The sequence below is a fragment of the Macaca mulatta genome, chromosome 13 (assembly GCF_049350105.2).
Source record: "Macaca mulatta isolate MMU2019108-1 chromosome 13, T2T-MMU8v2.0, whole genome shotgun sequence".
NCBI classification, from domain to species: domain Eukaryota; kingdom Metazoa; phylum Chordata; class Mammalia; order Primates; family Cercopithecidae; genus Macaca; species Macaca mulatta.
Window position 1 is genome coordinate 87482829 of NC_133418.1, and position 576716 is coordinate 88059544.

The 576716-nt window shown below is 39.5% G+C and overlaps 10 protein-coding genes, 1 non-coding gene and 2 pseudogenes across 34 annotated transcripts in view; 7 read left to right on the plus strand and 6 right to left on the minus strand.

Annotated features, from left to right (window-relative positions):
- Positions 1-29267: 29267 nt before the first annotated feature.
- On the plus strand, positions 29268-29370 carry LOC114671993 (U6 spliceosomal RNA). The gene has a single exon (XR_003722195.2). It is a non-coding gene; the product is annotated as a U6 spliceosomal RNA (small nuclear RNA).
- Positions 29371-86955: 57585 nt separating this feature from the next.
- QPCT (glutaminyl-peptide cyclotransferase) lies at positions 86956-115951 on the minus strand. 3 transcript variants are annotated; one of them, XM_015112121.3, is made up of 8 exons: positions 115594-115951; positions 113832-113947; positions 107620-107766; positions 100712-100990; positions 92816-92992; positions 90377-90476; positions 87802-87918; positions 86956-87596 (listed from the first exon to the last, which is right to left on the minus strand). In XM_015112121.3, exons 1-8 carry the CDS (start codon positions 115829-115831, stop codon positions 87451-87453), a joined length of 1320 nt encoding a protein of 439 aa, XP_014967607.3. In that variant the 5' UTR covers positions 115832-115951; the 3' UTR covers positions 86956-87450. The 3 variants fall into 3 exon arrangements, with proteins under 3 accessions (XP_014967607.3, XP_028687589.2, XP_001101173.4); XM_028831756.2 differs by having other exon boundaries at positions 113892-113947; positions 115594-115949; XM_001101173.5 differs by lacking the exon at positions 113832-113947 and having other exon boundaries at positions 115594-115740.
- Positions 115952-131437: 15486 nt separating this feature from the next.
- Positions 131438-209522, plus strand: PRKD3 (protein kinase D3). Of its 6 annotated transcripts, XM_015112088.3 has the most exons (20): positions 131481-131622; positions 138742-138854; positions 139456-140438; positions 163013-163151; positions 165629-165760; positions 167095-167252; positions 172108-172300; positions 176007-176084; positions 178694-178877; positions 180642-180765; positions 182724-182801; positions 183887-184163; positions 186752-186804; positions 189485-189557; positions 191631-191737; positions 199472-199633; positions 200235-200333; positions 202966-203233; positions 205748-205833; positions 206697-209522. In XM_015112088.3, the coding sequence occupies exons 3-20, from the start codon at positions 140151-140153 to the stop codon at positions 206868-206870; spliced, it is 2673 nt and encodes an 890-aa protein (XP_014967574.1). In that variant the 5' UTR covers positions 131481-131622; positions 138742-138854; positions 139456-140150; the 3' UTR covers positions 206871-209522.
- Positions 209523-211490: 1968 nt separating this feature from the next.
- Positions 211491-227610, minus strand: NDUFAF7 (NADH:ubiquinone oxidoreductase complex assembly factor 7). Of its 2 annotated transcripts, XM_015112115.3 has the most exons (10): positions 227512-227610; positions 227004-227167; positions 223404-223484; positions 222020-222130; positions 218097-218310; positions 217205-217263; positions 215929-216039; positions 213739-213882; positions 212288-212461; positions 211491-211791 (listed from the first exon to the last, which is right to left on the minus strand). In XM_015112115.3, the coding sequence occupies exons 1-10, from the start codon at positions 227564-227566 to the stop codon at positions 211576-211578; spliced, it is 1329 nt and encodes a 442-aa protein (XP_014967601.2). In that variant the 5' UTR covers positions 227567-227610; the 3' UTR covers positions 211491-211575. The 2 variants fall into 2 exon arrangements, with proteins under 2 accessions (XP_014967601.2, XP_077815847.1); XM_077959721.1 differs by lacking the exon at positions 223404-223484.
- A 71-nt stretch (positions 227611-227681) lies between these two features.
- On the plus strand, positions 227682-255373 carry CEBPZ (CCAAT enhancer binding protein zeta). Of its 2 annotated transcripts, XM_015112114.3 has the most exons (16): positions 227682-227866; positions 230223-231715; positions 234821-235052; positions 235665-235848; positions 237746-237834; positions 240525-240578; positions 241134-241236; positions 241340-241408; positions 242525-242591; positions 243383-243480; positions 244930-244987; positions 245277-245473; positions 246239-246322; positions 253923-253981; positions 254063-254144; positions 255036-255373. In XM_015112114.3, exons 1-16 carry the CDS (start codon positions 227711-227713, stop codon positions 255170-255172), a joined length of 3162 nt encoding a protein of 1053 aa, XP_014967600.3. In that variant the 5' UTR covers positions 227682-227710; the 3' UTR covers positions 255173-255373. The 2 variants fall into 2 exon arrangements, with proteins under 2 accessions (XP_014967600.3, XP_077815845.1); XM_077959719.1 differs by lacking the exons at positions 244930-244987; positions 245277-245473; positions 246239-246322; ... (1 more) ...; positions 254063-254144; positions 255036-255373 and adding an exon at positions 244319-244513.
- On the minus strand, positions 253103-260768 carry CEBPZOS (CEBPZ opposite strand). 2 transcript variants are annotated; one of them, XM_077959724.1, is made up of 6 exons: positions 260736-260768; positions 259877-260112; positions 257102-257217; positions 255845-255889; positions 255212-255296; positions 253103-255076 (listed from the first exon to the last, which is right to left on the minus strand). In XM_077959724.1, exons 3-5 carry the CDS (start codon positions 257214-257216, stop codon positions 255214-255216), a joined length of 243 nt encoding a protein of 80 aa, XP_077815850.1. In that variant the 5' UTR covers position 257217; positions 259877-260112; positions 260736-260768; the 3' UTR covers positions 253103-255076; positions 255212-255213. The 2 variants fall into 2 exon arrangements, with proteins under 2 accessions (XP_077815850.1, XP_028687592.2); XM_028831759.2 differs by having other exon boundaries at positions 259877-260760.
- Positions 260769-270513: 9745 nt separating this feature from the next.
- On the plus strand, positions 270514-291819 carry SULT6B1 (sulfotransferase family 6B member 1). The gene is given in 8 exon segments (XM_001108157.5): positions 270514-270640; positions 270643-270711; positions 271685-271797; positions 276037-276126; positions 280314-280440; positions 285307-285401; positions 288960-289116; positions 291695-291819. Coding segments are annotated over 8 exon segments (903 nt in total).
- Positions 291820-301826: 10007 nt separating this feature from the next.
- On the plus strand, positions 301827-362426 carry EIF2AK2 (eukaryotic translation initiation factor 2 alpha kinase 2). 6 transcript variants are annotated; one of them, XM_077958557.1, is made up of 18 exons: positions 301827-301887; positions 310740-310905; positions 311954-312085; positions 312431-312551; positions 317655-317803; positions 319594-319717; positions 320402-320478; positions 320620-320713; positions 321972-322006; positions 323446-323508; positions 334517-334639; positions 338828-338986; positions 340971-341166; positions 345823-345951; positions 351403-351504; positions 353165-353218; positions 353297-353431; positions 359490-362426. In XM_077958557.1, the coding sequence occupies exons 3-17, from the start codon at positions 311967-311969 to the stop codon at positions 353414-353416; spliced, it is 1665 nt and encodes a 554-aa protein (XP_077814683.1). In that variant the 5' UTR covers positions 301827-301887; positions 310740-310905; positions 311954-311966; the 3' UTR covers positions 353417-353431; positions 359490-362426.
- On the minus strand, positions 310451-311235 carry LOC709013 (ARL14 effector protein pseudogene; annotated as a pseudogene).
- Positions 362427-364979: 2553 nt separating the features above from the next.
- Positions 364980-375642, minus strand: GPATCH11 (G-patch domain containing 11). 3 transcript variants are annotated; one of them, XM_077959723.1, is made up of 10 exons: positions 375613-375642; positions 373278-373282; positions 371750-371821; positions 370330-370556; positions 369476-369517; positions 368188-368308; positions 367969-368059; positions 367472-367585; positions 366138-366219; positions 364980-365433 (listed from the first exon to the last, which is right to left on the minus strand). In XM_077959723.1, exons 3-10 carry the CDS (start codon positions 371806-371808, stop codon positions 365378-365380), a joined length of 792 nt encoding a protein of 263 aa, XP_077815849.1. In that variant the 5' UTR covers positions 371809-371821; positions 373278-373282; positions 375613-375642; the 3' UTR covers positions 364980-365377. The 3 variants fall into 3 exon arrangements, with proteins under 3 accessions (XP_077815849.1, XP_014967599.1, XP_077815848.1); XM_015112113.3 differs by lacking the exon at positions 373278-373282 and having other exon boundaries at positions 375592-375642; XM_077959722.1 differs by lacking the exons at positions 364980-365433; positions 366138-366219; positions 373278-373282 and having other exon boundaries at positions 366694-367585; positions 375592-375642.
- A 202-nt stretch (positions 375643-375844) lies between these two features.
- Positions 375845-481948, plus strand: HEATR5B (HEAT repeat containing 5B). Of its 6 annotated transcripts, none has more exons than XM_015112109.3 (36): positions 375845-376338; positions 376752-376899; positions 380362-380573; positions 382779-382887; positions 384178-384327; positions 387222-387393; positions 389380-389537; positions 390798-391047; positions 394101-394256; positions 395354-395604; positions 398305-398416; positions 399595-399747; positions 401626-401725; positions 402127-402236; positions 403535-403698; positions 404395-404570; positions 407512-407617; positions 411263-411453; positions 419579-419738; positions 420353-420542; positions 423102-423271; positions 428212-428356; positions 432296-432535; positions 433043-433294; positions 440999-441180; positions 445083-445151; positions 451012-451191; positions 456553-456790; positions 458089-458343; positions 459611-459738; positions 461674-461818; positions 462829-463095; positions 464806-465033; positions 471422-471573; positions 473689-473902; positions 481158-481948. In XM_015112109.3, the coding sequence occupies exons 2-36, from the start codon at positions 376774-376776 to the stop codon at positions 481460-481462; spliced, it is 6216 nt and encodes a 2071-aa protein (XP_014967595.2). In that variant the 5' UTR covers positions 375845-376338; positions 376752-376773; the 3' UTR covers positions 481463-481948. The 6 variants fall into 6 exon arrangements, with proteins under 6 accessions (XP_014967595.2, XP_014967591.2, XP_014967592.2 ...); XM_015112105.3 differs by having other exon boundaries at positions 375845-375906; XM_015112106.3 differs by having other exon boundaries at positions 375845-375906; positions 471425-471573.
- Positions 481949-497156: 15208 nt separating this feature from the next.
- Positions 497157-576716, plus strand: part of STRN (striatin) — a 122695-nt gene continuing 43135 nt past the window's right edge. Inside the window, exons 1-8 of one of the 2 annotated variants that reach the window (XM_077959727.1) lie at positions 497157-497266; positions 497362-497457; positions 536947-537050; positions 545933-546006; positions 557085-557163; positions 560324-560491; positions 563134-563269; positions 568450-568585. In XM_077959727.1, the coding sequence (XP_077815853.1) occupies positions 537022-537050; positions 545933-546006; positions 557085-557163; positions 560324-560491; positions 563134-563269; positions 568450-568585 (622 nt within the window). In that variant the 5' untranslated portion in view covers positions 497157-497266; positions 497362-497457; positions 536947-537021. Of the gene's footprint in view, positions 497458-536946; positions 537051-545932; positions 546007-557084; positions 557164-560323; positions 560492-563133; positions 563270-568449; positions 568586-576716 lie in introns of both variants that reach the window. The other variant, XM_015112104.3, reaches the window with a different exon arrangement.
- On the minus strand, positions 556040-556736 carry LOC708603 (small ribosomal subunit protein eS8 pseudogene; annotated as a pseudogene).

The following is a 576716-nucleotide window of genomic DNA, read 5'->3' on the forward strand; positions in this document are numbered from 1 at the left end:
TAAGTATTTTAAATGATAGCAAAGACACAGCACATCAGAATGTATAGGATGCAACTCAAGCAGGCTTAAAGAGAAATCTGTAGCTTTAAATGCTTACGTAAGAAAGAATACATTTTAAAAATCAACAATCTAATATTCCTACTCAAGAAGCTAAAAAAGAAGACCAAAAGTGAGCACTAAGTGAATACAACGAAGAAAATAATAAAAGCAGAAGTCAACGAAATAGAAAACAGAAAAATAAAAGTCTCTTTCAGTTTCTCTCGCTCTCACTCTGTCTCTTTTTCTCTTCTCTCCTCCCTCCCTGACAACATACCCAATCACTCACTCTGGGGGAATCTAGCTGTCACATTGAGAAAACAGGTTCATCAGTAAAGAAAGGTCTGCTTCCAAACACAGTCATGTGACTTTTAGCAGGAAGTTAGAAACTTTCAACCAGACAAGGCTTCAGATAACTTCAGTCCTAGCCAGTATCTTTACTGCGACCTCAAGAGAGACACTCCATTGATAGACACTGCAACAAGATAATACATCATGACCAAATGGGAGTTGTCTTAGGAATGCAAGTTGGTTTGCCAGTAGAGAATAATTAATGCAATACACTATATCAATAGAATCAAGCAGAAAAACTCTGTAACCATTCCAATAGATACATAAAAAGCATTGGGAAATTCAAAAAATCAGGCATTTTTTTTTTTTCTTTTTGAGATGGAGTCTTGCTCTGTCACCCAGGCTGGAGTGCAGTGGCCCGACCTCGGCTCACTGCAAGCTCCGCCTCCCAGGTTCACACCATTCTTCTCCTCAGCCTCCTGAGTAGCTGGGACTACAAGCGCCTGCCACCATGCCCAGCTAATTTTTTGTACTTTTTTTTAGTAGAGACAGGGTTTCATCATGTTAGCCAGGATGGTCTCAATCTCCTGACCTCGTGATCTGCCCGCCTCAGCCTCCCAAAGTGCTGGGATTACAGGCATGAGCCACCACACCTGGCCGCATAATTATTTTTAAATCCCTCAGCAAACTAAGAGTAAAAGGGAATTTCCTCAACCCAATAAAAGGTATCTACCAAAAAAAATCTACAGCTAACATCACACTTAATGTCAGATTGAATGTTTTCCCTCTAATATTAGAAAGAAGGCAAGGATGCATGCTCCTATCATTTCCAAAGTTGTATTGGAGGTCTTGACCAAGGCAATAAGGCAAGAAAAAGATAATAAAAGGCATACCGATTAGAAAGAAAGAAGTAAAACTTCCTTTATTCACAGATGACATGATTATACATATTGAAAACTCTAAAGAATCCACAATAAAAACTATTACAACTAATAGATGAACACAGCAAGGTTGCAAGATACGAGATTAATATAAAAACCATTTTACCTCTGTATACTAGCACAATGAATAATTGCAAAATGAAACTTAAAACAATGTTATTTACAATAGGATCAAAACATAAAATAAGCATAAATCTAACAAAAACTGTGTAAGAGACAAATTTTTAAAATCCTAAATAAATGAAGAGATATATTATGTTCATGAATCAAAAGATTCAACATTATAAATAGATAAATTTCCCTGATGTAATCTATAGATTCAACACAATTCTAATAAAAATCCCAGGAAGCTTTTTAAAAGAAATTGACAGGATGTTTTTGAAATTTATGGTGATATAATGCAAAGAACCAAGATTGGTAAAAGCAATTTTAGAAAGGAATTTGAGACTTTCTATAAAGGTATAGAAGTGGAGACAGTGTTATATTTACATAAGGATAGATATATAAATAAATTGAACACAATAGGCAGTCAAAAAATATAACTACACAATGGTCAATTGATTTTTAACAAGGATGCCAAGGTAATTCAATAAGTAAAGGACAGTGTTTTCAACACAGTTCTTGAAAAACCAGATCCCATATTTTAACAAATAAACCTTGACCCTTACCTCACACTATAAACAAAAATTGATCATAGAAACTGAAACTAAAATTATAAGACTTCTAGAAAAATATGCAGAAGAAAATCTTTGTGACTATGGGGTAGGAAAGTTTTTTAGACAGAACAGATAAAAAGAACAAACCATAAAATGAAACAGTATAAATGAAATATTACCAAAATTAAGGACTTCTAGTCCAAAGACATCATAAAAGAATAAACAGCCAATCCACAGACTGGGAAAAAATATTCACAATATACATACCTAATGAAGGTCTTGTATTGAGATTATTTAAAGGACTATAATCCAACAGGAAAAATATGTTTTAAAATACTTAATGGGCAGAAGATTTGAACAGATAGTTCACAAACGGAGATATATAAATGTCTAATAAATGGATGAAAATATGCTCAACATCCTGATCATCAGGAAAATGTATATTTAAACTACTACACACTGGATTCTCTAAAATTAAAGACTGACACACCCAAGTAGTGAGGATGTAAAGCTCCAGAAACTTACTTATGTTGTTGGTGAGAATGTAAAATGGAACAACCACTTTGGAAAACAGAATAATTTCCCATAAAGTTCAACATAAATTTCCCATATGGCCCAGCAATTCCACTCCTTAGTATTAATCCAGGAGAAATGAAAGGGTATGTCCACAAAAGCATTTGTACATGAATTATTACACCAGCTTTATTCACAATAGCCAAAAACAATAATGTCTATCAACTGAAGAATGGATAAACAAATTACAGTATATTTACTCTATGGCATATTACTCAGAAATAATGTTGATTTACATTACATACAACATTGCATACAACAAAATGAGTGAATCTCAAAACTATTATGCTACCAAAACAGTATATGCCGTAAGATTCCATGAAAATCTAGAACAGGCAAAACTGATCATTAGTAACAGAAAACAATCCAGAAATTGACTGAGACCAAACACAGCAAGGGTTTACTCCATAGGAGCACAAGGGAATTTTGGGGGTGATGAAGTATTCTGTGTTTTGACTGGGGTGGTTTTCACACAAGTGCATACATTTATCAAAATTTTTTAAACTGTATATTTAAGATGTGTTCATTTTATTGAATGTAAAGTCTACCACAATATAACATTTTAAAGTAGAAAAAAAAAGATTTCACAGAAAGGTCAGTGTGTATTTTACCATTCAAAATGGCATGCAACATTTTGAGATCACAGAACTTCCCAAAAGGACTATTTCCAGCTGGACTGTCCTTGCTGTGATTATTTTTTCTTGAATAGAGCTATTCCTATGACAAATTGTATCCCCCAAAGATGGCACATGCTAATCTACAATATTACCTTAATACTCCTCCCATCAAAAAGTAGGGTCTGTATCCATTTTCCTTATTTCTGAGTACACTGACTTGCTTAGAACCAACAGAATGCAACAGAAGTAATAGTACATGGTTTCCAAGGCTGTTAGGAAAGTTGATGCCTCCCCCTGGTTCACTGGTGCACTAGCACTGAAACCCTGATTTATCATTTAACAGTCTACCTCCCTGAAGCCACCGTGTTTTAGGAAGCCTAAATTATCCCAAATGGAAAGATCACATGGAGATACCCTGAGACTACATGGAAAGAGAGAGATGCCCAGCCAGACCAAGCTCCTATAGGTTCCTGCAGGAGACACCCCTTCCAGAACCACTCATCACAGCCCTTTACAGATTTCTAACCTACAAAAGCTATGACTGTAGTAAAAATAAATAGAACAACATCCCCAGCAACATCCTCAATAATACCATGCTTTCTGCAATGCTCAAAATCAATGGAAGGAGGAGGTGAAGGAGGAGTAGAACCACTCCACTCCTTTGGGCACACTGCTTCTACACAGCAATCGACACACCTTCCTTTACTTCAAAGACTGACTAAACACATGCATTAAGTGACTCTCTGTTATCCTAGAAGAGTGGCATTAAATTATCCCCAGTGAGACAGCTTGGCTTTTTCATGGGGTGGGGAGGAGGTGGTGACAGATAAACTGTTAAACCCACAAGCATGATACACTCCTCTTTTTCTGTATCCTGGACTCACTCTGAGGCTCCTGGAAAAGGAATTTTACCAAAAGTGTATGGGCAAACCTAAGCCGAAGGACACTTCAGAAACACAGGCTTCTTTCTTTCTCAGTGAAGATTCATGATATACATTATGTAAGACATGGCACCAGACCAGAGCTGGCCCAAACAAGGCTTTGAAAAAGAATCCCTACTCAAAACGCATCAATCTTGATGCATCAGCATTTTGACAAGACAAGATGAACTTCAGGGAGGCCTACCCACCATGGCAGATAGTGGGCAAACTGTCTTTAACCCTGATCAAAATCCACCCATCCATGTCTGCTAGGTAGCAAGCATGAAATAAGTTGAAGCAAAGCAAAACTAGGGCCACAAAGAAGCATACACACTCACACACACACACCCAGACCTTTCTCACTCACTAGTCAAGGAAAGAGTGCAAATAGAAACTAAGTATGTGCCTGTGTTTAGTTTAAAGTGGGAGTTTATTTTCCAGTTTCCATGGGAAATAATTGAGCTAATATTATCTTCCCAAAGTAAATACCTTTATGCAAAACTCCCTCAAACTGATCCCAGGCCAAGATTCCTGCTGCAGCCTCCTTCTGCCCTCTCGCCCCCAAATTCTCACACTGTGGTCTAAAACACAGAGGATTACTAACAGAGAGGCATGGCCTTGCTGCTTCCCCCAGCTCTTCCGAAAGTTGAATTGCAGAGTCTTTTGTATCCCTCTTGCCAGATCCTACTGCTTGAGATGGGAGATAAAATCTAATGGGAAACCAGAAATGTGAGGACCCCTGGAATCTGACTTTTTCAGTTCCTCTTGGCCATGGACACTTTATTCAGACCCTTACTGGGTCTTTTCTGGAATTACATTAAGCCAAGAGGTCTGGAGTTTGTTTTTGCTTGTATTTCTGTGGAGCCCTGTGAGTTTTTGTGTTGCCGTGTTTTTAACAGTATTTGCCCATATATTGTTTGTTGGGTTCTGTTTGCTTGCCTCAGTAAAGGGCTATTATTAATATCCTACTCATCAGCCACTCTCTCCTTCATCAACACCACCAATGACCTTTTACTATCGTCTGCCTAATCTGAAAAGAACCAGATACTTCAAATGTCAATGTAATGATCAGCATTGTCTTGTCAGCATTTTGACAAGACGATGTATTTTTTATCAACCAAGTCTACATTTTCTAGGCACTATCCTTTTAGGAGATGCAGTAAGCTCCTGACATTTTGAGGGGACAGGTCCAGAGACCTTCTCCAACTCCCAAATCTCAGACACAGGAATGTTTATACAGGCCTTTGGCTCTGAGACAAGAGGCCTGAATTTCCTTTGTATGTCATCACTCTAACCACATGTTGACCCAGATAAATGCATATAAATGGAGAAAACATGAGCAACTGTAGACTCATACACATTTATTAAATTATTGAAGATAAGTATGAAGGGAGAGCTTGAGCGGAATCTGAGATTTCTGCTCTTAACAGGAATTAAGCTCATGCATATTAAAGATCAGTTGTCGAAATCATTAGGCTAATTACAGAAACATTACTAAGAATTTTTATCATTACAAAGTGCATATTCTGTTTTTGCTCAGTGTAGTCACTGGAGGTGAATTCTAGACTTACTACAAATCTGGAAGCCCTTATGTGTCATTAGAACATAAATGTCATAACACCATACATATCACCCAATGGAAACACTTGCAAAGACTGTTAAAGCAAAATAAGAAAGTATTTCAGAAAGTATTCAGAAGGCGATAAGGAAAACTTGTACTCAACCAAAATGTCCAATAAAGGCAAAGTAATAAGAAAAGACTTGTTCATCTATTTCCTGAACTATAATGCAAATATTGAAATTATTAGCATGTAATCATTGCATTGTAGATGCCACTGACCCAAGGGCCCTGGGTTTGTCAGAGGCCATTACCCCATTCACTTGGCTCAAGTCCTCATCCAGGAATAATCCTGCTGGATAACTAAGCACACTCTGCTTGCAGGCACTGATTCTATGTATTCATCTGTTCAGCAAGTGTCCAGCATGTTGGTACTCGAATGCTAATCTCATGACTGAGCTTAGTCAAGAAATAACATTCTTAACATGATAGCCACTATCTCCAATGATTTACTGACAATTGTTGGCTTAAAATCCCACCTCTGCCACTGGTTGTGTGACTTTGGGAAAGACAATTAACCTGTCTACTGTTTAGTTTCCTTATTTGCAAATAGAGATAACATCTCTCTTTAAAGTTATTACGAGGATAAAATAGCACTTTGGGAGGCTGAGGCAGGAGGATCACTTGAGCCCAGGAGTTTGAGACCAGCCTGGGCAACATAGTGAGACCCCATCTCTACAAAAATAAAAATAAATCAGCTGGGCATAGTGGCGCGTGCCTGTGGTTCCAGCTATTCAGGAGGCTGAGGTGGGAGGATTGCTTGAGACCAGGAGGTCAGGACTGCAGTGAGCTGTGAACATGCCATGGCACTCCAGCCTGGGCAACAGAGCAAGACTCTGTCTTTAAAAAATAATAATAAGATATGTAAAGTATATGGCACAGAGGTGAGGCTCTACTGACAGGCATTATTGTTTGTCTTGTTACTTTAACATAAAGATGTTGTGTCTGCCTACCATTCAACTATTCACAAGCATACAAGATTAAAGGTAATTTGCAAGCATAAGAAACACACTGTTTCTCTTCCTTAGATATTTATAATTCATGCTGGAGATTATAAGATCTTTTCCAATGCAGAATTTCAACTAACACCTTCTGTGTGCTTCACATCTCCTCAGGGTCCTGAGATGTGCCATGTGTCATGTCATTGCAAATGGAGAAAGGAATATTTTTCAAAAACCAATTACATACCACCCACTATTTAAGGCGCATATATACACTCTTTCACATTACTATCCCCATTTTAAAAATGAAGAAACAGAGGCTTAAAATGCTTAAGTAACTTGCCCTGGATCCCAACAAAGTAAATGACAGAACCAGGATTCATATTTGGGCCAGTTCAACTCCAGAGACCATGCGTTTTTTGTTATGTTCCGCTGCCAAGTGTAGCTTCTTACCATAATGTCATGAACTATTGTTACAAGAAAATGAGACCGCTGTTTACTATCTGTTGTGGCTAGGTTTTAAATCGAGCCTGAGGATATGAAACTTATGACCTCTAAGTCTCAAATAAAAACCCACTTGAATGAAAACAAAACAATGGAAAATGCCTTAGTAATAATATTTGAAAAATCTTCAGAATGTGAGATATCAATTGGCTTTGTTTCGTGGAATGTCCCTGCGCAGAGATGGATGGACTTTGTGGGTGTCAGAGCCGTCAGTGGAATTCGTGAGTCTAGTGCAATATGTTCTCTCTTCCTGGTCATCAAGCCATAGTTCAAATTTGCCATAATTATCCCTTGCTATGGCTTGTAAACTTATACATCCCAGCAAGATTAAAAATTCTGACTAGGCTTAATTTTAAATGGAAGAACAAATTAGTTTCATTCTTTCAGTATATGAGTCATGCAGGCAAAGAAAACCGTGCCTGGCGGTGTCTCTTCCAGTTCCACAATGCTCTGACAATGCACACTTCTCCAAAGAATCGCTATCCAAGGCTCAGCCCCAGAGGGTGTCACGTGTCAAGGGCTAGCTCTTAACCCATCCCCTGGTACAGCACTTGGCATGGAGGAGCTATTCAGTAAATATTGTTCAATGAATAAATTGAACCTAAAAAGCAAGAAAACAATATCATTCCTTCCTGATTTCCTTATAGCAAGTCTGGCCTTTCTTTCTACCTAAACCTTCTGCCTACCAACAGAGCCCTCCCAACTCACAGGCCAAATGCAGTCTCAGGCTGTCATCTCTAAGGTCATGATAGCTTCTATCCCGCAGGTCTTGAGAGAATCAAATTGGATGAGGCTGTAGAAGCCTGGGAATCACAGCATATGCCCCACCCCCTTGAAAATGGGGCAGACGGAATGTGTCCAATTTTCATCCTTGGCAACGTGTTGAAATCGCTTGAGGAGCTTTCAAAAACTAGAGACCCTGAGTCCCACTCCAGTTAAATCAGAATCTCTGGGGATGAGGTGAGCACTAACAGTATTTAAATGTCCTCCTAGTAATTTGAATGTGCAGCAAAGATTGAATATCACAAGGTTGGAGGAAGCCAGGAAGGGGGCACATCAGCCCCACACAGACAGGAAGAAGCATTTGCTGTGCTCCTTGATTGGGAGGTAAGAAGACAGGAAGCCTAACATGGAACAGCAGCTGCTGCAGTTGGGCAAAATGCCCTTCCCAGCCCTGTAGTCCTGGCTGCCGCCTTGGCTGCCTCCACCACCTCCTTCCTACTCCTCTAAATGGTCCTAGAGCAGGCTGTAGTCTCATCCTGGACAGGGCAATGGGGACCTGCCCCAGGCACCCAATTCTTTTTAAACAGAACTAGCTTCCAGGTCATGATCTCCTTAAAACTAAAGATTCCAAGTGACAAGCCCCAAATGGGTAGGGATGGACTGTGCATAAGCCCAAGGAGAGCATTGTAGAAAGGACTGCATGTCAGCAAGCCCTAAAGATAAGCTGGGAAAGGAAGAGTAGCCAGAGACCCAAATGTCAGACCTGTTTACGTCCTCAGCGTTAAGAGGGAGTCACAGTTTCATTGCATTGGGAGAAAATGCCTCTTAGATCTAATATGGTGAAGGAAATACACAAGCACAGACACACACACAATTTATTGGCTGAAGCCCCAAGTACATAGCCCAACTCTTATGCATTGAGTGTTTGTGTTCCCCAAAAATTCCTATTTTGAAGCCCTAACCTCTCAGCATGGCTCTATTTGGACATGGGGCCTTCCTGGAAGTAATTAAAGTTAAATAAGATCAAAAAGGTGGGGCCCTGGTCACATAGGATTAGCGTCCCTATAAGAAGAGACACTAGAAAGCTCGCTCACTCTCTCTCCTTCTCCACCATGTGAGGACACAGACAGAAGGTAGCCATTGCAAGCCAGGAAGAGAACCCTTACCTGGCACCAGCTCTATATGATCTTGATCTGGGACTTTCGGCCTCCAGAATTGTAAAAAAAAAAAAAATACATTGTTATTGTTTCAGTTACCCAGTCTGTGGTATTTTATTACAACAATTCAAGCAGACTATGACACCAACCTTAGACAAATCACAACATCTTTGAGCCTGAGTTTCTTCATCAATAAAAGAGAGATAAATCCTACCTGTTCATAAACATCAAATGAGATCACGTATGTTTAAGGGTTTTGCAAACAATAAAGTATTAAGTAGACATTAAATCATTCATTAATCTCCACCTCTGTGCTCTCATACTTTAATCCCTCTGCTAGCTGAGCATTTACCACATTGTATTAGATTGAATTGTTTATATGTCTCTTCTGTCAGGTTTTAAGTCCTTATGGCCAGGAGCCAAGTCTCATTCATCTTTGTAGCCCCATGTCAAAACACACAGTCACTGCTCAAGAAAGGCTTATGGAACAATCCCAAGATGGCATTGGATATGCTTTCTCTGTGTCCCATAACATCCTCCTATATACTTTGATCACTTAGCATAAGGTATTAGAGTTCTTAGCTTTTGGGGTTTTCCTACAGATGGTAGAGACTACTTGATATCACTACTATATCCCTAGCAACTAGTACAGCGCTTGGTACCTAGTAGGAACTTAGTGAACGTTGATGAAAAGAAGGGAAATGATTCCTTTCTTGAGGAATTTGCATTGTTGAATTTCATTGTTCAAAGCTGTCCTGTATTCATCATTTCCAGCGGAACAAACTGAATGTTCTCCATTTTACCAAGTCTTTTCTCAAACAGCACCTAAAAGGTCCTAGCTCTTTTATCCTATTATAGCTGGCAAAGTATCTGAATGCATCATTTTATTGTGCAAGTCAATATCATCCCCCAGACAACCAAGACTGGTCATTTACACCAACAGTAGTTGCTATGCAACCACTCTCCAAGCCTTGGTTGAAAGATGAAGGACTGAGGCAGTGATTTTTCCCACCTGGAAAGGACTATAATTTCTAAGGGGAAAAAAACACACCATTATGCAGAGTCACTTAATCTTTTTACAAAAGAAAATTTGACCACATCAAAAAAGCATATTTTCCAGGTCTCCTAGACTATGCATATATAGCCTTTATATAAATAGACATGTATATTTAACCACTGGAACCCAAACACACATATGCTACATATACATTTATATAATTTATAAATATTTGTATATTTATAAATATGTAGCTATGTCTATTAGAAAGTAAACACTCTTTTTATTCCAAAGATATTCCAAGAGAATTAAATCATTTTATTTCTTTCGACAGAAGTAAACTTTTAAAATGAATTTCTATTTTCTTATGGCAAAAAACGTTTTTTCAGAAAATAGGGGGAAATTTAAAGAAGAAAATAAAGAAGCCTGTGTCAAATAGCTTGGATCAAACCACTGTTAGTATTTGCCATGTAGCCTTCCAGATGTTTATATATAAGAATATTTACATATTTAAAGCACAAAAATGGGAACATATTATATCCAAAGTTTGGATGCCTCCTTTCTTTAAAACTTAGCATGTCATGGATGTCTTTCCAAGTCAACATATAGTCATATCATCTTAAAGGCTGCATTGTATGCCATTGTTTAAATATATCATAACGTCATAACGTATTTAACTATTTTCCTGTTGTGTCCATTTTTTTCACCATTATAAATAATAAGCATCTGCATGTACACTTCTTTGAAAACTCATCTGATTCTTTCAGTAAGATTAATTCATGCACCACGTCAAAGATGATGCACTTATTTGAAGCCTTTTAGAACATTTACAAGTAAATAATCTAATATTAAGCATTTGTTGCAAAAAGCTAGATTTTTGGTCAATACAGATTTAGTCAAATCTTGACATAATTTAAAATTTTTTAAAATAAGAATTTAGGCCAGGTGCAGTGGCTCAAACCCATAATCACAGCACCTTGGGAGGCCAAGGTGGACGGATCACCTGAGGTTAGGAGTTCAAGACCAGCCTGGCCAACATGGCAAAACCCCATCTCTACTAAAAAAAAAAAAATTAGCAGGATGTGGTGGTGCACATCTGCAGTCCCAGCTACACAGGAGGCTGAGGCAGAAGAATCGCTTGAACCCAGGAGGCGGAGGTTGAAGTGAGCTGGGATTGCACCACTGTACTCCAGCCTGGGCAACAACAGCGAGACTCCGTCTCAAAAAAAAAAAAAAAAAAAAAGAATCCAAGGTTTGTGAGGACACACTATAACAGAATAATTTCAAGTTTCTCTTCCTGTTTAGCCGTATAATCATCCATTCTATACCCTGCTACCCTTTGCCACACAAGCAAAGTTGTCTTTCTTGGCTCCCTGTACTTCCTTCCTTCACTCCTTACGCTCCTCCCTTTAGCCTTTCCTGTTATCAGCAACATTTTAAAATTGATTACTGATGACTCTACCCAGGCTCATAGCTGAGCCTGAGGAATAGCTTCAGAAATTCCATGTGGGATCTGAGGTGGGTTCATGATTTATACCTATATGAAAGCTGGACGTCCCCAAAACATTCAATTGGAAGTGTATTGACAGCAGCCTTTCAAAAGATGTGTTCATCTCTGTTAAAACTTATTTATTCATTATTGAAAGCAGTTAAGATCAGTTTCCACCACTTGCAACCTTGCTTTGTTCTTCAAAGTCAACATACACTCTTTTGCCATGGTTATCGTCCTAAATATGCAACTTTGATTTTTTTTGTTTCGTTTTGTTTTGTTTTGAGACAGGGTCTTGCTCAACAGGCTGGAGTGTAGTGGTGTGTTCATGGCTCCCTGCAGCCTCAAACTCCTGGACACAATCAACTGTCTCTCGCCTCAACCTCCTGAGTAGTTGGGACTACAGGTGCGCCACCATACCCGGCTAAATTTTTTTGTATTTTGTAGAGATGGACTGGATTTCAGATCCTGTTCAAAACATTAAGGCTTCCAATACATATAAAATCCAAGCTCCTAAGAATGACATTCAAGTTCCCTCCAATCTCACCCCATACCATTCTCATTCCTATACCAGGCTGCCATTCTGTGAACATATATTTCTACTTCATACATTTGCCCACACTGCTCCTATTTCCCTGCCTTTTCCACTTTCCAGCACATTTTTAACTTGCCCCCAAAGCTATCCATTCTTCAAAATTTCTTTCTTATGTCCCTTCCTTTTAGAAACCTTCCCTAATTCCTCTAAAGCAGAATCTATCTCTTCAAGGAACCAGAATCAAGAAATACCCAGAGTATCCAGGACCAGGTGGCAGAGGTCTGGATCCACACTTGCTGATAGCATCTGAAAGTTCACTACTTTGGAAATAATAAGCAATAGTCTACTGCATTAAAGCCATTCTCAGCCAGGCATGGTGGTGTGCGCCTGTAGCCCCAGTTACTTGTGAGGCTAAGGTGGGAGGGTAGCTTGAGCCCAGGAGTTGGAGACCAGCCTGGGCAACATAACAAGACCACATCACTTAAAAAAAAAAAAAAAAAAAAAAAATTCTCAATCAACAGAAACTAATAAGTCAAATGAAATGAAATTAAGCAAGAGAGAGGATATTAAGACTACAGAATTAGTTCTCAACCCCTTCTATCTCCCGATAACTACCAACAGTGCCTGACCAAAAAAACAGTGTTAACCCCCAGGTCGTGGCAGAACCCTCACTTCCATGCACTTCCCAGATCCCCTCCCTATTCCTTCACTCCCTCTCAATCCTGAGAAGCTGAATATACAAAGGGACAAATCCAAAATACCTATAAAAATAAAACCGTAGGCCGGCGCGGTGGCTCACACCTGTAATCCCAGCACTTTTGAGAGGCCGAGGCAGGTGGATCACGAGGTCAGGAGATTAAGATCAGCCTGGCCAAGATGGTGAAACCCCGTCTCTACTAAAAATACAAAAATTAGCCAGGCACGGTGGCACGAGCCTGTAGTCCCAGCTACCCTGGAGGCTGAGGCAAGAGAATCCCTTGAACCAGGGTGGCAGAGGTTGCAGTGAGCCGAGGTCAAGCCACTGCACTCCAGCCTGGGCCACAGAGCGAGACTCCGTCTCAAAAACAACCACAACAACAACAACAGAAACTGTAACCCGTAACCTGCAGCAACCAGTGCAGGAAGCCAACCTACTTTTTGTAGTAACCCGTCCAGAAAGCCAGACAACAATCCCCAAAGCAATTGATCCAAAAGGGCCAGGACTCGACACTTGATACTTACTGCTTCCCTCATTTTTGTTCCCACTTCCAATTTAGGACCAGCTGGAGAAAACTAAATACGCACCCGTCACTAATCACATGGGATGCCCATTTCAATTAGCCCACCTGTAACTTCCCCATGCTAATAGCCTCATCAAGGTGTACTTAAGGTCTTTTCCTTGTTCTACCATGAAACTTTCCCGCTCCTCTGCCTGCCTTGGACTCTCTGCCAAATATGGGTGGTGGTGACTGACTCCCTCATGAGAGCAAGTTATGTGTAAGTCGCCTTCGCTTGATCTAATTTGAGTGGTCTTCATTTATTTTCACAATCCTAACCTAAGCCCTGGAGCTGAAAGGTGACTCAAGAAAGTGTTCTAATAAACACATTGAACGGTTTTGATTCAACCTGTAGTGAGTGGATCATTGTGACCAAAACTCAGTCCTTTTTCATTTGAAATGTTAACGCACAGAAAGTTAGTGTGGCAACCCAGAGAGTCCTAGATTAGAAAAGCCTGGGCCCCCTAGGTGGAAAGCCACATCCCCTCTTGGCTCTGCCATTAACTTGCTTTATAATTTCAGGCATAAGAGCTTAATGTCTCTATGTTTTACTGCCATATATATATACATACATATATATATATACACACACACACACACATATATATATTAAATCCTATGTTTGCTCACAGGCTTGCTATAAGAATAAGGTAGAACTGGGCACCATGGCTCACATCTATGATCTCAACTCTGTGGGAGGTCAAGGCAGGAGGATTACTTGAGCTTAGGAGTTTGAGACTAGCCTGGGCAACATAGCAAGATCCTCATCTCTGCAAAAAATAAAATAAATAGCCAAGCACAGTGGCGTGCACCTGTAGTCCCAACTACTAAGAAGGATTGCCTAAGCTTAGGAGTTTGAGGCTGCAGAGAGCTATGATCATGTCACTGCCCTCTAGCCTGGGCAAGAGTGAGACCCTGTCAAAAAAAAAAAAAAAAAAAGAGTAAGAGTGTAGTATCCGTCTGTGCTTTAAAATGGTTCCTAACTGTGAAAATATAAGATGTTATCTCAGACACATGCAGGCTTTCTTCCAACAGCCCTTGCTGCCTCCGACATGGAAGAGATCAAATAGGGATAAAGGAGGCAAAAAAGATTGGCTCCAGGTACATTAGCCGGATGCAATGAGGGAGCACAAGCTGCCCAGCCACTGGAGCTAGTTCCTGGTCATGTTATTTTATGCTTTCAAACTCCCACACACACGCCATTCTCCGCCAAAATACATAAACCTCTTCGAATTACACTCCTTCTCTTACAGGAGCAATTGACTACAGTTGGATGTAATATGCCTTAGTTTGTTTTAATTTATGGATGACCAGGAATGCTGCCCGGCCTCCTTTTTTCAAACACCCACCATTCCATCAGAGGTTCTCTTCTGGGGTCTTAGTTTTCTGGTAATTTTTTTTTTTTTTTAACTAAGAATAGTTGTGGTTAGAGGCAGCTCCAAGCACAGCCCCCAGTCGTAAGGCTCGTTAAGAACATTCTCCAACGCTCAGACTACATCAGTAAATCACCAGCTCCAAGAAGGGGAGGCGGGGCGTGGATGGCAACTGGAGATCCTTCAGCTGGCGTCCAGGAAGGAAGGCTGCATGGTCTCATTCCAGGATGACAACCCTTATAAAGGTGAAAGGTTTGAGGGATATCAGAAGGAAAATACTGAGACCTATAAACACACTTTTCATCTCTCAGCCAACACCTGCTATTGTGCAAACTTTGTAAGCAGTCTAAGGAAAGAAACAGCCCTGCTCAACGATTTCTCAGAAAAGCATCTCAGCTTAGCATTTGTCACTCAAAATCCCCGAGAATGACTTCTGTCACACCCACCTCCCACTTAGAAGGTAGCTTTTGACTCAAGTACCCCCAAGAAGGACAAGTTACAAGCTAATATCTCAACCCTAAATACAAAACAGAACCACTTTTGTTTTTCCTGACTTCAGTATCAATAGAAGACTATACTTCCAGGACTAGCATTTTCCGAAGTTGTTAATATACATATACCCAAAATCAAAAGAATGAGAGTGTGTGAGTTTGGAGAAAGTTGATAGATTCCTTCTCCTGAGTCACAGTGCATATTAGCATGCTAAAGTTTCTGAGAAGTCCTACATTGAAGAAACAGGTTTATGTAAAATACAACATTTCCCGAATTTGCTTGACCACAGAACCCTTTTTTTGTTCCTAACGCCTACCAATATTCTGCAGAAACACTGCCCCCAGAAAAGAAAAGCCTGCATTTGGCCATTTCAATTTTGTTTGGTTTGAAGATAAAGGCAAATTTCCCTCCAAAGAAAATCTTCTCAGTGCATGAGTCCTCACTAGAGTGATGCTGACATTTCCGTGAACCCCAGGCCCTGGATCGGGAACAAGTGTTGGTTATTCTCAATGATTCTCCTTGCCCCCCACTCCCACCTTCTACCACCTCTCAGTTCTCTTCTGCCACATCTTCCCGGTGAAGACCAGCCGATAGCTTCACAGAGCCCATGTGGCACAGAGTATAACAATTTAAATGGACGCCAGCCAAAGAAATCTGTGAAGCAGATGACAATGTCAACTATACATTCAGAGCATTTTTATGTGATTCTTAAATGGAAAGAAAGATTTCTCTTCTTTCAATCCTTCCGTTCATAATTTTTAACAAATGGGCTTCTTGGAATATGCAAATTTAGGGATGGAAGGAAAAGATCCGTATATGGAACTCGAGTTTTCATTAAAGAGAGCATCCAAAAAAAAAAAAAAAAAAAAAAAGCTCCAGGTCATTTGTAAGACCCAGCTGAGGAATGATTTTCTGTCTATCCATGGAAAACTATTCACAATGTATTGTTGCATGAAAAAGCAAGTTCCAAAACCGTATACACAGAGTGATTCATTTTGTAATTGCAATTGACTCAATGTTTGTTGACAGAAAAATATGCATTAAAAGGAGACTCTAAGAATTTATATCAAATTGACAGTAATGATCTCCGAGTGAAAGTCTTTTCTTTTTTGTTAAAAGAAAATTTTAACTTTTCTCATCTAAAATGAGATTTTACAACAAAAAATAATACTTTGGAAATGTTCTAGTCTACCACTTGTGTTATCTGCAGAAAAATATCCAAGGATGAAAGAAGCACTTTTCCTCATGAGGAGGAAGGATCATGAGACCAGACTGTGTGGACAGTGAGAGGCCAAGGGCAGGACAACATCCTCCACAGCACTTAGTGCAGGCTTTTGCACACAGCAGGCATCAAGCACTTGCCATAAGACAAACTAAACTATAAGGTAACAGCAGCAAGTCATGATTCTAAATACCAGAGACAACCAGTACATTCCAAGTGAGATTAGCCAATAAGTATAGAGAGGTTACAAATAATAAGATCTAAATAGTCAATACAAAACTACCCCCAGCCCTGACATCCTCCCCTACCCATACACACACACCTACTTATTAGCTGGAAGTCCAGTACTTTTTTGAATTTCCTTTTCCCAACCAGTTCAAAGAATTTTAAGGCTGTAACCCAAATGTCCACCAGTTGGTGGGTCTTTGGATCAATTCCCCTAGGAGTCATAAAGAAAGGTGCAGATTGTCACATATACGATATGGTCTCCACCTGCCTTCTGCTCCCAGGCCTGTTGACCATTTTTACTCCATCACCCACAGGCCACTAACCCCTCCAGGCCAAGTAGTCTCCTCTAAGTTATGCAGCTTGGCTGTTCTCCGTCTCTAGCCAGTTGGACAACACCTGCTGCCTCACATCAGAACTCTTGCAGAAGAGCCTGCCACAGCAGAGCTGCTGAACCCCTCTAGTTCTCTCCTCTGTACACAGCTCCATTCCCCATAGAGTGGATAGAGTGGGCAGGCATTGCAGGGCTGGGAAGGGGGCCTGGTCGTTGTGCAAGGGGATTTGGGGAATAAAGGCCATGTCTGAGTTGATAAGCACAGCCTCACGTCCTATCTGAACTCTAATATTTAGTCCCTGCTGCTCAGTTCAGCTCAACCTGCCAAAATTCTTCCTCACACAAAGAGATTTTTTTTAAATAAATGTTTTCTCTCTCTCTTCATTCTGGCTTCCTTTAGACCCACCCACCACCCACCCACCCCTGCCCCGCAAGTATCTCAGAAAGTGCAGTACATATTAAAATTCCAAAAATGGACAGAGTTCTCTTGTTTTTCCCACAAGATTCTTGGGCTCCAAGCAAAGCAGAAAATTTGGTTAAGTCTCATTCCTTGATAGTTGAGATGTTAAGAAAAATTCAATTGCAAAAAAAAAAAAAATACAAAATAATCCAATTTTAAAATGAGCTAATGATCTGAATAGACATTTATGAAAAGAAAACATACAAATACCCAACAGATACATGAGCAAATGCTCAACATCACTAATCATAAGAGAAGGCAAATCAAAACCACAATGAGATCTCGGGCGCGGTGGCTCAAGCCTGTAATCCCAGCACTTTGGGAGGCCGAGGCGGGCGGATCACAAGGTCAGGAGATCGAGACCACAGTGAAACCCCGTCTCTACTAAAAATACAAAAAAAAAAATTAGCTGGGCGCGGTGGCGGGCGCCTGTAGTCCCAGCTACTCAGGAGGCTGAGGCAGGAGAATGGCGGGAACCCGGGAGGCGGAGCTTGCAGTGAGCCGAGATCGCGCCACTGCACTCCAGCCTGGGCAACAGCGTGAGACTCCGTCTCAAAAAAAAAAAAAAAAAAAAAAAAAAAAAAAAAAAAAAAGAGAGATCTCATCTCATTGCAGTTAAAATAGCTATTATCAAAAAGACAGAAAATAACAGGTGCTGGCAAGGATGTAGAGAAAGGGAATACTCGTACACAATTGGTGGGATTGTAAATTAGTACAGCCATCATGGAACATGGTACAAAGGTATCTCAAGAAATTAAAAACAGATCTACCATATGATCCAGCCATCCTGCTGCCAGGTATCTGTCTAAAAGAAAGGAGATCAAGATATGGAAGACATATCTGCCTTCTATGTTTATTGCAGCACTATTCACAACAGCTAAGAAACAAAACCAGCCTGTGTCTATCAATGAATAAATGGATAAAGAAAACGTGGTATAGGTATACAATTGGTTATTATTCAGCCACCATAAAAAAGAATGAACTCCTGTCATTTGCAGTAACATGGATAGAACTGAAGGTCATTATGTTAAGGGAAATAAGCCAGGCACAGAAAGACAAATATCAGGTATTTTCACTCATATGTGAAAGCTAAAATAAGTTGATCTCAGGAGGTAGACCATAGAATTATAAATACCAGGGGCTGAGAAGAGTAGGAGAGAGGGTGGGATGAAAACAGGTTGGTTAATGGGTACAAAAATACAATTAAATAAAAAGAATAAGTTTTAGAGCTCGATAGCACAGTAGGGTGACTATTATTGTGTATTTTGAAATAGGTAGAAGATTTGGAGTGTCCCTAGCACAAAGAAATAGTAAATATTTGAGGTGACAAATATCCTAATCACCCTGACTTGGTCATTACACATTGTATATATGTATCAAAATATCATATGTACCCCCATAAATATGTAAAATTATGTATCAATTTAAAAATTACTTCTGAAAAAAAAGTGCCTCCCCCCACCCCCAGCACTCTGCCAGCTTCCTAGGACAGAGACTGGTCAGCCTCAAACACAGAGACTCTTTAAGGAGGGCGTTGCTAATTCCAACCCAGTCTCAACTCTGACATGGCCCTAACACCTACCACACGTGTGACTGTGCAAAGTGAGATTTTTACTCAAAATCCCCATTCAGAGCTGGAAGAAGCTTTAGTCATCTCCTGTAACCTCCCCATGTTACAGGTGAGGATGAACAGGCTCAGGATCATGTCGCCCAGGTAACAGTCAAACTTAGGCTGGACTCTAAGCCTCCTGGCTTCTAGTTCAGTCCAGAGGAATACCAAGCCGCTAGTACAGAAGAACAGCAATGGTTATAGCATAGTATACATTATTAGAAACATTTAACCAACTCAGATTCAAGCTCTATACTAGTTTTTTGTTTTCTTTTACAAATGTCATTCCCTTCATCCTTGATATTATTCTGATTGTACAGATAAATACATTGAGGCTCAGAAAAGTAACCCTCCCCAAATCATGCAGTTTGGACACAGTACAGCCAGAATTCCAACTGAAGCCGGTATGAACCCAAAGCCCATGATTTTTTTTTTCACTACATTAAACTGATTTCATACAAAACAAAGAAGAGTGGACGAAAGCTTCTCTATTTAAGCATAAAGTGGCGATTTATCAAATGGATTTACAAAGAAAATAAAACTGCCTAGCTGTGTTGAATGGCCCTGAATTCTCACATTAAAAACAGGTACCAAACAAATCAACGTTCTCTTTCAAAGCATTTTTTAAAACTACTGTGATCTCGTTATTGATTACAAAGAAGAATGACAGAGGAGAGCTACTATGAGGAAAAACAATATTATTATTCTAATCAAGTAACTTTGGGCAGGAAATAGTACAATGCCTATGTGTTGCCAGGGCATTGCAAACGTCAAATAGTAACTCTTTTTTAAAAACCATATAAAATGCCTCTTTAATCAATGGATAATCTCCTTTAATTCCTGAAAATACCTAGAATGTAAGAAGACACAAATTCATTAAAATTGTATAAATTTAGAGCAGAGAAAGCTCGCCATATTTTTGCAAAATTTACTTGTACGTACATACTCATACCTTTCAATCTGCCAGATGTAGGCTAAAAAACTGGAAGAAAAAAAAAAAAAAACATAACACTTCACAACAGTTTTTGGCCAAGAAACACATGAGTAAATTTGGGGGAGTGTATGTGTGTATGCGTGTGTAGGGGTTCTATGTGTCATGCCATACATGAATGTATAAAGATTTTGTTCCCACTACACCAGTTGGTTAAAATAAATATGATTTATTTGAGTGGGTTCATGTCAATGTTGCTCTGAATGAAAACAAAACAAAATCAGCAAAACCAGAAAACAGTAGGCACACCTTCTATTCCAGAAAACAATTGAATCTTCCTCCATCTAGGGCTTCTCTCCAGCCTAGTTCATAGACTCAGTGAAATACATATCAGCGAGAGAGATACAGAGAAGCACCATGTGGACTCCATCTATGTTCTGCTTGCTATCACAGTCTTTCCTTTTTCTTTCCTAGGAGCATTTTCTAAGTAAATTAGTCTAGTTCAACCATTATGGAAAACAGTATGGCGATTCCTCAAGGATCTAGAGCTAGATGTACCATATGACCCAGCCATCCCATTACTGGGTATATACCCAAAGGATTATAAATCATGCTGCTATAAAGACACATGCAGACGTATGTTTATTGCGGCACTATTCACAATAGCAAAGACTTGGAATCAACCCAAATGTCCATCAGTGACAGACTGGATTAAGAAAATGTGGCACATATACACCATGGAATACTATGCAGCCATAAAAAAGGATGAGTTTGTGTCCTTTGTAGGGACATGGATGCAGCTGGAAACCATCATTCTTAGCAAACTATCACAAGAACAGAAAACCAAACACCGCATGTTCTCACTCATAGGTGGGAACTGAACAATGAGATCACTTGGACTCGGGAAGGGGGACATCACACACCGGGGCCTATCATGGGGAGGGGGGAGGGGGGAGGGATTGCACTGGGAGTTATACCTGATGTAAATGACGAGTTGGTGGGTGCTGACGAGTTGATGGGTGCAGCACAGCAACATGGCACAAGTATACATATGTAACAAACCTGCACGTTATGCACATGTACCCTAGAACTTAAAGTATAACAATAATAAAAATAAATAAATAAAAAAGTAAATTAGTGATAGATGTTAAATATAAACAGTTTATACAATACAGAAGTAAAAACCATTATCATTCAGAGATAATCACAATGAATACTTGGTTCTACATACTTTCTATTTTGAATATACTAAGTATAGTTTTAATTCTGTTTTATCACTTAATATATCTTGTATGTTTTCCTCACATTTAGATATATTTTGAAACATTATTTTTAATGGTAACATAATGTATTATAACATGTATACTCAATAATTTATTAAGTCATTTTCCGTTTAATATTTAGATTATTTGCAATGTTTTGCCATTATGAATATGAAAGATGTATTAAATATATGGCACATATATTTTTTTCTGCATATGAGTTTATTTCCTTAGTATTAATGTTAAAAAGTACTTACCAAAAGTAGAATTATTGAGTCAATTCCATTTTTAAATTTTTCTTCTTTTTTTACTCCACTAATACTTTAAAAAAAATTCAAACAACATGGAAAAATATAGAATAAAATGAAAAATCCGTCCTGCCTACCTAATCCTATTCTTAGTCCTATCACCATTGCAATCCTGAGTTCAGTTCATTCCATTACTTATTCTTTCCATTAGACTTTTTTTATTTTGACAATCGTATTTTCGATTTTCAAAAACCCCTCTGTATTCTGAGTTACTTTTTCATAGCTGCCAATTCTTATTTTATGAATATAATAGATTCTTTGAATGTTGTTGTTTATATTCAAAGACAGAAAATAAACTTCTTTTATAACCTTTTTTGTTCTCAATATTCTCTTTCTGTGGTCCAGTGATCTGTTCGTTCAGCTTGATCCTTCCCCTTCGAGCTATTGGTTTTCTACACAGCACCTGAGATTCTTAGAATTCCCACTTATCTCTATGAATGAAGACCTGGGAAGCTTTATTCCCACTTATCTCTATGAATGAAGACCTGAGAAACTTTAAGAATTCCCACTTATCTCTATGAATGGAGACCTAGGAAGCTTTTTTTAGTTAGCTTTGCAGTTGCAAAGGTCTTTCCTCACCCCCACCCCAAATGGTGTGAATTGAGGGGGGCTGACAGTGTGCTCTCTAGAAGGTTCCACATCCTAACCAGAAGCCTCGCCCAGGTAGCGCTTCTGATTGACTCTCTAGTGTGCAAATGTGTCTTCACCTGGACACTCATCCACCCCTCACCTCTGTGACCTGTGGTTCAGTGTGAGAGGGTTTATGAACCCAACTGGCCCCTATTCAGTAACAATGGCCCATCTGTTGTCACATGACCCTTTCTGTTCTTTGTTCTCTTGAAATTTCTCAAAATCTGCTCTTATCTACCTAGCTGTTTTCTCTGTGTGTTTTTTCAACCCTTATCAAGTCAACCCCATTACTTTCCATCATCCAGGAAATTTCCCACCATTTCTGATATGTTGATGTTGCCCTTTCTTGTTTTCCACAAAAGTGGTGGGTCTAGTTTTGACAAATATATTTTCTTTTATTTCAAGGGATTTAGAAGAAGACCAGAGGTGGTCAAATGTGCCTAAACCAACATATAGATCCAGTGCACCACATCTTTTTTCTCTTGTAAGAATGTTATTTTACATTTGATTTTTATTCCCTATTAAAACCATCATCATATTTCTTATTAAACTTATTGTCTCAGAAAGGTATTGGATACAAGAATCAGAAAGCACTGATCCAAAGTGACTGGAACAGTAAAGGGAATGCATTTACCCATGTACATGAAAATTTCAGAGGTCATATGAACCTCAGGGCTGGCTCAAATTAGCTGTTCAACATTGATACCACAGACTGCCATCTGCAGCGTCTTCTTCATCTTAAGGTTTCATCTTATGGTGGGAAGATGGCTACTGAGGGTTTCTGTAACTACATATTTTCTCCCTAATATCCAGCAGAAAGAGAGTGTCTTGTCAGGCAGGTTTTTTGCAATTTCAAGAAAATCTCTTTCCCAGAAACCCTTAGAAAATATCTCTCCATAGCTCACTGAACCAAAATGGGCCACATAAGTCAACCACTCTGTATAAAGGAAATAAATGTGCTGATTGGGCTTAAACCAAAATAATTACTGGATTTAAAGTCGGTTGTAGTCTTCTGCTCAAGAAACAGAAGTATGTATGGGATGGGAGGCTTGAAAAGTGCAGAGGGGCAAATTCTAAACAGAAATCAGAGTCTACTACAAAAAAAGAAGGGAGAAATAAGCTAAAATAGCAAATGGCCAGCACGGTCATGAAATAATATGAATGTCTACCAATAAACAGCCATCTAGATGCTGTAGCTGCACATTTGGGCTACAGAGTTGAGAATCTGCTCTTCCCTAAGTGGTGGTTACACTTGCCTATTGCACAAAGCTTTTCACTTTTAAACCCTTTTCACAGTACATTACTAAGAGATCTCCCACCCCAAGAATTTTCAATAATCATTTTATGATTTTTATACTTAATGTTAAAGATTTTAAACTGAGATATTCACAATGAGTATTCTAAATTGCAAAGTCTTAGGGCACAGTCCTCCACAAGACTGCCCTCATTTAAAACACCAGTCTCAAGTTGGGGGATCCCCATGGCCACCCTCATTTCAGACCAGCTGGCTACAATTTTAAGTATCTCCACAGACTCCCTCAGGTTTAATAATTCACTAGAATGACACACTGAATTCAGGAAGTGCAATGTTTATAGTTTTATTATAGCAAAAGGAAACAAACTAGAACCAGCCAGAGGAAGAGATGTGGAAGGATAAGTATAGAAAGTTTCTGTCATCCTCAAAGATGTATTACTCTCCCGGCATCAAAGACTTACAAAAACCAAAGAGTAATGCCGGCTGGGCATGGTGGCTCACATCTGTGATCCCAGCACTTTGGGAGGTTGAGGCAGGCAAATCACTTGAGCTCAGGAGTTTAAGAGCAGCCTAGGCAACATGATGAAACCCCTTCTCTACAAAAATACAAAAGTTAGCTGGGCATGATGGTGTGTGCCTGTAGTTGCAGCTATTTGGAAGGCTGAGGTGGAAGGATTGTTTGAACCCAGGAGGCAGAGGTTGCAGTAAACAGAGATCATGCCACTGCACTCTAGCCCAGGAGACAGAGTGAGACCTCATCTCAGAGAAAAAAGAAGAAAAATAATAATGCTAATCAAGGAATCTTACTCACACTTCAATGTCCAGAGTTTTTATTGAGGTTTCATTACATAAGCATGATTGGTGAACCATTGTCCATGTGACTCAATATGCAAACTCCTCCCTCCCCAGAAGGTGGACTGATACGGAGTTGGACTGATATCAGGTGGCTCAAACCCCCAACCCCCTCTAATCATGTGGTTGGTCTTTCTGGAGTGGCATGCCCCCATCTTGAGTCACCTCATTAGCATAAACTACTAGTTGTGATCTGAGGGGCCCACCATGAATAAAAAAGATGCACCTATTACTCAGGAAATTCCAGAGGTTTAGAAGTTACCTCCCAGGAACCAGGAACAAAGGCCAACCAAATTATTTATTGCCCAGATTTCATTTAGAACAGCTTATTACTGAAGTTGTATTAAATAATTTTATTACCATCTTTAATATTTTTAATCAAAGAAAACATCCATCTGTTCACTATTTAACAAGTAACATTAAATGCTTAATTTATTTTAACTTAACTACGTAACATAAAATATGATTTCCCAACAAATCAATTTTTTTAATGCGATATATCATGTGTGAATTAGGGTCTAAGTATTTATGAAACTATTGACTAAATTTAACTATGTGTCCTGACATAAACACACACACACACACACACACACACACAAAATGTGACTCAATATTTAAGATTCTTATATTTTATGTTTTTTAAAATTTAAAGAATTTATATTGATGATTTTATGTTTTGTTTTTAAAACATATAAAAGAGAAGATTTTCAACTATTTGGAAACATTTCTCAGCAAATAATCCATTGCAGGGTTTTTAACCTTTATTCCAAATATACGCAAAGTCAATTGGTTATAATTATCAACATTTTTTTAATACTAGAGTTTTTAAATTAATGCTAAGCTTTCTATTATAATACTGGCAGAAATGGTGATTCATTAGTTTAATAGACTGTTGCAACACAGAACTTTATAGTACTAATGGTAGTAAATGGAACTGAATTATTATTTAAAAGACCATTAAGACCATTACAAAGACTCACCTATTTACTCTTTTATAAATTAATTAAAACACCATTTTCACTTCTTGTCAATACGTTCTTTTTCTTGCTTATAAGTTCTTTTTTACATTAGCCTTAATGAAGTATAATGAAAATATAATAAACTACATCTTCTCAAATGTAAGATTGATGAGTTTGACAACACACATGAAAACACCACTACAATCAAAATACAAAACATTTCCATCACCTCCCAAAAGATTCTTCCTTTCCTCCACCTCAGACCCAGCCTCCACTAATGTACTTTTCACCACTATAGATTTGCTTGCATTTTCTAGAATTTGATATAGATGGAATCATGCAGTATGCACTCTTTTGTGTCTGGTTTCTTTCACTCAGCATAATGGTTTTTAAAATCCTTCCACGTTACCACATCTGTCAGTGGTTCCTTCATTTTAATTACTGAGTAATTTTTCATTATACTGATATATAGTCACATTTTATTTGTCAATTCAGCAAATATTGATGGACATTTGGGTCATTTGCAGCTTTGGCCTATCATGAATAATTATACTAAAAACATTTGTGTACAAATATTTTTGTGGATGTAAGTTTTTAATTTTCTTTAGTAAATACCTAGGAGAGGTATTCTGGTTTGTATATTAAGCATGTGTTTAATTTTTAAAGAAACTGCTACACTCTTCCAAATAGAACCATTTACATTTATATGTGCAAATCTTTTGCCCGTTTTTAAAACTGAGTTGTATGTCTCATTAGTTATAAGAAGAATTCTGTATATTTTCTGAAATTGAGTCCTTTGTATGCATCAGATATATGCATTACAAACATTTTTCCCTATGCTGTGGCTTACCTTTTTATATTCTTAACAGTGTCTCTGGATGAGAAGTTTTAAATTTTAGTAAAATTCAATTTATCTTTTTTTTCTTTTGTGGTTTGTGCCTAATGTGTCATATCTAAGATATTCTTGACTACACAAAGCTACATTTTCTCCCATGTTTTCTTTTAAAATTTTTATAATGTTGGCTATTATATTTAAGTCTACAATTAATTTTGTGTTAATTTTCTGTACAGAGTAAGATATGGGCTGATGTTTTCTTTCTTCATGTGAACACCTGGTTATTCTAGCACCATTTGTTGAAAATCAGTTGGACACATGTATGTACATATACAATACATATGAAATTATTTCTGAACTCTATTCTCTCTTCTATTGATCTATATTACTTGTATTGATCTGTATGCCTATCTTTTCACAAATATTACAGTCTTAATTACTCTAACTTTATGGTAAGTCATAAAGTCAAGTAATGTAAGTTCTTGAACTTGGATCTTTTTAAAAATTTCTTGGCTATCTTAGGTCATTTGCAGTCTGTGTAAATTTGAGACTAAGCTTTCCAATTTTTATTTTTTCTTGGAGACAATGTCTTGCTCTGTCACCCAGGCTGGAGTGCAGTGGCACAATCATGTTTCACTGCAATCCCAACCTCCTGGGCTCAAGGGATCCTCCCACCTCAGCCTCCTGAGTAACTGGGACTACAGATGCACACCACCACACCCAGCAAATTTTTGTATTTTTTCTAGCGATGGTGATATTATTTGGCTCTGTGTCCGTACACAAATCTCATCTTGAACTGTACTCCCGTAATTCCCACGTGTTATGAGAGGGAACTGGTGGGAGATAATTGAATCATGGGGGCAGTTTCCCCCATACTGTAGTGAATAAGTCTCATGAGATCTGATGGTTTTATAAGGGGTTTCTGCTTTTGCTTCTCTCTCATTCTTTCTTGCCACTGCCATGTAAGAAGTGCCTTTTGCCTTCTGCCATGATTGTGAGGCTTCCCCATCCACGTGGAACTGTAAGTCAATTAAATCTATTTTTCTTCCTGGACTCAGGTATGTCTTTATCAGCAGCATGAAAATTGACTAATACAGATGGGGTTTTGCCATGTTGCCCAGGCCAGTCTCATTATTAGACAGAATGCTATTCAGATTTCCTGTTTCATCCTACATCAATTTTAGTTGTATTTTTCAAGAAATTTGTCTATTTCATCAAAGTTATCTTATTTTTGGCATACATTTGTTCACAATATTATCTTACTATTATTTTAATTTCTGTAGGATCTGTAGTGACTAGCCTTCTTTTTTCCCAATATTGGTGATTTATGTCCTTTTCCATTTGTGTCTGTTTTAGTGATATATTCTCTTGTCTTTATGATTTTCTTCCTTCCAATTACTTTGGATTTACTTTGCTCTTCTTTTTCTAGTATCTTGAGGTGGTACCTTACATCACTTTTCTTTATTCTGTTCTAAATAGGCATTTAAAGCTACAAACTTCTCTCTAAGCATTTCTTCAGCTAAATCCCACAAATTTTGAATTATTTTTATCATCATTGAGTTAAAAATATAATTTATTCATGTCTTCTCCTTTGGCCTATCAAGATTTTAAAATGCTTTTTAATTTCCAAATATTTGGGATTTACCTAAATATTATTGGTGTTGGTTTCTAATCAATTTCATTGTGATCAGAGAACATAGTGTGTGCTATTACAATCTTGTAAATATATTAAGGTTTATTTTATGGCCCAAAATATGGTGTATATTGGTGAACATACCATATTCACTAAAACAAATGTGTATTACACAGAAAGATGTTCATTTTTCAGTGGTTGAATGAACCATCCCATAATTATTACTTAGATCAAGACAGTTGATAATGTGTTCAAATCCTCTGTCTTACATTGATTTTTGGCTAGTTGTCCTCTCAAATCCTGAGAAACAGTGAATAAAAATCTTCCACTAAAATTCTGGAATTTTCTCCCTCTAATTCTGTCAATTTTTGTTTCATGTATTTTGAGGCTCTGTTTTAGGCCCATACACATTTATGTTTGTTTTGTCTTCTGATGAATTAGTAATTTTGTCATTCCTTTTTATCTCTGGCAATACTCTTTTTCTTAAAGTCTGTTTTATCTGATCTTAATTTAGCCTACTTCAGCCTTCATATGCTTACTAATTTTTTACATAATTTGTTCCATCAATTTATTTTCAAGCTATCTGTATCTCTACATTTCTCTCCTAGTCATATGTAGTTGGGTCTAGCAACTTTTACCCATTCTGACCATTCCTACCTCTTAATTGGTGTGTTTAGTCCATTAACATTGCAAATGTGCACTCAGCTATTGAGTCACCCCAGAGAAAGAGAATTAAAGCTTCCAGTGATGTTGGCTGAGGGATAAACTATGAGTCTTAGCATTAACAACAACCACAAAGACAAACACAGAGCATGTACACTTAGAAAATAAGGGAGATTGCAATTGACTTCACCAGAATGTTTAAAATCTTAGTAAACTCAAAATAAACCAGCTGTGAGCTCTCCAGAGGATAAAATTCACTTCGTGTTGCAACAGTTTTGACATATTGAACTCCAATGTCATGGTCATAGCCCTATCAGCGTGATGGGTTTACTGGGTTCAGGAACCCTTTCACTACTTAAATATTTTTGTTTTATAACTGATTGATAAAATTGGGGAAATAAATTCCTCATGAAAAATTTCTGAGCCAGAAATTCTAAAGAGACCAGTAAAAAGGTCGAAAGTCATTTTTATTCCTGAACTAATGTTATATAGAACAATACATCAAGCAAAGTTCTCTTTTCCTGAAATCCTGCCAGTGAAAGTCGGAAATAAATTAATGGCTCACACTTTTAAAGCTTCTGTTTAAAATGTGAGATGAATATTTTCTTTTCTTTTTTTTTTTTTTTTTTTTTTTGCTTTGGAGACAGGATCTTGCCCTGTTGCCCAGCCTGGAGTGCAGTGGTGCAATCACGGCTCACTATAGCCTCAATCTCCCAGGTACACCACCTCAGCCTCCCAAAATGCTGGGATAATTTTCTATTTAAAGATTCATCATAAAAGATAGCTAATTAAACAAGAAATATCTAATTCATTTTCTTGTTCATATGCATTTTTCAAAATAAATTGATTCCTAAGAAGTGAATTATTTTTTAGAGGATTTTTGGTGGGTTTCTCAGAATCAGCAAAAAAAAAGTTCGACCCATAATGGAAGGCTCTAGTTAAGACTCATGTGCTTAACTAGAGCCTTCTCATGCTCACTTCAGCAGCACATATACTAAAATTGGAATGATACAGTGATTAGCATGGCCTTGCACAACGATGATGCACAAATTTGTGAAGTGTTCCATATAAAAAATACATATAATAAAAATTTTAAAATATAAACTAAAAATTTAAAGACTCATGTCTTTCCTGAACCCTCCAGATTTCTCTAGCCCATAATTCCCTTCCCTTTCATGGAGCTTTTATGTGGCTTTTTATCTACTCCACTTGTTTTGATACTATGTAGATATTTGACTGTAAATCTTGACCATTGATAATTTACTGTAAGAGATGGGTAGCAAATAAACTGATTAAATCTTCCATGACTCTCAGGAAAGAATATAGGTTAGCTCTCAAATGTTATCTAGTCTAAAAGTAATTTTTAAATGGTTATTGCATTTTGCCCAACATTATATCTGATAACAGTAGGAGTTGCCTGTATAGAGTGAATTTCTCAGCAGGTCTCCTTCCCAAGAGTAAGGGAGCTCTGATTCTTAATGGCCAATGCCAGTTACCCAGACAGAATACCTTCAACATACAAATATGAACTTGTCGAGGTGATATAAAAGTAGTCAGAATCAAAGCGGAGTCACACATTCCCTCAGGACAGGGGTTAGAGGCAGAAGGGATCATGGCAGACGGAGGCAGGACTAGATTGCAGTTCTAACTCAGACAGACAGAGCGGCATGTAGAGGCTCACATCATGAATTTTTGCTCCAGAATGACTGCAGGAATAAATCAGGAAACCCAAAATGACCTACACACCATCTGAAGGAAACAGATTGCACCTGCCAGACCCAGGAGACACCCCAAATACTGTGCTGGTATCCATGGCTGAGAGACCCACAAATGGTTCACATCACAGGACTCTATGCAGACAACCCCCAGTACCAGCCTAGAGCCTGGTAGACTTGCTGGGTGGCTAGATCCAGAAAAGAGATAACAATCACTACAGCTCGGCACTCAGGGAGCCACATCCCTAGGAAAAGGGGGAAGAGTATTACATCAAGAGAACACTTCATGGGACAAAAGAATCTGAACAACAGCCTTCAGCCCTAGACCTTTCCTCTGATAGAGGTACCCAAATGAGAGGGAACCAGAAAACTGACTCTGGTAATATGACTAAACAATGCTCTTTAACACCTCCACAAAAGTCACATTAGCTTACCAGAAATTGATCCAACCCAAGAAGAAATCCCCGATTTACCTGAAAAGGAATTCAGGAGGTTGGTTTCAAGCTAATCAGGGAGGCACCAGAGAAAGGTGAAGTCCAATGTAAGGAAATCAAAAAAATGATACAAGAAGTGAAGGGAGAAATATTCAATGAAATAAATAGCATAAATAAAAAACAATCAAAACTTTAAGAAACAATCGACACACTTACAGAAATGCAAAATGCTATGGAAAGTCTCAGCAATAGAATCAAACAAGTAGAAGAAACAAACTCAGAGTTTGAAGACAAGGTCTTCAAATTAGCCCAGCCCATGAAGACAAAGAAAAAAGAATAAGGAAATATGAACAAAGCCTCCAAGAAGTCTGGGATTACGTTAAATTACCAATCCTAAGAATAATCGGTGTTCCTGAGGAAGAAGACAATTCTAAAAGTTTGGAAAACATATTTGGGGGAATAATCAAGGAAAACTTCCCCAGCCTTGCTAGAGACATAGATGTCCAAATACGAGAAGCACAAAGAACACCTGGGAAATTCATAACAAAAAGATCATTGCCTAGGCACATTGTCATCGGGTTATCTAAAGTTAATAGGCTCTAATTAGTTAATCTAATAAGGAAAGAATCTGAAGAGCTGTGAGACAAAAGCACCAGGTAACCTAAAAAGGAAAACCTACCATATTAACAGCTGATTTATCAGCAGAAACCCTAGAAGCTAGAAGGGATTGGGGCCCTATTTTCAGCCTCCTCTAACAAAACAATTATCAGTGAAGAATTTTGTATCCAGCAAAACTAAGCTTCATATATGAAGGAAAGATACAGTCTTTTTCCAAAAACAAGTGATGAGAGAATTCACCACTACCAAGACACCACTACAAGAACTGCTAAAAGGAGCTCTAAATCTTGAAACAAATATTAGAATCAGAACCTCTTTAAAGCATAAATCTCACAGGACCTACAAAACAAAAATACAATTTAAAAAACAAAAACAAAAAACCAAGGTATACAGGCAACAAATAGCATGATGAATGGAATGGTATCTCACATCCCAATATTAATATTGAATATAAGTAGCCTAAATGCTCCACTTAAAAGATACACAATTGCAGAATGGATAAGAATTCACCAACCATCTTCTGCCTTCAAGGGAATTACCTAACGCATAAGGACTCATAAACTTAAGGCAATGGGGTAGAAAAGGACATTTCATGCAAATGGACACCAAAAGCAAGCAGGAGTAGCTGTTCTTATCAGACAAAACAAACTTTAAAGCAACAGCAGTAAAAAGACAAAAAGGGACATTATGTAATGATACAAGGCATGTCCAACAGGAAAATATCACAATCCTAAACATATATGTGCCTAACACTGGAGGTCCCAAATTTATAAAACAATTACTAATAGACCTAAGAAATGAGATAGACAGTAGCACGATAATGGTGGGGGACTTCAATACTCCACTAACAGCACTAGAAAGGTCATCAAGACAGAAAGTCAACAAAGAAACAATAGATTTAAACTATACCCTGCAACAAATGGGCTTATCAGATATATACAGAACATTCCATCCAACAATGACAGAATACACATTCTATTCAACAGTTCATGGAACTTTCTCCAAGATTGACCATATGATAGGCCACAAAACGAGCCTCAATAAATTTAAGAAAATTGAAATTATGTCAAGCACTCTCTCAGACCACAGTGGAATAAAACTGGAAACCAACTCCAGAAGGAACCTTTAAAACCATGGAAATACAATGGAAATTAAATAACCTGCTCCTGAACAAGCACTGGGTCAAAAATGAAATCAAGATGGAAAGTAAACAATTCTTCAAACTGAATGACAATAGTGACACAACCTACCAAAATTTCTGGAATACAGCAAAGGCAGGGCTAAGAGGAAAGTTCATAACCCTAAATGCCTACACTAAAATGTCTGAAAGAGCACAAACAGACAACATAAGGTCACACATCAAGGAACTAGAGAAACAAGAACAAACCAAACCCAAAACCAGCAGAAGAAAAGAAGTACCCAAGATCGGAGCAGAACTAAATGAAATTGGAAAAAAAAAAAGTACAAAAGATAAATGAAACAAAAAGCTGGTTCTTTGAAAAGATAAATAAAATTGATAGACCATTCACAAGATTAACCAAGAAAAGAATAGAGAAAATACAAATAAGCTCAATTAGAAATGAAACAGGAGATATTACAACTGACACCACAGAAGTACAAAAGATCATTCAAGGCTACCATGAATACCTTTACACACATAAACTAGAAAACCTAGACGAGATGGATATATTCCTGGAAAGATACAATCCTCCCAGCTTAAATCAGGAAGAATTAGACACCCTGAACAGACCAATAACAAGCGGTGAAGTTGAAATGGTAATTTAAAAATTACCAACAAAAAAAATGTCCAGGACCAGACAGATACACAGCAGAATTCTACCAGACATTCCAAGAATTGGTACCAATCCTATTGACACTATTCCACAAGATAGAGAAAGAGGGAACCCTCCCTAAATCATTCTATGAAGCCAGTATCACTCTAATACCAAAACCAGGGAAGGATATAACCAAAAAAGAAAACTACAGACCAAAATCCCTGTTGAACATAGATGCTAAAATCCTTAAAAAACCCAGCTAACCGAATCCAACAACATATCGAAAGGATAATCCAAAATGGTCAAGTGAGTTTCACACCAGGGATGCAGGGATGTTTTAATATACACAAGTCAATAAATGTGATATACCACATAAACAGAATTAAAAACAAAAATCACATGATCATCTCAATAGATGCAGAAAAAAAATTCATCCCTTTATGAATAAAACTCTCAGCAAAATCGGCATACAAAGTACATACCTCAGCATAATAAAAGCTATTTATGGGAAACCCACAGCCAACATAATGGAGAACTGTTGAAAGTATTCCCTCTGAGAACTGGAACAAGACAAGGATGCCCACTCTCACCACTCTGCTTCAGCATAGTACTGGAAGTCCTACCCAGAGCAATCAGACAAGAAAAGGAAATAAAGTGCAGCCAAATCAGTAAAGAGGAAGTCAAACCATCGCTGTTTGCTGGTGATATAATTGTTTACCCAGAAAACCCTAAAGACTCCTCCAGAAAGCTCCTAGAATGGATAAAAGAATTCAGCAAAGTTTCCAGATACAAAATTAATGTACACAAATTAGTAGCTTTTCTACACACCAACAGTGACCAAGCTGAGAATAAAATCAAGAACTCAACCCCTTTTACAATAGATGCAAAAAATAATAATAATAATAATAATTAGGAATATTCGTAATCAAGGAGGTGAAAGACCTCTACAAGAAAAACTGAAAAATACTACTGAAAGAAATCATAGATGACATAAACAAATGGAAACACATCCCATGCTCATGCAAGAGCAGAATTAATATTGTGAAAATGACAATACTGCCAAAAGCAACCTACAAATTCAAGCAATTCTCATCAAAGTACCACCATCATTCTTCACAGAATTAGAAAAAAAGATCCTAAAGTTCATGTAGAACTAAAAAAGAGCCTGCATAGCCAAAGCAAGACTAAGCAAAAAGAACAAATCTGGAGGCATCGCAGTACCTGATTTCAACCTATACATAAGGCCATAGTCACCAAAACAGCATGGTACTTATATAAAAATAGGCACATAGACCAAAAGAACAGAATAGAGTACCCAGAAATAAACTCAAATACTTACAGCCAACTGATCTTTGACAAAGCAAACAAAAACATCAAGTGGGGAAAGGACACCCTTTTCAACAAATGGTACTGGGATAATTGGGTAGCCACATGTAGGAGAATGAAACTGGATCCTCATCTCTCACCTTATATGAAAATCAACTCAAGATGGATCAAGGGGGCCGGGCACAGTGGCCCACACCTGTAATCCCAGCACTTTGGGAGGCCAAGGCAGGCTGATCACCTGAGGCCAGGAGTTCGAGACCAGCCTGGCCAACATGGCAAAACCCTGTCTCTACTAAAAATAAAAAAAAGTTAGCTGGGCATGGTGGCAGGAGCCTGTAATCCCAGCTAGTTGGGAAGCTGAGGCAGGAGACTCACTTGAACACAGGAGGTGAAGGCTGCAGTGAGCTGAGATCGCACCATTGCACTCCAGTCTGGGCAATGAGAGCAAAACTCCATCAAAAAAAAAGAAAAGAAAAGAAAAGAAACATGAATCAAGGACTTAAATCTAAGACCAGAAACTATAAAATTTCTGGAAGATAATAACATTGGAAAAACCCCTCTGGACATTGGATTACACAAGGATTTCATGACCAAGAACCCAAAAGCAAATGCAATAAAAACAAAGATAAATAGCTAGGACTTAATTAAACTAAAGAGCTTTTGCATGGCAAAAGGAAGAGTCAGCAGAATAAACAGACAACCCAATTGGGAGAAAATCTTCACAATCTATACATCTGACATAGGAGTAATATCCAGAATCTACAAAAAACTCAAATCAGCAAGAAAAAAACAATCCCATCAAAAAGTGAGCTAAAGACATGAATAGACAATTCTCAAAAGAAGATATACAAATGGCCAACAAACATATGAAAAAAATGCTCAACATCACTAATGATCAGGGAAATGCAAATCAAACCCACAATAGGATACCTTACTCCTGCAAGAATGGCCATAATCAAAAAATCAAAAAATATTAAATGTTGGAGTGGATGCAGTGAACAGGGAACACTTCTACACTGCTGGTGGGAATGTAAACTAGTACAACCACTATGGAAAACAGTGTGGAGATTCCTTAAAGAATTAAAAGTAGAACTACCATTTGATCCCACTTCTTGGGATCTACCCAGAGGAAAAGAAGTCATCATATAAAAAAAAAAAATGATATTTCTACATGTATGTGTATAGCAGCACAATTCACGATTGCAAAAATGTGGAACCAACACAAATGCCCATCAATCAACGAGTGGATAAAGAAACTGATGTATACATATGATGGAATACTACTCAGCCATAAAAAGGAATGAATTAATGGCATTTGTAGTGACCTGGATGAGATTGGAGACTATTATTCTAGGCGAAGTAACTCAGGAGTGGAAAACCAAACATCATATGTTCTCACTTATAAGTGGGAGCTAAGCTATGAGGATGCAAAGGCATAAGAATGACATGATGGACTTTGGGGACTCAGAGGGAAACAGTGGGAAGAGGGTGAGGGATAAAAGACTACAAATAGGGTGCAGTGTATACTGCTCGAGTGATGGGTGCACCAAAATCTCACAAATCACCACTAAAGAACATACTCATGTAACCAAACACCACCTGTTCCCCAATAACCTGGAGAAATAAAAAAAAAAAATTTTAAGTGGATTCACTAATATTAAGAGAACTCTGACAAAGAGGGCAGGGTTCACTTTCTTATAGACAGCCTCTGTTTGTTATAGAGATTGACAGTGGCATAGCCCAAAGGACATGCTCCTTAATAAATTTAATGTTCTTTGCTCTAATTCCATGGTATTATAGGGACAAAAAGGGAGTGATCCTTTTCCTCCCCATCATAAGGGTTACAGCTGACACCCCTATAACAAAAGACAGGTTAATATGAGAAAAGCATAACAAATTTGTTAATGTTAATAAGCACAGGAGACATTTTAAAAAAGAAAGAAAGAAAACTCAAAGAAAGATCAGATGGTTGACAGGTAAATGCCTTTTTTATTGGGGAGAGGGAAGTAGGGGGTGCTGTAAATGGAACCAAAGACCAGATAATGGTTTGTAAATGATTCTCTTTGGAATTTGAATGCACAAGAGAGGGAAACTTCATCTTGTGAAAAAGTCCATCCAGGTGTGATTACATTCCTCAGTCTTCTGTTCTGGTATAGAAAATGAGATTTAAGGGAGAGGGTGAAAGGTAATGGTGTTCTGTCTGGTGGCTCCAGTCTTAAGGTAGATAAGAGATATCAGAGTAAAGTCTCTCGCAGCATCTGTTGACCTTCAGTGAACTTCAATTTAAAATAATCAACATGGGAGGCTGAGGCGGGTGGATCATTTGAGGTCAGGAGTTCAAGATCAGCCTGGCCAACAGGGTGAAACTCCGTCTCCACTAAAAAATACAAAAATTAGCTGGGCGGTAGTGGTGCATGCCTGTAATCCCACATACTCAGGAGGCTGAGGCAGGAGAATTGCTTGAGACTGGGAGGCAGAGGTTGCAGTGAGCTGAAATCACAGTACTACACTCCAGTCCAGGTGACAGAGTGAGACCCCGTCTCAAAAATAAATAAATAAATAAACAAACAAACAAACATACCAATGTTCCATATTTGAGAGTAAAATTCCCTGGGACTCCTTAACTATCAAACAACCTCTAAATGTGTAATTTGGGCTCCTGGATGAATGTTTCACCCTCAGTGCTGACCAATAGGAACAAGAGGTAGAGGTTGCCTGTACTCCCATGCCTGCAGCCTTCTAACTCATCCAGATGCACCTTCTTCATCTCTGGTGCACCTCTGGACTCAGTCTCATTTTATGCTTGAAAAATAGACATAGCCCTGGCCAAATTCAAGGAGCCTGACTTGAAGAACCCTCCAGGTTGGTATAGTCCAAGCACCTGTTGACAAAAAGAGTCAAACTCTATGAAATATTTGAAGAGATTTATTCTGAGCCAAATATGAGTGACCAATGGCCCAAGACAGAGCCCTCAAGAGACCTGAGAACATATGCCCAAGGTGGTTGAGCCACAACTTGGTTTTATACATTTTAGGGAGACATAGGATATCAACCCAGACATGTAGGATGCACATTGGTTCAGTCTGGAAAGGTGGGACAACTGAAAGTGGGGGCTTCCAGGTCATTCAAAGATTCAAAGATTTTCTGATTGGCAATTGGTTGAAAGAGTTAAGTTATTGTCTAAAGACTTGGAAAGGAATACCTGGGTTAAGATAACAAGTAGTAGAGACCAGGGTTTTCTCATGCTGGTGAAGCCTCCAGATAGCAGGCTTTAGAAAGAATAGATGGTAAATGTTTCTTATCAGACTTAAAGAGTCTGTTCTATCAGTAATAATAATTCCAAAAGGGAGGAGGGTATAATGAAGCATGTCTGAGCTCCTCTTCTCATCATGTCCTGGACCAGTTTTTCAGGTTAATTTTGGAATGCCCTTTGCCAAGAGGACAGGTTCATTCAGATGAATGGGGGTCTTAGAATTTATTTTTGGTTTACATACCCATTGTGGCATACAGATTGGATAGTGTCCTGATCTTTGCCTTGGTATTGCATCCTCTTACTGCTGCTCCCACTCTAACTCTGAATCCCCTACCCTCAGCAGTTGGTTGGGCTTTCAGCCCTTGTGACCTGCCCTATAGGGATTTGGGAGTCTTCCCTGGTCCCCCAGATCAGGAAAGATAGTCAGAATATTCAACAACTGGTACAGCATGAGACAATCAGTCCCAATAGGTGCCAACTCTCAACTATAGTGTGTCTATAGTGCTGCATGCCAGCCTCTCAGCAGCTAGAACCTGAGTAATTTTCACCACTAATTAATCACAATAATTCACCAGGCACTGTGCTGTGTCTTGAAAATACATTACTTCATTAAATCTTCCCAGCAATCCTTCCCAGGAAACACAAGTTCAAGGTTATACAATTTGAACAAGTTTTCACAGCTAGTAAACGGCAGATCCAGGATTTAAAATCAACTAAGTTGTTTCCAAAGCCCATGCTCCTAATCTCCATGGTATCTAATAGATTTAATCCCTTGAAAACTGTTCCTCAGCGTGGCTTTGGAGTCTTAGAGACCAACATTCAAAGCCTGCTTCTTCCCCTCTTTGTTACTTGTCCTCTGAACCTCAATTTCCCTATCTGTAAAATAAGGATAATGTGCCTTCTTCCATGGACTATTACAAAGTTTAAATGATTTAATGCATGTTAAAAATATGTAGTCTTGATCACAAATTTTATCGTTGTTTTTCTTCTTGACTCAAGCTCCCACCTTCCAGTCCTGGGTCCCCAGAATCTCTGTAGTCTGGTTTAGGCTGTGCTTAAGAAGACCCCCAATTCTCATGCTTCTGTGCCTTCTATATTTCAGAGAAGCATGGAGGAAAGATCATGAGCTGACTGCTTTTTACAGCTCTACCACCCCCACTCTCACCGCAGCCCCACCATCACAAAGCCTTTCATCCTACTATGGAAGATATAAGGCCTCAAGTGCAAATACTCCTGGGAAAGCCAACATAGAAAATACAATAATTTCACACCAGAGTGTTTAAGATATAAGATCTAAACCCTGAAGGGAAACTTGAATTGAAACTAAGAGCACTAGGACCTCAAAGGAAGGAGAAGGGATGAAAACAAATTGTATGGTTTGATTACATCTCAGCTCCATTCTAACCTCCATCTTCAGATCCTATGGCTCTGGAGACGTCCATCTCTGAGAAAAGGCGGGGACACTTGTTGGCTTCGTGAATGAGAAATGGCACCCACTGTATGAGTAGCACCTCCATCCCTACCACAACACATACACACAAACACACACACACATACACATAAACACACACACACAAACCCTTCTACAGCTAGGAGACATGAAGCAGCTTATCTGCAGGAAACAATTCCTTTCTCTTCTTTTCTCAGCTCTAAAACAAGGTGATCCTACTTGAAATGATTTATAATGTCCCAGCCAATTCTGACATTCTGTGCTGAAATATCCATTATTTCAAGTAGACAACAAAGGCTGGGCTTACTCCTGTGAACAACTACACATATACATATATACGTATATATCCACTCACATGCCTCCATTGACTGCAGTGAAGAGAGAGCCCAGAACCCTGCTCTGGTCTCTTCTCTCTATTTACACTCACTGCCTTGGTGATCTCACCCAAGTTTGTGACTGTAAATAGCCCCTATCACTGGCAAAGCATAATTTATCTCTAGCCCAGACCTGACCCCTGAACTCCAGGCTTGTATAGCCATCTCCACTTGGATGTCTAATAGCCATCTCAAACTTACATGTCTTAAACTAAGCTCCTGATATTTGCCCTCAAATCTGTGCCTCCCCATTCTTCCCCATCTCAGTTAATGGCAACTACACCTGTCCTGTGGCTCAGACGCTTGACTCCTCTCTTTCTGTAATATTCTACATCCAATCTCTTGTGAAATCCTGTGGACACTACTTAACGACATGTATCCAGAATTCAACTTTTTTTTTTTTTTCTGAAACGGAATCTCGCTCTGTAGCCCAAGCTGGAGTACAGTAGCACAATCTCAGCTCACTGCAACCTCCTCCTCCTGGGTCCCAGTTCAAGCAATTCTCCTGCCTTAGCCTCTTGAGTAGCTGAGATTACAGGTGCGCACAATCATGCCCAGCTAATTTTTGTATTTTTAGTTTCACCATGTTGGCCAGGCTGGTCTTGAACTCCTGACCTTGTGACCTGCCCTCCTCGGCCTCCCAAAGTGCTGGGATTACAGGCGTGAGCCACTGCGCCCAGCCAGAATTCAATTATTTGTCACCACTTCCACTGTTACAGTAGGTAGCTAGTCAGGCATGAGCAGGGCAGGAGAGGGCTCCATCAACACACACACACTGGGACCATCAGGTGATGGTCAGGTAGTTGTTAAGTGTCTCTCTAAAATAATAATTGGTCACAGCCAATGCCAGGTGAAAGCAGTCTCCTAGTAAATAGAAAACACCTGAAACTGGTGGTTAGCAGCTTCCCAGTATGATCTCAGGGGTTGGGCCAGTGGGCTACAGCATGCGCATTAAGAGGCAAAATGGCAGAGTTTAACTGGTATATGACCTTGCTCTAGGAATGCTAGACTGGTAAGGGAAGAACCTCTCAAGTGAGTACGCATACAACTCTGGTGAACGCACTGCACACACTCCCCTCCCAAGCGCCAGTAGGCCACTGCACATGCGCACAGCCCACCCCAAGCGAAAAATCAGGGGAGAAGTAATGCAAGACCCCAGAAGTATGCCAGTGTATAAAATCCCAAGTCAGAAGGTCAAACCGTGCACTTGATCTCCCAACTCACCCGCCTGACCCTCTTCCAAGTACACTTTACTTCCTTTCATTCCCGTTCTAAAACTATTTAATAAGCTTCGACTCCTGCTCTAAAACTTGCCTCAGTCTCTCCTTCTGCCTTATGCCACTCAGTCCAATTCTTTCTTCTGAGGAGGCAAGAACTGAGATTGCTGCAGGCCCATATGGACACGGATTCAATGCTGATGGCACCACTGCTATCACCTTAGCCCCAGCCACCGTCATCTATCATCGTGGCTGTTGGAATAGCCTCTAATCGATCTCCTTACTTCTTACCTCATCCCCCTGGAGTCTTTTCTCAGTAGAGCAGCCAGAATTACACTCTTAAAAGTCAGATCATGCCTTTCCCCTGACCAAACCTGTGGTTGCTCCCTTTCTCCTTCAGAGGAAAAGCTAAGGCCAATCTGACCTTGCATCACCTCTGACCTCCTCTCCCTCCATTGCCCCCTCTTCCCTGCCCCACTCTGCCCCTAGGCAGTGCCCTCCTGGATGTTTCTTGAACATGCTAAATATGCCTTGTCTCAAGGCCTTTGCAGTCACTCTTTTTTTTTTTTTTTTTTTTTTTTTTTTTTTTTTTTTTTTTGAGATGGAGTCTTGCTCTGTCGCCCAGGCTGGAGTGCAGTGGCCAGATCTCAGCTCACTGCAAGTTCCGCCCTCCCGGGTTTACGCCAGTCTCCTGCCTCAGCCTCCTGAGTAGCTGGAACTACAGGCACCCGCCACCTCACCCAGCTAGTTTTTTGTATTTTTTAGTAGAGAGGGGGTTTCACCGTGTTGGCCAGGATGGTCTCGATCTCCTGACCTCGTGATCCGCCCGTCTTGGCCTCCCAAAGTGCTGGGATTACAGGCTTGAGCCACCGCGCCCGGCCGCAGTCACTCTTCTCTGCCAGGAGTGCTCTGAAAATTGTAATTCTTCCCTGGTCCCAGCAGTCCTCTTCCTCTCTTGCCCTCAATTTTCTCCATCACCCTTATCATCTGACATATTACATATTTTATTTATTTATGTATATTGTCTTTTAAATTTATTTATTGTCTTACATACACAAATACACAAACATACGAAGGTAAGCTCCATGACAGTGAAACCGGCCCAATTGTCCCGTAGAACTAACATTTACAGTTTTTTTAATAAACTTTGAAATTGACCCTCCCTGGTCTTAAAACTTGAAACTTACATTTGTCTTACCCAAGTTCCTGCCTCAGGAAACTGACCCTCAGGCAAGGAACTAAAACTTACCAGATCACCACATCCAGATGAGGCACCAGACCCCTCATCTATCATTTTTGCTTCCTTACCCCTCCCCAATTCCTGTTTTTCCCACCTTCCCTGCTGTATAAACCACCCCCTCAAGTTTAGTTGGTCAGGAAGACGGATTTGCGACTTTATCTCCCATTCTCCCCGGCTGGCATTCTGTGCAGCAAGCAACAGAATCAAGGCCAAATCCCTGGCATTTCAGTAACAGGCCTTAAATGTTTGCTCATTGCTATTATCTCCATTTACTAGAACTGTGCCTGACACATACTGGATACATAATATTTGCTAAATGAGTGAACCAATGGATTATTCAAGATGAACGGCACACCCCAAATTGTAGGTGAGTAGTTGGGAGAAGTTAGCAACCACCTAAGACTTCCAGTCTGCATATCCAGTGTACCTACATTGTCTTCTTGCGTGCATATCCACATGGCTGGCAGCTGAGTGCATTATCATAGATTGCCCATAGCCGATCTGCCCAGCCAGAGGTACCTGTGAACTCTGAAGGAGGAGTTACTTTTATACTTTCAAAGTTTGTGAAGTATACTACTCCTTGAGTCACTATGGGTCTATGGTAATGCACTCGGACCTCCACAGGAGATAAGCCAAGCCCAGCTCATCTGGGAATTCCATAGCTGGGTGAGTCAAGTCTTGTTGGTTCCCAAGGACCCAGCCTGATACCCTCATATGTGGCACATAACAGGGTCTCTGGAGCCAGAGGAACTTGTTGAATCTATCTGTTATTGATAGATTCAATGTATCTATCCTCCCTAGCTTCAAAGTAAAGTTCATAAAGTAAAATTCATAATTCCTCCCTAGCTTCAAAGTAAAATCTATGTTTTCAAAACAACCTCCATATTTTTTTAAATTTATGTATTATTTTAGAGACAGAGTCTCACTCTGTCACCCAGGCTGGAATACGGTGACACGATCCTAGCTCACTGCAACCTCAACCTTCTCCCACTTCAGCCTCCTGAGTAGCTGGGACTACAGGCACATGCCATCACGCCTGGCTAATGTTTGCTTTCTCCATGTCTCACCAAGACTGGAGGCAGCCATGAATGTAGTGAAAGCTTTGCGTGATGCTGGGAGTGTGTGTGGGTTTGGTTTTGCATGCAGCTTTGATTTCCTCATCTGGGCCATCTTCACACAGCGTGTTAACACCAACAGGATATTGGCTCAGACTGAAGTTTCAGCAGCTGAGATTCATCATTACAGTGTCTCCCAGAACAGCGGTCCCCAAACTTTTTGGCATCAGGGACCAGTTTTGTGGAAGACAAAACCACAGACGGTGGCCTGGGGGTTGCGGGGTGGAAGGATGATTTCCGGATGAAACTATTCCACCTCAGATCATCAGGCATTAGTTGGATTCTCATAAAGAGCGCACAACCCAGATCCGTCGCATGCACAGTTCACAATAGGTTTGTGCTTCTATGAGAATCTAATGCCATGGCTGATCTGACTGGAGGCAGCGCTCAGGTGGTAGTGCTGTGTAGCCCGGTTCCTAACAGGCCACTGATCAGTACCAGTCCACAGCCCAGGGCTTGGGGACCCCTGTTCTAGAAGGGGCATTACCTCCAGCCTTGGGAGTTCTCTGGAGTCAGAGGTGATGTGGTCTGGATGGAATGTGTGTATTGAACAGAGTTTCAAATTTATTTATCATACAAAGTGGGGCTCTTTGTTTTCTCATACGCCGTGATTTAGAATAGGGATCGGGTCTGATTTATGTTTCCCTCCCCAGCACCTGGTGTGGTGCCTAACACATGGCATTGCTCAGTAAATCTGTCACACTACACTGACCTACATGTAGCTCTCAAAAGGATTCTTGTTCCCCCTTTAAAATTAGGCATAGTAACCGTGTGCATTTTCTTTGTGCTTATCATTTCTAAATTAGTTACAATAAACAGGGATTAATTTTTTACTAAGGAGGAAAAAAAAGAAAGTCATTGTCCCTGCCTTTCTCTGACTCAGGGCCTTCTCTGACAGCACAGCTCCGCCTCTGTTTCTCTCCAGTCCAGCTAACAAATGTCATTGTACAAGTTTTGTATAGAGCAAGGGGATGTGTGGTGTGGTAGAAACAGAGGCAAACTATTTGAAATACAATTGCGTGATATTTAGTCATCTTAACTAAGAGTTTTAAAGTACTACTTCCGAAGCAAGAAATTATTAAGAGAGCAACTCCCAAGGAATAAAGATCAATGGTTAAGCGCCAGCCTATGGCATGAGACATCTTGATTCCAAATCCTGGCCCTGACACTTGTGAGCTGTGTGACCCTGGACAAGTTACTTAACCTCTCTGAGTCTCAGCTTCTTTATCTCAGAAGTGGAGATAAAACTGGGGCTTGCTATAGTGGTTGTTATGAAGAGTAAATAAAATAATGCCCGTAAACAGCTTATTCGGCACAACGCCTGATAGAGTAACTGCTTATTATGAGTGATGGTTATTAGTGTCATTATCGCTATTAACTGGACCTTCCCAAGCCTACCCCTTAGTCTTCTCCCTTGGTTTAGCTCCCATCTCATTACGGAGCATTATGGTCCTTCCCCGTACGGAGCATTATGGTCCTTCCCCGTGCCATGCAAGTTCTCATCTCTAAGTACGCTGACAATGTTGCACTCCCACCTTCCTTGATCCAGAGGAAATTCTGACATGTTGCAATTTTTCTCCTAACTTTAAGGGTAGGTCCTACTCTCTCTTCAATGCATTCTGAAATTGCTCTTTTTCTTTCTACATTTAATTCAACTAGAGGGTTAGCTTTAGGACCAGGGCTCTTTGCTCAGCTTTCTCACAACATTCTCTCACCTCTTTCTTTAATTTTTTTAATTAATAGACTTTATTGCATGGAGGCAGTTTTAGGCTTACAAAAAAACTTGAGCAGAAAGTAGAGAGAGTTTCTATGTATCTCCCGAACCTGGCTTCCCAGTTTCTCCAACAATTAACCTCTTAGATTAGTGTAGTCCATCTGTTATAACTGATAAGCCAATATTGATGTATTATTATTAACTAAAGCCTATAGTTTATATTAGGGCTCAGTGTTTGTGTTGTTCTCTCTTGACTCATCTTTTTCTTGTCCATTCTTTCCATGGATCTCTCTACTTCCTGTACTAACCCCGCTTTTATTGGAACATCCTGCCTTGCTCCATCATTTGGCCGAGCTATATCCAAGTCATTAGTGCCTTTGCATAATTCCTCCCTAGCTTCAAAGTAAAATCTATGTTTTCAAACCAATCTCCAATTTTTTAAATTTATTTATTATTTTAGAGACAGAGTCTCACTCTGTCACCCAGGTTGGAATGCAGTGACACAATCCTAGCTCACTGCAACCTCGACCTCCTGAGCTGAAGCAATTCTCCCACTTCAGCCTCCTGAGTAACTGGGACTACAGGCACATGCCATCACACCTGGCTAATGTTTGTATTTTTATTTTATTTTATTTTAAATTATTTTATTTTATTTTATTTTTGTAGAGATGGGTTCTTACTACATTGCCCAGGCTGGTCTCGAAGTTCTGGCCTCAGGGGATCTTCCCACTTCGGCCTCTGAAAGTGCTGGGATTACAAGCACGATTGACCATACCCAGCCTCCACATTTTTAAATAGTTAAGTCCCCATATGTACATTTAACACAAGCCTTCCTTCCAAGACCAATACTGTCTTCCCTCTTAGAGTGAGTCTTCCTTCTGAAAACTCCCCTGGGATTCCATCCTGGGGGGGATTCCCCTGGGATTTATCAAGCCTACACATGCTTTTGCACACGTCTAGCAGAGGGAAGAATCCACGGGCAGAGCAAAAATCCACTGCTTCTCTCAATCTTTCCTGAAAGGTGCTCGCTCTCCCCACTCATTCAGTATCGCTCCTGTCTTCGTCGGACCAAAGGAACAGAAAATACAATGAATATCAAGAGCCTGTGACCGCCCCCCACCACCTTCCTTCCTTCCCAGACCCTCCTTAAGTAGCTTAACAAATTAGTTAATGAGAGAACATCTGCAAAACCCAGTAGGTTTGGAATGAAAGGCCCATCAAGGCAAGGTGTTAGTGGTGGTTCTGTCTTCAGAAGTTGACCTTCCCATTCTTCTCAATGTCCCTGTCACCTATGCTATTAACACCCCAGGAGTCTAACCTCAGGCTCAGAGACGTCCTCCTAGCAATGACCCATTCCCTTGGCAACACCTTGACTAGGGTTTGTCACCAACTCCAACAAAAATAGAAATTCAGTGCCTGCCAGAGTCATAATGTTAGGAAGCTGATATTTGGGGAATGCTTATTGCTTTATTAAAGACTTTCATATCCAATTTACTGACTGTGAGTTTCAGGCCAATGGCACATTTAGGCCACCTCAATATGAATCAGTTTGACTGGATTCAGAATAGTATATGTGCATATAATTCAATCAGATAACTGCATTTTTTTATTAACATGACACTAGTGATGAATTTTTTTACTCCTCAATCAGTTGCTTTGATACATATAGTCACAGATTAAACTACCATTCTGTTTTTCTGCTTTATAAGAGCTGGGTTAGGGGAAAAAAAAGTACTGTTTTGGCACAATTTTTTAAATGGTATTTTCCAATCACAGAGGGGATTTACCATTTCCTCACAAGCTAAAATGCCTTTAGGATGTGTGTTTAACTGCATTCTCACCCCATCGTGTGCTGCACAGGACTTACAAGCCCCAGTGGAGAATCTGGGGCCAGTTTTATCATTAAATAAACTCTGGAATGCCCCAGGCAGGGTCGTTAACTTGTCTCCACTACAGACTATATGTCCAAATAGCCACCTCCCTTCTGTGGGTTCCCACAGGGTGCTGGGTCTGCTCCGTAGCCTGACCCCCTGACATAAGGGGACAATTGGGCCATTATATTTGGACCAGGAGCAAGCAGCCAGCTCAGTTCAGCTCTGTACCCAGAGATGAAAAAAAAAGAAGCACCAAATATAGACCACTGGACAATTTATTTGTCTTAAGAGTGTTTAAGACACACAAGCAAAGCCCGGCAGGCTATCAATGGTCAGCTTTGTGCAATAACCACACAAATCTAAAGAGTATTCTGTGTGGATACCATTTAAAAAACGTATGGTGGGTCACACCATGTAGGTGGCCTTGGCAAGGGTCTCACTCTTTGCGTCCATAACAACCCTGGAGACTTAGAACCCACCCCAACACCCTTATCCACATTGTGTTGTTAAAGGTTTGTATCATTGTCTTACTCAAGATATCAGTTTGAAATTCCCATTTTTTCCCAAAAATAAAATATTAGAATGAATGAGACTCTCAAGACTTCCAAAAACTCTTCTTATCCAAATCTCTAATTTTTAGAAGAGGAAACAAGCATCAGCATAGTTTATACTCACTAGTTGAGCCAGCTTCATTCGAATTCTATTAGGTTGGTGCAAAAGTAATTGCAGTCTTTGCAATTACTTTTAATCAACTATCAACTCACTGCCCAATATTTTTTTAGCCTAGGTTACAATAAGAAATCAGCAAAACTGCTGACTGCAACTGAAGCACATACCTGTGTGCTCACAAAGCCCATCAGAAAAAGGAAAAAGAAACAAAGGAAGAAAGAAGGAAGGGAGAGAGGGAAAGACTTAAAGCCTGATTTTCTCATTCATCATTTATAGCGGTGGTCCCCAACCTTTTTGGCACCAGGGACTGGTTTTGCAGAAGACAATTTTTCCACAAAGGGAGGGGGGGTATGGTTTTAGGATGAAACTGTTCCATCTCAAATCACCAGGCACTGGATTCTCATATGGAGCGCATAATCTAGGTCCCTCGCATGCGCAGTTCACGATAAGGTTCCTGCTCCTATGAGAATCTAATGCCGCCGCTGATCTGACAGGAAGTGGAGCTCAGGTGGTAATCCTCACTTACCTGCCACTCACCTCCTGATATGTTCCTAACAGGCCACAAATCAGTACCAGTTTATGGTCCAAGGGTTGGAGACCCCTGATTTATAGTATGTCATTTGGATAGCAGTGCTGGGAAGGGTGGGTCCCCCTCCACCTCCCAGGACCACCCTCTCCACTCTATCAAATCACATTCTATCTATTACATTCATTCATCCCTAATTTCCAAGGATTTTAACTAGCTGGTCTGGTGCCTCACTCTCTTCTGGAGAGGTCAATGTGCCATCCCTCCATGTAGTTCAGCACCGTGTATTGCAGAAAGGAACTCCTAAGGACGGTGTCTTAACCCACAACAGGTGAAGGCCTCCAATGCCATGAAAAGCTTTGAAGTTCTGGATCATTGCAAGGGTGAAGTCTCCAAGAAAAGGAAGCTGCTGATGGTCAGAAGAATAGAGTGGGGTGTGAATAAGTATAAATGTTGCATGAGTGACAACTGTGAGCCTCTCTTGAAGACAAGTGTCTAAGAGATAGAAATCTGGAAAAAAGAAAAAAAAAAAGCAAACCCATACATCCATACAAGCACAGGAATAAGACTGTAAGATCATTCAGCTATGTGTTCCAACACTGTCATGGAGCTAAGCAAAGATGGAAGAAAGGAGCTCAAAGCACCTCCCCTCTCCCGGAAGGGATGGCTGCCACCCCATGTTGACAGAGCTGACCAGGGAGTTCCAAAGCCAGGAAGACTCAAAGAGGGTTGCAGAGTGTTTTTGTTCAAGCTGCTCCATCCACTTCAGCTTATTCTATCCAGCGCCCGGAGATAGACCATATCCAATCAGCCCATGATCTAAGCCAGGGTTAAGGTGGCCGCATCGCACAAGGGCCCAGTGGTAGCAGAATCTGCCACCCCGCAGCCTACCACTGTTTCTTCTGTGCTGAGACCCCTTTGACTCAGCCCCACCAATGAGCCCCCACCTTTCCTCTTTCTTTCTTGTGGCCTCTAGCAGACGTTGCACCTACAAGATAAAGAAGGGAAACGCTCTTGACCGGGAGAAGGAACGCCTACTCTAAACTTCCTCCCTAATCAGCTGAGAACCAGAACAAGTTCCTTAACTACTCTGACCTCCATCAAATGGCTCCTCATCTGTCAAGCTGGAATAAAAACCAGGAAGCAGAATAGTTAACTGGTTAATTGAGCAGCTCTGGGGTCAGATAACTTGAGACTAAATGGCAGCTCAGCTGCTTCCTAGGTGGGTAGCCGTGGATAACTTTCTCGACCTCCCTATGCTTCAATTTCCTCTTCTGCAAAATGAGGGTAACAAAACTGTTGTGTCCATGAAGTGAGACAGTGTACGAGAGGGTTAAATATGATAGGAGAACGTAAAGGCATTAGCACGGCACCTGGTGCAAAGTGAAATCACAATAAATGTTAACCATTTGCACTGCCATCATCACTGTCCTCTACCAAAGTGACAAAACAATGTTGACATCTCCCTGAAAGCAATCAGGCACTATGCATATTATTATCCTTAACACATGGCATCTGGTTTGTCAGTTCCTTCAGCCTATTTCACTAGGTGTGACTAAGGGCAAGGATAGATTTTTTTCACTTCGGAGAATTAATAGGATCTGAGAAACTGACATTTTCGCCCTCAATTCTCAATGAATTTAGAACAAAAGAAACCTGCAAAGCTCAGATAAACGTGAAAGAAAAATCACCAAGCACTGTTCTAACTTCTTTGAATCTTGTGCATCTCCTAGTGGTGATCTTTCGAAATAACCCATTCAGAGTTACTGACCCAGTAAGGAAGAAACTGTGGAGGAGTTACTGAGACTTCCAGGGTGGTCTGGGCCCAACACACCAAGACATTTCACTATCAAAGGGACAGAGAGTAAGTCTCACTTCTCTCCAAAGAAGCATCTGCGAAATTGAGGGCCAGGGAACTCTTTTTTTTTTTTTTTTTTTTTTTAAAGGCAGACTCTCTTTATTGCCCAGGCTGGAGTGCAATGGCACGATCTCAGTTCACTGCAGCCTCCACCTCCTGGGTTGGAGCGATTCTCATGCCTCAGCTTCCCTAGTAGCTGGGACTACAAGCGTGTACCACCATGCCTGGCTATTTTTTGTACTTTTAGTAGAGATGGGGTTTTGCCATGTTGGCCAGGTTGTTCTCAAATTCCTGGCCTCAAGTGATCCACCCACCTTGGCCTCCCAAAGTGCTGGGATTATATATGTGAGCCACCACACCTGGCCAAGAGCCAGCGAACTCTTACCTCCAGCCTTCCAAGTACAAGAGCCACAAGACGCATGTTTTGTGTGCTCCCCCCAAAAAACTGTAAGAAAACATCATTAACTAGCAAATCTCTAGTTTTGCTAGTTTTCCCTTTTGCTGTCTCCTGCCCTAATCCACCCCATCTCCAGCCCCAAGACAAAGCAGCAGCCGACAGGGCTGTATCTACCCCACACCTCCCCAAATCCGGGGACTCCTTGGCCTTTTAAGTGTGTCCCACAAGGTACCAAAGGCTGCAGAATAAAATGAGGGCCACACGAAGACCCTGGACTGTGGAATCAGCCGGACCCTGCCACTCCCTGACTGTGACCTTGGGAAAGTCGTTTAACATTTCTAAGCCTCAGGATCCTCCTCCAAAATGGAGATGCTATCCACTTTGTAGGGCAGTTGTAAAGAATAGTCACAAAAGTACCTAACCGTGTGTCAGGGACATAACAGGCCCTCAGCCCATATGTTCCATCCCCAGACCCCTTTCCAGGCTTGATCAGAGCCCTGTAAGACATCAACTCTGAAAGAGCTAAGAGACTAGCCTACAATATGGGGCCCCTACAGGTGGCATTTCCTAAGAGGGCACTGTCTCTAAACAGAGATCCATGTAGTGCCTTCTGGTCTCTAACTAACCCGTCCACACTGCATAAAGATATCCTTGGCAGTGCTAGCAATTTGGTTTGATAGCAATAATAGGTAAGTGATTATATAAATTACCATCAACTCACATGATAGACTGTTATGCAGCCATTGAAATGTTTGTAAAGAACTTGCTATAACATGGAAAGTGTTTGTGCTATAACAGAGTTCAAAAAGCAGAGGAAAATCCTGCACATACAGTATAATGACAACTATGTTAACTATGCAAAGAGAGGAGCCTGGCAAGAAATACAAGACGCTATTAACTGTAGAATTCTCTAGGTGGTAATATTGGGATTAAATTTTTTCTATATATTTTACATTTTCAAAATTTTCTCTAATTGCCATATATTAATTTCAGAATCAAAAATAAGAAAATAAAATGTGTTGGGATTTTCAATTCCTTGCTGAATTAACAGGACCAGTGATGTGAGGCAAGAGGGATTGGGCAGATCTAGTAAACCATAATGGCTATGTGTTTGTTTGCTTGCTTGCTTGCTTGTTTAATTTTATTTTATTTTAGATTCAGGGGTACCTGTGCCTGTTTATTACATGGGTATATTGCATCTGGTAGGGATTGGGCTTCTAATGTACCCATTACCCAAATAGCAAACATTGTACCCGATGTGTAATTTTTCAACCCTTTTAATGGCTATTTGAGTGGAAAAAATTTATACTAACAGCTTATTGGAGAATATGACGTGCCTGGAAAGCAGAAGCATTCAAAAGTGATCCACTGGTAACTGTGCAAGGAATAAAACTTATGTTATTTCTCTACAATAATTTAATTTCTAATTCAAATTACTTCCTAATTATGCCAGATGGTAGAAACTAGATCTTTGTCAATTCAAGTTCCCTTCACACCTTTTCTTTCAAATGTCATCTCAATTACAGGAAGCTTACGTAGTGACAAAGCAGTGTTTGAAGGCAGAGGAGGGGTGCAGAGGCAGGGACAGGGGACGGATCTACCGTCAGCTGCCCTTAAACAGCCCAGCTGGTGTCCCTGAGATACCCCATTGCCATCCAGCAGGAGTCATTGATCCACACAGACACTGTCATAGCTGGTCCTCCAACCACAAGGTCAACTGTGCTTCGCAGCTCACTCTCTCTCAGATGGAACCAGAAAACCACAAGCTCTGTACCCACTGGAACATAAGCCTAAAATCCCTTTTTTTTTCCTCCACTTACTGCCTTTATCCATGTTCTATCCCTCGATGACACCTTAGGCACATTCTTCAGCTTTTCCATCTCTTTGAGATATTAAAAAGTTTAATCTAGTTTAGTATAAAACATCAACCTTTATGTCCTATTCAAGAACTTTCCTTTGCCCCAGCTCAGGCCTAATCCCTGACCCAGAGGACTTATCCTACAAGGGATCCCAAGGGCAGGAGTATCATCCACTCCCTTTTCCTCCCTGCATTTCTGCTTTGCCTCTCCACAGTGGGGAGGAAGGAGAGGTGGAGGTTTGTTTTGCTCAGCTCTCCCAGCTGCTTTGGCTGGCTGTGCTTTCCTGGAAGCAAGTGTCTCCAAGCTGCCTCCCTTAGCAGGGCACAGGCTCCTACATGTGAGACGCGCCCCCCGCTTGCACGACCTCTTCTGGTCTCCCCTGGGCTCCTGCTCCAGGCCCAGTCCTCCATGTCTTTTTACTCCTGGGGCTCTCTGGCCTGCATCAGGCCCTCCTGAGTGGGTTATCCGTAAGAAGGCACAAGCTCAAGCTCAGCGCCCACTTGGCCTACAGGAACTTCAAGAATCATTGATCCAATATAGAGTAGGAATCCACGCTGCCCTACGATAGCTCATCTCTCTTCACCCCCAGTCTCTTCAACTCATTTTCCTCCAGTTCAAACAGGAGCCAAGTGAGTAACACGAATTTGCTATAAAAGGGAAATCCAACTGAGTGATAAGGTATCAGCCCTACTTTCTCATTGGCATCCCAACTCTAGAGTGGCTCTCCAACAATCATGTGGCTTGGGGTCAGGACAGGAGATTATAGGAGGAGAAGAGAGAAGTCATGGTACTCTCCCTATGACTACAACTGACTCTCCAATAAACTATCATGCTTCACAAACTTCTCTTTGAATATCTAGTCTACTGTTTACAATGGCTGGATAGATGATGGCAAGACCCCAGAACAAGGTTACCATCTCACAGAAGTTCAATAATATGCTTTCATGATAAGGTTGTGTAACCCAGGTCATTCCATTGTGGGGTTTTTGTTTTTGTTTTGATAGAGTGTTGCTCTGTCACCCAGGCTGGAGTGCCCTGGTGTGATCTCTGCTCACTGCAACCTTCGCTTCTTGGGTTCAAGTGATTCCCCTGCCTCAGCCTACCAAGTAGATGGGATTACAGGCACCAGCTAATTTTTGTATTTTTAGTAGAGACGGAGTTTCACCATGTTGGCCAGGGTAGTCTAGAACTCCTGACCTCAAGCGATCCGCCAGCCTTGGCCTCCCAAAGTGCTGGGATTCCAGGTGTGAACCACTGCAGCCAGCCTCCATTGGGTTTTTAAGATGCCTGTAAGATACAAGTGCTTTCTTAAAAGTTCCAACACCTCTGTCAGCACTTATACATTTGTCCCACTCGTTACTCTTTTACAGGCATAATTTTAAAATAAATTATATTCACTCACAAGCACAAGAATCTTCAATGAAATTATACTGGTAAAAAAAATGTTTTTAAAAACCAATAGGTCTTTATTCCCATAGGAAATTAGGTCAGTTGGCCACTAAACAATAGAAGAAAAAAGGAGGAAATCAAAGATGGCTTTGGCCTCTCCTAAGTCACTTGCCTGTGGCAATGGCATGTGTGTGTGTGCCCAGGCACCATGGTCCCCATGAGGAGAAAACAGCTATATCCTTGCCTGCCAGATGGCCAGGATGGATTCTAAACTAAGAAAGCATCCATGAGTTAGGGTGCTCATCCCAGCTACCTTGACTCAGAGCCTAGAGGACAATTCTAGAAAGGTCAGACCTGGAGTAAAATAATTTCCCAGTCAGAACACTTAGCTCCCTTCTGATGTTAACCCAGCACCAATGGGCCTGATCCCAAATTCTCCTGCCCATAGCAGGGCTTCCTCCTGTTTGACAATGAACATCAACTCTACATTAAAAATAAAATAAAATAAATGCCTTCCCTTAACCTTGCCCTCCCATCAGGCTACTATAACAATTCCTTTTACCACCAACGTTTTCAAAAATGTGTGTCTCTAGCTGACTCCTCTTCTTCACTACTTAGACCTATGATTCCTTTAAATAGCTATTCCCAGGGGTGGGATTCACAAGACTTAACAACTGAAATGGCATCAATCAAAATGGAGCACCCATGAAACAGACCAGCAGCAGCCATGGAGAGCCAGTGTGGCAGTGCTGGGGGTTGGGGAGGCACAAGTGAACAAAAGCCCATACTCACCCATTCTACAAGGTTAAACAAAAACACTCAATATAGGCCGGGCGCGGTGGCTCAAGCCTGTAATCCCAGCACTTTGGGAGGCCGAGACGGGCGAATCACGAGGTCAGGAAATCGAGACCATCCTGGCTAACACGGTGAAACCCCGTCTCTACTAAAAAAAGTACAAAAACCTAGCCGGGTGAGGTGGCGGGCGCCTGTAGTCCCTGCTACTCGGGAGGCTGAGGCCGGAGAATGGCGTAAAACCCGGAGAATGGCGTAAAACCCGGGAGGCGGAGCTTGCAGCGAGCTGAGATCCGGCCACTGCACTCCAGCCTGGGCGACAGAGCGAGACTCCGTCTCAAAAAAAAAAAAAAAAAAAAAAAAACAACACTCAATATAATACTAGCATGGTGGCTAGTATAAAATACTGGCACACTGTCTTTTCCCTAATGCCCCACTGGTATTTTTCCAGGTCTTCAAGTTCTTGACCTGACTTAGAATGTCTAAGGATAGGAATCCCCACACCATTCTCATGGCTCCCACTCAGAGCCCTGAAATCCAGCTCACTGCTGGCTCCCTCCATCTCTTTCCTAAGAAACCTCAGACCACTAAGGAGCTGTGGATAGGTTGAATTATGGCCTCCAAAAAGATTTTCTGAAGCGCTAATGCCAAGTGCCTCAGAATATGGCTTTATTTGGCAATAGGGTTGCTGCAGATGTAGTTAAGATAGGTCATAGTGGAATAGGGTGGGCCCCTAAACCAATATGACTGGTTCCTTATAAGAAGAGGAAATCTGGACAGAGACACAGATGGAAGATGACTGTAGGGAGAAAGAGGGCTGGAGTGATGCTGCTATAAGCCAAGAATATCTGGGGCTACCAAAGCTGCAAGAGGCAAGGAAGGATACCTCCCTCCGTGTTCAGAGGGTGTGTGGCCCTGCCCACACTGTGATTTTGGACTTCCAGCCTCCAGAACTGTGAGAGAATAAGTTCCTGTCGTTTTAAGCCATCCAGTTGGTGGTACTTTGTCATAGCAGCCCTAGGAAGCTAATACAACAGCCATCTTGAATTCTGTCACTCACCTCAGCTCACTTGCAGAGCACTTCAAGATTTCAAAAGAAAGGTTGAACCTTACATCTTTTTCTTTCTTTCGTGGCCAACTTCTCCTTCCCAATACTATTATATTACCTTCTCTCTCTGCAGGGAGTCACCTCCAGTCTCCCCGGTGGCCTCTTCCCCACCTAAGAGCTACCTGAGAGAATTTCTCTCTTGCATTTTGAAAACCAAGATAGACTTAAAAATGAAAATCTATTTTTGAATTAGATGACATATTTGGGAATTCTATGTGAACCTCTTAGGAACACCCTTTATCCCGCATTGCGATACTTTATTTGAGAGAGCAAGTTTGAACCAGCCAAATGCTATATAATTCTACCTTAGAAACTGAACACTGACTAACGCTTCTGAAGAGATTTAGTCCTGTCTCATTTCCACTCGTGTTTTGTTCAATATTTCCACCGTACAATTTAGACATGTCCTGGACATAATTTTACAAAAAACAAAATTAAAAAATTTAAGTAGTAGAAGTTCACTTAAAATCTATTACTGGCTAAAAATGATAAATAAACTTTGGAAAACCTTATTACTTACAGTTAGCTTCTGCCTTTATTAAAAACATACTAGAACTGATTTTTTTTATAATATACATACTTCTTATTCCAATAGCTTTTGGAGTACAGATGGGTTTTGTTTACATGGTGAAATCTGAGATTGTAGTGAGCCTGTCACCCAAGTAGTGTATATCATACCCAATACGTAGATTTTTTACACCTCATCCCCCTCCTATCCTCCACCCTCTCCTCCCAAGGTCCATTATACCACTCTGTATACCTTTGCGTGCCCATAGCTTAGCTCCCACTTATAAGGGAGACTATATGGTATTTGGTTTTCCATTCCTGAGTTAATTCACTTAGAACAATGGCCTTCGGCTCCATCCAAGTTGCTATGAAAGATATTATTTTTTTCTTTTTTATGGCTGAGTATTATTCCATGGTGTATATATACCATATTTTATTTACCCATTCATCAGTTGATGGGCACTTATGCTGGTTTGATGTCTTTGCAATTGTGAATTGTGCCGTTATCTTTTTGACAAAATGACTTCTTTTCCTTGGCATAGATACCCAGTAATGGTCTTGCTGGATTGAATCATAAATCTACTTTTAGTTTTTTGAGAAATCTTCATACTGCTTTCCATAGAAATTGTAGTAATTTACATTCCTACTGGTAGTGTATAAGCATTCTCTTTCCACCATATCCATGCCAACATCTATTGTAGAACTGATAATTTCTAAATCTGCAAATATGGCATGTATCAGTGATGTCCAAATTGTTTTAATTACTCTCCCATCATAAAAAATTATGTGCATATACTCACTGTATATGTATGTTTATAGAATGCATACCTGTATACTGCCCATTAAAATGCACTAAGCTTAGAATTTTAAAGGATGAAATTGAATCTAAGTATAAAAAATAATTATTTTGTCTTTTACATAGACCTCTTGAGAAGCCCACTTTGGAGACCACTGGCTTACATACTAGTGAATCTGATAAGTAAAGAGTAAAATCCTTAGTTACTTCAGCAGTTAACAAGGATGATTGGAGGTATTCAAGAAGAATCACAGAACTGGGCTATGAGGAATTCATCTCAGGCCCTATGACTCTTCTTTCATTTATTCAAAACTCTTTCTGCCACCACTGCTCATGTTAGCACATTAGCAAAGTATAAAAATGGACAGAACAGAGATCTCACCAAAAGATCAACAATAAATAGTTACAGCCAATGATATACAGAAGAGAAAACCTCAATTTCAGAATAGTATAGAGCTTAGAATAGTTTCAGAGCTTCACAAATAGAAATAGTAAAATAGCCATACATTGAGAGGAAACATCATATAATTGTTAAGGCTCTGATGTGAGGCCAGGTTGAGAGAAGAGGAGTGAGTCAAGAGTGTTGGGTCATTTTGGCCGGGCGCAGTGGCTCACGCCCGTAATCCCAACACTTTGGGAGGCCAAGGTGGGTGGATCACGAGATCAAGAGATTGAGACCATCCTGGCCAACATGGTGAAACCCTGTCTCTACTAAAAATACAAAAATTAGCTGGGTGCGGTGGTGTGCACCTGTAGTCCCAGCTACTAGGAAGGCTGAGGCAGGAGAATCTCTTGAACCCAGGAGGCAGAGGTAGCAGTGAGCCGGGATCTCACCACTACACTCCAGCCTGGCTACAGAGCCAGACTCTGTAAAAAAAAAAAAAAAAAAAAAATAAGAGTGTTGGGTCATTTCTTAATAAAAAGACACAAACAGGGGGTTCATATGATTTAGAATATGCCGTGCAAACCCTATAAAAATACCTCTCTGCCCATCTTTCTGGATTTGGTATGGGCCTTTTCCAGATGCCAGTAAGACCATTGATTAGGGACTTACTTGATTAGATATTATATCCTAGAGTTTTAAGTCTTTACTGCAGCTCCCACTTACTGACTGCTTGATAAGTACCTTGTAGACATTATCTCACCCAACTTCGCAGGGTCATGTGTCCTCATCTATGAACAGTAATTACAATAACTGCCCCCACGGTATGGTTATTATGATCAAGTAACTCATCCAGGATCACACAGGAATTAGTTGCCAGAGACAGGATTCTGGGCCAGGGCAGTCAAACTTCCATGGGCTCACCACTGCTATACTAATGGTCAGGAATAAAGACCTCTTCGTTACACTTGATCAGAGACATGACATCAAGTTGCCCTTTCAACAATCCTCGTTACTCCACTGGATCTTCTTTCCCACTCAGCAAATCAGAGAGAGGGGGGAAAGCACTAAGCAATGAGTTACCTCATTCTTGCTGTTTTTTTCCTTCATAGCCTCAGTTGTTTATTAGTGGAGTTTGGGAGGACCCAGTAAATCATAGTCCCTCCTCTGCCAAAGTTCTAAATTTATTTATTTATTTACTTACTTACTTATTTTTTTTCTTTTTTCTTTTTTTTTTTTCTTTTGAGACAGAGTCTTGCTCTGTCCCTCAGTCTGGAGTGCAGTGGCGTGACCTCAACTCACTGCAACCTTCACCTTCCAGGTTCAAGTGACTCTTGTGTCTCTACCTCCCAAGTAGCTGGGATAAGGTGTGCACCACCATGCCTGGCTAAGTTTTGTATGTTAGTAGAGACGGGGTTTCACCATGTGGCCAGACTGGTCTTGAACTCTGAGCTTAGGCAATCTGCCTGCCTTGGACTCCCAAAGTTCTAGGATTACAGACATGAGCCACCGCACCAGACCAGAGTTCTTAATTTATTGAAAGAGATAAAGGAGTAAAGCAGATGGACAACAGATTAGCACCTCTATTTTTGATAAAGGTTGTATTGTATGGTGACAATTTTGTCTCCAAAAAGCTCTACATAGTCTATAAGAGTTCATCAATTAAATATATTCCAATGCCACCCTTCACCCAAGATTGAAAATTCACTCCCTCTTCTATTTGCCACTTCAAATTAGCCTCATCACATTGTCTAAACTATCAACAGTTCTGCAAGAAGCAAACATCATAAAAACACTCTAATGAAGTATCTGATGCCCTATGTATAAACTTAAGCCCACTCACTATGAAGTTCCTAGAAAGAAATTAAAACACTCAAATTAAATATCTTTACAAATTTAAGTCTTAAAAAGGGAAAATTCCAAAGGGATTTTAATCTAAAATCAAATTCACTTTCCCTTATATATTAAAAATCCAAAGAAACCCTTCAAAACTCCTCTTTCTGGCAATAGAGCTGAATAAGCAGTATGAAAACCTCTCCTACTAAAGGACACTTAATAATGCTGAAAATAATATACAAAGTATTTCTTTAAATGCCTAGCAGCAGAGCTGGCAAGAGAGTACCAGAAATCCTTTATGGTCAAATGTTATTTAAGAAATAAAAATCCAGCAAGATAACTAAACATTGAAGCCAACAGCTACCCCCAGAGACATACTGATCTCTGGTTGCCTAGACCTTGGGTTTCAATGAGCTGTAAGCAACAAAGCTTATATCCTGAGGAAGGTGAGATGCCAGATTAAAGACCCCTGATAGAGCCTGGATCCCCAAAAGATAATACCCTCAGAGAAAGAAAAAGCAATAACCTCATAAAGGTAAACCATAAAGAAACTTGACTCCTTCTTATGGATCAAGAGGGAGAAAGCATATTTTCTGAGCATTAATATCCATAAACTGATCTCCAGTTGGGTCTGGTACTGGATTTATAGTAAGCATATGGCCAGAAAAACCTTCATGTTGAATATTTATTTTAAAGTAGTCCCAGATTGGTAGTGCCACTAGTCACATCAAAGAACCAAATATAAGTTATCTCTGAAGGAATGCAATATAATCCAGTCCTGAGAGAATTTTCACAGATAAAATTTCTCAGGGGCATGAGCTCATACTTTAAAATCACAAAAATAAACATAAAAATGAAACCAAAAATTAAGCCAATATAACTGAGAGTTGACAGAAAAACAAACCATATTAAAAAATTGGGCCAGGCACGATGACACACTCCTGTAATTCCAGCACTTTGGAAGGCCAAAGTGGGTGGATTGCTTGAGCTCTCAGAAGTTCAAGACCAATATGCTGAGCAACATGATGAAACCCCATCTCTACAAAAAACACAAAAATTAGCTGGGCATGGTGGCATGTACCTGTGGTCCCAGCTACTTGGGAGGCTGAGGCAGGAGGATCATTTGAGCCCAGGAGGTCAAGGCTGCAGTGAACCAAGATTGCGCCACTGCACTCTAGCCTGGATAACAAAGTGAAACCCTGTCCCCAAAAAAATTGAATAATATTCATCATTAATATAGGTATGGAAATTATCAGATATAAAACATAAATTAAGTTAAATATGTTTAATGGAATTAACAAGTTTGAAATTATGATAATGTAAAAAAGAGTTCAAGCAGGCTTAAGTTTGTTAATATAATATTTTAAAATTACAAATATAATAATCCAAATTAGAAACTCATAATTAAACATAAGCACATCAGATTAAACATAAAAAGAAGAGTCATGTACCATAAAATCTGAATAATTTACTCATAATAAATCACAGAAAGACCAAAAGATGTACAATATAAAAGGTTAAAAGATATGAAGGATAGCATAATGAGGTATAATGCAGTGCTTGTCAAATTTTAATGTGTACATTAATCTCCTGGAGATCTTCTTAAAGTGCAGATTCTCATTGCACAGTAGTCTGGAATGGGATCTGAGATTCTGCACTTTAAACAGACTTCCAGAGCAAGCCAATATTTTTAGTTCACAGACCACAGTTGGTTAGCAAGTAGCCAATATGTGTCTAATCAAAAATCTAGGAAAGGCCCGGGCGTGGTGGCTCACACCTGTAATTCCAGCACTTTAGGGGGCTGAGGTGGGCAGATCACCTGAGGACAAGAGTTCTAGACCAGCCTGGCCAAGATGGTGAAACCCCATCTCCATTAAAAATACAAAAAAATTAGCCGGGCATGGTGTCACACACCTGTGGTCCCAGTTGCTCGGGAGGCTGAGACAGGAGAATTGCTTGAACCTGGAAGGCAGAAGTTGCAGTTAGCTGAGATCAAACCACTGCACTCCAGCCTGGGCAACAGCGCAAGACTTCAAAAAAAAGAAAAAAAGCTAGGAAAGAAGACAAAAGAAAATGGAGAAAAATACAAAATTAGAAAATATATTAGCTGGAAATTTTTCAAAATTAATGAGAAAACACAAATCTTTAGAATCAAAGATGCCAATGATTAGCAAACAAGACAAGTAAATTCATTAAAAAAAGTATTAATATTCGAATTTATGAAAGACAAGGAAATTTATACCTGGGTATGCTGTAGCAAAATTACAGAAAGTCAAAGAAAAAGAGGAACTTAAAAAGAAAGACATTACTAATAAAGGAATGACAAACAGACAAGCTTCTCAGTGGAATCTGTAACGAAGCTGGAAGACAGCAGAATATATTTTCAAAAGGCTGAAGAAAACAACTGTCAACCTAGATATTTATATCCAGCAAAACCATATGAAAACATTTAAGACAAATGAGTTTTCTACCAACAAATCTAAAGGAATTTCTAAAGGATGTACTTTAGAAAGAAGAAAAAAAAAGATTCCAGAAGTCAGGTCTGAAGTAGGGTCTGAGGTCCAAGGAAAAATGTTGTGGTCCAAGGAAAAATGTGTGAGGTCCAAAGAAAAATCTAAATAAATGGACTTAATCAAAAGCTAAAACTAGCATCTAATTTATTGTGTTAAAAAAATGAGGGAGAACTAAAATACCAGACTAAAAATAATATATAAGTAAAAATGTACATATTGAAAGTTCTTTTGGCAATCTGTAAAAATATTAGAAATAGAGTATACAAGTTCCTAACTAACATGGGAAGGCAGGGTGAAGAAATGAGAATAGTCAATCTAAAACAAGATAGGGGCAAGGAGGAATCAACAGCAGACAAATAGAAGTGACAAAATAAGATGGTGGAAATAAACCCAAACACAGAAGTTACCACAATAAATACAAATGGTCGCTACACCACAGTTAAAGGACAAAGATCATCAAATTGGCTGCAAAAACAGAATCTCCTTATATGCCCTTTATTAGAGGCATACCTAAAGTATAAGAACAAAAAGTTACTGAGAATAAAAGGATGAAAATGTACAAAGTAAAAGTTGATATAACTAAAAAGAGAAGATCAATTCACAGTATAGTGGGAAATTTTAACACACTTCCATTAGTAACTAATAAATGAAATACACATTGAAAAATCAATAGGGTCATAGAAAATTTAAAATACACAATAAGCAAGCTTGACATAAACAATATAAAAAACTATGCCAGCAACAATCAAAGAATACTCATTAATTTTAAACATTTGAGAACTGAACTGACTATGTACTATATAAAGCAAGCCTTGACAAATTGCAAAGTTTCAGTACATATTCTCTGACTTCAATGTATCAAAGTATAATTTTTTAAAAATTAAAAAACATGACTCATAAAAATATAGAATGAACATGTGCTGAAGAGGCAACTTGTAAAATGGTGAAGTTGGTTCAAAACTTATTTGAGAAACTGTGTATTTATAATCATTTTGAAAAAAGAATGTTACAATAAGATTGCTGGATTACTACTTTGGGAGGCCAAGGCGGGCAGATCACCTGAGGTCAGGAGTTCGAGACCAGCCTGGCCAACATAATAAAACCCTGTCTCTACTAAAAACACAAAAATTAGCCAGGCATGGTGGCATGTGCCTGTAATTCCAGCTACTCAGGAGGCTGAGACAGGAGAATTACTTGAATCCAGGAGGCAGAGGTTGCAGTGAGCCAAGATCATGCCACTGCACTCTAGCCTGGGCAACAGAGTGAGACTCTGTCTCAAAAATTAAAAAAAAAATTTTAAAAAGATTTCTAGATTAGATACAAAACCACTTAGTGACCTATAGGGCAATAAAACCATAATTTTTAAAGTTTTCTTCCTTACAGATAAAAATCTACAAACTAACCTGTAACTTTACAATATCTGGGTTTTTGTTCAAGAGTGAATAGCAAGTGAAATAAAGGTGCACTAGTCTAAATAACTAGATGATCCTTGGCCAGTTAAACAATGCTCCAATCTGATATCACAAGAATGTATTACCATCCCTTTGTCTTATTTCTAAGTTTCAAGTAACTGTTCTTAACATACATTAGTCTTGTGTATGGGTTTTCTCCTAAGCAAGGGAAGTTACAATAGTAGGAGTAAAATTGTAACCTACAGTAACAAAGAAAAAGCCCTCAGTTACACTGTGGTATTGGCAGTGCTATATTTTAAGACATTTTCAAACAAGTGCCTTTTTCAAGGGTCACCTCTGCTGAGAAGTACAACCCCAGGCTTCTGTGATTCTCGGTTTGTGGAAGGTTTCACTGCCACCCAAGCCTCGCCATTACTGCAACCTCAACCCCACTGACCCAAGCTCTGCTTATATCTGGAGCCAGCCCTGCTTTAATTAAAGGGTTGCCAATATTTTCATCCTTTTTAGAATGCATTTTGATGTCTCCTGTGGCAGTCCGCTTGGACAGACAAAATTATTTCTTCAGGAGCCACTTACCGTTTTTGTGAATGCACTGCTTAGAAAGTTGCCTAGGTTTTGAGGGCTATGCCCCAAATCTACTTGTCCCATAAACCTATCACTTTAATGTGTAACTTGTATAGTATGCAAGGTTTTCAGACATATATATGCCACATTATAGCAGAAACTACTTTATTTCATAGGGTGCTTGAAATAGCAGGAGGCATTTTTCATACTGCAAGAGACAAAAAATTGTGGTAGATAAGAGATATACCTAACAGATTGACAGATCTTGCCAATCATATCCAATAATTTGTCTACTATTACAGAAAAGAAAATCACATTACTGGTAAGATTATGGCAGCAAGGACATGATTATGGCACATAATGTATTCCTTTTTAGGAATACAACTTGAAATAGATTTTCAAACTGAGTTTATTCGAGTTTAGGTTTCAAATTGTGCAGAAACATCTCTCCAGATGGAGCTACTGAAAAGAAAAGAGACAGCAACTTTATTACTCATATTCTCGCTTTAAACATTAATTTATACTACTATCTTATTCATAAATGCTTTAGTTGTCAAAAAATGAATCCCGATATTCACATGGCATTACCTGTTACCGTTAAATTGTAAATAGTATTGAATCCAGGATATTAAGCTCATGCTTTTAAAAACTGCTACTGTGAGGAAGTGCAATCAACTCATATTTAGTGATTGTTCCCTCAGAAGTGACCATTGCCATGGGGCTATGTGTTAAAATGCTGTTGCCGTTAATATAAAAGTGAAAACAGACTTTTTTCTGAAAGAAAAAAAAGTTTGTTAGATGAATCTGAAACTTATGGCTGGCTTTGTCACTTGGGTTATATGGTAGGCATTTTCTAAAGATTGAATGAATTCTCTGTGCAGTGCAAAGATTTTGACAAAAAATTTAGAGCATTTTATGAAAATGTTATATTGGCAAAGGTGCACTGATACTAGCAATATTTATATTTTCCCAACCACTTCTGAGTATATTCGATTAAACATGGTGAAAGAATAATAAGTATAATTCATAGACATTTGATAAGCCTTGGAAATGATTTTTTATTACTTCACAGAAATTTAGAAAGTGAATTATCTAATGACTGAATAAGCATCATTTTGCAAGATATGTGGCTTCCAAGTCTTTGCTTTCAACAAAATTAAAAATATTAATTAAAAAGGATATGACACAAAATAATCTCAATAAATGAATAAAAGCATTTAATAAAATACAATATCCTTTCATGATTTAAATATATACTCAATAAGCTAGGAACAGAAAGGAACTTTCTCAGCCTGATAAAGAGTATCCGGGAAAAATCTACAGCTAACATGATACTTAAAAGCAAAAAACTGAATATTTACCCCCTAATATTGAGGAAAAGACAATAAATGGTGTCTGCTCTCAAGACTTTTATTCAGCATTGTACTGGAGGTTCTAGTCTGGCCAATTTAGACAAGAAAAAGAATAGAAAACATCCATACTGGAGGGGAATAAGTAAAACTATCTCTGTCTTATTTGTAGAAAATCCTAAGGAATTCACTTAAAAAACTATTCAAACTAGTAAACGAATTCGGCAATGTTGCAGGATACAAGATCAAATTTACAAAAGTCAATTGCATACATAAACAATGAACAATCCAAAAACAAAATTTTGAAAACAATTTTGTTTGAAATAGCATCAAAAATAATAAAATACTTAGGAATAAATTTAACAACATTGAAAACTACCAGACATTGCTGAAAGAAATTAAGAAGGCTTAACCAATAGAAAGATATCCCACATTCATGGATTGGAAGATGTAATATTGTAAAGATGGACATAGTCCATAAATTGATGTACAGACTCAACATACCCCCATCAATATCTCACCAGGCCTTTTTACAGAAATTGACAAGCTGATCCTAAACTTTATATGGAAATCTAAGGGATCCAAAACAGCCAAAGAAATCTTGAAAAAACAAAAAAGTTAGATAACTTATACTTCCTCATTTTAAATTTTATTAGAAAGCTATAATAATAAAGAGAGTGTAGTCTAGCATAGGGAGATACATAGGCAATGGATCAGAATTAAAAGTTTGAAAACAAATCCTTACATCATGGTCAGTTTATTTTCAACAAGGGTTCCCAAACAATTCAACAGAGCAAAAACAGTCTTTTCAACAAATGATACTGGACCAACTGACATCCACATGTAAAAGAATGAAGCTGGACCCTCTAACATCATACCACATATATAAATTAATTCCAAATGGATTAAAGTCCACTTAATCCAGTTATGTTTTAGTAAGAGCTAAAAACAATAAAACTCTTAGAAGAAAATATAGAAATAACCCTCACGAATTTGGGTTGGCAATAGATTCTTGGAGATATGACACTAAAATTCACAAGCAACAAAAGAAAAAACAGATAAATTGAACTTCATCAAAATTAAGAACTTTTCTGGTTCAAAAAATACCATCAAGAAGGTGAAAAGACAACTCATGAAATGGGGGAAAATGCTTGCAAGTCATGTATCAGTTATAGGTCTTGTACTCAGAATATGTAAGGATCTCTTGTTAACTCGATAATAAGAAGCCACACAATGCAATGAAAAAGTAGGCCAAAAAGCTGAATGGGCATTTTTCCAAAGAAGTTACATATAAATGGTCAGTAAGTACATGAAGATGCTCAATATCGTTAGTCATTAGTAAAATGCCAATCAAAACCACAATGAGATTCTATTTCTCACCTTTTAGGATGGCTATTATCAAAAAGACAGGCACTGACAAGTGTTTGTAAGAATATGGAGAAACTGGAACTCTCATACCTTTCTGGTAGGAATGTAAAATAGTACAGCTGCTTTAGAAAATAGTTTGGTTATTTCTCAAAAAGTTATATAGAGTTATATTACCCAGCAATGCTATTCCTATATATACACCTAAGAGAACTGAAACAATAAACTCACATAAAAACTTGTACTTGAGGCCGGGCACGGTGGCTCACGCTGGTAATCCCAGCCTGTAATCCCAGACTACCACAGGAGATTTAAAAAAAAAAAAAAGGTGTACTTGAATGTTCATAATAGCGTTATTTGTAATAGGCAAAAAGTAGAAACAATCAAAATGGCCATCAACGGGTGAATGGATAAACAACATGTAGTGCGGATACCTCCCAATGTATCCATACAGTGGAATATTATTTAGCAAAAAAGGAAAAAACTACTGATATATGCTACAACATCTATGAACCTCAAAAATATTATGCTAAGGAAAGAAGCCAGACATTAAAGATTACATATTTTATGATCCCATTTATTTATTTATTTATTTTTATTTTTTTTTTTTTTTTTTTGAGACAGAATCTTGCTCCATCGCCCAGGCTGGAGTGCAGTGGCGCGATCTCGGCTCACTGTAAACTCCACCTCCCAGGTTCAAGCCACTCTCCTGCCTCAGCCTCCAGAGTAGCTGGGACCACAGGCGCCCGCCACTACGCCCGGCTAATTTTTTGTATTTTAGTAGAGACGGGGTTTCACCGTGTTAGCCAGGATGGTCTCAATCTCCTGACATCGTGATCTGCCCACCTAGGCCTCCCAAAGTGCTGGGATTACAGGCATGAGCTACCGCGCCCAGCTTTATGATCCCATTTATATGAACTGTCCAGAAATGGAACATCTATAGAGATGAAAGCAGATCAGTGGCTGCCTGGGGCTAGGAGTAAATAATGATTGACTGCAAACAGGCAAGAGGAAGCCTCTGGTGTGATGGAAGTGTTCCAAAACTGGATTGTGGGTGGTGATGCTGCACAAGTAATAAATATACTGAAAATTATCAAACTGCACACTCGCAATGGGTGATTTTTATGGTATGCATATATAATAAATAGACCTCAATAAAGTTGTTTTTAAGTAACTAGAAAAAAGACAGTTACCTAGGTTTAAAATAGCATTTTTTATCCCTATTACTTAATTTTTTTAAAATAACTATTGTTTTTGTCATTTCCTGAACACTTATGAGAGAGGAGCCGGATAGTACATTTTCATTGTTAGTACTGTATTTATATTCACCTCAATCCTATGAAGTGACTATATTTATTCCCATTTTTCAGAGGAAGTTACTGAGCCTTAGAGCTTTGGCAACCTGGCCAGGATCAGAGAGATGGTAAGTAGCAGGGCTAGAATTCAAACTCAGGCCTGTCTGACTTTAAAGCACAGGCCTATTCCCTAAGCCACACTGCTGCTCTGCTAAGGAGTGAAAAGGGTTTCAAAGAATCTTTTTTTAGCGAAAGAAAGAAGAGTGGTTACTGAGGCCACAAAACTCCTTATTTCAAAACATATCACATGCTCTCTCAAAGCCAGTTCTAGATGATTTATTTCAAGACCTTTGTTGCTGACCTAAAATGAAAACTGGACAAGTGACTTAAAGACTCAGACCACCCAAAGTCTACTCAGCCTCTCCCAGCCATGATTTCTGGTTGGTTCGGCTGGTCGCAGAACAAATGAAATGGGTACCTTTGTTTAGTGCAAATACAAATCTTCTAAGATGACCATTTAAATGGAAATTCTAGGGTCCCATGCTGAGATATTCTGGTCCAGTAGGCCTGGGGTGGAGCCTCAGAATTGGCTTTTTTTTTTTTTTAATTGAGAGAGGGTCTCACTCTGTCACTCAGGCTGGAGTGCAGTGGTGCAATCATAGCTCACTGCAACCCCTGTCTCCCAGGCTCAAACGATCCTTTCACCTCAGCCTCCCAAGTAGCTGGGACCACGGGCATGCACCACCATGCCCAGCTAACTTTTTGTATTTTTGGTAGAGATGGGGTTTACCATGTTGCCCAGGCTGGTCTGGAACTCCTGAGCTCAGCCATCCTCCCACCTCAGCCTCCCGAAGTGCTGGGATTACAGGTGTGAGCCACCATGCCCTGCCAGAATCAGCATTTTTAACAAACATAGGAAAACAGTTAAAATCACAGGCTTCACTGATCAGTGTACTCAAGTCGGAATACTGCCTTAAGCCATTGGCACTTTAGTATTTAGTGTCTCTGAGCCTTAATCCCCTTATCTAGAAAAGAGTGTTGATAATAACTATCTTTTAAAATTGCTGTGAATTGTTTATTACTAGATGCTTTGAGAAAGCCCTCAGTACGCAGTAGCTTTTTTTACGTGTCTGTGTGTGTGTGTGTGTGTGTGTGTGTGTGTGTGTGTTTCCTAGACAGCCTGAGAGAATGGAGTTTTGCCAGCAGTCCAGATTGACTGCTTTTTCTCAGAATCAGCTCAGCTGCAAACACTGCTGGGCTGGAAGAAATTAAACCAACACAAAAAGCAAAATAACCAGGCCCACAGCCCCCAGGCACTGCCAATTTGTATCCCTTGTAAGAGACTTTTAATATTTGGAGCTGAATCTTACTGACACACAAATTTATTTTATTCTTGGTCTTCAAAAAAGATCCTGGAAAAAGACAAACAAAAAAAAAAGTAGGAGAAATCATGAGGCGAAGGTGACACCTACTGGCAGCGCGAGGGCCCTGCAGAGACCTTCCTGTTGCTCAGCCGCCTGGGTGGGGATTCACCCTCCAAGTACTCATCTCGCTGCCCTCACAGGCAAAATGCTATCAGTAAGGAAACAAGCAGAGACCTAGCAAAACTTTACAAGCAAAAAGTTTACATCAAGTGTTATTTATCAAAGTGAAATATTGGAAAGAATCTTTAGTGTTCGACAGTAGGAAACGGGTTAAATAAATTTTAGTACATTCATACAATGGATGTACACAAGCAACCATTAAAAGCTTGTTTTTAAATCATTGTAATAACATGAAGAAATATTCATATTAAAATAAGGGCAAAAAGCAGGTTATAGAACCACACAAATAGGATAATCATTAAGTAAAATAGTTGTATGTATATGCTCATAGAAATCTAGACTGAAATGTAGAAAGTGATCATCTGTAAGATTAGTGTTTTCTTCTTCACACATTACAGTGTTTTTCAATGCTTCTGCAATAGACATGTATAGAGAATATAAAGCAAAAGAATAAAAACTAAATTCTTAATAAAGAAAAAGAATTTCAATGACATTGTAAGGCAGAACCAGAACCCCAAAACAGACACTGATAGAGTAGTGGTGAATATCAGAGGTGAACAGTAAAGACTCAGATCTCAGGGCTACGATCAGAGAGGGCAATGAGAAACAGTCTGAGCTATGCAATGACGTTAGCAGAATCAGATATGGCTACTTTGCAGGACAGTGGAACAAAAGAACAAAAATGCAAACCTGCGTCATTATCTAAGAGGCAGAAAGTTTTTTATTTTCCCTGGCCTAATCATCAGACTCTTACAACAGCCTCTCCTTTTATCTCTAGAGAATTTTCATACATAAATTATTGTGATTAAAAGGTCTTCCCTGCTGGCTAAGTGCATACAACCATTTCCGTCTCTTCAATGAATGTCTGATTGACGTACCTCTTATTTCTCCCACAGCATCGGGCGAGGCCCTGGCTCTGTCACACACCAACTCTGAAACCAAAGGGAAATCACTTGACTTCTCTGAGCTTCAATTTTCTCATTGAAATTTGAGATTTTCTCAATTTTCAAATTTCTCATAGCCACCCAACTGACCTCCCACAGTTGCAATCTTAACATGAAATAATATGCTTTGAAATCATATTAGGGTTATATATGATGGCAATCACATGCAGGGTCATAGTAGCCAATATCTTGCACTGAGTGATTAGGTGCCAGCCACTTTACAAGGTGTTTTCTTACATATTATTTCATTTAATCACCATAAAAAGCCTATGAGTGAATATAATCTCCATTTTACACATGAGAAAGTTGAACTTATAACCCGATCAAAATTGAACAGGTTTTACATCACAGAGCTAGGATTTGAATTCAGTTCTATCTCCAACAGGAAGGCTCTTAAATAACATGCTGTACTGCTCCATAGACTCTTAGAGCTCAAAGGGACCCAAAAACTCATTAGGCTGAATCCCTGTAGTTTACAGATGGGGACACTAAGGCCCAGAAGGAGAACATGACTTGCTGTTACAATTAACAAGAAACACCACAAATGGCTCTTCACAGGACACTAAGATCCATGGCATTGTCTTCCTGTCAATGTGGTTCCTGGTCACTCAAACCTCAGGGAGTGGGCTGGGGTTTCTGTTCTCATTTAGCACCACTTCTCCCTTGCTGGTAACCAGAAACTTTTGAATCCCCCGTCATTCAGTGGTCAAATTACATATTCGGAACTGCACTGGGTGAAGCTTCGAACTTCTGTGGAAAGTGAACTTCCACACAATCAAGTTTTCACCATCATCAAAGTCAGTGGGAGGGAGCAGAGGGGTGGGAGGCAGAAAGCCCACAAGTTGGAGGAGTCCAAGGTCACCAGTCAAGCTAAGCCCTAGATATAGGGTGCCCCCCACATTTTATCATCTTAACTTGAACTCTTAAGAGTGAAAGGGGATCTACTAATCATTACAGTCACCATCTCCATAAGGTGCTCTTGTCAGAAGCACCACCTTGAAGGAGAAACTAGCAAGAAACAGAGGTACCAGAACCTAAGTCAAAGGTTATGAGACCAGAGGCAGAACGATGAAGCTGGATTTGAGCATCCCTCAGGTTGTGGTCCTGAAACAGTCAGATGATTCGCTTTTCATCAGTACCAAGGTGTCACTTCTCTGGTGCTGTGCCTTAGCACAGGTAGTGATAGCAGTGGCTTTAGTATATGCCAATATCACAAACTATTTAAAAGTCAGCATACCCAGTGAGTATGCATGGATATAAGATTCACTACAAAAATGTTCTCTATTTAGCTCACTCCAGCTCTCGTCTCACTCCAGCTGCAATTCTATGAAGAAAGCATTTCCCCCTGAAACCTTCCACTTTTCCTATCATTTTGTATGTCTGGATAAAAGAAGAAAAACAGAATCAAGTATCCATTCCCGTTTGATCATGAAATATGATGTAGCCTCCCAATAACCAAGGCAAGGTAAAAGAAAATAATCTAGAGGTCATGACTATTCATGGGGTCTAACTAATAGGATACCTGATTTTTCTTTTAATCAGACTGGCTTATTCTCAATGACCGTGAAACAGACCCCAGAGGACATGTGGATTGACAATTTTCTGGCCCACAGTGTTACCTCCAGTTGCAACCTAGAATCTCTCCGGTCCTCAACCATAACTAGCCACAACTTAAACTCTGGTGCTCTGTGGACGCTTGCCCACCTTTCATTTGCCCTCTCTTGTGAGACTATCCCTGATTCCATTGCTATTTATCCACTCATTTAACAAACTCATCATAGCCAGCCTCTGTTCAAATAAGCAAAACAAAGGCACTTATATTTCAATAGGGGAAGGCAAATAATAAAAAAACAAATATTTTGGGGGAAACAGGGTCTCACTCTGTTGCCCAGACTGGAGTGCAGTGGCATGATCATAACTCGCTGTAGCCTCGAACTCCTGGGCTCAAGCAATCCTCTCGGCTCAGTCTCCTGAGTAGCTGGGACTACAGGTACACACTACCACACCTGGCTTTATTTATTGATTTAGTAGAGATCAGATCTCGCTATGTTGCCCAGGCTGGTCTTGAACTCCTGGGCTCAAGTGATCCCCCCACCTCAGCCTCTCAAAGTGCTGAGATGACAGGTGTAAGCCAACAAGCCCAGCCAAAAAGCAAACGTATTAAATAGGTAAATTTTACCATATGTTAGAGGGTGATACAGAAATAAGTAGAACAGAGTAAAAGAGCTCAAGATTAAAACTGTAAACTGAGGGATCAAGGAAGACATCATTGAAAAATTACACCTCAGCAAGGACAGGAATAATATATTTTTTTTAAATAGCCATGGAGGTTCGTGGGGAGAAAATATTCCAGGCAGAGAGAACAGCCTGTGCAAAGGTCCTGAGGTAGGATTAAGACTAACATGTTCAAGAAACAGCAAGTAGGCCACTGTGGCTAGGGAACAGTGAGAAATGGAGACTAGTCAAAGATGAAGTCAGTATGGTATTCAAGGACAGATCACAGAGGACCAATCAGACCACTGTAAGGGCATTTATGCTGAATGAGATAAGGAATTATTGCAGGCCTTTGAGTAGAGGAGTGACGTGATGGGACCTAATTCCTTAAAAAAACCACTCTTCCTGCTGCATTAAGAATAGACTGAAGGGGGCAAGGGTAGAATCAGGAAGGCTTGATAAGAGGCTGTTAAAGTAATCAAGGCAAGAGAAAATGGTGGCTTGGACCAGTGCAGCCGCAATGGGGGTGGTAAAAGGCGATTGGATTCTGGATGTATTTGGAAGATAGACCTGGCCAGGCTATCTTCTGACTAATTGGGTGTGGGATGTGAAATAGAAGAGTCAAGAATGACTCCAAGGCCAGGCGCGGTGGCTCATGCCTATATTCCCAGGACTTTGGGAGGCCGAGGTGGGTGGATCACTTGAGGTCAGAAGTTCGAGACCAGCCTTGCCAACATGGCAAAACCCTGTCTCTACTAAACATGCAAAAATTAGCTGGGCTTGGTGGTGCACCCCTGTAATCCCAGCTACTGGGAAGGCTGAGACAGGAGAATTGCTTGAACACAGGGAGTGGAGGTTGCAGTGAGCTGCAATCGTGCCACTGCACTCCAGTCTGAGCAACAGAGCAAGATTCTTTCTCAATAAAAAGCATGACTCCAATGTTTTGGGCTACAGGAAGATTGGAGCTACTGCCATCCAACCATGTCTGAAGCAGATTTGTGGGGAGAAGACCAGGAGTTCAGTGGGAACTTGCTGAATCTGACCTTCAAGTAGAACTGTTCAGTAGGCAGTTGAACATACAAGTCTAGAAAATATTTGAGAGCTCCAGGAGTTGCCAACATACGTGTGGTATTTAAAGACTTGAAGCTGGATGAGATCAACAATGGACTGAGATGGAGAAATGAAGAGAACTAAGAACTGAGTCCTAGAGACTTTCAACCTTGACAAGTGTGAAGATGAAGAGAAATCAGCAAAAGAGGCTGGAAAATAGCCACCACGGTGTTGGAGGAAAATCCCGTACAATTCTAATTTCAGTGGGCACACAGGCCAGAACATTCTATTCTCGAATCTTTTTTCTTTGGTTCCCTGAACCAATGTAAACAAATTCCATACTTCTGAGGGCTTTTTTCTTTATACCTGATGCCCAACCATTTCAAGCTGTCTCCCTGGGGTTCCCGTGTAGCTCTGGTAACAGCAGAGCAGTAGCCGTGACATCATGAAAAGCTCAGATGGGCAGGCTGTTTCCTGCTTTGATACATCCCATGTCCAGAGGGAGAACTGTGGATCAAAACAGAGCCCACAGATGGTAGCCTAGAAAACACTATCAAAACGCAGCAAGAATGAATGCTCAAGCTCCCTGTCAGGGTGTCCAGCAGCACGTAGATGATGTGCGGAACTCAGGGAAGAGGATAGATAGACTTTAGGGCCCAGAGCATCCTACAACTTGAGACATGTAGCCTACTACCTCTATGAGGATCCTGCCCTATATCCTTGTGGACCATGTGCTGAAGTTGCCCTTAGAAGGAAGCAATGTCTAGGAATTAACTTCTGAGGTTCTGAGAATACAGAAATATCTTCAAAGCTTCATCTTTACGGTTGGATTTACATACTGACTCATGTTTGAAATTCTGCCATTATCAGAGTTTAATCACTTGATTTTAAAATGTTTTTAATAAACTCTGCTGTTCCTTATTCTCAGCTCAAAATGGGAACGTAGAGTTTGATAGAGAGGAGCGGGGAGAAGAGAGAAGGCATGGGATGATGAGGAGGGAGAAAGTCCCCTCCACATCTGCCTCACCTCCCAAGAAGGAAACTAGTCCATAACAGGGAGGCAGGAAATGTAACCTCCCACCTGGAGTTTCCCCTGTTGACAGATGGGGGAGGAAGTCATGGGGATGAGTCAGAAACTCTTTGAGGGAGGCTTTGCTTGAGAGCTGCCTATGCAAATTGCCTTGGGCTTCCTTTTCTGCCACAGAGGAAATAGACTAAACCTAAAGGCTTTGCTGGTACACAGAAGCCAAAAGGAGATCAAGTGTGACTATTCCGAGGGCAGGTTTCTCGCTCGATGCCTGAAGGAGGCTCAACACCCCCTCCTTCCTCTGCCTACTCCTTCTGGCCTTCTGCCCTCCACCCAATTCTCTGTCTCACCCACAAGTCTTACCCAATGCAGAAAAGTACTCTATACTGTGGTTCTTCATTTCACTTTATTTCATATCCATATTTCTCATCTCTCTTCCCTGGGACTTCCTCAAATGTTCTTCTTTTGAAGGGGAGAGATGAGAGGAGGCAAGAGGCATACCTAGGGAATTCCCTGGACTTCAACTGAACCTTGTTGAAGTTCTGTTTCTAAGTCACCATTTCCCTGAGGGCAGCACTTTCAGAACCTACTGATAACTGAAGTCTAGATCCCCATCCTGAAGCTCAGAGCCTTCCTTTGGTGGGCCCTGGGAAAGAAGGACAGGCACAGACAGCTTACACCCAGGATCTGGCTCCTGGCTGTGACCTCGGATCTCTCCCTGCATCTGTTCCCTTGGTGCCTAATTCCAGTCCTGTGGGTAGATTTAGTCCTTCAGAGTTGTCTGGTGCTTCAAGCTTTGTCTAGCTAGAAGCTTCAATTCCTGTTGCTTTTTTTACTTCAAATAACCAGGTACTCCATAACACTTGAAGTGCTCATCTGAAAACTCAAAATAAGTCACTTTGATTTGAAACAAAGATATAGGATTAGCATAATAGAGTGAAAAGACATTAGACTGGGTGCAAATCCAAAAACCTGACTTCTGGCCCAATCTTCATTATTGTATAAACTTGAACAAGTTGCTGAAGCTCTCTGTATCTGAATTTGCCCCCATCTCCTCCAGAATGAAGCAGGGCACACTTTGAATGAGGACAGGGGCCCTGAGAGCTGGAACTGGAGGCATAGATGCTCATGGCAGCCAGTAGAGCCAAGAGGCAGAGGGCAAACCAGGTTCTTAGAGAACAACAAAGGCCCAGACCAAGGATAACAAATCTCTCACCAAAAGCATAAGTAAAAGCCGGGAGATACACTGTTATATTTTATATAGGGTGGTTGGAGAAGGCCTGTGACAAAGGGATATTTGAGGCAAGTCCTGAAGCCAAAGAAATAGAAGCTGGATCAATTCTTGAATATCTGTTTAATCACCAAATACGTATTAAACCTCTGCCACACGCAAATATCTCTCCAAGATGCTGGGAATACAATGATGAAAAACAGACATAGTCCTTGCCCTCATGAAACCTACAATTTGATCATGAAAACAGGCCACCCCTCCCATAGTAAAATAATATTATAATGACAAGTCGTGATAAGGATAAAGAAAGAAATGAGCAGAGTGCTGAGATAGAAATATACAGGAAGGACCTATTTTGGATAACAGGATGTGAGGAACAACCTCTGTGAGAAGGCCAAGAAAGAGACAGCAATGTACATTGGAACTAAAGGAGAATCCCATGTGGAGGATAAGGATGTCCAGAAGCCTCCCTATGGCAGGGGAGAGCTTAGTAAGTTCAAGGAACAAAAGAGGGCCATGGGGTTGCAGCCAATAGAGGGAGGGAAAGAGTGGTGGAATGTTGAGTTTCTGGGCCAGGTATGGTGGCTCACGCCTATAATCCCAGCACTTTGGGAGGCCGAGGCAGGTGGGTCACCAAGGTGAGAAGTTTGAGACCAGCCTGGCCAACATGGTGAAACCCCGTCTCTACTAAAATTAGAAAAAAATTAGACGGTCATGATGGTTGACATCTGTAATCCCAGCTATTCAGGAGGCTAAGACAGGAGAATTGCTTGAACCTGGGTGGTGGAGGTTGCAGTGAGCCGAGATCATGCCACTGCACTCCAGTCTGGGCAACAGGGTGAGACTCCGTCTCAAAAAAAAAAAAAAGAAGAAGAAAATTGTTGAGTTTCTGAGTGGGAAGGGCCTTGTAGGCCATAGTAAGCCATAGTAAGGACTTCATATTAATTCTCAGTGCAGTGAAAAACCATCAGAGTGTTTTACGCAGCATAGCAATGAGACCTGATTAATGTGTTTAAAACATTTCTCTGACTATTGCATGAAGTCTAGAATGGAGCAGGGTGGAATGCTGCAGGGAGTCCAATTGGGAGGCTGTTGCATATCACAGGTGAGAGAGGAGGAAGCAGAAGCAAGATCAAGAGCAGACTCAAAGCAAGGTGTCAAAGGATTGCCACAGATGGGTGGGACTTACCAGGTGACTTACAAGTGAATCATCCTGGCTTCAGTGAATCATCCTGGCTTAAGGTCCAGGATTAGGAAAGACAAGTTTCCTCATCGCGAAGTTTATTCGACAAGTATTTAATACACATCTACCATGTGCCAAGTACTAGGCTGGTCATTGAGGATACAACCGTAGATGAAACCATGTCCCTACTCTTCTTCTGGGCTCACATTCTAGAGAGAAGAGAGAGATAACACACAAATAAGCAAACAGATAACAGTGCCCTAGAAATCAGAGCCTGAAACAAAAGCTCATGGCTAAGACTTTATGAGAGAAGGTGCAATTTAGGGGGAGTAAAAGTGAAGGAAAGTAGGAAGTGAGACAGGAAAGGAAGAATAGCAAATACAAGGGGTATGTTACCAAGATGGCTAGCTTTGCAACAAATACAACTTGTTTCTCCATCTCCATCTCTTCCAGAGAGGTCAAATAAAATCACTGCATCTCAAAACAATCCACTGGAGGGAGGAAGGGTAAGCGATTAACCCTCGGTCTCTTCCTATCTCCCTCTTTTCATTGATTTGTCTACTGTGCAGGACATTAACTGTATGTATTTCTGGGTTGTGCCACTGGCTGCAGGACAGCTGCTGGGGAAAGCAGAGCTTTGTCGAGTCAGACCTCAGTGCTGCAGCTCCTGCAGCTCCGACCAAAGATAAGTCTAACCCTCCTCTCTGGGGGAAGAAGCAGCAATCTGTGGCAGTATGGATGAAGTGATTGACAGTGGTGGCTTTACGGCATAAGTTGTCACTAAGATCTCTCCAGGATGGAAAATGGGCAAGCCCAGGGGACAGGATGAAGGGGATGAGGGAAGGCCCCTCCAATGACGTATTAGTTGAGCAAAGCCTCGGCTGGAATGTGGGCACATCCCACGCAAATATCTAGGAGAAAGCCTTCCAGGCAGAGGAACAGCGCATAGAAAGGCACTGATTCAGGACTGTGCTCAGCTTGTTTGGGAAAAGCCAGGAGGCCAGTGTGGCCGGGAGAAGTGACGTAGGAAGAGAGCCAGAAAGATGGAGGAGCCTGGTCACATGGGACCTTGTCAGCCATAGGAATGACACTGAATCCTATTCTGAGAGAAAAGAAAAGCCATTTCAGAGCTGTAATATGACCTGATTGCAATTTTGTTTTTTTGAGACAGAGTCTCGCTGTGTTGCCCAGGCTGGAGTACAGTGGTGTGATCTCAGCTCATTGCAACCTCCACCTCTTGGGTTCAAGTAATTCTCCTGCCTCAGCCTCCCGAGTAGCTGGGATTACAGGTGGCACCACCATGCCCAGCTAATTTTTGTATTTTTAGTAGAGACAACGTTTTGCCATGTTGGCCAAGCTGGTCTCAAACTCCTGACGTCAGGTGATCAGCCCACCTATGCATCCCAAAGTGCTGGGATTACAGGCATGAGCCACCACACCCAGCCCCTGATTCCAATTTAAAAGGATTGTTCTAGCCCCTGTAAGAGGAGACTGCAGAAGCAAGGTGGAGCAGGGGAACCCAGGAAGATATGATAGTGGCTTGACCCAGAGTGGGAGCGTTGCTCAAAGGGGACAGATTCAGGGTACAAAGGAGAGCCTATAGAACTTGATAATGTCCTGAGCTGAGAAAGAAGAGTCAGTACCTGGCTTAAAAAGTGTCCATGTACTAATGTAGGAAGAATAAGATTTGGGAGGATGCATGGAACTGTGAGTTCAGTTTTGCATTTCATCATTCAAGGTGTCTTCGGGACACCCCAGTGGAGATGTTTGGAGTTTGGGGAGAGATTGAGACTGGAGATACTAATTTGGAAGTTACCTGCACGTAATCTTCGAACCATAAGGTCGGATGTGATCAGCTGGGAAGTGAGTACAGCTGGAGAAGAGGTCCAAGAACTAAACCCCAGAATATTCTGATTTTTAAGAGTCAGAAAGACAAAAAAAGACACACAGCAAGGGAGACAGAAGGAGAGACTTGTAAGGTAGGAGAACCAGGTGAAAGTGGTAACCTAGAACCCAAGGAGTGAGTGATCCACCAAGTCACTGCCTCTGAGAACTGAGTAAAAAGAGACTGGAGATTAGATCGGAGCTCCAAGCTAAGGTCTGCAGAGCACCAGGTTACAGGGAGGTGCTGAAAAGTCCCAGCTGCAGTGGGTCAGGGTGAGTGTGCTGGGGGTTTGGATCAGGTTTCGCCAATGAAGTTCCAGGCCACTCTCCTTTCTTCAACCAGATCTGCACTGCTTTTATCTTTGGAGTTTTCATGTGAGATATCCTTCAAAGAAAGGACTCTACTACTTAAAATACAAAAACTTTGAAAACTGTTGGAGTACATTCTACCACTGAGAAAGAGACAAAAACGTGGACAGGGACCATCTGTGCAGTGCAGCCCCAAGGAAAATCTAAAACCGAGGGTGAAAACCATAGAGTAGATCAAGCTTGTCCAACCCACAGCCCACAGGTGGCATGCGACCCAGGACGGCTTTGAAACCGTCCAACACAAGACCATGAACTTTCTTAAAACATAATGGGCGCCAGGTGCGGTGGCTCACGCCTGTAATCCCAGCACTTTGGGAGGCCGAGGCGGGCGGATCACAAGGTCAGGAGATGGAGACCATCCTGGCTAACACGGTGAAACCCCGTCTCTACTAAAAATACAAAAAAATTAGCTGGGCGCGATGGCGGGCGCCTGTAGTCCCAGCTACTCAGGAGGCTGAGGCAGAAGAATGGCGGGATCCCGGGAGGCGGAGCTTGCAGTGAGCCGAGATCACGCCATTGCACTCCAGCCTGGGGAACACAGCGAGACTCCGTCTCAAAAAAAAAAAAAAACACAATGGGCTGGCTGCAGTGGCTCACACCTGTAATCCCAGTACTTTGGGAGGCTGAGATGGGCGGATCACCTGAGGTCAGGATTTCAAGACCAGCATGGCCAATATGGCAAAATCCTATCTCTACTAAAAATATAAAAATTAGCTGGGTGGTGCACGCCTGTAATCCCAGCTACTCGGGAGGCTGAGGCAAGAGAATCACTTGAACCAGGGAGGCAGAAGTTGCAGTGTGCTGAGATTGTGCCACTGCACTCCTGCCTCAGCAACAGGCAACAGAGGAAGACCACATCTTAAAAAAAAAACACATACACACAGATACACCATGGGACATTTTTGCAATTCCTTTAAGTTCACCAGCTATCATTAGCATTTGCATATTTTAGGTGTGGCCCAACACAACTCTTCATCTTCCATTGTGGCCCAGGGAAGCCAAAAGATTGGACTTCCCTGGAGTAGATTGTTTATAAGGTCTGTTTCAACCTTAAAATACTTGGATTCTACTCTCTTGGTCCCAGCCGCTGAACAACCATCTCAGTTCAGACTCCACCTCAAGGTGTGGCCTGATAATGACCTTGATGGAGACCAGTGACCTGGCTGGTCATATTGGCCTGATAACATTTATCAGGTCACATTGGCCTGATAACATTTATCGGCCTCTGAGGAATGGTGTAAGAAGCTTATATTTGATCAAAGTGCTGCCTTGAACTCTGACTTTGAAGAGAACTGCTGGACTGAAATGTTCACGGTGAGTCAACAAACCCTTCCTTCCTTCTGCCGACCTCATCTTCATCCGCTTCAAGGTGGGCCTGGCCTCAGGCCGTGTCTGGACAAGGTCTTGTCCATGACTGCCAGCCTCTGGTAACAGAGAAGCTTACTTGTCCTGGTCAATTCCTAAGTAACCTACATTTTTCTTGGTTTCCTACATATTGTAATCCCCCTGCCTTCTATCAAGGTGAAGTGTTAACAAGTTTAAATATCCGAAGATGCTCTTCCTTCCTTGGATGAAACTTTCTAAGCTCTATCAACTTGTTTATAGGTCTGGGGAAATACAATGATCCTGAAGAAAACCTGAGCTTATGTGAAGCAACTTTGTTTTCCTTTGACAAACTCCCATTTCCAACACCAGAATCGAACTGCAAGGAAATGAAGCATAAACAGCTGAATTTACAAATCTTCTAATTCTGATTTTTTTATTTTTGTTTTTGAGACAAAGTCTTGTCCTGTGGCCCAGGCTGGAGTGCAATGATGTGATTATAGCTCACTGCAGCCTCGAACTCCTGGTCTCAAGTGATCCTCCCACCTCAGCCTCCCAAGTAGCTGGGACTACAGGCAAGAGTCACCATGCCCAGCTACTTTTTAAATGTTTGTTAAGATGGGATCTTGCTATGTTGCCCAGGCTGGTCTCCAACTCCTGGCCTAAACGATCCTCCCACCTTGGCTTCCCAAAGTGCTGGAATTATAGGCATAAGCCATCATTCCCAGCCTAATTCATATTTTTAAGCAGGAAGCATAGTCTACCTTATAACTCCTATGCTCTTCTTCCAAAACCTTTACCCTGTAGTTTATGAACTGCGATGAAGGACCAAGTACATCTCCATTCTAACAGCACATTATAATGTCCACACAATATATAAATAAAAGAAAAGCAAGCCGGTCATGAAGGCTCACACCTGTAAATCCAGCACTTTCAGAGGCCACGGTGGGGGGATCACTTGAGGCCAGGAGTTCAAGACCAGCCTGGCCGACATGGTGAAACCCCATCTCTACCAAAAATATAAAAATTAGCCAGGTGGTGGTGGCACACGCCTGTAATTCCAGCTACTTGGGAGGCTGAGGCAGGAGAATCACTTGAACCTAGGAGGCAGAGGTTGCAGAGAACCGAGATCACGCCACTGCACTCCAGCCTGGGCAACAGAGTGAGACTCCATCTCAAAAAAAATAAAAATAAAAAAAGAAAGGCAATGTGGTACCATGACTTAGGATCTTACATAAGTCACCCATCTCGCTTACCTACTGTAATGGACATTTGTTGCTCTCGCTTGTACAGCACTCTTTTTCTGGATCTTCCTTTGGACAACCACCTCCTCCCTGCCTTCATTCCTGTGGTTTGGTGAAGCTGACACTTCTCCCAGCTTTAGGGAGGGGCATGAGCCCACAGGCCAAAGTCAATCAATGCATTCCATCCACCAGCGCAGAGACTAAGTCAGCAAAGGTCCCAGAGCCCCACTTGGGCCAATGGCGTCAGGTCAAGGACTTTGTGGAACTCTTGCTCAGAGGACAGGTACTCTTCTTGCATTGAAACTGGAGTTATGGGGGTATGAACCTGGGGCTACTAACAGCCATCTTGCCCCCAGAAGGAAGCATTTACCTAAGTTTAATGCATACTCAGAGGAGGGCAGAGCAAATAGATAAGAGACAGGGTTCTGGGGTCAACTGTGTCTGAAGTCAGAGACGTGAAATACATTTCATTTTTTGCTCAGGTAAGTTTGAATTTTCTGTCACTTGCAAACCAAGGGAATCTTAAGTGATCCATCGTCTCTGGATCTTGATAGCTAAACCTTTAAAATGAGAATGTTGAAAACTAGTCAGTGCTGTGGAGGCACCATTGGCATTTGGGGTGAGACAATTCTCTAGTGTGCAAACTGTCCTGAACCTTCATTTTTTGCCCCTGACAACTAAATTCCAGAAGCACCCCTCAGTCTTCATGACAAACAAACATTCACCACCCATTCCACTACATAAGCACAGAAATGCACACACACACACACACACACACACACACACACACACACACATATATATTTTCAAATGCCCCCTAGGGGGTAGCTGAAAACCAGTAAGCCAGTGAAGTAGAAAATCTCTAAGGTCCCTTCTAATCAAGCTGAAATCAGCCATGTCATGTATCAAAAATTAAGTTCCCTAGAGTCTAGTCTAAGCATCAGCTGAGAATAATTGAAAGCCTGTGTTCACTTATTTGTAAAATGAGGACACTAATATACAGCTCTATGGGTAAACCTGTGAAAGGATGATCACAACCAGTTACTTGATATGGAATCATTCTAACATAACCTAAAATGGAGCTTTAACATTCTCAAGGAAAATATCCTAAGTGCTTTTGAATACCATTGTTGCTTATAATTTTCCTCATTAAATAAAGTTTTAAAACTGAAATTTTAAAGTGATCTTTTCCTAACATTAATTCATCTATTCGTAAAGGATTAAAATCACTTATAAAGCTACTCACTGTAGCCAGCATTTTTCTAGACCTCTCAATAACATCTCCATCAAGAGCAGTTGGCTTGGAGGAGGGGTTCATTTTTACAAAGAAACGGGGTTTATCACTTCCCAAGTGTTACTACAAGGATGACTAGAGAACAACAGTGAAATTGATGGCTGGTAGTTAGCTATGCTCATTTACTTCTCCACGCCAATCTCTTAGCTCGTGTAACTTACTACATGTCGTTCTTTGTCAGCCAAAACCACAAATGTTAAGTCCATGAGTACCAAGGACCTCCTGTACCACACAGTGCTCAGTAAATGTAAGAGAATAAAGTTTCCAGTGCTGTTTATAATTTATGAGTTTTTAAATCTATTTTCATATTACCTTTGTAACCTTTGTGAATTTGGGGTTTTTGTTTTGTTTTGTTTTTGCTTTTTTGCTTTAAGCCATGCTATTTTCCCTTCTTGGCAATTGTGTGCTCTTAATGTTAATTCTCAAACAAATGGTCTAAACTCTTCACTGGCAGATTCAGATATGTCAGGAGAGTGGGCGCTGTTCCATGTGTTGCCTTTGAAATATGAGCACAATAAGATGACTTCACATTGCGTGCGTACACCAACCAAATTCCGGCTGAGGAATACAGCCATGACACAAGCCAGTCCTTTCATCCCAGCTCTCTATAAAACTGTCATAAATTATTGCTGCTGGATGTATTGCCAAGAGCCTGGGGCCAATGTTCATGTGTACGAGCATTTGAGGGGTATCCTATGCCACCCTACTGGCTCAGCCAGCTAACAACCTTTTCTCTCCACCTCAGCCCCTTGGAACACAGCAGTAGCTTTACACTATGCTATCTGCCCCTTGCAACAAAGCAGTAACTATTTGAGGGATGGAAAAGATGTACCATAAAAGACACAGAAGCGATAGATGAAAGGGAAGTAAGGGGAGGCAGTTAAACCACTTCAAAACCACTTTTAGAATTTCAGGCTGCGTAAAAAGTGGCCCTGAAACTGAGAGTGAAACCTCAATCTTTCATTCATTCATCTTTGAAGCCAAAAGTTAGGGGGAGGCTGGCCCTGAAAGCACAGCCCCATGACTTAAGATGAATAGCAAATTTAAATAATTTCCCCCAAATTTTCTACATTAGCTTTGCTTTAACTTACTGCAGCTGTCCTGAATAGTCTCCCTCATCTTCTCTTTATTTCTTCTATTCCCCTCTCCCACCTTCGTTCCTCAGATTCAGGTCTTGCACAGAAACTGAGCCTTGATTTTCCGCAGAATATACTGTGACCAAGCCTCCTGCAGGGCTGTCTGTACATTAATGAAATGGAAGCGTCTTGAATCGTGTCCATCGTCCCTCCTTTACACAAAGTAATCACCTCCAGCTGGGCCAAGCTGATTGAGGAAACGTTCAGTTTTCACATGATTTTGCTGCAGCACCATAATGAATGCATTTCTTTGATGGAAGAAAGAAGCTTCATGAAATAAACTGCTTAAGGATTTGAAGTTGGAGCTGAAAACATGGGCTTTATTCTTAATGACAATTGCTTTGCCATCTAAAACATTTCTCCATTTTGAAGGATCTGTCTTTTCTCTTCCAGCCACAACCCTCAAGCTACAATAACAGGCTCATGATTTTTTTTAGATGCCAAGGTTATGAATACTCTTTTTTGAATATTTTCCTTTGAACTCGTTTCTCTTGAAGAAGAAAAATAGCCCTACGTATTGCAGGGTTGACAGTAATAGACAAAACATACAAATTGTTCTCTTAGGGCCGTAAAATGCTCCAAAATGCACATAGAAAAATTCCAAATGCAACCTGATGTTTATGGAGCACTGTCTTTGCAGCTATAATTTTTAAAAAGTAATATTTCTGACTGGCATGAATTATACAGAGCATATTTCAGAGATTAATATCTGGTTAATGCTTTAAAATGTCTCCGTTTATGACATCATGGCTGCTTTTCCCTTATCAGTGCAAACTCTTAGTGAGTAGAATTTGAGGATATGTCTTTTCAAAGGAAGAAAACCTTCACTGAATTAAGCTGCTTATGGTTTTATTTTTTCTTTTATCCCATTTCAACACATCCACCAACCTCCTCTAAAAATAATTGAACTAATGTGAACTCAACAGATTATAGTAGATCTCTTATTAATTTCATTTTGCCTCCAAATGAGTTTATCATTTAGACTTACAATTATGTATGCAGTACTGTCAACTAATGTTTAGGTTCCTCATTAAAACTTCATTTCATAACGTGCAGGTTTGTTACATATGTATACTTGTGCCATGTTGCTGTGCTGCACCCATCAACTCGTCATTTACATCAGGTATAACTCCCAATGCAATCCCTTCCCCCCTCCCCCCTCCCCATGATAGGCCCCAGTGTGTGATGTTCCCCTTCCTGAGTCCGAGTGATCTCATTGTTCAGTTCCCACCTATGAGTGAGAACATGCGGTGTTTGGTTTTCTGTTCTTGTGATAGTTTGCTTTATGCACATGTACCCTACAACTTAAAGTATAATAAAAATAAATAAATTAAAATAAAAAAAAAAACATTAACGATATTTACAAAAGTGTAAAACAATGCAAATCTTAATAAATTTTATTTTAGGAAAAATAAAAAGTATTTTAACATTTAAAAAAAAAAAAAAAAAAAAAACTTCATTTCATTGTGTTTTAATATCCTCAGTCTGTTAGACCATTTCTTTTCTCATGTTAAAAAAAAAAAAATGTGTTTTCCCTGAACTCTTTTCAAATGTTTTCTCTCATCCAAAAAATTAATCCAGAAAACTCAGCTCTTTTAATCCTGCTTTGTGGCTTAGATACTTTAGCCCAGAACCACTTGCGTTGATTTGTATATGCCCACGCTTATGCAAAAATAGCCTTCGCTATGGCAGAGTAATCATTCTGCATGGAAATTATGTGTCTCTGAAGCCTAAGTTGTCAGGTGAATCGTGGCAGCAATGACCTAAGACTGCATCCCCAGTTTGAAATGACCTATAAAAATTTCAAGATACAACTATTGCTTTGCATTTGGCATCAGGAATATTCTGCATAGTTCTTTTCATGTAAAGGGGCAACATTCTAGAGCAGTTCCCAAGCATAAGCTTTAGAGCTAGACTTCTTGGGTACAAATCCCACTATGACCGCTTACTAGTTATGTAATATTGGAGAATACACTTAATTACTCTGAGCCTCATAAAGTAAGTTTACAAATACCACCTACCTCACACGATTGTTGTGGGGATTAAGTTAGTAAAACATATAAAGCACATGTGACTGTCTGGCACAGAGTTAGCACTCAGTAAGTGTTAGCTCTGAATATCATTAATTCACAGAGGCACGACATTCCTTTACATGACTTTAGAAGGACATGCATGACTTTGGAAGGACATTTGGAAAATAAAAAGGAATCCTAGAAAAATCTAATTCTATAAAATTTACCAACGTGAAACTATAGACAGGTAATGTTATATATAAATATATATAAATGTAATATATATATATTTATATATAAATGTTATATATAGCATAAAATATATCTAAGTATGCATATATAATTCTCACTATATTCTTCTATATAATTTGCATAGTCAAATAGATGAAATTGTTTTTATCCTTTTCTTACCTGAAAACTATGTTTTAGCAAGTAAATTACTTTCCCAATGACTTCCATTGTCACTTGGCACATTAATTCACTGAGTATTTACTAAATGTCTTGTCTGAACAGGGAACACACAGAACACAGTGGCCCCAACTAACTTCATCTGTATGCCAGGAACAATTTCCTAATTATTTAATTGATCAAGTTTGTATTTCTAGATAATTGTTTCCTGTAGCTAAAGACAACTTGTGAATGCCTATGTATTTCCAGAAAAAAATGCTCTAAGTAACTAACCAAACTGAATACCATAATCTACCTAAACAAAAATTGTCACAACTACTGCTGTACTACTGTGTTACCTTAATATTGACTCTAGAGTTCACATTCAGCAGTCTTTTTCTGTCCTCACCTCAATCCAAAACCAAAACAGCAAATATATGCCTAGTAATTACATCGTTTAACAGGAAAAAACAGGTAATAAAAAAATTGTAATATAGTTTGATTATACCTTTATAAGAAAAATCTGCATTTAAGAAATGTGAGGAGACTGGATGCAGTGGCTCATTCCTGTAATCCCAGCACTTGGGAGGCCAAGACAGGAAGATTGCTTGAGCCCAGGAGTTCAAGACCAGCTTGGGCAATATGGAGAAACCACATACATACAAAAATGCCAAAAAAAATTAGCCAGGCAAAAAAATTAGCTAGGTGGTGCACGCCTGTAGTCCCAACCACTCATCGGGCGGAGCTGAGAGGATCGCTTGAGCCCAGGAGGTCAAGGCTGCAGTGAGCCATGATATCATGCCACTGCACTCCAGCCTGGGCAACAGAGTGAGACCCTGTCTCAAAAAAAAAAAAAAAAAAAAAAAAAGAAAGAAAGAAAGAAAAGAAAAAGTGAGGAAAAACTAAAAAGCGAACTAATGGCAATTCTGTCAATATAATGGGATTATAGTTTTCTTGTTTTCTCCATTTTCCAAAATTTTTGTTATTGACTATTATTTGCACAATGAGAACGTTAAATTTGCAAAACCCTACAAAAATTGGACACGCATTAAATTATATCATTCTTCTTTTGTATAAAAAAAGACATCACAACATAGCACTTAATTCTGATTTTAATTTCTATAAAATTAACCCTACAAAGATTTCTCAAAGAAATCTGAAAGCCTTCAAACTATATCTTTGTTTTATATTACATGTAATAGATTCCCACATATGAAAAATCATAAAATGAAGGCTACATTTTCCAACCACTATTTAAGTACTATTTAGAAGACTATGATTGAATAAATGAACCTGATTTTGCCTCATCATGTTTATCTAAAAGCGTTTTTGAAAGATATTTATTTTCCATTTTCTTTACACAGTCCCTCTTTTTCAATCTGTAAATAGAAATTAATGAGCAATTTAGGACACAATATCACAACATAATTATTCTATAATTGATCTGATAACCAAAGACACATAAGAATAGGATGATCTACAGGATAGATGTTTCCACACAGCATTTGTCTGAAATCAGATTATTTTAAATGATGCCTTGACTTTTGAATTCGATTCTAGAACCAATTATCATAAACTAAATCAGAGTATTACAAATGAAGATATTCCAACACAAAGACTTGTAGGATTTTGTTTAGATTGTCAATGGTTGATTCATCCAAATTTTCTTCATTGTCATCCATGGTGTGCCAGACTTCAGGGAAAGGAGATGGTATCAGATGCAGAATTGGAACACCTATTAAGAAAGATCCAACTTGTAACAATGTACATTACTCCAGTGAGTAAACTAGAAAGTGTCATTCTTCAAGCAGAGGGAGCTCTGTACCATATAAAGACAGCTGATAATTCATCATCATCTGTGTACTTTCTCATATCCCACCGTTGTACTCCAAAATCAGGCTGTGCGCACACACACGCACTCACACACGCACACACATTACCTCTTCTTAAAAATGGAATATGGTCATCCTGAATCACACCTCCATAACTGTAATTCTGGAAATACCGCCTCTCCAAAGAGTGATCCTTGAGCAAACCCAATTCATGAAGTTCATGTTCTGTAGATGACAATTATACAATAGATGAACAACTATTTTTATCTGATCAAGACTCATAATGTAATCTTATTTCAGGAGTTTGAAATCTTAGCACATGAGTCCATAATTTTTAAAAGATTATGCAACAGCAAGCATGGCCACACCCATGACAATAAACATCTGGGTTGAACAGGGGTGTGTACATTTTGAGCAGGAAGAGAGAAGAGTCACATGTGGCTCTAAACTTACAGGTGAGAACTTCCTTAGAGGTAGAAACTCAACAGAACCATAGAGAGACAGAGAATGAAAAAAACAGAGGACAGCTGGGTGGAAGGGGAGAACACAGGTGCAGATGTAAATGCTTCTAGGTCCAAGATGCTGCATGAAGAATGACTTAGATGAGATATGGAGCTTAAAGGGGAATACTCAAACAGAGTAGCGATGAAGTGTATCAAGTGGCCACTCTATGGGAAAGGGATACCTAGTGTGACCTACATCAGTGGTTCTCAAAGTGTGATGTCTGACCAGCAACATCAGCAACACCTAGGAACTTGTCAGAAATGGAAATTATCTGGTCCCACCTCAGACTTACAGAAATGCTGGGGTTGGAGTCCAGCAATCTGTGCTATAAGAAGCCCTCCAGGTGATTCTGATCCACTTTAAAATTTGAGAACCACCGGCCTACATAAGTCACGTATTGTATGTCACAAGATGACAAGAGATCACGTGAATATTATAAGACAACCAAATGAACCTTCCTAGGATAGCTTTTTTTAATTGCTAAATTTAAAGGGTAAAAAATAAACCAACTAGTAATCAATCATACGTAATATGATTCTAGGAACATTGGGAAAGCCCTAACCACCACCAAAAACAATATTCTTGTCTGTTTATTGGTATTTATAATTCCTTTACCATGAGACACAACTTTTTCTTATACAACTAGAAATATGGTTTGAAAAGTAAATACCAATAGGAGGGGCAGTACAATGCGTTAAAATTGCATGAAGGTGCAAGTTATTGGCATAAGTTCATTCTGGTACAGGAAATAATAAAAGTGCACAAAATCCTTGAAAGAAAGCCAATCTCATTTCTTGAGCCTACCATCAAAGTAAGGAAAACATGCTGCAAGGAAGAAGCCCAAGAAGTTTATATTAATAACACCATTATAGTCATTCTTTCAAACTAGGAAATGAAATTTGCCGATGATGTGCATCTGAAGTTCAGGTAGAAGTTTCTCTAAGATTCTAGACAAATTCTTTACTCATGGCAAAAGTGTGAGTTATGATGGCAGTGTTTTCTCCACTGCTTAGAAGTAATACAAATCTATCTTGCTCCAAGAAGTTTGTGTGGCTAATAAGGAATTTCTAGCATGAAATTCTTGCCTTCAAAGCAGTCCCCTGGGCTGGAATCTACAATGAAGATCAATCTAATTTTCATCTTTCCCTGATGCCTGAAGAGTTTTGTTTTGTTTTGGGCAGGGTGGAAGTACAAAGGTAAGAAGTCATTCTCCTTTTCTTTCTCCAAACCCCAAGCCCCTCTCTTCCGCCAAAGATGCGTAAGTTTTCTAGGACTGGCCTGGCCTGACCTGGACTGGCCTAGTCTACTCCCATTTTTTTGACTCTAAATCTTGAAGGATCTGGCTTTCTCTTCATCCTGATCTCTTACTTCTTTGGAAAATTGGCGGAGACTGTACTAGATTTAAAGGAAAATAATATCTGGATAAGGAAGAAAATAGAAGATGGCAAAGACAGATGGAAAAGAAAAACTGAAGAATATATTTTGATATCATTATAAGGACATCATATTCATCATTAGCCAACATGCTTTGTTGAGTAAAGTTTCCTCCTGAAATGCATTCTACATGCTTCAAACAGGACTCTGGGAAAATATTTTCAAACCATTTTTCAGGATGTGCAAACATGAAATGTAGTATTTTATGTTTCCATTTGAAAATACATTTTCATGCAGGAAAATAAACTGGGCTTACTACAAAGATGAAAATAGTAAACAACTAATCAATAAAGTAAGAATAAAAGCCAATAAAGTATATTATACATTTAAATCATACATTTAAATTACAATTTTTTTTTCTTTTTTTGAGATGGAGCCTCACCCTGTCACCCAGGCTGGAGTGCAATGGCACCATCTTGGCTCACTGCAACCTCCACTTCCAAGGTTCAAGTGATTCTCATGCCTCAGCCTATCAAGTAGCTGGGATTACAGGTGCCCGCCACCACACCCCAGCTGATTTTATTGAAACCCCGTCTCTACTAAACATGAAACCCCCATTTCATGTTGGCCAGGCTCGTCTCGAACTCCTGACCCTAGCTGATCTGCGTGCCTTGGCCTCCCAAAGTGCTAGGATTATAGACGTGAGTCACTGTGCCCGGCCAAATTGTAAATTTTGAATTTTAAAATGTAGTATCTGTCAGTAGGAAGGAATTATGTTTTATTCATTAATAACAGTGGTGCTTACCAATTGCCTGAAGTCTTTCAAACCATCTGGCTGAGTTCGGAAAAAAATTGGGAAACATTGGATTTGGAGCTCCAATCAAATCCAATAAGACCAATAAATCCTAAGGAAGAAAAAGTAATGTTTAATCACCATCGCCAAAACACATTTTATATTCATCAATAGGGAAATACAATCGGCTAGAATTAACTGCATTTTAGTAATTGAGAATAATATGGGAAGCTATATAAATGAACAAAAGATTTACTAACATTTTATGCTAATTGTTTTGGAGAACTCTTTCAATCATGCTTATGCAATGTGGACAAATAGCAAAGTATTATTTGTGTATGTAATTCCAAAAGGATATCACTAAGGATAAATTAGAAAGAAGACATTTGGATAAATATTTTGTGGACTTTAAAAGCATACATTTATTTTCAGAAAAGAGTCCTAGCCTGTCTGATCTTCTATTCCACTCTGTGTAGTCATTTTATCCTTAATCTGTAATGATAAAACTCCCAAAGGAAGGCACTTGCATAGTAATTATTTATTGATCAAGTAGTATCTAAGAAAAATTCCTTGTACAAGAGCTATATAGCATTGTGTCTCTGGATCTCCATTTCCCTGTGTATCAAATAAGAAACTCAAACTAGCTGATCTCTAAAACTTCCTTCTGATTATAGCTCTCTATCATCTCATCACGAGGACTCTCTGAAGACTACTTACTAGATTAAGACCTCCTGATTTACCTAAGTAAAATAATGTGTGGATAAATATTTAGCATACATCCTAACACATAGTAGATAAATATTTTCAGAGTTTGTGATCCTAACGACATAGTATGAATAAATTCATAAATGAAAATTCAATATATTTGTTGTAAGAAAAAATAGGCTTGTTTGAAATAGGAACATATTCACAAGGTTGGATAATCTATTAAGGGTCTGTTTCTGGAAAATAATGATCTTCATCAACAAATTTATTTATCAGTCCAAATATATGAATCACTGTGGCTTCATATATTTGGACTGATAAATAAATAACTTTGTTCTGCTACTGATCAACCAGGCCTCTTCTCTTGTGAATATGTTCTGAATGCTTTTTGGGGACTTGGGCACAAGTGAATGAATGAGATGCTGACCACATTCCCCTGGCCCATTAGGAGCTGCCAATGGATAACAGGAGGGAGCAAATGCCAACAGGAGGTGTGTTAGGGTCATAGAGGACATAGAATGTGGCCATTTGGACTTTTATAGGGTGAAGGTCAGTGACAGGTCAATGGGTAGGAATGAGTAGGGGTGCTGGGAATAAGCTATCAGTTCACAGATGGGGTGAGCTTCAGGGAGGGATGAAGGCACCGGGGAGAGTGAAGTCTCAAGGGTAGCATGAGGTTCCAAGTTGGGGTTAGTGAAGATGTGGGGACAGAATGAAGATCAAATATGGGAAGAGAGTCAGAGTCAGGAGAGGATGCAGGGGCCGGGGGAGGGATTAGGGATGGAGTGTGGGCCCAGGAATGGGGGTGAAAATGAGGCTGTGTGTTGCACCCATTACTTAGTAATAATAGCAGGGTTTTAAGGCAGCATCAAAATATCCCCACCCCCATGTCAAAAATGCCACATCAAAACCAACACATCAAACTGTCATAGTCACACTGGAGTCACGGTAATGCTTTGAAGTCACAAGGAAATTCTTCACCCCCACCCCTCTTGTATTCCATTTCCCAAAGCCCCATGTTCTTGAGACTTATAAAGACCTCAAAGAAGGGGTTTGCTCTCTCCACCTCCACACAGTACTGGGGGAATGGGCTCCCATTGGGCCCAAGTGAATCTGATGCTCCTGTAATCTAATTTTTTACATCATTTTATCATTTTAATTAAGCTCAGTCAAACATGGCTTCAAACGAGCAATCTACCTTCCTTTCTTTCTTTCTTTCTTTCTTCTTTCTTTCTTTTCTTTCTCTCTCTCTTTCTCTCTGTCTCTTTCTTTCTTTCTTTTTTAAATAGGGTCTCCCTCTGTCACCCAGGCTGGAGTGCAATGGAGCAATGATAGCTCACTGCAGCCTCAAACTCCTGGGCTCAAACAATCCTCCTGCCTTAGCCTCTTGAGTAGCTTAAGATTACAGGCATACACAACCACACCCAGCTAATTATTTTATTTGTTGTAGAGATGAAGTCCCCTTATGTTGCCCAGTCTGGTCTCAAACTCCTGGGCTCAAGTGATCCTCCTGCCTCAACCTCCCAAAACGCTGGGATTACAGGTACGAGCCACGGCACCAGTTCAGAATCATTCTTTTTAGCTCTGGGATTCCTCAAAAACCCAATGCCTGCCAAGGAATGTTCTATCATAAACACTCTGCTCCGAGGATACTGTGGCATTTTTAGGTCTTTACTTGGCTTTTGCAACCTTTTCCTTGCAGGGAGAGCCTACAGCTACAGTGCCATGGAAATTGCCCAGACTAACCATGCCATGCAGTTGACTGGTGCCTCTCGCTCCAGGCGGGTGCGGGGTCGATGCCATCTTTGCAGCTAAGTGTCGAGACCCATAGAGAGAATCTTGAGGAGACCAGTGAAGAAAAGCCTCTTCCCCATCAAAGAATATCAGCTGGAGTGACAAATGTGGCTTGGAGTCTGAAACAGTCTGGTAAAAACAACAATAAAAAGATAGCAAAAAAAATACAGTGATGATGAAAAATAGCATGATTTTCTATTAATTGGGCAAAAAGATAGATGTGCCATAAAGAAAGGAAGATACCAAAGCAAGTGAAACTATGCCAAAATTTATTCCACACCACTTCCACTTCAAAAGTCATCGCACCTCCCACAGTCCTCACCCATGTAAACCACCTTCTTCCATTCCCTCTGAAAATAGAAGTCTTTTATGTTTTTTCTTACTCCTCACAGAATTTTGAAACAATGAAAGTGCTCTGATGAATCGTGTGATACATCACCCACTTCCCCTACAAGAGAGTGTGTTGCCTCAGCTGCTGGGAGAGCCGTCAGTCACTTTAGGAATTGTCTCAGCTGTGCCTCCTGGGAGTGTCCTACATCCGGTGCTGACCTACACGGGCACTGGGGGCTCCCTAAAGAGCCGTCATATCTCCAGGGCTCCCCAGAGGTTGGCTGAGGCCATTGTTGAACCTGCACTGCAGCTCGACTTCTCCCTCCGTCCAACACCATTTCTTTCCCCTCCCTAATACCTGTGTTGATCCAAGGCCACTCCCTAGTAAGTGACCTGAATGCTAAGCTCCATATCAGAGGGTGCTTCCTGGGGAATCCAACCTGAAACAACTGTAAATCTTTCTTGCTTCTCACCTTATTTAAGTCTTCAATTTTGTACTGACTCTGCCCTAGGAATGCTACAGAGACACAAAGAATAATAATTATAGCCCTTCCCTTGAAATAGCCTATACTTTAGTTGGGTTGGGGAGAGATAAAACAAATACATGAGCATGGCAAAATGTGCCACCAGCCACAAATGTAACATAAAAGTCCTCTAGAAATTGGATAGAATGAGAAGCAAAATCCTGGAGTTCCAAGGAAAGCTTTATGAAAAAGACAGTGTTTGAACAGAACTAAAAAGAGTGACTAGATTCTGATTGATTTTACACTTTCCTCTGTCTGACAATAATCCCTGTCTTTCAGATTGGGCCTGTTACTCTAAACTTCAAAATCCTTCAATCCCACTGGAACCCCTAATCTATTGAATATTTTACCTTTTCACAGTCCTTCACCCCCATAATGTCCTCACTTCACTCTATATTTGGCTTAAATTCCAGTCAATCATTCCAATTGCTTACTAGCTACACCCTTAACTCCCTTGCCCCTCTCTGCCTTGGTCAAACTTTCATGGCAAAAACATAACATTAAGTCCCACTCTCTACCTACTTTGTGCCGGCACTCATGCAGCTAAACCTCGCCAGAGAAAAAATACATAACCACACTGTCTGGCCTTGCTTAAAGTTCATGACCACAAACCTCACACTGGCCTTTCATGTTGACTGGCAAGTCATGCTGTATTTTCTTAGTTCAGTCACTCTGGTACTCTTCTAAGATTTCACATTCCTCCTCTCCCTGCCACCTCACCCATCTTCATTCCCAACCGATGACCTTGATTTCTTTCTGTCATGCTCATATTAGATGCCAATCTCTCTGCTTGTGCACAAAATCCTATCCCCTCTCATCTGCTCAAGGACATTGCTCTAGCAAATGCCATTTCTCTCCTACATCATCAATCTTTCTATCTCTGCTGGATAACTCCCATCGGCCAAGACACATGCTGTTGCTTTTCTCATCTTAAAACATTTGACCTCACCATCTCCACCATCTACTGCCCAATTTTGTAATTCCATTTACAGCAAAAACCCCTTGAAGGAGTTGTCTATTCACACTGTCTCCAATCCCACTTCTTAAACTTAGTCCAGTTGGGTTTTATCTCCACCATGTACTGAAACTGCTTTTGTCAAGATCACCAATGACTCTACATGGCTACATCCAGTGGTCAACTCTCGGTCTTCATCTCTCTTCACTTATTGTCAGCATTCGACATAGTTAATCACTCCCTCCTGGCTACACTTGCTTCATTTGGTTCCTAAGATACTGTATTCCTCCTCCCTTAGCACTAATGGTTCCCTTCATCTCGCTTCCCTCTTAATGCTAGAGAGCCCCGGGGGCTTGCTCCATGGTTCTCTTCTCTTCTCTGTCCACACTCACTCACTCTCTTGATGTCTCTTCTTGAGGCTTTAAATTATATATGTGTGAGTTTGTGTGTGTTGTCTTGTGTGTGTATGTGTGTTCTGTGTTGTGTGTGTGTATTATTATATGTAGAGAATTTTTAATATAACTATTTTAAAATAACAATAATAATATCGTAGAGACAGAGCCTTAGTATGTTGCCCAGACTGGTCTCAATATATACATATATATTATATTACATTATATTATATTATATTATATTATACTATACTATACTATATTATATTATATTATATTACACACACACAACACAACACACACACACAACACACACACACGTATATGTCAATTCCAAAAAATATATCTCCAGCCCTGACTTCACTACCAATCTCCAGACTACATATTCAGCTGCCAAATGAAGATCTCTACACAGACATTAATAGACACCTCAAACAAAGTGTCAAAACTCAGCTCCTGAGGTTCCCCCGGAAATGTGTTACCAATAGTCTCCTCAACCAAAAGGATGGCAACACCACCCTTGCAGTCACTCAAACCAAAAGCCAGTGGGGCTCTCTCTTTCTGTACTTTCCCATATACACAAACATCCCAATCCAGTTCGTCCTGCCTCTGCAAACCTATTTCCCACCATTCCTCACCACAGGCCTCTCTTTCATTTGCTTTGTTTTCTTTGAGCCTAATATGTCTTCACCATTATGTGGTCAAGCGTTCCAGACACTATCACACCTTTATTCCTCATGTGTCTGTCTGGTTTTGTTTTTTAAGAATGGGCCCTTCCGGAGCCCTCTGCTGCCTGCTTCAGCCTGGACCAACCACTAGGCCTGTTGCCCATCTGTTATCTTGGGGCTCCCCTCACCATCACTGTGCAGATTTCTGCCCCTTCTATATGGGACCCCCAGTGAGCTGAACTCCATGACTCCCTCTTCCTTGATTTTTTTCTTGATTTTTCTAGAGCACAGCTTTAAGCAATTTCTGGGGGGAAAAGTACGGTACATGGGAGTGAAAATTGTTGAGATTTACCTCTGAAAATGTCTTCATTCTATTTTCCTATTTAATTTGTCTGGGCCTGAAGATTCTGGGTTGCAAATTATTTTTATTTAAAATATTTAAGGCATAATTTCATTGTTTTCTAGCTCCCAAAGTTTCTATTGAGAAGTCCAGTGTCATTCTCATTCCCAATACTTTTTATATGACCTACTGGAATTGTTACAATTATTCTCCAGAAGTCAAAATCATCTCCTTTTTGTCATTCCTCTTTCTAAAAACAAAGATATTTCTTCTACTTTAGGATCCAACTGTTTTATTGATTTGTTTATTTTAAAAATAGAAATTTTAATTTCCAAAAGCTCCTTCTTGTTGACTGATTGTTCTGTTATTGCAGCATTCTGGTTTTGTTGCATAGATATAACGTCTCGTCTTATCTCTGTAAGAATATTGGAACAGTGTCCTTCAAGTCATTTTCTGCTGTATTTCCTCCAACTTCATTTTAAATTTGTATTATTTGTTTTGCTTTCTTTCTTTTTTTTTTTTTACATTTAAAAAAATTATTTATTTATTTATTTAAGAGACAGAGTCTCACTCTGTTGCCCAGGCTGGAGTGCAGTGGCTCAATTACAATGCACTGCAGCCTTGAACTCCTGGGCTCAACCAATCCTCCTGCCTTAGCCTCCCAAGTAGCTAGGACTAAAGGTGTGTGCCACCATAACCAGCTAATTTTTTTTTTTTTTTTTTTTTTAGAGAGGGAGGCTCACTATGTTGCCCAGGCTGGTCTCAAACTCCTGGCCTCAAGCAATCCTCCCACCTTGGCCTCCCAAAGTGCTAGGATTACAGACATGAGCCACTGCTCCAGGCCCTTTCTTTCATGCTGGAGTCTGTCCTCAAATGTCATCCTTTGTGTTCATTCATGTTAAAGAATAAGATATTAAAATGCTAGTTGGAGACACAGATTGGTTGGCTTCACTGCAGGGCAATCTGGTGCCCAGCCAGTGTTTTCATTGAGGATTACTGAATGTCACCATCTCGGATTTTTCTGTGGGGTAGTTCACATTCTCTGAAGAAGAATCCTCCAGTTTCCTATCTGATGGCTTTCTGGTGCTGAAGATGGGAGAGAGACTGTAGATCTCACTGTTCAATGTGTAAGCTTTCATGTAATCTCCCCTGTTTCCATGGGGTACCTCACTGTCACCCTCCTCTGTACTTGCTATTCTCAATTCCATAACCTCCCTGGTTCAAATTCTCTAGAAAAATATTTTCTCATCTCTGGCAAAGGCACAAGGGGCACTCATCTGCCTCTCTAGTGTAGGGTGGGAATCTCTATATCCACATACTCCTTCAACCGATTTCCAAACACTCTCCACTCCAGTCCCTTCCTCCCCCTGCCTTCCTCAGCTTATTACATCTCCAGTCCCTGAGCCTTTTTGGGATTCTATCAGGAAAACCACTGGCTTCTTCCGTTTCTTCCCTCTCCAGGACAGCGTGACTTCTCTCCGCTCTGATATGTCATCTGCCATTTCTCCATCCAACTTCTGTCTTTATATTGTGGTTCCTAGTCACAGATGTTCTCTAGTTTCTTCAAAAAATGGAGTTTCCCTGATTGTTTTAACAGTGATTTCAAAGGAGAAAAAAATTGTCTTTATCATCTGAAAACTAAGTTAATTTTATATGCTAATCATTCATATTGCTCCTTAATTATGCCATGAGGAAAGCACAGTTTAATTTGATTTGAATCCTCCATAACTCCTGGAGAGCATTAAGCAGAGGACATGTTTGTACAATATAAATGCACTCAGAGTTTAATCAGCATTAAATAATTAAACAGATTTTCTCATTGGCAAAAATTGTAAGCTGCTTACTTCAGTAGAGACATTCTAAGCTTCCAGTTGTTTAAAGGGCCTTGAAAGTTCTAGCTCCAAATCAGGCAACATAATCACAGAACAAGAGGGCAGAACGGGACCGGTTGGGACAAGAAGCATTCTGCTCATGCCCAGGGCAGAGGCAAAAGGAGGTAGATTTTATCTCTTGCAGGTTTGACAGTTCAAGTACCTCAGTGAAACTTCAACAGCTGGGTGACTCCAGTGATCAGTACAACGATTTACTTTCATTCTGTTTGTCTAATATCCATTCATTTAGCCAGCAGTAAACTGTTGTGGACATTTATCCTGAGTCCCCTGAGGCAACCTGCTCTTTTTGCTTCATTTCAGGAATGGCAGAAAAATAGCCATGGCCTTTGTTGCTAGTAACTCAGCCTAGTACCTTGGAGCTAGGAGAATCTGACTGGCCTGATGTATGAAGGTCTACATGGTAACACTACGAATGCCTAATTACCGGTGTTCACATAGTCAGTGGGTTATCTGCAGTCTTTCCCCATTCAAGGCTGTATCAGTTAGCTAATGGCACAATAATAGAATAGAATAACACCCCAAACACAGTGGCTTGAAATGCCATCATGTATCTTCCTGGGATACATAACCTCTGTTGGTCGGCTAGGGAGCAGCTGATCTAGAATGGGTTTGACTGGAGCAGCTCTGCTTCACCGTGCAGTCAGCGAGGTTGGTTCTGCTCCAGGTGTTTCATCCTTCTGCTGGGACTGGCAGGCTAGCCAGGGCATGCCATTCTCATGGTTATGGCAAAGACATGGGAGAGCAAGCCCAATGGTACACGCACACTTCCAGCCTCTGCTTGTGTCACCTCTACTAACATCCCATGGGCTAAGGCAAATCAAATAACCAAGCCCAGAGTGAAGGGATGAGGAAGTACAACTGGCTACAGTGGGAGGGCACAGCAAAGTTACCAAAGGATGTGGATGTGTAACGACAGTCCTATTACTGGAGAGAAGTGGGGCTATGAAGAGTTGGGAATAATCCAGTCTACTTATCCAGTGCTCTTTCAGGTCACTTTCCACCACCGTCTACTCAATCCATGACAGCTAAAGAACTTAATCCTCAATACAAATTTAGTTAAAACATATAACTGGAAGAATAAATCTGATACTCTCAAAGTCTGCATTCAAAAACAGCCTCTTTAAAAAATTCCCCATCTCGGGGCTGGGTGCGGTGGCTCACGCCTGTAATCCCAGCACTTTGGGAGGCTGAGGCAGGCGGATCACGAGGTCAGGAGATCGAGACCATCCTGGCTGACACGGTGAAACTCCAACTCTACTAAAAGTACAAAAAATTTGCCAGGTGTGGTGGCGGGCACCTGTAGTCCCAGCTACTTCCGAGGCTGAGGCAGGAGAATGGCGTGAACCCGGGAGGAGGAGCTTGCAGTGAGCCGAGATCCCACCACTACACTCCAGCCTGAGCAACACAGTACAAGACTCCGTCTCAAAAAAAAAAAAAACAAACAAACAAACAAAAAAATCCCCACCTCACCATTTATCTCTAACAGAAAGGATTACTATGAGAATGTATATGTTGATTCGAATTTTTTTAATGATGACCCCAACCAATAATACATTCAGACCTTTCTATTAATATTTCTGGTCACCAAAAGCAGGTAGAGCTATATGGGAAAAAGCAAAGGAGTTCACTCGGAGAAAATACATCCATTAAACAGAGCAATGTCTTCAAGTCATACTTCATTTTGTGTCCTTATACTAGAAGTGCAAATATGAAAAATCAGACTTTTGCATCAGCTTCTGAACTCCTTCATCCAATTGCTGGGGAAGGAAACTAGTTAAAAGCAGGGCAATGCATGGGACAAAGGCATTGTAGAAGGCTCAGAAAACAAAACAAACCAAAAAATAAGTGAAAAGGAGACTGAGAGGGTATAAACAAGTCTTGCTTTCTTCAAGTTCAGTATATCCAGCAAAAATAGAACCAAATATCTCTATTACTTCCATTACAAGATAAACCTTTTACTTCTTTACCCCAATTGTAGCAAAGGCTGGACCATTCATAAAGCTCTGAGGGGGGAACAAAGCATTTGTTGCCTGAGAACAAAGTTTTTTGTTTTTGCTTTGTTGTGTTTACTTGGTTATGAGCGATATCAGAACAAAATGTCTTCATCTAGTTTAGCACTTTTTCCCATATACCCTTAAGAACACCAAGACTGAAATAACATCTGAGAGTCCCAGAAGTATTTTGAGCTGAGAGCATAACAAAAGCTCTGCTATGCTACATAAAATGGAGCTGAGATTCACAGATAATAACAATAATGCATTTCTGCTTCATGCTTTTTCATCTTGATAGGTCTGAATTTCCCACTCTCCACTTCAGAACCACTTTGCTGCAACTCCCTCCTCCAAGCCAAGAGCTACCATCTCTCAGATCAGAAGGTTGTAATGTTTCATGGTCGAAGAAACAAGAAGAAATAAACATAGTTCATTACAAAACACAATTCTCATACTATACCTGAAACAAACTTCCTCCTTCATTTTTCACAAAGAAATGTTGCATTTAATTTAATGTGCATTCAAGGCTGAGAAATCAGGTACCAATTAATGAATGCTTTGCCACGTATCTTAAGTTTATTGCCCGTGGTTGATATTCCAAATCATGAAATCTTTCAATTAATATTCATAATAAAAATATACCAAAAGTCTCCATTTCTAAATGGAGACTTCTCATTCGACCAAGGATTCTAGAATTCACTCTGAGTTACTGCTAATGTACTTTATCCTAGGAATCAACAAGCGGAAAACAGATACCTTTAAGGAAAGGAGTTTCTTGTCTAAGGCACGAGCGAGTTCCAACATCATTGCACATGGCACAGCTGAATCAGTGGCTCCTACAAACACTCTGTTGTCCCAATGGGAAAAATACTTGGAGTCATAGTGGCAGGCGAGGACCAAGTGTCGTTTAGCAGTGGGATTGAGGGTGCTGATGATATTTGAGAAAGACCGGTACCCATAGGGCGTCTGACTCAAGAAGGTGTCTATTTCCAAGACCCAGTCAGCCTGAAGCCTCTGAATTCGCTGCATGATGTGCTGATCAAAACAAAAACCAAAAATTTAGATCTAAACAAACAGCTTTCATTTGTTAACTGTGATCCTAAAACTTTAAGTAGTGCCTTTCAAATTAAAATTGCAATACACGCTTATTGTATTAACAGCAATATTATTGCAATTAGTAATTGCTTTGTATTGTTATCATAATTAATAGCATTTGTGCTGTTTAAAGGAGAAGCTAATCCTCTTGCCTCTCCCCTAAACTTCCCCTTACTAATCAATCTCAACCAGTTGTTAATATTAACCAAGGTTAACAGTTTGATGCAGATCTTTCGACATATCTTCTCCTTGCTTATGCAAACCTACAGTAGCACACAAACACATATATTTGGCAGAGGGGCATATGTTTTTATAGGAAAAGAATCCTACTTTTCACATTACTCTCCCCTTGCTTTTCTCATTTAACAATATATTATGGACATGTCTACAAGTCAGGAGATAGAGATGCAGTTTGGTAATAGTAAAGTACACTTTTAGTATTTCTAGGAGGCTACAAAGGCATGTTTGAATACTTAAGTAAACCAGCATCCTACAGGTCTCTATCTCTAAGCTCTTCAAAGACAAGAACTGCAAATGGTAGCTCTTTCTGTCCCAAGTGCATAACATATGTCCAAGTCCAGCAAATGCTTTATATGTAGTGAACACGAATAAAAGATACTGATGCTCACCTGCTAAGGATAATGTAGAAAGCTCCCATAGCTAGGGGGTGGTTGGGGTTATTTCAGATCTCTGCTCACTCTAAGAATTAGTAAGCAACCCTGAACCATAATAACATATCAAGCAGCTTTCCCTCTGCACCCAAGGCAGGTCGAGACGTGCTGCAAATGCTGGCAAATAAAAAAGAGAATCTCTTTCCCCATCTCTGCTAGCCACCTTGAGTCTTATAAGGCAACATAGTGACTTACAGAAGAAAGCAACAGGTGGGGAAAGTAGCATCACTTCAGGAACTAGAAGTATCTTTTTAAAGAACAGATAGAATTTGTGATGTGAGAAGTTATAGGTGAGTTCATTGCTGGTTCATTTGCCTTTTCCCATCCTTATTTTATCTTGGCTTCACTTTCCTATGTTCCTTGTTTTTTTTTGTTGTTGTTGTTTTGTTTTGTTTTGTTTATTTTGTTGTTGTTGTTTTTTAACAGGGCTTCACTCAGTCATCCAGGCTGAAGTGCAATGGCGCACTCTCAGCTCACGGCAACCTCCACCTCCTGGGTTCAAGCAATTCTCCTGCCTCAGCCTACTGAGTAGCTGGAATAACAGACACATGCCACCATGCCTGATTAACTTTTGTATTCTTTTTTTTTTTCTGTAGAGATGGAGTTTTGTCATATTACCCAGGCTGGTCTCAAACTCCCGGGCTCAAGTGATCCATCCGCCTCCGCCTCCCAAAGAGCTAGGATTATAGACGTGAACCACCATGCCCAGGCTGTTCCTTTTGGGGTTTTTTTTTTTTTTTTCAAATATCATATACATCATTGTAAATTGCCTTAAATTATTTTTATAAAAAGTCAAACAACAAACTAACATCAAAATAACTGACGATTTGTCCCTCAATTAACATCTAACCAAAAACCAACATTTCAGATCTAAACAGTTCAGATCTAGACAGTTTAGATCTGGGATGGACCTTAAGATGATAAATGAATAACTGGAAATGAATGTGAGGGCTTTTTTTTTTTCCCTCCTCCAAAGAAATACAGGATTTTCTATCCTAGCCAAGTCCCATGTGGCCTGTGCTCACTAATGCGACATGACACGTAGGCAAGAGCCTCAAAAAAACTGTGACAGGAAGCTCCCAAGGAAAGGGGAATTTAAATAGCGGGACGACACTGATCCTACCGTCAGTCCTGCAAAAGCCAACTAAACAAATGATTCCCCAGCTAAAGACTCCTTGCTTTTAATAGTGGGTGGACTTTGTCCTAAAGAGCATTGTGTATGCAGTACCTTACCTTTTCTATTGCAAATTTACATGCTGTCTTATCACCTCATCAAAAGAAATGTTTAGAACCTTTTTTGAAATCAGCATTCATAACTCTCCACAATTTGTAGTACTGTGCTTTGCTCATAGTAGGCTGTAAGTAAATATGGGTTCATCCTAACAGTAAATATGAATTGATTTAATGAGAATATATAAAACTACATGATACAAAGCATTAATAGTTTGAATAAAGAGAAATCACTATGCATCTAACATGAGTTTTTCTGCAGACTATGAAAATGAGTTATCCCTAGACTGTTAAAAAAAAAAAATTCCATAAAATGGGTCATTTAAAAAAAAAAAAAAGCATATACTCCAGAACATCTGGTATCCAGATGATGAAATGCTCCATAAAATGGCTTCTTCAACACCAATTGCAGATTGCAAGCTTACAAAATGAATTGGAATTTTTAAAAATATATCTGTTAGCATTAATCAGAAGTCACACACAAACTTATTTCTCAACTTGTTACCAGGTCTTGATCATAATTTCTGATGACCTTGTTGACACTAAAGTCCATAAGAGAATCAGCAAATATTCTCAAAAGAGTTTTTCCTGAAGCAACTTTTTTCTTTTTTTGAGACAGAGTCTCACTCTGTTGCCAGGCTGGAGTACAGCGGGGCAATCTTGGCTCACTGCAACTTCCAACTCCCTGGTTCAGGCAATTCTCCTGCCTTAGCCTCCCGAGAAGCTGGGATCACAGGCACGTGCCACCACGCCCAGCTAATTTTTGTATTTTTGGTAGAGATAAGGTTTCACCATGTTGGCCAGGATGGTCTCGATCTCCTGACCTCATGATCTGCCTGCCTCAGCCTCCCCAAGTGCTGGGATTACAGGCATGAGCCACCACAGCTGGCCCTGCAACTTTTTTGTTCAGTGTAAGTATTTTTTGTTTATCTTAGCAGCTAAGATAAATCATCTTTCTAAACAATCAAATTGGCTGCATAATCTAATTAGTTCACAAATATCCCTTGTTGTTTTGTTTTTGGCTTTCAGACTTAGTCTACAAGTCCCTACCAGAAGTCTCTAGGGGAACTCCCCGAACTCCATTACTATCATACAAATACCCCTAAGCAGGGAGTGCATGGCTGTGGCAGGGAATCTAAAGCAGTTGCGCTTCCCCAATACCAAAGCAGCAAAGGGCTGGGCCCTCCAGGAGTGCTAAAAAGCAATTCAGAATATAGATCACACTTTGGGTTGCTATACATCTATGTTTTAAAATGGAGAGGAGAGAAAGAGTGAGAGAGATGGAGACAGGGATAAAGCAGAGATGGATGGAGACTGAGTAGAGAAAGAAAAAAAAAATACAAAGATGAAGATATGAGCACAAGAGAGAGGCTATTACAAGATAGTCTACTTCCAAAGAGTGGTAGGGGGATTTATTCTAGGTTAACACTAGTGAATGATCCTGGGTTTCATTTAATTAAACGTAAATTCTAGTTTCCAGGTTCTGAGCAACAATGACATCAGTAGACCAGATTTGTTTGGAGGAAGCTGATTTTCCAGTGTTTGCGCTAAGTCTGCAAACACATCGTCGTCAGGATGCTGACTTCTGCCACCCAAAGACTCAGGTACCTCTTTCCTCTTGAGTGCACCATATATGAGTCCCTCAGGCTCCTCCTCTTAGGGGGCTGGACTGAGGGTGCACCTGGGATCTATGTATCTGATGATATTCAGTTTCAGTGGCTCAGATGCGCTGTGCATCTGTGGGGGATTTTACCCCCTGAAGTTTCTAGTTTGCCTCTTTTAGACAAAGGATATTGCTTGCCCATTTGTGAGACTTTATCATCCTAATTTTTAAATTTTTTATTTCTATCTTATAAATCAATGAAATAGCCCCAAATGTATTATCTTCAAATTATTTATTTTACAAATAACTCATCTCCTCAAAATAAAATTTCCTAATAATCCAATAGGCAGCTTTGGGGTCATCGATCAGAGACCAGGAAAACACATAATGTGGGACAGGTTTCCCCCAAAATATTCTCTTTCTGTAAAAGAGAATCCATAGTAATGCACATCTTTACTGATAACTACGAAAGTTAATTCACAAACCAATTTTATATCAAGTTTACCCTTTTTTAATATTTGAGGATCTTCTCTAGCAATATCCTTGAAACTCTGCATTATAAAACATCTCATCTAGTGTTCAAAAAGTCCTCAGGAGAAAAAAAAAAGGTTCAATCATTTTTGTTTCAATTCAGTTCTACATGAAAGGATCTAATGTTAGTCAAATTAAGGCCATTCGCGTAGTTCCCTCATAATTACTCTGTCATCTGCCTCACTTTCAAAATGAGAATTCCTTTGTCTTCCACAGCTTAGAAGATAGGTCTCTAAAAATTAATGGTAATTTTCTTCTCAAAAAATTCTAAAATGGAATCTAAGTGAGATATCTAACATAGCCATCAGCCAGACCATGCATAGGCAGCCCAGCAGTAGTTCCCAGCACATTCTAAAATACTGTCTATAAATTTCTCATTTGCCTCCACCCCCATATGATAGTAGAGAATGTTACTGAAACTTTAGTAACACTTTTAAATGAATATGTATCTTTTTAATCACAACAGTATCTATGTATATTATTTATGCTATATACTGTCTTCTGTTGAAGCTAAAGATCAACTAGCGATGTTTATTGTGTTCATGGATTTCCAGAGCCTGCAGGCGAGAAACCTCAGGCCTGAAGTATGCATATCATTTCTGGGTATATACAGTGCTCTGGGCAAATGGTATGCGGAAATAAAAGAGGTTGAGTTGAATAGGAAGAGTAAGCATCAGAGACCTCGATTTTTTCTAACAAGGAACTGAGGCTTTTGGAAAATGCCAGTTAAGTGCCCTGACCTTCTTTTAAGAAAATGCTTGAGAGATAAGGCCCAGGCAATATTGTTAAAGTGAATAGTATGTGCCTTACTGTCCAACTTGGGCATAAGAAGATCGAGAGCTGGAGACATTCGAGGGCACGAAGCACAGAACTGATTCCTCCCAGCTCTCCAGTGATAAGATAGAGATCTCAAGCAGATTCTGGCCTCATCACTGGTACAAGAATAACCTTGAGCACGTTAATTCATATACCTCAACCTCAGATCTTTTTAAATTCCTAACATTGAGATAATAATAGCATCCACACACTGTTGTGAAGGCTGAACGAGATGATCTATGCAAAGAATTCAGTAAAGTGCCTGACCCAGAAACACTGCTCAGTGAAAGTCAGCCATCATCGCTATTATTCTTCTCTCTCCCTAAAGGTTAGACAGAACTAAGGTGCCTGCAGGTTGTCTACTGTCTAATTCCTTGGGAGAAGCCAGAGCTATTCAGATGGAAGACAAGAGGCCAATGGGGAGACAGACATATGGATATCTAGGCTAGCCTGAGGGGCAGAGGCTACCCACTGGGTAGAAAGGAAGAGCCCAGCCCGGCTCAGTAGCTCACGCCTGTAATCCCAGCACTTTGGGAGGCTGACAGGCAGATCACAAGGTCAGGAGATAGAGACTATCCTGGGAAACATGGTGAAACCCCGTCTCTACTAAAAATACAAAAATTAGCCAGGCGTGGTGGTATGCGCCTGTAGTCCCAGCTACTGGGGAGGCTGAGGCAGGAGAATGCCTTGAACCCAGAAGGCGGAGGTTGCAGGGAACCGAGATCTTGGCACTGCACTCCAGCCTGGGCGACAGAGCGAGACTCTGAAATCGAAAGGAAGAGCTCAAGAGCTGGGCACCCGGGACTCGCAGTTCTCGCTCTGGGCACAGCAGTGGGTGCCAAGGTCTTTTGCCTGAGGAGTTTCAGAAGAGGATGTGAAGGGCCAGTCCCATTCCTTCCCAAGCAGCCCCTTAAAATGGGGTAGTTTGAAAAAAACAGATATTCAGAGGTGAGGTTTCAGATTGCTTAGGAAGATTGACATTAAGGAGGCAAAGACACATCCAAGGTCTGGCCCAGCTTACTCTACCCTCCACGATGATGGTAAAATCAGTGGGTCTTGAAATCAGTTTAGTGGGTTATGGCCAGCATTTTTTTAAGAACCAATAAAATAGAACTGACAATATCGCAGTAAAATGCAAGTTTAATAACAGTATTTTTCATGGAAGTTTTGTTTCAGTTAAATATACCAGTACGTTTGTGTGTATAAAATGTAAAATCCATTTTTTTACTTTCTGTCAGAGTCAGAAGTTTGAGAAGCACTGCCCTGGAGAAATGTAGCTTACCACCAGCCTTAACTGTCCCTCCAGGGAGAATACAATTTCCCTAAGGCAAGTGATGGCCTGATAGTACAATGATACTCTTGGCCCAGAACCTTCAAGCAAGGACTCCCTAAGGCTGTTGCTGTTCATTGCTTAGGATTCAAGAAAACTTGGTTGGGAGACTCGGGGTGTGTAATTGAATGGTCAAGAGTTAAGGACTGTGTAATGTTGCACCCCAAATAGAGACTTCACACATAAACTATTGACATTAACATGTACCACTTAGTATTCAGAACAGACACGTACTCTCAGTCGTTTGATTTTTCTTGGTTGACTATTTGGTGAATAAGGAGATGACAGATCTGAATATTAGACACCTCAGAACTTCAGCCATAACATTATCCCTCATGGGAAAGCAAAGTATTCACACAACCTTGAGGTTTATGTCCCATGTTCTCACCTGACGAGCAGCGTAGCTTCCAGGCGATCCCGGGTATCGCTCTATCAGCAATGGCTGTAAGTCATTTCGCCACATTTCAGAGATACTGGTGCCTTCTGCAATTTGCCGAAGAGCCGATGAATTCAAAATGGCTGGTTGGTGATAATTCTGAGGATTCAATGAAATCATTTAACTGGCTATCATTTCATAATATGTGTAAGACTCGGACATGTTTGCAATTAATTGCTTAAAACTTCAAAATAAGGGAGAACTTTATGTCAAATTAGGTAAATTAAACTACTCAACTTTAAAATTGGGCTGTTAGGGCCAGGCACGCTGACTCAAACCTGTAATGCCAGCACTTTGGGAAGCTGAGGCAAGAGGACTGCTTGAGCCCAGGAGTTTGAGACTAGCTCTAGCAACATAATGAGACCTTGTCTCTACAAAAAATGAAAAAATTAGCTGGGTGTGGTGACCCATGGTGTGTGCCCGTTGTTCCAGCTACTCAGGAGGCTGAGGTGGGAGGATTGCTTGAGCCCAGGAGGTCGAGGTTGCAGTGAGCTGTGTTACTGAGCCCTCCAGCTGAGCAACAGGAGACCCTGTCTCAATAAAAAATTTAAAAATAATTTTAAAACCCAACTGTTAGCCTAAGTAAATCTTACACAGTTTAGAGTAAGAGTAGTCAGGGAAGACTTTATAGATGAGCCACAAATTAAGGGGTCCCTGAATTTTAATAGGATTTTAATAGCAAGCCTAATTCAAAATTTTATAATGATTACATGTTGAAATTGTAAATTTTTGATATATTAGGTTAAATGAAGTATATTATTAAAATTAATTTTACCCTTTTTCCACTTTTTTAATGTGGCTACTAGAAAAATTAAAATTACATATGTTTCTTTCATAATCTTTTTTTTTTTTTTTTTTTTTTTTTGAGACGGAGTCTCGCTCTGTCACCCAGGCTGGAGTGCAGTGGCCGGATCTCAGCTCACTGCAAGCTCCGCCTCCCGGGTTCACGCCATTCTCCGGCCTCAGCCTCCCGAGTAGCTGGGACTACAGGCGCCCGCCACCTCGCCCGGCTAGTTTTTTTTGTATTTCTTAATAGAGACGGGGTTTCACCGTGTTAGCCAGGATGGTCTCGATCTCCTGACCTCGTGATCCGCCCGTCTCGGCCTCCCAAAGTGCTGGGATTACAGGCTTGAGCCACCGCGCCCGGCCAATCTTTTTTTTTTTTAAGCTGGGGTTTCTCTCTGTCACCCAGACTGGAGTGCAGTGGTGCAATCTGGCTCACTGCAACCTCTACCTCCCAGGCTCAATCAATCTTCCCACCTCAGTCTCCTGAGTAGCTGAGTCATTATTTCTTTTTATTATTTTATTTTAGATGGAGTTTCATTCTTGTTGCCCAGGCTGGAGTACAATGGCATCATCTTGGCTCACTGCAACCTCTGCCTCCTGGGTTCAATCAATTCTCCTGTCTCAGCCTCCTGAGTAGCTGGGATTACAGGTGCATGCCACCACGCCCAGCTAATTTTTGTATTTTTAGTAGAGCGGGGTTTCATCATATTGGTCAGGCTGGTCTCGAACTCCTGACCTCAGGTGATCCACCCGCCTTGGCCTCCCAAAGTGCTGGGATTACAGGCGTGAGCCACCATACCTGGCCCTGAGTCATTATTTCTATTAGACAGTGCCAACTCAGATGATTGTTGCAATTCCTTTCAGCCTGATATTGGTGAGTCTATAGCCAACTAAATAGTAAACTTTTTAACTTCAATTAAAATTATTTTTAAATTCCATTAAAGTTCACATAACATTCAAATTTGTATTTTGATGACTTCACACATACCGTATATTCTTATGATACTGGTAATGATGAACCATTCATTCATTATATGTTTATCAGGCACCTAATAATGGAATGTGTTACTCCTCCTCAACAGGAAGAGAATAATTGATCCGATGACTCCTTCCCTAAGGGGAAGGATGAGGATGACATAAGAATATTGAATTATTTGGAAGGCAAAACAGAAGTTAGGGGAGGCCTAGTTTATAGTTCCTTTCAGGACCAGCGTTAGTTGAATATGTTTAAGTAGTCAGGCGAGTATTTTCATTCCATGTGATCCAGTCCATGTGACTGGTGTGAAACTAGACTTCAGATAATGCTTATTGCCTAATTACTTACACTCATCTACACTCTGAGATGGCTGTTTACTCTCCAGTACTTACCATGCAAAGAGGCTATAGGATCAGACAGACCCTCTCAACTCAGCACCCCACCACCTACTAGCTGTAACTCCTTCCAGGTTACTAAACCTCAGTAAGGCTCAATTTCCTCATCTGTAAAACAGAGGTAATAACACCTGAATCCTAGCGTAACTGGAATTAAGTGAACTAACATATGTAAACTGCCACAGTAAATATTCAATGTATTAGTTATTATTTCCTTCTATCAAACACTAAAGAGCCATAGAATGAATTTTAAAGTTGGAAAAGCCACTTAGAGATGCTCTAGTCTCCAACCTCCTTCATTTATATTTGTGGAAACTGAGATTCATAGAAACCAGTTGACTTCCTGAGGTTGAAGGAGAGTTATAGGTAAATCCACAAAAAGATCCCGTCTGTGGATTTCCAATCCCACGCTAGTTTTACTCTGCCTCACTGTATCATTTATGCACTTCCAGTTTATTCCTGAATATTGATGGTGTGCCTGAACATCAGAAGATTTGTGTTTGTTTATTGGTAGGACATTTTTAAATATTTTCCTTGATAAACTTGTCAGTGCAGGCTTTAAATCCCTTGGTACCTCCAGGATCTAAGTCCTCATGCCAGTTCCCAAACAGCAGTTGGAAAAAGAAAGCTGAAGCTGAAGCTGAAAGACAAAGCAATAGAAATGTGCCAAGGGATAAGAAGAATATGGAGGCAAGAGGTCAGAAGACTTCCATGGTTAATTATTACTCAACCCGGCCAACAGAAGCCTGTCTGGTCTCCCCCCTCACCCTTGCTCACCATGCTTCGGTCACCCTGGCATTTGGCCAGGCCTCAAATGCTCTGAGGTTATGCCCTCATGAGGCTTTGGCGTCTGCGGTGCCTTCTGCCTTACAAGCTGTTTCCCTTCCTCTTCACCTGGCTAACTCCTGCTCACTTCAGCTTGCAGCTTGGAGGCCACTTCTTTGTGTGTTTACTTGTTTGATGTCTGTCTTTCATACAAGACATCAGCTCCATAAGGGCTGGAACTCCCTCTCTCTCTGTTGCTTACCTCTCTCTCCCACACAGGCCACACAGGACCTGGTTCCTCTTGAGCATTTGATAAATATTGGGCAAATTAATCAAAATAGCAATCAACAGATGAACTATCTTTCCAAAATTATCTTTGCTAAGACTGTATTTATATAATAATAAAGAAACGTGGGCATTTTTCTGCATTGTAAATACCAAATCAGTTGAATGCACAAGCAAACATAAAGACGGAAGAGACAGGTGGCTACCTGGTGCCATGGCCAGGAAGTGCTGTGGTTCAAAGTTATTGGGCTTTGCTCTTTTTGAATTTCTGACATTCGATGCTTCTGATGATGAAGAGCTGGGTTGACCCAAGCAGTCACTATGACAACCAAAACTGTTGTGTAAAAAGCTGCTTGACAAGTAGCTCCTTGTCTATTTACTGTCCAATACTCTATCCCAAAGCCCATCTGGTCACTGTGGACAGAAGCTTTCACTCCATGTCCAGAGTGAAACGAAATCACTTGTGTTTAAATAGCTGGTTTCTAGAGGCTTGAAAGAGCTCTTAAGATATTTAAGAAAAAACAGGAACAAAATAAATGCCGCCTCCCCCAAGCATCTCTAACTATAAGAGATACTGTGGATGAAACCTAGTTGGCAAATAGCACCAAAAAATGCTTAATGGATAACTAAAGGGTAAATCCAGCAGACAGGCCAGGCCTACTGATGCTGATGAATCTAAAGACTTACATGTGTTTGCTCCTCAACCTCCTGGGCTCAACCATTTAATTAACATACTTCAGTAAAGAGCCCTGACTCTCCTCGCCCCTCTGGGGGCAAAGATGCCCCTGTAAAATCACAGAGTTAAAAGCTTCCCAGTAACTGAAGGACAGAGAAGAGGAAACAACCAACTACACTCAGGCAATTACTTAAGCCTTCTGTTCATTAAAGCCCTGTGTGGAAAAGCATTTGACTTTCCCAACCTAAATAGCATGCATTCAATGTTTAAGGGGTCTTATGCTCAGAACTCAATAAATATACAAATTTAGGTGGAGATGAGATGAATGAGTAAGAGGAAAAAGCTGTAAAGAAAGAGTGAGCTCAGCAGGGGGAAAGTAACTCAGGCAAAAACAAAGTTGAGCCCAGTGGTAAATGCAAACCCCAATTTACTGTAGGGTTATCTCAGTTAAAAGACACTTAGACAATTTTCTGACACTTAGACAATTTTCTATCAGTGCAGGTGTTCTCAGAGGAATGAGGCTCTGTTACAGCCCCTGTCTTGTCTTTTCATCCAGACAGAAAGGACAGTAAGTCTGCTCTGAGTGACAAGAATCTTTCAGCCAAAAGTGTGAACCAGATATCCTGAAGCATCTCCTCTAGGCTAATCATGTGGTGCCAGGCCAAAGAGGGTTTTCATTACATAATTGATAGAGTTGGCTCAGCTTGCAAAGGGTTTTGAGGTTCCAAAACATTAAATTAAAGGGAGATCATTACAGAATTGTGGCCAATGCAAGTCCAGTTTCTATTCTATGTGAGTGTCTCCCAGGCAATTCTCAGATTAACACCTCTGTCTGTCTGCAAAGTCAGCTCAATCAGCAGTTATTGAACTCATTCTGTGTGTCAGAAGCCACTGATACTAAAAATTCACTGGGGGAATGGTTGGGAACTGAATAAGACAACATCTGTCTTTTTTTAAATGTAAGCAGCCCTCTACTTAAAAGCAGAGCAGTGCAGGCTTTAACCACAACAACTTAGGGTGAAATCTCAGCTCCCTCACTTATTAGCCATAACTAGGAAAGAGTCCATATCTGTAAAATGGATCTCATAGTACTTACCAACCAGATGGTAAGGCTCCAAAATGACATTTGGTCTTTCTCTCCCTACCAACACCCAGTCCGCCACTGACTTTCTCGTCCCTGCCTTAGAGTCTCCATTGTTGCTTCCATTAGAATGCAAAAACAACAATCACACACACACACACACACACACACACACACACACACACACGCAGAGAGAGAGAGAGAGAGAGAAATAGAAATAAAAACACCAAAATGGTTAATAGCAATTATCTCTGAAAAGTGGGATTATGGGTGGCATTAGTTTTCTTTTTAATGTATTTTTCTGTATTTTCCAAGTTTTCTAAAATGAGCACATGTCAACTTTATAATTAGAAGACTTCAATAGAAGCCAGACTTTTTAGTTTATTGGAGTTAATATTTTTTAAAGAACATATAAAGCCCTCAAAAGCCATCAGTCATTTGCACCTAAGGAGGAATGATTTAATGAGATTCTGTTTAACAGCTGGTTGACAATGTTGTACTAAAGGAATGGGCCTGTACTAAAGGAATAGGACTGGTGACCAAAAGGCCTGGGGAAGGTTCAGAAAAAGTAACTCTGGAATATGGATCAACACCCAGAATAATGATGACCTTTAAGCTGCATGAAGGAGATCAAGGAAAGGAGAAAATAGGGGATAACAGAAGAGAAGGTACCAAAAACAAACTACCTGTTTTGGAATGCCATTTAGAGTCCACCCCGGCCCAGAAAGAGAGAGTAAGCTCTTCAACTGGCCCTCCAACTTTCCTGCTAGCCCCACACTTTTGCACTACCTGGGCACTGTTCTGGGTACATCAGCCAGGACTCATCTACCATGAGAAAAGCATAGAAGAAGAAAGGAGAGATCAGGGCTTAAGCCAAACCCTAGCTCTTCAGTTCGCTGGTGTAATAGTTGTCAAGTTTCCTCATCCATAAATTGAGGATGAATTCACTCATGGGGGGTTATGTGAAGTTCAAGTGACGTGTGTGTGTGTATATATATATATATCACCCCATACCCAGATGCCAATGCCTCTAAATACACATGTGTGTGCCCACCTGGGAGTTTAACAATTTATAGTATTGTTATTATGGAACAATTGTTTCCAGGTTTCAAATATATAATCAAATCATGGTCTCTGAATGCCACCATAAACTAGAGTTGATCTGCTTTTACATATTCAAAGCCACTGAAAGAGACACACCTTTATTTCAAAACGAAGGAAATGGATTTCAAAATCGATGCTTTCTTTACCACACCTCACCTGTTGGCAGATCAGTGTACCAAGGACGTACATCATATGATTAAAATAGTCAGACACTGTAAAAAGTAGGAAAGCACATATATTTTAGTGTGGACCGATTCGTCACCCAGGCTGCAAGACTTTATGAAGGTCTACAGAATAAGGGGAGGAAGCTAGAAATTGGGAAATGTGATGACTGATTGTCATTCGCTTTTAACAATTTGAAAACATTCAGTTTCTCAATGGAACAGTGATCAGAAGCTTCTTAAAATAAATATAAAAGGGATTCAATTAATGCTTTAAAAAATGTTTCTCAAAAGTTAAATTTTCATTGGTTTAAAATATTTTAAGAACCACAGCACCTTTTCCCACCCATAAATACCCCCACCTACACACACCTACAAATGATCTTTTCAGATTGTTTTTTTTTCAGTTTCCATCTCATTTATTCCCTTCCATTTAGATGTATCACAAAGATACTTTTGGTTTGGCTCCATATTCTAGTTTGTAATGTTCTCTTCCCAATTTCTGACCAGAAAGGTATTCTCAGTGAAGTGAAGGAGAGGATTTTTTTGTGTCGTTCCACGTTCTTCTTCATGGGACCCCATGGAAAGCTGTTTTTCTTATAGTAAAGTTATTCTTATGTTACCGACTTCCTTCACTCCCACCAGGTTCCCTGTGGCCTGTGGTCTCCATGTGTAAGTGGGGCCTGCTGTGACCCCTGAGTGGTGATTACATTAGATCCGAAGAATTGAAATGGGCTGTTCACGTACATATGCATGTAGCTGGGTGGGAGTGGGCATTCGCCAGTATGCCCTGTATTTCAAACATTTGAGTAGATACAGGCATACTCTAAGTGTGTAAAACGTCTGCTCAATAACACTGCCAAAGTTTATATCGCTTTACTTTGCTGCTTTTCTTAATATCTCTATAACATACTATTTTACGCTAACATCATTAACATTTGCACAATCCCTTAGCAATTTCATGATTTCAAAACTGTTACACAAGAAAAGGAAGTAATTGTGAACCCATATACTTCTTGCAGAGGGAACTTGCAAATCACTTTTATCCTAAGTTCCTTCCATGCGATTTCTACCTACAACTAGATCCATTTTCTCTGAAAATAGCAGGTACCCTCTTTTAAGGGGGAAAGAAAAAAAAAGGTTTTTAAAGTAAGCAGGTCTCCAGTGAAGGTCCTTCCTTCCGAGTTGCTCTTTTTAAAAATCTAAAACAAACAACACACATCCGTCCTGAGACTGTAGGGACACTTCAGCGCCCCAGCAGCATCCTTGGATGAAGCAGCGGGGGAGCTGCGGGCACACCCCCAGGCGCGCCCCGCACCCTGGCGGCCCCGGAGCGCGGGCTCCGCTGGCCTCGCGGGTCCCGAGTGGGCGGTGGCGCCGCGATGCGCCCTCTCCTCCCGGCTCAGCCGCCGCTGGCGAGACACATTTCCTGTGCCTATCAGCACCCCCATCAGACCGCAGCCCAGGGGAGACCAATGACATCACCCAGCCCCCCTGGCGTCTCCAGAGCAGCCCCGGACCGGCCGAGGCACCCCGGCGAGTACGCAGAGCCCCGACTCCTCCGGGCGCCGGTGCCTGGGCTGGGGACCGCGGCCCTGCCCCGCCTCCCGCTCTGCCTAGGTAGGGCTGGCCGGGCCGGGGGTCCCCGCACCGGACCAGAGCCGCTCAAGTACAACTACGCAGAAACAGCCCCTCACCTTCTCCTCTGGCCAGGCTGCGGCACTCGGACTGACCCCCCGGGATGCCCAGGGCAGGGCGGCCACCAGCAGCAGCAGGTGGAGGGTGCCCACGACTCGCCGGTCCCCTCCGCCTGCCATCTCTCCAAGGCTGTCTGGGAGCGAGTTCCCCTGGCCGCTGGCGGTCACGAGCTCGGGAACGCGCGTCCTTCTCCTTCCCTCTTCTCCACCCTTGGGTCGACTGCGCCCGCCTTCCCATCGCCTCCGGGTCGCCTCCCGCCGCGTCGCGCAGGCTGCAGCCCTCCTACCCCGGACCTTCGCAAACCCCGGGGCTGGGCAGCCCTGGGTGACAGACACAAGCTTCCGAATCCAAGGGAACAAAGGCGGCCACTTCCTTCTCTGGGAGAGGATGAAAGGAAGGAAGGAAGAGACATGGAAGAGGCTTTTTATGATCTCCAATGCCAAAACAGGGAATAGAAAAGGGAGGAAGGGTTCACCAGACCCTAGGGAGTTATGAAGTGTTTCCCACAGCTCCTAAAGAAGGGGTGGACAGGGAATCGACGTCTGCTGAACACTGCACCATGCACCGTCCTAGGTACTTGTCCACCCTTCCCGGATTTAATCCACTAATCCCATTTTACAGACGGGGAAACTGAGACCCCCCCCATAGAAAGCCTGTACTGGAACCTGCAAGGATAAGTATGACAGTGCATCTTTGCCTTTTGTCTTTTTTCTCACAGATAGTTGCCTTGCCTCACAGAAGACAGACCATCATACTCTCACATTGAAAAGGATGGTCAAAGTAATTGTCTGAAATAATGAGATCTAAAATATTCACAGCGGCTCTGAAGGCAGTCATCTTCGCCAAGGCATGGCCACAAAAGGAAAAGCCAAACACGATTTTATTTACTTTGTAACATCAAAGGTCGTTGTTATCCAGATAATCCTAGTGCGGGAAAACATTTTAGTTTTGTCGGTAGGTTTCTGGTCCAAGCTGTCAGGACAGTGACTTTCACCAGCCTCTTTTGCTTCCACAGTGAGGATCAGGGCTTGGCCTGCTCTGAGTCATCTCCCAGTAACATCTAGTTCCCAGAAAAATCGGAACAAGGACACTGAAGCAGAACCACTTCCCAGAGAGCAAAGATTTGAAGGTAAAGAAGCTGCCAGAAGGCCCACCCACTCACTCTGTCTTCCCAGTCTTGGCTATGAGTTTTTAAAGCGAGGGCTTGCCTGGGAATACACTGTTCTGCCCTCCTCTGGAGCTGTAGGAGAAGACAGGATGTAAATAACTCCTTTCCTGATGTTCACATTTGCTAACCCTGTTCATGTCTGAGAGTTTTGAGTGACAGTTTAAATCTCTAGGCTTAAATAAAATTAAATACACCTTTATTACACCCACAGACAGTTCTGATCATCGGACCCCTTCAGAACTTTCTATTGGCCCCAGTTTCAGAACTAAACCACTGTCACATTCCCTAATATATTCCTCTCTTGCTGCCTGGGTCAACCTTGAAGTAGTGCATTTCCCGAGTGGCTGGGTAATAAAGAGCCTTTGTTTTGTTTTGTTTTACCCTATTACCTTTATGTCTTTTCACAGTATGGTTCCTATATGAAAGAGGACATGGAAATAGCAAACCTAAATGAAACAAAATGTGAGAGGTACTATCATGCTAAGTATAAGCAATTCCAAACAAGAAATATAGAAATAAGCTAAAATGTTAGTACATAATGTAATGATGATTTTCTGTTTCCTAAAGTTCTCCAATTTTGGTTATATTTAAGTCAATAAGATGTTCTTACAGTTTGGTATCTACAGGAAGCAGACTCTGAGACAAGAGTTTAACATGCAGGATGTGTATTAGGGAGTGCCCTTGGGACAAACCCCTGTGGGAGGAAGAAGGGGGAACAGGAGAGAACAGAGGGAGAAGTTAGCAGCAAAGCAGGCCCAACAACCTCACCCAACTCCATGGGAGTCCTGAAGCTGAAAAAGACTGTCAAAGTTGTTCCATACTGGGCCAAAATGACTGGGGCCTTATCTCTGCACCTCCATGGAGTGATTTCCTGCAAGCGGCTTTCCAGCCAAAAGAGCTTGACTGCTAGAGGCTGTCAGCCAGCCGGCCTCTAACAGCTGGAGCAGGGTCCTTCCCTGGGGGCAGATCTGGGCAGCGCATCTCCTGTATCCACCACAAATGCATCCATGTATTGTATCTGGTACAAATCTACAACATTCCACATAGCTAGTGAGACTGATTTCAATACATTGGGTTTTTTTTTAATATGTCAGCTTTTCTGACAACTTTCCAGGAATCTACAAATCCAACACCACTATGTATGTATCCCTTCTTTCCTTATGCATGCCTTTTCTAGTGTCTTGCACACTAAATATCCTTCTCCTTTCCTTCACTCATTCTTTTCTCTCTTCCTTCATTTGGGAAACTTTTAGAAATCCCTTATATCTGCTATTTTTGCCCTACTTCAACTTTTCCTTTCTTCGAACTCTTCCTATGGAAGATAACTAATGACTTTTCCATTTTAAGTTTCAGACCCTGTTTTTCATCATGGAAAAATGTGTTGTACATTCAGTGATAACACTGTTCTTAAGTGGAGAAATTTTTACTTCTATTACAGTATAGATTCTATACTGTGATGTAAGGGAAATGAAGGACCCAATTACCAAAACATCTTCTCCATGAACCTGCCATGGCAGGATGTTCCTACACCCAGTCCCACCTTTAAAGTGACGCCACTAGACCAAAGTAGTAATGACCAGAAGGGTCTATAAAACAATAGTTTTCAAAAGTGTGGTCCATGGATACTGGGGATTCCCCAAGACGCTCTTGGCTGTCTCCCATGTCAAATCAACGTTTATAATAATACCAAAACCAGATTTACCTTTTCTACTGTATTGACTTTGCACCGATATTGCAAAAGCAATGACGGGTAAAAATGCTGGCACCTTAGCCACTATCAAGACGGGACACAAAACTGTACTATTGAGGAGGAAAATCTATACTTGTAGTCATTGTGTTTTTCTTTCTTTCTTTCCTTTCTTCCTTCCTTCCTTCTTTCTTTCTTTTCTTGAAGGAGTTTCACTCTTGTTTTCCAGGCTGGAGTGCCATGGCACAATCTCGGCTCACTACAACCTCCGCCTCCCAGGTTCAAGCGATTCTCCTGTCTCAGCCTCCTGAGTAGATGGGATTATAGGCATGCACCAACATACCCAGCTAATTTTTGTATTTTTAGTAGAGACAGGGTTTCACCACATTGGTCAAGCTGGTCTCGAACTCCTGACCTCATGTGATCCACCTGCCTCGGCCTTCCACAGTGCTGGGATTATAGACGTAAGCCACTGTGCCCAGCCATCATTGTATTTTTCACTGCCATGCATAAAGAAAAAAAAAAGAAAGAAAGATAAAAGAAAAGAAAAAGAGCCAGTCTCACTTAAGAATGTCATTGATGAAGTAATAAAACTGTTGTTTTACTGCCTTCTGAAGATCTCTCTCCACGAAGATAGATTTTAAATCTAGCAGGACAGAGTACAGGAGGACAGAGTCTCAAGTCTGCCTTTTCATCTCATGGAGACCACCAGCTCTATGTAGATTCCTCCTACCTGCACCACATCCTGGAAACTCTCAAAGCAGTAAGCTGGAGAAAACATCAGGCTCATCTCATTTCTTTCCCCTTTTCTTACCACTTTCCTGTGATACCTCTTTTCTAATATATGAACATCGTTTTTAAAATTTTTATACACTTAAGAGAATACAGGGGCAGTTTTGGTACATGGATATACTGCATAGTGGGGAAGTCTGGGCTTTTAGTGTAAGCATCACCTGAAAACATAGTATACATTTACTCATCAGGTAATTTCTCATCCCTCCTACCCTCCCACCCTTCCAAGTCTCCAATGTCTATTATTCTGCTCTTCATGTCATTGTGTATACACTATTTAGCTTCCACTTATAAGTGAGAACATGTGCTATTTGAGCTATTTCACTAAAGATAATGGCCTCCAGTTCCATCCATGTTGCTACAAAAGACAAAATTTTATTATGTTTAATTTCTGGGTAGTATTCCAGGGTGGGTGTGTGTGTGTGCGCGTCACATTTTCTTTATCCAATCCACTGTGAATATCATTTTTAATATATTTCAGGTGGGATGACAAATCCAGTTCCATCTTAACTAGAAGCACAAATTGAGAGTATGCAGCTTTTTATACTCACATGGGAAAAATAGGAGGTAGAAATAAAGCACTTCTGCTGCACACCAAAGGGCAATTGTCTCACAGAAAAGCATTTGTACTGTTGTTTGAGAAGTATAGTGGGCCTCAGTGGCTCACACCTGTAATCCCAACACTTTGGGAGGACAAAGCAGGTGGATCACTTGAGGTCAGGAGTTCGAGACCAGCCTGGCCAATAGGGTGAAACCCCCAACTCTAGTAAAAATACAAAAATTAGCTGGGCGTGGTGGCGGGCACGTGTAGTCCCAGCTACTCCAGAGACTGAGGCAGGAAAATCGCTTGAACCCGGGATACAAAGTTTGCAGTGAGCAGAGATCGCACTACTGCACCCCAGCCTGGGTGACAGCGAGACTGTCTCAAAAAAAGAAAAAGAGAGAGAGAGAAGCATAGTGAACTGGCTACTTTTTCCATGAAATTACAATTTAATTGAAAGAATAATGACTGATAAATTATGGTTATTCAGACTTGGATATTTGGCAGACATTTGAAAATAAAGTGCGCCTATGCCTTGAAGGAAAATAACCGACACTGTTTGTTGCCAGTGATAAAATTGGATCTTTCAAGCAAAAATTGGAGTTTTGGATAACTTGTATCTGCTACCATAAGCTTGACAGTTTCCTGATATGTAACAACTTTTATGACAAAATTGGTGATTTTAACAAATGTGATTATTTATTATATATAATGAAATGCTCTGCATAACTCAGTGAAGCAATATTTTCCAAATGCTCAATTCACCATGTTACACAATCACAAAGAAAAGTTCCATTCAAAGTATAAGAGACACCCCATGGATTTTAATGTAATGGAATAAAAACATGTATTTAGATGCAGATTTCAAGTTGCACCTTTTATGACACTATCATTTGTTATGTTTTGATTTAATAAAGAAGAAGATTATCCACAATTACCTGAAGAGGCTATTAAAATACTCTTCCTTTTTCCTACTACATGTCTGTGTGGGGTCAAATTTTCTTCATGTACTTAACCAAAATAATATATCACAACAGATGAAATGCATAAGCAAATATGGAAATCCAGTTGTCATCTAAAAAGTCAGAAATTAAAGAGATTTTTAAAATGCCAATCTTCTCACTAAACTCTTTTTATTTTAGAAAATATTTTTTTTCATAAAACGTGTTCCTTTACATGCAATGACTTTATTCTTTTAAAATAAATCCATAATTAAATATTTGTAAAATGCCTGTTCTAATTTTCAATGCAATAAATATTGATAGACGTGTTCCACATAAATGGAAACTGTTTATGGTCCTCAATTACTGTTACTAATGCAAGGAGTCCTGAGACCAAAACATTTGAGAATCACTATGTTAAAACCATTCTACTTGAGAGAGACAGATGATAATACATTAAACCAATGCTTACAACTGTAGCTACACATGGAAATTATCTAGAAAGCCTTTTTAAAAAATGGTGATGTCTGGCTTCCACCCCCAGAGATTCTGATATGATTAGCCTGGTGTGTGGTCTGGGCATCAGATTGCTTAAAAGCTCCCCAGGTGATTCTAATGTGCAGCCGGGGCTGAGAATCATTGCATTAAGTCACACACTTTGAGAAATACATTAGCAAAAATCATATAATCAGATTAAAGATAACATTAATAGTCATGGTGCATTGTAGTTATTTCATAAGGCCCTGAGGATAACAGCCAGAAAGATTGGGAAAGTGGCCCAGTCTTAGACAAATTATGAAGTAGGCCGCTTAAATTCAACCCCCCCAACTTTCCCACCACTTTTTGGCCCCTGTGCAAGTCTAGTACTGAAGCACCCTGCCTTTTGTTCCTTTAATAGTCAGAGAATGTAAAGAGTCCTACATTATATCCTTGTTTGAATCTGTCCACCACCTCTTTCAATAGCAGAGTGAAAAATTAAAATATTTGCATCTTCAGTCCAGAGTCAGATTTGTAGTGTTCCTTAGAAATCTCAGGAATCCAGATTTCCTGTAAATATTCCCAACTTCTTTCACCAGATCAGAGGTCGGGTTAAGGTGGCAATAAAAGCTAGGGAAAAAAAGTTCCTCTCCTCTGGTTTTCTGGCCCTCTCACTTCCCAGTCCTATTAAATAACATGCACTGTCCTCTCAAAGAAGGAAAGAGGAACAGTCCCCATAAACCCTGATTCCTTTCACCAACACTAATTATGCTCTTCAGACAAAATTCCTTTTATCCCTTTACTAATTTATCATGCTTTCGATCAGTATTTCTCTGAGAGCTCTGAAAACCAAAAGTGTTCAAGATCCAAAGAAATGAATCTCTAGCAAGAAATTTCAGTGCACTCAAGGAGATGAGAAGTAGAATCAAAGATGAGGAGAGTAAAGGTCACCTGGTGACCATCAAGCCAGCCATCCAGAGGAAAAAATTCCTTGTCTGAGGAATTTAGATGTAATTAGACTTCCCTGTTATCTAAAGCGGGCATCTGGTTCCAGGCTTCTTTCTCAAAAATTTATAAGTAACTAGAATTTCCATACATCTCCAGAATGTATGCATGTTGAAACTCATTATGCAACCCTCGCTGACATCAAGGCACCAAAATGCCTACAAATTTAATCATTTATCATTACCTGTGTGGCTAATCGGGTCCAAATTACCATTAAACTCCCGCGTTAAGGTTCATAAACACGCCTAAGGGAAAAACCACCACAATTCCTCCCTTGCTGAGGTGCCTTGCTGCATTCTTCTGCAGCGTTCTTTCTATCTAGTAAAACTTTCCTTTTCAAACCTATACTGTTGTCAGTAAATTCTTCTTACCAATCCGCAAGTCAACCACCTTCCAATGCCGGGGCTCTGACACCTAGCTCAGCAAAAGATAAAGACTCACACACAAAATTCATTCTTTACAGCTCACAGAATGGACAGCACTGATCTACACAGTACCTAAACTGACTATGATGTGAAGTTACAAACAACTGATTATTACAGGAAGTATCTATGCATATAGTGTTTAAGTCTCTATATTTATAGAAGCATACATGTTGACATTTTATTCAAAAAATTTCATCTGTGTTTAATTTTTTGCATCATGTGGGATCAAATAAGATAAAGCACCAATTTCAAATATATATACATATATATATATATATATATATATATATTTTTTTTTTTTTTTTTTTGAGACAGTTTCTTGCTCTGTCACCCAGGCTGGAGCATAGTGGCACGATCTTGGCTCAGTGCAACCTCCGCCTCCAGGGTTCAAGTGATTCTCACACCTCAGCCTCTTGAGCAGCTGGGACTACAGGTGTGCGTGCAACACCACACTGAGCTAATTTTTGTATTTTTAGTAGAGACAGGGTTTCACCATGTTAGCCAGGCTGATCTCGATCTCCTGACCTCAAGCAATCCACCCACCTTGGCCTCCCAAAGTGCTGAGATTACAGGTATGAGCCACCGCACCCGGCCTTCTGCAACACATTAATGATAGAACATGAAAGGTAAAAAGCTGTTAGTTCAAGAATTTTTCCTTCAGAGTCACTGAATGTTTATGGTGTAAATGAAAAATATGATGAGAGATGTTAAGTGTGTCAATAATGTGTTTTTAAGACCTAATTCTATAAATAAGTATGATTAGAGTTATTATTATTATTATCCTCATTGTTAATGATAAAAAAGTTAAGGTACAAGGTTAAGTGATCTGTTCAAAGCCATGCAAAGCTGATTCAGCTGCAGGCAGTGCACTTTTACTCTACAGGCTTTTACAGTTTCAGGGCAGAAAATTTAAGTAGCTATTAAAATCTAACCTTCAATAAGCTGAGGAAAGCTTTCACTGAAGTTATAATCAGATACCATTGAAAGTATTTTATCTGTAGATTTTAAGCACAATATTCATTTTTGTATTTCTGTCTCCTTTAATCATATATCTAATATCATATCTATTAGTAGAAGAGGGAAAGGGAAATTTTTTTCAAAAAAATTAAAAGCCAAAATGTAAATTAATATAATCTAAAGTCAAGACGAAGGCATTCAGTTGTCTTCTGCTTTGGGGTCATTTGTGGATTTTCTACGGTGTTATATTCTACTTATCCATGTTTTAAAGATATGAAATTGTGATATCTTCCTACTATCAGGTTACACAGACTGTTATCAGACAACTGAAAAAGCATCCTTTCTGTCAATCTTACAGTGTTAATTGTGCTTGTTAATTAGTCTCTTTCTGACTTTTCATGAAAGAACAATCATTCTAAGAGTAATTTTCAAGTCATACCAAACAAACAAACAAATAAAAAGTTTGCTTTTAAGACTCAGGTTAGGCCCGTCAGTGTCAAGTAAGAGGAAGAAAGGCTCTAAAACCTCTTTCCACAGGGTCCAAAATAGAACATTAATAAAGCAAATAAAAATGACACAGATTCACAGAAAATAGCAAGTTATTTTAAAAACAAGTTGGCTATGCCACACATAGCTATTAACCATAATAATAGAAAGTTGCAACATAACACCATAACTCAAATTCGGCCCTAAACCCACATATGCTCCTATAAATATCTAATTTTTGCTTAAATTTAGAAGGAATTTATGTTTTGTTTTTATATGTGAAAACATTCACAAAGTATTTTGAACGTTTTAGTAATACTTAGTACAGATTGTAGTCATAAAAAATCCTTTCAACACCATGGTTCACATATATGCTATTGTTCAGATTATAATAAATTAGATGAACTAATCCATCCTCAATTTTAATGTTTGGGAAAGCATTTCAACAGAGCTCATGATTAGCAGCACCAGGCCAGGAGTATACCTAAATTTCCCTAAAAAAGAAGCTTAAATTACTCAGCATAGAATGTCAGTAAGACCCTTCTGTTAACAGCCCAAACCTTGATCTTTTATGGCTCTCACTCAGTAACTCACATACCTATTATGCAGAACACTAAGGTTTGAATTTAGAGATCTGTGAGAAAGGAAAATAAATTAATTGCCTCTTATAATATCTTTGTTTAGTCCTCCAAAAAATTTCCTTCTAACAGTGTTAGATCTGTATTACAATCAGAAAGAAGCACAGTAGTAATTTTAGAAAGGGGGCCAAGAGAAAATTTCATAAGCAAAAAGGAGGGGCCATAAGAGAATTGTACATCTTCATTCCACTCTAAGGCAAAAAGGTCTTTTTTTTTATTCTATTCTTCAATTAGAGAAAATGACCATCGGGCCGGGCGCGGTGGCTCAAGCCTGTAATCCCAGCACTTTGGGAGGCCAAGACGGGCGGATCACGAGGTCAGGAGATGGAGACCATCCTGGCTAACACGGTGAAACCTCGTCTCTACTAAAAAATACAAAACACTAGCCAGGCGAGGTGGCGGGCGCCTGTAGTCCCAGCTACTCCGGAGGCGGAGGCAGGAGAATGGCGTAAACCTGGGAGGCGGAGCTTGCAGTGAGCCGAGATCTGGCCACTGCACTCCAGCCTGGGCGACAGAGCGAGACTCCGTCTCAAAGAAAAAAAAAAAAAAAAAGAATTCTTTCTGAAAATACTTAAGGTTTTGAAATTTGAGGTGTCATGATAAAAGTACAAATTATAGTAAAATGTTCAGGTCATTATATTCTAACTACATTAAAAATAAACAAATAAAAATCTATTTAGTGATTTTACCCCCTCTATAAAATACTTCAAGCTGTTAGTACAGAAAATGTCACAGTGATAGCTTCTGGTCACTTGAGGACCTGTGCAGTAAGACCTTCCTTTGAAGATGTAAAAAGGAACTCATACTATGACCATAGAAGTTCCCGTTGCTTTTCTGTTCTTTATTATCTTTCTAAATATCCCTCCATAGAATCAAGCTTAGCAACTTTTCTTTCTCTGTGCTGCCAAATGACAGGAGGAGATACAGAGATGTGAAAAGCTCGAATTCTTTAGCATGAATAACAATATTAATAGTTAACCCTTATTGACCATTGTCTGTGTGCCAGGCTTTTTAAAAAGTGTTTTTCATGTATTATCTCATTTAATCCTTACAATAATTCATGGAGGAAGAATTATTGTCATCACAGTTAACTGATGATGAACAGACTGAAGCACATAGAGGCTAATTTGCCCCTGGTCACACAGCTTGTTAAATGGTGGAATCCTGGTGTATAACAAGGTAGATGACATTATGTGCATAATACATTACATTTATTTATTTATTTATTTCTCACAACAACACTGAGGTAATTATTCCCCCCTCATTTTACATGTAAGGGAATCGATTCTTAGTGAGATTAAGTAGCTCAAAACTACTAAATGGCAGAGCCCAGATTGTACTCTGACTTTGAAATCGCATCCCAACCCTTTTCTTCTAACTGGTTCCTCTGGGCTGGTGTAATTTCCACACTCCAGGAAGGGAGTCCTAACTCCTCTGTTTTGGTCAGTCCTGGTAGGATATATTTTTTTTTCTTTTTGAGACAGGGTCTCCCTCTGTTGCCCAGGCTGGAGTGTAGCAGCACGATCCCAGCTCACTGCAACCTCCACCTCCCCAATTCAAGCGATTCTCCCGCCTCAGCCTCCTGAGTAGCTGGGATTACAGGCGCCGGCCACCATGCCCGGCTAATCTTTGTATTTCTAGTAGAGACGGGGTTTCACCATGTTGGCCAGGCTGGTCTCGAACTCCTAGGCTCAAGACTCCTGGGCTCAAGTGATTCGCCCACCTCCGTTTCCCAGAGTCCTGGGATTCCAGGCATGAGCTGCCACGCCTGGCTGGATAATTAACTTTAATACTCCCTTCCTATTCAGGTCTGTAGCATCTTTGTTCTCTTCCTCAGTTGGCTTTTTAAACATGTTATAACCAATTTACAGTATTTTAAGAGTTTGTTTATTTGTTTTTGTTGTTGTTGTTGTTTGAGAAAGGGTCTTGCTCTGTTGCCCAGGCTGGAGTGCAGTGGCATGATCTCAGCTCACTGCAACCTCTGCCTCCCGGATTCAAGCGATTCTCCTATCTCAGTATCCCGAGTAGCTGGGACTACAGGAGTGTGCTATCGCATCTAGCTAATGTGTGTTTGTTTGTTTGTTTTTGGTTTTGGTTTTTTTTTTTTTTTTTTTTTTGAGACGGTGTCTCGCTCTTGTTGCCCAGGCTGGAGTGCAATGGCGCAATCTCTGCTCACTGCAACCTCTGCCTCCAGGGTTTAAGTGATTCTTCTGCCTCAGCCTTCTGAGTAGCTGGCATTACAGGCACTCGCCACCATGCCCCGCTAATTTTTTGTACTTTTAGTAGAGACAGGGTTTCGTCATGTTGGCCAGGCTGGTCTCGAAATCCTGACCTCAGGTGATCCGCCCGCCTTGGCCTCCCAAAGTGCTGGGATTACAGGCGTGAGCCACCGTGCCCAGCCCGCATCCAACTAATTTTTGTATAAAAGAGAACTCTAAAATTACTACTCAGTTGAATAAGATCTAGAATAAAAGCAATAAATCCATAACTCAAGGGAATTGAATGTTAATTCCATTTTAAAATCGATGAGCACATTTATGTATTACCTACTCTTTCCTGGAGAAACTTATTTTGCAGTCACAAAGATAGACATTATTGGAAGTGGTTAAAGTAATTGGTTTTTTACTGCAAATTATCTGAATATTCATTTTTGTTTTTGCAACAGGGTCTCGCTCTGTCACCTAGTGGCACAATCTTAGCTCACTGCAACCTCTGCCTCCCGGGTTCAAGCGATCCTCCTGATCCTCCTACCTCAGACTCCAGAGTAGCTGGGATTACAGGCGCATGCCACCACGTCCAGCTTTTTTTTTTTTTTTGTATTTTTAGTAGAGACAGGGTTTGCCATGTTGGCTAGGCTGGTCTCGAACTCCTGACCTCAAGTGATCTGCCCACCTTGGCCTCCCAAAGTGCTGGAATTACAGGCGTGAGCCACCACGCCTGGCCTGAATATACACTTTTAAAAACCACATATGAAATCCTAGGTGAAACATATGCAGTAACCACTCCCTTTAGTTACCAGATTTTCCTAATCTTTTTAGTCAAGCCATCCTTATTACATTTCTCTTTGATTATATACTATGTTGTAAATATATACACAGATATATATTTACAGATACCATTCAAGAAACATGATGGTATCAAATTGATGGGACTTGATCACCAATTAGATCTGGAGAACAAGGGAAAGGAGTTTAGGCTGACCAAGTAGTTTGCGTCTTGAATGACTAAATAGATGGTGGCACTATGCACTAAGACTGGAAATACAGGAAATACATATGCAGATATATGAACATAGTAATATAACCAAGTGTAAAATTATATAAAGCTAAATATAAGTGCAAATAAAGGAAAGGGAGGAGTTATATGGAATACAGAAAGTTACATAAAAATGAATGAATGTGCCTGGCCCAGAGCTGGTGTTCAATAAACAATAGATACTATTAATAACCTTTATACCCAAGCAGAAGAATTTGGACGTGGTAAGGTAGGTGATAGGGAACAATTGCAGAGTTTATCATGTGGTACTTTAGGACTACTAGCCTAACTACTATCATCAAGACATATTGAAAAAATTCACTGATTTAATTAACATTTATTGAGCACTGTGCTAAATGATGAATAAATAAAAATAACGGCCGGATGCAGTGGCTCATGCCTGTAATCCCAGCACTTTGGGAGACTGAGGCTGGTGGAGCACTTGAGGACAGGAGTTGGAGACCAGCCTGGACAACATAGTGAAACCTCTCTACTAATAAATAAATAAATAAAAGATCTGGTCTTCTTCAAGTTCAGAAAAGGGAAGTGCAGATAGGGATCCCAGGAGGATCTGATAAACACTCAATCTACAATAAAATTGCTGAGCCACATGAGAATTATCTCTCAAGGGCTATCAGAACACAGAACAATTATTGATAGCTTTCAAATCAGATAAGACAGTTCCAAGGATGTAACAGTTTGAGCTAGTGTGGTAATCCAGATGTGAGATATGGACTAGGATAATGGCAGTGGAAACTGAGAAAGGACATTTTGAGAACTATATCATCATGTACATCTCTGCTGATAAAGAAATAGAGCCTAAAGCATTTTCTCCCATAACTATTTTACTAACTCTATATTGACACCCAAATGCTTTTTCGAATTTTTCAGCTGTTTCAAGGTCATGGAAAAAGACACAAACACAAAATAATTTTCCAGTGACCACATTCTATAAATTAAAACCAGCTGAAGTTTTAAAATGATGACAATTTCCTCTAGTTGGAAATTGTCATCAATTTCCCTAATGAAAAAATTCACTAACTTAATCAACATTTATTGAGCACTGTGCTAAATGATGAATAAATAAAAATAAGGGTCAGGCACAGTGGCTCATGCTTGTAATCCCAGCACTTTGGGAGACTGCGGCGGGCAGACCATTTTTTTCCCCTGCATTTAGGTTTCTAAATCAGATGCCTCTGTTATCTCAAGTCACAAGAGTGTTGACTTTCTTTGCTTGCATGAGGTAACATATTTGAATGGCTATGTTGTGTCATTAAGTACAAGGAACCCAATAATGCAGGACAAGGTCTGCAACTGCAGCCATAGAAGAGCAATTTTCTAAGCTCATTTTCATAAAACATCACCAAGAAGAAAAATCCTTTCCATTTTGAGCATTCAGATTATATTTTCTCTCAAGGATTAAAACATTTCCCATGGTAATACCCTTACTTATTAAATCCAATCTTTATCTCTGTAATGCTCTCAGAACAGGAATGGAACACCTTGAGGAAACTGTAGTACATGTTAAGCAAAAAATTAGATACAAAGATAGTTCTTTGATCAAATGTGCTGAAAGATTTACCCAAAGTGGAGGAGACCATTTTATTTTTAAAAAGAGAAGCAGAACAGTGGAAATAAAATAAAATATATATATTATATATCTCTATTTTCACACATGCCCACAAATACTTAAATCTCTGTATAACAGCAGTTTGAATCGTCTAGAAAAGTTACTTCTAGGAAGAGTAACTTCTGTCTCTTTAAGTACTACAGCAGAAAATGGAAGTTAATAGTGAGATAAGACTGGCTGTAAACTGCTCCAATGAGGTCCTGGGAATCTTGCTGAGAGGCAAAATTTGGGGCTGGACTAAAACGTCTGTTGGGAAGTGAAAGGAAGAAAAGGGCAAAGTTAAGCAAGAGAGTTCTTTAAAAAGAAGGTAAACTTGAGTAAATCTACTTTCAATTTTAAAGTAAAAGAATAGCTGAATAGGGCTCTAATAACAAAAGTATAATAAGACTGAATTAGATACTGCTGGATGTAAGACATTTAGCAACTTCCAATTCCTGAGAATGTTTCAGAAATATTTTTTAAAATAGCTTTTTAAATAATCAAGTTTTACACAATCTTACCTGCCTTATGTTTAATATAAATTATCTTAATATTTTCATTTCTTAACTTTAAATCCAAGGACATCCATTAAGAGTGATGATTTTGTATCAAAAGTAGGGGCTCACTTATGTTTATTTTTCTTTCTGTTCTTGAAAACTTCCCTCTTGGCTGGGCATGGTGGCTCACGCCTGTCATCCCAACGCTTTGGGGGGCCGACGCGGGCGGATCTCTTGAGGTCAGAAGACCAGCCTGGGTAACACAGCAAGAGACCCCGTCTCTACAGTAACTTAAAAGTTAGTGGGGCGTGGTGGCGCACGCCTGTAGTCCCAGCTGCTTGGGAGGCTGAGGCAGGGGAATCACTTGAGCCCAGCAGTTTCAGGCTGCAGTGAGCTATGATAGTGGCACTGCACTTCAGCCTGAATGACAGAGTAAAACCTTTTCTAGAAAGAAAGAAGAAAGAGAGAAAGGGGAAAAGAAAGAAAAAGAGAGAAGAAAGAAAACTGCCCTTTTGATTGTAGTCCCTCTGATTGTTGCAATATATTTAAGTACTTTCGGGATAAAATGTTGACATAAGGAGAATCATGTGGCTTCTGTGACAATGGCTGTCAGCTTCTCAGGCCTTTCTCTCACATAAGACATCGAAAATTTATGCACAGTGTATTTTCCCTCTATGCTGCTGACTCCCACCCCCGCCCCACTCACCCGACACGGTCACACTTTGTTTTGGAGCAAAACAAATGTTAACATTGTGTTTCCAGACACGTGAAAGCCTAGGTTTGGTGATTCTGGACTGCACTCCACTTTGGTGGTAGGGTCATATACACGTTTAAAGGCCGATGGGGAGGAAACACCAAGCACCGGGAAAACCCCTGCAGTCGGAACGTCGAGCTCGGGACGTGCAGGTTTGGGCGCCGAGCTGCGGTGTCGGCTGCCACCCCGGGGGCAGGCAGCAGGGAGGAGCATGCGGGAGGGCTGTGACATCTCGGGGTGGAAGCCGCTCTCTGCTCTGGACGCCTTACAAGTCCCCCGTTCCAACTGTCACCTCTGGCCCATTGTCGCCACCGCCTCCCTCAGAGTGCATGGCAGCAGAGGAAAAGACATTACCGTCGGCAACAGCGGGACCAAGTACCGCGTGTAACTGACAGAAAGACACGCTCGCATCTCCCGCGGCGCCCCTGCCCCGTGCCCCCGCGCTCACAGAGACGCCCAGAACTCGAAGGTGTGGAGTCAGCCCGACTGTACCCGGCGCTCCCGCCGCCCCTTCGCGGGAAAGAGACAGCCGCGACCTCCCGCCGCGGCCACCACCCGGCGGGCGCCGGCCGAGGAACTACAGCTCCCGGCAGGCCCCGCGCCGGCCGCGCGCCCCCGTCCCCCGCGCGCCCCGGCCCCCCGCCCTCCGGCCTCAGGACGGGACGGGGAGGGAGGGAGGAAGGGGCGCCGGCGGCGGGCGGGATCCTGCGGGGCGCGTGAAGCCTCGCTGGCGCCTCGTCCGGGACTCAAACGCTGGCAGGCGCAGAGTTTCTCACGACGGGCCGAGCCTGCTACCGTAAGTAGTCGCCTCGGGGAGCGCTGAACAGACACCGAAAAAGTTCGCGCCGCCGCTGCCGCCGCTTTGTTCTCCCGGCCCGTCGGGCTGAGGCAGCGGCTGCCCCTCCCCCACCCCTCAACTCCCCCAGCCAACCGCACGCGGCGGCGGCGGCAGCACTCGGACCCCGCGCCCGGCTGGGCGGTGTCAGCTGCGCTGGGCGGGAAGTTAGGGGACCGCGCGGCGGGAGGTGGGCGGCTGAGGGGGAGCGGGGGCGCCGCCGCAGCCGCCAGCGGGGGCCAAGTTCCGGCGTCCGCGAGGAGGCCAACTTAGGTTCGCACTCCGCTGGCGACCACCGCGCCCGGCCCCGCGGAGGCGATCCGTTCCCGGGTTTCCCAAACTAGTTCCCGAAGCCAGACCCGCGGAACTCGGAGTGCCGAATTTTGGAAGAGCTTTTTCGTTTCATTTCCTCACTTTGCGTTGTGGTCGTCTCAAAGGGGTGAGTAAATGGTGCTTGGAGAATGTAAGCCCCCCGCCCCAGTATCCCTACTGCGTTTGGATTTGCGAGTTGCAGCGTTGTTCCGAGTTGCTGCCTCCTGGGAGGTTTTCCTTAAGATGAAACACGGAGGAGTGCGACTGTTTCTTTGAGCAATGAAAATAACCACATATACTACTGTGTTGCCGGTTGGGTGTTTTATTTCAGGTGAACGCAGTCAGAGGCATAGGCCTTGCCGTCTGCATGCACACATATAATTCAAGCGACAAGTGTATGCGCGACCTGCAGAGTTTTCCACACACACAGATTGATGGCTTGGACGTAACTGTGTCTTCAACCACACCCATCCCCACAGGAAATAAGACTATCGGTGTCATCTTTGATTAGGAAGGATAAGTTACACCCTGAACTACTACTTGGTGCGACACAGCTTTTATGAGACGTAGCCACAAATGGAACAAGAACTTTTAAATGCGTTAATTTGTACGCTAGAAAATGTTGTTTTATTCCTCTGAAACTTTCTTTTTTACCCTTCTACTTAATGTCGCGGTTCTTACATTTTTAGCGATTTTGATTTTCCTTAGCTTTGCTTCAGAAGGCGTCTATAACATTCCCCCGACTGAGATCTAGGCCAGTTTTCCCTCTATCAGCGAACCCTTTGCCTCCTTCCCTGTTAGATTCCGAATTGAGATCAAGCATGGACATTCAGCCAAGAAGTTAGAAGATTTTCTAGAAGTAGGATTTGAAACGTGTCACGCAGAAACCGTGGAAGGTTTTGCTTCAGTAGGTAGTAATACAGTTGTAGTGGGCCTGAGCACATGAGCTTGGAGTACTCCTTGACAAGCCAGGTTCCGTCCTCGGTTCTATAATTTAGTATATGGCGTTTCACATTTCAGGGTGACTCAGGTTCTGTAATTTAGAGTATAGCATTTCATTTTAAGAATGTTGACGCGTATCTTAAAACTAATTTTTTAAGCATCCTAGATAATGTGGAGTCTTTTAGAGAAAATTTTAAGTTTCTTTTTTTTTTTTTTTTTTTTTTTTTTTTTTTTTGGGACGGAGTCTTGCTCTGTCACCCAGGCTGGAGTGCAGTGGCCGGATCTCAGCTCACTGCAAGCTCCTCCTCTCGGGTTCACGCCATTCTCCTGCCTCAGCCTCCCGAGTAGCTGGGACTACAGGCACCCGCCACTTCGCCCGGCTAGTTTTTTGTATTTTTTAGTAGAGACGGGATTTCACCGTATTAGCCAGAATGGTCTCGATCTCCTGACCTCATGATCCGCCCGTCTCGGCCTCCCAAAGTGCTGGGATTACAGGCTTGAGCCACCGCGCCCGGCCAGTTTCATTTTTTTAAAAGTATGTGGCCTTCCATCAGATAGCCACTTTAAAATAGAAATTTCTTTCTGTTAGTGGATTTAAACACTGCCCCACACACAGAACTTAATAAAACTTTCTGATATTACATTTTTAAAATTACGAATTGAAAACACCACATACAGAAAAATATGAATAGGTGGTCATTTAAGTGCAGTTTTCTTAAGGGACATTTTGTTCTCATTTTTTAAAAGACTCCAGAGTTGAAAATACCTACTATAGTGGAGTTAATTGTTCATTTTTAAAAGAAACAACTTGTACAGAGCTTGATATATAGGGAAATTATTTGCTAGTACAAGTTTTAATTTGATATAATGCTGCTTATAATTCACAATCTTCTGTGGTGATTGTACTTTGAATCTCCCTGATTATGTAATTCAAATCGAACTTGCTGTGTGTGTGTGTGTGTGTGTGTGTATATGTGTGTGTGTGTGTGTATCTCTTTGAGTAGCCCTCGCAGGAAAAACTCGAGATAATGTGCTTATGAGATATTTTCATTTTAATGTAGGAAAAAAGTTTTTTCCACTTCTGTGGTTAGTTTATTGTGGCAGTATGTGAGAAATTGCTCATTGGCTGTTAGCCAATCAGATTTCTTAGCTACTACTGGTGCAGAGATGAACATCTATCAAGCTCCACACAGATTCATATTGCATTGCCAGACTGGCAGTCCATAATCTTATTACTGGATAAACTTTTCAGTTCCTGAGCAGAGCAGATATGGTGTGCTCTCTCCGTACTCTCTGACAGTGGAAGGACTGAGATTCAACTGTCACTGTGTCCAGATGAGCAGAGTTTTAGAGGAAACAATTTAGCAAATGGTGAGCTCTTAGGAGGAAAAGTATGTTAATCTAAAGTAATTGGTATTTTTGAAAATATGTAAATCACTGTCGGGATTGCTACAAAATATGATTTTTTTAAAAACCGACGACATAGATCCTTGAGTTTTTAAATACAACATACAGTATAAAAGCAAGAACAATTATTAAGCAAAGTCAAACCTGTTGTCAAAACATGGACATGGACTTTAGGACGCTGGTCAGAATTGCATTGAAAAAGGCCACATACTTTTACATGGTAGAAGAATACTTATATTAATACATGTCAAGCGGTGTGGACACAACCTTCCACGTCATTAGCATTTCTAGTACACAAAACTAAGTTGAACCTGGAAAACTCTTTACTGGAAGGAAGTCATATTATAATAAATATTGTTATTGCAAATAGGAAGAGCATTTTGTCTCTTCACTTTAGCATTTACTGAGTATTGTATAAAAAGAATGCTGGCTACACTAAATAATGAGCTTCTTTTTGAAGAATTTAATAACTACAAGCGTTCTGCCTTCCTGGAATCCTTTGGTCTGTCTCTTTTTTCGTTGACTCTTGCTTATCCAGAGATCTCAGCTTAAATATTTCCTTAAAGGTACCTTTCCTGAGATCCCAGCTAGAATTGGGTCCCCTTAGTATACTCTGCCATATCACTTCTTGCAGTTTATAGTTACTCAGCTGTTTGTATGAATGTTGTGTCTGTGTCTCACATCACACTTTGAATTTTGGAGAGAGCAGTGGCCATGTCTGTTTTGGTCGCTGCTACGTAACTCCAGTGTCTCTCATAACAGTCTGGTAAATAGTAAGTACTCAATTAAGTATTTGTTAAACGGAAATACTGCTGTCAGAGCTTCTCCTAATTAGAGTGTTAAAAATGAGATAATGTGTGCATGGGGGAAAGGGAAGGAGAGGGAGAGGAAGTAGATAAACTTGTGATATTACCATGAGATAATCCTCAAGTAAGTCCTCTCACCTCCAGGGCCTTTGTTTCACCTTGTCTGTAATAATACAACAGACTGGGTTCAAGATGCCGTTAATATCCTATCTTTTGATTCCATTAACAATGATAACGGATTATGTAAGCTCGTTTGAATGGGATATGTGACAGCTCTCCAAAAGAATATTTGACATGTTCCAAATAAACCTATTAGAAATGCTTGCCAACTAGACGGTATTATTTAGAGCCTCGTACCCCTGTTAGAAACAAGCATATGTAATTGGTATATAGTTTGTAAATTAATAAGATGTACTACTCTTTCAGTTTTCTAATTGAAGTATAAAGACAAAATTAAGCAACATATCAAGGGTTCATGTAAGTTACAGTTATTAGATTTAATAGTCTTAATATTTTGCACCCTACATCTTATTGCATCTTCCAGAATAAATCTGGGATTCATAAACCAAACCAGGAGAGGGAAAACAGATGGAATGAGTGGGCAGAAATCTGACAACTCCTAGGTTTCTTCTATTTGTGTTAATGCTGAGACTTTTAAAAATCATTTTTATATGTAGTGTTTATTATGAATAGTTATAATTAGTTCTGATAAATTAGTTGTATTAAACACTGTTATTTGGCTAATATTACTAGGTATAATAAAATGATATTTAGTGGGAAGACATTTCATCAAAGTAGTAGTAGTTAATTTGGGCCGGGTGAGTGGCTCATGCCTGTAATCCCAACACTTTGGGAGGCTGAGATGGGCAGATCACTTGAGGTCAGGAGTTCGAGACCAGCCTGGCCAACATGATGAAACCCCGTCTTTACTAAAAATCCAAAAATGAGCCAGGTATGGTGGTGTGCACCTGTAATCCCAGCTTCTGGGGTGGCTGAGGCACAAGAATTGCTTGAACCTGGGAGGCGGAGACTGCAGTCAGTGTCAAGATGGTACTCCAGCCTAGGCAGCAGAGCAAGTCTGTGTCTCCAAAAAAAAAAAAAAAGAGTCATTAACTTGCATATAATTTTATTCATAGATATTTTACTACTCTATTGTGATAGTTCAGCTTATAAAAACTCCTTAAGTCAGATATGTTATGGAGCTCATTACCTCGTGAGACAACCTGTTCCATTGTTAGGTTGTCGGATATGGAATAAAGTAGTAGAAAGAACTTGGGCTTTGGAGTCAGGGAAACTAGTCTGAATCTCATTTCTATCGCTTACTAGCTATATAGTTACAGGCAAGCAACAACTTCTCTAAAATTCTGGTTTCTTTTCTGGAAAATAGAGTTAAATCTCCTAGAGTTGTTGCAAGGATTTAATGAAGTGTCATATCTCACTTTATGTGTTTAGCATAAAGTAAAGGCTTAGTTGTTAATTCCTTCAACTAATTGCTATGAAAATTACTAAAACTTACTGAGCGCTTACTGTTAGCCAGGTGTTGTTACAGACAGTTTGTACCCTGTAGCTCAATCCTTACAACCTGTGAGGTTAAGTAAGAAGTGCTGTCATCTTCCTTTTTCGTCTACTCTCTGCAGTGATACTGAATAAAATCAGTTCTCCTATTAACACTTATTCAAGTATTTGAAAACCACTTATTCTATTTGGTTTTGTTAAGCACATTTTTAACACATGACATTCTTTTTACCTTTACATGCATGATTTTTTAAAAAAAAAAATCAGTATGGCTCTGAAAATGTTTACCATAGATATAAACGTAATAGTGATGTAGGCTAAGTAACAAGGAGTATACAGAAGGATGCTGATGTGTTCTCAGTGACCTAGGGCATTAGCTTTGCATTAGCTCTTTTAGTCACCCATTAGCAGTTTGAATTAATCTTTTGCATTGATAAACACCTCTCATATAAACTGCTTCCGAGTAAGCATTTCCCCATTTCTGTATTGCACATTTTGGGGAAACTAAATGCAAAGCTTTACACTTACCTTTAAATTTCAGTTTAATTTTAGTTTATTTCTCCCAGATTTCTTCAACCTGAGGATTTTATGAGCATATGCTTTATGCCTTTATTATCTCGTAAATATATAAGGCTGAGGACAGCGTTTCAAGGCAGTTCCATAAAGACTTTCCTCATCTAAGCTGACATAGAGCAACAAATTTAACTGCACTAATGTCCAGCCCACAGTCCAGTAACATACTTACAAAGATAGCATGGACAATCATCTTGGATACTATTTTTGTCAGAATAAACTATCTTTTTTTTCTGGCTTTGCTAATTGTGTGGTCTTGGGCAAGTACTTTAAATCTCTGTTCTCTCAACCATGTAATGGGTTGCTGTGAGGATTAAATGAGGTAATATGTGTAAAGTGCTTAGAACAGTCTGACAGATAGTAAGAGCTTAATAAATGTAAGCTATTATTTTTTCCAGCTAAGAAGACTAATAGTCATTATTTTCCAAGATGTAAATGTGGTTGACTTCTAGTGATCATTATATTCTTCTCCAGTTATTCACAAACCATTTGCTTCATTATTTTTTATATTTGTAATTTCTGAAATTTGCTTTCCTGCTTCTCCAGCCACCAGAACTTGAAACCTCTCTGCAAATCTCCAGGCCATGATTATATCTGTCTTTTTGAGCTCTTTCTCCAAAATTATAGGAGTCAGCTTTGTGATTACATTTGTGAATTGCTTTAGTAGTATGGAATGGATTGCATCTGGACCTAGAGACTCAAACTCACGTAAAGTTGTTATAGTCTTAGTCATTTGTCTCAGGTTTCAGTTCTCAGTGCCTTTCTGCCGTTTTAGTTTAAAACTGTGGAGAAGATAAGCAAAATACAAGTTGAGCAGTCTGTCTTTCTGTGTGATTTCTCAACCTTAGCAACATCCTCTGAGCAGTGATTCTTAGTTCCTTGTTCTCTTTGAGAAATAGTGTGTTACTGTGGAGACAGCACTGGGTAAGAAAGTATGAAACCTGGCTTCTAATTCCTGCTCCACCTATTTATTAATAGCCATGTGCTGCTGGGCAAGTTGCATTATCGCCTTGTGCTTCAATTTTCTTGTCTACAAAAATGATTTTTACCCTGTCAACTTTCAAAGAGTTACGAGGTAAAGTATGTGAAACATTTATAAACTATCAAGTGTTGTACATTGTGTAAGATGGAATAATAATTTACTTGAAAGTAGCTATAAAAGCTTTTGTCTTCAGTTTTTTTTTTTTAAGTCTCAGTTTTTTCCTGAGCTTTCCCATTCCTAATACTATAGTTGTGTGCTTTTGTCCTTCTGTCATATTCGTCCTAATTTAACCCATTAACTACTCGGCAGAGAGTTACTCTGCAGCCACACTGGATGCTTTACTGTTTTTCTTCATTGAAATTATTTATGGGTATATAAATGGAACTTAGAAGGAGCCATCAATTATGAGCTGTTTCATGCCTAAGACATGTGGGGGGCGGCGTCATACCTTTTTTTTTTTTTTTTTTAACTTTTTGACCTGTGCTTTCCTAAAAATTATGATAAATATTTAACTATACCTACTGTTCTCTTTCTTACTGTTAGAAATGCTTTGTGGTCTACAGCCACACCACCCCAGATGTGCCTGATCTTGTCTGATCTTGTAAGCTAAGCATTGTTGGGCCTAGTTAGGACCTGGATAGGAGAAATCTTTTATGGTGAGATCCCTTTCTCTTATGTTCCTGTGATAAGTATGTCAGCTTTCACACTTGTTGATCATTTAACTGTTCAGTATCTCCCCTCCTGCTTCCTTAGTCTTCTGAAAGGAATTTTTCAACAAAGGAAGTCAAGAGTCATATTTTGGCAGAATTAGTATTTAAATATAAAAAAGAATACTCTTATATTAGGAAAGTATTGTACATCTTTTGTGTGGTGGGGTGGTATGTATTGTATGTCTATGAAAACGTCAGTTTTACTCTTTTTGTCACTTCTGTTTTTGATATAACTCAGTCATGTAATTGTAAAATAAAAGTGGTCTTCATTGATTAAAAATAAAGTAGATTTAAAAAAATGTTTAATGTTTAAGTTTTAGGTATCAGTGTAGAGTGCCAAGGATATTTTTTGAGCCTCTCCCTGAAATTATACCTGTAGTAAAAAAAAGTCTTTGCTAACTAGCTAAAAATTGCTACCCATTAGGATTTATTAGTGAATTACAAGCATATGACCAAAAATTGTCATTTAAAAAAGTCATATTCTTATTTTTAAATTAATGTCAAATGAATATAAAGTGTTAAAAACCTTTAAAAAATTTCCTTCCAGGCTGACTGTATATCAGAAAGCATCAACTTTTCTCGATGGACCCATTCATCTAATGAAATATGCCTATACTATTTTAAAAAGCTTTGTACTTCATCATAGAAAAGTTCATACCCCCAGATGAAAATGAGGACATTTGAGAAGGTGATTTAAGATGTGGACATTTGAGAAGGTGATTTAAGGTGTGGACATTTGAGAAGGTGTACTATCAAATTAGTAAACCAAAGGAAAATTACTGAATAGATTAATCCAAAACACTTACTGTTTTTTAAACGAAGAGGATTTCATCTTGACAGAAAAACTTTTATTCAATATGTATTTCCTGAAATTAAAGAGACAAGAACAGACTGAAAGGAAAATAGATTCGTAAATAAGCTACGTCAGCTCTATCCTGCTGAGGATAGCTCAGTGATGTTAAATCCTATACAAATCCCTGGTTGTCTTCCTACAGACAAGACTGTTTTTTGATGGGACTGATATTTAGAGAAATAGGACCTGTTGGGCATTCAACTCCTTGATAAAACTTATAAGTATTGGCATGAGTGGCTTAAAAGAGGAAATAAAGAAGTTTTCAACTAAATCCAAAAGTGCAGTCATTTTCTTTACTGCTGTTATTTTAAACACTTCTTCATAACCATTGAAAAAGAATCGACAACTATAAGAATTGACAACTATTTTAAAAGATTAAAGAAAGGCAGATGTCTGCAAATAATTCCCCTCCATCAGCCCAGAAGTCTGTCTTACCTGCAGCTATTCCTGCTGTGCTTCCAACTGCTTCTCCGTGTTCAAGTCCTAAGACAGGACTCTCTGCCCGACTCTCTAATGGAAGCTTCAGTGCACCATCACTCACCAACTCCAGAGGCTCAGTGCATACAGTTTCATTTCTACTGCAGATTGGCCTCACACGGGAGAGTGTTACCATTGAAGCCCAGGAACTGTCTTTGTCTGCTGTCAAGGATCTTGTGTGCTCCATTGTTTATCAAAAGGTACTGTACATGCTGTTGTCAGTAGTAAATAATATTGTTACTGATGCTTTTCTATAAATTATACATGTACCAGTGAGTTAAGAAATACTGATCCATGAATAGTTTATTCTGTGCATTTTTGGAAGAGTTCTAATGGCCTCTGAGGCTAAAGTCTGAAATTTCAGAGTCTAGCTAATTGGAACATATATCCCAGATTTAAAATACATTTATTTGGCTGGACGCAGTGGCTCATGCCTGTAATCCCAGCACATTGGGAGGCTGAGGTAGGCAGATCACCTGAGGTCAGGAGTTCGAGACCAACCTGGCCACCATGTTGAAACCCCGTCTCTACTAAACCCAGTCTTTACAGGTGGTGGCAGGCACCTGTAATCCCAGCTACTCATGAGGCTGAGACGGGAGAATCGTGGGGAGTGGGGCGGGCGGCGGAGGTTGCAGTGAGCTGAGATAGTGCCACTGCACTCCAGCCTGGCACGGCGACAGAGTGAGACTCTGTCTGAAAACATAAAATAAAATACATTTATTCTAGCTTTGAAGTATCACTCTTCTGTTTGTCTCTTAAGAGCAGGAAAATCTGTATAGAGTCAAGGCGGCATAAGAAATCTCATTTGTTTTCAGAGAAAACAGGAGGTAAAGGGTACAAGGCCCCCTGGGACTCAGTAGCTAGCTGCTGAGTCCCATGTCCATACCTTGTTATCTCTAGGTACCGTGTGTTCTGGCCTCTCTCTTTTTTTTTATCCATTTCCTTCTCTTTAGATCTTGATTATTTTTCAGGACGTTCAGAATCTTCCTAAACTGCCATTTAATATAGGACCATGCTCACTCTCTGTCTTTTTAAAAAATAGGTAAATTAATTTTGAATATACGACAAAATATTTGAAAATTCAGGGTGGTTTTATGTTTTTTCTCATTCGCCCTCCTTCCCTGTACCGTGCCATTTTCTTAAGGAACTTTAGCTAAGTATCTTTAATAATCTCGATTTGATGGATGAGGTTAGTATGTTTTCTGTGTTATCAAAACAGTTCATATGGGTTGTATGAATTGGTTATATTTTATTTTTAGTAGATTTTACTGGATTTTCAAGCATGTTTCAGATTTGTTTCAAACAAATTGTAAACTTTGTATTTGCAAAAATCATCTCTTTCTGGGAATTGAGGCTCTTCATCTTTTGTTTCAATTCTTTATGCTTTTTATAGTCTATCATTCATTATCTTCTGATGTAAAGTAGTTACCAATCCAAAAAATGTTATACAGTTTGTGAAAATGACCTATGCTGCCTTTGTTTTAACAATGACTTGTAAATGTGGCTTAAGTTATTCCTAAGTAAGAATAACTTTACTTCTGTAGACCTGTAGAACCTTGTATCCTTCCGTATCTTTGCTTTTAGTTTCCCTTTCATTATCGTTTAAAGAGTTTTTTTCAAATACTTTTGCAACTAGATTGTAATTTTTTTATTTAAAGATAATATTTAAACTTAAATACATATTTGTAACTTAAATATAATGTTCCCTTTTTATTTGAAACCATAGAAACTCATAACCAGTGTTTTGATGAGTCTCTATGATGTAGTTTTCAGTCTTTGGAAATTTCATTTACTGATTTTTCGCACAGCTTTTTAATTGAGAAAAAATTGTATATATTTATTAAGTACAGTATGTTATTTTGAAATATGTATATGTGGTGTAATGGCTAAATTGAGCTATTTACTTCTACAGAGGCTTACCAATTTTCTGCAGGATTATTCTAGAATCAGTGTTACTTCATTAATATAAATGTGAGGAGAGGGTCAGTGGGTGAAATTCTGCGAGAACTAGCTTAAAAATCTTGATCTGTGAGCAACTAGCGTGACGTCAAGGAAATAGGATATAGCTTAAAAAGGATAATTCAGTGTAAATTTTTTACAAATATAAAATAATTATTGATTGTGGATATAGCAGCATAAAATCAATATAGTAAACTGAATTTTATTGCAGTAAACTGAATTTTCCAATGACTCTTGCAGGGGAATCATTTTTCCTCAAGAGGAACTCTCCCCATTCTCTCGTGTCTTCTAGTCTTGTTGAGTGCAGTTTTCTATAAATGTCAGTTGGGTCAATTAGTCGATAGTGTTCAAATCTTCTGTATCTTTATTGGCTTCTTTCTACTTTCTCTATCTTTTCTTGAGAAAGGACTGTTGAAATCTCCCAACTATAATTGTAGATATGTCTGTTTCTCCTTTCAGTTTTATCAGTTTTTTTCTTGGATTTTTTGAAGCTCTCTTATTTGCAAACACATTTGGGACTTTTACAGCCTTTGATATGTTGATCCCTTTTTCAATATAATTTTTCAAGATCTTGCTCTGAAGCTTACAGATGCTCCTTGGCTTACAATGGGGTTATGTCCTGATAAACCCATGGCAAGTTGAAAATATTAAGTTGAAGGTGTATTCTGATTTATGATATTTTCAATCTGCTGTGAGTTTATCCCATTGTAAGTTGAGGAGCTCCCTGCACGTGTATCCATTTTGCACCATTGTAAAGTCGAAAACTTGTATGTCAAATCAGCTTAAGTGAGGGACTAATACTTGGTGTTAATCATTCTTTTCATAAAAAATTAGTATTTGCATTGTGGTATCTTTTCACATGCTTTACTTATGACCTCTCTGTTTTCCTATGTAAAGTAGGATTTTTGTAGCTTGTATGTATTAATAGTTGGGTATGCTTTTTAGATTCACTCTGTCAACTTCTGCTTTTTAAGTGTTTAGACCATTTCTATTTAATACTGTTATCCATATAGAAAACGTGTTTAAATAGATTGTTTGGCTGTTTTCTATTTGTCCCTTCTGTCTTAGGTCCTTTTCTGCCTTTTGAATTACGTTATGTAATTCCATAGTACCTCCACTGCTGGTTAATTATACTCTTTACAGTGGTTTTTTTGTTTTTTTTTTCCATCAGTTCCTCCAATGCAGGGGTCAAGGGTCAGCAATCTATATCCATAGTCCAAATCTGGCCCACCACCTGTTGTCAATAGAGTTTTATTGGAACCCAAGGTGCTCAATCCTTTGTATCTTGTCTGTGGCTGCTTTCGTTCTGCAGCAGCAGAGTTGAGTAGCTGTGACAGAGACCATATGGCCCACCAAGCCTAAAATACTACTGTTTGTCCTTTTGCAGAAAATGTTTGCAAATCCCTGCTCTAGTTTATATAATATGCATCTTATCAGAGTATCTTCAAACAATATCATACCACTTTATAATGTAATATATACCTTAGAACAGTATATTTCTGTTTTCTTCCTGTCATTTTTATATTTTATTTCTACATGCAGTCTATTTTTGTTATTCATAGTAGCTGTATTCTGTAAAGTCACTGGGAACACCGAATTAGCTAATAGTGAACCATTGCTCCTAGTAGGACCTAGTGGAACCTTTGTTCCTAGTGGGAGGATAGGTTCCTGCAAGCCTCTGGTCACAACATTTTCGTCAACCAATAAATATATAACCTTGTTTTATGGGTTTCTATTTGAAGACACTTCATTTAATATATATAGTTGATTCATTAACATTGCACTCACAGCTAACAGCGCTATTACTCATACCTGAATGAAACTTACTGTCCCCATAAGGGACATCATAAATTTTTTGCACTTGAGAACGCTAGACAGTGCTTCAGCACTGTGCTTCGGAGCTGTTTTAAACAGAAGACTCACTAACAAAAGATGAAAAAAATGCAGAAAACATGGCACTAAATAGACTGTGAAAAGGACTCTTATTTACACTATAAGAGCTGAAACAAGAAGGCAGAGCTAAAACAAGACTTTCACTTGATGTAGTATGATAGAAAAGCTGTATTTGCCTCTGAGCTGTGCCATGACAACATCTGAAATAATACGTTGTTTTAAATTTTTTTCACTCCCAGCCTACTGAACCAAGCTCCTTGTCAAATATTTCCATGATTCAGTAATTTTTGTTGAAATAGTAAGTTGGTTATAATCAAATGAACAAACTCATAACATATATTTTGACAAATGCAGGCTTTATTTCTGTGTTTGTGTCCATTTTTTCCCAACAAAATCTTAATCCAGTCTGCTTTTGAACAGTCCACAAGATTTTCTGATTATCATTGAGCATTTTCTGGTTAGCTTTTTTAAAAATTGTAGGCAAAATGTTCAAAGCTTGTTTTGTCATATTTACAAAAAAAAAAAAAACCTAGTTTTAAAAAATCTTTCACCATAGGCCACATGTTACAAGTATCAGGATGTTTATTTTTTTATTTTTTTATTTAAGGATGTTTATAAACTCCATGCATGTGGTTGCAAGGTTATATGCGTTTTAAATGTGGACTTGATTTGTAACAGTGATTTTCAACCCAGGCTGCACTAGAGAGTAACTAGGAGGTTAAGCTGGTCCTTCCTAGACCAATTAAATCAGGTCCTTTGGGAGTGGAGCGTCTGTTTAAGAGTTCTGTGATTCTAATGAGAGCCACAGTCTAGAACCTCTAGTCTAATGGAAATTTAATAAGCCTAAGGACCAGATAAGTAACAATCTGAAGATACATTTTTTTCAAATATTGAAATAGTATGTTTTGTCCTGTGAGTGCCATCTCATTTTCCATATACTGAAAATATACTTTTAAAAAAATCTTATAATTAAAAATTTCAGAGAGGTCTGCAGCTGATTATAGACTAATGCGATAATTGCAAATTCTAGACAGATTTTCATTCTCCCTGGTGGCAGTTTGCAGAGAGCTAAATAGTGTTATACATTTTCCTACACCTGGGTGCCATTATCTGTTATGGCTTTGCTTCAGTTGAACAAATACGGTGCACTACTCCTCAGTCACAGTGCTAGATAACTGTGGAAGCTCCCAAGATGAAACACAAATTCCCTGCCCCTGTGATTTATGCTCTAGAAAAGATGATGAGCAAATGGCAAATTGCCCTAATATAAGGTAGATGTGAGTCCTGAAATAAAGGTACAATATGATAAAATGACTCAGGAAAGAGAACTATCACCTTGTTGGAACTATGAAAGCATGTTTTCAATCCTACTTTTTGCTTGCCATCACCAACTGTAGTACTTCACCTGGAGAAATAAGCTTTTGCTAGTACAATTCCTTGCTACTACTTTCTGATAGCTTGTTGAAGGATAAAGCAAGATACCTTTAACATCCTCACTAGTCTGTGAGACAGCAGATACTAGTCTCTTTATGCACATGTAGAGTCTGCTTTCTTTTGCATGGTCAAATGAAAAGAGTTTTGTGATTCTGCTTCCTAGTGGTGCTCTAAATTTTATTTGTGTTAGAACTAGTTATTCAAGAAATTCGTGATAATCTCTGCCCTCTTCACTCTACAGCAGTTAACTGTGCAGACATTCGTAGTTGCCAGCAATGAACAGGTGACAGAAATATGTGATTGCTTATGTAAGGTATTATTGCAAGATTACTTACAAAATAATGCTGATGAATCTCTGATCTGTGGTCCAGATTCCTTTCCTAAGCTTCAGACATGCCATGTTCTATCTTTTAACTAGCCTTGAACACCCTTTCATTGCCACATGCTCTGCTTAGACCTCCAGCAGTTTTTTTTCTGTATAGATGTTGGCATCCTATCCAACACATTGTATTTTAACATTCATAATGCTTGTTGTAATTGTCCCTTTTTTTGACTGTATCCACTACAAAACTAAGCTTTATGATGCCAGATATCATGGCCACAGTAGGTGCTCAATGAATATTCTTTGGTTGAATAAATAAAGGAAGGAATTAATATGAAGCAGTATAGTGTTATAGTTAAAACCACGAGTTTTGGGATTAAACCGGAGTTCATTTCTACCACTTATTAGTTGTGTAATCTTGATTACTTATCTGAAAAATGAGGTTAAAAATAGCACTCATCTCTCACCATTGTGTATGTATATTAAATAATGTTTCCAAAATGCTTAGCCCAATACTTAGCAAATAGTAATCACACAGTATATGCTAACTTATCAATATTATTATGTATTAATCTGATCTTAGTGGTTTCCAAACTCAAAAGAAAACTTGAACTATTACACTTTGAGGTCCCTCTCTCTTGAAAATTTATTGGAATTAGCCAGTGGTGATCTAGAAATGACTGAAAACTGTTATCAACTAAGTTTATGTTAATTTTTGGATTTGTGCTTTATAGAATATACAGATATGTCAAAACCTATTTTCTACTCTGTAGAAGACAGCTGATTCCTTCCTTGATCTGAATGGGTACTCACAGTTTTCTGTTAGCTTTACTAATTCTCCTTTTATTGGTACAGAAAATTAGAGGTTAATGGTGTATCAATTATGTGATTTATTTTATCTTCTGTTCTTGGGCTGCATGTGAAAACCTGTGATTTCTATATTAGAATATTTTGGTATAATCCTCAGGGCATAATGTGCTGCCCATTTTTTTTTTTTTTTTTTTTTTAGTTGGAGTCTTGCTCTGTCGCCAGGCTGGAATGCAGTGGCGCGATCTCGGCTCACTGCAACCTCCAACTCCCTGGTTCAAGGGATTCTTCTGCTTCAGCCTCCCGAGTGGCTGAGATTACAGGCATGCACCAACACGCCCAGCTAATTTTTGTATTTTTAGTAGAGACAGGGTTTCACCATGTTGGCCAGGGTGGTCTTGATCTCCTGACCTCATGATCCGCTAGCCTTGGCCTCCCAAAGTGCTGGGATTACAGGTGTGCGCCACCACACTTGGCCAATACGCTTCTTTAGATTAATGGTGATTGCATATGTGACTTAAGAATCTTATAATTTTGAGGTCAGCTGATTTAACTAGTCAGTTAATTACCATTGTTGAGCAGTGAGTAAGTAAGCATGCTTTTCTGTATTTCTGTGCCCTTAGGCTGTTATTTGATATATTCCTGCATTGTATACACATGTCCAAGAATTAAACTGCTAGAAAGAGCCTATAGAGTCAACTCTAAAGGGATAGGAACAGTTAAATGAAATTGTATAAGCTCTTTTGATATCACAAGAGGTACAGGAAAACTAACCAAGAGTGCATAAATATCTCCATTAGGAAAATATGATTTAAAATATTTAGCAATAATTATCTTTAAAAAGGGGTAAGTCCAAATATAAATAAAATTTAAATTTTTGGAATTTTTTTTAAAGACCTTGTAAAATGAATGTGTCTTATTATGTTCCTGAAAAAGGAAGACTGATAGTATGTAATTTTTATTTCTGCAATTAAATTTCTTTCCATTAAAGATTTTTATTGGTATTCTTTTTACTCTGATAGTGTTACAGTTTATCTGGAGGAAAAATAGTCAAGAGCATTAATTTTAAAATCTGAAAAATAAGAAAGAGGAGAAAAATAAACCTACAATAACTGAAGTTATATACTATCTGAACAGAAGTAGATAAGCACAAGGTACTTTTAGGTATGCCAAAGGAGTCATGAGAAATTAAAAGGAATCATTTTTCAAAAAAAAAAAAAAATAGAGCTTAGAAAACTAGTTTTAAGCAGTTGAAGGAACATTAACATAGCCCTTCACTTAATACCTGACACCAGCTGGGCGTGGTGGCTCATGCCTGTGATCCTAGCACTTTGGGAGGCTGAGGCGGGTGGATCACCTGAGGTCAGGAGTTCGAGACCAGCTGGCCAACATGGCAAAAGCCTGTCTCTACTAAAAATACAAAAATTGGCCAGGTGTGGGGGGAGGTGCCTATAATCCCAGCTACTCGGGAGGCTGAGGCAGAAGAATCTCTTGAACTCGGGGTGGGGAGCGAGAAGGTGGGGGTGGGTGGTGGCCAAGGTTGCAGTGAGCTGAGATTGCACCACTTCACTCCAGCCTGGGGGAAAGAGCAAAACTCCGTCTCAAAAGAAAAATATGACACCAAGGTAAATTTCAGTGATTAAAGGTTAAATGTGGAAACTCAAAAGAAAATTTGTATATAATGGAATTGACTATCAAACCTCTGAACAGCAGGCAGCTCACTTTCAGGTCAGTAAAAGAAAACACGAAAAGATCAGTTTAGAGATTTTATTAAAAATTATAATGTACACATATGTGAAAGTAAAAGCAACAAAATTGGGAAAATGTTACCGCAAGTATTATATAGGTTCATGTCTTCTTTCTACATAGAGCTCATGTATTGGTAAGAAAAACTGTAATCTCAACAGTTGGTCAAATGATATGAGAGTATGTTTTACAAAAAGATTAAATTAATAAACAAGCATGCAGGAAGATGGTCAAGACAGTTTTAAAATATAGTTTAGGTATTGTGTTAAGTTGGGGAAAAATGAAATTGGCATTCCCAGTGTAGGGGAGAGTATGGTAAAATTTCATGGAAATACAGAACAATCAATGATTCAAGGCTTATAATTTAAAAACTAGACTAAATGTTAACAAGAATATCATAAAACATATACACTGAGGTTTTTGTCCCAAGAAAATATCTCTATCAGATCATTTATAGTTGAGCTTTGCTTAAAACTTGGATATGACCAAAAGCGTTCCCTCTTCAAATTTCATCCAATTTCATTATACACCCCAAGGGTGGAATAGGGTAGAGTTTCTTTTACTGTTGTCGTTGTTGTTAGCATAGCCAAAACTTAGCTTCCTTTTTTCACAGCTTTGAAACCCTTACAACATTTATGATACATTGATTAATGCTGTCTTATTCATCTTTTATCCTCAGAGATGTCTTACATTTAGTAGACATTTGGTAAAGAACACATACCTGCTCTTCTAAAAACATACTGGAAATACAGTTTTAGTGATGAGATGATTTATGGTTATTAGAGCTGAAAAGAGATAGAAATGAGCAGATAAGCATCAGTATTCTTTCCCATCTTGTTTCATGTATCTAGTGCCTTAGTTGTGCCCAAGCTGATCCCACTAGCGTAGATTGTCAGATAGTTTGTAGAGCTTGTTTTTCCTAGGATTGTGCAAAAGGCCAGGGGTTATTCTAGAATGCTCTGAAATTTTTGAAGTTATTTATTTCCTGAGGACACCAATGAACTTTTTCCTTATTCCACAGAAGAATGTGGATTAGGACTTTGGACTGTTCTACTGGCAAATGTTATAGTCTCAGTATTTGATTTTAATATATAAGATCAAGTTAAATGGTTTTCAACTGACGAGATTTTGACCCCCCCGGGGACATTTGGCAATGTCTGGAGACGGTTTTGGATGTCACAACTGGAGCAGGGGGGCTTCCAGCATCTAGTGGATAGAAGGCAAGGAAGTTGCTATGATGCACATCGAGAGCCCCATACAACAAAGCATTATCTGGCCCCAAATGTTAATAATGCTGAGGTTGAAAACCCCTGAGTTAAACTGATGGAGTAATAGCATTTCTGAAGTTTGGAGAAATCTACAATGTCTCTGTCTTTTAGTACTATTGTAGAGGCTTAGTAAAATAGGGAATATGACTATCTCCTGGATTAAAATCTTACAAATGTGAATTGCAGCTTGAGGTCTTAAACAGGATTTCTAGTTTTGCCTGGGCATTTTTGTTTTTGTTTTTTGAGACAGGATCTTGCTCTGTCACCCAGGCTGGGGTGCAATGGCATGATCACGGCTCACTACAGCATTGACCTGGGCTCAATTGATCCTCCCACCTCACCCTCCCTAAGTAGCTGGACCACAGACTCCGGCCACCACAATCGGCTAATTTTTTTTATTTTTTGTAGAGATGGGGTTTCACCATGTTGCCCAGGCTGGTCTCGAAGTCTCGACTCAAGCAATCCCTCCACCTTGGCTTCCCAGAGTGCTGGGATTACATGTGTGGGCCACCACACCCAACCCATTTTTGTTTAACAGTGCATAGTTTTTATTGTGAGTATGGATATAGTTAATGTGAATTTTTAACCTATATATATATAAAGTTCCTATATATTCATATTGTTTTATAAAGCAAAATTAACAACAAACAGGATCTCTGCCTTCTAGAGGTTTATAAGCTTAAGGGAATGTGTTTTTACTGATTAAACCCGAAGAACTAATGGGACTGGGAATCAGGAGAATGCAGAAGGCAGACAAATCTGAGCAGCAGGTAGAACTGGAATTGAGCCAAACAGAAATTTCCTCATCAGATCACAGCTGTGAGGCCACTTACCATGATTACAAGGGAGAAAATTGATACTGAGGGAGTAGGCCAGAAGCCTTGCCCATCTTACAGTGATTGTTCATGCTTGGATTTTCAACTTTGAAATTACATTAACTCTGTTACTGGTGTAATATGTTTAAAAAAAAAAAAAAAAGAATCCAAGGAAGAGATAACAAGAGTATATTATGCCATAGCAGAGTTTTGGAATCAAGGAGAGACACCTGGGTTGTAGTTGCTATTCCGCTACTGATGATAGGCCCTTTTCAAGTTACTTCTGACCCTCAGTTTTCTCAGGTGTGAAACTAGTGTCATAAAGTCCACCTCCATAGAAGAAGAATGGTGGTTAAATGTAAAGCCCCAGTAGTGTCTGGCACATACTTAGTGCTCAAAAGTAATTAATACTCATGATTTCAAGATCTGTTTACATATGGAAAAATCACTGGTTTTGTAGTGGTCTTGAAGTCCCAAAGCCTCCCATTAGGTAGCCTGCCAACATGCTTACATTGCTTTGCTCTTGCCTTTTGATTTTAGCATTTAACATATTAAAAAAAAAAACAAACTATAAGAAATAGAGATAAAGTGTTTATCTCATTAAAGGGCGTGGATTACTTGTTTTAAGAGTTTTGAGGAAATTAAGAGTCTGTAGCAAGTGCTTTGCACAATTTCTGATGCATATTGACTGCACTCAATAGTGCTTCTCTACCTTGCTTTCGTATTGCTAAGAAGCTTGGAAGATACCACTATAACGCTCCTGCTACTGTGTTAATTTGTTGAATGAACATAGTAGATATAATTGGAGTGAGAAAGGAATTGGCAGACAGCAATTCATTTTAAGTTATAATGCTGTTTACAGAAATTGGAATTATTCTTACAAAAGCAAGTTGCCTGCTTTTAGCTGATTGAAAACATTTGGTTTTAGTTTTGACGATTTACGTGACACTAGACCTGAAGGTTGTTTGCTTATGTAGCCTAATTTAGGAGTTATTTTGGTCTGTTCTTTGACTGCATTGCCTCTGTAGATACAGATTGGGTATAATTTTCAGGTTATGCAAAAGTAGACTGAAAACCCCAGCTGTATCTTTTGTTGTCAAAAAAACCCAGTCGTCATTCTGTGTGTGTGTTTTTTTTTTCTATCCATTCTTTCTACTATAGCTGTGTTGCAGCTGTATTCTACCCCTGCTCTTTATTCTACCCGTACTTTTTTTGTCTGGGCAAAATCAATGTCAGGCAGCCATTACTAATCTGAAGGCTCAAACTGGAAGAAGAAAAATTTTTTACATTCCACTATTCATCATGAGACCTTGGCTAGAATAGAAGGTCCTAGATCTTTAATTCGGAAAGTTTGAATTAAAGATAATCAGAACTAACAACAAAACAAGAAAAAATGAAAATGAAAAAAGATTGCTTTAGTTGGTATCAGAAAGGCAGGTGTTAAATGAAGCAACTCGTCTGGTATTTTTTTTTTTTTTTTTGAGACGGAGTTTTGCTGTTTCACCCAGGCTGGAGTACAGTAGTGCAATTTCGGCTCGCTGTAACCTCCACCTCCCAGGTTCAAGTGATTCTCCTGCCCCAACCTCCCAAGTAGCTGGGATTACAGGCACCCGCCACCACACCTAGCTAATTTTTTTCTATCTTTAGTAGAGACGGGGTTTCAAAATGTTGGCCAGGCTGGTCTCAAACTCCTGTCCTCAGGTGATCCACCTGCCACAGCCTCCCAAAGTGCTGGGATTACAGGCGTGAGCCACCACGCCTGGCCTCTTATGATATTTCATATCCAAAAAATTCTGGGTTGAGGTTAATGATGAACGTTAATAAATTCAAGTCCATGTTGAGTAAGTTTCTGATTGACTCATCTGTAGTCCTTATGTCTGTATTTAGAAACAGAATCATTGAGTTGCTTCTCTCCAATTATTTTCCTAAAATTGATGTTAATATTAGATTTGTTTCTGTGTAATTTATTAGTGCTAAATTAGTTGCTCAATAGTCAACGCTTCCCCCCCCCCCGCCCCCCCGTAAGTACCTGTTAAGTACAAAGTGCTTGGGGATTCAGGAGGAACCTGAAAAGAGAATATCCTTTTCTTCATGAAGCTTATTTACTATAATTGAGTTTATGTTTTAAAAGACTTGTGAAGATTTATTTGGCATCAAATTTTAAAATGACGTTGCTATTCGGTGTCTCAGATGCATTTGGAGAAACTTGTGATGCTGATTTTTAAAATGATGTTGGTATTCAATGTCTTAAATGCATTCGAAGAAACTTGGGATGCTGATAATATTCTATATCTTGACCTGAGTGGTGGTTATGTGGGGTATGTGTATGCTTATAAAGCTATCAAGCTTCTAAGTAAGATTAGTGCACTTATATATCAAGTACACTTTAAAAGTAAATGTATGTTAAACTTCAATCGTTTCCCATTGCATTTAGAATAAAACCTTCATTCTTCCTTTTAAAAAAGTACATACTGGCTGGGCGCAGCAGCTCACACCTGTAATCTCAGTGATGTAGGATTTTTCTCGACCTCTTCATTGGACTTGGGACGGGTTGCCCTGTTTACTCAGTCGCCACACTCAACCTCCTTTGGGAGGGAACATGTGAGCAAACGAGTGCAGGATCTGGCTAGTCGCCTTGAGCGATGGCAGGAGCAGACTTTGTGCAGGCCCCACAGCGGCACCCACGTGGGGGTGCCTGCAAACCCCCCAGAGGCCCCAGAAGATACAATAGTCTCTTAGCTCTGCCATCTGTGGACAGCAGTGTGTTACCAGCTCAGTGGGCCCCTTGCCTCATTGTGTGGGGTGGCTGCCCTCCGCCAGCAAGGGGAAAGGGCCTATATGACAGCCTTTTTTTGGGGGGTACCGGCACTTGTTGGGTCTCCAGCGCTTGTCTGGCATCTAAGAACAATGAGGTCCCCCAGACACTTGAAGGATGGTAAAGGCTGTAAGCGATGGGAAATGGCACTCAGCAGAGTAGGACGTGGAAGAGGGGACGGGACAGGCAGGTAATCTTCCCCTGAGGTCCAACTGCTCCTCCCCGTAGTCAGGCCATCTCCCCGAAGTCCAGCTGTCCCACCAATGTCAAGTCACCACTCTCCAGTCAAGCTGCTTCTCTCTCTGTCTACTCGCTGAGTCTGGGGTCTTTATAGGCACAGGACGGGGGTTGGGCTGGGGGGCAGACGGTAGCTAGTTTTGGAAAAGGCAACATTCAGTTGGTAAAAAGATAATTCAGAAAGAACCAGTCAGGAGAGAGCAGGCAAACAGAGATAGAAGTTCTCACTTTGGGCCACGGGTTTCAGGCTTTTCATCTTGAAGGTGGGGTTTCATCGGGACCCACCCCTGTCTGCCTAATATTTCTCTGCCTTCTGTCTCTTATCATCAGCACTTTGGGAGGCTTGAGTCAGAATGATTGCTTGAGTCCAGGAGGAGACCAGCCTGGGCAATATGGTGAGACCGTGTCTCTAAAAAAAAAAAAAAAAATTTTAAAGGGCATAGTGATAAATTATTCATTCAGATAGTGTGAAATTCTGAAGCCATTGTTGAAGTGCAAAAATTATGTTTGACCAAGTGAAATAACTTGGAAGCTTCCTACCTTGCCAAAATTTTACTGACAACATTTTAACGACATGAACTTGAAATGGTTCACCTTAAATTACTTTCAAAATAAGTGTTGCTTAAAATAATTTTGTTTGCAACTGTTGGAACCTTTTACTTAAAAATGTTAAGTTAATGCTGTAAAAAGTAACGTCTAAAATGGTTACAGAAAGATAAGATTATTTTTTAAAATTATTGAAGTAATCTTTAATGCAAAAGCAAAGAATCTGAAGTGAGCAGAGTGCATGAGGGTGAAAATTTAATAACTGTGATGAAATTCTGTTACATTCCCATATGGGCTGGGAAAATACTTCATTTTGCACAGTCAAGAGGGGTCATTGGCACAGTTTGTAGTAAGCAAATCCAGAAAATCTGGAGGGATGGGGGAGCAGTTGGAAAGAGGCCAAATTCAAGGCCTATTTTGCTTCTACCATGCTGTTTCTTTAGCTGTTTCTTTATTTTCCTCTTTCTTTTAATCAAGGATGAGGTAGGCTAGGTAAGGAATTATGGACTTGTCTAGTTTTCAAAAGGTTGCCAACTACTTCTACATTTCCCAGCCTCTCTATTCTCTTGACTCTTTTATTCCCTAAAACAGGATTTCTCAACTTCAGCACTATTGACGTTTTGGGTGGGATAATTCTTGTGGAGGCTGCCTTGTGTGTTCTACAGTGCTCTACCCACTGAATGCCAGTAGCTCAAGTTATGAAAACCAAAAATGTCTCAGGACATTGTCATATAGCTTCTGGGCGCAAAATCATCCCAGCTGAGGATCATTGCCCTAGAGGACTAAACTAAATAATAACCAGTGACAATTACTTAAACACATCATCACCTCTGCTGCTTTTCCAAACTTCTTCCCTCTCAGGAGAATAGAATGTTTAGAAGGGATACATATACACCATTTTATTGGGCAAGAATTGTATTTTGAAGAATATAGAGACAACATCATTAGTATAGGTTTCTGCCCCCACCCCTTTTGACTCTATTAGTGATATAGCAGAGTCACAAATGTAACTAAGGGCCAGGAAAGGTGACTTATGCCTGTAATCTCAACACTTTGGGAGGCTGAGGCTAAAGGACTGCTTGAGCACAGGAGTTTGAGGTTGCAGTGAGCCGTGATCAAGCCACTACATTGTGGGCGACAGAGGGAGACCCCCACTCAAAAAATGTAATCAAGAATTGGTTTTAATTAGTTTGCCAAAATATTTTCTCCTTTTCAAATTATACAACTGAAAGAAAAAAAATGCTCTTCTCCTTTGTTCTTTGTTCTTCTGAAGTCTGATTTAGAACAAGAAGCTATTATCTTAAAAGCTCTCTTAGGTTTCACTGGTGTCAAATCATTTTGAGAAATTCAACGTACATACTTTGGAATATAAAGTATTTTTGTTTATGATTTTTGATATGTTGCTCAGGACTTACTAAGGTCTCCACATAATGAAAATCATTCTGAGGAATAATTGGATTTAGAGTTTTAAAGATGATCAATCCATTAAAAATAAGCAAAGATATGAATTCCCAATTTACAGAAAAGGAAATACAGATTCACTTAAGCATATGAAAAATGTTCAACTTCTTGTAATAAAAGAAATGCAAATTAAAACTACAAAAATACCATTTTTTCATCTAAAGTCAACAAGTTTGATAATACACTATAAAAACATGGCAAAACAAGTACATACTCAGTATATTACTCGCAGAAGTATACATTGGTTTGACCTCCATAAAGAGCAATTTGGCAGTATCTACAAATTTCAAATATGCACTGTCTTTGAGCCAGCAAATCTCCTAGAAAGTTATCTCATATTCGTACTCAAAAAGTGGGAAAAGATATGTACATAGGATTACTCATTGGGTATTGCGCATACTCACAAGAGATTGTAATAACTAAGGTGTATTTAGCTTATCAGGAGTTCTAATCTCTTTTATTTCTGTTTTTCTGGATAAATAATAGTTGTACATATTTATGAGGTACATGTGATATTTTGATACAAGCATACAATGCATAATGATCAAATGAGGGTAATTGGGATATCTATCACCTTAAATATTTATCATTTGTGTTAGGAACATTCCAATTCTACTCTTCTAGTTATTTTGAAATATACAATAAATTGTTGTTAACTATAGTCTCCCTATCATGCTACCAAACACTAGATCTTATTTTTTCTATCTAACTGTAGTTTTATAATCATTAACCAACCCCTTTATTCACCCCAGTCACTACCCTTCAGAGCCTCCGGTAGTCTTCATCCTACTCTCTGTCTCCACGAGGTCAAATTTTTTTTAATTTTTCACATACGAGTGAGAACATGCAATACTTGTCTTTCTGTGCCTGGCTTATTTCACCAACTGAAATGTTGTTCCTCACTTCTGTCCATGTTGTTGCAAATTACAGGATTTCATTTTTTTTTATACTGAATAATATTCCACCATGTATGTGTATCACATTTTCTGTATCCATTTATCCATTGATGGACACTTAGGTTGATTCCCTATTGTGGCTATTGTGAATTTTGCTGTGGTAACCATGGGAGTGCAGGTATCTTTCTGATATTTTTATTTATTTTCTTTTGGGTAGATACCTACCAGCGAGATTGCTGGATCCTATGGTAGTTTTATTTTTAGCAACCTCCATACTGTTTTTTCATAGTGACTGTACTAATTTACATTCCCACCAATAGTGTATGAGTATTCCCCTTTTTTTGCATCCTCACCAATATCTTTAATTTTTTCTCTTTTTGATAAAAGCTGTTTTGAGATGAGATGATATCTCATTGTGGTTTTGATTTGCATTTCTCTGATGATTAGTGAATGTTGAGTATTTTTTCATGTACCAATTTGGCATTTGTATGTCTTCTTTTGAGAAATATATTATTTAGATCTTTTGCTTATTTTTAAATTGGATTTTCTTTTTTTGTTGTCGTTGAGTCATTTGAGCTCCTTATATATTCTGTTTATTAACCACTTGTCAGTTGAATAGTTTGCAGATACTTTCTCCCGTTGTTCAGGTTGTCACTTCACTTGTTAATTATTTCCTTGCAGAAGCGTTGTGTGTGTGTGTGTGTGTGTGTGTGTTTTAGTAGAGATGGGTTTCACCATGTTGACCAGGCTGGTCTTGAACTCCTGAGCTCGGCCTCCACCGCCTCAGCCTCCCAGAGTGCTGGGATTACCAGTGAGCCACTGTGCCCAACTTTTTAGCTTGATGTGATCACGTTTGTCCATTTTTGTTTTGCCTAGCTGTGCTTTTCAGGTCTTACTCAAGGAATCTTTGCCCAGACTAATGTCCTGGAGTGTTTACCCATTGTTTTCTTCTATAATATAAGGATGGTTCAGCATACACAAATCATTAAACATGATATGTCACATCAACAGAATGAAGACCAAAACCCATATGGTCATCTCAATAGATGCCAAAAAAAAAATTTCAGTAAAATTGAACACAATGAAAACTGCATAATAAAAACTGTCAACAAACTGGGTATAGAAGGAACATACCTCAAGACAGTAAGGGCCATATATGACAAACATGCAGCTGGCATACTGAATGCGGAAAAACTGAAGGCCTTTCCTCTAAGATCTGAAACAAGACAAGGATGCCCACTTTCACAACTTTGATTCAGCATGATACTGGAATTCTTAACTAGAGCAATTAGACAAGAGAAAGAAATAGACGGTATCCAAATTGGAAAGGAAGACGTCAGATTATCTTTTTTTGCAGACGATATGATCTTATATTTAGAAAAACCTAAAGACTCTGCCAACAAACCATTAGAACTGATAAATGAATTGAGTAAAGATGTAGGATACAAAATCAACATTCAGAAATCAGTAGCATTTCTGTATGCCAACAGTGAACAATCTGAAATAGAAACCACGAAAATTATCCCATTTACAATAGCTATAAATAAAATACCTAGGAATAAGCTTAACTAAAGAAGTGAAAGATCTCTACAATGAAAAATGTAAAACATTGATGAAAAAAATTGAAAAGGACACTAAGTTCTTTGTGTGTGTGTATATATATATATATATATAAACGTATTGTCATGATAATTTTATGAAGTAGGCACTATTTTACAGATGGAAAAACTGAGGTTAAGTAACTTGGTTAAGATGATATAGTGAGATGGATGATTATTTTAACAAAGGCAGTTTGGCATTAGTTTTATTCCTTACCCCATAATCCATTAGTAGGGACTGGTAAAAGAAAACTATACATCTGTTTTAAAAAAAAAAAAAAAAGAATAAGAACTTTGTTAATGGAATGATGTCTAAAATATATTGCTAAGTGAAAAAAAAGCAAGCTGCAGAACAGTGTTTATAGCGTGCTGCCATTTGTGTAAAATGGAAGGAAAGGTATATTCATGTTTATTTGATATGTAAAGTATTTTCAGAAGGATTCTGAGAAAACTGGAAATACTGCTGACTACGGGACAGTTAATGAGGCAGCTAGGGCGTAGGTGTGCCATCTACTCTTTTTTGCCTTTTGAACTTTGAATAATTGCCTATTCAAAAACAAATAAAATTGTATTTTAAAAGAGTATATATTGTATCTGAAAGTATAAAGTAAATATCCATGAGTCTATATTGATATATATGTAAATGATTGGATGAATAAATAAGTGGGGGAAAATAGATAAATCTCCCATTTAGAAGAATTTCAAATAATTTGTGTAGATACTCCACCTTCAAGGAAAGGAAACAGACAAACCTTTCCACTTAAGTGCTCTGCTCATAGTGACTTACTTCCAAAGAGTATGTATAGAAAAGGTTGGGGGAAAGTAGCTTTGCAGTGGAGAATCCTGACAAACACTGCCTCAACCAACATCAGTGGTGATGTCGTTTTGATAGTAGGTGCCCTTGGCAGAATGTAGTGAGAATGGCACTTTACCTCTGTGGTCTGCCTCCCCAAAACCCATTACCCCAGTAATAATGAGAAGAACATCAGACAAATTCCAGTAGAGAGGCATCCGACAATATACCTGACCAGTACTTCTCAAAACAGCCAAGAATGTCAAAATCCAGCAAAGTCTGAGAAACTAACACAGCCCAAAAGGGGCCTATGGGGACATAACAGTTAAAGGTGATATGGTATGGATGGGATTCTTAAACAGAAAAAGGATATTAGGTAAAAACTAAGGAAATCTGAATAAAGTATGAGCCTTAGTTATTGATAATGTATGGCTATTGGGTTATTAATTATAATAAATATAACATGTAACTAATGTAAAATGTTAATAGGGGAAACTGGGTATGGGGTAGTATACAGGAACTCTGTACTATTGTCTACATTTTCTATAAATTTTAAACTGTTTTTAAAAGTAGATTTTTTAAAGTGTATATATAATATATACATTGAATATTTTAAAAGTAAATTTAAAATTCAGGTGTTCACCGCCTGTTCTCCAGGAGCTTAACCATAAACCTGAAATGATAGCCTAAGCATCCTTTGTTTTAAGCTCCACAGGTGGTTCTGAGGTGTGGCCAGAAATAAGACATTGTTTAGAGATCCACTCCTGCTTGAAAACCTATTTTCTGAATTTTTCAAAATCAGGAACAGTAAATCCTTGTATATTCAATTCATTAACAGTTTGGTTTTTGTTTGTTCTGTATAATTCTTCATAATGAATGTGTGCTCATGGTGTATTTCTTTTTAGGTGTATATCTTTAATATACACATGTCTCAAGACTTCTCATGTTTTTATTTCGGACTCTTACATAATTTCTAAATACCCTGCCAAACATACCTATAAATCATAGTCATGAATAGCAGAAATCTTTTTCACAGGCTGGTTATTATAATCTATCTGTTGTATAGATGAGTATAGTATGAAAACATGTTGAAATGACTTTATTCTTTATCATTACCAACAGCTTTCTAGCCTCTAATATACATGTCTATTTTAAATAGTTTGTAATATCTCACTGTAATTTCTTTACATGCTTTTAAGTCTCTTAATACCAACTTCATGTTGATATTATTTTTCATTAGGCCATGTGTTTATTAAGAAGGTTATATTTATTTTTTCCAATCATACATTAATTATTTTAATGTTGTTTTCCTTCTCAGTGTGTTTATTATTTAGGTCTTCAGTTACCGTTATTCAGGACTTCTGGTTTGGTCAAAACAGTATTGATGAGCCATATGATTTATCGAAGATAGTTTCTGGAGAGAAATTCCCTTGTCTTTTTCCATTTACTTGCTATAGTTTCTGGAGAGAAATGTCCTGTCTCTTTCCATTTACTTGCTGTATAATTCAGACTGATACTTTTCTGACTGATAGTGTCACCCTTTCTTCAGCATCTTGCTCTCTGGTCTCTTCCTGTTCCTGTTCCTCTACACAATGCTGTCAGCATTATCTTTTTAAAATACAGATTTAATCATGTTCCTGCCTTGCTCTGAAATCCTATGTCTCTTCTCCCTCTTAGGTATTCCTTAGTAATATAAACCACTGGTATTTATGGATCACAGTGCTGAGACTTTTACAGCCATCAAGTAATTTAATTTTGATAAGAACCTTGTAAAGCCAGCCTATAACTCCTATTATCCTCCATTTTATAAACAACTGATTTAGAGAAGTTAAGCAACCTTTCTAAGCACCTTAGAAAAGGTGCTGTAGGTGCTATAGTTAGTAGGTGACAAAGTTTGAACATAGTAACAGGTTTCTCTGTTAGTGTGGCACCAGTGGGGTTCCCTGTGCTTTTCTGCCCTCTTTATACCCAACTTTCCCCCATCTCATTCTTTAGTCTCAAGGCTCCACTTACCTTCTTCCATTTACCTTGTAACTTCTCATTGATGATACTTACACTTTCAACCTGTGGAAACTCTGCTTCTCTTTTTTTGTTCTGCTCAAATATCATACTGAATCCCTCTACTTCACCTTCCCAGTTAACATTTTTTATTCCTCCTCCTTCTATAATTTTTTTATTTTAATTTTGTTATTTGCCTTATACTATATATATTTGTGTTTGTTTCTGTCTTCCTACTAGATTGTAAGTTCCTGGAAGATAAGGACTGTTCTGTCTTTACAAACCGTGGGGCCAGTATCTTGCACTTACCAGACATGCAATAAGTCTGCCTTTTTGAAATCAGTATTATTTATACAAATAGTAGAGTGAGTGAGTTTGTTTGTGACGGAGTCTCATTCTGTCACCCAGGCTGGAGTGCAGTTGTGCAATCTTGGCTCACAGCAACCTCCCATCTACCAGATTCAAGTGATTCTCTTGCCTCAGCCTCCCAAGTAGCTGGGACTACAGACATGCACCACCACACCTGGCTAATTTTTGTATTTTTATTAGAGACAGCGTTTCACCATGTTGTCCAGGCTGGTCTCGAACTCCTGACCTCAGATGATCTGCCTGCCTTGGCCTTCTAAAGTGCCGGGATTACAGGCATGAGCCACCACATCTGGCCTTAGAGTTTTAATGAGGATGGAATGTGGAGTCCTTTGTCCTTACAAATTGTTGTAACTAAGTTATGAAGATATTTTATTCTCCAACTTAATAATTTGATAAAATGTAGTAAAATTTTAATTTTAAAATTAAAATGAAAATTCATTTTTTTGGTTTTGTATTTTCACTTGTATCTTTTTAATTGAGAATTCTTACACTGTTAGATATATGTTAAAGCATACTATGAGGTTTTACAAATACTATTGGTGACTCAAAAGGAGAATAGTATTACAAAAATTCTAAATATTTCTGTACTTTTCCATTCTACCCTGGTTAAAAAAACTATAAACTTGTAACTTTCTAATTAATCATTGTTTTTAATTTTTTTTTTAATTTAACTTTAAAAAATAGATTTGAGAGGCCAGTTGTGGTGGCTCATGCCTCTAATCCCAGCACTTTGGGAGGCTGAGGTTGGGGAATCACTTGAGTCTAGAAGTTCAACACCAGCCTGGGCAACACAGGGAGACCCCTGTCTCTACAAAACATAAAAAATTAGCTGGCAGTGGTGGCATGCATCTGTGGTCCCAGCTACTTGGGAGGCTGAGGTGGGAGGATCACTTGAGCCTCGGAGTTTGAGGCTGCAGTGATGAACTGTGATCACATCACTGTACTCATCCTGAGCAACAGAACAAGACCCTGTCTCAAAAAAAAGTTTTGAGAACTCTTCAGAAGTATATACAGGAGTTTTCTAATGAGAAAATTAAGGCCAGAAAATGAGATGAAGCTAGGTTAGTGTTTGCACCTAAAACACATTCCGTAAGATCCAAGACCGATGGTAAAATTGGGCTACAAATTTGACTGTGCTTTTTCCGTTGGGCAAAGTAAACTGGAAAACATGTTAACTTACATGAGCAAATTGTTCATGTTATAAAATCAACCAGATTAAGTTATTTTATGGGTGGGTCTTCACAGAGAAGGGCTACAATATGAAATAGGTAAATGATATCTTCAGCAACATCTCTGTGACAAATGCATTTAGTTTAGTGAGACTGATTCATATCAGACCATTTGATGCAGGCAGATGACATGGTGTCATTTATTAAAGGATATTTTATGAGGAACCCAAATAAGTCAGTGAGCATTTAAAATTCTGAGATCTACTGAAGAATTTTGAAATATCTAGAGCAGCATGTCTCAAGGCGCTGGAAAGACTGCTTATCTTTCAGGCTAAGAATACAGTAGCAATAGGTTTAAGATTATATTCTCCATCACTAACTGAATATAGAAATCCTGTATTTGTAAGAGACAAGTATTTTAAAATCATTAATGATTATTTATTTGTAAATTTACTTTTCTATTTTTCTTGAACTTTAAAATTAACCAGGATGCTTGAGTATGTGGATCACCATTTAGGTATCAATAGAGTGGTTAGCAAATAGTGTTAGGTTAAAACACTATGTTTTAAATTATTTGATAAAATTGAAACATTTACTTATAAAAATAGAAAGCTGTGGTTATACTGATATAGGACTATTATCCCTCAGTTTCCAGAGTGTGGATTCTTTGGCATGTATGACAAAATTCTTCTCTTTCGCCATGACATGAACTCAGAAAATATTTTGCAGCTGATTACCTCAGCAGATGAAATACATGAAGGAGACCTAGTAGAAGTGGTTCTTTCAGGTAAGTAAGTGGCTTTTTAAATGTTACTGCCTTTTTCCCCCCAAAGAGCCTAATTTTCACTACTAAATGCTGCAATTCAATTATATTTGGTCTTTGTACTATTGTTACTTAATTTCTTTCATCTCTAATAATGGTCACCATATGATTTTTCCTTTCAGGAATGTTATATCACCATTAAGAAAGAAAAATAGGCCGGGCACGGTGGCTCACGCCTGTAATCCCAGCACTTTGGGAGGCCGAGGCGGGCAGATCACGAGGTCAGGAGATTGAGACTATCCTGGCTAACACTGTGAAACCCCGTCTCTACTAAAAAATGCAAAAAATTAGCCAGTCGTGGTGGCAGGCACCTGTAGTCCCAGCTGCTCGGGAGGCTGAGGCAGGAGAATGGCGTGAACCTGGGAGGCGGAGCTTGCAGTGAGCTGAAATGGTGCCACTGCACTCCAGCCTGGGGACAGAGCGAGACTCCGTCTCAAAAAAAAAAAAGAAAGAAAAATAGCTGGCAACCGTGGCTCACACCTGTAAGCCCAGCACTTTGGGAGGCTGAGGCAGGAGGATTGCTTATCTCAGGAGTTTGAGACCAGCCTGAGCAGCATACCTCATCTCTACTAAAAATTAAAAAAAAAGAAAAAGAAAAAAAAGCCAGGCATGGTCACATGCAACTGTAGTCTTAGCTACTTGGGAGGATGAGGTGGGAGGATTGTCTGATCCTGGGTGACTGAGGCTACAGTGGGCCATGGTCACACCACTGCACTTCCTCCTGGACAACAGAGGAAGACTTGTCTCTTTAAAAAAAAAAAAAGAAAAGAAAAGAAAGGCCAGGCGCGGTGGCTCACGCCTGTAATCCCAGCACTTTCGGAGGCGAGGCAGGCAGATCACGAAGTCAGGAGATCGAGACCATCCTGGCTAACATGGTGAAACCCCCTCTCTACTAAAAATACAAAAAAAAAATTGGCCAGGCATGGTGGTGGGCGCCTAGTCCCAGCTACTTGGGAGGCTGAGGCAGGAGAATGGTGTGAACCTGGGAGGCGTAGCTTGCAGCGAGCTGAGATCGCGCCACTGCACTCCAGCCTGGGCAACAGAGCAAGATTCTGTCTCAAAAAAAAAAAAGGAAAAAATCAGGATAGGAAGATAAACTGAATTACTGGAACGTTACTAAGCTAAGGAAATTATTTGGTCTGAAAGAAATATACTCTTCTCTGAGTCAAATAAATAAAACAGTTACACTGAAATTGTTTTTTCCCTTCCCCCACCCACATTTCTGTAAAGAGCATAAAAGAAGAAAATTGGGGTTTAGAAAAGAGAATCAGGAAAAAAGAAGTAATGAAGATATGGAAGAGGAAATTACAATGCTGGTTATTTCTGTGGCTTTAAAATAAAAAATGCTCTTTCCCTTTTTGTCCCACTGGGCTTTTTTCCACCTTTTTCTTTTTCTACCTCACCCATTCTTGCCATACATTGTTTTTTAATTCCCACTGTTTGCCATCTCATCCAGCAGCAATGTGGGCAAGATAATAAGGAGTGAAAAGGAAGAAAAAATGCCATAATAATGCACATAGTAGGTCTGCAGTACTTTTTGTTTGGCAAGGAGGAGAACTGATGGAAGAAAGGAAGCAAGCTGGGCAGCTATGTGTCAGAACCTTGCTACCAAGTTCCCTTTTCTCAAATTCACCTTTGAGCCTTTTCTTGAGATCCTCTCTCTCCTTATTAGTCCCCACTCCTCTCATCTTATATTTCTGATTCTGTCATTCATCTCACTCCCTGCTATACTGACCATTCATCTTCTATACAGCAACCCCAAACCATCTCTGTATTTCCCAATCTTTGCCTTCCTCTTCACTCCTGACGAGTTTCACTCCCTGTCTCACCTGGAAGTCCTGCTCACATCTCTTCCTTCTCTACTCTGGACCCCATCAGACTACAGTGTATCCACTAATGACTTGCAGGTTGAGGTGAGAGGAAGTTCCTTGGGTCTACTGTCCAGTGTTCACTAACGGGAAAGGAGTTTCTTTCTCTTATCCACTAGGACTGTGGAGAACAGACCGACAAGTATATCCTGGGATCCTAAGTTAGGATTCAGTATCTTTTTCTACAGAAATGTTTCTGTAAATAGAAGTTAAGTTCCATACTACTTTTTACTTTAGTGTTCTATATCCCACTGTGTAAGTTAAGCAGTTTTTAATTGGCTAAAGTAGACCTAACATCTATTTGTAATCTTGTCATTATGAGAAAATGCTGTTGGAGTTCCAAATAACTAACCTACTACCTGCTTCTTGAGCTCAAATGATTAGCAGCAAATGGACTTCCTAGAGTTTGAAATCAAAATATTAAATGCTGAAAATAATTTACTTTTATGGTCCAGTGAAACTTTCAGAGAAAAAATGATTCTGTGTACTTTGACATAAATGAATATGGGAGCATTCTTAATCTTATCGTAGTTACAAATATAAGGTGTATTTTAATGCTTTTCTTTTTTAAAGCTTTAGCCACAGTAGAAGATTTCCAGATTCGTCCACATACTCTCTATGTACATTCTTACAAAGCTCCTACTTTCTGTGATTACTGTGGTGAGATGCTCTGGGGATTGGTACGTCAGGGACTGAAATGTGAAGGTATGTGTTCTAAAATTTTTGTGATCATTTGAAATAAGATTCCACATTTGCATTTTTTATTAGTGAAAAGATGATGAGCTGTTGACTAGGGTGGTAACAAGGATTTAGATTGGAGAGATCAGGACTCATTCTGTCTCTGCCACCTACTCCTTCATATTCTTGGGCAAATTACTAAACCTCTTAAGATTAATTTCTCTGTAAAATACCTTCTGCCCTACTGGTTTTGTAAAGAGTAAATGGTTAAATTGGGTAATAGGGTTAAATATTTAGTACAGTGTAATGGTGTAATGGCTCCATAAATATTCATGTTGTTTTTGTTTTAAAAAAGTTTCCTTGGCCAGGCACGGTGGCTCACGCCTGTAATCCTAGCACTTTGGGATGCCGAGGCGGGTGGATCACTTGAAGTCAGAAGTTTGAGACCAGCCTGGCCAACATGACGAAACCCTGTCTTTACTAAAAATACAAAAAATTAGCCGGGCGTGGTGGCCTACATCTGTAATCCCAGCTACTTGGGAGGCTGGGGCAGGAGAATCGCTTGAACCTGGGAGGCGGAGGTTGCAGTGAGCCGAGATTGCACAATTGCACTCCAGCCTGGGTGAAAGAAAAAAAAAAGTTGTCTCCTACATTCAGCTAAATTGTCAAATTTGTTCTGAATTAGAATTGCTAGGAGTAGGACACAGGTGCACATTTCTGATGAAGAAACAGTCTTCTAAGGTGGAGGGTCAATAAACTTTTTCTGTAGAGGGACAGGGAGTAAATGTTTTAGACTTTGTTGGCCATATGGTCTCTGTCATGATTTAACTTTGCTATTACATTGTGAAACCAGTCATAGACAATATGTAAACAAATAGATATGGCTGTGTTCCAATAAAACTTTATTTAGGAACATCAAAATTTGAGTTTCATAAAATTTTCATGTCACAGGAGGAATTTGGTACAGAGGCCATAGTTTGCTAACCAGTGCTTTAAGCCAGTGGTTCTCAAACCGTATTGTGCATCCTAAAACACACTTGCTGGGTCTCATCCCCGTAGTTTCTAACTCAGTAGATCTGGGGTGGAGACTTGTTATTTACATTTCTAACAAATTTCCAGGTGGTCGCCTTAGGGACCACACTTCAAGAACCACTGCTGTAGCTGACTTATCCTTTTTACACATTTCCTTTTCTTCTTGAATTCATTAGCTTCCACTTAGCCTGCCGTCAGGGTTCTTAATTAGGGTAGGTATGGCTAACAGAAAATATGTTAAATAAAAGAAGCAGTGGTTTTTATGTATCACACTTAAATAGTAAAGTTTTTTTTTTAATCTTATATTTTACCTTATAAAATATGTTTAGGCTGTGGATTAAATTACCATAAACGATGTGCCTTCAAGATTCCAAATAACTGTAGTGGAGTAAGAAAGAGACGTCTGTCAAATGTATCTTTACCGGGACCCGGCCTCTCAGTTCCAAGACCCCTACAGCCTGAATATGTAGCCCTTCCCAGTGAAGAGGTACGTATTCTAGACGTTTTACTAGTTATTCTCTATGTTTCTACAGGGTGTATGACATCATTCTGGAACATAATTTGTACGCTAAAGAATGGTAATACTGCTGCACTTAAGAAACATAAAATGTAGTAATGGAGACAGGACTTACAAGTAGTAATGAATTCCTTTTTGTACACTTTGGGATGTTATTATGATTTGTACCACTGCTTTAACCTTCCAGCCAGTATCCTGGCTCCTGGTCTCCATACTTCATCTTTTTTTTTTTTTTTTTTTTTTAATTTTTGTTTTTTTGAGATGGAGTCTTGCTCTGTTGCCCACGCTGGAGTGCAGTAGCACGGTCTCTGCTCACTGCAACCTCCACCTCACGGGTTCAAGTGATTCTTCTACCTCAGCCTCCCGAGTAGCTGAGATTACAGATGCGTGCCACCACACCCAGCTAATTTTTTATTTTTAGTAGAGACAGGGTTTCACCGTGTTGGCCAGGCTGGTCTTGAACTCCTGACCTTGTGATCGGCCCGCCGCAGCCTCCCAAAGTTCTGGGATTACAGGCATGAGCCACTACTATCTGCAGATCTGTATACAGATGAGACAGTTGAGACAGAACAGTTAAGTGACTTGTGTGAAGTCAGAGAGCAAATTAGTAAGATAGTGGAATTAAACCCAGATCTCATTATTAATAAGTCAGTGATTTTTTTTTTCCTAATACAGTGTACCTCTCAAGGGCAAAGGCAGTAGATCCAGGAAAAAAGAAATAACTCCCTTGTACATTTGATAGTATTTGAAATGACTTCTATCTGTAGGTTTTAATCTTATTATTTAGTTGTTTCTATAACTTCTCTGATCTTCTGTAAATTAATGGCAAAATCAAGGCCTTGTCTTGGTACTATGATCATTATATTTTGCTAAGTTGAGACACCAGAGTAAAAGCTTTTGAAATCCTTTCACAAAAATTCCATCTTCTCCTATTATTTACCCCTAGTGTGAGATTTTTAAAGGATAAAAAGAGTGCTGTGGCACAACGGACTGAAAATGAGGGGTTGGTATAAACCTACAGAAGAGCCTGGAAAAGATTAGTAGGAAAAAGTTAGTGCATCTTATACACTGAACTGCACAGAGGACTTACCTAGGAATGAGGACAGTAGAATAGAGGTATGTTAAGAGCCCCACAAATGATGCTGGTATGCCACCTATGCCCAGTTGAGTATTACTAGATTAGGAAATAGCAGAAGGACAGAGCAAGTGGAGAAGGTATTACATTTATCATTAGTTTATATTTTATCTTGAACATGAAAACTCCTTAGGGAAGTATAAGAAGTGCAGTTACATGTCTGAAGTGGTTAGATTGTTCAGAGTATTTTTAAACAATTAGAACTTATAGCATGGAAGGGCTTTCAAGGTTTACTTTAGTCAGTTCAAGCATAGTCTCAAAAAAAAGAAGGCAGAGTAAGAGAAGAGTCTGTGGGGGAAAATTAGAAGAAAGGATGAGTGGAGTAGGAAGGAATGGAGGAGATACCAGTTAGGAAGAAAGAACCCCTGAAGCTCAACCAAGGTTAGAGAAGAACTAACTCAGAGTGGCTGCCCATTAAGAGCCTCATAAAGTATCATGTGCCAGGCTTTATGCTAGGTACTTTCCTTTTGTCATATAACCCTCATCACAGTCCTAAGAGGTATAGGGGCTATCCTGATTTTATAGTTAGGAGAAATGGGTAAGAAACGGGTTTCTAAGGAGTCAAGATATTAAACTTCACTAAATAGTAAGATAAGCTTGAAAATGGGCAAGTTAGGAGTAGAAACTTTTTATCTTTTTTTTTTTTTTTTTTTTTTTTTTTGAGGTGGAAAAAGAAATGTGCTAAAGGAAATACTTGTCTGTTTCACTCTGTCACCCAGGCTGTAGTGCAGTGGTGTCATCTCGGCTCACTGCAGCCTCCAACTCCCAGGTTCAAGCGATTCTCCTGACTCAGCCTCTTGAATTCCTGAGATTACAGGCGCCTGCCACCATGCCCGATTAATTTCCGTATTGTTAGTAGAGAGGGGATTTCACCATGTTGGACCAGGCTGGCCTCGAACTCCTCAGGTGTTCTGCCTGCCTTGGCCTCCCAAAGTGCTAGGATTACATGCATGAGCCACTGCGCCTGGCCAGGAGTAGAAACTTTTGAATCTGACTCTAAGGTTGTTTTTGTTTACGTGTAAGAAGTCAGTTTCTGTTATGTCTGTTATAATGTCAGTCTAAAGCAGAGGTGTCCAGTCTTTTGGCTTCCCTGGGCTACACTGGAAGAAGAATTGTCTTGGGCCACATATATACTAACACTAATGATAGCTGATGCACTAAAATTTAAAAAAAAAAAAAAATCTCATAACGTTTTAAGAAAGTTTACAAATTTGTCTTGGGCTTCGTTCAGAGCTGTCTTGGGCTGCCTGTGGCTGCAGGTTGAACAGGTTTGGTCTAAAGGGAATCCAGTAAAGAGATGGAAGAATAGAAGAAGATTGTTCATTGAATTTGGTTAAAATGGGACCACTGGGATTCAAGAAACCAGAATTGAGTGCTGCCTGCTTGAAGGTAAAACAGACAGTATTCCCTTGAGCACATTCGGGAGAATTCCTTAGGGGTTTGGGAGGATAGAATCAATCTAGAAAGAAAATGTTGAATCTGAGTGTGTGTAAAACTGGAGAATTGCTGGGCGCGGTGGCACACGCCTGTAATCCCAGCACTTTCGGGGGCGGGAGGATCACCTGAAGTCGGGAGTTCAAGACCAGCCTGGCTAACATGGTGAAACCCCATCTCTACTAAAAATACAAAATTAGCTGGGCGTGGTGGCATGCTCCTGTAATCCCAGCTACTTGGGAGGCTGAGGCAGGAGAATCGCTTGAACCCAGGAGGCAGAGGTTGCAGTGAACCGAGATTGTGCCATTGCACTCCAGCCTGGGCAAAAATAGTGAAAATCCATCTCAAAAAAAAAAAAAAAGAAAAAAACGGAGAATTTCACTAATACACCAAAGCTGATTAAATATACATAATTGAGGAATTACCCATTTTAAAAATGTGTTTTTATTCCCTTTATTTTATATATAATTGAGAGTTGACCATATTGTTACAACGTTTTTGTGAGCAATTACTTTGGCAAATGTTAACTTAAGCTGTGGAAATAATCAGATTACTTTTAGAAAATTACTGGTTGTACATTAATAAGAAATAATAGTTGAAGCTAAGCACTAATTTGTATATAGGGGACATTAAAACAAGAAAGAACTTCCACTCAGTTCTAGTTACTGATTTCAGTGGTCTCATTTTAACCAAATTTTCTACATAACTATACCAACATCCTCCTCCATCCAATTAAGTCTGCCATACCTTTCTTGCCATCCTCACCCAATAGTGTGGCAATCCACTGTTACTGATGGGATTGGATTATGCAGAGATAAATTAAAGTGGGAAAAAGGGGCCGGGTGCAGTGGCTCATGCCTGTAATCCCAGCACTTTGGGAGGCTGAGGCGAGCGCATCACCTGAGGTCAGGAGTTCGAGACCAGCCTGGCCAACATGGTGAAACCCGTCTCTACTAAAAATACAGAATTAGCCAGGTGTGGTGGCACATGCCTGTAATCCCAGCTACTTGGGAGGCTGAGACAGGAGAATCGCTTGAACCCAAGAGGTGGAGGTTGCAGTAAGCCGAGATCATGCCATTGCACTCCAGCCTGGGCAACAAGAGCGAAACTCCGTCTCAAAAAGAAAAACAAAATAGTTCCTGTACTATCAGTCTGAGGCATTATATAGTGCTCTTCTCCAACCAGTTGTTTTGTCCTTTTCCTTTTCGTCCCCCCTTTTTTTTTTATTTTTTCTCCTCTCCTTACTTCTCCCTTGCACTTCCCTGTCTCTTGGTTTTTTCTGACTTCTTTTCCTTCCCTTGGTTGAACATGTTAATGTAGAATTGCCCAACTTCTCTGACTTACAAACATTACCAGTTATAGAAGGCATCTGAAAGATCTCAGGACCTCAGTTCTGGCAGTGAGGATGCAAGCAGGTACAGCAAAATCTGTTAATATAGCTAGATGGTAGTTGAGTATTAGGATTTTGTGCTTGAGAATTTGGATTATGTTTTATTCAGTTTTGTGTCCCTAGTATATAATAGGGCCTGGCATATAATAATCAGTGAATATGTGTTGAATGAATGGAATGAACCACATTGACCTGGGTGATCTATAGTTTAGTTTGATTATTCTCTTCATATAGAAAGGGTCATAGTTACCAAAATCTACTTACCCCTCAGGTTACAAAAATTTTTAATTCGTGCCTTCTTTAATTTTGCTTTTTGTTCATCTGGTAGAAAAACCCAAACAATTGGAAAATAAAGGAACTTCTTAAAGCTGAGTTACTGAAACTATTGTTTTAATTAGTTTTGTATCTGCCATTGTTTATCATTATTAATTAAACTTAAAATGTATGCACATATTTTAGTATTAAGATAAATTTGAAAATCTAAAATGTGTTTCAAAATATATTCAGATGTCATTCAGTAATGCAAAATGAGCAACAATAATACTTTCTGAATTTATTTGTTTTAAAGTTTGTGGGTTTTATTGTAAAGTGCTGAAATGTGCCTGGCAAATAATAATCAGCAAATATGTACCTGAGAATTAACGTATCTTAGATTTTTTTTAAGCATAAATATTAGCAAAAAGAATCTGCGTTTTTCTCATTCAAAGACTGGTAAATTAAACATTGCAAAGGAAACTGCTGAGAACAACATTTTTAGAGTTTTTTGGCTTTAGTGTTTGAAATAAATGATTCTTGTGGTTAAGCTCTGCTCCCACTACTTTGTTTTTAATACTGACTTACACTTATGAAAATTACTTATGTTATAGTCACATGTCCACCAGGAACCAAGTAAGAGAATTCCTTCTTGGAGTGGTCGCCCAATCTGGATGGAAAAGATGGTAATGTGCAGAGTGAAAGTTCCACACACATTTGCTGTTCACTCTTATACCCGTCCCACGATATGTCAGTACTGCAAGCGGTTATTGAAAGGCCTGTTTCGCCAAGGAATGCAGTGTAAAGGTAGGATTCGGTGTTTTCCCTAAGTAAAATTTATGTCTGTTTTTGTTATTAAATATAAGTTTAAAATATTTATATTTCAGAAGCATTAGCCAAAGAAATTATTGTCATAATTGTTAACTTATATAAAGGAAAGAGAAATATGAACAAAATAGAAATGTGTGTGTAAACTACTACTACTACTACTATCTGCAGTGTGTATTATTACGTGCCAGGCACTATAGTAAAACAGTAAACAAAACTTTACATACTCAGTCTTCAAAGCAATTATATGTGAATTATGCTTTTGTTAGTATTCCAGTAGTAACAGATGTTACTAATAGGAGTTACTATTAACTATTAATAGTAATAGGAGTAGTAGTAATAGGAGTTAGTAAAAATAGGAGTCATTTTTCATTTTATAGACATAGATTAGGTAACTTGCTTAAGATCATGTAGCTAGTAAACAGAAAAACTAGAATGTGGACCTCTGAGAATGGCTTCTTCACCTGTATGCTTATCACTTGCCAATATAGAATAGCTAGTAGGCAGCAAAGCTGATCCTTGAGGTTTTATGTCTTTTTGATTCCAGAGCCAGACACTAAACAAAATAAAAATAACGCTTTCCTCTTTTCATTAAATATTTATTATACACACACACGAGCATACTGCAAGAGTTTTGTGGTTTTTTGTTTTTAAGTATGTAGTTAGGAGAATTGTACAAAAACTGTCATTCCCGAGAATAATCACACTGAAATAGGTAGGACGTAATAGAAGCTACTGAAATTATGATAGGGACCACCCTTATTTGGATACTAACCCAGCACACTATTACACTATTCTCGAAACATCTCTTAATGAAACAGGTTTTTAGGCCGGGCGCGGTGGCTCAAGCCTGTAATCCCAGCACTTTGGGAGGCCGAGGCGGGTGGATCACGAGGTCAGGAGATCGAGACTATCCTGGCTAACATGGTGAAACCCCGTCTCTACTAAAAATACAAAAAACTAGCCGGGCGTGGTGGCGGGCGCCTGTAGTCTCAGCTACTTGGGAGGCTGAGGCGGGAGAATGGCGTGAACCCGGGAGGCGGAGCTTGCAGTGAGCCGAGATCACGCCACTGCACTCCAGCCTGGGAGACACAGCGAGACTCCGTCTCAAAAAAAAAAAAAAAAAAAAAAAAGGTTTTTAATAGCATACTGGAATAATTATTTGCTTATAATTATATAATGCTTTTATGCTTTTTAAAGATGATTTTATCTTTTTATCTCATATCTTCTCAGCAATGCTGTACAGTAGAAACTATGTTTTCACAGTAGAGTGAAAACTAAAATAGAATGTAAATGTCTTAGATTATTAGACTGAGCCAGGATAGGATGTAAGTAGTCCAAGTATAATCTTGTATACTTTTTTCATGTAATTAGCAGTTCTTGGTATTGTACTTTTTATATAGTAGAAGTATTTGTGGAATTGAATTATCAAGTGATCCAAATAAAACATTAGGGTTGAGGGTTTTGTAACAAGAAATTCTTGCTTACAAGACAGAGTAAGATAATTGTATATAAGCTTAAGCATATAAGAAAATAAAGCTTTCCTTGACAGTGTATGACAGCACACGAGAACATCAAATGGGGAATAGGTTATACATTTGTTGTCAGGTATTTTATAACTATTAGGCATTATAACATGATGAAATTTTATTTCAACGACTTGCTTTGACTATGAGTTACTACATAAATTAATACTTTAAAATATCAACATAAAAATGTATTGGCAAGCAGCCACTGAAAAATGTTTTGGGAAGAACATTAGTAACAGATGTACAAATTCTAGCCAACAAATAATCTTAATGAAGGTAGTTAATATTGCTGTTCTGCTTAGCAGAACAGAAACATTCTTAAACCATATGCAGAAAAGTACAGTATTTTGTAGTGCAACTAAAATAAATATGAATGAATTTTTACATAAACCCGTTAATTCTGCTACTGGGTTATTCAACGTTTTAGGGTTCTAGACGAAGAATCTTCTATGCTTATATTGGTTCAGAAAATGGTAGGTTTTATTTCAGTATAGTTAAGCTACTTCATTTATTAATAAAATAATTATAATTCAGTGATTTCCCTATTTTAATAGTATGAATTAAGATACTTAAAACATAAAAGTATTTTCATTTGTCAGTCTATGAAAGAAAAATGATTTCATTAAGATAAAACCATTATACTGGATCATTTGAGAAAATGCACAATTCCAAGAATTCATTCATCTGTTTGTCTTTATTTTCTACTTCGATGTATAAAAACTTCAAGGTAGCTTAAAAGCATATGTAAAATATAAAAGAGCATAAGCAAATTAATAAAAACATGGGTAAGGACATAGAACTAAAACTGCCTTCCTGTCATTCAAACCTACGTACTTGCTGCAGGTAGCCCACAAATTCGGCTCTGAATTTTTTTTTTTTTTTGAGATGGAGTCTTGCTCTGTCGCCCAGGCTGGAGTGCAGTGGTGCTGCCACACCCAGCTTATTTTTGTATTTTTTTGTAGACACAGAGTTTTGATATGTTGACCAGGCTGGTGTCAAACTCCTGGCTTCAAGTGATCCACCTGCCTCAGCCTCCCAAAGTGCTGGAATTACAGGCGTGAGCCATTGCGCCCGGCCTGAGTTTTCAAAGGGAAAATGGAAACCTTGTTGTTTTCACAATTTGCAAAGTTCATGAGATAAAACACAAATCTATTGTTTGAGATAGTGTAAAGTAATATCACATGAATTTTCCTGAGGGCCTGTCTTAACAAGGATAGTGTTTTAAATAATGTAAATGTTGTTATCTAACAAATTATACATTTCATGGGGTTTATGTCATATAATGATCTTTAGCCTGTGCTGTTGGCATGATACCCAGGATTTTCTTGACTCCCAAGGGTTACAAAAACATTCTAAGTCAGATATTAAAGTTATTTTCACCCAGTTATTACTCATAGATGCATTTCAAAGGTGGTATTAGACATAGTTAGACCAGTGGGTCTCAACTTTAATATAACTTACAGAGCTCAGCCCTACCCTCCCACCCCGTAAGAGTTGATGTAGTAGGTCTGGGGTAGGGTGCAAGAATTTGCATTTCTAACAAGTTTCCTAATGAAGCTGATCTGGGACCACAGTTTGAAAACAACTGTGTTATACAGTAATTTTGGACAGATTGTACCTAACACTGATCTGCAATGCTATCAACTCTGAGGTTTGTTTTAGGCTGAAGAGAACCATTATGTACAAGTGGGAGGCTTTGTGCTGGAGAAACTCAGTCCTTCCTCACAGGGTTGTATGTGAAGGTCCTTATTGGTTCCTCATAAATGTTTGTTGGATCTCAGTCTCTTTCCTGCATATACATTAGGTCCTGATACTTAGGAATTGAAAGTATGTATCTGACATAAGTTGGATGGGAATTTAATCAGCTTTAGAAACTCTCATGCGAGGTGTGGAAAGATGAATATGAGATAAGAGAAGGAAATATGGAGCTGCCAATACATTTCAGCAGTGTTGTACACATGGTATTAGCCTTATTATACAAATGAAGAAAATGATGGGGGGTTGCAGAGGGTGCTAAAGTGACTTGTAGGTGGTTATTATTTTAATATTATCATTACTAATAATATTCTGTTCATGAGTGATTTAAAGAAAGTCTAACCATATCTGATACTGCTTGACTTTTACATAAATTAATACGCTGAATATTTTCATTTTAGATTGCAAATTCAACTGCCATAAACGCTGTGCATCAAAAGTACCAAGAGACTGCCTTGGAGAGGTTACTTTCAATGGAGGTAAAATTCTTTTTCTTAATTTCTGTGAAAGATCAGAAAAGGCCGTGATTCTTTGGTGTATTATCTTTGGATAAGGTTCTGTTTTCCTAATTTGTTTCTTAAAGATTTTCTTCTGATTGAATAATCAAGCAAAATACAGAGACCACTGACAGTATACATTTGTTAGTAATCATGCCTTCCCGTCTTTCCTCTGGCCACCTGTTACTTTGTAGTCTAACAAAGCCAGTGGTACTTCATATCGTCTTTCATTTTTAGACATAAAAGAACTTGTTTTAAAACCCTGCTCTTGTCTCTATTCTTTCATAGTTCTAATATGTACTAACTGCTTGCTATACCAGACACTGTTCTAAACTCTTTAAATATATTGACATTTCAACCTAAGAACAACCCTTTGAGGTAGGTACTAAGAGATGAATAAACTGAGGCACAAATACATGAAGTAACTTGCCCCAGAAATATAGGCAATAGGTGGCAGAGCTGGAAGTTAACCAGACCCACATGGTCTGGTTCCTTAGTCCCTAGTGATTAGAACACAGTATACTGCCTCACTGTCCCTTTCTCTGTCAAATAATCATTATCCATTTTCCCTTTGGGGCCTTTTTTTTTTCCTTTTCAAGATAATACTAAGCAAGGCAGGTACCTTTTTTTGGAAGGAAGCGGTAAGGACTCTAACCTTTCAGCATAATTTTCCTTTAACAATTTACATGACTGGTAAAAATTTCATGTAAGTAGTTCTGTAAAAGGAAAAGCATAAAAGGAATGAAAATTCTCTTTGGCAGAGTTTAATTAACATTTTCTCTTGTGGCATGTTTTCTATGGTTGTTGGTTGTCTTAGTCTATTTGCGCTACTATAACAAAATACCATAGGCTGTGTAGCATATAAACAACAGAAGTTTATTTTTCATAGTTCTGGAGACTAGGAAGTCCAGGGCACTGGCAGATTCTGTGTCTGGTGAGGGGGGTCCCATTTCCTGGTCGATGGCACCTTGTAGTTGCATTCTCACATGGTGGAATGGGAGAAGGAGCCCCTGTGGGCATATTTTATAAGGGTACCCATCCCAAAGACTCCACCTTCCAAAGACCCACCACCAACTAATACCCTTGCCTTGGCAGTTAAGATTTTTAAGGGGAACAAACATTCAGACCATAGCACTGATAACACCTTGACAGAGCATGATTGGTTTTCTCTTTCGGTTAATCTGAATTAGTATAGTTTGTCTATGACTAAAGACTTTAAAACATTTATACTTCATTTATTTGTGTTTTCGTGCTTTTCTACCTTTTAACAAATGGATATGAAATACAGTTTTATCTTAATGTGCATTTGATTACTAGTGAGATGCTCAAACTCACTAGTAATCAAAGAAATGTACCATTTTACATTAGCAGTGTATGAGGATTCTGATTTCTCTACATCCCTACCACCACTTACTATATTTGTGATTACAACCATCCTAGGTAGTGCGAAGTGGTATCTCATTGTAGTTTTCATTTACGCTTCCATGATGGCTAATAATATTGAGCATCTTCATGTGTTCATTTGCCATTTTTATATATTATTTTAAAAACACACCTATTCAGATCCTTTGCCCATTTAAGTTATTTATCTGTTTATTTTTCATTGAATTGTAAGAATTTTTAAATACCCTGGATACTAGTCCCTTATCTGGTATATGATTTGCATATATTTTCTCCCATTCTATGGGCTTTCCTTTCACTTTGTAAGGAAAGTTGTTTGTAGCACAGAAGTTTTGTATTTTCATGAAATCCAATTTATTTATTTATTTATGTTGTCACTTATCGTTTTGGTGTATTAAGAAAGCTTTGCCTAACCAAGGTCACAAAGATCTACTCTCATGCTTTCTCCTATGAGTTTTATAGTTTCAGCTCTTACATTTTATGTGGTCCACTTTGAGTTAATTTTTATATATGATTTACATCTTCATTCTTTTGCATGTAGATATACAGTTATCCTAGCACCGTTTACTTAAAAGACTATTTCTTGCCCATTGAATTTTCTTGACACTCTTGTCAAAAATCAGTTGACCATAATGGTGGTGGCTTATCTTTGTTTATAGTATCTTTTGTCATGTGGAAATTTAAAATTCTAATGTAATCAAATTAATTAACTTTGTGTCTTATGGTTTGTGTATTTTGTATCTTCTTTAAGAAATACTTTATCTTGGGCTGGGCGCAGTGGCTCATGCCTGTAATCCTAGCACTTTGGAAGGCCGAAGTGGGTGGATCCCCTGAGGTCAGGAGTTCGAGACCAGCCTGGCCAACATGGCAAAACCCCATCTCTACTAAAGATACAAAAATTAGCTGGGCATGGTGGTGGGCGCCTGTAATCCCAGCTATACTCGGGAGGCTAAGGCTGGAGAATAGCTTGAACCCGGAAGGTGGAGGTTGCAGTGAGCCGAGATCACACCATTGCACTCCAGCCTGGGCGACAAGAATGAAACTCTATCTCAAAAAAAAAAAAAAAAAAGAAATACTTTACTTAACTCATAAAGATATTTTCTTACATTTTAAGACTCAAGACTTTTTTCACATTTAATAGACTTCCTCTATTAATACAAAAATCTGAAATTCATTTAAAATTTTACCAGAACCTTCCAGTCTGGGAACAGATACAGATATACCAATGGACATTGACAATAATGACATAAATAGTGATAGTAGTCGGGGCTTGGATGACACAGAAGAGTCATCTCCCCCAGAAGATAAGATGTTCTTCTTGGATCCATCTGATCTCGATGTAGAAAGAGATGAAGAAGCCGTTAAAACAATCAGGTAACGTATATACATATTACAAGCTACTTCCAGATGCAAGGTCAGTTCAGGATCTCATTAAGAAAAAGCCATGTCTCTTTAAGTGGGACCTTAAAAGTAACTTAAAATCTAAATAAATTGTGGCTAATTCTTTTACATGCAATGTAATATTTCTGAAATAAATTATATCAGCCTTGCTATCCACTCAAGATGGGGAGGTATGAGAATCCTTGTTTTTGTTTTTCTGTTTTGTTTTGTTTTGTTTTGTTTTAAAGAAAAATGCTTTATGTATGTTCTAGATATAAAACCTAGTTGTAGAACAGTCACTGCAAGGTGTCAGTATTGAACTTTCAGTTAAAGCAACCTGTTTTTCACACAGGCAGCTTTAAGTGGTAGCAGAAACGGCAATAAAGAATATACTCATGAAAATGTTGCACAAAGATAATGGTGATGAAGTTGAGGGCAGTTTTCATATTGCCACAGTTAATCTGACTATTAGCATTTTGTAAAAATACTATTAGACTGTAAAACCATTCTAAATATGCCACTATGCTCATAGAAATTCAGTTTTTGTAGCCTAAAGGATATACTACCTTGTAGCAAAATGTCCCCATTTTGGCAGGTTTTGTTTTTCATTGGAAACAAAGAGTTACTTAAAATGAGTCATTTATTACAATCTCAGATGGCTGAGTTGTCATTTATTCAGTTTGGCTTGTCATTAAAGAACAGTTATTAGTATCATTAGCATTATTAACGAAAATTTTGTTTACCCATTTTGGAGACTATTCCAGAACCTAGCTAGTTGGGGTTTTTTGTTTTTTTTGTTTTTTTTTTTCTGAGACGGAGTCTCGCCCTGTCACCAGGCTAGAGTGCAGTGGCGCGATCTCCGATCACAGCAACCTCTGCCTCCAGGGTTCAAGCAATTCTCCTGCCTCAGCCTTCCAAGTAGCTGGGACTACAGGCGCGCATCACCACGCCCGGCTAATTTTTGTATTTTTAGCAGAGATGGGATTTCACCATGTTGGCCAGGATGGTCTCGATCTCTTGACCTTGTGATCTGTCCGCCTTGGTTTCCCAAAGTGGTGGGATTACAGGTGTGAGCCACGGTGCCCGGTGAACCTAGCTACTTTCTTAATCATGAATACTTCATAGTTTAAAAGAGAAAGTATTTAACTGTTTGAGGCCCACATTTCAAAACAGTGTATTTTGTACATACATCCCAAATTTTATTCAGTCATGTTTCAGTGCTGCCTGATTTGACTCATTACATTTTCTTAATTAGTATCTGTAAATCATTTTCCTTTAACTTCTAGTAGAGGTACATTTTGCTAACAACATGATTAACTGGATTTGACATTTGAGCCATGTGAATTCGAGTTATATATTTGCATTTTGCCTTGTTATGGATTTGTTAGTCCATCATGCTGCCTACGGCAGGAAAACTCTTCAACAGCAAGCCCAAATGAGATCCTCTCCTGGGCTCCAAATATTTCAGTTTGGGAGGGTGCTTTCTGCTCTGCTCATTGTTGTTTTATTTTTTTTTATTTCTTTTGTGATCCTCCAGAAAACATTCATGACAAGTAAATAGGATTTAAAATATTAGTTTAAAATAGAATCAATTATGTATCATCATAACAGGATTAATTTTTCTTAAGCCATTGTTTATTTTACTAAGATATTTTGAAAATTTTTAGCTTAATTATCTTTCAGAAGGCTTCATGTTCCTACAGTATTTATGACTTTTTAAAAATCTACACAAACTTATAAATTTTAAATATTTTTTAGTCCATCAACAAGCAATAATATTCCGCTAATGAGGGTTGTACAGTCCATCAAGCACACAAAGAGGAAGAGCAGCACAATGGTGAAGGAAGGGTGGATGGTCCATTACACCAGCAGGGATAACCTGGTCAGTAATCAAAAACGTTTAATATCTTAGTAAGACTTTGTTATGAGTTTCATTTTGTGCATTTTTTAAATCAAAATGATGATGAGATGTATATTAAGACATTATATACACTGCCGCAATTTGTAAAAGATGCACTGGAATTATAGTTAAATTTGTAAGGAATTTTTAACAGGCAGAATATTTAATGTATTGTCTTTACAAACAGTCAATATTCAAAAAAAAAATTGACAAGCAGTCAGTATTCAAAAAGGATCTGGATTGTTCCACAATAAAAAATAATTAACTCGAAACACAATGGAGTCACAAAATAGAGATAGAAGGAACTAAGACTTCATCTAAAAAATCAACTTATTAACAGAGATAGGAAGGAAGCATGTTTGGTTTTATGTAGACTTTAACTTGGTGTAAATATGCAAGTTGTTTTTTAGATCCAGCAAAGACAAGGAATGACGACATTCTAGTAGACAATAGATTTGAAGAATCAGCGTAGTATAATAGCTAAGAACGTGGACTTTGGAGCTAGACTGCCTAAGTCTCTGTAACTTACTATAAAACTGTATGAACTTGGGAAAGTTACTTAGTTTCTTTATGCTTTCATTTCCTTGTGTAAAACTGGCATAATGTAACCACCTAATAAATCCAAATCAGTTAATATATGAGAAGATCTTGGAACAGTGTCTGGCATACAGGAAGCACCCAATAAATGTTAGTAGCTAGTATTTTACTTTTAAAGTTTGCTGAGTAGATTATTGAAACAAGCTTTCTAATAAACCTTTTAAGAATAAAACGAAGTACCCAATACATTTAGCTGGTGTAAAGTTTTGTGTGATGACAACAGTATAGACTGCAGTGTGTGTTTTATTTATAGTTCATATCCTTGCGAATGTAACTTGAAGTGGTGTGCCTGCATTTGCAAATTTAATGGTATATCAAAGGTGCTATTACATCAAATTAATGGGGAAAGATAGTTAATTCAGTAAATGGTGTTGGGACAACCATGTATCATTTTGAAAAAGATAAAGTTATATATATATATCTCTCTCTCTCATACTTTATACATAATAAATCTAAATGTATCAGAGATTTGAATGTAAAGAAATTTAACAGAAGAAACTTTGGGAGAATTATTTTACAAATTCAATAATAAAGAATAAAAGATAAATTCAATCTCATTAAAAAATTATATGTGGCAAAATCCAAAAGCAAAGACAAATGAGAAACTGGAAAAAGTATTTTCAGCTCATTCTAAACAAGGGTTAATTCCATAAGATGTGAAGAATGCCACAAATTGATAAGAAAAAGACCACAACACAATAGGAAAATGAACAAAGAATATGAATAGAGAGTTTCACAGGAAATACAAATGACTTTTACACAAAAGAACTTGATTTCATTTATAATAAAAGAAATATCACTTTAACCTTTCACTGAAATATCAGTTTTTATTTTTCAGTATAGCAAAGATCAAAAAGTTAACATACTGCATTAGTGAGGGTGTGAGTAACTAGGGACTCTCATATGTTGCTGAAGAGACTATAAATTGGGTCAAATCTTGTGTAAAATAATATAACACTATCAGGCAAAATTACATGTGCACATGTCTGTTGACCCAGCAAATCAACTTCTAGAAATATAGCCTATAGGTAAATTACATATTTTTATGTGTGTGTATGTGTGTAATATATATGTATTCATGTGTGCATATATAAAATTCTCTAAAAGGATTCCCAGAAACCTGATAACATGTTTTGCCTGGAGTAAGGGTGAGGAGTGGGGATGAGTGATGGTGGGAGTGCTGCTTTTCACCATACATCCTTTTTATATCTTGAGGATTTTGAACCTCATTAATCTTATTCAAAAATACAAATTTATGAATGTAAATGAAGGGAAAAGTTAGGTACAATCACTTGGGAGGAATCATTTTTGAACCTCACAGTTTTCCAATCTTTATTTTATAGAGAAAGAGGCATTATTGGAGACTTGACAGCAAATGTCTAACATTATTTCAGAATGAATCTGGTTCAAAGTATTATAAGGTAAGGATTTTACATTTTAAAAAATATAAGCGTTAAAATAGTGTGTTTTTTTTCAGATAATATTCATTAACTGTTATATTTGAATATATATAATGACTCTAGCTAGTATGATTTATAGAAGTCACTGTTAGGTTCCTTGTTGAAGCAACTATTTCCCATACCAAATTTCACTCCCCCACAGCAGCTCTCCTACCAGACTGTTTGTTGTTGTTGTGTATTTATTTATTTCTGGCTTGCCTGTCAGGTTGCTGCTGCTTTCCTTCTGGATACTATGATTTAGATTAGACTGCTTAGAAAGTCCCATCATCATTGCCTGTCCAGAAGAGGTCAGTGAGGTATTTAGTATTTCTCCCACCTTCCACCCTTACCTTGGGTTCCAGTTCCCAATTGCTTGTGTTGGCTCTTAATCTCCTTTTTACAGTCTTCCTTGCTTGGCTTACTCCACGTTTTGCCACATCATGAACTGACAGCAAGCAAGATTATAACCAAGCAGTTAGGTCAGTAAGAGAGAATGGGAACTAATGGCTTGCTTTGAGCAGGTGTTTTTTTGTTTGTTTTTTAAATAAGTTTTTTTGCCTTAGGAAGTGGACTAAAAACATAATGATTGCTACAGTTTACCCTGGTGGACAGAACCAGAATGGAGTGGCTTAAACAACTGACCAAGATTCTGCTTTTTCTGCCATTATTTCTGCTGCTTGCTTACTTTCTGCTTCTTCTTTCTTACTTCTATATCTTGTAGACTACAGCCACTAGATAAGTAGTTGTGAAGTTGAATTAATGACGGTTGGAAGTTAGAAGTGTTGGAAATAGTGGCAGGTTACTCTCCTAAATCTTCTCCTTCCTTGCATCCTAATGATCTGCTACTGGCTTAGTTATCATAGTCCATGCTCTGCCTCTGGCATTGCTGGACATTGCAGCTCATTCAAGACAGGCTATGTCATAAGACTCGACTGTGTGTTACATGTTGCATACTTGTGTCTGTCTGAATGGCATTCATTGAAATGCCTATCTCTGGTTCTTTAGTGTATTTAAAAGTAAAAACAAAGATGTATTCTTATTTTTCAATGCTTAATTTTTTACTTCAGGAAATTCCACTTTCAGAAATTCTCCGCATATCTTCACCACGAGATTTCACAAACATTTCACAAGGCAGCAATCCACACTGTTTTGAAATCATTACTGATACTATGGTATACTTCGTTGGTGAGAACAATGGGGACAGCTCTCATAATCCTGTTCTTGCTGCCACTGGAGTTGGACTTGATGTAGCACAAAGCTGGGAAAAAGCAATTCGCCAAGCCCTCATGCCTGTTACTCCTCAAGCAAGTGTTTGCACTTCTCCAGGGCAAGGGAAAGATCACAGTAAGCAATAAACCTCTTGATGGCTTTTTCTCCTCTTTAGTTCTTAAGCATTTTGTGGGTATGGTTGTGTTCCTTTGTTCCTTTTAATGTTCATCCTAAGCTTTGTCTTTAGTAACCAATACCATTAGTTAATTCCTTTTTTTTTTGAGACGGACTCTCACTCTCGCCCAGGCTGGAGTGCAGTGGCGCCATCTCGGCTCACTGCAGGCTCTGCCTCTCGGGTTCATGCCATTCTCCTGCCTCAGCCTCCCGAGTAGCTGGGACTACAGGCGCCTGCCACCACGCCCGGCTCTTTTTTGTATTTTTAGTAGAGACGGGGTTTCACCGTGTTAGCCAGGATGGTCTCGATCTCCTGACCTCGTGATCCACCCGCCTTGGCCTCCCAAAGTGCTGGGATTACAGGCGTGAGCCACCACACCCGGCCAGTTAATTCTTTTATAAAATTGTATTGGTTATAGTATATATATGTACATACAATGCCCAGTGCTAGGCTCCAGAGTCAGTTTTCCTACATGAAAATCCTGGCTATACCATCTGTTATATGATCAGGCAAGTTACTTTACCTCACTGTAGTAGTAAGTACTTCATAGGGTTGTCAGTATTAAATGAAAGAGAACCTGTAAGAGACAGAACAGTCCTTGGCATCTGTAAAGTCTCATTGGATTATGCCTACTACTGGTATTAATATTTTGCTTTATAGTGGGATATAAACAGGCAATAAAGTATTACGGTTCACATCACACTCATGATATCTGTGAAGTCAGAAATGCTGTATTAAAGCATACAGAAATATTTAAAAATCATTGAAACATGTTTTGCACCAACAAAATTTATGTAATTAAACCTAAATTGGATAAAGGTTCAAAAGTAAACAGTTAACAATCGAAAGGTCACTATAATGCCACTTCTCCCTCATTAACATTGTGTTGCTTACGGGGGGGGGGACACATAACTCATTCATTTGAGAAATATACTCAAATTGAAATACGTATCAACAACTTTCCAAATGTAGTTTATTTTAGTTTAGCTGTATTATTTTGTACAACTGTTGTGATAGGCCCTGAACTAAAATACAAAATAAATACAGAAATCATAAAAGCTCTTTAGGGAGAGATGGGATATATAAAGGTATTAGATGGTAGCATAAAGCAGTACAGTGCAAAAGTGAGGAATACATTACTTAAAAAACTCAGATGCAGATAGGAAGAGTAAACAAGACTTCATAGAAGAACCTGATTTGAACCTCAGGTAGGAATACAGTAGGCAGAGCTGAATGGGAGTGATGGAGGGATAACATTATTTAGTTGAGACACGTGTGATGAGGATCATGACTGTGTACATGTTTGGTGTTCAGTACTGATTTTGGGTTGGAATGGGTGTAGGTAGATGGGTGTTTCACAGTGGTTCTTAAGTTTTGGAGGTTTTTAGACAGAAGTCTATGTCATTCTAATTAAAACTAGGACTGTTTCCTCAGAAAATAATACAGGCACTTACACACTTTTTAAAAGATAAATGAAGTGATTTATTTCAGGTAATAAATGTATTAAAGTACCAAAAAAACGCAACATTATAAAATTATAAAAATGCAAGCAATTTAGAAGTGTATAAAAACTCTTTGTTCCCCAATCCCACCTCTTCCACTCACCAGAAGTAATCATAGACTTTTGTTTTTAATTTAAGCACTGCTACCCTGCAATTCCCTGGACTCCGCTTTCCCCCGTCCCCACCAAGAGACAGGGTCTTGCTATGTTGCCCAGGTGAGAGTGCAGTGCAACCGCAAACTCCAGGGCTCAAAGGATCCTCCTGTCTCAGCTTCCTGAGTAGCTAGGACTACAGGTGCACACCACTGTGCCTGGCTAATTTTTAAAATTTTTTGTAGAGATAGGGTATCATGTAGCCCAGGTGGTCTCAAACTCCTGGGCTCAAGTGATTCTCCTGCCTCAGCCTCCTAATGCACTGGGATTACAGTGCAACTTCCCTTTGTAACTCAGTAATAATCATGACTAGCTTTCTGACTTTCTGATTCAGTATTTATAGCCCTACATCATCGATTAAATGTTGAGATAGTATTCTTTTGTATGGATGTATCATCTAGTTTCCTATTGATGGGTTGTATGTGTAGGTTTTTTTAATGTACATAATTGTATTAACTGTGTGTTAAACTTTTTAAAGTTTGATATACCATGAGCATTCACATGTCAGTAAAGATTAATATTATTAGGCCGGGCGCGGTGGCTCAAGCCTGTAATCCCAGCACTTTGGGAGGCTGAGACAGGTGGATCATGAGGTCAGGAGATCAAGACCATCCTGGCTAACACGGTGAAACCCCGTCTCTACTAAAAAATACAAAAAACTAGCCGGGCGAGGTGGCGGGCGCCTGTAGTCCCAGCTACTCGGGAGGCTGAGGCAGGAGAATGGCGTAAACCCGGGAGGCGGAGCTTGCAGTGAGCTGAGATCCGGCCACTGCACCCCAGCCTGGGCGGCATAGCGAGACTTCGTCTCAAAAAAAAAAAAAAAAAAAAAAATTAATATTATTTTCATATACTAAATTTTGTCCTTTTCTCAACTATCTTTTTTATATTTTACAGAAGATTTGTCTACAAGTATCTCTGTATCTAATTGTCAGATTCAGGAGAATGTGGTAAGTAATCGTTACAGCTAACGTGTAAACTGGGTGATTAAAATAAGGAAAATAAAAGGTGAAAATCTTTATTAGAGAAATTGGTTCATCGCCCAAAGCACTAGGCTAGACTTTACGGTTGATAACTTCCCTAAGGAGTTCTGCTTTATAGAGGAAACTAAGGCAGATTTTTAAAATTAAAAATAAAGCTAACTTTTTCACTAGAAAAAGTTACAATAGAATATTACAAAATGATAAGACCGGTTCAAAGAGAAGGCAAACATTACTTCTTGTGGGGTCAGCAGGGGAAGCTTCCTAAAGGAAGTGCAATTTGAGCTATACCTGAAAGGATGGAATGGATTACTGACGGAAGTGCTGAAGGGATGAGGGTTGGGGAACAACCTTTCATGCAAGTACAGGGAACACCAGGATGAACAAACAGGGAAGCAGGAAATGGACTCTTAAGGAATGATGAATAAATTAAGTTTGGCTGGTGTATATAGGTATGTTTAGGGTTTTACAACAGATCAGCGACTTTTTCCATAAACTTTTTAGTAAATATCTTAGGCTTTGTAGACCAGCAGTCCCTAATCTTTTTGGCACCAGGGACTGGTTTTGTGGAAGAGTTTTTCCATGGAGGTCGGGGTTGGGAGCTGGTTTCGGAATGAACCATGTCGATCATCAGATTCTCATAAGGAATGCACAATTGAGATCCCTCGCATGCACAGTTCACTGTAGGGTTTGCGCTCCTCTGAGAATCTAATGCCTCTGCTGATATGGCAGGAGGCGGAGCTCGGGCAGTAATGCTTGCTCGCCTGCTGCTCACCTTCTGCTGTGCAGCCCAGTTCCTAACAGGCCACAGAGAGTTACCAGTCTGTGGCCTAGGGCTTGGGGACCCCTGTTGTAGACCATACACAACTGTGCAACTATGCGGTTGTGGCAAGAAAGCAGCTATAGGCAATACATAAGTGAATGGGCATGACTATGTTCCAATAAAACTTTATTTATGGACCCTGAAATTGAATTTCATTTAATATTTACATGTCACAGAATATTATTTTGATTTGTCCAGTCATTTAAAGACCATTTTTAGATCAGGGTCCATACAAAAAGAAGCAGCAGGCCGAATTTTGCCTACAAGCCGGAGTTTGCTAACCCCTGGACTAGAGGGAAAACAGGCTAGAAAAGGAAGTCAATTGTTTGTTATATATAATTTCTCAGATTAAAATCTCTCTTTTCTACTTGGGGCACTCAGCTGTTACAGTTCTTTAACATATAAATGTTGTTTAAGATTTCTAAGATTGCAATGAAGATTGGACTCTAGTAATGTTATTGGAGATAGAGAATTTCAGAGATATAATCTGAGTCTCTTGTCCTGTTGGGAGGTAGAATAGACACCATATTCTTGGGGAGAGATGGAGGAATATCAAAAAACATGAGAGCTCAAATTTTGAATAATCCCATGGGAACTGAGGATATATCCATCCATGTCAAAGGGGAAAAAGGATTCAGAATTGGCTTTTGTTTAACAATTGTATATACACATACATACACACATACTTTCCTAGCAGTTATTATATATACATTGGATGCCTCCTAATCTGATTAGAACCAAAATTTGGTTAAACAAAAAGTTGATTAAAGTTGGGAGGCTTATAAAAATGGTTCTTACAAACCTTAAAATTTTAATTACAACTTAACACATATAGATGCATATTCACTGGCTTTTGTTGCAGGGCTGAGGCTTTGTCTTTGTAAGTGTGGGTCTGCTGAGTGAAGTTCCACTTTTTTTTTCATCAGTCACACTTGTAATGCAATTTTGACACTAAACATCCCAAATTAGTATATTAGTTTTGTCTGTTCTCACAGCAACAAATACTACAAAAAAGAAAAAAAAAGGGAAGAGCAAAGAGCAGTGAGGAAAGATAGAGGAATGGATTTGAGTTACAGACTTTCTCTCATACGTATTCTTTTATTCAGTCTCAAAGTCAGGCTAATCCCAGTAATATGAACTTTTGAGTTTTTCTTTCAAAAACCAAAGAGAGCAAATCTCTTTAAAGGTAAAATAGGTAAAATTTCATTTCTAATTTTTTTAGGTAAATTTACTTATAGAGATCACTACTTAATAAATACAAGATTTTTTTTCTTCTTGAGATGGAGTCTCACTCCTGTTGCCTAGGCTGGAGTGCAATGTCATGATCTTGGCTCACCTCAACCTCCGCCTCCTGGGTTCCCGCGATTCTCCTGCCTCAGCCTCCCAAGTAGCTAGGATTACAGGCATGCACCACCTCACCTGGCTAATCTTGTGTTTTTAGTAGAGACGGGGTTTCTCCTTGTTGGTCAGGCTGGTCTCGAACTCACAACCTCAGGTGATCCGCCTGCCTCAGCCTCCTACAGTGCTGGGATTATAGGCGTGAGCCAACACGCCAGGCCTAAATATAAGATTTTTAAAATTCAAAGCATTTTTTTCCTGAAAGTCTTACACAATACATTATACTTGCACATAAAATTTGGGCTTAACCTCTTATAGAACATAGAAAGCCTATGTTTTCATAAAATAATTTGCACTTTATGGAAATTAGTTGCTTCTAACATAAAAATGTATTTAAGTATTTGAATGAAGAAAGTCAGAGATGTTGACACATCTTTTACACTGTATTATAGAAATAAATAATACTAACTGCTTACTTTATCCTACCAGGATATCAGTACTGTTTACCAGATCTTTGCAGATGAGGTGCTTGGTTCAGGCCAGTTTGGCATCGTTTATGGAGGTAAGCAACTACAGCCATTTGCATATTGTACACATTAAAAACTGGAAAATGTGAAACATCTGCCAGCTGTTTTGTCATCTCATAGTTTTGTCCAGTGGCCTTTTTTTCAAAGGCTGACTTGTATCTTTCAGCTAAATCCTTCTCACTGTAATTTGAGTATTCATTCCGTAATTTCATTGCAAACTTTAAAAAGTAACAGAATCAGAAAATTTTACAGTATTTTTTCTCTTCTTGTAGCTCACACATACAGATGTTTGTCGGAGGCAACAGGGAGATGGTTTGAAGTTTATGTTGGGCTGAGTGGGCTTATTCATTGAAGTATATTTCCTACTAGTATTGCAACACAAATGGCACCATTTGTCTACTGTTGGCATGATTGTTCTATCAAGTCTGAAAACCTGAACCTGAAATCCAACTCTGCGATTTAGGATATTGATGAAGTCATTTAACCTCACTGTGCATTAGCATCTTCAGCTGTTTAATGGAGCTAATAAAACCTGACCTGTGTAGCTCATAAGGCTTAAATATTAATTAAACTTAATATATGTAAAGGTACTAAGATACAGAAGAAATGTTAAACCCTTGTTACCCCTTGTTAAGACTTGGTACAGTAGTTTCTTAGTTGGCTGTTCTGCCTCCATTCTTACCTTTTCATACAACTCTTGGAGTGAATCTTTCAGAAAATTCACATCTGATACTAGTATTACCTCACATAGAACCCTTAAGTGGTTCACAGTCATCTACAGATTCATAGCCAGTTTCCTTAGCAGAAGATTTCAGGGCTGCTGTGAATCTCCCTGCTTCTCTAGCCTCAGTTCTAATTGCAACTTCCTCTTTGCTTTCTATCTTTCAGTCCTATTTACATGCCTCCATACCCTTTGCCTCTCTGCTCCTTCTCCACCCCTTTGTCTGTCTAGTGAACATTTTTTTCATACTTCAGGGCTCAACTAAAGGGTTTCCTCTGTGGAAATTTCTTGTCACCATGCCTATCTCTCCATCAAATAAAAACATTGTTCCCCTTTAGTACTCCTGCTACCTAACATACATACTTCTATCACAATATCTATTACCCTTTGCGTTTATATTATTGTCTTCCCACTGAACTTTATTGTAGGGTTGGCTGTGAGATGTCTGGATTTTCTTTGTATTCCTAGCACCTAGTGTTGTGACATAAAACAGTTGCCCAGAAAATGTGTTGACTCTGCATGCATATACAGTATCTATGGTTTGCAACTTCAGATTTGTCAGTTTTAAGAGTAGTTACATCTCTGGAGGACTTCCCGTCATTAAAGGAACAAAGAACTGTCTGAGGTACCTTTGGCTTCTTACCAAAATTGCACACATTTGTTCAGTCTTTTCAAGTAGACTTACAATTGTGCCATTGAGACAAATGAGTTAATCTAAAATAAATAGCTATGTAGAGAAGAGCAAGTCACATACACATTCGAAGAACAAATACCAAAAATATACCTGTCATTTTCACTGCTTAATCTGTAGCATCTAAAGGCATACCTCGTATATAATAGGTATAACTAGTTAATATGAATTAATAAATGAGGGAATGACTGTTTATTATAATAGTCTTCTATCTTTAAATATCTAGATTCTAGAACATAGAGACAAATACAAATTTTTTATATCTAGATTCTAGAATATAGAGACACCCAGAGTTTGTGGGTACATGGTTAAATCACTCTGTGCTGACTTCACTGAATCTAGAATAAAATTGATTCATTCATACAGTATTTCCATCTTGACAGTGTCTCTGAAGGACTAGGTCAGGGTAATTAACTATCATTTATTTAACAAGGTAGATTACTTTCCAGCAACAAGTTCATTCAAATTTTTTCCTGTTTAGATAATGCAGCTGACTTTATTAGGGGCAAATGTTATGTATGGAGGGGAAAACAATTTTTTCCTAAATTAAAGGTGAGTGAAGGAGTGTGGAGAAAGAACAAAAATGAGCCTAAAAGAAAATTCAAGAGTAAATACATATAAATTTCAATCTGTGGACAACTCCCTAATAAAGCTGTCAGTTTGCTTCATTCTTTCGTATTCTTTTTTTCTTAATAGGAAAACATAGAAAGACTGGGAGGGATGTGGCTATTAAAGTAATTGATAAGATGAGATTCCCCACAAAACAAGAAAGTCAACTCCGTAATGAAGTGGCTATTTTACAGGTAAAAAATAAAATAAAGTAAAAAAGTGGTTTATTAAAGAGGCTGGTAAGAATCTGATTTAACTGCTTCTCTTGTTTTTTTAAGAAGGCAAAATTAGATTATGGTAATATAGGCATTATAGGGACTGCCAATATCTTGCTTTATGGTAGTAGTTTTAGAACACATTTTTGTGAGTAAAATCTTTTTTAAAAAAGTAAAATTTCATTCTTAATTCATTCCAGGAGCTCAAAATACTTAGGATACTTCACCACATGTTGTTAGGAGGTTACTGTTATACCCATTCAGTTTTCACAGGTGACATGCTTGATTGTCATAGCAGTTACTTTGCAAATAAAGAGTGCTTTAAAATTATGTACCTTTTAACAGCATTTATTTCATTAATTTAAAACTCTATTTACTTTTGTAATGGCTTAGTCGATTGGGGCATATTTTAAAGATAAATTGGCAATGATTTCAATTCCATAAATTCCTATGTGTTTTTCATCTAGCATTTTTACCCCTTGGGGGGTCATCTAGAAGAATAAAGTTTAGCTTGATCCTTGGATCATTTTCCAAATATCATATAAATAATTTATAATACACAAATGTCTTAGTTATATAGCTTTTGCATATTATTAAAGAAATCATGGTCGTATAATAGTTCATGCTGGCCAGGTGAGGTGGCGCACACCTGTAATCCCAGCACTTTGGGAAGCCAAGGCTGGTGGATCACCTGAGGTCAGGAGTTCAAGACCAGCCTAACATGGGGAGACCCCCATCTCTACTAAATACAAAAACTTAGGCCGGGCACGGTGGTGCATGCCCATAAACCCAGCTATTCAGGAGGCTGAGGCAGGAGAATCGCTTGAACCTGGGAGGCGGAGATTGCAGTAAGCCGAGATTGTGCCATTGCACTCCAGCCTGGGCAACAACAGCGAAACTCCATCTCAAAAAAAAAAAAAAAAAAGCCGGGTGTGGTGGCACATGCCTGTAATCCGAGCTACGTGGGAGGCTGAGACAGGAGAATCACTTGTACCTGGGAGGCGAAGGTTGCAGTGAGCTGAGATCCCGCCGTTGCACTCCAGCCTGGGCAACAAGAGGGAAACTCTGTCTCAAAAAAAAAAAAAAAACAAACATGGTTAATGCTGTCAGAGCCCCATTTGCTTTGGGTGAAATTCAAGAAGACACAACCTCCTTCTGAACTTAAGTTTCCTTGAAGAAGGTAAGAAACTTAAGTGATTCAGGCCGGGCGCGGTGGCTCACGCCTGTAATCCCAGCACTTTGGGAGGCCGAGGTGGGCGGATCACAAGGTCAGGAGATCGAGACCACGGTGAAACCCCGTCTCTACTAAAAATACAAAAAATTAGCCGGGCGCGGTGGCGGGCGCCTGTAGTCCCAGCTACTTAGGAGGCTGAGGCAGGAGAATGGCGTAAACCCAGGAGGCGGAGCTTGCAGTGAGCCGAGATCGCGCCACTGCACTCCAGCCTGGGCGACAGAGCGAGACTCCGTCTCAAAAAAAAAAAAAAAAAAAAACCCCAGAAACTTAAGTGATTCATTTTACATTATGTTACTTGTTGCTAGTAGTAACATTTGCCTCACTTTTTCAGAGGCATGATAATCAAAAAGCTGGTGGTGAAGTAGGTACCTGTGGTCACATCAAGGCTGTCTCCTCCTATAAAGCTACCTTTAAATAGAATATTAATAGCATTCATACTCTGTTGAATATGAAGAGTATGAATATGTTGTCAGGTATTTTTTACGTATCTAATTTTGGAACCCTCATTGTCCAACTAGTATGCAAAACAATAAAAGTTAAGGATATATTCCTATGGAATGATTTCTTCTTGATCATAAATAGCTCTGAATAAGCACTGAAGTTTTTTTCCTCTGTTATCAGCTATGGATCATAACAACTAAATTTAGGAATAACCAGGTAATGCACAGTGTGAAAAACTTCATTATTTGTATCATTTTGGTTATTTCCATCAATACTGCCCAAACTGGGAATAGATTGGAGGATGTCTCTATGCTATTTTCATACTAACTTCAATACAAGATTATCTTTGTTGTAGATTCTCTTCAAATTGTTTATGTAAGATATTTATACTTTTATATTTGGCTTTCCTTGTGTCGGCATTTATACTTAAGTACTTTTTCTCAACATCACCCAGCAGGAAGGCAGGTTCAGAGTTTGAATCTAAGTCTGTCTGCAAACCACCTGTACTTTCAACTTTACATCATTGGACTGACCCAGTGTGTGTGTGTGTGTGTGTGTGTATGTAGTATAAAGGTGAACTTTAGCTAACTGTATATGAATATTCATATAGAATATTGATATTCTAGAATATTCTATTAGTACAATCTGAATTCATGTAGGAAATACACTTCTTAAAAGGAAACTTGAAAAAATCATACCTCATTTACTGAAATTAGTTTCAAAAGATTTAGTTATGTGAGCATCACAGCTAATCTTTTTCACATTGGTTGGAAGTAACCTACTACATTGTTACATGCACTCACACCACCTTTTGGCTCTCCTCTTCCCCATCCAACTGTATCATCTTTCCTTTTCCATCTTTGCCCCATGTCATTCTTATCTGTAGTTCTTCATCGCACAAACCTGAAAGGCTGTCTGTACTCCTGTAGTTCATCCTGGTGCTGATACTTTTACCTGCATCCCTAGAGGCATCCATAGCTTTTCTTTCCCATGCCCACATATTTAGAGAAAAGATGGGGTAAAGATTGAGCATATTATTATTAAGACTACAGCTTTGGGGGCGGGCGCGGTGGCTCAAGCCTGTAATCCCAGCACTTTGGGAGGCCGAGACGGGCGGATCACGAGGTCAGGAGATCGAGACCATCCTGGCTAATATGGTGAAACCCCATCTCTACTAAAAATACAAAAAACTAGCCGGGCGAGGTGGTGGGCGCCTGTAGTCCCAGCTACTCGGGAGGCTGAGGCAGGAGAATGGCGTAAACCCGGGAGGCGGAGCTTGCAGTGAGCTGAGATCCGGCCACTGCACTCCAGCCTGGGCGACAAAGCGAGACTCCGTCTCAAAAAAAAAAAAAAAAAAAAAAAAAAGACTACAGCTTTGGCCTTTCCAGTGGCAAGGAGGAAAAATCACAGGATCATTGATTTAGAAGTGACCTTACAGTTTATCCAGGAGCATCCAACCTCTTTTGAGCTCTTGGTGACAGGCTTTGTAATTCTGTTTAATAGAAATGAGCACATCCCACTTTTAGATACCTGTGATTATTCTTTATGAAACTGAATCAAAATCACTTGAAAAAGATTCCACTACAGACAATATACACAACAAATTGAGTCTTTTTTCCCCCCAAAAATAGCCATGTTGACTTTCTTGCTATTTCTCAAATATGCCAGACATGCTTCTGTCTCAAGAGGCTTTGCATTAGCTGTTTCCTCTGCCTGGAATGCTTTCTCCCTCAAATATCTGCATGACATACTCCCTTGTCTCCTTCAGGATTTTACCCAAATACCATTTCCTCAATGAAGCCTCCACATTCTATTCAGCATTAAACCCACCCTCCCACCTTACTCCCCTACCTTAACTGTTTTTCTTCTGGCACTTATCACCTTCATACTAGGTAATTTACTATTTTATTTCCCATTGTCTGTCTAACCTTGCTACAGTTTATAAGCTCCATGAGAAGAGGGATCTTTGTTAATTTTTATTTAATAATGAATCCAGAATACCTACATAGTACTGGGTACATGTCAAAGTCTTATTTAATATTTAATGAATAAATGTTTTATGTGGGAAATTACAACACATTGTTAGACTGAAAAGAAAGTTTGGAATGACTCCCTTTAACTTTTTAAAGTAATGTGTACATTATATATGTCTATATACAGTTAATATACAGAAAAAGAGCCATGCCTACATAAACTGTCAACCTGGCCACATCTAGGGAGGATGTTGCAAAGCAGGAAAAATATTGGGGAAGGGAGGTTCCTGTTGTTCTCTAGATTATATGGTAATGTAAAATGTTTCTTTTGCTATATTGCCTGAAGAGGGTAGTAGACTAGTGGGAGAAAAGGTGTGGTGTTCTCGTAGGTACCTATGTAGTTGGAAGATGTTATCAAAAACCTAGAGGGAAATTTCTGGTTTGAACATTGTGGTATAAATTCAGCATTTTCCCATTCTCATCTTGGAAGTAACCCGAAAGCTGTAAGAAAAATGATTAACAGAAGTGAGCATACTTTAACAAAAATAGATGAGAATTCAGAACTATAAAATAATGTATATTTCCAACGACAGTGAAGTTCTGAAGCAGAGGTGCATGCCTCTTCAGGAAGAGAGAACACAGAACTGTTTTTGCTGATTCTTTCTGAGATCTACAGCCCTGATGTCCTCCAGAGGTCCCTTCTCCAAACAAAAACCCATTTGAGGGTCATGATCTCAGAAGATTTAACTCAAGGGAAAATACATTAAATGAAATGAAAGACCACTTTAACAGTGGAAGAGTGAAAATCATACTGCACCAAATAACACCATAAACATTTATAAAGAAAAACAAAACAAGGAGAAACAGACAAACACATCAGTAGTCCATGAGAAATGGAGTAGATAGAAATAATTAAGAACATACAAGGTCTAAACAGAGTAAGGTAGATCTAAGCAGATTACACTGAACTCTGTACCCTAAAAACAAAGAGTGCCTCATTAATTCAAAAAAGCAGTAGTATAAAGAGTATCCTTTGATCTTAATGCATTAAAGCAAAAATAAATTACAAAATCAGAAAACTACAAGCTTCTTCATGAAAACTTTATTAATTTTTGAATCAAAGAGCGAAATCAAAATTTCAGAATATTTAGAAAACCATGAAAATACCATATATATATATTTTTTTATATATATATATATATATATCAGCACCTTTGTACTGTCTTTCAGAAAAAGCTTTATAACCTCAAATGTTAAGCAAGAAAGAATGAAAATAATTAAGAATCCAACTCAAGGAGTTGAAGAATGAACAATAAAATAAACCTAAAGAAAGCAGAAAGGATTAACAGATCAAAAATGAAAATTAATAAATACAGAAAAGAAATAAGCCAAAAGCTGGTTCGCTGTGTGGGGGAAGGGAGGAGGTATGTAAAAATAAAATGGCCAGCCTAAGCAAAGAAGAAAATACAATATGATCTTAGGGAGATAACCACAAATACGGCGGGGGGAAAGGAATTTTACGATACTTTGCTCATCTCTATCAGATAAATTTGGAAACTTGGAGAAAATGGGTAATTCTCAGTGAAAGTATAACTCACATACTCCAGAGGAAACAGAAAATTTAAACCAATAGAGGAAGTTGTTAAAGGAGAGAATAATGTTACAGCATACTTCTATTTTTGTGTGTCCACATGTTTTTAAAGGAGGGCGGGGGAAAAAACATAGAGCCAGACAACTATGGAATAGCCAAACAGTCACATTTCTACCTCTGTTGATAAAAGTTATAATATTCTGAATCTTACACTGCTTACTGCCAGTGTCACACCCCACCACGATGGGGTATTTAAGTTTCATTTATCTACTATAAAATGTTGTCATTTTGTATTTTGCTACTTGGAAAATGATCTCATAAAATTGGTTTATAATGATTAGCAAACCTATTTTGCATTTGTTATTCTTTCACTTTCTAAACATTTTTGAAAACACCTACCATGATGCAGATACTGAGCTAAAATAACTAAAACAATCTGTGCCTCAGGGAGTTCATTAAACAATGGAGTAAAATATACACATTATTACAATACAGTGGAATAAGTACTGCTGCATATATACAATACAGTGGAAACTACTGCGGTAGTCCCAAAGAGAGAGAATGTGGGCTAAAATTAAGGCTTCAAAAAACATCTTAGACATGGAACTCAGCCTTACGTAGACCAAAAACATGTTAGTCCCCCTAGCATAATCAGCTAGCCATATTAAGGAAAAAAGCTAAAGAAAAATGTACAGATGCTCCTCATTTTGCGACGGGGTCATATTTCCATAAACCCATCTTAAGTTTGAAAATAAGTAGATAAAAATACCTACTGAACACAGCTTAGCCCCGCATAGCCTACCTTAAGCACAATCACATTAGCCCACAGTTGGGCAAAATCATCTAACACAAAGCCTATTTTACACTAATGTGTTGAATATCTTATGTAATTTGTGAATACTAAAAAAAAAACGGAATTTTTTTCTGGTATTCAGAATATGGTTTATACTGAATGAATGCATACCACTTTTGTACCACTGTAAAGTTGAAAAATTGTAAGTTGAACCATTGTAAGTTGGGGACCGTCGGGTTATTTTTTTGCTTTTTTTTGGTTGGTTTGTTTTCGAGATGGAGTTTCACTCTTGTTGCCCAGGCTGGAATGCAATGGCGCGATCTTGGCTCACTGCAACCACCGCCTCCCAGGTGCAAGCAATTCTCCTGCCTCAGCCTCCTGAGTAGCTGAGATTACTGGCATGCGCCACCACACTCAGCTAATTTTGCATTTTTAGTAGAGACTAGGTTTCTCCATGTTGGTCAACCTGGTCTCGAACTCCTGACCTCAGGTGATCTGCCTGCCTTGGCCTCCCAAAGTATTGGGATTACAGGTGTGAGCCACCGCACCCGGCCTTTTTTTTTTTTTTTTTTTTTTGAGACAAAGTCTCACTCTGTCTCCCAGGCTGGAGTGCTATGGCGTGATCTCGGCTAACTGCAGCCTCCACCTCCCAGGTTCAAGTGATTCTCCTGCCTCAGCCTCCTGAGTAGCTGGGATTACAGGTGCCTGCCACCACACCTGGTTAAGTTTTGTATTTTCAGTAGAGACGGGTTTCACCATGTTTGCCAGGCTGGTCTCGAACACCTGACCTCAAACGATCCACCTGCCTCGGCTTCCCCAAGTGCTGGGATTACAGGTGTGAGCCACCACACTCAGCCTGTATTTTTATTAATAAGGAATAAAAATTGTTTAAGCACTTGGTTATTCAGTAGAACATATTTAAGATTAAATTGGAAGACTGAAACCAGGTTACTGAAGATCTCAAAATGTAGACAAAGGAATTTAGATTTATGTCCAGAAATAAAGAGCCATTGAAGGTGTTTGAGCAAGGCTGACTTCCTGAATTTTTGAAGAAGGATTTTCCGCAGTACAACACAAGATAAATTGCTTTTTTATAAGCATAAACAGTATGGCATTCATCTTTATGTATCTCCAACCCTTGTCACCTAGTTATGATCAAGAAACGTGATAATGTAGGTAGAGATGTTGAGCCTAAAAAGAGGGAATTATCATTATAATATTATGAGAATCAAGACTTAAATAACTACCTTAGAAATAAAACTTAAGCAAATACCGTCACAAATACAGCCCCCAAAGGCCAAAGGTTTCTGTGTAATTGACTAAAAATTTACGGGCAGTTGGTGCCTATTCAGGGAAAGCATGAAATTAGAGCAGTGTCAGATTTTTCAAGTGAGAAGGAAGGAAAAGTAGTAGTAATGGACAAGAGTGATTATATAATCAAGTTAGGAGAAGATTCTGTCCCCTCAGTGTGGCTACTCTCCAGTACACAACTTGGAGAATCAAAACCTAAGATCCTTTTCATTGATTGTAATTTTTATTTTGTTTGCTTTGTTTACTTCTCTAGGCTTTTTTCTTTCTGTGCCATTTATTTCAGACAGTCATAGCACATCTAGATATTTACTTAGTAAAACTGTTTCTCTGCTTAAGTTGGTCATATAAATATCTTGCAACCTCTCTTCAGAATTTGCACCATCCTGGGATTGTAAATCTGGAATGTATGTTTGAAACCCCAGAACGAGTCTTTGTAGTAATGGAAAAGCTGCATGGAGATATGTTGGAAATGATTCTATCCAGTGAGAAAAGTCGGCTTCCAGAACGAATTACTAAATTCATGGTCACACAGGTATTTTAACTCCTTTTTTTTTTTAACTAGTGATTAAAAACTTATATATATATATACACACACACACACACATATATATATATATATATATATATATATATTTTTTTTTTTTTTTTTGGGACAAGAGTCTTACTCTGTGGCCTGGGCTGGAGTACAGTGGTGCAGTCTGTCTCACTGTAACCTCTGCCTCCTGGATTCAAGTGATTCTCGTGCCTCAGCCTCCCAGGTATCTAGGATTGCAGATGCATGCCACCACGCCTGGCTAATTTTTGTATTTTTAGTAGAGATGGAGTTTTACCATGTTGGCCAGGCTGGTCTCGAACTCCTGACCTCAAGTGATCCACCTGCCTATGACTGCCAAAGTGGTAGGATTACAGGCATGAGCCACTGCACCCAGCTAAACACTAAAATAATTAAATAGCAGTACTTTTACATGTTGGGTGATTGTGGGAATTGTTAACCTTGAGGAGCAGAATAACACCCTTTTAGCTAAGTCTTGATGAACTATGGTGGAGTTTTCAAATTAAATCATTCAGGGAGTCACATTGAGGTTTATTTGTGATTTTCCAGACACTGAAAAGAAAATCTTTTTTCATAACAGATACTTGTTGCTTTGAGGAATCTGCATTTTAAGAATATTGTGCACTGTGATTTAAAGCCAGAAAATGTGCTGCTTGCATCAGCAGAGCCATTTCCTCAGGTGAGATATTCTCCAGAACCTTTTAAATGATTCTGGCAACATTTTCAAAGTACCCACATAATAAAAAGGCAGTGTACTAAGTACTGTTGGTTAAAAATGCATACCATCTTACAGAAATAGTTTTTAGCCTGTAACTGCCAGTGAGGATTAATAACTAAATGAATTCAGATGTTATTAGTTACACTGTTTATATTCAAGACTTTTTAGATTGCACCACATCTAAAAGAATAACTGCACAGAGATTCTGCAATTCACCTCTCCCCGGGGGCTGGGAAGGAAGTGAGCAAGTATCAACCTTGGTTAGTGCTTAGTACTTAGGATGAATTCCTCATAAATAAAACAAATGGGGTGTTACTGGAAATGGGAGATAGATTTTGGTTGAGGCAGGCAGCCAACTCCTTTTCCTATTTAGAGTATTGTATTTCAAACATTTTCACCAAAACCTATGTAAGAATAACATTTCTCATCACCACACACACACACGACAGCATCATGCTTCTGTGTCCTGGCAACATGTAGCACTCTCTTTTTTTTCTTAATTCGGTTGAGTTTTTTTTTTTTTTTTTTTTTCAAGTGTTCATCTTGATCCACTAAATTTATTTCATGACCTATCAAATGGATCATAACCCAAATTCTGAAACAACCATCCTGAGAAATAAATGGTGGTAGTGGTACCCTGCAACCGTTTTCCATAATTGGCAAGGATGATTCCTTTCATCAGCTCAAATATCTGTTGCCAAACTATTGTTTATATACATTTGAAACATGTACATTTAGACAAATGGCAAGACTAAGGACAACAGATACCTGTTTTCACTTATATAACTCAAATTGTCTTTTCAAATAAAAAGATATATTAAAAAATCATTCAGCTTTTAAAGTAGTAATCATATTCTTTTATGTTTATGTGGTTAAAAGTGATTCCCTATCATTGTGAGGTCGAAAGGGTCACCTAATAGTTGGTGCAATGTTTTAAATAAACTGCTTCCATATATTATCTCATTTGATGTTCAAAATAGTATGGACAAAAGATGCACACTCTTAGAGGTAACATTAAAACTCTCACTTTCTGACCTCTACTTTAGTGATCAACAGTGTTCCAGTGAGAAGCAAAGGGATTCTTTTTATGCTCAAGTGTTAGCCATGGCTGCACTTCTTTAATCAGTTGCCAGACTTCCAAGTCATCTTTACCTTATCAAGATGTGAGCTAAAATCTGGCATTTAACAACAACAGAATAGTTTGTATTTCTTCAAGCTCAGTACTCGTACTCTTCAAAGACACTGAAATCGAGAAGCAGCCAGATTCAGTAATGACATTGAGCAAATATCATTCATAAAAACGTGTCAGAGTCCACACCCCAGAAATAGCAGCATTTGATAACTTCACTTCTTTGTTTTCTAGGCACTGTTTGTACCACTGTTTTCTAGAGCTTAAATCTCTTTCCTCTCAATTTATATTAATGCTTTTGCTGAAGACATTTTTTAAGTCAGAGTATTTCCTCCAGAAAGTACCTGGCATTTGCTTGTTCAGCATGGATGCGGTCATTAATCCCCCAGATCTAAGCCTCTAGAAAAATCTGGGCAGCAAGATAAGTGTTCTGAGTTCTGCCAAGCTCATCAACTTCTAGAACTCTCTTTTGAGAAGACATGGTAGTGACCGGCTACCTTTACATATAACTTTTTTCAAATCTAAACATCTAACTAGAAATAATTTGTTCCACAGTTATAGAAAAGTGTTGCTGTTACTCACTGGGGCAGTCTCCACTGGTGTCCACAGGAAAAGTTACCTTTAATACACCTCAGTTTTATTTACTTGCCAATTTATAACATCCTTAGAAAAGAGATTCTAGGATCAAGCAAAACAAGGGATTTTTTAAATACTGTATAACTTTTTTTTTTTTCCTTTTTTTTGAGACAGAGTCTCGCTCTGTTACCCAGGCTGGAGTGCAGTGGCATAATCTCAGCTCACTGCAAGCTCTGTCTCCTGGGTTCATGCCATTCTCCTGCCTCTGCCTCCCGAGTAGCTGGGACTACAGGTGCCCGCCACCACACCCGGCTAATTTTTTTATATTTTTAGTAGAGACGGGATTTCACTGCGTTAGCCAGGATGGTCTCGATCTCCTGACCTCGTGATCCCCCCGCCTCGACCTCCCAAAGTGCTGGGATTACAGGCGTGAGCCACCACACCTGGCTAATACTGTAACTTATTTTTCATTCAACAAACATTGAGTACCTTGTGTGTCCAGGCACTTTAAGGCCACTAAGGATTCAGAAATGAAACAATTCCTGCTCACAGATGATGGGAGAGTGATCTCACAAAACAAATGATAGAAAGCAGCACACTCCCGTTTCATAAGAAATAGGAACACACATAACACCAGTCTGGTATTTGGTATTCTGGAAGCTAGAACTTTTGAAATATGCACTAGGAAAGCTCTTCCTACTATGCCAGTCAGGATCACAGGGCTATAAATGTGTCTGCCTTTTCAGAAAAGGATATTTTACAATTTCCCTATCTGTGATTGTTTAATATAATTAGAGCTGGCAAGTATGTTGAAATGATACAGTGTCATTTAGGGACAGGTAGTTACATATATAACACTATAATACAAAATTATCCTTCAATTTCCAGGTGAAGCTGTGTGACTTTGGATTTGCACGCATCATTGGTGAAAAGTCATTCAGGAGATCTGTGGTAGGAACTCCAGCATACTTAGCCCCTGAAGTTCTCCGGAGCAAAGGTTACAACCGTTCCCTAGATATGTGGTCAGTGGGAGTTATCATCTATGTGAGCCTCAGTGGCACATTTCCTTTTAATGAGGATGAAGATATAAATGACCAAATCCAAAATGCTGCATTTATGTACCCACCAAATCCATGGAGAGAAATTTCTGGTGAAGGTAAAAAAAATATTAAGTTTTGGCTATGTGTTTTAAGTGTAAAAATCCTTCTGATCCCATATCAGTCTGTCTCTTGCAACTTATCTTTTTAATAAATCTCCCATTCATCTTCCAAATTCAACTAGTTGCCAGTTTTTTGAGCACTCTTCTTTTTACACTTTTATCTGTGTCTTCTGTATAGTTCCCAGGCATAGCACTGACATAGGCCCCAGTGGCCTCATTCTCAAACCACTAAAATCGCTTTTTAACTGTCTTACCTGTTCAACTCTTCTGGTCCTTCCCAGTCGCTGCTGCCAAATCCATCTTCAAGAAACATTACTTTCCCAAACACTTCTCTTTAACCACCTTACAGGCATAGTTATCTGTGATATGGTCCATGCTTACCTTCTAGCCTCATCTCCCACTACTCTCTACACAAACCTAGTTGTTTACTCTTCTGAACTGTTTTCTGCAATTCGCTTATGACTTTTTTTTCCCTTGTCTACAACCCTTCCTATTAAAATTTGAGGACTCCTTAATTTGTGGCTCACCTGTAAAGTTACCTGACTTCTCCTCCTCTAAACTGTAAAATTAGGCTTAAAAAATTTGGGCTTTTTTATTATTTTTTTTTTATTTTTATTGAGACAGAGTCTCCCTCTGTCACCCAGGCTGAAGTGTACACAAACCCAGCTCACTGCAGCCTCGACTTACTGGGCTCAAGTGATCCTCCCACCTCAGCCTCCTGACTAGGTGGGATGATGGGTATGTACTATGGGCCACCACGCCTGGCTCATTTTTAAATTTTTGGTAGAGATGGGGTCCCACTGTGTTGCCCAGGCAAACTCTTGAACTCAATTGATCTTCGCAACTTGACCTCCCAGAGTGCTGGAATTACAGGCATGAGCCACTGCACCCAGCCCCATTTTTTTCTTAAGTATTCATTCTTTTCATAATCGACTTTTCTAATCTTCAGAACAAGACTGTGAGCTCCTTGAATGAATACCTAGCTCCAGTACCTTATACCTAGAATGAACTTTATATTCACCAGACACACTGCAGTTTGTTTTCCTCTCTCCTATGGACCTCTGCTGAGAAGCTGCATACATCTTTTTCCTGCCTAGTGAGGGCTTTTGAATTTGCAACTCCTGATTCTGTACCCATCAAGAATAACTTGGCTGGCCCTCTTTAGTCTACTGATACTGACAAGAAGGACAAGTACATTACTTAAAACATTATCTAACTGCCCCATAGAAGTTAATAGAACCAATGCTGGGGAATACCCCCGTCTGGATTTAGCCAACCCATGTAATGGGTAGATTTTTTTTGTTTTTCCAAAAGTACTAGGCCTAGTCATAGGATTAACTAATATTCCATTAAACTGGGAAAAGTTTAAGGAACAACATGTGAAGACAGTAGCAGGTTTGCTTGGTAATAAAGCTAATTGAAGAAGCTCATAAGAAGAGTTTTTTTATGTTAACCAATGTTATCTCAGACCTCCTGAGGCAGTGTGTTCTGTAGAACTCTTCCATCAGAATCACTTGATGAGTTTATTAGAAGAGAAACCCCATAGATTGAGATTCTTTAGTTGGAATGATGACTCAGGAATGTGCATTTTAAATAACTCCAAATGATTCTAGTGCACATGGTGGGCCACATTTTAAGGAACGATGCATAAAGGTCTGAAGTATTTGGAACACAGAGAAATTCATAAAGTACTTGGGGAAAATCTTTGCTAGTTTGGTAATATAGAGACAAGAAATAGAATTAGATTGGTACAAGTCTTTCCATTTGGTTCGTGTCTGGGTCTAGCCTTTGGTTATCAATATTTCAAATGTACCATTATATAGGGCTGTAGTTAGTATATAGTTACTGGTTGCCTTGGTTTTGCAGTTGATCCATTCTCCAAATAAGTGAATAAAATATATATGCCAAGAACTCACCGTGTGCACTAAAACACCCTGAAACCTATTGTTAAAAGCATGAACCTTTGGTGGTTAAGTTACCACCTCAGTGACCATACACAGAGGCAAGGCAGTGCCTTTCCAGACCAAGTCAGGGACTAGAGAGCAGCACTGGAGCGCGGTGGGGAGGATCAGAGAGTCTGTTTCATTCATCTTCAAATAATAATAGTTAATACTTAGCACTTAGGGGCTAAGCACTGTTCTAAGCCCTTAACATATGTCAGCAACTTCATGAGGAAACTGAGGCACAGCACAATTTAGTAACTGACCCAGTATCACACAGCTAGTAGGTGGCAGAACCAGACTTCAGCCCAGGCAGTCAGGTTCCAGAGTGTATACTTTTAACCTGTACTCTCTACTGCCTTATAAATTAGGCAATGAAAATTTGACAGATACACTTAAATCAGTAAATATGTATGATTCATTTTACATGTTAGCTAAAAGTCCATGTCCTTGAGAAGCAAAAATTCCTCAACCCTGTATTTTTATGGGTTGAACTGCCTTCTAGGCAGTCACAAGTTTGGGGTGCTCTATGCACCCAAATTCATGTATTTTGTTTTGTCTTTTCCCTTAGCAATTGATCTGATAAACAATCTGCTTCAAGTGAAGATGAGAAAACGTTACAGTGTTGACAAATCTCTTAGTCATCCCTGGCTACAGGTAAAAAAAAATGTAATCTCTCTTTGGCAATCCTCATTTGAGTAGTTCACTCTGATGTGTCCCACCTAGTGAAACCACTCTAAGATCAGCAGAATAATATAAGTGCTCTTAAGTGATTAATTTGTACTACAGCTGAATCTGTGGAAACCGTACAGCATTCAAATCGGTAATAACAGGCAATTAAACTCCCATGAACTGAAAGCAATGACTTAGCCTTTCATAGACCTATGTGTTCATTTCACCTTTTTGTAAGATTAGCATGACATATTAATTTATCAAATTTATTTTAAATGTCCACTGAAGGGTTTATTTTTGCATTGAAGAGATTTTTTTAAAATGCCATTTAAAATATTTGGCTTAACTCTCCCAAAGTTACTTTATAGATTTATCAAAAGATACCCTCCAAACTTCAGAGTAAGGAGGGAAGCTTTAGAACTATTTTAAAGGGAGTGAGAGGTAGAATTAGCTTTAAAATAAATGTAATCTAGTCTACCATTTACTAAATTATCCTAATAAGCATCCAAGCACTTTCCCCTACTTTGAGGAATAAGGTTTAGGCCTCGTGTTGTATAGAGCAAAATGTTTTAGTGATTATTCTTAGCCACCTAAGAAGCTTGAAGCAATTTTTTTTAAACTTCAGAAATTAGTTACTTTCATTCATTGGAGATTGTGTTTGAAAAATTTCTTTAAATTGCTCATTTAAAATATCACAAGTAGAACTTAGTATATAGTAGATACTTATGAGTAGGGCCTGTCAATTATTTGACGAGGGCACTAAACCAAACCAAACCAAAACAAAAAAACCAAGTTGACAGTATTTTGTTTCTTTTATGTTTCATCATTACAATTTCATTTTCTCCTAGGACTATCAGACCTGGCTTGACCTTAGAGAATTTGAAACTCGCATTGGAGAACGTTACATTACACATGAAAGTGATGACGCTCGCTGGGAAGTACATGCATACACACATAACCTTGTATACCCAAAGCACTTCATTATGGCTCCTAATCCAGATGATATGGAAGAAGATCCTTAATCATTGAGCTAACCTAAATAAGGAAGGATTTCATTTTATGGACTGATATTTTGCTATGTAACTTGTTCTCTGTAGGTTGTCATCTGCAGGGATGCAAAGATAAGAGGAAATATGATAAGGAATCAGTGACACCAGTACTGTAGTTCATAATGAGTAGGTACAGGCAGGAAACTGAATAATAAGAAGTCATAATTGAATCAAGGTGAAACTTTTTATAAACTTCTTTAGCCTAAGCAATAACTGGTTTTGTATTTTTTCTTAATCCTTCACTTTAATACAATAGGACCACTTAATTTGTCTTTCCTTTCCTGTTTTTATATATATATATGTATATGTTTTGTTTTAAGCAAAAACAAGGCAAGCTAGCATCCAGTTACTATATAGCTTGGCTAAATTTATACAAGACTTACAAAATTGGTTACTCAACATGCTTGTATTTAAGAGAGAACTATGAGGCTACCATTATGTGATGTTACTACAAGGACTTTTAACATTGGTTTAACCCAGCATAGAGGCATTGAAGGGTTTTTCTTAGATGCCTAGAAAGAGAGCACTGGGCTGTTTCACCTTTCTTTTTTAGGTCAATCAAGACTCCAAAGTAGTGATTCCTAACCTTTTTGGAGTTGCTCTGCTACTCTGAATATGTTCTGTACAACATAAGGATTGTCACCTTCTGTATGTTGCAACAGCTTCTAAGATAATTAGGGACTAATGATGTTACAAAAGGAAGAGTACTGCTGGTCTAAGTGCTGAGTTTTACGTCTTTTCATAGCTCCACTCTGCTGCTAAATATGTATTCTGACACCATCCGGATGCAAGTACTGGATTCCAGCATTCAGCAGGTGCAGATCTCAGCTTTACACAATTTATCTTTACCTAGGGTTCAGCCAGTAATTTCTGCTTTTTAGCAGGGTCAGTTAATACTACAGTTACTGTATAGCAAACAGTATCCTTTTTTCTCCTTCCCCCAGCCTATCGGGCTTTGCGGGTATCTGGAGTGTTTTAAAATCAATTATTTTAAGCAGTTTGGGTGGATGGGTAGGAGTGGGGCATGAAACAGTTTATAAGGCTGGGGCTATATTATCAACGCAGCAAATTAAAGAATGAAGACTTCTTTTTACATTTCAGCTCCAGCAGCCAGGTGTTTAAAAACTATTTTTAAATGTCTTCCCCAAAGAGAGTTTAAGATGTGGGACCATCTACTTCTAAGAAACAGTGGCTTTTTATTTCTTCATTTCTCAGTAATCATTGTAAACCTTTTTATTATTATTATTATTTTCCTTCTCCACTCTAACAAGAGTAAGAGCAAAACTCTTTCTCAAGTCTTGGATCCACTACTTGTTTGTTATGTTGGCCTGGACAGATGGCAGGTCTGTCTGCAGTTCCTCAGTCTGTAAAATGAATATTATCATTCTTGCCTCTACCTTTGTCACAGTGTTGTGAAGATCAGATACATATGAATGTAGTCAAATAAACTGAAAACTAGGAAAGTGTTAACTATCATTGCCCACCGAATTTGAGGTAGCAAAAAAAAGTGTTCTTGTATAAGAACAGACTGAGAAGCAGCCTTTCGAGATCCCTGAAGCTAGTTTCCTATCTAGACTAAAAATAGCCTCGAAAGAATAGTAGCAAACAGTATGCAGTGCTCCTGTGTTCTAAGTTATTTTATGTTTTAGTTTACCCTCACAACAGCCATAATGTTAAGTCATTATGAGCTCCATCTTAAAGATAAGAAAACTGAGGCAAGGGGAGATTAACCTACTGCCAAATTTCAAACAGTTAGTATATGTATTTGACACCAGTAGTATGGCTCTAATCTTACCCTTAGCCCTCCCAACCATTATGCTATACTCTCTACCCATAAATACCTCCAGGACACATTTCCCTCTTGGTCATTTGTCCTTCTATAGAAGCTTCAAAGATTAAACCAAATTAATTTTCAAAAAAAAAATTTTTAGAAATGTTATTTTCCCTGTGATAAGAGGATGACTTCCCAGTTTCACCAAAGTCTGTTTATATCAACACACACAAAATGGAATAATTCTGAGTCGCTAGGCAGTCACTCTACTGTGGTTTTACTACGTAAGGTGAAAATTAACTGGAATGATGTTTGTTTGCTATACTTACATAATCAAACTTTACAAGCCATGAAATTAATTGCACTCTTCGTATTTGTTGCTAAATGCCTAAGAAATTTTCTAAAAATTTTGTAAAGGCACCGTCAGAGAATCTGGAGTTGAATAATTACTCCAGATACTGTATAACCTGCATAACGTTTTGTCCTTAAGTCGTGTTTGTATAAGAAGTAATTGCTAGAAACATTTGATAATGTACAAAGTAGTCTATAGTGACTGTTCAGTACATTTTTATATTTTTTTGGTTACATCCAACTTTTTGTAAATATACTGGAAGCTTGATAATAAAATGTATTTCCTATCACCATACTTTTCCATGTGAAAACCTGAGCCTATTTCTAGTAGAAGTATCCAAAGAAAAGTTTTATCTGGTTGTGTTATTTTACTAGACCTTGGTAAAAGCACTATTTTGGAAACAGTATTTGTAAATGGAACTAATGCTATATTTAAAAACACTGATTTTTTTTTTAACCTGCCAAAAATAAAAAAAAAGCTCATTTCATAATTTTATACTAAATTTGAGGTGATTATCTAAAGGTCTCATTTCTTGTAAAGTTTGGAGTAATTGTAACTATAACTTTTTCAGGAACTACCACCAAAATATCCAACTGTTATACTACCAGAAGGCTTTAAAAAGTTAAAAACCTAATATCAAACTTTCTAGGTGTGAAGATATAAAGTATTACCTGACTCTAGCCCCTTAATTATAAAAACTTTAACATCTCTGAGAGGAGCGAACTATGGATGTTTTCATCTTTCAAAAATTCTCCCAAGTCTTTGAAAAAAGAAAACAAATACAGGAATATAGAATAAGAACGACTAGGAGTGACCCAAGGCTGGGCAGCATCTGAAAAGCAAGTCCTCCGTCTTCCTTTATTTTAGTGCAGGGGTATCTAATCTAGCCACATTGGAAGAACTGTCTTGCACCAAACATAAAATACACCAACACTAATGATAGCTAATGAGCTTAAAAAAAAATTGCCAAACAAAATCTCATAATGTTTTAAGAAAGCTTACAAATTTGTGTTGGGCCACATTCAAAGCCTCCATGACATGCCATGTAGTGTGGATAGAATGCTACTCCTGTTAAGCAGAAGCAGCAATAAAAAGCAACAGTTCATCACTCCGCCAATGAACTTCTGATACAGTTAAGCCGTAAATTCAAGACATATGGCAAGTATTCCTTTCCTTTAATCTCCCTTGTAAATCTGTGTTGCTAATTTAATAATCTCCCTTGTAAATCTGTGTTGCTAATTTAATAATTCTCTAAGTCCGTGTTTCCAGTATTAACACAAAGCTTCTAAAAACCAAAAAATGAAAACACATAATACAGAACTGAAACTTGCCATTTGTCTGAAAATTATTCCTCCTGGGGTGGGGGGTGTACCTCTGCCTCCCGGGTTCAAGAGATGTGTGTGTGTGTGTACCTCTGCCTCCCGGGTTCAAGAGATTGTCCTGCCTCAGCCTCCTGAGTAGCTGGGATTACAGGCGCCCACCACCACGATTTTTAGTAGAGACGGGGTTTCACCATGTTGGCCAGGCTGGTCTCCAACTCATATTTGAACTACATGTCAAGGTTTACTGTTTCTTGCTGTGACCTTTATAATTTTTTTAAAAATTAACAGATGCACAATGTAAAAAATTTAAATACCCAGCCACTCCCTGCCCCTCAAACTCACTTCCAAATTGGGAAAATTGTGCATTCATTCCTTAACTTTGTATGCAAGTACATATCACAGAAAACCAGTGTACACTAGGCTATTCGTTTCTATGAAATTACTTGTAGATAGCTTTTCTCCTTCAACAAAAATGGAATCAACTATAAAAACTCTTGCATCCTACTTTTTTTCACTTACTAAATCTTAGAGAGTTTTCTATGTCAGAACATACTGCTGTAGCTCATTTTTAAAAATAACATATATTTTATCAGTTTCCTATGAATAGCCATTTAGTCTGTTTCCAGTTTTTATTAAACCAATCACTGCCCATGTTTACTTTTTTTTTGAGAGGGAGTTTCGCTATTGTTGCTCAGGCTGGAGTGCAGTGGCACCATCTCAGCGCACCACAACCTCCACCTCCCAGGTTCAAGTGATTCTCCTGCCTCAGCCTCCCTGAGTAAACTGGGATTACAAGCATGTACCACCATGCCCGGCTAGTTTTGTATTTTTAGTAGAGACGGGATTTCTCCATTTTGGTCAGGCTGGTCTCAAACTGCTGACCTCAGGTGATATGCCCACCTCAGCCTCCCAAAGTGCTGGGATTATAGGCATGAGCCACTGCGCCCGGCCCCATGTTTACTTTTTAAAATAAAATAGAAATATGGCAACTAGCTTTATAAGTTAAAGGAAACTCAGTCTCACAATAACTTATTAGCTTGAGCAGACATTTGCACGAAAGCCAGTCACAACCCTAAAAGTTCTATAATTTTGGTTGTATTATATATAAAATGGACTGTTCTTGCTGTGAAAAGATAAAATACTTTCACTTTTGTTACCTGCAGTGTATGAAATGTGTTTCCTTTATTTTGATTTCTTGGGCCGACTGAAGGGGAAAATGTCCAAGCTGAAATATCACTGCCAAGCAAGTTCACTAAACCCAGCTACAAGGGATGCAAAGGGTTTTGACTGACGTGCATTCCTCTGATGTCTTCCACCTTCAAGTCTCTCATGAGGTAGCAAGGCAAAAAAGTTAAATCTCTCTCCCATCTTCTTTGGATTCATTAACATATCATATCCTTGAAGTAACTGCTGCCTCACTGATGGCTCATTTGATTTATCTAAAAGAACCTGAAAGGAAAAAAATTCTTAGCAAAATTAACCAGAAGACAGAATTCCTAGTTACATGCAGCAATACTAATGACTCTCAAATATTCCAATAAAGCACCGCTCAAAACGTGACTTCTGATTACCTGCCTGAGAATCATAGCATACTTATTAAAAATGTAGGTTGGTGTGAAACATAAGGATTTGCATTTTTAACAAATATCCCAGGGGGTTTGATCTACAGTAAGGTTTAGGTGTCCTCGGAAGAACAGTTAGAAAATTCATACCCATAAACGCAGTTTTCTTAACAAAAACACTATTTGGGAGTCTTAATGCTACCTCACATGGAGATGCATGAAACTTACCAGACTAGTTACTAAATCCTATACTACCTGAAAAGGCTGGAATACCAAGGATTGGCTAACTGTAAGAGCATTAAGGCCAGGTGAACATACGATTTAATTTTTGCAATACTATGAAATTAAAGTACTTAATAACAGTGAAATAAAATAAACCTTACCTTCAGCCGGACATCAATACCCATATTTTTTAAAAATGTGTGTTGTTTTATTGGGCCCAGAGAGGCTACTTTTCCCTGTGCCATTCTTCGTAAATAACTGAAGTCCACATCAGCTGTTAGATCTGCTGTTCCTGGGGCAATTAAGACATCATGAAGCTTGTGGCCACAAAACCCCTTGAACATAAAGAAATCAGATTTTTGCCCTTTTATGGTTATTAAGATTAAAGAGATGCTATCATATTAAAGTTATTTAATATTTACATTAATGCTTGAGGTGATGGAATAGAGCTTTCATTAATTCTCTTAGGGAACACCTAGGCAGTGTTTTACGAAGTATATGCATCAACCATGTGTCAGAATCACCTGAGATACACCACAAACTACTACACAGCCATTAAAAATCAGATCATGTCCTTTTCAGCAACATAGACATAGCTGGAGGCCATTATCCTCAGTGAATTAATGCAGGGACAAAACCAAATACCACACGTACATCTCACTTCTCTCAGTAAGAGCTAATTGGGTACACGTGAACATACCAATGGGAACAAACCCTGCTGGCTACTAGAGGGGCGAAAGAAGGAGGGGAACAAGGGCTGAAAATCTACCTACTGAGTACTATGCTTGCCACCTGGGCGACAGGCTCATTTGTACCCCAAACCTCAGAGTCAATGCAATATACCCATGTAACAAATAACAAACCTGCCTCATGTACCCCCTAAATCTAAAATAAAAGTTGAAATTACTTTAAAAAAAAAAAATCACCTGAGAATATATTACTGACTCTAACCAGACCTGGTCAGTCAGAATCCTGGAGGTGAGGCTAGAGAATGAGTATTTTTATCAAACTCTCCAGGTTATTTTTAGACATAATAAAGTTAGAAATTAAGAACCACAGACCTAGAAAATGACTAAGAGCATTTAGTTAAATGGTTTTCAATTAAAGTATATTGAACAGAATTGATCATATTCAAAGATCATTAAGAAAGGATGTTTAGGAACAGTGTAAAAGAAGACATCTGGAAAGGGAAAAAATGTTGAAAATATAATGGAAAAAGCTAGAATGATTACAGTAGGTAGTTTAAATCTGCAAAGAAGTACCAAAATTTTTCTTGAACGAAGGAGGGTACAGATAGAAAGGTTTAAGAATGTGAAGAAAATCTTTCCATTTGTATTATTCTGCAAATTTGTATTATTTGGATTTGTAAACGTAGGTTCTACAACCAAGGAAGAACGTAAACAGTTCAGATCCTGTTAAAGGAGGGCTGGACAGTAGACTCAGTGTTAGGAGTAAGAACTAGGGTTAAGGGGAATTACAATAATATGAATTAATGTTAACTATAAAATAATGTAATACAATAATACCAGGCACTGTAGAAATCAAAGCTCTTCAATGAGCTTCAGATCTAACACTAAAAGTCTAATAAATCATGTTACTGAATTATACATACTCTGAAGGTATCTGTCTTTGTTCCATCATGACCATAATCAGCAACCAGTGCAGCACCTCCAGTTAATGCAATGCGTTGAGAAAGTTCCTCAATGATAACACCAGCATCAGGACACACTTCAACATGATCCCTTGTTTCATCATGCTGGTAAAGGGATCATTACAAAAGTCAAAATGCATCATTCAAAAGACTTACTTCCATACGGTTTTTCAGGTTTTTCCTCAATGAGCATTTCTTAGTTTTAATAAATTTTCTTAATATGAGTATGTTCTCTACACTCAACTTTTCACCTGACTCCCTTATTTATACAAAACTCCTTAGTTCTTTGATGCTATCCACTTGATTTATGAAGACATTTTAATCTCTTTTACAAAAAGACAAATGCCCTCCCAATCCCCCCATATGGCCTAGAGCATTATCATTTTATTTAATGTAAAATACTTTTATATCACAAATCATATAAATATATTCCTCTAGGTTGAAAGCATGGGAAAGGAATTTTTGTCTGCCTAGGACATAGTCAATGAAAATATTGTGTTGAAAGAACAAATCATATAAATCCAGTAACACAAAGCAGACCCTATTAGACAAGTATATTATCATGCCCTCTGTTGTGCCAGAAAGTATCCCAATGATATGCCCTACATCAAGAAACATCAGCTTATAAACTAGTGCCAATGTATTGAAACCATTATTACCCCAAGATGTTCACTTATTAACTAAGGGGCCACAATAAGTGTGTACTAGCTTAAAAAACGAAATGACACTAAGTATTAGTACTTGCCAACCTGACTAGTATATATGAAATTTCACTACTTCCTGATCTGATTGAAAATGTGGTATTTCTTTCCCTTTATTATGAAAACATACATTAACTTGTGCTCCTCCCTAACACATTATAGAAATGCAGTAATGACCTGCCCTGATGTCTGCCTACGGTAACAGGCATAGAGTCAGATGGAGTTGAATCTCAGCTCTTCCTATGCTTACTGGTAGACAAGTTACTTAAACTTTTTGAGCTGCTTTCTTCCTTATAGATATTGTAGGTTTGTTGTGAGGATTAAATATAATAAACCATTGAGCCAATTGTGCAATGAAATTACTGTGGCTTAACTATAAAAACCATGAAGTCAGCCTCATCAGGCATCAGTGGACACGCTGATCATGCTGACATTCTTACTATCTTAGGCTACTCTTCAAGGTGACATGTATTACCATTCATCTCATTCAAGCAAAAGGGAAAATTCACTCCCTCCCTCCTAAGTGAATACTAATTAGGTCAATAACTTAATGAACTCCCAGGACCAGGAGGTTAGTTCTTGGTGGTTTTATGAATGTGTCATTCAGGTAGGTTGCCATAATATGAAAAAACCGTTGTTCACAAGTGTTCCGTCTGACATTTAAATTTATACTTAACAAAGAAAACTTAATTCATACATTTAAGTATAAAAGCTCTTGTGCTTTTAAAACTGATAATTTCTGAGTAGGAAGTTCTCAGTTAAGGTCCAGGAACTAAAAATCATCTTCTGAGTTGGAAAAGGACGGAAAAAAAAGAAGCAATCTGAAGCCTGGACGTTCCTGAGAAGTACAGGGATTTTTTGTACCTTTAAACAAGCCAAGATAGACAGGCTCTTGCGATGATTCCTTGAGATCAACAGAAAGCAGTAGTAATTCTACCATTCTGGCAGAATCAAATTGAGATCTGCGTGGAAGCATGGGATAAAAGCCATGCTCTAGCCCAAAGAAAGATAATAGAACCTACCTAATACAGGGCTTTGAGAATTAAATGCAAAAACAGAGTAACACAAAGTACTCAACAAACGTTAGCTGTTATTGTTAATTAATTTACTATAGTCTGTACTACATTGTTTTCACAGATGTAAACTCTTCCTGTGGACAATACCATTACCATTTGACATGAAACTGAGGTAAACAGTGAAAGTAAGAGACTTGGCTGAGTAAGCGGTTACTAACTTTCTCTTACTACATCACATTAAGGTCACAGATTTAAGAAATGATTTTAACCCATGCTCCTGCCTCTAGCTCCTCTGCACATTCACTGTCAATAAAAAGCACCTCCTATGCTATTAGCAACTCTTCCTGTAAAGGAACTCTAAAGTAGTGACTCAGAAAATAAGACTTTGAAGATTCTGTGAGCAATAAAAGAAACTTAAAAGAGCATATTCTTACTTGTATGAAGGCTTCTGCTGGGGTGGCAGAAGGTGCCAAAACAAACCTCAGTTTATCAGAAACCTGTGGATCAATGTCAATGAATACTTCTCGCCATCCCTGTGGTGTCTTCTAAACACAAAATAACACATAAAAACAAATGTTTGCAAGTCTGTTCTCTACATTGCTTCTACCAAAAATAGCTTTTTCTCCTCTTACCATAAGTAACTAACATTTACAGGGCACTCACTATTTAAAATTACTTTAATGCATTACTTCATTGCCTTTGAACAATGAGTAGACTGATCGATGCAAAAGAAACAATAACAGAGATGAGGCTGTGGAAGATAAAATCAGCAGCTTGCAAAGTACCCAAAAAACGGAAATAGACTCAGGAGGAATAGCCAGAAGCTTCACTAACACATTACCACAGAATCATGAGAGCTGCTCTTCTCCATACAAATTACCAGGACACATACATTATCACCGAATCTTAAATCTCCTCAAAGAATGAAGAAAAGTTTTATTTTATTTTTTTTTTTTTTGAGACAAGGTCTCGCTTTGTCGCCCAGGCTGGAGTGCAGTGGTGCATCTCAGCTCATTGCAAGCTCTGCCTCCTGGGTTCAAGCGATTCTCATGTCTCAGCCTCCCGAGTAGCTGGGAAGTACAGGCACCTGCCACCAAGCCCAGATAATTTTTGTATTTATAGTAGACACAGGGCTTCGTCATGTTGCCCAGGCTGGCCTTGAATTCCTGACCTCAAGCGATTCACCCACCTCGGCCTCCCAAAGTGCTGAGATTCAGGTGGAAGCCAGCATGCCTGGCCCCAAAAATGTTAATCTATAATTTTTTTTTAATGTGCCAAGGTTGGCTGGGTGCAGTGGCACACACCTGTAGTCCCAGCTCCTTGGGATGCTGAAGCAGGACGAACACTTGAGCCCTGGAGTTCAAGACCAGCCTGGGCAACATAGCAATATGCTCTCTCTTTAAAAAAAAAAAATTTGCTCAAGTAAATCCTTCATTGCACCACAGCCAGTTACCATCTTACCATTTTTCATTCCCTTACTTCTTCAAATCAGAAGAATTAAGAATTCTTAATAATTATCCCAGGAGAACTACAAATTCTCATTAACATTTCATTTTTGCTTTCCAATTATTTATGTGTATCAAAATTCCAAATAATAGTTAAAAATAACCTCAAGGAGTAAAATTTGTATACTGAATAAACACCATAAACATTGGCAACACAACACCTTTTGTATTCAATTATAGACATGACTTTTTCCCCCCTCAATACCTGAAATTTATGCACAGGAAGAACATCAAAAAATTCATGTGCAAGATAAAAGCTGTATCCTATTTAAAAAGAAGAAAAGAATTAATGTTTCCACATTTTACAGGAATTAATTCTTTTGAACATTAACTGTAAAAAAGAAAATGCCTACTTCCTCCATAATCATCACCACCACAGAATCCTACCTCTTCATGGAAAACTTACACTGCAGAACACGTAAAAGAACAGTTACTACCACTCTTACTTTACATATAAATGGGGTCAGAAAATGGAAATACCTGAAATAGCAGTTACATCTTTTATCCATCACTAGGCTCGAAGGAAATTAGAAGTCAGATTTGTTAGCTGGAAGGGAATTTGCTTTCATAAAATCGGGTTTCTCAGCCTGAGAAGGCTGAGGCCGGGAACGGCTTGAGATGCCTTGCCCAAGATCGTACCCCCATTTTAGCTTTGAGTCAAGATTCATCAGTATTCCTGACTAGTACACGGATGTTCCCCCACACCTTGCTTGTCTTTAGGAAGTAAGGATTTTCAAAAGATTCCATAACTGAACTAAACCCACCTACTAACACTGCTTCCATCAGCCCCGGCCGCCTCGGGCTGCTCCATCATCGGAGCTATCCTAGCTATAGGGAAATACTCAAAAGTACAACGGAGATTTACATTTTGTTTGGGTTCTACAAAACTACATGAAATAAACTACTACTTAAAGTCAGGCAACTTTATGTTCTATTATGATGCTCTTTTCTAGAAAAAAGTAGGCTACTCTCTATGGATAAGGGACTTGGTAGCAGTAACTCATAATCTGTTCTATTGCTGTAAAAAGTTACAGTCCCATCACTACTGTAAGGGTTGTGATCAAAATTCTTTCATTAATCCACGTAAAGGTAATTACCTTTTGGAACATCGTGCAGATGTCGGTACCAGGAAATTGGAATCCCAGACTTAGTGACACCTTTCATATACACTGGGGATCCAGCATTTCGCTCTAACGGGACCTTCTCTTCAGTCAGTGTCAATGCTTGAATCTCACTTAATTTTTGGCTTACCTCTACCAGATGTACTGAAATGTCACAGTTTTTCAGCACAGATCCAAGTTGAGTGAACACCTAAATACCAAAAGAAGAAAAAAAAACACAATGTGTTAAGTAGGTTTAGTTTCCTAATCATTCACATCAATGATTTAGTCATGTCACAATAGAAGTAATACTTCAGAGAGGTGTGTTCCTTACCCAAGCCACTCTCCAGCAGTCTGTAAGAATCATAACCTATTAGTTATTAAGCATAATTTAAATAAGAAATGAACCATGCACAATTTGGTTTCCTAATGATAAATTATGATTAACAAATGAAAATAAAAGACTTGGCATCTGATAAATTATGATTAACAAATGAAAATAAAAGATTTGGCATCTGATAAAAATGATTCAGATTATGGAGTCTAAAAAAAGACCAAGGAAATAAAATGGGGAGAGCCTTGCTTTGATAATGTCTCTAGGTCTAGGAAATAATCTCATCTTTGAGATGATGATAACTCTAACCTCAAAGAACCAAATCTGAAAGACAACGACTGCTTAACTCAGGGGTCTGCCACATTTTCAATCTATATTTAGCTATATATTTTTTCACTGTTGTAAACATCAAGGGAAAAATGAAAATACTAATATTTTACCAATCTTTTAAGGCTAAAAATTCAATAGTAAAAGCATAAAGTATATCAACATTATTTTTCATTTGAATTTAATTTTTACTGGTGATCTGCCTCCAATTAATACTTTTGAGATATGAATATGCATATCCAGACTGATAATATGAACAAGATGATTTTTCCAAATTTAGTTTTGAGATCAAAATACAAATGGAAAAACATCACAGGCGAAATTCCTTCAGAAGGTAACATCGAAAATAAAACAGGTCTGATACTTCTCTGGCTATTTGCTTTACAACCCTTTAAATTCTTTGGCTTTTTAGGAGTTCTTATGACTCAGTCTGGAAAAGCATCCTTCATACATTTTAAGGGCTCTGGAATTGACTTTTAAAGTACTTGAACATGAAAATATGATTTGAGGTCCTTATTAAATATTTGATATTCAAATGACCTTGCTGAAAAACATAAAATAGAGCCCTGGACATTTAAATTCATGATTTTGTTTTCTTTCTTCACCCAAATAACCAAGATTCTCATTTGTCATATGTTTATATATTTTTTAAATCCTTCAATTTCTAATTTAAAGCAAAAACCATAAAGCATCAAGAAATTTAAATTTATATTGAGTATGTGTTGGTGTTTCTTTTTTTTTTTTTTTGAGACAGGGTCCCACTTTGTCACTCAGAGGCATGATCACAGCTCACTGCAGCCTCAACCTCCTGGGCTCGAGCAATCCTCCCACCTTAGCCCCCCGACTTCTTCGACCACAGATGCGTGCTACCACGCCTGGCTAATTTTTGTACTTTTTGTAGAGATGGAGTTTCACCCTGTTACCCAGGCTGATCGTGAACTTTGGGAGCCTTGGACTCCCAAAGTGCTGGGATTACAGGCATGGGCCACTGCACCCAGCTATGTTTGTTTTTTTTTACATTGAATTGCCAGGTACATAAAAAATACACTCAAAAAGACTATTGAGTTCTGAAATACTAGAAACTACAAAAGTTTAATAAACACTCTTACTTATCAGGTACTATAAACAACTGTCCTCCTTTTTAATGGTTTTATAAAATAGTACATAGACTGATAGCAAGAATGATACAGGAGAGAATAGCCACCATCTGGTTAAAGAAATGGGACATGACCTTCTCTCTAAAGCCCCTGTGGACTCCCTGTACCCTCAGAAGTCGCCACCATTCTGAATCTTCAGTTAATAATACCCTGACTTTTCTTTATAAATGTTGCTAAATATATTTTTATCACCAAATATATATTGTTTAATGTTGACTATTTTTTGGATTTTATATAATCATATGATATGAACTCTTTTGCAAACTGCTACTTTCACACGTCTTGTTTCATGTTGAATACTGTTATATTCCGCTGTGATTTCACGCATTCTTGCAATACTTCGTATTCCACTGTATGACTGTACCACAATTAATTGATTCATTTACCCACCTGATAGGCATTTGTGCTGTTTCAGTTTTCTGCTCTTTTATTCAATGCTGCTATCTTCTTGTATGTGTCTCCTGGTACACATACACACTAGTTTCTCTAGGGTAAATCACTAGCAGTAAAATTGCTGGGTCATACAATATCAGCAACTTTGATGTTAACAGATAACGGCCAATAGCTTTTCGAAATGGTTGTACAAGGCTGGGTGCGGTGGCTAACGCCTGTAATCCCAGCGTTCTGGGAGGCCAAGGCAGGTGGGCCACTTGAAGCCAAGAGTTCAAGATCAGCCTGGCCAGCATGGTAAAACCCCTTCTCTACTAAAATACAAAAATTAGCCGGGTGTGGTGGTCCACGTCTATTATCCCAGCTACTCAGGAGGCTGAGGCACAAGAATCACTTGAACCTGGGAGGCCGAGGTTGCAGTGAGCCAAGATCGTACCACTGCACTCCAGCCTGAGAGACAAACCAAGGCTCCGTCTCAAACAAAATAAAAAAAGGATGTACTAAATTATACTCTTACAAGCAGTATATGACAGTTCCCATTGTTCCACATATCTGCATCTGCACAATACTTGGTGTTGACAGACTATTAGCTTTCTTTCTAATCTGGCGAGGGTTACAGTGGTATCTCGTTGTGATTTTAATTTTCATCTCCCTGACTACCAGTAAGACTAATATTTTTGTTTTGCTTTTTTAGTCGTTTGTATTTTCCTCTTTTATGAATGGACTTGTTCACATCTTTGGCGTGATTTTTCTCAAGTTATCTGTCTTCTTATTGACTTAAGGGAGTTCTTTAAATATTCTAACTACTAGTTCTCTGTTGGTTACATGTCACAAATAACTTCTCCCACTCTGTGGTTTGTCTAATCACTCTCCTAATGGGGTCTTTGAAGAACAAAAAGTTGCTAGTTTATTTGTAGAGCAAGAAGTTCTTAATTTAAATGTAAGAAATGAAATTATTAATCTTTTTCTTTACATCTTCTTTTTTTTTTTTTTTTAAATATAAAAAGAGACGAAGTCTTGCTTTGTTGGCCAGGTTGGTCTTGAACTCTTGGCCTCAAACAATCCTCCCACCTTGGTCTCCCAAAGTGCTAGGACTACATGCATGAGCCACTGTGCCCATCCTAAACTTTTTTTTCTTTTTTTTTGAGACAGAGTCTCGCTCTGTCACCAGGCTGGAGTGCAATGGCACGATCTCGGCTCACTGCAACCTCTGCCTCCTGGGTTCAAGCGATTCTCCCGCCTCAGCCTCCTGAGTAGCTGGATTACAGGTACGCGCCACCACGCATAGCTAATTTTTGTACTTTTAGCAGAGACTGGGTTTCACCATGTTGGTCAGGCTGGTCTCAAACTCCTGACCTCTTGATCTGCCCACCTTGCCCTCCCAAAGTGCTAGGATTACAGGTACGAGCTACCACGCCTGGCCTAAACTTTTTATATAATTAAAAACTTTGCTTCCTGAGAAAACAAATACACTTTCCCATAATGTCTTCTAAATGTTTCCTATTTTTAGCTTTCATATTCTTCTCCCCCTCGCCTCCATTTTTTAAGCTTACAGACAACAGTAATGACTGATTACATTATTCTGACATTATATTTTAGCTGAGAAATATGAGATTAAGGAACTGAAAACCAATGAAATCAACGCGGTTTGCACACTCAGAAGTACTAAAATTCACTTACATGAAACTTAAAGACATTCTTTTATTACCTACCCTCAAAATATCTCCCACGAGGGTTCCCCTACCTGGGCCCAGTTCCACCAGCTGGAAAGCTGTGCTTTTTCCAGTGGCCATCCATTCACTAATGAACCATATCCCTAGTAGCTGTGACAAGGAAAACAAAAAAAACACATATTAAGGTACCATAAAGTATAAAAGTATACCACAATATAAAATTCCACATAAATAGGCACTATATGCCAAAAAGCAAAATGTGTACAGCCATATGTATGTTATTTAATACATACATACATGTACACATAGGAACTTCCTGGGACTATAACATATACCATTTAGGAAGATTAACAGGAAAAAAAAAGGCAGCCTCTGCTATAAAAGGTCCCATGACATAGATAACAGGATATCACTACCAGAAAAGTATTACTATTTGAAAGCAAATAAACAGATGAAATGTGATTATGCCATTTCTTCATATTCATATGATTTAAACAATTACATGACTCTGATAATAACCTAATATTTTTCAATACCCACATTCTACTTCCTCTTATACACTATTTCCTATTTCTAAATTCATAGAAAGTACTTAGTGGAAATGAACTAGAATTCTGTTTATTAAAGGAAGATTTGGCCGGGTGTGGTGGCTCATGCCTGTAATCCCAGCACTTCAGGAGGCCAAGGCGGGTGGATCACCTGAGATCGGGAGTTCGAGGCCAGCCTGACCAACATGGAGAAACCCCGTCTCTACTAAAAATACAAAATTAGCCAGGAGTGGTGGCACATGCCTGTAATCCCAGCTACTCAGGAGGCTGAGGCAGGAGAATCGCTTGAACCCGGGAAGCGGAGGTTGCAATGAGCCAAGATCGCACCATTGCACTCCAGCCTGGGCAATAAGAGCAAAACTCTGGCTATAGAGTTTTAGATAAACAAAAGAAGACTTTTACAGTAACTATGGTTAAAATCATGACTGGCAGCTTTAGAGTTTATCTTAATTCCACTGATTCTTCAATGCTCTTTTTTATCTTTTCTCTCTTCCTTCCTGGGCACTCTACCTCTTTCCTCGCCTTTCCTTTTGTCTCTCTTCCTTCTTCCATTCTCTTATTTCATCTGATTCTCCTTTTTCTGTCCTCTTTATGACCCCCTCCCTTCCTTCTCTTTCTCTTTGTCCCTCTTATCTCTCCATTTCCCTTCCTACAGTGGAGTATAAACTTTTCAAATACTCTACCATTTTCCTCCCCTCTACTGCCTCTCTATTGCCTCAGTACATCAACTACTATAAAGTTAAAACTTTTGATGAATCACAAAAGAAGCTGTAGAACACTACTACAGAACAATACATTTGATCTGTACAAACAAACATTTGATCTGTTCTCAAATGTTTATATTAGCTTCATTCATACTTTACATTGGACATTACCTCCCCAAAGATCTGACTTATTTCAGGTGAAGTAATGAAATCTCCTTGTTTGCCTAGCATGTCACGGTACACATAATAACCCTGAGTAAAAAGAGAAAATGGAGAAACAAAATTAATTTTCAAATAAGCCTTTTAAAATACCCCTCCAAAATCTTAAATAATGTAAAAGTGAAATAATTATTTAGTAAGAAAGCTCTCCTCTAAACAAGCAAGGGAAACGTGGTGTCTTTATCCAAATTTTAGAAAGTAGCAGTCATTTTACAAAACTGGTAGAAAAACAATTACACCTTGACCATAAATGCAGAAGTCATGTAACATCCACCTCTGCATGCCAGACCCTTCCTCCCCTCCCAGCTCCCACAGCCGACACAGCAAGACCCCGCCTACTCCTCCAGCCTCCTCTCCGAATTCTAACACTTTCCGTCTCACATATGGGCCCTGCCTGCTGGTGATGATCTGTTTCTTGATCTGGGTGCTGGTTACATGGGAGCATTTCCTTTGGGAAAATTCATGGAGCTGTAAACTTGTGATTTATGAACTTTTCTGTATGACTATTGCATCTCCAGAAAAAGGTGAGTTTTTTTTGTTTTTGTTTTTGTTTTTAGTCTTGCTTGTCCAGATATCCATGCCATCGCAAATCCTTACCCTTCTCCCTTTTCATCTCTCCCTGGCAGTCTTATACTCATCCTCTGAATCTGCTCATACACCACCTAGCTGACCTCCTCCAGCCCTCCAACCTAACACCAAATCCAGTACCACCTTTTCTGAGCTTATTTGTCTATGTTTTTCACCACAAAGTCTAGTTGTTTGCAGAAGAACATGCCTTATCTATCTTCATATCCCAGGTTTTAATATGATGCCTAACCTTCAAGAAACACTCAAGAATTGTGTTAAAAATGTCCTAGGCTTCTGAAGCTCCTATTCTACCACCTTACTTCAGATGACATGGGCCCCAGTCTCACTGCAGAATTTAAAAATGTTATAGAATACAACTGCCTCAGCTTCCCAACCCCACCTTGGCCTCCACCTAATCCCATTTGTTTCTGGGGACTCAAGAATGAAACACATTCCGCTTCTCCCCTTCTCCAAACCTAATCCCTCCGCCTGTGCTCCGGATTGCCATTCCTCATACAACTCCCCTGGGTCCATTTAGCCGTCCCCCTCTCTCTTCCACCTTCAACTTTCCCCTTTCAGCATTCAAAATAAATCAACTCACTCCCATCTTTAAAAAAAATTTCTCACACCATACAACATCTCTCCTTCTAGGCTTTCTAGTTCCATTCATAAAGAAACATGATAGGGGTATTTGCCCTTTTTTGTGTTATGAACCACTGTGGTAGTCCAGTGAAGCCTATAGACCCCTTCACAGAGTGTTTTTAAACGCACAGAACCACAAAGAAATATCTGAAAAATGTGTATCAAATGTTTTTAAAAATGTGATATATACACTTCTTTACTAGCGTATTTAAAAAAACATAATCAGGCCGGGCACAGTGGCTCACACCTGTAATTCCAGCATTTTGGGAGGCCGAGACAGGCGGATCACATGAGGCCAGGAGTTCAAGACCAGCCTGGCCGACAAGGCAAAACCCCATCTCCACTGAAAATACAAAAAACCTAGCTGGGCATGGAAGCATACACCTGTAATCCCAGCTACTCGGGAGGCTGAGGCACAAGAATCCTTTGAAACTGGTAGGCAGAGGCTGCAGTGAGCCGAGATCGCACTACTGCACTCCAGCCTGGGTGACAGAATGAGACTCTATCTCAAAAAGCAAACAAACAAAAAAGCCCATAATCAAGCGAAAGACCCAATAATTAACAAAATTTTGAAGTAAGGATGAGCATGATGAAATTCTGAGATGCCTGTGATCACTGTATTGTGATAAGGAAATACCAATGATTTCCACAGACGACAAATTCACAAGTATTGCTGATGCTACTGGTTGCTGCGTATGTTCATAATTGAAGAAATGCTAAATTTCAGTTGAAAGTTAGTGAAAATAAAGGTGTAATTTTTTTCCATCCAGGTTCATGAAACCCCTGATTTCTATTAAAGGGTTCCTAGGTTAAGAGCCTCTAAATTTTAGAGTTACCCCAAGTCTCAATGCTGGGAAACCTTCCTTTCTCTCAGTACATTCTCCTTGGTTCCTTGGCTTTCAATATCACCTACATGCTGATGATGAGCAAATGTATATATGCCTGCCCAGTCTTTCTTCTGAACTCCAGGCTCTTTTTTTGTTTTCTTCTTTTTTTGAGACAGAGTCTCACTCTGTTGCCCAGGCTGGAGTGCAATGGCGTGATGTCGGCTCACGGCAACCTCTGCTCCTGGGTTCAAGTGATTCCCCTGCCTCCTGACTAGCGGGGATTACAGGCACCCGCCACCACACCCAATAATTTTTGTATTTTTAGTAGAGAGGGGGTTTCACCATGTTGGTCAGGCTGGTCTCAAACTCCTGACCTCGTGATCCACCCGCCTTGGCCTCCCAAAGTGCTGGGATTACAGGCGTGAGCCACCATGTCCGGCCCTGAACGCCAGACTCTTACAGCCAATTGCCTACTTTCTATCTCCACCTGGATGTCATTGCTAACAAAATATGTATAAAATGCAGCTCCTGGTGTAGGCCCTCTCCCCAGCACTCCTCCAAACCCGGTCCTGTCTGTCTTAATCTCAATAAAAGGTGCCGTCACCACCTAACTGCTCAAGCCAAAACTACGAATCAGCCTTGATTCCTCCGTTGCATCACTCAATCCATCGGCAAATCCTGTCAGTCCTTTTCTAAACCACCCTCTTCTATTTCTAGTACCACCACACTAGTCTAAGCCACCTATCTTGCAGCCTTGCCCACCAGCATTGAAAGAAAGATACCGGCCTTGGGTAAACCTCGACACTGGAGTCACGCCACCATATCCAACAGCAATGGCCAAATCAACCCCAGAATTCCACAGAGGTCATATTTCAACCCAGCAAAAGGTGAAATATTCTAAAATAAAGGACTACAGGCTTTCACCAAATGGCTCTATAGAACAGACAAGGAAACGTGGGTCAGAAAGCTGTGACTGTGCCTAATCTTAGAACAGTGCAGACCCAGACTGCATTCTCAACTGCACATGTGAGAAAACCCAGCACATCTCTCCAGTGCCAGCTGAGGCCACTCCAACAAGGCAACTTTTCAGGCAGTAATTCCTATTTCCAGATGCCTGTTGGAGATTTCCACCTTAGAGTCCTACAACACTTCAGATTCATATACCAGCCTGAACTCTCCATCCTTCCTCCTACATTCCTTCTCCCAGAGCAATAATCCACACCACCTACCATCAGCCAAGTAGGAAAGTCATCCTTCCCGCATCATAAATCCAATCAGCTACATTCTGTCTCCTAAACACCCTTGGACCGTGTCCTCTCCTGTTTATTGGCCCTGCCTCTGATGTGAGCCAGCCCTGCCCAACTGACAGATTATCTGTCCCCAGGTCCTCAGAAATGGCTCTTCCCCTGGCAGGCACCCCCACTGCCTGGGCTGAGGACCTTCGGGCTTCTCCCTCCTGGCTCGCACCTCGCAAATCGGCTAGAGAGGGCCTAGTCCTCGGGCTACCCGACCATACCTTGGCTGGATTAGTCAACACCTCCTTCATGTACTCGGCCACAGTGATGGGACCAGTAGACTTTATTTTGTACATAAGATGCCGCAGCATCGGCGTCACCGGGTTGTTTTCTGCAGGTTCATTCCCGGAGCTGAAGTATTTCCCTCTCCAAATAGAAGGAATGGCTGTGAAAAACACAAATCAAACAAACCCCGTGATAAATCTTAACATTCACGAACGCAAGCCGCCTGAGCGTTTTCAAAGCAGCTTCGTAAACCCTTAACCTCACCCTACCGCAGACCTCGGGCTACTGTGCTTTGCACGCCCCCGGGGCGCAGAGACAGCACGCACTTGCCCACGACTACGCAGCCCTATCGCGTTTGCGCCGGACCCGTTTCCAGCCCAGGGCACCTTCAAGGTGGAAGTGAGCCCCTGAGCCCTTAATTCCCCGGTACCTCAACTGAAGAGCTGAGGAAGGCACCCCACGCGGTTTCCAAGGCAACAGGGCTTCGAGGGGACTGACGCTTACCTGCACGCGCCACGGCACACAGCGGCCCCACACCTGACCTCACCAGAACAGTCATGCTGAAATTCGCAGGCCGGCTCTCTCCGCCAGGAGCTGAGGCTTAGGCTATTTCCGGGAGAAGACGCCCCAACCCCCCGGCCGGAATTACGTCACGGGCAGAGCGGAAATAGGCTGAGTTCCAAGAGCGTATGCTCTGCTAGCCATGGCGGCAGCCAAGGAGCCTTTGGAGTTCCACGCCAAGCGGCCTTGGCGCCCCGAGGAGGCAGTAGAAGATCCGGACGAGGACGACGAGGATGATGCTAATGAAACCGAGAATGGGTTCTCCCTGGAGGAAGTGTTACGGCTCGGAGGCACCAAGGTAACTGCCGCGGGCTCCGGGGAAAGGGGTCAGACGTGGGCAGTCCCTAATGTCGCTAGGCTGACTGCCCCGCCGCTTCCGCGCTGCGTAGAGCGCGGGCGTCCAGGACCCAGATCCCAGATCCCAGCCTCGGAAGCATGTGTTCTGTGAGCTTCCCACGCTGGTTTCCAGGGCTGTTTACAAAAGAAAAGTTTCCAGTTGAACGTCGTATTCTCTGGCCTTTCTTAGGATGTAGGCGATCCTCTCATTTTATTAACGTGGTATAACCATCACACCATCAGGTCGGAGAGTAGCTTTTCTTGGTCCCGACCTTGTGGTATGAGTATTTTGAACACCAGTGGTATTGGAATTTTCATTTCTGTTCTCGTGGAGTACGTGCACGTGTCACTGTATGCCCCAGAAGCCCTCTTTTTTGGAACATCCTAATTAAGGGACAGAAACAGTAAACAAACTTTTAAATACATAGTACAGCAGACACGGGGTAGTGCGAAAGGACGATAAGGAGTGGGAGCGCGTTAGTATTAAATGAGATGATCGACAAACACATCACGGAGATGTTTGAGCAGAATCCTAAAGGAGAGGAAGGAGTGAGCCATGTGCCATTCTGGTTGGAACAGAAAATGCAAAGACAGGCAGAAGAGTGCCTGACCTATTCCATGAGCAGCCAAAATGCCAATGTAGCAGAGGCAGAGTGAGGTAAGGGGAGAATGGTAAGAAATGAGGTCCAAGGGGTAAGAGGGCAGGCTTTTGCTCTGAGTTTGATGCAAAACCACTGGAAGATTTTAAGCAGATAAGGGACAGAAATTAACTTTGTTTTTAATATTATTTTGTTTGGAGACTGGACTTTCAGGGTGGAGGAGTTGGTTAGAGATAAGTAGATTCACAGTTTTGCTCTGTGCTTGTGTATATTTAAGTTTTGAATAAGTAATATATACACATGATACACGTGATACAAACTTTAAAGATACGTAGTGAAAAGTCCAATTTTTTCCACTTTTATCTCAGCCGTAACAATTGCCCTGATAGGAAGCAATTATTTTTACAAGTGTAGTTTATATCTTTCAGGGATACTGTATACCTTTTCAAGCATATACATATTTATGGGTATGAAATACGCGTCTATTATTTTTTACATGAATAGTACCATATATATACACCTATCTATATTTTGCTCTCTTTTCTCTCTTAGAAATCCTTCTATATCAGTGCATGAAGTTCTGTGTTATTGATATGGCTGCATAAATCATTTTGTCTGTCTTAATTTATCGAACCAGCCACTTATTGTGGATATTTATTGCCAGTCTTTCACTATTTTAAATAATACTACAGTTAATAACCTTAATCGTAATATTTTTTTCCCCACTTTTGTGAGTGTATATGTAGTCCAAATTTGTAGAAATGAGCCAGGCACAGGGGCTCACACCCATAATCCCAACACTTTGGGAGTCGGAGGTGGGAGGATACTTTCAGTCCAGGACTTTGAGACCAGCCTGAACAACGTAAGGAGACCTCATCTCAAAAAAAAAAAATTTTTTTTTAATAGCTGGGCGTGTAGTCCCAGCCACAGGCTGAGATTGGAGGATCACTTCAGCCTGGGAGGTTGAGGCTACAGTTCAACCATGGTCAAGTCACTGCACTCCAGCCTGGACAACAGAGCGAGACCATGTCTCAATCAATTAGTTAATTTTTAGAAATGAAGCTGCTGGGTCAACAGATGTGTGCCTTGTATTAAACAGTTGTAATTGGAGTTGACAAATTGTCCTCCATGTAGGTTGTGTCAGTTTACACTCACATCAACCATGTATGAAAGTGCCATTTCCCCCACGCCTTCCCCAGCATCACCTGTCATTGTATCTTGCTCATCTTGCAATGTATCTTTGCTCATCTGATAAATTAAAAGATGGATGTATCATGGTGGTTTTAATGTGGATTTCTCTAAATGTCAGTGAGGTTGAGCATCTTTTCATATTTTTAAAGAACCTTTTTTTTTTTTCTATGAACTGTTCATATCCTTTGCACATTTTTCTTTTGGGTTGTCACTTACTGATGTGTAGAAAGTTTTATATTAAGGTGTTAAACCCAATTACTTTGATAGGAATTGCTTGTATTTTTTTTTTCCAGTTTATAATTTGTATTTTTTCCTATATCGAAATAAAAAGTGTGCGTGTGTGTGTATGTGTGTAAAAGAAAGATAGATTTACTTATCCTTTACTTTGTGGACCCTGAGTTTTATGTCAAATTTGAAAGGATTTTTCCAATTCTGAAATTATTTTTAAAATTATGTTGTGTTTCCTATTATTTTATGGTTTTATTTTTCACATTTGTAATGTATTTTTAACTTATGTTTTTAATGCAGCAAGATTACCTTATGCTGGCTACTTTGGATGAGAATGAGGAAGTGATAGATGGAGGCAAAAAAGGAGTAATTGATGACCTTCAACAAGGTGAATTGGAAGCATTTATTCAAAATCTTAATTTGGCCAAGTATACAAAAGCTTGCTTAATTGAAGAAGATGAACCAGCTAAAAAAGAAAATTCCAGCAAAAAAGAAGTAAAAATACCTAAAATAAATAACAAAAATACAGCAGAAAGTCAAAGGACATCAGTTAATAAGGTGAAAAATAAGAATAAGCCAAAACCACATTCTGATGAGAACGGCAGTACCACACCGAAAGTGAAGAAAGATAAACAGAACATCTTTGAATTTTTTGAGAGACAGACTTTGTTACTCAAGCCTGGAGGCAAATGGTATGATCTGGAGTATAGCAATGAATATTCTTTGAAACCCCAGCCTCAGGATGTTGTATCTAACTACAAAACCCTTGCTCAGAAGCTGTATGAGCATGAAATCAACTTATTCAAAAGTAAGACGAATAGTCAAAAGGGAGCCTCTTCTACCTGGATGAAAGCAATTGTGTCATCGGGGACACTAGGTGACAGGATGGCAGCCATGATTCTTCTTATTCAGGATGATGCCGTTCACACACTTCAGTTTGTAGAAACTCTTGTGAACCTTGTTAAAAAGAAGGGCAGCAAACAGCAGTGCCTCATGGCCTTGGATACTTTTAAAGAGTTGCTTATCACAGACCTTTTGCCAGACAGTCGGAAGCTGAGGATTTTCAGCCAGCATCCTTTTGACAAACTGGAACAGTTGTCCAGTGGCAACAAGGACTCAAGAGATAGAAGACTGATATTATGGTATTTTGAACACCAGCTGAAACACTTAGTGGCTGAATTTGTGCAGGTCTTAGAAACTTTAAGTCATGATACATTAGTAACCACTAAAACTCGAGCCCTTGCAGTGGCTCATGAGCTGCTTTGTAACAAGCCTGAGGAAGAAAAGGCTCTTCTTGTGCAAGTGGTAAATAAACTGGGAGATCCTCAGAACAGAATTGCCACAAAAGCCTCCCATCTGTTAGAGACATTACTTTGTAAACATCCCAATATGAAAGGAGTTGTGTGTGGTGAAGTAGAAAGGCTACTCTTCCGCTCAAATATCAGCTCTAAAGCTCAATATTATGCAGTTTGCTTTTTAAATCAAATGGCTCTGTCCCATGAAGAAAGTGAACTGGCTAACAAATTAATAACTATTTACTTTTGCTTTTTTCGGACTTGTATAAAAAAAAAAGATATTGAATCAAAAATGCTTAGCGCCCTTTTAACAGGTGTTAATAGGGCGTACCCTTATTCCCAGACTGGTGATGACAAAGTGAGGGAGCAAATTGACACACTGTTCAAAGTGTTGCATATGGTGAATTTTAATACCAGTGTGCAGGCTTTAATGTTGCTTTTCCAAGTCATGAATTCTCAGCAGACAATATCGGATCGATATTACACCGCATTATACAGGTAAGAACATAGCATTCCAATATGAGACGTGAACTATAACTTGATGTACAGCACAGGCAGTGCCCTCTGTGGGGCAAGAGAAAGAGTTAGAAAATTGGATTTTAGGCCCCCTTAGCAGCTTGCTGCTCGCCACCTTCAAGTAAGTCACTTAATCTTTGTTTCCCTGATGGACACAAATTATATTCGCTGCTTTGAATACATTTTTCATTTTGAGAAGTTGTAAAATACAGAAAAATGCCCAAAAGAATCATTCATATCTACCAGCTAGTATTTCAGAATTAACATTTTGCTATATTTGTTTTAAGTCTTTTGGGATATTAAAGAAATAAAATTGCAGATATAATTGCAGTTTCCGTCTTCCCATTCTCAATCCTGTGTCTTTTCCCTGCTGTCTTTCACAAAATTGAATGTATTCACACAGTAACTCATTCAATAAGTCTTTTCTGAATGCCTACAGTATGGTGTCATGCTCTAGGTGCACAGGAGGCACAGCGAACAGAAATCCCATCCCTGGAGGCACTCACGTTCATATTGGGGGAGGCAGCAGAGAGAGGAGCTGTGGTAAACAAGAAAGTATGTTAAGTAGAGAGTTTTGGGGGGTGCAGGGTTTTTGTTTGTTTGTTTAATGGAAATTAAGATTTTCTTTACTGAATTTTGCAACTCACTCATTGAGGCATATTTTCAGCAATGTGTAAACAGTTTGGAGCTGTTTAAGAGGCAGTAGAACATAACTGTGTTCAAGAAATTAATATATTTCCTTCTAATTCATTTTTATATATTTACATAGATAATCTTGTGAGAAAATGTAGAGTAGTGGTTAGTATCTTAGACTTAAGCCACGCTGCCTAGGTTTGAGTCCCTGCCATTAGTTTTCTGTGTAACTTTGGGCAAATTACTTGATCCCCACTAAAAACCTATTGGTAGACATAATTCATCCCATGTTATCATGCCTAAGTGGATTTGTCTGTAGGATGGAGAGAAAAGCACCTATCTCATGATTATTATGAAGATTTTGAAACGTGCACAAGATTCTGCAGCTTGTAAATGACAGAACTGGGGCTTTAATGAAGGTGGGGGGGGTATGTGTGTTAACCCATGTAATCTTTGTGTGTATGTGAAGTGCTTAACAGTGCCCAACACATAGTGCTATGTGAAATGTTGGCTGCTATCCTTATTACTGATACTCATACATGTTTCTTTAGTTTAATCCTCTTAACAGCTCTCCAGTGTGTGAGGTACAATAATTTGTGCAAGGTCACACAGATATTAAGAGACCAAGTTAGGTGGCAAATCCGGGTCCACTTGCTGTAGAGTTTATGACATTTCATAGCACTGATTGCTCTGGTCCACTAAAAAGACTCTCAGAAGCCTTTCCACAACTCTTTGAAGTAATAGATACTTAACATCGTTAATTTGAAAAGAGTTCCAAGGCTGAAAATGCAGAGGTTTCGGGGTCTTGAGTTTTTTGTTTGTTTGTTTGTTTGTTTGTTTGTTTTGAAGGGGGGTGATTTGATTATTTTGAACTTTTGATGGTCATAGGAATTTTTAATTTTTAGAAAGTGTTGGAAACATTTTTCTGTCTCTATTTAATATCATAGTCTAACATCTCTGAGGAAGAGTACATTTTTAAGTTTTTAAAATCACTATTTGCCAAGAGCTCTCGCAGATGGAGTTTCTTAACGGGCCTTTAGGCCTTCTTAAAGTGTTTGTTTGCTCTTGGTTTTATTAAGAATCCTTCACATTAAGAAAACCCCTAGTTAATTGAGGGATAAAAGAAATGACATGATTTGATTTACAAAAATATTTATCAGAACTTTAGGAAAATATTTCATGAAATGATAGAGACATGTCCCTTTAAATTCTTCTCAAATGTTTCTGTTGATGTGAGATGGAATTTATGCCTAAAAATAAGTTGCAAACTGGATGGAAATGTTGGAAAATTTAAATGTAAAGAGAGAAAATTGAATAATCCAGAATATCCCAGGATATTACCAAAAGGGTGATATTTCCCAGAGTATGCAGAGCAATAGGAAAGCGCTTCACAAGCTTAAGTCTTTTCATTTCTAGTATTAGTAGGAAAAAAATTGATGGGAATACTTAAAACAAAGGAAGTAATGATTCCAGGTGTTAGTAGAGCTAATCTGGAGGATTGTGTTAATTCTGGGTGTTATAATATCTGGAGGTCTAGACTGGTTGGGGACATGTGTAGTATTCAGCATCTAGAATAGAGAATTTTTAAAGTATCATGAGGTCAGAGTAGAGCAGCCTACAGAAGACAGACATTAGGGAGAGACAAGCACATAATAGCTAAATAGGTTCAAGTATTTGAATAACTGTCTGGTAAAAGTATTAACTGCCAGGCAATGGGGTTATAACAGTGAATAACACAGGCATAATCCCTATTTCACTGGACCTTGAGAGAAAAGGGAAAGGCAGGGAAACCCAGTTTGTGAAACTATGAAGGACACAAACATGGACCTGAGAGAGAGACTAATAGAAGAACCAATTTTGGATACTGTGGACATGCAGAGAGTTGGAGAGAAGCACTCTGGGCAGTGAGAATAGTGTGTATGAGAGAGATGTTACACAGCTAGTACATTGGACTAGAGATTCTCTGAAGTCCTTAGAATTTAATTTTCTGCTATTCATCTATGGTCTTCACTAACACCATGAAGAGGCGGTCACCCTGCTAGTAGGCAGTTATACAAGGACAAAAACCCAAATCTTCTAATGTTCTGCTTTCATGGGTCAGTTTTCACTGCCTGGTTTTAGATTAGCTTTTCTGGTGGGGTTCTATGAATACTGTTAGGGCTGTGCCCTGTTGATATAGAAAACAGAAAAACACTTGGAAAAGAGTTTTTCTTTTTTCATTGCTGTGGGTGGTGGTGGTGTTGTCGTTGTTATTGTTGGTTTTTCCTGGTGCCATCATCATCCTTTTCTGGTCATTGACTTCCATCTTACCTCTTAGGGCAAGGTCTCTTGTTCTAATATAAGCAGCAAAGTTATCCCTAACTAAGATGAGGTTAGTAGCTGTTTCTAATATGTGACTGTTGATTGTGGAGCTGGTTTTATACATAAATATTTGACCTTGGTTTTGTTTTGCAGGAAGATGTTGGATCCAGGGTTGATGATGTGTTCCAAGCAAGCTATGTTTCTTAACCTTGTCTACAAATCTCTGAAAGCTGACGTTGTGTTGCGCCGGGTGAAGGCTTTTGTGAAGAGGTTACTTCAAGTTACTTGTCAACAAATGCCACCATTTATATGTGGAGCTTTATATCTTGTGTCTGAGATCCTTAAAGCAAAACCAGGTTTAAGAAGCCAACTAGATGATCATCCGGTATATTTTTCAACTGCTTTTTAAATTGAGTGGGTGCTGAAATATATTGGTGGTTTTTGTTTTGTTTTTCTTTGCTTCACATGACAATAACCTAGTTCTCTGGACCATATGAGTGTGAGTTCTGGAATAGGACAAACCTAGATTTTAGTACCAGCTGTACAGTTCACTAGGTGGGCATGTTGCTCAACTCTTCTACTTGCAATAAACTATACTATACTAGAAGTTACCATTGTATGGGATTTGGAAGACTATAAAACTTAGTGGACCTCTTAAGTCGTCTTCGTTAACTATGAAATGGAAATAATAATAGTAGCTACCTCATAGGGTTATTTACAAGTCAGAAATTTACTTGAGGGCTAATTGTTTTCAAGTTATAGAGTCCCTAGGGCTCAGGGGTTCTTAGCTCAAAACTTAACTGTGTTATGTTTAGAAATAAGGATGTGCTCTCCTCTCTTGTTTAAATACCACTGATGGCCATCATTTTACTTTATTAGAACTTTCACGTTTCACCAGAGTTGCAATAAGTAAAACTCTACATCACATAATGGAACACAGACTTTATTGCAACTTCTAGTTGATTTATGTAGATTTATGAAACTATGTGTTTGTTAGGAGTCTGATGATGAAGAACATTTTATTGATGCAAATGATGATGAAGACATGGAAAAATTCACTGATGCAGACAAAGAAACAGAGATGGTGAAAAAACTTGAGACAGAGGAAACGGTTCCTGAAAGTGATATAGAAACCAAGAAACCAGAGATTGCTTCCTGGGTGCACTTTGATAATTTGAAAGGTGAGTTTTTTTAATCTTTATTCTCTTGAATTTTTAAACCAGGGAGTTTGTTTCTCTTTGATTTTCATAGAAACTAGCATTCTACCATTTTACTTATTTATTTATTTATTTATTTAGAGTCTCGCTCTGTCATCTAGGCTGGAGTGCAGAGGCACGATCTCGGCTCACTGCAACCTCTACCTCCCAGGTTCAAGTGATTCTCCTGCCTCAGCCTCCCAAGTAGCTGGGATTACAGGTGTGTGCCACCACACCCAGCTAATTTTTGTATTTTTAGTAGAGGTGGGGTTTCACCATGTTGGCCAGGCTGGTCTCGAACTCCTGACCTCAGGTGATCTGCCTGCCTTGGCCTCTCGAAGTGCTGGGATTACAAGCGTGAGCCACTGTACCTGGCCCACAGTTTCTTAAAGTAATATTTTAGGGATAGAAAACTTTCTGTTCAAGATAGAAACTTTAAGTGGTTTCCTATACACACACCAAACTAAATTAATAGGATGTTAGAGTCAAAAGAAATCTTAGAAATGCAGCCTCTTCATTTGAGGCTGTAAAGAAAACACTAGCCTTGAGGTTCAAGAAATGTGGTGCCAGACCCATTTCTTCAACTTGCTTTGGGACTCATGATCAAATTAATTCATCTACAAATTTCAATTTGTGAAGTACAAAAGAGAAGTCTGATAGCTGCCAGAAAAGTTTGAGAAGAATCCATCAGTTCCCCTGAAGACTAAACTGAGAGAATAATCCTTTAGAAGGATGAAGAGCATGGGTGTTGGAAGGTAGTCAGTTCCTCGTCTGAAAATCTTTGTTTTAAATTTTTTAAATCCTGAGTTTCTGAAAACATGAAGATAATGGCAGACCTGTTCCAAGTGAGAATTATTTCTGGGCATACTTTCATGACAAATATTTGGAGCACTCTAAAGCTCCAAAAGACTTTAGACCTAGTTCATCTTCGTATTATTTCCATCTTAACATTTCTAACCTCTTTGACCCCAAAATGGGTACCTTTTCTTGCCATTTAGAAAAGGGAGAAGTTTGGGGTTTTTTGGTTTGGTTTTTGATTTTTTTTGAGACGGGTCTCACTGTCACCCAGGCCAGGCTGGAGTACAATGAGCCATTATGGCTCACTGCAACCTCAAACTCCTGAACTCAAGTGATCTTCCCACCTCAGCCTCCCAGGTAGCCAGGACTACAGGTTTGTGCCACCAGGTCTGGCTAGTTGTATTTTTTGTAGAGACGAAATCCCACTCTCTTGCCCAGGCTGGTCTTGAACTCTTGGACTCAAGCAGCCTTTCATGTTGGCTTCCCAAAGTGCTGGGATTATAGGCATGAGCCAATGCGCCCAGCCAAGGCAGAAGTTTTGAAAGGGAGCTTTTAGTTATTTTTGAGTCAGGGTCTTGCTCGGTCATGAAGGCTGGATCACAATGGCATGATCTTGGTTCACTGCAACTCTTATCTCCTGGGCTCACGTGATCCTCCCACCTCAGCCTCCCGAATAGCTGGGACTACAGGCACACACTACCACACGTGGCTAGTTTTTTTTGTTGTATTTTTTGTAAGAGACGGGGTTTCACCATTTTGCCCAGGCTGGTCTCGAATTCCGGGACTCAAATGATCACTGGCCTCAGCCTCCCTAAGTGCTGTGATTACAGGTGTGAGCCACTGCACCTGGCCTTGAAGAAAGCTTTTAGTGGTTGGGATAAACATGTTCCCTGCTTTATTCAAGAGCTGATGCTAGCTCAAGTACCAAGACAAATTCTTGAGGGAGCTCAGTTTTTAATCTAGGTTGCTTAGCTAAGTAAGAATGTTGGAAATACCTGTTGAGAATATTAATGGTGGTGTTTTTAATGACCTCTTGGGCTAGGAATAAAGCATTTGAGAAATCGTATTTTTTTGTTATTCCTAGGTGGGAAACAGTTAAATAAATATGATCCATTCAGTAGAAATCCTCTGTTCTGTGGAGCTGAAAATACAAGTCTTTGGGAACTCAAAAAGGTAAAATAATTTCAAATTGTCTTTTAATTCATTTATGGTGTATATTTTTGCCCTCGTGGATGTAATGCCTTGAAGTTTTTTTTTATGATAATTATAAGCATTAATAAACATTAAAAGTCCACATTTGGGGGAAGGTACTATGCGAGGTATTCATTTTGTAGAAAATCTTAAATGTGCATGTAAAATAAGGATATTATACGTGGGTTATAACTGTTGCTTTTTGTAGGTAGATTATTGCATGCAGAGTTGAGAAAATGGATAAATTTTGCTTTATTCATTAGATATATCTGAAAAGTTTTGTGATAAATTTTTTTGTAAATAAAGTTACTTTTCTGAATTCATAAGAGGAATTCATACTTCTAATAACCTTTCTGTGACTTTTGTGTAAAGCCAATAAGTATCTTCCTATGCAGCTATTCTCAGAGTGTGGCCAGACCTCTAAGAGTTCCTGATATCTTTTTAGTGAGTCGGACACAGCTTTTTTTTTTGGACAGAGTCTACCTCTGTAGCCCAGGCTGCAGTGCAGTGGCACAATCTCGAATCACTGCAAGCTCCGCCTCCCGGGTTCACGCCATTCTCCTGCCTCAGCCTCCCAGGTAGCTGGGACTATAGGCACCCGCCACCATACCTGGCTAATTATTTTTGTATTTTTAGTAGAGACGGGGTTTCACCATGTTAGCCAGGATGGTCTTGATCTGACCTCGTGATCCGCCTGCCTTGGTCTCCCAAAGTGCTGGGGTTACAGGCGCGAGCCACAGTGCCTAGCCCACAGCTCTTTTCATAGTAATACCAGTACATTATCTGTTTTCATCACTGTGTTGACAGTGGCACTGATACTATAAAATAAATGATAGGTAAAATTGCTGCAGCTTATCCTGAATAAAGACAGCACCAAGCTGCATCAGAAGCCATTATATTCATCACTGCCACATATGTGCAGTTAAAAAAAAAAGCCAGTATAACTTAAGAATGATGACACAGGGAGAATTATTGATTTTAGTATCTTGACCCTAAAGTACACATGTCTTTTTAGTATTTTGTGTGCATATATAGCAAGTATGCGTAACATACCTCTGCTGCCTACCTAAAGTGTGAAGGTTGCCACGTGTCTCAAGGACAAGCGCTTACCGGTTGTTGCAAGCTCATCTAGCTGCTCTTTCATGAAAGACTAACTGACAAACTGGTTTTTCAGACTTAGGTATTTGGGAGACATTTTCTTGAAAATGAATGAAACAAAAAAGCTGGCAGTATTTGTTGTCAACAATAAAATTCAAAAATAAAGCTTTCGAGCAAAGATTAAAGTGTTAAAAATCTTGTAACCACCACCTTGGGCTTGACAGTTTCTTAATTTATAAAAACTTTACTGATGAAATCTGTGGTTCTAAGAATGTGATTTTTGTGGTAAAGTATAATGAAATGTGCCAACATTTGGAAGGACTGCATGTGGTATTTTTTCCAATGACCAATGCACAATGTTTCAAATCCTTTTTTTTTTTTTTTGAGACAGAGAAGGCTCTGTTGCCGCCCAAACTGGAGTGCAGTGGTGCAGTGGCGCAATCTCGGCTCACTGCAACCTCCACCTCCTGAGTAACTGGGATTACAGGAGCATGGCACCATGCCCAGCTAATTTTTTAATTTTTAGTACACACAGTGTTTTGCCATGTTGTCCAGGCTGGTGGTCTTGAACTCCTGACTTCATGTGATCCGCCTACCTCAGCCTCCCAAAGTGCTGGGATTATAGGCGTGAGCCACTGTGCCACCTGAATATTACAAATTCTTGAGTGGATAAACGATTGATTCAAAGTAGACCAAATAATTTTAAGTAGCAAGTACCAAAAGCCAATTGAATATGGGTTTCAGATTCCATATTACAACTAATCTTTGGTTTTGGTATAGTACTAAAGAAGAAATTCACAGTTATGTGAAAGGTTTTTTCTACACGTGTGAGGCCAGATTTTCTACGTATATTTCAACATAGAATATAGAAGCAGATGAAAGAATCACTGTCTTCTGTTAAGCCAGACATTAAAGAGATTTGCAAAACTGTAAAATAATGCTACTCACTATATATTTTGTCCTGAAGCATAATTATTTTTCATAAATATGCTATTTATTCATATGTAGTAGCTTTGTTATTTTAATGAACCTACAAGTATTTATAATTTTTCTGTTTAGTTTTATAACACACGTGTCTGTAGATATAACCCTGTTAAATGGAAACTGATGAAATTTTTGGTTTTTAAGTGTATGAAATGGTCCTGAGACCAAAATGTTTTGAGAATCACTTGTTTAATGTATTGGCTTAAATTTCAAATTTTTGCATTTTCTTTGTTGTTGTTGTTGAAATAGGGTCTCGCTCTGTCACCCAGGCTAGAGTGCAGTGGCGCCATCTCGGCTCACTGCAGCCTCAACCTCCTGGGCCCAGGCACCTTCCACTTTAGCCTCCTGAGTAGCTGGGACTAGAGGTGCGCACCATCATGCCCTGATTGTTTTTGTAGACATAGGGTTTCACCATATTGCCCAGGCCGGTCTCAACTTCTGGGCTCGAGTGATCTGCCTGCCTGAACCTCCCAAAGTGCTGGGATTACAAGTGTGAGCCAGCGTACCCAGCCCGATTTTCTTAAATAAGCTATAAATGTACTAAGTGTCAACCTTAGAAATATTGATATTATTCACATTTTTCTTTTTAGTTATCTGTGCATTTTCATCCCTCTGTGGCCCTTTTTGCAAAGACCATCCTTCAGGTGAGTCTAAAATATCAAAAGATGAGAATAAGAAAAAAGTAGAATCATTTTAGATAATAATTGGTCATACAGTGTTTAACAGAGAATCTTGTACATTTTACTGCTCGAATAAAGGAGCAATGACTTGTTTCGTACAAAACAGCAGATAATTTTTCCCACTCTGAGTTGAATGGAAGCAATAAGACATTAGAAAGCCACAGCAGTTATTTATTTATTACCTTGTAGCTCCTCTCCTGGAGAAAGACTGCCTCACTTTCCCATTTGCTATGTTTGCCACTTCAGGGTTTGGTTCGTGATTAATGGTTAGATGGCCTACATTTTTAATATTATTAGTCTATCCATCAAATCAATGTTACATTCTAGAATATGTGTGTATATGTATCTGTGTGTTTAATTTCTTAAGTATAATATGCATGAGAGAGATATTTGAAGAGTCATTTATTGCATATTTGTATCTTCAATACAATGTAATAGAAGTTATCTTTTTCTTTTTTCTTACCTGGATGCATAGATATAATTTGAATTAAGTTTTTAAATTCCCCCTCCACTTTTCAGGGAAACTATATTCAGTATTCGGGGGACCCCCTGCAGGATTTCACTCTAATGAGATTTTTGGATCGATTTGTATACCGAAATCCAAAGCCCCATAAAGGCAAAGGTATGCTTCTATTTAGTGAATTATTTGGTTTTCATTTTTCATACATAATAATATGAGCTTATAACTAGGTTTTGCATTATACTGTCATAATTTTACATTTCAGAAAACACAGATAGTGTTGTGATGCAGCCAAAAAGGAAACATTTTATTAAGGATATTCGTCATCTTCCTGGTAAGTATAAAGCTTAGACAGTTGAAACTGAAAAGACAGTGTAAGACAAAAATGCATAAATTGTATTATTCTTTGTTCTAATTTATCAGAATAAAACCTGAGGCACCAAAGACATTATCCATCTTTTTTTAACGTTATTACAGCAAATTTGAAACATGTCCAAAGTAAACAAAATAGTATGATGAACCCCCCCCAATTACCATCACCCAGCTTTGACAGTTATCACCATTTTATCATCCATAGCTTCATCAACAACCCCTGTGTATATAATTACTATTGCTTACAATTCAGACCATCTGAAAGCTCTCTAATATTAGCTTAGAAGCACAAAAACCCACAGCTGGTTTTGTCACAGAGCATCATTTTAAACTTAGTTAATAACCTACTTCTATATTCACTAGCCATCTTCTGGATCTGAGTCTATTCTATTCAATGCAGACACTTCTTTGCATACCAGATCTCATCTCCCTTTTGTTCAGAGACTAGGGTTAAATTAGACCTTAAAGATATTTAATTTCCAGTGACTTACTTCACAGAGGTCCAGAGATGTAAAAGGACTTACCCACAGTTAGTAAGTTAGAAGTAAAAGTCAAATCTCTTTTTACTCAGGATGAGTCAGAAATTTTTATTCTGAAGAGATAAAACCAATTTCTTGTAGTTCCTTATTTCTTAGTTTTCCTCAGTATAAAGGAAAACTGTTTACTTCCTGTTTATTCCCAGAATGGCAAGCATTAATGGCAAGCTTGTCATTTTTTGAGCTGAAAATGACAAGTTTAAAGTGATTATTTATTAAAATAACTCCTTGAATTTTTCTTTTGAAATTTGGGTCCTGGATGCAACTGAAGAACAGTAAGAGAACACTGTTGTTTCACTGTAACTGCACTGACGGCTGTGTACTGCCTACTTTATGCTTTAGCCAGTGAAGTTTCCAATGTTGGGTCTTCACACAGACTTTTTCAGAGATTGTCCCTTGCACTCCAGGGTCCCTTCTATCTACCTTCCTTACAATTTTGAGATTTTTAGAATTACAGATTATGCTGTATTTTGTCTTAAGAGCTTAAGTAACATAAAGGGAATCGCTATATTACATTAAAATGTTTAAATTTATTTTTGTAGTGAACAGTAAGGAATTCCTTGCAAAAGAAGAAAGCCAAATACCAGTGGATGAAGTGTTTTTCCACAGGTACTATACATAATATAGTTTAATTTGGGGAAACTGCCAAAATTTAAATTTTGAATTTCAAAATCAGCATATTTTGAAAAGATCAAAGGATGTGTCTGTGTTTGTTAAGGAAATTTACAAATCAGTCATTTTGCTAATCTTAATATATCTTAGTAAAACTAAAGTAAATCTGGGAGTTTTGTTAATTTAGCATATAAATTTTGTTTTATGCTTCTGACTTTTCGAAATTTAGCCTTTAATTTCTTTTTATAGTAATTTTTTTTTTGGCTTAAAATCTACCTTAGTTTAATATAGTGATAAAGCATGGGTAATTTATCCAGACCATGGCCCTTAGAATGGATTCAGAAAAATTCAGTGCACTGCTATAGAAATAAGTCCTAAACCAACTAGTATTATAACCTAATGCCTTATGGTAGTAAAGTACTTCTTATCTCATCTGGTTGACTGGTTAATTAGGTTTGATTTGGCTTGTTTTTTAAAATCATTTAGAATGAATAATTTTGAGGGTTTGATTACATCTGTACATGGCTAAGTTTTGCTGTATTCTAATACAAGAATAGGGCTGATAAAATATTATTCTTTGAAATGTATTACACTTAAAAGATTCCAGCTACTTTTTATTGAGTTACACTATTTTTTGTATATTACATACAAATTTCAGTCATTTATTTCCAACTGAGTATACTTAAGATTTTACAGTTGTGGTTTGCCACTGGTCATAGGTGCTTTGATTATAGTAAGATTAGACCTTTAATAAAATTGTCAAATATATAACATGAGTATTATTTTAGGTATTATAAAAAAGTTGCTGTTAAAGAGAAACAAAAACGGGATGCAGATGAAGAAAGTATAGAAGACGTGGATGATGAGGAATTTGAAAAACTGATTGGTAATTTGTTGTGTTGACTCTTTGTAAAATAATCTACTATTATGTGTTAATAGACCGTGGAACATTAGTGGGAGAGGTGGCCTTGGTTTTAAAAAATCATTTAGCTAAGAATATCATGCATATCACAGTGGAAGATTAAGAAATATTTGGGGCCAGGTGCTGTGGCTCACACTTGTAATCCCAGCACTTTGGCAGGCCAAGGCAGGCAGATCGTTTGAGGTTAAGAGTTCGAGACCGGCCTGGCCAATATGGTGAAACCCTGTCTCTACTGAAAACACCAAAAAATGAGCCAGGCATGGTGGCGCACACCTGTAGTCCCAGCTACTTGAGAAGCAGAGGCACGAGAATCACTTGAATCCAGGAGTCAGAGGTTGCAGTGAACCAAGATTGTGCCACTGCACTCTCGCCTGGGTGACAGAATGAAACCCTGTCTCAAAAAAAAAAAAAAAGAAATATTTTTATGATATATGGTAATTCACCCACGTTTGCACCAGAAAAATGCATGATTTGTGCTTTGGATAGTCCATATAAGAAAAAATTTATATTTGTCTATTCATTGTTACAGCCAAATCTCATGTGAAATAGAAATCCTTTTTACCATTCATAATCTATTATAGTATATAGTATAGCAGTAGTAATTGATAGCAATAGTCTACTGTTTCATCTTTTTTATCTTTAATCTACAAAGCTAGAGAAATTTTGATTGAAAATAGACTTAAACAAAAAACATGGTAAATTGGAAAGACTTACACTGATTTCACATGTTACATACTTTTTTGTTGTTGTTTTTTGGGGGTTTTGTTTGTTTGTTTTGAGACAGGATCTCTCTGTCTCCCAGGCTGGAGTGCAATGGCACAGTCACAACTAACTCACTGCAGCCCTGCAGCCTAGACCTTCTGGGCTCAACCGATCTTCCTGCCTCAACCCCACGGGTAGCTGGGACTACAGGTACATGCCATGATGCTGGGCTACTTTGTTTTTGGTTTTTGTTTGTTTGTTTTTTAATAGAGATAGGGTCTTGCTGTGTTGCCCAGGCTGGTGATCACTCTACCTCAGCCTCCCAAAGTGCTGGGATTACAAGCATGAGGTGTTATATATTGTATTACACCTATTAAAAATGAGCACCTAAGTAGTTCTAATAGAGTAAAAGGGAATACAGTTGCTAAATACCATTTTATTTGATATTTACCCTCATTCCATAAAAGAACTGTAGAAAGAGCCGAAATTAACTGGATCCTTCTTTAGTTTTGGAATTTAACTAAGATCAGTATTTCACAGGTTTGTATGCATTATTAAGATATACTAGTAACAGTCACATTTATATTGTTTTGGTGTTTACTTGTCATAAACAGCAGAATCATGACTGTTAGAATAATTTATTCAGATACAAGATGTATGTCAAGCTTGTCATTCTTTGTTGTATCTCACAATTTCTGTATTCTCTGGCAGACACATTTGAAGATGATAACTGTTTCAGCTCTAGAAAGGATGACATGGATTTTGCTGGGTAACATACTTCTATCTTCTCCTTCCTATTTTTCTAGCATTTCCCAAATTGTCCGTCAGAACAGTAGACCACAGAACTATATGACATAAAGGGGAAATGTATTCAAGTTTGGGAAGTAGATACAGTACTTTCATCTTTGACCTTTATAAAGCACGTTATTACTTACTCTAAGCAGTCTGCAAAGCTTTCTCCTCTAAGTCATTTAATAGCCTACTGCCCTAGTAGTCAGCAAAACACTACTTTAGAAAATACTGCCTCCTTTTGTATTACAAATTGTGTTTTTTTCCAGTAACGTGAAAAAGAGAACAAAAGGAGCTAAGGATAACACATTAGATGAAGATTCAGAAGGTAGTGATGGTGAACTTGGTAACCTGGATGACGATGAAGTTTCTTTAGGAAGTATGGATGATGAAGAATTTGCTGAAATTGATGAAGATGGAGGAACATTCATGGATGTGTTAGATGATGAAAATGACAGCGTTCCAGGTAAGCATTTTTTAAAATAAGACATAAACTGTGTCTTCCTCACTTCCTCAGCCTTAAGTTAGTTTTTCTGCTAAAGGTTTTTAATAAAGCCCTGTGTTCAAATTAATATTCATGTCAGCCAGAAACTTAAATGGGACCTTTTCCCTTCTTATTTGGAGCTGAAGGGTTTTTATTGTGTGTTGTGTGTGTTTTCTTTTAAGCAGTTTTTTGAGTTTTGGACTTTTACTTTAACCAGCAACTAGCTTCTCTGTACAATACATGTTGAGCTGAAATGCTGCCATTTTTTAATAGTAATTAGCAGTCTATAAAAGTTAATCAGTATTCATCATAGCCCAGCATAGATGAAGGTGAATATTTTATCTTGTTGTAAATTAGCAAGGAACACCCAGAATTGTCTCTGGACTGTTGTCTGACCTTTCTGTCCTTTCACATACCTCCAGCATGCACATGCCTGCCTAACATTCTTCTTCTACTTATTCTGAACCACAGCAGAAGTTTCTTGTTTTAAGGGGTTTTATATTATTTGGTCTTATTAATGAAGCTATTTAGAAAATTTTGTACTTGCACAAAATATTATAACTATGCCAATTCTTAGAGTCTTGCTCTCAGTCTGTCCTCAAGCCTATGCTAGTGGAATTATGAAACCCACATGGAATAGCAGTACAGTGCCTTACATTAGAATAAAGATTTTAGCATATCTTGGAGTAATATTTTCCAGTCCTATTGTTTTTCAGTTGCTTAATAGCAAATTTCTTCATGTAACAGAACTTGAAGTCCACTCCAAAGTCAATACTAAGAGAAGCAAGAGAAAAGGTACAAATGATTTTGACTTTGCTGGCTCATTTCAAGGTAAGAAAATGCATTCAGTATCTTTTAAAAGCAGTATCGATGTGAGAGGTGTCATTATCATTTTGGGAAATTAACTCTCCTAAATTTGGTTAATAAAATCCAGGGGTGGGTGGGGGTTGTTTTTAAGAAAGGTGTTAAGTGGAAATTATTTTCCACATTTTGAATTGTTTCTTGCATTCAAATATCTCTAGATCATCTTTTCATTGATTTTTTTAAATTTTTTATCATTATTTCCATTGTTTTGGGGGAACAGGTAGGGTGTTTGGTTACATGGGTAAGTTCTTTAGTGGCGATTTCTGAGATTTTGGTGCACCCATCACCCAAGCAATACACTGCACCCAATGTGTACTCTTATCCCCTACTACCTCCCACTCTTCCCCCCAAGTCCCCAGAGTCCATTATATCATTCTTAAGCCTTTGCATCGTCATTGCTTAGCTCCCATTTATAACTGAGAACATAGAATGTTTGGTTTTCCACTCCTGAATTACTTCGCTTAAAATAATGGTCTCCAGCTCTATTCAGTTTGCTACAAATGCCATTATTTCTCTCCTTTTCATGGATGAGTAGCATTCCATGGTATATGTATAGCACATTTTCTTTATCCACTCATTAGTTGATGGGCATTTACGTTGGTTCCATATTTTTGCAGTTGCAGATTGTGCTGCTATAAACGTGCATGTGTAAGTGTCTTTTTTATATAATGACTTATTTTCCTCTGGGTAGATACTCAGTGGTGGGATTGCTAGATCAAATGATAGTTCTCCTTTCAGTTATTTAAAGACTCTACATACTGTTTACCATAGTGGTTGTACTAGTTTACATTCCCACCAGCAGTGTAAAAGTGTTCCCTTATTACCACATCCACGCCAACATCTGAAATTTTTTTTATTTTTAAACTATGGCTATTCTTGCAGGAGTAAGGTGGTATTGCACTGTGGCTTTGATTTGCATTTCCCTGATAATTAGGGATGTTGAGCATTTCTTCATATGTTTCTTGACCATTTGTGTATTTTTTGAGAATTGTCTGTTCATATCCTTAGCCCACTTTTTGATGGGATTTTTTCTTGCTGACTTTTTTGAGTTCCTTGTAGATTCTGGACATTGGTCCTTTCTCGGATGCATAGTTTACGAAGATTTTCTCCCACTCTGGGTTGTCTGTTTACTCTGCTGGTTATTTCTTTTGCTGTGCAGAAGCTTTTTAGCTTAATTAAGTCCCATCTATTTGTTTTTGTTGCATTTGCATTTAGGTTCTTGGTTGTGAACTCTGCTTAAGCCAATGTCTAGAAGAGTTTTTCCAATGTTACCTTCTAGAATTTTTATAGTTTCAGTTCTTAGATTTAAGTCTTTGATCCATCTTGAGTTTTCTGCATAAGGTGAGAAATGAGGATCCGTTTAATTCTCCTACATGTGGCTTGCCAGTTATCCCAGCACCATTGGTTGAACAGGGTGTCCTTTCCCCGCTTTATGTTTTTGTTTGCTTTGTCGAAGATCAAATGGTTGTATTTGGCTTTATTTCTGGGTTCTCTATTCTGTTCCATTGGTCTACAGGCCTGTTTTTATACAAGTACCATGCTATTTTGGTAACAATAGCCTAGTAGTATAGTTTGAAGTCAGGTAATGAGATACCTCCAGATTTGTTCTTTTTGTTTAGTCTTGCTTGGCTATGCAGATTCTTATTTTGTTCCATATGAATTTCAGGATTGTTTTTTCCTAGTTCTGTGAAGAATGATGATGGCATTTTGATGGGAATTACATTAAATTCATAGATTGCTTTTGGCAGTATGGTCATTTTCACAATATTGATTCTACCCATCCATGAACATGGGATGTGTTTCCATTTGTGTGTGTGTCTATGGTGTCTTTCAGCAATGTTTTGTAGTTTTCCTTTTAGAGATCTTTCACCTCCTTGATTAGGTATATTCCTAAGTATTATTATTTTTTTTGGCAGGTGTTGTAAGGAGAGTTGAGTAATTGATTTGATTCTCAGCTTGGTTGCTGTTGGTGTATAGCAGTGCTACTGATTTGTGTACATTGATTTTGTATCCTGAAACTGCTGAATTTATTTATCAGATCTAGGAGCTTTTTGCATGAGTCTTTAGGGTTTTCTAGGTATACTATCATATCACTGGTGAATAGTGACAGTTTGACTTCGTCTTTACTGATATGAATGAATGCCATTTCTTTCTCTTGTCCAATTGCACTGGCTAGGATTTCCAGTACTATGTTGAATAGAAGCAGTGAAAGTGGGCATCCCTGTCTTTTTCCAGTTCTCGGGGGTAATGCTTTCGACTTTTCCCTGTTCGGTATAATGTTGGCTATGGGTTTATCATAGATGGCTTTCATTACTTTAAGGTATGTCCCTTCTGTGCCAATTTCGCTTAGGGTTTTAATCATAAAGGGATGCTTGATTTTGTCAAATGCTTTTTCTGCATCTATTGAGATGATCATATGAATTTTGTTTTTAGTTGTTTATGTGGTGTATCACATTTATTGACTTGCATATGTTAAACCAGTCCCGTATCCCTGGCATGAAACCCACTTCATCATGGTATATTATCTTTCTGATACGCTGTTGGATTCGGTTAGCTAGTATTTTGTTGAGGGTTTTTGCATCTGTGTTCATCGGGAATATTGGTCTGTAGTCTTCTTTTGTTACGTCATTTCCTGATTTTGGAACTAGGCTGATATTGGCTTCATTGAATGATTTAGGGAGGATTCCCTCTTTCCCTATCTTTTGGAATAGTTTCAGTAGGATTGGTACCAATTCTTTGAATGTCTGATAGAATTCAGCTGTGAATCCATCAGGTCCTGGACCTTGTTTTATTGGCAGTTTTTTTTATTACTGTTTCAATCATGCTACTTGTTATTGGTCCGTTCAGAGTTTCTCTTTCTTTCTGGTTTAATCTAGAAGGGTTGTATATTTCCAGGAATTTATCCATTTTATCTCGGTTTTCTAGTTTGTGTGCATAAAGGCGTTCATAGTAGCCTTGAATGATCTTTTGTATTTCTGTGGTATCAGTTGTTGTCTCTCCCATTTCATTTCTAATTGAGCTTATTCGGATCTTCTCTCTTCTTTTTTTGGTTAATCTTGCTAATGGTCTACCAATTTTCTTTATTTTTCCACAGAACCAGCTTTTTGTTTCATTTATCTTTTGTAGTGTTTTTTCAGTTTTGTTTAGTTCTGCTCTGATCTTTATTTCTTTTCTTCTGCTGGGTTTGAGTTTGATTTGTTCTTGTTTCTCTAGTTACTTGAGGCGTAAGCTTAGATTGTCTGTTTATGCTCTTTCAGACTTTTTGATGTAGACATTTAATGCTGTGAACTTACTAAAAGTAGTGCCACTTTTGCTGTATCCCAGAGGTTTTGATAGGTTGTGTCACTGTTCAGTTCAAAAAAATATTTTAATTTCCATCTTCATTTCATTGTTGACTCAAAGATCATTCAAGAGCAGAGTATTAAATTTCCATGTATTTGTATATAGTTTTGAGGGTTCCTTTTGGAGTTAATTTCCAATTGTATTCCACTGTGGTGTGAGAGGGTACTTGATACAATTTCAGTTTTCTTAAGTTTATTGAGACTTGTGGCCCACCATATGGTCTATCCTTGAGAATGCTCCATGTGCTGATGAAAATAACGTATATTCTGCAGTTTTTGGGTAGAATATTCCGTAGGTATCTGTTAAGTCCATTTGTTCTAGGGTGTTAAGTCCATTGTTTCTTTGTTGACTCTGTCTTGAAGACCTGTCTAAGGCTGTCAGTGAAGTATTGAAGTCACCCACTATTATTGTGTTGCCATCTATCTAATTTCTTCGGTCTAATAGTAATGGTTTTATAAATTTGGGAGCTCTGGTGGTAGATGCATATATATTTAGAATTATGATATTTCTTGTTGAACTAATCATTTTAGTAGTATGTAATGTCCCTCTGTCTTTTTTTAGCTGTTGTTGCTTTAAAGTCTGTTTTGTCTGATATAAGAATAGCTACTCCTGCTTGCTTTTGGTTTCCATTTGCATGGAATATCTTTTTCTACCCCTTTACTTTAAGTTTATGTGAGTCATGTGTTAGGTGAGTCTCCTGAACACAGCAGATTCTTGGTTGGTGGTCCAATCTCACATTCTGTACCTTTTAAGAGGAGCATTTAGGCCATTTACATCCAACATTATTATTTGAGATGTGAGGTACTGTTCTATTCATCATGCTAGTTGTTGCTTGAATACTTTGATGTTGTTTTTTCATTGTTATTTTATAGGCCCTTTGAGATTTATGTTTTAAGGAGGCTCTATTTTGGTGTACTTCAAGGTTTTGTTTCAAGATTTAGAATTCCTAGGCTGAGTGTAGTGGCTCACGCCTGAAGTCCTAGCACTTTGGGAGGCCCAGGCGGGCATCACCTGAAGTCAGGAGATCAAGACCAGCCTGGCCAACATGGCAAAACCCCATATCTACAAAAAATACAAAAATTAGCTGGGCATGTTGGTAAGCCCCTATAATCCCAGCTACTCAGAAGGCTGAGGCACAAAAATCACTTGAACCCATTAGGCAGAGGTCACACTGAGCCAAGATTGCACCACTGCACTCCAGCCTGGATGGCAGAGCAAGATTCCATCTCAAAAAAAAAAAAGATTTAGAACTCCTTTCAGCATTTCTTGTAGTGCCGGCTTGGTAGTGGCAAATTCTCAGCATAGATCTCTCCTTCATTTATGAAGCTTAGTTTTGTTGGATACCAAATTCTTAGCTGATAATTATTTTGATTAAGGAGACTAAACACATTGCCACACGCTGTTCTGTCCGTCCATGTGGGAGCTGCATGTTAGTCCTGTCCCCTTATCCACCATTTTCCTCCTCAGCACAGCAGATCGAAATGTTTGCCTCTGCTATGTTTTGTTCTCTCCAAGGCCCCAGCATATTGGATGGTGCCCACTCATATTTGAATGCAGATCTTCCTTACCTAGTCCAGAGATTCACATGCTAATCTCTGCTCATTCATTTTTAAACCATTCAATTATAAAACCCTGGATTTTTCAGACACCTGTTATCTTTTTCTTTTCTCAACCATTATTCTTTGCCATTTGACTCTTGCAATAATCCATGCTCCTTTATTATGATACGAACTGTTCTTTCTGCTAATATATTCTTTAACATTTTTCAAAGTATATCTTACAAGATTATGCTTCACAGTGTAACACTTACAAGGTGCTAATAAAAGAAAAAAGTGCTATATCAGGTAACAGTCTTAAGATTTTTGATAAAAATGTAGAAAGCACTATACATACTTTGCCTCAAGTGCCTCTCTGGCTTCTGTTACTGCTAAATACTGATGACTAAAAATAGATCTGCAAAGTTAAAAATAATGTTTTAAAAAGTTTCATTTACATATTGGTAGTAGTGTTTCAGAAACTCATGCCTACAAAATTTTATCAACTCTTTCAAATACTGCTGTCAATTCCTTAGTCCCCTAATGACTAGATGATTTAACTGATATATATTTAAATTGTAACATGTTGTCTTCCAGATTTTGTCTTCCCTTGAGTATCTAAGATCCTGTTTTAATATTAGCATAAGATGAGATATAGGCAGTTTTTCTCAAGACCATCCCTCAGAAAAGAAGTGTTGCTTTACTTCAAGTTCTACTGAGCCTATTATTAAAAGACGCTGGTAAAAGGAATTTGAGGAGAAGAAAAAATTTTTTAATGTTAAAAAAAGATGCTCTCTCAGCTTGTTTCAAATAGTAAAGTACTGTTTCAGAAGACATTAGCCTGAAAGGATTTCAGATCTCAATTGATAATAGTTTTGGATGCAGATTAAAGAATACCCAACAAAACTGATTGAAACAAAAAGAGGCAAGGAATTTTAAACAGATTCATTAATTGATTCAGATGTATTAATTTACTGATTGATCACCCTACATTTGCAAGTGTTAGAGTAGATATCCTTAAGAATAAACATACCTTATAGAAGCTTTAATCAGCCTGGGCAACACAAGGAGACGCTATCTCTACAAAAAATCAAAAATGGCCGGGCGTGGTGGCTCACGCCTGTAATCCCAGCACTTTGGGGGGGCAAGGCGGGTAGATCACAAGGTCAAGAGATCAAGACCATCCTGGCCAACATGATGAAACCCTAGCTCTACTAAAAATACAAAAATTAGCTGGGCGTGCTGGCACGCACTTGTAGGCCCAGCTACTTGGGAGGCTGAGGCAGGAAAATCGCTTGAACCCAGGAGGCAGAGGTTGCAGTAAGCCGAGATCGTGCCCCTGCACTCCAGCCTGGCAAAAAAGTGAGACTCTGTCTCAAAAAAAAAAAAAAATCAAAAATCAAAAATTAGCTAGGCATGGTGTTGCACACTTGAGGCTGAAGTGGCGGCGGGAGCAGGATAAAAGAAACTAAGGAACCAGCACAGTACAGAAGTGCCTACTCTTTGAGGTCACAGATGTATCGCTACAGGATGAATAAAACCCAAAAAAACCTTCCTAATGCATGCAAATGTGTATTATACAGCTATCAAGTAACATATCACCCTAATAATAATGAAGATGAAATGCTTTAGAAACTATTTTATCAAAAGTGGCTCTGGTACAAAGACTTGTACATGATTGTTCATAGTGGCACTATTAATGCCAAAAAGTGGACACAACCTAAATATCCATTAACTGATAAGTAAAATGTGGTATATCCATACAATGGAATATTATGTAGCCCACAACATGGCATGGAGTACTACAACATGGATGAGCCTCAAAAACGTTATGCTAAATGAAAAAAAGCCAGATACAGGAAACCACATGTCATATGATCCCATTTATATGAAACAGCCAGAAAAGGCAAGTCATAGAAACAAGATAGATTGGAGGTGGGTTGGAGGACTACAAATGGCACCAAGGATCTTTTGAAGTTGATGGAAATGTTCTAAAATCAGACTGTGGTTGTGGTTGAACAAGTCTGTAAATTTACTAAAATGCATTAATACACTTAAATGCGTTAATACACATAATAGCTGAATGTTGTGTATTTAGTAAAGCTCTTTTTAAAATACAGCTCTAGTACTGCTAGAGGCATTGATATCAGAGATGCAGAGTTTGAATAATTGTTTCAGGAAAAGAGACTTTTCAGGAAAAGTTTATACTTTCAGTACTACAGGTAGGTGTGGTTTAAAGGAGAACCTCTTTCAGTGTTATAAACAGAACTTCATTTACAGCATAATAAACATACTGCCAATTTCCTTTCACTCCAAAGAATAAGACCCCTGAACTAAATTTCATGTTTTGTCTTAAGTATTTCAAAACCCATCCATGTCAAACTGATAACTTTACTATTGCTTGATACTGTGTTATTTCCCTTATGGGTAAACTTCGATCACTGGCCAAATCTGAAAAGCAAGAAGACACTCTTGTCATCTGAACAGTTCTATTAGGATGTTGTTAGCTTTTTAAAAATATTATATACTAACAAATTATATTTAAATGCCAGCTACCTAATGGTGCTAGAAGATTATTGCAATTGTGTTTTTACCCAAGTATAATTTTTAAAATAAAATCATGTTGCATTGCATTTTTAAAATATCATTAGATTTATAATTGAATAATGTAGACTTACAAATTTTTTTAGGGCCAAGAAAAAAGAAAAGAAACTTCAGTGATTCCAGCCTATTTGTATCTGCTGAAGAGGTAAGGCTAATGTACTGTTCTGAGAGTCTAGCTATTCTACATTATTTTTAGTTTTCTAATAAATTTATCTTTTTGTTTAAGTTTGGCCATCTATTGGATGAAAATATGGGATCCAAGTTTGATAACATTGGCATGAATGCCATGGCTAACAAAGATAATGCAAGTAAGTAACTTAAATTTTTTTATTGATGTTTTAAAAATAGCTTTGGCTTAGAACTTCAGAAGATAGGAAATTTTTTAAATTTAATTTTATTTTTTTTTTGAGACAACGTCTTACTCCCTCGCTCAGGCTGGAATGCAGTGACATAATCTTGGCTCACTGCAACCTCCATCTCCCAGGTTCAAGCAGTTCTCCTGCCTCAGCCTCCCAAGTAGCTGGGATTACAGGCATGCACCACCACGCCCAGCTAATGTTTGTATTTTTAGTAGAGAGGGGGTTTCACCATGTTGGCCAGGCTGGTCTCGAACTCCTGACCTCAAGTGACCCGCCCACCTTGGCCTCCCAAAGTGCTGAGATTACTGGCGTGAGCCACCGTGCCTGGTTGATAGGAATATTTTTGAAAGACCTTTTCATGGTACTTTACAACCTGGAAGGAATGGCTTTATCTTCTCTCAGGAGAACATGTAAGATTAACAAGTATATACAGCAAAAAAACAAAAAAAAAACTTGCAGACTACAAAAATTACTTTTTTTTAGGGAAGTGAGCCATTTTTATATAGCATGAGTTTGCTAAGTAACTTTACATGTTTATAGACATTTTAATTATTTCTGATATTGATTGTTACTGGTTTTTATTTCACCAGTAAAACTGCTTGGGGAAAGAAGATCTTTAGAGCATTTGTTTCTTTTCCTTCCTTAGTCATTTCTTTATGAAACATTAATCTTTGACAATAAATATGAGAAGAAAAGCAACAAACAAGCAGTGGGTTTGTATAGTGGGTGGGAAACGGCAGGCCAAGGCAGGCTAGAAGTTCCTGTGACTCAGCAGCATGTTCTGTGGGACCACCAGGAGTCTACAGTGTGGTAGTACACTCATCTTTTCTTCTCCCAAAGGTCTCAAGCAGCTTAGATGGGAGGCTGAACGTGATGACTGGCTACACAACAGAGATGTAAAAAGTATCATCAAGAAAAAGAAACATTTTAAAAAGAGGATTAAAACCACTCAAAAAACTAAAAAGCAAAGGAAATGAGAGTTATTAATGTAAATTATAAATTGAAATTCTACTTACATCTAATTTTTGCTGTTCAACCATGTTTTTTGATCCAGCTCTCTGATTCCATACATTCCAGACTTCTCAGTGGATTTGTAATAAACTATAAATAAAAATAGCTCTCATTTATAAAGTCATGTGGAAACATTGTTAAAATTAAACATACTGGGAAAAAAAAAACTTCTTTTTTCCATATTGCTACATAACAAAATGAAAAAGAAGACAGTAGGATTACAGACTTCACATATAAGCCCTGGCGTCTCTGATCATTGTAATGAGCACTATTTCACGTAACTACATGATGTTATCTTGTTCAGTCTTTATCTACTTGACAGAGAAAGAGACAGCTCCAAGAAGTTAGCAAACCTGAGATGAAACTGCTCTTTTAAAACCAAACGTTTAAACTGTGGTTTGATTCTGTCACCTCATATATGAATGATTCCAGAGTTTACATTCTTAACCCCTAGAAGAATTCAGAATCCAGCCCATTACCTAATTTTCTCACTAGTATAGATGAGAATTTAGTCTCAGAAGAACTAAAATAGATGTGAATAGTATTGTTAGAAATGCCTTGTAAAGAAATTACTACATAATTTATAGGTTACCTGAAGAAGTTGTTTTATACTTATTTTTACTTAAGGAAAAACATACCTTCCAAGATGAAGGGATATTTCTTGCTCATTGTTTGCCTGAAATCTGATGGAAAAAAGGATGTCTTGAAATTAGATATGAACAGAAATTCATTATTAACACATACAGCCACAATTTAATGCTAGCTTTAGGGTCCATATGATGGGAACCATATAGATTAGAAATTTGTTTTACAGTCCTCCGTTTTTGTTTTTTTGAGACAGGATCTCTCTCCCTGTTGCCCAGGCTGTAGTACAGTGGCACAATCACAGCCCACCACTGCCTAGACCTCCCTGGGTTGGGCTCAAGAGAGCCTCCTACCTCAGTGAAGGTCAAATAGCTGGGACGGGGCTTAAGGGAGCCTCCTGCCTCAACCTCCCGAGTAGCTGGGACTACAGGAGCACACCACCATACCCAGTCTTTTTTTTTCCCCCCCTTAAGATACAGGGTCTTGCTATGTTGCCCAGACAGGGCTCAAGCAGTCCTTCCACCTTGACTTCCCAAAGTGCTGGAATTACAAGTGTGATCCACCACACCCAGCCATGACCAGTTTTTAAAATTCATCCCAAGCTTTAATTTGCTTTTAAATACTGTTAGGATGTTTTCTTTATACCCTTTCTTAGAGTTGAAAAGAAAAGATTTTGTGAGTATCCAGTAGCATTTTGGTACAGCGTTCCAACAAAGTACGCTGAGGAAGACTGTGACAAGTTTCAAAGATGGCTATCATGCCAGGACTATTCCTTGTTTTTGGGAAAAATCACTTCCTAATTTAAAAAGTTGAGGGCTCTAATATAAAATTTCCCCAAGAAAAATGTTAAAGCACTTTCAGCCATAGCATGTGAAAGTCTTTTAGTGCCCACTGTTGATGCCTAGGAAGAATACTATAGCCTGAGAAAACTGTTACTCCGAGAAAACAGCAGTAACCAGTTACTTTCTTAGTCCACCAAACAATGAAGTGTAATGGGCAGGCTAAGTTTCCTCCATCTGTGCTTCCAAACTAAGCCCGACCAAGGACACTTGCTCTACCCTCTCCAAAAGTAAAACCCATGGAGGTATGAAATTTTTCCCTTAGCCCACAAACAAAATTTTTAAGGGAGAAGTGAGAGTCATCTAGTCTACAATAATGAATACTTTGATTCCTGTTATGCCCATAAAAATGTCTAATATCTTGAATCTGAAGAACCAATTTCTCCAAAAATGCCATTGCCATTTAACACATAAAATGGATTAGCAAAACTATACCCCTTTAGAAAGCATTAACTTCTGAATTATGATTACCTTGGCTTGTGTGCATCTTGCTAAACAAAAAATATGCTCCAAAAAGGCCTACAAGTTCGGCTACCAAAATTCCTTTAAAGATCTTCTTTGCTAGTGGTTCCAAAGTACGGGCCATCCTAAATTTAAAATTAACAGATATGTGTAAACCTGAATGAGCATATTTAAACTACTATTATCATTTCTCTAATAACTCAAATTCATTCCCACAATTTGAATGGCTTATCTGTATGGGAATAAGACTTCAATACTATGGTATACTTTTTTGGTTTAGGCATCCTACATACCTAGTTTTCAAACTCCATGCCTAAGGGGCATGATGAACCAAAGACAAAATTGGATAAAGCACAGGAAAGAGATAAAATGCAAGAAAGCATTGTAAAAAACAATTTACAGAACTTAAATTTTTTAACTGTGTAGGAAAACAGAATGGGGAAGATAGGTTAATTTTTTAGCTGCACTGGGAATTAAGAAATAATCTAAACGGACACAATATGTGAACAGCTCTTCTTTGTAAAGTGCCCTACAAAAGTAAGATTTTTCTGAAGAGGTTCTACATTTTCTAGGGCTGGAGTTCTTCATTTATTAATACAACATATACTAATATATACTATTATATATACTATATATGTATATTATAGATAGTATATATATACACTATCTGATACATACTAATATACTAATATATGCTGATATATACTAATAATACAACATAAATTATGTGCTATAGTTCAGGCATTTGGAGTGCAGTAGCACAGTCTCACCTCACTGGGCTCAAACAATCCTCCCACCTCAGCCTCCTGAGCAGCTGGGACCACTGGCATGCCTGGCTATTTTTTTGCATTTTTAGTAGACACAGGGTCTCAACATGTCGCCCAGGTTGGTCTCAAACCCCTGAGCTCAAGCAATCCGCCCATCTCAGCCTCCCAAAGTGCTGGGATTACAGGCGTGAGCCAATAATCTGCCCTTTAGCAGACACTCTCAGTAATTTTTATACAAATGGGGGCAGGGGGTGGAAACTGATTGGGTGATGAACCAATAAGAGGCAAAACTACAGACCGGTTAGATCTTGATTGTCTTCCTTTAAAAGCTAATCAAGAAAACAGGTTTGTGTCATTATTCTTTTTCAAATTAAAAGATAACAAGCTAAGAAAATAGAATTATAAGACTCTTACTGAATAAATTAATGTAAACCCAAGTTTTTAGCCAGCCTCCTTATAACCTCAAAGTCCAGAAGAGGAGAACCACTCGTTTTTCATCTCAGATGTTTCTATTGACCTGTGTGTACTCCTTTGTCCTCAGTCCCAGCTCGCTGTGGTCAGGTGTTTACTCCATTCACTTCCCACCCCTTTTCAATGCCTGAGGGTGGGTGTAATCAAATAACTTTCCTTTTTTTTGTAGGATTATTCTGCTAATATCTTACCAGGTGTCCCTCCCCACCACCCCCCAAATTCCCTCATTTTGATAATGTGATCACCCTGGAGACCAAAAGATTAAAACTTTACTATTCTTATTTAAAAGAAACAAAGCAAAGAAATTTGCAAAGGAAGGAATTCATATACAACCAAGAGGCAGTTGACTGGTGGGAAGGGACAGTTGTTTTGCTCCATTCACTACAATGCTGTACATGACTGACAGAAAATAAGTCATGCTCAATACAGATGCCTCTCTTGAAGTTATTTTTTATTTTTTTGGAGACACAGTCTCGCTCTGTTGCCCAAGCTGGAGTGCAGTGGCACCATCTCAGCTCACTGCAACCTCCGCCTTCCAGGTTCAAGCAATTCTCTTGCCTCAGCCTCCCCAGTAGCTGGAAGCTGGGACTCCCGCCACCAGGCCCAGCTAATTTTTTGTATTTTAGTAGAAACGGGGTTTCACCCTGTTGCCCAGGCCGGTCTTGAACTCCTGAGCTCAGGCAATCCACCGGCCTCAGCCTCCCAAAGTGCTAGGATTACAGGCATGTGCCACCGCGCCTGGCCTATTTTTATTTTTTTGAGACTGGGTCTTGCTGTCTCCCAGGCTGGAGTGCAGTGGTGCGACCTTGGCTCACTGCAATCTCCGTCTCCCGGGTTCCAGTGATTCTCCTGCTTCAGCCTCCCGAGTAGCTGGGATTATAGGCATGTGCCACCACGTCTGGCTAATTTTTTGTACTTTTAGTAGAGATGAGGTTTCACCAAGTTGACCAATCTATTCTCCAAGTCCTGACCTCAAGTGATCCTCCCGCCTCTGCCTCCCAAAGTGCTGGTATTACAGGCGTGTGCCCCTGCGCCTGGCCTCTTTGGGGGGTTTGTTTGTTTTGAGACGGAGTCCCGCTCTGTCGCCCAGGCTGGAGTGCAGTGGCGCGATCTCCGCTCACTGCAAGCTCCGCCTCCCAGGTTGATGCCATTCTCCTGCCTCAGCCTCCAGAGTAGCTGGGACTACAGGCCCCCGCCACCACGCCCGGCTAATTTTTTGTATTTTTTGGTAGAGACGGGGTTTCACCGTGTTGGCCAGGATGATTTCGATCTGACCTCGTGATCCGCCCGCCTAGGCCTCCCAAAGTGCTGGGGGGTTATTTTTAATGTTCCAGGGATGAACAAAGACTGCCTGCAGGCAGTTCCATTATTCAAGGAATCGAAGTAAAATTTTGTTTTATGAGAGGGTGATGATAAGAAATAAAGTCCATTTGTAGGCCAGGGTTAAAAGGAAAGAAAATAAGTCCGAATAATACTGGACAGCTGCCTTGGTGTACAGTGGTGAGCGTAGCTGCCTCCAAGTAACATCGTACAACAAAGTATTTACCTTTCAAAAAATATATATATAGTTTTGCACTCCGAGGCTCCCGGCTTCAGGAGGCCGATGATAAAACTTCAAGTTCCTTTGCTACAGAACACCAGGGGCACACCTGTCCACCCACAACGAAGTGATGTTTACTAGCTGCGGCAAGGGAGACACGGCAGAGGAGCGCCTGCCTTCTCGCACAGGGACAGGCATCATTCCGGGAAGGAGTTTAGGTGAAGTTTAACACGAAGTCGCCTCTGAAAGATTCGGCGCAGGGCCGTGTGTCATGCAGTTAACATCACAAGGGGCTGAGAAGCCGACTCGGGGACATAAGCTCAAGCCAAATGTGCAATGCTGGGTCGGAAGCCCCTTATCCGGGGCTGCGCTCCAGGGAATCGGGGCTGCTTCCCTGTGCGGGGCGGCCTCCCAGCTTAGCGTCTGCAGGCAACGCGGTTTCAAGCAGCAACGTCTCTCCCTGTCTAGCTGTGCAGAGGACGGCTTTTCAGCAGAGGCAGAGAGCTGTCTCAGGCTGGCCGCCTCCGCGCCCCCGGCTCCTGCCGCGGTTCTCACCCAGCTCCCGCTTCCCCCGGTTCCCTCGTGCCCTCGGCTGCCCTCGGCGCTCCCCTAGCCCGCGGAACGGTCGGCCCGGGCCTGCAGGCGACACGCGCGGGCACGCACGGAGCACGGCCCGGCCGCCAGGCCACGGTCGCCAGCGACCCGGAAACACTCGCCTCCAGTGAACTGAGGCAGTGACACCTGACTGTCTTCTACATGCCCCCAGAACTGTGACGAGGCCCCACGCAGAAGCCCGCCCCACTCTCGTCGCACTGGGGACCCCGATATCCCACCGCCGAGGGGGATCTACTCGCCGCAGTCTCACCTGAGGTGCGTTCAAGGAGGACTGCGCATGCGCAAGGCTTGGCGCCGCTCCACCCCTTCCGTTGTCGGCTCCGCCTCCACATTCGTAATTATCATTAATTGTACTCTGACCGCGACCCGAACCTGACTGCCCGCTATGTACATTATTTTGCGGAATATTCGCAATAACACATGCAACAGGTGCTGAGTGTATCTCATTTTACAGAGAAAGCAAGAGGCATACACTGCCCACAATCGCACCGTTAGTAAAAAACAGAATTCACATTTGAACCCAGGACACTGACACTGTGTAGTCTGTTTTGGGTTGTTTTTCTAACACTCTGGAAATTAAGGTGTGATTAGTCTCAGAGAAGCACCAACATAAGCATCACCTGAAAACTTGTTAGAAATGCAGAACTAGGCAGCGCGCGTTGGCTCACGCCTGTAATCCCAGCACTTTGGGAGGCGGAGATGGGCGGATCAGGAGACCGAGACCATCTTGGCTAACTTGGTGAAACCCCGTCTGTACTAAAAATAAAAATAAAAATAAATAGCCAGGCATAGTGGCATGCGCCTGTAGTCCCAGCTACTCGGGAGGCTGAGGCAGGAGAATCGCTTGAACCCGGGAGGCGGAGGTTGCGATGAGCCGAGATCGCGCCACTGCACTCCAGCCTGGACAACAGAGTGAGACTCCGTCTCAAAAAAAAAAAAGAAAGAAAGAAAGAAAAGAAAAAGAAATGCAGAACTACTGAATCTGAAACTGCATTTTAGCCAGATCCGTAAAGAATTCTTTTGCAAAGTAACACTTGAAGAGAAGACGCAAAGGGGACAAGGAAACAGAGAAGAGAAAAAGAATATAAAAGTATATTGAAGTACCGTGTGCAAGACAAAGCCTGAAACACCCAAAATAGACCCAGATCTACCTTCATCGAAGTTCTAGTCTACTTAGGGGTATTTACCACAAATAACTGATGAAAAGTACACAATGATAAGGGCCTTGCTTCTAATCTGAGGAATCTGTAAAGATTTTAGAGAAGGGGTGACAGCTGGAGCTAACTCTGACCATGCCAAGTAAAGGAAGTGCTTCTGCAAGGTGTTCTGTGATTGCCCCAATTTTCCTATCTAACACCCGCCCTCCCACAGTCCAGCCCATGTGGTTCATCTGTGTAACTAAAGCATCATAAATTGTGAAAAATGTGAATGTGTAAACTATGTTGATTTAAAGCATGTCATTGTTACTCAAGATCACTCAGATCTACACAGATCCAGAACTCTAACCTCTTCCACTATATCAACCTCTCTAGTATCCTCTTAAAGTCTGGGCTTTGCACATTCTCTTGATCTCTCTCCTCTATAGAAACTGTCTCTGGCTTGAACCTCGGTTCTATTTAACAATATACATTTGACTTTCTCTCAAACTTTTTTCAGAAGCTCCCTTTCTGCATTATGTTGCTTTTTATTTTGTCTGTTATTGTTTTCACTGTCATTAACTATTTTTCTCAAAACTTTCAGCACTCTACCCCTATACCACCGAAGTTCCCTTTTCCCCTCCAACTGACACATTCACAATCTTTTTTCTTTTTCTTCTTTTCCTAATCATCGGCTTCTTGTTTCTTCTTCTTCTTCTTCGGGGTCTTACTCTGTCACCAGGCTAGAACGCAGTGGCACAATCAGAGCTCACTGCAGCCTTGATCTCCCAGGCTCAAGTAATCCTACCCCCACCCCCAGCCTCCCAAGTAACTGAGACTACAGATATTCACCACCACACCGGGCTAATTTAAAAAAAAAAAAAATTTTTGTAAAGACAGGGTTTCCCTGTGTTGCCCAGGCTAGTCTCCAACTTCTGGGCTCAACTGATCCTCCCTCCTTGGCCTCCAAAGTGTTAGAAATACAGCTGTGAGCCACTGTGTCTGCCCTTCTTTTTTTTTTTTCCTTTTTTTTTTTTTTTATGAGATGGAGTCTCGCTCTGTTGCCCAGGCTGTAGTGCAGTGGCTCAATCTTGGCTCACTGCAACCTCCGCCTCCAGAGTTCAAGCGATTCTCCTGCCTCAGTCTCCCGAGTAGCTGGGACTACAGGTGCATGCCACCACGCCTGGCTAATTTTTTGTATTTTTAGTAGAGATGGGGTTTCACCATGTTAGCCAGGATGGTCTCGATCTCCTGACCTCGTGGTCCTCCCTCCTTGACCTCCCAAAGTGCTGGGATTACAGGCGTGAGCCACCGTGCCCAGCCTGTCCTTCTTCTTTTTTAAAAAAAAAAGAAAGAAAAAAAAAGAATAGTCAAGTACAGTAGTGAGAAGGGGGAAGGAGTAAGTACATCCACAATCTTTAAAGATTCATCCATAATAAATATTTTCTTATTAAAAGCATCCACCATGACTTCCATGAAACACTTTGTTAAAAATCATTTAAGATACTATGCCTTGAGCTTCCAGGCCTGTCTTTGTCCGCTTCGGCTGCTATAACCAAATGCCATAAACTGATGGCTTATAATCAACAGAAATTTGTTTCTTATGATTCTAAAGACTGGGAAGTCCAAAATCAGGGTGCCACAAGATTCAACATATGGTAAAGACCAACTTTCTGGGTTTTGAGATGGTGCCTTCTCACTGTGTCCTCACATGGTACAAGGGGCAAGGGCCTCTCTGGTGCCTCTTTTAAAACATTAATCCTTGCCCAGGCAAGTGGCTCACACCTGTAATTGCAACACTTTGGGAGGCCAAGGTAGTGGGCTCACCTGAGGTCAGGAGTTCGAGAGCAGTCCAGACAACACGGTGAAACCCCATCTCTACTAAAACCATAAAAATTAGCTGGGCGTGGTGGCACACACCTGTAGTCCCAGCTATGCAGGAGGCTGAGGCAGGAGAATTGCTTGAACTCAGGAGGCAGAAGTTGCAGCCTGGACGACATAGCCCTCATCACTTCCCAAAGGCCCTGCCTCCTAATGCCATCACTGGGGATTTCAACATATGAATTTAGGGAGAACAAAAACTTTCAGACCCTATAGCAAGGCTCCACTACATTGGTTTGAAGTACCAGAATATCAGTGTTAAGAGCACCAGGATGACAAAGTAAGATGAAAAAGCCATTGGGGCTGGGTGCAGTGGCTCACACCTGTAATCCCAGCACTTTGGGAGGCCAAGGCGGGCAGATCACCTGAGGTCAGGAGTTGGAGACCAGCCTGGCCAACAAGGAGAAACCCCATCTCTACTAAAAATACAAAAATTAGCTGGGTGAGGTGGAGCACGCCGGTAATCCCAGCTATTTGCAAGGCTGAGGCAGGAGAATTGCTTGAACCCAGGAGGCAGAGGTTACAGTGAGCCAAGGTCTCACCACTGCACTCCAGCCTGGGTGACAGAATGAGACTCCATCTCAAAAAAGGAAGGAAGGAAGGAAGGAAGGAAGGAAGGAAGGAAGGAAGGAAGGAAGGAAGGAAGGAAGGAAGGAAGGAAGGAAGGAAGGAGAGAGAAAGAAGAAAAGAAAAGGGCGTTGGAATGGTTCAGACTGAAAAAAGACAAGAGGGGAAAAAAGCTTAAAGAAATGATAACAAGCTTTACCAACTTGGGCCTGGCAGAGTGGCTCCTGCAAAGAACAGTGGCAAGAAGAAAATGGACCGTTCTGCCATCAATGATGTGATGACCCAAGAATACACCAACGTTCACAAGCGCGTGTATGGAGTGGGCTTCAAGAAGTATGTCCCTCAGACACTCAAAGAGATCCGGAAATTTTGCCATGAAGGAGATGGGAACTCCAGATGTGTGCATTGATACCAGGCTCAATAAAGTTGTATTTGCCAAAGGAATAAGGAATGTCCCGTACCGTATCCGCTTGCAGTTGTCCAGAGGATGTAATGAGGATGAAGATTCACCAAATAAGCTCCGTACTTTAATTACCTATGTACCTGTTACCACTTTCAAAAATCTATAGACAGTCGATCAGGCATGGTGGCTCATGCCTGTAACTCCAGCACTTTGGGAAGCCAAGACAGGCAGATCACCTGAGGTCAGGAGTTCAAGACCAGCTTGGCCTGTATGGTGAAACCCCATCTCTACTAAAAATACAAAAAATTAGCCGAGATCACACCACTGCACTCCAGCCTGGGTGACAGAGAAAGGCTTTATCTTGGAAAAAAAAATCTACAGAGAGTCAATGTGGATGAGAACTAACCACTGGATATTCAACTACATCAATTATAGTTATAAAATTGCCTTCACAAAAAAAAAAAAACAGAAATTGTAAGAAAGACTGAAATAATTGTATAAAAATGTTATGATTTCTGCGGGAAAATATATATAAACTAATAACGGTATTGCACAAAGCTTGACATCTCCATAAATATTTCTTATACACTCTGAACCCCACTATAGATTTCACAAACACATTTTGAGATAAGACACATTTTGGCCACAAGGTTTAGAGCAGGAAAAGTGTAGACTCCAGTAGAAACTTTTACCAAGGGTCCTTTAGCGACAGTGCCTTCCTGGTCCTAGCCTGGTTTACTAATTCTGACAGAGGAATGCAAATGACGAGAAAGATGTGATAGTTCTCTCCAAAGCACAGAAGCAAGCTAAAATCCCAGTCTTCTGTAATGGCCTTAGGGACCTCCACTTTAACGAATATGTACTAGGTTTGCTGTACATTCTCCCATCTTCACCTTAAAGCCTAGACATTTCTTTTCACATTTTCTCTTTCTTCTTCTCCTCCTCCTCCTCCTCTTCTTCCTCCTCCTCCTCCTCCTCCTCCTCCTCCTTCTCCTCCTCCTCCTCCTCCTCCTCCTCCTCCTCCTCCTCCTCCTCCTCCTCCTCCTCCTCCTTCTTCTTCTTCTTCTTCTTCTTCTTCTTCTTCTTCTTCTTCTTCTTCTTCTTCTTCTTCTTCTTCTTCTTCTTCTTTTGTATATGTCTATAAACTGGAAAAAACAAAGGAAAAGAAGGTAAAAGGGCATGGTGTCTTTAATGCCAAGGAAATAAACTTTATTTTATTATTATTATTTTTTGAGACGGAGTCTCACTCTATTACCCAGGCTGGATTGCAGTGGCACAATCTCAGCTCACTACAACACCCTGCCTCCCGGGTTCAAGTGATTCTCATGCCTCGACCTCCCAGGTAGTTGGGACTACAGGCATGCACCACCACACTTGGCTAATTTTTTTTTTTTTTTTTTTTTTTTTTTTTAAGTAGAGACAGAGTTTCACCATGTTGGCCAGGCTGGTCTCAAACTCCTGAGCTCAAGCAGTCTGACTGCCTCAGCCTCCTGAAGTGCTGGTATTACAGGCATGAGCCACCACACCCAGCTGGAAAGAAACTTTAAATAAGCCTCCCATGCAGCTGCCTCTGGGGCATGAGCCAGGCCACAGCTGGCAAAGCTTGACAGGTCAGCAGTAATTTATCTCCAATATGGGTAAGACTCAAGGAGCTGAATAGGAAGCTAGGACTTCATATAACATGAGACCCACCGGCACTCATAGGTATGACAGTACAAATATATCACACGATACAGGTTATTCTATAATTATTCATGCTATTTCCCTCCATTATGCTTTCCAGACAACTAAGTGTTGAGTATGTAGAATTATAAGGTTAACAGGTTGACCTAAGCCTAGGCAAACTAAGAATCAGAGTTCACATTACCAATCCCAAAGAGCCTCCTAAATCCTCCTATAATTACAGGCATTAGTGTCGGAACAAGATCCAACCCATTGTCTTTTTAAGTGTTTTACCCAGTAAGAAGCAAGCCAACAACAACCATGTTTGAATCAACGTCTTAAATTCTACCTGACCAGAGGGAAACAGACTCTTTGTAATGTAAGGATAATCTCACTAAGCAGATTGGCAAGGAGTTCAGTCCTGCTCCTCTCTTCTTTTTTGGGGAGGGAAAATCTTAAATACACCTTCACAACTACAGCTAATATCGCATTATTATGTAAGGCAAGAAGGCCTTCAAGTGGGAGTGATGTATAGACATATAAAAATACTAAGATATTCAGATATTCTGATTTTACCTTTTCACATACTGCTTCTTTAAAAAATAAATATTCACCTACATAATGAAACACCAGTGCCTAGCTAGGAACCCTCTCTGATCAGTTCTTTTCCCTCTGTAAAATGGAGATAAAAAACTACTCTCACACATCCACCACCTGCCTCTCACTTTCTGTTGACATAGAGAATTTCCTCAATTCCAAGATGTACTTGTTTCCATATGTTTACATTTCAGAAATAGGAATGCATCTTACAATTGATATACACACACACACACACACACAGAGAGAGAGAGAGAGAGAGAGAATATAGTGTTTGTCCCAAAATGCTGTTATTAAATAAAATGTTTTAGTGATGCAGGTTTTTTCTTGGCTGCTTAGCCAGCCAGAAACCTCTAAGACTGGCAACACCCCTGCCTAGGCCGTGGGCCCACTGCAGGAGGCACCCAGCCCACCCAGCTGCACTTCGCTTGCGCTCCCACCCAGATCCAGTGCTTGCGGCGGGATCCACACTCAGCCCGCAGCTGGGCCAGCCATGCCACAACCTGCTTCCACCTTGGGCAATGGTGTCTGGATGAGGGGAACATGGTGACACCCAAACAGGGATGTCAGCAACCCCAACCCCCAGAGGGAGTGTTATAGCATGCGAACAGCTCTTTTAGTCCCATTGTCCCACTCCAGCCTGCTGCTCCTGGGCTGGCCTGGCCCTGCCACTCCTTCCTTCATGTGGGGTGGCTGCCTTACACCAGTGGAGGGCGGGGGATACAGTATTACAGCTTTTTTTGTACCCACCTTCAGGCTAAGAAGGACTACCTGCCTTAGGGTGGTGGACCACCCTCTTCGAGTCCCCTCTCTACTGAGAGCTGTTCCGTTGCTCAATAAAACTCTTCTTTGCCCTTCTCACTCTTCAGTTTACAGCATAACCTCATTCTTCTTGGATGCAGGACGAGAACTTGGGATCCTTCAAATGTGGGTACAAAAAAGGCTGTAACACTGTGGCCCTCCACCTGCTGCTCGTGCCTGCAGCCACCCCACACAATGGAAAGCAGCAGCCAGGCTGGGCCAGCCCTGGAGCCATGGGCCTGAGTAGACAGGGGACTGAATGAGCTGTAACACAGGCAGGCTGAGGCACCAGGCCAAGCCGGGCCTAGGCGGGGATGTGCCATCCTGTGTCACTGGAACCCAGGATATTTATTGCCCTTGTGGTCATAAAAATCTCTCTCCGCAGAAAATAAGATTTTTTTTTTTTTTTTTGCAGTGAAAAATTCCCATGACCTTGTTTCTCATAGCAGGTAAAGAAGCACCAAAGAAATCACTGGCACTAAGAATTAAACCTGTGCCCTCTGAGATCTCATTGTGTCTTTCTGCCTGAACTTAGCTGTCCTGCCTGTGTTCCGATCCTAGCCCCTCCAAAGCCTGACTCTGCAACTGTAACCAGGAGCTTTTAAAATATTTTTTAATCACTCACTTTCTTTTCCTGCCCTCTTACCCCTTCATTCCCTCCCTCTCTAGACATTCTCCTCTGGCAATGCATGTTTATCTAATTGTTTTCTTGGTTAAAAAATTCCAGAAGCTAATCTTGAAATAAACCAGATGCAGAGCCCCAACTGCAGAATCCTCGTGCTTAAGGGGAGTCACAACATTTTCTCCACTACCATTGGGCTGAAATCAAGATAATGCCAACCAGACCTCCAAACAGGCAATTACCCAAGATAGCCATTGAAACAAGACATACAGACCCTGCATCCTGTACCACTCCCACATGTCTGCCACGCATTTCCCCCTTTAAAAACCTATGGTCAATTTTAAAATTTAAGGTGGTACTTTAGAACACTAGTTCACCATCTTCTCTGTTTGCTGGCTCTCCGATTAAAACCTGCTTTTTCTCCCACCAACCCTCACCTCTTGTCCTCTAGAAGTCACTTAGCCCCTGTGGCCCCAATTAACCTAACTGCAAAAGGTAGCAAAGCAACACCCGTTTCATAAGGCTGTTAGGAAATTACATCAAATTATTCCTGTAATCTTAGCAATTTGGAAGGGGATGTGGTACATGCAAGTACTCAATAATGTTAGCTATCCTTTTAACTGATATATGAATGATGGTACAGCCAGGTAACTAAGCATAACTAGAAGTCATCTTCTTAACTGGTTAACATTGGTTAAGAGAAAGGTAAATACAGTGAAAAAAATTACGTTAGAAAAATGGAAGAAGGGTAAGAAGAAAGATGTGGGGAAGAGAATGGGAGAGAAATAAGAAGAAATATATAGTCTATGTTTATAGATATTTGACTTATCAAGAGGCCAAAACGTAAATTTTGACCCAGAAAATGTACCAGATAGGATATAGGCTAAACTGCTATAACTTTTGAGTAATTATAATTGTAATTGTTGAGACTCCAATAATTCAGTGGCTCAAACAAGATGAACAATTATGCTCTTTCACATACAGGTCAGAAGGAGGCCTGTTATACAGTGTGAGTCGTGGGAGGGTGGCTCTGTTTCTCAAGGCCATCTGGTGAGCCAGATTTCCTCAGTGCTGCTTTCCTCCGAATTAGCAAATCTGACTTGCCAACACAGTATCTGCCTTCCAGGTATGGGGAAGGGACTAAAGAAGATTGGAGAGCCATCAACTTCCTGTTTTAGCCACAGGGCCACACCAAGCTGCTGGGAGATGGGAAGTATGAGCCAACTTACCCAAAAGAAAAAGACCTGCTACAGAAAGACTCTATCCTAGGAAATGGGCCAGGGAGAAGCAACTTCCCCAGCATGCACATTAAGAGACACAATGACATAGTCTGACCTTCTGGGGGCGCTACACTAGAAAAGGGAAGAAAGCCTCAGATGGGCATGGGTACAGCTTCCTAAACACACTGCACAGGCTTACCTCCCGAGGGTAAGGAGGGCAGCCCACTCTAAGGGAAGAATCATGGGAAAGGGGTGTGAGATGCCGGAAGTGGGCCAGCCTATGAAGGCCTAGCATCAAGGTTAAACATTGCACTTGCTCTTCAAGTCACCCACTTGAGTCTCTTCTAAGTGTACTTTCCTTTCTTTCCTGCTCTGAAGCTTTTAGTAAACTTCCACTCCTGCTCTGAAACTTGTATCAGTCTCTTTTTCTGCCTTATACCCTCAGTCAGTTCTTCCTTCTGAGGAGGCAAGAATTGAGGTTGCTGCAGACCCATATGGGATAACTCAGATACATTTCCACTGTTAACAATTTTACATAAACTTTTAGAGATATATTATCATTAGCTCAGAGTAACACAACTAGTAAATGGTAGAGTCAAGGTTCGAACTCAGGTCTTTAGACTTGTAAATCTATTGAGCCAGTAAATGAGAGTGCCCGAAACTGCCCCCAAATTTGGTCTCTTTTCCACCCCACCAAATTACCTCACAATCCCATTGCTTCCTTTCACACCACATAAGATATGTGTAAAAATGTATCAACCCAGGAGATAACTGAGATTTCATTCTGTGAATTTCTAATAGAAAAATTGCGTGCCTGATTCAATACCTATTTGTTAGATATTTAATATATATTTTCTTCTATTAGGATATCCCATTCTTACTTTCACTGGGCAGATTGCCTAAATGGTTATGTAATCAACCCGTGGGGTAATATTCCCTGATCATCAGCCTGTTTTTCACCTGTGGTTTAGCTTTTGCCAGGAGGATATGCAAAAGTTGAGGGAGGGTGGATGAGAATTAAATGATTTCTTTTTCATGTGCCTGGGAGGAGCCCTTTATTCCAGCCCCTGCCCAACTCCATTAAAAGCAATCACTCCCCCTGGACAGCCACAGAGCAGGTTCATTTGCAGGGAGCTACCATGGCTGATAAATCCAAATTTATTGAGTACATTGATGAAGCTTTAGAAAAATCTAAAGAAACAGCACTTTCTCGCTTATTTTTCACCTATCAGGGGATTCCTTACCCCATCACCATGTGCACCTCAGAAACTTTCAAGCGCTGGACACATTCGAAGCCAGACATGATGACATCGTGCTAGCATCTTATCCAAAGTGCGGTAAATAACAAGTCATCTCCTACAAGCACACTTCTCATAGTGAGTAGGTTGGGGAGGGTGTGAGACAAAGGTGGGACGAAAGCGGTTCCTCATTGCAGGAATCTGACTGAGGGTCAGTGAGGAGGAGGGCCACCGTGGTTAAGTACGCAGGTTATATAATCAGTAGATAGAATTGCTAGATTAAAAAACCCCAGTGTCTGAAGGAAGAGCTCTGTGCAGAAAGGCCATTATGGAGGATGGAGAGCAGAAGGGGATGGTTGATGGGCCTGGAAGGGAGTTGCATGAATGTGGGAAAGTCCAGTTGGCAAGGAGCAGTGACAGTAGCAGTGATTTTGTCTTGATTTTTGGCTGGACAAAAGCACAGCCACTTCTGTACTTTACATGATGATTTCCATGTTACAAATTATTTTTCAGGATCAAATACTGCTCCGTCAGTTTCTCCAATCACTTTTACAAAGATCTTTCATCAATGGAAAATAAAATTTGAAGAATCTAAATTATCCTGCTTTTTACCATTTCCTTTTGATTCCTTTTACTGTTGTTTATTAAAGCCAACCTCATTTAAAATGTTTTTTTCTTAACTGATGCTGTGTTTTCCTAAAATCAAAATATAGATTCCTGTAGAAAATATGTATTAATTTAATGTAAAATAATATAAATAACTTATAATAAACTTTCTATAACATAACATTGTTCTATAAGAAACATATTCTAGATTCAAAATGAAGCATTGTCCCTTATTAAAGGAGACATCTGAGAAATAAGTTGAATTTTATACTAATTATAGGTAAATGCTGTTTTCCATCAAACCATTGCTTTCCATAGCCCAAGTTATTTCAAACACAGAAGAACTAAATATACACATCAGGGAATGGTTGTAGATTTTAATTTTTATCATGTATATGCTAAAATAACGTGCTTTTGTTACATCAGGACTCCGTAATGAGTTTTTATTCTCTGATTTTTCTGATAGGTTCAAACTGGATTCTCCACATTGTCCACGAATTAATATTTGCTGTTTCTAAACAAAAGTATGAATATCCAGAATTCCCAGTTCTTGAATGTGGGGATTCAGAAAAATATCAGGTTAGTACAAACAGCCTTTAACTTTACAGCAAATTATCATAGAAAGACTTCTTCCAGTTTGGGGGTTCTTTAGTTTTCAGTTTAGAAAGTGCAATACTAATAATTATCACAATGTACTGTGTGCCTCCCGTATCTTCAGCACTGTTCAGGTATCATCTTATTTTTTGCAAAAGAACCTTATTACCATTTCACAAAAGATAGAACTGCTAGGGACTTGCCCAATGTCAAGGGACTAATAAATGATAGAGCCAAGATTTGAACCCGTTTTCTAGTTTGAGCTTTTAACAACTATACCGTATAGCCAGCCTGTTTTTGTTCTTTTTATTTTAAGTAGGGGGAAAGTAAGCTGAGAAACCTCAGGAAATGAACAGAAAAGCCTCATCTCTGAAGACATGGACCTGTGCAGGATGCTAGTAGGAATCACCAGTCTTTTCCTCGTAAGGCATGATTTTTTTTTTTTTTTTTTTTTGAAATGGAGTCTCATTTCATTGCCCAGGCTGTAGTGCAGTGGTATGATCATGGCTCACTGCAGCCTTGACCTCCTGGGCTCAAGCGATCCTCCTGCTTCACCCTACTGAGTAGTTGGGACTACAGGCACATGCCAGTACACCTGGCTAATTTTTAAATTTTTTTTTTTTTTGTAGAGACAGGGTTTCATTTCGTTGCCAGGCTGGTAATGAACTCCTGGGCTCAAGTGATCCTCCCACCTTGGCCTCCCAAAGTGCTGAGATTATGGGCATGAGCCACCACGCCCAGTGATTTTTGATTTCCCTATCTCAGTTACGATTCGTGTGTGTGTAAGGGATGGGAAGAAATCAAGCATTAGCTAAGAGAATAAGCCACTGATGTGTGTGAAGGGGATAACAGGTCATCCTAGCTGTTATTACTTACCTTCCCAATACAACTAACTGGGACTTGGGTGTGAGATAGGATGTTCTACTCCCTGCCCAGGGAAGGCAAGAAAGGAGTGGGAGGAGGATCTACCTCAGGACATCAGTGCTTGGACAGTAAAAGGACATGGAAGACAGCCCCTCCCCACTCCTAGACACACCAGAATGCAGCTGGGAAGGGAAGGCTGTATTCAAGGGGGAACCACAGTCTCAGTAAAACTTTCAGAAATGTTCATCACCAAGACTCCCAACAGGCAAACAGAACTCAGTTACTAAGCATAAAGCTACTGGATTGGGACTTAGGGAACAGCTTCTGGAAGGTGACTGAGACAGTGCCATGATGACAAATACAAACTTGAAAGTTGGAACCTAGATGGAAGGAAGTCCATTTCCATGGATTAGGCCAAAGTAGCACAAAAACACATGGTAAAGGAGATAGGTGTTCAGGGACTCAGAGGAGAGTGGTTTGGAGGTAAGTGACAAGTCCTGGATCTGGTCGGCAACAACAGACCAGAGAGGGTCATCTGGACCAAAGCAAACCTGATGAAGGCTCAGCCAAGATGGGCCCAGGAACCTAGGATGGGCCAACAGGGGCAGTAAGAAGCTTTGTCCTAGGTAGGAAATAAGGAAAAGCCCTATAGACTTCCCCTGTCCAGGTCTTTGCATAACCTTTTACTAAGGAGAGTGTTTAACATCACCTTTAGAAATGATGCCAACATTTATCCAGATTTCAATTTCTCTCTCTCTCTCTCTTTTTTTTGAAATGGAGTCTCACTCTGTAACTCAGGCTGGAGTGCAATGGTGCGATCTCCTCTCACTGCAACCTCCACCTCCTGGGTTCAAACGATTCTCCTGCCTCAGCCTCTCGAGTAGCTGGGATTACAGGTGTGCACCACCACGCCTGGCTAATTTTTTGTATTTTTAGTAGAGACAGGGTTTCATCACATTGGACAGGCTACTCTCGAACTCCTGACCTCAAGTGATCCACCCCCCACAGTCTCCTAAAATGCTGGGATTACAGGCGTGAGCCACCACGCTTGGCCAATATGCCCTTTATTTTTAAATGGAAATCAGTGAAATGAACTTCACTTAACGATTATTTGCTTTACAGAGATCTTTTCTGGAATACATATTTTTCCTTACATAAGGTGTCTAGAGAACTTTTCTGGAATACATATTTTTCCTTAAATAAGGTATCTAGTCTTTGCTCACACTTGGGCTATATTATACATTTTAATGAACATAGTAGTATATATTATGTAGCTATCTAATTTTATTACAGTTGACTTCCATTTTTCCCTTGGGTGCTTTTCTAATCCTTTTAGTAACTTTACCATTTCTCATGCATCTGTACATGATTTTTGGCCATGAAGTTTTGTGGAAACCACACTCTATAACTTAATCTGAAAATAATCACCTGTGCGATTTTGCACAAAGTGCTTAAAACCTCAAAGCCTGTTCTTAATCTCTAAAATGGGGGTTACAATATCTACCTGAGAGGATTGTTGTGAATGACTATGAATGAGTATGAAAAATGCCTCAAATGTTTAAAAGTACAGTTTGATGTAAATGAGATTTTACACTGCTAGTCACCACTTGGGCCCGTATCATTGATTTAAAGTGTGTTTTATTTTTAAAATTTCATTTTTTGTCCCCTTGCTTGAGTTGAGATCTCCACTAAGTTTTTTTGTTTTTCTTTTTTTAGATAGAGTCTCACTGTGTCGCCCAGGCTGGAGTACAGTGGCTCGATCTCAGCTCACTGCAACCTCCACCTCCCGGGTTCAAGTGATTCTCCTGCCTCAGCCTCCTGAGTAGCTGGGACTACAGGCAAACGCCGCCACGCCCAGCTAATTTTTGTATTTTTAGTAGAGACGGGGTTTCACTGTGTTGGTCAGGATGCCCGGCCTCCACTAAGTTTTTACAGAACAATTGGCTACAAACATCTGAATATCCTTTTATCACTTACAATGAGCAGTTATATTGTAGCTGCAACCAAGCAGTGAGTGACCTCTACAGATGTGGGACTAAAAACTTGAAGCCTTACTTCCCTGTATAACATATACTAATGGTCTGATTGTAAGTGAAAACCCTTAATCCTGGCAGATTAAATAGATAATTTTATCTTCAAAATTATCTATAGAAATAGATTACAAAAAAAGAATCAATCACCTTAGTCCATATACTGACAATGTATTTCTCTCATGAAACATTTCTCAGACATTTAAGTAACTCTGCACTTTCAGGTTCCATTGAGATATTTTATTGCCTAGAGTTTTAGCTGGTTAAACAGAAAGATTTAAATGTTAAAAATGGATTTGCAGGAACTGTGGAAAGACTTCACTATTTCTGTTAAAGACCTTGAATATAGAAGAGATCCAAATTAAATGAAAGTGTATATTTCTTTTTTTTTTTTTTTTTGAGATGGAGTCCCGCTTCGTTGCCCAGGCTGGAGTGCAGTGGTGCAATCTTGGCTCACTACAAGTTCTGCCTCCCGGGTTTACACCATTGTCCTTCCTCAGCCTCCTGAGTAGCTGGGACTACAGGTGCCCACCACCACGCCCAGCTAATTTTTTATGTTTTTAGTAGAAATGGGGTTTCACCATGTTAGCCAGGATGGTCTCGATCTCGTGACCTCATGATCCGCCCACCTCGGCCTCCCAAAGTGTTGGGATTACAGGCGTGGGTCACTGCGCCTGGCTGAAAGTGTATATTTCAGATTATGAGCGGTCTTGAACAAAATGGATTTGATATGATTATGGGAAAAGGTAATTCTTTTTAAAAATTACAAAAATGATTGGGAAATGGTAAGCAGGGTACAACAAAGAAATTCAAGAATATTTTAATTATTTGTTTATCTATGATTCTTCATTCCTCATCTCCACAAAGTAAGAAAACAGAAATAAAGAAAAATTGCCCAGGCGTGGTGGCTTACGCCTGTAATCCCAGCACTTTGGGAGGCTGAGGCGAGCGGATCCCCTGAGGTAAGGAGTTTCAGACCAGCATGGCCAACATGGCGAAACCCTGTCTCTACTAAAAATACAAAAATTAGCTGGTCATGGTGGTGGATACCTGTAATCCCAGCTACTCGGAAGGCTGAGAAAGGAGAATTGCTTGAACCTGGAAGGTGGAGGTTGCAGTGAGCTGAGATCGCACCACTGCACTCCAGCCTGGGCGACAGAGTGAGACTCTGTTTCAAAAAAAAGAAAGAAAGAAAAATTGGAGGAGGAGGAGAAGATATAGTGACAGTAGTGCTGGAAACTGTCATTTAGATACCCAACCTAGGAGTGATTCCACACACACACACACGCGTGCACACACACATTTTCACCTTTTTGTGTATATTTTTAAGAGAATGAAAGGCTTTCCATCACCAAGGATTTTGGCAACTCACCTCCACTAAGACAAATTACCTGGGTCTATCTTCAAGAATAAAGCCAAGGTGAGTGTCCTTTCCTACTGATAATTCTTTGAAATTTCTATGTATAGATATTAGTTTTTGGAAGTATAACATGAGTTTGTTCCTCCTCATAGAAGCTTAGTAAATGAAGTGTGACATTTAAATTTTTTGTTTCTTTCTTGACGTATATTTGCTATAGTTGCAGTAAAGTCAAATGCATTTTCAACAAGGATATAAAACATATGCATAGAATAAAATGTATTTTATAATCTGTTTTACAGTGAATAATTTTCCGAATCCCGCTAGTATATTTAGAGTGTTTCAAACACACACACAAAAATACAATCTAGTAAAATGAGAAAAAAAATTGTTCCTTTGTTTCTTTCTGGTGAGCACTATTTACCTGAGGCCTAAAACTATTTTTTCAAATATATTTAAAAATTTTATAGAGACAGCATCTCACTATGTTGCCCAGGCTGGCCTTGAACTCCTGGCCTTGAGAGATCCTTCTGCCACCAAGGCCTCCCAAAGTGGTGAGATGACGGGCATGAGCCACCATGCCTGGCTAAAACTATTTTATTTTTGAATTTCACATATAGTAACAAACTTCACAGCATGCATACAGAACTATATGTGCTTTGGCTGTTCTTACCATTTGTTTAAAAATGTTTTTTTTATTAATCAGTATTGATATATTTCTTGTAATTACTAGTTTTTACCCAACCCTTTCTGTTTCCTCTCACCTGGTCCATTCCTTATTTCTTGGTGCCTTTTTTCTGTCTCAGAAGAAAATGATTTGAATTAGTTACAATCAAGATTTAAACTCCCTGCAGGGTGTGGTGACTCATGCTTCTAATCCCAGCACTTTGAGAGGCCAAGGTGGGCAAATCACTTGAAGTCAGTAGTTTGAGACCAGCCTGGCCAACATGGTGAAACCCCATCTCTACAAAAAAATATTAGGTTGGTGCAAAAGTAACTGAGGTTTTTGCGTTACTTTTAATGGCAAAAACCCCAATTACTTTTGCACCAACCTTGTAAAAATAGCCAGGTGTGATAGCACGTGCCTGTAATCCCAGCTACTTGGGAGGCTGAGGTAGGAGAATCACTTGAATCCGAGAGATAGAGGTTGCAGTGAGCCAAAATCTCACCACTGCTCTCCAGCCTGGGTGGCAGAGCGAGACCTTGTCTGAAAAAAAAAAAAAAAAAAATTAAACTCCTGCTGAACGCTAGCAAGAATGGGAGACTAGTGAGATAAGAGCAAAGAAAGGCAAAAGAGGAAAACTGTTAAGATAACTACAGTTTCAATGGTAAGAGACAGGAGGGGAAGCAAAATAAGAAAGGAAGAGTAGGAAAGCAAACCTTAGGGAAGTGGAGGTTTAGAATGAGCAGCTTTGTGGCTATGATACAAGAATCCTAGTAGCTTAAAATGGGAAAATATCTTAAAGGTCATCTGTGCTAATTCCCATCGAGTGTTTGAATTCCACTAAGCAGCTGGACCATGATTGAGCACCTCCAACAATAAAGATCTCCAGTATCCCCTAAGCCAGCTTTGAATAGCGCTGTTAAACAGTTTTTCCTTGTATTGAGTATTTGTAAAGACTGAAATACCACTTTAACACATAATTTCCCCCGTTTAATGCAGTTAACACATTTTTCCTTAGAGTCTCTATAATAAACAGAGCTGAAGTAATTTATAAAGCGTTGGACTTGGGGCACGCAGGCTTTGAACAGAGTTTCACATTTACAAGAATACAAGGGCAAGAAAAGAGCAACAGGGACTGGATGCAGTGGCTCACGTCTGTAATCCCAGCACTTCGGGAGGCCGAGGCAGGAGCATCACTTGAGCCCAGGAGTTCAAGACCAGCCTGGGCAACCCCCGTCTCTACAAAAAATACAAAAATTAGCTGGGCATGGTGGTGCACCGCTGTGGTCCCAGCTACTTGGGAGGCTGAGGTGGAGGATTGCTTGAGCCCAGGAGGCAGAGGTTGCAGTAAGCGAGATCACACTACTGCACTCCAGCCTGGGTGACAGAGTCAGACCCAGTCTCAAAAACAACAACAAAAAACAAGAGCAACAGCAGGGAGGTAAGACGTTGATGTGTGGAATTTGTTCATACTCCAGCCAATTAGCCCTCAGATTTAAATTTACATCTTTGTAAACTTACGTCTTTGTAAACTTACAGATTGCTACCAGCCAGGCCAATTGAGTGGTAGTTAAAGCCTCAAATATAAAACCCTCAAATGACAAGAATCTACTGTATTTGGACTGGCGGCAGGGATGAGTGTTAGATCTAAGCACAAGACAAGACCCAGACCCATTGATCTCTACTCAATTTTATCTTGTTAGTGTTAGTTAAATTCTTTTTTTTTTTTTTTTTTTTTTTTTTTGAGACGGAGTCTGGCTCTGTTGCCCAGGCTGGAGTGCAGTGGCCAGATCTCAGCTCACTGCAAGCCCTGCCTCCTGGGTTCACGCCATTCTCCTGCCTCAGCCTCCTGAGTAGCTGGGAGTACAGGCGCCCGCCACCTCGCCCGGCTGATTTTTTTTTTTTTTTTTGTATTTTTAGTAGAGACGGGGTTTCACCGTGTTAGCCAGGATGGTCTCGATCTCCTGACCTCGTGATCCGCCCGTCTCGGCCTCCCAAAGTGCTGGGATTACAGGCTTGAGCCACAGCGCCCGGCGGTGTTAGTTAAATTCTTTAGGCAGACAAGGTATTTTGATATCCCGATTCCCTCCCACTGTCATGTTATTTACAAATTTGGTAAATATAGCTTCTATATCTTTACCTAAATCATTACTTAAAATATTAACTATGACCCAGCCAAGATAGTGGAAGGGCTTATTAAAAACCTCCCAGCAGGTTTACATTAGTTAATTAACTATTTATACCCAGTCAGTTTTGTTGTTGTTGTTGTTGTTGTTGTTGTTGTTTTTCTGACGGAGTCTTGCTCTGTTGCCCAGGATGCAGTGCAATGGCACGATCTCGGCAACCTCCGTCTCCTAGGTTCAATCAATTCTGCCTCAGCCTCCTGAGTAGCTGGGACTACAGGTGCGCAACACCGCGCCTGGCTAATTTTTGTATTTTTAGTAGAGGCAGGGTTTTTCCATGTTGGCCAGGCTGGTCTTGAACTCGACCTCAAGTAATCCACCTGCCTCAGCCTCACAAAGTGCCGGGATAACAGGCGCGAGCCACCACGCCCAGCCCCCAGTGAGTTTCATATGCCTAAGTGCTCCTGCTGCTGGCTTACACTCTTACTTTTTTTGTAGGAGAAAGCATACGCTACTCCACCTACTAATCTAAAACCATGTTGAAAAAATCCACGTGTTAACTGACTTGTTCTTAGAGGATCCATGTTGCCCCCTGTTGGTTACAGTTTCCTCCTTTAGGTGGCCCCAAATCTTGTTTTTAGTCAATTCTAGACTTCTCCCAAATGAAAGTGAATATCACAAATCTGCACTTTGCAAAATCCACATCTTTCCCCTTTCTGAAAGGGAAATGACTTCTGCCTGTTCTAGGGCAGGAGTCTGTCTGGCCTCACATGTTTTCGGATTCCTCGGCATTCAGGAACATGCTGGATCATGTGTCCTCCAGTTTCCTCAGTTCTTGAAATGGAAGGCTTCAGGCCAGAAGGCTGAACTTGGAGCAGACGTGTGATCCTCTACAATCTTTTAGTTCTCTGGGGTTTCAGTTTGTTCTTTACAATGTTTATTTCACGCTACTCATCCAAAGGAACACTTTCCTCATCAGAGAAGACAGATATAGGAATTCAAACGTTCTGTGTCATCTACTCACCCATGAACATCATACACAGAGAGTGGGCTTTGCCATTCTTTTATCTTCTCTCACCAACTCTAAAACATTATTTTTGTCGTCCTTAACATTATTTGCAATTTTTATTTGGGGGTTTAAACTTTCAGGTCATACTTTTGTGATTATCCTAGTGAGCTTGGTCTTTTTTTTCCTTTTTACATCTTCCATGCATTTTGTTGCCTAAATTCATTAGCAAGAATCCTCTGCTACAATATCAATCTTTTTCTTCTTCTTTCTTTCTCTCCTTTCCCCAGATTTCCCCATCAGCCACTTCCTGTTCCTCAGTTTCCTACTGTCATTCTTTCTCTCTATATTAACACAATTATGTAATATACGAGTGGACATGATATTGCTTGCCCTGTCAATTTTCCAGATTTCAAAACATAGACCTAAATAAATTAACTCAGTTTTTGCTCCCTAGATATTGGTGATATTTCGAAACCCTAAAGATACGGCAGTATCTTTTTTCCATTTCCACAACGACGTCCCCGATATTCCAAGCTATTGCTCTTGGGATGAATTCTTCAGACAGTTCATGAAAGGACAAGGTATGGCTGTTGGTAAAAGAATTCTTCTTACCTGAACAGATGACCACACAAATGTGAAAACCCAAATGTGTTTTAGGGTAAAGGAAGAAGATTTAGGTAGATCTGGGAACCAAAAAGTTACACTTAAATGAACTGTTATAGCACCATTAGTTCTGTGCATCCCACAATTAAATGCATTGCCGTTTTAAAAACTAATTTGGGGCTGGGCGCGGTGGCTCACGCCTGTAATCCCAGCACTTTGGGAGGTCAAGGCAGGTGGATCACGAGGTCAGGAGATCGAGACCATCCTGGCTAACACAGTGAAACCCTGTCTCTACTAAAAATACAAGAAATTAGCCGGGCGTGGTGGCACACACCTGTAGTCCCAGCTACTCCGGAGGCTGAGGCAGGAAAATTGCTTGTACCCAGGAGGCAGAGGTTGCAGTGAGCTGAGATGGCGCCACTGCACCCCAGTTTGGCAGAGCAAGACTACATCTCAAAACAAAAAACAAAACAAAACAAAAAAGCAAACTAATTTGGACAAGTCATATGTTGACTATGAGTACAGAGTGACCAAAGAGAGCTTTAACAGAGAGTGATGTAGAAAACCATTTGTAGTTAACTTCCTTGTCACTACATAACATTGATAAAAACAAAAAATTTTTTAAAAAATTTTTTAAAAATTTGACACTGAGACTACTACACTGAGACTACTACACATGACACTGAGCTACTATACCTAAGACATTTGTTTGCTAGAAAGAAAATAAGTTTTTGTGAGAAATAAGTTTTTGTTAAACGTTGATATTTTGTCTCTGGTTTATTGATAACTACAAGTGTCTACTAATGCTCCAGGTGCTAAAGTAGGGGTTGTCTATGCATTATTTTATTTAAGATTTATAACAAACTATGAGTAAGGTGGTATTAGCTCCATTGAACAGATGAGAAAACTAATCAAAATATAAATCAGACAGGCACAGTAGCTCACGTCCATAGTTCCAGCACTTTGGGAGGCCGAGGTGGGCGGATGACTTGAGGTTAGGAGTTTGAGATTAGTCTGGCCAACATGGCAAAACCCCGTCTCTACTAAAAATACAAAAATTAGCCAGGTGTGGAGGCGCATGCCTGTAATCCCAGCTACTCAGGAGGCTGAGGCAGAAGAATTGCTTGAACCCAGGAAGCGGAGGTTGCAGTGAGCCAAGATTGATCAACTGCACTCCAGCATGGGTGACAGAGCAAAACTTCAACACAAAAAATAAAATAAAATAAAATAAAAAATAAAGAAATAAAAATACAAAATTAGCCAGGCGGGGTGGCTAATGCCAGTAATTTCAGCTACTTGGGAGGCTGATGCAGGAGAACCATTTGAATCCAGGAGGCAGAGGTTGCAGTGAGCAGATAAGGCACCATTGCCCTCCAGCCTGGGCAACAAGAGTGAAACTCCATCTCAGAAAAAAAAGTTAAATCACTTGCCAATGCTTGTAAGTGGCAGTGACTCTATATCCATAAGTATAGTGGCCAGAGACCAGTAACTGATTCCTTTTATTAGTGGCTTCTTTGAGTCTCTACGGTGTAATAAACGGGATATTAAAGCCCAATGACCCTAGAGGAGAAGCTGTTGTCAGTTCACTCTAAGAGGACTACTTTTTAAAATTATTTTTGTTGTATATATTTAAGGTATACAACATGATATTTCACCACATACATAATGATTAATACAATCAAGCAAATTAACATCTCCATCATGTCACACAATTACCTTTTTTGTGTTTAGTAAGAACACCTAAAATCTACTCTTTTAACAAATATTATATGGTATAAAATCATTAACTGTCATTAACTGCCATCCTCATGCTGTACATTAGATCTCAAGATACTCATAACTGAATAATTCATAACTACGTAACAAGTTTGTACCTTTTGACTTATGTCTTCCCATTTCCTGCCCTTCCCCACCCCTGTAACCAGCATCCTACTCTCTATTATGTATCTGACTTTGTAAAGATTCCACATGTAAGTGAGATCACGGTGTATTCTTCTTCTTCTCTTTTTTTCTTTTCTTCTTCTTTTTTTTTTTTTTTTGTTTGAGACAAGGTTTCACTCTGTCACCTAGGCTGGAGTGCAGCGGCGCGGCTCACTGCAGCCTTGACCTCCTGGGCTCACGTGATCCTCAGCCTCCTAAGTAGCTGGCATGCACAGGCACGCACCACCATGACCAGCTGATTTTTTTTTCTTTTTGTAGAGATGGAGCCTCACTATATTGCCCAGGCTCCATATTTTTCTTTTTGTATCTAGCTTATTTTGGTTAACATAATGTCCTCCCTCCATGTTGTTGCAAATGATGATGAGAAACTTGTCATCAGTGGGACAACCTATTTTAGGGAGTCTCTGTTTCCCTATCCATCCTTGGAAAGGTTTGTTTTTCTCATTTAACAGGAAGTCTGAAGGTAGGTGGCTGGTTCCTGGGATCACTGGCCTGCACCTCTGATATTCCCTTGGCCTCTCTCTCATACTTTTTGCAATAGACCCTGAAATTGGCTACTATCCTTCCAATCATCACCTTTAGGTCATGAAAAAGGAGGAAGGATAGCAGTAGCCAAGTGTGTTCCTTAGCTCCACACAGCAATAGTTTTGCCAGAAACCTTCCAGCAGACTCTTGCTTGTGTCTCACTGGGCAGAACCATTTCATGTGGCCACTTACAGCTCTGAGGAAGGCAGGAAATCAAGAAACAGAATTGTCATGATCAGCTTAGACCCAAATAATCAGGGTTTGGTTAGCAACAAAAAACAGGATGTATTGGATGTTGGGTGGACAACTTACAGTATTTGTGACAGCAAATAAAACACATAGAAACTGCCTGGCTCAAAGCAAGGGCTTCATGATAACAATGATCGTGATAATAATTATATTATTAATGATAGTAATGATAATAATAGTAATGGCTATTGAGGCCGGGTGGGGTGGCTCACACCTGTAATCCCAGCACTTTGGGAGGCCGAGGCGGGTGGATCACCTGAGGTCAGGAGTTCGAGACCAGCCTGACCAATATGGTGAAACCCCATCTCTACCAAAAATACAAAAGTTAGCCAGGCATGGTGGCGTGTGCCTGTAGTCCCAGCTACTCAGGAGACTGAGACGGGAGAATTGCTTGAACCCAGAAGGCAGAGCCGATATCGCACCACTGCACTCCAGCCTGGGTGACAGAGCAAGACTCCATCTCAAAAAAAAAAAAAAAAAAAAAAAAAAAAAAAGGCTATTGAGTGTTACAGTGAAGCAGGCACTGTTTTTAGCATTTGACATGTGTTAATTTATTTAAACCTCATAACGCCCCATTTTACAGATGAGGAATCTAAGCTACAAGGAGTTTTAGGAGTTGCTCAAAGTCACACACCTAGTAAACAGCACAGCTGATCCGTGTCTACATCTGCACTGTCCAACGTGGTAGCCACTAACCATATGTGACAACTGAGCCCTTGAAATGGGACTGGTGCTAAATAACTAAATTTTTCATTTTAAAAAATTTGAATTTATTCAAAATTTTTAATGGATATACAATTCAGTTACTGGAAAACTTTTTTTTTTTTTTTTTGGACATGGAGTCTCGCTCTATTGCTCAGGCTAGAGTGCAGTGGCACAATCTCGGCTCACTGCAACCTCTGCCTCCCAGGTTCAAGCAATTCTCCTGCCTCAGCCTCCCGAGTAGCTGGGATTACAGGTGCAGGCCGCCAAGCCCAGCTAATTTTTTGTATTTTAGTAGAGACAGCGTTTCATCATGTCGCCCAGGCTAGTCTCCAACTCCAGAGCTCAGGCAATCCACCCGCCTTGACCTCCCAAAGAGCTGGGATTACAGGCGTGACCCACCATGCCTGGCCTACTGGAAAACTTTTAAGTAAGTGTAATAAGTTGGGTATGTGAATATACTTTTTAAACTGTAAGTTTTATTAAATCTAAACATACATCAAGTATTTTCAATAAAAGTTTAGCATCCAAATTGAGATTCTCAGTATATGTCTCATACTCAATGGCTTTTGAAGATTTAGAATATTAAAAGAATGTAAAGCAGCCGGGCGCGGTGGCTCAAGCCTGTAATCCCAGCACTTTGGGAGGCCGAGACGGGTGGATCACGAGGTCAGGAGATCGAGACCATCCTGGTTAACACGGTGAAACCCCCGTCTCTACTAAAAAAATACAAAAAACTAGCCGGGCGAGGTGGCAGGTGCCTGTAGTCCCAGCTACTCGGGAGGCTGAGGCAGGAGAATGGCGTAAACCTGGGAGGCGGAGCTTGCAGTGAGCTGAGATCTGGCCACTGCACTCCAGCCTGGGCGACAGAGCGAGACTCCGTCTCAAAAAAAAAAAAAAAAAATGTAATGCTTCACTCATAAATTTTTGTTGATTACATGATGGAATAATATTTTTGATAAATTGTGTTAAGTGGAGTAAAACATTAAAATTAATTTCATTTGTTTTTTTAAAATTACATATACGGCTAGCATTACTTTTTTTTGAACAATGACAGCCTAGAAAATGTCTTTTTCATCATTTCTTTCTGGCATTATCTCTGTCGGGTTTCATGTGTCATTCACTATTTCTGAATTTTTTTATCCACCTAAATATTCATGAATGTCTTGTAGTTTTTGTAAATCATTTTTGTAACTTGCTTAATTTTGTGTTATTTATGAAAAACGTTCCTAAAGGTAAGAAAATAAATAGAAATTTAGACAATGGGACTGATTTCTGTCACCTTTTCGTGGCAGGGATTTATAATAACATAAACATATCTCGAGCATATACACATATGTATAGTTTATATTTTATAGCATAAATTAACTATCATTTTAACCTCTGTTATTCAACATTTCTTAAAGTCTTCCCCACTGTGTTTTTAGTTTCTTGGGGAAGCTATTTTGATTTTGCAATCAATTGGAACAAGCATCTTGATGGCGACAATGTTAAGTTCATATTGTATGAAGACCTGAAAGAGGTGAGATTATTCTTTATATTTTAGAGCAAAATTTCTTGTAAGTTACAACATAGAGCACTTACTTATAATGTCCGATTGTATGAACAAATATGGTGTTCAATTTTTTAAAATATTCCAGATACATGGTACGGTGCTAGAAAAGAAAACTCAAACCATGCATACATGCTTAGGTTGTTCATTTAACAGAAATAAAATAATGCTTAGCAACTTATTACTAAAAGTAACTGCTTTATTTTCCCTTTATGATGGATAGCTCAAATCGTAATGAAAAAAAAAAAAAACAAATAGTTAGGTCTCAGTCGATTTAATTGAACATACATTTTATTGTGAACTAATTTTTCCAGTCAAGTTATTTTTAAAAAATTGTTTATTGATGTAACAAGTATCTAGTAAGTGATTGCTCACCAATTAGGCCCTGGTGATACATCAATGAACAGACCAGACAAAGATCATTGCCCTGTAGTAACTTACATGCCAGTTGGAGAAGGTGGAAAGAAAGAATGATACATAATAAACACAATAATTTTTAAAATGTATATAGTATGTGAGAAAAAAAGAAACAGCATAGCTAGTGAAGGAAAATTAAAAATGCTGGGGTGCAAGGCATGGGGAAGGATTGGACACATTCCAGTGTAAAATATGGTGCTCAGGCTGGTGTGGTGGCTCATACCTACAATCCCACCACTTTGGGAGGCTGAGGCAGGGGGATCACTTCAGACCAGGAGTTCGAGACCACCCTGGGCACATTTCAAAAAATTAGGCATGCACTTGTAGTACCAGCTACTCAGGAAGCTGAGACTGGAGGATCACTTGAGCCTAGGAGGTGGAGGCTGCAGTGAGCCATGATTAGCCTGGGTGACAGAGTGAGATCCTGTATCACAAAACAAAAAAAAGGAACAGGAAGGTTAGGAGAGAACTTATTGAGGGGATGTGATTTGAGCAAAGATCTGAGGGAAGTGGGGGAGTGAGCCAAGTAGGTAATTGGGGAAGAGCATTTCTGGCAGAGGGAATCAACTGGAGCAAAAGCTGGGATAGTCCTGGTGAGATTAAGAGACAGCAGATGTGCCTGGGTCAGCAGGAATAAACCAGGGCTGAACAGCCAGTGAGGACAGAGTCAAGGAGGTAGGATGGTATATGAGGGATAGAATGGCAAGCCACTGACTCTGGCTTTCACTTTGAGGAAAGTGGGAAGCCATTGTGGGATCTGAGCAGAGGAGTGATTGGAGCAGATGTGTTTTTTAACAAGATCGTTCTGGCTAGGTGTGAGAATGAACTGGGGCAAAGCAAATGCTGGGAGGGCTGTAAAGAGGGCACTGCAATAGTCCAGGCAAAGGAAGATGGTGCCTCAGGCCAAGAAGGGGCCATGCGGGGGAGGAGAAGAGGTTGCATTCTGGATATATGTTGAAGGGAGGGCCAACAGTATTTGCTGCTGAATTGGATGGAGGGGAGAGTGGCAAGAGAAGGAGAGAAGTCAAGTAAGCCTCCAATTTTATTGGCCTGACCAATAATATTGAGGGCCGAGTTGCCATCAATTGAGTAGGAGATGGCAGCAGGTGAATGACTGTCGGGGAGATCAGAGGTTTGGTTTTGGACACGTTAAATTTGAGACGTTTATTAGTCATCCTAATTGAGAGGTCAAGTAGGCAGTTGGGCGTACAAGCCTTGCAAGTACAGAGAGTTCTGGGCTGTAGATAAAGTTTGGGCATCGCTGACACATAGATGTGCTTTAAAGCTGTAGAAATATATACCTGGGTATATATAGAGAGAAGATGACCAAGAACTGAGTCTCGGAGCCCACCAATTTAAAGAGTTTGGGGAAAAAAGGAGGAATCAGCAACGGAGACCAGGAAGAGGGAAGGGCTATGAGGTAGGAAGGAAAGCAGAGTCCTGTGGAGAAAGCATGTTAAAGAGAAGGGAGTATCAAGTGCTCCTTAACTTAATTGAGTTTCTAATACCAGTCTTCCGTTACATTCTTATACAAAGAAAATGTGGTTTAGGTCAGGTGTAGTGGCTCACGCCTGTAATCCCAACACTTTGAGAGGCTGAGGCGGATGGATCACCTGAGGTCGGGAATTTGAGACAAGTCTGACCAACACAGTGAAACCCCGTTTCTACTGAAAATACAAAAATTAGCTGGGTGTGGTGGTGCACGCCTGTAATTCCCAACTACTCAGGAGGCTGAGGCAGGAGACTCACTTGAACCCAGGAGGTAGAGGTTTCAGTGAGCTGATATTGCACCATTGCACTCCAGCCTGGGCCACAGAGCAAGACTCCATCTCAAAAACAAAAAACAAAACAAAACAAAACAACAACAACAAAAATGTATGGTTTAGGCCAGGCACAGTGGCTCACGCCTGTAATCCCAGCACTTTGGGAGGCCAAGCTGGGTGAATCACCTGACGTCAGGAGTTCGAGACCAGCCTGGCCAACATGGTGAAACTGTTTCTAGTAAAAATACAAAAATTATCCTGATGTGGTGGCACGCACCTGTAATTCCAGCTACTCAGGAGGCTGAGGCAGGAGAATTGCTGGACCCCTGGAGGTGGAGGTTGCAGTGAGCCAAGATCGTGCCACTGTGCTCCACCCTGGGCAACAAGAGAGAAACTCTGTCTCAAAAAAAAAAAAAAAAAAAAAAAGTGTAATTTAATCTACCCTTTCTGTTTATAGGATGCATGTATATAATATGAAAGAACATATTAATGCTAGTTTAGAATAATGTTTCTGAAACTTGTGCACCATAGAATACAAGTGTTGCCACAGCTGTTAAAAATTATTTCTTGAGGTTTGGGAGGAGGTTATTTAAATAGATTTAGGAAGTGCTGTGTTCTATAGCCTGCTCTCTTGGAGATTCACATTGTGCACTGGTCTGTTAGAGACTCTGATAGCAGCCTGGGCAACATGGCGAAACCCTGTCTCTACAAAAATACAAGAATTAGCCAGACGTGGTCGCACACACCTGTTCTCCCAGCTATTCAGAAGGCTGAGGTGTGAGGATTGCTGGAGCCCGGGAAGTTGAGGCTGCAGTGAGCCGTGATGGTGCCCTTGCACCGCTCTAGCCTGGACAGCAGAGCAAGACTCTTTCTAAAAAAAAAAAAATTTCTTCAAGTTTTTATGATTCTAAAAATTAGACTTTCTTAATGGAATTAAACATTAACTATAAATAGAATTCAGAAAAAAAGAGAATTCAAATGAGCACACACGAATACATTAATTTCCTCAGCTGGTCTAGGTTGGTGTTTTTTAATGCAATGATATCATCCTAGATGAAATTATAACCTGTGAATTAATGTTACTGTCATTATTTACATGGTAAAATCTATTATCTGGTAAGTTCAACAAGAGTCATAAGTTGAAACTACAAAGTATAATCAATACAGAATATCTTATAGAGATATCTCAATATTGATATAAGAGATGAAAGTACTCTAAGTTTAAAGTGGGGGTATAAGATGAACTAGGGAGTTAGGCTTAATAACTCCAATGACTAAAAAGTCTGTCTTAGCACAGAGAACAATTCCCATAGGAAGAAGTTTAAGAATTTTTTTTTTTTTTTTACAGAATCTGGCTGCTGGAATAAAACAGATTGCTGACTTCTTGGGATTCTTTCTAACTGGGGAGCAAATTCAAACTATCTCAGTCCAGAGCACCTTCCAAGCAATGCGTGCAAAGTCTCAGGACACACACGGTGCTGTCGGCCCATTCCTTTTCCGCAAAGGTAAAGTTGCACTGGTTTCTGAGATTGTATCAGTTAGGGACTGACTATGCACACAATAGGCAATCCATATAACTTTATCTTAAGTAGGATAGGGTTTTATTTTTCTCTGCCTCAATAAGAGCTCTGGGCACAGGCTCTCCAGAGCTGTAACTGGCAGCCGCATACCATCTTTTTTTGTTTATTTCTTTGTTTTGAGATGGAGTCTCGCTCTGTCGCCCAGACTGGAGTGCAGTGGCTCGATCTTGGCTAACTGCAACCTCCGCCTCCCGAGTTCAAGTGATTCTCCTACCTCAGCCTCCCGAGTAGCTGGGACTAACAGGCGCCCGCCACCGCACCCAGTTAATTTTTTTGTATTTTTAGTAAAGACAGGATTTTACTGTGTTGGCCAGGATGGTCTTGATCTCCTGATCTTGTGATCCGCCTGCGTTGGCCTCCCAAAGTGCTGGGATTACAGGCATGAGCCACCGTGCCTGGCTGCCCCATATCGTCTTTTACAGTCCTTTCTGTGGTTGAGAGTCCTTTCTGATGATGACCTTCTGAAAACAAGATAGCAGCTGAAGTTCAAGTATTATGTTCAAATTCAGATAGGAGAAAGCGAGTGGGCAAGGGGCAGAATCGTATTAGTTGAGCGAGCCCCCTTTAAATAACTTTTCTGGAAGCCCCATCAGTGACTTTTTTTTTTGAGACAGAATCTTGCTGTGTTGCCCAGGCTGGAATGCAGTGGCACAATCTCGGCTCACTACAACGTCTGCCTCCTGGGTTCACGAGATTCTTGTGTGCACTGTCATGCCTGGCTAATTTTTTTGTATTTTTAGTAGAGACGGGGTTTTGCCATATTGGCCAGGCTGGTCTCAAACTCCTCTCCCAAAGTGCTGGATTGCAGGTGTGAGCCACCGCACCTGGCCAATGACTCCTTTCTTTCTCTCTCTCTTTTTCTTTTTTTTCCGAGACAGAGTCTTGCTCTGTCACCCAGGCTGAAGTGCAGTAGCGTGACCTCAGCTCATGGCAACCTCAGCTCATGGCAACCTCCGCCTCCTGGGTTCAAGTGATTCTCCTGCCTCAGCCCCTGAGTAGCTGGGATTATAGCCACCCATTACTATGCCCAGATAATAATTGTATTTTTAGTAGAGATGGCGTTTCACTATGTTGGCCAGGCTGGTCTCGAACTCCTGACCTCAGGTGATCCACCCATCTCGGCCTCCCAATGTGCTGGGATTACAGGTGTGAGCCACCATGCCTGGCCAATAACTTCTTACATTTCATTGGCCACTTTCCTTGCAGTGGTGGCTGGGAAATGTGACTTTTTAAAGCCAGGCGTATTACTACACAGTTAAAATCAGGGTTTTGTCAATAAGGAAGAGGAAGAAAATGACTATGGGAGAGACAATTAGCTCTCTCTGACATGGATGATATTTACTATATTTCATTAAAGTATTCTAAGTTCTTGTGGAAATGTGTGATAATATAGCTTACGGATTGCCAGTGTTATTTTTCATTGAGTATATAATGAAATAATGAGATGTAGAGGTAGCACATATACCAGCAAGGACAACAACAGCTAACAGCAGGCATCTATCATATATTAAACATTTTGTTGGGCTTAAATTTTATTGTAAAAAACACTGAAGTTCTGAGGCCGGGCACAGTGGCTCATGCCTGTAATCCCAGCACTTTGGGAGGCCAAGGTGAGTGGATCATGAGGTCAGGAGTTCAAGACCAGCCTGGCCAACATAGTGAAATATGGAACTTACAACTTCAACCTAAATGATCAAAAGATCATTAAGAAAAAAGTAACTTTCTTTACTGGTAACAGCCAGTAAGAACAAACATCCCAAACTCAGGCAAAATAATACATTTTTGCAAAATTATCAGTATCTGAGGTCTTAACGAAAACTTGCTATAAAATGTTAACTTTCAAAGGGTATTTAAAGTCTTTAAGAGACTTTAGAAAGAAAAATATCATTTCTCAAAAAGTGGAATTTCAAGTTCTAGGTGTTTGGAGAGGAGTAAGGTTAAGGGGTCATTGAGGCTGATGGGCTCCCCCTAGTGATGTAAAGAAAACATGTCACCTCCCACACCACCGATGGTGGAGTCCCAATGGATATTGTTAATTTTACAACAGAAATCACATTAGGTTTTAAAAGTGTAAAACTTTTGACTGGGCACAGTAGCTCACGCCTGTAATGCCAGCACTTTGGGAGGCCGAGGCGGGAGGATCACCTGAGGCCAGGAGTTCGAGACAAGCCTGGCCAACGTAGCAAAACCCCATCTCTACTAAAAATACAAAATTAGCCAGGTGTGGTGGCAGGCGCCTGTAATCTCAGCTACTCAGTAGGCTAAGGCAGGGAGAATTGCTTGAGCCCAGAAGGCAGAGGTTGCAGTGAGCCGAGATCGCACCAGGGCGCTCCAGCCTGGGCAACAGAGCGAGACACCATCTGAAAAAACTAAACAAAGAGTGTAAAACTTTTTCCATGTGTCCATTTTAACATATCAGAGTGAAATATTGCACTGAAAATGGTAAAATCCTGAAGAAATATTCCAACAGATATCTGGGTCTACTGTTTTTTGTGTGTTGTAGGTGAAGTTGGTGATTGGAAAAACTTGTTCAGTGAAACTCAGAACCAGGAAATGGATGAAAAATTCAAAGAGTGCTTAGCAGGCACCTCCCTCGGAGCAAAGTTGAAGTATGAGTCATATTGCTAGGGTTGATTCCAGTCAATTCAGCAGGCCTAGATTTATTTTCCTTAATAATAATTAAGTTTAAATAATTAAATGATAATCAAATAATGATAATTAAACAATATTGAAATCTAAATAATACAAAACAAAATAATAATACAATTTAATAATAATGATAACATTGGAAATTTTTGAGCACAAATAAAAGTTTGTTAACTTTTTCAAGAAAGGGTATTTTAGCTGTCTCAAAGGGACTCTATTATTAATACATTGCACTGGAGTTTTAACTTATTTTGTGCTCTAGGTTCACATAAGAGGGTAAACAGATACTATCAGATACACACCTAGAGCTGTGTTTGGCCATAGATGACACAGGCCTCCAAATGATGCACAATTTTCTGTACTTTCGTCATAATATAACTCTTTTCTTACTATGGATCAAAGCACTTGGTGGCTATCTCAGACTTAATGTTGGGGGAGAGTTAATTCCAACTCTGCAATAAATTCCATTCTAATTTGGTTCAAGAAAAATGCATTGCTCATCTGCTCCATGTATGCCATTGCAGTAGGCCTTAGGAAGGCCCCTTCTCAAGGGACCTTATATTTCTACTTTATATGATCTTTAATTCAGAGCTAAAGGTAAGAGATTGTGTTATTTTACCATAAAGAGTTTTTCTTTTTCTTCTCTTTTTTTTTTTTTTTTTTTTGAGACAAAGGCTCACTCTGTCACCCAGGATGGGGTGCAGTGGCACAATCTCAGCTCACTGCAACCTCCACCTCTCAGGTTCAAACAATTATCCTGCCTCAACCTCCTGAGTAGCTGGGATTACAGGCACACACCACCATGCCCGGCTAGTTTTTGTATTTTTAGTAGAGGCAGGGTTTCCCCCATATTGGCCAGGATGGTCTTGAACTCCTGACCGCAGGTGATCCAGTTGCCTTGGCCTCCCAAAGTGTTGGGATTACAGACATGAGCCATGATGCCTGGCCTATCAAGACTTTTTCTACCACAGAGCCTCAAGTAGTCATGTGGAACTAATGAGAGAAGATGGAAAATGTTCTAGAAAGAAAGAATACTGGCCGGGCGAGGTGGCTCATGCCTGTATCCCAGCACTTTGAGAGGCCAAGGCAGGCAGATCACTTGAGGTCAGGAGTTCAAGACCAGCCTGGCCAACATGGGGAAACCCCATCTCTACTAAAAATACAAAAATTAGCTGGGTGTGATGGTGTGCACCTGTAATCCCAGTTACTGGGGAGACTGAGGCAGGAAAATCGTTTAAACCCCGGAGGCAGAAGTTGCAGTGAGCTGAGATCATGCCACTGTACTCCAGCCTGGGCAACAGAGCGATACTTTGTCAAAAAAAAAAAAAGGAAGGAGGGAAGGAAGGAGGGAAGGAAGGAAGAAAGGAAGGAGAGAAAAGAAAAGAAAAGGAAGGAAGGAAGGGAGAGAGGAAGGAAGGAAGGAAGGGAGAGAGAGAGAGAGGAAGGAAGGGAGGGAGGAGAGAAAATACTAAATAAAAAGCTAATATCTAGAGTATATAAAGAACAACTAATATCAATAGATGAAATAAAATATAGCCTAGTAGGAAAAAAAAAATGTAGCCAGGTGCTGTGGCTCATGCCTGTAATCTCAGTGCTTTGGGAGGCTGAGGAGGGGGAATCACTTAAGGCCAGGAGCTCAAGACTAGCTGGAGAAACATAGCAAGACCTCATCTCTACCAAAGAAAAAATTAACCAGGCATGGTGGTGTGTGCCTATAGTACCAGCTACTCAGGAGACGGAGGCAGGAAGATTGCATGTGCCCAGGAGGTTGAGGCTGCAGAGAGCCATGATTGTGTCACTATGCTCCAGCCTGGGCAACAAAGACCTTGTCTCTTAAAAAAAAAAAAAAAAAAAAAAAAAAAAAAAAACAGTGTAAAGGATATAGACAGGTAATTTATAGAAGAGGACATCCAAATGGCAAATAAATAGATAATGAGAAAAAAATGTAGTAATTAGGAAAATTGAACAACAGTCAGAGCAATACTGGGATCTCTGAGAAGGAGTAAACAAGTGAGTTGATCCCTACACCTTCCTGAGCGTGCTACCTATAGGCAGTTTCCAAGCTGCAGCATAGGGAAAGGGAACCTCATACAAAAGTCTCATAAAATTGGAGTTGGATATTGGGAGTCAGGCAGGCTGAAGAGGCTAGATTTTCAGAGCAGATTGCTGGGGAAAAGAGCACTGTATGTTAAAAATTTAACATAGCAAGAACCTCAAAGATCTGCAGAGGGAATCTTTCTAATCTTTAACTGAGTGCAGATATGTGTATGCATGGTATAAAACTTTACAAAGACAGTGTAAATTTCAAGGAAAGTCTTGCTGGAAAGCAGTGAGCCAAAGAATTTTCCTGAACTTCATCCAGAGATGGAAATAGTTCATGTTCCCACCAGTCAAAGTGGAGAGACTAATACCCAGGGCATTGGGTAGGTTTCCCAGAACAGTAGATTAGATGAAGAGGAAGAAAACAGCAGGGAACTTGAAGGCATAGCAATAGAAACTATTCTAAATGAAGACAGAAAAAAACAAACAAACAAACAAAAAAAACAGAAAAACATAAGCAGAACTTCAGTAACTTATGCGACAATATCAGGCAAATTTACATGTAATTGGAATATCAGGAAAAGGAAAGAGGTACAGAAAAAAATGGAAACTGATGACTGAAATTGTTCAAATTCAAATAACTCTAAATCTGCAGATTCAAGAAGGTCAACAAACCCCAAGCTGAATAAACATAATGAAATGGCATCAAAACACATCCTAATGCAATTGCTGAACACCAGTGACAAAGAGGAATCTTTGAGGCAGCTAAAGAAAAAGATGTTACGTATAAAGAAACACGTAAGAAATACAACAGACTTCTCATCAGAAACTATGCAAGATAGAAGGCAATGGAGTAATATCTTTGAAAGACTGAAAGAAAATCTTTGTCAACCTAGAATTTGATATCAGGCAAAAATATCTCTCAGAAAAGAAGATAAATACTTTTTCTGTCAAATAAAGCCTGAAAAAAATAATTTCCAACAGATATGTACTATAGAAATACTAGAAGTTCTTTAGACAGAAGGAAAATGATGTCAGATAGAAATCTGGGTCTACACAGAGGAATGAAGAGCACCAAAAATGGCAAATGTGTGGGTATATATAAAACATATTTCCCCATGGCCAGGCATGGTGACTCATGCCTGTAATCCCAGCACTCTGGGAGGCCAAGGCTGGTGGATCACCTGAGGTCAGGAGTTTGAGCCCAGCCTGACTAACGTGGTGAAATCCTGTCTCTACTAAAAATACAAAACTTGGACAGGTGTGGTGGTGGGCGCCTGTAATCCCGGCTACTCAGGAGGCTCAGGCAAGAGAATCACTTGAGCCCAGGAGGCGGAGTTTGCAGTAAGCCAAGATTGCCGTGCCAGTGCAGTCCACACTCCAGCCTGGGTAACAGAGTGAAACTCTGTCTAAAAAAAAAGCTGTCTTTAAAATCTCTTTAAAAGATAATTATCTATTCAAAGCAAAAGTAATAACAATGTATTTTGGGGCTTATATATAGAAGTAAATCTATGATAACAATGAGACAAAGGATAAGAGAGAAGAAATAGAAGTATACTCCTGTACATTTTGGAAATAAATTTGGTGAAGTTATTTGTGCATGTACTTCACAATCCAGCAATTACATTCCTGGGCATATATCTAAGAGAAACTCTTCCTTATTTGCATAAGGCAACAAGAAGGAAAATCTTCATTGCAGCATTGTTTGTAAATAGTGAGAAACTTAAAAACAAAACTGAGAAGAATGGATAAGAAAATTTTGAAATATTAATAGAAATAAATATTCAGCAGTTAAAATAAATGAATTAGAGCTATGTGTTTTAAGTAAATACCTTTTTTAATTTTAATTTTATTTATCATGATTATTTTTGATCCCTAGTTTGACCATGGTAAAGTAAATAAGTCTTAAAATACATAAGAATTACTTAATGGATATGAGGTTTCTTTCTGGGGTGATGAAATATTTTGAAACTACATAGTGGTTATGGTTGCACAATATTGTGAATGTACTAAGTCCCCCTAATCATATGCTTTAAAAGGGCTAGGCTGGGTGTGGTGGCTCACACCTGTAATCCCAGCACTTTGGGAGGCTGAGGTGGGCAGATCACCTGAGGTCAGGAGTATTCGAGACCAGCCTGCCCAGTATGGTGAAACCCCATCTCTACTAAAAATATGAAAAATTAACCAGGCGTGGTGGTGGGCACCTGTAATCCCAGCTACTTGGGAGGTTGAGGCAGGAGAATTGCTTGAACCTAGGAAGTGGAGGTTGGAGTGAGCCGAGATTTATGAATTAGAGCTATGTCTATTAAGTAAATACCTTTTTAATTTTTAATTTTATTTATTATGATTATTTTTGATCCCCAGGCTGACCATAGTAAAGTAAATAAGTCTTAAAATACATAAGAATTACTTAATGGATATGAGGTTTCTTTCTGGGGTGAAACCCCAGAGATTGTGCCACCACACTCCAGCCTGGGTGACAATAGCAAACTCTGCAATAGCAAAACTCTGTCTCAAAAAAAAAAAAAAAAAAAGTTAAAATGGTGAATTTTATGGTATGTGTATTTTACCTCTTTCAAAAAAAAAAATACAAAAACCAAGTTTAAAACATAGAAAGATTTTATTTTTTAAAATAAATGCATACAGAGGTAATACCCTTTAAGTCACAAATGTGAATGACTTAAATGAGTGATTATCTCTGCTGAGAAGAGGAAGAGGAATAGCATCAGGGAGAGGAACACTGGGGCCTTCATCTGTCTCCCAGTATTCATTCAACAAGCATTTGTTAAGCAGCATTTGATATAGTGGATTACGCTTTCCTCCCAGAAAAAGGTTTTTTTTTCACTTGGCTTGTAGGATTCCATGTCTCCTTGTTTCCCTATTAGCTGCTGCCTCTCAGTGTCCTTGCCAGTTCCACTCCTCCTCCATGGCCAGTCATCATTCTAGAACAAGGATCAGCAAACATTTATTGTGAGGGATCAGATAGTAAATATTTTCAATTTTACTGGTCATGCAGTTTCTGTCACAATGACTCAACACAACTCATTTTAGTGTCAAAGCAGCCAAAGACAATATATAAATGAATGAATGTGATTGTGCACTAATAAAGCATTATTTACAAAAACAGGCAGCAGCCCAGTTTTGGCCCAGATCTATTCCAGACAATGAAATAATTAGTGAATAAAACAGTCAAAAATCCCTGTCCATGTGACCTTACATGTTCGAGGAAGGAGACAACAAAGACAACGAATCAATAAGTTGTATTATATAATAAAAGGCTATAAGTGTCATGGAGGGGAAATAGAACAGAATGAGGGGGATAGGGAGTGACGACAGGGTGAGAGTAATGATTGGAACTTAAATAGTGTAGTCAGGGGGCTTCATGAGCAAGAGACGTTTCAACAAGATCTGTGAGTTTTGCAGATATCTGAAGGACAAGGTTCCAGGCAAAAGGAAGAGCAAGTACAAAGGCACTGAGACAGTAGTATACCTGGCATTCTTGAAAAATCACAAGGAGGACAATGTAACTAGAGGAGAATGAAAGGGGGGCGGAGAAACAAGAGACAAGGTTAGAGTGGCAACCAGGGTCCAAGAAATATAGTGTCTTGTAAGCCCTTGATGACTCTGGGCTTGACTATTTTTTTTTCTTTTTTTCTTTCCTTCCTTCCTTCCTTCCTTCCTTCCTTCCTTCCTTCCTTCCTTCCTTCCTTCCTCTCTTTCTTTCTCTCTTTCTCTCTTTCTCTCTTTCTCTCTTTCTCTCTCTCTCTCTCTCTTTCTTTCTTTCTTTCTTTCTTTCTTTCTTTCTTTCTTTCTTTCTTTCTTTCTTTCTTTCTTTCTTTCTTTCTTTCTTTCTTTCTTTCTTTCTTTCTTTTTTGACAGAGTCTTGCTCTGTCACCCAGGCTGGAGTGCAGTGGCATGATCTCAGCTCACTGCAACCTCTGCCTCCCAGGTTCAAGCAATGCTCCTGCCATAGCTTCTGGAGTAGCTGGAACTACAGGCATGCACCACCAAGCCCAGCTAATTTTTATATTTTTAGTAGAGACAGGGTTTTGCCGTGTTGGCCAGGATGGTCTCGAACTCCTGGCATCAAGTGATCCACCCACCTCGGCCTCCCAAAGGGCGTGTGCCACCACGCCCGGCCTTCCTGCTGTATTTCGCATGATGAAAGGGACAAGGCAGATCTCTGGGGCCTCTTTTATAAGAGCACCAGTTCCACCACCCAAAGGCCACACCTCCTAATACCATCACATTGGTGTTTAGGTTTTAACTTATGAGTTTTATGGGGGACAGAAACATTCAGACTATAGCGATGATTTTATAATAATGTGCATGTGGGGAATATTAATAAGAAGATTTTATAAGTAAGCAAGACAAATTACTAAAGCAGAAACATCTGAGGGAAAGAGCCACAAGAGATGTGGTACAACATAAATATGGACCACTCTACAATTTCCAAAAGCAAGAATAATAGTTATTATTTTTCCTTTGCTAGTAAAAAAAGAATTAAGAATAATTGATACATACAAGATTGTTTTATCTATGTCTGATTAGTTGCTTTACCATTGTATATTTTGATCTAAAAGTCACTGTGAGTATTAAAAGAGCTAGACTTATGGGATTGACTATAGGTCAAAAACCATATTGATAATCACAAAGAGTTATGTAGTAAGTAAGGCCTTGCTGAGAAGCCCATGTGGATAAACTCACACATATCCTCCATTCCTGCGATCACAGCCTCTTTATTTGTTAGAACTAGCACTGGTATAGCTAGGGAAAAGGCTAACAGAAGTCTTCTTGCTCAACTGCTTCTCAAAAGCCTCTTTAGAAGTGGGTGCCTTTGGTGAACATTCACAAGGAAGCCCGATATGCAACAGCCACTGGCTCCATACAAGCCACTGAAGGAGGGGCCTTTGGAGTTTCTTGGGGGCCATGGTTATGGAGTAAGTGACTAGGTTGCATAAGATGAATCGACTCCAATATTCCTGACTCCCTAAGTATTTTTGATTTCTTTATCTGCATTACTTGGCATTACATGTTCCTTTAGTGTGAGCTGCCACTGAGCTCAGATTACAGTAAACCAACTGGGCAAACTGGCTAAGCGCTCCCACTGCTAGAGATAGTACATCAACTTTCTTTTCTTTTTTTTTCCTTTTTTCTCGCTCTGTTGCCAGGCTGGAGTGCAGTGGCACGATCTTGGCTCACTGCAACCTTCGACTCCCTGGTTCAAGCAATTCTCCTGCCTCAGCCTCCCAAGTAGCTGGGATTACAGGCACATGCTACCACGCACAGCTAATTTTTGTATTTTTAGTAGAGACGGGGTTTCACCATGTTGGCCAGGATGGTCTTGATCTCCTGACCTCATGATCCACCCGCCTCGGCCTCCCAAAGTGCTGCGATTACAAGAGTGAGCCACCCCGCTCAGCCTCAACTTTCAACTTTCTTCGTGTCATCTTTAGACTCACCGTCATGCCTGTTTCTTGCTTTCTGTTGCTCTTTTGTTGTCTAAAGCGTCTCCCCTCAATCAGATCTTGTCCATATCCTCTTGGAGTGCATTAGCATCTGATTCTAGTTCTAGGAGTGAAGGCACAGGTAGAGATAGGGTATTTGGAGAATCAGCACCTCCTTGCAGGTGCTGTACCAGCCTTATCAGACAATGGTGGGAAGCCTGTGGAGACACAGCAGAATTTAGGAGGGCAGTGGCACTTGAATTCATTCAAATCCACCCAAATTCCCAGGGCTTCATTCTTTTACAGTCAATGCCCTCAATGTTCATAGAAGAGACCTGATGAGTCTGCAAATTAAATTTATATTATAATTCTAGGCTGGGCATGGTGGATCACGCCTGTAATCCTGGCACTTTGGAAGGCCGAGGAGGGGAAATCACTTGAGGTGAGGAGTTCCAGACCAGGCTGGCCAATATGGTGAAACCCTTCCCTACTAAAAATACAAAAATTAGCTGGGTGTGGTGGCGCATGACTGTAATCCAGCTACTTAGGAGGCTGAGGCAGGGAAATTGCTGGAGCCTGGGAGGCAGAGGTCGAAGTGAGTCAAGATCGTGCCACTGCACTCCAGCCTGGGTGACACAGCGAGACTCCACCTCAAAATAATTATATTGTTATTCTGGTACCTGCAGCACCAAGCTTTGCACCTGGGGAGCCCAGACGGTAGGGAATTGGGCTCCTCAGGGAGCCCAATATGCTCACACTCTGCCCATTCCAAGAGGTTCACCCATAACGTATCATTCCCCTAGACCTCATCACCAACCCTCTGATATCATTCCTTCCAAATCTTTCCCCAGTAGAGAAGGCAGATTTTACATCACCCCTGAGGCTAGGAGGGTTTTCTGGTGCAGTCATAAAAGCTTGCGTCCTCTGATCATGCTTGAGCTTGTCATTTTTCATTCTTTAAGCTCTCTTGGGCAGTTCAGGGGCTCAAAAAGTCAGAAAAACTTGTCCTTGCTACTGCCATTGCTGCTGCCACAGCCACCCCAACACCCACAAAGCTGACAAATGGACACCCAGCACTGTCAGAGTTTTCTTGTCACCTGGAAATGCCACAAAAAATGGTTCTACCTCATGTCCACCTTCTAAACCTCCCGCCAGTGCTTTACGTTTGAGGGACTTAAGCTATGCCCAGGACCTGAGCTACAGTGTAGATTTTAGTTGTTGATACCCTGCAATGCGGGGTTGTAGGGGGATGGAGAAGGGAGGCTGGAGTAGATGGCTGCCTAGGTATAATGTTCTTTTTTTTTTTTTTTTTGAGATGGAGTCTCACTCTGTAGCCCAGGCTGGAGTGCAGTGGCACGATCTCAGCTCACTGCAACCTCTGCCTCCCAGGTTCAAACAATTCTCCCTGCCTCAGCCTCCGGAGTAGCTGGGATTACGGGTGCCCGCCACCACGCCTGGCTAATTTTTGTGTATTTTAGTAGAGATGGGGTTTTGCCATGTTGGCCAGGCTGGTCTTGAACTCCTGACCTTAGGTGATCTGCCCCCCCTCGGTCTCCCAAATTTCTGGGATTACAGGCATGAGCCACTGCACCGGCCTAGGCATAATATTTAAAGTATATTTGAGGTCTGTCTTGGGACCACCTCCCTCTCTTATCCCAGCTAAGATATTGAGAGTACAGACTCCTGGTTATAGTTCTAACTCCGCTGCTTACTAGTTGTGTTAATCTAACTCCTCTGTGCCTCAATACTCATTAGTCACTGTGCCAATGACTGTGGAACTCTGTGTGACTCTGGGAGTGTGTCACAGTCCATCAGGTGAGTAGAATTTCTATAAATCGAGGACTACTGGTGTTGGACTATAGTAGGAAACTCCCTGGGGTACTGTAGGGAGCAGGTGGCTCTCTTTAACAGCAGGACTGGCCCGCAGGTGCTTTTACAGCGGCTGACAAGTGTCTGCTCATGAGTGAATGGATGGGTGGGAGCAGAGTGAAGGAGATTACGCCCCCAGGCCTCGCATCCCCAGCCTTGTAAAAGTGAGGGGGCAGTGGTGTGGCAAGTGGGGAGGGGCGCTTTGGTGTTTACAGGCCTGGACTTTAACTGAATCCTGGCTTTCCCACTTACGAGCCGCTGGACCCCTAGGTAAGTTCATTTACTCAATTTCCTCTATTGTAAAATGGAGCTGCTAAGACCCATCTTCCCAACCCCTCTCCAAATATTTGTGTTTAGAGTAAGTGGAACCCTTGATTCCAGAACCTAATGCAGCCAAAGCCACCTGCTCCAGGAGCCCCGGGGCGGGGAGGGGGAGGCGGTTGGGGGTGCGGGGTCCTGGCCGCGCAGGGGCTGCACATGGGTGACAAGCCCGCCCGCCAGTGCCGGCCGCCGGCGCCTCTCGCGCGCACTCTGGATCCAGTGCCAATTTACCCCAATCCCGTAGCAGACGAGGGCTTGTGCGAGAGGGGGCCGGGCGGCTGCAGGGAAGGCGGAGTCCGAGGGGAAAACGAAACTGAGAGTCAGCTCTCCCGAAGCTGCGGATCTCTGGCCGGCGGCGGCGGCGGCGGCGCAGGTGAGCGGGGCCGGGGGCAGCCGAGGGAGCGCAGGGAGCAGGGGCCGGGGGGCCACGGGATAGGGGCTGCGGGCCCAGCCGGGGCGGGACCCGCCGATCCTGCGTCCCCAGCTCAGGACGCGGAAGCTGATCCGAAGCCCCTGGCCCCGGCTGGGTCAGCAATGGGAGAGCAGTCCGAGGCCCACAGCCCGGGTGTGGGGCCCTCCCTGAATCCAGGGAAAGGATCGTGGAGCGGGATGGGGACTGAAAGCCATTTTCTTCCCGCGAAGAATTTTTATCAGTGCAAGTAACAAATAAATAGTAACAAATAACAAATAAACAATAAACAAATAAATAAATAGTAACAAATAAATAGGCAGCGGTTGTGGGGCTGGGTCTAGTGGATGATGAATAGGCCTAGTGGCTTGACATATGGAAAATACGGAGGCCTGAAATACTCATAGACTGGCTGAACAATCTCTGGCTAAAAATCTCTTGCATGGAGAGTTGCAGTAGTTTCCCAATTGCCTGGCCTCGGTTCCTGTTCCCACTCCGTCTCCTTACCCCCGAACCTCCACCCCCTACCTCTTCTACACACCTCAGCAACTGGAATGTTCCTTTAAGTAAGAACCAGACTCTGCCCTGCTCAGACCTTCCCCATAGCTTTCCTGTCTCGTCAGAATCCTATAAACATTTATTAAGGCTCACCGGCAAGGTCCCTTGCACCCCCTACTCCGCCCATGCTAGCTTCCTTGCTGTTCCTGGCGCACAGCCAAGCATCCTCCAGCCTCTAGGCCTTTACACTGGCCTGTTTCTTCTTCCTGGAAAGCTTCTCCCTCAGATACTTGCATGGGGAAACCCCTCCCTTATCCTACACTGCTTCCCATGCCAGCTTATCAGAGCAGACTTCCTCAAACAACCTGCATATGCAAGAAACCCCACTCTGCCCTTGCTGTTCCCCCTTCCACTACCTCAATTTTCAACATAGTAGTTACCACCTGGTGATATCTTTTCTTTTCTTTTTTCTTTTCTTTTCTTTTTTTTTTCTTTCTTTTTCTTTTCTTTTTTTTTTTTTTGAGACAGATTCTCACTCTGTTGCCAGGCTGGAGTGCAGTGGTGCGATCTTGGCTCACTGCAACCTCCGCCTCCCGGGTTCAAGCGATTCTCTTGCCTCAGCCTCCCGAGTAGCTGGGATTACAGGTGCCCACCACCACAGCCAGCTAATTTTTTAATTTTTAGTAGCAACGGGGTTTCACCATATTGGCCAGGCTGGTCTCAAACTCCTGACCTTGTGATCCCCCACCTCAGCCTCCCAAAATGCTGGGATTATAGGCATGAGGCACTGCGCCCGGCCACCCGGTGACATTTTCTTATGGGTTGTTCCTCCACTGGTAATTTCACAATTACCTATAGCAGGGTTCACTAGTATAGTCCCAGCACCTAGTACATAATAGGTGCTGATTAAATGTTTGCTAAATGAATGGTAATTCAAAAACTCCCTTTTGAATTCCAAAATAATGAGGCGTCCTGTTGCCCATGTTTCCTTCTTTCCTTCCTTCCTTCCCTCCCTCCCTCCTTTCTTTTCTTTTTCCTCTTCTCTTCCTTCCTTGTTTCCTTGTTTCCCTCTCTCTCTCTCCCTTCTTTGTTCTTTTCTTTCTCCTTTCAAGATGGAGTCTCACTCTGTCGCCCAGGCTGGAGTATAGTAGCTTGATCTCGGCTCACTGCAACTTCTGCCTCCAGGGTTCCAGTGATTCTCCTGCCTCAGCCTCCTGAGTAGCTGGGATTACAGGCACACACTACCACACCAAGCTGATTTTTATATTTTTAGTATATTTCATCATGTTGGCCAGGCTGGTCTCGAACTCCTGATGTCAGGTGATCCACCTGCCTCGGCCTCCCAAAGTGCTGGGATTACAGGCATGAGGATTACATGGTCCCATGTTTTCTTTAGTACTAAAAATGCCATGCCAGATGGAAGGTAAAAGACAGGCTCTCTGATGTCACTTGGAAATTTAGAATCTTGGGCAGATTATGCTATTGTTTTTCAGTTTGTTTATTTGAACCTGGAGATCCTGAATACTTGACCTGTAGTTTGTTTGTTTGTTTGTTTGTTTATTTATTTTAGATGGAGTCTTGCTCTGTTGCCCAGGCTGGAGTGCAGTGGTGCAGTCTCAGCTCACTGCAACTCTGCCTCCAGGGTTCAAGTGATTCTCCTACCTCAGCCACCTGGGTAGCTGGGATTACAGGCATGCACCACCATGCCCAGCTAATTTTTGTATTTTTAGTAGAGACGGGGTTTCCCCATGTTGGCCAGGTGACCCACCCACCTCGGCCTCCCAAAGTGCTGGGATTACAGATGTGAGCCACCGCCCCCCACCGTTTATTCATTTATTAATCAGATGCTAGTTGAAGGAATGATCTATGTGAAGCAATGTGCTGGCCCTGGAGGGGACTAAGCCTGCAGGGCGACTATAGTCGCTGGAAGGGAGTGGAGGCATAGCCGAAGTAATGTCTGGGCATTAGTAAGATGGACAAATATCATTTTTTAGTGATTATGATGGAGGTTTCTTCCAGATGAGTGAATAAGATGTAGAATCTGCTCCCCAAATAACTCACTAACTAGTTTAAAAAGCAGTCAGGGCTGTGATGAAGGTTGGGCAAGGTGGAGTGGCAAGCCCATACTAGCTGACCCTCCAGCATCAAAGAAGGCTGTGTTGATCCTGATTGATGAGTGGAGATTGGGAGATTGGTGGGTACAGAGAGAATGCAGATATTGCACTATAAATGTAGAGGAAAGCAGGTGACAAGTCCTGGATGGGGTATCTGGAGATATTTTGGTACTCATTCATTCATTATTGAGCCTGGTCCCTTACCTCTAGTAATTCAGGCTCTATTTTAGAAAATAGAGCTTATTAAATAGGTGATTTTAATAAAGGGGATGAGCACTGTGGAAGAACCTGTGAAGGAGTGTCTGGGATTTTGAGCTGAAATCTGTAGGAAGTAGAAATTGACCAGGCCAAGAGAGCGGAAGGAGTAGAGTCAAGGGCATTTTAGCAGGGAGCAGGTTGGACAGAGGCAGTTAGGAGTTCAGGAGAGAGTCCATGGTGGAGGCATGCTTTTGAGAACCATCATTGTGTCTGTGGAATTTAAAACCACAGACCCGGAGGTGATCACCAGGGGAGTGAGTCTAAGTAGAAAAGAACAAGTCTAAGGACCAGGCCCAGTGATGCTGGAATATCTAGAAAAGGGGAAGTTAGCACCATAGGAAGGGTTAAAAAAAAATAAATGGAAGAAAGGAAGTTGAAGAGGAACCAGAAAAGGAGACAGAAAAGGAGTAGCTTGTGAGAACAGAAGAAAACCAGGGCCAGGTGCCGTGACTCATGCCTGTAATCACAGCATTTTGGGAGGCCAAGGCGGGCGGATCATCTGAGATTAGGAGTTCAAGACCAGCCTGGCCAACAATGGGGAAACCCCATCTCTACTAAAAATACAAAAAAATTAGCCAGGTGTGGTGGTGGGCGCTTGTAATCCTAGCTACTCGGAATGCTGAGGCAGGAGAATTGCTTGGACCTGGGAGGCAGAGGTTGCAGTGAGCTAAGATGCCACCATCATACTACAGCCTGGGCAACAAGAGCAAAACTCTGTCTCAAAAGAAGAAAACCAGGAGAGTGGGTGTCTTAAAAGTCCAAGCTAAGACAGGGAGAGGAGAGAGAAGAGGATGTGCAACCACATCAACACATCAAATGCTGGTTGTAGGTTGAGTAGAGAAGGACTGAGAACTGACTACTGGATTTAGTGATGGGGAAGCCATTGGTAACCTCGACAAAAACAATCTCAGTGGCTTGTGGAGACTGCATGATTGAATTGATGTGTGTGTGTGTGTGTGTGTGTGTGTGTGTGTTTCTTTTTGAAATGGAGTTTTGCTCTTGTTGCCCAGGCTGGAGTGTAATGGTGCGATCTCGGCTTAATGCAACCTCCGCCTTCCTGGGTTCAAGCGATTCTCCTGCCTCAGCCTCCCGAGTAGCTGGGATTACAGGCATGTGCCACCACCCCGGCTAATTTTGTATTTTGTAGTAGAAACGGGATTTCTCCATGTTGGTCATGCTGGTCTTGAACTCCTGACCTCAGGTGATCCACCCGCCTTGGCCTCCCAAAGTGCTGGGATTACAGGCATGAGCCACCGCACCTGGCCGCTGAATTGATGTTTTAAAAAGATCATGATGTGTCTGTATTAAAAAAGAAAACAGATAATAACAAGTGATGGTGAGGACGTGGAGAAATTAGAACCCTCGTGCATTGCTGGTAGAAATGCAACATGGGTGTAGCCACTGTGGAAAACAATTTGATGGTTCATCACAAAGTTAAACAGAATTACCATGTGATTCAATTCCACTTATAGGTATATACCACTAATATTCAGAAGTAGGGACTTAAACAGATAGATTTATACCAATGTTCACAGCAGCATGATTCATGATGGCCAAAAGGTTGAAATAACCAGTGTCCATTCATAAATGAATGGATAAACAAAATGTGGCATATACACACAATGGAATATTATTCAGCCTTGAAAAGGAAAGAAATTCTGACATATACTACAACATAGATGAACCTTGAAGACATTATGCTAAGTGAAATAACCAGACACAAAAGGACAAATACTGTTTGAGTCCACTTATCTGAGGTACCTAGAACAGGCAAATTTATAGAGACAGAAAAGAGATTAGAAAATATAAAAAATTAACCAGGCATGGTTCCCACGCCTATGGTCCCAGCTACTTGGGAGGCTGAGGTTGGAGGATCGCTTGAGCCCAGGAGTTTAAGGCTGCAGTAAGCTGTGATCACACCACTGCACTCCAGCCTGGGCAACAGAGCGAGACCCTGTCTCAAAAAAAAAAAAAAAAAAAAAAAAAAAAAAGAGGTTAGCAGAGACTGAAAGGACTGGGAAATTGGGAGTTGCTGTTTAATGGGTACAGACTTTCTATTTGGAAAGATTAAGAGTTCTAGATGTGGATGTGGTGGCAGCTACACAACATTGTGAATGGACTTAGAGGCAGGGAATTAATACATTGAAAAAGAATACATTTCATGTTATATATATTTTATCACAATTTTAAAACATAAAAAAAAATTAAAAAAAAATCACATTGGTTGCAGGGTAGAGAAGGAATTGAAGTAGCTGTTGGAACTGGTTCTGAGATTCTCACAGCAATCCAGGAATGAGGTGATGGTGACTTGAACTAGGATGGTAAGTGTAGACATCTTTGGGAAGTAGAAAGATTTTGATGATAGGACTTAGTTATAGATTAGAAGGCAGGGAGAGGAAATGTCAAGGATGCCTCCCAGATTCATGGCTTTCAGACTTGGATAGATGGTGGAGTCATTTCCTGTGAAAGGAAACTTCAAACCAGCTTGGGAGAAGATCATAAATACAGTACAGGATATTTTGAGTTTAAAGTTTGTTCAAGATGTTCAAGTGGAGAATTTGGATAGAGAGATCTGGAACTCAAAGCGGTTCATAAGGAATATATAAATGTTGGAGGTAATGGCATATAGATGATCATTGAAATCATGGACATGAAAGAAATCACCTTAAGGAGAAAGTATAGAGTGAAGAGAAGAGGATTGTTGGACCATGCCAGCATTTAGAGCCTGCAAAGATTAAGGTGTGTTAAAAAGAGTGGCCCGGCCAGGCGTGGTGGCCCACACCTGTAATCCCAGCACTTTGGGAGGCTAAGGCTGGTGGATACTGGAGCTCAGGAGTTGGAGACCAGCCTGGCCAACACAGGGAAACCTCAAAAATACAAGATTTAGTATGGTGATGGGCACCTGTAGTCCCATAGTCCCAGCTACTTGAGAGGCTGCAGCAGGAAGATTGCTTGAACCTGGGAGGCAGATGATGCAGTGAACTGAGATCACGCCACTGCACTCCAGCCTGGGCAACAGAGTGAGGGCCTGTCTCAAAAACAAAAAACAGAAAGAGTGGCCCGGGAAGAAAGAAGATCAAAAGAGCTTTCCAAGAAGAATTAACAGTTTTACAGGATCTGATTTCTGTCTTTATGGATTTACCTATTCTGGAAGTTTCATATAAATGGGAATCATGCAATATATGTGAACTTTTATGTCTGGATTTTTCATTTTGCATAATGTTTTTGAGATTTGTCCATGTTGTAGCGTGTATCAGTACTTCATTTCTTTTGTGACTGAATAATATTCCACTGTGTAGATATATTTCACATTTTGTTCGCCATTTATCCATTGATGGACACTTGGTTTGTTTCCACCTTTTGGCTATTGTTAACAGTGCTGCTATGGACATTCCTGTCTAAGTATTTGCTTGAAAACCTGTTTTCCAATTCTTTGAAATACCTAGGAATGGAATTGCTAGGTTTTATGATAATTCAAAGTTTACCTTCTAGAGGAACCCCAGCAACTGTATTGTTTTACATTCCTATCAGCAATGTTTGAGGGGTCCAGTTTTTCCATGTCCTCACCAACACTGATTTTTTTATCATTATTTCCTGATTATTATTATTATTGCCATACTAGTGGGTGCGAAACGGTATTTAGTTGTGGTTTTGAATTCCATTTTTTTAATGACTCATGATGTTGAGTATCTTTTCATGTGCTTATTGGCCATTTACATATTTTCTTTGGAGAGATGTCTGTTCAAGTCCCTTTGCCTATTTTTTAATTGGGTGGTTTGTCTTTTTGTGTTGAGCTGCAAGAATTCTTTATCTATCTGGTTACTAGACCCTCATCAGATATATGATTTGCAAATATTCTATTCTGTAGATTGTCATTTTATTTTCTTCATAGTGTCCTTTGATACACAAAAGTTTTTAATTTTGATGAAGCCCAATTTATCTCTGTTTTCTTTTGTTGCTTGTGCTCTTGCTGTCATATCTAAGATTTTATCACCAAATCCAAAGTCATGAAGATCTACCCCATATTTTCTTCGAAGAGTTTTATAGTTTTGGCTTGTACATTTATATTTTATATCCTCTAAATTTTGTTGATAATTTAAATCATTGCTATAGACTTGGTCCAGTGAGACCTAGCAACAGAGGTCTTAATTTACATAGTGGTTAAATTGTCCTAAAATTGATTTCTGCAAAATTCAGAGGGGAGATTTTTGAGATGTCATAGGGAAATCCATGTCCATACAGTTAAATCCTTCATGATTTCATACACTTATTTTTTTTTAGTATAAAACTTTTTTATTTGAAGAATCATTGGGGAGAAGAGAAATATATTTTAGCACTGAGATATGTAGAGCGTTTCCAAAATAGTTTAGCACTCAACTAGTCAGTTCTATGAAAATCAGTTTTCCCTGAAGCACGCATTGCTCCCAGCTACAAGCGGTCCTCATATTGCATGGTACTGTGGGACCAGAAAAATGGCCATGCAAAGCAACCTTAATAATCAATGGGGAAAATGATAATTGTTCCATGACCTTTAAAATTCTCCTAAAATATTTAAAACTCTTAAGATCAGTTGTAAATGTAGAAAAAATGCAAAAAAGTTTAAAAATGTTTAGTTCTCTGTGAAAAGTAGTTTGAATAGAGATTGCCTTTTTTCCTGCCAAGTAACTTACGATACTGAGTAAGCATCTTTTCTATTCATGGTAAACTGTCATACTCCTTTGAAGTTTGGGTCAGCTTCCACCCTTTTATTGCTTGTGTTTCAATGCTGTGAAGTATTTCTGTATTCACATTAAATATTCTTTAGCGTGAAGTTTTTTTTTTTTTTTTTAACCATCACTTCCTCTGGGACATATTTATCTTTATTGCAATCACTTTTCTTATTTGTGTTGGTAAGTTTGCCTTCGCTAAGCTCCTACGAGTGCACAGCAGCAAGAACAACATTCCTGTAATCAGTGGCTTCTTCTACAAATCCATTTATGTTTGATTCAAATTTCACTTCCAGTGTTATCATTTTTCATTGCTTTGCTGGACTTTCATCTTTGTTGGCCAGTTCTTTCAATGGTTCACTTCTATAAAATGTCAAGTGGAGGACAAAGAGACAGCGTAACAACGTGCTCTGCTGTGAGTGAACTGAATAACAGATGCACAGGGACCAACCACTGGAAGAATTTGAAAGAAGTAATACAACCGGTCACTGATCATGAAGCGTATCTGTTATTTACATCGTGATTTGTAGACTGAAGAACTAGCAGAGAAGTTTGTACTTCGTGTAATTACTCAGAGTTATACTGTGCTAACTAAAATTTTAACCTAGGATTAAACAACACCAGTTCCCTTTCCTTCATGGTAAGGAAACTGGTATTTAAACTAAACTTAGGTCACTGAAATTTGTGCACATGGGAACCGTGCAAATCAAGGACTGCCTATACTCTACTTGTTTATACTGGTCCAGACAGGCTTAACGCTGACTACTGAGAAATAGCCTATCTGAATTTATATGAAATAGTGAATCTTAAAGCACCCAAGATGAAAAATTAGTGCACATTGAGGTGGTTTTAAAATCTTTGTCGTTTGACAATCAAGCTTAAAATGTATCTTAGAGTAACAGAATTTTAGAATTAAAGACCTTTAAAGGCCGCCTAGTTTGATACCACAGATTATCCAGCATGTTTATTATGAATTATTTCTCCTCCTTCAATTTCAGTTTGCTTATACAGCCACTTGCGATCACAGTGGCATTCAGCTCCACACTTGGAGGCAGGACAACGCAGGCAGGACAAGCATAGAAACATCCTAAGCAATCTTCATCGAGGCAGTCACAGGGTTCCATCCCACTAAAAATCAGGAGACCCTGGCTATCATAGACCTTAGTCTTCACTGGTATCACTTGTCTGTCTGAACCAGCGGTTGCATTTTTTGTAAGCCTTCTTTTTTCTCTTTTACCAGTTTCTGGAGCAAATTCAGTTTGCCTTCCGGATTTATAAATTGTAATGACCTCAAAGCTTTAACAGTTCTTCCATCTGACTCAGATTTCCTTCTCTGGCGGTCTTCAGAATTGACATCCACACTTCTGTGATTATCTGCTTGCATTTTGGACACAGCTTCTAACCAGGTACAAGCTGTCTTTTGAATTTTGCACTCAGAAAACTGGCATCATCTAAGGCAATTACATGCAAATTTTGGGGGGCTAGTTTTTTGTGTATGGTAATGGGTCACAACACGACTTCTGTAAATCCTCAAATCTGTCAATATAAATTTTTATGTGATTAAAGCAAATTGTATTGTTCCTAGAAAGTGTCATTCCAGTTCTGAGTTGAAGTAAAAGCATATTATTTGATGACAGTTCTTGCAAAGTCTTAAAACCTGTGTGACCAGTATAGTAGGTTTTATGGCACTCATTTGTAGTACAAAGCTGGACTCCAACTGAACATCGATCCATCATTCTTGATTCTGACATATTTTCCTTGTTTTATTTTGTCCAGAGATCTAGGTCACGGGCTGATCACCCTTAGTTTGAGCTCTCCTCCACCCGGCTTCGGGCAGGATCTGCGTCCACACAGGCTACACTCGCCCACCCGTTTCCCAGCCTGTCCCCGTGCTACCACTCCACTTTACTTATTACATATACTCTAAACTTTTTTCTTCTAAACATAAAACATTCTACACTCCTGCAGCCTTTTTACTTCTTTAAGCAGGTAGACAAACATGTAGTTGATACTAAGTGGAAGCACAGGGCAGAGTTAAAGAGAAGGACCCCCTTTCACTGACCAGCTGAGTTTTTTTTTCTTTCCTTTATTTTTTAAAACAATTCTGAAATTGACACGGGGTTTTGCCGTGTTGCCCAGGCTGGTGTTGAACTCCTGAGCTCAGGTGATCCGCCCGCCTTGGCCTCCCAAAATGCTGGGATTTTATAGGTGTGAGCCACCACCCCTGGCCAAGTTGAGTTTTCAAAGTAGAAAATTTGGAGAAATTAACTTTATTGTGCAGTGAGTGAGAAAGAAAGAACAGTTTTGAAAGAAAGTCTCTGCATTTATGTGGGACTGAGATGAGTCCTATAAAGGAGAGTCTCCCCAACCCCTCTGTCTCCTAAACTGCACTGGGAAACTCAGGTTAAATATGTTCTGTTAGCATCACTCATTCAAATGTCTCTTCCATTGTAGGATACTGGAAGAAATGGCTGGTCATCTTGTACCAGGTTTCTACATGGAGGAACTTAATAAATACCGTCAGAAGCAGGGAATATCATTGAGCTATCAAGAACTGCCTAATACAGGACCTCCACATGATAGGAGGTAAGTTGCTATAAACAATGATATGATCTTATAAATGTAAACTGGGGGAATGGCAACTCTGGCACAACTTTGAGGTCAACACTTTTGTTTTGTGAGAGTCCGCTTGGCGTAAAGCGGTAACCACTTTGGAGCCACAGATGATTCCAGAGAGAAGAGAGGGTAGAAACCTTTCCACACTTCAACAAGACATGCTGTTTTACTGCTTGGGGTGACTGCTTCCATTCTATGTTGAATGTACGTTCAAACCCTCAAAGGTAGTCATAGGAGGTAGTGGTAACTAGAGCACTTGTTTTTAGATAGTGCATGAGTTGTATAATATTTTATGAATATTCTTTTTGTAATCAGGTTTACATTTCAAGTTGTAACAGATAGAAGAACATTTCCAGAAGCTGAAGGTAGATCAAAGAAGGAAGCAAAAAATGCTGCAGCCAAATTAGCTGTTGATATACTTAATAAGGAAAGCGAGGTGAGTGATTGCCTTTTTTTCCTAGTAAATGGGAACTTGCAAATGCATTTTCTATTTCTCTCTGTGAGAAAATACTTCCATACAGAGTAAAGCCATTCACACGTTACCTTACATTCAAGAGTTTGGTTCAGTCATTCCCCCCATCTTCATTTCTATGAAACCCTGAGTGAGAGCTGCACACCCAGGACGCCGTGGGCAAAGCTGGAGAATAGTTATTCAGAGTGTCAGCAGCAGTTAAATACTCTAAAATTGAACAAATATGGAAAGATGAGAAGTGTTCAGTGGGAAATGAGCTGACAGGTTCTGGGATGAGTCCCCTCCATCTAATTGAGGAAGTGCAGTAAAAGAGGAAAAAGAGATGAAAGTGATTATAGGGAGAATGATGTACAGCGGTCACTCACTGTCTGCGGGGAATTGGTACCAGGACTCCCTGTGGATGCCAAAATCCACTGATGCTCAAGTCTTTTATATAAAATGGCATAGTATTTGCATATAACCTATTTGCATCTTCCCATATACAGTTATGCGTTGCTTAACAAGGAGAATACATTGTAAGAAATGCATTCTTAGGCAATTTTCTCATTGGGCAAACAACACAGAAGTACTTACACAATCCTAAATGGAGCAACCACTACGCACCTAGGCTATGTAGTATAGCCTATTACTCCTAGACTACACACCTGTACAGCATGTTATTATACTGAAAACTGTAGCCAATCGTAACACAATTTAGTATTCATGTATCTAAACATATCTAAATATAGAAAAAGTACAGTAAAAATACAGTATAAAAGACAAAAGGCTGGGCGCGGTGGCTCACACCTGTCATCCTAGCATTTTGGGAGGCTGAGGCAGGTGGATCACCTGAGGTCAGGAGTTGAAAACCAGCCTGGCCAACATGGTGAAACCCTATCTCTACTAAAAATACAAAAAATTAGCTGGGCGTGGTGGCGGGCACCTGTAATCCCAGCTACTTGGGAGGCTGAGGCAGGAGAATTGCTTGAACCCGGGAAACAGAGGTTGCAGCGAGCCTGAGGTCGTGCCATTGCACTCCAGCCTGGGGACCCTGTCTCAAAAAGAAAAAAAAAAAGACAAAAGTACACCCATATAGGGCACATACCATGCATAAATAGAGCTTGCAGGACTGGAAGTTGCTCTGAGTGAGTCAGTGAGTGGGTGGTGAGTGAATGTGAAGGCCTAGGGCATTATTGTATACCACTGTAGACTTTATAAACACTGTATACATAAGCTACATTCATTTTATTAAAAATTTTTTTCTTCAATAATAAATTAACCTTAGCTTACGGTAACTCTTTTACTTTATAAACTTCTTATTTTTAACATTTTGACTCTTTCCTAATAACACTTAGCTTAAAACACAAACGCAGCCAGGCGCAGTGGCTCATGCCTGTAATCCCAGCACTTTGGGAAGCCGAGGCGGGTAGATCACCTGAGGTCAGGAGTTTGAGACCAGCCTGGCCAACACGGTGAAACCCTGTCTCTACTAAAAATACGAAAATTAGCCAGGTGTAGTGGGGGTCGCCTGTAATCCCAGCTACTTGGGAGGCTGAAGCAGGAGAATTGCTTGAACTCAGGAGGCGGAGGTTGCAGTGAGCCGAGATCATGCCACTGCATTCCAGCCTGGGCAACAGGGCAAGACTCCATCTCAAAAAAACAAAACAAAACAAAAACGAAAACAAAAACACATAGTATGGCTGTACAAAAATATTTTGTTTTGTTACATCTTTATTCTATAAGCTTTTTTCTATTTTTAGAATTTTAAACTTCTTTTTTTTTTTAACTTTTAAACTTTGTTGTTAAAAAATTAAAACATGATTGGGCACAGTGTTTCATGCCTGGGATGTCGAGGAGCCATGATTATGCCACTGTACTCCAGCCTGGGTGACAGAATGAGACCCTGTCTCAAAAAAAAAAAAAAAAAATGCTGGGCATGGTGGTTCATGCCTGTAATCCCAGCACTTTGGTAGTCAAGGTAGGTGGATCACTTGAATTTGGGAGTTTGGGATTAGCCTAGGCAACATGGTGAAACCCTCTCTGTACTAAAAATACAAAACACTAGCCAGGCTTGGTGGCACGTGCCTGTTGTTCCAGCTACTCAGGAAGCCGAGGCAGGAGGATCATGTGCCTGACATGTCATGGCTGCAGTGAGCTGTGATCTTGTGACAACACTCCAGCCTGGGCAACAGAGCAAGACCCTGTCTCAAAAAAAAAGAAAGAAAAAAATTACAACACACACACACACACCAGCCTGCCTACACAGCATCAGGATCATCAGCGTCACTGTCTTCCACCTCCACATTTTGTCCCTCTGGAAAGTGTTCAGGAGCAAAAACATACATGGAGCTATTCTTTCCTATTGTAGCAATTCCTTCTTTTGGATTACCTACCGAAGGACCTGCCTGAGACTGTTTTACAGTTTACTTTTTTTTTTTTTTTAAGTAGAAAGAGTGCCTTCTAAAATAATGATTAAAAAGTATAATAAATATAAACCAGTAACAGTTACTTATTATTATCCAGTATTATGTACTGTACATAATTGTATGTGCCAGACTTTTTTATAAGACTGTAGCACAGTAGATTTGTTTAGAGCAGTGTCACTGCAAACATGTGAGTAATGCATGGTGCTGTAACCCAGGAGTTTGAGATTGGCCTGGGCAATATGGCGAAACCCTGTCTGTACTAAAAATACAAAAAATTAGCCATTATAGTGGCTATGACCTCACTAGATGACAGTAATTTTTTAGCTCCATTATAATCTTACGGGACCACTGTCATATATGCAGTCCATTGTTGACCAAAATGTCATTATGCAGTACATGATTATCCTTTAGATCATCTCTAGATTACTTATAATATCTCTAATACAATGTAAATGCTATGTAAATAGTTTTTTGTTGTTGTTGTTTTTTGAGACAGGGTCTTACTATCACCCAGGCTGGAGTGCAGTGGCATGATCAAGGCTCACTGCAGCCTCAGTCTCCCCAGGCTCAGGTGATCCTCCCACCTCAGCATCCCAACTGACTCGGACTACAGGCACGAGCCACCACACCTGGCCAATTTTTGTATTTTTTGTAGAGATGGAATCTCACTATGTTGTCCAGGCTGGTCTTGAACTCCTGAGCTCAAGCGATCCGCCCACCTCAGCCTCCCAAAGTGCTAGGATCGCAGGTGTGAGCCACCACAGCCAGCTATAAGTAGTTGTTATGCTGTATTGTTTAGGGAATAATGACAAGGAAAAAAACTGAATATGTTTAGTACAGATGCAACCAGCAATTTTTTTCAAATATTTTTGATTGTGATTGGTGAATCCAGGGATTTGGAACCCGTGGATATAGAGAGCCAAGTGTTTACAGAGAGCAGATAATGGAGAACCAATATACATGTGACTGGTGTCCCTGAAAATAAGAACACAGTAAATAGTACAGAAGAAAATGATCTGAAGAGATTTCAGCAGAAAATGTTTATGAAATAAAGACTTGGCTACAGATTAAAACAACTTAATAGATACAGGAAAATTTAGAAACACCCAGACCAACATTGATTCTTTTTTTCTCTTTTATTTTTTATTTTTGAGACAGAGTCTCGCTCTGTTGCCCAGGCTGGAGTGCAGTGGCACAATCTCTGCTCACTGCAACCTCCGCCTCCCGTGTTCAAGCAATTCTCTGCCTCAGCCTCCTGAGTAGCTGAGATTACAGGCCTCCACCACCATGGCCAGCTAATTTTCTGGTATTTTTAGTAGAGACAGGGTTTCACTATGTTGGCCATGCTGGTCTTGAACTCCTGACCTCGTGATCCACCTGCCTCGGCCTCCCAAAGTGCTGGGATTACAGGCATGAGCCACCGCGCCTGGCCCCAACACTGATTCTTATGAAAGTACTGCGCTCCAGAGATGAGGAAAGAATTCTACAAGCATCTAGAGAGAAGAAGAAAACTATGTGAAATGTAAATATTTTTAAAGTTTCATGCTGTGCACAGCAACATTATAAACCAGGAGATAGTGTAGCAATGCTTATAAAATGAGACATGAAGTCATTTACATTTTAGACAACAGAGGACTATTCTCAGATTTGGAAAATTTTGGGAAAATTTAGGTTTCAAGATTCTTTCTTGAAAAATCTACTTAAAGATATCCTTCTAACCAAATTAAAAAAAAAATCAAGCAAAATTACAAATTATAATTATTAATGAGGTAGAAAATTGAGTCAAGAAGTTAGAAAAAAATAGAATGTCTTACCCCCAAAAAGCAGAAGAAAGAAAATAACAATGGTTGAAATTACTATAAAAGAAATAAAAAAGAAAAAAAATAAAGATCAATAAAACCAAAAGCTAGTTTTTTGACAAGATTAATAAAATAGCAAAACTCAGCTGGGTGTGGTGGCTCACACCTCTAATCCTAGCATTTTGGAAGTCTGAGGCAGGCAGATAACTTGAGTTTAGGAGTTCGAGACCAGACTGGGCAACATGGCCAAACCCTGTCTCTACAAAAAATACAAAAAAAGTACCCAGATGTGGTGGTGTGTACTTGTAGTTCCAGGTACTTGTGAGACTGAGACAGGAAGATCGCTTGAAACCAGGAGGTCAAGGCTGCAGTGAGCTGAGGTTGCACCACTGCACTCTAGCCTAGGTAACAAAGTGATACCCTGACTCAAAAAAATTAAAAAAATAAAATAGCAAAACTTTGGACAAGATTTTTGTTGGACTAAGAAAAAAAGGTAGAGATAACAATAGTAGAAATCACGCTATTATATTCATCTTTTTCATTAAGTTGTGATCCAGTATCTCTTGCCTCATTTTTTGAGATTAGAAAGAATATAACAAGCTAGAACGTGTTATAGTACTTTCCAAAGACAAACAAGAAAAAGCAACTTCTTTCCTATTGTTAAAATCTATCTTTGTAGATTTTTTCTGGTAGAGGGAGATAGATAGTCACACTTTTACTCAAGGTAATATAATAGAAAAATATATAACATCCAACCTGTCTTTCACATTGCTCATTTAGTAATTTTATTAGAAGAATGATTTTTAAAAGGTTAAATCTTTGTTGTCATTTATATTAAACAAGAATTTTTTTTTTCTTTGTAGGCAGTTAGTCCTTTTTCATTGACAACAACCAGTTCTTCGGAAGGATTATCCATTGGGAATTACATAGGCGTTGTCAATAGAATTGCCCAGAAGAAAAGACTAACTGTAAATTATGAACAATGTACATCGGGGGTGCATGGGCCAGAAGGGTAAGACATAATTTGGCTTTTCTTTCTGTTTCATTGTATCTAAGCAATAAAGTTGGTTTATTTTCATGTCTAATTTTGCAGAAATATGTGTCCTTTTAAACATTCTATATGGCAGGTTTTATATGATTGATAGTAATTTGATTTCTAATTTGTAATTAAAATGCTTAATTGCTGAAGCCATGGAGCCCACTTACCGTAATTGATCAAATTAGGGTAATCCTTTATTTCAGAGGTGTAGCTGGATGGTTTAGTCTGTGGAACAAGAGGGTACAGGGTGCCACTGCTCAAAGAATGCAGAGATCTTTTCGTCATTGAGGACATGATGGTGGTAACTATCTGAAAACCTCTCTGCCACATGTATAGAATGACTCTTCACCCTTGTCAGATCAGGGAGCTCTTTGTTCAGGTATTTGTCCTTCAAATTGGATTAAATGAACAAATACCATGTATCAGAAGGAATGAGTTTTAGCCGTAGACTGAGAGGAGACCAGGATTTGAGGGATCTGATGAGACAGATAAGCTAGAGTTTCAAAGTTACTAAGAACGTCACCACTGAGCTAAGATGTTCCTGGAAATGAGGATAAAGAATGGATTGGAACTGAAAAAAGCAGAAATCAAAGGAGTATGAGGCGATTGTTTTTCAACTACAACCAACCAGTTAATGAGAAAGAAGAAAAAAAAATATCTACATGGCAAATAGTTCAAATCATCACTTTAGGATACTGTTCTATGAATTGACTCAGCTATTCACAGTCATGGCTTTTGGGCCAAAACCAGGAAGAAAAACATGTGATAGTATTCATTGGAATGAAATAGTCAAAAGTGAATCTGTTGAGTCAATCTTGATAATTAAGAGACTATTTTATTTTCTGTAGCTCACTTTTTTGATTTCTTTGAATTATGCTCTCTAACGTTAGATACCTAAAAGAAAGAAGAAATCTATTTGCGGGGGGACAGTGTCTGAAAAAAATAGGAGCTATAGAAATGATCCAGTTACTCAACCCAGCTATTTAATTCAGGGTCTCGCAGGGAAGACTCACCCTGTTTGGATGTGTTTCTATCAATGGCCTTCAATAGAAGCACAAAGGAAAAGGAGTTCAAATACTGGAATCATTTTGCAGTAATATGTAGTAACTCTGTGATATAAATTACCATGTCCATTGTTTTATCCCTTAAAAATAGTTCTTATATAATTGTCCAGGTATCCTGGCCTAACCACAAATGTCCTTACGTCTAATAGGAGAGTGTGGACTTTAGTATAGGGAATCTACACTGTGGGGATTTTCTCAAATTTTTGTGCACATAAGCAGATGGCAGACAATGTTGAAGTTAGAGCAGAATCCATGCTTTGCTCTTGCCCTACGCTGTAACTTCATAGCTTCTCCTGTCAAATCCACTTTCTCTGCTGGCTTTTTCCTTCCCATTTGAGCACTGCTGAAAAAATTCACTGGACCTCTTTCTTTTCTACCTCCATATCTTTTGACCTTTGGGGAATTAAAAAACAAAAAAAATCACCACTTAGTGCCTTTGTGCCATATCTTTCAGCAAAGCAACCAAAAATTAGAAATTGCCTGGAAAATGCAAGCTCAGATGTCAACTGATCCTGGTTATTCAGAGAAATTGGTCAGGCAGGTTACTGAGGGTTTAAATTATGCAAGATATGAACTATAAATCTATCTAATAAATTGGTATTATCTTAAGATCTCTGTTAATGTTTTTTTTTTTTAATCGTAAGTTGGATTTACTATATTTTTCATGTTTGGATAAGTACCCTCTATGATTTCTCCTAGATTTCATTATAAATGCAAAATTGGAGACAAAGAATATGGTATTGGTACAGGTTCTAGTAAACAGGAAGCAAAACAGTTGGCCGCTAAACTTGCATTGCTTGAGATATCAGAAGAAACCTCAGTGGTACGTATTGCCTTTGGATTAAATTTTTATGTTTTAAAATTCCCTCTGAAGTTGACTTCAGGTTAGACTGTGGTTACATTATGCCAAGACAGCCAGTGATTTAGCAAAATGATTCCTCCATTCTGTGTCGCACCAATGAGCCATGTGCCATGGGGCCGTGGCTGGGTGTGGTGGCTCACACCTGTAATCCCAGCACTGTGGGAGGCCAGCGCAGGTGGATCTCCTGAGCGCAGGAGTTTCAGACCAGCTTGGCTTGGGCGACATGGCAAAACCATGACTCTACAAAAAAAAAAAAAAAAAATTAGATGCGTGTGTGGCATGTACCTGTAGTTCTAGCTACTTGGGAGGCTGAGGTGGGAGGATTGCCTGAGCCTGGGAGGTGGAGGTTGCAGTGAGCTAAGATCGTGCCACTGCACTTCAACCTGGACAGCAGAGCCAGATCCTGTCTCAAAAGAAACAAACAAAAAAATTATCTGTCCTGTGATCCAGAAAAATGAAATAAAAAATCAAATCAAATCAAATCCAGACCAAACATCCATAAAAAACGTTATTGATCTTGTAATTGTTTATGGTTGTGGATTTGGTAAATGTGTTGAAATAAATGTGATAGTACACAGAAACTGAGCCTCTGTAGAGAAATAATTAGTTGCATTTAAGCCTACTAAGGGACTCTCTTTCTTTCAGAAACCTGACTCCATGTCCTCTGGTTCTTTTGCTGCTACGTGTGACTCCCAAAGCAACCCTTTAGTGAACAACTCACTGTAAGTGTAGACAAACAGTTGAGATATTTAACATATTCATATTTCTGTCTGAAAGAGAAATGTTTATGTTTAAGGAGAATTTAGAGAAAGAAGTGATAAAAACAGAATTAATAAACTAATAGTTACACCCTTTTCTTCTAGTGCTTCTGAATCATCAGCTGAAAGTGACGTCTCAGCAGATACATCAGAGATAAATTCTAAAAGTGGCAGTTTACACATTTCTTCATTGTTTACGGTATCATATTAGTCTCGAAGCTTCCTACTTAATCTTATTTTTCTGTGCGTTTCCTCATTTAAAAATAACTTCTAGTATTCCACCATAATTTTTATATTTTTTCTTATGCACTCTTACTAAATGATAATATTCAGCAGCCTTTTTTTTTTTTTTTTGAGGTTGAGTCTCCCTCTGTCACTCAGGCTGGAGTGCAGTGGCGAGATCTTGGCCCATTGCCACCTCCGCCTTCCAGTTCAAGCGATTCTCCTGCCTCAGCCCCCTGAGTAGCTGGGATTACATGCGCATGCACCACACCCGGCTAATTTTTGTAGAGACGGGGTTTCAACATGTTGGTCAGGCTGGTCTCGAGCTCCTGACCTCGTGTTCTGCCTGCCTCAGCCTCCCCAAGGCTGGGATTACAGGTGTGAGCCACCGTGCCCGGCTCAGCAGCGTTTTGATTCTTTTTAAAATTAAGTTCCATTCCTCACCCTTCTACACGTCACTTCTGTCTTTCCTCACTCACCCCTATATTTTAATATATTCCTATGATTTTGCTTTTCTCTCCTACCAATGGGATAATATTTAAAGATTCTCTAATATAGTTTATTTCTGTTTTAAAAAATTAGAATTAAATTTAACATTAAAAGTAAACTGAAATCAGATAACTTTTTAGCCTGGTGCAGTGGCACACGCATATAGTCTGCAGCACTTGGGAGGCCAAGGTGGGAGTATCGCTGTAGCCCAGGAGTTCGAGATCAGCCTAGGCAACATAGTGAGACCCCATCTCAAAAACAAACAAGCAAACAAACAAAAACAAACAAAAAACAGATAACTTTTTGGTGCACATAAGCAGGCAATGTTGAACTTAGAGCAAAATCTATGCTTTTGACGATTAGTGTTACAAGAGTATTCTGTTATAAAGAACTACAAAATCGATAAGAAAATGGCAAGCAACTCAGTAGAAAAATGTACAAAGTATATAAACAGATAGTTCAGAGAAGAGATACCCAAATGGGCAACAAATATTAAAAGCTGCTTTACTAGGTATCAGGAAAATGTAAATCAAAACAATTAGATACTATTTTAAACTCATTAGATTGGCAAAAAGTTAAGTCTTACAATACTAAGTGTTTATACAGGGCTTGATGAGAATACAGACATTGATGGAATAAGAAATTGGTCAGCGAGCCATCTGGAAATACAAGAGGAAAGATAACAAGAGAAAGGAAGATGATTGATTTAGTCATCTGAAACTATTTCTCATTTTCTTTTGTTATAGAATGGTCTCAGAAATAACCAAAGGAAGGCAAAAAGGTGAGTATCATTATGCATTGAACATATTTTGATCTGAAGTTTTATTTCAGACTTATGTATTGTTTTAAATACTTGTAGAGTATTGTACACCCTTATTTGAGCAGAGTTTCAGAAGCAGAAAGCTTGAAATCTATAAAATAATTTTAGATGTGTCGAGAGATATTTGAATATATGCACATGCTGCACTGTAGACATAAAGCCCTATGGGGGTACCACTCGAGTAATTAGGTTAAGAGCATTATTTTGTACGAGGCTGGCAAGGAATTGGGCTGTTTTCACTGTAGAAGTGTTTTCAAGAGAAGTGTATTATTTTGCAGACAAGTAAGATTAAAATAGCATAAAAACTTGGATTATAAAAAGGTCAGATGCTATGTCAATTAACTGAAGAGAAAGGCAACGATGTAAATATAGTCAGAAATGAGAGTAAGATGGCAGTAGGAGCCATTATGAGCCACCAGTATATTCTGAATAGTAGATAGATGTATTAAAGAAAGATGATTCTTGATGTGGATGCTTGGATGGAGAGAAGAGAGTTCTGTACATGAGGTGCCCTCAGCCACGATTACTGTGGCAGTCAGGAGGGATGAGGAGAATGTGTGAGAAAGACTGTAAAGGAAGAGTGGACATGACTTGAGGGGATAGGTTCCCATAGCTGAGTGAAAGCATGAAGAAGAGGTAAAGGAGAAAGGATTTGAAGATTGCTTCACTTTGAACAGGATGCAGTGAAGAACCATGGCACTAATGGTGTTAAGAAAGTTAAGGCGTTAAGGGCTTAGAGAGAAGACAGCGGTTTGGATATGTTAAGTTTTAGGTGGTGTTTAAACTTCCATTTGCAAGTGGCTTATCATCAGTAAGGAATCACAGCTAGGATGAGGGTGTAAGGAGATATATTTCCTGAGGTTTTGAGTCTGGAGAAAGAAAAACAGAGGTTAGTGACACATCAACAATGAGTGCTCGAAGGTGCAAAAAGGAACCAAAGGAGGGATGAAAAAGTATTAGAGGCCAGAGGAGAACTGTAAGCATATAGTTTTATAAAGAAAAAAGTTGGCTGGGTGCTGTGGCTTGCACCTGTAATCCCCAGTACTTTGGGAGGCCAAGGGGGGAGGATGGCTTGGGTCCAGGAGTTCGAGACCAGACTGGGTAACATAGAGAGACCCTGTCTCTACAAAAAATAAAAAGAATTAGTCGGGTATGGTGGCACATGCCTGTAGTCGCAGCGACCTGGGAGGCTGAGGTGGGAGGATCTCCTCAGAGCCCAGAATTTCAAAGTTGTAGTGAGCTATGATCAAACGACTGCACTCCAGGCTGGGAGATGGGGTGAGACCTTGCCTCTGAAGAAAAAAAAAAAAAAAAGAAAGAAAAAGGTTAACATTAACACTAAACAAGTTATATTTGATTTCAATTTTATTTGAGTTTTACATTCAACTCTTAATTTTTAGATCTTTGGCACCTACATTTGACCCTCCTGACATGAAAGGACCAAAGTATACTGAGGATGCAAGGTAAGATTGTAAGTGCTGAAGAAAGAAGGGGTAATGCTATAGGTAGATGTTTTTGGGTAGTTGTCTGTGAAATGGCCATGATCCTGTTGGTTAAAGATCTTTGAATAAGGTTAACTAGGCAGGGTCAGAACATGAGTCTTAGGCGTTTCATTAGGAGGGGGCCCAGGAATGGGATGACCCACGTTATGATTTTGTTCCCAAACCAACAATCTATTCAGTTGTTTTGATATTCCCTTAGCTTTTTAGCCCTTTATTTAAGTTTTTCATCAGCGTCTTTTACTAGCCCTGATTGGTTGAGATAAAAGCAACATTCCTCACCCAATGAGAGGCAGAGGTCCCCTTTTTCAGCTATTATTAGATCTAGTCCCCATCTATTTTGGAGGACTACTCCAGCCGAGGAGTCTAGTTTGTCTTGGATTCTTATAATGCTTCAGGCCATATCTTCTAAAGAACCCTGTAATTCTGTGGAAAGAGCTTTAAAGTGTGTTAAGGAAGTGGCCAATCTGCCTGCTCCGAATCCAAGTCTGGAGGTTATATCCAAGGCAGCCATTAAAGGAATGACGTGGATGACCCTCCTCTTCCTAACATATTGGATGAATGGAACAGGCAAAGGTTGGCTGGGAGGAACTTTTCCAATGGAGGGAGAAAGATAAACTAGGGTACAGGTTCCAGTCCAGTTGGTGGGGAGACAAAGATATGTGTTGGTGCCACCCACAAAAAATAAGCCTTTGTCATAAATATAGGTGGAGATACGGAAAGAAAACAAGTGAATTAAAGATGGGATGTTTTTTCTTTCCTGTGGTTCATTACTCCAAGTGGACAAGGAGGAGGTCAAGGAGACACCCACTATAGTAGCAATATAGGAAGAGTTATTTTTTTACACACTTAATGCGATTAGATGTTGCACCATTAATATTGAGCCATGGATAAAGGTGGGCTCTAGGGACAGCACAAATTAGGCCAGAGGCATTGGTTGAGGGAGGGGCTGTAGAACGAGCGGGTTGCAGAAATGCTCCATTCACTTCAGGTGATACTTGGTAGTCAACTTGGTTAGTGTGATGGTCAGCGGGGTGTTTAACAATGATAATGCAGTTGCATTGGTTAAGTGTTAAGGATCTGACAGGGAAATTTCCCTCATAGGCTAAAAAGCAAAGTGAGGCTTCTTGTCAAAGGGGGGTGTGTTTAATTAGAGGCCCTTCAATGGGAGGGTCTTGTGACTTAAGGTGTTGTAGGGAGTTGTAATAGGTTTGAAATAATTTGTTGGCCTGATTGGCCCTGGAAGTGGGATAATCGCCGACCAGAGGGTCAACTCTTTCAAAAAAGGAATTTATAGATTAGGGTTATGTTTTCTGTTAAAAGGTCACGAAGAGGTGTAGGAAGGGATGTATAAGCTGAGGAAGACAGTGATAAACACATCTAGCATTCTGGAGCAAAGGAAGAGTTAGCTTGCAGCAAGAGGGATTGTGTAAGGTTTACAGAACGTTCTAGTTTGATAGCAGTGAGGAGTGATTCTATTGGTGAGGTTGATGTGATTAGGGAATTTAGATTGAAAGAAACAAGCAAAAGGAGGAAAAAGTTATTTGGGTAGGAGTAAAGTCCTGGAAAGTTCCTTGAAGCCATAAATCCCGTGGAATAGTAAGGAGCTGATCAGGATGTATAATGAGAGTTTTGTAAGGCTACCACTGAAGGTGTTGGGGTCCGTGTGTTTCCTAAACAAAGGAATGAGCACACAATACAACACAGGACGAGACAAACATGGCGGCCGCCCCAAACGGCACGCTCTGCTTTATTTTATACAATTTCGGTTGTGGAATGTTGCCAAGTCACAAGTCACGTGTTGTTTTTCTGACCTTTTCCTGACTTGCTGGTTTCTCAAGATGTTTACACATTAACCAGTCCCCAGGGCCTGCTGTTTGCAGCTGGCTCCTTTGTCCTCCCTGTTTGCAGGGAAGGAACGCCCTGCTTCGTTTGCAAGAGCAGTACTTATTGGGAACATCTCGTTTGTGAGCACGTAGTCCTCTACAGAAGGTCTGTAACAAGGTTAGTTAGGAAGCAATGAAAGTTTGACAGAGAAAGAGACGTAGCTGCTTAGATGAATTTCTGTTCTTTTTCCTCTGGGATTCGTGTAGGGCTGGGACCTTTTACCAGAACCCAGTTTCCTGACTGTAGGAAGGGATTAAAGGAGTTGGCGACAGGTTGTGGCAAGTATTTGTCAGCATATTCCCAAATGAAATGGTGGATGGTATGCAGAAGAAGGGAAATGAGAGGGGTTGTTAGAGGTGGGGCTTGACCCCGAGGTGGAACAAAAGGAGCATGAGTTCAAATACTCATGCTCAAAACTCCCATGTATGAGTTCAGAGGGGCTGAGCATTAAAGGCTTCCGTGGGAGTGCCCGAATTTTCAGAAGGGCCAAAGGTAAAAGTGTAACCCAGTCTTTATGTGTTTGGAGTGCATACCTGGTGAGGGTGCTTTTTAGAATGCCATTCATTTTTTCAACCTTTCCTGAAGATTGAGGTTGATAGGGGATGTGTAGCTTCCAGGTGATTCGTAGGGTTTGTGCAAGTGTTTGAGTAATTTGAGAAATGAATTCAGGACCATTTTCAGATTGAAAAGAAAGAGGCACCCTGAACCAGGGGATGATTTCTGTTATTAATTTGGAGGTGACAGTCGAAGCTCATTTCTTGGTTGTCGGAAAAGCCTCAACCCATCCTGAAAAGGTATCAACCAGAACCAAAAGAAATCGAACCTTTTTTACTGGGGGCATATGGGTAAAATCAATTTGCCAGTCTTGTCTTGGAAGGTTCCCTGTCTTGATGGGTTGGAAAAGAAGGGAGTCTAGTGTTGAAGTGGGGTGAAGCTTTCTGGCAAATAGAGCATTGATGGAAAATGGCTTTCAACTGTTCCTTTATATCTGGGTTTATGTGTATGTGGAAACTTAAGAAATGTTGTAGAGGGGAATGGCTAGTGTGGAAGAGGTTGTGGATATCCCATAACAGAGTTTTTTTGTTTTTTTGTTTGTTTGTTTTTTTGAGAGAGTCTTGCTCTGTCGCCCAGGCTGGAGTGCAATGGCATGATCTCAGCTCACTGCAACCTCCACCTCTGGAGTTCAAGGGATTCTCCTGCCTCAGCCTCTGGAGTAGCTGGGATTACAGGCGCGCACCACTACGGCTGGCTAGTTTTGTATTTTTAGTAGAGACAGGGTTTCACCATGTTGGTCAGGCTGGTCTCAAACTCCTGACCTCGTGATCCACCCACCTTGGCCTCCCAAAGTGTTGGGATTACAGGCGTGAGCCACTGCGCCTGGCCAAGAGTTGTTTTTTCAGGGTCAGGTAGGACTAATTTGTTTTGTATGAACCAGTATGGGAGTTTGAATTGTGCCCCTGCTGTGATTAGTTGTTGTATTTGGTGTTCGGGATAAAAGGAGGGGATATGTTGTGTGAGGGGAAATAGATATTGGAGAATTGGATGATGGGTTGAGGTGTGTTTTGCCCAGTAGTCAACCTCACAGTTCCCTAAAGAAATGTGGCTTTTATCTGATTGATGTCATTTGTAATGGATAACTGCAACCTTTTCTGGAAGTAGAGCAGCCTTTAATAGAGGATGGATTAGTTTTCCATTAATGATAGGAGTTCCCTTAGCTGTGAGATAGCCCCTCTTGCTCCAAATTTGGGCATTGGAATGGTTGATGTTATAGGCATATTTAGAATCGGTGGTATATATTAACTTGTGTGTTTTTTGCTAGGGTTAATGCTCTTATTAGGGCAACTACTTCTGCTTGTTGGGAGGATGTGCCCAAAGGCAAAGGGGCAGCCTCTACGACTCTTCTAGGTAGAAGAGAGCGGGTATCATCATGATATCTCTCAATGACGGGATATCCTGCTTGGAGGGGAGGGTTTTTTGATGCGCTGCCATCTATAAATCAATCTGGGGCTCCCTTTATGTGAGTGGAAGTAAGGTGGCAAAACATGGTGCGAGAACTTTCAATTAGATCAGAGCATGAGTGTTGGTCAGGGTCCAAAATCAGTGTTGAAGATAAAAGAGTAGCAGGATTGGGGGGTGAGCATCTATGAAGAGAGATGGAGGGCTGAAGGAGGGTTGAATGTAGGGCTTGCATGCGAGAGGATGAGATGGAGGTGAGCGCCTTACGGCTGAGCATATCTTGTAGACTGTGAGAAGAAAATACCTGACGAGGTTCGTAGAATGTGAGTTTGTGCCTCAGGGATAATTAAAGAGGCTGTGGCAAAAATTTTTAGCAAAGGTGCCAGGTTTTGTAAATGGGGTCTAGTTGTTTTGAAGAATATGCCACTGGTTGGAGGGAATCTCCCATGGATTGGGCTAAGAGTCCAAGGGCCTGATTATGAGAACTGTGTAAATATAGATGAAAAGTTCTTAGGAGGTTTGGAAGGCCTAAAGTGGGGGGTCTGTAATAAGGCACATTTTAGGTGACAGAAAGCATGATAAAGGTCTGGGGTGGGAGTGAGTGGTTGGTCAAGATTTCCTCTTGTGTGTTCATAAAGAGGTTTAGTGACAGTGGCAAAATTTGCTATCTATCATCAGAAATATCCCACTAATTTGAGGAAAGAAAGTAAGTCCCTTTTTGTCTTAGGAAATGGGATTTGTTGAATGCCTTGCTTTCATGCTAGTGGAATTTCCTGGGTATTTGGAGTTATAATTAATCCTAGCTATGAAACATTTGGAGAGGTTAATTGGGCCTTCCTTTTGGATACCTGGTACCCACATTCAGCCAACAAATTTAAAAGCCTGGCTGTGTGTTGAATACAATGTTCTAGAGAGGGACTACAAAGAAGTAAATTGTCCATATATTGAAACAAGACGCTGGGTCGTAGAGGTAGTTGGGAATGGTCTAATCGAAGCGCCTGACCAAAATACTGAGGGCTGTCCCTAAACCCCTGGGGGAGGACAGTCCAGGTGAGTTGTTGGGAGTAGCATGTATCAGCGTCAGTCCAAGTGAAAGCAAAAAGGTTTTGAGAGGAGGAATGTAGAATGATAGTAAAAGAAGGCATCTTTGAGGTCTAATGCAGAGAAATAGCTAGTGTTGGGAGGAATTTGCAATATGAGGGTACAGGGGTTTGGGACAACAGGATAAACAGGAACAATAGTGGAGTTGATTTGTTGCAAATCCTGAACCAGTCTATAGGAGCCATCTGGTTTTGTAACTGGGAGAATAGGAGTTTTGTGGGGAGAATGGGTGGGGATTAAAATATTGGCAGCTAGGCCAGGTGCAGTGGCTCACACCTGTAATCCCAGCACTTTAGGAGGCCAAGGCGGGTGGATCACCTGAGGTCAGGAGTTCGAGACCAGTCTGGCCAACATGGTGAAACCCCATCTCTACTGAAAATACAAAAATTAGTTGGGCATGGTAGCACACACCTATAGTCCCAGCTACTCGAGAGGCTGAGGTAGGAGAATTACTTGAACCTGGGAGGCAGAGGTTGCAGTGAGCCAAGATTGCGCCATTAAACTCCAGCCTGGGGGACAAGAGCAAGACTCCATCTCAAAAACATAAAATAAAATAATAAAATAAAATATTGGCAGCCAAAAGTTGGGAGATGATGGACTTGAGTCCCCATAATCCATTAGGGGATATTGTGGGACCACTGTTTGGCATTTAGGATCCTTCAGTGAAATTTGAATTGGACAATGGTGGGTAGCTAACATGGGGGAGTCAGTTTTCCATACTATGGGATTTAGAGGGCTGAGGAATTTGGGATTTAAGTCTGTTTGGATATGGAATGTCTGAGGAAGGGTTCTGTTCTTAAGATAATAATAAATAGAGGTAGCTTTGGTGTAGGGTTGATAAATGAATGATTCCTCCCAGTTTGTGTAGGATGTCCCTTCCTAGTAAAGGAGTGGGGGAATGAGGAATGACCAAGAAAGAGTGAGTAAGGGTGTCTCCCTGAAATGAGCAATATAGAGGCATTGTTTTGTATGGGGTTTCTTGTATGCCCTTCATGCCACCAATAGAAACAGATGAACATTCTAATGGACCTTGATATTCATTTAATACCAATAGACTTATCCCAGTATCCAAAAGAAAGGAAACAATCTTACCAGATACTATCCCAATTACCCTGGGTTTCGTGGACTCACTAGATGTGGGGGCGAAGGATCCCAAGTACCCTCAGTCTTCCGTTGTCAGCACTAGCAGTGAAGAGATTTCCTCCTGTGATGGTTGGGGGGCTTCATTATGAGCAGCATCTGAATGGGGAAGATGTCCCTGTTGAGGGCATTCCATCGTCCAGTGTCCACAAAGACTGCAAGTTGGGCATGGTTTGGTGGGAGGCCAGGGGTTAGGACAAGCCTTTGCCCAGTGTCCAGGGTTGCCTCATTGAAAACAGACTCCTGGAGAGGTGGGGGAGTTTCCCTTTGGGTTATTAGGAGGCTTTTGTGTAATTGACTTTTGGACAGTGGAGGCAAGCATCTGGTATTTTAAATGGAGATGTTTGTCTTCTTGAATTTTTTGTTCCTCATGTCTGTTGTTAAAGACCCAGAAGGTTGCATTTAGGAGCTCCTGCCAAGATGTCTGAGGACCCTCCTCTAATTTTTGTAATTTTTTGTGGATATCTGGGGTGGATTGGGAAATAAATTGGAGGTAGAGAAAAGTTTGACCTTCTCTAGATTCTGGATCCAAATTGGTATATTTTAGCATAGCTTCAATGAGGTGTGATAAGAAAAGGGCAGGGTTTTCCTGGTGCTCTTGTGTAATTTCTCTGAGCTTTTCAGAATTAACTGCCTTATAAGCATTTTTGTCCATGCCTGTGAGGAGACAGGTAATCATGTGGTCTCTTCACCTGATGCCATTGTCTCCCTGTTGGTAAGTCCAGTCTGGGCCTCTATAGGGGACTGCATCATTGGCCACTGGATTTTGTATAGGGGCTTGATTATGGAGTTCATCTGTGTGTGTTTCAGCTGACTGCCGGATGCGCTCTTTTTTGTCAGGGGTGAGGGTGGAGGTTAGAATTATATAAATGTCATGCCAAGTTAAATTAAAGGATTAGGTTATGTGCAGGAATTCCCTGTGATAGATTTTCAGAGAAAGATCCTAGACACTGTTCGATCTGTGACAAATCAGACGTGGAGAAAGGGGATATGAACACAAGCAATGCCTTCAACCCTAGCGCCTTCCCAGAGAGGGAGAATGGCAGAGGTGGTTTGACTGGCTGGAGTAGTGTTTGAATGGGTAATGAGTGGAGAACGATAAGGGTTGGGATTTGGCACTAAAGGCTGGGGGCAAGAGGGGCCAAAGAGATGGAGGGTTTGGATAGGCAAGAAATGGATGCAGGGGTTGAGAGTATGGAGGGAGTTCATCTGCAGGGTCAAAGGGGATTTCAGGGGAAGAGGTTTCAGAGGGAGGAGAGACCCAGGGAGGTTTTCATTAAGAAGAAGGATTTCACAAGGGGTGCAAGCTTGACATAAGGAGGTTTGGGATTTAAGGTAGAAGGAAACCTGAATATAGGGAACCTCTTGCCATTTGCCATTCCTGGTTATAAAGTTGTCAAGGTCCCTGAGAATTTGAAAGTCAAAGGTGTCGTTTTCAGGCCATCGGCTGTCATTATCTAATTTGTATTGGAGCGAGGCCATGTTGCAATGAAAAATTAAACACTTTGACTTTAGGTTCCCCCATAAGCCAAGTTTGGTGAGGTTGTGAAGGAGACAGTCCAGTGGGGAGGACATAGGAATGTGGAATTGTTTGGCACCCATGTGGACTGATAAGAGGAGGCCGAGAGTATCTGTTTTTGTTCTAGGCATCCCCAGACAAAAGACAGAGACCTGGAATCCTCTTTATAAAGAGGACGGTTAAGCTGAGAAGAAACTGAGCATCCCCAAGATTTCTTCAACTTAGTCTCACTGGTCCTCCAAGGACCAGGACGGCAGACCTGACTTTCCCAGGTACTGTGAGAAAGCTAGGAAAGGCAAATCTTACCAATTGGCTGGATTAGTGTCTGATGTTGGATGTTCTGGTTGGAATCAGTAAAGGGCCTCCTGGACTGGAGCTACATGAGGAAGAGAGAGAGAGAGAGAGAAGAGGGAGGAAGAATGGACAAGGGTTAGAGAGCAAAATACCTGTTGCAGGCAGTCAAGGTGGATTCCTGAGACCTGAGGGTTTTGAGAACCCACTGGAGAGTAGCCCCAGCCCAAGCCTCACAGTCCCCTTCAGATTAGTTATCCACCTCATGCAAATTGCTTGAAAAGTGAAGAGAGAGAAAAGACGTGACAGGTGGCCAGAGACCCTCAGGACCCAGGAGTTATCTTGGGACAAACTGACGCTGCCCACTGCTTCCTGGGTTGCAAGAGTTGAAGAAAGAAGAAGGAAACTTGAAAAGTGGCTGAACAGTCAAAGACAGGTTTATTTTAGAGAATAAACCTGAGAGGGGCTTCTGGATGATTTTGGTCAGGAACATTCTCTCTTACAGACTAAGGGTACTTAAGGATTTAGGGAGGGAGAGCTTATCACAGGTTCAGAATGTTTCTGGGTAGAGGAGAGTTTTATTGTGGGGTTGGAATGTCTGGTCAGAGGGGAGGTTATCTCAGGGTTGGCATGTCTCTGGTCGAAGGGGATTTATCTCAGGTTTGGAAGGTTTCTGGTCAGAGGTGTCATTTGTCGTTTATGGTCATGCTGACATTAGCCATTAGGCTGATGTTTTGGGGCTGGATTTAGGCAGTTTTTAATCAAGGGGAACTTAAAATAGCGGTGCTTGTCCAAGATGGCAATGCTCCTGTTCTGTCAAAGATGGAATTGTGAAATAGAATTTGTTTGAAGATACATTTGTTCATTCAACAGAAGTTTCTTGAGGGCCCATTATAAGGCTAAATTATATTTCCACCTGAACAGTTTAATTGACGTTGCACTATCTGGCCCACAGTGGATCATGGCTCTTGGAGAAGTAATATTTAGACAGATCCAAATTGAATGTGGTAATTGTAGATTTTTGTGATGCTTATGTGGACTTCTCTGACATCTGTATAAGTTATTAATATTGAAAACAAGTACTCCTATAAATCAGTGATTGAAAAAAATACTTCTGCAGGAATTAGAATTGATCCACTTGAATCTGTTTTCTACTTTCTAGCTCCATACCAGATTTCACTTGAAAAAAATGTCTGCTCTGCTATAGACAGTATGTTTGGATTTAAAATGAAATGTCTGAAACAATGGAGGTCTGTTTGCATCGGGGGGCATTGAATATAAAAGTTTAGAAAACAATACAGAATCAAATATTTATTAAGCACTCGATATAGAATTGGCACTGTGCTGGGCATCAGGTTTATGGTAGGAACAAATAAAATGGACCCTGTTGTCATGGAGTTTCATGGGGATGACCAACTTTAAATAAATAATTACATGAGTAGGCCAAGCACAGTGGCTCATGCCTGTAATCCCAGCACTTTGGGAGGCTGAGGTGGACGGGTCACTTGAGGTTAGGAGTTTGAGACCAGCCTGGCCAACATGGTGAAACCCCGTCTCTACTAAAAATACAAAAATTAGCAGATGTTGTGGCACACACCTGTAGTCTCAGCTACTTTGGAGGCTGAGGCAGGAGAATTGCTTGAATCCAGAGGGCAGAGATTGCAATAAACGGAGATCGCACCACTGTATTCCAGCCTGGGTGACAGAGCAAGATCCTGTTTCAAAAAAAGAAAAAAAAAATCTGCAGGAACAAACTATGGTCAGAGCTGTGAAGGGAAAGCAATGGCATGGAGAGAAATGAAAGCAGGGGTGAGGCGAGGTTTCTCTGGGGTCACAATTGTGGGGAGGCCTAAAGGATGAGTGGGCACAGAGCAGTGGGTGCTAGGTGGAAGGAAGGACATGTGAGAAGGTGAAAGTGGAAAAGGTGATGTCAAAGTTCGAGAACAGTCAGAAGAGCATGTGCTTTGAGTGCAATGAGCAGGGGCACAGTGCCTTGAGATGAGGGTGCTGAGGAGACAGGGTCCTCCTCATCTGGCACCTTATAGCCCGTTTAAGGGCTTTTTGTTTTTGTCAAATGCAAAGGTTGGCTATTGGAGAGTTTCGGCAACAGAGAGACATAGCTAGACTCAGTTTTCATCCCTCTGGTTGCTGTGTGGGTCATAGATTGGAGTAGGGGAAGAGAGGAAGTGGGGATCCAGTTAACAAGCTACTGCCATGGCCTAGTGGAAGCATGGACTGGGGTGAAGATGTTGGAGGCAGAGGAAAGTGGGCAGATACCAGCAATGTGTTTTGGAGGTAGAATTGACAGGTCTTAATTATGGAACGCGAAGCTTGAGGGAGAAGGGAAAACCAAGTAGAAACCTAGGCAGGCTTAGAGCATATGCCCATTTCTCTTATAACAGCTTGATGATGTTAGCTGTGGAGCACCATATAGCAATTCCTTTGAACATTTTGTGTTTGTGATAGGATTTTTATCATGGCTTTTTTTTTCTGTTTTTTTTTGTTGTTGTTGTTTTGTTTTGTTTTTGTTTTTTTTGAGAAGGAGTTTCGCTCTTGTCGCCTAGGCTAGAGCACAGAAGTGTGATCTTGGCTCACTGCAACCTCTACCTCCCAGGTTTGAGCGATTCTCCTGCCTCAGCCTCCTGAGTAGCTGGGATTACAGGTGCTTGCCACCACACCTGGCTAATTTTTGTATATTTAGTAGAGACGGGGTTTCACCATGTTGGCCAGGCTGGTCTTGAACTCCTGACTTCAGGTGATCCACCCGCCTTGGCCTACCAAAGTGCTGGGATTACAGGCATGAGCCAATGTACCCGGCCTTATCATGGCTTTTGAAAAGCCAGGAGTTCACTGTGACTGCCAGGGGAGATATGCTGTGTTGGACTCGCCCTGGGAGGAGTGAGAGGACTACTCTTTGTGAGTCAAGAGTTTCTGCCAAGTGGATCTTTCTTATTCAGAAGGAGAGAGTCATAGTTGTTATACTGTCCGTTTCACAAGTGACATTAAAGGGAAAGGAGTGGGGAGGCGAGGAAGGGCTGAGCATAAAATGTCAAAATAACCGTGGTTTTTATCTTTAAGGTTTAGCACGGATTTTAAAGAAATAGAATTCATTAGCGTGGGTGGATTTGGCCAAGTTTTCAAAGCAAAACACAGAATTGACGGAAAGACTTACGTTATTAAACGTGTTAAATATAATAGCAAGTAAGTAGTAAATGTTTAAATTTTTTGAATGGCAAGATATGCTGAATCTGCACTATTTCTTTTTATGCTTCTCTCTTCTTTATTAGGATATCATTTATTTCTTTCTCATACTCATTAAACATTTCATTCTACCAAGAGGAGTTTGGCTTACTCCAAGATGATATCACTTTACTGTGGTTATTTCAATAAAAATGGTATACCATTGATCATCCTTTCGGTGCTATCTTCAGAACTAAAGCTGTAGAGTCATTTGCTTTAAAGTGGCATGCAAATTCATGAAACGCGCCATATTTTAAAAACTGTGGCACCAAATAGAACCTTCATTACCCACAAAAAAAGGTGATCTTTGAGATGTTCTAGTCTTACCTCCCTATTTTACAGGTGAGGAGACTAAGATCCAGAGATGTAAAGTGATTTTGTCTAAGATAAAAGCTAGATGGTAATTGTTCTCTGGTTGTCTGTTATTGTATAAGGCACTGCTCCAAAATGCAGTGGCTTAAAAACAGCAATTTATTGTTATCTCTGATGGTTTCATGGGTTGATTGTGCTCATCTGGACAATTCTCACTTGGGGTCTCAGAGGCATTTGCAGTCAGTAGTCAACTGAAACCTTGACTACAGCCTATCCTAGGCTGGATATCCAAGCTAGCTAGCAGTTGACACTGGCTGTGGGCTGGAAGTTCAGATGGGACTGTGAACCAGAATACCTCCACATGCCCTCTCTGTGGGGACTGGGCTTCTTACAACTTAGTGGCTGAGTTCCAAGAACTATTGTCCCCAGAACAAGTCATCCAAGAGACCAGGAGTGAATGGCAAGGCTTCTTTTGACCTAGTCAGAAGAGTTCCAGAACATCACTACCATTAAGTTATATTGGTTAAACAAGTCACTGGAGCCAGCTTAGATTCAAGGTGGGGGAGGTGGCAAATAGGCTCTACCCATTAATTTAAGGAGTGGAAGCATGTATGGGAGGATAAATAATTGATCAAGATTATCTTTGGACATGATCTCCTATGTAATCAGATTGGGATTTAGAACTCATCCCCTGGAATGACAATTCAATGTGTTCCCACTGTAACCCACTGCTTCCAACATTTGTTTTCTGTATTATCTGCCCTCTCACTCCCACTGGATAGCAGAACTCCTTCAGGAAGGAAAACAAATAGAAAGGAGGTCTTAAATCACATGGTCACCAATTCACCAATCTTGCTTGTTGCACTCTGGCAATTGTTACTATGTGTAGCTTGGCCAGACCAATCTGATCCCTCAAAGACTAGCAAAGGAGATGGGAAAGGGATCTGGGCTAAGAAAAATGATATGTGCAAAGGAGAAGTAGGTGTGGAGTGCTGGATGTTCTTAGCCTAGTTAAACAAACCTATTTCTTCTCTCATGGACGATGCCTTGCATTTGAAGTAGGATCATTCCTACTATGTTCATTGTTTTATTTAACAAGAATGAAGGACAGCTGTACTGTTATTCTTTCCATTAGATAGCAATTTTTAAAAATGGTAATAATATCCCAGCTACTTGGGAGACTGAGGTGGGAAGATTGCTTGAGGCCAGGAATTTGAGACCAGCCTGAGCCACATAGTGAGACCCAGTGTCAAAAAAGAAAAGAAAAAACAATGAGGGCTGGGCATGGTGGCTCACACCTGTAATCCCAGCACTTTGGGAGGCTAAGGTGGGCAGATTACTTGTGGTCAGGAGTGTAAGACCAGTCTGGCCAACATGGTGAAACCCTGTCTCTACAAAAATACAAAAATTAGCCAGGCGTGGTGCCACACACCTGTAATCCCAGCTGCTTGGGAGGCTAAGGCAGGAGAATTGCTTGAACCCGGGAGGTGGAGCTTGCAGTGAGCTGAGATCACACCACTGCACTCCCGCATGGGCAACAGAGTGAGATTCCATCTCAAAAAAAAAAAAAACAGATAATTATGTTGATGAAGGGCCAGTATCTTGGCCATTTCTAGTAGTTTATACATTGGTACAACTACTAGAAATATATATATATATATATATATATTTTTTTTTTTTTTTTTTTTTGAGGCAGAGTCTCACTCTGTCGCCCAGGCTAGAGTACAGTGGTGCATTCTCGGCTCACTGCAACCTCTGTCTCCCGGGTTCAAGCAATTCTTTGCCTCAGCCTCCCAAGTAGCTGGGATTACAGGTGCCCAGCACCATGCCTGGCTAATTTTTGTGTTTTTAGTAGAGACAGGGTATCGCCATGTTGGCCAGATGGTCTCGACCTCTTAACCTTGTGATCTGCCTGCCTTGGACTCCCAAAATGCTGGGATTACAGGCGTGAGCCACCACACCTGGCCCAGCCAGTTATTTTTAATGGCTGCAAAATAGCCATTGATCAGGGGACAGAAAAAAATATATTTACTCATTTCTTTACTGCCGAATATTTTGTTTGTTCTAATTTTTCATTGTTAATTGAATGACACCATGATTTATATCTTCTTGGATATAAATCCATAATTTGAGTAACATTCTTTTTTTTTTTTTCTTTTTTTGGAGATAGAGTCTCACTCTGTCACCCAGGCTGTAGTGCAGTGGTGTGTTCATGGCTGGGCGCAGTGGCTCATGCCTGTAATCCCAGCACTTTGAGAGGCCAAGGCTGGCAGATCACTTGAGGTCAGGAGTACAAGACCAACCTGGGCAACATGGCAAAACCCTGTCTCTACAAAAAAAATATAAAAACTAGCCAAGTGTGGTGGTGTGTGCCTGTGGTCGTAGCTACTTGGGAGACTGAGGTGGGAGGATCGCTTGAGCCATAGGGGTGCAGGTTGCAATGAGCCAGGATCACCACTGCACTCCAGCCTGGGTGACAGAGTGAGACCCTGTCTTAAAAAAAAAAAAAAAAAAAGAAAGAATCTAAAATAATAACAGATTATTTTAGGATTGTCAAAGTATCAGTATTTTTTTTTTATTTTTGCAAATTTTATGTCATATAGTTTAGAACTTCTTGTGTTAAAAAATAAAATTGTAAAATGTTTGATTATCCTTCCTCGTCTTTGAAATCTCCAATTTATTTACTGCATTTAGCATGAAATTGTCTTAGGTCTTGGCAACACATCCCTATAAAGCCTCCCACCATCTCACTTTCTCTGCATAAGTTATCCTCTTTGTGTATATTTGCCACACATTGAAAATCCTGAATTAGGTACTTCACGCTGCCTGTGTTACTTAGCCTTGCTGCCTCAACGTGATTTGCTTGTGAAATCCAAAGATTTTAACACAAGTCTAAGCAAAACATAATGTATGATTTAGCTATGAAAAATTGCATCAGCTGGGTCCAGTGGCTCATGCTTGCAATCCCAGCACTTTGGGAGGCTGAGGCGAGTGGATTGCTGGAGCCCAGGAGTTTGAGACCAGCATGGGCAGCATGGCAAAACCCCATCTCTACAGAAAATAGAAAAAATTAGATGGGTCTGGTGGTGTGCTCCTGTGGTCCCAGCTACTCAGGAGACTGAGGTGGGAGGACTGCTTGAGGATAAGAGGCTGAGGCTGCAATGAGCCAAGGTCGTGCCACTGCACTCCAACGTGGGTGACAGAGCAAGACCCCATCTCAATAAAATTAATTAATTAATTAATTAAAATGGCATCACTGGCATTTCAAGAGTGCTAAAGAAGATTTTTAAATTCTCTGATGTTTGGCATTAAGTCGCTGCCTTTTATTTATTTATTTTGAGACACAGTCTTGCTCTGTCACCCAGGTTGGAGTGCAGTGGTGTGATCTTGACTCACTGCAACCTCCGCCTCCCGGGTTCAAGGTTCTTCTGCCTCAGCCTCCCAAGCTGGGATTACAGACGTGCACCACTGTGCCCAGCTAATTTTTTTGTATTTTTAATAGAGATGGGTTTCACCATGCTGGTCAGGCTGATCTTGAACTCCTGACCTCGTGATCCACCCACCTTGGCCTCCCAAAGTGCTGGGATTACAGGCATGAACCACTGTGCCCAGATGCTGCCTTTTAGTTTATCTTGAGAGTGAGAACAGCTATGTTTTTTTTTGCAGTATGTTCACTTTTTCCTTTTGAATGTCCTGGCTTCCATTCTAAAACTGTGTGAGAACCACAGCAATGGTTTAATAAAGGAATGTAGACGGTTGTCTGTTACATGAGGTGTTTTGTGGTTGTTATGTGGGATGTACACTGACACTGCCATGTTCCCTGTTCCTTTTAACTAGGAAGGCAGAGCGTGAAGTAAAAGCATTGGCAAAACTTGATCATGTAAATATTGTTCACTACAATGGCTGTTGGGATGGACTTGATTATGATCCTGAGATCAGTGCTTATGAGCCTGAGAGCACTGATTTTGATCCTGAGAACCAAAAAAATAGTTTAAGGTAACTAAAAACAAATTCTCATAGCCATAATAGGATGGAAGGAAATTGTTATTTACTATGTGTGGGCCACTGGATAAGGCCATTAATTATCACAATTAATAATCGCAATTCCCTCTGAGAGACACTGTTATCTCTCCGTTCCACAGGTAAGGACAAAGTGAAAATCTCTTTCTTGTTCCTCCTCTTGCTGCACACTTGCTCTCATAACCCTTTGTTACATCCTCACCTGTCTTCAAAATCTCAGGTTCGGCTTTCCTGACTCCATTGTTTAATGGAGAGCCTTGTTCACGTGCCAGCTTCAGTGCAGGCTGTAGTGTAGTCTTGTGAAGAGAGTTTTAACATATAGATGCTGCATCTGGGGGCTCCTTCCTCAGCTACCACACTTTTCTGTCCTTTCTTAGGCTGTGATTGGTGTGGTGCAGTGAAAGGTTCTCTTTGGAATGTAACTATACCACTTATGCTGGGGCGGGGGGGTGGGCAGTGAAAATATTTTTAAGACCACAAAGTGAGATGGGGGCACCCTCATGTTTCATGTCAGTTAAGCCACTGCCAAACAACTGGAGATCCTAAAGAGCTGGCGTCTGTCTTTGAAAGTCACCCAACCTATTCTGGGAACAGTCCTCTCACTAAAATCCTGAGGCCAATGGGGTCCTGTTCATTCATTTTCTCCTGGCCCACCTCCATCTCCATGTCGTGTAACTGAGAACTTTACCATCAGTTCAGGAGTTACTGACCATCAGCCTACAGGACTTTAGTTTTCAGCAAATTCTTGGCTACCTCTTCCTGTTTTCAAGCCAACGTATATACAAAGAATATAAATGAATATTGAGGCTAACTTAATTCAGAAAAAAAAAAAAAACATGGTTAGCAAAAAAAAAAAAAGAAAGAAATCAATCCTCCAATTTATATCTCTTAGTAATTTGTTGGCACTTCTCCTAGAGTAGTACCTTTCCTATTGTTTTAGGTTTGCTTTCTCTTTACTCTGTCCTATTAAACTATTATCCCCATGATGGCAAGGATAGTGTCTAACTCATTTTCTCATCTCTAGGTGCTTTTCATGATCAGTAGATGGAGGGTGAATTAAAAGGTTTCAAAATTACTTTATATAATAATGAAATTTAGTTTCCTGCAACTCTATTGTATTCGTGTTCCTATTTCTATCTGTTAGCAAAGGTGATTGCAGATCTTCAGCAATAAAGAATGGGTGGCTCGAATGCAGTGGCGAAATCTTGGTTCACTGCAAGCTCCGCCTCCTGGGTTCACGCCATTCTCCTGCCTCAGCCTCCCGAGTAGCTGGGACTACAGGCGCCCGCCACTACACCGGGCTAATTTTTTGTATTTTTTAGTAGAGACGGGGTTTCACCGTGTTAACCAGGATGGTCTCGATCTCCTGACCTCATGATCCACCAGCCTCGGCCTCCCAAAGTGCTGGGATTACAGGCATGAACCACTGTGCCCGGCATCTTCTTTTTTCTTTTTGAGACAGAGTCTTACTCTGTCGCTCATGCCAGAGCTCAATGGCGCGATCTCAGCTCACTGCAACCTCTGCCTTCTGGGTTCAAATGACTCTTGTGCCTCATCCTCCTGAGTAGCTGAGACTACAGGTGCCATGCTACCACACCCAGCTAATTTTTGTATTTTTAGTAGAGATGGGGTTTTGCTCTGCTGCCCAGGCTGATCTCAAACTCCTGAGCTCAAGCAATCCACCAGTCTCGGCCTCCCAAAGTGCTAGGATTATAGGTGTGAGCCACCGTGCCCGGCCCGGCTCATATTTTATAAATTAGCTAAACAAATAAAGCTCTGGACATCTGGGAACTTATGATTGAAATAAGAAATGGCCTATTATATTTTGATTCAAATTTGTTTATTGTATTTAGATTTCTATTTTGAGACATGTTTTGGGGTTCTTAAGATAAGGTATAAGCTTTTAAAAAGTTATGTATTTTTTATAAATTTATATTTATTGTTACTTTTAACATACTAGGAATTTTATACCCAGATCAAAGACTAAGTGCCTTTTCATCCAAATGGAATTCTGTGAAGACGGGACATTGGAGGACTGGCTTGATCGTAGAAAAGGCAAGGAACTAGACAAAGTTTTGGCTTTGGAACTCTTTGAACAAATAACAAAAGGGTTGGATTATATACATTCAAAAAATATAATTCATAGAGATCTTAAGGTAAGTGGAAAAATGTACTTTATTAATTGATACATATATATATATATATAAAATTTAGTAATTTTAAAATATATCTTCTCAGCAGGGCACAGTGACTCACGCCTGTAATCCCAGCACTTTGGGAGGCTGAGGCAGGCAGATTACCTGAGGTCATGAATTTGAAACCAGCCTAGCCAACATGGTGAAACTCTGTCTCTACTAAAAATACAAAAATTAGCTGGGCATGATGGTGTGCACCTGTAATCCCAGCTACTCGGGAGGCTGAGGCAGGAGAATCACTTGAACCTGGGAGGGGAGGTTGCAGTGAGCCAAGATTGCTCCACCGCACTCCAGCCTAAGTGAAGAGTAAGACTTGTCTCAAAAAAAAAAAAAAAATAAATAAATAAATAAATAAATAAATATGTGTGTGTGTGTGTGTATACACACACATATATATATACACACACACACATATATATACACACACATATATATATATACACACACACACATAAAATAAGATAGATATATTTTTTCTCTAGTTTTAGAATAGTGGTTGGTTGGTAGTTACGAGAAAATGATATCTGAACATTTGCATGCAAATGATTACTGTGACTGGCACAGCCAACTGACTGCTCTGTCCCTGCTCCTCCTGCCTCCTCTAAGTGACTCAGGCTTATTCGAGAGGCAGAGGGGACTCTGCTGACTGTGGCTTTAGGACTATGATTCCCTAATCTCTCAGTCATTACTCTTGAGGGCTGTCACAGCTACTGGGTCCAGAGTCTAATATTGTCTTGGTTAAACATTTCGACCCCATGATTGGAAAGTTGCAGTAATTCCAGACTGGGAAAGTGTATCATCCCTTAGTATTTTCATTTTCCTCTGGCTTTTATGGTCTGGACAAGGAGTTTCCCTATTTTTACTTCTCATCAAAATGACAGAAGGTAAGAGGCAGAGCAGCCCTTCACAGCCTTTCTTCCATTCCCTATTCCCTGTGACTTGCCTAGCCTGTCACAAGCTGGCCATCCTGAATCCTGTCCCTGGACCTTTGCTCATGCTCTTCTCTCTTATGGAATATACACTTCTGCCTGTCCCCTTTGCTTATAATTCCTTTACTGAGCCTTTCCTGATCACTCTGGAACTGCCTTTTCCTGTTCTAGGCAGAAGTACCTCATTTATGTGACTAACTGCTTACCCCACCCCTCTAAAACAGCCAGGAATAAGGAATGAAACAAAAAATTCCTTGAGAGAAATAAGTGCCCATATATACAGTTGTTATTGGGCTCAGATAGGAATGAGTAGTCCTTAAAAGGTATTACTTCCGTGGTCTGCCCAGGGGCTGGATGTCTGATGCATTGGTGTTTTGAGTCTGCCTGGTTCCAGTATGTCTATTCTACAATACCTGAAGTTATTATTTGAAGTTGGAGCATTGTCAGGACTATTTAAAAAGGATAAATGTAGAGTTGGTCATGCTTTCACTTTGGGATAAATCATACATATAGTTAAATAACAAATAAGCACAATTATTTCTATATACAATAATTTGCAAATAAATGCAGAAGTGTAGGCATTACGTTCCTTGTCCTCAGAATGAATTAGCAAAATTCTGACTGGCGCCTACCCACTTACCTACCAATTATGCCCTGCACTGTATGTACCCTGTGTCATGGACTGATCTTTTCTTGTGTATATTTGCAGAGAATTTTTGCTCTTGCTGCGGTTGCTCAAGGGTCAGACTTTATTATTATTCTTAAATTTTTAATTTTTTTTTTTTTTTTTGACACAAGGTCTTGCTCTTTTGCCCAGGCTAGAGTGCAGTGGCACGATCACGGCTCGTTATAGCCTTGACCTCCTGGACTCAAACAGTCCTCCCACCTCAACCTCCTGAGTAGCTGGGACCACAAGTGTGCACCACCACACCTGGCTAATTTTTTTGTGTTTTTGTAGAGACAGGGTCTCACCATGTTGCCGAGGCCAGTCTCAAACTTTTAGACTCAAAGCGATCGTCCTGCCTCAGCCTCCGAAAGTGCTGGCTTTCCAGGTGTGCTCCACTGCACCCGGCCTGAAGCTTTGATATTGAGACTTCTTTCATCTTCTATAACTTTTCTAGCTCTCACTACTACAGTTGTTGATTTATCTCCTTTAAGAAAAGATACAATGAAGATGTACACCTTTTGGGTTATTCTTTGCAAAACAGTAGCTGTAGGTAGTTTTGCCAGGAAATGGTCTTTACCCAATGCGGCCCCTCTTACAAAAGTCTCCAAGTGTTTAACCACTTTCTGTTGGAATCTTAGGAACTAGACCAAAGGCACTGAGAAGGGACATAGGGGTTTCTGGAGTGAGGACTTCTTATCCAAGGCTGCTTCTCTCTAAAATGTTCAGTCTCCTAAAGCCCAGGCTCTGGTCATCTTCAGCCTGAGCATCAGCCTGTTCCTGTGCCTCCTATGTGAAGTTTGTACCCCTTTTTATGCTCTACAACCCTATATTTTGTCTAGTCATATTATAACTGATTAGACAAAATGTGACATTATTGTTTTTATTTATTTTGTTTTTTGTTTTTTTGAGACAAGGTCTTGCTCTGTTTGTTGCCTAGGCAGGAGGGCAGTTGCATGATCTCAGCTCGCTGCAGCCTCAACCTCCTAGGCTCAAGCAATCCTCCAACCTCAGCCCCCCACATAGCTGGGACTACAGGCACAGGCTACCAAGCCGGGCTATTTTTTGATATTTTGTAGAGACAGGATTTCGCCATGTTGCCCAGGCAAGTCTTGAACTCCTGAGCTCAAGTGATCTGCCAACCTTGGCCTCCCAAAGTGTTGGGATTGTAGACATGAGTGGCAGTGGAGTGATCTCAGCTCACTGCAACTTCTGTCTCCCGGGTTCAAGCAATTCTCCTGCCTCAGCCTCCCGAGTAGCTGGGATTCCAGGCCACCACACCTGGCTAAGTTTTTGTATTTTTAGTAGAGACAGAGTTTCACCATGTTGGCAAGGTTGGCCTTGAACTTCCGGGCTCATGCGATCTGCCCGCTTCAGCCTCCCAAAGTGCTGGGATTACAAGCATGAGTCACTTCGCCTGGCCTACTTTTTCTTTTTAATGAACTATAAAAAGTGATCTGATATTTTTACTAGATAGCCTCATCCAGCTTAGATATTTACATGGCTTCATACATTCAATTTTCTCTTTCTTAGAGTCAGGTGATAGCCTTATGTGGGACTAGCAGTTCCACTTGCAATCCCAGCATATTCTTACACTGCAACTTGAACATAGCATAGGAATATTTTCTCTCCACATCCACCTCACATCTGTCTACAGCTTTCCATCTGTATTATTGGTGTTAGGCTCCAATCAGACTGTTAATTGAATTCTAATCCAACTGCTAATTGCTGCATGAGCCATCATCTCAGGCTGGCTTCTCAGAAGCTCCTCCTTCAGCCTTCCCTGGGCTTGTGGTCTCTTCCCTCTCAGGTACTTACTAGGTAGACCCTCTCATAAGTGCATTATCCCATAGAGTCTGTGTGTATAGCCTAACATTGTACTAAAAGTCCAGCCTTTTCAAAAATAGCAAAATATTGATTTTCTCATCAACTACCTTCCTGTTTTTATGGTCTTTAGAATATTGGTCAGTATACTGGGTGTGGTGGCCTGTGGTCCCAGCTACTTGGGAGGCTGAGGTGGGAGGATCGCTTGAGCCGAGGAAGTTGAGGCTGCAGTGAGCCATGATCATGCCACTGCAATCCATCCTGGATGACAAAATGAGACCCCATCTCAAAAACAAACAAAAAGAATATTGGTCAGTACCTCCTATGACCTGGGCATGGTAGCTCATGCCTATAATCTTAGTACTTTGGGAGGCCGAGGTGAGCGGATTACTTGAGGTCAGGAGTTTGAGACCAGCCTGGCCAACATGGCAAAAACCCATCTCTGCTAAAAATACAAAAAAATTAGCCAAGCATTGTGGCACATGCCTGTAATCCCAACTCCTCGAGAGGCTGAGGCGGGAGAACTGCTTGCACCCAGGAAGCAGAGGTTGTGGTGAGCCGAGATCATGCCGCTGCACTCCAGCCTGGGCAACAGAGTGAGACTCCATCTTACAAAACCAAACAAAACCCCTCCTGTAAAGCCGTGGAGTCAGAATGACCACTTCTATTCTGTTCTTCCTTTAAAAAACAAAAAATCTGCTTAAAGAATTGCATGGATAAAAATATTTCAGAGCTAGTTATTAGCTTCCAATAAACTTGGTATGCCTTCACGGTAGAAGGGATATGTTTGTTAAGAAGTTGTCAGAGGCTTGGAGAAAAGACCCCCAGAAGAAATTCTGCACAGGTTAATTCTGCAGTATTGTTGGGAATAGAACCATTCCGAGAATCTCAAAGTTGGAAGGGGTCTTAAGGATGTCTACTTCAGTCCCTATCAGATCGTGGACTCATATTTGCAACATTTCCTCTAGTGGTTGTTCAGCCCTATCTTGGGATGGGGAACCGTCTAACTCCCATTCTTTGGACAACACTATTAGGATATTAGGATATTTTAAAGCTAATCTTTAGGTTATTTCCACCCTATAGTCCTGGATCTTTTCCCTTGGACCATGCAGAGTGAATCCACCTTTCTATGTATAATGAAGACATGTGGTAATAGTATGTCAAGTTGGTACATGTAAGTTAAATTTTTTTTTTTCATAGCCAAGTAATATATTCTTAGTAGATACAAAACAAATAAAGATTGGAGACTTCGGACTTGCAACATCTCTGAAAAATGATGTAAAGCGAACAAGCAATACGGGAACTTTGCGATACATGAGCCCAGAACAGGTAAGTCTCTTTCCTGTCTCTCTATATTTTACTTATTTTATTTTAAAAATTATAAAAAGAGTAGACACTTCTTATATAATTAAAACAGTCCAGAAGTATATACTGAAAATTTCCCTCACCATTCTCTTCCACCCTTATCCTTCTCATCAGTTTATTCTTTATCCTTTTAGATAATTTTTTGAGTTATAAAAACATACAAACACAAATATACACCCAGACTTCTTTTTTACATAAACATTTATGTGCATACATTTTTTCAAGGACTTATTTTGTTATTTTGTGACTATATAGCATAATCTCTCCATATTAGTTCAAATAGATCTGCCACATTCTTTTCTTAGCAACTGTATTGTATTTCAAAATATAGAGATACCATAATTTAACTCTTTTTAAAATTTAATCGTATTTTTTTGTTCTTATTTTGTTTTAGAGACAAGGTCTTGCTCTGTCACCCAGGCTGGAGTGCAGTGGTATGATCATTGCTCACTGTAATCTCAAAATCCTGGGCTCAAGCAATCTTCCCACCTCAGCCTCCTGAGTAGCTAGGACTAGAGGTGCATACCACTGTGCCCAGCTAATTATTTTTATTTTAATTTTTATTATTTATTTATTGTAGTGACAAGGTATCACTATGTTTCCCAGATTGTATTTCACTATCATCGAAGGGTATTTATTTAGGTTGTTTACAACTTCATAAACTTATAGACATTCCTCCTTATTTTGGATCCCAAGAACAAATAATTCTATGATAATCTGTGATAGATTTCTTGAGGTAAAGTGATTGAATAGATTGACAACTGCATTTCAAACTTAATTGCTGTTTAATTGTCATTCCAAAAATAGTGATTCTATTAATACTCTCCCCTCAAAATGTATGAGATTGCTGCATCATCATACTCTCCAGTGGTCAGTTTTGGGCAGTATGTTGAATTAGGAGTATCTTGCTCTTTTAGTTTGTATTTTCCAGATTTTTAGTAAGGTATGCCCTCTTTTTGTATATTTACTTATACATTTTCTGCAAATTCTCTACTCCTATCCTTTCCCAATTTCTCATAATTGAGTTGTCTTTTTCTCATGTATCGGTAAGGAATCTTGATATATATTGGGTGTTGATTCCTTATCTGTTAACTATATTATAGAATTTTTCTCCTTGATTGTTACTTCTTGTTTATAACGCCATTTTTTTTTTTTTTTTTTTTTGAGACGGAGTTTTGCTCTATGATGTCACCAAGGCTGGAGTGCAATGGCATGATCTCAGCTCACGGCAACTTCTGCCTTCCGGGTTCAAGCAATTCTCCTGCCTCAGTCTCCCAAGTAGCTTGAATTATAGGCACCCACCACCATGCCCAGCTAAGTTTTGTATTTTTAGTGAAAACGGGTTTCACTATGCTGGCCAGGCTGGTCTCGAACTCCTGACCTCAGGTGATCCACCTGCCTCGGCCTCCCAAAGTGCTGGAATTACAGACATGAGCCACCAAACCCGGCACTGCAGCTTTTAAATTGTCATATTTATCAATACTTTCTTTACTGCTGTAAGGTTTCTCATTTTTATTTTGGAGGCTTCTACTACAAGATTATGAAAATATTTTTTGGTTTTACTAACATAAAAATTAACTGCAATTTGAATTAACTTTTGTGTATGTATGAGAAAGGAATATAACTTGATTTTCCCCCTGTGAATATACTGTTGCTTCATCACTATGTGTTAAGTAGTCCATTATTTAAATGCTATTTTAAGGAAAATTTATAGAGACAGAAAGTGGAACAGAGGTTATCTGGAGGAAGGGAAGAATGGGAACTTCTTGTTTAATGAGTATAACTTCTGTTTGGGATGATGAAAAGCTCTGGAAATAGATAGTGGTGATGGTTATACAACATTGTGAAGGTAGTTAATGCCACTGAATTGTAGGCATAAAAATGGTTAAAAGGGTGAATTTTATGTTATGTCTATTTTACCACAATATTATTTTACGATATATAAAATTCCCACACATTCAGAGATGTGTTTCTGGACTTTGTTCTGTTTCACTGATTTATTTTTTATTTCTCTTTTTAATATTATGCTATTTAGATTATTATAGCATTATAAACTAGGCTTTAGTATTCAAACAGCAGGACCTGCCACATTATTCTTCAATTTAAAAATGCTCTTAGCTGTTCACATTTACAATTCCAAATGAACTCTTGAATCACCTTGTCATCTTCCGTAACTGGTTTTGAGGTTTTGATAGCAATTGCATCAGATTTGAGGATTCAGGTGAGGAACACTGATATCCTTATATATTTGAGACTTCTCCAAAATTGGTATTTTTCCCTCACTTATTCAAGTCATCCATCAGTCAGCTTTTGCCAGACTATGCTGTGGTAACAAATGACCCCAGTTTCTTAGTGGGGCAGAAAATACCAAGGGTCTATTTCTTGCTCACATGACAAGTCGGCAGCAGTCTGTCTGGCTTCAGTTTTGCTCTGCGTGTCTCCTTCATTCCAAGATCCAGGCTGAAGGAAAAATGCTATCTGAGTCACTGCCATCCTCAAGGCAGAAGGCAATGGCAGAACCTTGTGATGGCTTTTACATGTTCTGCTCAGCGGTGTCATACATCACTAAACATCATTACCGAGAGCAAAAAGCATGGCCCAGCTCAAGGCAATGAGTGTGGGGAAGAGTAATCCTCTCACTAGAAGGCCAGCACAGAATTGGGGGCAATCATACAACCTACCTCAAAGCCACTTTTATACTCTTCAAGATATATATATAATTTATTATGCTACATATATGCTCTCTCTCTCTCCTCTCTCTCTCTCTCTCTCTCTCTCTCTCGCGCTCTCTCTCTCTCTCTCTCTCTCTCTCTATATATATATATATATATATGTATTTTTTTTTTTGTAGACAGGGTCTTGCTTTTCGCCCAGGCTGGAGTGCAGTGGCACCATCGTTGCTCACCGCTGCGCAGCCTCAACCTCCCTGGCTCAGGTGATCCTCCTGCCTTAGCCCCCTCAGTAGCCAGGACTATAGGCGCAAACCACCAACACCTGGCTCATTTTTTGGGGTATATTTTGTAGAGACTGGGTTTCACCATGTTGCCTAGGCTGGTCTTGAACTCCTGGGCTTAAGTGATCCACCTGCCTTCGCCTCCCAAAGTGCTAGGATTACAGGAATGAGCCACGGCGCCTGGGCATATTGTTTATATTTTTGAAGCTTTCTCCAGAGTCTGTATTGCATTTTGCTCTTAAAATGAGATCCCACGCTTGAATCCGGGAAGTGGAAGTTGCAGTGAGCCAAGATCGCGCCACTGCACTGCAGCCTGGGCAACAAGAATGAGACTCCATCTGAAAAAAAAAAAAAAGAAAAGAAATTCCATATCTCTAATTTGTTATTAGTGTAGCTGTTAATTTTAAAAATATGTATCTTGATTTTTAATTGTGGTAAAATACACAAATATAAAATTTACCGCCTTCACCATCTTTAAGTGTATGGTTTAGTGGCATTAAATGTGTTCACATTGTTGTGCTTTCATCATCACCATACATCCACAGATTACTTTTCATTTTGCAAAACTGAAACTTTACACCCATTAAAGAACCCTATTCTCCCCTCCCTACAGCCCAATCAACTACCATTCTACTTTCTGTCTGTATATTTGACTGCTCCAGGTGCCTCATATAAGTGTAATCATACAGTATTTACCCTTTTGTTACTGGCTTCTTTTACTCAGCATAATATCCTCAAGATTTATCCATGTTGTAACATGTCAGAATTTCTTCTTAAGGCTGACTAATTAATTCCATTGTTGTGTACACCACATTTTGTTTATCCATTTATCCATCAATGGACACTTAGGTCGCTTCTACCTTTGGACTGTGGTAAATAATGCTGCTGATGAACATGGGTGTACAGCTGTTGATTTTTAAATATTTGTCTTATGTATAGTCTCATTATTTGAATGTGGTGTTTTGGGGGGTTGATTGCTTTTATTTTTCACCTTTTGGGCTGTTTATTCTATTTTAATTTCTAATTCGTAAATGCCCATTAAAGACTATTTTGCTGACAATACAGCTTTCAAAATACCTCTACTATTTTGTCATCCAAGAATAAATATACTGAGCTATCTGATGGTTTGAGAGTCTAGAATGGAGAAGGCACACACTTTTTCCTTTTGGGGGGCCACTTGGCCTAAAAAGTATAGAACACTAAAGAGAGCCAGCGGCTCTCTTTAACCTCCCACTGCTTTCAGTTTTCTCCTGCATCCTGTATTGCTGCCCTCACACTATTTGGTTAAAAACATTCATCATTTTACTTTACTTTTTATTTTGTGTGTGTGTGTTTTTTTCTATTTAAAAACCTTTTGTTGGCTGGGTGCAGTGGCACACGCCTGTAATCCCAACACTTTGGGAGGCTGAGGTGGGCGGATCACCTCAGATCAGGAGTTCGAGACCAGCCTGTCCAACATGTTGAAACTCCAGCTCCACTTAAAAAAAAAATACAAAAATACAAAAATGAGCCAGGTGTGGTGGCATGTGCCTGGAGTGCCAACTACGCTGGAGGCTGAGGCAGGAGAATTGCTTGAACCTGGGAGGCAGGGGCTGCTGTGAGCTGAGATCATGCCACTGCATTCCAGCCTGGGTGACAGCAAGACTCCGTCTCAAAAAAAAAAAAAAAAAAAAGCAACATTTTGTTGAGGAACAATTTATACACCATAGAATGCACAGATCTTAACTGTATATTTTTCCGTTTTGACAAATGCATACACCTGTGTAACCTATAAGCCTGTAAAGATATAGAACATTTTGCTCTTTCAAGCTCCTTTCCAGTCAATGCCTCCTCCCCACTGATCAGAAGCAACTAGTGCTCTGAGTTGTATCCCCATAGTTTAGTTCTTCCTGTTTTTAACCTTCATATGAATGGAATCAGACAGTAGGTACTCTGTTGTATTTAATTTCTTCATTCAAAATAATATCTTCTGGAAAAACTTTATTTGTTGCTCATACCAGCAGAGAATTCCTTTTTATTGCTGAGTCGCAGTCCATTGTATGAATATGCCACAATATGTTTATCCATTCTTCTGTTGTGGTCCTTTGAGTTGTTTCTAGTTATGGAATATTGTGAACAAATACGCTATGAACAGCTGCAGTGCAAGTCACCTACAGGGTGCTATTTTAACTGCTTTATCTGCTGCATCTCATTTACCCTCGCAATTAAACTCTGTGGTTGATACTGTTGTTATCCTGATTTTATAACTGAGATTATTCCCATGTTAACCATTAATTTACACAGACGATTCAGCTATTCGGCGGGACAGATTTGAACCTAGGCAGTCAGACTCCACAGATCTTGCTAATAAATAGACGTTGTGTGATGTAAGATGTTTTGGTCAAATAACGTTTTTGGGCTTTAGAAGGCTGGAAATTTATGTAAGGAGTGTAACAAAGGTAAATCTATTTTGGTCTCTTTAGATTTCTTCGCAAGACTATGGAAAGGAAGTGGACCTCTACGCTTTGGGGCTAATTCTTGCTGAACTTCTTTATGTATGTGACACTGTTTCCGAAACATTACAGGTAAAATGATCTCAAAGAAAGAATTAAATAAGAAAAATTATTGACTACTACCTTCAGAGTGCTGCTGCAGACAGTTCTTGCTCTCACGTGAGGATGGGCTTGAGTATATTAGTATCTGACTGCAAATGAAATATGAATTTTCTGTCTTTCAAGGTTTGGCAAAGACCAAACACTTTGTTAAAAACCAGAAACTTTGATCTTCCCTGGAAGGTAGTACATCTCATAAGACTCGTAAGACTTGTCAGTCAGTAAAATTTTATTGATTGACTGCTTTGTGTTAGACACTGTGCTAAGTGCTATAAGGGTTGCAAAATACACAAGCCTTGGCTGGGCACAGTGGCTCACCCCTGTAATCCCAGCTTTGAGAGGCCAAGGCGGGCAGATCACTTGAAGTCAGGTGTTTGAGACAAGCCTGGCCAACGTGGTGAAATCCCATCTCTACTAAAAAATACAAAAATTAGCTGGGTGTGGTGGCGCACACCTGTAATCCCAACTACTCAGGGGGCTGAGGCAGGAGAATCGCTTGAACCCGGGAGGTGGAGGTTGCAGTGAGCCAAGATCACACCACTGCACTCCAGCCTGGGTGACAGAGTGACATTCCATCTCCAAATAAATAAATAAATAAATAAATAAAGCCTTGTTCTCAAGGAGCTTATTTTCTAAAAGGGAAGATAATATAAGAGAATGCCGTAAGCATTTTAGGAGAAGGCATGAAGTCTGTGGAAGCAGCTGGGAGGGAGATCTTTCCAGCTTTAAGGACTTAGGTTTCATGGAGACATCTAAGCTGGGCTCTGAAGGATCTGTTGGCTTCTCATAGTCCAAAACAGAAAGGGTGATTCTAGCATGGAGGTGGGAATGTATGGAGTGTATCTGGGGACAGCAGGCAGTGTAAGTTGTATTGGAATATATAAGTTACAAGGAAGTAGTAGCTGGTGAGACTAGAAAGATAGGTTGGGCTAACTTAAGGAAAAAATGTGGACTTTCTTGCTTAGGCAATGGGGAATCACTAAAGGCAGTAGGCAACTAGATATCCTACTCTTTTTTTTTTTTTTTTTTGAGATAGAGTTTCACTTTTATTGCCCAGGCTAGAATGCAATGGCACGATCTCGGCTCACTGTAACTTCTGCCTCCAAGGTTCAAGCAATTCTCCTGCCTCAGCCTCCCGGGTAACTGGGACTAAAGGCATGCACCACCATGCCTGGTTAATTTTCTTGTATTTAGTAGAGATGGGGTTTCACCATGTTGGTCAGGCTGGTCTCAAACTCCTGACCTCAAGTGATCCACCCACCTCGGCATCCCCAAGTGTTGGGATTACAGACGTGAGCCACTGCACCCAGCTGTATATCCTACTCTTAAGCTCAGGAAAGGGAACCTTCCTGGAGTCAATAACCTTATCCTCTGTGAAACAGTTAGAAGTACCTATCACTTAGGGCTCCAAAACGCATGAAGGTAGATGGTGAAGATGATGCACTTAACACTTCACGTCATAATGCAAGGATGGTTATTAAAGTGGGGGTAGGGTAGGAGACAGGGAATCCTGTATGCTTCTTGTCTAGAGACTTTCCCAAAAATCTGGAAATATCCTACATTTCAGGTGTCCTCAGCCTTTAGTTCTGTTTGTTTTTCCTAATATATACCTATCTTTTTTTTTTTTTTTCAGCTTTTTCAAGACCTACGGGATGGCACCATCTCAGATGTGTATGATAAAAGAGAAGTAAGCACTTGAAAATCATCAGAATTTTATTTATTTCAGTGTTTTATTTCTTACTGTTGACTCTCACTGTCATTGCAGAAAACTCTTCTAAAGAAATTACTCTCAAAGAAACCTGAGGACCGACCTAACACATCTGAAATACTAAGCACCTTGACTACGTGGAAGAAAAGCCCAGAGAAAAAACGACATACATGTTAGAGCCCTTCTGAAAAAGTATCCTGCTTCTGATATGCAATTTTCCTTAGATTATCTAAAATCTGCTAGGGAATATCAATAGATATTTACCTTTTAATGTTTCCTTTAATTTTTTTACTATTTTTACTAATCTTTCTGCAGAAACAGAAAGGTTTTCTTCTTTTTGCTTCAAAAATATTCTTACATTTTACTTTTTCCTGGCTCATCTCTTCATTCTTTTTTTTTTTTTTTTAAAGACAGAGTCTCGCTCTGTTGCCCAGGCTGGAATGCAATGATCCAATCTCGGCTCACTGCAACTTCTGCCTCTTGGGTTCAAGTGATTGCCTCAGCCTCCTGAGTAGCTGGATTACAGGCATGTGCCACCCACCCAACTAATTTTTATATTTTTAATAGAGACAGGGTTTCACCATGTTGGCCAGGCTGGTCTCAAACTCCTGACCTCAAGTAATCCACCTGTCTCAGCCTCCCAAAGTGCTGGGATTACAGGCATGAGCCACTGCGCCCAGCCTCATCTCTTTGTTCTAAAGATGGAAAAAACGCCCCCAAATTTTCTTTTTATGCTATTAATGAATCAATCAACTCATACCTATTTATTAAATTTCTACTGCTTTTAGGCCAAAAAAAATAAGATCGTTCTCTGCCTCACATAGCTTACAAGCCAGTCGGAGAAATATGGTACTCATAAACAAAAACAAAAAAAAGTGATGTACAACCACTTTGGAAAACAATTTGGCATTATCTAGTAAAGTTGAATCCATGTATACCCGTAAAACGGTCAATTCTGTTCCTACATACATGCTTACAAGAATGTCCATAAAACCCTATTTATAATAGCCAAAAGAACAGGGAACAACCATAATGCCCATCAAAAGAAGAATGGATTAAAAAATTTATATTCACACAAAGGGGTACTATATAGTATTGAAAACAATTGAATTACAGCTAAATGTAATAACGTAACACAATACAACTCTTGGGAACATAATGTTAAGCGAACAAAGCAGGTTTTCAGAAAATATATGCAGAATAATTCCATTTATATAACGTTCCAGAGCATGCAAAACTAAATCATTTTCTATACGAAACCCAACAAATGTGATGAGACAACAATGGGAAGGAAGAGAATGAGAAATACTTAATTCTGGATGGTGGTTGTCTTTCAGGGCGGGGAATTATGTGATTGGGGAAATGGACTTTCAAAGGTAACGGTAACTTCCTTGAACTGGATGGTAGGTCCACTAGTGTTTGCTGCATAGTTTTACATTTTATCTTAAATACATTTTTTATCTATTTTATCAACCGCTTTAAAGACAATTGTGCTGTAAGGCAGTGGCTAAAAACAGAAAATAGTCAATCGGGAAGGGTGAGATGGCTTTCTACTGAGCACAGGGCTAGAAGTGACAGCCCAGTGGGCCTTCCAAGTATATGCCAGGGTGTTAGATGAGTAGAGAGGAGACCACCCAGGAAGTCTGGACAAGGGGCCTGGTATGAGCTCTGGAGAAGAGATATTTGAGGAACACCGGGTATGCTAGTTTGTTGTCCTGAATTGCTGTAGAGAATGCTGAAAGATAATCTAAATTGCATCTTAGAAGACCCTGAAGGTTAATTTGAACTTAGGGCAATTGTTTTAGTTTGTTTTCTTATTGCCATAAATGGATACTTGAGGCTGGATAATTTATAAGGAAAAGAGATTTCTATGACTTACGGTTCTGCAGGCTGTACGAGAAGCATGGCACCAGCATCTGCTTCTGCTCAGGCTGCTTCCACTCATGGAGGAAGGTGAAAGACAGCAGATGTGCAGAGATCATATAGCAAGAGAGGCAGCAAGAGAGTGAGGGAGAAGGGCCAGGCTCTTTTTTAACAACCAGCTCTTGAGGGAACTAATAGATTGAGAACTCCTTGCTTCCCCTCCCCAGCACACCCCACCCCCAGGACGGCATTAATCTATTAATGAGGGATCTTCCCCCATGACCCAAACACTTCCCATCAGGCCCCACCTCCAACATTGGGATCAAATTTCGACATGAAATTTTGGGGGACAAACATCCAAACTATAGCAGCAACCAACCACCATTCTAAAACTGCCATGTGAGTTTAGGATTTTAAAAAAGGGCCACATTTAGGTTAAACAAAAAGTGAAAATACAGTAAGAGAAAATACTTTCATAAAGGCTTTAAAAAGTGTTCATAAAAAGCAGTTCCTACATTTTTCACGTAAGATTCATCAATAGATGCTAAAACTATTGGATGAAAATCTGTTGTGGAATAGGAATCTTCACAAGGATTTAAATATAATCCTACAGAAGATATATCAGTTATACAGGGGAAAATGTACCTTTACAATGGTCACCACAATAACCAAGTGATTCAATTTAGCAGCACCCAAGGTGGAGCACCCTAACATTATGCCCCTCCTGATGTGATTTAAGAATTTTACTTATTTAGTTTTCTTGCACAAAGTGTTAAACTGGAATTTAAGCATGAGGAAATTATTAGACAAATCATGAATGTAGTCATTCTATAAGATGATTGACTTGGGCTTCTCAAAAAGTCAGTGTCATGAACAAAAAAAAAAAAAGAGAGAGAGAGAGACTTGTAAGATCTAATGACCAAATGCAATCAATGCTTGAATCTTCATTGTATCCTGGATATTCAAAGAGACAAAAGCTGGACACAGTAGCTCATGCCCGTTATCCTAGCATTTTGGGAAGTCAAAATGGGAGGATGGCTTGAGCACAGGATTTCGAGACTAGCCTGGGCAACACAGTGAGTTCTCATCTCTACAAAAAATCAGAAAAAATTAGCTGGGCATGGTAGCATGCATCTGTGGTCCCATTTACTTGGGAGGGTGAGGTGGGAGGATCACGTGAGCCTAGGAGGTCAAGGCTGCAGTAAGCCATGATCATGCCACTGCATTGCAGCCTGGGTGACAGAGTGAGAGCCTATCTAAATAATAATTTTTAAAAATACAAAGAAAACAACAACCCAGCAAACAGCTATAAAGATATCTTTGGGACAATTGAGAACATTTGAATATAGACTGCGTATTGGTTAACAATGCCAAATAACTGTTTTCTCAGGTGTGATAATAGTATATGCAGAAAATGTTTGGTTTTGTTTGTTTGTTTGTTTCGAGACAGAGGCTGTCGCCCAGGCTAGAGTGCAGTGGCGCAATCTCGGCTCACTACAACCTCTGCCTCCCAGGTTCAAGTGATTCTCCTGCCTCTGCTTCCTGAGTTGCTGGGATTACAGGCACCTGCCACCACTTCAGGTTAATTTTTTTCTATTTTTAGTAGAGACGGTATTTCACCATGTTGACCCAGCTGGTTTTGAACTCCTGACCTCAGGTGATTCACTTGCCTTGGCCTCCCAAAGTGCTGGGATTACAGGCATGAGTCACCGTGCCTTTCCAAAAGTGTTTATTTTTAGGCAATGCATGCACAAATATTTAGAGGCCAAGTGTGTCATGATGTCTGCAACTTTCAATGTTCAGTAAAAATCAACATGGAGAGAGAAAGAGGACACACATGTGGCAAAATATTAGCCATTGAACAATTGGCAAATCTAGATGACAGTACACAGGTGTTTTTGTATTATTCTTTGAACTTTTCTGTAGATTTGAAAATGTTCTGCGCAGAGAGAAATCTTTTTTTTTTTTTTTAAATCAGGTTTTAATGAGGCTATATTCAAAAGAAACACTAAATGATGTGGCCAGTTAGTGAGAATGTAGCCTTATCTTTACCTGACCTCATTTTAATATTCCTACTCTGGCTGGGCATGGTGGCTCATGCCTATAATCCCAGCACTCTGGGAGGCCGAGACGGGTGGATCACCTGAGGTCAGGAGTTTGAGACCAACCTGGCCAACATGGTGAAACCCCCTCTCTACTAAAAATACAAAAATTAGCTGGGTGTGGTGGCGGGTGCCTGTAATCCCAGCTACTCGGGAGGCTGTGGCAGGAGAATCGCTTGAACCCAGGAGGCGGAGGTTGCAGTGAGCCGAGATCGTGCCACTGCACTCCAGCCTGGGTGACAAGAGTGAAACTCAGCCTCAAAAAAAAAAAAAAAAAAAAAGATATATATATTCTACTCCTATGAAATGAATATAGCATTTCTTAGCAACTTCTATTTATCTGTGAGTATATATTTTCTTGGCCTCAAAATTAAAGTAAAAAAGTATCCTCTTACTCAGGAGGACAGGGGCAAGAGCCTGGGACCTTATTTGGTAATTAAAATGCACACATACACACACACACACACACACACACAGAAATTTTGAGAGCCATTTTAATATAATTGCCTTATTAGAAACATACCTTTTACGGAATGTTTGTCACTAAACCACATATTATTTAAATATGTACATGTTTAACATAAATACATACATAAAATTCACATGCATACTTAACACTTATGTTAAATATATTCACTGTATGTATATATGTACACAATATATGCACATATATGTGTGGATATATGGTATGTGTGCATGTGTGTGTATGGCCAGCTACATGATTTGTGGGACTAAGGGCAAAATGAAACTGTAGGGCCCTCATTCAAAAATTAGGTGTGGGATGCTTCTAAGCACAGTCTTGTGTAATTGCACAGGTTGCATGTCCATGAAGCCATCCTGTGTGTGTACATATATGTGTGTGTGAATATATATTTTATATAATACGTATATATGCATGTATGTATCTGAGAAGAAATGTTTAAAAGACTACATATAAGCTCTTCCAGGTCTCTACTATCTGTTAACTAACTAGAGACATAACTCACAACATCCATTGCCCACTGAGTGTTCACCATAATTTGAGATTCTTGGCATGTTAACTTTTCATTACGGAATATTGAATAATTTCAATATGATTCATACTTATTTAAATTTTTTTATGTTCAAACATACACAAAAATAGAATAATGAAACTCTACCCATCACCCAACTTCAACAAATGTCAATACTTTACCTTTCTTAATACATCTAACCCCTTACTTTTTGTTTGTTTCTTTTGGTAAAGTATTTAATTGTAATTTTTTAAAAAAAGAAACAGGATCTCACTCTGTCACCCAGGCTAGAATACAGTGGCATGATCACAGCTCCTTGTAACCTCGAACTCCTAGACTCAAGTGATCCTCCTGCTTCAGCGGCTTAAGTAGCTGGGACTACATGCATACACCACACACCCAACTAATTTTTAAATTTTTTGTGGAGATAGGGTCTTGCCATGTTTCCCAGGCTGGTCTCAAACTCTTGGCCTTGAGCGATGCTCCTGCCTTGGTCTTCCAAACTGCTGGCCCTACTGGAATATTTTAAAGTAAAGCTCAGGTGTTACATCATTGCACTTGTAAGTACTTCAAAATGTATCTCTAGCAGATAAAGTCTTTTTTAACAAAACCACAGCATCATTGTCACACTCAAAAAATCCACAAGATTTCCTTGATTATCATATAATGGTCTGTATTGTTTCTATCTCAAAAATACAATTTTCTTTGTTGTTGAAATATAGATCCAACGTTGCATTTGGTTGATATGTCTCCTTTACTCTGTAACATTTACCCCTGCGTTTTAGTTCTTCCTGGCTTTTATTTGTCCTGTGGAATTTCCTCCATTCAAGATTTGACTGATGGTATCCCCATAGTGTCCAGTTAGACCTAGAAGCTGGATTTGATCCTGGTTCATTTATTTTCTCCCAAGAATACTCCATAGGTGATGCTATATACTTTCTCTTGCATCATTTCAGGAGGAACATGATGTCTGATTGTTCCACTTTCAGTGACTTTAATATTGATCAATGGGTTCTGGTGGTACCACCTACTACAAAGTTTCTCATCAGTCCTTCACCTGATGGTTTTAGCAGCTATTAATGATTGTTGCCTGGATCCATTATTTCATTTCAGGGGTTGTAAAATAGTGTTTTTCTGGTTCTGTCAAACCTCTTGCATTTATCAGCTATGATTCTTTAAGGAACTTTCTCTAAATCTGAATGGGAAAGATGGGATAAATATTTACAATTTTTAGAGTGAGTTAGTGCCCTAGCAACCTCCAAAGTTGACAAATGAGTATTTCTTTAAATCAAGGTATGGCCCAACCAATACTTTGAAACCAGCATGTTTAGAATGGAGCAGGAAGAAACTACATTTGAAAGGTCAGAAAGTGGAAAGACTAAGAGGGCCTGAACAATAAGAGGACAGAACCAAGAGGAGTTGGCAACTAACTGGATGTGGGGATTAAGGAAAGGTAAGCATCAAAGATTACCTCCAAGTTTGTTAGAAGGTGAGTAGCAGGATTCTGATGCCATTAAAGTAAATACAGGTCTCAGTCAAATGAACCCCAAGTGAAGGGGTGGCCTGCCCCTCCACACCTGTGGGTGTTTCTTGTTAGGTGGAACGAGAGACTCAAGAAAAGAAATGAGACACAAAGTATAGAGAAAGAAAAAGTGGGCCCAGGGGACTGGCACTCAGCATACAGAGGACCCACACTGGCACCGATCTCTGAGTTCCCTCGGTATTTATTGGTAATTATCTTTACCATCTTAGAAAAGGGAAGTGGCAGGATAATAGGATCATCGTAGGGAGAAGGTCAACAGTAAGACATATGAATAAAGATCTCTGTGACGTAAGTTTAAGGAAAAGTGCTGTGCCTTGATATGCATATGTAAACATTTCTATAAACCTTTTTAGTGCATAAAGAGCAGCATTGCGCTAGCAAGTCCCACCTTCAGCCCTAAGGCGGTTTTCTCCTTTCTCAGTAAACAGAACATACAATCGGGTTTTACACCAAGATGTTCCACTGCCCAGGGATGGTCAGGAGACAGATGTTTTTCTCTATCTCAACTGCCAAGAGGCCTTCTTTCCTCTTACACTAGTCCTCCTCAGCACAGACCCTTCACAGGTGTCAGGCTGGGGGATGATCAGGTCTTTCCCTTCCCACGAGGCCATATTTCAGACCATCACATGGGAGAAACCTTGGAACGATACCTAGCTTTCCTAGGCAGAGGTCCCTGCAACCTTTGGCATTGTACATGTCCCTGGGTACTTGAGATTAAGAGAATGGTGATGACTTTTCACAAGCATACTGCCTTCAGGCACTTGTTTAACAAAGCATACCCTGCACAGCCCCAAATCCTTTAAACCTTGAGTCACCACAGCACGTCTCTTGCAAGGACAAGGTTGGGGGTAGGGTCACAGATTAACAGCATCTCAAATACAGAACAAAATGGAGTCTCTTATGTCTACTTCTTTCTATATAGACACAGTAACAGTCTGATCTTTCTTTTCCCCACACCAAGAGCCACATGTATTTGTGGGGTAGTTTATTTGTCTCACGCTTTTACCTGTTACATGATTTTCAGTAATTTAGAACTTAAGCGAGTAGTGGGGCCACTGTATATCTATCAACATGGTGAGGTAGAGCACGTTTGGGAGGGAAGACGTTGAATCCCATTTGGTGATGGTGAGCTTGAGGTGCTGCCAGAAAATTGCACGGAAGATAGGAGGAGACTGTAGAAAATGCAAGATGGGAAAGGTCTCCACTTACATGTTAACTGTTTCTCTCTAAATGGCCATCCAGGCCTCAATGTCTACAGTTCTTGATCTGTGATTATGACATATCCAAATCTTACGTTTCTTAAAAATAGTCATAGATGAAGGGATCACAGTTGATAGAGGTATGGTGACGTTATTGGCTTAAATTCTAAATCACTAGAAACTCTGTAATAGGCAAAACAGTGAGGCAAATAAAATGCTTCTCAAATATGCATGGCTCTTACGGGGTTAATTTGATTTGGACATGTATTAATTTCTTATCGCTGCTATAACTAACAAATTACCACAAACTTGGTGGCGTAAAACAACACACATTTATTCTCTTTCTGTTTTGGAGGCCAGAAGTCTAAAATGAGATTCCCTGGGCTGCAGTTCACTGGGCAAGGCCATGCTCCTCTGGAGGCTTCCGTGATGCTTCCCATATTCAGTGTTTCCTGAGGAAGCCCCTCCCATGCAGGTCTGCAGTTTTACCTTAACAGGCTTTTGCACTCAGTGGCTCTCTTCTGTGGTTTCTATCTGAAATTCTCTTCATTTTTTTAAAATAACAGCTTTATTGGGATATAATTCATATGCCATACAATTCACGCATACAGTATACAATTCAGTAGTGTTTACTATATTCAGAGTTGTGCAACCATCACTTTTCTCACCCCCAAAAGAAACCCTATGCCCATTAGTATTCACTCCATTTTTTCACAACTCTAGGTAACCACTAATCTACTCTCCATCTCTATAGATTTGCCCATGCTAGACATTTCATATAAATAGAATCATACATGTGGTCTTTTTCACTGAGTATAATGTTTTCAAGGTACATCCCAGCTGTGGCATGAATCAGCATCTCATTCCTTTTTATTGCCAAATAATATTCTATCATATGGATATGTCACATTTTATGTATCCATTCATCAGCTGATGGACATTTGGGTTGATTCTACTTTTTGGCTACTATGAATAATGCTACTGTGAACTTTTGTGTACAAATCTTACGTGGACATGTTTTCATTTCTCTTGGATGTATATTCCTAGGAGAATGGCTGGATCATAGGTAACTCTTTCCTCATAACTTTGCATATCAAAATTATATCCAACTTTTTAGAAGCCAAATTCAGTGTTATTTCCAAAGTGTTTAAACATCTACTCAAAATGAATCTTCTCCCTAGTACTCCCATTGTTTAGTACCTAATTGTTCTTACCAGTTTGTCTTAGAGCTCAGTGATTCATACATAGCACTTTTCTTCATTATACTGCTAATTTCATTATATTGGAAGAATGGGGACAAGCTGTCACTCTTGTATACCACAAAGCAGTGAGTGCACTGCTATGAAGAAAGCAGGAACTCAAAGTTAAGAATTTTGAATGCTTGAGCCTGTAAAATGTGTCTAATAAATAATAATGTTCATTTTCAAATTTCAACAATTAAATGTTTAACAAATAACACTTGAAATAAATGTTTGTTAGAGAAACCAATTTGGTATGTTAAAGTATTTATTTTGAATTTCAGAAACTACAGTATTCTGGATTTTTAATTAAGAAAATAAGACACTTTAGAATTTCTAGATAGGACTTTGAAAATAAACAGCACAATATACACAAAAGTAAATGACAACATGACATTAAATTTTACATTGTTTTGCAGTTTCAAATTTCATATGAATGTTCTACAACAAATTTTAAAATTATTTTCAATGTTTTGCTTCCCTCGGTGCTCATTATTGCCTATTTATAAAGTCATAAAAGGCCTAAAAATAAGTTTTTACTCATACTGAAAGCCTGATTTTTTTTTTCTCCTTAAGATGGCGGTCTCTCACTGTGTTGCCCAGGCTGGTTTCAAACTCCTGGGCTCAAAGGATTCCCCACCTCAGGCCCCTGAGTAGCTGGGACCAAAGGCATGCACCACCACACCTGGCTGAAAGCCTGTACTTTTATCCTTCGATGGACAAGAATGGAGGGATATCTCCCACTCTCTAAGCTGGTCTAGTTCCAGTCCTAGGCCTGTAAATGTAGACCACAATCCTGGTGAAGTCATGGGTTCCATCAGTGTTATTCTGGCATTCGCAGCATAATTGTCATGAACATATTTAAAATATTTTAGGCCACTGAGCAGGTGTGGGTTGTCCTCATAGTAAGAGGAGAAGGGGAAGCCGGTTCCTGTCTAACTCCATTCCATCTGAAATTATCCATTTGGCTTTGGGATTTGACTGAATGTTGTTATGTTGGCTGAAATGACACCAAAGTATTGACTGTAATTGCAAGGGTAAAATGTACTCCTCTGTTTTATTAATAGCTACTAATAAAATTATATATATATATATTTTTTTTTTTTTTGAGACAGGGTCTTGCTCTGTCACCCAGGCTGGAGTGCAGTAGCATGATCTCAGCTCACTGCAACCTCTGCCTCCCAGGTTCAGGCAATTCTCATGCCTCAGCCTTCTGAGTAGCTGGGATTATAGGCGTGCGCCACCATGCCCAGCTAATTTTTGTATTTTTAGTAGAGAGGGATTTCACCATGTTGGCCAGGTTGGTCTTGAACTCCTGGCTTCAAGCGATCTGCCTGCCTTGGCCTCCTAAAGTGCTGGGATTACAGGAGTGAGCCACTGCGCTCAGCCAATTTTATAATTTTTTTAAAACAAAAAAGTAAATATTAAACAATAGCATCCAACCATATAAACTTAAAATATTTTTTTTATATATATATATTTACATTCATAAAAATAATTAGTTTTCTGGAGGAAGAACTGAGGCCCAGAAGTTAACTAGATTAGTGGTTCAAGCTAGGCTGCATTTTAGAATCAAGGACAGTGATGCCCAAGTCACAGTAACTAATGGCATCAGAATCTCTTGGGATGGGACCCTTTTATTATTATTTTGTAAAGCTCCCCAAGTTAAGCTTGAAAAGTAAATTAGGTAATATTAAGTCAGAGATTAATACAAGTTGTACTAAGAGATTAATACAAGTTGTACTACTGATTATCTTACCCTAGCAAGTGTAGGTTAGTTTTTGCGATCTTCTTATGTATGCTGTTTCTAATAAAAGGGGTTGTTCTCTTGCTCAATCCAACTAAAAGGTGAGCTATAAAATCACACAGGTGATCACAACTCTATCCAAAGAATGGTGGCGCTCTATACTTAACCTCAGCGCTAGTCCTTATCCTCAGGTGCTCATCACTCATTCTTGGGACTTCAAAATAAATACAGATATCCAGAACCACCTGAGACTAGATGAATCAAAATCAATCACTAGGAGAGACGCCTGAGCATATGAACTTTTAAAAAGGTTCATGATTTTGATGCCTCACCCTGGATGGAGCTCTCTCATAGTATATGCCACATGGTATGTCCTTAGCTGTATTCAGTAAAATTACAGGGAAGGAGATTTCAGTTTAAGAGAAAACAAAACAATTTAGAGCTACCCAGTAATGGAATGGTTTTAAAGCAGTGAGCTCTCTGTGGCTGGAAGAATAAAGGCAAAGGTTGAACTATCACTTGCTGGGAATGCTATCAAGGGGTTTCCAAATTCAGTAAGTACTTGGATCACACGATATTTGAGTTTCCTCACAATTCTTAAGTTTCTCTAGCCAAAACTTCCAACAGATCACATATAATGGATATAGACATTGTCATGAAAACTCATGATTTTACCAGAAATTATCACAGTTATTTTGTTTGTAAAATGGATTAGAATTTAGTAGTACTGGTGGAACATTGCCTCTGACATCAGCCTTATTGAGGGGAATACTTTTCCCCTCCTCTTCATGCTTGGATGGAGGGAAGGGAAATTCTCCTTGCTCTTTCAAAGCAAGAAGTGTAGGAAAAAGCTCTCTGAATCCTCATTCATTCCTTCCCAACAGAGAACTGTCTCATCCCACAGGTGATACAAGAAGGAACTAAGCATGTGTGGTCCAGTCCCTGGTGGTTTCCCTGACCTTGAAAACTAACTGGTCTCAGAATGCAAAGATGGGCTCTGCCCCAACAAGACAGAGACCTGCTGTTCTCTCCAATCAGGGAGAAATTAATAGAGTGTTCAACTGGAGAAAAAGTCAACCTTCTTCTCTATTTCAGTTTATTCACTGATAAAGTGGATATTTTTCTCTTCCTCTGACTCCCATTTCTTATCTCTCAATTTGTTCCAAAGTGAAGAGGGGAATAAGATAGTTACCTGTTGGTGTCCTTAAACCCCTCATGTATCACAATACAGCAATAAATTGTAACTGTCCATCTCTATGATACTTGTGTTCTGAAATGCCATTGCATTATTTTTTTCAAGTCAGTGAACACTCATAAAGTACGAAAAGAACAAAACATTATATAAAGTCCCTCTTTCTTTACTGGCATAAAAAATTTTGGATTTCCAGCTGCTGAATTGTCCATCCCTAGGAAATAATAACACTTTTCGAGTTTCTACTTTATTGGGGATAATCTTAATCATGATCTGCAGAAGTTGGTCCTGGACAATTTGAAGATAGGTCTTCTTTATCTGTAAGTTATGTGAGGGAAATGAAAGATTAATACACCTTCTCCAGTAAACTATTCTAGAATATTATTTAAACATAACATGCATTTTTTGATCTGATGTTTTCTACTTATTCTGCTAAACAAACCAGAAAAGATAAAAACAACAATAACCAAAAATACTTCACTCTCAAGTACAAAGTTCTTAAATACAAGTTAGCAAAGGTAGCTGGGGAAAAGGTGTTAGAAGGAGAAACACTTGGCTCTGTAAGACACCTAGTAAGTGTAAACCATTTCTATCCTTACAATGGGAAAAAAAAAAAAAAAGGAATGGATTTCAACATATCTGATTTCTATGGTTTAGGGGTAATATTCTATCTAACTATATAAACATTAGCTCTTAAAAATTTAATATAAATTCTTTCGAATATCTGTAGCCAAAGAAAGAATCTTTAAAAATAAAGCACAAAACATTCATCATCCTCAGGTTATTCTAAAATTATTTCTTTTGAAACAAAACACTGAAAAATTCCCTTTCACACATCCAGTTTAAAAGTTAAATGCAATTCTCATAAAGCCTCAATTATTTCTATATCCACTATTTAAGACATTGGTCCCATATTGCCATTTGAATGGAATAAGAAATCTCCATTGTCAGTGGGGGAATGACTTTAACTAAAAATTGGAGAGTATTCATCTATTTTTAAAAAGTATAAAGCATTTTCTTACCTTCATAGGCTGTTCCACACCAAATACAATACAGATGTTCTTCTCTTAAATAACTAGTCAATATTTGTAATTTTTCCAGTACCTAGATATAGGATACAAGCACATTAATACTTTACATTGAACAGAACCTTGGTTTTCTGGCTCTTAGATCATGCTGAATTAGCTCAAGGCTGTAAATATTCTGCTATACTCTGGAATAGTTATTAGAAACGTCAAGGGCAGAACTGATATATTTGAATGTGTTCCAGTTCATTAGCCACCCTGAGATTTTCACAAGTCTGCCAGACACAATAGAGACTGCTTGTTAACATTGAGAAAATAGTTTTTGGATGGCCTTATTATAATCAGCATCCTTTAAAGGCTTTTTCTACTTTCAAGGCATCTACCTCCCCCAGATAAGGTGAAGGTGAATATTGCCTCCTTTTGCCACAAAAGTTCTCATCAGTGGTCTCCCAATTAAGTGGAATATAGATTTTTCAAATTGTGAATGTTTTCTACAAAATTATTACACTCAAGTAACCATAGGGGTGTATTTTCCTTTCTTGAATAATCTCCATTTCCTTTTTTTTTTTTTTTTTTTTTTTTTTGAGACAGGGTCTCGCCCTATCACCTAGGCTGGAGTGCAGTGGCATCATCTCGGCTCACTGCAACCTCTGCCTCCCGGGCTCAAGTGATCCTCCTGCCTCAGCCTCCCAAGTAGCTGGGATTATTGGGTGCCCCACACCTGGCTAATTTTTATATTTTTAGTAGAGACTAAAATACACCACCATGTTGGCCAGGCTGGTCTTGAACTCCTGACCTCAACTGATCCACCAGTCTTGGTCTCCCAAAGTGTTTGCATTACAGGTGTGAGCTACCACACCCAGCCTCCATTTCCTTTTGATTGTGTTTTTTTGTTGTTTATGAGTAGGAGAAAAAAAGTACACATTAGAATCACTTGTAGAAGTTTTGCAGGAAATAAGGTATAAATTAAAATAATTTACATTTGTTGCTAATTCATCATCTGAACTGTAGCTGAGATGAGAGGACAAATGGAAGCTAAAGGGAAAAATTATATGTAAGTTTTCATTTGGGGTTAGTAAAATAATCCTGCAATGCAGTACCTCTCAACCAGGGGTTATTTTTCCCCTCTGGGACATTTAGTAATGTCTGGAGAGGGTTTTGGTTGTCATAAGCAAAAGTGCAACTGGTATCTGGTGGGCAGAGGCCAGAGATGCTGCTAAACATCTTGCGAAAAACAGGACAGCTCCCCACAACAGTGGATTACCACAACTCAAAGTGTTAATGTTGCCAAGGCTGAGACACCCTATGAAGGAAATGGTGCCAAAGCATACGCTTAAATCTTCACTCTTATATTCATCTTCATCCTGTTCTTTTTCTTCTTCATCTTCTTCAGTCTCCTCTTCAAGCCTCAACCAGTACCATGCTTCCCTGGGAACCTGAATATTCTGAAAATACAGAAGTATTCTCAATTAAACATACTAAACATAAGAGCATGACAAATACGTTCATGTCAACATGAATTCATTCTTTCAATATGTATTCACCGAGTATGGCTTTAAGAGTAAAAACACTTTATAAAATTTATATATTTATAAATTTATATATTTATAAAAATATATAATTTTATATAAATTATCACAGATCAGAAGTGCACATTACATGAAAGCTTTAATGAGTAGATAAGCCAGGCTTGGAGTTCTTAGTTTTTTTAAAATATATATATATACACACACATATATAAATATGTATATATATACACACACATATATATGAAATCACAGTGGGCACCAAAACACTTTACTAAACTGAAAGCTGGTAAAAGGCTTACTTTCTGGGCATCCAATTGTTGACAGGCTCGCTGGCTTCTTCTGAGATCTCCTTCTAGCTTCATTTCATCTTGCTTATTTTTAAGTCGCATTCTAATTGAAAGGAAAAATTGTACACTGAAGGTCTACATTCTCTTTAACCATTTTATATGCCCAAGTACCAGAGAACATACCACAATAAAGAGGAAATAAAACCAAAACCAGCTGAAAAACAGCTTTACCGAAACTGTTCTGCAGCTTTTTCTTCAGCTTGGTTTTTCATGTGAATCTTTTTTCTGTAGCTTTCCAATTTTTCCTCTGCTTTCCGTTTTAATGATGCCTCATGACCAATGCCACTTTTCCCTATTCAAACCGAAAATTCTGATGAGAAACATACTGACTTGTATGTACAGATTAAATGCAATTCTCACTTGAGTACTATCACTCACAAATCATTTGAATACACTAATAGTAGAAAACACTAAGGTTTTTAAGCCCAAAACATAATCTGATTTTTACAAAGATTATTAATCTCATAAGATAGTAATACTATGAACAATTTTTCGAATCAGAAAAACAGTATTAACTGTTATAGTTTTACTTAAGTATGATGAATAAAGTATATCTTTTTCTCTTGAATTCATCCAATGTATTAAGCAAAACATTTGGTAGGTAAATCTGTCTCAGAACACTTTTATTCTATTTTATTTTTATAGAGACAGGCTGGTATGTAGTGGCACAATCATGGCTCACTGTAACCTTGAACTTGTGGACTCGAGGAATCATCCCGCCTCAGCCTCCTGAGTAGCTAGGACTACAGGTATGTGCCACTACACCCGGGTAATTTTTAAAATTTTTGGCAGAGACGAGGTCTTGCTATGTTGCCCAGGCTGGTCTCAAACTCCTAGCTGTTTTTTTTTTTTTTTTTGAGATGGAATTTCACTCATGTTGCCCAGGCTGGAGTGCAATGGCGCAATCTTGGTTCACCGCAATCTCTGCCTCCTGGGTTCAAGCGATTCTCCTGCCTCAGCGTCCCAAATAGCTAGGAATACAGGCATGCGCCACCATGCCCGGCTAATTTTGTATTTTTAGTAGAGATGGGGTTTCTCCATGTTGGCCAGGCTGGTCTTGAACTCCCGACCTCAGGTGATCTGCCCACCTCAGCCACCCAAAGTGCTGGGATTACAGGCGTGAGCCACCGCGCCCAGCCGACTCTTGGCTTTAAGCAATCCTTCTGCATCGGCCTCCCAGAGCCAAACAGTTTTAAGACATTTCAATGGACAAAAACAGTATTGCACATTCAACGGTTATAATGATTTGTTCTTCCCACATTTGTGTAGTTTAAATTTTATTTTATACTCACTAAAACTTATTTCTTTTCTGGTTGAAGATGTTTAGAAATTTAACAAAATTTTACTGAACTGTAACAGTACCATCATTAAAAAAAAAGTATTTATTGAGCAAATATATGTGGTAGATCTAAGGGTAAGTTATTATTACTGGCAAGTATGCTCCAAAATAATTACCTACCTGTTTTGATATTGAGAGGAATCGGTTCAACAATACCACCCCCTGAAAGAGAATGAAATACAAACTACTTTAGAAAATCTTCCTCAAACTACAGGACAGTGTAAGTATGCAACTTTACAATGCTCTATGCACATGCCCTCCTGTTTCAATGATATTCAAAACTGAAATCTGAACATCAGTATTCTATATATAATCAATTACCTCCCTTGTCTTCAAATACCTACTCATCAAAAAGGCTGATTCACAGCCTCCTATGCCACCTGAAGGTGGAGTTTTAAGAAGGAACAACACTGATATTATTAGTGCAAGAGGGTGATAGCCTTAAGTGAAAGCAAAGCAATTAAGATAAAGGAAAGAAAAACTGTTTACAGAGGTTACTATAAATATATAGCCTCTCTATCTTAATAAGCAGTTTCACTTCCTAAAAAGAGAGGTGTGAATTAAGCCTCTCCAACTGGACAGTCACTCAGATGGCTGCCACAGGTACAGAGCAAGCAGGGCAAAGTCTTGCCATCATCCTCAGTGTTGTTTCAATGTCTTTAGCTATTGCACTTCTCAACCCACCACTTATCACCATTCTTTGCTACTTCTGTTGTAAGCCACATCCATCTCAGTTGTTAGTGCCTTCAAGGCTAAGCTGGGCTGATAAGCAGCTCTTGATGGCATATGTGGTATCTAAAATAGATGCGGGATGATGAAAGTTCTCCATAAGGCTTATTAATACATAATAGACTAAAAAGCCCAAGTTGTTTTAATTTCTATGTAGATAAAGATTAAAGCATCAGCTTTGGTCCTCATTCATAAGTCACAATTAGGTGTTAAGGAATACCTGTCTATTTCCACTCGTGACTTACCACTCTTGCCAAGTGCCTGACCACTTTTATAGCCCATCTTTTGCAGCAAGGCAAACCCTTTGTTTTCACAGCCTAGTGCATTCTTCAACCCAACGTTACGTCTTTCTTGTTCTTCTTCTTTTAAACTCTTCTGCCTGTTTTTCAAATTGGCTTCCTGTTGCTTTTCTTCTTTTCGGCGGGCTTCTCGGATTTGCCTTAGCATTGGCAATCCTGGTCTGATATCTTCTCTGAATAAGGGAAAAGTTTTTTTAGATGAGTCCATAAAGTTTTCTTTTCTTTTTTTAAAAATTTTTTGAGATGGAGTTTTGCTCTTATCACCCAGGCTGGAGTGCAATGGCATGATCTCGGCTCACTGCAACCCCCACCTCCTGGGTTCAACCGATTCTCCTGCCTCAGCCTCCTGAGTAACTGAGATTACAGGCGCCCACCACCATGCCCGGCTATTTTTTCCATTTTTAGTAGAGACAGGGTTTCGCCATGTTGGCCAGGCTGGTCTCGAACTCCTGACCCCAGATGATCCGCCTGCCTCGGCCTCCCAAAGTGCTGGGATTACAGGCATAAGCCACCACGCCTGGCCAAGTTTTCTCATAACTCTGTCACTTACTCACCTGACAACAGTTAATATTTCGGCACTACCTCTATGATCATCTTTGTTATTATGACATTAGAGCCTAATCAGTGACCTCTAAGAATGGCTGTTTTAGTAGAAATGATGAAGGCTGGTGCCAGATCGTAGGAAAATAAGGAAAGCACAAAGTTGAAGAAATCAGATATAGTAAGTTTAGACTTACTATGTTTCTAGGATGTTGGCAATAATAAAGAACAAAGTTGTATATAATAAAGAACAAAGTTGTCCCAACTACTAGAAGAGACAATATGATGAAATAAAGGAAAAGGAGTAAATTTCCTTGGAAGAAGGCAATAAAAAGGATCATGGGCAAAAGTACAATGGTTAGCATTAAAAGGAGGAAGTGGCTTCTAGTATCTTTGTATGGAGGCATAGGAGGTACTTCCATAAAGCAAGAAGACTGACTTTCCAACCGCACATTTAAACTCAATGTCAGGCTGGGCACGGTGGCTTATGCCTGTAATCCTAGCACTTTGGGAAGCCAAAGCCTGAGCTCAGGAGTTAGAGACCAGCCTTGGCAACATAGTGAGACCTTGTCTCTGCAAATAATAAAAAAGAAGAGTTAGCTGGGCATGATGGTGCAGGCCTGCCAGTCCCAACTACTTGGGAGGCCGAGGTAGGAGAATCTCCTGAGCCTGGAGAGTTGGAGGCTGCAGTGAGCTATGACTGTGCCACTGCACTCCAGCCTGGCTTACAGCGTGAGACCCTGTCTCAAAAAAATAAAATAAAATGTCATTGCTTAATCTACACATCTAATACATATCATTGCATTGGGTATGCACATTTACTTACTGGACATTAATGAAGGAATCAGACATATAGTCCTCTTCTTCTGCCATGTTCAACTTCATATGGCTATAGTATCTACAAATAAAGTAATAATTACTTTTTTGTGTGTGTGTATCAGAATGGAAATAAACCTTTCTGTATCTGCAGCCATGAGCTGTCTCTAGAGCTCCACTATATATTCAGGTGCCCTTTGGACATCTTTATCTGTGGACGTTTCGAACTCAACACTCATTTCTTTCCCCTCTCCCCAGCCTTCTACATCCCCTGTATTTCCATATTAATGTCATCATTATCTCCTTCCTCCTGACCTCTTATGAAGCTGTGTCAAGTCTTCCTCCATAAAACTCCTCACAGACATTTTTTCTACAGCTGCGACCACTGCTTTAGTTCAGGCACTTTTTTTTTTTCCTCACCTGAACTATTACAACAGCTTCTTAACCAGCTTCTTAGTTGGTCTCCTCTTCCAATCCATCCTCTGCACCCCATCCAGAGGTTTTTTGTTTATTTGCTTGTTTGTTTTTAAATACAAGTCAGGTCAGGTTATTAGCCTGTTTCAAATCCTTCATTAAACCTGACTCTGTAGGCAGTGGGGGACCAGTCACTTTTGCAAAGCATGAGATGTTGTCCTTCATAATCTGACACAACTGTCCCTAAGGATTCATTATTCAAGCCCCATGGCTTCTCACTGCCCTCTGAACACAGCATAGACATTTCTTCCCTGTAGGCCAAGGCTACCCTCCCTTCAGAAACCTGTCCTGACCACTCCAGGCCTTTCTCTACAGCACTTTATGTCCAAGCTGCTCATGTGGAACTCGATATAGTTAACAACTCACTTATATGGAAATATTTTTGAGGGACAGTTTCTATCCAAAATAGTTAAAATCATGTAATTACTGGCCCTTAATGGGTTAAAGTAATTATCTACAAAAGTACTACTCAAACTTTATTGTGTATACAAATTGCACTGAGATCTTCTTAAAACACAGAATCTGATTCTGGGGCTGGAACCTGAGGTTCTGCATTTCTAACAGGTTCACAGGCAATGTCAATGTTGCTAGTTCAGTTGCTTTTAAGACAAAAGTGTAGTCACTTGTTGTGGTGCATATATAGTGTTTTTTCCTGCCTACCATCTTTTCCTTTGGGAACCCAACCCTCTGCCCTTCATGTGGTTCTAGTAGAAGGTGGCAATGTCAGTATCCCATATTTCCTTGGGCACAAATATGGTGAATTATAGTACCCTATGTCCAGCCAATAGGGGACGAGATGACCCAGCCAGGGAAATAACCATCTCTTTCCTTACATTATATGAATATATGGGTTGTCGGGGAAAGAAAGTCTTTTACGGGTGTTCTGAACTGGGAGAATGTGAAGCTGGGCTGTGGATGGCCATCTTCTTGGCCACATGAAGGGATCTTGTCTGAAGAATGAAGCCAGATAGAGAAAACGAGCCTAGTTTTCAAGGCCGTGGATTCTTTGATGCTGCGACTTAGCATTCTACCCCATTACATAGACTAATACATTTCTGCATTACCTAAGCTTGCTGAAGTAGAGGTTCTGTCAACTGCAACCAAGTGTCCAGAAAATTACACTGGATGAAAAAAGGATTACTATACTAATTTTTAATGGTATTCTTTTTTGTTTTTTGAGACAGAGTCTCACTCTGTTGCCCAGGCTGGAGTGCAGTGGTGTGATCTCAGCTCACTGCAACCTCCACCTGCTGAGTTCAAGCAATTCTCGTGCCTCAGCCTCCCGAGTAGCTGGGATTACAGGCATCCACCACCACACCCAGCTAATTTTTGTGTTTTTAGTAGAGACAGGGTTTCACCATGTTAGACAGGCTGGTCTCAAACTCCTGGCCTCAAGTAATACACCTGCCTCACTTGGTCTCCCAAAGTGCTGGGATTACAGGCATAAGCCACCATGCCTGGCCTGATTTTTTATATTTTTAATGTATATCTTCTCAACTAGATAATGTATATCTTGTGCTAAACACAAAAACAAGTCCCCTATATCATCCCTACCTACCACTGCATCCAAAACATAAATGCTTAATAATTGTTTAGCAACAATGAGGATAAAAAGGGTCTTTAATATTTGTGATTTTATAACTTTTTCCTATGTCAACATGTCATTTTTAAACACTTTTTAAATAAGTACAGAAAACACATAAAACAAACACACAGCTTAATACATTTTTGTGAGTCAAACATTCTTGTAACCATGTGGTACCCTCCAACATGGCTCCCAATCATTCTTGCTGCTTGGTTTTCTACATCCTTAGTGTAGTCTCCTTCCACAGTGAACAGGATTAATTTGTGTAACCAATAGGATTTTGTGGAAATGATGGAGTTGATTTATTGGTCATAACTGCAGCTCTTAGGTCATTCTAACTTTGAAATTGGATGACTCACTTGAAGGAAGTCAGCTGTCACATAAGTATACTCAAGAAGCTCTATGGAGAAGGTCACACGATTGAAATCAAGACCTCCTATTAAAAGTCAGCACAAACTCATGAGCCACAGGAGCGAGCTACCTGGGAAATGGATCCTCTTGCTCCAGTCAGGGAGACCTTCAAATGACTCAGCCTGGGCTGGCATCTTCACTGCAACTTCTTAAGAAAGTCCATGCTAATAAACTAAGCCAAGCTGCTAACAAATTCCTGACCCATAGAAACTCTGAGATAACAAATGATTACAGTTATCTTAAGCTGTTACATTTGGGGATAATTTGTTATGCAGCAAAAGTTATCAGGAGGTAGAACCTTATCAGGCACCTGGGAGCCCTCGTCCCCTACCCAGTTGCACCTCTCTTTTGGTTCTAAGAATAGTCACTATTCTGGTTTTTATGGCAATCATTTCCTTCATTTTCTTGGTAGTTTTGTCATCCACGTGTGCATCTTTAAACATTACAGTTTAGTTTACCTATTTTTATTATAAGTTAAAAACGTGCACTATTATATACAGCATTTATGATAATTCACCTACTCCCTCTAAATCTGATTCTTCATTTGTAATAACAGCATTTTTACACATAATGGTTTAACATTTACCCAGTATATCACACATTTTTATCACACTTAACCACCACTAACAACTCTACAAGGTAGGAATTGTTTTTCCTATTGGAGAAATTAAGGCTCAGTATGGCTAAATGACTATTTCAAAACCACAAAGAATCCAGGTCACAGTGCCTTGCAAATAGGATTACATTGTTTTTAAGAGACCTATTTAAAGTGCCAGGCACATCTGAATGCGGTTACATGTTGCTTTTAAAGCTCTCTTTCTATTGGTAAAATATACTTTAGCATTATCCATTTCCATCAAACATAAGCATAAACGTCACAAGGCGATACTCTGGCAGAGATGATGGAGGCTTGGACCAGAGTGATAGCAATGGAAGTGGTCGCATTTGGGGTATACCTGAAGGTAGAGCTTACAGGATTTGCTGATGTTGTAGGTAGTACGTAAAGAACGATGTCAAGATAACGCTAAGTTTTTGGCCTGAATACGTGGAAGGAGTTAACATTTTTTGAGAGTGGGAAGACTGTAGGAGTAGGTTTGTTTTTGTTTTTTTACTGGGGGTAGTCAAGAAACAGACATATTGAGAGTACTATTACATATAAAAGTGGAGAGATGGACCTACAGTACAAATGTGACAAGAAATGTCCCACTCTCAACACTATGCTCAGGAACCGCTGATCCCTTCCCTCCCGCGTTCCTCCTGGCTGCAAGCGCCCCACAGACGCAACCACCCACGGATGGAAAGGTGGCTGACGGTGTGATATGGTACTCACGGCCACCGCACGCTGCCTTTTATCATTCTACCGGCGCTCCCCAGACCCTTACCTGACAGCTCTCTTATCTGACAGCTCTCTACTCGCCCCGGTTCAGCTCCGCGGAGCGCGCGCTGCGCATGCGCCCACCAACCAGCATCGGACTTCCGGGCCTCGGCTCACAGCAGTTTCCGAGCGCAGACTCAATTGGAAACTTGTGGTGGGTGATAGGAGGACGTGGTGACTGCGCTTGCGCAAGACCAGCCCTCCGCGCAAGCGCTGTTCCCTTGTTTCCTGCAGGCAGGAGTGCGGGAGGTGGGGCATCCGGGTCTCTTGGTGGCTGCCTCTGCCCCCGGAGCTCAGCTGATCTGCCTTTTCAGACTAGAAGGTGAGGTCGCGGAAGCATGCACGTTGACACGCACGGACTCCTGTCCCACGTACATTTTTAGACGGGTGGGGAGGAAATTTGAGTTCGTACTGAACATTTTCCCTTTTCTGGCTCCCTGCGCAGTTCCGAGCCGCCGCCTCGTGCTATTGACAGCCTGCGGAACCCCACGGAGGCTTGCGGCGGCCTCTTGCGTTTCCCCGGGTCAGCCGCTTTCGGTTTTTGGAGTAGCCGGGTGAAGCCAGACCCCGAGCGCGCGAGGCTTCTCGGGTGCATTCCTGACCGCCCGGTGTTGTCACTGAGGCTTTGGCCGCCGGGACCTGGCCGCCCCACCCATCCCCTTTGGAAGAGTCTTGGAGACCTGCAGTTCGGGATGTCTGTGCTGGGTGTTTTGACCTCAGTCCCCCTGACCAGGTGCAGCGCGGGAGGGTAAAGGTGCGATATACCGAACAGTGGACGAGAAAAAGAGGAGGATGGTTGTCAAGCCCGGCTGGGGTGTTTGATCTTAGTGCTTCAGTTTTCTCATTTATAGAAAGAGTAAATGACATATGTGTTGCTGGACATATTTCTTCTGGAATAATGCCTTTTTTTTGGGCAGTAATTTATTTTAATTTTCCTTTCACTCCATGATTCATTCTTCCTTATACCAAGCAGTTTTTTTCGCTTTTTTTTTTTTGTTTGTATTTTTGTCCTTTAAAAGTATGTTTTCAGGTTTTGCCTCAAAGAAGTTGAGTTTTTCCACAAAAGAAATGAGTAGTCATACTTTTCTTAGTGGGTATATTCCATAAAGCTTGACTTTCAACATTAAAAAGAAACTTACAAGTATTTTTTACTCTGTTAAATTTAAGGTGTGAATTTAAAACTTCAGTAATGGAGTTAGCCCACAGTTTATTGCTAAATGAAGAAGCTTTGGCTCAAATCACTGAAGCAAAAAGACCGGTTTTTATCTTTGAATGGTTGCGATTTCTTGATAAAGTCTTGGTTGCTGCCAACAAGGTATGGTATTGCTCTTTTTTCCCAGTTGCATTAATGTAAAGAGATTATGTGGTCATGATTCTTAAGAAAACATATATTATGTTTTGGAAGGTTTGTGGGTCACTTATGGAACTTCAGAATATTGCACGAATGGGAATTTAGTGGCAAAACTCAAACCTCGTTTAAATCCAGCTCATTGCCTACCTTCTTTATATCTCTACCTGTGCAGTTCATTGTAACTGGAGAAAAACGTGGCTACATGATTGGTGTCACTTTAAATTTATCATCACCCATTGCAAGTGGTCTGTCTATGCAGCCTAACAATCCCAGTATCTTCACTTATCTCTCTGAGGAGTCAATAATAGGCTTTTTTTTTTCTTTGTTTTCTTCCTGCATAGTCTCGATTCAGCTTATTTTTTATTGTCTGTGTATTTTATATTCTGTCTTTAAAAGTAGATATGGCCCGGCGTGGTGGCTCACGCCTGTAATCGCAGCACTTTGGGAAGCCGAGGTGGGCGGATCACCTGAGGTCAAGAGTTCCAGACTAGCCTGGCCAACATGGTGAAACCCCGTCTCTACTAAAAATACAAAAATTAGCCAGGCATGGTGGTGGGCGCCTGTAATCCCAGCTACTCGGGAGGCTGAGGCAGGAGAATCGCTTGAACCTGAGAGGTGGGGGTTGCAAGGAGCCTAGATCGCGCTATTGCACTCCAGCCTGGATGACAAGAGTGAAAACTCCATCTGGGGGGGAAAAAAAAAAAAAGGTAGATGCTTCCCTCAAATGTCTGATGATCTTTGGCTGTTCAAATTTAAAAGTGAGTAGTAAAACCTTTTCTCAGCAGGGCCAATCTTTTAAACTGGACTTCACTGTAGGCTGGTCTGGTTCCTGACCGTAGTATTTCAGATTTCTGTAGGCTGCTTATTCCCCAGAAGATACTTTTCTACTCTCAGGTCTGAAGAGTATATGGCTAGCTGGCTATATTCTTGGAATTGTGGGAGAAGAGTGGAGACTTTAACATTCAGTATGTGTACTTTCACTGCATATCTGTGTTTTCAGTGCAGTTTTCCCAGACCGCAACTGTGCCTGGGGTCTCCTAGTCTAGACATACGGTATTTCACTCTTCCCAGAGAATAAGGTTTCAGTCTGCTTCCATAGTGGAGAAGAGGAGTCTTACTGCTTCTTAGACTCTCAACTATTCCCTCTCTGTCAAGGTACAACTTCACTCCCACCTCCAAAAGCACCTAGGGCTTAAAAATACCACGATCTCTTAGGGGGTCCTGTGTAGTAAGATAGGTCCTTTCTTAGCTTTCCCTGTTGGGAACACTTGGTTTCCAAATATTATGCTGATTCTTTTTCCTATTTTCTTTACCCTTTGGATTTGTGCTTTGTTGTTATTATTCCTCTTGTTGCCCTTTAGTATGGTTTTAATGGAGTTTCTATGGAAACAGTTAATGCTTGACCTAATGTAAATGAGTTAATAGGTGCAGCACACCAACATGGCACATGTATACATATGCAACAAACCTGCACTTTATGTACATGTACCCTAGAACTTATAGTATACTAATAACAACAACAACAACAACAAAAAGAAACAGTTAATGCATGGATTCACTTGTAATCTTTAACTAGAAGTTTCTGTTTTCTCTTAAATCCCCTACAACCGGGGATTTACTTCCACTCCACTGAAACAGCTCTTGTCCAGCCATCAGTGGTCTGGGCAATCAGTGGTCAGTATTCTGTCTTATTTGATCCATCTCCATCTTTTCACCTCGAAACACTTAAAACATCTTTAATTTTGTTGTGAAATTGATAAATACAAGACTATATAAAACATAGTTATGAAGCATAATATGAATATCTGTACACCCTCCACCCAAATTAGAAAATAATATTGTTTTCATTGCTTTGCACAGTTTGTGTGAAGTTTTCTTCCTGTTCGTGGCTTCCCAAGACACTGTTAGGTTTTGGTTCCTCTCCCACTTCACTAACTACTAATTGTTCTTTTTTAAATCTTCCTCAGTTCAGGGCATTTTAAAAAAATCTGTACATATTCCCTCAGTGATATCTAATTGTGTGATTTTTACTATCGTCTATGAAATAGTGATTCCCAGAATAATGTTTACTCTACTTCTTTCTTACCTAAGTGGCATCCCAGAGTTAATATACCCAAACCAAATTCTTGATTTCTCCTCCCAAACTTGTCTTTTTCCCTATGTTCTCTATCTCAGGAAATGACCATTTCATCCTTCTGGTTGCTTAGGGGGAAAACCATAGAGTCATTTTTGACTTCCCTCTTTTTCTCAAATTTCACGTCATATTCACCAGCAAATCCTATGGTTTCCTCCACAAATTAATCCAGAGTTTACTTGTCTCCATGGTTACCACTATCATCTCTCTAGATTGTTGCATCTGCTTCCTGTTTGCTCATGATGCTCTCCATTTGTGGACCTTATAGAGTATTCTTAGAAGTCAGAGTGAGCCTGTTAAAACATTTAGATCACGACCCTCCTCTACTTCAAACTGTTACTCAGAGTAATATACAAAGTTCTCTTAGTGAGAGTAACATACAGAGTTCTATAGTGGGGTACAAGAGACTACCTGATCTGGCCCCTTCTATCCTTCTGACTTCGTCTCTTACTACTTTCTCTCTCTTACTCCGCTCCAGTCAAACTGGCCTTCTTGCTGTCTTCAAGGATGCTAAGAATGCTCCAACCTCAAGGCCTTTATGCTTGTTCCTTCAGCCTGGAATGTTCTTCCCCTGGGTATCTGCCTGGCTCACCCCTTCGCTTCTTTTCAGAGAGAGGCCTTTTCTAATTAATCCACATAAAACAGTAAGCACCCATACCATTCATTTGTTTGTTTGGTAAACTCTATCCCTCCCCACTAGAATGTAAACTTCATGAGGGCAGGGACTTGTTGTCTATTTTGTTCACTGTTGCGCCCTAGTACGTGGCATACATTAAGTACATAATAAATATTGTTTGAATAAATGAATGAATTCTAGGTATTGATTATGGGTAGAGCTGGGTATTTTTTTTCCTGTTGCCTAGGCCTCTTCAGTTTCTTTTGGTTTCATTTGCTGGCCTGTAACTTTATGAACTGCTGACTTTGCTTTTACATGGGAAACCTATCTGGGTTGTAAGACGTCAGTTGTCCGTACACCCAATATTTTGCATCTTTTGGCTGCTGATTTATTTCTCAGTAAGTTGGTCTCATAACTTTTTGAATCAGAGTCTTCACTTTTATTGGAGCTAACCTTTTGGCTTTGGAGGAGAATGAAGGAGAATATTTAATGTAGGAAAGAATGGCTCATTTCTTACTGAACTTTTCCATAACTTAAAAATTCTCACGGTTTATGTTTAATACAATACAAATTTTTAATTATTAGAGTGCCTTAAGCGTTAAGTAGTTTTTATTTTGATTAAAAGGTAACAAAAAAATTTTTTAATGATGTTCTTTTAAAAATGTTTTTGTAACAGACCGATGTAAAGGAAAAACAGAAAAAACTTGTCGAACAATTAACTGGATTAATAAGTAGTTCACCTGGACCACCTACACGAAAATTGTTAGCTAAAAATCTCGCAGCCCTTTATAGCATTGGAGATACTTTTACAGTTTTTCAGACACTTGATAAATGCAATGACATTATCAGAAATAAAGATGACACTGCAGCCTACTTACCAACAAAATTGTAAGTACTTACTTTAACAGGGGCCCTTGAAGTTTTATTTTTTCTTTCAAGGAAACGTAGTAGGAGACTATGGACCATAAAAACCCCCAGGTGGGTGGAACCTGTGACATGCTGCTAACAATGAGAGCTCTAAGTGGATTGAGTTGTGATGGGAAGAAAATGAGTTAAATTTTAGGCATGCTGATTCTGGAATACAAATGGGAATATCCAAATGACAGCGTATAATAGGTAGTTGGAAATTCTTGTTGGGATTTTAGAGATTTGTTGGGAATGTAGTTTTGGTGAGTGGGCTGAATCCTTTGATATGAGTAAAGTTACCTAGGAGGAGGAGTATATTTGAGAAGAGAAGAGAAGGAGTATATTTGAGAAGAGAAATTCTTGTTGGGATTTTAGATTTCTTGGAAATGTAGTTTTGGTGAGTAGGCTGAATCCTTTGATATGAGTAAAGTTACCTAGGAGGAGGAGTATATTTGAGAAGACGGCTAGGGATACAACTCTAGAACGTCAACATTCAAAGGGCCATGGTCAGCATAATAGCTTACAGAGGAAATAGAGAGATTATTCAAAACCTGGATTCTGATTTTTAGGTCTACTTTTAGGTAGTTACCTGGTATCACTAGGTAACTACCTAGATACATTGTGATTAGATTTTGTGTTTTGTTTAGGATAGATGTAAACCTCAAAAGTTTTAGAGGAGATTAGACAGTTCTAGTACTTTCTAGTTTATTTTGAAGTTTGAAGCTATGTTCACTGCTACTTAGCAAATACACACATAATTTTATAGTTCTGGTTAAGTAGAATTGATTATACATTCATATGTATTTCCAGTGGATCCATGGGTCCTATTTAGGAAATCTCTAATGTTTGCTGGCATGTGACGCCAGTCATTTAAAATTTATTATCAGCCTACAGGGTATCAAAAAGCATGAGATTTGGAGTTGAAGAGGTAAAAGTTGATTCCCTGATTCTACTGTTTATTATGTGTTTGATTGTGAGCTAAATTTAGTTAACTCTCTTATCTGTAAATTGCTCAGATCACACAGCTTTTATTTATTTTTATTTGTTGGAGCTGGAGTGACTCGCCTCATGGTAGACCACCTGCCCACTTCCAAGATCCAACTACACATAGCTATTAGACGGTGGGTTCTAGGATTTAGGCACAGGTCTGCCAGACTCCAAAGCATCCACTCTTAACCACCATGCCCTACTTTTGCCTTTAAGCTAAACCCACAGCTATTCACTTACTATTGACCTAAGTGACAGTGGGGTCATTTCTTGCTCCTGAAGAAATGTGTTGCTATTGGTTTATTCTTCCGAGTGTTCTGTTAATGTAATTTAGATTAAATTTTACAGGTTTACAAATAGTATAGTATTATTTGTAAATTAAGAGGCAGACACTGTGAGCGATGCAAATGTGTGAGATATATTCCCTGTTTCTGGAGTTTACATTTCCACTGGCAAGACAAGATGGAGACATATAAAATGGTCAAGTTACAACACAATAAATGATATAATTTTGTCAAAATGAGTGATTGACATTAGTGTCATATATAATGAAAGAAGAGAGGGATTGTTGAGGATTGACATAATTTGGAAAGTCTTCATAGAAGGAAAGCTTAGGGGCTGGGCGCGGTGGCTCACGCCTGTTATCCCAGCACTTTGGGAGGCCGAGGCGGGCAGATCATCTGAGGTCAGGAGTTCGAGATCAGCCTGGCTAATGTGGTGAAACCCCGTCTCTACTAAATATACAAAATGAGCTGGGAATGATGGCACGCACCTGTAATCCCAGTTACTTGGGAGGCTGAGGCGGGAGAAGGGCTTGAACCCAGGAGGCGGAGGTTGCAATGAGCCGGGTCCATGCCGCTGCACTCCAGCCTGGGTGACAGAGTGAGACTTTGTCTTCCCCCCAAAAAAAGAAAAGCTTGGATTTCTTCCCAAATAACGGGTATGATTTATTATGTACATATGTAGATTCTTTTGTATTTTAACAAGAATACAATTTATAGTATTTAACAAGAATACAGTGTAAATATAGTATAGTATTTGTTGCAGTTATGAAGGATAAACAAATTGTTTTCGATAGTTGAAATTAAGGATTATAGCCAAATGTGTCCTAGACAAATGCAGATTGATTTCTGAAAATGAGAAAAGTATAATTGTATCATTAACCTGAACGATGACCAGTGAAATTGTCACTTCTCACAGGGCTGCAGTGGCTTGTGTTGGAGCATTTTATGAAAAAATGGGGAGAATGTTGGGCAGCGCATTTCCAGAAACAGTGAATAATCTATTGAAATCTCTGAAAAGTGCAGAGGTAAGTTTTACAACCAGTATTATTTGAATATTTGCTTGTGGCAAGAGTTAGATGTCAGCTAAAATATGTTTTGTTTGTTTCTTTTTCTGTCACTGTGGTACTCATATTGCTTAACAAGGAGGTAATTTCAAATTATTACTTGTCCCTTCTTTTAACATACATCGGGGGAAGAGAAAGAATGCTTTTCTTTGACAATGAATAGGTTTACCTGTTATTTTTTATTTAGTCCTGTGATACTTCTGGATTGGCTTTTTTTTTTCTTCTTTTTTTGGTGCCATAGCTAATGTGTTAATTTTCTGGTTGCTGTAATAAATTACCTTAGACTGGGTGGCTTAAAACAGCAATTTATTGTCTCACAGTTCTGGAAGCTGGAGGTCTGCAATAAAGTGTCAGCAAAGCCATGTTTCCACTGAAGGATCTAGAGAAGAATGCTTCCTTTCCTTCTTACCTTCTAGTGGTTGCTGGAAATCTTTGATCTTCCTCGGCTTATAGAGGCATCTCTCCCATCTCTGCCTCCTTTATCACATGGCCTTTTCCCTGTGCCTGTGTGTTTTGTGCCTAAATTATTTTCCTGTTCAGTGATACCTGTCATTGGACTAGAATTGGATACCTCTTCTGGGAACTATTTGTCTATTCATTCATTAAAAAAGAATTGATAAAATATTATTTGTCAGGCATTAAGCGTACAAAGATGGTCCTGACCTCAAAGAAGTTACGATGTAGTGGAAGAGATCCAAGTGTGAATAAGCTTTGTGATACACTGTGATGAGTACACTGTTAGAAATAACAATAAGCACTATGAGAATATGGATATAAGAGTTGGAGTTAGTCACAGGAAGACGAAGGTTTGCCATATTTCTGACACTTTTTTTAAATGTGTTGGTTGTTTTCTGCTTCCTCTTTTGGATGGTTTATATATTTTTTTCTTAACTATTTTATACTTAATATTTTATATTCTGAAAATATTTTATATTCTGAAAGTTTGGGTCGTTGAGATATATTGAAGCTTTTGAGTCTGTCTTCATGTTCTCAGTATATTGTATGTACTTCAGTAAGTCATAGAAACATTGGAATATATTTACTTATCACCTAATTTTTAAGAAAGATAATATTTAATGGAATATTCTTACTTTCCAGGATACTTAATTTTATTGTACTTTTCATTATTTACTGTTTATAATTTGGAGGTAAGACCATTAGACCCAAAGAACTTTTGTCTTGGCATGTTCTTGTTTAAATATGGAATTTATTTTACAAAATCTTTTTTTTTTTTTTCTTATACATGTCTAGTCTCAAGGGCGAAGTGAAATCTTAATGAGTCTGCAGAAAGTTCTAAGTGGCCTGGGTGGTGCAGCAGCTTCCTCTCATCGTGATATTTATAAGAATGCCAGGTCTCTCTTGACTGATAGGTCAATGGCTGTTCGATGTGCAGTGGCCAAGGTTAGTACTTGACCAATTTAGAATACTGCTCCTTATCCTTCTTGCTCTTAAACAGTCAATGATTTTTTTTCTTTTAAAATTTTAAATTATGTTTTGTGTTCCAACGGATTAAATTTTCTAGAATTATATAATAGTATCACATCATGAGATATACTTTTGTGCATATGTGTATTCTGGCTTCTTTTGCTTAGTATAATTATTTTGAAATTCATTTATGTTGTATATGTATCTATAGTTCATTCCTTTTTATTGCTGAGTAGTATTTCCTTGTATGGATATGTCACATTGGTTTGTTCACTCACCTGTTATAAACATTTGAGTTGCTTCCAGTTTTGATTATTATAAAAAAAGCTTCTGTGAACATCTGTATATAAGTTTTTGCATGAACATATGCTTTCATTTCTCTTCGGCACATACCTAGGGATGGAATAGCTGGTTCATAGGGCAGATTTAGTTTACCGTTCAGATAACTACAAAACAGTTTTCCAAGGTACTTGTGCCATTTTACATCTCTACTAGCAGTGTATGAGAATTTCACTTCCTCCATGTCATCACCATTGTTTGTTACTGACAGTCTTTTTAATTTAAGCCATTCTAATGGATACATATCTCATTGTATCTCATATCTCAATGGTATCTCATTGTGGCTTTAATTTGCATTTCCCTAATGATGAATGATAAGCATATCTTCAGGTGCTTATTTGCCATCCATATCTTCTTTGAAGAAGGGTGTGCTCAATCTTTTGTCCATTGTTTTATAGGGTTGTTTTGTAATTACTGACTTTTGAGAGTGTTTTTTAGGTTCTTTACATATTCCTTTATCAGATACGTGATTTACAAATATTTTCCCAATCGGTGGCCTGTCTCTTTATTCTCTAAATAGTGCCTTATAAGGAAAAGACATTTTGAATTTCATCCAGTGTGTCTGTTTTTCTTATATGAATTGTGCTTTTGGTGTTGTATCTAAGGAAACATTTTGTAAACCAGGGTTTGTCCTGTGTTTCCTTCTAGAGGTTTTATAGTTTTATACTTAGATATATGATCCATTTTGAGTTAATTTTTGTATATGGTGCAAGGTTGGAATCAAATTTTTTTGTTTTTTGTTTTCAATATGGATATCCACTTCTTCCAGTGCCATTTCGAAAAGCCTGTCTTTTCTTCACTAAACTCCCTTTGCTCCCTTTGTTGAAAATCAGTTGTGTGTGTATGTATAGGTATAATTTTGGACTCTATTCTGTTTTATTGATCCATTTGTCTATCTTGATGCCAACAACACTTTTCTTCATGACTGTACCTTTATAATAAGTCTTGAAATCAGGTGCTGTTAGTCCTCCAACTTTGTTCTTTTTCAAAATTGTTTTGCCTAGTCTAGGTTTGTCAGTGTCTACAAAAAGACCATGCTGGGATTTTGATTCAGGTTGCATTGAATTTGGAGAGAATTGCCATCCTAACAATATTAAGTCTTCCACCCTATGAAAGTACGTGATATATCTCTCCATTTATTTTGGTCTTTAATTTCTCTTAGCAACATCTTGTAATGTTAAATGTACAGATCTTGACAGAATACAAATAAGCCTGGGAAAATATGAATAAAATCATGAATTATATCAATGTCAACATCTAGGCTGGCGTGGTGGCTCACACCTGTAATCCCAGCACTTTGGGAGGCCAAGACGGAAGGATCACCTGAGGTCAGGAGTTTGAGACCAACCTGGCCAACATGGCAAAACCCCATCTCTACTAAAAATACAAAAATTAGCCAGGCGTGGTGACATGTGCCTGTCAAATCATTTTTCAGCATCTATTGAGATAATGATTTGATTTTTCTTTTTTAGTTTGCTAATGTGTTGAATAACATTGATTAGTTTTAGAATTTTAACCAATATTGCATTCTTAAGATAAACCTCACTTGGTCATGATATATTATCCTTATATATTATTTTATTAATGTTGCTAGAAGTTTGTTTAGAAATGTATATCTGTGTTCATATGGGATATGGATATGTAGTTTCTTTTTCATGTAGTGTCTTTGTTAGGTTTCAGCGTCAGGGTGATATTGGCATTATAGGATTAGTTGGAAAGTTCCCTTCAATATTCTGGAAGAGTTTGTATAGAATTGGTATTATTTCTTACCTGAACATTTTGTTGAATTCACTGGTGTAGCCATCTCCTAGAGTTTTTTTTTGAGGGAAAGATTTTGAAGTACAGAATCAAATTTTAACATAGATACTGGGCTATTCAGGTTATCTGTTTCTTCTTGAGAAAATTGTCTATTTCCTCTAAGTTGTCAACTTTATTGGCATAAAGTTGTTCACATATTCTAACTTTTTAAAACATGTTGAATCTGTAGTGATTTGACCTCTCTCATTTCTAATTTTGGAAATTTGTATTTTTACTGTTTTGTTTTTCCTCATCAGCCTGACTAGAGATTTATCAAATTTATTACTCTTCTTAAAGAAGCAGCTTTGGTTTCATTTCTATTATTTTTCAGTTTCCTAGTCATTAATTTCCTTTATTATTTCCTTTTTCGGCTTACTTTGTGTTGAATTTGCTCTCTTTCATCTAGTTTTTTAAGGGTGAAGCTGAGGTTATTGATTTGAGACCGTTCTTCTTTTCTAATGTGGTAGTTTAGTGTTACATGTTTCTTCCTAACTGGAAACTCTCTCAAAGCAGTAGGCTGGGACAATTGTAGGGTTCATCTTGTTTTTTCCTCATCTCTTAAGGATACCTTAAAATGCTTCATTGCCTGAGGTCCAGTGTCTTGAAAACTTGTTTCATTTATTTTGTCGAGTGTTTTGGTTATCTCAAGAGAGGCGGTGAGTCTGGTTCTTGCTCTTCCATATCTGGAAGCAGATGTTGTAGGATGTTATTTACTTTTTTGTTTTTAATTCCAGTGTCTACTAGAACTACAGAATGAAGCTGTATTTATGTGGACTGCTGAACTAGAAAATATAGCCACTCTCTGCTTTAAGGCTTTGGAAAACTCAAATTATGGGGTACGAGTGGCAGTGTCTAAACTTTTAGGAACAGTCATGGCCACAGCTTTAATGCCAAAACAGGCAACAGGTATTGTGTTTGCCCTTGATTTAGACCATAACAAACCTAATTAGTTATTACATATAGACAGGTCACTGTAATGGATTTAAATTTTTAAGTATCTTTGTCTACTTTTTCATAAAATGAAAGAACCTGGCTGGGCGCGGTGGCTCACAGCTGTAATCCCAGCACTTTTGGGAGGCCAAGACGGTTGGATCACGAGGTCAGGAGTTCAACACTAGCCTGGCCAAGATGCTGAAACCCCGTCTCTACTAAAAATACAAAAATTGGCCAGGCGCAGTGGCTCACGCCTGTAATCCCTGCACTTTGGGAGGCCGAGGCAGGTGGATCACAAGGTCAGGAGATCGAGACCATCCTGGCTAACTCGTGAAACCCCATCTCTACTAAAAATACAAAAAATTAGCTGGGCGTGGTGGCGGGCGCCTGTAGTCACAGCTACTTGGGAGGCTGAGGCAGGAAAATGGCATGAACCCGGGAAGCGGAGCTTGCAGTGAGCCGAGATCGTGCCACTGCACTCCAGCCTGGGCAACAGAGCCAGACTCCATCTCAAAAAAAAAAAAAATTAGCCGGGCATGGTGGTACGCACCTGTAATCCCAGCTACTCAGGAGGCTGAGGCAGGAGAATCCCATGAACCTGGGCAGCAGAGGTTGCAGTGAGCCGAGATCGCACCACTGCACTCCAGCCTGGGTGACAGAGCCAGACTCCATCTCAAAAAATTAAAAAAAAAAAAAACCCAAATGGCATTTTCCTTGATATAGTCACATTTTTTGTGATGATAATGTACAGGATATCTAGAAATTATGCTGGACATACAAGCATATAAGATTTATGAAATGATTTTGGATAATGTATAAAGTACTGGAATCTGGCACTTTATTTGCTATTTATTTTCAGTCTCTGATGAGTAGATCCCCGTTTGTACCACAGTATTAATTTTTAATTTTTCCTGATTATCATTATAAACAGAATCAGAGGCAGCATTGAGTTTTCAAATTACTCTTGCTTTGCTTCACAGTTCCGTAGAGATATCTCAGGGGTGCCTGTGAGCAGATGCTGAGTGAACCTTGCCCCGGTCTTGTCCTCACCTCTACCCCACCTCTGTATCATAGAAACAGAACCAGATGTTTTAGGTTCAAGTCCTGTCTCTTGTATTTATTAACTGTGAAACCCTATTTCACTTCTCTGAGCTTTGATTTCTTCATCTTTAATGATAATTATTTCAGTAGATTATGATGATGATGTAATGTTTTGAAGTGCTGACTACGTGCTGGGCACTGAATTACGTGTATTACAAAATTTATTCCTCCTAAAAGCCCTGTGAATTATATGTACTGTTGTTATTACTGTTTTATAGATGAGGAAATAGAGACTTAGAGAGATTCTGTAACTAATTTTCTAAAAACTGTTCTGTGTCGGAAATGAAATTCATGTCCCGGGCAGCCAAATACCAAAGCTTGCATTCTTAGCCATGAGCTTTATACCTCCTCTACAGAATTTTTGTGAGGATTGCATTTGCTACTGTATGTGGAAGGACTTCATAAAATATGAAACTCTATACCAGGGATGCTGATTCAGTTGCATTCCCAGTAACATTTTAATCTATTGGTAACTGCTGTATAGAAAGCAGTGTGATGAGAAAAGTTTTTTGTGTCCACCTCAGGTGGGAATGAGAACTGAGATCAGTTAGTAGTATCTGCTGTGGGTACACTTTGTCCTTATTGTGTTACACACAGTATTGTCATTATTATTAGACTGTTTTGCATAGATTTATTGAATTGCTTTTATTTCTAGCTCTTTCCATTTTTCTGAGCATTTGTTGCTTTGGAATTGAATTCAGGTTTACAAGTACATTGAAAGTTTTAAGAAAAAAATTATAAGGATACTAAACCATTTCCCCGTTGTAGTAACATATCCTTAAAAATAATTACTTGAATTATTAAGCTAGAGTGCCGCAGAAATATATTTGCTCATACTTTTATTTTTCTTCCTGAAAGTAATGCGTCAGAATGTGAAGCGAGCAACATTTGATGAAGTCTTAGAGCTCATGGCCACAGGATTTCTGCGTGGTGGGTCAGGTTTCTTAAAGAGCGGTGGAGAAATGTTAAAAGTTGGAGGGTCCGTTAATCGTGAAGTGAGAGTTGGAGTTACACAGGTTTGTAACACATATGTGTAAAATAATTTTGGCTGGGTGTGGTGGCTCATGCCTGTAATCCCAGCACTTTGGGAGGCTAAGGTGGGCGATAGCCTGAGGTCAGGAGTTTGAGACCAGCTTGACTAATATGATGAAACCCTGTCTCTACTAAAAATACCAAAAAATTAGCCAGGCATGGTGGCGCACACCTGTAGTCCCAGCTTCTCACGGGGCTGAGGTAGGAGGATCACATCAGCCAGGGAAGTGGAGGTTGCAGTGAGCCAAGATCATGCCACTGCACTCTAGCCTGGGTGACAGAGGGAGACTCCATCTCAAAAACAAAAAAAAAAGATTTTGTTCATATCACTTATGAAACTTCATGGAAGACTGTTATGAAGTAACAGCTCACAGAGAGATTTTTAATATTGTCTGGTTTCTTTCGAAATATTTCTTTTACCAAATAAATGAGTTACATTCAAATTCCAAATTACATGCTTATATGGAAATTGAGTAGATATTTAATGATACATAAATAAACCTATGTCTACTATATTTGTGTAAATATCTTTAAAGTTCCTATGTTTTGCTTAACAGAAAATCAGATATAAAATAACTCAGTTTTCATTGAAACTATATTCAGGTAGCTTGAGCATTTAGATTTTAATATTCTCCAACAACCCTGTACCTAAAAATATTGGTTAATGCTTTGATTGGATTTTCTGTCAGTGTTTAGTCACCAATGTAATTATAAGATTATATCTGACTTGGAATTATAATTTCAAATAGCAACACCAGATACGAGGTTATGGTTAATGATCTAATAATACTTAACACCTAATAAGATGAAATGGTGAAAATAGTCAAAATCGTGACTGTACCTTGATCCCGGAACAAGTATAAAATATTAGTAAACAATGTTTTAACTTACAGAGAAAGTCGTAAGTAAGATTTTATAGCTCTTTAGGATGTTAAGGTTTTCTTGTTTCTGTAACCTGTTACCTTCCCGATCACTGGGGTAAATTCAGCTTCCCTTCCCTCTCACTGCTGTCCCTTTGTGTTCTTAAGTTGTTATCTTAAGAACTGTTTTTTAGTCAAAGATACTTCACTAATAATTCCTATTCCGGAAGTAGTAAAAAGATCTCAAGTTTAAATTTTCTCTGTTTTAGTCTCAAATATAATTTATTCTGCATGCTGTTATCATTTATTTTTGTAGTTGCTTTATCTTTGATTTCTGTTCAGTGATGTAAGTATATCTGAAGTTGTCCCTTCCTCTATTTACAGGCGTACGTTGTTTTTGTGACAACGTTGGGTGGTCAGTGGTTGGAGCGCAGCTTTGCCACGTTCCTGTCCCATGTACTTGATCTGGTTTCCCATCCTCGGGCAACACAAACACATGTGGAGGCTGTGTATTCAAGACGATGTGTTTCCTTTATCCTAAGAGCTACTGTGGGCAGTTTGCTAGGTGAAAAAGCCCAGATTGCAGCTGCCAAAGAAATCTGCCAAGCTATTGGAAAACAAATGAAAGCCGTAGGTAAGAATTGGTATCATTGTGTGTGTTGATTACCTTAGTCATTTAGTTCTTTATTATTATTCTTAATAAATATCGATAGGACTGATTAGTTTATCTTTCTGTGTGTTTTCATGCTTATTTTTATTGACTACTCTTATTTGATATTAAAATCATAATTACAGTGAAATAGAGTTTTTAAAGATTTGGGTGGCATGTTGGTAAGATTGTGTTTTCTGTTTTATTTCTAGCACCTTTGCTGGTTTTATAACTTTCCTGGCATGCAGCAGCACATTGGTTGCTGTCTTCAAAGAATAATATATTGTGATCTTTCTGCTTTTAGAGCCTGTTGTTTTATAAACATATATTTTTATTGTTTCTTTTCCTCCCCTCATAGGCTTAATATGAAAACTTAGAGAGGAACAATTACAGATGGTTATTAGCCCCCATAAGATGCACTGTGAAACCTCAGTTATACATAATTACAAGAATTCTTTTCTAAAAAGTATCAATTTTATAAATTTTTCAATTTAACAAATAGTTACTGAGTGAGATTTGCAGAGCAGTAATTCGGGGTTTCAATAATGAATGAGATAAAGTTTCTGCCTTCATGGAACTTTTAATCCAGTTATAAGCTAAATATAAAAGCAAGGGCTGGGCGCGGTGGCTCAAGCCTGTAATCCCAGCACTTTGGGAGGCCGAGACGGGCGGATCACGAGGTCAGGAGATCGAGACCATCCTGGCTGACACGGTGAAACCCCGTCTCTACTAAAAAATACAAAAAACGAGCCAGGCGCAGTGGCGGGCGCCTGTAGTCCCAGCTACTCGGGAGGCTGAGGCAGGAGAATGGCATGAACCCGGGAGGTGGAGCTTGCAGTGAGCTGAGACCCGGCCACTGCACTCCAGCCTGGGCGGCAGAGCGAGACTCCGTCTCAAAAAAAAATAAAAAATAAAAAAATAAAAGCAAGGCAAAATATAAATTCTAAAAGACAGTTTAGTTTTTTCACTATTAGAAGTATATACTAACTTTAATAAGGCAAATTATATTGCCTAATAGAGGTCTTTTGGAATAAGGATTTAATGAATAAATATCATCAATAATTTATTTTTCAGATATGTATTAAATGTTTTATAAAATTAGTGGAAAAAACACATAAATAGTTGCAGTTTTTGTTGTTGATAATGGCTTACTTAGTAAACTAGTTTTATTTTTTATTTTATATTATTTTATTTGAGACAGAGTGTAGCTCTGCTGCCCAGGCTGGAGTGCAGTTGTGCGATCTCAGCTCACTACAACCTCCACCTCCTGGGTTCAAATTATTCTCCTGCCTCACCCTCCTGAGTAGCTGTGATTACAGGCATGTGCCACCACATACCCTGCTAATTTTTGTATTTTTAGTAGAAACAGGGTTTCACCACATTGGCCAGGCTGGTCTTGAACTCCTGACCTCAAGTGATACACCTGCCTTGGCCTCCCAGAGTGCTGGGAGTACAGGTATGAGCCACCATGCCCAGCCAGTAAACTAGTTTTAAATGTATAGAGCTAACTGAAAATTATGAATTGTGAATTAAAGAGTGTTTAATGAGATATCATTCCTTAGATATGCTAAAATAGTCATCTATCTTAGATTCACAACTTAAAGAATAATTTGCACGTTGATTCACTGAGGAAATGTTTAGTGCACAAAATAGTGGGAGTAAAATAGCAAGCCAGATGCATACAGCACCTGTCCACAGGGAGCTTAAACTTAGCAGTCAAAAGCTAGAGTTTATGCTTTTCCAAGTCCAGAAATACCTAAAAACAAAAGAGTTATTTGGCCAGGCATGGTGGCTCATGCCTGTAATCCCAGCACTTTGGGAGGCCAAGATGGGTCAATCACTTGAGGCCAGGAGTTCTTCGAGAACAGCCTGCCCAACATGGTGAAACCCTGTCTCTACTAAAAAATACAAAAATTAGTTGGGCATGGTAGTATACACCTATAGTCCCAGCTGCTCAGGAGGCTGAGGTGGGAGGATTGCTTGAACCCAGGAGGCAGAGGTTGTAGTCAGCTGAGATGGCACCACTACACTCCAGCTTGGGCAACAGAGCAAGGCTCTGTCTCAAAAAAAAAAAAAAAAATTTAATTACAGTCCTCAATTTATTAATCTGTTATATCCTATTATTCTGTATTAAGTATTTTATAGTCTGTTAAGTCATAATGATGCAAAAAAGAAACTTTTACTATCATTTAAAGGTTCTTAATGTTAAGGTCATAAATTCGTTATTTGATTTTTTTTTTTAAGTCCTGAAAGCAGAATTAAATACAATGATACGTACTGGGGATTTGTGGGCCAGAATGTATTCTCAATTAGTAATTTGGCAAGGGATCTTTAATTGTCTCTTGTCAAACACATTTCAATTCTAGGGGAAGCTAAAAGGTTGGGGTAGCGGGCAGCAAGGCTAATGGAACTTTCAGAAGCATTCCAGTAAGAAGTTCTTAAGTCATTTTCCTTATAGATCCATTTTCTGGTCAGTAATTTGACAGATACCTCCAATATATTGGAACACTTAAAGTAGCAATGGTAATAAAGTAATAATAGCTGCTAACATTTATTGAATGTGTATTACGGGCAGCATTGTGTTAAATTCTTTATATGCACTGACTTTTTAATCATCACAGTACCATTTGAAATAGGCGTGTAAGCCCGTTAACAGATAAGGAAATTGGGACAGAAAAGTTGAATATCTTGCCCAACGTCACATAACTAATAAAACTAGTGGAATTGGGATTTGAACCCGAGTCTTGTTTCTGCAGTATCTGTGCTTTTATACAAACTGGATTGCTGCCGCTCACTAAAATTAGGTTGTATTCCTGGAAGCAAAGGTATATCTCAGTGTATATTTTAGCATTATTATAAAGCCATTAAACAGTGTTTTTAAGTCACTTCAGTGTTTAGTTCTACAAGTTTTCCACTGAGAAATAACTGCATAGTTTTTAACACTGAGACATCAACTGGTATGGCTAAAATCATAAATTGTGTAGACCAAAAAAACCATTCAGTTCTCCTATGTCAAAGACATGATTTTGTGTTTCCAGAAGCAGTAGTGAATGACACAAGTGGAGAAAACAAATCTGGTGCAGCAGACATTGCAGCAAGCCAGCATGTGATGGTCTGTGCCCTCCAGGAACTCGGGAGCCTGGTGCAGAGCTTGAATGCCACCGCATCCCCTCTTATTCAAGAAGCATCTATAGGTTTGACATTCAGTTACTTCCTAGCATGTTTCTTTCACTTTTTTCAGTCATAAGTGTGATTGATATTTAATTCCTGATTAGTTGCTTATTATCATCATCAGCACTTCAGATCATCAGGTTTTACTTAAATTAAGATTCATTGTGATAGGCTGGGCGCGGTGGCTCATGCCTGTAATCCTAGCACTTTGGGAGGCCCTGGTGGGCGGATCACTTGAGATCAGGAGTTCGAGACCATCCTGGTCAACGTGGTGAAGGTCTGTCTCTACTAAAAATACAGAAATTAGCCAGGTGTGGTGACATGTGCCTGTAATCTTCTTGGGAGGCTGAGGCAGGAGAATTGCTTGAGCCCAGGAGGCATAGGTTGCAGTGAGCCAAGATCATGCCACTGCACTCCAGCCTGGGGGACAGAGCGAGTCTCAAAAAAAAAAAGATTCCTTGTAAAGAATATTGAATTAAATGGTTAAATAAAGTTTTGGAACAGAAATCAAAAGCAATCGTGGTAGATTTTAAATAAAAATTGACGGCCGGGCACGGTGGCTCACGCCTGTAATCCCAGCACTTTGGGAGGCCGAGGCGGGCGGATCACAAGGTCAGGAGATCAAGACCACGGTGAAACCCCGTCTCTACTAAAAATACAAAAAATTAGCCGGGCGCGGTTGTGGGCGCCTGTAGTCCCAGTTACTCGGGAGGCTGAGGCAGGAGAATGGCGTGAACCCGGGAGGCGGAGCTTGCAGTGAGCCGAGATCTCGCCACTGCACTCCAGCCTGGGTGACAGAGCCAGACTCCGTCTCAAAAAAAATAAATAAATAAAAATAAAAAAAATAAAAAATAAAAATAAAAATTGACTAAAATTTGTTGAAGACTTCTATTAAATTTTACATCAACATTGGATATAATTGTACTATGTTCTTCATAGAAAACGTTCTTTTGAAGTACTCTACTATTTATGAATAATATATGTAGTTTTAGGCAAAGTTATGGATCTATATGGGTGAAATGGTGATTGTGATTTCAGTTATTGTTTTTTAGGTAGTCTTTGAGTTTCTGAAATAATTTGGCTTCACTAAAGAGTAATATTTTGAGTATTTCTTTTTTAGGGCTTTTGGAGATTGTGACTTCAGTGCTTCTTCATCCAAGCATGGCTGCCCGACTTGCTGCTGCGTGGTGTTTGCGCTGTGTGGCTGTGGCATTACCTTTCCAGCTGACACCATTTCTAGACAGGTGTGCAGAGCGGCTCAACAACTTGAAGACCTCACCAGAAGCTGTTAGTGGATATAGTTTTGCAATGGCTGCTTTGTTAGGTGGAGTACATCAGTGTCCTTTGGGCATTCCTCATGCCAAAGGAAAGGTATGACGGAGATCCTAGATATGTGAATGTTGTCACATGGGCTTTGGTCTTCATAGGAATGCTGCTGTGTTTGATGTTGAATGGGATGGTCAAATAACAGTTTTACTATGTTAATGTAAAACATAGTGTTCTTACTATAGGGTTAGCAGACCCTAATTATAATTTGGTATTTAATTCTGATGTAAGGATAATAGATTTTGTCTAAGTATAGTAACATGTTATAATTTATTTTAGAGGGAAAGAATAAAAAACAGCCTAGGCAACATAGTGAGACCCCTTCATTATAAAAAATTAAAATTAAAGTTAGCCAAGCTTCATGGTCCTAGCTGCTGGGGAGGATGGGTTGGAAGGATCACTTGAGCCCAGGAGTTTGAGGTTACAGTGAGCTATGAACATGCCACTGTCCTCCAGCCTGGATGACAGACCGAGACCTACACTGTCTCTAAAAAAAAAAAAACCCAACCTTATACTAATATAGTAATTATTTGAAAGTCAGAGCTTTTCTTTCAGCTTTTAGAAATAAAAGTTCACATTGCTGTATATTCAAAGATGTTAGGAGAATATGCTATTGTCATATTTAGCATTTTGATAATGTTTAATAAAAACTGAGTCGTTTTAATAAATCATGGCTGGACATGGTGGCTCATGCCTGTAATCCCAGCACTTTGAGAGGCTGAGGCAGGTGGATCATTTGAGGTCAGGAGTTTGACACCAGCCTGGCTGACATGGTGAAACCTTGTCTCTACTAAAAATACAGAAAAATTAGCCAGGCATTGTGGCCCATGCCTGTAATCCCAGCTACTTGGGAGGCTGAGGCAAGAGAATCGCTTGAACCCAGTAGGCGGAGGTTGCAGTGAGCTGAGATTGCGCTACTGCACTCCAGCCTGAGTGACAGAGTAAGACTCCGTCTCAAAAAATAAAATAAAAATATGAGTAGCTTTTTTTTCTGCTTTCTTTCTATTTATATTACTATCATGGTTTTCTTCTCAGTAATCTTAAGTGTTTATATAAATATTATGTGAAACTTTACATAGGCCGATTGGGGCTAGAGTTTTAAATTTTTATTTTTTTTCTGAGACATTAAGCCCAGGTCCATTCATAGGAGTTGCATAGCTACCAATGAAATCCAGACTTCGCTCTCACTTTGTCAAACAGTTGCTTCCTCATTCTTCCCATTTTCCTTAGACTTTCTGTCTTCCCCACACCTCGCATCTTCCTCACACCACTTTCATATTTTACATTTGCCCAGAGATCCTTAGGGACTACCCAGTACTCAGAGAGTAAAATATAATCTCCTTTGTCTGATAAACTGCTGTCTTATAATTTGACTTCATTCTGTCTGTTCATTCTAATTTCCTGTTGCTCTGATTAGACTAGTTATCTTGCTTCCTTCTCTGGCCTTTTTCAACTTAGAAGCCTTTGCTTTGCTAACCCCGTAGAGTTTCATCTCCCCGCTTATTCAGCTGTACCAAATTTAAGTCTATACTAATTCCGTGTGGATATTAATACAGCAAAGCACTCAGAACAGGTCTAGCCCATGTGGCCACTAAATAAATGCTATCATTATTGGCACTATTATTCCACATTCAAAGATTTGTTGAACTCCTATTATGCATCTCCCATTGAGCTAACCTTGCCTGGGCGTGGTGGCTCAGACCTGTAACCCAATGCCTAGGGAGGCTGAGGCTGGAGGATCACTTTAGGTCAGAAGTTTGAGACCAACCTGGGAAACATAGCAAGACCCTCTCATACAAAAAAATAAAAAATGAAATTTTTAAAATTAGCCAAATATGTTGGCATACACTTGTAGTCCTAGCTACTCAGGAGGCTGAGGTAGGAGGATCCCTTGAGCCCAGGAATTCCACGTTACACCGAGCTATGATTGTGCCACTGCACCCCAGCCTGGGTGACAGAGTGAGACCCTGTCTCTAAAAACCAAACAAATAAATAAGCTAATCTTTTGGAGCTTACCGTCTTAGAAGACACAGGAAAAATGAGAAGTGGATTTGTCGCATGATGAAATGACAAAAGTAGTAGCACAGATGCTATGTTAACTTATTTTATCCTTGCAAGGCTGAGATAGGCATTCCTATTATTTCTGTTTTTACCAGTGATGGAACTAAGTTGTTCTAGATGAGAATGCGAGTAAATGGCAGAGATGGCATTTGCCCTGGAGCTTGTCCTTAACTACTACACTGTTCTGGGTCTCTTCAGAGTCATCATTTCAGTCAAGACTGACCAGGTCTTGATGTCTTCAAAACATGCTAATAACGTGAAAGGAGAAAGTCTTCTTTTGTGTGTGTGTGGTTTTTTTTTTTTGTTTTGGAGACGGAGTCTCACTCTGTCACCCAGGCTGGAGTGTAGTAGTGCGATCTCAGCTCACTGCAACCTCTGCCTCCCCAGTTCCAGCAATTCTCCTGCCTCATCCTCCCGCAGAGCTTGGACTACAGGTGCCCGCCACCATGCCCAGCTAATTTTTTTGTTTTAGTAGAGACAGGGTTTCACCGTGTTGCCCAGGCTGGTTTTGAACTCCTGAGCTCAGGCAATCCGCCTGCCTCAGCCTCCCAAAGTGCTAGGATTACAGTCATGAGCCACCGCGCCTGGCCAACAACTTCTTTTAAGTAAAGTATGCTAGTTATCTGTGTCGTTATTTAATTTAACTTCTTTGAATTAAAATCCAATTCTAAACTTTTCTTGCAGATGGTAGTTAGTATTGCTGAAGATCTTTTACGAACTGCTGCCCAAAATAGCAGGCTATCTTTACAGCGCACCCAAGCTGGCTGGCTTTTACTTGGAGCACTTATGACTTTAGGTATAATTATATTTGAGTAGGATTTTGTCACACTATAACCGTCAGTAGCCTGTAAAGTAAATTTAATTTAAAAGTATTAAACTTCACATTCTAGATTTTCATTGAAGTTGTAAAAATGGTAAAGATGTTTTCCTCGTCATTTGCTAGTAGATTTCTCTTTTTGGTAATTATTGCTTAAGTACATTTAGTGAGAAAGTTGTTAGCAAAGTTTCACCTTTACCATCAGAATAACCTTTGTCTACCTGATGAGTTTAGTGTTTAAAAGAGGTGAAAATATGAGGAAAAATGCCATCCCCTAAGTGAAAACCAGCAATGTGATTTTAGTAGAGTGGTAAAGTCACATTTAATTGGTGTTGGTATTTTCTGGGGTAACGCTTAATGTGTTTCACTCTTAAGTAGTATGACAAATCGGCAATACAGGTAAAATTTAACTTGTACATAGTACAAAAATACCTGTTATTGTGATGGCCTATGTTCACATTTTAGTTCATATGTTTAGCTGCTGCTGTAAAAAGTGTGTGTATATGTGTACTACAAAGTTATGATACAGATCTAAGCATCTGTCTATTGGAAATTATAGTTTGACCACCTTTTCTTTTCTGAAGAAAATAAAAAGTTGCAACTCATTTCCAGGAGTTTATGTTAAGTGTTATGTTAAATGAGTTATTTAGCAATGTAAATATAGATTCCTAGGTCTGAATATATTGCTTCTCCATGAAACTAAATTGGCCATGTAAATTACCCCCAAAACTGAGGAATATGTATATGTATGTGTGTGGGAGTGGGTGTATCTGTTTATATACATATATATATATATGAAAAAGACCTCATAGAATGTGTCCCAGATATATTTTATTGATAATATGCAATCCACCATTCTCAATATAGTTGGGTAATCCTTTAAAAATTGCTTTTTGTGTATTTTATGTTTGGATTCTGAAAGTATTGATAGTTTAAGGTGAACTTTGTTATGCTTTGATCTATATTTTAATCAGTGAATGAAGTTTGAAAATAATGTAATTTTAGAGATAAAAATAGCGTGAAATGACAAATACTGTTAAATATCAGTATTTTACTCTATTTTCGTCTCTAAAGTTACATAAAGTTTGTGTTGGGCTCATTTTCCCTGACACCTGTTTGTCAGGTTTGTTACATTATATTTTCATTTTCTTGGTTAGGACCATCTGTCGTTCGTTACCATCTGCCCAAGATGTTGTTATTGTGGCGAAATGTTTTCCCACGTTCCTTAAAGGAATTGGAAGCTGAGAAGGCCCGAGGCGATTCTTTTACCTGGCAGGTAACTTTGGAAGGTCGTGCTGGAGCCCTATGTGGTAAGAACTGAAAGGATTGTACTTTCACAATATTAGGATATTACTAAAATATTTGTAAAGTAAAAGAAACTAGGTAATGATAAATTCATAGGCTTTTAGATTTAAAAAGAAGCTTTATAAATGATCCACTTCAGTTTGCTAATTTTGTAATAAAAATGAAACCGAGACTCTGAAAAAGTGTTTAGACCTGGTGGTTAGACAGGAACTAGAACCCAGTCCTTTGATTCCCACTTGTTGCTATCTTACCTGTCAAAGAAGCACTGAGTCACCATGTGGGGGGAAAAAAAAAACCCCAATAGCTATTTTAAAGAAAAAGAGGCCGGGCGTGGTGGCTCAAGCCTGTAATCCCAGCACTTTGGGAGGCCGAGACGGGCGGATCACGAGGTCAGGAGATCGAGACCATCCTGGCTAACATGGTGAAACCCTGTCTCTACTAAAAAATACAAAAAACTAGCCGGGCGAGGTGGCAGGCGTCTGTAGTCCCAGCTACTCGGGAGGCTGAGGCAGGAGAATGGCGTAAACCCGGGAGGCGGAGCTTGCAGTGAGCTGAGATCCGGCCACTGCACTCCAGCCTGGGCGACAGAGCGAGACTCTGTCTCAAAAAAAAAAAAGAAAAGAAAAAGAAAAAGAAACTCAGAATTACCAAAGTGATTGCATTTGCAGTTAGTCTTTTCATAATGGAGAAACAGCTGTTTTTTTACATCCTTATCAAATCTCCAAACCTTAATATGTTGTTCAGATGTCAACATCACAAAAATTACAGATACAGTTGTTTTTGTCTGGGAGTTACAGGAAACACTCAGGTTTTGTTTCATTTGAGAACTAGAATGACATTGGATTTCCTAGTTCTTTTTTAGTTTATCTCAGGGTGAAAAGTACTTCTTTTCCCAAACTGGGAGAGAGATACACGTTTAACCACAAGGGCAGCCAGGCTAGGGGGCACCTTTACTCACACATCTAGGAGGTGTTTTAGTCTTGGCTCTATTGCTAAAGGGCCAATAAAAATATTCTTTTCTCACTGGACCATTTTTGTTTGTATACGTATATATTTACATAAATATATGTAAAAATTCAAAATGCGAAAATATATGTAGTGGCTGGGTGTGGTGGCTCACGCCTGTAATCCCAGCACTTTGAGAGGCCGAGGCAGGTGGATCACTCTCAGGAGTTCTAGACCAGCCTGACCAATATGGTGAAACCCCATCTCTACTAAAGATGCAAAAATTAGCCAGGTGTGGTGGTGGCCACCTGTAGTCCCAGCTACTCGGGAGACTGAGACAGGAGAATTGCTTGAACCTGGGACATGGAGGTTGCAGTAACATGGAGGTTGTAGTGAGCCGAGATCCCGCCACTGCACTCCAGCCTGGGTGAGAGTGCGACTCCGTCTCAAAAAATATATATATATATGTGTGTATGTATATACACACACACATACACACACACATACATATCTGTAAAAATTGCAAAAATATATGTAATATATGTAAAAATTCATGGAAATTTTAAGGCACTGTTTATACACATATACATTTATGTGTATATGTATATACACATAAATGTATATGTGTATAAACAGTGCCTTAAAATTTCTTTCTTTGTAGTCATCTGAGTTCCTATGGGATTATAGTCCTCTGATTTCTACCCACAGAAATCTCTCCAACCAGTACCTTCTCTTCCTCCATTTTTCTGTCCACCTTTTTTCTAGCCTTTTCCATGATTTTTCTTTGTAGTTGTTGCAAGTTTTTCTTTTGGTTCGACGTGGTTTCAGAACCTTGTATGTTGTAATAATTAAATATTATAACTGCCTTTATATTTATACAATTTTGTAAATTCATGTTCACAAAAGCTACTACAAATCTGTCCTTTTAAACATTTTAGCCATGAGGAGCTTTGTTGCACATTGTCCTGAGCTCCTAACCGAAGATGTGATTCGAAAATTGATGACCCCTATTGAATGTGCCATGACCATGATGTCACAGTAAGTAAGCAATTAGGACAAGTTCACATCCTATTTTATATATTAAATATATAACAAATTATATATATATAATATATAACACATTATAATATATAATCAAATATATATTAAATATATATATTATAGTTCTCAGCCATATTTTGTGCTTTCTTCTAGAATCATCTAGGAAACATATACAACTTTATTTTTATAATATAACTTTACAAATTACAGCAATGGTATGGACTGAAATACAGTTGTATCTTAAAGTGTTTTTGTTACAGTGAAGATCACAACATAAGCTAAAATGAAAATGTTTACTTATCAGTGTACTTTGGCAGTACACTGATACATTGCTAAAAAAATGTATAAGTAATACTTATTCTGGTAAGCCAATACCAACTATGTTTTTGATATTTTAGCATTCCATCTGTAATTAAAGCCCATGGAGCTCATCTGAAAGCCAGTGCTGCAATGGTCCGTTTAAGACTTTATGATATCTTGGCTTTGTTACCTCCAAAAACGTATGAAGGTAAATTAAACATTTGTGGTATCTGATAAAAATTTTTCTTTACAGTTCTTCACTCTGTTATAGAGTCTGACCAAGGCTCTCCCGTGGACTTACTTTGCAAAGGAAGGTCACCGTTTTATTTTTCTTCATGTAGAGTAACTAACGCTTGTTGACTGCTTACTGTGTTCTGGGTCTCGTTTTTAGCCCTTTGCATGTATTAGCTTCTTTGACTCTATTGCAACTTATGAGGCCATTAGTCCTGTTTTATAGATGAAGAATCTCAGATTGAGAGACTTAAAGAAACTTAACTTACCCAAGACTTACAGGTAGTTAAGTGGCAGAGCTTGGATTCATATCTAGCTGGTTTATCTTCAAAGTATGCACTTTTTTTTTTTTGAGACGGAGTCTCGCTCTGTCGCCCAGGCTGGAGTGCAGTGGCTGGATCTTAGCTCACTGCAAGCTCCGCCTCCCGGGTTTACACCATTCTCCTGCCTCAGCCTCCCGAGTAGCTGGGACTACAGGCACCCGCCACCTCGCCCGGCTAGTTTTTTGTATTTTTTTAGTAGAGACGGGGTTTCACCGTGTTAGCCAGGATGGTCTCGATCTCCTGACCTCGTGATCCGCCCGTCTCGGCCTCCCAAAGTGCTGGGATTACAGGCTTGAGCCACCGCCCCCGGCCCAAAGTATGCACTTTTAATGCTTCGTATATATTGTAATATAGCCAATATGCTTCCTATATATTGTAATATAGCCAATAATTCAAGGATCTGGAGGGAGAAATCAAATATTATATAAAGTATTAATAGTAAATAAACCATTGATTTCTTTCTGGTATCATCATGCCCAGGAATTTTGGTGTGCTGTGGTTCATTGTTTATACATTACTGGGCAATAAATAGTAAATAATCATATTATATTTAATATATTTAAAATAAAGTATCTTTTTTGTGTGTATGTTTGAGACAGGGTCTTGCTGTGTTGCAGAGGTTTGTCTCAATCTCTTAGGCTCAAGCAATCCTCCCGCCTCAGCCTGCTGAGTAGCTGGGACTACAAGCATGCTATGGCACGTGCCTCTCTTTCCTCTATTTGAGTTTTTTGGTTATTTTAAATAATTTGGGCAAAAAGACACAATACAGTATATGAAAGGAAGTACCATTATTGTATATTAAAACCAGCATTTAAATATAGATTTTTTTAAGAAGAGAACAAATACCTAATTATTTTATTCCTGTTGAACATGTTGCAGCTCTTTGTGGGCAATGATTATAATTTTCACAAAAATTATTCTTTTTAATCTGATCTGAAGTTCTGTTTTTTAGGATCTTTTAATGCACTTCTTAGAGAACTGGTAGCGGAATTCACTTTGACTGACAACTCAGCCAACACAACTACTTCCCTCCTCAGATCCCTCTGCCATTATGATGATAGTGTTCTTCTTGGTTCTTGGCTTCAGGAAACTGATCATAAATCAATTGAGGACCAGGTAATAAGCCATACAGGGAAATGAAATACTTAATCTGAAACAATGGTCCTATTACACATTGTCACTTAAAAAGAAAATAGTGTATAGAAAGGTTTAATCCCCATTTAGTGTTCTTAGACACTTAAAGATGGCATCCTGGTGGTAGTGAAAAAAGTTAAACAGGAAGAGTTAGAATTTGGCAAATTGTCTTTATTTAATATTCTTTGTATTTAGATACCTTGTGGTGGCTGTGATAAAGATCAGTTTTAATTGGCTTTTTGGTTTTTGGTATTTTGTTTTGTTTTAGTTTTGTTTTGGGACAGGTTGGAAAGGAATAAGTTAGTAGGTTGAAGATTTAGAACTTTTGCCCACTGAATATATTATTTCTTATGTACTTTTTAAAAAGAGTGATTAAAGCCCCATTTAAAATAACTGTTTGTGGGATTAAGTTCTTGCTTATATTGTTCACGCAATAAGGTGGGTAGTGTAAACATGTTTTCAAATGAATAAAGCTTTTCTTAAAATTGTAGAAAATGTTACTGATGATTTTTTAATGACCAAATTAACGTTTTGGTCTGTTTTCAAATGTTCGGATCCAATCATTCTTTTTTTGTTGCCTTTTCTCCTTTTTCCTCTGCTGTAATCCTCATTCCTAATGTTTAATAAGTAGATTTCCTAAAGTAGATTTTGAAGAATTTTTATTTCACTCTTTTGCAGCTCCAGCCAAACAGTGCATCAGGAAGTGGGGCTCTGGAACATGATCCTTCCTCCATTTATTTACGGATCCCTGCTGGAGAAGCAGTACCTGGTCCCCTCCCTCTCGGAGTCTCAGTCATTGATGCCTCTGTGGCCCTTTTTGGTGTAGTGTTTCCTCATGTTTCTTATAAACACCGGTTAGTATAAAGTCAGTCAGGTAATTTTTGTTAAATATTATATTAAATAAAGAGTAGATTTTCTCATCCCAGTTAACTCTGCAGTAAAGTGAGTTATTATAATACTTAAACAGTACTCTTACAGATTTACTAACATAAGTGACACATACATGATGAAAAAAATTGCACGCAAATTCCATATAATTTGAGACTGTATGTAAGATTTGACCCTGTGAACTAGCATCTGATATCCGTTGCATTGTGGACTGTGTATTCCTTAACAAAATTTCCACTATATATGCTAGAAATGACAACTATTGGCCAAAAAAATGCATTATAATAGTTCGTTTGATAGTTCATAAGTAGGTCTTGACTATACCTTTAATTAAGGATGTCAATTTGCTAAGTCTGTTGACTTTGTTGTTGAAGAAGTAAATGGGTGAAAATTCCACTCCCTAATAGCATTTGTGAGATGATTCAAGTCTAGAACTTGGAAACTAACATAATTGGTTCTTTTTGTAATAGAAGCATTTTGGTTTGCTATATTCTATATCCACAGACACTATTCCTAGCTTTAGTAGGCAGTTTGCATATTGTGATTTTCCCAAAAGGAAAACAGAAATGAATTAATACAAGACCATCACAGATAACTTAAAAGCTTTACAAAATTAAAATGTGTTAGAAATATTGTTGGGTATGGTGTAGTGGCTTATGTCTGCAATCCCAGCACTTTGGGAGGCTAAGGCAAGAGAATTGCTTGAGGCCAGGAGTTTGAGACCAGCCTGGGAAACATAGTGAGACACTCATCTCTACAAAAATTACAAAATAAAAAATGTTTTTAATATGTAGGTTACTTGATTAATTGCTTTTTAATTTGAGGAGAAAAAATATATCTTTAAATATGTAGGTTACTTGATTAATTTCTTTTTCATTTGAGGAGAAAAAAGTTTAAATATGAAACTTTACCCTACCCAAATATCTTTAAGAACATCTGGTTGCCACATAAATGTTAAATGATGTTAAAGGTGGAAGAATCTTATAAAGCATCTATTTTAACATTTTGGTTTTAAATCTTAAGGAACTCCATATCTAAGAGTTTTTGGTTTACCCAAGGTTATACAACTAGCTATGAAAGTTATAGCTGAAATCCAGGATTATCTTAATTCTATATGATTGCTTTTATAGAATAAGATGAAGTATAAATAAATAAATTCTATTAAAAATATAAACATAATAAATAACGTAAATATCCAACAGTAGGATAAGTGAATAAATAATAGAAAGTCCATTTGTGTAGAGACAATGTTTTGATAGAAGATGCTCATGATACAATGTAAATTAAAAAGGTAAAAAGCTAGAAGTGATCCTACTTTGGTTTTTAACCAGCAGGCTGTGCAGCTTAATGTATTTACTGCTGTTCTTAGTGCACTAAAGGTACTTACTTACTTTTAAAAGTTTTTTAAAGCACATCAAAATGTGCATGTATACACTTACATCTGAATCTATATCTTCATGTGAGTTTTGAAGAATGCTTTGACCTGAGACCTGTGGACTATTGTAAATTGAGCTTTAAATCCATAATTACAGCGACCTCAGGGAGATTTTATTACCAACTTTAGGTCATAATTGTCTTAGTACTAAATCCAACTTCCTTGGATTCTTTTGTTTCACATCATTTCTTTTTAGAAGAATACTCTCTCACTCTCTTTTTATCAAAATCTTCTGAAATGGGCAGCTCCCACCTGTAATCCCAGCACTTCAGGAGGCCAAGGTGGGCAGATCACCTGAGGTCAGAAGTTCGAGACCAGTCTGGCCAACATGGTGAAATCCTGTCTCTACTAAAAATACAAAATTAGCTGGATGTAGAGGCAAACACCTGTAGTCCCAGCTACTCAGGAGGCTGAGGCAGGAGAATCATTTGAGCCCAGGAGGCAGAGGTTGCAGGGAGGCAAGATTATACCATTGCACTCCAGCCTGGGCAACAGGAGGGAAACTCAGTCTCAAAAAAAAAACAAAAAAAAAGACTGGGCGTGGTGGCTCACACCCAGCACTTTGGGAGGCCGAGGTGCTCAGGGCGGATCACCTGAGGTCAGGAGTTCGAGACCAGCCTGAGCAACGTGGAGAAACCCGGTCTCTACTAAAAATACAAAATTAGCCAGACGTGGTGGCACATGCCTGTAATCCCAGCTGCTCAGGAGGCTGAGGCAGGAGAATTGCTTGAACCTGGGAGGTGGAGATTGTGGTGAACCAAGATCGTGCCATTGCACTCCAGCCTGGGCAATAAGAGCGAAACTTCATCTCAAAAGAAAAAGAGAGAAAAATCATCTAAGATGGCCATGGATTTTTTTTTTTTTATAAACCGATTCTTTTTTTGTGTTAATGCAAAGAACAATTCACTTCTGGTTTTTTACATTTTAAAAAGTTAGCCAAAGCTTAATCTTTTTTGAACTTTCTTGAAAGCTTTGGAGGCTAGGACATGAGGTACTATTCTCTCTAAGAGTATTTTTAAAAAAGGAAAAAGAATTATACTACATTAAAAATTTTCTAACTTAAAAATCTTCCACAGAGATACATAATTAATGATTGTTATCTGTACAAGAAACCTTGAGCATCTACTAGATGCCAGGCGCTTTGTTGGACACTGCTGTTAATGTCCAACATTATGGACATTATGACCTTATTTTTGTTGGACACTGCTGTTAATGTCCAACATAATAATTATGACCTTATTTTGTTAATTGAAACTTAATATCTAGTCTTTTGTCTTGTTCCATTTAATAACCGCATGTCTGTATAATAATTTGGGAGAAGGAGATCTGATTTGGACTAGCTGTGGGAATGAAATAGAAAAGAGCGTGGGGAATTATTTGCTAAACAATTAACTTGTACTCTTCTAATCGGTTTTTTGAGCCATATTGGAATAAAATTTGTCACTAATGTGATTTTTTTCTTATTGTTATAGATTACAAATGTTGGATCACTTTGCCGAATGTGTTAAACAAGCTAAAGGTGTCCGCCAGCAGGCTGTGCAGCTTAACATATTTACTGCTGTTCTTAGTGCACTAAAGGTATTTGCTTTTAAAACGTACTATTCTGAAATATGATTTTAATTAATGCATTTAATAAGCCAGACATAGCAAGATTATTGTAATGTTTATATGTGTATCACTTGGTAACTATGCCTTTTTATTAGCTTAATTAAATTACTTGAAACTTTATGTTAAGGCTCAGTGTAGTTAAATAAGCGTTTTATATTATAATGTTGTTAAAGTTTATGTTTCAATTTGAACTTTAGATTTTACAAGTGCCAATAAATTCTTTCAGAATTTTCGAAGATGTTTGACGAATGAAATCTGATATTCTGCTGAAGGTTAACTAAATAGAACTGAAGCTTGATTTGTGGTTTAGGCCATAAATCATGTGAGGCAGTGTTATATAGTTGAAAGAATGTTGCATTTAGAGATTGTGTTCTAGTTAAGCTGCTGTAGGTGTCTAGAGTAATTTCCTTAACCTTTTTTAACTTTTTTTGAATTGTAGTTTCTACAGGTATGAAGTAGAATACAGTAGTCCCTTCCTTATCCACAGTTTTGCTTTCTGCAGTTTCAGTTACCTATGATCAACTGTGGTTTGAAAATACTTTAAATGGAAAATTCCAGAAATAATTTGTAAGTTTTCAATTGTGCAGCATTCTGAGCAGCATGATAAAATCTTGTACTGTCCTGCTCCATCTTGCCCTGTCCTGCCCAGGACGAAAATCATCTCATTGTCCAGTGATTCCACACTTTCTGCCCTACCTGTCTGCTAGTCACTTAGTCACCATCTGTCTCAGTTATCTGATGGGATGCTGTGGTATGACAGCACGTGTGTTCAGGTACCCCTTATTTTACTTCATACTGGCCCCAAAGTGCAAAAGTAGTGATTCTGGCAATTTGGATATGCCAAGGGGAAGCTGTAAAGTGCTTTCTTTAAGTGAAAAAGAGAAAATTCTCAAGAAGGAAAGAAATAATATCATGTGCCAAAATTGCTGAGATCTACAGGAAGGACAAGTCTTCTGTCTGAAATTGTGAAGAAGGAAAGAGGAATTTGTGTTAGTTTTGCTGTCCCATCGCAATTACAAAAATTATGGCCACTGTGTGTGATAAGTGCCTAGTTAAAATGGAAAAGGCATTAAGTTTGTGAATAGAAGACGTGAACAGAAACAAGTTCCCATTGACAGCAATCAGGTTCCTAATCCCATGGTTCAGACGTCCAAGGTGGGCCTTGGAATGTGTCCCAGAGGGGACCACTGTTACAAATATTTTGCCTATCTCATGGAGTTCATGCATCATACTAGGCACTCTATCATAACATATTTGAATACTTTTTATATTATTTAGCGCTAAGCTAAATTGTTTTAAAGTAAAATGGTAGCAAATATGTGTTTGCATGAGCATGTCTTAAGTCAGGCTTAAGACATGCTCATTAATCAATGCCTATATATATCCCTTTTTAAGTCATGTTTTGTAAACATCAGGGGAATAGGATATATATAGGCATTGATTATAGAAATAAAGGTTTGGGGCCGGGCACGGTGGTAATCCCAGCACTTTGGGAGGCCAAGGCTGGGGTATCACCTGAGGTCAAGAGTTTGAGACCAACCTGGCCAACATGGTGAAACCCCATCTCTACTAAAAATACAAAAATTAGCTGGGCGTGGTGTCAAGCGCCTGTAATCCCAGCTACCAGGGAGGCTGAGGCAGGAGAATCACTTAAACCTGGGAGGTGGAGGTTGCAATGAGCCGAGATCATGCCATTGCACTCCAGCCTGGGGGACAGAGCAAGACTCTGTCTCAGAAAAAAAAAAAAAAAAAAATACAGGTTTGTATCGTTTATATAACCATTAGTATATACTCCATGAAGAGACCATCAACTAATTTGGACCTGTGAGTTTTTTAAAAAAGGAATGGGGTGGTCATGGTCTCCTTCAGTGATTGGGAGAATGGTGAACCAACTGTAATATTGCTGGACCAATTACACTTTTCTTCATAGATATGCTAATACCTCTGTTGTAGTTAACATTTTCCCCATGCAATGTGACATAGATTTTTGGTCTCAAATAAGTAAACTAAGTTCCAGGACGATAAGTACGGCGAGAACAGAGAGAGTGACATTTAATATGATGAACAAACTACTTCAACATTCAGTTACTGATTATTTTTACCTTCTTTTTTTTTTTTTTTTGAGATGGAGTTTCACCCTGTTGCCAGGCATGATCTCGGCTCACTATAACCTCCGCCTCCTGGGTTCAAGCGATTCTCCTGCCTCAGCCTCCCGAGTAGCTGGGATTACAGGCACACGCCATCATGCCCAGCTAATTTTTGTATTTTTAGCGGAGACGGGGTTTCACCATTTTGGCCAGTATGGTCTCAATCTCCTGACCTCATGATCCTCCCCCCTCAGCTTCCCAAAGTGCTGGGATTACAGGTGTGAGCCACTGTACCTGGTCACCTCATTTGTTTTTTATTTTATTTTTTTTGTTTTGTTTTGTTTTTTTGGAGACGGAGTTTCGCTCTGTCACCAGGCTGGAGTGCAGTGGTGTGATGTTGGCTCACTGCAGTCTCATCTCCGCCTCCTGGGTTCAGGCGATTCTCCTGCCTCAGTCTCCTGAGTAGCTGGGATTACAGGCACATGCAGCCACACCCAGCTAATTTTTTTTGTATTTTTAGAAGAGACGGGGTTTCACCATGTTGGCCAGGATGGTCTTGATCTCCTGACCTCATAATCTCCCCACCTTTGCCTCCCAAAGTGCTGGGATTACAGGTGTGAGCAACCGCGCCCGGCCTCATTTTGTTTTTAGATATATGTTGATGATACTGTTTAAGTCATATAATTGTCTTCTGTGAAATTTTTATATAAACTATTCAAAGATTCATACTCATCAAGAGTTTTCCTCTTTCCAAATATTTGCCGTCGCTTCTGAAATCACTTTTCTGTTAAAGATGTCTTAAAAGATAGAACCAATCCATTTAATGGTTTGTGCTCTATTTCATAACAGGTGAAATAGGAGAATGTTTCCTTAGAGTGATAAATTTCAGTTAAATAATGGTTGATTTAGTAATACAGTGTCCTTAATATATGTAAGCAACTTTTAAGTACTAGTCTTTGAGTAGAGACACTCCTTGCAATTAGGGAGTGTTTTATAGATCATGTTCTGAAATCGTATTTAGGAAAGTAATTACCATGAATTTAACAGTTACAGATTCTAGGGATTAGTATATACTTGTGAAAATTGACTGAAGACAATAACTTATGAAGATGTATGTATATTGTAGAAAGATTGCAGCATGTATTTTTCCTTTATTTAATATGAATTGCGAGGCCAGGTGTGCCTGTAATCCCAGCACGTTAGGAGGCTCAGGCAGCAGGATTGCTTGAGCTCAGGAGTTTGAGACCAGCCTGGGCAACATAGTAAGACCCTGTCTCTACAAAAAATTTTTTAAAATTAGCCCAGCAGGCTAATTTTTAGCAGGCACGCACCTACAGTCCCAGCTACTCAGGAGGCTGAGATGAGAGGATTGCTTAAGCTCAGAAGGTCGAGGCTGTAGGGAGCAGTGATTGTGCCACTGCACTCCAGCCTGGGCAAGGAGCAAGACCTTGCTTTAAAAAAAAAAAAATCATGAATTATGAATTGCTGTCTTTTTTTTTTTTCTTTTTTTTTTTTTTTTTTAATGTAGGGCTTAGCTGAAAACAAAAGTACTTTAGGACCTGAGGAAGTTCGTAAATCTGCTCTAACACTGGTTATGGGTGCTCTGGACAACCCAAACCCCATCTTACGTTGTGCGGCGGGGGAAGCTCTTGGAAGAATGGCTCAGGTGGTTGGAGAAGCAACTTTTATTGCTAGAATGGCCCAATATAGCTTTGACAAGTAAGTGGGTTTCTTTACTAACAAGTTTCATATGTAGGCAAAGATGTCTTTTAAATAATAATTAACTGGAGTGCATGTTTTCCACATGGTATATAGCATGTGATAATATTTTGTGGGTTTTTTTGGTAATGATCTCAATTTTTAATTTAGCAGTTGATTCAACTCTAGAATCTGGGAAAGTTGTAATATGTTAGATACTTTCTGCGTGGAGAGGCCTTCTAATCCCAGCTCTTGAATGTAACTTAATGGAATCAAGAAAAATGTTAATAAGGACTTCTCTCAGTTACGTGTATTCACTGAAGAAGTGCTCTGAAGTCATTGTCTCTTCTCCCTGCCTTTCCTTGTCCCTCTTTATTCTTTCTGTTAATTATCTACTTTTTGGGATAAGCCATTCTTTTTCTAACTGCCACCAAGTTTTCCTCTTAAATTATGACTGAAACAGAATAGTTAAGCATCAGGTTTTAAGGATTTACTTACATGTTTATAAAGAGTGATCTGAGACCCAAATAAGTATCATTAAGATGATGAGTTGCAGTTATTAGTGACTGTCGAGTTGTTAAGTACATAAGTAGAGAAATTAAAAATCAAGGATTGTTGAGAATTGACACTGTGTTATGTAAATTATATCATTCTTAGCTATCATGTATATATTGAGTATTAAATATACCAAACTACATCATGATCACTAATAAAAGAGAAAGAGTATGAAGCAGTGGCTATGAAGTAGTAGTTCTGAAGTATTTGCTGAATTACTGCATATCTGTAAATAGCTTTCCTTGTCTTGACTTGTGAATGGCAATTTGATTGGTTATTCGATAATGCCCTAATGCACTAAGGATAATATGAGCAGGCAGAAGACAGTTAAAATATAACCAGACACTTAATCTTCTGCAGAATGATTGCTGCTATTTTCTAGCAATAGATTAGTTTGCCTCTTTCCAAATATTTTCCATTGATTATGAAATAGCTTTTTATTAAAGATTTATTAAAAGATAGAAACAATCTTAGTTATCCATTTAATTTTTTGTGCTCTGTTCATAACAGGTGAAGTAGGAGTATGTTTCTTTAGAAAGCTCTTGAAGGGTATCTTTTTTTTAATTACAAGGAGTTTTAGTTTATATGTCCTTGGCCTGGCGCATTGTCTTCTGCCTGTAATCCCAGCACCTCGGGAAACTGAGGTGGGTGGATCACTTGAGCCCAAGAATTCTGGATCAGCCTGGGCAACATGGTGAAACCCTGTCTCCACAAAACATACAGAAATTAGCTGGGCATAGTTGCCTGTACCTGTAGTCCCATCTGCTTGGGAGACTGAGATGGGAGGATCGCTTGAGCCTGGGAGGTGGAGGTTGCAGTGAGCCAAGATCATGCCATTACTCTCCAGCCTGGGTAACAGAGCAAGACTCTGTCTCAGGAAAAAAAAAAAAAAAGTATGTGTCCTCAATATCTGTAGGATACTGTATTTATTTTGTACTTTGAAACACAAGGGCATTTCATTTATTTATACCTGCCCAATTTAGTGGTTTACAAGTATTATCAGTGCTTGCCTTCATTATCTTTTTCAAATCCTTAATTATGATCTAAAATCATTATTACGAAGATTTTGTTACCCATTTTTTCACATTTTATTTAAAACTGGGATTTTTCTTAAATTCTGTATGAAATGTTATATTTGGCAGCATTTTAATTCTTTTATACTGCTATGTAAAGTAATGGTACATTTTTTAAAACTATGGTGTCTTAGATTTGGCAGAATCTGGCTGTATTTTGGAAAAACTTTGTCTTTCACAGCCTCATTATATTAGACTGTTTTCATCAACATCATCTCTTGCTGATATAATATCTGACTGTGAAATGCTAAAATCACCTATCATTACAGGTCCGTCATCGATATTTGCACATTGAAATCTTATGCTAACTTAGCATTAACACAGAAATTCACAGAAATTAAAACAGGAATCATTCTGTAAACCATCCTAAGGAAGTCAATAGGGAGTACCTTTCAATTGCTTAAGACCCAGTTCGGATAAAAATAAAAATCTTTGATAGTTGAATTTATTTCCATTCAACTGAAAGTCACTTTGAGACCTCTGAGAAATGTATGTTCTTATATCTCAGATTATTTCCTGTGAATAGATGATTATCACTGTGAACATTGATTCTACTTTGTAGTTCACTAAACTGTTACTTTTTGAGAAATAATAACACAAAGGTAACTTTCTAATCTGTATAATGTTTTAGAATTCACAGATTGCATTTATTCTTAACTTCTTTATTCCTCAAAACAACTGCTCTTTAGTAATAATAATAATTTCAATTAGATAAAGAAATGGAGGCTTAGAGAGGTAAAGATTACTTACCCAAGGATAGATATAATATGTTAGAAATACTGTTATGGATAGACCTAGTTTACTTCATTCATTGCTACATATCTTTTTTTCTTTTTTCTTTTTTTTTTTGAGATGGGATCCTGCTGTATTGCCCAGGTTGGTCTCAAACTCCTTGGCTAGAGCAGCCCTCTCACCTCAGCCTGTTGAGTAGTTGGGATTTCAGGAGGGACACACCACACCCAGCTTCATTTTTTTTTTTGTTTTTTGAGATGGAGTCTGGTTCTGTCACAGGTGCGATCTTGGCTCACTACAACCTCCACCTCCCAGGTTCAAGTTATTCTCCTTCCTTTGCCTCCCATGTAGCTGGGATTACAGGTACACGCCACCATGCCCAGCTAATTTTTGTGTTTTTAGTAGAGACAGCATTTCACTATGTTGACCAGGCTAGTCTCGAACTCCTGACTTTAGGTGATCCAACTGCCTTGGCCCCCCAAAGTGCTGGGATTACAACCATGAGCCACTGCACCCAGCCTGCCACATTTCTTAACATCTGTTCTGTGACAGCACTTAGAATTTTCTATTGTTTACAATAGGCAAACTGGCCAACTAGAGTCTTGGGGATCATTATTCATCTCTCGATGTTTTTTTTTTTTTTTTTTTGAGACTGAGTTGTACTCTATCGTGCAGGCTGGAGTGCAATGGCGCAATCTCAGCTCACTGCAACCCTCCGCCTCCTGGGTTCAAGTGATTCTTGTGCCTCAGCTTCCCGAGTAGCTGGGATTATAGGCGACTGCCACCACACCCAGCTAATTTTTGTATTTTTAGTAGAGATGGAGTTTCACCATGTTGGCCTGGCTGGTCTCGAACTCCTGACTTCAAATGATCCACCCACCTTCGCCTCCCAAAATGCTGCGATTACAGGCATGAGCCACTGCACCTGGCCCATCTCGACTTTTATGAGGTTGTCAGAAGTCTGGTTGTGGATAGCTTATTGAGAGTTTTAATAAAGTTTCGAAAATACAACCAAAATTGCTTTTTAGGCTGCTTTGTTAATTTAGGTGCTTTATTCTTAGTAGTATTTTGTTCTGTTTTCTAATAGTAGTTGACTGTACTGGTGCTTGATTATGAGTCATAGTATTTTATGGCTTAAAGTATTCCTTCATAGCTCCTTTTATTTGATCCTTTCCATTGTTTAAAATGAGGTTTACATGTTAGCTTCATTTCAGATCTCTACATTACTAGTTAAATATGAACAAAATGATGAAATCTATTCTTTCAGATACACATTAAAAGAATATACAGGACTTTCACTGCCATTAATGGTGGAGTAACAGGGACTATATTTACCCTTGTGTCTTAAACTGCTAGAAAAACAAATAAATAAAACAACAGTTTTGAGACATTGGACAACAGCCAGCATAGGACAGTGATTCCTAGGGATGGGAAAGAAACAAAGGGAACACTAACATTGCTCCAGATTACTGCTTGAAGAAAGTTTCCAGGCTTAAGTACAGAAATAGGAAACCCAAACTTGAGGAGAGAGCATCTGCAATTTGGAGAGGCAAGGTAGCTAGAACGTGTAAGGTGGAATAACAGAGAGGAGAGAGCTGCACAGGGAGACAGCTGTGAACAGAAGGGTCATCTAAAGTCTTTGGCTGAATACTGATATGTGCAAGAATACAAGGAAACTACCCAAGACCAGGGAAAAAACCATCAAAAGGGAATAGGTGAAACAATGTTCAGAACTCACAGGGCTGAGAATATTTCGTGTTCCCACTATTCAGAATACAGAGACCTCCTGAGGTGAAGCCCTCAGAACGATATTGCTTCAGTAATGGGAGCAATGTCCCTGACCCACCCTAAAAACGCTTAAAAGCAAACCTTGAAAAAATGAAACTGATTCTTAGTAGTAGCTTAACTATATCCCAGAACAAAACTCAGCAGTATTTAAAGGACTACAATAAATGGAGCAACTCAGTATTGTAAAATTCACAATATCCTGTATCCAATCAAAAATTACCAGACACATAAAGAAGCAGAAAGAAAAGACGTCTTACTTGGAGAAAACATCAATCGATAGAAACAGGCCCAGAAATGGAAAAAAAAAATGAAATTAGCAAAAAAGAATATTAAAAGAGCTATTATAAATAGGCTTTACATTTTCAAGGAAGTACAGGAAAACCTAAGCATGATATGAGAAAAAGAATTTGTAAAAACAGCCCAAAGGAAACTTCTAGAAGTGTAAAATGTGTGTGTGAAATGAAAAAATACACTGGATAGGATTTACAGAGGATTAGACAATGATGTAGGAAACAACAGGTCAGTCAGCTGTATTTGTGTATTGACATCTTACACCAGCTTAGAATTAAGACTGAAATTCACAGAAATTGAGAAAAGAATCATTCCAGTGATGTGGAAGATATAGAAACTATCAAAAATGTGGCATAGAGAGAAAAAAGACTGGAATTAAAAATGAACAGAGTCTCAGTGACTTCTGGGACCAATATCAAGCTGTGTAACATGCATATAATTGAAATCTCAGCAAAGGGTAGGTCAGGAACTCTCAGACATTGCCAGTAGAAATGCAGAATGACACTTTGGAAGATCGTTTGATGGTTTCTTATAAACGTAAATATACACTTCTGTTTCACCTTGCTGTTCTACTTCTAGATATTTACCTAAGAGAAATGAAAATGTGCGTGCATAGAAACACTTGTACTCAAACTTTTATAGTAGCTTTATTTATGAGAGCCAGAAACTGGGAAGTATCCACAATTATTGATGGTTGAATAAATAAATAGTGATGTATTCATAAATGGAATATTACTCAGCTATATAAAAAGAGCAAACTACTCATACAATAAATTGGATGAATCTTAAAAGCATTATTCTATGTGAAAGAATCCAGACCCCAAAGACTAGGTACTGTCTGATTTCATTTGTATGAAACTGTATAAAAAGTAAAACTATAGTGATAGAAGACAGATCAATGGTTGCCAGGATGTTGGGGGAAGAAATATGACAACAAAGGGACCTAAGGCAACTTTTTGTGGTGATGAAAATGTCCTATATCTTGTGTTGTCAGTATGGCAGCCACTACCCACATACGACTATTGAGCAATTGAAATGCATTTTGCCCAAATTGATACACGCTATGAGTATGTAATATATACTGGATTTTGAAGACTTAGTTCAAAAAAAGACTTAGTTCAAATGATTTGGTATATTGATTACATCTTGATATTTTAATATTTTGGATATATTGAATTAAATAGAATTTATTGAGATTGATTTCAAGACAGGAGGATCACTTGAGGCCAGGCATTTGAGACCAGCCTGAACACTAAAACCTTCAATTCTATTAAAAAAAATTAATAATTTCACCTGTTTCCTTTTTGTCTTCTGGAGTGTGGCGACTAGAATATTTTGAATTACGTATGTGGCTTCTATTAGGGACTTCAAAAAGTTCTTGGAATAATAGAATGAAAAGATACAAGTAAAAAAGATAAACTTTTTTCTTGACATAAGCTCCATCAGGTTCAAGACACTTTTGTAAGTGATGATACCAGCCATTTAGTTCATCCCTAAATAACTGAGCATCCTGGGAATTTAACCATGTCAATGAAGTCTTTTTTGCATTATTAGGTGAAGAAAAATGAGCATGCTTTGAATATTTTTTTTAAGATTAGGAAACAAACAAAAAGTCGTAAGAAGCCAAATCAGGACCGTAAAGTGGTTGTCTAATGACTTTCCACTGAAACTCTTACAGAATTGCCCTTTGAGAAGAACTCTCTAGTGAAGCTTTCCCTGTCGTTTTTCCGCTAAAGCTTTGGCTACCTTTCTCAAAACACTTTTATAATGAGCAGTTGCTATTGTTCTTTGGCCCTCTAGAAAATCAAGCAGCAAAATGTATTAAGCATTCCAAAAAACTGTTGCCATGACCTTTGCTCTTAACTAGTCCACTTTTGCTTTGACCGAACCACTTTTACCTCTTGGTGTCTATTGATTTGATTGTGCTTTGTGTCAGGTTCTTACTGTTACAGCCATGTTCCATCTCCTGTCACAGTTCTTTAAAGCAATGCTTCAGGATCTTGATCTCACTTGTTTAAAATTACCATTGAAAGCTCTGCCTTGTCTGCAGCTGATTTGGGTAGAACAGTTTTGACACACATCAAGTGGAAAGTTTGCTCAACTCTAACTTTTCAGTCAGAATTATGTTAGCTGAACCAGTTGAGATATGTATGTTGTTGGCTGTTATTTCTGCTGTTAATCATCAATACGCTTCAGTTAGGGCACAGATAAGATGCATTATGCATTATTTTCTCTCAAATTGATGGGTGTGGTCTTCAGCTGTTGGGCTTCATCTTCAACATTATCTCATCCCTTCTCTTCTTCTTTTTTTTTTTCTTCTTCTTGAGACAGTCTTACTCAGGCTGGAGTGCAGTGGCGTGATCACGACTCACTACAACCTCTGCTTCCTTGGTTCAAGTGATTGTCCTGCCTCAGCCTCTGAAGTAGCTAAGATTACAGGCACGTGCCACCATACTCAGCTGATTTTTATATTTTTAGTAGAGACAGGGTATCGCCATGTTGGCCAGGCTGGTCATGAACTCCTGGCCTCGAGTGATCCACCCGCCTTGGCCTCCCAAAGTTCTGGGAGTACAGGTGTGAGCCACTGTGCCCAGCCTGCCTCATCTCTTCTTAAAACGAGCTATTCATTTTCATTTGCTGATATCTTTGAGAGCATTGTCCCCACAAACTTTACCCCAAAATATTGAAATCCATGTATAGTTCTTGCATTAATGCGTAGTTTCCATGAACTTTTTGAAGACCCCTCATATTCATCTTGGACATCCCTGTTCTAATGATTATGCCGTGGTTACATACTGTATACTTATATCAAAACTCATTAAATTGTATATTTTTATATACATTTAAAATGTAATTGTATACCTGAAGTTGGTGCATATTGTATATGAGTCTCAAAGCTTGTTTTTTAAGGTAATGTTCATCTCCTTTTATGTATTTGAATTCATGTAAAATATATTTCACAAAGAAAAAAGATTGACCTTTTTAAAAGAGGTTCAAATCATAATTATAGGGTATTTCTTAAGTGTAAAATATTTTATGTAATACTGTGAATACAAATACCTTTTTACTATTTTTAAAACCAGACATAAAAGTCATTATTTTATTTTTTAAAAATATAAAAATGTTTCAAGTAAGTCTTGACTTTTCAAGGAATAATTAATACTAAAAATGAGTTGTCAGATTTTCTCTAAAATTAAAATAGGCTTTATTCGGTCAAATATATGTTTTTAACCTATTATTATTATTATTATTATTGAGACAGGGTCTTGCTCTGTCACCCAGGCTGGAGTGCAGTGGCGTGATCACAGCTCACTGCAGCCTCAACCTCTCAGGCTCAAGCAGTCCTCTCACTTCAGCCTCCCTGGGCCTACAGGCATGCACTGCCATGCCCGATTAAGTTTTTAATTTTTTTTTAGAAATGGGATTTTGCCATGTTAGCCCGACTGGTCTCCAACTCCTGGGCTCAAGTGATCCACCGGCCTCAGCCTCTCAAAGTGCTGGGATTACAGGCATGAGCCATCACACCCAGCCGCAGTTATTTTAAATTGAAGTTCTAACTCCTGTTAGGGAGTAGAGAGAGAAAGAAGTAATTGATTGTAATCTTTTCTTATTTCCCCAATAATTCCCTGTTTCTGTGTGACTTATAAGGTTGTTGTTTTTATAGGGAAACAGCAAAATCAGTTCTTGAAGCATAATCTTTTTTTCAGGTTGAAATCGGCTCGAGATGTTGTATCTAGGACTGGTCATTCGTTGGCTCTTGGTTGTTTGCATCGTTATGTTGGTGGAATAGGCTCAGGACAACATCTGAAGACCAGTGTCAGCATTTTATTGGCTCTAGCACAAGATGGGACATCCCCTGAAGTCCAGGTATAATATTATTGATTTTTTTTTTATAAAAGTTTAGAAAATTTTTGGAAAATTATTTGCTCTGTAAAATAAAAATGACTGTGGTAAGTTGTTAGGACAAATGTATTAGGGTTTGTTTTTGTAATAGTGCATAGCAAGATTTTGTTTATCAGCCTAGTCTTAAAGTCTGTCTTATTCTGAGAATTTCACCCATTCATGTACATTCCTTCAAACATATTTTCTTTTTATTGTTTATTATTCTGTGTACTTGTTTCCTCTTTTTTTTGAATTTCCTTAGATTTGTTAGATTGATCAAGTTATTTTTTCAAATAACTTTCCTTCTCTCTCTTCCTGTAATACTCCAACCTAGGTCCTGGGTCATTGGCTGAATCTTCATGTGGACCCTTTGAATATTTTGTTTTTGTTGTTTCTTTTTAGACATTATTATACATAAGTAAATATAACTACAGTGAAGATGGAGAGTGTGTGTGAAAATATCCTACAATCTTCATTTGCTACTTCACATTGATATGCCTCAGAATATTAAGAGTATACCCATGTCACAATTCAGTATACTTAATTCAGTACATTCGAATTCTTCCTTACAACTAAAATGAAATTGTATTTTATTCTAGACTTGGTCTCTTCATTCACTTGCTTTGATAGTGGATTCTAGCGGTCCGATGTATCGTGGCTATGTGGAACCAACATTATCTCTAGTTCTTACCTTGCTGTTGACAGTTCCGCCTTCACATACGGAAGTTCATCAGTGTTTGGGTCGATGCTTAGGTGCTATAATAACTACTGTTGGCCCTGAACTACAAGGTAAGTAAATCATCTGAAATTAAGGAACCTAGACAGATAATCACTATCTTTAAATTTCCTGACTATCACAATCACATTGCTTGAAGAAATTTTGTGATAACAATTACTATGTACTGAATACTTGGATTTACTGAAAGCCTGGCACTCAGCTTTTCACATGTGGCATTTTGTTTAATCCCTATGAGAAACCTATGACATGATAATGTTTGTTGGAGTTTTGAGCAGAGAAAACATTTTAAATGAAATTTTACTTGGAGTCCCATGAAAACAAAGTTAAAAATGGAGTTCCTTTGGCCTAGAGTGCTATCCACTTGTCTTCATGGACTTTTGCTTCACTTTTTTTGAACTATGAGGATTAGGAACATAGCTTGAAAAGCCACTGTCGTAAGGTAAATATTATCTAAATTTTGTTTTCTTTATGTTAGAGGAAAAATATATTAGCTAATTTTCTATGAGGAAGTAAACTGGGAGAAGATAAGTAACTTGCCTAGAGTTAGTCAACTTATGAGTGGCACATTTATGATCCTAAAGCCTATGTTTGTACCACTTAATTCCACTGAACTAATTCTACTAATGGTTAAACTCCCAAGTCAGCAAATTATTGTAAAGATATCATGAATACATAAACCTCTTTCAGAGTTTTCCTTTTTCTCCTTTGTCATTTATTATGTATGTTTTCAGAGGATTGAGCTTTTAACATACATTATTTAATTCTGTTAACAACCCAGAGACTGATATTATCTCTATTTTATAGATGAAATATTTAAGCTGATAGAGGTTAAGAACTTTTGTTGTGGGTTTTTTTTTTATTTTTCTGAGACGGAGTCTCACTCTGTAGCCCAGGCTGGAGTGCAGTGGCCCAGTCTCAACTCACTGCAAGCTCCGCCTCCTGGGTTTATGCCATTCTCCTGCCTCAGCCTCCCTCCCAAGTAGCTGGGACTACAGGCTCCCGCCACCATGCCTGGCTAATTTTTTGTATTTTTAGTAGAGACCAGGTTTCACCGTGTTAGCCAGGATGGTCTTGATCTCCTGACCTCGTGATCCTCCCGCCTTGGCCTCCCAAAGTGCTGGGATTACAAGCGTGAGCCACCACGCCCAGCCGAGAGGTTAAGAACTTTTACAAGGTTTTGGAAACTAGTGAGTGGTTGGAGTAAGAAGTGAAGCCCAGATCAATCAATTTCCGATGCTTGCATTCTTTTTTTTTTTTTTGAATCTGTTGCCCAGGCTGGAGTGCAGTGGTGTGGTCTCAGCTCACTGCAACCTCCGCTTCCTGAGTTCAAGCAATTCTCCATGTTGGCCAGGCTGGTCTCGAACTCCTGACTTCATGATCTACCTGCCTCAGCCTCCCAAAGTGTTGGGATTACAGGCCTGAGCCACCATGCCCAGCCTTTTTTTTTTCTTTGTTTTGTTTTAAGAGATGGGGTCTCGCTATGTTGCCCAGGCTGTTCTCAAACTCCTGGCATCAAGCAATCCTCCCACTCCCATCTCAGCCTTGCAAAGTGCTGGGATTACAGGCACGAGCCTCCCCGCCCAGCCCGTTGCCTGCATTCTTAATCCCTATGCTATGTTGCCTCCATTTTGACAGGTATTTTTAAAAAGAGAGGAAAAAGAAAAAGACTTATAGAAAATGCTAGAAATTGAAAAATATGTGATTTTTTTTTGTTTGTTTTTCTTTTCAGCGAGACAGAGTCTTGCCCTGTCTCCCAGGCTAGAGTGCAGTGGCATGATCTCGGCTCACTGAGACCTCCGCCTCCTGGGTTCAAGCAATTCTCCTGCCTCAGCTAACTTTTGTATTTCCAGTAGAGATGGGGGTTTCACTATATTGGCCAGGCCGGTCTCGAACTCCTGACCTCAGGTGATTTGCCGCCTTGGCCTCCCAAAATGCTGGTATTACAGGGAAAAATAGGTGATTTAAGTAAGCCTCTTTCTAAGACCCATTGTCCTCCTTGGGAAAGTGAGGATAGTTCTTCCTGTGAATATCACAGGGACATGAAGAGGATAAATATGTGCCTTTTATTAAGCATAGGTGTTTATCAAGTATTTTCTAAAGTGATAATGATAAGGCAATGCATATAAACTAGAATGTAGCTCTTATGTGATTTTTATGATTTTCTTGTTTACATATAAAGATATACATATAGGCCAGGTACGGTGGCTCATGCCTGTAATCCCAGCACTTTGGGAGGCCGAGGCGGGTGGATCATTTCAGGTCAGAAGTTCAAGACCAGCCTGGCCAACATGGTGAAATCCCATCTGTACTAAAAGTATAAAAATCAGCTGGGTGTGGTGGCACGTGCTTGTAAACCCAGCTACTCCAGAGGCTGAGGCAGGAGAATTGCTTGAACCTGGGAGGCGGAGGTTGCAATAAGCCAAAATCACGCCACTGCACTCCAGCCTGGGCGACAGAACGAGACTCCGTCTCAAAAACAACAGCAACCAAAAAAAAACTGAATAATAATTGGGTGGAATGGTTATTGAGAAGATAATTGTTTACTAGGAATATTTTTGGTGGTACTAATAAAATCATTGTATTTTATATCTTCTTTCAATTTGCACTAGGAAATGGAGCAACAATTTCTACAATTCGTTCCTCTTGTTTGGTGGGTTGTGCAATAACACAGGACCATTCAGATTCTCTTGTTCAGGCAGCTGCCATATCTTGCCTTCAGCAGCTTCACATGTTTGCACCACGACATGTCAATCTATCTAGTCTTGTTCCTAGCCTTTGTGTAAGTATAGAGCTATTTCATTCATTGATTTTTAAGTTGTATTTTATTTTACATTTAAAATATTTCTATGGATACATAGTAGGTATATATATTTATGGGATACTTGAGGTATTTTGATACAAGCCTGCAGTGTATAATAATCACATCAGAGTGAATGTGGTATTCCTCACCTCAAGCATTTATCATTTATTTGTGTTACAAATAATCCATAGTTATTTTAAACTGTACAATTAAAATTATAGTCACCCTCTTATGATATCAAATACTAGATCTTTGTTTTTTTGAGCTTCAGTTGTCATTTTATGACTTCATAAATTCAGAAATATCTTGATGAACTGTTTATTTTCTCGCTAAGAACATATCACATTTGGGCTGGGTGCAGTGGCTCACGCCTGTAATCCCAGCACTTTGGGGGGCTGAGGCAGGCAGATCACGAGGTCAGGAGTTCAAGACTAGCCTGGCTAATATGGTGAAACCCCATCTACACTAAAAATACAAAAATTAGCTGGGCATGGTGGCGCGCGCCTGTAGTCCCAGCTACTCGGGAGACTGAGGCAGGAGAATCGGTTGAATCCAGGAGGCGGAGGGTGCAGTGAACCGAGATCGCACCACTGCACTCCAGCCTGGGTGACAGCGCAAGACTCAGTCTCAAAAAAAAAGAATTGATCACATTTTTAGTTTTTCCCACTCAGAATTTTATTTCCTAAAACTTGATTGATACTTCTGAGTATCTGTTGCTGTCATTATAATTGTTAATTTATTCATTCATCAAATACTTACTGATAGTCTGTTATATGTCAGGAACCATGCAACATACTGAAGATGACATTTGTGGATGAGACAAGATCAAGCCTCTGTCATAGTAAAGTTTATAGTTTACAAAGGAATATGGAAAAATATTATTTACAAATAAGTGCTATAAAAGCCTGGAGGAAAGCATAAGAGAGCATATAGCAGGACGCCTATCATAATCCTGACATTCCGAAAAGATTTTCATTAAAAAATGGTATTTAAGGCCAGGCACGGTGGCTCATGCCTGTAATCCCAGCACTTTGGGAGGCCAAGGTGGGTGGATCACCTGAGGTCAGGAGTTCGAGACCAGCCTGGGCAACATGGTCAAACCCCGTCTCTACTAAAAATACAGAAATTAGCCAGGGGTGGTGGCAGGCGCCTATAATCTCAGCTACTTGGGAGGCTGAAGCAGGAGGATCACTTGAACCCAGGAGGCGGAGGTTATAGTGAGCCGAGATCACGCCATTGCACTCCAACCTGGGCAAGAAGAACGAAACTCTATCTCAAAAAAAAAAAAAAGATATTTAAGGTGTGATCTGCAGAATAAATAGGAGTTGGTTTGCAAAGGGCATGATACTGAAGTAGACAGCATTTACTTTTAGACAGGAAGAAAAATATGTGCAAGGCCCTAAACTGGGAAGGGCTGTCATATATTTAAAGAGCCAATTAGTTAGTGTGGTTAAGGCTGAGAGAGAAGAGGGAGACGTGGGGTCTAGAGGAAATGATGAGGCTGGACAACTAACCAGGTGACATACCACACAGACTTTCTACATACATAAAACCTCTGGACTTGATTCTACAAGCAGTGGGAAACCATTAGAAGGTGTTCTCTGCAGGGGAGTGACATCATCAGATTTGCACTTTTTACATTTTGTTCTTCCTGCATGATAGAGACTGGACTCTACAGGGTAAGAATTGTATTCTCAGAAGAAGTTAATGGTGATTTGCTCTAAGTAGTAAGGGAATGAGGAGAAATCAGTGGATTTGGGTAATATTTAGGATGAAGGATTTGTTCATTAATTGGCTGTCAGTGGGGCATAGTTGGGGAAGAGGGTTAGAAGGATATGGCCTAGGTTTTTGACTTGAGTATAGTAATGTAATTTCCTGAGATTGGCAACATTGGAGGAGGAGGATTGGGAAGAGTGGATATCTTAATTCAGTTTTAGACACGTGGATAGTTAGTTATATGGGCCTGGAGCTCAGAAAAGAGAGGTCTGGTTAAAGAGGTAAATTTGAGAGGCATAAGCATTTATATGGAAAACAGAGACATAGGAGTAGATGAGATCACCAAGGAGAGAGTCCTGATTGAGGAACCCAACTTAAAAAATTTAGAAAAGAGAAAAGGAGTCAGCAAGGAATATGTAGAAGCAGTTAAGAGAGATTAAAGAAGAAATAGAGGTTGTATTGTTCACAGAAGCTAAATGGAGTAGAAGAGTGGTGTTTTTGGAAAAATTGACAAGCTGGTTCTAAATTTAATAGGGAAATGCAAAGTGCTTATAAAGATCAATGAAGTTGGAAGATTTACTATACTTACTATCAAGATTTACCATAAGCTCCAGTGAGAAAGACAGGGTAGTATTGCAAGTATACACAAGTAGACAAACGGAACACAATGGAGTGTCCAGAATTGAATTCACACATACACAGTCATATAACTTACAACTTTGGCACATGTTACCACTACAGTGTGGATAGGATTATCTTTTCAATAAATACAGGGACTGAAAGATACCATTGATTGTACTTTACAACTCTAATATCACAGATGTTAAAATGAAAGAGAAAAGTACACCTGAGAATGACTGCAGTGGAGTTTTTGAAAACACTTTGTAAAGTGTTTTATTTCTTTCACTTAGGCTTTGCCAGTCAACATTTGTTGAATGTATTTTCTGAGCTACAATTCTCTGTAATTGTTACTAAATTAAAATTTTATGATGTTCTCCATATATGTTTTATCACTGGATTCTTACAGCAGTTGTGTAAGATAGGTGGGTTGGATGTTGTCCCCACTGTAAGAATAAAAAGGCAGAAACTTCAAGAGACTAAGTGACTTGTTCTTCCTATTTGATATGACCATGCCTGAGCTTTCTAATTAATTATGGAGTATTTGAAATTTCCAAAATGTCTTTATTTTCGGGAAGAAGAGTAAATAAAATCCCAGTGCTTTGGGAGCCCAAGGCAGGCAGATCACTTGAGCACAGGAGTTTGACACCAGTCTGGGCTATAATATAGTGAGACCTTGTCTCTACAAAAAAATCAAAAACTGAGGCGAGAGGATTGCTTGAGCCCGAGAGGTTGAGGCTGTAGTAAGCTGTGATTGTGCCACTGCACACCAGCCTGTGTGACAGAGTGATACCCTGTCTTAAAAACAAAACAAGCTCAAGCCTGTAATCCCAGCACTTTGGGAGGCCGAGACGGGCGGATCACGAGGTCAGGAGATCGAGACCATCCCGGTTAACACGGTGAAACCCCGTCTCTACTAAAAAAAATTTTAAAAAACTAGCCGGACAAGGTGGCGGGCGCCTGTAGTCCCAGCTACTCAGGAGGCTAAGGCAAGAGAATGGCGTAAACCTGGGAGGCGGAGCTTGCAGTGAGTCGAGATTGCGCCACTGCACTCCAGCCTGGGCGACAGAGCGAGACTCTGTCTCAAAAAAAAACGAAAAACAAAACAAAAAGACAAATAACCAAACTATTTTGTTGATAAAAATCTGTCAGATTTTTTTTCTCTTCAGTTACAGTTTATTTTTATTAATGCTTGGTATAAATTTCATGGGCTATGATTTTATGCAAGTATATCTTGAGTTCCAAATGCTGTATTAATAGCCTAAAAATATACTATCTGGCATTGTGAAAGGAGGTGTATTCCACACACCTGTTCTCCATCCCCATCATTTGTGTCTGGGATTCTTTCTAGAAGATTACTTCCTTGCTTAAAAAGCAGCACATGGAACATAATATTTTTTTCATGAGTCAGATTTATAGTAACAATTATAATAGCTTACATTTACTGAGCAGTTACCATGTGGTAGCCAGCATTGTAAGCATTTTACTTATTTACACCGTATTCCTGTGAAGAGTTAATATTCCCACCGTACATGTGGGCAAATCAAGGCACAGAGGGGCTAAGTAACTTGTGTAAGGTGTCACAGGAATAAGTGACAGAGCCAGGATTCAAACCCAGTTTGGCAGCTGTGCCTGAATTCTTAACTTTTATGCCATGCTGCATCTTATACTTTTATGTTTTAGAGTGTACTATATTCGGGGACCTTGCAGATGAAAAAAAAGTCTGTAGCAAAAGGCCCCATTTTGCAATTTTTTCGGGTGATTATGTTTGCTTGATTTGGTTTTTTCACTTTACTAAATAACCTCCTTTGCTTTCAAATGTTATGGTGTGCTCTGCCCCCTAACTTTTCATTCACTACATCTGATCTTTATATACTTAAAACATTTAGATGACAAGATTGAGTAGGACTATGTGTAAAATAAGATGTGCAGAAAGTCCTTCTGGATTTTTCATCTAAGTATATTGTATGAGCTTTAGAGCACAGATCTTGGGACAGTTATTTTGGCAACTAACATATTTTTCGTATATTTTATTAGTAGTAGTATTTTGTCAGAAGGCCATCATTTGACTATATTTTAAACAACTGAGGTTGTTAAATTAAGAGCATCTTCAGAAGTAAGATGTTAATATATATTCATTAGGGCCGGGGACAGTGGCTCATGCCTGTAATCCCAGCACTTTGGGAGGCCGAGGTGGGTGGATCACGAGACCAGGAGTTCGAGACCAGCCTGGCCAACATGGTGAAACCCCATCTCTACCAAAAATGCAAAAATTAGCCAGGCGTGGTGACAGGTGCCTGTAATCCCAGCTACTCGGGAGGCTGAGGCAGGAGAATTGCTTGAAACCGGAAGGCAGAGGTTGCAGTGAGCTGAGATCATGCCACTGCACTCCAGCCTGGGCAACAAGAGTGAAAATCTGTCTCAAAAAAAAAAATATATATATGTGTGTGTGTGTGTGTGTGTGTGTGTGTATGTATGTATATATATGTGTATGTATATACATACATATACATTCATTAGACAAGAAAGATGAAAGAATTACAGCTTTTTTAAGAGAACTTGCCTAACATTGTTATGGTTTACAGGTTCACTTATGTAGTTCCCATTTGTTACTTCGACGAGCAGCTGTGGCATGTCTTCGGCAACTGGCACAAAGAGAAGCAGCTGAAGTTTGTGAATATGCCATGAGCCTGGCAAAAAATGCAGGGGACAAAGAGAGCAGTAGTGCCAGTAAGTTATATTATTGGTCAATATTCTTTTTTGTTTAAATACTTTTACATTTCAAATAAGTATTATTTATCAAATAACATTTTTGTGTTGAAATGTGGCCAGATGTCTTATTCTTTGAAATAAAACCATTACCACTTTAAAAATTCCAATGTGGTTTTCTTGGTAATATTGCATTTTTGCTTTTTAAAAATTTTTGCAAGTCGGGCATAGTGTCGTGTACCTGTAGTCCTAGCTACTCCGGAGGCTGAGGGGGGAGGATCACTTGAGCCCAAGGGTTCAAGGTTACAACGAGCTGTGATCACACCACTGTGCTCCAGTCTGGGTGGTAGAGTAAGACCATGTCTCCTAAAGAAAGTAAGTAAATAAATAAGTAAAAAGTAGGGTGTGAACGACTGGATTTAGAAAAAAATTATTTGTAGCTTAAACTGAATAATATTTAGTATCAGAATATTTCTGCCATTTGCTGAGGATGTTTTAGGGGCACTTGAAGGTTTCCTGTTCTGGATGGTAGGTAGCCTTTTGTGATGTAATTTTTTCCTCTAAGAAGGTAAGACCAAAGTAGCCAATAAAGCTATGAAATATCAGTAGATGTTTGGTAGCAAAAGGTTGATTTTTGCTTCCTTTAGTTCTTTCTGCTTTTTGGACGGTTTTAGGTATAGCTTAAATTCCTAGCTGGTCTTCTGATATCTGGGTGTAGGTGGTTTGGAAACTTTTTAAGAGTTTAATTGACAGAGGTATTTCCCCGATTATGAGGGAAAATTTTTACTTATAAAAGTTTTCTAATGCCTAGAATCCGCTTGGATACAAAGAAGCAAGATACAAGAATAACTTCAATTTTAGCATAGCATAAGAACTTTATTAACAGCCATACAGTGTTGTAGAATATAAAAGAAATTTATTAGGCTGGGCGCGGTGGCTCATGCCTGTAATCTCAACACTTTGGGAGGCCGAGGCGGGCGGATCACGAAGTCAGGAATATCAAGACCATCCTGGCTAACATGGTGAAACTCCGTCTCTACTAAAAATACAGAAAAATTAGCAGAGTGTGGTGGCGGGCGCCTGTAGTCCCAGCTACTCGGGAGGCTGAAGCAGGAGAATGGCATGAACCCGAGAGGTGGAGCTTGCGGTGAGCCGAGATCACACCACTGCACTCCAGCCTTGGTGGCAGAGCGAGACTTCATCTAAAAAAATAAATAAATAAATAAGTTTATGATAAAAATCTAACAGTAGACATTATTGCTTTTTGGAGAGAAGATATCACCAAAAGTAGTTACAGACCTCTTCTGAATACATATAAATTTTCAGAACTTCTACGTGTCAGTTGCCATTAACAAAATTGAGACTACTTGGAAGACTGAGACAAATCACTTGAGCCCAGGAGTTCAAGTCCAACTTGGGCAGCATAGTGAGATCCTGTCTCTTACAAAAAAAAAAAAAAGAAAAGAAAAGAAAGACAGCTAAGATAGGGAAAAATATTTGCAAAATATAGTTTTTATTAACTAATTTTATTTACTAATGTACTTATTTATAAAAGTGTTTAAAGCTTTTACAAATGAGTATGTTTGGAGTCCCCAAGATCACCCCCAGGTTTGATGATTTCCTGGGTGGACTCATTGTATAGGCATTTTCCTGGCTGTGTTTATTATGACAAAAGGAAGAAAAGGTGTGTAGGATGAAGTTAGAGGAAACCAGGCACAAGCTCCCCAGAGCCCTGTCCCCATGGAGTCGTACAGATTGCAGCCCAGCAATGCGTTGTGACACATGCGTGTAATGTATTCTCCCAGAGAAGCTTATTAAAGACTTAATGCCCAATGTTTTTACTGGGGGCTGATCCCATAGGCATGGCCTGCCTGGCATATACCAAAAGTTCAGACTCTCAGAAGGAAAGCAGATGTTCAGCAGAAGCCACAATTTAGGTACAGCGAGCCCCTTTTATCAGGGAATTAATGGGAAACCTCTAGAAACCCAATTCCCAGATGCTAGCTAAGGGCTAACCTTGTAATTAAGTCTTACTAAGGTAGTCTTAGGGGCTGCAATGTCAATTTGTCTTTGCATCTTCTAAAAACCACTAGAGCACGTTTTATAAAGAAAAAATAACAAGTATCTTTAACCTCCAGTGATTTAACAATTCCATGTTATTATACTCATAAGATAGCATTTTTCTTCTATAAAACTAATCAAGATTAAAAATAATGTTTATAACCAGTGTTGGGAAAAGTAGGAATAGATATTTCTTGTACTACAGATAGAAATGTAAAAATCACGCACATTTCCTGGAGGGTTTTTTGGCACTGTGTCCTTGAAGTTTTCAAAATGTGCTTACCCTTTGACCTAGAAATTCCCTTTTAAGGAATTTGTCCTCTAATCAATTAATTTTCTTTTAAGGAATTTGTCCTCAGTGATTAATCAATTAATTTTATCCTAATGTATTGGTTTGCTGTGTAGCCATTAACATTCATACTATAGAAGTATAATTACTGAAATGGGAAAATACTCACTATGCACTGCTAAGTGAAAGAAGAGTCTCTGTGCCTAATCTCTTTCTAATGTTCTCTTTTCTTGGAACCTTTTCATTTAACTTTTTCTATTGTTTTAGAATTTCACTCACTATGGCTACTTTCTTCAAACCTCACTTTATTCTGTATTTGGGGTGACAAAACAAAAATAGTTAACCTTTCAGCTCCATTCCTCCATCTTACTTCCTTCAGGGTTCAGAGGGCTCTAGACTTCAGAGGGCATAGTAATACTCATTCTTAAAGCCACCAGTTATATACTACTGCTGTTTACAAGAATGAAAAGATTTTCCGATGAAGCAAGAAATTTAACTAATATTTCGTGACAACATTACTTTTTGGTTGTTGTTAGTCTTTGGATTTTCCCAATTTTTATTTATTTTTTATTTTTATATTTATTTATATATTTATTTATTTATGAAACAGAGTCTCACACTGTCACCCAGGCCGGAGTGCAGTGGTACGATCTCAGCTCACTGCAACCTTCACCTCCCAGGTTCAAGTGATTCTCCTGCCTCAGCCTCCCGAGTGGCTTGGATTACAGGCACCTGCCACCGCACCCAGCTAATTTTTGTATTTTTAGTAGAGGCAGGATTTCACCATCTTGACCAGGCTGGTCTTGAACTCCTGACCTTGTGATCCACCTGCCTCAGCCCCCCAAAGTGCTGGGATTACAGGTTTGAGCCACTGCACCCGACGGAGTTTCCAGGCTGGAGTGCAATGGCACAATCTTGTCTCACTGCAACCTCCGCCTCCTAGGTTCAAGAGATTCTCCTGCCTCAGCCTCCCGAGTAGCTGGGATTACAGACACCCACCACCACACCCAGCTAATTTTTGTATTTTTAGTAGAGCTGGGGTTTCACCATGTTGGCCAGACTGGTCTCGAACTCCTGACCTCAGGTGATCCACCCACCTCCGCCTTCTAAAGTGCTGGGATTACAGGTGTGAGCGACTGCACCCGGCCTTGAGTTTTCCCAATTTTTAAATGAACTGTTAGGATACAGTCCACTTAGAGTTTGTGTTCTGACTTTATAAAATTTTTAAAATCTGAACTATAAGACTCAGTAAGTTTCAATTTATTCTTCTAACAAATAAAACAGTTTTTTAGTTTGTTAAATATATTTAGCTGTATATCTCTTTCCCACACTTTTTCTTATTAGAATCAAATATTTATTGAGCGTTCCCTGAGATTTGTTTACAATATCTCAGAATAATCAGTTTTACAGTTCAAGGTTTTACTCTAATTGCCAGATTAAATTATGATCCCAAAGATACGTAAACTAGAGGCCGTAGTTAAATTGTATGTAGCTAGCTGGTTTTGTGGCTGTTGTGAATTTATATGTAAGACTTGATCTTTATCATAATTGTTACCTATAGCATACAACAAAAATCCCATACAAATTCATTTGTAAAAATTACCTTTCAGATGTCAATCCTTTTGCACCTGGGGTTAGTTCTCGAAGTGATATTCATTGCCGGCACCAAGGTGTTAATATAACAGAAACTGGTCTTGAGGGACTACTTTTTGGAATGCTAGACCGGGAGACAGATCGAAAATTGTGTTCTGATATTCATGACACTTTGGGACATATGCTTTCTTCGCTGGCAGTAGAAAAACTTTCTCATTGGCTAATGCTTTGTAAAGATGTCCTGGCAGCTTCTAGTGGTAAGTATTTAATATGTGTTCTTAAAATAATGGAAATTGTTTTACTTCTGATATATGCATATAGATATATGTATAAAGATACATACATGTAAATCTGAGCTTATATTTAAAAGTAATAACTTTTGATCTACAAATCCCTGTCAAAATGTTGAAGGTTAAATTATGTTATAAACAAATGAGCTTTTTTATATTGTTGGGAAAATGTATTTCAAAATTTTTTGGAACTTCAAACTAAATTTTCATACATAAAAATCCCGAGTTACTCTAGAGTAACACATACTATGTAAAACTGTTGAAATATGTAAATGTAGTTTACATAAAAGTAATTTATGTTATCCTTTCCTTGGCTTTTGATTGTTGAAAAAAAATTTTGCTAGTTTTACTGTTTTCCAGAAAGTAAGAATTTAGTCTTTTTTTAAAATTAAAAAATTTTTAACATTAATAACTTTTTAAAGGATCATTTTTGCTTATGTAAGGTTGTTATAATATTCCTTATTCTTGTTATAGATATGAGTACTGCAACTCTCTTAAGTAGTGGAAAAGATGAAGAATCTGAAAAGAAGGATGAGATGGATGATGATACCATGTTTACCACATTAGGTGAAGAAGATAAATCAAAGCCTTTTGTGGCCCCTCGCTGGGCCACTCGAGTATTTGCTGCGGATTGCCTGTGTCGAATCATCAATTTGTGTGAGAATGCAGACCAGGCTCACTTTGATCTTGCCTTGGCACGTTCTGCTAAACTTCGAAACCCTACAAGTAAATTTAAAATCAGCACTTATTTTCCCCAAAGCATTTTTACAGCTTGAGATGTTTTACTGCTATGGATGTAGTGTGCTTTAGAATGTGCCATTTGTTTATTGTAAGTTCTCTTGCCTTTCATCTTAGTTTTCTGTCCCCTCTACATACTCTTCATCCTATTCAACTTCTGATTCCTATTGGGAAGATAAGTTGAAGAAGGTGGTCCATAAGATACATTGATCTGTGTGTCTGTCTGTTTAATCATTTGCCCAAAGGATAATCATGGCAGTTACTTAGATTTTCTTAGTACATTGTCCTGGATTTTAGCATTTCAGCAGAAAGGAAATGGTAAAATTTTAAGGCATATAAATAAAGTGAGAATCCCCAGCCATGGAGAATGTCAGAATTCATGAATGCCCTGGTAGATTGCAAACTCTCAAATTTCAGAAGTGCTATTAGGTATTTTTGCAAAGGTGAAAATTGTTTATTATGGAAACAATTTTTATCTCATTATTTTTTATCTTTTGTAAACTTTTTATACCGTGTATCCCCTGAATCTGATATTATAGGGAATTTACAAAGAGACCATCAGGCCCAGTACCTTCATTTCATAGTTGAAGAGACCCAGAGAAATTGAGAGGTGATAGAGTAACAGATTCCTTATCCTACAGTTTGTTGTCTCTTTATCACCCAGTCATTTTTTAAATAGCTGAAGACAAATTGTATGTTTTAACAATATTGACATCTATGAATTGAAAATGTCTTTTGGGTTATTTCATTGTGTATAAGAAGCAGCAGAGCTCACATACATATTTTTAAAACAAACAGGCTGAGTGCGGTGGCTCATGCCTGTAATCCCAGGACTTTGGGAGGCTGAGGCGGGTGGATCACTTGAGGTCAGGAGTTCGAAACCAGCCTGGCCAACATGCGGAAACCCCATCTCTACTAAACATACAGAAAATTAGCGGACATCCTGGCACGTGCCTGTAGTCCCAGCCACTTGGAAGGCTGAGTCAGGAGAATCGCTTGAACCCGGGAGGCGGAGGTAGCAGTGAGCCAAGATCATGCCACCACACTCCAGCCTGAGCGACAGAGCAAGACTCTGTCTCAAAAACATACAAACTGGAAAACAGTAGTACAACATGTATAAAATGAGACTCTGAATATAGAGTATCAGCAAAGCACAATACATCATTAACACAGTGTTTTTGTTCATGTCATTATTCAGCAAATATTTATTGCATCCTATTTTTTGGTATACAGTGGGGATACAGAGAAGAAAAAAACATAGTCCATACCCTGGAAGAACTTACAGCCTAGAAGACAGAGAGACAGACTTCTCAGTCAAATGGTGTGGGGTGTCCTAATAGTAGTATGTTAAAGTACTTTGAGAACATTAAAAAACATATAGTATTCATTTCCTATAAAGCCAGGGAAGACATCACAGAAAAGGTTATTTTGAAGTTTTATAGGCAGAGAAAGGGTTAGAAGAGACTGTTGGCATTAGTTTTCTATGGCTGCTATAACAAATGCCCACAGACTTGGTTTAAAATCACACAAGTTTATCATCTTACAGTTCTGGAGGTCAGAAGTCTCGGTGGGGTAACATCAAGGCGTCGGCAGGGCTGTGTTCCTTTCTGGAGGCTCTAGGGGGCATCCCTTTCCTTTTCTTTCCAGCTCGTATATGCTGCCTGCACTCTTTGGCTCACGGCTCCCTTTCTCTCTTTTCAAAGGCAGCAGCGTTAAATCTTTCTGTGATGCTTCTTCAGTCCTCACGTGTCTCTGACTGCAGCCAGGAAAGGTGCTGTGCTTTTAAGGACTCATGTGATTAGATTGGGTCTGCCGTGATAATTTAGGCCAGTCTCCATGTTTTAAACTCCATAACCATAATCACATCTGCAGAGTCCCTTTTGCCCTACAAGGTAACATAGTCACAGGTTCTAGGGATTAGGTGTGGAAATTTTGGGCTGCCAGTATTCTGCCTACCACACTGGATTATTAGAAGCGGAGGGATTCAACATGAAAAAGCTGATTGCCAAAAAATAAATAAATAAAAAGAATCAGAGGAAGTAAGAGAATTTGTAAAGCCATGGAATCATAAGTGTGCGTACTACATTTAGCGAATAGTGAAAATCCTTAGGTAGGCCTTTCTTTCTTTGTAGATCTTTTTTTTTTTTTTTTTTTTGAGGCGGAGTCTCGCTCTGTCGCCCAGGCTGGAGTGCAGTGGCGCGATCTCAGCTCACTGCAAGCTCCGCCTCCCGGGTTCCCGCCATTCTCCTGCCTCAGCCTCCCGAGTAGCTGGGACTACAGGCGCCGCCACCACGCCCGGCTAATTTTTTTGTATTTTTAGTGGAGACGGGGTTTCATTGTGTTAGCCAGGATGGTCTCGATCTCCTGACCTCGTGATCCGCCCGTCTCGGCCTCCCAAAGTGCTGGGATTACAGGCTTGAGCCACCGCGCCGGCCTCTTTGTAGATCTTAACTGTTGTTTTTCTTCCTCATTGTGTCTTGTTCTTTTTACCTTAGTGCTCAGAGATCCTCACAGGTTTTTTCTTTATACATTGATGTTTTGCTTTTTTTAGCCTTCATTAATAATCTTAAATCTGCTTTAATTTTTTTAATTTTCCTGTAATTTGTCTACATTTCTCCCACCTCCATTGTATCATATCCGTTTTACTCTCTAAGATTTTCTGTTTTTATACCATAGCAGCCATGATTCTTTCCATCCTATTGAGGATGCCACATGATTTTTTTTTTTTAATTTTATTCTGGTTTTTATAGAAAATTGTTTCCAGAGATTAGCCATTTCTCTGAATCTTCAGAATCTTTCTTTTCCCTGGTTGCATTTTTCTTTAATAAACTTAATTGTTTATATATTCTTGAAAGAGAAGATTCCATATTTGAAATTTTCTCTCAGTGTAGAGGTGGATTGCCCGTGTTCTTTGTTGTTCATGTATTTCCCACCTGTAGTTGGATGGTAAGGTGCTGTAACAGCTCCCACCCAGATTCCAGTGTCTGGCATATTTTGCTCTGGATCCTTTCTAACAGGATGCTTTCTAACATCACCGCCTGCCATTCTGATTCCGAACAGTCATGGCAGAGTATATGAAAAAGTATAGACCCAGTAAATGTGCTCTTCAGGCTCTCCTGTATCATCTTCATCTCTTCATCTTCCTATCTCCTATGCTTTAATTGTAGAGAATTACTACTCCCCACATATAATAAATCCCCTAATTATTTTTCCGCTTTGAAGTTTTTGTTCAGTCCCCTTGTCATACCCACCTTTTCAAGAGTTCACTTCCTGGGATTTAGAAAAAGACAGAGGTCTTGCTTTGGAAGGGTAGACATAGAGATGGGCAGAGAAGCAGCAGCACTCTGGTTGTTGGGGAAAGTGGCACCCTCGTTACAGAAGCAATTGCCTAGATTTTGGTTTGGTAGATTGATACAGTCCTAGACTTTGTAAATTAGGTGATAGAGTGCAGGAGGAATAATAGGTCTTTTTATTTACTTTCAGGTTGGCATAATATAAGTAGACTCATTTTAATCTACTTCCTACTGCCTTGGGAATTTTCTCCCAAATTTTGGCAGTAGTTTATTATACCTCATTCTTGTTTGTTTCTCAGTTTTTTTGTCGTAGTAAAATACATATAACATAATAATTATCATCTTAACTTTTTTAGTTTATCAGATGGGCAAAATTTGTTTAATTGACTTACATATATATATATATCATGTACAACAAGATGTTTTGAAGTATGTATACATTGTAGAATAGTTAAATCTAGCAAATTAACAAATGCATTACCTCACCTAGTTACCATGTTTGTGTGAGACCACTTAACATCCACCATCTTTGCATTTTTCAAGAACACAGTGTATTGTCATTAACTATAGTCACCATGCTATAGAGTAGATCTCTTACACTTATTCCTCCTATTTAACTGTAATTCCATATACTTTGACCAACATATCCCCATCTTACCCTTAACCACCCAACCTCTGGTAACCACCATTCTACTCTCTACTTCTGTTAGATTAACTTTTTTAGATTCCATGTATGAATGAGATCATGTGGTATTTTTCTGTGCCTGACATATTTCAGTTAACCTAATGCCTCCAAGTTCATCCATGTTGTCTCAAATAATAGGACTTTATTCTTTTCTATGACTGAATAGTATTCCATTATGTATTTATACCACATTTTCTTTATCAATTGATAGATACTTAGGTTGGTTCCATATCTTGGTTACTGTGAATAGTCCTGCAGTAAACATGAGAGTGCAGATAACTCTTCAACCTACTTAGTTCAAAACCTTGCTTTTGGCCAGGAGCAGTGGCTCAGGCCTGTAATCCCAGCACTTTGGGAGGCCGTGGCAGGTGGATCACGAGGTCAGGAGATCGAGACCATCCTGGCTAACATGGTGAAACCCCGTCTCTACTAAAAATACAAAAAAAAAAATCAGCCAGGTGTGGTGGCGGGTGCCTGTAGTCCCAGCTACTCGGGAGGCTGAGGCAGGAGAATGGCGTGAACCCGAGAGGCAGAGCTTGCAGTGAGCCGAGATCACGCTACTGCATTCCAGCCTGGGCGACAGAGCGAGACTCTTTCTCAAAAAAAGAAAAAAAAAAAAAAACCTTGCTTTTATTGGTGGTATGTTTTTGCTTCCTTTAGGTGAGGAAGCACTGCGGGCTTCTAGCCAAATGTTTTCCCTTCTCTGCTTGCCTCCCACCCACAAAGCAACAGATACTCTTTTATTTTTATTTTATTTATTTATTTTTTTCTGAGACAGAGTCTCACTCTGTCACCCAAGCTAGAATGCAGTGGTGTGATCTCGGCTCACTGCAGCCTCAGCCTCCTGGGTTCAAGTGATTCTCCTGCCTCAGCCTCCCGAGCAGCTGGGATTACAGGCACCCGCCACCATATCCAGCTAATTTTTGTATTTTTAGTAGAGATGGAGTTTCACTATGTTGGCCAGGCTGATCTCAAACTCCTGGCCTCTGCCCGCCTTGGCCTCCCAAAGTTCTGGGATTACCAACATGAGTCACTGCACCTGGCCAGATATTCTTTTTAAACTCAAGATTCTAGAATTAGTTTTTTTGGTAGGCACATGAAAAAAAATTGAAGGTATACAACTTGTAACTTTGACAACAACAATAACAACAAAAACTTATTTAAATAGGAACTGTTTGGAGATCAGGCTGAACCATAGAATTGTCACTGCTTCAAAAATACTTTGTGGGTTTTGAAGCCTCCTGAAGAACTTTATAGGCCTTGAGCTTAATAATTTCTTTAGATAATTTGTGTTGCTATGTCTTTTAAGTTCACTGATCTGTAGCATTTAATCTCTATTAATTTTATCCAGTGTAGTTTTCATTTCAGATATTTTACTTTATATCTCTAAATTCCCCTTTGTGGTTTTTTTTTTACCTTTCATTTCTCCCTTCATTATTTTCGTGCTTTTCTTTTCCTTTTTTTGAACATAGGAAACATATCAATAATAGCTATGTAAAGTTCCCTGTCTACTTCTCTTATCTTTTTCATTTCTAGACTTGTTTCTATTCACCGATTTTTTTTTCTCTCTCTCTCTTTGTTGTGAGACATATTTCCCTACTTCTTTGCATTCTTGGTAATTTTTTATTAGATGTCAGACATTATAAATTTTATGATATTAATGCTGGATTTTGGTGTGTTCCAAATAATTTTGGACTTTGTTCTGGGATGTAGTTAAATTACTTGGTATCATTTTAATTATTTTGAGACTTGCTTTTAAACTTGGTTCATACAGATCCAGGACAACTTTTACTCTAGGTCTAAAAGGAAAAACATTTCCCTTTTCCACATCTTATTCTTATAAAAGTCTTTTCCTTCTTATTTGTAGATTTAAGTTTCCTGACAAAGGTTTTTCTGAAGTAGAGATTGGCAGACTACAGCCTACTGTCCAAATCCAACCTACAGTCATTTTTGTAAATAAAGTTTTACTGGAGCACAGCACACTCATTTCTATACGTATTGTCTGTGGCTGCTTTTGCACAGTAACAGTGGAGCTAAGTAGTTGCAATGGAGATAATATAGCCTGAGACCAGGCACACTGGCTCACGCCTGTTATCCCAGCACTTTGGGAGGCAGAGGTGGGCAAATCACAAGGTCAGGAGTTTGAGACCAGCCTGGTCAACATGGTGAAACCCCATCTCTACTAAAAATACAAAAATTAGCTGGGTGTGGTGGTAAGGCCTGTAATCCCAGCTACTCGGAAGGCTGAGGCAGGAGAATCACTTGAACCCTTTGGGGGCAGTTTGCAGTGAGCCAAGATCACAGCACTGCATTCCAGCCTGAGAAACACAGCAATACTCCATCTCAAAAAAAAATAATAATAAGATAATATAGCCTACAAAGTGTGAACCAAAAAGTGACTGAAGCGCAGATATCAATTGATAGAGGCTTTTTAGCCAAGGTTAAGGATTCACCTGGGAAAAAACATGGGTAACAGGAGCATCTGTGACCCATGTTTTATCCAAAGGGGGTTTTGGGAACTTCGTTATTTAAAGAAGAAAGAACAGCAGGATGGAAAAAAAAAAAGGGAAGGGAGGGTAAGCAGTGAGGTAAATGGTTATTATATTCCTGTGAGGCTTTGATTAGCCTCAGTAAATGTTTTTTTTTTTGTTTTGTTTTTGAGACAGGGTCTTACTTTGTCACCCAGGCTGGAGTGCAGTTGCATGCTCTCGGCTCACTGCAGCCTTGACCTCCCAGGTTCAAGGGATCCTCCCACCTCAGCCCCCTGAGTAGCTGGGACTACAGGTCCACACCACCAAGCCCAGCTAATTTTTGTATGTTTTGTAGAGATGAGGTTCACCATGTTTCCCAGACTGGTCTTGAACTCTTGAGCTCAACCTATCCACCCACCTCAGCTTCCCAAAGTGCTAGGTTTACAGGCTGAGCCACCTCACCCTGCCTAGCCTCTGTAAATCTACATTTTACATGTGAAAAGGAGGAATAAAGGAAAAAGTCAGTTATGCATTGGCCTCAGTGTAGAGAGAGGGATGATTTCTCATCTTGTCTTTGTCCTATACCTGTGAAAATAAGCTGGTAGTTGACATTGTCAGGGTGAGATTCAGCAGAACTTGGTTTTAGGGCTGGTTCTTAGCGAGGGATATGTATTTGGAAAGATTCCTTGTGAGCAATTTGTGAGAGGAGGCCATTTGGGAAGATTTTTGGCCTTCTGTCATTGTGGGAACGTGGCTTAAAATGAGGCAGTGACACACAGTTGTGAAATTAACAGCTACCTGGGAGCAAAAGGAAGGCAGTATTGCAAGACTCAGTCCCCAAGCTTCAATTTCTCTTTGGCATAGTGAGTTTGGGGTCCCAAGATTCTATTTTCTTTCATAAAGTCAAAAGTATTAACTGTCTGGTTCTTTACCTAAAAAGTTTGCCAAGCCTTTGTTCTTAAAGAATTAGAAACTGATTTTGGGAAAGTTACGTTAAAAGTATTTTGCATCAAATATCATTGTACATCCTATAACATCATCAACATTACTGTATTGTATATCACTATTCTTGAAAGATTGATATGGAAGTTGTCTTGAAAGAATATAGTATCTTTACTATTTCCAAAGTCATGAAATATGTGGATTGTGTTTTTTATCAAAACTGTATTTCATTTCATATTTTTATGTTATTACACTTATTTTTGGAAGAGTTTTCATTTTTGCATTCTATTTTTATTTTTAGATGACCTCTTGGTACTTCATCTCTCTGACCTCATTCGCATGGCATTCATGGCTGCGACTGATCATAGCAACCAGCTGCGAATGGCTGGGCTCCAGGCACTTGAAGACATTATCAAGAAGTTTGCGTCTGTGCCTGAGCCAGAATTTCCAGGTCATGTGATACTGGAGCAGTATCAGGCTAATGTGAGATTTTCTATTTATTTAAAAATTTAAAATTGATCTTTTGAAAGACGACTGAAGAAGTGTGGACTTCCTGAAGGACTGCATTTGGAACTGCAATCTGTTTATTTCTGTAGAATGCGTCTCTATCTCCATTGTCTGTTACCTAGTTTTAGTCACCCCACAAATGAAGAAATAAGTGTCAAGCTGTTGTCACTATTTTTAAGTTGTGATAACATATTAGTGATAAAACTAGAATAGAAATTCCAGCTCAGTTTTCCAGTCTTGTGTTTAGATATTTAGCCCTGCCCTTTAAGAGATAAAAGGAACCTTCAAAAGAGTATTGTGGATTTGCTGCCATTATTTTTATATGGCAAACCTTCATAAGCATTTTTAGAAACAGATAGCAGTTGCCCCTTGTATAATAAAGGATAAATTAACTCTTAAGAACAACAGTTAAAAGTATTACTGAGGTCGGGCACAATGGCTCACACCTGTAAACCTAGCATTTTGGGAGGCCGAAGCAGGTGGATCACAAGGTCAGGAGATTGAGACCATCCTGGCTAACATGGTGAAACCCCATCTCTACTAAAAATACAAAAAATTAGCCGGGCCTGGTGGCACACGCCTGTAGTCCCAGCTACTCAGGAGGCTGAGGCAAGAGAATCCCTTGAACCCAGGAGGCGGAGGTTGCAGTGAGCTGAGATCGCGCCACTGCACTCTAGCCTGGGTGACAGAGGGACACTCTGTCTCAAAAAGAAAAAAAAAGTATTGCTGAAAGAGTTAGATATTTTCAAAGTTTTTTGTTTTGTTTTGGAGACAGAGTCTCGCTGTGTCGCCCAGGCTGGAGTGCCGTGGCATAATCTTGGCTCACTGCAAGCTCCGCCTCCCAGGTTCATGCCATTCTCCTGCCTCAGCCTCCCGAGTAGCTGGGACTATAGGCTCATGCCATCACGTCTGGCTAATTTTTGTATTTTTAGTACAGACGGGGTTTCACCATGTTAGCCAGGATGGTCTCGATCTCCTGACCTCGTGATTCACCCGCCTCGGCCTCCCAAAGTGCTGGGATTCCAGGCGTGAGGCACCACGCCCGCCCAATTTTTTTTTATTTCATTCAAAAGAGGGATCTGCTTGTTAGTCCTGAGATTCATACCTGTACTTATGTTATTCAAATGAGGCACAGTAAACTAATCCTAGCAGTGGGGGGTTATATGAAGGATAAAATTTTGTTAACAAGGAAATAACAGATTTTTTTTTTTTTTTTTTTTTACTGTGATTATGGCAAAATCTTTGCTTCAGTACGCTATACCTCATCTAAAAGTTGTGCTTAAATATATAAAAAATTTAAAATGTGAATTATGTATAATCCGTTGTTTTTACATCTTAAGTGAAGAAATTATAACTTCTAGCCCAACTAGCTATAGAAAACCTATATACAGGCCGGGCGCGGTGGCTCAAGCCTGTAATCCCAGCACTTTGGGAGGCCGAGACGGGCGGATCACGAGGTCAGGAGATCGAGACCATCCTGGCTAACACGGTGAAACCCCGTCTCTACTAAAAAATACAAAAAAAAAAAAAACTAGCCGGGCGAGGTGGCGGGCGCCTGTAGTCCCGGCCACTCGGGAGGCTGAGGCAGGAGAATGGCTGGAACCCGGGAGGCGGAGCTTGCAGTGAGCTGAGATCCGGCCACTGCACTCCAGCCTGGGCGACAGAGCGAGACTCTGTCTCAAAAAAAAAAAAAAAAAAAAAAAAGAAAACCTATATACAATTGTTTACTCCCAAATACCCAACCTATTGGAATGGTGGGTTTCTTAAAAGACATTTTATTTAGAAATGATATTGCCAGCTGAGAGCGGTGACTTATGCCTGTAATCCCAGCAATTTAGGAGGCCGAGGTGGGCAGATCGCCTGAGGTCAGGAGCTCGAGACCAGCCTGGCCAGCATGGTGAAACCCCATCTCTACTAAAAATACAAAAATTAGTTGGGCATGGTGGTGCACACCTGTAATCCTACTCAGGAAGCTGAGGCAGGAGAATCACTTGAACAAGGGAGGCAGAGGGTGCAGTGAGCTGAGATTGCACCATTGCAGTACAGCCTGGGCAACAGAGTGAGACTCCATCTCAAAAAAAAGAAAAAAAAAAAAAAGAAGAAATGCTATTGCTGGGCGCGGTGGCTCACGCCTATAATCCTAGCACTTTGGGAGGCCGAGGCGGATGGATCACCTGAGGTCAGGAGTTCGAGACCAGATTGGCCAACATGGCGAAATCCCATCTCTACTAAAAATACAAATATTAGCCAGGCATGGTGGCACACACCTGTAATCCCAGCTACTTGGGAGGCTGAGGAAGGAGAATCACTTGAAACTGATAGGTGGAAGTTGCAGTGAGCCGAGATCCCACCACTTCACTCCAGCCTGCAGGATGGGAGAGCAAGACTCTGTCTCAAAAAAAAAAAAAAAGAATGATATCAAATTTACAGAAAAGCTACAAGAATAGAATAAAAAACTACCTTACAACCCATATTCATATTTGCCAATTGTTAATTTTGCCTCATATGCTTAAACAATGATTCTCTCTGTCTTTCTTCCCCCAACACACAGTTTTTTTCTAAACCATTTAAAAATAAATTGTTTAAATCATGTGCTTTTACCCTTGAGCATTTTAGACTGTATTTTCAAAGGACAAGAACATTGTCTTATATGACTACAGAATAGGTAACCTCAAGAAATTCAACATTGATATACTACTTTTACATAATCTGTCATATTCCAGTTGTGTCAGTCAACCCAGTAACCTATTTCATACAGTATTCTTTCTCTGCCAGTACAGAATCCAATACTGGTTCACATACTGTGATCAATTACCATCTGTCTTTAGTCATAGAGAGGGAGTCTCGATTCATTTCCTAACTACTATCGATATACCTGACCAACTGGATCTCTGTTATAAGGGAAGAATATCTCAACGTAGGAGCTGACTACATCTTACTCCTGTATTCAACTTATACTTGTTGTATCTAATATAGCTAAGAATCTGTGACTGATGTGGGCTTATTTAAAACAGAAGCTCATATTCCTCTACTTATTAATATAACAAAAATGCATAAATTAATATTTTTGAGCAGCTTTTTAAAGCATCTTCTTTTGAGGTTAAATGTCCTCTAACGTCATGGAGTGACTGTAAATCTTTAGTACTACTCAGTTGTTTAAAGAAATTGATCCAGATAGAAGATTGACTCATAAGGTAAATACTCTTAGAAATAGGTTTAGAAAAATATAGACAGAAAAAAAATCTAACAATAGCAATTTTTGGTATGTCTGATAACGTGACTTTGTCGGAAAATCCTGTTTAGTATGAAACAAAAACGAGAAAAAAAACAAGATTTTTTGCCTACTTTATATAACATTCATATAGATTTGATAATGATAACCTCCTGGAAAGCAAAAGAAAAAGGGTATGACTGAGTTTATTATAACTGAAAAGAAATAAGGGAGAGGTCATAAAAAGGAAAGGAACATAGAAGTGTTTTTGTGTGTTTTCATCTCCAAACACACAAGAGGCTTTATGTTTACTACTTACCTTTAAAAATAAAATGCCTTGGGCCAGGCACGGTGGCTCACACCTGTAATCCCAGCACTTTCGGAGGCTGAGGCGGGTGGACGATTTGAGGTCAGGCGTTCAAGACCAGCCAGGCCAACATGGTGAAACCCTGTCTCTACTGAAAATACAAAAATTAGTCTGGCGGTAGTGGCACACACCTGTAATCCCAGCTACTCAGGAGGCTGAGGAAGGAGAATTGCTTGAGCCTGGGAGGCAGAGGTTGTGATGAGCCAAGGTTGCACCACTGCACTCCCGCCTAGGTGGCAGAGTAAGACCATGTCTCAAAAAATAAAAATAAAAAATAAAATGCTTTATTTATTTTTCTAGGTGGGAGCTGCTCTAAGACCAGCCTTTTCACAAGATACACCATCAGATATAATAGCGAAAGCTTGCCAGGTAAGGAGAAAAATGGTACTTTGTATAGTTGTCTTCTATAAATTCATAGATATCTTAGAATTTAACTTGTGTGAAAGAATAGAGAAAAATTTGGGAGACCAATATGGGAGGATTGCTTGAACCCAGATGTTTGAGATCAGCCTGGGCATCATGGGGAAACCCCATCTCTACAAAAAAATACAAAAATTAGCTGGGCATGGTGACATACACCTGTAGTCCAGGCTACTCGGGAGGCTGACGTTGGAGGATATCTTGAGCCTAGGAGGTCAAGGCTACAATAACCCAAGATTGCACCACTGCACTCCAGCCTGGGCAACAGAGCGAGACCCTGTCTCAAAAAAAAAAAAAAGAGCAAAACTAAATAATATTTTTATCTTGGAAATACAACAGTGGTAGTTTTCCTTTTTATTCTGTATGAAATGATGAAATAATAATTAGATAATAAACATTGTGGTTGAAACACTGTTTTTGACCACATATTATAAAAATTTTGCTAGTTTGTAGGTATTAAATCATCCTGAAGAGAATTTCACAATATACACATTTCATTGCAAAATTAATCCCAGGGAATTACTCTCACCTTATTATATCTGAGGAGACTCAAAACAAAACCACCAAAAAATGGCACATTTTCTTTTTATTTTTGGAGACTGAGTCTTGCTCTCTTGCCCAGGCTGGAGTGCAGTGGCGTGTGATCTCGGCTCACTGTAACCTCCTCCTCCCAGGTTCAAGCAATTCTCCTGCCTCAACCTCCTGAGTAGCTGGGGTTACAGGCGCCCGCCACCATACCCAGGTAATTTTTGTGTTTTTAGTAGAGACAGTGTTTCACATGTTGGTCAGGCTGGTCTCAAACTCCTGATCTCGTGATCCGCCAGCCTTGGCCTCCCAAAGTGCTGGTATTACAGGCGTGAGCCACCACACCCAGCCCTCAAAAAACGCATATTTTCTTATGCCTTTAATCAGTTTCTCTTTTTCATATGCTTCATTTTGAAAAAGGATTCATGTATTAAGCTCTAATCTTTTAGGAAATCAGGTTATTTGTCTGCTTACCTAAAGACAGAAGAGAAGCAACTCTCTTCTTCCTAGTTTTCTGGAGTAAAGTGCTGTGGTCCATCATTTTTGCTTAGAATCCATGGCCAAGCTTCATGTAACCTCTATGCAGAGAAGATTCTGCAATAATAGGTTTAAAATTCTGACTTTATTCTCTCTGTAACTGAATACGAGTTTGCCCCTTCCTTCCATTTTTGAGATTGGTATCTCTGAAACCTTAATGGCAGGCAGTCTTCAGAGAAATTAACTCTCTTCACTGACAGGAGACCAGAGAGAGAAGAAACGTTGTTGATAAGAGATAGGTCTCTGGATCATGGTGCACACCTTCAAGTTCGACTAGGTAATTTGGTTTGGGATACTGCCACACAAATATCAAAAAATTACTGTCCATTTGTAAATAAGTGTATCGTGATTATGTTTCAGAGCACAGCATTTAAGCGGACAAAATCTCCTACAATGCTCCTGATCATTAGAAAAGCAAAGGCTATTAGAATTTTATCTTGTATATGAGTATTGAATTTGCCTTAAACTTATTGCTTTTGTGGCCCTAGCTGCGTTTTTTTATAAGAAGTTTCCTTTTTTCTAGTGGCAGGCTTAAATTTGTGACCTCCTTTCCTTCTATTGCTGGGAGTGGTTTCCTAACAGGTAAAGCTGTAGGTTACAATTTCCTTTCCTTAAAGGAAAGTAAGGAGTTGGCCTACATGATATCCTAGCCTGTTTGTTAGAACAAATGTCATGTTAAGAAACTTTAAAATCAGGGTAACTCTTAGATTATAGGAAGGACCCTCAGTTGTCACACAACCGGGTACAGTAATCAGTGGATCAATCAAAAATTATTTAAAGTAGGGTCAGATCATGAACATAATGCATACTTAAATATTTCATTTCAGCATAAAACTTTTAAATGTACATTCATTCACCAGGCTTTTCATGTAGGGCAAAGTCTTTTCTCTGAAGATTATTTTACTAATTCAGTGCTACTTTGTCACTCTTCATAAACAAACTCCATAATGCATTATCTGTGATTCTAGTTTCAGATTTTATTTTTTTTTGAGACAAAGTTTTGCTCTTGTTGTCCAGGCTGGAGTACTGTGGCTTGATCTTGGCTCACTGCACCCTCCACCTCCCAGGTTCAAGTGATTCTCCTGCCTCAGCCTCCTGAGTAGCTGGGATTACAGGTGTACGCCACAATGCCCAACTAATTTTTTGTATTTTTAGAAGAGATGGGGTTTCACCATGTTGGCCAGGCTGGTCTTGAGCTCGTGGCCTCAGGTGATCCACTCACCTCAGCCTCCCAAAGTGCTGGGATTACATGTGTGAGCCACCGCACCTGGCTCTTTTTTTTTTTTTTTTTTTTTTTTTGGAGACAGAGTCTCCCTTTGTTGCCCAGGCTGTAGTGCGGTGGTGTGATCTTGGCTCACTGCGACCTCCACCTCCCGGGTTCAAGTGATTGTCCTGCCGCAGCCTTCCAAGTAGCTGGGATTACAGGTGTGTGCCACCACGCCCAGCTAATTTTTGTATTTTTAGTAGAGACGGGGTTTTGCAATGTTGGCCAGGCTGGTCTCTAACTCCTGACCTCAGGTGATCCACCCACCTCGGCCTCCGAAAGTGCTGGGATTACAGGCATGAGCCACCGCGCCCAGCCTAGTTTCTGATTCTTTAATGTGAAGAAAGTACTTAGGTTTTTGCAAAGAAAGCTTAGTGCCAAATTCCTAATCTCTGTAATTTTCCCCAACTTTTAGTTACGTTTCTACCAAATTTCACAGAAATATTTATCAAATCTTTCCCATATGTTCTTTAGTTTCCTTAGGAGTAACAACTCTTTCTTTTCATATTCATATTTAATTTCTTTTCACTTTATATTTAATTATTTTTCAGCAGTTTTGACTGACATTTTAAATTTTGCCATCAGTATGTCCTTAATTGGTAACAATCAGTTAAAAATGTCCTTATTAATTTTATTAAAATTAGTTTTGAATTCTTTGAGAATAAAATTTGACATAAATACTTATTCTTAACTTTTAAAACGTTTTCAATGTAGGAACTCAAGTCCATTAGCCATGATTTGAAACCCAAATGCTGTGAAAACCAAAAGTTTTTTTTATCATTTATTTGGCAGCAAAACCTGAGCTAACTTGTACTCATTTGGCTCTGATGTGAAGCTAAGTGAGAATGTAGCATTGGTTAATCTTTCTTATTGTGATTTGTAATACATTTTGTTGCAGATACATCTATATGGTAATTATGGGGTGCTGCCACACATCTTGCTAGGTGTATTCTTTAATGAGGTTCAGGTACCTTATTACCTTTTACCCAAAAGTTGTGAACTCTGATAAAAATCTTGGTCCAAGGATTTCAGATAAGAAAGTAAGGGCATGTAATTATTGTTGATAAAGTTGACACTATGAGACCACCCCTTCCTTCCTGAAATTCTTCCCTTGGCTCCATTGGCAGTGCACTTGCCTGCTTTTTCTTTTGTTTTTCTGGTGTTTTCTTTTCAATTTCTTTCTTTATTCTTATTCTACTTGTCCCTTAATTATAACTATATTCCATCAGGTCTGGCTTTAAAGCTTTTTTTTTTTTTAACTTGTCCTTGAAAAAATATTAACTAATAATACTTTAGTTATCACCTTTGTGTGGGAATTCCTAGGGTTATGTAATTACCCTTGAACTTGCTCCTGAAATCCAGACCCAAGTTTTTAATTGCCTGCTGAATATCTTTCCACAAGTCTCTTAGTGGCACTTTGAACTCAGCATGTAAAAATATTCAAAATTAAAATCACGCTGTCTCACTTCTTATCTCCACGGAGTTTCCTTTGTTCCCCTATCATCCCCGTAAAGCAGTAGTATCACCTTCCTTCCATTCAAGTCAGAAGCTTCAACAGTCAGCATTTGGCAATTGTTGATTCCTTACTCTTTTTGTATCTCCCTTCACCCTTTCCCTAAAATAGCTAATTGGTTTCCATATCCTGGGATTTCTAACTACAAGTCTGTCTCAGATGCCTCTCCTTTTTTATTCCATTCCCAGTTTGATCCATATCCTCTCTGTTCTATGGTATTGTTGAAGACACTTAGCTGAACATGTTACTTAACTATCTATATACATTTGTTCTTATACATAAGTACTGGAACAGTTTTCCTAAAGCACAATTCTACTAATATGATCCCCCTGTCCAGAGGCCATAGAAACTCACAATTGCTTACAGAATGAGTGTGAATTCATTTTCCATGGAATTTAAAATTTACCTTAATCTAATCCCAGTTAACTTTCCTAATCACATTTCTTCCTCATGTAACTCCCCTATGTCTATACATACAAACCCCCTTAACACCTAAACATTCCCATTTCTCCTGCTAGAATTAATCTCTCCCTTGTCTGTTTTTAAGTGTCGTATAACAGTGGTAAAACATTCCCATGTGTTCATTCAATCTGTGTTTTCTTTTTCTTTTTTTTTTTTTTTTTTTGAGACAGAGTCTTGCTCTGTCACCCGGGCTGGAGTGCAGTGGCCGGATCTCAGCTCACTGCAAGCTCCGCCTCCCAGGTTTATGCCATTCTCCTGCCTCAGCCTCCCGTGTAGCTGGGACTACAGGCGCCCGCCACCTCGCCCAGCTAGTTTTTTGTATTTTTTAGTAGAGACGGGGTTTCACCGTGTTAGCCAGGATGGTCTCAATCTCCTGACCTCGTGATCCGCCTGTCTCGGCCTCCCAAAGTGCTGGGATTACAGGCTTGAGCCACCGTGCCCGGCCTCAATCTGTGTTTTCTTTCTTGAGGGTAGGGACTAGATTTTTTTTTCCTATTCCTTTTTATTTTTTGAGATGGAATCTCGCTCTGTCGCCAGGCTGGAGTGCAGTGGCATGATCTTGGCTCACCGCAACTTCTGGCTCCCTGGTTCTAGCGATTCTCCTGCCTCAGCCTCCCGAGCAGCTGGGATTACAGGCATGCACCACCACTCACACACCCAACTAATTTTTGTATTTTTAGTAGAGACGGGGTTTCACCATGTTGGCCAGGATGGTCTCAATCTCCTGACCTTGTGATCTGCCTGCCTCGGCCTCCCAAAGTGCTGGGATTACAGGCGTGAGCCACCGGACCCAGCCTCTTTTTTTTTTTTTTTCTTTTTTTTTTTAAGTCCCCTTCATAGCAGCTAGCATAACCCTTTGCCTATGGTAAGCAGAAATTTTGTTGAAGAATTATTCAAGACTGAACTGCTTTGGGTGGAAAATTATTTCTGTTAACATTTTTGTTAAAGTACACAGTGGAAACATGTTAAATAAGTACTATTTTGTTTTCTACATAGGAGAACAATAAAATCTGTGCTTACCATTGATATAAAAAATAATATCAGCCGGGCATGGTGGCTCATGCCTGTAATACCAGCACTTTGGGAGGCTGAGGCAGGCAGATCACAAGGTTAGGAGATCAAGACCATCCTGCTAACATGATGAAACCCCCGTCTCTACTAAAAATACAAAAATTAGCCAGGCGTGGTGGTGGGCACCTGTAGTCCCAGCTACTTGGGAGGCTGAGGCAGGAGAATTGCTTGAACCCGGGAGGTGGAGCTTGCAGTGACCCGAGATTGCGCCACTGCACTCCAGCCTGGGTGACAGAGCTTGACTCCGTTTCAAAATAATAATAATAATAATCATCATCATCATCATCATCATCAAAGCATAGCATTGGGTAGTTTATTTTACTTTTTTCTTTGGTTTTCTTTTGTGTTTTATCTGCTAGGAAAAAAATCATTTATTCCATTTTCTTATACAGTGTTAATTTTTTTTACACAAAAGTTTTTGAATTCTCTTTGTCTAGGTATGTAGTACATGGATTGGAAGTGGAGTTGTCAGTGATCTCAATGATCTCCGTCGAGTACACAATCTTCTTGTTTCTTCTCTGGACAAAGTTCAGGCTGGAAAAGGATCCTCCAGCCAGCTGTACCGAGAGAGCGCCACAACCATGGAAAAACTGGCTGTTCTCAAAGCTTGGGCAGAGGTAACGACTACACCTATTGTTTACTACACTGCAACCTATTGTTTTTGACCCATTTATTCATCCATGAGAAAATGTTCCCCTACTTCTGTTGGTAAAAAAATGTTTGTTTTTTAAAAATTAACCCGTGATATGGAATATTTTTTGAAAATATGTTAATCAGTTTACTGAAAACCTCTGTATTGAGGAAGGGCTGTCCTACATAATATGAGGAAATTAGGTAGGAAAAACTCAAAAATATAAAAAATAGAAAATATTGTATGCCAAAAATCTTTTCTTTGATTACATTTCAGTAGACTTGCCACCTTGATATCGAGGCCATAGGGGTTTTGTTTGTTTTTTTTAAAGGTAGGGTCTTTGTTGCCCAGCCTGGGCTTGAACTCCTGGGCCCAAACAGTCCTCCTGCCACCGCCTTCCGAGTAGCTGGGACTGCAGGCACGCACCACAGTGCCCAGCTTATTTTGTTTTTTAATAGCTAGTTTTACCTTTTTCATTCTCACGGTCACTTTAAAAAATATATAATTACATTGTTTTAAATTCACTTTTCTAAATTCCTTCTGCCAGTTGCTATAGAATTCTTATCATCTGCCCTCCAGTATTGAAGTAACTAATTCCTTCCTGTACCAGCTCAGTATCTCACTTCCCTATTTTCGTGGTATTATTCAGCAACAGGTAACTGAAACCACAGAAAGTAAAACCACGTTTAAGGGAAGACTATTGGAATTATAATTATTTTAAGCTTTTCCGCTAATCTAAGACTAAACTTTTCTCATTCCCTTACTTCCCACCCTCTGATTCATTCAACAAAGTGTTATTTAGCTTCAGCTCTGTCAGGTTAGCAGTTGAGAGTACAGGGGTGAGATATACTACATTTGCTGAGCAACACAAACTGGTAAACAAGTAGATGCAACAAAGGGTAAGGAGTATTATCATAGGAGAAATACAAAGTGTTTTGAAACACATAGCAGAGGCACTTACAATAGACTGGAGGCTCAGAAGTAGTCTTTTTGGAGAAAGCGATGTTTACACTGAAACATGGAAGATAGGAGGAGATACCAGTTAGGCATGAGGGTGAGGAGGAGGCTGTGTGAAGCTCAGTGCTGTCAACTCTTCCTCTTTGAATCTTCAGCACCTTCCTCTGTACATCCTCTAAAACTGCACACATAGGCGAGGCACAGTGGCTCACGCCTGTAATCCCAGCACTTTGGGAGGCTGAGGCAGGCGGATCACCTGAGGTCAGGAGTTTAAGACCAGCCTGGCCAACATGGTGAAACCCTGTCTCTACTAAAAATAGAATATTAGCCTGGCGTGGTGGCACATGCCTGTAATCCCAGCTACTTGGGAGGCAAGGCAGGAGAATCGCTTGAACCTGGGAGGCAGAGTTTGCAGTGAGCTGAGATTGCGCCATTGCACTCCAGCCTGGGCAACAAGAGTGAGACTATGTCTCAAAAAAATTAATTAATTAATTAATTAAAAAACTGCACACGTTTGTCGACGACTTTATTCTCAGGAATATTTAAGGATATGCACAAAAGTTCTGCTGCAAGGGTATTTGTTACGGTGGTGTTATTCACAAAAAAGTGGAAGTAACCTAAATGTATTTCTTGATCTTGAAAGATGATATTAAGTGACTAGAAAATTGGGGTAGAAATTATACACACACACACACACACAAACACACACACTCATTGTTACGTAAAAAGCTGTGAGCATGTTTACATAACTGTCTGGACTGTTAACAGCATTGTATCTGAGTAGTAGGATTATGTGTGGTTTTAATTTTCATTTTGCTTATGTTTCTGATTTTTCTCCTTTTTTGTGTAATATCTATAAGAAAAATAAGCCTAAAATTTATTTTAAAATAGATCTGAAAGATATATTCTCATATATTGCAGGTAGCAATGTAAAATATAGAACCTTTTTAGAAAGCATTTGGCAATGTCTATTCAGAGTCATAAAAATATTTGTAAACATTGACCCAGTAATTCCATTTCTGGGCCTGTATTCTAGTGAAAAATATCCAAAATGTGGAAAAGAGGTAAGTTTACAAAAATGTTTACTTGCAACATTATTTATAATATGAAGAAATGAATATCTTTTGTCTTCAAAAGCTGTATTTCATCTTTCTAAGATTCCCAATGCTAAGTAAAGAATGAGAAGTAAATATAAAATTTCAGCTGTGGGAAAACTGGTGGATACATCATGGGTCATCCACTGTAAGTCATTAAAATAATGATTATGAAAACTGGTATTCACATGAGAAAACCCTGTGACATGTTTATCAGTAAAACTAAATACGGAATCTCTGTACACAAAATTACAACTTACAAAGATAGAATCTAAAAACCCAGAAATTGAGGTTATGAGTCATTTTTAACTCTTATTTTCCCAACTTTTTATAGCATGATTATTAAAATAAAATTATAAGTTGAGGAAAAATGCGTACATAGACCTTAAAGTCTTACAGTGACACCCTTGCTTCCCCATTGCCTGCAGAGTAAAACACTTCAACTACTTCCAGCTTATAACCTGTGCTCAGTCTATATGAGAAACTTGCTCTTTACTTAGATTACCATGCAGTTTCCTATTTCTGTGCTCTTGCTCTGGCTGTTCCCTCTGCCTCTAAGCCCCCTTTCCATCTTTGCCTGTGAGCAAGTGAACTTTTGTCCTTAAAAACTGTCTCGGCTGGGCGCGGTGGCTCACGCCTGTAATCCCAGCACTTTGGGAGGCCGAGACGAGCGGATCACGAGGTCAGGAGATCGAGACCATCCTGGCTAACACGGTGAAACCCTGTCTCTGCTAAAAAATACAAAAAACTAGCCGGGCGCGGTGGTGGGTGCCTGTAGTCCCAACTACTCGGGAGGCTGAGGCAGGAGAATGGCGTGAACCCGGGAGGCGGAGCTTGCAGTGAGCTGAGATCCGGCCACTGCACTCCAGCCTGGGCGGCAGAGCCAGACTCTGTCTCAAAAAAAAAAAAAAAACAAAACAAACAAACAAAAAAAACTGTCTCACCTTTCTCACACTCCCAAGGCTAAGATTTGTTTATCTGTGATGTTCCCTGAGACTCATTCATTCATCGCGTAAACTGCCGAGTGTTCATTAGGTACCAGACACTGCCTACGCACTGGGTAGAGTATACTAGAAGATAAATAATTAAAAAGATTATAGAAGATAAATAATTAAAACCAAATATTTAAAAGTTTCTTCTTTTAAGCACTTTTTCACTTCCCTCTCATTATAATATTAGCCTGTGAATTCATGGAGAGCAAAAACTATGTATTATTTGTTTTTGTTTTTTTTTTTGCTTCCAGTCTTAGAACAATAACAAATTCAAGGCAAAAGGTGCCTACCTAGTAAGGATTTGATGAGTGAATGGCTGGATATACTTAAGAGTGCTTATTGTGACATTTTCTTAAAAATGTTAGTGGCTGGTCACTTCAGGAGGCCGAGGAAGATGGATCACCTGAGGTCAGGAGTTTGAGACCAGCCTGGCCAACATGGCGAAACCGTGACTCTACTAAAAATACAAAAATTAGTCGGGCGTGGTGGTGTGTAATCCCAGCTACCCGGGAGTCTGAGACAGGAGAATCACTTGAACCTGGGAGGTGGAGGTTGCAGTGAGCTGAGATCGCGCCACTGCACTCCAGCCTGGATTACAGATCGAGACTCCATCTAAAAAAAAAAAAAAAAGTGTTATAACAAATTTAGGGGGGAAAATAAGCGTGTAATCACTAGAAGATATGACTATGATATATTCATAACTTTGGAGATCCAAAGTCCCTATTTTAGAATTTAGTCAATTACTCTGTATTTTCTCTGTGCTGTAAGTCTGCTCAGTATAGGAATAGGGGTAAGACACAGTGCTTCTCATCAAGAAACTTGCAGCGTACCTGTACAGATACTGTACTTAGACTTTCTTGTTAGGTACAACAGACATAACACTGTGGAGGGAAGACCGTTTTCTCAAGATGTTTATCTAGCGTAATTCTTTTCTTGCTTGCTGTCATTGCTTTGTTTTTTGTTTTCTCATTAATATGCTATTCAGCTTTGTACGTGCCAGTTGCCAAAGCCTAAATGTATTATAAAAACAAAGGAAAATAAATATGATTCAACAAAGAAGAATCTTTGAAATTATATTTTAGGAAAGTTGCTTTTGTGTCTTTTTGGCTCACAAGCTAGAGAGAAAGAATACAGATAATGTATGTGACTAGCAGATTATATTGGCCAGGCTATCTGTTGTAAAGGCTAGATTGCAAAATATCATTTAAGGTCTGTGTAAGGAGGAGTTTAGAAAGATATTTATGGAAATCCTTTCTGATGTCTCTTTTCACCTCTCAGCTGCTTACTTTGAATGCCTGGTTGTCTAATAAGTCTAGGAAGGTGGAGGCAGAAAAAGAGTTATACCCTGTGGCAAAAAAAAAAAAAAAAAAACAGTGAGGGGGTGCTTTGTAAAGTAGAATGAGGGAAGCCGGAAAAAACTCCGAGAAGCCTACTCAAGGAACATGCCATCAGAGGAACAGTCAGAAGTCAGATCAGTTTTTTAAGAAAAATACCTCCAAAGCAAATGGAATTATTCTTTTGTGTTTATCAGGAAATCATGAAGTTGTATATACTTTTTTTTTTCTTTTTTTCAGACAGGATCTCAAATCTGGTGCCCAGGCTGAAGTGCAGTGGCATGATCATACCTCACTGGAACGTTGAACTCCTGGGCTCAAGCGATCCTTCTGCCTCAGCCTCCCAAGTAGCTGGGACTACAGGCATGTGCCACCATGCCTGGCTAGTATTTTTGTTATTTTTTGTAGAGATAGGGTCTTTCTATATTGCCCAGGCTGGTCTTGACCTCCTGGCTTCAAGTGATTCTCACCCTCTCTAAGTGCTGGGATTACAGGCTTGAGCCACCATACCCAATCAAAGTATATACTTTCTTTTTTTTCTTCTTCTTTTTTTTTTTTTTTTGAGACGGAGTCTCACTATGTCGCCTGGCTGGAGTGCGGTGGGGCGATCTCGGCTTACTGCAGCCTCCGCCTCCTGGGTTGAAGCGATTCCCCTGCCTCAGCCTCCGGAGTAGCTGGGACTACAGGTGCCCGTCACCATGCCCGGCTAATTTTTGTATTTTTCATAGAGACAGGGTTTCACTATGTTGGCCAGGATGGTCTCGATCTCTTGACCTCGTGATCCACCTATCTCGGCCTCCCAAAATGCTGGGATTACAGGCATGAGCCACCGCACCTGGCCAAAGTATATGCTTTCTAATATCTGTACCCAGTTATCTTTGATGATTTAACTGTATTTTTATAATAACTTAAAATATCTTATTTTTTTATCTTATGCCTTGTTATTTTGTCCTCCTAAATATCGTCTTAGGTATATGTGGTTGCTATGAATATTAAAAAGGAAGCAGAGTCAAAACCAAAAAGAGCAATTAAAAATACTGATGATGATGATGATGACTACGGTACCATTGATGAACTGCCACCAGATAGTTTAATAACACTGGTACAACCCGAGCTGCCAACACTCAGTCGCCTGTGGTTAGCAGCATTAAAAGATTATGCACTCTTGACTTTACCAGCTGAATTTTCTAGTCAGCTTCCTCCAGATGGTAAGTATTACATTCTGAGTTTTACTTTTATGGAGTTCAAAGTAGTAGTTAAACAAAATAGAGACGGTATAGGCTAGCAACAACAGTTACTATAGTAACACTTTAAATTTCTGTGGCTTAAGTTTGATGTCTCAGAGTATGTACTCTATATTGAATTTGTAGATGGAAGATATAGCATAGAGCTTTTTTGTTGGCTGAAGCAAACATATTAGCAAGCACTGTTACAATAATAGCTGTGTGAGCTAGGGTATTCTAAATAGCTATGGATAACAAGTCATTATGCATAACCATAGATATATATTGCTGTACTGTTCAATGTGTGTATTTTCATATTCTATTTCAGATTCCTAGTGTGCCAATAAATTATGTTCCTAAAGTGCTTTGCAAATTGTACTTTAGTTTTCTTATTGAAATCAGTATAGAAATCATCAACATCTTTTTCTGTTTAGAAAGTGTGTTATCAGTTCCTACTCGAAGAACCCATTCTCCTTCCTGTATATTAATGATAAGAATAATGGAGTTCCCCCTACCCCCTTTTTTCCTTCCTTAATCCATCATAACAGCAAGGAGTGATGAGGAAGTCCTCAGTGTTAGTAGTGGAAACAACAGGAGGTGGAGAGGATTAGCAGAAGAAGAAAGAAACAGAAGGAAGAAATGGAGTTCCCTGGTTATGGTAGAAAGAGAAGATGATAGGGTGTTAGGAGCCACTGGTAACAATGAAGAGGTAAATTCTGTGACAACAGGGTAAGAAAAGGTAAGAATACTTAGTGAAATCAGCAGTAGCAGAGGAAAGCCTGGAAAACTAGCATCAGTGAGGAAGAGACAGGTATTCCAGTTCATCAGCTACAGAAAAGGGGTTACTTTTGGTGGCTTTATAAAGAGGAGAAGCCCTTTGGCTAGATTTCTCTTTTGTATGTAACAGGTATTTTTGTTAGTGGTTTATAAATGAGCAAACATTTATAATAGTAATGTTTTGGCTGGGCGCAGTCGCTCACACCTGTAATCCCAGCACTTTGGGAGTCTGAGGTGGGTGGATCGAGAGTTCAAGAGCAGCCTGGCCAGCATGGTGAAACCCCATCTCTACTAAAAATACAAAAAATTAGTTGGGCGTGGTGGTGCATGCCTGTAGTCCCAGCTACTCAGGAGGCTAAGGCAGGAGAATTGCTTGAACCCAGCAGGAGGAGGTTGCAGTGAGCCAAGATCACACCATTGCACTCCAGCCTGGGCGGCAGAGTGAGACTTCGTCTCAAAAAAAAAAAAAAAAGGTAATGTTTTTAATTGATTTGATTGTTTTACAGGTGGAGCATTTTATACCCCTGAAACTATTGATACAGCTAGACTTCACTATCGGAATTCCTGGGCCCCAATTCTCCATGCGGTGGCACTTTGGTTAAATAGCACAGGATTTACGTGCTCAGAGTCTACAGAAGCAGCAGCAATATCTGGTTTACAAAAACGTTCTACTACTGTCAGTTTAAACCAGGCGTCAGGAGCAGTGGGTAGTGCTAAATCTTTGCCAGAAATTAACAAAGACAGAATGCATCTGATTTTAGGTAGGTCTGTTATATTAATATATTTCAATATTTATCACTTCTGAAAATTCATATCTTTCATTTTAAAGCTATGGAAAGATTTTGTACAGTATAGCACAGTTCAGAGAAGGAAAAGTGAAAGGATTTTTCACCTCATCTTATAAATTGTTAATTGAATTTTTAACCTAAAAATTAAATTATTAAAAACTACTGAAACTACTTAGCTACAGCAGTATCGAATAATTTTCAGTAAAAAAACTTAATATGTTTTTTATTCAACAACTAGTTTTCTTTTTACTTGGCACTTAACCAATTATTCTATTAAGAAAAAAACGTTTAAGCAGATTTCAGTGAATCCTAATGTAAAATTGCTTTATAGATCCTTTTGTTTGTTTGTTTGTTTTTGAGACAGAGTTTCACTCTTGTGGCCCAGGCTGGATTGCAATGGCGTGATCTCGGCTCACCGCAACCTCCACCTCCTGGGTTCAAACGATTCTCCTGTCTCAGCTTCCCAAGTAGCTGGGATTATGGGTATGCGCCACCACGCCTGGGTGATTTTGTATTTTTAGTAGAGATGGGGTTTCTCCATGTTGGTCAGGCTGGTCTCGAAATTCTGACCTCAGATGATTCGCCCACCTCCACCTCCCAAAGTGGTGGGATTACAGGTGTGAGCCACCGTGCTTGGCTATAGATGCTTTTTTAACATTTAAGAATTTATACATTGTAATGAAGCTTTTGGTGATCTTATGTTTTCTGGGGTTGAAAAGGAACACAATTAATAAAGTGTAATTATGGGATTCATCAGTAGGTCTCATAAGTGAAAATGTGAAAAACTTCCAAAACATTGACTTTGCCCTTATGTAAATTAAAAGCAGTTGTTTCCTATGATACCCATTGTGCCTCTATAACTTGCCATTTAAAAACTTTGTATACATGAAAAATTATTTGGCTACCATTTGATGAAAAGCAGTTTTATAATGTTTATAAATTTATTTTCTTAATGTATTATTTTAAAAGTCCTAGAAATAAAAACTTATTATCTTCATAATCAACCTGATGGCATGGGAATTCCTTCTTTCACACATAGCTAATTTGAATATTAACCTAATTGCAAAACTACAACCTTGTGTTGAGCTTGGCTGCTTAAGTTGGAAACCATTTTGAACTCTAGAGCATTAATAAATATATGTTAAGGTAATCTGTAAAAACATAAATAGAGAAAAATGGGATCAAACAACATAAAGTGTTTTATAAGTGAAAAAACATGTTTTTATTTTGTGTATTTCAGGTGTGAGTATACAGTTTCTTTGTTCCCCTAGACCTGAGGAGCCCATTGAACATGTTACAGCATGCCTACAGGCCTTACATACCTTGTTAGACTCTCCTTATGCTCGAGTCCATATCGCAGAAGATCAGGTACAGTGTATTGCTGTGATAGATAATTGTCTGTTTTTTTCCGAGTATTGCTTTACAATGGAGAAAAGGATGGATTTTTTTTCTGTATTGGATCCTATTTTAACATGATATGAGTACACTGACTCCCTGTATTTATTCACCCAGTTACTTTTACTCTGTGCCTGGTCTGCCCCAAATATGGTTTGAGGTTACAGATAGTGAAAGCAGTTTCACTGTGCCTGAATTAGGAGATAAGTACAGTGTGATAAGTGCTATTTTAGTACATGTAAAGCTGAGAATAGAGAGGAGGAGCCCGATGTTGTGATAGGAAAGCAAAGGATGGTTTCTCAGAGTGGGCAATGGTTGAATCAAATCTTCAAGATGAATTCGTGAGGCAACACAAGCAGGATGGGTTTTCCTCTCAGAAAGAATAGCGAATACAAACACTAGGAGGCATGAGAGAACATTGCAAGTTCAAGGGCATTGCCATTTACTATGGCTGATTTGAATGGAACATGAGGTGGTTAGATGAGGCTGGACAACAAGGTGAAGACCAAATCATGAAGGTTTCTTGATGACATGTAAAAGAGTTTGAACCCTATCCTGAAAGTGATAGGGAATCATTAAAAATGTTTAAGTAGAGGAATGATGTCACTAACTTTATATTTCAGAAGGATCATTCTGTCAACCCATAGAGGTAGGTTGCCTTGTAAGAGATGCGAAGGGTGACGGATGCCAGTTCTGAGGCTTTTTTCATAATTCCAGAGAAATAACAAGTGCATTAGCCTGGGAAGGCTGAATAAAGGAAGAAGAAAAGAGGACCAGGATTGGAAGCTTGAGGATAAATAGCATTTAAAAATTGAGAAGAAGGGAATAAATCAACAGTGGAAACTACTAGAGAGGTTGGAGGAGAACTAAAAGAGAACAGAGTTATCAAAAAGACAAGGGAGGAGTTTCAAGAAGGGTAGACAGTCTCAAAAGAAAGAATAAATAAGCACAGAAATGAATCTAGAGGAGGCTATTGGTGACCTCCCGCAGAGGATTGTTTGAGGTGACTAGTAGCCAGATAGTAGGAAGATCAAGGAGTGAATAAGACAGTAAAGGAAGTGGAAGCATCTAGGCTGGGGAAGGAAGGAGCAAGATACATAGAGGAGGACATGGGGTAGATAAAAGGATCTGGAGGCTTTGGGAGTGCAGGGGGGACATTAGATAAGAAAAACTTGAGCATTGTCATTATACTGAGGAGAGTAGCCTAACTAGAGAGAGAAGTTGAAAACATTTGAGATATGATCAGAGCCCTTGAAGAATCCCTAGGAAGTCAAATAGGATAGGATAGGAGCACATAAGGAAAGATTAACCTCAGATTAAGCCCCAGATAAGAGGCTGAACACATGATCTTAAGGAAAGAGGTAAAGGTGGCTTTGGTTGCAGTTAAGCATTTTCCCCCTCTTTGAAATTTCAGTTAGGTTCATTGGATGGATTTGATGTGTAAGATTGTGAGTAGAAGCTTAAAGTGGGTGGTGAAAGTTTGTAGTAGTTGCTGAAGTGAATAGAAGAGGAACTCACCAAAAATTTCTACAATCTCTGGTAAGCAGAGGTTGTAGAAATTCTTGGATATTCAGCTCAGGTTAGAAATTATAAATTTTAGCTGCATTGGACTTTGCAATACTGTTTAGCTCAATTATTTCCTTCCAATAGGAGAATGATCATCTTTGAATATAAAGCGTATTTAAATATGTAGATAATAAATCATTTGTTGCTTGAAAATATACATCCGGGTAAAATGTGACCATTTCTCAAGATTTTTACAATGTTCTTATTTGTTACATAGTTCTATATTTTAATTTTAGCTACCCAATTTCTTTTTTCACATATGTATTTTCTCAGATTTTAACAATATAAATTTATCCTTTAACATTGAAATTAATTAAATGTGTTTGTATTTATTTGTATTAGCTGATAGGTGTTGAGTTGCTGAGTGTTTTGCACCGCCTCCTATTGACCTGGAATCCATCATCTGTCCAGCTGTTGGTTACTGGAGTTGTACAACAGATAGTAAGAGCTGCTCAGGATTATTTGCAAGAAAAAAGAAACACTCTAAGTAAGCAGTAGAAATTACATGAACTTGAAGTAAATCTTACTTTATACTGAAAAAAAAATTTTTTAATATTAATGCCAGAACATATTTCTGTAGTTTTTATTTTCTTTTTTAGAGACAGGGTCTCATTCTGTCACCCAGGCTGGAGTGCAATGATGTTGTCTCTAACTCCTGAGCTCTAACTCCTGTCTCTAACTCAGTGTTGTCTCTAACTCCTGAGCTCAAGATCCTCCTGCCTTAGCCTTCTGAGTAGCTGGGACTATAGGCACACTCCACCAAGCCCAGCTAATTTTTTTTTTTTTTTTTTTTTTTTTGCGGGGGGACAGTCTCACTCTCAAGAGCCCAGACTAAAGTGCAGTGGTGCAATCTTGGCTTACTGCAGCGTCAAACTCCCAGGATCAGGTGATCTTCCCACCTCAGCCTCCAGAGTACCTGGGATTACAGACACACACCACAACGCCCAGCTAATTTTTGTATTTTTGGTGGAGACAGGATTTTGCCATGTTACTCAGGTTGGTCTTGAACTCCTGAGCCCAAGCAGTCCGTCCATCTTGGCATCCGAAAGTGCTGAGATGACAGGTTTGAGCCACGGCACCTGGCCAGAAGTTATTAACTTAAAAAAAATAATAATCATACATTTAGAAGATTTGAAATTGATTTTATTTTCATTAGAAAGGACCAAATGAAATTGCTGAGAGTCGACTATTTTTCACCTTTTGTCAATTTCATCTGGTTCAACCTAACATATGTTTTATTCCTATTATAAAATATATACCCAATAAAAATACCTGATAAAGATTTTCCAAGTGAAAAATGAACTGTCTGTTACCTTTAAGGACAGATCAATGCACAGAATTCTAGGAAGGCAGAGAATTATACAGAGAAAGATGTGTGACATCAGTTAGACATTTGCTTGTAAATTCTTTTGAAGGAATTTCCTAAATATACTTGTTGTGTTGTTTTACGTACTTTTTTTTTGGTTTGAAATTTCACCAAATTATCTTTTACCTCAGATGAAGATGATATGGAAAAAGAGGCCTGTACTGTATTGGGAGAAGGAGGTGACAGCGGTGGTCTCATTCCTGGAAAATCTCTTGTGTTTGCAACTATGGAACTGCTGATGTTCATTTTAGTACGGCATATGCCACATCTCAGTACCAAGGTGTCAGACTCTCCAAGTCACACAGCCACTAAAACTCGACTGTCAGAAGAAAGTGCTCGTTTGGTGGCAGCCACAGTTACCATACTCTCTGATTTACCATCCCTTTGTTCACCCGCTGGTACGGTATTGATCAGTATTTGGAAATGCATTCTATTACAGTAGACAAAGATGAGCTTGCCTTTGATTTTAAGCGCTGTAATAACTTAGTTTCCTCTTAAATCTCAAGTGAGAAATAAGAAGCTGGTCTTTTTTTAAGGTTTTGTTTACCTTTAGGAGCCTATGAAGATTAAAGATTCAGAAAGTCACAAATCTAAGGTGCTCTTTCCAGGTGTGTTTCAAATAAGACATGGGACTACAGGTTGAGGAAAGACAGTGTCAGCAGATAGACATAAAGTGGAGTAACTAAACTCTATTTTCCAATCTGGTTGCTACTCTTGAGCAACACGGAAAAACTCAGGGCTGGGCGCGGTGGCTCACGGCTATAATCCCAGCACTTTGGGAGGCTGAGGTGGGTGGATCACCTGAGGTCAGGAGTTCATGACCAGCCTGACCAACATGGTGAAACCCCGTCTCTACTAAAAATGCAAAAAAATTAGCAGGGTGTGGTGGCGCATGCCTGTAATCCCAGCTACTCAGGAAGCTGAGGCAGGAGAATCACTTGAACCCGGGAGGCAGAGGCTGCAGTGAGCCGAGTTCGCGCCATTGCACTCCAGCCTTAGCGACAGAGGGAGACTTTTGTCTCAAAAAAAAAAAAACAAAAGAAAGAAAAAGAAAAACTCAAGAAGGTCAGAGGAGAATGACAGCCAACTTGAAGGAACACTGAAAGAAATTATGGCTGGAAAAAAGTAACAGCTGGCTGCAGATATTGAAGAACTGTTGAATGTAAAAGTAGACTTTCCCTCTGTTTTATCCAGAACAGGCTTGTCCAGCCCACCGCCCAGCATGGCTTTGAATTTCACCAACACAAATTAATAAACTTTCTTAAAACATTATGAGATCTCTGCGTGGACTTTTTTTTAGCTCATCAGCTGTTGTTAGTGTTAGTGTATTTTATGTGTGGGCCAAGACAATTCTTCCGGTGAGGTTCAGGGAAGCCAAAACATCAGACATTCCTGATCTAGAAGGTAAAAATGGTATCAGTAAATAAAGAGGTAAATTTCAGCTCAACACAAGGAAGACCTTTCTACCTTTTAGAGTTACCCTACATGTTTGAAAATAATGACTGCTCCATCATTGGAGTTTTACAAGCAGAGGCTACAATGGCTGCAGGTCAGAGTGGTGAAGGGATTTTTTCCTTTTGTGGGAGGTTGAATTTTTATGACCTAGAATTTTTAGTTACAAATTCTAGGATTATTTCATTTCTTCTTTCCTTGCCCCAATAGTCCTTTTACTTTCCTGGCTTGATTAGGTTGACTTTAGTACACTGAGGATTGATTATATGTCTTAAAATTGCTGTAAAATTTACCAAGTTACTCAGATGCTTCTCACAGTATCTGGTAGTGTTTTTTCCTCTTTTTCTGTCTTCCTTTTTCATTTTCATTACAAAGGGCATGAAATATTAAATAGGTGAAGTATTAGAAGTAATAAAAACAAGGCTAGCTGGAAAAAGAAAGAAAATACCAATTCTGTCTTTGAAATGCTATGACACTTTCTTATTTTCTTTTTCAAGCTTTGAATTATAGTATTAGTAATACAGTAAATTTTGTATAAAGGCAAGGAAAAAAACAATATTAAACCACCATCAAATGCAAAAAATATAAGCAATGGAAACAACTATAATATGAGAACTGAAATAGTTATGAGGTAATCTGATTTGTTTTTCTTTCAGGATGTATGACAATCCTGCCCACAATTCTGTTCTTAATTGCAAGAATATTGAAAGACACAGCAATAAAGTCTGCAGATAATCAGGTTCCTCCACCAGTCAGTGCAGCTCTTCAAGGGATTAAAAGTATTGTGACACTTTCAATGGCCAAAACTGAGGCTGGCGTTCAAAAACAATGGACAGCTCTGATTCGTAGCACGCTTGCATGCATCCTGGAATATTCTCAACCAGGTAACCTATCAGTTTTAAACGTTTTAATCAGTTAGGATATCTGTTCCCTAGGTAATGAATTAGTTGAATAAGCTTACCAGAAAACTGCTGTATAACAATCAACTCAGAGAGGTACGTTAATCATATCTTTCAGATGTGAACTTTAATACTCTTTTCTGGATTGTTGACTCTAAATGCCCTTGTGTTAGTACTTATAAACATGTTGGGGCCAGGCATGGTGGCTCACGCCTGTAATCCAGCACTTTGGGAGGCCGAGGCAGGCAGATACCTGAAGTCAGGAGTTTGAGACCAGCCTGACTAACACGGTGAAACCCCATCTCTACTAAAAATACAAAATTAGCCAGGTGTGGTGGCGTGCGCCTATAATGCCAGCTACTTGGGAGGCTGAGGCAGGAGAATCGCTTGAACCCGGGAGGTGGAGGTTGCAGTGAGCTGAGATCACGCCACTGCACTCCAGCCTGGGCAACAACAGGGAGACTCCATCTCAAAAAATCAGGGCCTGGCCTGGTGGCTCACACCTGTAATCGCAGCACTTTGAGAGGCTAAGGCAGGCAAATCACGAAGTCAGGAGTTCAAGACCATCTTGACCAACATGGTGAAATCCCGTCTCTACTAAAAATACAAAAAATTAGCTGGGCGTGGTGGCAGGCACCTGTAATCCCTGCTACTCAGGAGGCTGAAGCAGAATAATAGCTTGAACCTGGGAGGTGGAGGTTGTAATGAGCCAAGATCGCGCCACTACACCCCAGCCTGGCAACAGAGCAAGACTCCCTCTCAAAAAAAAAAAAAAATGCAGAATTTAGCTGAGCATGGTGATGTGTGCCTGTGTTCCAGCTACTCAGAAGGCTGATGTGGGAAGATCACTTGAGCCCAGGAGGCAGAGGCTGCAGTGAGCCCAGATCACACCACTGCACTCCAGCCTGGGCAACAAAGCAAGACCCTGTCTCCAAAAAAAAAAGAAACATACTCTTTAGCCTTACTGATCAAAAAATTATGTTCAAGGTTATTTATCATCTATTATATCTTACAACAATGAAAATGTGTGATAACTATGTCTGGCAATGGAAAGAATTATGAAGTACATGTTCGTTTATTCATTTGGATAGTATATCCTTTATATCTAGTAAGTATCATGTTTATAACCAACTATATAAATTAACCCAGACCCAAAGAAATTAAGCCAAAACCTAGTAATTTAATTTAATTTAAACTATTACTGGGTGGTAGAGTTACAAGTTTTACTTTCTCTCCTATACTCTTTTTATATTTTAAGCAATGAATTCGTTTAAGTGAATATGTGACTTCTAAAAAATTATAAGGGATAACTTTAGTTTTATTAATGTTATTAAAATTATTTTGGCTTTATCAAGAGCTGGTATTTTGTTTCTTAAGGTAGATTTTGACAAACTGAAGAAACATTAAAAGCCATATTTATATATGTATATGTGTGTATAGATAGGAATAACAAGGGCTGGGCATGGTAGCTCACACCTGTAATCCCAAAGGAGGCCAAAGTGGGCAGATCATGAGGTCAGGAGTTCCAGACCAGCCTGGCCAATATGGTGAAACCCCATCTCTACTAAAAATAACAAAATTTAGCAGGGTGTGGTGGCATGTGCCTGTAATCCCAGCTACTCAGGAGACTGAGGCAGGAGAGTCACTAGAATGCGGGAGGCGGAGGTTGCAGTGAGCCACTGCATCCCAGCCCGGGCGACAGAGCAAGACTCCATTTCAGAAAAAAAAAAAAAAAAAAGAACAAGGAATAACATGAAGAAGAAATACTTAAGAATTTGTTTTAATTTTTGTTGAGGGAGTCCAGAGTCAGTATTTTTGAAATTGTTCATTAAGGGAAAGTTTTGATATGTTATCAAGCTAGTTCATTCATATGAGGTGAATTTAAAGGTCTGATAATAGAATTAACTTGCCTGAGATATTCTGTCTGGAACTAAATTCCGAGGAGACACAGTCAGTTATGGACTACAGGAAACACAGTCAGTTATGAAGTAGGGATCAAAGCCACAGGCATATTTATATTTGTATATCAAGGCAAGCAGATCCCTTGGTTAACAAGCAAAGTCTTATAATTATTTCCATTGTGGAAATCCTATTTCCTGTTATAAAATCTGTCATCTTTCACTTTAAAAAGTGTATTGTGCATGTGAACATGCACAAACATGTACAGAAATCTTCTTGGATCTAATGAATCACTCTTGATTGCTGCAACATTGTTTTTCGTTTTCAGACCCTTTGACTTTGAAATAAATTTCAAACTTTAAAAAAAGTTACAAGAATAAAATAAGGAACTCCAGCATACCCTTCTCCTAGATTCACCAGTTGTCAGCATTTTGCCACACATGGTTTATTACTTTCTCTGTAATCCATATATCATTATTGTTAATATTATTAATTTTGCTAAACCATCTGAGGATATTAAGTCATCATGACTCTATTCCTCAATACTTCATGGATATCCTAAGAATAAGGACATTCCCTTCCATAACCACAGAAGAATTATCAAATTTGGCACTATTTGTCCTGATAATGACTGTCATAGAGCCCTTTTTTTTTTTTTTAGTCATTATATTGCCTTAGTCTCCCCTAATCTGGGGCAGTTCCTCAGCCTTTGTCTTTCATAGCATTAATGTTGTTGAAGAATACAGGCCATCTATTATATAGAATGTTTCTCAATTTAGAAGTCTAATTTTTTTTTCCTCTCAGGTTAGATTCAATGTATGCATTTTGGCAGGAATACTGCATAAGTAATGTTATGTCTTAGTACATCATATAACTAAGACATATTGCTTTGTCATGTTGCTTTGTCCCATTATTGGGAATCTTAACTTTAATAACTTTTTTAAGAAATTGTCTGCCGTGTTTCTCCACTATGAAGTTGCCATTTTTCCATTTTATAGTTAATAGGTAATCTGTGGGGAAGTGCTTTGAGACTTTCTCACTTGTCTGTTCCCATCAAACTTTCTTTCTTTTTTTTTTTTTTTTAAACAGAGTCTCACTCTGTTGCCCAGGCTGGAGTGCAATGGTGCGATTTTGGCTCACCGCAACCTCCACCTTCTGGGTTCAAGCAATTCTCCTGCCTCAGCCTCCCAAGAAGCTGTGACTATAGGCGCCCGCCACCGTTCCCAGCTAGTTTTTGTATTTTTAGTAGAGATGGGGTTTCACCATGTTGGCCAGGCTGACCTCGAACTCTGGACCTCAGGTGATCCCCCCACCTTGGCCTCCCAAAGTGCTGGGATTACAGGCGGGAGCCACCGCGCCCGGCCCGTAATTTTTTAAAATTCAGTGGGTCCCTTACTGTTACTTCAATGTATCCCCATTATTTCTTGAGCACTTCCATACTTTCTAGCGCCAAGATACAGCAGACTGAGTATTTTCCGCCTCACTGTTCTAGAATCAGCCCCTTCTCCAAAAGCCTTGATTCCTTTTAATAGAAAATCATATTTAGATGCTCAGTCTTCTTTTTTTTTTGAGACGGAGCTCGCTCTGTCGCCCAGGCTGGAGTGCAGTAGGCAATCTCGGCTCACTGTAAGCTCCGTCTCCCAGGTTAACGCCATTCTCCTGCCTCAGCCTCCCGAGTAGCCTGGACTACAGGCGCCCGACACCACGCCCGGCTGATTTTTTGTATTTCTGGTAGAGACGGGGTTTCACTGTGTTAGCCAGGATGGTCTCGATCTCCTGACCTCGTGATCAGCCCACCTCGGCCTCCCAAAGTGCTGGGTTACAGGCGTGAGCCACTGCGCCCGGCCCCCAATCTTCTTAAAGTCAGTTTAAAAATAAAATGGGGCCGGACACCTTGGTTTAAACCTATAATCCCAGCACTTTGGGAGGCCAAGGTGGAAGGGTTGCTTTAGGCCAGGAGTTCGTGACTTGCCTGGGCGATATGGTAAGATGCTGTCTCTATAAATTTATTTATTTATTTATTTATTTATTTATTTATTTTTTATTTTATTTTTTTTGAGACAGCGACTTGCTCTGTCGCCCAGGCTGGAGTGCAGTGGCGCGATCTCGGCTCACTGCAAGCTCTGCCTCAGCCTCCCTAGTAGCTGGGACTACAGGCATGGGCCACCGTGCCCAGCTAATTTTTTGTATTTTTACTAGAGACCCGGTTTCACCGTGTTAGCCAGGATGGTCTCAGTCTCGTGACCTCGTGATCCGCCCCCCTTGGCCTCCCAAAGTGCTGGGATTACAGGCGTGAGCCACCATGCCCGGCCTCTATAAAAAATCTTTAAAATCAGCCGGACATGGTCGTGCACACCTGTAGTCCCACCTCCTTGGGCAGCTGATGTGGGAGGGTTGCTTGAGCCCAGGAGTTCAAGGCTGCCGTGAGTTATGATCATGGCACTGCACTCCAGCTCTTTCCAGGGGGAAAAAAGAAAAAATAATAATTTTTAAAAAATGAAAATAAAATAATTTTTGACAAATTGCTTGCAGCATTGCCAACTCTTAGTAAGAGATTATATTAATTCTACGTAGAATAAATTCCCTATGATGGGGTTTTCAGGTTTTTTTTGTTTTAGGTTTTATGTTTGTTTATTTGTTTTTGAGACAGGGTCTCACTCTGTCACCCAGGCTGGAGTGTGGTGACATGAACACAGCTCACTGCCACCTTAACCTCTGGGGCTAAAGTGATCCTCCTGCCTCAGCCTCCTAGGTAGCTGGGACTGCAGGCATGCACCACCATTCCTGGCTACTTTTTTTGTTTTTTGTAGAGACAGGGTCTCACCATATTGCCCAAGCTAGTCTTGAATTCCTGGGCACAAGCAATCCTCCCTCCTCAGTCTCCCAGAGTGCTGGGATTACAGGAGTGAGCTCCCTAGTCTGGGTGAGTTCTCAGGTTTTTAACATTTGTGACTCAGGTTATTATAAACTGGTTAAATCCTTCAAATTTTACACCTCTTTTGTTTGTTTTCCTGTTTGTTTTGAGACTGAGTCTCACTCTGTCACCCAGGCTGGAGTGCAGCAGCACAATCTTGGCTCACTGCAACCTCCGCCTCCCGAGTTCAAGCAATTCTGTAGCCTTGGCCTTCCGAATAGCTGGGATTACAGGCGTGCGCCACCACACCTGGCAAATTTTTGTATTTTTAGTAGAAATGAGGTTTCACCATGTTGTCCAGTCTGTTCTGGAACTCCTGACCTCAGGTGATCCGCCCATCTCCGCCTCCCAAAGTGCTGGGATTACAGGTGTGAGCCACCACACCCAGCCGACATCTCTTTTTTTAAACTTTATTTCTTTACATTAAGTTAATGGACTTTTTCTAGACTATTGTTCTTAACCCATTATTCCATATTACAAAAAGCTTGTACCCTTATTATGAGATAATGTTAGCATGTCAAATGTGTATGTTCGTAATCCTTCTAAAGTACTGATTATCACTGGGTATTTACAGTTGTCAAAATAGCTCAGATTTAAACAAAAGGTGGGGATAAGTTTTTCTTAAGATATGATAATCACAAAATGTTTGGAACTCCTATTTTATATGTTCAGAAGTATTGTTCTTTAGAATAACTTCATATTTCTAGTATTTCTAATTATGTACTGTATTTCTGTTCAAGTTGTATCTATTCTTGAATAAATGTAATGGCAAGAAATTCCTTAAAATTCTTAGAACACTGTCTTCAGGAAATTGTCTAAGTTTATTTTATTTATTTATTTATTTATTTATTTATTTATTTGAGACGGAGTTTCGCTCTTGTTGTCCAGGCTGGAATGCAATGACACGATCTCGGCTCACTGCAACCTCTACCTTCCTGGTTCAAGCAATTCTCCTGCCTCAGCCTCCCAAGTAGCTGGGATTACAGGCATGCTCCACCACACCTGACTAATTTTGTGATCAAGCTGGTCTCGAACCCCCGACCGCAGGTGGTCCGCCTGCCTTGGCCTTCCAAAGTGCTGGGATTACAGGCATGAGCCACTGCACCAGACTGATTTTTTTTTTTTTTATGGTTGTATGGAATTTACAGGTTTTCATATTTACTAAATTGAAAGGAGATATCACTTAAAAAGTACTCTGAATTTTAAAATTAATTAGAATATTTTATAATCATTTAGCGTTAAACATAACTGTATGCATTTAACTTTATGCATTGAACTTCTTACAGTTGTCTGTGGACTGTATTAGATTGAGGCAAATACTACTATAAATGTTGCGGGGAGAAAGAGATGATTGTTCAAGACTAAAATTCTGGCTGGGCGCAATGGCTCACACCTGTAATCCCAGCACTTTGGGAGGCCAAGGCAGGAGGATGACCTGAGCCCAGGAGTTCAAGACCAGCCTGGACAACATGGCAAGACAACATCTCTTTCTACAAAAATAAAAAAATAAAATTCCAAACGTTTTAGAAACAGCACACTTCTTTCATTTTTCATTTTCAGAAGACTCTGTACCTACACCTGATGAAGTCAGCATGCTAACAGCAATTGCACTCTTCTTGTGGTCTGCTAGTAGTGAAATAATAGGAGTCCAGTCATTACAGAATGGCTGCATGAACAGATTTAAAAATGCATTAAATTCATGCGACCCATGGGTAAGTTACACTTTAAACAAACATAAATAAAAACATTTCCCTTTATCAGGAAAATGTCAGATTGATTCATTAAAATATGTCATACATAATTAAAAGCTAAGTATTTGCACTATGGCTTTTAAATGGAAAAACCAAAACAAATCACTGGGTTTAAGCACTAGAACACATGTGTATGTTTATTCACATATGTAGAAATTCTCCAATATCTGAAATATTTGATTAACCCCGGGGCATACTGGTAGAGACAAGAGTCTATGATTATGTTTTCCAGTGTTTATTTAAATGACACTAAGGACATTAAAGGAGAAGTTTACATTATTAGACATTTTAATGAACCTACTAGAACCTCTAGTTTGTCTAGAATGTAAGATTTTTTTATTTTACAATGTCAAAGTCTAAACTTGTGATTCTCAAGCCTGCTACACGTCAGAAATTTTAAAAAGCAGAAAACATTTTTGAAGGCCAGGTGCAGTGGCTCACACCTGTAATCCCAGCACTTTGGGAGGCCAAGGCGGGCAGATAGGAGGTCAGGAGTTCAAGACCAGCCTGTAGTGAAACGCCATATCTACCAAAAATACAAAAAAATAGCCGGGTGTGGTGGCAGGTGCCCGTAATCCCAGCTACTTGGGAGGCTGAGGCAGGAGAATCACTTGAACCCAGGAGGCAGAGTGAGTCGAGATTGCGCCATTGCACTCCAACCCGGGCAACATTGTGAGACTCCGTCTCAAAAAATAAATAAACAACAAAAAAATAAACATTCTTGGACTCCACCACTGTCTTCCTGAATCTGAGTCTCCAGATTGGTGGCTCCAGGATCTGTATATTTAAAATGTTCTTCAGGTTTTTCTTGTGTCTATCCAGATTTAGCCACTTGTGTTCTACTAAAGCACTGAAATAGTTTTATTCTATTCTGTCCCATATATTGATGAGTCTTCCCTCCCTCTCTTCCTTCTTTCCTTCCTTCATTTTTTTTTTTTAAGTGTTAATCTGAAGCCTTTCTTTTTTTTGTGTTTTTTTTTTTTTTTGAGACCGAGTCTGGCTCTGTGGCCCAGGGAGTGCAGTGGCGCGATCTCAGCTCACTACAAGCTCCAGCTCCCGGGTTCACGCCATTCTCCTGCCTCAGCCTCCCGAGTAGCTGGGACTACAGGCGCCTGCCACCACGCCTGGCTAATTTTTTGTATTTTTAGTAGAGATGGGGTTTCACCTTGTTAGCCAGGATGGTCTCGATCTCCTGACCTCATGATCCGCCCGTCTCGGCCTCCCAAAGTGCTGGGATTATAGGCTTGAGCCACCGCGCCCGGCCAATCTGAAGCCTTTCTAATACAAAGTGGAGCCAGTAAGCCTTTATTTTTTAGGTCTGGAAACCTTACATTGTTAACAGTCATTTCCAGGGAATCAAATGGTTTTGAGATACCTAAGCAATGTATTTTCATAGCTTTGTTTCAGATCATTCAAATATTAACTTTCCTTACTAAATATATTTGGTTAAAATGGGAGAGACAATTGTACATTAAAGGAAGAGTTAAAAACAGAAGTGGGAATAACTGATTTCTAACATATTTCACAGTATAAAAATATGGGAATTGGCCGGGCACGGTGGCTCACACCTGTAATCCCAGCACTTTGGGAGGCCAAGGCGGGCAGATCGCATGGTCAGGAGATTGAGAACATTCTGGCCGACATGGTAAAACCCCATCTCTACTAAAAATACAAAAATTAGTTGGGTGTAGTGGTGCACGCCTGTAATCCCAGCTACTCAGGAGACTGAGGCAGGAGAGTCGCTTCAACCCGGGAGGCAGAGATTGCAGTGAGCCAAGATGGCGCCACTGCACTGTAGCCTGGCGACAGAGTGAGTCTCCATCTCAAAAAAAAAGAAAAAAAAAAGAAATATAGGAATTGTATAAGCATGGTGATTTGATCATTGAAATATATGAGCATTTTTTTACTAATTTTGGTCAGAAAATTCTATTCTACTCCATTTCTCTAAGTAGAAAATGTAATTTCCATTTTCATCGCGCAGTATCACTTCTTTTCAGTACATAGTAAGATGCAATGTGATTGTACAGCAAATAAGAACTATACACATGTTAACTGATATATGTTCTTCTTGTACAGGTTCAAGCCAAATGTTACCAGCTTCTCCTCTCAGTCTTCCAACATTCCAATCGTGCCCTTTCAACTCCTTATATTCATTCATTAGCTCCAATAGTGGTTGAAAAGCTAAAAGCTGTTGAAAGAAACAGACCAGCCAGTAACATAGAGCTTTTAGCGGTTCAAGAAGGAATAAAAGTTCTTGAAACATTGGTTGCTCTTGGTGAAGAACAAAACAGTAAGTATATTCTTATAAAAAGCTACTAGTTCAAAATGAAGATCTGTATTATATATAAATCTTATTTGATATTAGAAACAGGCCTGCCGGGCGTGGTAGCTTACACTTTGGGAGTCCCAGCATTCTGGGAGGCCGAGGCAGGTGGATCAGGAGGTCAGGAGATCGAGACCATCCTGGTTAACACGGTGAAACCCCATCTCTACTAAAAATACAAAAAATTAGCCGGGTGTGGTGGCAGGCGCCTGCGGTCCCAGCTACTTGGGAGGCTGAGGCAGGAGAATCACTTGAACCCGGGAGGCGGAGGTTGCAATGAGCTGAGATCGCGCCACTGCACTCCAACCTGGTGACAGAGCAAGACTCCATCTCAAAAAAAAAAAAGAAAAGGAAAAAAAAACAGACCTTTGCTTATGTTATATAATGTAGTGAGTTGATTTTTTTTTTTTTTTTAACAGGAAGTTAAAATGAATTGCCAATGGCATTTCAACACACTGATTTTTAAAAAAAATTTTCTAGGAATGTAGGCATCCCTTAAGATCTAGGAAAAATATAGATGTTTAATAGGGCTTTTTTTTTCTTTTTCTTTTTAAGACAGAGTCTCGCTCTGTCACCCAGGCTGGTGTGCAGTGGCACCATCTTGGCTTACTGCAACCTCTGCCTCGTGGGCTGAAACAGTCCTCCCACCTTGGCCTCCCAAAGAGCTGGGACTGCAGGCACATGCCACCATGCCTGGCTAACGTTTGTACTTTTTGTAGAGACAGGATTTCGCCATATTGCCCAGGCTGGTCTCTGACTCCTCCTGGACTCAAGTGATCCACCCGCCTTAGCCTTTCAAAGTCCTAGGATTACAGGTGTGAGCTACCGTGCCCGTTTCGTAGGGTTTTAAAATAACATTCTAATCTTCGTATTAGAGGTATAAAAGCTTTATAACAAATATAACCAGTTAAGTATTAATACCAAACATCATTATTAAAATATCTCAAAACTTGTTATTTAGAAATTTTTTTTAATTTAATGAAAAACTACTGCATACATCCATTTAACCAGAGACTTATGCAGTTTAATATATATTTTCTTTATTCCCTTAATACTTAAGCTTTGATTTTATCACAGTATAATATTTGTCCTTCAAAATATGATTTTTAATTGTAGAGAGACTGTACTTTTTAAACTAGTATCTTATGATTGAACATTAAGCTGTTTTTAATTTTTCAAGATCACAATGAGCATTTTTTTTTTTTTTTGAGACAAAGTCTTGCCCGGGCTGGAGTGCAGTGGTGCAATCTTGGCTCACCGCAACCTCCGCCTCTGAAGTTCAAGTGATTCTCCTGCCTCAGCCTCCCGAGTAGCTGGGATTACAGGCATGCGTCACAACGCCTGGCTCATTTTTGTATTTTGAGTAGAGATGGGGTTTCACCACATTGGCTAAACTGGTCTTGAACTCCTCACCTCAAGTATTCCACCTGCTTCAGCCTCCCAAAGTGCTGGGATTACAAGCATGAGCCACTGCACCTGGCCGAGATGAGCATCTTTATTCTTTTTTTTTCTTTTTCTTTTTTTTTTGAGACAGAGTCTTGCTTTATCACCCAGGCTGGAGTGCAGTGGCACGAGCTTGGCTCACTGCAAGCTCCGCCTCCTGGGTTCAGGCCATTCTTCTGCCTCAGCCTCCCGAGTAGCTGGGACTATAGCCGCCTGCCACCACGCCTGGCTAATTTTTTGTATTTTTAGTAGAGACGGGGTTTCACCGTGTTAACCAGGATGGTCTCGATCTCCTGACCTTGCGATCCACCCTCCTCGGCCTCCCAAAGTGCTGGGATTACAGGCGTGAGCCACTACACCCGGCCGAGCATCTTTATTCTTAAATTATTTCTATCAGATTCCTAAGAGTGAAATTACTGACGAGAAGGGAATGCACATATTAAGACTTTTAATTGGCCAGGTGCAGTGGCTTATGCCTGTAATACCAACACTTTGGGAGGCCAAGGCGAGCAGATCACTTGAGATCAGGAGTTTAAGACGAGCCTGGCAAACATGGTGAAACCCCATCTCTACTAAAAATACAAAAAATTAGCTGGGCACGGTGGCTCATGCCTATACTGTCAGCACTTTGGGAGGCCAAGGCAGGCAGATCACGTGAGATCAGGAGTTCGAGACTAGCCTGACCAACATGATGAAACCCCGTCTCTACTAAAAGTACAAAAATTAGCCAGGGTGGCATGCGCCTGTAATCCTAGCTACTTGGGAGGCTGAGACAGGAGAATCGCTTGAACCTGGGAGGCGGAGGTTGCAGTGAGCTGAGATTGTCCCATTGGATTCCAGCCTGGGTGACAAGTGAGACTCTGTCTCAAAAAAAAAAAAAAGACTTTTAATCTATATTGTCAGATTGTGCTCCACCTATATAAACTGTACCTGTTTTTTTCTGTCAAAATTGTTTTCCTCTTCTGTTAAAAACATTTCACAGGAAATTGAAAAAGAGTAGAGATTTTTGAAAAGCAATTGCAGTAGCTCCTCTATAAAATAATAATCCAGAACTATGCCAGTAGAAGAAAAGAATGCAGAGGAGAAAGTGGAAGAAAGGTTTATCTGATTTGATGATTAACTGATTATAGAAGGCAAATGAAAATAAGCAAATATTACTATGTTGCATGAAAACAACATGAAAACTGGGAAAGTCAGAAAAGGCAGTGTTTGAAGAAGTTGATAAATTTAGTTGAAATTAGTAACAATATATATTATTTAGGCAAAAATTTTATGACTGACATGGCCTATGTTTGGCAAATCAAAATTTTATTTGTATTTTTATTTTACTAATTGTAAATTCCATATAGATGAGGACTGAATCTTATTCACTTTGTAATCCCAGCACTAAGTTTTATTGCCTTCTAGTATTTAAAATATTTTTGAGTTGACTCTTGGGATCAATTCTTGTACAGGCACCCTAATTTGGAATTAAATTTAGCATGAGGACAGATAGGGAAGGGAACCCTTTTGTTTGTTTTTTAATTCTGTATTTTTTTTTGACAGTAAAAATATATATGTCTTTGCATAATTTAGTTTAATAGCTAGTTAGACTTTAACAATGTCCTTGAAATAAACGACCCTTTTTCAGTTTAAGGTATAAAACAACCAAAGCATTGTAATTTCAACTATCAACCAGACCAATCTGTAGTGTTATTAGTGAGGTGTATCAATGATCAGCACCATCTGTCGGTCATGGTGGCTCACGCCTGTAATGCCAGCACTTTGGGAGGCCAAGGCAGGCGGATCATGAGGTCAGGAGTTCAGGACCAGCCTGGCCAATATGATGAAACCCTGTCTCTTCTTAAAAAAAAAAAAAAAAAATTAGCCGGGCGTGGTGGCACACACCTGTAGTCCCAGCTACTCAGGATGCTTAGGCGGGAGAATCGCTGGAACCCAGGAGGCAGAGGTTACAGTGAGCCGAGATCGTGCCACTGCACTCCAGCCTGGGCAACAGAGTGAGACTCTGTCTCAAAAAAAAAAAAAAGGCACCATCATGATTTCTTCATTTTTTTAATGGACTGCTTCACTCAGATAACAGATATTTTGTACTCTAACAAGACTTTTAAGAGGTAGAATAAGCAGTTCGCCTGTTTTTAAAATTAAAACTAAATCTAAGGCTAAATGCCATGCAAAAAGTAAAGGCAAACAAGTCTTATTAGTGAAATAAGATGACATTCATTAGGAGGATACCATCAAATAAATGAATGGATGTAAATCATATTCATTTGATGGCAACATTTTTATACTTCATATTTTATATGGTTACATGATTCCAAGAGGGTAAGTTTTCAGCTTTTGAATTTAAGTCACTCAACTTTTTTCATCTCATTTACAGGTGTTAATTTTGTTTTCAACTTTACAGTATCCAGTATAAGAATGGGCCGTATATGTTTTCTCACCCTGCATGACCAAGGTTATAAGCTAAAAATATTAGAATTATATTTGACTCCTTGTTCATCATCTTTATTGACTCTATTATTCAAATCTTGCCCTATCTCTTTCTGAAATTTCTCTAGGATTCAAGAGAAACTTGTACCCTAGTCTTATATCTAATCACCTCCTAAATAGATAACTATAATAGTTTTCCTAGGTGATATTCCCCATCAAATTTACCTAAAGTAATTTTATCTCTCCTTTGCTTAAGAATTTGGAAAAGTTGGCCGGGCGCGGTGGCTCAAGCCTGTAATCCCAGCACTTTGGGAGGCCGAGACAGGCGGATCACGAGGTCAGGAGATGGAGACCATCCTGGCTAACACGGTGAAACCCCGTCTCTACTAAAAAAATACAAAAAACTAGCCGGGCGAGGTGGCGGGCGCCTGTAGTCCCAGCTACTCGGGAGGCTGAGGCAGGAGAATGGCGTAAACCCGGGAGGCGGAGCTTGCAGTGAGCCGAGATCCGGCCACTGCACTGCAGCCCGGGCGACAGAGTGAGACTCCATCTCAAAAAAAAAAAAAAGAATTTGAAAAGTTTACTGTTTCCTTACAGCATCAAGTCTGAACATCTTTGCTTGCTTTTCAAAATGTTTTTTCTGCTCCCCAACGTGTACCTACTAACCTGACCGGACCAGTTTCCTTTCTGTGCTCCTTTTAATCATTTTACATTGTTCATATTATTTTCTCTTTCCTCCGTTGTTGTTTCTCTTCTTCTTATACAAATCCGTTAAACCTACATTAGATCTTTTCTTTGAGGAATATTGCCTAATTACTTAGCTCACTCTGATCTTACCCTTTATATAATTTATTTGGTATTTGTAACCAACCAAATAAAATCCCAAAGTATTCCTCAGCTTCATGAGTCTCTTGGTGAATTCTATACTGAAATGCTACCCACGTTTTTTAGCACTTAGTACTCTAATTGTTCTATGTGCTGTCTACTGTTTTCATTTAGATAATAAAAGCATCCAGGTAGAAACGAATTATGTAACATTTCCTATAATACTTAGCGTATTTCTCGATATTTGATGAATACTTAAATAACTTATAATTTTTCCAGTTATATTTTAAAATTGTTAAAACCAAAACCTTAATTTACAACCTACTTTTGAAAACCTATTGCAACCTCTTCCGATTTAGCAAGCCAGTACACTGAAGATAATTTTATATATATTTTATAATTCTCTACTTTATTTTTGATTATGAAAGCCAGCTTTTATAATACTATTAACTTTTTTTTTTTGAAAGGGAGTTTCACTTTGTCACCCATGGCACGATCTCGGCTCACTGCAACCTCTGCCTCCCGGGTTCAAGCAATTCTCCTGCCTCAGACTCAGAGTAGCTGGAATTACAGGCATGTGCCACCACACCCAGCTAATATTTTTGGGTTTTCTTATTTTGTTTTGTTTTGTTTTTTGAGACAGAGTTTCGCTCTTGTTGTCGAGGCTGGAGTACAATGGTGCGATCTTGGCTCACCACAACTTCTGCCTCCCGGATTCAATCGATTCTCCTGCCTCAGCCTCCCAACTAGCTGGGAATACAGGCATGCGCCACCATGCCCGGCTAATTTTTTTTTTTTTTTTTTTTTTTTGTATTTTTAGTAGAGATAGGGTTTCTCCATGTTGGTCAGGCTGGTCTCAAACTCCCGACCTCAGGTGATCTGCCCACCTCGGCCTCCCAAAGTGCTGGGATTACAGGCATGAGCCACCGCGCCTAATCAAATTTTTTGTATATTTAGTAGAGACAGGGTTTCGCCCTGTTGGCCAGGCTGGTCTCAAACTCCTGACCAAGGGATCCGCCCACCTCGGCCTCCCAAAGTGCTAGGATTACAGGCATGAGTCCACCGCGCCTACCCCTATAGTACTATTAACATTCTACATGAGGGAAATTAAATTAAATCTAGAAGATTGGAGGATTTACCTGGGACTTTAAAAATAACCTTTTACCTTTCTTCTGAAAACTTAATATGGAAAAAAAATCCTATTAATTGGAAACTTCTGGGTATTTGCCAAGAGAAAGAGTGTGTATGTTTATTCGTTCAAAGGATAGTTATTGAATGCCTGTGTACCAGGTAGTGTTCTAGGCATTGAGAATTTAGCATGAAATAAAACAGGCAAAGGTCCCTGAGCTCGTGGAGCTTACATTTATGGTAGGAAAACACTGACAATAAACACTTTTCGTCCCCTATACCTGTGTGTGTGTGTGTGTGTGTGTGTGTGTATGTGTGTGTGTCTATTATATGTAGACATAGTCTTTGTATAATTTTATATAGTGATGAAGATGGATATATCAATTTTAGATGTAGATATAACATCTATAGTTCGATGCAGGAATTGATAGGAGCTGTGAAGAAAAAAAATACAGCAGGGAAAGAAAATAGGCAGTAAGGTCCAGGGTGGGACTGGGATTCTGGAAAGGCTTAGCTGATTTTTATGACTGTCCTTGCTGACATCAGTGAGTGTCACACATTCTCTACCAGATGCTACCTGCTGCCTTACAGTTGCATCGATTGTCATTCTACAAAAATTAACAGTAATTAAGGGGGAGAAAACATAATTCTCAATGTGATTATAAGAGATGTTATACACACACACAATTACATATAAAGGTTAATTTTTAGAAAAGTATCACCTTTAATGAAACGTGTATCTCAGGATGGAGTTGTTAATAAGTAAAGACGAAAAACTGACAAAAGACTACCAAAAGGAGATGAAGCCTCCAAATAAATCTTTTTTTAAGAACTTGGAATTTATATCAGTCAGACATAGGTTCTTGTTTTTTTGACCCTAAGCTTATGTATTCCCTTAGTTTTGAGGAATTTCCCCTCACTGCGAGTTTTGGGGGATGATGAAATAGGAAAAAAGTTGTATTGTGTTTCTACTTAAAGAGGAAAGAAACAACTAGTTTTAGTTAAATAATGGTAAATAGATGCTTTTCAGGTTTCTGTTCCCCACGCCCAATCTCCTGATTCTAGAATGCCCGTACAAATTTTATAATCTTACTCTCAAGATACATTCTACAGATGGCAATTGTAAAGTGTTTTATTACTTTTTAACCTTTGGCCCATTTTTTATTTAAGTAAAGCAAATTAATGTAAATGTAAAAATATAATTTACAAACCTGGTTTCCAGCTTGGACATTTAGTAAATATTTAATATTAATTACTCGTTATTGAGGTCTAAAGTAGGCTGTGCATGTTTACTTATATTTTATTACAGTTCAGTCTTCCATGGCAATTGCCTAGTTTTTAAAGTTTATTATAATCTTTATGTTTGTGATCTTTTTTCATACTTTATTATTTACAGGAGTCCAGCTACTTGCTCTTTTAGTTCCCACTTTGATATCTTATCTGCTGGATGAAAATTCTTTTGCCTCAGCAACTTCAGCTTCCAAAGATCTTCATGAGTTTGCACTCCAGAATTTAATGCATATTGGACCTCTGTATCCACATGCTTTCAAGACGGTAATGGGAGCTGCTCCTGAGTTGAAAGTGCGTCTAGAAACTGCCGTTCGAGCAAGCCAAGCAAGCAAAGCTAAAGCGGCTGCCAGCCAGCCAGCCCCCGCCATACATTCTGCACCAACAATTAAGCTAAAAACAAGTTTTTTTTAATTTGTACTTTCATTTATTTGTATTTATATTGTCACCTAGCACCTAATTAGTGATGGCCTCTCTATCATTCCAGGCTATCTGTGGGTTCTGTTGTATTTGTATTTTGGTATTACAGTGCTTCCAAGTAGGATGAGTGAAATAATGCTCACACCACTTATTGATTTTTAAGGAGTGATTTTTTTTTTATCATGTGGTGAATATGTTTTCTTTTTCCTCCTAATAATGTTTCTCTTTTGTTAATTTATTTATTTTTCAAACACTGAGCCATAGTCTTAAATTTAAATGCTAAAAACATAATCGTATCATGTAGTCGGGCAGCCTATTGATATTGTCAGGGAAAAAAAATGGGTCAGAACTCAGCATCTGTCATGAAAAAAAGCGATTTGAAAAACAAGCTGATTTTAAATTTTGAAGTAACCAAAATAATGCAAAGTGTCTGTTTTGTGGTGTATATACTATGAATAAAATCACAGCATTTTCTAAGCATTTCCCAAAATGTCCTTACCTTTCTGATGAGTCTTTTAGCTTTCATATCAAATTACTAAATTATGCTATGTGTATTTTAGTTGTTAGCAGAATTAAAATTCTCATTTAAAGATTCACTAAAGGCCGGGCGCGGTGGCTCAAGCCTGTAATCCCAGCACTTTGGGAGGCCGAGACGGGCGGATCACGAGGTCAGGAGATCGAGAGACGATCCCGGCTAACACGGTGAAACCCCGTCTCTACTAAAAAATACAAAAAAATAGCCGGGCGAGGTGGCGGGCGCCTGTAGTCCCAGCTACTCGGGAGGCTGAGGCAGGAGAATGGCGTAAACCCGGGAGGCGGAGCTTGCAGTGAGCTGAGATCCGGCCACTGCACTCCAGCCTGGGTGACAGAGCAAGACTCCGTCTCAAAAAAAAAATAATAATAAAAAAAAATAAAGATTCACTAAAATGTTTTAAATGTAATATTCTGCTTTTTTAATAGCTAAAATTTGGCTTCAGTTATGTTTTGTAATTACAGAACCTCAAGTTCTGGCTATGATGGTTAGTTTCCTTCATCAAATATTTATTGAATGCCTACTGTGTATAAGGCATCAAGCTAAGTGCTGCAGGGGATACAAAACTGAATTAGGCATCATTACTGTGATGCTATTCTCTCATGTAGTGGACATTTTACCATACGAAATAGATAATTCACAAAATGAATGTTTGCCAGAGCATTTAGCAAATTTTAAACACCAGGTTTTACACCACATAGTGTAACAGACTGAACAAGTATGATCAAAAGCAAAGTTACTTTTCTGAACATTTTCTCTTTTCCCTTTTCCTTTCTTTTCTTTTTTCTTTTAGAAACAGAGTCTTACACTGTTGCCCAGACTGGAATGCAATCATAGCTCACTACACTTGAACTCCACTCAGCCTTTTAGATACCTCAGATAGGTACTTTGTCTTGCCTGTTTTCTCACTGACTTTTGTGTGTTTTTTCTTTTTTTCTTTTTTTTTTTTAGACGGAGTCTCGCTGTGTCGTGCCCAGGCTGGAGTGCAGTGGTGTGATCTCGGCTCACTGCAACCTCCGCGTCCTGGGTTCAAGCGATTCTCCTGCCTCAGCCTTCTGAGTAGCTGAGATTACAGGCACCCGCCACCACGCCTGGCTAATTTTTTGTATTTTTAGTAGAGACGGGGGCTTCACATGTTGGTCAGGCTGGTCTCGAACTCCTGACCTCAGGTGATCTGCCCACCTTGACCTCCCAAAGTACTGGGATTATAGGCATGAGCCACCGCACCCAGATTCTTTTCCTTTTTCGTTTTTGTTTGTTTGTTTGTTTTGAAGCAGGTCTCACTGTTGCCCAGGCTGGAGTGCAGTGGCACGTGACCACGGCTCACTGCAGCCTTAATCTCCCAGGCTTGAACAGTCCTCCCACCTTAGCCTGCCAAAGTGCTGGGATCACAGGCATGAGCCACCACACTTGTCCCTGGTTGTTTTTTCATTTCAGGTTTGCATTGCCAAAATTATTCTCCTTGGTTTTTGTTTTTGGTAACAACTTCATGGCGATCCAGTTCACATACCATACAACTCAATTCAGTTTGGACATGGTGGCTCACACTTGTAATCCCAACACTTTGGGAGGCTGAGGCCAGGAGTTTGAGAGCAGCCTGGGCAACACAGCAAGACCTCATCTCTACATTAAACAAAAAGAAAATTAGCCAGACGCAGTGGTGCACTCCTGTAGTGCCAGCTACTCAGGAGGCTGAGACAGGAGAACTGCTTGAGCCCAGAAGTTTGAGGCTGCAATAAGCTGTGATCATGCCACTGTACCCCAGCGAAGTGTACAGTTCAATGGTTTTTAGTGGTGCCACCATCACCACAATCAATTGTGAACATTACCCCAAAAAGAAACCTTGTATCCTTTATCCTCCTACAATCTCCCCATTTCTCCCCAACTTTGGCTAATACTAATCTGCTTTCTGTCTCTTTTAGATTTTCCTCTCATGGACATTTCATATAAATGGAACCACTTAATATGTGGTTTTTTGTGACTGGCTTCTTACTGTAATGTTTTCTGTTTGTTTGCTTGTTTTCGAGATGGGATCTTTCTCTGTTGACCAGGCTGGAGTGCAGTGGTGTAACCTCAGCTCACTGCAACCTCTACCTCCTGGGCTCAAGCAATCCTCCCACCTCAGCCTCCTGAGTAGCTGGGATTACAGGCGCACACCACCATGCCCTGCTAATTTTTTTTTTGTTGTTTTTTGTTGTTGTTGTTGTTGTTTTTGAGACGGAGTCTCGCTCTGTCACCCAGGCTGGAGTATAGTGGCGCTATCTCGGCTCACTGCAAGCTCCGCCTCCTGGGTTCACGCCATTCTCCTGCCTCAGCCTCCTGAGTAGCTGGGACTACAGGTGCCCGCCACCACGCCTGGCTGATTTTTTGTATTTTTAGTAAAGGCAGGGTTTCACCGTGTTAGCCAGAATGGTCTTGATCTCCCGACCTCGTGATCCGCCCGCCGCAGCTCCCAAAGTGCTGGGATTGCAGGCATGAGCCACCACGCCCGGCGCCCTGCTAATTTTGTATATTTTTGTTAGAGGCAGGGTTTCACCATGTTGCCCAGGCTTGTCTCAGACTCCTGAGCTCAAGTGATCCATCTGCCTTAGCCTTCCAAAGTTCTGGTATTACAGGCATGAACCACCAACCCACTGTAATGTTTGTTTGTTTGTTTGTTTGTTTTTGAGATGGAGTCTCACTCTGTCACCCAGGCTGGAGTGCAGTGGTGCAATCTCGGCTCACTGCAACCTCCGCCTCCCGGGTTCCAGCGATTCTCCTACCTCAGTCTCCCCAGTAGCTGGGGTTACAGGCGCACGCCACCGTGCCTGGCTAATTTTTTGTTTCACCATGTTGGCGAGGCTGGTCTCGAACTCCTGAGCTCAGGTAATCCACCTGCCTCGGCCTCCCAAAGTGCTGGTAATACAGGCGTGAGCAACCTCGCCTGGCCCACTGTAATGTTTTTGAAGGTTCATCCATGTCGTAGCATGAATCTGTATTTCATTCCTTTTTATGGCTGAATAATATTCCATTGTATATATACCACATTTTGTGAATCTATTCATCAGTTGAAAGACATTTGGATTTTTCCACCTTTTTCTTGCCTGTTAGGAATAATGATGCTATGAGCAATTATGTACAAGTTTTGGGGTGGACATATGTTTTAATATCATTTGAGTATACCTAGGAGTGAAATTGCTGGTTCAAATAAGTCTTTTTCCTTTTTTTTTCCTTAAATATGGACTTTCTGACTCATGTTTAACTTTCTAAGAAACCACCAGACTGTTTCTAATCTCCTTATTTTTTTGCACACATGCATGTACACACGTAACCCCTTTTCCCTCATCTATTTATAAAGTATGTTTATTTCTGCCTTGGCTATTTTTTGCTGTTCTTGGCTTCTCCCATCATTTCCCACTTTAGGGTAGACTGCATCATGCATTAGCAATGATCCTCTCCCTCCTGTCTCCCTTCCTCTCTCTGTCAGTACATCTTTATGCTTTCTCTAGACCCTTCTTTTTTTTTTTTTTTGAGGCGGAGTTTCACTCTTGTTGCCCAGGCTGGAGTGCAATGGCACGATCTCGGCTCACCTCAACCTCTGCCTTCTGGGTTCAAGCGATTCTCCTGCCTCAGGATCCTGAGTAACTGGGATTACAGGCATGTGCCACTGTGACCGGCTAATTTTGTATTTTTAGTAGAGACGAGGTTTCTCCATGTTGGTCAGGCTGGTCTCGAACTCCTGAACTCAGGTGATCCACCTGCCTCGGCCTGTAATCTGGAATTACAGGCGTGAGCCCCCATGCCTGGTCTTCCCTAGACCCTTTTAAGTCACTGACAACTTCTAGTTTTCTGTGATCATATCTGTAAAGGGAAGATCTGTTTGAAGATTAATAATAATTTGTTTTTCTGCCCAATCCATGAGATTTTTCTCAACCTAAACGATCTTATTTATTTGATTATGAACATCCAGTATCATGAAGCTAAAAGGAGAAGCATCATTATAGCCAGTAATTCTTTCTGAAGCATAATCTGAGCAGTTTTCATAGTTGAAGAAATAAAGTATCCTCTGTTTGCTTTCCAAGTTCTTATTAATCAATATTATACATTTGAATAATTAATATTATTTTTGAGACAGGGTCTTGCTCTGTCATAAGGGCTAGATTGCAGTGTTGTCATCGTAGTTCACTAGAGTCACAAACTCCTGGGCTCTAGCGATCCTCCCTCCTCAGCTTCCCAAAGTGGTGGGATTACAGGCATGAGCCACTGTTTTTTTTTGTTTTTTTTGTTTTTTTTGTTTTTTTTGAGGAAGAGTCTCACTCTGTCACCCAGGCTGGAGTGCCGTGGCTTGATCTCAGCTCACTGCAACCTCCGTCTCTTGGGTTCGAGCGATTCTCCTGCCTCAGCCTCCCAAGTAGCTGGGATTATAGGCGCCTGCCACAATGCCTGGCTAATTTTTGTATTTTTAGTAGAGATGGGGTTTTGCCATGTTGGCCAGGCTGACCTCAAACTCCTGACCTCAGGTGATCTGCCGGCCTCAGCCTCCCAAAGTGCTGAGATGACAGGCATGAGCCACCACACCCAGGCCTGAGTTCTTAGAGAAAACTCAGCCCTGATGAGGTCAAGTATCCCTGTTTTAAATAGGTTCTGTCATCAACTAGGAATAGAAGTTTAGACAACCTAACCCTTTGGGGCTTCAGTTTTATGACAGAATTTAGTAGATATCCTCTCTCTGATCTTTTACACATTAAAAAAAAAAAAAGTACATATAGCTGAATATTTGTCCTGCTTATTTTTATCAAGCGAATCTTTGGCCAATCCTTTAATACTGGTACATAACATTATTTAGTCTGACAAGCAGTCTTTACATGTGTGTAGAACTATCACAGTATGACAGTGTAAAACACAGTAAACAAGGCTGGGCATGGTGGCTGGTGCCTGTAATCCCAGCTCTTTGGAAGGCTGAGATGGGAGGATTGCTTGAGGCCAGGACTTTGAGACCAGCCTGTGGAACATAGCAAGAGCTTGGGAGACTGACACAGGAGAGTTCAAGTTTACAGTGAGCTACTGCACTCATCACACTACTGCACTCCAGTCTGGGTGACAGAAAGGGACCCTGACTCAAAACAGCAACAACAAAAAACCCACTAAACAGAATCCAGATATAGAAGTTAAAATATTACAGATTGATATTGTCAGTAAGAATGACCATTTCTGTTGTGTTCCAAGCACTGTACTAGACACTTCATACCCATTATTTATTTCAATTTAAACAATGTTGAATGATGGATATAATTATCCCAATATTGAAGACATTCAATTATACAAATTATTAGCCCTACATTTTCTTTTTTTCCTCTGGTTTATTTTCGATATTAGAATTCTTAAATCTCAGTTGGAATTTTTAGGTTAATGTCAGACATGGCTAGAGTAGAACTATAAATAAATTTCTTGCCTCAGTGCTTTCCATTAGATGGATTATTTTTTATACCTGATTTAATAATTACAAACTCATTTCTAGTTCTCTCATATCTAAAAGCTAATGAAAGTATGGGCTTCACAGAATTTTATTAAGAATTTCACATCTTAATTAATTTTTTATTTGTTATATTTTTTTGAAACAGGGTCTCCATCGCCCAGCCTGGAGTGCAGTGGCATGGTCACAGCTCACTGAGCCTCAGCTTCCTGAGCTCATGTGATCCTCACACCTCAGCTTCCCAAAGTGCTGGGATTACTGGCGTGAGCCACAGCGCCCAGCCTGCCTCAGCTTCACAAGTAGCTGGGACTGCAGGCACATGCTACCATGCCTGGCTAAATTTTTTTGTATTTTTTTTATTTGTTTTTTGTAGAGACAGAGTTTCGCATGTTGCACAGGCGAGTCTCGAACTCCTGAACTCAAACAATCCGTTTGCTTCGGCCTTCCAAAGTGCTGGGATTACAGGCATCAGACACAGACCCTGTTCCCTTAATCATAATTTAGAAAAATTATACTGATCTAAGTTTTGTTTTGTTTTGTTTTTTTGAGACAGTCTTGCCCTGTCGCTCAGGCCGGAGTGCAGTGGCGTGATCTCGGCTCACCACAACCTTTACCTCCCAAGTAGCTGGGACTACAGGCATGTGCCACCATGAGCAGCTAATTTTTGTATTTTTAGTAGAGATGGGGTTTTGCCATGTTGGCTGGGCTGGTCTCGAACTCCTGACTTCAAGTAATCCACCCACCTCGGCCTTCCAAAGTGCTGCAATTACAGGCATGAGCCACTGCCAGTAGTAATCATTTTTTGATGGCTACTTAATAATGGATGTACCATTATTGACTTAGTCATTACCCTAATCTTAGGTAATTTACTTCCAGTTTATGTATGTATATATAAACTGGAAACTATACTTCCATATTTCCAGTATTATATATATACACACACACACATATGTATATACAAAGTGTGTATATATACAAAGTGTATATATATATAAAGTGTGTATATATTACATATATATATATATATTTTTTTTTTTTTTTTTTTTTCCTTTTTTGACACAGGGTCTTGTTTTGTTGCCCAGGTGGGAGTACAGTGCCATGATGATGGCTCACTGCAGCCTCAACTTCCCAGGCTTAAGTGATCCTCCTGGCTCAGCTTCCCAAGTAGCAGAGACTACAGGGGCATGCCACCACACCTGGCTAATTTTTGTGTTTTTAGTAGAGTCAGGGTCTTGCCATGTTGTCTAGGCTGGTTTCAAACTCCTGGGCTCAAGTGATCCTCCTGCCTTGGCCTCCCAGAGTTCTGGAATTACAGGAGTGAGCCATTGGACTGGGTCAAGTTTTTATATTTTTATAAATAATATTGCATTTGGGGCCGGGCACAGTGGCTCACACCTGTAATCTCAGCACTTTGGGAGGCCGAGGCAGGCAGATCACGAGGTCAGGAGATCGAGACCATCTGGCTAACACAGTGAAACCCCATCTCTACTAAAAATACAAAAAAAAATTAGCTGAGCGTGGTGGTGGGCACCTGTAGTCCCAGCTACTAGGGAGGCTGAGGCAGGAGAATGGTGTGAACCTGGGAGGCGGAGCTTGCAGTGAGCCAAGATCATGCCACTGTACTCCAGCCTGGGTGACAGGCGAGACTCCATCTCAAATAATAATAGTAATTATTATTATTATATTGCATTTGTGTTTTTGTGTTTTTAAAAATAGAACTTTGTGGCCAGGTGCGGTGGCTCACTCCTGTAATCCCAGCATTTTGGGAGGCTGAGACGGGCAGATCACCTGAGGTCGGGAGTTCGAGACCAGCCTGACCAACATGGAGAAACCCTGTCTCTACTAAAAATACAAAATTAGCCGGGTATGGTGGTGCACGCATGTAATCCCAGCTACTCGGGAGGCTGAAGCAGGAGGATCACTTGAACCCAAGAGACAGAGGTTGCAGTGAATCAAGATTGTGCCACCAAACTCCAACCTGGGTGACAGAGCAAGACTCACTCTCAAAACAAACCACCACCACCAACAAAAAAACAGTAATTGTTATTACTTTCATGTTGCTCTTTATGTGTCGGCCATATTGGAGTTCTTTCAACATATCAAATATACCGTGTACTTTTCTTCCTCGGGGTATTTGAATTTTGCCAAAAATGCTCCCCATCCCACCCTCATCTTCTAGCTTATTTATACTCTTCCTTTAGCATTTTAATCTGGCTACATTCTTATAAAAAAAAGTTGCAGCATTAATTTGGTTATTGCCATATACTAAAAACCATGTTATTTAATTTATCTTTTTCCACTACAATGAATTTTTATGTATCGGCTCCCTAAGCTTGAATACAATCAGTTTATCAGGAATAATGTTACGTATGAGTTCATGTGAAAGTGTATATAAGCTGGTTCCAACCACTCCCACTCTTGTTACTTCATGTCCTGCAGCTGAGGGGAAATCTGGGAAAGAAGATAACATAGATAATGATAGAATTTTCCATTACAGAGAACAACTGCAAGTACTATAATTAACACATATTGAACAACAGTAGCATATTGAGGGCCTGGAGAGTAGAGGGAGAGAGATATAGCACAAGCGAAATAGGTTAAATCCTGTTTTAGAAAATCTAAGGAAAACAGTGTTCAAAACGTAACAAAATGTATTGAATTTCTTCAACTTCATTCATTTCTCTTGTTTTTCTTGCACAGTGCCAGATTTCGTTCCACCTCCCCCTCGCCCATCATATTTGTAAAAAATATTGTACCACATTTGAATTTTTTTGAGGATCAACTTAATTTATGTCTAAGCACTACCAGGTGGGAGCTTGGGAAGGCAGTGCTGTTCCGAGCAATTCAAGCCTAAATGAAAATTGAGTGTCGTCTGCTGAGAAAGTGGCTATACCTGGAAATGAGTGCATCTCAGCTGCAGAGTTGACAGGAATAGCAAGCTCATAAAAAATGTTCTTTTTCTATACACCACACATACACACACAGTTATTTTTATGTAATGAAGTAGACGTTAATTGTTCGAAATTCAGTTTCTGGCTTAGAAATGAGGACACCTTAGTTACTAAAAGAAAACAATCTGTTGAATAGAGCTTACATTCATTGGAAAGTTTGAAAGAGAAAAGGAGTAGGGAAGGCAGTCATGGGATTGATGGGGAGAAAGGAAAAGAATGTCTTCAAAAACCAGTTTACCTTTGCTTAGAGAAATAGAATCTGAAGTTGATCACCATTAATATTCCAAGAGAAGTCTTGCTACAGCTTCAGAGCTGTATTATTATTTCAGTCTCCCGTGTGTTAGATATTTAGATTTGTCAAAGTAATCCTGATTTTAGATTTGAAGTATCTGTTTCTCTAAATATCAGTCACTACAAAATTAACTTTAACATTAAATTAAGTTTTATTTCATTAAACTTATTAAATTCAACAAAATGAAACATCAATTTAGAAATTAAAATTAGGCAACTCCCTAACTTCAGTCATACTATTACAAAAGAAAATAATAGTAACAATAATGATAACAACTGATAGAAGCTAATTTCTCATCCTATCACAAGACTGAATATAGATTTAATTCTTGGACTCCAAGAGAAATTTTAGATGCTACAGTTCCTTCATTTCTAACTTATTATTGGCTGTTACCCCAACGCAGCCATTACCAGACTTCAAATTTAGGGAGTAAGTCTGGCTGGAATCTGAGAAAGGTTGAAACAGAGACTGGACCCCTGAAGCACGGTAGGCAGAAAGGAGAGGTGAGAGAGATTAGGGAGTGAGCAGGTGGTAGAAGAGGTGGATAAACAATGGGTTATTGCATATTTCTATTCCCTAAAGTTCTTTTTTTTTTTTTTTTGAGACGGAGTCACGCTTAGTCGCCCAGGCTATAGTGCAGTGGCGCGATCTCGGCTCACTGCAAGCTCTGCCTCCCAGGTTCATGCCATTCTCCTGCCTCAGCCTCCTGAGCAGCTGGGACTACAGGCGCCTGCCCCCACGCCCAGCTAATTTTTTGCATTTTTAGTACGGACGGGGTTTCACCGTGTTAGCCAGGATGGTCTCGATCTTCTGACCTCGTGATCCGCCCACCTTGGCCTCCCAAAGTGCTGGGATTACAGGTGTGAGCCACCGCGCCAGGCCAATTCCCTAAAGTTCTCTTAATCCTTGGGGAGGCCTTTCTCCTGTCAATTAAGTAGTCCTTTTTTTTTTTTTCTTTCTTTCTGGCCAAAATTCTGAAAGAGCCATCAAGTTCAACTTAAAGATCTTTCTTTGAGCAGTTAGAGTCAGAGCCCCAAATAACTGGTCATTTTGAACAGTTTTAGAAAAATAGACTGGGCATGGTGGCTCACACCTGTAATCCCAGCACTTTGGGAGGCCTAGGTGGGCAGATCATTTGAGCTCAGGAGTTCAAGACCAGCGTGGCCAACATGGCAAAACTCTGTCTCCATGAGAAATATGAAAATTAGCCAGGCGTGGCAGTGCGCCTGTAGTCCTAGCTACTTGAGAGGCTGAGGCAGGAGAATCGCTTAAATCCATTAAGCAGAGGTTGCAGTGAGCTGAGACGGTGCCATTGCACTCCAGCCTGGGCAACAGAGTAAGACTCCATCTCAAATACAAGCAAACAAACAGAAAACATTACAGTAAGAAGCCAGTCACAAAAAAATACATATTAAGTGATTGGATTTATGTGAAATTTTTGTCCATCTCAAAAAAAAGAACCATTCATTTTAATGACAAATTTTATTTATTTATTTATTCATTCATTCATTTGCTTATTTATTGAGAATGTCTCTTGCCTTGTCACCAGGCTGGAGTGCAGTTGTGAGATCTCAGCTCACTGTAATCTTGCCTCCTAGGTTCAAGTGATTCTCCTGCCTCAGCCTCCAGAGTAGCTGGGATTACAGGCACCCACCACTAGGCCAAGCTAATTTTTATATTTTTAGTAGAGAACAGGGTTTCACCATGTTGGCGAGGCTGGTCTTGAACTCCTGACCTCAAGTGATACGCCTGCCTCTACCCCTCAAAGTGCTGAGCTTATAGGCGAGAGCCACTGTGCCTGGTCTGACACATTTTTCAGAAGAACAGGTGAATTATTTGTCATTTTATAGATCTATAATCCTCATCCCACAAAGCATACACATATAAACTGAAAAATAGTAAACACTCAGCAGGGCAAGGTGGCTCACACCTGTAATCCGGGCATTTTGGGAGGCCGAGGCAGGCAGACAGGTCAGGAGATAGAGACCATCCTGGCCAACATGGTGAAACCCTGTCCCTACTAAAATACAAAAAATTAGCTGGGTGTGGTGGTGTGCACCTGTAGTCCCAGCTACTGGGGAGGCTGAGGCAGGAGAATCGCTTGAACCCGGGAGGCGGAGATCGCAGTGAGCCGAGATGGCGCCACTGCACTCCAGCCTGGTGACAGAGGGAGGCTCTGTCTTTAAAAAAAAAAAAAAAAAAAAAGGCTGGGCGTGCGCAGTGGCTCACACCTGTAATCCCAACACTTTTGGAGGTGAGGTGGGAGGATCATGAAGTCAAGAGATTGAAACCATCCTGGTCAACATGGTGAAACTCCGTCTCTACTAAAAATACAAAAAATTAGCTGGGCGTGGTGGCCCATGCCTGTAATCCCAGCTACTTGGGAGGCAGAGGCAGGAGAATCACTTGAACCCGGGAGGTGGAGGTTGCAGTGAGCCGAGATCGCGCCACTGCACTCCAGCTTGGCGATAAAGCGAGACTCCGTCTCAAAAAATAAAAATAAAATAAAATAAATACTCCTATTATCTAAACAACCTTTCAACATTTCACAATTTTCACTGTAAACTCATTGTAGTGATATATGAAATCAATATTTTGACAATTGCTCCGTGTACTGGGAAAGGAACCCTTATTTTCTGTCATTTTGGCTTTATTAATTATAAAATGATCACAACACGTTGAGATCTGAGGCTTAATGATTAGGCATAGGCGTTAGTTTTTTTGGGGGGGGTTGTTTTTGTTTTCCTTTTTTTTTTTTTTTTCCGAAAACGGAGTTTGGCTGTTGTTGCTCAGGCTGGAGTGCAATGGCACGATCTTGGCTCCCCGCAACCTCCGCCTCCCAGTTTCAAGACATTCACCTGCTTCAGCCTCCTCAGTGGCTGGGACTACAGGCGCGCACCACCATGGCCGGCTAATTTTTGTGTATTTTTGGTAGAGATGGGGTTTCACCATGTTGGCCAGGCTGGTCTCAAACTCCTGACCTCAGGTAATCCACCCACCTCTGCCTCCCTAAGTGCTGGGATCAAAGGCGTGAGCCACCGCCATCTGGGCTGTTTTTTTTTTCTTTCTTTCTTTCTTTTTTTTTTAAGGCGGAATCTCCCTCTGTCGCCCAGTCTGGAGTGCAGTGGCAGAATCTTGGCTCACTGCAACCTCCTCCTCCCGGGTTCAAGTGATTCTCCTGCCTCAGCCTCCCAAGTAGCTGGGATTACAGGCGCCTGCCACCATGCCCAGCTAGTTTTTTGTATTTTTAGTAGACACGGAATTTCACCATGTTGGCCAGTCTGGTCTCGTTATCCTGACCTCGTGATTCGCCCACGAATCACGGCCTTCCTAAGTGCTGGGATTACAGGCATGAGTCACCGAACCCGGCCCTTTTTTTGTTTTTTAAAGATTATTTTAACTAATTTAAAGTTCTGAATAGGGGAAAGGAGAGAACAATTATTGAGCCCGTAGATTTTAACAGGGACTGTTTCCTTCACATATTTTGTTTCAGTTACTCTTGTGAACTAATACACCGTATAGTAGGCACTATGAGAGGGGATTTACTTTTTTTCTCTCATTTAACTTTACAGCAAATTTATTTGGTGCCTATTGTTCCCATATTAAACAATGAGAGAATTGAGCTGGGATTATAGGCGCAAGCTATAATTTTTTTTTAAATTAGCCACGCCCGGCTGATTTATTTTTGCATTTTAGTAGAGACGGGGTTTCGCAGTGTTGCCCAGGCTGGTCTTGAACTCCTGAGCTAAGGCAATCCAATCCACCCGCTTCAGCCTTCCAAAGTGCTAGGATTATAGGCATGAGCACCGCGCCAGGCCCAGTTAAAAGTATGGTATTCATACTCCTATAGTTTTTTTTTTTGAATCAGTCTCGCTGTATTGCCTAGGCTGGAGTGCAGTGTCATGATCTCGGCTCACAGCAACTTCCGCCTCCCGGGTTCAAGCAATTATCATACCTCAGCCTCCCAAGTAGCTGGGACTACAGGCATGTGCCACCACACCTGGCTAATTTTTGTATTCTTAGTAGAGACGGGTTTTGCCGTGTTGGCCAGGCTGGTCTCCAACTGTTACCGGTGGAGGGTGTCCAGGTTATTGAAATATTGAACAAAGAATTGGAAAACACGCACAAACAAAGCAAGGAAAGAATGAAACAACAAAAACAGATTTGTTGAAAATGAAAGTAGGCTCCACAGGGTGGGGGCAGGCCCGAGCATAGGGGCTCAAGAGCCCCGTTACAGAATTTTCTGGGGTTTGAATACCCTCTAGGGGTTTCCATTGGTTACTTGGTGTACGCCCTATGTAAATAAAGAGGATGAAGTAAAGTTACAACGACATTTACTTGGTGTGCGCCCTATGTAAATGGAGAGTATATTTCCTGTTATAGCTGAAGTGTTTCCATTTGATTCAGTTCTAGGAAGTCAGCGTGAATCTACTTTATGTTCCCTGCCTCCAGACCCTATTCTCCTGCCTCCTGCCCACAACTCCTGGGCTCCAGTGATCTACCGCCTCAGCCTCCCAAAGTGCTGGGATTACAGGCGTGAGTCATGGCGCCCGGCCAAAATGTAAATGAGTTCTCGTAAAGCAAAAAGAGGTATTGTGAGTAATAAAGCTGAACTATGAATTAAAATAGTTTTTGTATATGTGTGGTAGTCCAGATTATCTATAAGTTTAATTACATTTTGTGGTCTGCTATGAATTGACTTAAAGGAATTTTCGGACATGTCGTCTCACTCAAGGCCTCATTGTTGACAAGTCTCAATTTTTTTGGAATTTAGTTCCTTGAACTATTAATGAGAAGACTGGGCTGTATCTCAAAGGACGCCGACAGCCAAAATAAGTTATGGCACAGGGAATTTGGCCAGGCCTGGATCAATGTTTGATGATAATAAAGAAGGAATTCATAAAGCAGAAACATTAACCGAGAGAAGAGAGTTCTCCATCTTTATTTGCAACCAGAGCAGACACAATGTGTTTCCTGTCCTTTCTGCAAGTAGCCATGCGAAAGGGGGGAGGGGACAGAGGACAGGGACAGGATATCTTTCCCTGACATGTCACTCAGCAGCCTAGATCTTTACATTTTTTCATGGCCATCAAGTCTGATAGCCCAGAAGTACGTCCTACAAAACGTAAGAATTCGGTAACTTGTTAGGGTGACAAAATAAGTGCTTAATTTTATTTGCATTTGTTAAATTGTTTTCAGGGGCCTTCCTTTCTGCCACTGTTGTAGTGTGAATTTATAGTGACATGTTATCAGACTTCGGAGAAGGAAAATATTTACAGGGAGTCACTTAAAAGGAAAGGACTTTGGTGTACCTTTGGTAGGCGGATGCTGTTGCCAGTTGGCAGGTGAATCGTGAAACTGGGAACAGGACAAGAGAAAAAGGAGCGGAGCCAGGATATCTAAGACCGCGCTAGGGAGCAGAAAGGGAACTTGCTTTTTCAAGGGGGTGTAGCTACTAAGGCCTTGTGATATTTGATTATATGCCAATCTCTGATTACAGAAACGACGTCATTTATCTTAATATTCCCAGCGCGGGAGATAACTGATAATAAAAATATTTGTTCAATTAAGTGGAGTAAAAATGAGCGGGAGTAAGATAGGAAAAATGAGACAAAAAAAACAGTATCTGTTATTGGATGCTAAAACTTTTACAGGATTTACTGCAGGAGGACTGTAAAGGGAAAGAAACTTCAACGGAGCCGTTTTTTCAGATGGGCTGTCAACAAATCACAATTTGGAAGCAGCAGTAGAAAGCTGCGACGTTGTCTTAGAGAGATGATCGGCGTTCCTTAGAAATGAAAACTGGTCAGGCAACAGGTTTGAGCCCCTCCAGTCAGAAAAGAAAGGCAGGAGCGACAGCGACCCGCAGATTGGCAGAATGGAGGAGCGTCTAGGGTGAGAGAAACTCCAAAGACTGAGCCCAAGCGAGAGCACGCAGGGCAGCTGGAGGGAGAACCCCCGTCCAGCGCCCGCACCGGGTAGCTCGCTTTGAGCCTGTTTCTTCACAGAACGGCCAGGAAGCCTTAAAAGATGTGCAGCTCGAGCTGGTATCTTGGCGTGATAACTTCCGTGTGTGTGTGTGTGTGAATGCAACAGGGAGCGCCGCCCGCGAACTTCCGCGTGCGAGGAAGGCTGGAGAGCTGCCAGCCCGCGCCCAGCTGGCCCCAGAGGAAACCCGCGCTCCTCGCCCAGCCGGCCCCCTCCGCGGCGAGCCGGGGCGGGGCGGGCCCGAGGCCACGCCCAAGCTGAGGCGCAGCCCTACAGGCCGCCCGGGCCGCGCTCGCCCGCGCTCCGCCCCGCGACTACATTTCCCGGCAAGCCCCGGGCCGCCAGCGCGCCGCAGTTGACCCATTTCCCGGCCCGTCACGGGCTCGGCCGGCCCCCGCGCCCAGGCGGCTGCTCCCTGCTGACTGGGGTGTGGGCGGGAGCGGCGGAGGGAGGAGGAGGCGCTGCTTGCCGCCGCTGTTGCCTCCGCTGCTGGGCGCCGGGGCAGCTTCCCGGGTATCTGCAGCCGCCATGGACGAGCAGGCGGGTCCCGGCGTTTTCTTCAGCAACAACCACCCGGGCGCCGGCGGTGCCAAGGGGCTCGGGCCTCTGGCGGAGGCTGCCGCGGCCGGCGACGGGGCGGCTGCGGCTGCGGCTGCGGCGGGGGCGGCCCGAGCCCAGTACAGTCTCCCGGGGATCCTGCACTTCCTGCAGCACGAGTGGGCCCGCTTCGAGGTGGAGAGAGCCCAGTGGGAGGTGGAGCGGGCGGAGCTGCAGGTAAAGACCCTCCCGGCCTGGCCGTCTTCATCCCGCCTCTTTGCTCCCTTCCGCCCCGCCCCGGACCCTTCTCCCCCTCCCCCAGCCTATTCGCGTCCCCTCCCCCTTTGCTGCCGCCCATCCCACCCGGAGCCCAGTCCCCTTCTCTTCGCCTTTTGCCTTTCACTGACCCCATCTCGACCCTGTTCTCACTCTCGCTCCTGGTGCGTTGTTTACCCTTCCCACGCCTGTTCGTCCGCACCATCCCACTCTTTAACTCCCAGGCTCATTTCAACTCTCTGGCCATCCTGCATCTCAGGGCTGCCCTCTCGGTTTACTAATTGGGCTGGCAGTAGTTTTGAGAGACGCGGCGCAAATCGTCCGCTGTCCTGGTGTGCCCCATCCTAGGTCTAGAGACAGTCTCCGCAGAACGTGCCGGCCTTGGCCCCTCTCTTCTTCAAGGAAGGTGATCAAGAAGACAACAGAAGTTGTGTCAGTGAGGCCTTGACTCGAGGCGAGAAGTTGACGTTGGGCAAAAGTGTTATTCATATATCAGCTCCCTTTTTTATATATGTGAATGTCTCTTCCCCACTTTCTTGCGATCCCCCGGCCTCTTCCCACGTTTCTTTTAGGTATTTCCAATTAATGCATTTTAAACGAAGGACCTACATGATTGCAGTCAGAGAGAATGGTTAAGAGATGGTTCCTGTTCTCAGAATCTGAAACTTCCCACGGGTTAATTTTATGTTCAGTGTTTTGGGAGATTTTCTTGTACTTTAAAAGGAACTAAAGGGGCTTTGAAGTTAGTTACATTGCCTTGCATAATCTACAAGATAAAGTATATCCAGGGAGGAGATTTTGTGGGCTCTGAAAAGAATGAAAGTGCGGCTGATACTTTACAGGCCATTCAGAATTGGTGAATAGGTTTTCAGTGGTTCTTCTTAAAACTTCCAGGGCATACACACCAATTTCAAAAGGAACTTAAAGAACTATGAATAGTTGTGCCTTTCTGTTTTACGGGCTAAGCCTGTATACTTATGAAATTTGAGTATAGTTTTAGTTGGCGAAACACTTGAGTTTAAAATGCTACCCAGTGTGTCACTTTTTTTGGTAACATGTATTTTCTTTGGCACTTAAAAAAAAAAAAAGAAGAGAAATCTGTTAAATAGAATCATGTGCTGGAACAGGCTCTGTGATGTAGTGGAAGTGGCTATGGAAAGAGCGAACACACAGGTCTATAGCAGACAAGGTTATAGTAAGGGCTGTGTTTGTTGCTAGCTCTGTGACCTTGAGGAAATCCTTTAACCTCTCTGGGTTTCAGTTTTATCATTTATTTATTCAGCACCTGTGTGTTGAGTGCCAGCTATGTGTCTAGGCCCTGTGATTTTAAAAAACCGACCAAGCTTCTGCCCTCATGGAGTTTATGTTTTAGTGGAGAGGCAAACGGTCGAGCAAATGCGCCTATAGAATATAATGGCTTATAGTGGCAACTGCTGTGAGGAAGAAATAAGTCAGAGTTCAGGAATAGAGTGTGATAGGGGCAGCTATTTTAGATGGGGTGGTCAGGGTAGGCCTCTGAGAGATGACAAATGAGCAGTTGAATGAAGTTAGGGAGTGGCCGGTCGTTCCTATGATTCTTTGTAAGTCTGTAGTTATATGTTTATATTATTTGGCAACTTTTTCATCCCTACTGTTACGTTGCTGTAGTATTTAGTCGATCTAGTCTATCTGATATTTGCAAGTCTTTGACCTTGTCTATGTAGTTTCCAACAAATTTGAATACTTACAGATTGATCTTTATTAGCAGTACCTTCTAGAAAGGTGTGGATTTCAGGCTTCAAGGAAATGTTAAAGGCAAAGTTTAATGTGCGGTTGTGGGGAATGATTTTTGTATTAGCTACTTAAAATTTAATTTCTTTTCCAGTTTTGGGAATGGAAGATAAGTCACACTAATTTGGTAAAAAAAAAAAAAAAGCCACACCAGAAAACAATACTTACCTTTCTACCTGTAGAAGTTGGAGAATTCCAACCCATCCTCGCCCCCCCTTAACTTTTCAATTTACCGGCAGCTGTAGTTGATCTTCAATTTTTATGCACACATCCACAAACAATTGTTTGTGGCAAATGTTTATTAATTTCAGATAGCTTTCCCATGGGTGCTTATCATATTAAAGAGACTCCTGTTTTTTTTTTTTTTTCCTTTTATTGGAGAGAGGGTCTCGCTCTGTTGCCCAGGCTGGTGTGCAGTGGCGCAGTCTTGGCTCACTGCAACCTCCGCCTCCCAGGTTTAAGCAATTCTTCTGCCTCAGCCTCCCAAGTAGCTGGGATCACAGGCATGTGCCACCATGCCTGGCTAATTTTTGTGTTTTATAGAGACGGAGTTTCACAGTGTTGGCCAGGTTGGTCTTGAACTACTGACCTCAGTGATCTGCCCGCCTCAGCCTCCCAAAGTGCTGGTATTACAGGCGTGAGCCACTGTGCCCTCCAAGGACACTACTTTTTTAACATTATCTTTTGTTTTGTGCTCAAATTAAATTAAGCTTCCACAGAGAAACTTTAAAAATGTGTCATTTTCCTAACAGAATGAGTATGATATATTTTGAGGGGAAGAGTTTGCAGTAATCTCTGGTCTTTGTCCCCCCTTATTAGTGTAATTGGAAAAAAAATTATTTCTTGACCGTCATTACTTTGAATCTTCTTTATTTTTCTTTTGCTACTGGAATGTTCTTAGAGACACAATAGGAAGTAAAATAGTTGAATGCATTGTGATGAAATACGAATCAGTTGGTGTCTTCCTTTTAATTTTTAAATCTCTTCCTAAGCCATTAACACCAGAGTCAACACAAATACCTTTACGATTAAGTCAAATTTGCCCCTTCAAGAACCTGTCAGTCCTGCTCTTTCAGGTTGCCAGAGAAGAGTTGTGAAAGGCAATCCCAGCTCTCATCTACCTGGCCTGCCCTTACCGCTTCCTCCCTCCTTCAGATCTTAGGAGTAAGGAAACAGCCACGTTTTAGCAAAAAACCTATTTATTTGTCGTTTATTTCACTCTTGCCCATCTTAGTTGAGAAATTCTTTTATTTTTGGTAATGCTCCCCTCCTCACATCCAGTTGAGATTAGGCGTCAGTTCATGGGGGGAAGAAAGAATGATTAAGATTATTAGTGAGCTTTACATTTGTGAAAGGAATTGGAGAAGGAATACTAATAATATTTGAGAAAAATTTCTGTACGTGAGGTGTTGTGCTAGATGACCTCAAAGAAACATGCAGTCTAGTTATTAGTATGATATAACTTGTAGAAGAATCAGAGTGTTTATCATTTGGGGAGAAGGCTAATTTCTTTAGGATAGTGAAGGAGAGGCCGGGCGCGGTGGCTCACACCTGTAATCCCAGCACTTTGGGAGGCCGAGGCAGGTGAATCACGAGGTCAAGAGATCGAGACCATCCTGGCCAACATGGTGAAACCTTGTCTCTACTAAAAATACAAAAATTAGCTGAGTGTGGTGGTGTGTGTTGGAGGCTGAGGCAGGAGAATCACTTGAACCAGCAAGTTGGAGGTTGCAGTGAGCCGAGCTCGCACCACTGCACTCCAGCCTGGTGACAGAGTAAGACTCCATCTCAAAAAAAAAAAAAAAAAAAAAAAAAGTGAAGGAGAGAAGAGCTAGCAGTGAATGGGGAGAATAGTAGCAAGAGGAAAGAACTTTATGAGGTCATGAGAACCTAAGGCTCAGTATTTGAAAATCTCTGACTTATGAGAAAGCAGGCAAGTAAATAAAAAATAAACAATGTTGGCTCTAGATTTTGGTATATGTGTGGTGTGTGGTATAGGAGAGGCCCTGATATTTACCTGGAAGTGTTAGAGTTGTATGGAAAAGGTGGCAAGATTGAGTAGCTTAGGGCATTTAGTGTGGAGGCTGTATGCTGGAGTTTTGGCATTAATAATTTGTATTTTCTGGGTTTTGGCATTAATAATTTGTATTTTCACTCCCCACATATTTTTCAAGCGTCTACTTCATGCCAGGCCTTGTTCTAGACACTGGAGATACAACAACAAAAATACAGATCTTGCCCTTATGAGGCTTAAATTGTTGAGGCAGACAGACAGTGATAAATAAATACATAGAATGTTGGGAAGGAAAATATGAGGGTTTCAGAGGGTGGAATGGGGAAGAAAGGATTCACTGATAAGATGCCATTCGAGCTAAGACCTTTAAAGGTGATATCTAAGGTGAGGAAAGAGCTTTCTAGACAGAAGGAACAGCTGGGGGAAGGGAGCATGCTTGGAATATTTAAGGAATATCAAGGAGGTAAAAGTGGCTAAAGTAGAGGAAGAGAATGGAAGAAGTCATGTCAAACAGGTAGTAATGGAAGAAGTTGTGTCAGACAGAGTCTTGCCCATTGTAAGGACTTTGGCTTTATACCTCCGCAAGATGAGCAGCTAGTGGAACGTTTTAAGCAAAGGAGTGAAACCATCTTTAAAAGGGACCCCTTGTAAGGATTCAGAATAGACTTGGAGGGAAAATAAGTAGAAGCAGCAGGGGGACTAGTTAGGAGGCTACTTTAATAAATCCAGGCAGAAGATGAACTAAGGTGGTAGTGATAAGATATGTGAATATATATTTTGATACATTTTTGAAGGTAGAGCCAACAAGATGTGCTAAAGGGTAGAATGTGGGGTTTGAGAAAAAGAGGAGTCAAAGATGACTCAACAGTATTTAGAGGGCCAGGCACAGTGGCTCAAAACCTGTAATCCCAGTACTTTGGGAGGCTGAGGCAGGAGGATCACTTGAGCCTAGGGGTTCAAGACCAGCCAGGGCAACATGGCAAAACACCATCTCCAGAAAAAGAATTTTTAAAAATTAGCTGGGTGTGATGGTGTTCACCTGTAGTCCCAGCTACTTGGGAGTCTGAGGTGGGAGGATTGCTTGGGCCTGGGAGGTTGAAGCTGCCGTGAGTCATGATCACTCCACTGCACTCCAGCCTGGGCAACAGAAGGAGACCCTGTCTCAGAAAAAAAAAAAAAAAATAGTGCTGCCTGGGCAACATGGTGAAGCCCCATCTCTACAAAAAATTCAGAAAATTAGCTGGGTGCGTTGGCATGCGTCTGTGGTCCCAGCTGCTTTTGAGGCTGAGGTGCGAGGATTGCTTGAGCCCTGGAGATCAAGGCTGCAGTGCGTTATGATTGCGCCTCTGCACTCTAGCCTGGGTGCCAGAGTGAGGCTCTGTCTCAAAACAAATCAATCAAACAAACAAACAAAAATATATGTATATAGAGAGAATGAGCAGCCTCATGGGACAGCTGAGAAGATTTACTGAGCTTTTTAATGGAAAACATAAATACTTAAAATGAGTTTGTCTTTATTATTGTGACTATTATTTATAATTATCACAAAAGGCAATATGGCAGAGACCTGGGCTTAAAATTCTTGCTTTAAAACTTACTATTGTATTTTACGCCTAAAATACATATTTGCCATGATTCTGATCTCTCAGAGCCTTAGTTTCCTCATGTGTAAGATGAGGATAACAAATTACCTTGTGAGAATTAAATTAAGATAATTTAAAGTACTTAGCAGAGGCATGGTACATAACATAAAGTAAGTGCTTAATAAATAAATGGTTGCAGATGCATGATGCTAAACTTTTGCTCTCGGTTATCTCCTCATCCCCGGAGAAAGCATAATCTTCAGTCATGAATTTTTCTGAGGCTAGAGCATACAAGTGCCATCCTGAGGCCATGCAGTATAATATTCTGGGACTAAAAGATATTTAATGGGAGTGAATGCTTGCCTTCAGTGTCAGCCTCAGAACATTGAGGATATGCTTCAAGAGTATTTGCTTTCCTTAATAACTTTGTAGGTATCTATTACCTTGGAATTCATATAAACTTTTCTGAATGTGTTTATCTTAACTTTGCATTACATCATGGGTAACAAATTGTGTAAATTTACTAACCACATTATAAAATGAATCCTACACTTTATTTGGCTCTTTAAACCACTTCCTTTACATTTGGAGGAGGCGAGCCCCATTGTGGTATGGTATAATTTTGTCAGCAGGTTCGTTTTTCATTCTACTCATATTCTTGATAATTTCATAATCTTTATATTTTAGAAAGGTTATAGAGGCTTTAATCTTTTAAAACATATCCTATTATATGTCTCTTCAGTTCAGTGTTTCTCAACCTTAGCTATAATATTAGAATAATCAGAGGGAACACTTAAAAATACCAATGCCCTGGACTGTACCCCAGATCAATTAAATCAAAATCTTAGGAATGAGGACCCCTAGCATTAGTATTTTTTGAGCTCCCCAGTAGGCAGCAAGGGTTGAGAACCACTGCTTTAGTTGTTTTTTCTGTTTTTACATATCTATAAAAGTTTGGTGATTTCAACACTTCTATTAGTATTCCATATATGGTTGGCTTTTTATAGAATTTGGGATATAATTTCTTTTTCCATTGTTCTTTCTGATGATAGCTAGCATTTTATTTTTAGGCAGTAGAATATTATAATTTGAATCACCTCCTTCTGACTGAGATGTACTGACAGAGTAATCTTTGAGCTGGAATGAACTTTGGAAATAATCAGGTCAATGAGGTAAAGTGAGGTTCAGAGAGAGGCTGAATGACCAAGAATGAAATAGGTTTTGTACAAGCTGTCACTTACATCTCCAGATATCTTTACAGTTTTATTTTTTCATATTTTTTGTCTAGGGGCCAGGCTAATCATCTGTATTGTTCCAATCTGAGTATATGTACTGCCACAGCCAGCACTCTTTACAGTTTTCTTTAAAGCCCTTTCAGATACACTGTATCATTTAATCTGTACAACCTTCTGAGGTAAGCAGAGCCACACTGATGCTTATTTATTTATTTTTTTAAATAACAGACATAAAGGTGCTACTGTGTTTTACTGCTTTCCAGCTTATTTTATTGGTTACATTTGAGATTTTCTCTGTCTTTGGTGTTCTGTAGTTTCATTATGATGTGTCACAGTATAGATTTCTTTTTTTCTTTTTTTGGGGGGGATGGAATCTAGCTGTGTTGTCCAGGCTGGAGTGCAGTGGCACGATCTCGACTCACTGCAACCAGCACCTCCCAGATTCAAGCGATTCTCCTGCCTCAGCCTCCTGAGTAGCTGGGATTACAGGCATGCGCCACCACGCCCAGCTAATTTTTTGTATTTTTAGTGGAGATGGGGTTTCACTGTGTCAGCCAGGATGGTCTCGGTCTCCTGACCTCGTGATCTGCCCGCTTCAGCCTCCCAAGTGTTGGGATTACAGGCATGAGCCACCACTCCCAGCATAGATTTCTTTTTATTTTGTTTGGGACTTCGTTAGACTCCTTGAATTTGTGGATTGGCTTCTCATTAGTTCTGCACATTTCTCACTTGCTGTCTTGTTAGGTTTGTCCTTGATTGCATTTTCCTTTCTTCTCCTTTTGGGTGTTTGATTACATGATCTTATGGCTTCTCCATTATCTGCACTGTATTTTCCGACTTTTTATCTTTCCATGCTTTATTCTTGATAATTTATTCTGACTTATTTTCCAGTCTGTAAATGACTTATCTTCCAGTCCATTAATTTTCTCTTCAGTTGAGTCTAATCTGTTAAAACCATCCACTGAATTTTTAGTTTTGGTTATTGTTGAAGTTCATTTTGGTTTCTTTTCAAATCTGCTCAGTCATTTCTTAAACAATTATTGTTCTGTTCTCTGCAGATGTTTTCAATGTCATCTTTAATTCTTTAAATGTAGTAAGTAGTTATTTTTTAGTTAGTGTCTCTGTACTTCTTTTATCTGAGGTCTTAGAGGTGCCTTTGTGTGGTCTGTTATTTCTGCTGGTTCTTGCTCATGATGGCTTGTTCCCTTGTATCCTTAGTTTATCTTCGTGTGCTGTCTACTGTCCTTGAAAAACTGTGAGACTGGACAGGCACAGTGGGTCATGCCTGTAATACCAGCACTTTGGGAGGCTGAGGCAGGCGGATTACCTGAGGTCTGGAGTTCGAGACCAGCTTGGCCAACGTGGTGAAACCCTGTCTCTACTAAAAATATAAAAATTAGCTGGGGGTGGTGGTGGGTACCTGTAATCCCAGCTACTCAGGAGGCTGAGGCAGGAGAATTACCTGAACCCAGGAGGCAGAGGTTGCAGTGAGCCGAGATTGCACTACTGCAATCCAGCCTGGGCGACAGAGACTTAATCTCAAAAAGAAGAAAAAGAAAAACTATGAGACTAATCTGAGCTCTCAAATAAAGGTACCTTCTTCAGAAAGGTTTTTTTTTTTTTTTTTTTTTTTTTTTGCATTTGTTTCTGGTAGATGTCTAGAGTTATTACCAGTCTAGAACCACTTTATTTTTCATGTTTTTTTGAGACAGTCTTACTGCCACCCAGGCTGGAGTGCAGTGGTTTGATCTTGGCTCACTGCAACCTCTGCCTTCCAGGTTCAAGCAATTCTCTTGCCTCAGCCTCCAGAGTGGCTGGAATTATAGGTGTGCACCACCACACCTGTCTAATTTTTGTATTTTTAGTAGAGACGAGGTTTTGCCATGTTTGCCAGGCTGGTCTTGAACCACTGGCCTCAAGTGATCTGCCCGCGTCGGCCTCCCAAAATGCTGGGATAACAGACATGAGCCACTGCGCCCGGCCCAGAATCACTTTAAAGTAAAGGCATTACTTTAGATGTTTGGGCCACCTAGCTGATGTGAGTTTTGATTGTGAATACATTTGAGGGCCAATATACTTCTGTTTCATCTTTGCTTTGAAGACAAGCCCTTTAGGGTCCTAGCTAAATGTGAGGTATATCACGTATTAGAGTGTACACTCTGGAGGAGTGGGGTGTTTGATTTTTGCTCCTTGGGTCCTGGCTGTTTGTTCTGATTGTCCAATATCCTAAGGGCAAAAATGGCTTTTTGTTCCCTTACCTCACAGGGTTCCCATTTTCCCTTTTATTTTGGCCAGATAATTCCTTGCTATTTTTGTGTTGCTTTTAAGAAAATTGTGAAAATATTTTGTCCAGAATTTTTGGCTGTGTTCAGTGGAAGAATTGCTGTCGGGCACCGTAACTGGAAACTGAATTCTCTTATTTTACTTTCAAAATCTGACAAATAAGTATGGCCCTACAAATTTTTGGGGGAGAAATAATATTGACAGCACTTCTTTATGAAGAGATGTGCCTATTTAGTCCTGAACTTTATTTCTGAATCTATGTTTTTTTGAATGGTAAAAAAAAAAAAAAAAAATCTACTTTTTTTTGAAGGGAGACCTACAGTTTTTCTCCAAAACCTTGGTAACTGAAGCAGAGTTTAAAACAAACAAAACCCTTTGCTATGCAGTCTTTAAATGGTGTTTGAAAGTTCAGATAATCTGGATAGAGTTCCCTTTGCCAGCCTGCTGTCTCCCTGATGTCAGCTGTACTTTTGATTTACTAATGTGTGTAGCATCCAGGTTTCAATTCTGGGCCATTAGAAATAAAGTTGTCCTTGGATCTCTGGAGTTTCTTGCCTTGGTGGCCAATTTGACAGAACAATCTATTGACCATCATAAACTGGATAGTGGAAAGTATGGGTGTCAGAGTCAGACATCTCTGTCACTTTCAGTTTACAATTTTTCTAGGCCTCATTTTTGTAAAATGTGGGTGACAATTTCCCTACTAAGCAGGATCACTGTAAGGTTTAAAAAAGATAAAGTATGTAAAATATGTGATATATGACGGGTGTCCAATAAGTGGTTTGCTTTTTTGTTGGTTGAGATTTCTATGGACAGAAGGCATTAGATTTATTATTTATATAAGTCCGTAGAAGCCAAGAACCAGTTTCAGTGATCCATTTATCATAGTAGTTACTTACATTCTCTTTGTCCTCTAAGTACAGGTTGAGCATCCCTAATCCAAAAACCCTAAATTCAAAATGCTTGCAAATCTAAAACTTTTTGAATGTTGACATGGTGTCATAAGTGGAAAAATCCATACCTGACCTGTTGTGGCAGGTTGCAGTCAAAAAGCAGGTGCACAACAGAATTTAGTATCCTGGAGGGAAAAATAAAATTACCTTTAAACTGTGTGTATAGGGTATATATGAAACATAAATGAATTTTGTGTTTAGACTTGGGCCCCAAGACACCTCATTAGGTATATGCAAATATTCAAAAATCTGAAATCCAAAACACTTCTGGTCCCAAGCATTTCATATAAGGGGTACTCAATCTGTAGTGGTTTAAGGACAATGAATTGTGTGTTGGAAGTAGGGGACAGGCTAGAGATGGCAAAAGTAAGTGGTGATAGCTTGTAGACATTAAGGACTGGATATAGTAATCAAGACAGATTTGGAGTTCAGGAGAGAAGCTCGAGGCAAGAGAGAAATTGAGGAAGGGGTTAGAAGGGGGGAAGAGACAGAAGAAGGGAGGAGAGGGGTGGAAAGAGCAGAGGCAGAGGAGAAACTGCACACATTAACCTGTTCTTAACTCTGCAAGGATGTCTTATCTTTATTTTTCATTTCAGCACTTGTAGAATCCTAGGGCTGGCAGGGATACACACACATGCACATGCACATATGCACACATGTGCACTGCCCTCCTCCCTCTCGATTTTCTTTCTTCATTAGACTAAGAATATTTTACCTCAGAGGGATCTTAGAATTTAAGTAATCTCATCCCCCGTTTCATCAGTTAGGGCTAGAGAAAGGAAGTGACTTTTCTCAGGTCACTCTGTGAATTGGTTTAGTCTTAGTTTAGAACCCAGGAGTCCTAGTAGCCAGGACGGGGCGTTGCTCCCTATACCATATCCTCTCCTTTTGTTGGTCCTTCACTCTGTGTAGCTGCTTCTGACCTGAAGGAGCCAAGTGAATTTTAATATTTAGATGATTAAGTATGGTTTGAATAGCTGTCATAATTTAAATTCTTATCACTTATTATTTGAAGTTTTTTTTCAAGTAAAATAATTTAGTGAAACAGTATAGTAAGGGGTTCAGGAAAGTCTAACAATTTGTGTTTCTCAGAAGTGTTTAACAATGTTCTTGGGCCGGGCGCGGTGGCTTATGCCTTTAATCCCACCACTTTGGGAGGCCAATGCGGGCAGACCACCTGAAGTCAGGAATTTGAGACCAGCCCAGCTAACATGGTGAAACCCCGTTTCTACTAAAAATACAAAAAATTAGCTGGGCGTCATGGTGTGTGCCTGCAATCCCAGTTATTTGGGAGGCTGAGGCAGGGAGGATCGCTTGAACCCAGGAAGCAGAGGTTGCAGTGAGCCGAGATCACGCCATTGCACTCTAGCTTGGGCAACAAGAGTGAAACTCTGTCTCAAAAAAAAAAAAAAATGGGCCGGGCGCGGTGGCTCAAGCCTGTAATCCCAGCACTTTGGGAGGCTGAGACGGGCGGATCACGAGGTCAGGAGATCGAGACCATCCTGGCTAACACGGTGAAACCCCGTCTCTACTAAAAAATACAAAAAACTAGCTGGGCGAGGTGGCGGGCGCCTGTAGTCCCAGCTACTCGGGAGGCTGAGGCAGGAGAATGGCGTAAACCCGGGAGGCGGAGCTTGCAGTGAGCTGAGATCCGGCCACTGCATTCCAGCCTGGGCGACAGAGAGAGACTCCGTCTCCAAAAAAAAAAAAAAAAAAAAATGTAGTTCTCTCATTTCTTTAAATAATTTTATTTTTGTGTAGGGTTTACTGAAATAAAATCCTTACTTCATCTTAAAAAATCTGCAAATTTGGAGCTTTTTTTTTTTTTTTTTTCCCCTGGTCGAGACAGGGTCTTACTCTGTCGCCCAGGCTGGAGCGCAATGGTGCAATCTCGACTCGCTGCAACCTCTGCCTACTGGGTTCAAGCAATTCTCCTGCCTCAGCCTTCCAAGTAGCTGGGATTACAGGTGTCCATCACCACGCCTAATTAATTTTTTCTATTTTTAGTAGAGACGTGGCGGGGAGGTTTCACCATGTTGGCCAGGCTGGTCTTGAACTCCTGGCCTCAAGTGATCCATGTGCCTCAGTCTCCCAAAGTGCTGGGATTACAGGCATGAGCCACCACGCCCAGCCAAGTTTGGAGCTTTTTTAGCTTGCTCCAAGGGTAGCTTAACTAAGTTCTGTATATACATTTTAATATAGTTTGTGTTTATTGATCATATGTCAAATATTGTGATCTTTGATACATCAAAGATCAGGCACTTTGATTTGATTTTTAGGTCATTTTAAATTTTATGTTATTCGATTAACCTAAAAATTTGATTTTTAGTTTGTTTTTAATTTTTATTTTAAAGAGACTGGGTCTCTGTTGCTATGCAGCCCAGGCTGAAGTGCGGTAACTGTTCATAGGCATACTGATAGTTCACTGCAGCCTCACACTCCTGGCTCAGTTGATCCTCCTGCGTCAGCCTCCAGAGTAGCTGGGATTACAGTCTTGACCCACTACATCTGGTTATTAGTCTATTTTTAGGGTGTTTTACATATGCTGTGGTAGAACAGAATAATATGTTATCGGGAGAACCCGCTCCCGATGTTTAACGTGGGTTCTTTTTTATTTCCTAAGTGTCTCGGCTGGTTTGAGAAGTAAATGGAAAGAGCACAAGAGAGAGAAATTTAAAGCTGGGTGTCCGGGGAAGACATCACATGTCGGCAGGATCCGTGATGTTCCCCAAGCCATAAAACCAGCAAGTTTTTATTAGCGATTTTCAAAAGGGGAAGGAGTGCATGAATAGGGTGTGGGTTACAGAGATCACACACTTCACAAGGTAATAAGATATCACAAGGCAAATGGAGGCAGGGCGAGATCACAGGACCACCGGATGAGGCGAAATTTAAATTGCTAATGAAGTTTCAGGCACGCACTGTCGTTGATAACATCTTATCAGGAAACAGGGTTTGAGAGCAGACAACCAGTCTGTCCAAAATTTATTAGTCGGGAGCGCTACAGGAGACCGGGGCTTATTTCATCCCTTGGGCTTCCACCATAAAAGACAGCATGTCTTAAAGGGGCCATCTGTAAGCCTACCTTCAGGGCGCATTCTCTTTCTCAGGGGTGTTCCTTGCTGAGAAAAAGAATTCAGCGATATTTCTCCTATTTGCTTTTGGAAGCAGCCAGTTCAAAGTTACCTCTCTCGTTCCCTGAACATCGCTGTTATCCTGTTCTTTTTTCAAGATGCCCAGATTTCATATTGTTCAAACACACATGCTCTACAAACAATTTGTGCAGTTGACACAATCCTCACAGGGTCCTGAGGCTACATTCATCCTCCTTAGTTTATGAAGAAGATGACGGGATTAAGAGATTAAAGACAGGCATAGGAAATCACAAGGGTATTGATTGGGGAAGTGATAAGTGTCCATGAAAGCTTCACAGTTTATATTCAGAGACTGCAGTAAAGACAGGCGTAAGAAATTATGAAAGTATTAATTTGGGGAACTAATAAATGTCCATGAAATCTTCACAATTTATGTTCTTCTGCCGCGGCTTCAACCGGTCCCTCCTTTTGGGGTCCCTGACTTCCCGCAGCAATATGTCAGCTGTGTATTTGCTCTTATGCAGCATTAAGTCTGTTTTTTGTTAAAAAATAAAGTACCTTGGCCGGGCACGGTGGCTCACGCCTGTAATCCCAGCACTTTGGGAGGCCGAGGCAGGCAGATCATGAGGTCAGGAGATCGAGACCATCCCGGCTAACACGTGAAACCCCGTTTCTACTAAAAATACAAAAAATTAGCTGGGCGTAGTGGCGGGCGCCTGTAGTCCCAGCTACTTGGGAGGCTGAGGCAGGATAGTGGCATGAACCCGGGAGGTGGAGCTTGCAGTGAGCCGAGATTGTGCCACTGCACTCCAGCCTGGGTGACAGAGCAAGACGCCGTCTCAAAAAAAAAACAAAAAACAAACCTTATCTGAATAAGATAATGGAATATTATAAAACATTGATATGTAAGAAGGAAAATTTATTATAGAATTGACTGGAAGCAGTGTGGCAGAAGACAGAAGCATTAGGTATTTTGTTTTGTAGATGAGATGGACAGAAAAATAAGGGAGTAGGAACCCTGGAATTAAGGTGAGCTGGGGAAGTATTGAATAAGGTTGGGTGAAATAGGTATTTTGGGTGTGGCAAATAAGCATCACCACCAGAAAGATTCAAGGAAAGGACCAGGGGGAATGTTTCATTACTGAACATACAGGTTTCATTAGCATTCATTTAAATGTGAGAGAAATCAGATCCAATACCAGTATATCTAGTTAGGAGAAATAAACACCATGTCAAATTCCACAATGGTGATACCAATTTCACCTGACGGAAAATTACAGCCCATTCTGGGATTTGTTGTTTTTTTTGTTTGAACTTCCTAAATGAGAAGGTTAACCAGTGAGCAAAAGAGCTTAATTTATAGGCACAACCAAAACCTGCTCCTGAGGAATGTGGATTGGTGTAAAGCTGAAAGGAGGAAACAGGGAGGAGCCTGTGATCTGGGTCAGTGCACTTGCTGAACTTGAAAAGTAGAGTCATCCGGGGAAGAAGGTATCCATGGCCCTAGTAATTCAATCCAGTACTTTATCTGTTGTTTCTTCTTTCTGTTCTTCATCTGCCAACATTAATAATAATTTCATTTATTGACATTTTCTGTGTGCCAGGTATAGTTTTAAGCGCTTTACATCTACAATCTATTTTAAAAACTGTGTGTGGTAGATATTAATCATTCCCAAATGGATAGGTGAGAAATTTGGGAAGAAAGGTTAAATAATTTGCTATAGAAAAAGGCTGAGTGATGGGTCTGGGCATGGTAAGTAGAAGGAGATATTTTGACTTTTTTTTTTCCTCTCATGCTTCAGGGTCACTGTGCTGGGCTGGAATGTTTTCTTCTCCCGTGTTTGCCTAGTGAATTTCTAATCATCTTTCAATATTCCATTAATTCTGGGAAACCTGTCTGACTTCCAGGCACAAGGAAGCTTCGTGCTTCCTTAACAGCTTATATTATAAAGCAGAAGCATTGTTATCTAGCACCATCCAAACTGGTGGTTGATCAGTTAATCGGAAAAGATGTTAAAATAGTATCTTAAACAATTTGTTTTAGGTTAACAGTATATAGATGTATAGTCCTTTCCCAGTGTAAGACAGGCCTACCCACCCTTCACATTTTTGTTTCTTAAAATTAGAATACTAATTCAAGTTTTGTATTGTCATTCTTGAATAAGCCACAATTGTGTGTGTGTGTGTGTGTGTGTATTTTTGGGATGAAATTGTTCCACCTCACATCGTCAGGTGTTAGAATCTTGGAAGGAGGGCCGCACAACCTAGATCCTTTGCACAGGCGCTCCTGTGAGAATCTAATGTTGCCTCTGATCTTATAGCAGGCGGAGCTCAGGCGGTAATGCTGGCTTGCCTGCTGCTCACCTCCTCCTGTGCCACCCAGTTCCTAACAGGCCATGGACCCATATCGGTCCGTGTGGCCCAGGGGTTGGGAACCCCTGTCCTATCTCATACTTGGTATATTTGTTTCCTCAGTAGACTCTGAGTCACCTAAGGGCGTTTTTATTTCTCTAAGGCCGATAGAGTGACTGGCACATAGTAGCTGCCTAACAAGTGGTTCTTAAGTGAATGAATCATATATTAGGTTACACTGTTACTCAATATGTATTCACGTGTCTATATATGTATATCTTGTCTGTCAGCTAAATCGTGTCCTTAAGGGCAGTACCTGTGTTTCAGACATCTTTGATATTTACCATGTTTGTCACAAATTTAATGAATATACAGTATATGTTGGTTTTAGGGGAGCAGTGTATCTGTCCCTTTTGCTGCTTGCCTTACGACTTCCACTGGAAAGAGCTTTTTAGTGCAAATAGTGTCTGCATTTTATTGTATAAAGCATTGCCTGGGCCATACCAAATCATTTTGACAGAGGTCATTTCAGGGATGCCACAGGCTTCATAATTGCTACTTGATGCTAGTTGTAGCAAATTGCGCTTGAGTTTGGTGGTTATGAGTATAGTGTTGTCTCCTTCCACACCCCTTGTGTGTTAATCACTGACTGCCAGGAAATGTCTTTGGCATAACATCCTAAAAAGTTTTTGTTATCAGCAGGGCCCTGTAACAGTTTTTTCCTTTTCTAAAGCCTGTGCCTTCATATTTTTTACAAGTGTCTTATTCCTTCTAAATTGAGAACTAATTGAATATTTTTTCCTTGTAGATAAATCTTATTTTAAATATCTAGTTATCATTACTTTGCATTCTCCTTTTCTGATTTTGTTTATATGTTACATTACCAATGTCTTATGATATTTAAATTTTTCGAACTCTGCTTTTTAAAATAAATAATATAAATGCCTCAATTATCTGGAACTTAGACTGAAACCCTGTAATCTTATGTTTGAGCCTGCTTCCTCTCAAAAAACTTAGATTTAGCTTTTCAGATGCTTATAGCTAGCCAAGTAAGTGAGAACAAACACGAAAAGGCTAAAATACGCAAGTTCCAGAGTTGCCAAAGCTTCATATAAAATGTGTCATTGTGGAATTTAAAAAATTCTATGCTTTTTCATCAAGGTTTTTGGTTGGGGCATTAGACACTTCCTGAAATCTGGCATTCTCCTAGGCACTGGGGATACCATAGAGAAGAGGCAGATATGGTCTCAGCTCACATGGAACATATAATCAAGCAGTAATTCTTAACCTTGGACAGACTTGAGTCCATTATGCCAATGGTCATCTCCACTTTGCCATGCCATTTTAGTTTTCCCTAATTCAAAACCACTCCTGTAATCCTAGCACTTTGGGAGGCCAAGGCAGGTAGATCACCTGAGGTCAGGAGTTCGAGACCAGCCTGGCCAACACGTTGAAACCTCATCTCTACTAAAAATACAAACATTAGCTGGGCGTGGTGGTGCGTGCCTGTTATCCCAGCTACTCAGGAGGCTAAGGCAGGAGAATTACTTGAACTTGAGAGACGGAGGTTGTAGTGAGCCAAGATCATGCCACTGCACTCCAGCCTGGGTGATAGAGTGATACTCAGTCTCAAAAAAAAAAAAAAAAAAAAAAACAAAAAAACCCCAACTGACCAGTAACAACAAAAGAAACCCCTTTCTCAGCTCCCTTATCTGTTAGTACTGCCATCCTATCCCTCATTCTCCTCTGAATTTCTCTAAACAACCACATTTACTACCTTCAGTTTTTTACTAGTCTCATCTTTCTCTCTGTTCCTTTGCTGTCTTTCTCTTTTTCTGTTTTTGGTTACTCATTTCTCAGTCTCTTGTGTTCTTGCTTCTGATCCTCTATTCAGATAATTGATTACCAAATTACATATTTTTTTCAGCAGTTACTCTTTGACTGAAGTCCTCCCACTCTACCTAATTACTTTTCTTTGGATAATTTACAAAATTATCTCTCTAATTAGTCTTGATACTTTTTTGCAGTTAAAATTTTACATGTCCAGTTTTTGCTGATGTCTTCATCTGGATGACATCCTTTCTAAAATCCTTTTCCCAAACCTAGTTGGCCCTTTTCCTCAGATCTAGCCCCCAGTTTACCCTTTCTAGAAACCTAGCCTCAGCTTTCACTCAACCTTTCACTTTCTTATAGTCACTCTTCTAGCCATGCGTTAGTTTTGTAAAATATGTAGTTTAAAATCCATTTTTGATCATTTAATTACTAATACTACTTCTTCCATGGTTACCTCATCACCTCATAACGGGGTGACTGAAGTGGAAGTCTTCCCTAATATTTCACTTCTGGTTTCTCCCTTGGCCAAAGTAGTTTACATAGTATTGCCTCCCAAGCTTCTAAAAATTGATTTGTTCAACACATTCTTTTTATTTTTTATTTTTGCCTGTTACAGGTTTTAAATCTGTCCATTATTAGACTGTTTATATTTCCTAGATATTAGAGCACAGTCATGAATTACTTAACAACGGGGTATGTTCTGAGAAATACATAATGAGACAATTTCATTTTTGTGTGAACATCGTAGAGTGTACTTACACAACCCTAGATGGTATAGCCTGCTACATACCTAGGCTATATGGCATAGCCTATTGCTCCTAGCCTGCAAACCTGTATAGCATGTTACTATATGGAATACTGTAGGCAGATGTAATACAATGACGAATATTTGTGTATCTAAACATATCCAGGCCCTAAACGTAGAGAAGGTATAACCTTATGGTTATGGTTATGGGACTACCATCATGTATATGTGGTTCATCATTGACTGAAATGTCGTTGTTCAACACATGACTGTACTCTTTCTAAACCAAAATAGTGTTAGCTTGCTTTGTACATAAATCATACCTGCTTTTTTTGTCATTGTTCAAAAGGTTTATTCTGGAATGTCCTTCTACCACCTTGTAGATTTATATATTCTTTATTCAAATTTAGCTCAAGTCCCATTTCCAACACTAAGATTTTTGGATACCCTCAGCTTTTAGTGATGTTTCTTTTTTAGTACTTGTTTTGTTATTTGGCACTTAGGGTGTGCTACCTTATACTGTTTTTTACTTGCTTCTTACGAATCTGTTCAGTCAATTTAACAAATATTTGTTGAGCGTCTACTACATGCAAGTAACTGTTCTAGGAATTGGGGATATAGCAGTCAACAGCACAGGCAATCTCATCTCTTTAGCAACTTCCTCTGTACCTTTAAAAACAATTATCTCCAATACCTATCACAGTATGTGTTGTTACTGATGTTAAAATCGTGTCCAAATTAACAAGTGGCCAAATTTAACATTGAAGTCCAAATTTCTTGGCTAATAATGCAGGTAAAAAAAATAGATGACACATTTTGGCTGATCAGAATACACTGGTAACTGGCTGGATGCAGTGGATCATGCCTGTAATCCCAGCACTTTGAGAGGCCGAGGTAGGCGGATCACCTGAGGTCAGGAGTTCGAGACCAACCTGGCCAACATGGTGAAACCCGTCTCTGCTAAAATACAAAAATTAGCTGGGTGTAGTGGCACATGCCTGTAATCCCAGCTACTTAGGAGGCCGAGGCAGGAGAATCACTTGAATCCGGGAGGCGGAGGTTGCAGTGAGCCCAGATCACATCACTTTACTACAGCCTGGGCGACAGAGTAAGATTCTGTCATAAAAAAAAAAAATAGAGTACACTGGTAACTGTAGAGGAGAGGATGATCATTCTACAGGACGAGGGGAAATGTTTTGGAAGATGGTTATTTTGTTTTTGATTTAATAATTAATTTTTTAAAAATTAGCCAAAGTAATGCTGCCTTGGAAGATGTTACTTTAACTGCATACCCTTCATGTCCCATGAAAAGGAGACAAATAAGCAGAATGCAAATAAATAAATAGAAATTTTAAAAAAAATACTTATTATATCGGGATCAGTACTTAGTCTTCCACATGTCATCTTTAGTTCCATATCATCACAGAATGTTAAACTCTTTAATTTGTAGTTGAGGGAACTGAGGTTGCTCAGAAAGGTTAAGTAACTTTAATAAGGTTGCATATATTTGTGAGAGAACCAGGAGTAGGAATTTCCCAACTGCCACTCAGTACTTTCTCTGTCAAAGGACATTGAATTTTTTAGAACATAGTTCTACATTGAATTTTGTAGAACACAGTTCAGTGATTATATATATATTTATAAAATATATAAAAATAATATATATGTTCCCAAGTTATCAAGAAAAATTAGGTTATATTCACTGGGTTTTTTTGGTAATAAAGGTAGGAATTTGTAGGTTCTTGAGATTTAATATACTTAGTGGTTAAATGATTTAATTTATTTTGAATATTTTTACATATATCTAGCATTTTATAGTATATACTTTGTGGTGTCTTTTGTTTTCAGACTGTTTGAATAAAAACTGACATTTCAATTTAATTTTGTATATTTTTAGCAGGAAGTGAATATTGATAGTTGAAATTCAGGTAGTTATTAGTAAAGGTTTGTTTTACTAAAACTTATCCTTCCTAGTTAAGGAATTTATTTACATTGACTTTTTAAAAAATGTTTTTGTGGCCGGGCGTGGTGACTCACGCCTGTAATCCCAGCACTTTGGGAGGCCCAGGCGGGCGGATCACGAATTCGGGAGATGGAGACCTTCCTGGCTAACATGGTGAAACCCTGTCTCTACTAAAAATACAAAAAAATTGGCCGGATGTGGTGGCATGCACCTGTAGTCCGAGCTACTCTGGAGGCTGAGGCAGGAGAATCGCTTGAACCTGGGAGGCAGAGGTTGCAGTGAGCCAAAATTGTGCCACTGCACTCTAGCCTGGGTGACAGAGCTAGAATCCGTCTCAAAAAAAAAAAAAAAAGTTTTTGTAAGTTTGGTATAATGTAAATTAGGGAAAGATTTGGAACATGGATCATTGACTAGAAACTATCAACTTTTTTACAAAAAAAACAGTTTTAGTTCTTATTTGGAATTGAGTTAAATTTAGATTTTTAGAAGCTTTCTAAATTTTACATTAGAAGAAATGATTTATTGAAAATAAGAATACATGTATATACAAAAACACAGGATGCACAGAAACATATAAAGTGGAAAGTACCCCAGCCTCTCTCCATTCCTTTTTACAAACCTACTGTTTAGAGATAAATTCTATTAACAATTTAGTGTATATCAGATTTTGTGTATACACACACACACGTGGGATCTTTACTGAACTTGCGTTTACTTTGGTAATAATTGGGATGTTTACATTTCAAGTCTTCTCAAACAGGATTTTTCTTAATTCCTTAAGTAGAGAGACATCCTATACTTAAATACCTAGGAATAAAGTAAAGAATTTATAAGTTTTATTACTAGTGTGAGTGGGATCTTTTTTCCATTTTGTCTCTAACTGGTTATTTCCAACACATGGGAAAGCTGCTTCTGTGTGCAAAGTCATTTGGTCACCTTGCAGAAATACTTCATTCTTCCTCTCTTTTTTTTTCTTTCTCACGTTTGGATGTTTTAGGTAGAAAAAAATGAACTGGAAATATTTCCGGTATTTATACCTCTCTTTTTCTAGTATTTTCCGGTATTTATACCTCTCTTTTAATAGTACTGGCTATTAACTCTAGAGCTTTGTATCATGATGGTCATGCTACAGGGTTTTTCCTTAAAAAAAAAAGTTTATTTTAAAGGTACATGAAAAGTGTGTAAAAGTGTAGTATTTATTGTTTTCTAGGAATTACTATGTGGCATGTTAAAAATGTTTCTAGTTTTCTGAGAGATGTTAACACTAATAGATGTTGAATTTTGTGAATTGATTTTTCGCATCTAAGATAATGTGTGTTTTTTCTCATTTAATCAACTAATGAAATAAAGTTGGTTCTGCAGTATTTTTCTTTTGATATACTGCTGTATTTGCTTTGTTAATATTTTATTTAGGATTTTTACTTCTGCATTCTTTTTTTTTTTTTTTTTTTTTTTAAGACAGAGTCTTGCACTGTCACCCGGGCTGGAGTGTGGTGGTGCGATCTTGGCTCACTGCAACCTCTGCCTCCCAGTTCAAGTAATTCTCTTGCCTCAAGCAATTCTCCTGCCTCAACCTCCTGAGTAGCTGGGATTACAGGCGCATGCCACCACACCCAGCTAATTTTTTGTATTTTTAGTAGAGATGGGGTTTCATTATGTTAGCCAGGCTGATCTTAAACTCCTGACCTCATGATCTGCCTGCCTTGGCCTCCCAAAGTGCTGGGATTACAGGCGTGAGCCACCATGCCTGGTCTCTGCATTCTTAAATATAAAGTCATTATGTATTTTTGATAATGTTATTTTGAACTCAGGTACACAGAATTAAGTTCTCCTAGTTAGACATTGTTTGGTCTGGACATGGTCCTTCTGTTTAATTTACTTATCCATTTTTATCTCCATTCCTCTCATATTTATTTCCCTTTTTTAAAAAAAAGTATCTTTATGAAATATTATTGTTTTTCTGCACGTTTTTTATTTATAAAAATCAAATTGTACCATTTTCCTCTCTTTTTTAAAAGATCCAGCTGTGGTGTTTCATATATATTAAATCCATTACTTTTAACCGTTTGAGATTTTCTTTGACATATTACTAAATATTGGAATTGCTGGTTTGTTGGCTGTGTATACACTTGATTTGACTAAGTACGGCACATTGCTTTCCAGAATGACTGCTCTGGTCTATGTTCCCATTTCAGTATGTGATCCCATATTGCTGCTAACACTTGGCATTATCTAGCATTCTACTTCTTGCTAGTCTGATACGTTTAAAGTTGTATCTCCTACTTATATTAATTTGCATTTCTCTGATTATGACTGAATTTAAACATCTCTTCCATAGTGTGTTAGCCTTTTGGGTTTCCTCTCTGAACTGCTTGTTTCTATCCTTTGAATTCCATCTAAGGAACATGGAATGTTTTTCTGTCCATTTATTGAAGTCCTCTGCTATGTATATTTACAAGTGGGAACAGTTTTCTTTTTTTGTTCTACAATTTATTTTTGGCAATTTTTCAGGTTAGTGTTATAGTTTTAGCAGAAAACAATGATAATTTTATTAAAGATAAGTCTATACTTGTAAGTTAAATAAAGTCATTGGGATTTGTGTTTATACTAGGAACATTACTTAAAATAACAGACATTGGCTTATGTAATGGATTTAATCTTTAAAATATTCTTTGTCTTATTATCTTACACATTATTTTGTTTGTATGCACAAAAACTTTAATTGTTTATATGAGATTACCAAATATCCTGAAAACTCTTGGAACTGCAGCCATATATTTCCTCCTGCCTGTAAGGAGTGTCCACCTTGATGGTTAAATCAACAATGTGTGATCTTAGATATCAGTCTTTCCTTCTTTATAACCTTTTTTCGTTATATCTGCATTGCTTTTGTATATTAAGACAAAAACAACTTAATAAAAATTTACTCTAGCATCTATATTTTCAACTGTCTGTTAGTGTTATATATTTGTTTTAAATATGAGTTTTTTGTTTGTTTTTTTGAGATAGCGTTTTGCTCTTGTTGCCCAGGCTGGAGTGCAGTGGCGTGATCTTGGCTCACTGGGTGACAAGAATGAGACTCCATCTCAAAAAATAATAATAATAATTTACATAAGAAAATAAGTTATAAAATTTTGCACCATGATTCTGTTCATGTTGAGAGATGCATTGAAAGGCAAATTCAAGGGAAATAATTCAGATGATAAAAATAGAAGCTAAAATAGAGCATGCCATTTAACAGCTTTGAGCATTACTTTTTTATGGGGTGAAGAGGGATGTGGAGAAAGAGGCTGCTGGTGTTCTTGGGTGTATTTTCCAAGGCAAAATGACCAAATAATAGAGTCTGCACATAGCTTTGTAGTCCCCTTTTGCAGAAGAGATTGAACTAATTTGCATTGCCACCAAGAATATATAAATCTTTATATGTAATTCATCTAATATCTGTAATTCATCTGCCTGTGAACATTGGGTTTTATCTTTTTAATTTACTTTCTTTGTTTTGTTTTGTTTTGTTTTGTTTTGAGACAGAGTCTCACCTCTGTTGCTGAGGTTGGAGTGCAGTGGCAGGCTCAACTGCTCACTGCAGCCTCAGCCTCCCTGGGCTCAGGTCATCCTCCCACCTCAGCCTCCCTAAGTAGCTGGGACTACAGGCATGTGCTACCATGTTCAGCTAATTTTTGTATTTTTTGTAGAGAAGAGGTTTGGCCATGGTGTTCCAGGCAGGCCTCAAACTCTTGATCTCCAGCAATCCACCTGCCTTGGCCTCCCAAAGTTCTGGAATTACAGGCGTGGGCCATTGTGCCCAGCCTAATTTACTTTTTTTAAGACAAAAACGTTTTCAAATTTACAGAAAAGTTTCAAGAGGAATACAGTAAACTTTTTACTCAGCTTCACCAACTATTAATATTTTCAACTGTGATAATTTGTATTTTTTATTACTAATTAGACTCTGCAGTTTTCCGTGTGATGATTCATCTCTGTATATTCTCATGGTTCTTCATCAGTCTCCTGCCATTTGTTTCTGAGTAGAATCTGGTTATTTTGTTTATTAATATTGACTAGTATTCACCTTTTAAGAAGGTAACCTTTTTAAAATTATTTCTCTTATATTTTTCTATTTTCCTTTGAAGTACATCTTATATAAAATGCCTCATTTGAATATGTTTACTACATATATCTTAACTCTGATTATAATCTTCATTTCTTCAGTAATCAGAAAGGGTTATACTATTTCTACAAGAATGCAAAAAGTACTTTAAAAATTAACCTATCAGTGTTTTATGTAGATTATAAGTTCAATGAAAAATTGGACTATGTCTGTGGTGGAAATATGACCCAAACGCTTAAACAAAGTTTTGGTACATAGTAGGTACTCAATAAATGAATAAATGGATTTTATTACAGTATGTTGGTTAGAATATGAATGGATTCAAGTTCTTTTCAGAATCATTCCTTTTTGTCCTAATAAATACTGTATCATGATCTTTCCCTAGTATTATATTACTTCTGATTTAATATACTTTTAGTTGTTACACTATTTTGAATCATTTTTTGAAACCTATTTTATTTACTTCTGTTCAGCAAATGCTTACAGAACAGTGATTTTGTGTCAGAAACTGTTTCCACTGTTAAGTGGCAAAATTAACTTTGAAAAGACTAGTTGCTGGCTGGCTGGGCATGGTGGCTCATGCCTGTAATCCTAGCACTTTGGGAGACTGAGGTGGGAGGATTGCTTGAACTCAGGAGTTTGAGACCAGTCTGGGCAGCATACTGAGGCCCTGTCACTGCCAAAAAATAAAAATAAAAAATAAGAAACAATAGATGCTGAATTTTGCTGAATGCCTTTTTTGAATCTATTTTTGATTCCTACCTCATGTTACTGCTGTGAAGAATTAAGATCCATAATGCGAATAAGATAGGTATATAAAAGTGCTTTGTGAGCCACAGTGGGAAAGCTAGATGTTATCATCACTTCTAATTAATGTATCTGAGATAAGGTATGGTGTATGATATATTAGGTAATTGGTCTGTAAAAGCAACAGGAGATCCCTGAGTGGCTTCGGAAAAAGAATGTCAGTACAGTGTCCCCTATGCAGTACTTTGATTAAAACAAAAAACAGGCCAGACGCGGTGGCTCACGCCTACAATCCCAGCACTTTGAGAGGCTGAGGCGGGGGGATCACGAGGTCAGGAGATCGAAAGCATCCTGGCCAACATGGTGAAACCTTGTCTCTACTAAAAATACAAAAAAAAAAATTAGCCGGGTGTAGGGGCATGTGCCTGTAATCCCAGCTACTGGGGAGGCTGAGGCAGGAGAATCACTTGAACCAGCAAGTTGGAGGTTGCAGTGAGCTGAGCTCGCACCACTGCACTCCAGCCTGGTGACAGAGCAAGACTCAGTCTCAAAACAAAACAAAACAAAATAAAACAAAAAACAAAACAACTTGACACAGTTAGAAAATGAAGGTTTGTGCTATTGGTTTCCTTTTATTTTAGAAAAATAAAGCATTGTTTAAATGTTTCTTGCAAGTACAAATGTAATTTAAATTAATAAATGTTCAAAGATATCTGTAATTAAATTTCATTCAGCAGACATATATTATGTCTAATAGAGAACTTGCTAAGTAAGAGATAAAGGATGATTACATGAACAGTCATAGAATTGTCAGTAAGAGTCCTAAAAGTCAGTGATAGGACAATAGTTAAAAGATATCAAATAATTATTTATTCTTAAACATTAAACAGGATATTAATAGTTTTAATAACTTTGAAGTTTGACAACACCGTAAAAACATTACAGACCACTTTTATTTATGAAAATACATGCAAATAGCAAACACCAGATGGGCTTAAACCTGCTACTTAATTACCCAGTAAGTGACAAAGCTGGAATTCAAACCAGATTTGAGCTGTACTAGTACTACCCTTGAAAAGGGTTCCTTACACTCAGCTTTCCTTAATTTCTTAAACTTTTTTTTTTTTTTTTTAAATTGAGACAGAGTCTTGCTCTATTGCCCAGGCTGGAATGCAGTGACATGATCTTGGCTCACTGCAACCTCTGCCTCCCAGATTCAAGCAATTCTCGTGCCTCAGCCTACCAAGCAGCTGGGATTACAGGTGTGCATCACCACACTTGGCTAATTTTTGTGCTTTTAGTAGAGGTGGTGTTTCGCCATGTCAACCAGGCTGGTCTTGAACTCCTGACCTCAGGTGATCCGCCCGCCTCGGCCTCCCAGAATGCTGATATTACTAGTGTGAGCTACCATGCCCAGCCACTTTCTTAAACTTTTGATTATACTAAATATGTTCCTTCTGCATAACACTGTTTTTATAAAATTAATCTCTTAAAATACTTTAAAATTCAAAATTCACTTTTTAGATTCTTTAAGATACTCATTGCCGTGTTCATGGCCTTTAGACGTGTGATCATAGCCTATTTGTTTTTCATTGACTTAGTTTCATATTTCTTTGCCTTTTTCATTCTACTTTTTCTTATAGAACTATTTACTAGTAATGAAATCATTTTAAAGAATATACTTTTTCTTCCTCCTGCTAACTGTTAAGAGAATGTTTTATAACCACTCTCATAGCCTGTAAGTTTCTTTTCTAAACTACCTTTTCAGGATACATATTTATTAACTTGCTTTCAAATGAATATGGTCATGTCTATGCAGCAAGTTTCTTTTCCTTTTCTTTCTTCCTTCCTTCTCTTCTTTTCTTTTTTTTCTTTTTCTTTTCTTTCTTTTTTAAGGCAAGGTTTCGCTCTGTAGCCCAGGTTGAAGTGCAGTTGTACAAACATGACTCACTGTAGCCTCAACCTCTCTGGCTCAAGTGATCCTCCCACTTCAGCCTCCCTGCCAAGTAGCTGGGACTACAAGTGTGCACCAGCATGCTCCACTAACTTACTTAGTTTTTTATAGACATGGAGTCCCAGTGTGTTGCCCAGGCTAGTCTTGAACTCCTGGACTCAAGCCATCTTCCTGCCTTGACCTCCCAAAGTGATAAGATTACAGGCTTGAGCCATTATGCCTGACCTCTTTTTCCCTTCCTTCCTTCCGTCCGTCCGTCCGTCCGTCCGTCCGTCTCGCTCTTGTTGCCCAGGCTGGGGTACAGTGGCATGATCTTGGCTCACTGCAACCTCCGCTTCCCGGGTTCATGTGATTCTCCTGCCTCAGCCTCCCGAATAGCTGGCATTACAGGCATGTGCCACCACGCCCGGCTAATTTTGTATTTTTTAGTAGAGACGGGGTTTCTCCATGTTGGTCAGGCTGGTCTCGAACTCCCGACCTCAGGTGATCCGCCCATCCTGGCCTCCCAAAGTGCTGGGATTGCAGGCGTGAGCCACCGTTCCGGCCCTCTTTTTCTTTTTCTTTTTTTCTTTCTTTTTTTTTTTTTTTTTTTTTTTTTTTTTTTTGAGACGGAGTCTCGCTCTGTCGCCCAGGCTGGAGTGCAGTGGCCGGATCTCAGCTCACTGCAAGCTCTGCCTCCCGGGTTTACGCCATTCTCCTGCCTCAGCCTCCCGAGTAGCTGGGACTACAGGTGCCCGCCACCTCACCCGGCTAGTTTTTTTTTTGTATTTTTTAGTAGAGACGGGTTTTCATCAGGTTAGCCAGGATGGTCTCGATCTCCTGACCTCGTGATCCGCCCGTCTCGGCCTCCCAAAGTGCTGGGATTACAGGCTTGAGCCACCGCGCCTGGCCCCTCTTTTTCTTTTTAACTGAGCTTATTTTTCTCTTCCCCAGCTTGTGTCTGGGTCCTACTGTCTTGGTCAGAGTATTTTACTATATTGACCTGGACAATTCTGCCATCATGAACCATATTTTAAACCTGAATACGGAAGAGCATAGGTTATTTTGGAACGATAATTTTAACACACACACACACACACACACACTTTATTCTGAAAATTTAGCAACAAAATGAAAGGTGGTTTGTGATAGTTGATGTATCAACATACAGGAAGAAGAAAGCCTATAATCTGTTTCAGAATGCTATTTCTGGGGCTGGTAACATCAAAAATAATCAAATTAAACGTTAACTTGCTGACTCATAAGATTTTCTCAATTTAGAAGTTGGAGAACATGTATATTCTTCTATTACCACTTTCCATCTTTCTCAAATACAGTTTTTGTAGTTTTCTGTTGGCTTCATCATCGTATTGAAAGATTATTAATCACTTACATATGTGTAGTTTTCTGTTAAGTCCTGTTCAATATATTACAAAATTGTGATCTATGTTTGTAATATCAATTAATAAGATGGTGTTAAATCAGATTACGTGTTCATTTACTTGGTCATTGTTAATACTTCACAGAATATAAATTGTGTTGCATGAGCATGAATTTCTCTCTTAATCCCACATAATTGTCTTAAAATTATGCACCATTTATCGTTAGAGTGAAAGATTATGTGTCATTTATTGTAGTGGTAGAAGAAAATAAAACCAAAACAGAATCCAATCCAAAAGCTTAGGTTACTACAGTAATTACATCTTCATATACTAAAGACAGCACACTATTACTGTTCGAGAGCGGTGTCTTGGACAACTGGTTACTTACACTCTTTTCAGAGAAGAAATAGGAACATAAGGAAGCAGGAAGATTTTTGTGTAAATATGAAGCAAGAAAGGCTTAAATGTCTTTATTCTAGGGATTAGGCATCGTAAGTTTTTTTTAGAGAAATTGTTTTCATGGTATTTCCTACCTGCATTTGTCACTTTGCTTTTGTCTAAATACTTAACATTTATAATATTTATAAATTTATTATTTACATGTTAATACCAACATTTTTTATTTATTTTATTTTATTAATAGGAGCTCTGATTCACATTTCATAGCCACCTTTGTATGGGCAAAAGAACTGATAATTAAAATTTTCAAAGCTTAAGGAAAAACAAACTTTCCAGTTTATGGTAATTATTGTTTATATTTCTACTTTGTATGTTCTTATCTGTTTTTTTCCATTTACTGCGGTTGAACTTTTATCTTTTAAATCAACATTGAATAACCACAGTATTGCTAGGCACTTTGGGATGGAATAGTTGAGTATATTTTTATGTAGCTATTATCCTCAGCAGATTTATAATCTAGTAGAATGCAAAAATCCCCTTTTTGTGTGTCCTCAATACAAGTGGGAAGCACTTAGTAGGCACTTAGTTATTTTATGTTGAATGCATGAATGAAGGCTTCTGCCTGGTTTGGGATGAGATAAATTAAGAACATTTTGAAAATTAAAAGAGAACAAGACAATAATTATGTAATAGTCCTAATTAAATGAGATTAATTATAGAAGGTGTTTAGTAGAGTTCGTGATACATATTAAGTATACCAAAGTGTTTACTTTCTTGCCTTTTTGCTGAACATTAATATAAGTCCCATAAAGTGTTAAAATAATATGTACATACAGAGGTTTTTTTGTTTTGTTTTTAAACAAAATAAGAAATGCTCTTGGAATTCAGAGAAGGGATTACTGTAGTGTATGTAGGCTCAGACTTGGACATTGGTAGAATCCGAACATTAAAGGACATTTGGAGAGGTAGGAGAGAGAAGAGCATAAGCCAAGGCATGGAGCTGGGAAAGTTCAGGTAGTAGCTGAAGACTAATTGTCTACTTACTTTTTTAAAAATATAAAATTATGAGTTTCGTTCCTCCCTTTGCCCACCATCCTCCCCTCTGTTGCCCAGGCTAGAGTGCAGTGGTGTAGTCTCAGTTCACTGCAGCCTCTGCCTCCTAAGTTCAAATGATTCTTGTGCCTCAGCCTCCTGAGTAGCTGGGGTTACAGTCTTGAGCCACCATACCTGGCTAATTTTTGTATTTTTTAGTAGAGACAGGGTTTCACCATGTTGCCCATGGCTGGACTCAAACTCCTGAGCTCAAATGATCCATCCATCTAGGCTTCTCAAAGTGCTGGGATTACAGGCGTGAGCCACCGGACCCAGCCTAATTGTCTACTTTGATTGGAGCATAGGATGTGTGTGAGTAGGGATGTGGAAGACAAAGCTAGATAGAGGGAACAGATTGTCGATAGCCTCATTCCATTGGGAAGAGTTTGGGCTTTATGTAGTTCCTTAAGATTTATGGATTCATAATTTATACATAAAGACTGAATGCTTTAAATATTAGAAGTGTTCCCTGTTGAAGAATACTTCTTTAGAGATCATATACCTACCAACGGATAATCATGTTGGTTTAAAACATGTTTAAAACTCCTTTGGAGCTAACCATAAACAAAATCATACATTATAGAAGACTTATCATTTGCAAGTAATACGTTCTGAGAGCTCTGTAAATCCTCAGATTTTAAGATTAAGATAATTTTTTGTGGAATTCTTTATCTGAATTATATTTCCATTGAGAGTCATATGTTTTGTTTCTTACATGTATGCATATTCTACAAGTAAATTAAAATCCTTTTCAACTTTAATGAAAGTTTTATTTCACTTGAATCCTTTTTGCTCAGGTTGGAGCATTTGCTAAATTAGTTCAGTGATTTTTGGTGGTGGGGTATAGAACATTTCTGTTCTTTTTCTCGTGAAGAGCTGCTATTTTCTTAGTCCTTACATTTTTCTTTCTTTGTGGGGGCAGAGGGCATTTTACATCAATAGATTTAGGTTTTTTTCTTTTTTGAGACAGAGTTTTGCTCTGTCACCCAGGCTGGAGTGCAGTGGTGTGATCTCTGCTCACTGCAAGCTCCGCCTCCCAGGTTCTCGCCATTCTCTTGCCTCAACCTCCCAAGTAGCTGGGACTATAAGTGCCCACCACCACACCCAGCTATTTTTTTTGTTTTTTTAGTAGAGACGGGGTTTCACTGTGTTAGCTAGGATGGTCTCGATCTCCTGACTTCATGATCCTCCTGCCTCGGCCTCCCAAAGTGCTAAAATTACAAGGTTGAGAGCCACCGTGCCCGGCCTAGTTTTTTTTCTTAAACTGTTTAGAGTCATTGCCTTTTAACTTTAATACAAATGCTTGGCTGGGCATGGCGGCACACACCGGTGGGCCCTGCTCCTCAAGAGGCTGAAGCAGGAGAATCGCCTGAGCCCAGGAGGTCAAGACTACAGTGAGCTGTGATTGTGCCATTGCTCTCCAACCCTGTCTCAAAAAAACTTCCAAAGACAAATGCTTGGTGTTAGGCTAGACTCATGCTTTTAACCTCTAGATTGGGCCTCTAGCTTCTCCATTGCCTTAACAAAGTATCTTCTGGGTAGCTCTTAAAACAGTGGTAAGCATGAATGTTAAATCTAGGAATGTCATACTGTCTCATACTGTAAATATGCAGAATTCCTCCCTTGATTGATATCTTATTCTCTCTTTTCTTCTACATATGTGTATATGTACATATACAGTTATCCTTCGATGTCTGTAGGGGATTGGTTCCAGAAACTCCCCTACCCAATACAAAAAACTGTGGATACTCAAGTTCCAATTTTCTTATATAAGGTGGCATAGTATATGCATATAAACTATGCACACCCTCCCATATACTTTAAATCATCTCTAGATTATTTATAATACCTAATGTAAATGCTGTTATACTATATATTTTTAAAATTTTCTATTGTATTTATTGAATGTTTTTGATAGATGGTTGATTGAATCTGCAGATGTAGAACACATGGATATGAAGGGCTAACTGCATATGTGTGTGTGTGTGTGTGTGTAAATTTTAAAAAAATGGAATTTCTAGCCCTTTGAGCAAACATAAGGAACATTTATAGAGTTGAAAGATAGGAAGATGTGCTGAGAGAATTTAACTGACTGATTCGAGTTCTGAGGTAGCCTTTGGGATCTCAAAAAACCTACTGATGTATATTTATTTATATGCTGCCATAAGGTGACAATGTGGGTGTAATTAATTTAGTGCTTTAAATGAGAATTTGGGCAATTGAGGGTTTTCTGTACACGAAAATCTATATTTGTAGTCTTACATTTAGGGATGGAGAGATTGCTTTTGAAAGAACATACCACTATCTCCTATAGCATTTCAGAGGTAAAATGTTATCTAGAAGGATCACTTGAGCCCAGGAGTTCAAGGCTGTAGTGAACTATAATCATGGCACTGCACTTCTAACCTGGCAGCAGAGAGAGACCCTCATCTCTAAAAAACATAAAATGAAATGTATCTTTATTTTCAATATAATCCATCAGTTCACATCTTATCTTTTTTTGAAATGTAACGAGATAAATAAAATGGTACAGTATTTTATTTATTAGGAAAATTTCAGGAGACTCACTAGTTTGTTAAAATGTAAAACTTGGCCAGGTATAGTGGCTCACGCCTGTAATCCCAGCACTTTGGGAGGCTGAGGCGGGCAGGTCACCTGAGGTCAGAAGTTCGAGACCAGCCTGGCCAGCATGGTGAAACCCTGTCTCTACTAAAAATACAAAAATTAGCCAGACACAGTGGCAGGCGCCTGTAATCCCAGCTACTTTGGAGGCTGACATAGTAGAATTGCTTGAACCCGGGAGGCAGAGGTTGCAGTGAGCTGAGATTGCGCCACTGTTCTCCAGCCTGGATGACAGAGCGAGACTCTGTCTCACAAAAAAAAAAAAAAAAAAAAAAAAGGTAAAACTAGCTATAGCATAAATACCAGATTAGAATAGGCCTGGTGCAGTGGCTCTTGCATGTAGTTCCAGCACTTTGGGAGGCCAAGGTGAGAGGATTGCTTGAGGCTAGGCAACAGCCTGGCAACATAGGAAGACCCTGTCTTTACCAAAAAAATTAAAATTAGCTGCATGTGGTGGTGTGCGCCTATAGTCCCAGCTACTTGGGAGGCTGAGGCGGGAGAATTGCTTGAGTTCAGGATTTTGAGCCTGTGGTGAGCTATGATTGCACTCCAGCCTGGGCAACAGAGTGAGACCCTGTCTAAATAAACAAACAAATACATGAATAAGCAAGCAAGCAATTTTTTTTTTTTTTTGAGACGGAGTCTTGCTCTGTCACCCAGGCTGGAATGCAGTGGCCGGATCTCAGCTCACTGCAAGCTCCGCCTCCCGGGTTTACGCCATTCTCCTGCCTCAGCCTCCCGAGTAGCTGGGACTACAGGCGCCCGCCACCTCGCCCGGCTATTTTTTTGTATTTTTTAGTAGAGACGGGGTTTCACCGTGTTAGCCGGGATCGTCTCTTGATCTCCTGACCTCGTGATCCACCCGTCTCGGCCTCCCAAAGTGCTGGGGCAATTTTTAAGTTGAACATCGGTTCTCTACTTGACTCCAGAGTTAAATAGGCATCCAGTTACTTTTTGTATTTATTTTTATATTGACTGCTTTTGCCTGCAGCTGTGTTTCTAGTTCTAAGTAAATATAACATATGCTGCTGGTACACATACATCTTGGGCAGCATATGTTTCAACCACTGGATTGTTAGCTCTGTTTTGTTTTGTCACTAGTTTAGTCCCAGTGCCAATAACTGTGCCTGGCACAAAGTAGGTGTTTAGTTAATATTGTTAAATGAACAAATACGAATATTTGACTGTATTACTTGAATCCTCATTTATTAATACCGCACTATCTTTTCTTTTCTTTTTTTTTTTTTTTTTGACGCGGAGTCTTGCTCTGTGCCCCAGGCTGGAGTGCAGTGGCGCGATCTCGGCTCACTGCAAGCTCCACTCCCCCGGGTTCACGCCATTCTCCTGCCTCAGCCTCCCGAGTAGCTGGGACTACAGGTGCCCGCCACCTCGCCCGGCTAATTTTCTTGTATTTTTAGTAGAGACGGGGTTTCACCGTGTTAGCCAGGATGGTCTCGATCTCCTGACCTCATGATCCGCCCGTCTCGGCCTCCCAAAGTGCTGGGATTACAGGCTTGAGCCACCGCGCCCGGCCAATACTGCACTATCTTTTCTTAGCTGTTTTTGTGAACATATGTGTACTGGTCTTGTACCCTAACTAGATTGGAAGCGCCTTGTGGGTAGAAACTTGGTTTTATTTGTTTTTCCTATATTCTCCTTTACAACAGTTTAGACCTTGATGGGAAGTAGGTATTTCCCAAACGTGATTGAACTGAAATATATTGGTAGATTTTATTTTATCAGGAGACTGCTAAAAGTATAGTCATAAATAAGGAATTTGGAAGAGAATCAAAAAGCTAGTATGTACTCGTCTGTCAATTTGAAGGCCTGTGTAAGACTCTACTTCTGTGAAGTAAAAAGGTAGGGCTCTGGGGCTGGACGTGGTAGCTGACACCTGTAATGCCAACACTTTGGGAAAAAAAAGAGGTAGGGTTCTGGGACTGTTCTTTGCTTCTTCTTTTTTTTTTTTTCCGAGAGAGTTTTGCTCTGTCGCTCAGGCTGGAGTGCAGTGGCATGATCTCAGCTCATCACAACCTCTACCTCTCAGGTTCAAGCAGTTCTCCTGCCTCAGCCTCCCGAGTAGCTGGAATTACAGACGCTTGCCACCACACCTGGCTAATTTTTTAATATTTTTAGTAGAGACGGGGGTTTTACCATGTTGGCCAGGCTGGTTTCGAACTCCTGATCTCAAGTGATCCGCCCGCCTCGGTCTCTCGAAGTGCTAGGATTACAGGCGTGAGCCACCACGCCTGACTTCTGGGACTGTTCTGTTCCTTGCTCCTCAACAGACTGTTTCCTGGTTTGTGTTTTGTTTTGTTTTGCTTTGTTTTTTGTTTTTGGCCTTCTAACTGTGTTACAAATGGTTTAAGTCCGTGGTTCTCCAAGTGTGGTCCCAGATCAGCAGCATTATCACCTGGGTACTTATTAGAAATGGAAATTCTTGGGCCCCACTCCAGACCTACTGAATGAGCAACTCTGAGGGTAGAACCTAAAAAAATTATGTCTTAACAAATCATCTGGGTGATTCTGATGGTAAAGCTTGATGTCACCAAATGATAATGACCCTTTTTTTTTTTTTCGAGATGGAGTCTCTGTCACCCAGTCTGGAGTGCAGTGGCATGATCTTGGCTCACTGCAACTTCCACCTCCCAGGTTCAAGCGATTCTCCTGTCATGGCCTCCTGAGTAGCTGGGACTACAGGCGCACGCCACCATGCCTGGCTAATTTTTGTATTTTTAGTAGAGATGGGGTTTCATCATACTGGTCAGGCTGGTCTCAAACTCCTGACCTCAGGTGATCCACCTGCCTTGGTCTCCCAAAGTGCTGGGATTGCAGGCATGAGCCACCATGCCCAGCCTGATAATGACACTGTCTTTAAGAGAGAGGAGAGGGCTAGAGGCAGTGATTATGTGCCAGAGAAAACTAGCAGCCTAGATTTAAGAGCATAATATAATCCAGAGCTTTTCAGAGGGAATAGTTATAGTTTATAAAAGGCATTAAGACATAAAGCAGATTATTGAAACTTCATTGTACACTGTAACCATATAATTGACTTTTACTTATATATTTCCTCTTTTACTTTAAAGTTTGTGTTCAGATCGAAAGATGAGAACCTTAATCAAGTTTTATAATATTTTATTTTAGATTTTTGTAAAAGTGAATGCTCTTTATGTTCCATAGCAAGTAACAAGTAACTGAAAAGCTACTGAAAAGTGTCCAACCCAAGAATTTTGTGTATTTTTCATTTTGAATATACTTCTCGGTGATTTCAATTTTGAATCCTAGCCCTTTTAAATTTAGTTTAAAATGGCTTCAATAAGACTGGGCACGGTGACTTGCGCCTATAATCCCAGCACTTTGGGAGGCCCAGGTGGGTGGATCACGAGGTCAGGAGTTTGAGAACAGCCTGACCAACATGGTAAAACCCTGTCTCTACTAAAAATACAAAAATTAGCTGGGCATGGTGGTGCATGCCTGTAATCCCAGCTACTCAGGAGGCTAAGGCAGGAGAATTACTTCGACCCCGGAAGGCTGAAGTTGCAGTGAGCCAAGATCACGCCACTGCACTCCAGCCTGGGCAACAGAGACTCCGTCTCAAAACAAAAAAAGGAGGGAGGGGCTTTAATAAATTAAGTGGTACATTTTAAATATTTTGATTGTTTATTATACATTATATATGCAGATAAACCTGGTTAGATATAGAAGATTTATATTCCTATTTACATATATCCTTTTGACAAATTAGAATTGAAAATAATATAAAAATAAATTTTCTTTTTGTCATGCAGACTTAAATAGTAAAATGTCTACCTACTATTATTTGTATCTTTTTTGTTTATATGGTTAGGAAGTGAATATGTGATTTTCTATACTGTGAAAAACATGTATAAAGTATCATGGAAGTTCAACATTCATTTTCCTTAAAGATAATTCCAAAGTTTTCTTCTCCAGAAATATATGCTGTTATCATTAGGTTTAGTTGTACAGATAAATGGCAGTATGATGATTTGTAATTTTTAAAATATATTTGATTCATAACACTTTTTTTTTTTTTAAGATGGAGTCTCACTGTGTCACCCAGGCTGGAGTACAGTGGTGCGATCTCTGCTCACTGCAACCTCTGCCTCCTGGGTTTGAGCGATTCTTCTGTCACAGCCTTCCGAGTAGCTGGGAATACAGGTGCCTACCACCATGCCTGGCTAATTTTTGTATGTTTAGTGGAGACAGGGTTTCACCATGTTGACCAGGCTGGTCTTGAACTCCTGACCTCAGGTGATCCCCCTGCCTCACCCTCCCAAAGTTCTGGGATTACAGGTGTGAGCCACTGTGTCCGACCTATTTTCCTCTTTTTTTTTTTTTTTTTTTTTTTTTTACCTTTTTTCCTTCCTTTCACTGTTTTTGTCTTTTATGTCTCTCACCCTCGCCCGCCCTTTTCAGTGAACTCAATTCAAAGAGCAATATACTGCCGTATCTGGAGAAGTTTTAGCTGGATTTTAATCTTTATTGTTAAAGGGTAAGAATTTATACCAATTACTGTGTTTTCGACTGAGGTTGTTTTACAGAAGGAATTCGTTTTTTTATGTAGGAATGTGTTTTAAGACTTTTTGTTTATAAGTTTCGTAGAGAAAAAAAGGTAAAAGATTGACATTATTCTCATACTCTTTTACTCTTTTCTCAAAGGTCTTAGTTCAGGTCCTAATTTTCTTTCAATTATAGTCATAATTTATTTAACCGGTCCCCTTTAGATGGTCATTTGGGTTGTATACATATTCTTGTCTGTGTTTTATCAGTCATGTATTATGTAATTTCACATATGTGCAAATATATATTTGAAGGATAACATTCTAAAATTGCTGAGTTAAAGGGTATATGCATTTACAAACTTGACAGATATTGCCAGTTGTCTCTATAAAGTGGAACTGGTTTATACCATCACAGCTAGTATATAAATGTCTGTTTTCTACCACATTATTAAATTACTGAACTTTATCCGTTTGCTGGAAAAGGAGAAATCTGATTGTAGTTTATTTTTTATATTTTTAATTTTTTTATGAGATGTCTTGGTATGTTGGCCAGGATGATCTCAAACTCCTAGCCTCAAGCAGTCCTCTCACCTCAGTCTCCCAAAGTTCTGGGATTACAGGCATTAGCTACCATGCCTGGCCCTGATTACCCTGTCCCCCCCACTTTTTTTTTATTTTGAGACAAGGTCTCACTCTGTCACCCATGTTGGAGGGTGGTGGTGTGATTACTGCACCCTCAAGACTGCTCACTGCAGCCTTGGCCTCCTGGGCTCAGGTGATCCTCCTGCCTCAGCCTCTCAAGTAGCTGAGACCAAAGACACATGCCACCGTGCCTGGCTGATTTTTAAAATTATTTGTAGGGACGTGGTCTTGCTATTTTGCACAAGCTAGGCTCAAACTCCTGAGCTCAAGTTATCCTCCTGCCTCGGCCTCCCAAAGTGCTGTGATTACAGGGCTGAGCCACTGTGCCCAGCCTCTGATTATACTTTTAATTGTAATTTCTCTTATGCTCGAAGTTGAACATATACAGTAAGGACTTTAGAGTATTATAGGCTGAAGTTTCAGAATCATCCAGGACCAATGAGGGTACAGAAATACAAAACTAGCCAAGGAGTATCGAGAGGACAAAATTGATAATTGATATTGTTATTACTTTCAATGTTTGATTGCATTGATTAGCTTATTACTTTTATTAAAGTCATTTTAAAGAGCATATAAAGTTCTATGCCAAAGCATGTTTGGCCTGACAAGTTGGGCTGTCATTTCCTTTTGACAAGACTTTCATTTTTATCAGTTTTAAATGCATGTATCATTACAGTTCTGGTTAGGTAACATAATTATCCCATTGCAGAATGTGTAATTTCAGAAGAGTATTGTGGATATTTGATGCTTCTCCTCTGAAAACAATTGAATTGTTTTCAGACCACTTTTATTTCAGTAAGATAAATGTAAACTAAGTTTGAATGAGATTTAAGTTTAGTGGCTCACTTGCTAAACCTGAGTTGGACAATCCTCACAATTCCTTACGGATGTGGCAAGGTCATCCTTAAATGTAAAGTTCTTGCTTACTTAATGGAAAGCACTGTAGATACATAAATAACATTGTTACCTGTCTTAGTGGGTCAGTATAATAGACAGGGGGTGGTGGTACATGTGAGAATAGTGAAATATATAGCTAGTTTTGAGGCCCTTATGACTTTTAAGAGGTATTATGAGTCACTTTAACAAATTAGTGTTTGTGACATAGTTTCAGTTTCTTATTGGAAAGATAGTATTTCAATTGTAAATGTTCTTTTAATATTCTGGAGAGCTACTCTTAGCCCCTCTGTTTTACTGACTTTAAAAGTTGTTTACAGTTTGTTTCATGTTCAAATACAGGGTTTTAGTAATTCCTTGGGGTGGGGGCAGAAGGCCGTTGTCTCTGATTTTCCTTTTCCCAACTTTCACTTTCTTTTTTCTTTGGATTACATTCCAAGGTGAGTGAGGAAAAGGGTGGGGATTGAGAAAAGGGAGCAATTTATTGTTTGTTGGGGAGGTCCAAAATAAAGTCATTTAAGGAATCTGTCATAAAATTTAAATATATGATGAAGCTTGTGCAAGGGGATTATAAGAACTAGTTTTACTTTAACCCTTTTTGCTTTATAAAAAAGAAATCCTGTTGATGGCAAAAAGACAAACACATTAGCCAACTGTACTGTACACCTTGCATTTGTTTGCATTAATATTAGTTGTTTTATTTTATTTTTTGAGATGGAGTCTCACTCTTACCCAGAATGGAGTGTAGTGGCATGATCTTGGCTCACTGCAACCCCCGCCTCCCGGGTTCAAGCAGTTCTCCTGCCTCAGCCTCCCAAGTAGCTGGGATTACAGGTGCCACCAGGCCTGGCTAATTTTTGTATTTTTAGTAGAGACGGAATTTCACCATGTTGGCCAGGCTGGTCTTGAACTCTTGACCTCAAGTGATCCGCCTGCCTCAGCCTCCCAAAGTGCTGGGATTACAGGTGTGAGCCACTGCGCCCAGCAGTATTAGTTGTTTTAGATTGTAGACTCTTTAATGATATGGACTGTGTGTTGTAAAATCCCTAGCCTGAAGTAAAATGCATTTGGATGTCCCCACAGCCCTATTTAACTTAAATCCTTTTTCCCCCTTGCAGTCAGTGCATTTTTATATTTGTACATACTTTGTGAGAAATAGGTGAAGGAAGTATTTTTGCATCTAATTGTTCTAACTTCCAAAGGTTCTTTACTGAGTTAAAATAATTTTTTTTTTTTTTTTTTTTGGTCTAAACTGAATTTTATCTGTCTTTCCCCTACTCAGGCCCAGATTGCCTTCCTACAGGGAGAAAGGAAGGGCCAAGAAAATTTGAAGAAGGATCTTGTGAGGAGGATCAAAATGTTGGAATATGCTCTTAAACAGGAAAGGTAATTCAGTAAAATGAAAAGTGGTGTTCTTTTTTTTTGTTTGTTTTTGAGATGGAGTTTCGCTCTTCTTGCCCAGGCTGGAGTGCAATGGTGTGATCTTGGCTCTCCGCAACCTCCGCCTCCTGGTTTCAAGCAGTTCTCCTGCCTCAGCCTCCCCAGTAGCTGGGATTACAGGCATGCGCCACCACACCGAGCTAATTTTGTATATTTAGTAGAGATGGGATTTCTCCATGTTGGTCAGGCTGGTCTTGAACTCCTGACCTCAGGTGATCTGCCCACCTCTGACCACTTTAGGGTCTCCTAAAGTGCTGGGATTACAAGTGTGAGCCACTGGGCCCGGCAAAAATGGCTGTCTCTTAAATGTTGGAATAATTTTTTCATCATTCCTAAAATAAATTTAAATGTTAATACTGCTTGGATTCAGGAGTATCTGTAGTAAACATTTGTATGAATGGTTGTAATATGTTAATTTTATGAATAGTTTAATAATGATCAAAAAACTGATTTATATGATTTTTTTAAAATTAGCAACATGTTTTTCCTACTCTGCCTGTTTTGAAGAAACAGATGTGCTCCCTGAACTGTCAATATCCATTCATTTTAAAGTTGAAATCGTTTTTAATTTTTAAAGAAAATTTCTATAATGTTTACTCTTTTTCCTGTCATTTAATATTACTCAATTTGATGTATTTTCTTTAGAAAAAAATTGTTCCAGCAGACTATGTTAAGATTCTATATAGACTTTTTTTTTTTTTTTGAGATGGAGTCTCGCTCTGTTGCCCAGGCTGGAGTGCAGTGGCGTGATCTTGGCTCACTGCAAGCTCCACCTCCCGGCTTCACACCATTCTCCTGCCTCAGCCTCCCAAGTAGCTGGGACTACAGGTGCCCGCCACCATACCCAGCTAATTTTTTGTATTTTTAGTATAGACGGGGTTTCACCATGTTAGCCAGGATGGTCTCGATCTCCTGACCTCGTGATCCACCCATCTCAGCTTCCCAAAGTGCTGGGATTACAGGCGTGAGCCACCGTGCCCAGCCTATAGACTTTTTTGTGTGTGTTTTGTTCCTTTGCTGTCTGCCGTTACAATCTCTCCAGAAGCTTATCTTACCTTTCTATTTTGCTAGTGTCTAAGATACTCAAGTAACTAAATTTGGGTCACAAGTAAAGGAAAATAGGTCATGAGTGAGAGTTTTGGAAGTTATATGAGTTATTTATTTGCTTTAATGAATGGGCCTTGGATTTTTTTGTCAACAATCTGAGCCAGTTCATTTTTTTTAGGTAACTGAGTATGTATAGGTAATACTGGAATTATCTCTTTTGCTACTTTTTTGCTTCGTTTTTAATGATGCTTGTTTTGTTTTTCTCTTTTTCAAGTTGGTGAATGGGATATTTGCAATAAAATAGCATTTAGATACAATTGGATAAATAGATGATATTTATGAATAATGAGAAACAGATAAAATTTTATTAGAACTTGTGTTCATCATCATGTAGAATCTTTAAATGACATAAGAGATTGAAAATAGGTTGACCTCTTAGTGAAAAATATGTGTTTCTTTTCATACTTCAGGAAAGTTGGTGAAAAGCTGTATTAGGGACATGGAAAGAATAAAAACATTTTTAAAAGTACGTAATTTGGGAGTAGTGAGATTTTTTTTTTTTCTTTTTCTTTTTTTTTTTTTTTCGCAGAGTCCCACTTTGTTGACTAGGCTGGAGTGCAGTGGTGTGATCTCAGCTCACTGCAGCCTCCGCCTCCCGGGGTCAAGCAGTTCTCCTGTCTCAACCTCCCGAGTTGCTGGGACTACAAGCGCATGCTACCATGCCTGGCTAATTTTTTTGCATTTTTAGTAGATGCGGGGTTTCACCATATTGGTCAGACTGGTCTTGAACTCCTGACCTCAAGTATTCCACTGCCTCGGCCTCCCAAAGTGCTGGGATTACAGGCATGAGCCAATGTACCCGGCCGAGTATTTGAGATATTTTTTTTTTGAGACGGATTTTTGCTCTGTTGCCAGGCTGGAGTGCCGTGGCACCATCTCAGCCCACTGCAGCCTCCACCTCCTGGGTTCAAGCAATTCTCCTGCCTCAGCCTCCCGAGTAGCTGGGATTACAGGCGCTCGCCACCACACCCAGCTAATTTTTGTATTTTCAATAGAGACGGGGTTTCACCATATTGGCCAGGATGGTCTCGATCTCTTGACTTCGTGATCCGCCTGCCTCGGCCTCCGAAAGTGCTGGGTGGCATGAGCCACCGCGGCCCAGAGTGGTTATTTTCGTCTGGAACGTGAAAGTAGAAAGGAGGGCAGAGTAAGAGGAGGTGAGGCTTGGATAGCATGAAATAAGAAGGTGCTTGTTAGACAAGTTGCAGGACGTAGAGAAAACATGTTTGACATGGAACAAAGCAGTTTGGTGTGTTAAGAAATTTGTAATCTTTGTGTGTGGAGAGTAGGATGTTGGTTGTGGTCCTCCTCTCAATTGATGACCGATAATGGTAGAGGGGGCAAGAGTCAGATCACAGAGAGCCTAACCAAGGAGTTCAAACTTTTATCTTACATGTAACAGGGAATATGGGAAGTTTAAATTTTTTTTTTTTTTGAGACAGGGTCTTGCTCTGTCGACCAGGCTGGAGTGCAGTGGCACAGTCATGGCTCACTGCAGTGTCAACCTTCTGGGCACGAGTGATCCTCCCACTTCAGCCTCCCGAGTGCTGGGAATACAGATATACTCCAGTCCACACAGATAAATTTTTTAGTTTTTAGAGAAACAGGGTCTTGCCCTGTTGCCAGGGCTGGTCTGGAACTCCTGGGCTCAAGCAGTCCTCCTGCTGTAGCCTCTCAAAGTGCCGTGATTATAGGCATGAGTCACCATGCCCAGCCAAAAAAATTTTATCTAACATGATCTCAAACTAACAGAGGAGTTGCAAGAATCTTGTATACCCTTAACCCAGATTCACCAATTGAAAAGTTTTGCTATGTTTGCTTTATTGTGTTTGCTATCTCTATAGGTATCATTTTTTCCCCTAAATCATTTGCTAGTTTGTCCCTGACTACCTCTGTGTATATTTCCTAAGAGCAAGGACATTTCCTTATATAATTATAGTACATTACCAAATTAAAGAAATGTGACATTGATATTTTATTATCTGATATAGTCTATATTCAGATGTCCTAATAATGATCTTTGTAGCATTTTTTTTCCCTGGTTCAAGATCCATTCTGGAAATATATACTGCATTTAGTTGTTAAGCACTTGAAAGTTTTAAGCAAGATAGAGTATGAAATACATTTTTAGAAAGATCTCCTGACCTCAGTGTTGGGGGTGGACTGGAAAAATCTGTAAACACAGGCAGAAAGATTGTAATAGTTTAAGATGAGAAATGATAACATAGTAGCTGCTAAAATGGAGACACATCAACTATAAAAAATTGTTAAAGTAGAATCCATGAAATCTGAAGATTATATAAAAATTTGGAGATGGGACAGTGGGTGAGTGAGAAAGATAATTTGAGAACGACTCCCAGGTTTCTGACTTGAAGGACTATCTGAATTATGAGAGACTTTTAGAAGGTATCAAATGAGTTAAAAAGAAGAATTAAAGATCAGATATGTGAGAGGGACTCATGATGATAGATATATACTTGGGAATCATCAGTATTACTGTGAGTGAAGTGAAAGGAGTAGTTGGTAGAACAAGTATTGTGGAAACAGAAGAGAGAACTAGAAGGAGTGACAGGAAGTAGAAATACTTGAGGAGAAGACAGAGGAAGAAGAGCCAACAAAGAAATAGAGAAGGAAGGAGGAGAGAGTAGTATTTTGGAAGTGAGTTAAAGGAGGGAGTTCAATAACTGAAGATGCTAAGTAGACCCCAAGTAAGTTGTATACTGAAAATAGTCATTTGGAGTTGCCTGTTGGAAGCTTATTGGTACCCTTACTAAAGCATCCTTAGTAAGGCAGCAGGAACGTGAGCCAGATCACAGAGGATCGAGGGCTGAGAAGGATGAAGTGGGGAGAGATAGAGTTGCTTATTTATTTATTTTTTTCTTTGAGTTGGAGTCTTGCTCCGTTACCAGGCTGGAGTGCAGTGGCGTGATCTCAGCTCACTGCAACCTCCGCCTCCCGGGTTCAAGCCATTCTCCTGCCTCAGCCTCCTGAGCAGCTGGGACTACAGGCGTGTGCCACCACACTGGGCTGATTATTTTATTTTTAATAGAGGTGGGGTTTCACCATGTTGGCCAGGATGGTCTCGATTCCTTGACCTTGTGATCCGCCCACCTCAACCTCCCAGAATGCTGGGATTACAGGCGTGAGCCACTGTGCCTGGCAGAGTTGCTTATTTTTTTAAGAAATTTGACTCTGAAGGACAGTTGAGATAAGAAACTGGCTGAATGTAGGGAAGATTTTTTTCTTTTCTTCCTTAACTAAATGGGATGCTCCTGGAAAAGAGTTGCTGGTTTTGTGTCTTTTTTGTTTTTTTTTTTGAGACAGAGTTTTGCTCTTGTTGCCCAGGCTGGAGTGCAATGGCACAATCTCGGCTCACTGCAGCTTCCTCCTCCTGAGTTCAAGCGATTCTCCTGCCTCAGCCTCCCCAGTAGCTGGGATTACAGGCATGCGCCACCACAGCCAGCTAATTTTGTATTTTTAGTAGAGATGGGGTTTCTCCATGTTGGTCAGGCTGGTTTCGAACTCCCGACCTCAGGTGATCTGCCCACCTCGGCCTCCCAAAGTGTTGGGATTATAGGCATGCGCCACCGTGCCCAGCCTGGTTTTGTATCTTTTGAAGTATATAGAATGATTTGGGATTATTCATGATGTTACAGCACTATTTGTATAATAAACTAAGAAATTTTTAAAAAGCATTTATTTGTGGCTTGAATTTTAAATTGAGTTTTAAAAAGAATTATTGAGGAAAATGTGAAATATACTCATAGAGAAACTAATATCTTTTATATATACAGCCCCAGGTTTTAACAGTTAATGTTTTTGTCAGTCTTTTTCACCTTGATCTATTTTAATACAATTCCAGATATCTTGTCATTTCACCTGCAAGTGCCTAAGTAAAGATCATGATTTTACATGATTTTCTTTGCATGATTTTTGCAGATTTTCTAAGCAGTCCCACTTTAAGATCCAAAAGTAAAACCAGATCGTTAATGTTACAGAAGAATTACTTATCTAGCAGTGGATTTATCAAAGCATTCCTTAATGTGTGATAAAATTTACTATAAATTTTCAGGATTACATAGTGTATAATCTGAGGTTGACTTAGGAACATCTATGCTGAGAAACCTCAAATACTATATAAATACAATTCTGAAAAATTTCTACCATTCTAAAAATTTCTCTCTATTCACTGCTACTTTTATCTACTCTACTGTAGTAACTTAACTGTCCTCCTCGCTTTTAGTATTTCTGTATTTTAATTCATCTTCCATATCCATAGAATTCATTTTCTAAAACACAAATATGATAATCCTGTTATATCCCTGTTTAAAAATATCTAGCTGATTTCAGGTTCTTAGTAAAGTTCTTCACAACCAGGCCCTTTCTGTTCCTTCTCTGACTCCATTCCTTCCATACCTTTTGGGTGTAATTATTCTGTTTGCTGTTTTTTGACCCACTTTGTGTGTTTTTTTTCTTCCACTTAAGATGTCCCTTCTGACAGAAATGCCCTCTCCATCAATCCATTTTCTGATTGGAAAACTCCCACTGGTTTTTTGAGATTTAGCTAAAATCTCACGTGTCACCTTCTTTTTGGTAGCTTTCTTTGACACCGATTTTGACCAAATTAGATAATCTCTTATCTGCATTCTTGTAATACTTGTTAATAGCTCTTATAGCTCTTACACAGTATGCTATAGTTATTTACATTCCTGTCTCTTACGCATACCCTTGCCTTCCACCCTTACCTAACTACAAACTGTAGGTTGTCCCAGCAGCCAGCACAGTGCCTGTAAACTAGGAATTCAGTAACAGTTCATTGAAATTAATCAAATTATTTTTAGCATCCACATTTAAGATACAATTGAGATGCTATGTTATACTCCTAGCATAATATGTATAATAATAGGCTTTGAAACAAAGCTAAAATTACTCTTCTTTAGTGTATTATAGTTATTAAATAATTTTTATGTTATTTTTATCCAATAAAGGTCATTTATGGAGGGTCTCCCTGTGTATCAAACATGGAGTTGCTAGATATAAGATCTCCTTTTTTATCTTACAGGCAGAATTAGACAGAAAAGGAATAGCAAACAAGAAAGATTGGTTAACACAGTGAGCTGAGTGTTAAAACAGTGGAACACGGTATGAGTGAGAAGGTATTTTCACATATTGACTTCAAAAGGAATGCTATTAAGCTTAAGGAGGGTTCTGTGAGAAAAATGTATTTTAGCGAATGTAACAATTCAGTAGGGAAACCTTGATTTAAGGGACCATATCTTGTGGCAAACACAATAGTTCTTTACATATTTTACCTTTGTCTAATTTTTAAAATAAAATGTTCATAATGTGTCACAATTTTTGTTACATTTATTTTCGTAAAATATTTTCTCTTCCCTTTTTGTAGGTTCTGTTGTAGTTTTTCCTGAGACCACTAGATTGCACTATAATACAGCATTTTCTGTTTGAAAATGTTTTTCTATAGATATATAAAATATAAACTCCATAACATTTTATTGCCACTATTATTTTAAAAGCTTTAGTATAATCTGTCTTCAGGCTAGTTACATTCAGTTGCTATTTTGACTTCTAGCAGGTATTACTACTTTGTCTTATGGTAAATGAAGTGTGTTTCTGGAAAAGTAAGAGATTGACAGTTACATTTAGAACCTTACTTACTTTCTATTAACTGCAAGTCAAATTAGTGTCTGTAAATCTTACCTTCTGATGATCAATAGTATTACAAATGCATTGAACTGGATGGGCAAACGTTTAGTCCAGTGACAAAATCTTTGTGGTTAAGAGACACATTGAGAATAGATGTTCTAAATAATTTGGACCAAACATATTTACTAAAGTTTAAATATATATATATATATATAGTTAATTAACCAAATAACAACAAAAATTGTCTCCCTTCTGCCTCAGTTCATTGATTTCCTTTCCCAAGGAAATCTTATCAACTGATATCTTACGTATTATGTATCCTTCCAGAAAGATTCATATGCATAGGCTAATGAAATAGATATATATCTTTTAAAAAATATATGGAGACATACATAGTATTTTGTACCTTTTACTTTTTGCTTAAGAGATCAGTTCATTGTCATATGAATATATTTTTTTCTTCTTAATGTGTAAATGTTACTATAAAACATTTCATACATACGTATAAGATATAAAGACTATTGTAAAAAATACTTATGTACCCATCACCTACCTTAAGAAATAGGATATCAACTGCCTATAATTTTCATAGGTTTTCTTAGAATTCCCAACTTTTTTTTTTCCTGTTGTGACTGCAAAATGATTATTGCAAAATAAGAAGGATTTCAGTATTTTATACATTTGAGCAAATAATTTTTCATTTCCTTTCTACTTTTCTTTCTTTTTTTTTTAGACAGGATTTCATTCTGTTACTCAGGCTGGAGTGCAGTGGCACAATCTTGGTTCGCTCACTGCAACCTCTGCAACCGGGTTTAAGTGATTCTCCCACCTTAGCCTCCCTAGTAACTGGGATTACAGGTGCACCACCATGCCTGGCTAATTTTTGTATTTTTTGGTAGAGACAGGGCTCCACCATGTTGGCCGTTCTGGTCTCGAACTCCTGACCTCTGGTGATCCATCTACTTTAGCCTCCCAAAGTTTTGGGATTACAGGCATGAGCGCCCGTGCCCGGCCATTACTTTTCTTAAATTGTGAAAAAACCTAATGGTAAGTGCTCAGTTAGGTTTTTATTAAAAAACAAAAACAAAAAAAACTTTCAAATTTGGCTGTTACACTTTTCTTCCTTTATTACTTTGTTTTGGTTTTTCAGATTATTATTTTGGTTTTTCAAATTATTGTTGTTTATATTAATATCCCAGTCTTAACACATTGAATATTTATTATAAATGGCCTCAATATTTTAGGGAGCTGACAAGTGAAAATATACAAATAGATTAAGCAGATATGGCTATTTTTAGTCACCCTTTAAAAAATTTCTACATTATCTGGGTTATTTATCTAGTCTCAGATGGTTAAATCTGAGATATTTAAATCAGATGGTTAAATCCTATTAACCAGAATGATAACATTCTGTCAACTTTGAAAAGAAGATACGATAGTATTCCCATTCACAGTTCTTTTTGAGTAAAAGACAAAGGATATCTTGACTAGTTTAAAAAAATTCATTTCTAGTGGAATATCTTACTCAACATTGATGATTTGGGTTTCCCCCCTTGGATTGTACAGTATAATGCATATTTGGCAAATCATGATTATCTGACAAGGCACATAATATTGTAGATGACTTTTCTTTTTAAAAAGCTCAATTTTTTTAGAAAAGTCTTCTACAAATTTATTTCACAATCCAAACTTTTTTTTTTTTTAACTGTTTTTGATAGTAAAATTTTGCTTTGACAATCATCAGGAAAATTTGAATACTGCAGAAACTAGGATATTATATGGTTCATTTTGTTATTACAGAAAGAAGAGTTATGGTTCCCAGAGTTATTCCTTTATTTTGTTAAAAGGATACTTGATGGTATAACAACAACAGCAACAACGAAAAAGGCAAGCACTTTTGTATTATAACTTTGACACCATGGAAAGCTATGAGCCTTTGAAAGTTCTAGGAGTGTTCAGCCAGGACTACTGAATTCTTGTAACTACTACTATTGTGTATGTTAAAATTAATTTAAATGTATTTTAAGATGGTCTGTGTTTTCTCATTTCTTTGTTAGAGCCAAATACCACAAGTTGAAATATGGGACAGAATTGAATCAGGGAGATATGAAGCCTCCAAGCTATGATTCTGGTAAGCTAATTTTAAAGGAAGTTGAAGTGTTAAAAAGAAATAATTAATGTCTACTATTTTCTAGCAACAATGTTTACAACTATAAGTTAGTTTCTAATTATTTGCATGTTAGTTATTTTTTCTGACCTACTTGTCTTTTGGCACCAATCATTTAGTGTCATTTAGATCATTTTCCACCACCTTCCTTCCTTTTCCCTCTTCCCCTTTCTTTTAGTTTCCCATTTTCTGCTTATGTTCTACACTTACTGGAAGGATCAGAGTTCATGGGGTAACATGCACCAGCATAACCTTGTCTTGCTGGGTCTGTCCAATTAATGGGAACTTTGAGATGTGCAGTACAAAGTACATCATGCCCTTGAAATCCTGAGAAAGAGTAGGAAATATGGAGGTAAGAGATTTCTTCTTAAAGCACAGAGGAATTCCTCATCCCAAAAACATAATTCTTCGGTTTCAGATGGAGAACTGTTTTGGTCTTTCTTGCCCACAGGAGTTTCTGTAACTAGAACATGTTTTAACAGCTGAAGCATTTATTATAATTTTGAGTTATTTCTTCTTTTTCTCCTACTTCTTCATACCATCAAACAATATAAACTATTACTTGTAAATAATCAGATATTAAGAAATATAGATATAATTCACTTAGTAGAACCCGGGAGGCGGAGCTTGCAGTGAGCCGAGATCGCGCCACTGCACCCCAGCCTGGGCGACACAGCGAGACTCCGTCTCAAAAAAAAAAAAAAAATAATAATAATAATAATAATTCACTTAGTAGGTATTAGGGAAGAATGACAAAAATTAATCAAAAGTTATCAACCATATTTCAGATAGGTATGTTTTTGGTATAATTTCAGGTTAAATTTCCCAGTCAGATATCTGAAAACATTAATGTTCATTTATATCATTTACTGAAATACGTACCTTATGCTAGAGGCTTTATAAATATATATTTATGTACATATCACTTTAAATTTTAAAGTAGTTATTCAGTAAAGTATCTTCGGTACAGATAATGTTTATTTGGATTTTACATATGTGAAATTTAAACTCAGAGAAGTGGAAAAAGTTGCCCAACGTCACAAAGATATTAAGTAACGACAGAATATGGAGCCGAACCCAGGTCTTTCTGACCCCAAAATTCATATTCTTCCCATTTTATCATATTGCTTCTATATTTGACAATGTATGAAAGAACTTTCCAAAATGAGTTCTAAATGTACTGCCAATTTTATAGTTACTTCAGTGTAGTAGTGTATTAATGCGTTTCCTCAGCTGAATATTGAATGCTTGAGATCTACAGCAATGCCAGTTGATCACTGGTGTATTTTTTTTCCTTTGTTTTTTACTATTCTGTCTTTTACTTGAGTGTCTGTTCTTGTGACCTGAGTTGTGCTTAAATTTCAAAATAAATTTTTAAAAAATCTAGGCTATTTGTTAGAAACGTTCTAATACTATATTAACTGACTCAAAAGAGTGATTTTAATTAGTATTGTATTAAAAGGTTTTCATTTCTTAAGTTTTGGATATCAATTTAGGAGAATAGAAGCCTAGATGCAATATATTTTTTAAGTGTTCATAAGTAAACATGACTGGCTGCAGTGGCTAATTCTTATAATCCCACTTTGGGAGGCCAAGGTGGGAGGATTGCTTGAGGCTAGGAGTTTGAGACCAGCCTGGGCAATGTAGCAAGACCCTGTCTCTACAAAAAAATTAAAAAATTAGCTGGGGATAGTGGCACATGCCTGTAGTCCTAGCTACTGGGGAGGCTGAGGTGAAAGGATCACTTGAGCTCAAGAGTTTGAAGTTAGGTTACAGTGTGCTAAGATTGTGCCACTGCACTCCAGCCTGAGTGAAAGAGTGAGATCCTGTCTTTTAAAAAAAAATTGTAAAGTTTATAAGTAAGCAGCGCAGCTCAGTAGAAGGGGCTTGTGTTTTAAAAGCAGATAGATGTAAGTTTGACTCTGCCCCAACATTTTAAATTCCCGTGATCCTACTTAATTTCTCTATGGTTATTCCATTCCTGATCTGTAAACTAGGAAATATTCTGAGAATACTTCCTTACTCAAATGTTTATTTTCTTAGTATACAATACCTAGTTATTCTCAGTGTATAATATTTAGTTAGTACGTAGTATCATTTGTTCTATCTTTCTAACCATCCACTAATCTTATAAATATTGTATATATAATGTTTTTCAGACCTAGTACCAAATCCAGTGAATAAGACAACAATGCCCTGTTGGATTTTTATAGGGAAGATAGTTAAAGAGGCGATTACAATAACATATGACATGTATAATGGAGAAATAATAAGTGTTACTGAGCACAGTAGCACAAACTTAGTTAAGTGGTCAAGAAAGCCTGCTTGGAGGAAGTGATGTTTAATTTTGACATCTGAAGGACAAGTAGAAATTAGCCAGGGCAAGTAGACTGACTAAATATTTGTTGAATGGGAGGTGGGAGAAAGACAGAGTATTAGCAGCAAAGCTTCTGAGGTAAGACTATGGCACATTTGAGAAATGGGATACCTGGATAGTAGTGGGAGAGAGGGAAGGAATGTTTCCAGAGGTAGATAGAGAGTTAGCTGGGGGGTAGAATAGTTACAAGGGTCTTGTGAAACATGTTAAGTAGTTCATGCCTAGGAATATTCTGAGCATTTGAAGAAGGAAAGCATTTGAAGGATCTTAATTAGGGGTTTATGATCAGATTTGCTCTTGGATTACATGGACTGTAGTGTGGAAGATGGATTAGAGAGGAGCAGTGTTGGAGAGGGGGCGACTGGTTAGAGGACTGTTGCAGCAACCTGGGCAAATGAGTAAGGTTTCCTTGACAAGGGTGTGTTCATGAAATATTTAGGAAGTAAAATCTGCAGGAACTAGTTCTTTTTATGTATACATAAATTTGATTTTATGCTGATCTTCTCTGTATTATTCTAATTTTAGTATATGTGCTGCCAAGGCAAGCACAGAAACTACTTCTTGATTGGATGTAGGGGGTGAAAAAAGGATGAGTCAGAAGTGACTCCCACATTTGTAGTTTGAACAACTAGACCAGAAGTAGGTTTGGAAAATGGTGGGTTCACTTTTGGATTTATTTCTTAGATAACCAAGTGAAGATGGCTAGTAGACAATTGAGTATATGGGTCTGAAGCTCAAGCCAGAAATATGGATGTGTTAGAGACATAAATTTGAGAGGTATCAACACATGGTACTGGTGGCACTCACAGCCACTGGAGTTGAAACGATCACCCAGGAGCTGTATGTGAGGTAAGATTACATAAAATGGAACCCTGAGGGATGACATTTAAAAGACTGGTAGAAGAATGGAAACATGAAAAGGAGTCTGATACAGAGTACATTAATGGTAGGAGGAAAACCAGGAGACCAAGGAAACCAAGAGAAGAGATGGTTTCCAGAAGGAAGGACTATTCAACACTACTGGTTAATTCCCAGAGAGCTGAAGAATATCTGTAGGACTTTGTGACACTTGGGACACTGAGAACTTTAGGAGAGAGGTGAGGGCAGAAACAAAGTGGGTATAGTTAGCTTTCAGGAAGCTTAGGTTGTGAAGGTGAAGGAGAGAGAGAGCAATAGCTGGAAGGACACATGGGGTCAAGGAAAGTTGTGTGCACGCACATGTGTGATATGTGTCTTAGAGGAGTAACCAATAAAAGGGAAAGAGTAGAGGTACTCAAAATAGGAAGATAATGTAAAGAAGGTGATAGGGTTTGGATTCTGAGCATAGCTGGAGAATGGCAGGAGCATGTCTTTTTTATCATTACCAAAAGAGAATGTAGGAAATTAGGTTAACAGGTTTATAGATTTGGATTTCTGTTTGGTGGTGGGTATTTGAGGGAATGTCCACAAATGATAGCTTTATGTATGAGATAGGATTATCTGCTGAGAGTGGGTCAGATGTTTAAGAAGTAGAAAAGGTTTAAAATGCTAATGGTAAACAGGAAGACTAACTTTCTAGGAAATAGTAGGGTCGAGAAAAGCTAAGAGTCCAGTTGAGGTGTGTGATCATGAGTGTATGTAGAGGCACTAAGCTGCACATTTGGTAGCCTGGGTAAAGTCAAAGAGAATGCAGATAGTTAATAGTTGAATTCACGGAGAAACAAAAGGACAAAAAAATTTGGCAAAGGAATGATTGAAGTGATAAGCCATGAACTGAAACTACAGAGGGAAGGAAGTGAAGACACAAGGAGGCTGGCTAATGGGTGAATTAAAAGTAAGGGGGTAGATTCTGTTCTAGGGCAGGTCAGCAAACTTTTTCTGTAAAGGGCTGGATAGTAAATATTTTGGGTTTTGCAGGCTGTTTCAGCTACTCAACTTTGCCACTGTAACATGCAAGCATTCATAGACAATACATAAATGAATGGATGTGTCTGTATTATAAAAATAGATGGTAGGCTGGATTTGATAATGCAGGCAGTAGTGCCTGGCCCCTGGCTAGAGGTCCCAGCTAAGTTAAAGAACTAGTGAATTTAGGGAAAAAAGAAATAAAAAAGAGCTAATGAATTGGGAGTAAGTGAGCCTGACGGGTCTGCTCAGAGAATCAGTTTGCATCTATGATAGTTCTTCATGATGACAAGACCTAAGATACGACAGCTAGAGAGGGTGGTGGCTGTGGAGAGGCAGAAGTGGATCACCTACATGCATACTGATTTCACTCAAGATAATGTAGAATTTTGGTGGCAGAAGCATGTGAGCCAGATTTGGAGGGTTACCTTGGGATTTATAGATGACAGTGATAAGGACTAGGAGGTGGCAGAAAGGGTATACTCAAATAGCATAACCTTTAAAGAAGCAGGGATTTTTTTTTTCCATTCTTTGCTCTTTTATGTATTTACCATATTTTCCTAAAACTGATAATCCAGACATTTTCTGAAACATTTTTCACTAAAATTTACTTTGCCTTTCTGTTTTTTTATTTTTTTGTCCCACTCTCAGACCTTCGTATTTCTACTTTAGGAGAATATTATCTCAGGCTATGTTAAAGTGTATTTATTTTTGATATTTCAATCTCTCCTATTTAATATTAGAAGCCAGGTAGTTATTGAAGGTTGAATATATCCAGTGTGATAAATTCTGTCTTTTAATTGAGAAATTTAGACCATTTGCACTTACAATTATTGATATGGATGGTTAGGTTAATGCTACCACCTTTGTAATTTGTTTCGTTTTGTTCAGTCTGTTCTTGTTTCTTTTCCTTCTTTTTCAGCCTTCTTTTGAATTATCAAATATTTTTTATGATTCAGTTTTATCTTTTGCTGACTTATTAGCAGTAATTCTTATTTTAGTGGTTGCTTTAGGAATTACAAGGCACATCATTAACTTATTACAATCTATCTTCAAGTGATAATGTACCACTTCATGGATAGTACAATAACCTTATAATAATGTACTTCGTTTCTCCTCTTCCCAGTCTTTGTGCTATTGTTGTCATGTATTTTACTTCTATGTATGTGATAAACCACACACTACATTGTTATTTTTTTTTCAGCAGTCTTTTGTCTTTTAAAGATATTTGAATAATAATATGAAAAAAATTCCCAATACTCATTATTCCTTTGTGTAGATCTGCGTTTCCATACTATTTTTCTTCAACCTTAACGTCTTCCTCTCACTTATCTTGTGATATGGAATGCTAGTAATGAATTTTTGCAGCTTTTGTATGTCTGAAAAAGTCTTTTTTTTTTTTTTTTTGAGATGAAGTCTCACTCTTGTCCCCCAGGCTGGAGTGTGATGGCGCGATCTCAGGTCACTGCAACCTCCGCCTCCCAAGTTCAAGTGATTCTCCTGTCTCGGCGCCCTGAGTAGCTGGGATTATAGGTGCCTGCCACCACGCCCGGATACTTTTTGTATTTTTAGTAGAAATGGGGTTTCATCATGTTGGCCAGGTTTGTCTAGAAACCCTCCTGACCTCAGGTGATCCACCCGCCTTGGCCTCCCAAAGTGCTGGGATTATAGGCATGAGCCACCGCGCCCGGCCTGAAAAAGTCTTTATTTTGCTCATAGGCATTACTTCTGATGAGATATCTCCTGTTGTTCTTATTTTTGTTCCTCTGTATGTAATGTGACCTTTTTCTCTAGCTGCTTTTACGATTTTTCTCTTTACCATTGGTTCTAAGTGATTTTATTATGATAAGCCCTGGTGTAGTTAGCCCTGCCTGCATGTTTCTTATGCTTGAGATTTGTTGAGTTTCTTGGATCTGTGGGTTTATAGTTTTCATGGAATTTGGAACTTTTCAGCCATTATTTCTTCATATACTGTTTTTGTTACTCCCTGTGCTATGATCTGGAAACTCTCTCTAGGTGGTGTCTGGGACAATCATGAGGCTTACCTCTTTGCTTCCCCTTTCTCTCAGGTATTACTGTCCTTTGTTGCGTGATGTCCAGTGTTTCGAAAACCATTGTTTCATCTGTTTTGTGTTATAATTGTTTCAGCAGGAGGGTAAATCTAGTGTCTATTACTCTAATTTGACTGGAAATAGCAGTCAAATACTTTTGATATTACCGAGAAATTCAACTGTTATCTATATTAAAATCCTCACTTTTACATAATGTCACTTTTTGAACTTGACAAGGCAAGAATGAATGTGATAGTTGATGACTACTTGCTAACCATGGAAGGAACTGCGAGCTTAGCCTGAATAAGGAAATATAAGAGCTATTTGACTTTGGGTTTCTTTTTTTAACCTCAAATTTTTTTTTTCTTTTTTTTTTTTTTGAGGTGAAGTCTCCAGCTCTGTTGCCCAGGCTGCAATGCAGTGGTACAATCTTGATTCACTGCAACCTTCGCCTCCTGGATTCAAATGATTCTCCTGCCTCAGCCTCCCTAGTAGCTGGGATTACAGGCGTGTGCCACATTGCCCAGCTATTTTTTTTTTTTTTGATGGGAGATAGAGGCTTGCTCTGTCACTCAGGCTGGAGTGTAATGGTGTGATCTTGGCTCATTGCAACCTCCGGCTCACTGCAACTTCCACCTCCCAGGTTCATGTAATTCTCCTGCCTCAGCCTCCTGAGTAGCTGGGATTACAGGTGTGAGCCACTGTACCCGGCCTTCAACTAATTTTTGTATTTTTAGTAGAGATGAAGTTTTACCCTATTGACCAGACTGGTCTCAAACTCCTGGGTATGAATGATCCACCCACCTCGGCCTCCCAAAGTGGTAGGATTGCAGGCATGAGCCACTGCGGCCCAGCCATAACCTCAGATGTTACTTAGAGAGTCAGATTTTATCTCAGTATAAGAATACACTTTTTTTAAAAGAGGATAGGGTACATTCTTATTTTACTCTTATTAAGATATAATTTACATATCTTAAAAGTCACCCTTTTTAGTGTTTTCACAAATGTCTCCCTCCCTACTCTAATCCCCTGGCAACCAGTAGTCTGTTTTCCATTTCTATAGTTTTGCCTTTTCTAGAAAGTCATATGAATTCCAGAATCTTACAGATTGTAGCCTTTTGATTCTGGCTTATCTCACTTAGAATAATGCATTTGAGATTTATGTATGTTTGTATCAGTAATTCATTCCTTGTTCTTCTTGAGTCATATTCCATTGATTTGCCGTATCACACTTTTGTAGTATCACTGGCTGCCAAAATAGGCACAAGTAGTTGAGTATATTTGAGGATGGCATAGAAAGGATTTAGCCCTATTCTGATGGGAGATTTAATGACCTCAAAACTTCATTTCATATTTGAAGTCTTGAAATGGCAATGTAAATGTTTTTACTTGGCAAGTACAGGTTATCACTTGACTTAAGAAGGAGATATATTGGAACATACTATGTTACATACACAGATCCTGAATTTGTGGTCAGTAGAAACAAGATGTATTTGTTTTCCCTTAGCTTGGGGACAGCGTTTTTGCCCCCTTCCTTTTTTTTTTCTTTTTTTAAATTTATACTCTCTTTGAAGTTATCACAAAGTAATTAGCTTCTTTTTGGAACTAATTTAATTCCCCTTATTTTCTACCCGTCTCTGTGGTCTACTCTACTTCTGTTTCTTTCATATGTCACAGAACTAAGCCTAGTTATTTTAAAGTTGTTTTAGGAGAAAAACAAACATGCAAGATTTAATTCTTGTTTTTATTCATGTATTTCTCTAATTTCCTATTGTAGTGATAGCATGTGAAGGAAAATGCTGGGGCTCTGGAGTGAAACAGAAATTCAGCACTTACAACTGTGTTTCTAACTAAAAAACCTGAAAATTACTTTCCAAAACTCAGCTTTCTTAGAATCTTTAAAATGAGGCTAAATACCTACCTTTGAGGTTATAAGGAATAAAAGAGATAATATATGTATTTTTAACACAGTATGTAGTAAATACTTAATTTCTTTTTTTCTTTTTTTTTTTTTTGGAGACGGAATCTTGCTCTGTCACCCACACTGGAGTGCAGTGGCATGATCTCGGCTCACTGCAACCTCCGCCTCCTAGGTTCAAGCAATTCTCCTGCCTCAGCCTGCTGAGTAGCTAGGATTACAGGCATGTGCCACCACGCCCGGCTAATTTTTTGTATTTTTAGTAGAGACGGGGTTTCACCGTGTTAGCCAGTCTGGTCTCAATCTCCTGACTTCGTGGTCCGCCCACCTTTGCCTCCCAAAGTGCTGGGATTACAGGTGTAAGCCACCGTGCCTGGCCCGTAAATACTTAATTTCAAATGTTACCAAATAAATTTTTCCAGTCCCTTTTGTATCTCCACTTGAATAAGATCCTGTAAAGATCAGCAGTTTTTTAGAGTTTGATCAAGAGCTGAGGAAAGTATGCACTTTTTTTGTACTGTTAATATAGAATCATAGTGTAGCTTAGAGATAGATTGTACAGTCCAGACTTACCATAGGGAAAGCTCTTTTTATTTTACCACCTTCTAAAAAGGATTCTGCTTTTATCTAATGATGAATTTAAGGTTTAAAATATTTAGGAGATTTTCATTCAAAGAATGTGAAAAGAATACTTGAGGTGTTTTTGTTTTTTGTTTTTTGTTTTTTGTTTTTTGAGATGGAGTCTTGCTGTGTCGCCCATGCTGGATTGCAGTGGTGCAGTCTCGGCTCACTGCAACCTCTGCTTCTTGGGTTCAAGGGATTTTCCTGCCTCAGCCTCCTGAGTAATTGGGATTACAGGCACCCACCACCACTAAGTTTTGTATTTTTAGTAGAGATGGGATTTTGCCATGTTGGTCAGGCTGATCTCAAACTCCTGACCTCAGGTGATCCACCCACTTCAGCCTACCAAAATGCTGGGATTACAGGCATGAGCCACCATGCCTGGCCTTCCTGAGGTTTGTAAATATAATAACTAACGAAGGAAACAGGTTTGGATTGAGGTTGTTACATATCTGCTCTTTACCAAATTGGCTTTTCTACCATTATTCCTCAGTACTTTGTTCTAGTTCGTTTTTTTAAAAAATTATTTATTTGTTCGTTCGTTCGTTCGTTCGTTCATTCGTTCGTTTGTTCGTTCGTTCATTCATTTTTTTGAGACAGAACCTCCCTCTGTTGCCCAGGCTGGAGTGCAGTGGCACGATCACAGCTCACTGCAGCCTTGACTTCCCGAGCTTAGGTGATTCTCCCACCTAAGCCTCTCTAGTAGCTGGGACCACATTTGCATGCTACTATGCCCAGATAATTTTTTTTTGTAGAGATGGGGTTTACTCCATGTCGCCCAGGCTGGTCTCAAACTCCTGGGTTCTAGAGAGCCACCTGCCTTGGCCTCCCAAATTGCTGGGATTATAGACGTGAGCCACCGTGCCCAGTTATTATTTATTTTTAATTTTTAATTTTTGTGGGTACATAGTAGGTGTATATATTTATGGGGTATATGAGATGTTTTGATAGAGGCATGCAATGGGTACTAGTCACATCATGGAAAATGGGCTATCCATCCCCTCAAGCATTTATTGTTCATGTTACAAATAATCTAGTTATACCCTTAGTTATTTTTAAATGTTCAGTTATTTTTAAATATTTTAAATGTTATTATTATTGACTTGTTCTAGTTCTGATGTGCTACTTTTTTTTTTTGGGCGGGGAGGGGAACAGAACAATAAACACCTTTATTACACGGGTGAAGACAAAACGAGGATTTATTTGCCTTTCCGGACCTTGATTTTCCTAAGATAGAACTCCAACTCTTTGCCCTCTAGCACATAGCCATCTGCTCGGCCACACTGTCCCGGCCTGGAAGCAATGCACGCAAGAAGCTTGCCCTGCTGGAACTGCTCCTCCAGGAGACTGCTGATTTTGGCATTCTTTTTCCTTTCATCATATTTCTTCTGAATTTTTTTAGATCGTTTTTTGTTTAAAATCTCTTCTTCCTCAGGAGTCAGCTTGGCTCCCTTCTTGCGGCCCAGGGGCAGTGCGTAGTGGGACTTGTACTACTGTCGGTACAGTGTGCTGTTGATGAGCACGATGCAATTCTTCACCAGGGTCTTGGTATGGACCAGCTCATTATTAGATGCATTGTAGACAACATCGATGATCCTTGTTTTACGAGTACAACACTCTGAGCCCCAGGAGAAATTCCCTACGTCCAGCCTCAGGGCACGGTATTTCTTGTTACCTCCCCGCACACGGACTGTGTGAATGCGGCGGGGGCCAATCTTGGTGTTGTTGGCAGCCGGGTGCCCCAACTCATATTTCTGCTTCTTGTGGTAGGGCTTTCTCTTGCCCCTGGTTTTGCATGCTTGTGCCAGTTGTCCCGAGAGATGCCCATTGCTCAGCACTGGCTGGAAAGAGCGATGTGCTACTTTATAATACTTTTATTTGGCTCTCATTTTGTGACTTGATTGGATAAGTCTTTGTTTTGCAGAAAAATTCTCAGTCTCGTTAAAGATAGGGAAAATGTATTTATTTTAGTTCTCATACTCTTAGGGAAATCCAGTAGCAATAATTTATATTAGAGTTTTGTTATAGAAATTACAGTTAAAAAACAACTTGCATTATCCTAACACATACCTTACAGTTGCAGTTTTACATATTCATAATCTTATAAATGTTTTTTGGACCTTATTAATGAATTGAGATGCCCTCTAATATGTAAAACAAGTCAGTTTTATTATGACTTAATGTTTTCTAGATGAAGGTAATGAAACAGAAGTGCAGCCACAACAAAACAGCCAGTTAATGTGGAAACAAGGTCGACAACTACTCAGACAGTAAGTGTCCCAAGGTCAAACTTATATGAATGGCTGAAGACAAGAAACAGTTTTATGAAGTTATTTTTACTATGTATTTTCAAGTCAGATGAATATTTTCTCTCTTATTATACGGATGCTGTGAAAAAGCTTAATTGAATTACTGTTCCTTTTTCATATTAAATACTTTTTCTGTGTGGTAGAACTTATATAGTTAAAAGAGTTTTATACCTTTAAAGTTACTCTTTTCATTGCATATTTTGTGTATGAATATATAACATTTTAATATATGTGCAATTGGTCAGGCACAGTGGCTCACACCTGTAATCCCAGCACTTTGGGAGGCCAAGGTAGATGGATCACTTGAGGTCAGGAGTTTGAGACCACCTTCACCAACATGGTGAAACCCCATCTCTACTAAAAATACAAAATTAGCCGGGCGTGGTGGCACATGCCTGTAATCCCAGCTACTTGGGAGACTGAGGCAGGAGAATTGCTTGAACCCGGGAGGTGGAGTTTGCAGTGAGCCGAGATTGCACCATTGCACTCCAGCCTGGGCAACAAGAGTCAAACTTCATCTCAGGAAAAAAAAAAAAAAATGTGCAATTGGAGTTTACATGCAATTTTGTTATGTTTTTTAAATAATTGGAGAACTTTTTGAATTCTCCAAATTCGCAAATATTGCCTAACATGTCCGTCCATCCGTCCGTCCGTCCTTCCTTCCTTCCTTCCTTCCTTCCTTCCTTCCTTCCTTCCTTCCTTCCTTCCTTCCTTCCTTCATTCATTCATTGAGATGGAGTCTCACTCTGTCGCCCAGGCTGTAGTCCAGTGGCACAACCTTGCTCACAGCAACTGCTGCCTCCTGGGCTCAAGTGATTCTCTTGCCTCAGCCTCCAGGGTAGCTGGGACTACAGGTGTGTGCCTCTATGCCTGGCTAATTTTTTTGTGTTTTCGTAGAGATGAGATTTTGCCATGTTGGCCAGGCTGGTCTCAAACTCCTGACTTCGAGTATTCTCCCAGCCTCAGCCTCCCAAAGTGCTGAGATTACAGGTGCAAGCCACCACGCCCAGTCACCTTTCTTCTGTAAAATATTAGTATGTATTTGAGACAATAAAGAGTAAACAAAGATGGGTTGAGGTTCTGATATCAAGAGGTAGACTAGACTCACCAGCTCAGTGCCTGGTTCTTGATTACCACCTTTGAAACTCGTATTCAGATTTGTGCCTCAGTAAAATGAAATTTGCTACCTGGTTTTTTGGAGGTTGATGATAAGTTGTTTAAACCCAGGATTTCCAAAGTGGATGTATAGCAGCTATTCCTTTTGACTACGGAAGGAGAATCTTAAAATGTCTTTACGTATCTATTTTTTAATCTAGATAGTTACAAGAAAATGAGATATTTTCTGATATTTAATAAGTGGATTTTTACTAATGCCCACACTTTGATCTTAAATATGACTTACACATCTTCCTTTTTAAAATAGATGTGTTCTTAGAATGCTAATCTTTTTTAAAACGAAAAATGGTTTCATAATCAGCTACCCAAGAGATATTTTCAAAAACTTCAAAGGACCCATAATCTGTTCTTCAGAGTAAAGGTGTCATTTTATCGATGAATGGGGAAGTAACTGTTTAGTAAAACCAGCTTATCTATGGCAAGAGCAGTTTTGAAACAGGTATTTGTAATGTGATTTTGTTGCCAAAGTGAGGTATGTCTCAAATATTATTTGTTAAAAATGGAAAAATACAACATCTTTGAAGCAGTTTTCAAGAACTTTAAATTTAGGAAAGTTGGGAATTAATTATCCAAATTTTAATCGAGACCTTTCTGTAAATATTGGATGGGATTGAAAAACGAGCATCTTGATTTGGTAAGATACACTTAACTCCCTTTGATCACATACGTTTTTGAGAATTCTTTCAGCTACTATAACTAAGACCAAATCTTCCAATAAACTGAACTTAAACTGGTTATCTCATCAACCTTTGTTTTCTTCTTTCATCCAGTAGACTTGGTGCCTACTTATAAGTTAATGTCTGATGTTTGTCTGTCATGTTTATTAATGGCATTTAGCTTTTTCATGGTCCTGCCACTGCCACTTTTGGTCTCTTTTGGTCAACTTTGGTGTTACTAGGCACTGAGTGCTTTCTATATGCCAGGTACAGTATTAGGTGTGTCTGTTTTAGGGATTAGAAAACTGAGGTTCGGCCGGGCGCGGTGGCTCACGCCTGTAATCCCAGCACTTTGGGAGGCCGAGGCGGGCGGATCACAAGGTCAGGAGATCGAGACCACGGTGAAACCCCGTCTCTACTAAAAAAATACAAAAAATTAGCCGGGCGCGGTTGTGGGCGCCTGTAGTCCCAGCTACTCGGGAGGCTGAGGCAGGAGAATGGCGTGAACCCGGGAGGCGGAGCTTGCAGTGAGCCGAGATCGCGCCACTGCACTCCAGCCTGGGCGACAGAGCGAGACTCCGTCTCAAAAAAAAAAAAAAAAAAAAGAAAACTGAGGTTCAGGGGAATTAAAGTTATGCAAGTAAGTGGCAGAAATAGGACCCAGATCTAGCTCTCAATACAAAGCCTTTGCTCTTTTTTTGTGCTGCTGCCTTTCAGTAACGCACACACACGTGTGCACACACACCCCTACATTCTACAATTTAATTGCCATCTATTTTTATTTTAAAGTTGTCTCAGGATAGAAGCTTCAATTCTGCAGAAGTGACTCGAGAAATACTGCCTTCTTGTGTGTAATGAAGGACACCCTATATGCTAGGAACATTCTGTCTAGATCACAAACAGTTGATCCATGACGAATGTAAAAAACTACTGAAATAACTATTATAAAATACTGATTTGGTAGAGTCTAGGAGTGAGCTAGCTCCAATCCAGCCTAAGGAAAGAATGTGCTATTAGATATATTAAAGACCAGCTTCTTCTTATAGTAAATGTAATGAATGGTGTATTGTATAGTTCTCTCATTTTTCTCAGTGACTGTAGAGGCTGGTACTGCAAGAGACAGCTCCATCTGCAGCTGGAAGATTATTTATTAACAAGTCTTACTAGCATAGTACTGTACTGTTAAGTCTTATGCAGGGTATGAGCATAAATAAATACTTTTATTTACATATTAAATTATAGAATACTGATTCCAGTATGACTGAACTCTAAGGATTCTCTTCACACAGGTATCTACAGGAGGTGGGTTATACAGATACTATTCTAGATGTGAAATCTAAACGAGTGCGAGCTTTGTTGGGCTTTTCAAGTGATGTCACTGACAGGGAAGATGACAAAAATCAGGACTCAGTTGTAAATGGCACAGAGGCTGAAGTTAAAGAGACAGCAATGATTGGGTAAGTATTTTGTCTGGAAAGTGTTTTAGCTATAATTAGTTCTTATTAAATATTTTTGGTTTTATGGGCATTACTTGTTCTTTTAGGTAGTGACATAGAAGTAATTTAATTATAATTTAATAAAAATTCTAAAATTTTATTTGGTTAGAAGGTAACACAAGGATTGGAGTTACCATTTATGACTTTTAATTCAGGAATATTATTTATGATATTTATTTGCTTGAAACGTATGTATTTAATACGGATTTTAGTATATTGACTTAAACACTAAGTAAAACTTCAGAAAATATTTTATTTGGAAATTCAGTACAAATCTGTAAGCATGACGTTTCATGATTGGTGATCCAGAAATTGTAAAAATACCTCAAATTCTTTAGAAGTAACCCTGCTTTTTAACCACTTTTGTTTATCTGATAATGTTGTAATTTATCTTTCCTTTGATATAAAATATCTATTTTAAGTAGCTATTTTGAAGTGACAGCATAAGTGTGAAAAATTCAGTAGCTATTTGAAATATTTTATTTTCCATTTTGGATTGTGTATCATATAATTATATATAATTCTACTAAAAATAAGCATAAACAGTTCAATAAAGAGATTCTTATTTATTGGGAAAAAATTTCCATGATTGTTAATTGAATAAAAAACTGAAAATTCTGTGAATGTTTGACTTTTATTTTGACACTTGTTTAGGAAGGAAGAGTGGTTTTAATTGAATTCTATAAATTTTCTAGCAAGAAGATAGTTCCTGTTATTTGGAATATAAATTAAAATTATGGGATTAGGTAAAGGTTCATTGTAGGATTTTTATAAACAAAGTTCCTTCGAGCCTTAAAGTGTATTCAGTAATAATTAAGAATACATTTCCAACTTTGTAGGGTGCGTTAAAAAATACATTAACTTGTATTTGTAAATGTAAGGCATGGTATTTCTCTGTATAGACATAGACTATGTGGACATTATCTTTAGTTCTGTTTTTACGTTATGGGTTTAACGTAAGTCATCAAGTTAACTTAGATAGTATAATTTTTTATTTTATTTTGTTTGTTTATTTATTTATTTTTTGAGACAGTCTCACTCTGTTGTCAGGCTGGAGTACAGTGGTGTGATCTTGGCTCACTGCAACCTCCCCCTCTTGGGTTCAAGCAGTTCTCCTGCCTCAGCCTCCCGAGTAGCTGGGACTACAGGCACCAGCCACCACGCCTGGCTAATTTTTTGTATTTTTAGTAGAGACGAGGTTTCACCATGTTGGCCAGGATGTTCTCAATCTCGACCTCGTGATCTGCCCACCTTGGCCTCCAGAAGTACTGGGATTACAGGCATGAGCCACTATGCCTGGCCGATAGTATAAATGTTTTTGAAAACTATAATGCATACTTTAATAACCTTCAGTAAAGACTTTCAGGAAAGACCACTCTTGTGCATTTTGGCCTTGATTTGTCTTTTAAGAATGACAAAGATACTGTTGCTAATCTGTCCGATTTCAGTAGGGATAAAGAGTTAGGGGAGGGTGATACCAAACACAAAGCTGTAAGCAGATTTGAAATTTAAGATAGATCTCTTTTGAAAATTTTGTCCATAGTGGTATGTGTGTGTGTATATATATATATATATATATTTTTTTTTTTTTGGGAAAATCCTCTCTGTCTAAAAGATTACCTAATGAACTGGAGATAAATCTTTCTGTACTGGCCATTGAAATCTTTACTAAATTTGAGGGAACTAAATTCAAGTCATATATTTGAAAATTCAGCCATTTTTAAGAGATTAATGGCTTGTTAATCAACAGAGTCTAGTAGCAATGTTAATTTGACTAGTGTATTGCTGTTAGTAACTTTAGGTACACATTTTCTCTTTTACTTTAGCTGTTAGGCAGAAATACAAGATTGCATCAGAGAAAAATGACATATTTGTTATTTCCTTAGTTGTGGAAACTTATGTAAGAGGTCAAAGGGAGAGTTGCAGAGAGGATAAGAGTAGAGAAAAAAGGAGGTAGAGATAATGAAAATATTTTAAAAAGAGAAATACATTAAGGTTGGTGTAAGGATCAAAATAATAATGAATCAGAAAGGGGAGTTTTTTACATTAGATTACCACTAATCTAAATAGATATGAGTAGCTCACGCCTGTAATCCCAGCACTTTGGGAGGCTGACTGAGGCTGAGGTGGGCGGATCACTTGGACTCAGGAATTAGAGACCAGCTTGGACAACATAGTGGAACCCTGTCTCTACTGAAAATACAAAATTAAAAGGGCATGGTGGCTCATGCCTGTAATCCCAGCTGCTCAGGAGGCTGAAACTGGAAAATTGCGTGAACCCAGGAGGCTGAGATTGGAATGAGTTAGATCATACTACTGCACTCTAGCCTGGGCGACAGAGCCCAGAGACTTTGTCTCCAGGTAGGTAGGTAGGTAGGTAGGTAGATAGGTAGGTAGATAGGATTACAAAGTACTTAAAGAGTATCCACTTCATGTATTGCTTTTTAAATTTGTGAGAGTGTAATTGATAAGAATCAATGTAGATAATATGATTTGGGTTTATAGTTACCATATAAACAGAAGTTAATGCAACATATCATGGGTTAATTCTTTTGTCGAAGTTAAAAAGATTAACTAAGCAGTATATACATGTTTTACATCAGAAAATCAGAGTTAACAGATTCTGCCTCCGTGCTGGATAATTTCAAATTCCTTGAAAGTGCAGCTGCAGATTTCAGTGATGAAGATGAAGATGATGACCTTGATGGAAGAGAGAAAAGCGTCATTGATACTTCAACAGTGAGTTAGATAACTCATATGATATAAATATTTTTAGGGACTATGATACATACTGTATAATGCATAAAAGAATCCATGTTCTTTAATCTTAACCCCTAGCTTTTTCTTTTTCATGAATTTGGAGACATTTATGAGGTTTTGTAATATTGATTTCAAGTTAAGAATATTTTTAGTATAGTAGCTTTCTCTTGAAATTCCTCACTTTTTGACTTTTTGTTCATTCATTGAACAGGACAACTTTTCTATGGGGCAGATGAATATAGTAAATACTGTGTGTTATAACAGTGCAGGGTTATTGGTTGTTAGAATAGAATTGACAGACACATCATGGTGCCTGATGGCGACTAGCATCAGCTCTAATATATGCAGTTTTTGTCTCTCTTGTCAGGATTGTTTTGATAGACAAATTCTGTAGACTTTCAGAACTCTTCCATTAGATTTCTTCAAAATTGTTTAGGATTCTTCTCAAGTTTCGTTCAGATGTTTATAAGCTTATTGACTTTCCCATGGCAGTTTCTTGGAATGAGAGATGTCTCTAAGTACCTGCTTCTTTCTCTTCCCTTCTCTATTTTTGTCTCTTTTTCCCTCTTTCCCCTTTTCTTCTCTCTTCGCTTTTCTCCCCTTCTCCCTTCTCCCTCTTCTTCCTTCTTCCTCCTACTCCTTTTCCTTCTTTTTTAAGTAAGATATGAGGACATGTTTTGCTTTGTCTAGGAAAATGTTTGCATTTTTTCTTTCACACTAATTTATGAATAGAGAGGAGGAAAGTAAAGTAATATAAAGCAGATTGGACCTCTAAATAAAGACTTGGGTTTAAGCTCCAGTTTTGCCACTATTTGTGTTTCTTAATGCTTCAGGCTTAGTTTTTTCATTTGTAAAATGAGGATTGTTATAAATAGCCATTTTAACCATGGAGGATTTTGTGAGGAACAAAGAGACACTATGTGCGAAAATGATCTGTTTAAGTATAAAGTGCTTTCTAGGTGTAACCTGTGTTTTACGCCTTCTGTTTCTTGGGCGCCATCAGAGACTCAAATTATTACTGCCAGATTGTTGTTTTCCCTCACCACTATTCAGTAGTATTCTACTGATAAAGCCCTGCCATGGAAATTATTTGAACTTCAAGTAGTAACTTCCAATTTTTTTTATCCAAACAAGCAGTAGTAGCATATGTCTCAATTTACCATAGTAAAAGGAAAAGCCTAAATTTCTGTGACACTTTTTCTGTGTCTTGATCATCTGGAAATTGTGTAGCCCCTTGTGATTTCTATGGGATGCTGGCATTGAGATGTTATTTTTCCATCAAAATACTTTATTCATAGCTCAGTATTAAATAATGCCTTGAATCATAATGCTATATGATTCTGTAAGTTAGTAATATCAATTTAAATATTCAAAACATTCATAAACTAATTATTAAAACTATTACATATGATCTTACCAGAAATTCCTAAACCACAGACTGTTATCTTTTTAAGTAAGCAACATAATAAATATACTGTCTTCTAATTAGTGCAGATTATAGCAGTTCTGTGCTGAGTGCAGTGGCTTGTGCCTGTAATCCCAGCTACTCAGGAGGCTGAAGTGGGAGGATCAGTTGAGGCCAGGCAACATAAGCCTAAGCAACATAGCAAGACCCCATATCTAAAAAAAAAATTTTTTTTAATTAGCCATATGTGATGGCACACACCTGTATTTCCAACTACACAGGAGGCTGAGGAAGGAGGATCGCTTGAGCCCAGGAATTTGATGTTGCAGTGAACCATGATCATACCACTGCACTAAAAAATTTTTTTAGTTTTGGCCGGGTGCAGGGGCTCACGCCTGTAATCCCAGCACTTTGGGAGGCCGAGACGGGTGGATCACAAGGTCAGGAGTTCAAGACCATCCTGGCCAGCATGATGAAGCCCGTCTCTACTAAAAATACAAAAAGTTAGTGGGGCATGGTGACATGCGCCTATAATCCCAGCTACTCAGGAGGCTGAGGCAGGAGAATCGCGGAGGCGGAGGTTGCAGTGAGCCGAGATTGTGCCGCTGCACTCCAGCCTGGGTGAAAAGAGCAAAGTTCTGTCTCAAAAAAAAAAAAAGAATGAACGAACGAAAGAAAGAAAGAAATGTAAAAGAAGGTGAAGAGGCAGATAATGAAGAAAAAGAAGAAGATGCAGAGGTGGAAAATAATCCCACATGTAACCTGAAGAACAAACTCCAAAGATGGCAAAGAGAACGAAGAGGATATGAGGCTCTTCTTTCTCATATGAGGCCGACCCTTGTCGGCCTCCCAAAGTGCAGGGATTACAGGCGTGAGTCACTGCACTTGGCCCTTATTTTTCTTTGCCATCATTATTATCAGCATTCTCATCATCACCAGTTAAGTGTAATAACAACCTTGAGATTATACATGCATGTAAAAAGTGATCAGTTTCAAACTGTGTGAAGGCTAACTTGTGCAGCAACATTTAGTCTTCACACTCAGGAACTTTAGGAGGAAAAAGAATGGAACTAAGAGCTATTAACTATTTTTTTAGCCACAGTATAAAGAATCCCATGTCCCTTTGTGTCATGGCCCTCCTAATGGTTTTGAAGTGACAGTTTATTCATTTTTCTAATCTGCTTAGGCATCCTATGTAACCCATAACGTCTTTGGTTTTCTCTTAATTTCTTTTTTTTTTTTTTTTTTTTTTGAGACGGAGTCTCGCTGTGTCTCCCAGGCTGGAGTGCAGTGGCGTGATCTCGGCTCACTGCAAGCTCTGCCTCCCAGGTTCACGCCATTCTCCCGCCTCAGCCTCCCAAGTAGCTGAGACTACAGGCGCCCGCCACCACGCCCGGCTAGTTTTTTGTATTTTTAGTAGAGACGGGGTTTCACCATGTTAGCCAGGATAGTCTCGATCTCCTGACCTCGTGATCCACCCGCCTCGGCCTCCCAAAGTGCTGGGATTACAGGCTTGAGCCACCGCGCCCGGCCTCTTAATTTCTTAAACTGGTTTATAAGCTGATTGAAGGTAGAAGTGGAGTGGAACCTTCTATGTCAGGAAAAAAAGTAATATATGCTTATTATTACAAACTCTACCCCTTCCTATTCTAATCCTGTTCTCCAGTGGTAAACACAATTCATTTTTCTTCTATACCTAAACATTAAAAGCAGAGGACCTTTGGTTTATTTATTTAAAGTAGGATACTTAGTAAATAGTAATCTGCAATGACAGTAATAAATACGTCATTTATCTTTATTCTTTGTAAGGTTATACTGAGGCGATGAGACTAGTAACAGGTTTTTTTCCCCAAGAGTTGCTTTTGTTACTTAATACCATATTTAATGTTGAAAATACATTCAGACTTGCAACTTGAAGTTTCATGTACTTCTTATGGATTTTCCCTGGTCTTTTTGTCAGGCAGTGAGAACAAGGACTCTGTCTGTAAGATGTTGGAGATGGTCCCTCTGAATTACATCTGGCAACTCATCAGAGTCTAGAAGAGGAGACATTAAGCCTCTAGGGTAAAAGAAGATAGATTAGGCAATGTATTTATATGTGGAACTCTGAGAATTGGGGTGTCCTGTTGGCATAACTCTTCAGATACACCTTTCTTTTTCTTTTTCTTTTTCTTTTTTTGTAATGGAGTCTCACACTGTCACCAGGCTGGAGCTCAGTGGTGCAATCTCAGCTCACTGCAAGCTCCGCCTCTTGGGTTCACGCCATTCTCCTGCCTCAGCCTCCCAAGTAGCTGGAACTGCAGGCGCTCGCCACCGCGCCCGGCTAATGTTTTTCTTTCATATTTTTAGTAGAGACGGGGTTTTCACTGTGTTAGCCAGGATGGTCTCGACTTCCTGACCTTGTGATCCACCTGTCTCGGCCTGCCAAAGTGCTGGGATTGCAGGCATGAGCCACCGTGCTTGGCCCAGATACACCTTTCTACCTTAGGCTGGCTACCTAGGGAAAATTAGAACAGAATATTAGAATATGGTTTGTATTTATAAAAGAATACACATTCAGCATGAGTTTTCTGTCCCAGTCTGCCACACTGATCTTGCTTTTTTTGTTTGTCTAATAGATTTGCTAGATGTTAAGAGTGGGAGGTGCTGTAAGCATAGAAGTATTTCTTGATTTTAGGAAAATATCCCAAATAGTTAAACAAATTATTCTAGCGTCATTAAATACTCCTTTGATTTCTCCTATCCAGTTTTTATAAGTACCAGGACAGTTAAGGCCAGATAGGTTTTATCTGTGATGCCACCTTTGTTCTGTTGGTAGTGGTTTCTTGGAGTGCTGTGAGGATTTCTGAGGCTGTATCTTGTCTTTGATGATGAATGCTGTGATTGATGAATGATACCAATTATCAGCATGGGAACAGGGCCATACAAGTTACATGTTTGTCATGTCTTGGGGTCTACTTCTGAACTCTCTAGTCTATCCTGTTGGTCTATCTGTAAAACTTTTATATTTTTAAGCCACTCATAATAGTCCAGCGATAACATTTGATCATATCATGCTATTTCTGTTTTGCATGAAGTGAAGAAGCTGAAGTCTAGAGAAACTGAGATATTGAAATTTTATTCAAAGAAAATACAAACCTAGCATCCTAATTTCTTTATGCCCATGTTGGTAAAGGTGATTGAGAAGGAGATAATTCATAAAGAGCTTAGGCATGTAGATCTCAAAAATTGCCTCTGCATATATTAAGCTTAAGTTTTAGCCCTTCAACTGGATTTATGATTCCAGAGTTATTTCTAAATATAGAAAAATGAAACATAACAGCCTTTACCAATTTGGTGTTAAATCTAAGTTAGATGCACTCTGAAAAATCAACATTTTAGGGAAAAAATTAAATACATGGAGAGAGCTACTAGAGAAAACTGATGCAAGGTTGGGACAGTAGAAATAATTATGGGAACCTAACAGAGTACCTTGTAAATCAACTAGCTGCTGTTTCAATACATGTCTTATATTTCAGCATGTGGTTCCATTGGTTTACTTAAAACAAGCCGTAATACCGTTGAACAAAGTCTAAATTACTGCTTTAAAATTTATAATATACATCTTTTTTAAAACTATGTGATTTTCACTGAGTTAGATCGTACAGTTATTTAACACAACAGAGGTACACTTTCTGAAGAAAATAATTGAATTTTCTTATTCAGTGGTGAAGGGAAGCTATCTCTTATTTAATTTAGCATGTTTTTTCATCAGATTGTTAGGAAAAAAGCATTGTCTGACAGCAGTGAAGATCGAGATACAAAAGAAGCTCTAAAGGAGTTTGACTTCTTGGTTACATCAGAGGAAGGAGACAATGAATCTAGAAGTGCAGGCGATGGAACAGACTGGGGTAAGGAAGCATACTGGATCCAACTAGAGATGTTAAGTAAATAAAAGAAATTTATATTTTACCAGGAGGGCAATATCTTAACTATAATGTTGAAATATTGAACATTCTGTGAACTTGTTACTACTAGCACCCTTTATCCAGGGTGTTTGTGTGTGTATGTTTAAAGAACATTGTATAACTACCTCATTTAAAAAGAAAAAAATACAGTATAAAAAGAATTTGAATTACTAAATAGAATATTCTGTTTTCTGTTTAGACAGTAGAACTTGCAAATCTAGATTTTTGTGGAAATTGATTATGAGACTTTAGAGGATTTTTGGAGATCTCATTTCTGACATCTTACATGCAAAAAGGAGTATAAGTTAGAAAAGTGTAGTCAGTCATTCATTGTAGTTTAAGATTTGACAGTTTGTACAAGGCATAGAAGTTTTCTTCTCAAAATGTTCTAAAAAAATCGAATATTTTAAACATCTAATAAGAGTTAAAACAAGTATTTTGGGGAAACTTCCACAGCATAGATCATTCTAGTATGGAGATGTTATCACTATCAAGTTATTTAATAGAACAAAGGTACACTTTTTGTTTTTGAGATGGAGTCTAGCTCTATTACCCAGGCTAGAGTACAGTGGGGCGATCTCGGCTCACTGCAGCCTCCGCCTCCCAGGTTCAATCTGTTCTTCTACCTCAGCCTCCCAAGTAGTTGGGATTATGGGCACCCATGACCATGCCCAGCTAATTTTTGTATTTTTAGTAGAGACGGGGTTTTGCCATGTTGGCCAGGCTGGTCTTGAACTCCTGACCTCAGGGTGATCCACCTGCCTCAACCTCCCAAAGTGCTAGGATTGCAGGCATGAGCCAGTGTGCCTGGCCCAGTGGCACACTTTCTGAAGAAAGTCATTGAATCGACTTAAGGTAGGATTATGATAAATCCTTCAAAACAAAAGTGATTCATTTCATCAGATGTATGTATATTTGTGTGAGAGAGAGAGACAGAGATTGAAATTGAGAGAAATTTTCTCTTGAGATTGAAGAATTTCATTACTTAATTAGTTTACACTCTGTGTACTTCATTTTCCTTGGAGCTTTTCTTTTTTTTGAGACAAAGTGTCACTCTGATGCCCAGACTGGAGCGTAGTGGCTTGAATACAACAAACTACAGCTTCAGCCTCCTGGGCTCAAGTGATCACAGGTGTGCACCATTACGCCTGGCAACTGTTTTTGGTTTTTAGTAGAGACAAGGTCTTGCCATGTCACCCAGGCTGGTCTCAAAATGGGTTTAAGTGATCCTCCTGCCTTGGTCTCCCAAAATGCTGGAATTATAGATGTGAGCCACCACTCTCAGCCTCCTTGGAGCTTTTCTTTGGGACCAACTTAACTATGTTGAACTTTAAACTTTGAATGTTTTATTGTTTAAAAAAATTGATAAAGTTGGCTGGGTGGCTCAGACCTGTGATCCCAGGACTTTGGGAGGCCAAGGTGGGAGGATTGCTTGAGTCAAGACGTTCGAGACCAGGCTGGGCAACATGGCAAAACCCTATCTCTACAAAAAAATACAAAAATTAACTGGGCATGGTGGCGTGTGCCTGTAGTCCCAGCTGCTTGGGATGCCAAGGTGCAAGGATCATTTGAGCCTGAGGAGGTTGAAGTGAGCCATGATCAAGCCACGCCAGCCTGAGTGACGGAGTAAGACCCTGTGTCATAAAGAAAAGGATAAAGTTATTTTCACACTTGTAATTTTTTGTCTGCTACACCGTGTAGTTCTGCTGATGACCTAATATAACTTCCTACTTTCAAGGTTTTCTTTCAACCCTAAAGCGAAATTTTAAGGATATTTCATCTTCGTTTTTGAAGTTGTGTTTTTACTATGTGTCGTATACATTTCACTTAAAACAAGAGCACACATTTTTCTTATGAAGGGTTTAGGAAACTAGTTTTCAAAAAAACTAAATATGTTGGGGAAAAGTAAGTGACTAAATCTTTCTTTCTGTTTGGCTATTCTGGCACATTAACTGTTGGTCTCCTGCTCTTTAATTGACAAATCTACAAATTAGATTACATTAAGACCTGTTAAGGGAGGACTAGGAAATTTTTTGCTTCTTTGAGGAAAAGGAATGGATAATTGATTTCTCTGTTTTTAAATTTCTTTTTGAGGTGGAGTTCTGCTTTTGTTGCCTAGGCTGGAGTGCAATGACACTATCTCGGCTCACTGCAACCTCTGCCTCCTGGGGCGGCTTCAGCCTCCCTAGTAGCTGGGATTATGGGCGCCTGCCACCATGCCTGGCAAATTTTTGTATTTTTAGTAGAGATGGGGTTTCGCCATTTTGGCCAGGCTGTTCTCAAACTCCTGATCTCCGGTGATCCACCCACCTCAGCCTCCCAAAGTGCTGGGATTACAGGTGTGAGCCACCGCACCCAGCCGGTTTCTGTTTGTTTGTTTATTTTTGAGACGGAGTCTCGCTGTCTCCCAGGCTGGAGTGCAGTGGCACGGTCTCGGCTCACTGTAAGCTCTGCCTCCTGGGTTCACACCATTCTTCTGCCTCAACCTCCCCAGTAGCTGGGACTACAGGCGCCTGCCACCACGCCCGGCTAATTTTTTGTATTTTTAGTAGAGACGGGGTTTCACCGTGTTAGCCTCGATCTCGATCTCCTGACCTCATGATCCACCTGCCTTGGCCTCCCAAAGTGCTGGGATTAGAGGCGTGAGCCACTGTGCCCAGCCCGGTTTCTCTGTTTTTAAAGTGTAGAGCATATTTTGCATTTATAGGTAGGTAACTTCTGTAGTATTCACATATCCACAAGGTAAATATGACTAACGTAGTAATCTTTCACAGTTCATGACAGTTCATGACAGCAATAATTTACTAAACCTTTTGAAAAATAATTAATTTGTATTTAACACATTTTGAAATTAAACATTATTTAGCATTCTTTAATGTTTGGCTGAAAAATTTTTCTTACGTTTTTCTGCCACTGAGAAGTTAGAGTCCTTATACAGAGGAAATAGGATTACGTGCTATAATTTGGTATTGTAATTTACTTTTTCAGGATTGTGCTTTGGCATAGGGGAAAGGTGAGAGGCAAACATACAGAAGGTTACCTTATTTCCATTTCCCTGTTTTGAAATAGTTTACAAGAGTCTTTGGTTTTGAGTCTGCAAAAAGTTGTTTGCAATTTTCTGACACCTCACAATGAGATTTTAGAATGTATTGATTTGCTAAATGTCAAATTATATTTATTTCAATACAAATTAATGGCATAGAGATGTGATTGTATAGAAGACTTAGTTAAGACATGCTAAAGTATTAATGAGAAGATGGTTGGATTTTTTTTGTTTTTTTGAGACGGAGTCTTGCTCTGTTGCCCAGTTTGGAGTATAGTGGCACTTTCTGGGCTCCCAGCAACCTCTGCCTCCCAGGTTCAAGTGATTCTCCTGCCTCAGCCTCCCGAGTAGCTGGTACTACAGGTGTGCACCACCAAGCCCAGCTAATTTTTGTACTTTTAGTAGAGACTGGGCTTTCCCTCCTTGGCCAGGATGATCTTGAACTCCTGAACTTGGATGATCCTCCCGCCTCAGCCTCCCAAAAGTACTGGGATTACAGGCGTGAGCCACTGTGCCCGGCCAAGAGTTGGAATTTTGACATTAAAGTTTTCCAACTTATGTTAAATTTAAATAAGACTGGGCGCAGTGGCTCATACTTGTAATCTCAGCGACTCCCGAGTCTGAAGCAGGAGGATAACTTGAATCCAGGAGTTCCAGACCAGCCTGGGAGTTGTAGTGAGACCCCATCTCAGAATGAATGAATGAATGAATGAATGACATATTTTTGCCCATATTTGAGAATTTTAACTAAAAGAGAAAATTACACTAAATGATACTATCGATGAATATTGCTTTTATTTATTTACTTATTTATTAATAAAAAAATAGAGATGGGTTTCACTATATTGCCCAGGCTAGTCTCTAACTCCTGGGCTCAAGTGATCTTCCTACCTCAGCCTCCCAAAGTGCTAGGATTACAGGTTGAGCCACTGTGCCCAGCCAAATGTTTTCTGGGTGATTGGTTGGGTTGGTTTGTTTTGAAACAGAGTCTCACACTGTTTCCTGGGCTGGAGTGCAGTGGTGCGATCTCAGCTCACTGCAACCTCCACTTCCAGGGTTCAAGCAATTCTCCTACCTCAGCCTCCCAAGCATCTGGGATTACAGGTGCCTGCCACCACCCCCAGCTAATTTTTTGTAGTTTTATTAGAGACGGGGTTTCACTGTGTTTGCCAGGCTGGTCTCAGACTCCTGACCTCGTGATCCGCAAATATTCAAATACTCTTAAGTTTATATTTAAATTTTCATGAAGATATTTAGGATAAGATTTATGGTTTGTGTTGCTTTTCACCCACTGAAATTTAAGAACATTTGCTAGATTGAAAAGACCTTAATGGCTTAATATTTGGGCAAGTATTTATTTGTTGTGAGAATGTAATGTATCATTTTGATATTATTTTTTGTTTATCTTTATATAAAAACTTCCACTAAGTTTTCTTAAAAGATGAACCCATGTTTTTTTATTTGAAATAGACGTTCCTTTAAGTTAATATTTCATCCATAAAGATAAAAGTAGCTCCAAACATGATATAAAATTGTTTTATAGAATTTATTATTTAGATGTAGATATACCACATTATGAACTTTTCATCTACTTTTATTTAAACAGCTATATTAAATAGATATTTTTTCTTTTCTATTTTACTGTTCTTCACCATAGGATATTTATTCATTTTTATGACCTTAAAAAAGTTGTTGGCCAGGTGCAGTGGCTCACGCCTGTAATCCCAGCACTGCGGGAGGCCAAGGTGGGCAGATCACGAGGTCAGGAGATCGAGACCATCCTGGCTAACATGGTTAAACCCGTTTCTACTAAAAATACAAAAAAATTAGCCGAGCGTTGTGGCACACGCCTGTAGTCCCAGCTACTTGGGAAGCTGAGGCAGGAGAATCGCTTGAACCTGGGAGGTGGAGGTTGCAGTGAGTGGAGGTTGCGCACCACTGCACTCCAGCCTGGGCGCGAGAGCAAGACTCTGTCTCAAAAAAAAAAAGTTGTTTAATTTTTCCTGTAAAAATTTTGTGCATAGATCATTAAAAGTACTCTCAGTTGTTTTGCTATTCAAAGCAGTGCTATATTGAAATTATATTTTTAATTGTCTGTAACATATGTAAAGAAATCTTACTTAGAGTTGTATATTGACTTTTTATACAGGCATTAAGGCTTATAGCCAGGACAGATATCCTACTGAGTTGCAGCAGCAGGGTCTGGCTATGTTTATGCTTTATTACTGGCACCTGACATTTTTCATTGTTTTTCTTTCTAAGCTCAGCAGTGTGTTTACTTTTTTTTTTTTCTCTGATACCAAGTCTCACTGTCACCCAGGCTGGAGTGCAGTGGCATGATCCCAGCTTACGGCAACTTCCACCTCCCGAGTTCAAGCAATTCTCATGCCTCAGCCTCCTGAGTAGCTGGGACTACAGGTGTGCGCCACCACGCCCGGCTAATTTTTGTATTTTTAGTAGAAGCAGGGTTTCACCATGTTGGCCAGGCTGGTCTTGAAATTCCTGACGTCAGGTGATGTGCCCGCTTCAGCCTTCCAAGGTGCTGGGATTACAAGCATGAGCCACTGCTCCCAGCCTTGTATTTACTTTTTTTTTTTTTTTTTTTTTGAGACGGTGTCTCGCTCTGTCGCCCAGGCTGGAGTGCAGTGGCCAGATCTCAGCTCACTGCAAGCTCCGCCTCCCGGGTTCCCACCATTCTCCTGCCTCAGCCTCCCGAGTAGCTGGGACCACAGGCGCCGCCACCTCGCCTGGCTAATTTTTTGTGTTTTTTTTTTTTTTTGAGACGGAGTCTTGCTCTGTCACCCAGGCTGGAGTGCAGTGGCCGGATCTCAGCTCACTGCAAGCTCCGCCTCCCGGTTTTACGCAATTCTCCTGCCTCAGCCTCCCGAGTAGCTGGGACTACAGGTGCCCGCCACCGCGCCCGGCTAATTTTTTGTGTTTTCAGTAGAGACGGGGTTTCGCCGTGTTAGCCAGGATGGTCTCGATCTCCTGACCTTGTGATCCGCCCGTCTCGGCCTCCCAAAGTGCTGGGATTACAGGCTTGAGCCACCGCGCCCGGCCCGTATTTACTTTTTTAAAGTTAAGTTTTATATTATGTTCTTCCCAGAAGAGGATAGGGATCTGTTGGTTTGGGTCCAACCTTTCATGATGTTTGAACTTGAATTCTCCATGTGAATTTTAAAATCATTTCTTCATGTTGCATGAATAACTGAAGATTTGATTTCAGTTTCCCATATATGTAAATAATTTGCAGCCAATTGTTATCTTTTCAATATCGAGTGGTCTCCTCAATAAAAAAAGATATAAGTCCCAAATTATACAGATTACCCTGTTTATAAATAGTATTTTTTTGTTTTTTTGTTTTTTTCTTTTTCAACTTTTATTTTAGTTTTGGGAGTACATTTGCAGGTTTGTTACTTGGTTATATTGTGTGATGATACAGTTAGTTATATTGTGTGATGATGCAGTTTAGGATATGAATGATATGTACTGATCCATGGACTGAGCATAGTACCCTTACTTACCAGTTGGTTTTTCAGCCTTTACTACCCTTCCTGCCTCCCGCGTCTAGTAGTCCCCAGTGTCTTTGTTGCTTTCTTTATGTCCATGAGTACCTACTGTTTAGCTCTGAATTGTAAGTGAGTATTTGGTTTTCTGTCTATGTTAATTTACTTGGGATAAATACAGATTCTAATATACCTTTAAGAACTAGAACACAGGCTATAAGACTGGAATATAAGTATTACTTCTGTCCAACTGTTACTTAGTATGGTTTGCTTAAAATGAAGAACTTTTTTTTACATTTTTAGTTATACACATTAGAAATACTAATTAAATCCCTGTTTTTTTGGTATATTTCGTCTCTGAAGGAAAAATGAAAGAATTCTAAAGCCAAAATGAAAAAAAGTAAGATATCTTTTCCTTCTCTCATTCATTTAAAAATTTTGTTGAAATTGTTCCTCCTTCACAATTGCTTGGTTTTTATATGTAGTGACTCATAAGAAAACTCTGTTAGGTAAGTTCAAGGAAAAGGTTTCCTAATGTTTTTAACAAACTAAAATAGATTTTTTGTAACCTTTTTTCCATCTGAGACATTATACAATAAAATTGATTTGTGTTTGCCTCAAGGAGATGTTCTTCCTCTGTAAATATTGAACAATCCCAGTAGCACAAGGTCTAGAAGAGATATTTTGTTATGTTGCTAATTTTTCTGCCTTGCATTCAGGGTAGACTTCAACCCCTCCCCCCTTAGTTATCACAGACCATTATAATAAGGGCATTTGTTGAATCTTTTTTTTTTTGGTTTGTTTGGTTTTTTTTTTTTTGACAGAGTCTCACTCTGTCGCCCAGGCTAGAGTGCAGTGGCACGATCTTGGCTCACTGCAATCTCTGCGTCCTGGGTTCAAGCAGTTCCCCTGCCTCAGCCTCTGGAGTAGCTGGGATTACAGGTGCCTGCCACCACGCCTGGGTATTTTTTGTATTTTAGTGGAGACGGTGTTTCACTGTGTTGGTCAGGCTGGTCTCGAACTCCTGACCTCAAGTGATCTGCCCGCCTCAGCCTCCCAAAGCCAGGGATTACAAGCATGAGCCACCAGGCCTGGCCCATTTGTTGAATCTTTTAATGACTCTTTTTGTTGAGGTGTTAAGTAAGTTACTTAAGTAAGGTTGACTGTCTATCCCTGATGTGAAATTTGAAACCTGAAATGCTCCAAGTTCTGAAACTTGTTGAACACTGACATGATACTTAAAGAAAATATGCATTGGAGCATTTTGGATTTGGGATTTTTGGATTAGGGGGTGCTGAACCAGTATAATACAAATATTCCAAAATCCAAAATAATTTGAAATCCGAAATACTTCTAGTCCCAAGCATTTCGGGTAAGGGATAGTCACTTGTAGTGTATTATTTTGCTTTTATATTGGAGCTTCCTATGAGAGCAAGAAACTGATTGTATTTGTAAGTCCAGCTGACTTCTTCTTGCCCTTTGGATTCAGTTGAAAATTACTTTCTAGGATGATTGGTAGGTTCAT

Coding starts and splice junctions, on each gene's coding strand:
- PRKD3 (XM_015112086.3), top strand. CDS start 140,151: ATGTCTGCAAATAATTCCCCTCCATCAGCCCAGAAGTCTGTCTTACCT. Junction 140,439..163,012: donor GCTCCATTGTTTATCAAAAG/GTACTGTACATG, acceptor ATTATCCCTCAG/TTTCCAGAGTGTGGATTCTT. Junction 200,334..202,965: donor CAGCAGAGCCATTTCCTCAG/GTGAGATATTCT, acceptor TTCAATTTCCAG/GTGAAGCTGTGTGACTTTGG.
- EIF2AK2 (XM_077958557.1), top strand. CDS start 311,967: ATGGCTGGTCATCTTGTACCAGGTTTCTACATGGAGGAACTTAATAAA. Junction 323,509..334,516: donor AAGTATACTGAGGATGCAAG/GTAAGATTGTAA, acceptor TTTATCTTTAAG/GTTTAGCACGGATTTTAAAG. Junction 338,987..340,970: donor AACCAAAAAAATAGTTTAAG/GTAACTAAAAAC, acceptor TTAACATACTAG/GAATTTTATACCCAGATCAA.
- GPATCH11 (XM_077959722.1), bottom strand. CDS start 371,808: ATGAAGTTGAACATGGCAGAAGAAGAGGACTATATGTCTGATTCCTTC. Junction 370,557..371,749: donor GATTCCTTCATTAATGTCCA/GTAAGTAAATGT, acceptor TCCCTTATTCAG/AGAAGATATCAGACCAGGAT. Junction 367,586..367,968: donor AACAATTGGATGCCCAGAAA/GTAAGCCTTTTA, acceptor CTGTATTTTCAG/AATATTCAGGTTCCCAGGGA.
- CEBPZOS (XM_077959724.1), bottom strand. CDS start 257,216: ATGGCCCGTACTTTGGAACCACTAGCAAAGAAGATCTTTAAAGGAATT. Junction 255,890..257,101: donor CAAGATGCACACAAGCCAAG/GTAATCATAATT, acceptor TTTTTCCATCAG/ATTTCAGGCAAACAATGAGC. Junction 255,297..255,844: donor ATATCCCTTCATCTTGGAAG/GTATGTTTTTCC, acceptor TTTTATTTATAG/TTTATTACAAATCCACTGAG.
- QPCT (XM_015112121.3), bottom strand. CDS start 115,831: ATGGGAAGGCGGGCGCAGTCGACCCAAGGGTGGAGAAGAGGGAAGGAG. Junction 107,767..113,831: donor TCCTTCGTTTTGAAATAAAG/GTGTGTCTCTTT, acceptor TTGAATCCTCAG/AATTATCACCAACCAGCCAT. Junction 90,477..92,815: donor CCAGTCAACTGCATGGCATG/GTTAGTCTGGGC, acceptor TTTCTTCCTTAG/GATTTATTGGTCTTATTGGA.
- CEBPZ (XM_015112114.3), top strand. CDS start 227,711: ATGGCGGCAGCCAAGGAGCCTTTGGAGTTCCACGCCAAGCGGCCTTGG. Junction 241,409..242,524: donor GGATATTCGTCATCTTCCTG/GTAAGTATAAAG, acceptor TTATTTTTGTAG/TGAACAGTAAGGAATTCCTT. Junction 243,481..244,929: donor GGAATTTGAAAAACTGATTG/GTAATTTGTTGT, acceptor ATTCTCTGGCAG/ACACATTTGAAGATGATAAC.
- NDUFAF7 (XM_015112115.3), bottom strand. CDS start 227,566: ATGACTGTTCTGGTGAGGTCAGGTGTGGGGCCGCTGTGTGCCGTGGCG. Junction 217,264..218,096: donor TCTGCACGATGTTCCAAAAG/GTAATTACCTTT, acceptor CTTTTTAAATAG/GATACAGCTTTTATCTTGCA. Junction 211,792..212,287: donor GTATTGATGTCCGGCTGAAG/GTAAGGTTTATT, acceptor TTTTCCTTTCAG/GTTCTTTTAGATAAATCAAA.
- HEATR5B (XM_015112109.3), top strand. CDS start 376,774: ATGGAGTTAGCCCACAGTTTATTGCTAAATGAAGAAGCTTTGGCTCAA. Junction 399,748..401,625: donor TCGTGCTGGAGCCCTATGTG/GTAAGAACTGAA, acceptor TAAACATTTTAG/CCATGAGGAGCTTTGTTGCA. Junction 461,819..462,828: donor AGAAAAAAGAAACACTCTAA/GTAAGCAGTAGA, acceptor CTTTTACCTCAG/ATGAAGATGATATGGAAAAA.